General features: G+C 41.8%; 3 protein-coding genes, 1 long non-coding RNA gene and 1 other non-coding gene across 11 annotated transcripts; all 5 read left to right on the top strand.

The window, feature by feature from the left end:
- Positions 1 to 66,876: 66,876 nt before the first annotated feature.
- On the top strand, positions 66,877 to 87,806 carry LOC125965136 (uncharacterized). Of its 2 annotated transcripts, none has more exons than XR_007478687.1 (2): positions 66,877 to 70,698; positions 87,185 to 87,806. It is a non-coding gene; the product is annotated as an uncharacterized LOC125965136 (long non-coding RNA). The 2 variants fall into 2 exon arrangements; XR_007478688.1 differs by lacking the exon at positions 87,185 to 87,806 and adding an exon at positions 71,881 to 72,788.
- Positions 87,807 to 93,108: 5,302 nt separating this feature from the next.
- HSD17B12 (hydroxysteroid 17-beta dehydrogenase 12) lies at positions 93,109 to 265,985 on the top strand. 2 transcript variants are annotated; one of them, XM_004264026.4, is made up of 11 exons: positions 93,115 to 93,397; positions 144,868 to 144,914; positions 152,542 to 152,617; positions 195,101 to 195,208; positions 213,955 to 214,019; positions 214,867 to 214,911; positions 231,318 to 231,352; positions 238,733 to 238,814; positions 240,445 to 240,510; positions 253,362 to 253,511; positions 253,770 to 259,988. In XM_004264026.4, the coding sequence occupies exons 1-11, from the start codon at positions 93,238 to 93,240 to the stop codon at positions 253,872 to 253,874; spliced, it is 939 nt and encodes a 312-aa protein (XP_004264074.1). In that variant the 5' UTR covers positions 93,115 to 93,237; the 3' UTR covers positions 253,875 to 259,988. The 2 variants fall into 2 exon arrangements, with proteins under 2 accessions (XP_049569134.1, XP_004264074.1); XM_049713177.1 differs by lacking the exons at positions 253,362 to 253,511; positions 253,770 to 259,988 and adding an exon at positions 265,896 to 265,985 and having other exon boundaries at positions 93,109 to 93,397.
- Positions 226,322 to 226,427, top strand: LOC117199033 (U6 spliceosomal RNA). The gene has a single exon (XR_004480221.1). It is a non-coding gene; the product is annotated as a U6 spliceosomal RNA (small nuclear RNA).
- Positions 265,986 to 271,194: 5,209 nt separating the features above from the next.
- On the top strand, positions 271,195 to 340,312 carry ALKBH3 (alkB homolog 3, alpha-ketoglutarate dependent dioxygenase). Of its 5 annotated transcripts, none has more exons than XM_033411072.2 (10): positions 271,195 to 271,361; positions 272,994 to 273,142; positions 273,296 to 273,399; positions 274,216 to 274,250; positions 276,965 to 277,012; positions 279,252 to 279,355; positions 280,949 to 281,037; positions 287,736 to 287,945; positions 304,631 to 304,781; positions 305,539 to 305,794. In XM_033411072.2, exons 2-10 carry the CDS (start codon positions 273,064 to 273,066, stop codon positions 305,565 to 305,567), a joined length of 849 nt encoding a protein of 282 aa, XP_033266963.1. In that variant the 5' UTR covers positions 271,195 to 271,361; positions 272,994 to 273,063; the 3' UTR covers positions 305,568 to 305,794. The 5 variants fall into 5 exon arrangements, 4 of the variants coding, with proteins under 4 accessions (XP_033266963.1, XP_033266972.1, XP_049569135.1 ...); XR_004478614.2 differs by lacking the exon at positions 305,539 to 305,794 and adding an exon at positions 289,019 to 289,161 and having other exon boundaries at positions 271,196 to 271,361; positions 304,683 to 304,781; XM_004264027.4 differs by having other exon boundaries at positions 271,198 to 271,361; positions 304,683 to 304,781.
- Positions 324,990 to 326,307, top strand: C8H11orf96 (chromosome 8 C11orf96 homolog). Its single transcript, XM_004264028.4, has one exon. It carries the CDS (start codon positions 325,300 to 325,302, stop codon positions 325,669 to 325,671), a length of 372 nt encoding a protein of 123 aa, XP_004264076.1. The 5' UTR covers positions 324,990 to 325,299; the 3' UTR covers positions 325,672 to 326,307.
- Positions 340,313 to 406,601: the final 66,289 nt, after the last annotated feature.

Below are 406,601 nucleotides of genomic sequence, written 5' to 3'. Positions count from 1 at the left end.
GGCTGGAATGGGGGCAGGGGGCTTGGCCGGATTTTTTGCAACAACAATATTTTAACGTGTTCCAGTCTGGGTTTTGTTAAATAATTAGAAATGGAAATATTTTTTCCTCCCTCCCCTTTCTGGGGAAAAAAAAAAAGGAAATGTGAGCTCTCTCCTGATTGGTGGGTGACGATTTTAGTCCGCACCAATGAGCTGGCGGCCTCGTCTGTATTTATTTAGTGCTCTGGGGGAGTTTTTCTCTTTACGCAGCGCCTGTAGTCACGGCTGGAACCTCTGTTGGGGGACTAGGAGGGACAAGAGGGGGTTCAGGGAGAATCCGAACTGTACCTGTTCAGAGATCCGCGACCTTGCAGCCGGGGCTGGCGGAACCCTGATAGGGGAAAGAGTGTGATAGGACAGATAGGCGGGGAGGCTCGGGGTGCTGGGGTACGGGAGAGGGGTGGAGGCTGGGCGCCGGGATCCCTGGTCCCCCTCCGCGCTCCTCCTCTCGCTTTCCACACACCTAGCTCGAGGCTGTGCGGACTGCGTTGAGGGATCGCGGACGGTGTGGAGAAATGGAGGGATGGTCGGGGGGCTCCGGGAGGGGCGAGAACGGGGCGGGCGGCGCTCGGGGTGGAAGGCTGAGCCGCGTTGGAGCGCGCTGGGGAGACCCAGCCTGCTCGGCTCCGGGGTTCGGAGACATCCTGGGCTGAAGGCGGCGGCGGCGGACTGAAGAAGCCAGCAGACTCTGCCCTTCGCGAATCTTTTTGCGGTCTGGGCTTGCTGTACATAACTCAATAGCCGGAAGCCCTTACCCCAAAAAGCATTCGCGGAGGGCGCACTCGTCGAGAAGACTGCAGCCACCAGCGATCGCCGAAGTCCGCACCTTCCCGAAGCGGCTCGGTCCGAGCCTTTCCCAGCCCTCTCCCCGTTTTCCACGGAAGAATCAATCCTTTCCCTCCCGTCCTTCCCGCGCTCCCTGAGGCTTTGGTCGCCCGCCTGTCCTCCGCGAAGGTCCCCTACCCCCAACTTTTTAGTCGACTTTGTATCACAGGGGGAATCGGAGCAGGCGGTGTGCGTGTATTTTCGGAGAAGTCGGAAGGAGCTAAAATACAATAAAAGTTTACACAAGTTGTGTCTTCCCCCCAAAGGCCGCCCACACCCCGAATAACCCCATTCACCCACTGCAAAAAAAGGATCTGGTCTTAGGGCCAAGTCGGCACCTGGAATATGAATCAGTTGAGGACATTTTCTGGTCATTTTTTGACCCTAACGATCCAACTCTGCAATATAGGGGTGGGGAAGCCCTTGAGAGAGGGGCGGAGAGCCCTCAGTATCCCCTGTCCTAGTGGGGAACGGGGAGGTGAGGCGAGCCGCGGTGAACTGGGCAGCTCCGAAAAAGAGGGAAAACACGCAGGCACCGCCCGCTCCCCGGAGTCCCTTCTTCCCCCACACCTGCTTCCAACCCAATCTGAGGCGTTTTGCAGCCTCGGGTACCCCCATCTCGCCTTTTTCAAAACTAAGTAGCACAGTAGGGGGTAAAACAGGTGAAAACTGGGGAAACCCTCGCAGAGAAGGAGGTTTTGAGAGGTGTGGTTGCACCCGACTCAGAAGCTTAGCAGTAGCTGCAGCAGCCCAGTCCTGGCCTCTCTAGGTGCCCCGTCCTGGGGAGGGAAGCAGAGCTGCAGGATTGGGGATCGTCTGTGGGTCCCGCTCCTCTCCTCCCCTTCCACTCTTTGCAGTCGTGACCATTTCTGTTACAAGTGGCACAAATCAGGCCTTCACCATGCTCTGTGCCCCCGTGCCCTTCGTCAGCTAGAAACACTGCTAGACGCCCTTAGGGGCTGGACCAGAAGGACACACAAACACACGGGCGCCCACAGGGATGGACACGGATAGAGGATGAGTCTAGGGATATGAGAGTCCAAGACCCGAGGGCTGCGAAGCTTCGCATTTTCGGGGAGGGCCTGAATTCCCCCCGCACCCCAACCACCGTTCTTCCAGCAAACTAAGTGCCCGCCCTCGTTCCCCTCTCCTTTAGCTGAGCACCCAGATTCTACCCTCTCCCGAATAAGGAAAAGGGCTCCGAAGTCCGAGAGTGCTGGACCGAGTCAATCTTTTCTAGTTCAGCCTGCGAGAAGGCTCCGAAGGCGAGGACTCCAAGCTCCAGGGATAAATCAGAGACCCTCTCCCCAGATAAAGGAGATTTTCCCTCCCCAGTTGCGTTTTCTGAAAGAGTAAAAGGGTCCCTAAGATCTGCAAAGGAGATGGAACCAAAGCAAAAGCTCTGGGGGGGTTTCCTCCCTGCCTCTCACCTGGGGCCGTCTGTGGAGCGATAGCTTCGCGGAGGGAGAGGCGTTAAGAGCCAGGCTAGATTAAAAATAGCTTCACCCCGTGTCCCTTCAGCTCCTCTTTTGTTTTTTGCTTCTTACATCCCCCTTCTCTCCCCGGCCAGAGAGCCCTCCTCTCTCCAAAAGCCGGAACCTCCACCAGATTTTGGAGAGAGGTGACCTAAGCGAAGTGAACTTGCACGAAATGGTTGAGCATCCTGAGTGCAGGCGGCTCGAGGTTACTGCGCCCCTGGTCCCCTCACTCCTCCCACGAGGTTAGGTGTGGGGCTGGGGCTCCAGAGCCCAGGAGTACCCGGCCGAAGCCGGCGTCGTGCGCGCCCGAGCGAGTCCTCGCCTCGCCTCGCCTTGCCTCGCCTCGCCTCGCCTCGCCTCAGCCAGACAACTGTTGCTGCTTTGAAGCTACTGCTGCTGCAGCACAGCTGCTGGGACGACCGCACGCCGGGGCAGGGGGCGCTCACTTCTGATCCTGGCCGGGGGGCTTGCTCAGAGGGGTGTCTTATTCCGGGTGGGATCAGAGGAAAGCCCCCCTCCCCTTTTCCTTCACCATCAGTGAAAATTGGTGGCTTTTTGTGCATCTTTCCTTCCCTCAGGGCAGTTGCATCAGCCTGAGGCCAGTGGGAGTTGGTCTCCCCCTTTCTCCCCACTTTCCCTTTTCTGAGGAAGGAGGGCAAAGGGGGGGGGAATTTCTTTGAACCCTCAAACTGCTAACGCACACACCTTTTGAAAAATGCCACATCACTCAGCAAGCCAGGGGCCTGATGGAAACTTCCAGGCACTTGCGTCTGCTGCAAACACTAGAGCCCCTAAATTAGGGAGGGAGGCAGCAGCTCGAGACCCTTCCTTACCCCAGTGTGCTTCTCCGTGGGGAGTGGGAAGTGTCCACCGAGTCACTGGGGATACTTGGTCCCTTGAGCCCATCAACTAACTTAGCTTTTGACTGTGTTAGAAAATCAAGACCAGGGGTGGTCTCTAGAGCTGAGGAAGGGGTGAAGGCACACAGAGCCCCCTCCCTACCACCTGCCCCCTAGTGGCTGGGTCTGGGTGGGGGGTTCTGCATGCTGTCACCCTCAGGCTCACTTTTGGCTGCTCTGCGCCTGCGCTGCTTCCCCTCTTCCTCTCCTCTACCTGTGGCTAGAGCCAGGTTTCCTTCTCTTGTCTGGCTCTTTCGCCCCTTCTAGCCTCTTTCCAAGACCTTTGGTTGCTTTGAATCCCTGCCTTAGCTACCTTAGGCTGGAGGCAAAGGAAGGAATTGAGTCAAAGGCACTGGGCACACTTGCTGCAATCTCAGACCAGGACCCTCTTCTCTGTCTCAGGAATTCTCGAACTGGGGGGCTGTGCAGGCATCTCTGAAAATCTCTCCTCTTGCTTCGGCTCCCCTGCCTTGTAGCTCTTGGCCCAGGGCACCCCTCTTCTGCCATTTCCCTTCCCTGTAGCCTCCCTACTCTGTGATTTCCTGCAAAATGTCCCAGCCCCCAGACTCTCCCATTCTCCTTCAGAGCCAGCAAAGTAACTTTGCCCATCTTTGGCCCTTTCAGGTGGTCAAACCTGTCTTGACACCCGGAGGTCTGCATGAGGGGTGGCCACTGAAGGAAGGGGTCTCAGAGGCCACAGGAGCTGAAGAGTCTGGACAGATGATCTCTGGAGTCCCAGGTGAGTGCAAAGATACCTTGGTCCATGGCCCCTTGGCCTGGGCAGTGCGTGTACACTCCCCACTTGGTGATGAGACACAGGGAAGCCAGAGATCCAGTGCTTGGGGGTGGTCCTCGATGGCTTAGCCTTTGGCAAAGACAAACATCCATCATACAGGCGATAAGGAGGGACACAGGACACCACGAGGCAGGCCTCCTTCCTGTCTTATCCCCTAGCAGGACTTGAGCCTGGGTGTTTGGAAGCTCCCAAGCCCCCGGTACTGAGGGGTGCAGGCCTCCTCAGTGGGGCCCACAGTTGCCTCTCTGCCTCCACGACCTGGGCTCTGTCAGGCCTCTCAGGGGCCCGGGAGAGGTGTCGAGTTGAAGGGTCATTTGCTGCTGAGCTTGGTTTCTCTGAGGAAGCCAAAACGTTGAATTATGTCTCCTTAACTGGGGTTCATCATACGAAAGACAGGAAGAGTTTTAGGTTACTGATTTTTTTTTTGAGGGGTAAGGCATTAAACGCTGAGTACATTTACTTTTCCTATTAACCAGCAAACTCCTTTGCTCCAGAGTTTTTGTTTAGATTCGTTTCTGAGCTTGAGAGTCATACTGTGATTCTTATTGGGGAATTCAGTTCAAAGCTAGACAGAGAATTTTGAAACCCCAGCACTGTTAGATTTGTGAAGTAGGGAGAAAGCGAGCTACCTGACTTATCCTTGGCTGTTATGTGAGCAAAATGCAGGAAGCTGCCAGAAATCTTAGATGGAAACTTGAGGCTCATGGTAGAACAGAAGCACATTCCATGGAAGACCTTCAGATCATTGTACAACAGATCTATTAACTGTATTAATTAAATGACTGCTACATAGATTTTGTGAAATGTTTACATTTTGAGAATGGAATTTAATAATAAGTTAATTGACTGGAATCCCCTGTAATCCCACAATTTAAAGTGAGGGTGAGGTCTTCAAATCATTAGCTGAACCCAACTTCTTTTAAATCCCCCTTTCGAATATAAGGACCTGAAGTTTGCAGCATCTGTCTTAGAGCGATAGGGCTGTTGTCCATTCCAAGAGGTTAACATCTCCCCGTTTAATTGATATTTCAATTGCCTTATAGAGAAATCTAAGAAAATAATATGCAGGGGGTGGGATTTTCTTGCCTGGAAGGTAACCTTTTCTAATCACATTTGAAAAATCTATCGATGAGTTAAACCTCAAACTTAGATATAATATGTAGCAGGCAAAAGCTGGAAAGAACTATAGCTATACAGACCAATACCTTTATTTTATAAATCAAGAAACAGAGGTTCAGAGAGGTTAAGTGATTTTACCAAGGTCACACAGCTGGGGCTCTAACACAGGTTGTTTATTGTCCACTCTCGGTTCTTCCTTTTTCGCTAAACAATTCCTAGCACTACCAAATACTACCGATAATCCATAAACACAAATTGTAACAGATTCCCTTCCAAAATGACTTGCATTTAGGACGACAGGGTTCAAAGAAGAGTTTACCTAAAGTTTCTTCTGCTAGCAGTTAGCATTCTGGGGGCATCACTAGGTTAGGCATGGCTCTCCTCTCTCACCTGTGACATGTTCTAGACCTCAGTGCCTCCATGTTGGCCTCGATCTGCTTAGGAAGTCACCAGCACAAGAAATTTGCTGTGTCACAGAATCTGAGTACTGGTCTCTTCCACACTCTCTCCCAGCGTGAAACAGCTCCATGAGGCCTAAGCCTCTCTCCCTTATTTCTTTCCTAGGGGTGGCAGTTTGAGTTTCATCTGTCTTGCCTACTGGGCTTGACTGTGAGCTGTTAGGAGGGTAGTAAGGCCCAGTGGAATTCTCCCAGGGTCTCCTAATCACTCTACAAGCGAGGAAGGTCCGCAAAAGGAGCTTTCAAACCAAGCAGGGATTCATTTGATCCTTGTCCCTCAGATATCTTTTAGAATGCTGCAAGTCATCTGCTCTTAGGACAGTGGCTTGGCCTGGTCAGTTTTAAGCTGAAGATTTACTGCCCACCCCTAGATCTAACTCCACTATTTCAGCTTTACATATTTCCATCAATGACAGCCATTTTCATGCCATTATTAATCGTGTCTTCAGCACATAGGAAGAGTAGCCATGCTGGGTGTGCTACCACCAATTAATTATTCTGAGAACCTTTTTTTTTCATAGACTCTCCCTGCTGTTGCTCCCCCACTTCTCTTTCCAGATGTGCACTTACTGGCAACTTCTAACTAGGAAATAGGATCCATTTCTCAGCTTAGAAAGAAACAGATTGGGAGGAAGAAAAACGGAATGAAAGATACAATTAGCTTAAAAAGCAAAACAAGGGGATTGACAAATGGTGAAAAGTGTTAAAAGAGCTAGTTCTATCTGGTCCTGACTACTTAGGTTCATGACCCTGAAAAAGCAACTATATCCTTCCTAGGCTTCTCTTCTCCATCTATAAAATTAGGTGCTTTAGAACTCAGACCCCTTTTGTTCATTCATTTATTCAACAAATGTTGAATGTTTATTGAGTCCTTACTATGTATCAGGCCTTACCCTAGGCATCAGAGATGTAAATAAATTATTCTCCCTTTGATAACCTAATGAAGTTATGGACCTACTCCCAGAAAACATGATAAAACATAACAAGAAAAGGAAAGAGAAAAAAGAAAAACACAGATATTTTACACATAGTTTCAAGGAGCTCATGACCTCCCTAGGCTCCATGGGCCCCCAATTAAACATTTTTCATCTAGTTAGTCTCGAAGTCCTATATTTTACAATATTAAGGTTTGCAGCTTAGGCTGCATCATCAAATCTTGATTTGTAGCTGTCCTTTATTTTCCTAACAGCACTCTGTTGTGTTTTTTTTTTAATAAATAAATTAATTTATTTATTTTTGGCTGTGTTGGGTCTTCGTTTCTGTGCGAGGGCTTTCTCTAGTTGCAGCGAGCAGGGGCCACTCTTCATCGCGGTACGCGGGCCTCTCACTGTCGAGGCCTCTCTCCCTGCGGAGCACAGGCTCCAGACGTGCAGGCTCAGTAGTTGTGGCTCACGGGCCCTGCCGCTCCGCGGCATGTGGGATCCTCCTGGACCAGGGCTCAAACCCGTGTCCCCTGCGTCGGCAGGCGGACTCCCCACCACTGCACCACCAGGGAAGCCCACTCTGTTGTATTTTTAATCGTGATTTTTGGTCCCCCTTTTCCGTAGAACAAATATTTGGAATTTAGTTAACACTGCAAAAGGCTGAACAGAAAATCTATAACTGAAAGGCAAAGCAGGCATGGAGCTGAGGGACAGAAGCAGATGAGAAGTTTTAATGACTGAACCTAGCCCCGTCCTGCAGAATTTTGAAGTGACAATCCATCTTATAGGCTAAATGTTCTTGGCAAAGTCTGGTGATTTGGTGGAGGGAACAGAGGTTGGTGTTGGAGCTAGACAGTGTAACGTCCCAACATCAGGGCTCATAGCAAAGATGGATTTTCTCTGGTGCTTTTGACCACCAAGGAAAATCAGAACTACACAGGACAGGGATTCCTTGAGAAGGAAAGGAACTGTCCATTTGTTGGATTATTAGGTTGGTAGACTGGCCCCGTTGGGTTGGCCCTGTTGGGTTGGTAGATTGCTTCTGTGTAGCATAGCCAGGGGCTTTATGGCAGGCAGTTATGCTGAGGTCTTCAGTAAAGGAGAAATTGGAAGTCTTTAAGACTCAAAGTGGACATGGAGAGGTCAGTGTGCAAAGGTTTTGCCCTCGTTTCGAGTCTTCCAAACTCTCTTTCTCCCCTGCCCTTAGTTCCCTCAAAATTCGTCCTTGCAATGAGGGAGATCTGACCTTTTTCATTTAGGGTAAAGGGTGTTGTTATGGACTTTAGTGCTGATTAGGTACTGAGGCAAACTTTACTTTCAGGGACAGCTAGATGCTCTTACTCAGCACTCCCAGGGTGAACAGCTATGGAAGACACTGGGAGATGACCTTTGAAGTGGAAGGTCTGGATTAGGATCTGAATTTGTAAAGACTTTGTAATAGATTGTGGGAGGAGCCTGTGAAGTGTGTGAATTTCTACTTAAGCAAGAAAGCAACAGACTGCTGCTTCTGAGGCTAAAGGATAGAAAGATCCATCTGAATGCAAACCAGTAATTTTCATTTTCTCAATTTCCTTATCTGCAAAATGGGAATAACAATAACAACCATAAGGTTCTGGTGAGGATTAAATAAGATTATGCATGTAAAGAGCTTCCTACCTACTCAGTGCTCAATAAATGTTAGTTATTGTTATTATTATGGTTTTTTTTTTTTTCTTGCCTGACACATATAGCAATGGCATATAAGGCTTAGATCATGGAATCAACAGTCATAGGACCAGAGCTATTCCCTGAGCAACAGATAAAAGATAATCTTTTCTGAAAGCATCTGTCCATTTGCTCCATAGCCTGCCAGTGCCCAGGATTATCCAGCTGGGAGCAAATCAGAAGGGCTGATAGGAAAATCTTTTTCTCTACTTGATGCATCCCTACACAAAGATTATCTCTCTGTAGTTTCATTCTCCTTTAATTCCTTGCTTTCAAGTTCTTTTCAAAATCTATTGAATTTAATCACAATTGTTTTTGCAAATCATTCCCTTTTTCTTTTTTTTTAACTTTTTGATCAGGGAGAAAAAATGATTCACCTAGAATACTTACCATTCACCTTTTACTTTCAGCTTATATCCAGTCCTAAATTTTCAGTTTAGGTGATTCCCACCAAGGAAAGAGTAAAGGAGCAATACAAGGGCAAGAATAGATAACACCATTTGCTGTTATCAAGAATGTTTCCTCTTTCCTTTTTGCACATATATTGTCTTCGTTTTTTCCTTCCGCCAGCTTCGCTTTTCACTGTCTTATAAATCTTTCTGTCTTCTCTTACCGCCCCCCACCCCACAAAAAAAACCCTTTGCTCTCTTCCCTTTGATTCACTTCACTTGTCCTAGCAGGCATTTCATTTAAGTCTTGGCTGAAAACTGCAGGGTGATTATAGGAAGACTCTGATGTGGTCGCTACATTTTCTGGGTAACACTAGAATAAAAGGGCCAGGGCTACCCCCCAAACCTGCAGAGTACATCTGAGGCCATTCCAAAAGATGTTTTTGTTTACTTTTGATGTATTTTATTTAAATTTCTTAGAAACAGCCTCCACAGAGAAGGCATTTTCTGCATTTTCCCCAGAGCCTACTGATCAACTCTACTCAATGACTTTTCTTCTCTTTTTAAAAAATTATACTAAAAAGCTCAGGGACATGTCAAATGCAATCTACATAGTAGTCCTTGCCGTCTCTTCTCTGCAGCCTTTTTTTTTTAAATTTTTTATTTTTTAACATCTTTATTGGGGTACAATTGCTTTACAATGGTGTGTTAGTTTCTGCTTTATAACAAAGTGAATCAGTTATACATATACATATGTTCCCATATCTCTTCCCTCTTGCGTCTCCCTCCCTCCCACCCTCCCTATCCCACCCCTCCAGGCGGTCACAAAGCACCGAGCTGATCTCCCTGTGCTATGTGGCTGCTTCCCACTAGCTATCTACCTTACGTTTATTAGTGTATATATGTCCATGCCTCTCTCTTGCTTTGTCACAGTTCACCCTTCCCCCTCCCCATATCCTCAAGTCCATTCTCTAGTAGGTCTGTGTCTTTATTCCTGTCTTACCCCTAGGTTCTTCATGACATTTTTTTTTCTTAAATTCCATATATATGTGTTAGCATACGGTATTTGTCTTTCTCCTTCTGACTTACTTCACTCTGTATGACAGACTCTAGGTCTATCCACCTCATTACAAATAGCTCAATTTCGTTTCTTTTTATGGCTGAGTAATATTCCATTGTATATATGTGCCACATCTTCTTTATCCAGTCATCTGATGATGGGCACTTAGGTTGTTTTCATCTCCGGGCTATTGTAAATAGAGCTGCAATGAACATTTTGGTACATGACTCTTTGAATTATGGTTTTCTCAGGGTATAAGCCCAGTAGTGGGATTGCTGGGTCATATGGTAGTTCTATTTGTACTCTGCAGCCTTTTAAGGGGCGGATAAAAGCAGCATAATTTGAGGAAGCAGTACAACCTCATGGTCCAGAATCATGGACTTTGAGGCCATTGAGATCTAGGTTAACTTGTTGGTTCTGCTCTTTTCAGCTGCATACCTTTGAGCAAGTTATCTCTCTGAGTCAGTTTTTTCATCTGTAAAATGGGAATATTCAAGTACTTATTTCATAAGGTTGTTGGAAAGATGAAATGAGATGTCAGTAAACACACAATCTGGTACTTCAGGCATGTAGTATGTACTTGCCAACATGAACTGTTAGTGTTAAGACAGGTCCCTGCAGACCCAGGGTCTAGATAGAGTCCTGGACTGGTTGGAAGAGTTGAAATAGGAATAAGGAAGCAGGTAATGTCACTAGGAGTCACGAGGTGGGAGAGGAATCTAAAGTCAAGGAGTGTTGGGATCATACTGAGATTTTCCAGGAAGGACTTGGGCTGGGAACTGGTCTGGAGCTGAACAAATAGTGGTAGCCTCTAAGGAGAGCTGTCATTCAAACTGCAATGATTTATAGCACATTGACCTTTTATCTCCACAGGCAAATTACTTAGTTTGACCCTGTAAAAAGTCATGATCCTTAGGGCTGACCTCTCTTTAAAGCCCAGATCTTAAGTTAGTAGAATAAAAAATCAACTAAAGAAATAGTTTCACTATTTATTTCAAGTTGGAGGGATTTTTTTTTTTTTAATTGAGGGGTCTCTTTTACCCTTTGAATTTGTGGCAAGAATACTGGGTTAGAGAAAAGAAAAAGAGCAGAAAACCCACTTGCCAGAGATGGGGTTCTATGAACCAAAATGAAATTGTCTGAGAAGTTCTGTAATTCTCAGCTGATTAGGGGCAGTAAGTAAATAGGCAGCCTATAAATTGATTTGGAAAAAGAAGGGTGAATTAGATATAGCTCTCCAAATTTTGTCCTTTAGACTTCTACCACCTCTGAACCCCAACATCACATTTAATGAAATAATATTTAAATAAAAGAGGAAAATAGTTTCCTCCTTAGTGAATTTCCTTATGCCTTTCTCTTTTAATTTTAAAATATATGTAGGTAATGGAGCACAGAAGCAGTCATTTATAATACAGTTTTTTAAAGAACAAAATATTTTATCAATAGCTTCCAGAATTAAAATTTGCTCATTAAAATCTTAAAGAATTAAAATTAAAATATTAAGAAAATATTTTAGGCTGTAACACTAGTATTTTCGTATAGTTGCAGGCTTATAAAATCCTCCAGTTCATAGCTATTTCCCCCTCAAACTTACCTTTCAGGAAGTTTGTCCAGAAAAAAAACCTGTTTCAGGTAGTTTTAAATAAGAAATATTTACATTTCCATATGAAGCAGTCATGAAAACAGTTGCTATCTCTTCAAATAACAAACAAATGATACTTTAAAAATACAAATACAAGCTTATTACTTTTTTGAGGATTAGCTATTAGCTTTTGAATTTTTTAAAAAAAATCATGCCTTAGAATTCTGAGAGAAAGGAAAATGTTTTTTAAAAGAAGGGAAACCTTTAAAAATAAACTGTACAATTTTTTAAATCTTATGATTGAAAATCTTGCTTCTCAGTGAGCTACCTCTCAGCTACTCTGAGATTTTTAACATGAAATTTTGTTTCTTTTATTTGTATAACACTAAAGATAATTTATCCCAGTAAAGATCATCATTTAACCAAAGCTCAAATATCAAAGAAGATATTTTATTTATGATTACAAAATGTTAATTTTTCACGTGGCACAAAGGACATATAATTTCCACAGAGAGATGTGTGATATTCATTAATATGCTTATTTGGGGGAGGAGTCCCACTTTCTTGTACTATTCATAAATTCATTCCTTAATTTAAAAATAAGATCTCTTTTTTAGTTAGAAAGAGAATTTTCAGTCAAAATGTTTTTCCAGATATAATTTTAAACTGAGCACTGTTTTTTACTAACATAAATTTTAAGAGTTTGCATTTTAGCACTAGGTTGATTTCATCTCTATTTTTTTTTCTGTATGCAAAAAAAATAAAAAGCATAGATTTTAATATAACACATCAAAATAGGTTGTTTTACTTATAATATTTATACTTATAAAAGGGTTATATACGGTACTAAATAGGGGCTATTTATTAATTGCTCTGTTTTTTGGCAAAAATATTTTTTCCTTTTTTTTTTTTTTTTTAAATGTAGTAGGGCCTGTAATAAGTTAAAGTAGTAGATTCTGGCAGTTGCTTGAGGAGTCATATTGTAGAATTAAATAAAGTTTATGGAAATTTCTCCAAAGGATTACAATTTAAAAATCATTTATTCCCCCCGCCCCAAAAGTATAAAAACCTAGGTCACAGAATTGCTCCAAATTAAATTTTTGTTTTCAAAAATTTCACAAATTTTTAATTGTCTTTCATACCTTGCATCACAATCATCGACCTGTTGCATTTAAATGTACTAAGTCTGCCATGGAAAAGAGAAGATGAGACATGAGGTGATTAAAAAATGATGAAATTCCTCACCTCCTCTCACTGCCATTTTCCTGGGCAGACAGGCACAACCCCAGGGACAATTTTTCCATATATAAAAGTCTTTTTCCATTTTTCCTGTTGCCTGTTAATATGCATACTTACAGGGGAAAATATGGCTTATAGAGCTATCTTTTTTAAAAATGGAGGTTGTATGATAGTCGGGAAAGGAAGTTGATGCCTGTTCATTCTTCTTTCTTTTCAAGGGGCTCAGAATTATATTTTTGATGTCATGCACTCTTGGAGGTTAATATACGTTTACTGAAAGTAGGGGAGGGAGGCTGTGATCTCAAAAGATCCTCAAAGGATGAGAGGAAAATGTGTCACTGTCCAGGAAGTGACTCGGAGAGGACAGGGTAAAGAAAGATACCGGGACCTTATCCCAACAACTTAGCTCAGTGGTGTCATCAAAACCCTGAAATTGTATGCTCCACATCCATCCACATGTTGTTAATTTCATTATGGCGTTTTTGTTTGTACATGTGCATGTGCACACGTGCCCTTATATATAGTCTCACAAGCAGAGACATTAGCCCATCTTTCTTACTTAGAAGGTAGAACTTAACCATTTGTATCTGAAGGTACCCTAATGTTAAAACATAGTCTCATGCTGGCTTAGACTGACTGACATACTAGAAGATATGAATTCCTCTAAATTTCATTTAAAATTAAAGTGGTGTCTGCACATGAATAAGCTAAATACTGACATTATTTTGGACATAGGATAGTCTCTTCATCAAAAGTAGTTTACCCTCAACTCTGAATTAAACCTAGAGCCCTGTTGCCCCTTAAAAAGGCTGATGGAACTGTGTCTGACAATGCTCAATAAAAACATCTTTAAATAAATAAGATTTTAATCTCCAACCTTGAATACGGGGTAATTCCAACAATGATGTAGGAAAGGCACTATTTAGAATGGTTTAACATCAGTATCACGTGCCCCTAAAAATTACAATTGTCCAATTTCTAAATCCTGTGACAGGAGAAGGAATGCTTATTTTATTTTCTCTTTGTAAACTACCTTGAGATCCTTAGAAGGAAAGCAATAGGTAATACAATTATAACCTTCAGTGTTGCTGTAACCATCATTATTTACTGATTATTTTATTATTAAAAAATATTGTTCATGAGCAAAAAAGGAAATAATATGAATAGCAGAATAATTAAAGAAAGAAAAAGTAAAAAAGAAAAAGGAAAGAGAAAACCTGACCATAGGAAATTAAATGTAGAGGACTATTTGAGGTAGGTTTAAACGCATAGTATAAATATCAGATGTAATTCTTCTCTGGGCCCCTTTCTTCTTGCAGAAGCGCATATACATAAACTCAAAATTTATACACAAGAAGTATTTTTTAAATTGATATGTCAAGCTTATTTAAAACTTCACTGCTGTTGTTTGCCATCATATTTTGATAAATATAGAAATAAGTATTTTCTGAACAAGATTTTTTGTTTCCAAACTAGAAACAGGATTGAAAGGAGAAAAGGTCAATTCGTCCTTCACCCTGATAATTGGATTAAGGGCTTTCTGAGTCATAAAGATCGTTAACTTTTAAAAATCTTAATGATTCCATATTGACACAATCCTTCAAAAAGTAGCAATTACTTTAAAATATCCTGAATTAAAAAAATACAACTTTGGGGGAGGATTTTCTTTCAGGAAAAAAAAAATGCTAGCAAATTCTACAAAAACAAACAAAAAAGGTTGAACCTGTATTATTAATATATTGAAAATATAGATTTGGAGGGAAATGTTCTTTTAGGGGAATCTTCAGCAAAGAAAAAAAATACATATTTGATTTTAGGTAAGGCATTCAGTGCAGTGAGAAAAATACTTTTAAAATGATTTATATTAAAATATATGAGGAAGTTGAATCTTAAAAATATTCTCTTGAAATTTTGGCTCAAAATTTTATTAACTGATTTGTTTTTTTTTCTTTTCTTCCTTTCTTTTAAATTTTAAAAAATTGTGTTGATTTAGCAATATTCATCTGAAAACTGTCCCCCTCCTTGTAGACTGGCTTAGCTTGGCCTCTAAGAGCTAATGGCTGTATTTAGGTGAAGGTCCCTGTTTTAAAACAGCCCTTCGGCTCCTATGTTTGCATGAAAAATATGTTTTACCCTGTGAAGTACCTTAGTCACTTTTCTTTTCCCTTTTCTTTTTGGATATTTTCCTTTCTTCAGAATTTTACATCAAGTTGCTCCCCAATCCCTGTGAAAAGTACCCACTCAAAAATTTCTTTTGTCTTCTTTTTTTTTTTTCTTATTTTTAAAGTTTTTTTTATACCTTTTACTTATAGCAAACTCATGGTCCTTATACAGTCAGAGTATTTTTATTGGGGCCACCGTGGCACTGCTATATTTGAGACCCAGTATTATGTGCCTTTGGTTAAAACAGTCTTGGGGAAATATCAGAACTGTACAAAGTAAACATTTGATAGAAACAAAGATGTGAGTCTGACCTTGACACTAAGAGCGCTGAAGCCCCTGTTTATTCTTGGTTTTCTCTGACAGCAGAGGAGGAAAAGGACTCCTTATATCCTTGGGGAGGCAGAGAGCTGTGGTGGGCCCCTCCGAAATCAAGATGAAGGTTCTCAGGCTCACATTGCTATGTGTATGTGCACACGCTCGGTATACAAGCTGTGTCTTTTCACTCATACGTCTGAGGGGAGGTTTAGTCCAGTCTAATTGATGGTTTTGAAAATAGTGGAACCCAGATCAACTGGTTATTAAGCAGTGAGTGATATGCCTTCATTGATTACCTAAAATCGATTATTACACGCTCCCTCTCTCCCTGAAGATGTTGATGCAACACTGTTGATTTATTCATTCATTTAGTCAAAAAAAGATCCTTCTGGATGATTAGGTGCTAGATGTAAATGAAGAGAACTTACTTGTTAATGGTGATCATTGAGCTCTGTAGGTATGTGGATTTTTTAAGCCATTCTCAACTGTAAGATTAGTGTATTTAAAATTAACCTTCACTAGTTTCTTATTAACAACAACAAAAATGGTAACCCCTAGTGGGAAGTAACCAAGCAATGTTTTTATGGTTTAGGTATTCATTTGAATAAATTGTAAATTTCTTGAAAATAGACTTTCATGGATTGACAGCTTTCCACCTCTTCCCTCAATGCATAGACACAAGACGTTCTCAGAACACACACACACACACACACACACACACACACACACACACACTATTGCCCTGTTTACATAATCTTCCATATTTTGTTGTACACAGGTTGGCCTGAAGAATTAGCCAATTCCCAAGTCATTTTGTATATGCTCATTAAAAACAGAATCTTAGAATATTATGGAACTGATCCATACCCCGAGGTCATCCAGCCCAAATGCCCCACTTTACACGAGGAAAAATTGACGCCCAGTGTAGAACTCTGTCTTGCCTAGAGTTCACAGAGAATTAGTGACTGGTCCAGGATTAGAACCGTCTAGCCTGTTGAGGTCTGGCTCTGGGCAGGGTAGAGATGTGATGCTGAGTTCCTGGGTGAGGCAAAGAAAAACAAGCAGAAAAAAAAGATGATGTTATTTTCTGGCTAGGGTATTTTTCTAAGACAGAATTATCAAAGACTAAATAAATATTTATCACCCCTTTTCTATGCCATCCAACTGAGTTGATCAGTCTCTTTTTCTCATTTTTTTGTTAAGTCCTCTAAAGGAGACATATTTAAATGACCTCCTGTTGAAGCTCGGAAATCAAACAGTTCCCCTTCTCTTCACAGAATAATACAGCAAACATTTATGAACACCTGAAATGTGTGAGCACTCTGCTACGTATTAGCAACAGAAGGACAAATTAGATGATGTCTGTGGAAGCACCTGGCATCCATAGTAGATGTTCAATAAATGTTCACTCACTTATGACCAGTAAGGACAGATTTAAATCAAGACAGATTTAAACAGCAACTAATAGAAGGCAAAATGAATTAACTCTAACTAGAGGTCAAAACAAATTGCTGTGGCCCTGAAAGGAAGGAAGCTTAATTCTGATGGGAGTTTGGGGGCAGGGAACATGTGAGCTGAGCCTTGTAAGTTGAGCAGAACTTTGATAGAAAGATAATGAATAAAGGCATTCCTGGCTGTGGAAGTCTACAATAAAGGTCTGGACTGGTGGGTGCAAGGTGGATTCTCGAAGTGTTCAGTAATATATTGTGATTGGAGCACTGGATGATTGGAATTAGGAGGAGGAAAGAGACACTACAAAGATATTTAGGGGCTGGGGTGTAGAAGAAGCTGAATGCTGAGCAAAGGGCTTTGTAAAAGTTTCAAAGGCATTACAGAGTCACTGAAGGCTTTAGACAGGGCAGCTGATCTCTGATGATAATATTGGAGAGTCGTTGCAAAGAGCAAAGGAAATGCAAATAAGTGGCTCAAATTCATTCTGGTCGTTAGGAAAGACCTCCTGCTTTTTGTGTGTTTCTTCAAGGGAAGTCAAGATATTGTGACAGGACTCAATATAAACTCGAGTAGGGTGACGCCATTCAGGTGACCACAGAGCCTGATGATCTGAGGAGCTGTGTGGGCCTTAGTTGTCTTCTCTGTAGAACTCAGGGTACCTGGTACCCGTCAGCACCCTCCAAGAAGCAGCCAAGTTATTGGGCATACTGCTGTTGTGTGTGCTATGAAGTGTCCTTCCCGGGGTGGAAAAGCTCATGACATGGGTGCAAGAAAGGCTTCTGAACATACAATGTCTTCACCCAGAGTTACGTTATGTGTCTTATGTGTCTGGTCCCCTGGGTCACTTATGCTCCTTTTGAACTGCATCTCCAGGTAAGGTTGTACCTCCTCTCCCAGGTGCGGAAACTGAACCTGTCAGGTGTCTATGCACCATCTTGCTCCAGGGGTACTAGATGTAGGGCTCTCTGATAAAAGTTAATCATGATTTTGAACCTCTGTTTATTCATGGATCAGTTTCTTGATCTGGGGTCTTTTTCCCCCCAGGCGTGATCTTAGTGAAGTTGATCTGTTTCCCTTGCATCCCCATTTCCGCTCTTGCCAGTCCATTTCCAGCAGGAAAGTGTCTTTCTGTGGGACACAGAATGGGAACCAGACCCTTCTTTCACTTCACGACACCCTGCAACACCCCTCTGTCCCTTCTTGCTCTGTTTTCTCACCCTCTCTGCCTGCCTAGTTTCCCTTTCTGCTTTTAAGTGCTCACATCGTTGTTCCTAAGGCTTCTTCCTCTCTTAGCCCTCTTGGCTTCATCTCCTCTTCCTTCTGCATCTTTTCTCATGCATGCATCTCAGGTCTCTGCTCTGATATCCCTGTACCGTGGCTTCCGTGTCCGAGTGGGGTGTGACAAGTCAGGCAAGGGAAATCCCTTCTGCGGGTGCAGACAAGACTCAGTCAGACCTCAGGTTGCTGTAGATCACCAGGCAAGTAGGCCGTGTGTGTGTGTGAGAGTGCGTGCGTGTGTGTGTGTGTGTGTGTGTGTGTGGAAGTGGGACTGCCCGGCAGTGTATGTATCCAGTGAAATAATTATACTTGAGGGCATAGACCCTAAACTGGATGTTCAAAGATCTGGGCCTGATATCTTACATCACTTTGGACAATATTATAGTTTAGGAATTAAATGGAATCTTTTTGTTAGTAAATAGCACATATAATCTCATTTCACTTTTATCGTATTATTTCTATCTGCTCAACTATCCGTCTAGCCACTGATTCTTATATCTGAATAACTGGATAAAAATTCTGTGAAATGATGTTCACCTAATGGTAATGATGGTTATTTCTAATGGTAATGATGGTAGGTCTTGGTGTGATTTTTTTTTAACTTTTTTTAAACTTTCTTTTTGACGCTTTTTTACACTGCTTAAATTCCTAATAGGAAATCAGAATACGGGAATGGAATGAACATTGGCTCAGATCACAATAACCTCTGTGTCCCTTAGTACTTAATCTCTTTCTGGTTTTGTTCTGTTTTTTACATTTCATACCAGTGACTCATTTATTTTGTAACTGAAACTTTGCACCTCTTAATCTCCCTCACCTTTTTCTCTCGACACCCCTCTGCCCTCTGACAACCACCTATTTGTTTTATGTATCTATGACTCTGTTTCGTTATGTTTGTTCATTTGTATTATTTTATAGAGTCCACATATAAGTGAAATCATTTGTTTTTTGTCTTTCTGTGTCTGACTTATTTCACTAAGAATAATACCCTCCAGGTCCATCCATGTTGTCACAAAAGGCAAGATTTCATTTTTTAAGGCTGAGTAATATTCCAGTGTGTGTGTGTGTGTGTGTGTGTGTGTGTGTGTGTATACCACATATTCTCTATCCATTCATGTATTGATAGACACTTAGGTTGGTTGCATATCTTGGTTATTGTGAATAATGCTGCAATGAGCATAGGAGTCCATATATCTTTTAGAATTAGTGTTTTCATTTTCTTTGCAAAATACCCAGAAGTAGAATTGCTGAATCGTATGGTAGTTCTATTTTTAATTTTTTTGAGGAAGCTCCATACTGTTTTTCATAGTGGCTGCACCATTTTATACATTTGTTCTTTTACCATGTAAAAGAGGAGGAGATTTTAAAAGCCCCATCCAGCTCCCCAAATCCATTATTATAACTTTGTTTTTCTTTTTACATAAAAATCACTTTATTGTTTTTGCTTTTAAAGATGGTTTATGCTTTTTAAAAAGTTTGTGATTTTAAAGACTTTTTTAAGGCACATACAAATAGAACAATGAATGGATGGATAAATGAATGGATGGTGAGAGATACTCAATATGTTATTGCTGTAACACAAAATGAGATCATACTGCTATTTTGAAACAGAATGATTGCATTTAATTTGACTTAAATTGAAAGAAGAAAAAGAAATTGAAAGAATTATTAAACTTCAAATAAACATTTCTTTATCACAGGAGATATTTCTTAAAATAGCCCTTCTAATTTTAAGAAGAGATTATGAAGCACCTTAAGAAGTTGAAGCCCTTATCTTTCACCCTGAATGATTCTGTTTTAGGCAATATTGATTTATTTCCCCGCATGCAAGCACTCTTTTTTTTTCTCCCACCTCCTTCTCCTTCATTTTGATTTTTATTATTGTATCACATTATTTGCTATTGTTTTTTGGTTACGTTATTATTATTTGTACATTAGCAGGTTTTGTATTATCTCTATAGCCATAATTCATAGCTACTGTCTAGTTGTGTACTTTTTATTATATTCTTTTACCACAGTTTCTCCACCCTTGAGTTCTTTGTTTGGATTTATTTTATAATTGGCTGGATTTCATTGTAAACACTTTTTTTTCCTTCTAAAACAACTTACTGGTACTGTTTCATTGAGTTCTTTTATGTATGTTGCCTTTATATTTGAATAAGCATACTATTCTTGGGTCATACTTTATTTCTAAAGAACTATGTAGTTATTTCTCCATTATCTTTCTGGCATTGAGTATTACTGTGGAGAAGGATGTTGGCATGATTACTTCCTATTGTAGGTAATTTACATTTTCTGACTGAATGTGTGAAAAGTTTTTTCTTTATCCTTGATGTTATATTTTGGCCTTGTGAATTTTACATTCCATATTTCTAGAACCCAGTGTGTGCTTTTCAATAGACATTTTCAGTTCTACCTGGCTTAATATTATTAACTGTAAGATCTTAGCAAGTTACTTAATCTCTTTATGCCTCAGTTTCTTTATCTGTAAATGTAAATAATTATATCTACTTCATAGAATTGTCGGGATGATTTTAGTTAATGTGTGTAAAGTGTATAGAATAGTGTCTGGCACATAATATTCGCTATTTTAAAGGGTAGTAATTTTTTAGGGACATTTTCTTTTTTTAGGTCTTTTAATACTTTTTCCCAGTTTATTTGTTGGGTTTGATGCTTTAAAGATACCTATTATTATTATTATTAATTTTTATCCTCCATGTTTATTGGTTTCTCCCTGATTTACTTTGTCTTTTTCACATACATTTACTTCAATTATTTCAACTTTTATCCTACAGCTGTGACTTATTTTCAGCTCTGTCTATTCTGTCCCTTTGGTATTTTTACTTCTCTATAATTTTTTTAACGTTGTTTTGGCATCTGTTTGTTTCCTTTGATCTGTTGTTTCTTTTTTCACCTCATTTTAGTTTTTTTGATCATCTTTTGAACTCATTCAGTTATTCTCTAGTTAAATGCACATGTGAAGAATTTTTCTTCTCTTTCTTGAGTTGTGTTTTCTAAGCTGGTTATTTGTGTGTCTTTTGCATGCTGTTTGTGTGTGTGTGTGTGTGTGTCTGTGTGTGTGTGTCTTGTATAGACTTGTATTGGTGCCATTCCATTTCCTTTTATCTTGATCATGCTTTGGCAGTTCTATCTATGTTAAATTTTCTCTCTTTACTCTTACAGCGTTAGTGTTGTCTTGACTATCATCTCACAGTATCATTTGTTTTTTCCTTAAGGTCTATGCTTTAAGAGCTATCCAGTTTTTTCTTATAGCCTGAGAGCAAGGGAGCAGAGAGGACTCACCTGAGGCAGGCTTTGTTAGATAGTTTGGGCTCTGCTCTCCCTTTGGTAGTTGCGTTAGTTGTCCTGGACCAGTGTTCACAAAACCTGGTTCCGGTGGGGGATGGGTCTCCTTGTGCTGGATGGATAACTTCTGGCTTCAGAGCCATGCCCCATTCAGGACATACCTTGGAGTCTCCACTTCTGCCAGAGGCAGCCTCCTCCTTGTCCACTTCCTATGTTTCTCTCAAGCAGCTTGTGACAGTTTCCACTATTTCCAAGTAAAGAAGGAAAACACTAGGATATCCACAGTCATCTTCTTACCAGGTTTCGATTTTTAAGTGAGAATTCTCAGGATGGGTGTGACGTATCATGAGAGCTTTTGAGAAGTCATGGTGCAGTTAGTGGCCTTGCCATTCTGCTGCCCAGTTCCATCCCAGAATTTATTTCCTTTTTTAGCTGCCGCTTTTTGAGCCTTACTTCCAGTGTCAGCTGTGCCCCTTCCCTTGTTAGTTGCTTCTAGAAAACTTTGTTGTCACTTCATTAGGTACTGGAGAAGGAGTATCTGTGAGACAATTCCCTTCTTTCCTCATAACTCAGGGTCTTTCTCTGAACCTCATTCACTTCCATTTGTCTTGCTTCAGTCTCTCAGGAATACTGAGAGGCTGATAGTAAAGTAAAAAAAAACTTTTTATGGAATTATATTTACTTACAAAATTAATACATGTTCATTTCAACTAAATAATGCAAGGATGTATAAATACTAAGTTCATGTTTTCCTCCCAGCAAGTGACCCATTTCCATTTCTGTGACGTAACAGCTTGGGTGTGGGATGTAATGCCTTTAAAAACACAAGAACCCTTTAGAGTCAAAGTATAGTGCAGATCCATTTTACCAATAACATGCACACACAAATTTGGTCCTTTTGTAAAACTAGCTAATTTGGTGGGATGTTCCCAGTGTGGTCTTGGAAGATAACTTTGAGGAAGAATGTAAACTCCCTGAGAGCAGGGATTTGGGCTTTCCTCACCTGACACACACTGCTGATCCTCTATGCCTACAGCAGTGCCTGGCACATACCAGCACTCAGTTCAGTTTTATTCAATAAATAAGCAAATGAACGAATAACAGTCCTCAGGTGATTTTGTTTAGAAAGACATTTATGCCATTTGTCTTAGTCAGCTCAAGCTGCTGTAACAAAATACCACAGACTGGGTGGCTTAAGTAGCAGATATTTATTTCTCAGAATCCTAGAGGCTAGAAGTCCAAAATCAAGGTCCTGGCAGATTTGGTTCCTGGTGAGAGCCAGTTTCCTGGCTTGTAGACAGTCCCCTTCTTGTTGTGTGCTCCCTTGGCTTATCCTCAGCACGTGTGCATGGAGAGAGCAAGCTCTGGTCTCTCTTCATCTTCTTATAGGGACACTAATCCCATTATGGGGCTTCACTCCCATGACTTCGTCTACACCTAATTTACTTCCCAAAGGCCTCCTAATACCATCACATTTAGGAGTTAGGGCTTCAACATATGAGTTTTGGGAGAACACAAATGTCCAGCCCATAATACCATTTGAGGGCAATAGGTACGGACTGGAAAATATGGCTAGCTCTAAGCTATTTGAGTTTGGGTATGTCATCCGGCTGTATCATCTTAATTGTAATTGTGGTTGTGCACCAAGCAATGGATGGGAAGAAGCGCAGGAACATGGATCTAGGAAGAGAGTTGAGTCTGGGTCTGCATTTTTCCCTGTCAAGCAGAAGGGATTATGTCCTCTCTGGCTAACCTTAGGGTTCATTGTGTTCTAATACTTTTGTAAAGGGTCAGGATTACAGATGAACCCTACACAGGTTGTTTTATTTCAAAGACAAGACTTTCATAATCAAAGCCTCCAGAAAGTTGTTTTGGAGACACAATGAGGCTGGGGGTGAGATTGTGCAAGGCATTGTGCCCACCCAGCTCCTGACACAGAAAAGCTCCATGCATCAAGACGGGCAGGATCCTAGTCTGGTCAGTTTAAGGAGTTGCTGCTGCAATTGACCGCACTTAACATTTTCTTCGGAGGATTCTTTTTTAATTTCTTGGTCCAGGAGGACCGTAATATTGGAAGTATACTTTTGCTGTTAATCAGATTCCATATTTCCTCTGCAAGGACGAACACACATCAGTAATGAGTGAAGTAAATCTTAGTTTGGTGCACTTTGAAATCTTTCTGTGTGAAAAAATGCTATAAAATGTGATTTTATTTTATCAACCTTACTATGAAAAAAAAAACCTTCAGTTCTAATTTTACTTTGTATGTGTGTGGTTTTCAAGCATCTTGTCTTGTTAGGGTACTATGTCTTTTGATCTCTTTTTAAAAACGTAAAAGAATTATGTTAATTTGGGAAACAATTCGTTCCAAGTAGGCGAATGGATACAGAAGGAGACCTATAAATTTGCTGAGATTCATAGAGCACACGCTTCTGTTGGCCAGTTTGAGAAAAGATACTGTAAGTGATGGGTTATAGAAATGAATTTGGAATAATTATTATTTATAATTTGAAATTCCATGGCTTAATCATTTTTAAAAAAGCTTGTTTTGTTTTTAGTTTGTTTTTGGTTTTTGGTGATTGAGTTTTTGTTTTGCGGATCACATAAATCTATGCCCCAATTATGCCATGTTAAGTTTACATAAAACTTTATTTTAATACGTTATTTCTAATTTAAAAAATCCTTCAAAGAATCAGACCAGGGCTTCCCTGGTGGCGCAGTGGTTGAGAGTCTGCCTGCCGATGCAGGGGACATGGGTTCGTGCCCCGGTCCGGGAAGATCCCACATGCCGCGGAGCGGCTAGGCACGTGAGGCATGGCCGTGGAGCCTGTGCTCCTCAATGGGAGAGGCCACAACAGTGAGAGGCCCGCGTATAGCAAAAAAAAAAAAAAAAAAAAAAAGAATCAGACCAATATTTTCCCATATTTATTTTTAGCTCAGTGGTAAAGTTATATAAGAATTTAATCCAAATTTGTCTCTGAAAATGTGGACATAATCTGTTAATACAGAGTAAAACATATAACGGATGTACTAACCTCATAATTTTATAGCCAACACTTAAAAATTGTGATGCTGTTTGAGCAATATTTGAAATAAATGAAATAACGTGGAACTTCTGTGTTTAAAAATCATTATTATGTAACATAGGCTTATTTTGAATTGTAATATCTCAACTACACGTTTCATTCTCCTTATTAATTCCCAGATATATCTTACCTTATAATATGCAATGTACATGGAAAAATATGTGTGATTTTTAAACAAACCATAATTCTGAATATTGAATAATTTCTTATTTCTATTCTTTCAAATTATTGAGAATTTATTATATAGAAATAGATATTTATTTTGGCCTAGACTGGCTGAATTTTATGATGCTAAAAATTTTCTGGGCAAAAAATCTTCAATTAAACTAGAGATCTTTAATTCTGTAAAGAAGGGCAATGCTAAAACAGCATTAATGGGTTTTTATGGGTAAAGGTCCATTTTATTTAGATTTACTATTGTTGGAAGTTTTCTATTTTGTCAGTGTAGACCTATCAGAAAATTGTGTTCTTTAGCTTGGTTTTGTGATTTTTTTTAATGTGCTTTAATATTTAAGCACCACAAAACTCATAGGAAGGCAGCTACTGTTGTTAATAGAATGATGGTGTCGAAAAAACTTGAAACACAAAACAGGAAAAATAGTTAAAGCTAAGGCTTCCATCATCATCCACTACCCACACCAAATACAGGATTCTTCTAATGAGTTAGTCTCCTGTCATGGTTCCACAGCCCCCTGGATCTGGGATGGGTACCAGCTCACACTGCAAGATGAATCTCAGCTTCCTATGTTGCATGTAGTTACGTGATCTTCCTTCTACCTCTTAAATGTGATTTGAAAATTGTCTAAAGTTGAGAACTTTGCAATAACATCTTAGAAGTTATGATGTACTCTGCAATGATGCCATTTTATATTCTCTATCTGTTGCAAGTCAAATTGCAACTGCCCTTCTGCAACCTCAGCCAGCTGTTAATTCTCTGTTAAGGCAGGATGGAAACTTAAGCTTCCTAGAGTTCGAGCCTCCATCTAGAGGTGATCTTTGCAAGAAGATTCCAGGATTTGCTGTTGGGGATCTGCTATGTATGGGAGATTCCCACATAGGGCAAGAGTAGTACTTGGCCAGGTTTTCTGTGGTCAGAATGGGCAGAATGTCTTATTCCAGAAAAGCAGATCTAGCTTGGAGAGAATTACCTGGAATTTCTGGGGACTGGATGGATAAATAGCTGCGTAAACACTGGAATTCCTTACCCCGTCTTATCCTGCTTCTGTCTTAGGTGGTCCATGCGATGAAACTGGATTTTTTTCTGTGAGCACTGAAACATGGTCTGGATCCTGAAGTTAGCTCAGTTACTAACTGAGTGTACTGTCTTAGGCAGCTTGCTAAGCTCTGTCTTCATTTTGTCTTTTGTAAAATATGGACCATAATAATTGCTTGGTTGTACTAGTGGCTCTGAAATCTAATAAAATAGAATATACTGGAGGATAAAAAGTACTATATAGATATGATACTTATTATTATCACAAGGAATAATTACAGACTTTTCTGGAGAAATTGAGTGCCATAGTCCCTTGCGTTCTGAAGTATATAAAAGTCAACATGTGTTTTTTGGAAACTGTGCTTGAAAAATACACGAAAGAAATTAGACAGTCCTAATGAGTTGTCTTTGGTATTGTGGATGCATCTGATCTAATGGACAAGGAGCCCAAGACATCTAAACGAGGATGATTGGCAACACCGAGCAAAGGAGTCTAATGCTAGAACATCAGGTCCATACAGAAGTAGAAAAGACCCTAGGAGGTCGTTTCATCCAAGCCTCTACCTCTGGTCAGGTCAATTCTTGAAATCTGACCTATTTTATTCAAGGTAGAAGGACCTATTTTATTTTTAAATATGCCAGAAAGGGAGTTCTCAGAGTTTCTAATTAACTTAATCTACTTAGTGAAGTTCTTCCTGGTGTCTGACTGTACCCATTATTGCTACAGTTCAAGCACATTTCTGTAGACTAGGTGCTTTGAAGATACGGAGGACAATATAGCTGCCTCCTGATGGGATCTGACTCTGGGCACGTCAGTCCCAAAGCCGCCCAGCTCAGATGTTCTCTGACTGGCATGGATGGCTGAGGCTGCCATTTGTGGAAGTGGAATCAGCCATCACCATGCAGTTGTAGCTGGGGTTCATCAAAAGGACATTTTTTCAATAGACAGTAATCCTATCTCCTGTTTGTGGTCATTAAGGTTTACAAGACACTTTCTCAAACATTAGTGCATTTGGCCCTCACAACAAACTCAGCTGTCACTGTCTCCACTTTGAATATAAGGAAAGTGATGCTTGAAGAGTTTGAATCCAGTCTCTGTGTTCACCCGGCAGCAAGAATGAGAAGGCAGGACTTAAACACAGGACTTTTGCCTCTGAGTGCAGAGCACTAAGCATGGTTCCCTGGAGAAGTTTCTCGCATCTCCAGTAACTCCTGAAACAAATTAGGATAACCAGTGTTCTACGCAAAGGAGAGGATCACCAGAGACTTCTAATTTGAGACCAAGCAATTAATGCTCATTCTACTAGGGATTACTCCCTTCTGAGAATAATATGCACCCACATAACAATAGAATGACTTGAAAACAATGCTCTCCAACCACTGCCTCAGAGTCAGTGTGAGTAGTGCTGCATGACCTTGGGCAAATTAGCTAGCTTCTGCAGACCTGTTTTCTGTATCCATAGACAGGGAATCTCAGTAGTCCCTACTTCGGATGACTGTTGTCGAAGTTAAATGACTTAATACACGTAAAGTGCTATGCGCAGATGGCAGCGAGTATGTTCAGTGCATAGTATTATCTTAGTTATTATTGTGTTGAGACATTTGGCTTCACTCTAGAAATGTCCTGGGTATAATATCATATCTTAAATCATATTACTTCCTTTTGTGAATCTTTGACTAGGACAGTTCAGGGAATCAGAGAAGAGAGAGAAGAGGAAGGGTGATGGGTGTACTGCCATGTATGCACTGTGTGTGTGTGTGTATGTGCACACGCTGTGTAGCACCGCCTGGTATAATAGGCCTGAGGACCACCAAGTAAACCAGAAAAATTTCCAAGCAAAGAACATAGATGTCAGAGATCATTCTGTAAAACTCAAGCATTTTATTCATGTCAAAGCCCTTCAAGCTCTGATTCTGAGCCCATGTGCTTTTATTTAACTCTAATCATTCATTTATTTTTCTTTAACAAGCACTTACTCATGATTTAATATGTGCCAGACTCTGGTCTAAGTGCCTGACAAATAATAACACCTTTGACTTTCACAACAAGTGTATGAGGTAGGTACATTAATGTACCCACTTCCCAAATGAGGAAACTGAGGTGCAATCAATCATATAAGTGTAAATCCATTTATAAAATGATATAAAAGGCATAAAATAATTGGAGCTTAAATATTTGCATAGTACTACATACTTTCTTTTTTTTTTAACATCTTTATTGGAGTATAATTGCTTTACAATGGTGTGTTACTTTCTGCTTTATAACAAAGTGGATCAGTTATACATATACATATGTTCCCATATCTCTTCCCTCTTGCATCTCCCTCCCTCCCACCCTCCCTATCCCACCCCTCTAGGTGGTCACAAACCACCTAGCTGATCTGCCTGTGCTATGCGGCTGCTTCCCACTAGCTATCTGTTTTACATTTGGTAGTGTATATATGTCCATGCCACTCTCTCACTTTGTCACAGCTTACCCTTCCCCCTCCCCATATCCTCAAGTCCATTCTCTAGTAGGTCTGTGTCTTTATTCCCGTCTTACCCTTAGGCTCTTCATGACCTTTTTTTTTTTCTTAGATTCCATATATATGTGTTAGCATACGGTATTTGGTTTTCTCTTTCTGACTTACTTCACTCTGTATGACAGACTCTAGGTCCAACCACCTCACTACAAATAACTCAATTTCGTTTCTTTTTATGGCTGAGTAATATTCCATTGTATATATGTGCTACATCTTCTTTATCCATTCATCTGTTGATGGACACTTAGGTTGCTTCCATGTCCTGGCTATTGTAAATAGAGCTGCAGTGGACATTTTGGTACATGACTCTTTTTTTTATTTTATTTTATTTTTTTTTTACATGACTCTTTTTGAATTATGGTTTTCTCAGGGTATACGCCTAGTAATGGGATTGCTGGGTCGTATGGTAGTTCTAGTTGTAGTTTTTTAAGGAACCTCCATACTGTTCTCCATAGTGGCTGTATCAATTTACATTCCCACCAGCAGTGCAAGAGTGTTCCCTTTTCTCCACACCCTCTCCAGCATTTATTGTTTCTAGATATTTTGATGATGGCCATTCTGATCGGTGTGAGATGATATCTCATTGTAGTTTTGATTTGCTACATACTTTCTCGATGACTTTCCCATGCATTTCTTTTATAAATGATTCTCATTTTTTGATGATCCAATTTCCTACCCCACTTCAGATTAGAAGCTGTGGGCTAGAAGTTCGGGGAAGGGTGGCATTGGTGGCAACCAATGGATGGAAGAGCTGATTTTGAGATAACCAATAGAAAGACTATAAAATGCAGTCATGGGAACTCAAAGAGCACACTGGCCCAAGACTGCGTAATGTAGTGGAAACAAGCCCTACACATCTCAATACATCCTGAGTGCATAGCTCCTGTCTGGGCAGTAACAGGTTCATGCTGATGACTGGGCTATCAGGAAAATGAAGTGATGTTCCTCTGAAGATGAAAAGAATGTGTATATATATTTTAGCTGGTCAACATGTCTTTTAAATTGAGCTATAATTGACATATAACATTATATTAGTTTCCGGTGTACAACATGATTCGATATATGCATGTACTGTGAAATGATAACCACGATAAGTCAACATCCGTCACCACAGAGTTAGGAATTTTTTTTCTTGTGCTGAGAACTTTTAAGTTCTATTCTCTCTGCAACTTTCTTTTTTTTTTAAGGTATTTATTTTTTTATTAATTTTTACTGGAGTATGGTTGCTTTACAATGTTGTGTTGGTTTCTGCTGCACGGCAAAGTGAATTAGCTATACATATGTATATATATAATACCCTCTTTTTTGTATTTCCTTCCCATTTAGGTCACCACAGAGCACTGAGTAGAGTTCCCTGTGTTATACAATAGGTTCTCATTCGGCAACTTTCAAATCTACGGTACAGTATCATTAACTATAGCCACCATACTGTACATTACATCCCCACGACTTATTTGCAGTTGACCCTTGAACGATGCAGGAATTAGGGGGTGCTGACCCTTTGTACAGTTGAAAATCCACATGACTGTACAGTCTGCCCTCCGTATCCAAGGGTCCACATCCACTGATTCAATCAATTGCGGATCGTTTAGCGCTGTAGTATTCAGTATTGAAAGAAACCCGCATGTAAGTGGACCTAGTGCAGCTTAAACCCATGTTGTTCAAGGTCAACTGTATTTTATAACTGGTAATTGGTGCCTTTTAACCACCTTTACCCAATTTGCCCAACCCCACCTCCCATCTCTGTATCTATGAGTTAGCTGTTGCTGTTGTTTGGATTCCACATATAAGTGAGACCATACAGTATTTGTCTTTCTTTATATGACTTATTTCCCTAGCATAGTACCCTTTAGGTCCATCCATGTTGCCCCAAATGGCAAGATTCCCTTTTTTTTATGATTGAATTATATATATATATTATATATATATATATGGTTTTTTTTTAGCCATTTGTCCATAGATGGACACTTAGGTTGCTTCCATATCTTGACTATGGTAAATAATACTGCAGTGAACATGGGGGTGCATAGATCTTTTCATGTTATTGTTTTTCATTTCCTTTGGATAAATGCCCAGAAGTAGAATTGCTGGATCATATGGTAGTTCTATTTTTAATTTTTTGAGGAACCTCCATACTGTTTTCCATAGTGGCTGCAACAATTTACTTTCTACCAACAGCGCACAAACATTCCCTTTTCTCCACATCCTTGCCAACACTTGTTATTTCTTGTCTTTTTAGTAATAACCATTCTAACAGGTGTGAGATGATATCTCACTGTGGTTTTAATTTGCATTTCCCTGATGATTAGTGATGTTGAGCACCTTTTCATGTACCTGTTGGCCGTCTGTATGTCTTCTCTGGAAAATGTCTGTTCAGATCTTCTGCCCATTTTTAAAGCAGATTGTTTCTTATTTTTTTACTATTGAATTGCATGGTGTAAGCATTTTTTAAAAGTGAAAATAACATTTTCTTAATTTAAAGAGCAATGCATTTTGGGGGGAAAATATTAGAAAGTACACTTAATCAAAAAGAAGAAAAAATACCCATAATCCTAACACTTAGAGATAGCATCTTAGTGTGTGCATCTGTGTATAGTTTTGTTTTACAAAAACAAGCTTATATATGGATTTTTCACTTAACATTTTGAGAACAGATTTTCGTGTAATATCTGTCCACTATGTAATTTTAAATGGCTGAGTAGAACTCCAGTACATGCATGCATCATGATGTATTCAACAAATCCCTTGTTGTTCAAAATTTTCAACTTAAAAAACTGGAGGGGGGGAGTTGTAAGTAATGCAGCAATGAATATATTTGTAGCTAAATTTTTGTAAACATTCCTGACTACTTCTTAGACTAAATTATTGTCAAATTGCTTTTCAAAAAAGTTGTTCCAAATAGTGAAGCACATTGGAAGGCCTTATATTAAAAGCAGTTGAAATGAGAGTTAAAGCCAAGGGGGCAAGGGGGAGCTGCATAAATGGGTATGCTTCAGTTAACTGGGAAAGTCCCTTTATTGAGGAATGTCTCATATCCAAACAAAGTCAGATACCTAAGGTCCTGTTAGCTTTCTAAGGCCTCAAAGAGCATTTATTTTTGGTGTATTATTCTGTTTCTCCGCCTGCCCCAAACTCAATGTGTAGGAGTTATAAGTAGTGGATTGGAATTAAAAACCTGGATCGATGTTCTGTCTCTGCTGCATGCTGTGTGGTATTGGGAAAACATTGTGTCTTTTGAGTCTCACTTTTCCTCATCAGTAAAATAGGAATAATAGTGTCTCCCCTTACTGCCTCATAGGGGCCTTCTGAGGTTTAAAATCTCAAAATTAGAATAACATACATGCATTCCCTTTTTAGAACAATGAAAACCTTTACACATGTAAGCTATGATGGATATAATTTAGTATATATTTAATCTCCTGCACACCCTGTACCCTCGGTCAAGGAAGGAGACCCCCAACCTGACAAGGAGGCATGGGTTCTAATCCTAGATCTGCCACTAAATAGGCCTGACAGTTTAAGCAAGTCACTTTCTCTCTCTGGAACTATTTCCCCATTTGTGAAATGAGGAGGTTGTAGCACATGGCTTCCATCAGCAAGATTTTGATATGATCTTTATTAGTGACTCTGATATAGACTCAGAAGAGGAATTATTAGTCCCATAAAGGGGACCAGATCCAGAAAGGTTAAATCCATTACCTGTGGTTGCATAGTTTATATTTTCTTTTCTTTCTTTTTTCCATGCCGTGCAGCTGGTAGGATCTTATTTCCCCTACCAGGGATCGAATCCAGGCCCCTGGCAGTGAGAGGGCAGAGTCCTAACCACTGCCACTGGACCGCCAGGGAATTTCCATATAGTTTATATTTTCATCTGCTCCTTACTGCAAGGCTGGTAGCAAGGGATAAAATGAGGGTGATTTTTCCTAGTTGTTACTAGAAAGAAAAATTTGGAATACAGTTTTTCTACCCCTTTTCCCTAAAGAATTCCTTTTTCATTATATTCTTCTCTTTTTATCCACTTGGATTGCTCCATTATTGTTTGGCTAGGTTGATTCAGATATAAAGGGTTTAAAAAATACATTTGGTGTCACAGGGACCCAGCGTAAAACTGAGTTCCTTACTACATAATGAGATCTTTGAAACCAGGAATATCTTACACATTTTCAAATCCCCAGCATCTGACATAATGTTTGGCACATAATTGGTGATTAATGATGATTGTTATGAAAGGTAGGGTGGTGAGCAGACAACCCTGTCTTCTACACTCCAGACAGAGTGTAAGGATCTGTCTTCTAGGCAATTCTGGGTTTCAGACAACTAGCTCAGTAGGAGTCTTAGGAAGTGCTTAGAAGGTAGGAGGAACTTAGGAGGAAACTTAGTGAAGACAAAAGATATGGGTTGAAATTCTGGCTCTGACACTGACAAGCGGAGTGGACTGAACCTCAGTTTCCTCATATGTAAAGTGGAGATAATATTGCCTCCCTGTCATTGTTATATATAGTACTAGGATATGGTAAGGGCTCATTACGGGAAAATTCCTCTTCGTGAAAGATGTTACAAGATGCTCTGGGGTGAACCATGAACAGCAGGGGAGATCTTTGGAAAATTTTGTTCTTGGGCATCTTTTAACTAATGCCACCAAAAAATGGTATTTTCACCTCATTGCTATACCTACCGGTGGAATGTGTGCGTGGACCTGCATGAATACACTGATGTGTGCACCTGCTCTTCAATCTCTCATGGATAAAATGATACCTGGAGAATATATAAGGTCTTCTAGAGGAACATGATGTTTTTCCTCCTGTGGGCCTTCTTATAGAACTTCAGAGATTGCCACTTGGCAGACAATGAGTACATTTTCTTTGAAATTCATTAGGAAAGTCCAGTGTCCCAAGAGTTTGAAATTTGGTCCTTCCTCAAACCCAGTATATTTGATTTTCTGTTATGTGCATGCTGACTGCCTATTTGATCTGTAGTCCATCCGACCATGAGTCCAGCTTGTCTTCTTCCTGACACGTAAAATAACTCCAACCAAAAACTTTGATATTGAATTGCTCAGGGAACATAGTTATTTTAATATCATTTTTTTAAAAGAGCAGCAACAAAGGAAACAGTGCCACAAAGGTAATCCTATTTTAAAAATATGTAGATGGGATCCCAAATATTTTGTGTTATCCTGTGTTTCTGAGTTACTCATCCCATAGCTGAAATCTCATTGCCCTACAGGCAAATTTTACCCATCCTTCTCCATCCAGCCCAAATGACACTTCTTTCATGGAGCCTTCCCTTCCCCCACTTCCAGAGTGGTAGATGAGTTCTTGCTTAGGGCCAGTTTTGTGGCAACTCAGAGACATTAATTTGTGTAATAAGGCAATAACATATTGCAATTAAGAATTTACTGTGTAAAATTTATGTTTGAGTTGTTAGTGGTTTATTTTGTTTTGTTTTAATCCTTCAGAAGTGCAGACTCCCAGAGTGGGTATGGAGCCTCACTGATTCTGGCCTAGGAAGGATACAGATACCCCAGTGATCAAAATAGCTCTGGTCAGGAGCAAGTGACAGCTGGACTGTGGTCACCACTTGCCTTTTTGGCCAACAGATTCCTCTAAATTATTTGATTTGAGGTAATTATTAAAAATAATAGTTAATATTTTAAGTGCCTCTCATATACCAACTACCCCTTGTATATTATTTCAAAATCCAACAACAACCATGTAGTAAATTTTCACCATTTTAGGGACAAGAAACTGAGGTTTAAAGAGGGTAAGTTACTTTCCCAGAGTCACCTAGTATATACTGACTCTGAGTTAACTACATGGCATAACTTAGTCCTGCTTGGATTCATACTAGGTTCTTAGTAAATAGTGGTTATTATTATTATCACCATTATTGTTATTTTTAAAGTGATGATTGTAGGTCTTCTGGAGAATTCCAAATCCCATGTTCTTTCCACTGTGTCCGGGTACTTCTATCGTCTTTCCTTTGTCTGACTTCTTTTTGGTTGAAAATAATGACAGAAAAAGATGGCTATTCTCTTGGTATTGAATGATATAATTCATAGGAAAGTACTTTGAACACTGGAAATTTTAGGTATTAAAATTATAATTCTAATAATTATTAAAATATTATAATATTCTAATTCTAGTTATTATTATCGGTCTATCTCCATCATTATTTGATTGTGAGTCCTGTTGAGTAGGAATCTTGCCTTATTCTTTGTATCCACAGAGCAAGTAGTTACGTGATGCTTCATAAATATATCATGCATAATACATTTGCATTTACTTGCTTTAAGAGGTAGACTGGGATCTGTGGACAAGTCTGGGTTTGATCTAGGCTGACGGAGAGGTGGGCTGGTTCAGTGACCACTCAAGCCAGATATATAGTCTGATAGGGTGGAGCTCATTCATTCATTCGAAAAGGTATATTGAGGGACTTCCCTGGTCCAGTCGTTAAGACTTCCCGCTTCCACTGCGGGGGGGCGCAGGTTAGATACCTTGTTGGGGAGCTAAGATCCCGCATGCTGTGCGACGCGGCCCCCACCCAAAAAACAAGGTATCTTGAGTGTCTAATCCATGCCAGACACTGCTCCAGACAAAGGCCAACAGCTGTGAACAAGAGAGAGAAAGTCTGGTGAAGGAAGCAGACAACGCATAAGTAGGAAAATTACCCATTGCACTAAGGAATGAAGAAAATGAAAATGGCTAAAGTGAAAGAGAGTTTTTACAAAGTAAGGCAGAGGATGTGTCTACTTTAGACAGGGTGGTAGAAAGAGGCCTCTCTGAGACCTGGATAAAGAGAAAGAATCAGCTATGTCCAGATCTGGGAAGAGGGTGTCCAAGTAAAGACTAAGGCCATTAGGCAGAGACTGGATTGGCATCCTTACGGGACAGGAAGGCCAGGGTAACTGGAGAGTAGTGAACAAGGTGACTCAAGGCCTAAAAGGTGAAGTCCGAAAAGTAATCAGGAGCCACGTCGTTTAGGCCTTATTAGCCCCAGTCAAGAATTGGGGTTTGGGCTTCCCTGGTGGCGCAGTGGTTGAGAGTCCGCCTGCCGATGCAGGGGACATAGATTCGTGCCCCGGTCCGGGAAGATCCCACATGCCGCGGAGCGGTTGGGCCCGTGAGCCATGGCCGCTGGGCCTGCACGTCCGGAGCCTGTGCTCCGCAACGGGAGAGGCCACAACAGTGAGAGGCCTGCGTACCACCAAAAAAAAAAAAAAAAAAAAAAAAAAAAAAAGAATTGGGGTTTAATTCCAAGATCAATGAGAAATCCATTGGAGGGATTGAAGCAGAAGACTGATATGCTCTGACTTATTCTTAAAAGTATCTCTTTGGCTACTGGTGGAGGATGGATTGAAGGAAGGCAAAATTTAAACAGGAAGACCAATGAAAAGACTATTGCAGGGCTTCCCTGGTGGCGCAGTGGTTGAGAGTCCGCCTACCGATGCAGGGGATACGGGTTCGTGCCCCGGTCTGGGAAGATCCCACATGCCGTGGAGCGGCTGGGCCCATGAGCCATGGGCGCTGAGCCTGCGCGTCCGGAGCCTGTGCTCCGCAACGGGGGAGGCCACAACAGTGAGAGGTCCGCGTACCGCAAAAAAAAAAAAAAAAAAAAGGCTATTGCAGGGAAATTCCCTGGCGGTCCAGTGGGTAGGACTCTGCGCTCTCACTGCCGAGGGCTCAGGTTCAACCCCTGGTTGGGGAATTAAGGTCCCACAAGCCGTGCGGTGAGGCCAAAAAAGAAAAAAGAAAAAAAAAAAAAAAGCTAGTGCAGGTGAGAGATGACAGTGGGAGATGGTGAGAAGCGGATGTGTCTTTGGTATATTTTTGTGGTACAGCTCACGGAGTCTAAGCCTCTCGGTGCTCTCAGGAAACTGGGATGGAGCATGGCTCCGGCTACCCTCATTTTCTCTAGGGCTAGAAGATTAATGAACAAATATTTGCCTAATCAGGACCAAAATTGGAGTCTTAGGGTTGGAAATGATTAACTTTCCCATTTTATACAGATGAAGATATAGAGGCAGAGATGAGGTAAATTGATCAAAGTCATACTGTTTCTTACTGGTAAATCCAGCAATAGAGCACTTCTCTCCCACAGTTCTTTCCATTACAGAAAACAGTCCCTTCATAGCAGCGTTCGGTTGCCTTTGTTTTGACATAAATCCTGAAAGGTCAGGCCCAGAATATTAGGAGGACTTCCTGGCAGTTGTCTAAACGGTTATATGGTTTGGTGACTGGTTACATGGTCAAAAATATGACTAGGCCTGATCCTTGTTTCTAGTACATCCATGAATAAAAACAGTTTTGCTGCTTCTTCCTTTTTAAAAAATTTATTTATTTATTTATTTTTGGCTGCGTTGGGTCTTCGTTGCTGCGCACGCGGGCTTTCTCTAGTTGCGGACAGCAGGGGCTACTCTGTTGCTGTGCGCAGGCTTCTCATTGTGGGGGCTTCTCTTATTGCGGAGCACGGACTCTAGACCCACGGGCTTCGGTAGTTGTGGCTCGTGGGCTCTAGAGCACAGGCTCAGTAGTTGTGGCACACGGGCTTAGTTGCTCCGGCATGTGGGGTCTTCCCGAACCAGGGCTTGAACCCGTGTCCTCTGCATTGGCAGGCGGATTCTTAACCACTGCGCCACCACGGAAGTCCTTTTTTTTCCCCCTCTCTAAACACTATGGATTTTGTTTCTTTTTTTATTTTTCTTTGTTGCCCTGACTAGGACATTCAGTAGGATGTTGAAAAATGGTGAAAGCAGACAGTCTCGCCTTGTCCCTGAACTTAATGGGGTGGAGGAAGTTAGTTGTAGGTTTTTCATAAATGATTTTTATCAGGTTAGTTCCCTTCATTCCTAGTTCACTAAAACTGGTGGGATTTTTTTTTCATGAATGGTCATTTTAAGTTCTTTTTCTACATATGTTGACATGATCGTGTCACTGTTCTCTTTTATTTTGTAAATGTGATGAATTACACTGATTTTCAAATATTAAACCAATATTGCACTCCTGGAACAAACTCTACTTGGTCATGATATATTATCATTTTTATGTATCATTAGATTGGTTTGCTAATATTCTGTTAAATATTTTTGTCTATGTTCATGAGAGATATTAGTTATAATTTTCCTTTTTTTTTTTTTTTTTTTTTTTTGCGGTACGCAGGCCTCTCACTGCTGTGGCCTCTCCCGTTGCGGAGCACAGGCTCCGGACGCGCAGGCCCAGCGGCCATGTCTCACGGGCATAGCCGCTCCACGGCATGTGGGATCTTCCTGGACCAGGGCACGAACGCGTGTCCCCTGCATCGGCAGGCGGACTCTCAACCACTGCGCCACCAGGGAAGGGAAGCCCCTCCTAATTTATGGTTAAATTAGCTTTTAACCATACCTATTTGGTTTTTATTTTTTCTGGTTGGTCTAGGAAGTATTATTTGCATTCTTAGCTTATTATAACCTTTTATGAATTAATCTGATGCCACTTCATATATATTATAAGAATCTTACAATGTGGTATTTCCATATATTTTACTTCTGAATATATTATAAACCATACTTTTACACAATCACTTTTAAGGAAATCATAAAATTAGAAAATAAAAATTATTATGGTTACCCACATATATAAGGATGCTCTTCACTCCTTTGTCTGTGCAATTTTCCTTCAGCTCAAAGGACATCCTTTAATATTTCTTATAGTGCATGTCTGCTAGTGGTGAATTATCTCACTTTTTGTTTACCTAAAAAAAGGCTTTATTTTGCCTTCACTTTTTGAAGGAGACAGAATTCTCAATTGGCAAGTTTTTCTTTTTTTCTTTCAGCATTTTAAAGAGGTTATTCCATTGTCTTCTGGCTTTCATTATTTCTGATGAGAAATCAGTATTTAAAATTTTATTCCTCTGTATGTGATTGCTTGGCTATTTAATTTTTTTAAATTTATTTTTGTCTCAGCAGTATAACTACAATGTGTCTAGGTGTGGTTTTGCTTATATTTTTGCTTCTTGAGATTGGCTGAGTTTCTGGGGTCTGTTGGTTAATATTTTTCATCAAATAAGGGGGAAAACTTGGTCATCAGGTCTTCAAATACTTTCTGTGACTCCATTTCTCTTTCCTTTCCTACTAGGACTCCAGTTACACCTGTATTAGACCATTTTGTATTGTCCCTCAGATCCCTGGGATCTATTCATTTTTTTCAATCTTTCTACTTTCTGTGCTCCAAGTACTTTGATCTCTTCTTCTGCCATGTCCGATCTGCTGTTTAAGCCATTCAGTAAAATTTTAATTTCTTATATCATAAGTTTTACTTTTAGAATTTCCATTTGGTTCTTTTTATAGTTTCTATTTCTATATGGAAATTTCATCTGTCCACCTATTATGTCTAGTTTTTACTTAAAGTTCTTAATATGTTTTAAAGTTCTTATCTACTAATTCCATTATCTGTATTTCTGGGTCTGTTTCTTTTGACTGTTTTTTTCCCTTGGTTATAGGTCACATTTTTCTATTTCCTTACATAGCTAGTGATTTTTTTCACTGTATGCTGGAAATTGTGGATTTTACATTGTTGTATGTGGTTTATTTGTCTTCCTTTGAAGAGTGTTGACTTTTGTTCTGTCAGGTGGTAAATTTACTCACAGATTAGCTTGATCCTTTTGAGACTTGTTTTTAATGTTTTTAGGGAGAGTATAGAGTAATTCTTATTCTATAGCTAAAATAGACCTACTCCTAAGTCTCTGCCCTTCTGAAATCTCAAAGGAATGCCCAGTATGTTCAGTGAGGTCTTTCTATTCTGACTTGTCAGACCTCCAATGTCTCCAAACCCTATGCAATATCTGGAATCTTTGCACAGCTCACAGGTTCTCAATAATTATCCTCTGCCATGGCTCACAGAGTCTTTCTCTATGCATGCATAATTTAGTGTTCAGTGAAAGTTTCAAGGAGACTCGTATGCATATTTTAGAGTTATCTCTCTATATACAGACCCTTTCTCTCTGATACCCAACACACAAATTTTAACCACCTAAGCAAACCTGAACTCAAATCATTATCCCATCAGATCAGTGAGATCATTGTGCTTTGCTTAAGTTACCCCTTCCTGCACCACAGTCCAGAAGGTACTTCTAGACAGGAAGCTGAAGGTGATTATGGGGCTGACATCCTGTGTTTTCCTTTTCTCAGTGATTACATTCCTTCTCTGATTGTCATCTAAAGTGTGAACACTTTCAGTTTTATTTTTCTTAGAGCAGGAGAACTAGTCTGGTACTAATTACTCCATAATGGCTGAAGATGGAAGTCTCTAGTACAACTGAGTGGTTCACATTCAATTGTGTAATACCCCTCCATCTTAGATGGCTCTAGTTATTCTTTTTGTTTGTTTAGTGGAAGTATAGTTGATTTACAATATTGGGTTTGTTTCAGGTATACAGCAAAGTGATTCGGTTATACATATATTTTTTTCAGATTCTTTTCTGTTATAGGTTATTACAAGATATTGAATATAGTTCCCTGTGCTATACAATAAATCCTTGTTGTTTATGTATTTTATATATAGTGGTGTGTATCTGTTAATCCCATACTCCTAATTTATCCCTTCCCCACCTTTGCCCTTTGGTAACCATAAGTTTGTTTTCTATGTCTGTGAGTCTATTTCTGCTTTGTAAATAAATTCATTTGTATTATTTTTTAGATTCCACATATAAGTGATATCATATAATATTTGTCTTTCTCTGTCTGACCTACTTCACTCAGTATGATAATCTCTAGGTCCATCCACATTCCTGCAAATGGCAATATTTCATTCTTTTTTATGGCTGAGTAATATTCCATTGTATAAATTCCATATTCCATTGTATAAATATACCATATCTTCTTTATCATCTGTTGATGGACACTTAGGTTGCTTTGATGTCTTGGCTACTGTAAATAGTGCTGCTATGACTGTTGGGGTGCATGTTTCTTTTCAAATTAGAGTTCTTGTCTTTTCCAGTTATATGCCCAGGAGTGGGATTGCTGAATCATATGGTAACTCTATTTTTAGTTTTTTAAGGAACTTCCATACTGTTATCCATAGTGGTTGCACCAATTTACATACCCACCAACAGTATAGGAGGGTTCCCTTTTCTTCTCACCCTCTCCAGCACTTATTATTTGCAGACTTCTTGAGGATGGCCATTCTGACCAGTGTGAGGTGGTACCTCATTGTAGCTTTGATTTGCATTTCTCTAATAATCAGCGATGTTGTAGATGGCTCTAGTTTTACCTTTGAGAAATGGAATATCTCTGAAAAGGCATGTGAAGCTATATATATTTTACAGACAAAGAGCATGGCCAAGGTGATATGTAGAATTCAAGATGTTGTGTACAAACTCTGATTCAATTTTTTCCTGTAAGTGTGGTTGTGTGATTTTGTATATTTGTGTGTGAGAAAGTAAAAGTGAGAGAAGATGAGTATTAGAAGGGGAAAAAGAGAAATCAAGTAAATATAAAAGTAGGGAAGACACACGGGGAGGGTCAGGACTTTTATATTTAAAAAATAATACTCAGCTTGAAAGTAATTTAAAACAAAAAATTTTTAAACCCTTCTTGTAATATTAGCTAAATTTTTGAACGCTTATCATATTTCAGGCATTGTTCTAAATGCTTCATATATTTTAATTTATTTACTCTGCACGACAATCCTTTCTGGTAGGTGCCTGTATTATCCCATTTTACAGATTAGAAACTGATAAGCAGAAAGATAGTATAACTTGCCCAAGGTTACAAGGTTAATAGGTAGGAATTAGGACTTGATCCCAGGTGGTCTACATCCAAAACTCTACCTTTTTAACCTGTGCACTGCCTTCAGATCAGAGAAGGATCTTGTTACTCTCTCTCCCCTTTCCCTGCCTCACTTCCCTGTCCCCAAACTTAAAAAAAAAAAATTCCATGTTAAGTTTTGGTGAGCTGTAAAAACCTCACTGGGATTTGGTGCTGGTGAGAGTTGCTTGACTATTGAAGAGACAGGCATTCTGGTGGTCCACAGATTTTTCACACTGGACTCTTAACATCTTCCATTTCATCAGCTTCAATAACCGATATCTCTTTGATATTTAAGTGACCTTCAAGTATGGGCAACAGTTGATGAGTGACTCAGGGAGATTTTCAGTGCCTATCTCCTTAATCTGGACTGCTTGAGAAACCAGGTGACGATTGTGATGACCCATCTTTCCTGAGATATAGGAAGTTGTTGGGAAAAAAAAAATCACTTCCCTAAATCATCAGGAGACTGACTATTTCTGCTTCTGACGAGGGTGCTGAGATTGGGAGGATGGGTAAGGATCCTGACCCAGACTAGAGGCACTGAGTCTCTCTAGGATTTTGTTTCCACTTCTCTACCTGAGAGTTGATATCTCCCTGGGATGAGTTCTTCCTGTGATCTTTGAGATTTCAAGAAGGAAAAGGATAGCAGATTGCAGGCTGTTATTATGGCAAGATCATTTCTCTCTGGCCACCAAACAGTTGTTCCCTGAGTCATTGAACCACTCTGTTCAGTGTCTGTCAAACTCAACTGCCTTTGAAATTTAGAGGAGAAAGTCTGTGTGTGCCAAAACCAAGGCCCTGAAGCACCCAGCACCCAGCAGGAAGACAGCGACGAATCGGGTTGGAAGTAGTGCCAGGAACCACACCTTGCAGCTGGTATGGACCTACAAGTGCCTATTCCACAGACATCTTTCCAGGCCATAAAATCTCATGTCCTCGCAGACAGGAGGTGCCATTGCCTATTCTCTCTGCTGTCGGCAAGGCTCCTGATTAGTGAATCATCTCCCTAAATATCTTTTTACGTGGATTGAGCCATGTACTAGAGAGATCATGTTTTATTTGAAATGTCTAAGGAAACTGCATTAGACATTACAGTTTATGAAGCAAATAGGGTGAGTTTGTATTGGAAACATAGCATCTTATTTACTAGGAAGACCTGAACTTGGACAGCTCTACCTGGGCCCATTTGAAAACTACTGTCCTTTTTCTCTTGTCAACCAGAGTTCTGCAATTATTCTATATAATTGTTATTTTTCTTTTCTTTTTGGAAGGAGTCTCCTGCTGAAGAAAGAATCTAAAGAGATGCCTAAGTTCCAGGGAATTTTCCTCTAAGACTAATAACATCAAGATAGCTTTGAGTTTATTTATTTATGTTCATTATTTTTTTCCACAAGAGAAATACGTGTCATCTTCAGAGATCCTGGGTTAGAATTTTTTATTTTACTTGTGCTGGTTGAAGACAAATCTCAAACCCTGATGCTGTTTCTTTGTTTATTTCATGAAGAATTTCATATGGTTCTTGACAACTGATGCCTTCTATAGAACCAAGAAATATTGTTATACATTGTGTATATTAAAGATATCTTCCAAGTGTCATTTCACCAAACAAAGAAATTGAACCACCTTGCACTATACATTTTTGGTTAAATATTTAACAGCTATTATTTTGAAAGCCACCCAGAATAATACTAGCCAAGTCAAAAAAATGTCCCACTGAAGGGCCAGTTAAATTTTGGCTCTCATTCTACATTTATACCCCATATTCTCCCTCTTGAAGTTCTTCTGGAAACAAAACAGAGTATCCCTCCTCCAGCAAACCACTTGCAAAATTCCATGTAAGAAAATCCTCAAGTTGAAATTATGAAACGTCACCATCAGTTTCTGAGGATTCCGGAACTGGAATTCAACCAGAAACTTTATAATTTAGGGCTCGAGAGCCTAGAACATTAACATCTGAATTGGAGTGGTATTGGCTCCAAGGTTAAAAATAGAACACCACAGTTTTATTGCCTGTGATTATGACATACTCCCCATGAACATTAGTAGGGCTCAAACGTGTATTGAAGGCAGCCAAAGGGTAAATAAATTAACTGAAGTGACTCAGAAAGCACCGAGGGAGCAGAGATGTGCAGCTGTAACAAGGGACTTTGTTTTGGAGAACAGCCCCACTCAGAACTCAAGGGAGAGAGCCTCATTAGAAAACTCAAAGTACTATAGTACTAAAATGAGTTTCATTTATAAGCTTTCTCCACAGACATGGAAAAGAATACACGTATTATGACTTAAGGGGACTAGTGTTATGTTTTGAAGGTCTGGGCACTTACCATTCATTCAAGCCAATGCACTTTTCCTTTTAACCCAACAGAATACCTGGATCATGTGTACTCAGAATGTCTGTTTAAAAAGATAGACTAAAATATGTTGATGTAAAGACCATGAGACTTTTGGGACTTCCCTGGCGGTCCAGTGGTTAAGGCTCCGCGTTTCCAGCGCAGGAGGCACAGGCTCGATCCCTGGTCAGGGAAGTTACGCATGCGTGCGATGTGGCCAAAAAGAAAAAAAAAAAAAAAAGACCTTGAGACTTTCTTCAATTCCTCTTACCAGCTTGCTTCTTGGAACAGCTTCCTACTAAGGCAATGAGCTACTACTGAAGCTCATCCCTGTAGAATATTTTTTTCTCAGTGATTTGCGTTTATGACTTAACCTTGCTGCATTTTTCTGTATCAGGACAAGGCCTGGTTGTCCATTGTCTTTCATGAAGGCATCTATGGAAGGTTTTGAAGTCCACTGGTTAAGAGGAAAAAGTGCTTTTGTGTTTGATCAGTACGTAGGCGGAAGGTAGTTGGGAGCAATGCTGAGTCACACTTTAAAAGAGCTGCATTTGCAAACAAAATGAGAGGGCTTCATCATAGGCTTTGAAGTTCCAATCCTGGGTCCTAGCCTTGGTTGCATCAAGGGCACACCTCTCAATGACTCTCAGTTTCATTTACCTTTTGGTTAAATACCCACATTTGTTGAGCACTTGCTATATACTCAGCACTTTTATTCATTTAAACCTCACAACAATCCTGTGGAGCAAACATTATTATCATCCCCATTTTACAGGTAAGTAAACTGAGGCTCAGAAAGTCTATGAAGCTTGTTCCATGTTACACAGCTAGAAACCTAAGAGGACCAAGATTCAAATTCTCATCGGTCTCATTTCAGAGTCTGAGCTTTTAGTCATCCTGAAATGGGTCTTATAATATTGTTATCGACACTGTGAGGATCAAAAGAGATAATGTTTGTAAAAGCACCAAATTCATATACACATGGGAGGTGTTATCATTGTTAGAATGAGGTCATATAAGAAAAGGGAAAACTAAGAAACAGTTACATGACATGGTTATGGAAAAGTACTTTCAAATACCTATAAAACCAGAGCTTACTTGTTCCATGTAAACCAACTTAGAATTTCCTGAATACATTATTTTTCTTGACAGTACTCCCATCAAAATATTAAATATGATATGTTACATAAATCAGGTATGATGAATGACCATTCCACCTTTAGATTGTATCTGTTTTTGAAAGCTGGGCAACCTGAAAGACAAGGAGAAGCAACTTTGGTCTATTTGTTACCTGTGAGCCAAGCTGCACTGGTTTGCTTATTTATTTAAATTATGAAGACATTTGCACAGAAATTCATCTCAAACACCCCAGGAACAATAGTGTAGGTTACCAATAGTCTAGATAGTGTTATTTGTTGCTTGTAGGACATAAGAGGATCAGAGTCTATGAGACGAAGACATAATGTTCCTTAAATCACCACCACAATACCAAGTTATTTTACTTTCAAATAGAAATTTAAGTGGACCTCTACAAGCAGTAAATTTAGAAACACAGTGATCAAAATGTTTTGTAGATTTACAGTTAAAAAACAACCCAAACAAACAACAACACAAAACCCCAAGGATTTTGAAAAGATTTATTTGAGTTCCATATGCTCTTTCTCAGAAATATTCAATATATAAAACCCAAGTGTTTGGGCCACAAAGCCAATATATACTTTCCCCTCTATGGGATCTGTAGGTTCCTCAGATCTGAAAAGCACTCTGCTTTTGCTCTGTGAGCCTGTCCTCTGTGGTCAGAACTCTGTTGACAGGTGGTGCGTGAGGTAGAAGAGAAGGCTCAGGTACTTCTTCTTTCCTTCTCTTTGCTATGTCAGGAATTCAACAAGAACCCTTCAGTCATCAGTGGGAAGGTCATGGCTACATGGGCCAACCAGGTGGAATATCTTGTGCAAACTGCTTCTTAGCGTCAAACAACAGGCTTGCCTTTTTCTAGTTCCCATAGTGCTGATGGAATTGATTGAAGCGATTGGTTATTTTAGGGTAATGTAGACAAATATGAATGTATAATAATAGGTAGGTCAAGAGTAAAGGGACTGTGGTCACGAGTATGTCGCGAAACGAAAATGTACACCCTAGTTACCAGATACTGTACCCTTTGTGGAGCCGAGGACTGAAAACTTAGAAATCATACTTAATATCCCTTATAAAGAAATTTTGTCCAAATTCTTGGGCTTGATTGTGACAATAATTCCCCAACTAGAAATGGGGATACTTTATCTGATGGATGTCCTTTTTTTCTGAATTATGAGTCTATTGATAGAAAACATCTTTCAGGGTTATAATTTGTATCACATTTAGTGCATGTTTAATAATTCATTTTATTGAAAAGAATAGCATTTTATGAAATTGGACTACAACAGAAAATCCACACTGAATGGTTTCCATACTTATGGGTTATCTTAGCTGATCTCCATCTGCTGGGGTGAAAAGGCTTCTCTTCTGAAAACTAAAAGTTTAGTTGAGTCATAGCTCCAGTTATGTAGCAGTTGCTCCAATCCTACCCCTTTTGTCCAAAAATAGGAAAGGGTTTGCACCCTAAACAATCTGAAGTGGTTTTGTAAAGTTGCATGAGCTCTGTCATTGGAGAAGGTAAACCAGAGGTGGATTATTCTAGGAAGGAAGATACAGAATGAGATAACTGAATGCACTGCACAATGTTTGAAGGACAAGGGATTTTACTCACTATTTTTTTGAGGGGGGGCGCAGCTTGGGGGATCTTAGTTCCCCGACCAGTAATTGAACCCGGGGCCACCGCAGTGAAAGTGCTGAGTCCTAACCAACAGGGAATTCCCCTCTCTTACTGTTTTGATCCCTATTGAACCCCGTTGACTTCCCAGAGCCCTTGGCCCCCAGCTACTCAATAATAGCTTTTATTATCTGAAGTTGGAACCTCACTTTTCTTCTATCAGGCAGAATATTGAAAATTATTTTAGGACAAATAGAAGAGGATATGTGATAAAGAAGGTGACCAGATTTTATAAATGTAAGATTTTCAACTAATTAATGGAATTTGCAATTGTTTGGAAAGGTGATTGTAGACTTACTAGCCCAGCCTCCTTTCTCCTTAGTGTTACTAGTTTTTGCACTTTGAGAAGAAAAGAGGGCATGAATAAGGAACCATCATATGAGGAAGTGAAGACATAAATCCCCATGGGAGAAATTTTTTTGGAAGGGAAAGGCTTATAAGAATTTATCTAGGTGCCTCCAAACCAAAATGGCTTAAGAAAAGACCATCTTCAAAAGACAATCTCATGAATTTTAACATTAGAATGGAATCTAACAGTTCTACAGGGTTTGTGATTAAATCCTTTTTGTTTTGAATATTTTTTTCCTTTTGGTTAACTCAACTTGTTTTATAGTGAATAGGTGCTATTTGTGATGTCAAAGAGCTGCTTTGTGGGTTTCAACAATAATATCAAGGAAAAATAATATTGCTGGAGTCATGTTTTAAGACCAGTTGATTAACAAAATTCAAGGCCTTGTATGGTTTTGGATCTTGTGGCTGAAGCTTTACTTTCCAGGTTTGAATCTGGAGGGAGAGTGAGTAATTTATTTAAAATGGCTGAAAATGGGAATTCCCTGGTGGTCCAGTGGTTAAGACTCTGAGCTTCCACTGCAGGGGGCATGGGTTCAATCCCTGATTGGGGAACTAAGATCCCACATGCCAAGCAGTGCAGCCAAAAAAATAAATAAATAAAACAAATAAAAAACAAAATAATATGGCTGAAAATGAAGGATTCCATGCAAGATCTTGTTTTATCAATAGCAATTTTTGGAGCCATAAGCTAGCATTTATTAGAGCTTCTGAATCAATCATTTTTAAATTTTTTATTTCTTTTTATTATTTTTATTCTTCAGTTTTATTGAGATATAATTGACATACAGCACTACATAAGCTTAAGGTGTACAGCCTAATGACTTGACCTACATATATTGCAAAATGGTTAACACAGTAAGTTCAAGGAACATCCATTACCTCATACAGTTATAAAAAATGTTTTTTCCTGGTGCTGAGAACTTTTAGGGTTCACTCCCTTCGCAGCTTTCCAATATACCACATATAGCAGTGTTAACTAAAGTCACCGTGCTGTGCATCACATCCCCAGTAATTATTTATCTTATAACTGGAAGGCTGTACCTCTTGACCACCTTCATTCAATCACATTTTAAACTCTTTCCCATCTGCCATTAGCCATTTGAAAAAATGATGACTAAAGATTTAGATTTTCTTTTTGCATATTCTTCAAACAACATGATTTTTTAAAGTAGCCTATTTTTTGTCCTCTGAAATGACCAATAACTTTTTTTTTAAGGGTTTCAGCAAAATGTAATTGAACAAATCTAGGTCTAACATCAAACCATTGCTACATTGTGGTCTTTTTAAAAAGAATTACCTTTAAGTAGTCTTTCAGCAATGTGTTTAAAAACCACAAATACGAACTTTTTCCTTTTGTATAAAGAGGTAAAACACTTTTATTTGTTCATGAAAACTGTGTGGGGGAGGAGAGATCATTTATATTTTCCTGCATATAAGTGCCACGTGAAGAAGATCTCAGGAAAAGTAGAACAGACCCTGGTAAGTTTTAAAACATATATATATATGCATATATTTTATGTTTTAAAACATACATATATTTATTATATATTACTGGATGAATGCTTAAAATGTCACAAGATTTCTGGAAGGCCTCAGATGCAAGCAGTCAGTGAAGTTATACATGGAAGATAGTAATAATTACAATTCAAAATAGTTTCAAAAAAAAAAGCAGTTTCAAAAATCACAGTCCTTCCAAACCTTATTCAGTCTAGTTTCCTGTCTAGACATGCAAATTGAACTGAAGAGTTGAAGCAATTATTCAGATAATTCAAAGGAAAAAAACCTCCTCATTGAAAGAAGATTTTGAGGGGCCTAAACTGTGTGAATTGTTCGTCCTCACTGATCAATTCACCAGATAATTGTACTTCGTCCTGAGAGTTTGAAAAGGGCCGTAGGATTTGAGTCAGGAAGAAATTTCATGAACATTTTTTTTTCCTGTGTGTTTAACCTCAATGAAATGTGTATAATTTATAGGAAAAGAAAGTAAGGCTCTCGGAGAATCCTCTTTCAAGAAAATCGGAAGTTATTTTTATGAGGGATAGAAAATCTTTTATTCATAATGACTCTCCTCTCCACCCTAAAAACGTTTTCTCAAGTCTAACCTTCTAAGTACCTTTCTTTTTCAGATGAGATGACAAGATTTAACTGGAAGACAAAAGAAACTCATTAAGCTATCTTCAGCTGGATGTGATACCCTATGGTTCTGTTTACGTGGTATTTGTATATTCTTGTGAATTACACAATTTAAATAAAGGAGGGAATTATTACCAGTGTGTTCAGTACACATTAGGATTGTTATCGATAGATGCTAAAGTAACAGCCAAGCTATGAAATTATAAAGGTTCAGAAATTCAAAAGTAATTACATTGATCTGTTCAGCTAAAGGTAGATGATCTTTCAAAAATATTTTTTAAAACACATTGTGAATTATTTTAAACATTTAAAGAAAATGTTCACATAAAACTGAACTGGGCTGCAAATTTCAAGGTAAAAATCGAGTAGATTAATAGTCCATGAAATATATCAGATATTTAAATTAAAACAAAATTTGAAACCCATTCATGCCAGAAATTACTACTGCAAAAGCCTGTCATATGTCCTATTAGAAAATTAGAATTGTAATATTTAAACCAGGAAGAGTTAAATGAGTATTAAAAGGAAGCTTATTATTTATCTCACTGTTCTTCAAATATAGACTGATGGAATACATTCAGTAGAATCACATTAATTCTGATACTGCTTTAAAGAAAGGTTCCGGCACACACAAAATTTAAAAGACAGTTCTTCTACAAACAAAAATGTTATCAAAACGATTCCAAATATCAGACATGAAATGGTTGTTATCTGTTTACAAAAAGCCTAAACTTTATGAAACTAAATTGTAAAATGTAAAAAGAAAACAAAACCAAAAATTAAAATTTCTCCAAATTTAACTTTTAGGATCTTTCATTACAATTTTGTAGTATTTGAAGATTTTTTTTCAAGATGGCATAATTAAATATTTTAAACTCTTAATACAAAGCTTTTATAAAGCCTGCAGCAGATACTGGCCTTAATCACTAAATGTTAAACTAATAGTTACTGTTAAAAATGCTGTACATATTTTTTTTTAACTTCATGTATTTTCAGAATTAAAGTAAAAATAGGTAATTCTAAAATAATCTGAAAAACTAAATTTTGTTTATTAACAATCAATTTGTTTGGCAATTGATTTATAATTCAGAAAAAAAAGAAGATAGGACTAAAATATGTTTTATTTGGGAATCATAGCTTATAAATATACTGGAAGCATGCAAGATATTTTATCACATGTTTATGTGAACCTTATTTTAAAAGAAAAATCCAAATTATAGAAAGAGGATGTTATCCTTTTAAATTACATTGTTTTAATTTTTGCCAAGCTGGAACATTTTGATGAAGGCATAATTGATAACTATAGAAATTCATTGTCAACATAGTCCTGAAATCTGCCTTTAATAATTCAAAAATATTAAAAAAGACTAAACTAAACAATTTTGGACTGATAGTTAACATATGACATTGTTAAAAACCAATATAATTTTTTACATTCTCCCATAAGAAATCATTGGCAATTTCTAAATTTTAAGATAAATTATTTTTAATTCATAAATATTTTAATTTAGGAATAACATTATTGTAAATATTGAAAACTCTTCCTATGCTTTTTAAGAGTTTAAATTCTTGATATTTGAAATAATATTTGAAATACTAAAAGGAAGACGAGCTAATTTCATTAAAGTTTTATTTCTATGAAAAACAAGGAGCTGCTAAGAAAGTATTAATTGCTTAAGATTTTTTAATTTCAATTTTTGAAAAATTGAATTAAAAAAACTCTGCATTATACTATTTGTAAAACAGTGGAAAAGTATACATTCTGGATAGAAATCCTATTTAAAAATATTTACTAAAAACCAAAAGCAATTTTAACTAAATATAAAAAATTTTAAATTACTTCAGTTAAGCTCTTTTTACATTTATAAAGCAGAATAACAAAATTTTATTTTGAGTGCCAACATTTAAGTAATTTGGTATTTTACTGCTCAGCTTTTTGTAAACTTTAGTTGGAATATAAACCTTCTACTTACTTCAATTTATTTATAAATTCTAAACATAAAGTATACATTCTAGAATTAGTCACTTATTTATTTATTGGTTTTTAAAATGCATATAAAAATAATGCATTTTTGTTTTTACAAACAAATAAATGAACTAGTAGCATGAAACAGAAACCATATGGCATATTAAAGATTTCTTGCATTTTACTTTTAAAATTTTGCTAAAACAATAATTTCAGGAAAAGGATTATTTTCATTTTATCTGAGACCTGTAGTAAAATAAGTAACATTTTCAAAGGAAAATAATACTATTCTTTTTAAACTTTCCATTTTGCCAACTCTTAGGCTTAAATGAAACAAATGCAGCAAATTACAATTTTAATGCAAAATGTAATTCAAAACATGGTTCATAATCTCTTACCAAACTAAGTATTTGCATTGATATAGAAATAAATATTACACATTCTATGGGGTAAAAATAACAGTAAAATAGGTATTACACAGAACGTAGGAGCTACTACAGAATCAATAAGGAGGGAAATTTTAATACAGTTTTAGAGCCTTCAAATCCATGCTAATCAGTTGCATTTACTTTACTTTCTTAATGAATTAAACTCACAGTCTTGAAAGTTGCAGAGGGATAGCTTGGTTTTAGAAGGTGCACAAAGGTTAGATGACTCGGTTCTACCTACCTGATGTTTACAAGCCTCCAGTTGTCGGGCTTCACCCAGGCAGTAGTCCTGCGCAGATTTCTGGTTTTCATACAGATATACTGACATTATAAAAACATGGTAATTGGTTTTATAGTGATTATATGGAATTATACCAACATTGAGAAAAATGTTAGGGATAAGCCCTATTATTTCCTGAATTTGCTATTTAAATGTTTAGGTATTAGTCCTTGATTTAAAAACAAAATTAACTCAATTACAATGAACTGCATTTAAGAAAAAAAAATATATATATATGTCTTTGAGTTAAAACAAAATAACATGATTTAACAAAAAAATTATGCTGATATCAAATAGGAACCATAGATGAAAACTAAAATGACAAAAAAAAATCTAAAATGGCATTTTACTGTTTTGTTATTTACTATTATGCATTCATTAGATATTTAAAACATTTAAAAAATAGTGATGTTATATCTGTTAACGTGTAATTTTTAATTAACTTTAAAAAATTTTATAGTATTAAAAAAATCTATATTCTGGTCTCAGAGTATTTGCCAGTATCAATGAAAGCTTAACAAGTAAATTGTGCCTATTTCTAAAACATGTTTTCAAATATTCTAAATGATATTCCTTTCTAGATTTTGATCAAAGAGTTCTGATATAATGCTGACCTTTAGACTCTTGATCATGATAAATCTTTAAGAAGTTTTAATTTTGCATAATGTTAAAAAAATCTTATCTGTATTTTCAAAGTATTATTAGAAAGAACTGAAAAGCAGTGGCAAATTTTTCTTTTTGCCAGCTTTAATGTAGGTAATAATAATATTTTTAAACTCTCAATACTGGTCCAGAAGTTTTTGTCTTTATGACTTTTTTTTTTCTTTTACAAAATACCAGATAAGAGGAAATATAAGCAACAAGCATTTACTGTATAACACAGGAAGCAGTATTCAATACCTTGTAATAACCTATAATGGAAATAGTCTGAAAAAAAGAAGTATATATAACTGAATCACTTTGCTGTGCACGTGAAATTAAATCAACTATACTTAAAAAAAAAGAAGAAATATAAAATTATGGTTTAAAATGTTCACAACATACCACGTAAAACAAATATTACAAAGCAATGATTTTTTTTAATTACTAGAGAAATTAGATCCCATTTCAATACAATTTTCTTTCCTTTTTTAAATAAAATTTAAAAAAATTTATTAGCTTCTCATGTTTTGTTTTTATAGTGAAATCTCATTTTGCTGAAGAACTTTCAGTTTGAAACTTACCCCAAATAAAATAAATGTGAGCATTTTCAGTGCCATTATTGGTTCAAGCGTGGCAACTATTGACTACATTTCTTTTGCTATCCACATGTTAACAAAAACAACAACAAACCCTCTGGCCTTGATCACTTCTCACTGTCACTGTTGACTAGAATTTTAGAAGCATTTTTAATTCTCAAGATTTGTTAGGCATTCGGATGAGCACTGGCTCACAACTCACAGGTAAAAAATCGGCTACCCAAAAAGAATACGTTGTGCAAATATAAATGTTAATAAAAATGGACAAGAAGACCAGTTCACCCTCTTGCAGTTTTTCAGGCTTTGACTTAAAAACATTGTGTCCTAATACACATTTGGCTGGGTTAGAACTAGTCTCCAGAGCCGTCTTAACTTTCTAAACCTTTTTTTAACCTGTATTATAGCCATAGCCAAAGAAATAAGAAATGAATGGATGTATGGAAGCACATATGTATATTCTTTTGGTTTTATATATTTATTGTATTCATGGTTCTAACTAAACTGTGATACTACGTTATACCATTGGTAGAGCTATCCCAAACCTCTCTTAAAAAGCTCTGAGATTCATCTAAGTAATTTTCAAACAATTACTGTCGACTTTTGCAACGTCATTTGACTGGCTTAATCAAAAGTGTTATGAGCTATCCAAATAAGCATTTAAGAATGTCACTCATCTTTACTGATAATCCATACCATTGATCTCATAACCACACTTCACCCAACGTCTGGGTCTACATTTGTAATTGTTACAAAGCAGTTACTTGGCCAAGTGTGATCCCACCCCTACTTTTTTTTTTTTTTTCATGTTGATGGAATTGGAAGTTGATTTACCCAGGACTATTTTTCTAGGGAAACATGGATGACGGGTGGAGGAGGGTGGGAGGGGAAGGGGGATGAAGAAACATCTTTATTCCTCTCGGTCTACAAACCTGGAAAGATCTAGTTAACTGCCAATTCTGACAAAGCCTATTTGCAATCCCTTTGCGTTGAACAAATGACCTAGACTTCTTGACAAAATATAATAATTTTTTATAATATTATAATTTTACAAATGAGCAGTGTCAAGTGATCCTAATGGGGTCCTGTGACATCTTGGTTTTCAAATTGTGATCATATGTGGTATTTTTGTTCATTAACAGGAGTAAGTCTAGTTCATTATCTCTAAATGTACCTTGAGAAAGCTACTATAATTTTTTTTGATTGTCCTTGGTATTTGTTCAGTTTTCTCTCTTTCTCAGCTTTAAATCTATTGGGTCACCCTAACCAACATAGAATATGCTGTTCTTAGAAGAGCTCACTGGCATATGGTTCAAACCCCTTGAGGATCCCATTCATGGAGTTTATTGAGCCTGACTGGTGAAGTTTCCTCCTCTCTTCTTCCCTCTTCTTTCTTCCTTATCACTTCTCTCTAGGTCTGCATAGAAGGACATATTACCTTGGCCACAGGCTCAATGGGTTGACACCAGTTTCATTTGGTGAATTCCTTGTGACTGCAGGCTCTTTTCGGTATTAAATGATCGCTATAAAATAGGAAAGCCCATAGGGTTGGACTTCCCAGCCATGGCAAAATCTGGTGTTAGGTCCAGAAGGGAATTTACAAATCAATACATTCTCCATAACTGTTTAGTAGGGAGGTTGCAGTGTTGGAATTCATTTTTTCACGGGAAATATTTGTATTCAGTCTGATCTCCAATTCAAACAGGGTGTGTTTAATTTTGTTTGCTTTTTAAAAAATTGGGATGCAAAAGAAAAATCATAATATACGCAGTACGAATGTAGACGCTAAACAAACAGAAACTGTTGTTTTCAGACGTCAGTTAGGAGAACCTCTGATTCCGTGTCCAGGAGATCTACTCTAATTCTGAGTCTGGCAGTGACTCTTGGTGTAAACTTCTATAGTAATTTCTTTATCTGGAAAATGGGGATAACTGTATCTACCACAGAGGTTTCTTTACAGGATTAATTAAGGTGATGAATGAATGTTTAAACATTTTGGAAAGGTGAAATCCAGGGCATAGAAAAGAGAACTGGACAGGAGGCAGAAGTTCCGGATTTTTCAACTTGTTGGTTGTGTCACTTCGGGTACTTTCCCTCTCCGGATCCCAGTCTCCTTATTTATAAAATGTTAAAAGTGGACTAGATGAGTTTAAGTCCTCTAGTAGGTTTGACAACTTGTCTTTGGGGATGATGACGAGCCTTAGGGCTGGTGTCTATTGACAAGATAGCAAGTCTCCGAACTACCCTCAAGGTGTTTTTTTTTTTCTTTTCTGTGCTTGCATTAATGCGCTACATTTCTGTTTGCACCTTATGCCTCCGTTTTATTAGGTGATACTGCCCTGGAGGGTATTACAAACCACGACAAGCCCCTGTGCATCCAGGTTTCTGTGACAACCAGAAGCATTTTTGTCTAAATGCCCCGCAGTGAAGTATCTTGCCATAGAGTGGACTGTGGGGGAAGGTTCACTATTCGGCTACCTCAACTTCTGTGTTTCTATGAAGTTCATCTCCTTGTAAGAACCTAACTGGATGGCTAATTGAATGGGTCAAAAGGATGAAGGTTCAAGATGGTTGAGTTTTTACTGCCTTAAATAATACGTCACCTCTATTGAAGTTTCCCCAGCATTGGATTTAATGCCCTATAAATTGTATCTTAATCGTCTAACAGGTTTCTTTTCTTAAAAAAAAAATGTACCTTTGTCTCTCTAAAGTTGGTTGCTTGGACACATGATTTAGACTACAAAGGAGGTTTAAGTTTTGGTGCAGTCAGAAAATAGATGGTGGCTGGTTTGGCCGGGGGTAAAACAAAACAAAAGAAAACAACTATAAAGTTTTTTGAACAAATACAGATTGGGTAGAAAGTAAGGGATCTCAAGTGTCTCTTTATAAGTATTATATTTAACAAGAGAGCTCCAAGTCCTCTTGTAGCAAGAGGACTTTCTAAAATATATTTTAGAAATAAACAGAATTTACTTGTTAAGTTTTCATTGTTATTGGCAACTACTTTAAGAGGCCAGAATATAGATTTTTTAATACTATAAGAAATTTTTAAGTTAATGAAAAATTACATGCTAACAGATATAACGTCACTACTTTTTTTTAAAGAATCTTCCAAACATTTTCCCTCAAAATTCCTAAGGGCAGTTTCTTATTTGTCCAGAGCATGGTAAGTCCTAATAGGCATCAGCTGAGCTCCTTTTGACCCTTTCTGTTAAAAGAGAACATTAACATTAATACTGGGAGACGATAAGGTCCCATATCAGGAGACTGAATGAACGACAAAAAAATGAGTTTCTCTCTCTCTCTCTTTCTCTTCTTTCCCCCTCATTTTTTTCACTGTAAGAATTGTTCTCTATTAAACCCTGAGCTGTTCTGCCCTAAAGTTTCCATGCAATGAGCTATGGATTCTCATAGAAAGGAACCACCTTATCAATATTTGATTTAAAGCTCAATCTGTAGGGATCCTGCCATTCTTCTGTACCGTGGTTTGGACTGTGTCTTGGAGAGCCTCTATGTCCTATAGCCAGTGTCCTGCTTTTTCCCTATCATCTCTCCCTCTCACCACACCTGGGCTGGAGAGCAATCCGGGAGGCAGTTGGTTGACCATGCCACATCAGGGTGCATGTGTGAGGGAGTGGGAAGTGAGAAAGGAGGGATGGAGAAAATGGCCAGAACTTTTCCTTCTTCTGAAAAGTTGTCAGAAAGCACAATTCTTCATCTTTTAGTTTTGCTAGCTATTCTCTATCATGTCCCTGGCAGTTCCTTCTTTTGAGCTCTTTGCAATCTATTGAAGAAGATAAACGATTCAGAAAGCTGTATGACCTTGGTAAGTCATTTTACCTCTCTTGTCTCCCTCTGTAGAGTGAATAACTTGAATTAGATGATCTTTAAGGACATTTCCAACTTCAAAGACCAGTGTTTCTATTACCAGACATGTAGAGGTAATCAATAAGTATTTATTGTATAAGTAAATGATGCCAACATTCTGTTTCTTGGACATGCTGTAAGGATAGCATAACACAGGACTACTTATACTGTAAACGTCACTTAGAAAGTAAATCTGTACAGGGAAAAAAATACCTTTCTTTTGAGGCATTTAGAGTTTTCTGATGTGTGTGTGTGCATGTGCGTATGTGTGTGTGTGTGTGTGTGTCTTTTGAAGCTGTAACACCCTGTTGAGTGAGGGTAGGAAGGCATCCGGAGGGATGACCACATGGGCAAGGGTGGATGCACAGCCTGTCTGTGCATATACGTATGCACAACCGCATATACGTTGAGTGGCTCTGCAGCCAGCGTCACTGGTCAGGGATGGATTTCTGAGCTTTTAGATCTCCATAGGTCCTTTACAGCTCTTTTTTACTTCTTGCATATTTGCCATTTTTCTTGCCTTTATTCTGAAGAGTGGTAAGGGGAGGTAGCCAACAATTAAGTTATTTATTTATTTTGCTGGAAAGCTTTTTATTACTGAAGGAAAAGATGGAGGACTGTCTTTGGATTCTGGTTTACCATACTGTCCTTTGTTCCCATTTTTGGAAGCAGTTCACTTTGATTTCCTCCACCTAAATTATCATATCAAATGTAAATGTTTCCACACATACGTTTTTGTAAATTCACATGTGGGCATGTTGGCATGTCTTTTAGAATGAGGTTCTTAATGGGGTGGCACATGGCTGAGCGTTGATGGGTATGCCTCACTCAATTCTGATACTATCAGTAAATATCTTCTACTTCATACTTTTGCTATCGTTCTCTTATTATAAAAGAAGAAAAAGAGAGAGAAAACATAATATGGTATGCTTTGGTTACACAGGAAAGGGGAAGTATCTTTTCCCCACCCAGTTTTACCTCGGTGAACAAACTAAAATTTGTATTTCCTTAACTAGTTCATTCATAGGTAAAAATATATATATATATATTTCAAATAATGAGAGCACACATTTTTAAGGTGGCTTTGTGGCTTCAGGGAGAAGGGGAAGATTCAAAAGGTAAAGCTTGAGAAAGGATGCTGTTGGGAATTCCCTGGGGTTCAATCCCTGGTCAGGGAACTAAGATCTCACAAGCTGTGTGGGGTGGCCCCCCCCCCCAAAAAAAGGATGCTGTTTAGCTGTTCCAAGCAATGCTCTCACCCTAAATAGCATGGAAGAATATCCTTCAAGTGTCCGAGCTTGCAAAACCCTTAACTAACCATCTTCCTTTGTTTGTATCAGTTTTTGAAAGACATATATAGATATATAGATATATAGATATAGATTTAGATATAGATAGATGATCATTTCTAGAAAAACAAATAGCTTGCAGATGGAATTGAAAAGAAAAGATAATCTTAGGTTACCTATTTTCTTTATTCTGATTATTTCCTACAAAAGGACAAGAGAGATCTTTTGCCCTGGTCTGTATGACAAAGCATAACAAAATTTATGTCAGGTTAATTTCTAGTCTCCTCCCCAAACCCCTCAAAAAGCCTCTTTATTCCTCACTCCTAGAAATCCAAATAATCCAGTTATTCCATCACCTTAATGAATTATGATAATTTTACTTTCACTGAGTTAAATAAATGATTGGAGGAAAAATGAATTTTTTCCTCTGAGTTTCAATAAATTTGACTCTATCGAAAATTACCACCTTAGCATCTTGTGCGGATTGAGCTGTATAGACCTGTACTGAGTGAGGCAAAACAACCCCATTTTAAACTATGTGACTGTATTTAGGGTTTATGGTCCCCTGTCCCACTCTCTTTGCTCCCCAATGCACACTGATTATTGAGGGGAGATATCTATTTGAAATACCACAGGATCTTTTATCCAGTTCTCATCAGTGTTTGATTTAACGTGACATCCCCAACAGGCAAAAGGGCAAGATTAGATGATGCCTGATGATCTGTCAGATAACAGACTTGGAGCAGTTCAAGGTGGGTATTGCTTCCTCAGCAGAACTAGTTGGAATTAGTCACTTTAGAGGTAGCTTTTATTTAAGAACATGTGTGTACCGTCACTGATGACAGAACAGAGACTTAATAGATATTATCAAGAAAATTAGATTCCAAGTGGAGAAATTAGAATATGGCCTGTGTAATAGGGAATTACTGTTAATTTTGTAGGAGTGATAATGGCATTCTGGTTACGTAGGAAAATGTCCTTACTTTTCAGACAAGCACAGTGAAGAATTTGGGAGTGAAATGCCATCATGTCTATAGTTTCCTTTAGCGTATCTCAGCAAAGAAAAAAAGAGAGAGAAATGAAGCAAATATGACTAAATGTTAATAGCTATTAACATTTAAATAGAAATGATGTATGCACGATGTTTATTATATTCTTTCTACTTTTCTTTGAAATTCTCCATCATAAATAGTTAAAAAACAAAAAAACCCTGAACAAATAAAACCCCCTTGGGATCCAATATTTTAATGTTAAAAAATACCACGCATATTAATAAAATAAAATCTTCTTGAGATAATATTTTGTGTGCATGTTCAAGAGGGGAGCATAGACTTAAAATTCCTCTGGACTAAGGGCAAATTTAATCTTCTGAGGTGAGGCTTTAGTTTTTAAGAGTATGGTTAGTAACACAAACCAGTATAAAATGAAAATCCTGTGCAAAAATACTATTTAATGTTTTTTAAATGCATTTAAAATTCTAGAATTGAAACTACGAGAAAAGCTCAGTAGACATTAAAAAATGAAGACGTGTTCCTTTTTATTTACCTGAGCTAATAGATGAAAAGTTTGGGGTTCTGACCTCAGGGCAAGGTGGAATGTTGCTTGAAGAAGATCACAGAAATAAAAGGGTTTGAGGAACTTGGATTCTTGGATAAGAACTTGAGAGGAAATCAGGGTAGCCAGTATCACCGTATAAGATAACTGCAAATCTGATGCTGATGATATAAATTATGAAATTATAAATTATACTGAGATATTTTATTTCAATCATCTTTAGAATTACCAGATTTATGTGCTTCTTAAAAATGCTTCTTTTATCTTTTGAATAGTAATTACCGCAGTAGCTGTGTTCTAACCAAGTAATGTAATACGTTTTTGGTATGTTAGTATAGCATTTCTTTCTCACAAAATGTGTGTGTGTGTTTATTTATTGCCATGAGGACACAAAAAGAAAATATACCTACAATAGTGAAGGGATTGTTTCCACGTAAAATTCTAGAGTGCAGAGCTCAGCTTCAGCTGTGCTGATGTCAAACACTTTGATTCTTTGCTGTACGCAAATGCATGCCTGAATCTACTGTTATCATATTTGATACTTCACATTGATTTAAAAATATAAATATTACCTGCACAACCCTTGCAAACGCCAGTTTTGTTTATACAGGGAAGGAGATCTTTCCTTTAGAATACTTTTTTTTTTTTTCAGTTAGTACCTATAAAATGGGCTCATTTTCAAGTATGGGGCCTCTGGTGAGAAATACATTTCACCAAATCAATATCACTATTTGAAAAGACTTTAAACCTATTCTGAACATGGTGGTCATTTTTAATAAACAGGAAGCCTCTGGTAAGCTTGCTCTTCCAAAAACAGACACTGCTGACTTACAGGTTAGCAAAGCCCAGCTGTGCACCAGGAGGTGAAGATAGGCAAATCCAGACTCCTTGTTTCCCTGGAATTTGCCTTTTAGCAAGAGCTGTGTGGCTCAATAGCTAAAGCCCTGAACTAAGAAACACAAGACATGGGATATTTTAAAGTCTTAAAATTTAAGTGTGTCTCTGAAGTTAGCCTTGCATTAGTAAATGGTATTTTTAAAAAGAAGTGGGTGCATTACTCCTGGGTTCCAGTCCTAGATTTTTCCACTAACTTCTGACCTCAGTGTGTTCATTTGCAAATTGAGAGCTCAGCCATTAAGTAATTGCTGATGTCTTTTCAAGCTATTTACTCTGTGCCAGGCACTGTTTTGAGTGCTTTACATTAAATTTCTTTAATTCTCACAATTATAAAGTAGATATTCTGGTTATGCCTAATTCATCAATTAAGAAATTAGATATTCTGAGGTAATCAAGTGCTGGGTAATCAGAGGATTTTAGAGGTGGGCGGGCCCATGGAAATCATTTAAGCAGAAAGGCAGGGCATCATAGCAGTTAAGGGTGCAAGCTCTGTCCCCAAAATGTATGGTTTTCAAACTCGGATCCTTCACTCATCAGGAATACATCTTGGACAAATGACTTAACCTTTGTTTGCCTCAATTTCTTCATCTGTAATATGGGGACGATAATAGAATCTGCATTAGAAGGTTGTTAGGATTAAATGTGCGGTGCTTAGAATAGTTGTTTGCCATCTAGGAAGCTGTCATGAATGTTATAAACGATGAGGAGGATGGCTATGACGACAGTAGGGTAAGTAAACACTATTGTGTCACTGTTATTAAGAGATTCTCAATTAGGTCAGAAAAGGGCTGCTGGGGGCAGTGATAGTCTTGATGGGAAGGATAGAGTTAACATTATTAGAGATAAAGGTGGTTTCTTAGAGAAAGAAAATAATTAGTTTGAAGAAGCAAACTGAAGAGGGGACTGGTAGCCTAGAAAGGCAGAAAAATTGTGTTCTATTGTAATTCAGCAAGAAGTTTATAGAAACATAGTGACAGCAGTAACACACATAGAAATGAGGCCCAAATTCGGGCGCTTATATGGAGTTGGTCCAGTTTCTCTGGATCATCATAGACACATATAGAATGTTAGAGCTAAATGGGACCTTGGAGATTGTCCTGTACAACCCCCTCATTTTACATTTCTATGAGAGTAGAATTTGAAGAAATTCGGCCAATATTGCAGTACAGTGAAGCCAGGGAAATGTGTGGTATGTTTAAAGAGGGATTTCAAATAAGGATGAAGGAAAAGAGAGGGGAAGTTTCTTCAGTTTTAAAATGATACCCAGGTAGCAGATAAAGAAGTCAGTGAATTTTCCCAAATTAATTAAAAGAGGGAGGGAGAGAAGGAGGGAGGGAGGGAGAGAGACAGAGACAGAGACAGAGAGAGAACTCTAATTTTATGCTAAACAGTGTTAGATTGGATTTGCGGTTAATGTTTAAAAGCCCATGGTAAAGAAAATTCTTTTTTTAAAGATTATTTCTAGGAACTTGGTTTCTAAAAGGAAAAGGAAGTTTGGGGGAGAGTTTGGCAGTGTTTATGGTTGCAGCAAATGAAGAATCAACCCCGTTTGCAGCTGGTGTTGAAACTGGTAAGCAGTTAATGTTAATCTGTTACTGTTTAGGATGAATATATCTTGGCTTTTTAAAAAAATCACTTTTAACTAAGTTTAAGCTTAGTGCTTTCTTTTATGTAATGGAGTGTCTCCATAGGATCTAATGAGTCAGATTAATTTGGCATGGAGTTCTGAACGGGGAGGGGCAGAATCCTCCCAAACACTAATAACGCTTTGCTGAGTTTCCTTCACAATTCACTGAGCCAGGGTTGGGTTGGAGGGAGTTTCTCTGAGGGGTTTAAAGGCTCCCCACTGTGCTTGCTCCCCAGTTACGAGAGCGTTGGGTTACTGAATGAGGACTAGTTTGTCTGTTTACATGGAGAAAAAGAAGCCAGTAGCACTGAGGCTGAAGGAAAGATAAGATTTTTATGGCTCTGAACCCACTTGTGTATTCTTCTTTATAAAAAGCATTTACCTACCATGTCAATATTTTAGAAAGAGGCTTTTAGCCTGGCTTTTTTTTTTTTTTTATTAAGAAAAGAAAAACATTGCTGTTATTTCTGACCCTCATTGCCTGCACTGTTATAGGGTTTGGAGATATTGGAGACTGACCACTTTGTTCCCGTCAACCTCACCCAATGCCACAGCCCACCGCCATTGCTGGGAGGCTTCAGGGAAATGGGTGGAGCTGAGGAATAGATGCCAGGTCACTTTAAGTCTCTCTTCTTTTGGCCTTTTGATTCTGCCTTCCCTGTCTACTCCCACTTCAGCGTCTGCTTGTTGTACTGAGTCAGGGAATGAAGTTAGAGATGAAGAAACTGAGGCACGGTGTAGTTATATGCTTATCTTCATTCCCTCGGGAGCATGTGACGGGCAAAATGAGAGGCAGAACTCAAGCTTTTAGTCTGGGTAGAGACCCTGGAGGTCACGTTGCTTCTGACCTAGAAACTGGTTGGGTCTGCGAGTGGCCAACTTTCCTACCCGCAAAAGAAACCTTTGCTTTGCGCGTGCATATTATACCACAAAGTTTACATACTTTGAAAAAATGGCTTAGGAAATTGAAGATAGTCTAGGGTAACATGAGGAAAGGAATTTTTTAGTGCTTGTGCGTGTGAATTTTTAAAACTCTAAAGCGTCAAGGTAGTTTGAGCAGGATACTTTCAGTGATGTGAATAATGGTATCTGTGGTTGGCATTCTTTCTTGTGGATCTAATTCACCTTCACTCTCCAACTTTATTCATCCATATGTGAATCCCAAATGGATGTCCTGGCGAAGAACAGGAAATTTCTAGGGTCTGTTGAGTGAAAGCCCACAAGTCTCTAGTAGGGAGTGAAATTATTTATGTTTCGAGTATGGGGAGGTACCATTAGCCAGACTGTGATATATGCATCAAAACCCAAAAAGAAAATTGGAATATGCCCTAAAATGTTGGGGAAAGAAATGTCAGACAAATCTTGGTGGTGTTAAAAAAAAAAATAGCTAAGTGGGGTATGGTAGAATCATATAGAGGGAAGAATTAGAAACAGGTCTAGGAAAAGAAATTCGGGGAGAAACAGCATAATTAACACTCATTAATACTCAGTTTGAAATAGTAGATCCTTATGTGAAATTAAGGGAAAATGTAAGGGATCTGAAAGTTTTCCAAGCCGAAGGTAATTTTTCTTTGGAGAGAAGGCATGATGTGAGTTAATGAATGTAATCCTGAATTAAAGTGGAGAAAAAATTATGAGCACAAAGAGGAAGAGGGAGGAGCAGGATAATTGTTTTTAAAAATTCAGCCTAAATCCTACTCTGTCTTAGAGTATTAGTATTTCTGCCTTAGAGTAGGTAGTGTTTTACACATCTCTTTCGGGGGAAATTGATTTGAAGTTAGAAAAAGCCTTTTGAAAGAAAGTTTAGAGTTTGGATTTTTTTCTTTCACATATTTATTTGAAATTTAGACTATAGAAACTATATATAAAGGAGGCATTATTATGTATTAGAAAACATCTTAAAAACAGATATAGTTAATGACTTCAATATATTGAAAGAGTATTAAAACTATTGAGCCGTATGCATAAAAACAAGAAAAATCAATGGCAGAATAAAACGCAGAACAAGTATAAGAAACTACTACCTTGTGGTGGTTCTGTGATAAAATTTAAACTGTAAAACAAGATGATTTTTTATTTGACAGCATTGATTTCATTAAATTCTATTTAGGCCTTGCTCTCTAAAATTAAGACTAAAAAGATTCAAATATCCATCATCCTATTATGATTTTTTACAGAATAGAAGTGAACATAATCATTAACCTGTATCTTTTTCATTTCCACAGGAAAATGTAAAAAGTCTTATCTTCAGACAAACCTTGAAGATTCTTTTTGAAAGTGAAACATTTCATCTTTAGGTAAGGAAACGTTTTCCATTGTTTATCCATCTGTTGAAAAGAGAGCATTTCGATTAGGGAAAGGAAGTAACATGTACTTAAGCTTTGCTTATCCTAACTGATGTCAAACATTATGAAGAGGAAAGAAAGCAAGATTTTTTAAATTAAATAAAACAAATTAGTAGGAAAATTTTGATTTAAAAAGATCAATTGGTTGGAAAAAAATGAATGCAAAAATTTTTTTGCACTTTCTCATAGGCTGACATGATAATAGGATTCCCATCATCCAGCTTTTCTAAGTATTTAAGGCATAAAATTAAAATTATATTTAGCAAAATCAGAAACTAGAGATTTTTCAGACAACTAGAATATTCTTAAACATAAATGTAAATGTGTACGGTAATAAAAAAAGTAGACTATAAAAAAAAAGTAGACTATTTTGATAAATTTGAAAGACCGGTCACTGCTTTAAAAGCAGGCCAATGAATTAAAGTTAATTAAGATTTGAGAGAGAAGCTTAAACTCTGGGATAGACTCACAATATTGCTTTGTAGGGTTATAACGTAAATATAACCAATTAGTTTAATCAGGCAAGAACCTGTCCTTTGTGTGTGACCTCTTTTCAGTTTTTGCTTGTGTCATACTGGTAATGTCGGAAAAGAAAAGACAGACTAACTTTTTGAGCAAAAAAGAATATTAGCAACTCATTCTGTTTTTGGCAGTAATTCTATTAGTGCAGTTTACTTGCATGAACAGTATAAATTATGTATATGAAAATCAGATGTTTTAAAGCAAATAAACTAAAACTGCAATTAAAACGTCTAAACAAACATTTAGAGATGCATTGTAGCATTTTATGAAGTTAAAAGGATAAAAGAAGTAGTTACTGAAATTATATATAGAATCTGTTGTAAGATCTGCAAATCTGTACATTCTAGCTTTGTCACCAGTACCACATTTGGAAAAAGAAATAGATTGCAGTGTTTGACTTCTATTAACATATATTCTCAAGAATAAACAAGATTTACCCTAATTTTAAATACGTTAATACCGTTACATGTGAATATTTTAAAAAAATCATAGTATAGAGGTTTAGGTTTTTAAGAAATACACGTAAAAATTCATGTGATAAAACAGAATCTAAAACTTTGGGAGAAAAATACTAAATTTTTGGTATGAATTTGAAAAATTCATTTCTAGAATACATTTGTTATATTATAAAGAAACTCACGTTAATATTAAGTATATAGGTTAAGACTTACTTAAATTACTTAACTGGGATATACTAAACTTCTAAGTTATTTTTAAAAGAAGAATTATGGTAACCTAAAAAGAAATAAAATTACTTCTATTTTAATCTTTAAATATAGCCCTTTAATATACCAATTTTTAAATCTTATAATTTGAAAGATAAAAGCAAAGCAAAGAAAAAAATGACTAACCTCCTAATGGAAAATATAATCTCATAGCACTGAGAAGAGAGTTGTAAGCATGTAATACATATACGAGGAGATAAGTTTCATTTCTGACTTGTATCTTAGCCTTTCTTATGAATCATATATTTTAACATCAGGAGAATAATATATAAAATATGCATTAAATTCTTATGGTCTGGCAGCTATTAAAAAACAGGGGGAAAACAATGCAACTTCTTCTACCTAAATTCTAACTGAAGTGTTAAGTGAAAATTAGAAAAATACAGAAGCTAAAATAGTATAATGAACTAAAATTCAAAACATATATGTATGTATAATTTTTTATGTCTTGGTATGTAGCATTTATCCTAACTGTTAATGAAACTACATACTGTAACATGAGTGAAAAAAATAAATGATGGAGAAATACTTTCTCATTGTAGTTTACTAGATCAAAACATTTACTAATAAGCTAAATGTAATATGAAAAGATACGTTTAAAATAGAATATTGTAGAATAGAGTTTTGCTGATGATGTATCTTTCCAAGAAGGCTTTGGGTTTTTGTTTGTGTATTAGGATTTCTGAGTTTTGTGCTTTGAAATTCAGGATACATTTTGAGTGCTCTTTCAAATGACAAAATGCTCCAATGGAAAAATCAGACATTGTGTACGTTTTATTTTATATTTGGGTATAAGAAAAAGAGCAGATACTTTAGGAGAATTCTAGTTGTTGTTTTAGTGCATGCGTCAAATACCAAACAATTATTTTGTCTGTCAGTCAGTTACACGTCTGAGTAATTTAGTTTGTGTAAGTACAGCTTAGACACTTAATTTATATTGGTGATACAGTGAGCTCTAAATGCGATTGTCATCTTTACTGAAATTATGGGCCATATATTTAAAAGAAATGTATTTTAAACCTCACTTTTAATTAAAATGCAAAAGACTTTAAAGGAGTTCTTTCGTGAGAAAAAGATGTGCTGTGCAGTTTTCTGAAAGAATGAAGTCTTCGTTTATTTTTCAGATTATATTAAAATGTTTCTTTACCTGTTGTTTGCTGATATTTTAGTCAGAAAGGAATAAAGCAGCAGTTTATGCTATATCTGATTGTCTATCAATAGAAGAGAAAAGGGAAAGCAAAGTATGTTGGCACATGAGGTTTTCCCTTAAAAAAAACTTAACTTGAAATTTAAAAGATATATTACCCATAACTAATTTGTCTTATTAGGACTTATTTAGAGTTGCATGAATTTCTTAGTCAAATATTTGAGGAAATTCGTCTTATGAAATGGAGAGATGTAGAACATTGTGGTCAGTTACAGGATAGTCTTTCTCTCTTGATTCCCAGAACTTAGAAAACAGATTTTAAATTAATAAAGTTGAGTACCAAAAGCTCTAAGCTATAATAATTCATAAAAATGCCAGAAAATTATAAGCGCGAAGGGGAAGATTAATTGAAGTTAAATGTCCCCGTAAATGATAAACATTTGGCACTGTGAGGACAGCTCTGGAAATAACAAAAAGTTCTCTGTCAGGGATAATTTTCTGGGCAGCTGAGGTTGTTTGTATGTTGAAAGAAGGCACCAAGATAGCATAACTGTAGCTGCTTGACAAAATTTCCAAAGTTAGTTTCGGACTGTGAGGGTGAAAGTAAGTGCAACAATTGGGAATTGGGAGGGGGAGAGGAGAAGGGCTCGCCAGCCCCGGCGCCACGATAGGGTTAACCGCGGCGCCGCCCGGCGCACTCTGGGAGTTGTAGGCCACGGGCATTGTGGGAGTTGTCGTAAAAGTCCGTTTTCTTGTTGTGATGGCCGCCGCCAAGGCAGGAGTTGGGGGATCCTGCCATTCCGGACGGCTTGGGGGGCTCTCTGTACCGTTAGAGGGCCCCCAACAGCCCCCAGGTTATCAAGAGCCTGTTAGTTGTGTGCTTGGGAGGTGGGAGAGCGGCCTGACGGGTTAATTCGAGGGCCTGCTGTCGTTAGATTGGCCGGGGGTTGGGGGGGGGTTCCTCTGGCGGCTACCGGCTTGATGAGGGGCCCCAGCCTGCCGGACCCTGGCCGTCTGGCCTTGTGCCTTTGAAATGGTTAGCGCCTGAGAGTTTTGGAGTCGCCTCTGTTTTGTTGTGGTGTGTGTCCTGCGCCCCTCCCGCGTTTCTTACAGCGCTCCACTCTCCATGTAGTCGGTGATGCTCACGACCCTGTTTGGGGTGAGGTTGGGCTCGTTTTCTTGAGTCTGGTGGGATTTATGCAAGAGCTGGGATTTTGGAAAGGGTGGACAGCAGTAGCTTGGGTGTTGTCTCTTGTTTTAGGTGTAAGAAACTGTATGAGTTGTAAGCCTGTCTGTCGTGAATGTGTGATTCCCTTTCTCTTGCATGTGGTGAACTTTGCCCTTGTTTGCTAATGCTGTGAGGCAGTGGCAGGCAGTTCCTTCTTGTGAAATGCTTTTCTGCTAACTTGGATGTGTTCTTAAATCTTTGGAGCTCTCAGAAGAGTGTTTTGCAGCTGTCTGTAGAAAGCTGTCTGCAAAAATGGATTTAAAACAAATGCCAGTATCACAGGTACTACCTTTAGTTCTAGGGAGTAAGCCCCTTTGGCTTCTCTGGTGCTCTGAAGTTGTTTGGGAACTTTTGGAACTGTTTGGGAATCAGATTTACTTTTACCTGTGTTACCTGACTCTTGGCTCACAGGGTGCTTCTGCGTGTTGGGACACTTTGATCTTTGTTATTGGGTATTTTCTCAACATGAGGCAAAAGGAGACACTGTGCACTGACATGTAACTTCACGTATTAGCATCTCCGGATAACACCAGATTGCCAAGCAGGTCAGCACCTGCCTTACCTACTGCAAGAACTTGGACCTCACTATTTCTGCCACCATGTGTTGGTCCATAAATTCTGCCTTATAGTCTGGTTGTTGTCTATGTAACTTGAGACCTAACTGGCCATGAAAAGCCATTTCTCAGACAAGGTTATTTAAAAGCTTTCCCCCCCACCCCTAAGTAGAACTGGTGTCTAGAAAGTTCTTTCACTCAAGTTTGGTGAAGTAGGAGATTTGAAATAATGTACAATAGATGTTTTGGAAATCAGCTATCAGTTTTTAGTTTGGGGGGCAGGCCACGTTACAGAAATTATTTATAGAGAGAGTAAAAAAAATTATGTTCCATTTTTTTCTTGGTATTTTGGAGCATCTAAAACCTGTTTCTGTGTCATTGCATTGGACCACTTTCATGTATCATTAAAAAGCCGTTTGACGTTTTGTAATGAAGTAGGATTTCATAATTTTCCTCATCTGAGTTTGCTTAGTACTTGACTGCTTGAGAGTTTACTAATGGTAGAAAAAGTAGCAAAGCTGGGTGCGTTTGTGTGTTTCTGCTGAATGTGATTTGGGGTATAAATTGGTAGACTGATATTGTTGGCTTGCTAGTCACGTCAGTTCAATTCTGCTGCTGATGTAAAATGTGTTCTGTAATACATAAAGTTCTTTCCTTTCCTCTGACCTGACCCCAATGTGTCTCAGAATATTAGCTAACTTTCCAGTTGAAAAAAGATTGAGAAACTTACTTTTAAATGATCTGTATTGTCCACATTTGTTATGGTTTGGTGATGCAGTAGAATAACTGGTGGGTTGATCTTGTATCTTAGGAAAACTGGATGGCTAGAAGTTGTAGATTTGTAGAATCATTCAGAATCATTCAAAACCAACCACAAGCACAATTTGCTTTGAAAGAAGATACATTAATTTTAAATTGCCAAGTTACCTTTGACTTGCGTTAAGCAGAACAGATGGTTCATAAGAAGGTGCTTTGAGAGTGGATGGGTGTTTATAAGTTTAGAGATAAACTCTTCAATGCATTTGCAAAGAACCCTTCTGGACATTTATGAGTAGACACATCTCTTGACGAAATGGTGAGGTTTTACACCCAAGAATTCTAACATTTGGCCCCTGAGGCCTTTATTTTGTACTCTGCTTTCCATCTCCATCACTTCAGTTCTGCTGCTGGTATAAAATGTGTTTTGTAATACGTAAAGTCAACAGTAGTTCAGAAAAAAATATGGCAAAATCCACTGCCTTTTGGAGAAGATGATCCCTAAGGTTGTGTGTTGGATAGGTATGTCAAAAGCTGTCTTTTTGAAACTTAGGCTTTGCATGGTTTTGATGAAACTCCTTTCAATGAGACATAAGCCAAAGGGTAAGTTTCTTGACCTAGGTGTTATAAGTGAAAGCCTTTGGTTCTGGTGTTCATTCAAAAAAGAGATACAAACTTAGTTCCAGATAACAGGCATACTGTGTTTTACTGTGCTTCACTTTATTGCACTTAGCAGCTTTGGCGGGTTTTTGTTTGTTTGTTTGTTTGTTTTAATGTATTTATTTATTTTTGGCTGCATTGGGTTGTCGTTGCTGCGAGCAGGCTTTCTCTAGTTGTGGCGAGTGGGGGCTACTTCTCATTGTGGTGCACGTGCTTCTCATTTTGGTGGCTTCTCTTATTGTGGAGCACGGGCTCCAGGTGTGTGGGCTTCAGTAGTTGTGGCACATGGGCTCTAGAGCACGGGCTGTAGAGCACAGGCTCAGTAGTTGTGACGCACAGGCTTAGTTGTTCTGTGGCATGTGGGATCTTCCTGGACTAGGGCTTGAACCCGTGTCTCGTGCATTGACAGGTGGATTCTTAACCACTGCACCACCAGGGAAGTCCAGTACCATTTTTCTAATAGCATTTGCTTACTTTGTGTCTTTGTGTCACCTTTTTGTAATTCAAATAATATTTCAAACTTTTTCATTATTGTTATATTTTTTATGGTGATCTGTGATCAGTGATCTTCGATGTTACTGCTCTGACTTGCTGAAGGCTCAGATGAGGGTTAGCATTTTTTGGCAATAATTTTTTTTTTTTGCCTTGCCTCTCAGCATGCGGGATCTCAGTTCCCTGACCAGGGATCGAACCCACACCCCCTGCAGTGGAAGTGTTGAGTCTTAACCACTGGACCACCAGGAAAGTCCCAATAAAATATTTTTTAGTTGAGGTCTGTACATTATTTTTTAGACATAATGCTATTGCACACTTAATGGACTACAGTGTAGTGTAAACAGTACTTTTATATGCACTGAGAAACCAAAAAATTTGCATGACTTGCTTTATTGCAATATTCGCTTTATCACGGTGGCCTGGAACCGAACCTGCAATATCTCCAAGGTACGTGGTAATAGAATTCGGAAGATAACAAAAAATTAAGTTTTTATTTTAGATTGTAGCCAAAATTTGGAAACACTTGTGGGGGTGGGGGTAGGAATATCTATTTGAGGCTTTTTCTCGAGTCCTTTCTATTCCATTTCCCTTTGCTGAAAGTAAGCATCTCTTATTAATGTGTTTCTGCATCTGTGAACATTTGTGAGTGGCAAAACTGCATGTACAAGGCAACAAATCACCCATCCAGAATTTGGCCCTGATTTTTCATTTACATTATTTGAAGAGGAAGAGTTATTGATTGTACTTTGTGCACTTGTATGTGTATTTTGTTTTCTTCTGTTAAATACATTTGTTTTTAGATTGCGATACTCTTGAACACACAGTGTGTCTCCACCCCTCACCTCCACCTTCCTGGGAGAAAGAGGAAAGGTATTTAAAATTTTTACATGCCTGTCAATTTTATTTTCTGATTCTTCCTACATATATTTCTAGGACAGAATACATTATCTCTGCTCTGCTGGGCCTTACTTTTTGAAGTCAGAGTATTACTCATATGATTTTTATGGGCAAGACACAGCAAACCAACAGTTACTTCAAAATACTCTGTCAAAATTAAAAGACGTTAATTCATTTCCATTTGAAAGAAAACAAGGTCACAAGCATATATCCTGCCACTTAAAGGATTCTAGCTATATCTGAAAGCTTCAGAAGACTTTAAGAGGTCATTTTGCTGTGTCCTCTGCCTTCCTTGTTTTTCTTTTTGTTTGACTTTCTCCTTCAGTGTGCCTGTGTGCTTCTAGAACTTACTAAACATTTTTGTTTAGTTTGGAATTTGTTTTTCCAAATTAATTTGCTTCAACTTTAAAAACCATTTTTATCTGAAATATTTGTAATAAGGACATTATTTTAATAAAGGATACTTGTCATATTATAGTTTTATAATTAAAATGCTATGCATATTATATTTCTATGTGCTGGGGAAAAATGAGTTAATAACTACCTTAAACCTGAGCACAAAGTGCCAGAATTTGGCATGCAAAAACTCCAGGACATACAGCTTTAGTTTGCTTTTCTGTTATTAACAGTCTTTAGTTAATGAGTCGACGCATGACTTGTCATTTTCAGACAAGTCTTGCTTGAAGACAGTATTATTTCTTGCCTGACACTCTCATGAAATAAATATTTGTGAAAAGTTTTATTGAGACAATATTAGAAGTTCTTGAATTCACATAACAGAAGAAAGCAGTTCTGTGTGCATTTACTAACCAAAAAAAATTATTTGTAAACTGCTTTTGTAGTTTGCTTTTTTTAACTCTGAAATAAATACATGTTTCTGGATTTTAAATTGTTTTTAAAGAAGTGTTTTTGAGGGGGTGAGGACCATATTGTCAATGAAGTTGTATTAAAAGAGTGGACAACTTTTTTATTTTAGTGTTAAACAAAGGTGTAGAGTATGTGCAGTTTATGAGGGGAAAGAAAAGGCCTATTGTATTAGAAAGTTAAAATGAAGACATCAGTGATTTTAAACTTTTTGTGCCATTTGTTCTAATTTTATTATACAATTTTAATTTTTTTTTTTTGGGGCGCACCACGTGGCATATGGGATCCTAGTTCCCCGACCAGGGGTCGAACCCACGCCCCCTGCACTGGAAGCACAGAGTCTTAACCACTGGACCACCAGGGAAGTCCCTGAATTTTTAATATAATGGGATTAATTTAAAGATATCTGTGAAATGGTTTATTCTTTGAGAAGATCCTATAACATATATCATTAATTTTTTGAGATATATAGATTTCAGTAATTTTTTCATCCTAACAAAAGACTTTTAGAAGGAAACAGTGAAGTAAATGAAACTGTCTTATATTCTTCTACCTGAGGAGGAAAACTTGGAAAAAACATAATTTTTATAAATGAAAAGTTTTGAGATATGTAATATAAAAAGTTTTTATAAATCAGGAAAAGATGGAAGGGCTAAGCCATGGTTTGACAACTCACAAAAGAAAAAAAATCAATAATGTGGCAGACTGTTTTCCAAAGTTGGCCACAACAATATCTCCCAGCTCACATGTTCTTCTACAATGTGATGTTACTCTGTCATCAGAAGGTGGCATCTCTCCACTTTCTTGAATTTGGGCAGGGCCTTTGAGTGCTTCAACCAAGAGAATACGGTAGAAGTGATGGTGTCCGAATTCCAGGTGTGGCTTTTACCTTGCCTGACTTCTGTTTCCTGCCTCTTGGAAGCCAGCCACTACATAAGAAATCCATTTACCCTGAAATCACCATGTTGTGAGAAGTCCAAGGTCATAAAAATAGGCCCTGGAGACTGAGACATCAAGTAGAGAAGCCAAGGAGCACCAAGGAAACTGAAGAAGTGAAGTGTAAGTGAAGTCATTTTGGAAGTGGACCTTCCAGCCCCAGCTGCCTTGGCTATTGCTGTGTAAATCAGGGGAAACGCCCAGTGGAGCCCCTCCCAATTTTTGACCCAAAAATATCATGAGCAAAATAAAATGTTTGTTTTAAGCTTCTGAGGTTTTGAGTGCTTCATTATGCATCAACAGATCACTGGAAAAAGGTACTGAGAAAAAAAAGATTTCGTAATTTATAATAGATGGCACTATTGGAGAATATATTTTCATGTCTAAATCCAACAAGGAGCTAGTATGTATAATACAACAAGGAATACCTAGTGGAATCTAGAAAAATGGTACAGATGAAGCAGTTTGTAAGGCAGAAATAGAGACACAGATGTAGAGAACAAACATGGACACCAAGGGGGAAAAGCGGTGGGGTGGGGGTAGTGGTGGGATGAATTGGGAGATTGGGATTGACATATATACACTAATATGTATAAAATAGATAACTAATAAGAACCTGCTGTATAAAAAAAATAAATTTCAAAAAAAAAATATAAGGAGGGCTTGCCTGGTGGCACAGTGGTTGAGAGTCTGCCTGCTGATGCAGGGGACACGGGTTCATGCCCCCCGGTCCGGGAAGATCCCACATGCCGCGGAGCGGCTGGGCCCGTGAGCCATGGCCGCTGAGCCTGCACGTCCGGAACCTGTGCTCCACAACGGGAGAGGCCACGGCAGTGAGAGGCCTGCATACTGCCAAAAAAAGAAAAAAAGAAAAGGTAAGCCAAAGACTGGGAAAAAATATTTGCAACACATCTCAGTAATTGCACTTCTAAGAATTTAATATAAGATAATCAGAGATGTGTATAAATACATACTAGTATTTGTTTCAGCTTTATTTATAATAGCTGAATACTTGAGACAACCTAAATGCCCAGGAATAGAATATTTAGATCTATCTATGAAATATCCATACGTGGAGTCTGTCAAGCCGTTAAAAGTTATATAGAAAATATGACTTGGAAAAATGTTTACTATTTTAAGTACAAAGGCAGATTACAATATAGTATGCACTCTAGCTTTTGCTTCTATTTTTATTTTGAAACTGGGTTAATAGAATACATTGTTCACTATCTCATTGACAAATGAGGGGCAAGTGGGATTTTTGTGGTATTGTGCAAATGAGATCTGAAAATCTGCTACCTCCATATGTATTATTTCTTCTCATCAGAAATGGAAGAGATTAAAAATTTAGAGCAATGTTCTTTAGCACTAAGGTAGACCAAGTTCACCATTTCCTTTTACTATAAAACGAGGATTATACTCACTCTGAAGGATATTGACTAATGTTTATAAATCCCCCAATTGATCCCCTTAGGTTTGATTTATTAAAAATCTCCCTAAATTTGATTAAGAGGACACTTGTATCCCAAATCAGAAGAGAGTTGAAATGAGACTATAACAAGGGCAAAATTGTAACTAAACATGGATCCTCAGTACATTCCCTGGGGTATGGAAAGGGTCAGAATATCTCATCCCATCTATAGCTTGTATGTAAAATTTCCCATCTACTGGTTGAGCAGCCCCAGAGCAGGAGTTCAGGACCACTTAGACTATTGAATATTTCCACCTTGAGGCAGGGAAGGTAAAACAGGTCATCTGATAGTGTTTGAACCTATATTAAATAGGGAATAAAGAGACTGTGAAATTCTTTGATTAGTCTCTATCTTGGTGTCCCCAAATTTTCATTTCATGATTAAAAGAAAGAATGGATTAACTCCAAGATCTCCAGCTTTGCACCTCCAACTTTGACCAACCCTAGAACATCAAGGAAGTTATCTAAACAGGCAAAAGGACTATTAAATAATTGTATATATATTTTCAGTATCAGTTAATTTTTTGAAAGTAAAGTAGAAAAAAATGGTAATGTTCAAACATTTTAAACCATGTCTTCTATATACTTGGAAATCTGTACTCAAAAATTACAATCTTGTCCAAAAATTGTTTTTCTTGTCTTCTCTATAAATTTGCAATTAATTGGATTTTTAAAAACAGGGTCTTTTATGTTAAGCCCAGATTATGAAACACTTTGTATGAATAACATATATTGTCCGTTTTGGATATCAAGTCTTTTTCACATTTGCATTTAAATGATCAAAATATCTCATTCATGAAATGATGAATGAGTTTTTTACTTATGAGGAACTTGTGAAAATATTAAAATTGGGCTCTTTGGTCTCTCTACAAATTCAAACCAAAAAGAGACCTATGTTAAGAAACTTACAGAAAGAGTGAGTATTCATTCATATCTCCATTAAATACACATATATAAACATATGATAAAGTGCAGAATATAGTTATAAGATAATGCTGAAGGAAAAAAATGTCTAAGAGACAGGGTATGGATTGGGAATAGAAAACAGAGCCCTAGGAAGTACTCATGTGTTGTGCAAAGGTTGTTTCTCCCTAACAAAAACTAGAGTTTTTTTACTGAGTCCAAGCTCGCTCTGCTTGCTGCATGACAGACCAATAAATTGGGAGACGAGGTGTTGAGGCAAGCAATAGCGACTTTATTCAGAAAGCCAGTCGTCCAAGAAGATGGTGAACTAGCGTCCCAGATGTACCATCTTATGGGGTCTGGATGCTAGCTTCCTTTATAGAACAGAGAGGGGGAGGAGGTGAGGAAGTAAAGTAAAAAGGCCATAAGTCTTGTAAAATATCTCCTGGTTTTGGCCAGCCTCGGGGAGGGGGTGTGTTAATTTCTTCTTTTCTGCAGCCATTGAGAAGTGGGCAGGGTCAGGGTGTTTCCCTGTGGGCTGAACAAAGGCACTTTATTTTAACATTCAGGCAGAGGGGCAGGGTTCCCTGAGGCAGGCCATTATGTATGCCTATAGCTATAGACAGAACAAAAATAATGGAAAGCAAAGGTCAAAGTAAAAGAAAGAGATCCAACATGGCGTCAGCTTTTGTTCTTCCCTGCTACAATTTCATAGTTTTATTTTCAGATGATTTGTGTCAAAGAGCTATTGTCATTTGCACCTCTGATTTTCATTTAATACAGGTATGCTAAAACCAAGAGCAGTTTTTTCCTTTGTGTCCAACTATAAATAAAGACCACTTGCTTTGTGCTCCAAGAAGCTATTTCACCATTAGGATAATCACAGTCTTTTTTTTTTCTTCTCCCTTCTGTTATTCACAAAGTGGACTGTTGTTTTCCTAGCTGGCTTGTTTTACACATGTTTCTGATGATTTCTTTATTTGTGGTGAGTCTGGTTACTGATTTTACATCTGTCTTTAGCAATTCACTTCTAGCAGTTCTTTGTATAGTTAGCTAGATACCTATTTTTGCAGCTGACTTAAACTTTTTTTTCCATGTAATCCTACTTTCTTGTTTGCTTTAACTGGTCATTAAAATGTTCTCAACTTGATGAATCTTCCAAGTATGTATGTTTGAAACTTGCAAAGATAAAAATGGTATGTGGTGTGTGACTTAGTGGTATTATAGTTTTAAAAAGAGCTGTTACCAAATGCAAGTTCGTGTGCCTGACTAACGTAGGAGTTTGGAGCAGAGAAATGTTTATTGCAAAGAACGTAAAAGGAGAATGGGTGGCTCGAACTCAAAAAACCAGAACTCCCTAATGGTTTTGTTGCAGGAAGGGGGACCCCTTCCAGGGCCCGAGAGTGGGCTGTTGTCTAACTCTCGGAAATGAATTGTCTGAGGAGACACGTGTGCTGACAAAGCAAGAGACTTTATTGGGAAGGGGCAGCCCAGTGGGAAGCAGGAGGGTAAGGGAACCCAGGAGTACTGCTCTGCCATGTGGCTCGCAGTCTTGGGTTTTATGGTGATGGGATTAGTTTCTGGGTTGTCTCTGGCCAATCATTCTGATTCAGGGTCCTTCCTGGTGGCGCACACATGGCTCAGCCAAGATGGATTCCAGTGAGGAGGATTCTGGGAGATTGGTAGGACATATGGACCTTTTGACCTTTCCCGAATTCTTCTGGTTGGTGGTAGCTTATTAGTTCCATGTTCCTTACCAGGACCTCCTGTCAAAATAACTCATGCAAATAGCTACTGTGGTGCCTGGCCAGGGTAGGCAGTTTCAGTCAGAGTTTCCCCTAACAGTTTTGGGGGAGTTTTACAGGCAAAATTTGGGGTGGTGGCTGCAGGGGGTGTGACTTTCTTCTGATTTGTTGGTGGTGAGGTAACTAGAGTGGTGTTCCAGGATTGTGCTCAGCCTGAACTTATCATCCTCCGCCTAGACAGGGCATTAGTTCCTGTAGCAGAATTCAAAGACACTGTTATGTATAATCCTTGAGGAGGAACCAGGACCCAGCTCTAGTTGCTGCACTATTGTTTCTTGGTTGCTCCTCCTTTGTTCTGCATTCCCTCACTTCTCTGATTAGCAATTGTTTGAATCTGCCCTTTGGAACTCAGGGAAGGTCTTAGGAGGTTAAATGAAGCCCATTTCCTACAAACAAGAAGCAGGGGACATGGAAAGGATTTGTACCTGGGAGCCTCACAGGGTCCTGCTTGGTTCCAGAGCCATTATAATTTTAGAGATACATGCTGAAATATTTTTATAAATGATATGTTTTCTGGATTTGCTTCAGAATAATTTGTGAAAGGGGAAGTGGATAGTGGTATAGATGAAACAAGAGTGGACATGAGTTGATAGTTATGGAAGTTCATTATGTGTAGGAGTTCATCAAATTATTGTGTGCCTTTTCATGTGTTTGAAATTATCCACAAAAAAGGTATGTGTAGGGACTTCCCTAGTGGTCCAGTGGCTAAGACTCCACGCTCCCAATGCAGGAGGCCCGTGTTCAATCCCTGGTCAGGGAACTAGATCCCACATGCCGCAACTAAGAGATCGCATGCTGCAACTAACAGATCCCACATGCTGCAACGAAGATCCTGCGTGCAGCAACTAAGACCTGGCGCAGCCAAATAAATAAATAAATATTTTTAAAAGTAAATGCATTTTGAAAAGGTTTAATAACCTTACGCTAATAACCTTATAATAACCTTTTATAGATCATTAGGATAAAGAGAAATACACCAGTGAGCAAAAGACATGAACAGGCAGTGTGCAAAAGAAAATATATAAATGGCAAATAAACATATGAAGAAAACTTCAGCCTTAAAAAAAATGCAAATTAAAACAATGTGTGTGTGATTATATTGTGATTTATAATGAGAAACGTATATTTGGTCTTCCTGCACTGTTCCTGGCTCACAGCTCCCCAAACCCTTGGAATTTCTGAAGTGAAAAGAACAATGCAAGCATCATTTGTTATAATATTTGCTCTTCTGTAATCAGTTCCTTGAAATAGCTCCAGAGCCATAAGGGTGATAGGAGTGTCTTGTTATTCATAGCCAGCTCCTTTGAACCGCATCTGAGTTTATGTTAATGAGGTGACTTTTAGAAAGCTCCTAAGGATGGGGGCTGGTTGCCAGGGGACCCAACAGTGATTAGAGGGCTGAAACTTTCAGTCACACGCCTCCCCCCACCTCGGGGGAGGGGAGAGGGGCTGGAGGTTGAATCAATTGCCAACGGCCTACTATTTAATCAAGCATGTCTACGTAACGAGCCCTCCAATGGGATGGCGTTCTGAGAGCTTCCAGATTGCTGAACAAGTGTATGTGCTGGGAGAGTGGTGCACCTGGAGAGGGCATGGAAACTTTGTGCCCTTTTCCCACACATCTTGCTTTATGCATCTCTTCCATCTGGTTCCAACCACCCCACATTTCAGTGTCTCTCACCTTCTGAGATGGCCCACACTCTGTCTGTGGAGTGTGTTTCTATCTTGGCCACTCTCACTTTCCAGATGACCCCCATGCCCTGGGCCTGCTCTTGCCTTTTGAGACAAACTGCATTCTGTCTATGGAATGTGTATCTCTCTAAATGAATCCACTTCTTACCTGTCACTCTGTCTCTGAATTCTTTCTGCAACTAGACATAAAGAACCTGAGTTTCCTTAAGTCCTGAGACCAGGTGTGTGATCTCAATTAAAAGACAGTGGGTTCAAGTCCCAATCTGAGGTGCAGGGTTTCCCTACAACCCCTTTCTCAGGTTCTATTAATTTGCTAGAATGGCTCACAGAACTCAGGAAAACAGTTTGCCTACTAGATTTCTGGTTTATTGTAAAAGGATATAATTCCTCCTGTTTCAGTAGGAACCTCCACCTTATAACCAGTCAGTCAGAAGCGCAATTACAACCTGGATTTGCATTTGGTGTCTGAAGTGAGGGCAGTCTTGTGGGACTAAGCCTGTGGGATCTTATGCTATCTCCAGCAGATAGTGTCAGGATTGAGTTAATTTAATTGCTCACTAGTGTTGGAAAACACATTTGGAAATGAGAGACTTTTTTTCACCTGTAGAATTGACCGAGGAAAAAATTGAGTGATAATAACTACTGTTGATGAGGAAGAGGTAAGGCAAATAATCCACCTGAGACAGGAGGGAAGGGGGCAGGGCACAATCTTTAAAAGAATGACACAGCCATTGAAGATATGACAAAAACTAGTTAGAACCTACTAGGGCCAGGGACTTCCCTGGTGGTCCAGTAGGTAAGACTCCATGCTCCCAATGCAGAGGCCCTGTGTTCAATCCCTGGTCGGGGAACTAGATCCCACATGCCTGCCACAACTAAGAGTCCACATGCCACAACTAGAAAGATCTTGCATGCTGCAGTGAAGATCCTACGTGCCACAACTAAGACCCAGCACAGCCAAAATAAATACATACATACATACATAAATCAATAAATATAAAAAAAAAAGATCCTACTAGGGCCAAGATGGTGGAAGATTTGACTTCCAGTAGACCTTGAGCCTCATTATATGCTCATTGTAATACATTAGCATATGCTAAATGACACACCCACAGGCCAAGATAGTTCTAAGGCCGACCATCAAAGGCCAAAAATGGGGCGGTGGCCCAGTTCCTGGAAATCCCCGCCCCCTTCTCCAAGACAGAATATTCCTCCCACTCGTTAGCAGATGAAATTACCAAGCCCATAAAAACTAACCACCCCATATTTCAGGGCTTCTCGCCTTCTGAAACGGTCCACATTCCTATGGAATGTGTATCTCTCTAAATAAACCTGCTCTCACTTTACTATAGCCCACTCTTGAATTCTTTCCTACGCAAAGCCAAGGACCCTCACTTGGCAGCCCCAAACCTGGGACATGACCATCCTCTCGCCCCCCATTTTCCTGCAACACACCCACCACTAGTAGATATGTAAACCCAGCAGGCCTCTCAGGTTTCTTGGTTATCCTCTCTGTCTTCTCCAAAAGGTAGGCATTTGCCATCCCCATTTTACACGTGAGCTAACTAAATACTAGAGCTGTCCAAGGTGATACAACTTCAGACCTGTTATTTTCCTCATACTACTGAAAGAGAAGATTCTGTTTTTGAAATATTTTGCAATATATATAATAATGAGTTGTTTTCTGACCTGGGTGATCCAAGATGATTGTGAAGCAGAGCAGACATAAGCCCAGCCCTGTCATTCCCTTTCCTGCCCTTTTCCTTGCCCTCCAGTCATGCTATTCTCTTCCTCCCTGAACTCTTCAGCCTTATACCCTTTAGGCATGCTCTTCCCTCAGTTCCCTCCATACCTGGGTGCTAGGAAAAGGGGGGGGCAGCTATTTATTTCTCCATTCCCCATCTTGTTTAGAAGATTTTGAGGAGGCTTATTAAAATTCTCTTATTGCAAAATGAAGAAAAATAGAAGGGAGCTAGAGATAGGAAAATATGTTTAGGTCCCCTACATAGATAATGTGAACATAGTTCACTAACAATATCTATTTCACAGAGACATACCCAGCATTTTGACTTTTCAACATCCCCTGTAAACTGAGTAACAGGAGGTGGTATTCCTAAGATCAAATCACTCTTGAGTAAGAGGTGACAATGAAGTTGGTAGACTTACCAGGTGAGCCCCAAAAGCAGGACAAATAGTAACCAACTAATTGTGTACTATTTTTAACAGCTTGCTTTCCCCCCTGCAGATAGTAAACAAACTGATTTGGGCTAGGTGAGTTAATAAAGCATAGCTTCTTTCCAATTCTTGGTTTTATGAAGGAAAAATCGGTGAGTTATAACTTAAGAAAAGTAGAACCAACAGATGAGCTATATAGTTTAAAAATTGTGACTGATTTTACTTTTCAGCTGGAAATTATTGCTCCCTGCCACTAACTTTTACACTTTTCCTTCTACAATAATAATCCATTCGATCATTTAATGGATACGTATTGAGAGCCTATTGTATGTTTACCAGGGCTATACTAGTGAATAAGACAAAGAGAACTTTATGGTGCTTAAAGTACGGTTGGTGCAGTATGGATCTTTGTGCTTTTGAGGACTGTAGAGAAGGACCTTATCGCTTACGTGTAGTGAACAAGATAGGAGGGCAGGGGCCAGAACCAGGTATGCTTCTTTAGGACACACACACACACACACACACACACACACACACACACACACACACACAGCATTAGTTTTCTACTGTTGATATTACAAATTACTACAGATTGGTGGCTTTAAGCAACACACACTTATTATCTGACAGTTCTATAGGTTAGAATTACAACATGGGACTTACTGGACTAAAATCAAAATTTTTGTTTTGGAGGTTCTAGGGAAGAGTTTTTTTCCTTGCCTTTTTCAGCTTCTAGAGGCTGCTCACATTCTTTGGCTCGTGGACCCCTTCCTACATCTTCAAAGCCAGCATCATTGCATCTCTCTGACCATTCGTCCATAGTCACATCTCCCTTTCTGACCAAAGCTGGGAACGATTCTCTAATGTTAAGAGCCCGGGTGATTATATTAGGCTCATGTGAATAATCCCCTCATCTGAAAATCCTTAACTTAATTGTATCATCATAATATGTTGTCATATAATATTCACAGGTTCCAGTGTTTAGGATGTGAATCTTTGGGGGGGGTGTCATTATTCTGCCTAACACATACATATATGTACAAAGATAGACATGTAATGAATTTTAAAATGTGTATAGAATTTTTCTCAAAAAATGTGAAATAAAGGAACAAACAATAAGACTACACCCTCAAACAGAGGAATAATCATTGTAGAAAGAATCAAGTTTTTCACATATGTATTATTACTATGTCTCTGATGAGATATTGCCATTGATATTGAGGGGAAAAAATGGAGAGCTACAGCTACAGTAAACAACATGAATAATTCTTAGAAACATGATGTCCAGTAAAAAAAGCAAGTCCCAGAAGACTACACAAATGTAGGTCTTAAGTCTATGTATGAGTTTCCTTGGGCTGCTGTAACAAATTGACAAAAGCTGGGTAGATTTAGAGAATGGAAATTTGTTTTTTCACAGTTCTGGAGGCTAAAAGTGCTAAATCAAGGTATTGGCAGGGTCATGCTCACTCTGAAGGCTCTAGCGAAGAGCCTTCTTCCTAGCGTTTGGGGGTTGTCAACAATCCTTAGCATTCTTTGTCTTGTAGCTGCATTACTATATTCTCTCCCTCACATGGCCTTCTTTCTTCTGTCTTTCTGTGTGTTTCAAATCTCTTACTCTTTATAAGGACAGTCACTGGATGTAAGGCCCACTCTAATCCTGTATGACCTCATCTTAATTTGATTACATCTGTAAATACCTTACTTGCAAAGAAGGTCACATTCATAGGTGACCATAGGGACCATTACTTATGGAATGCCAGGAACTTCAACATATCTTTTGTGGGAACATAGTTCAACCTACAACAGTCAGGTTTCCCAGGAAATAGACTCTAAGACTGAGATGTGCTTGCAGGGCACTTATTTATGGAGTACTCTGGGGAACAACATCAGTAAGAGAATGAGGGAAGCAGGATCAAGCTGAGGGAGAAGCTGAGCTTCAATGCAGCAGTAATAGAGGCCTCAGCCAATTCCACAGGGAGCTAGGGGTGAAGCTAGGTTGGCCCTTCAGAGATGTCTGTAATTGAGATAAGTGGGCCAGGCTTTTGTATTTCTGCATTAACCAGGCACTGGAAGCAGGCTGTCCACAGGAGGGACAAAGCAGCTCCCTTTGGCCAAGGATAATGCCCATAGAGGGGCACAGCTGTGAGCTCTCAACAATTAGCACTCTCCTCAAATGGATGTCTTGATCCTGCTGTGGGTGTCTGGGTTGCATCCCCCAGCATCCATTTATACTATGGTTTTTGTTTTGTTTTATTTATTTATTTATTTATTTGGCTGCCTGGGTCTTAGTTGCAGCACACCGGATCTTTTTAGTTGCGGCATGCGAGATCTAGTTCCCTGACCAGGGACCAAACCCTGGCCCCCTGCATTGGGAGCATGGGGTATTAACCACTGGACCACCAGGGAAGTCCCTACAATATGTTTGTAATAGATCTCAAAAATAAGCAAAACTAAACAATATATTATTTCATATAAATTTGTGATAAAGTATTTATATGTATATGTATTTTAAAAACATTTATATATAAAAACAGCAGAATGACACAACATTTAGGAATGTGCTTACCTCTGAAGTGTAGGATAGGGTAGCTTCTTGAGTCTTTGGTTCTTGAATTGGATGGTGAGTTTAGGGTTTTTTTAAAATTATATTTTGATTTATAACTAACTCATGTATTTCAGATAATCTTTTGTATATAGCAAATATATTTACAAATATAATAAAGAGAAGAAAGAAAAGAACCAGGTGAAAGTCATAGAAATTAAGGTAGCCAGAAATTTTAGAAAAAAAAAATGAGTAAAGATAGCAAATCCTGAGTCCACTGCTAAAGGAAGCATTTAGGTGAAGAAAAACTTCACCTGAAATTCACTGTATTTTTAAAGGTATATTGAGTAGAGAAAGAAAGTGGTTGGCTTATGTTTGTATGATCACAGTTTGTACTTTTTTTCTTCTTTTTTTATTGAAATATACAAAATATTTATTGTTGACATACAAAATTATGCTAGTTTTAGGTGTACTGCATAGTGATTTGCCAATTGCATACATTATGAAATTATCACCCCAATAAGTCTAGTAACCATCTGTCCCCACACAAAGTTATTACAATATTATTGGCCATATTCCTTATGTTGTGTATTATATACCTGTGGCTTATTCATTTTATAAGTGGAGATTTGTACCTGTTAACCCGCTTCACCTATTTCACCCACTCCACCACCCTCTCCTCTGGCAAACACCCATTTGTTCTCTGTATCTATGAGTCTTGTTTTCATTTTGTTTTATTTGCTTTGTTTCTTACATTCCACAGTTAAGTGATATCATACACATTTGTTTTTCTCTGTCTGACTTATTTCACTTAGCATAATACTCTCTAGATTCACTCATGTTGTCGCAAATGGCAAGATTTCATTATTTTTCATGGATCAGTAATATTCCATATATATCTCTATGTATCTATGTTGATATATATATATATATATATGTATATATCTTACATCTTTTTTTTTTTTTTTTTTTTTTGCGGTACCGGGCCTCTCACTGTTGTGGCCTCTCCCGTTGCGGAGCACAGGCTCCAGACGCACAGGCTCAGTGGCATGTGGGATCTTCCCAGACCGGGGCACGAACCTGCGTCGCCTGCATCGGCAGGCAGACTCTCAACCACTGCGCCACCAGGGAAGCCCTCTTACATCTTTTTATCTACTCATCTATCGATGGACACTTAGCTTCCATATCTTGGCTATTGCAAATAATGCTGCAGTGAACGTTCGTGTGCATGTATCTTTTTGAATTAATGTTTCCATCTTCTTTAGCTAAATACCCAGGAGTGGAATTGCTGGATCATATGGTAATTGGTAATTATATTTTTAATTTTGGGGGGCACCTCCATACTCTTTCCCATACTGGCTGCACCAATTTATAATCTCACCAACAGTGCATGAGGGTTCCCTTTTCTCCCCATTCTCACCAGCACTTGTTATTTCTTGTCTTTTTGCCAATAGCCATTCTGACAGGTGTGAGGTGATAGCTCATTGTGGTTTTGATTTGCATGCCTTTCCCTGATGGTAAGTGATATTGAACCCCTTTCCATGTGCCTGTTGGCCATCTGTATGTCTACTTTGGAAAATGTCTAGTTAGGTCCTCTGCCCATTTTTTAAACAGGTTGTTTGTTTTTTTGATATTGAGTTGTATGAATTCTTTATATATTCTGGATATTAACCCCTTATTGGACATATTGTTTGCAAATATCTTCTCCCATTCATTAGGCAGCCTTTTTGTTTTTGATAATTTCCTTTGCTGTGGGAAAGGATTTTAGTGTGATGTAGTCCCATTTGTTTATTTTTGCTTTGGTTTCCCTTGCCTGAGGTGACATATCCAAAAAAAATTTCTAAGACCAATGAGAAAGACCATACTGCCTATATTTTCTTCTAGAAGTTTTATGGTTTTGTTACAAGAAAATGGGGCACAAGAGGATGGTCATGTCCTGGGTCTTGGGCGAGTTCCTGGAATGGGCCACCAAGTGAGGGTCCTTGGCTTCACGCAGAAAAGATTTCAAGAGTGGGCCACAGTAAAGTGAAAGCAAGTTTATTTAGAGAGATACACATTCCATAGGCAGAATGTGGTCCTTCTCAGAAGGTGACAGTGGCGCCGAAATATGGAATGGTTAGTTTTTATGGACTGGGTACTTTCATAGACTAACAAGTGGGAGGATTATTCCAACTCTTTTGGGGGAGGGGGGATTTCTAGGAATTGGGACATTGCCTACTCTTTGGCCTCTTATGGTCAACCTCGGGACTGTCACGGCACCTGTGGGTGTGTCATTTAGCATGCTCATGTGTTACAGTGAGTGTATAATGAGGCTCAAACTCTACCGGAAGTTGAATCTTCCGCCATCTTAGGCCTAATAGGTTTTAACCAGTTTCTGTTGTATCCTCAACAGCTAATGGTTGTGCTCTGCCCCCTTCCCTCCATTCTCACTTTTAGGACTTACATTTAAGTCTTTAATCCATTCTGAGTTTATATGGTGTGAGAAAGTAGTCCGGTTTGATTCTTTTGCATATTGCTCTATGGGGCTCAGCAGTGTGCTCCTCTCTGGTCATCAGAACGATATGCTCTAGGGGTGTCCCCTATGTGTACACCCTTCTGTTGTGGTGGGCTTGACTACTGCGGGCTCTTGGTAGGTGAGGCTGGCCCCTATCCTGATTGACTGCAAGGCAATGCCTCCAGCAGTGGCTGTGGGCTTGCTGGAGCATGGGGTAGTCTTCCCTTGAGGCTGTCTGCATGGTCCAAGGGTTATTGGGGCCACTTCTGCTGCTGCAGTGTGGGGGCAGGTGCCTGGTGCTAATAGACTAGATGGAGGGTGACAAAAGGACACTTGCCAGCAGCAGTGTTATTAGGGAAGAATGAGCTCCCCAAAATGGCTGCCACCAATGTCTCTTTTTCCAGGGGGGAGTTCCAGTTGCCTCTTTCCTCTCCCGGAGGCTCTCCAAGATGAGCCAGTGGCTCTGACCCAGGCTCTTTTCAAACTACTGATTCTGTGCTGGGACTTGGGGCATGTGAGATTTTGTGCACACTCTTAAGAGCAGAGTCTGTGTTTCCTACAGCTCCCTGGCTCTCCCAAACATAAGCCCTGCTGGTTTTCAAAGCCAGATGTTCTGGAGGCTCATTTTCCTGGTGCAGGAGGTGCACGACCTTCGGGCTGGGGAGCCCAGTGTGGTGCTTGGGCCCCCTGCTTCACGGAGAGGACCTCAATGATTGTGATATTTTTCCCATTTGTGGGTTGTCCACCCAGGTGTGTGGGTCCTGACTATACTGCATCTCCATTCTTCCTACCTGTCTCATTGCGGTTCCTTCTTGATGTCTTCAGTTGTGAAAAATCTTTTCTGCTAATATTCAGGCCATTCAAATAGATAGTTGCTCTGTAACTAGTTGTAATTTTGGTGTGTCCTTGCTAAGAGGTGCGTACAGGGTCTTCCTACGCCACCATCTTGGCTACCTCTTCACAGTTTTTTTACTAAAAAAAAAAAGTATGTGTGTTGTATACATCATATAGCTTTATTACACAGAAAAAGAAATGGAAGAATGCACTCCAAATTGCAGCTGCATTAGTGGGAATAGGAAATGAGGTGGGATGGTTTTTATATACTTCTGTGAGCTATTGAAGCTAAAAAAAATAAAATACTAAAACTGTATTTTTTCAATCATTTGTTTCAAAATGATTGGTTTAGTTTTATATGTTTACAGACGGTTGCATGAAATGTGAGCATTAAGTTCTCTTATAAAGTAGGTGATAGAGTAGAAAAGAGCACTGGATTTTTAGTGCAGACAACCTGGTTCTAGAAACAGGCCTACTGCACCAGAGTGGTTCTTAGGCAAGAAGTTCATCTCAAAGAGTTTGCTTCCTTGTTGAAAAAATAAGAGTGCTAACATGATGGTTGAATGGATAATGTATGTGAAGTCACTTTGAAAACGTTAATGCAATATTGAAGCATATAAACGTTAATGCTTATGTCATGGTAATACTGTTTGTTAAAGAAATTAAATTTTTACTTTTTGGAAACCTCCCAATTTCTAATGTCAGAGGTTTGTTTATCATGGCACTATTTCTTTTTAACCTAGAATTGAACACCTCAACTGAACTTAAAGGAGAAATTAAGTGCAATATTTTGAACTGCATTTAAACGAAGATGAGATAGAAGACAGAACTGTTATAAATATGTAAGTTTTATTATACGGACAAATGAAGGATTCAGCTCTGTTGTACTGTATTCTTTTTTTTTTTTTTTTGCGGTACGCGGGCCTCTCACTGTTGTGGCCTCTCCCGTTACGGAGCACAGGCTCCGGACACGCAGGCTCAGCGGCCATGGCTCACAGGCCCAGCCGCTCCGCAGCATGTGGGATCCTCCCGGACCGGGGCACGAACCCGTGTCCCCTGCATCGGCAGGCGGACTCTCAACCACTGCGCCACCAGGGAAGCCCTGTTGTAATGTATTCTTAAAAATTCCTAGCTTCTATGTAATTCTCTAATTATGGAATTTTGTTTCATTATATTGAACTACTCCTGATTTCACCATGAAAATCTGACCTGGAACTCAATTTACAGAAATACTGCAAATGAATTTACAATTAAATGGGAATATTGGTATATTAATATGATACAATTTGGTTGATTCCCATTTTTTTCCATATTAAAGATTATTCTGAACTCTAAATCTTTTAAATAAATGAGACTGAAATCCAATGTGGTTACGTCTGAGTATGTTATCTGTGTAACAACCAAATATTTCTAGAGACTGTTCCCTTCTCCCGTAAGCATTTTTTTAAATGTTGCCTTCTCTGATCTAGTTATTGAGAAATTATTTAATAATCACAGTTTTTTCCATGCATTTCTTTTTTTATTTTAATTTTATTGGAGTATAGTTGATTTACAATGTTGTGTTAGTTTCAGGTGTACAGCAAAGTGATTCAGTTATATATATACGTATATTCATTCTTTTTATAGATTCTTTTCTCATATAGGTTATCACAGAATATTGAGTAGAGTTCCCGGTGCTATACAGTAGGTCCTTATTGGTTATCTGTCTTATACATAGTAGTGTGTGTGTTCAGCCCAAGCCCCTGATTTATTCCCCCGCCATGTTTCCCCTTTGGTAACCATAAGTTTGTTCTCGATATCTATAAGTCTGTTTCTGTTCTGTAAATAAGTTCACTTGTATCTTCATTTTTTAAATTAGATTCCACACATGCGTGATATCATATATTTGTCTTTCTCTGACTTACTTCACTTAGTATGATAACCTCTAGATCCATCCATGTTGCTGCAAATAATATTATTTCATTCTTTTTTATGGCTGAGTAGTATTCCATTGTATATATGTACCACATCTTTTTTACCCATTCCTCTGATGATGGACATTTAGGTTGCTTCCATGTCTTCGCTATTGTAAATAGTGCTACAATGAACATTGGGGTGCGTATATCCTTTCAGATTATGGTTTTCTCAACCACAGCTTTTAAATTGAGATCCCAATTCTACTACTTAGTTTCTCTGTGTCTATAGGAAAATTATATAAATGTTTTAAGCCTCACTTTGCTCATCTGTAAAATGGGGATAAAAGTAGTACCAACCTCTCTGAACACAATATCTCTGTGCCAATCACTGCTTAAGTAGTATTGCCGCATTTTACAGATGTAGAATTTGAATGCTTAGTAGCTAAATCCACCCAAGATCATACAGCTAATAAGAGGTAGAAGTAGGATCTTGTCCCAGATTTCCCTGACACCAAGCCCAAAGTTTTATAGTTTTGCTCCCTCTTCGGAGAGTTTTTAATGGTTTCATATGTTTCTACCAATCTCTGGGAACCGTGGTCTATATTAAATTTTAGCACAGAATACTGCTGAATAGGAGTAGACCACCATAGGTTCCTGTATGTATTAGTGTTTTTAGTAGTTCATAAATTTTATCCAGGGGCAAAGGATTGTTGTTCATTTCCAAAAGTGTGTAATTGTCTGAACCAGAAAGGGCTTAACTCTGTCATGTACCACTTCACTCTGTGAAGCCTCTTTTTTTTAACTTTTAATCAATAGAATAATTAATATTCCTAAAAGGAAGTTGAGGTGATCAGAATAAATGTGTACATTTTTAATAAAAATTATTCCTGTTAATTGCATGGGTAGTGCGCAGATTTTATAGAAAAAGAACAGATATCAAAATGAGGTGGTTTCCATCTTCAATATTCCTTGAGTTAAAATAACATACTTAATATGAACTCTAACAGAAATGGAAAGTATATTTCTATGGTACCTGTCTTTATTTATTAAGAAAAATCCAAAATCAACAATTATTTTTTAATGCCTGTTTAATTTTATGTCAGATGCTATGGTAGGTGCTAGAGACACATATGTGTATTCTTCAAAACCATTAACAGGTATTGTTGCTCTTTCCTCTCCTCTCCTCCACTCCACTCTTTGCCAAATTAATTTCTGCTTATCCTTGATCCAGTTTAAATGCTACTTCCTTAGAAAGGCCTTTCAGGGCAGTCTCCTCTCCCCACCTATCCTCTTTCCTTAAGCCCTGTTCTTTTCTTCTTTGTACTTATTACAATTTTTACCATATAATTAGTTGGATATTTGCTTAATGTCTGTCTCTCCTGCTAAACTGTTCTCCTTCATTCATCATTCATCCATTCAATGGGAATTTATTGAATACCTACTAAGTGTCAAGCACTCTTAGGTGCACATCTGAGGTGAAGAGAACAGGGATGGACAAGAAAAGATCACTGTCCTCATGAACTTAACATGCTGTTGGGAAGATGAACAAAAATTAATCAAAGAATTTGAAAACATTAAGTGTTATAAGGAAAACAAATTAGGGTAAAAGGATAAGTAGTGACAGGGCAAAGGAGACAGGCTATTTGGTCTATTTATGTAGGTCAGTCAGTGAAAATCACAAGTGGTGAGCAAAAGTCTAAATGATGTAAAGGACTGAGTCTTGGGAAATAGAAGGTAAGAGGTTCCAGGGAGAGGGAACAAGAAGTGAAACTACTTTGAGATTGAAATGAACTTGACTTATCTGAGAAACTGCAAAAAGTGTGGCTGGAATCAAGTGAACATAGGAGAGGGTGGTTGATACTGCTGGAAAGGTCAGGGCGGTTAAGCTGGTGTTGGAGGATTTTGTTAACGTGATGTGAAGTCTGTGAAGGGATTTGAGCGAAAGAAATATCGAATTTTCTTAAAAAAATTCTAGTTGCTTCATGGAGAACAAACGCCAAGACAGGCTTCGGGGGACGAGTTAGGAGGCTATTGCCATATTCCAGGTAAGGAATACTTGTCATTTGGATTAGGTTGGTAGGAGCAGAAGTGGGGGAAGTGGCCTGTCAAGGTATATTTTGGAGGTAGAATGAAAAAGACTTGCTGAAGAATTGGATACCGGAATGCAATGGAAAGGCAAAAAATCAAATCAAGGTTGACCCCTAGATTTTGGGCTTTCAGAAGTGGATATATAGTGGTGCCTTTAACAGGGGAAGGGAGGGGTGTGTGTATGGTTGGAGTAGAGTTCTACTTTGAATGTTAAATTTGAGGTGTTCATTTTTATTGTACATCTGAGTGGAGATGTTGGGTAGGCAGGTGGAGGTGTGTGTGTGTGTGTGTGTGTGTGTGTGTGTGTGTGTGTGTGTATACACACTCTGGTCTGGCTAGAGACATTTGGAAATTATCCGCTTACAGTTGATATTTAAAAACAAGGGACTATGGTAGTTCCCTGGTGGTATAGTGGTTAGGATTCGGTGCTTTCACTGCCACGGCCCAGGTTCAATCCTTGGTCAGGGAACTGATATCCTGCAAGCTGCGTGGTGTGGCCAAGATCAAACAAACAAAAACAGACAAACAAGCAAAAAAGCAAGGGACTAGATAAAATGTAGAGAAGTGAAGAGAGCTGGGGTCTGAGCCCAAGGGCATTGCAAGATTTAGGGGTCATCAAGAGCAAGGACCAGCAAAGGACTCTGGGAAGGAGCAGCTGGTGAGGAAAACAGTGGCCACCCACTGTTGAATGATAAAATAGGATGAGGATTAAGAATTGACCATTTTTTCACTACTGTATACCTAGTACCGAGTTCAGTTACTGGTACATAATTAGAGCAGAATAATATATATATTTTTGGCTGTGCTGGGAGGCTTGCAGGATCTTAGTTCCCTGACCAGGGATTGAACCCGGGCCCTCGGCAGTGAAAGCGCAGAGTCCTAACCACTGGACCACCAGGGAATTCCCAGAATAGTGTTTGTTGAATGAATGAATCTTTACTTCTACTTATCTGTTAGATATTTGAGTGTCTCCAAGTTCCAGGTACTATTCTAGGTCCTATGGATTCACAGCATAGTGTTCCCAATAATCATAAATTGTAGTGTGAGCTATATATGCATACAGTACATACATACAAATGCAATAAAATATGTATTTTTAGTTTATGTAACTCTTTTCCCCTCCTTCCACCCTATTCTAAGAAGAATGGGATTGAATATCTGGAGGGACCTTTTTTGGTGAGCAATGATGAATTGGGATATATAAATTTGGGGCTGTACTGTAGGCAAAGGTTTTGACAAGAGAGAGAGGATGAAGGTGAGGGAGAGGTAGAGGAGTGGTGAGACTTCAGTTGAATTGGACAGGCAGCCCCAGCCAAAGATATCAAATTCAATTAAAACAAAATATGGTGCCAGCTCAACTCACATGGCTGAATTCTGCTGGACAACTGACAGTTTATGAAGAACATTAATTAATCCTATAAGAGGGAGTGGAGGAATAATATATAATCCCGTAAGAGGTTATATCTAATTAATCCTATAAGAGGAGGAGAGAGGGGGTTGGGCAGGGAGAGATAAGGCTCTTAAAGTAAATATTATAAAATTATGACTTTAGCTTCACGATGTGTTGAAATGTTGACCCTTAGAATTACTACCCTTAAGTCTCTGCCTTTTAAGAAACTCTCAAGTCTTGAATCAGCAGCCCCTACTGGCTAAGAAAAAATATTAGGTATCTTATATGATTCCCAAATCCCTGCCAGAAAAAGAAACAAAAACTCTTGATGGGAGGATGAGGGAATACGTGTGAAGCACTATATGGCATTACACAATTTCTTAAATTTACCTTGTGGTCCTACTTCTCTGGAACTTTGCTGAGGTGGTTTTCATATCTGTACTTGGACTGTGCACTTCTGTACCGTCTCACCACTCCCCCGCGCCCCCCCACCAAAAAAAAAAGAAATACAAAAGGAAAGTAAAAGAAAAATCTCTATAGTCCTTTAAGTCCAGTTAAAACATGGAGCCCTTCCCCCATCTAACTGTTCATCAAGCTGTATTCCCATAATGTATCTTTCATTAATTTTATAGCTCTTATGCCATTGCGTATTATAGTCATTTGACGCCATGAAGTTATTTGCCTTGAACTCCAAGACATTGGGAACTATGTTATTTAATGCTCCGCGCGGGAGGGACGCCTGGCATTTAGAAGGCCCTCCGTAAGGCTGTGTAACCGGAGCGAAGGTGTGTCGTGGGGACGGCACAGAAACAGGAGATGCAAACCTTTACTCGGAAAAGCTTACGGGAACAACGACAGCGCATTTAACAAAGATGTGAAAATAAAACCATGGCTCCACTTCTTACTACAATCCTCTCATTCACTACCGGTGTCTCTGACCCCATTCCCTCCTCAAACCCAAGCTCAAACCAGACTGGGTCTGATTGGCCAATCGGAGCACAACCTTCGGTAATCGCGAGGCCTTCTCCAGCCAATGAGAGACCTGAGCGATTTGGCGGCGGTGAGACTTGCAACCCTCTGGCTGAATCCTGGGGGCGTGGGGACACGTTGGGCGGGACTGAAGTTTGATTGGCAGGTGAGCGATCCGCCTCCTTAGAACGGAAACGCTGCTCGGTGAGAGCAAGGGGGGTCGTGGGCGGGGCAGTGAAACTAGGGTCAGCCAATGACCAGCGCACTACAGGCAGAGAGAAAGATAGATCACCAATGGCGGCACGGATGTGGTGCCATGGGCGGGGTTTAGGCCCAAAGCTGTGTAGGAGCAGCGCCTATTACGGTAGTCCTCATCTTCACGGCCAGCGCCTCTTCCTGCATTCATTCGTTTGTTTTTTCCATTCACGAAGGTAGTGAGGCCTGGTTGAAAGCCATGGAGAGCGCTCTGCCTGCCGCCGGCTTCCTATACTGGGTGGGCGCGGGCACCGTGGCCTACCTGGCTCTGCGCATCTCGTGCTCGCTCTTCACGGCCCTTCGGGTCTGGGGTTTGGGTCACGAGCCGGGGGTCGGACCAGGGCTCGGTGAATGGGCAGGTGAGTCGAATCGAGGGCCGCCGGCCCCCTCGCTCCTGCTGCGGCTCGCGCGGCTCCCGGCCGGGCCTTGGTACGCGCTGACCACTTCTGGGCCCAGCGCTTGGCCTTCCCGTCCCCAGCTCCCCTCTCCTCCATTCTGAGATTCCTGCGTCCCGCATACCCGCCTGTCCCCTAAGCCATTTTCTGGCTTGCTTAGACTTCTAGAGTTTTTAAATACTAAATACATTGCTGGTTTAAGTCAGCGAATCTAAAGGGCCAGTTGGTGGGCGCGGGAGAAATCTGGCCTGAACTCCCTGGGGCTTGTGTCCTTTAAGCCGTTCCGGGTTCACGGAGTTAGTCGCCTTGCTGCTTGCTTCCTTAGTCGCACTCTACGCACCTTGGCTCGCCCCTTATGAGTGTTTTTAAAACAAAGTCTTTGGCTTGAATACTGGCCCTGTGCTCAGGATGAAAAGCATTCTGTTGCCTTTTGGGAGGCGAGGGTGGAGGAAGAGGACATAGAATTTCAGAAGACTTTCTGCTCTTTGGAACCTTGGATTCGGCCTAGTTCAGGTAATTTACAAAAAAAATTGGTCAACTATTCTGGAGTCCTAATGAGTAGCAAGAATTATTGCTTCTGCAAAACGGTACTCTTCATGTAGAAATCGGAAATACTTTCTGCAGAAGGACATTTGCAGGAAAAAGTATTCCCAGAAAGAGTGAGCTAAACAAACAGGTCTTGTTCCATCTAGTCGGGGGATTTTGAGGATGGAGGAGAAAGGTCAGATTGGAGAAGTTGGGAAACATCTGAGGAAAGTTTTGCGCTTATTGTTTTTCTTTTTCTGCCTTTTTTGTTGATTTTCTTTCCTTATTTTTTGTTTCTTTTAGCTTTTTTTTTTAACCGAGTGATATGCCGTTCTCCGATGTGATTATTCATTCTGCTGTTTTATAATTGAATGTTCACTTCACAAAGCATTTTATTGAATTTTGGAGTGGTTAGGGGTTGCTTTCAGACTAGGCTCAAATAAGGTACACAAATAATGTCACTCCATGTTCTGAACTTTATTTGCTCAAAAACATTTCAACAACTTAGTAGGAAAAACATAATAAATTAACATTTTGGGACAGCAACAAAAGGAGAAAACATCTCAAGTGGGAATGAATATGTGAAGCAGCTATTAACATAATACATATTTTAAAAAGTGACTTAATTGTCTTTTGATCGTTGAAAAAGCAAGTGAAGTGCTCAGCTTGATTATAATCAAGATTGTAATTTCACGGTTGATAAGCCCAAATTCTTGGTTGTCAGGTTTGGAAAACTTGCTTTTTGACTTTTTTTTTTTTAATGAAGGCTTTATTTATTTAGGCTGTGTTGGGTCTTCGTTGCTTTGCGTGGGCTTTCTCTGGTTGTGGTGAGCGGGGCTACTCTTCGTTGCGGTGCGCAGTCTTCTCATTGCTGGGGCTTCTCTTGTTGCGGAGCACGGGCTCCAGGTGTGCGGGCTTCAGTAGTTGTGGCACGTGGGCTTAGCTGCTCCGACGCATGTGGGATCTTCCTGGACCAGGGCTTGAACCCATGTCCTCTGCATTGGCAGGCGGATTCTTAGCCACTGCGCCACCAGGGAAGTCCGCTTGTTGACTTTTGAACAAGACTCTAGTGCTTTAGGAAATCATATATCAAGATGAATAAGTTTTGTAATTTGTAAGCAAAGACTTATGGTAATAACTTTTTTTTTAACCATCTAAAATTGACCATAGTGGCTAATAACTCAAAGGGACCAAGTCATCTGTATATGAATCCATAGTAAAAAGCCAAGTGATATGACATTGTCATTTCATAAGTATTATTTATATTGAAAAGATTTGGCCCCAGAGGAAGGATGTTTGATAAATTAAGGGCAATGTTTAAAAGATTTGGAAATGAAATTTGAACTAGAACACTGGGATATAACAGAGAGGATCATAGTATCATAAAGTGAAATGTTGTCCAGTTCACTTGTTGGGAAAACTGTCTTTTTTAAGTACTTAAGTAGAAGAAATAATGAAGTTGTTATTTTTAACATTACTTACATGTGGGGGCCTGGATCTTAAAAGAAAATACGTCTTCCTTTATCTCTCCAAATTCAGGGAATCTTTGAAAAACAAAGAAAAACTGAAATAATTTGAAAAACAAACCAGCAGAGATGACACTTGAATAATTAGGGTTAAATTGTGATTAAAAATAGGTAATTTGTTCAACCAATTATTAATGTAACCAGGCAAGGGCTCTTGTGCCTGTGGTGCTGAAAGCCAAACTCTGACAGTAAGTGTTTGCAACAAAGTAAGGGTTTATTTGCAGGGCACCAAGCAGGGGAGTGGGAGACAAGCCTCAGATCCACTTCAACTTGGTCTTTGAGTTTAAGGTTCTGGGTTTTTTTTCTTTCTTTTTTTTTTTTTCCACGGGAAAGAACAGAGAGGCTGGGGTTAATCATCATAGGGACATTTCTGTGACATTTCCTAATCATAGTTTTGGGAGTGAGGGTGTCTCTGGTTTATGATTCCCAGGCCAGGTGGTCCGTGTCTCAGGGGTCTGTGAGCTCATCTTGTAGTGGAGAAACAACCTGAGTTTATACGTTAATGATGTCATTGACGACAGCAGTTTTAGTACATTAATGATGTTATATGGACAGTGGCAGTTTCAGTCATCTGACTCTGGTTGATTAGTGTTCAGTTAGCACAGGATTGAGGTCAGAGGGGACCAGAGAAGGAATAAAGTTTTGGGTAAAGAGATTAATCATAAACTCAATAAGGGAACTCGGTTTTAGGGCACCTTGGTGTCATTAGGGAGGCATTGCCTCAGTTTGTAATACTGATGTTTATTTAACATCTTCCTTTCCATAACCAATTATTTTAAGTATTACATAATAATATGTGTTGAGTTGGTAGTATATTTTTATACTTGTTATTCTTAAGTCTCTGTATGTGAGTATGTTTAATTTCTCCCCCTCAGATTTTAGAATCTGAGAGGCAGGGACTGTGGGTCCTCATTTTTTGTCTTTTCCCACAGTAACTGGCATATTGATCAGATATAAGCTCTTCTAGACGTTTAAAAAAAAAAAAAAAAACCTTGGAAAATCCCCGAAATACAGTTGTGCTTTGCAATCTGTAAAAATATTCCATACCACAGATTTCTTAGTCTAGTAGGTTTTTAAGACCATCCATTACACGGCCCATCCTCTAATTTATCTCCTTCATCTTCTGATCAAGAGCTGGGTCATTCCTTCCCTAGTTCTCTCCAGTAACAGTCCCACTCAAGTGAATTACGCTGATTTCACTAGGTCCCTAGCAGGTGGGTTTAGCCAATTTAGGAGGTGAGACTCTCTTGCCTGCCATTGTCATGTGATACTTTCTGTATCTTTTCCAAGAACACAGAGATCCTGTGAAAGTGGAGCTTCAAGTTGTTTGAAGGTCACTGTAGCAAGTAATGAAAAGAAGATTGCTAACAGAGGCGGTCAGTTTGTGCTAAGAAGAGAATAGTCCTTGCTGTGGAGCAACAGAGAATGTAATCTGTAGAATTTGGTTTGAGCGTAGACACATTTTGCATTTATTTGAGCAAGTTTACATCATTGGAGTTTATCTGAAATGATTGATATAGAAATAAAGTGGGGACTTCCTTGGTGGCATAGTGGTTAAGAATCCACCTGCCAATGCAGGGGACACGGGTTCAAGCCCTGGTCTGGGAAGATCCCACATGCCACAGAACAACTAAGCCCGTACGCCACAACTGCTGAGCCTGTGCTCTAGAGCCCGTGAGCCACAACTACTGAGCCCACGTGCTGCAACTACTGAAGCCGGCACGCTTAGAGCCCGTGCTCTGCAACAAAGAGAAGCCACCGCAATGAGAAGCCCATGCACCACAACGAAGAGTAGCCCCCGCTCGCTGCAACTAGAGAAAGCCCGTGCACAGCAACGAAGACCCAACACAGCCAGATAAATAAATAATCTTTAAAAAAAATAAAAAAATAAAAAAGTGGAGGTGATAGGTGCAACTCTGAGCTCTTAGTTTCTAAAGGAGAGGATATAGCTCCAGGCAGCAAAGAATGAAGGATCCACTAATCAGTTAATGAGTTAGATTTTTAAAATAGCTTTATTGAGATATAACTCATAGACCATACAGTTTACCCATTTTAAAGTGTACAAGTCAAGGTTTTTATTATATTCATAGGGTTGCGCAACCATCATTATAACCTAATTTTAGAACATTTTCATCTTCCTTAAAAGAAACCCTGTACCTATTAGCTGTCACTCCCTCATTCCCACCCCCTCTTTCTGTCAATATACATTTCCCTATTCTGGATATTTCATGTAAATGGAATGAGATAATGTGAAGTTTTTGATGGCTGGCTTCTTTGATTTAGCACAGTGTTTTCAAGGTTCCTTCATGTTGTGGCATGTTTCAGTGCCTTCATTTTTTTTTTTGGGTACGCAGGCCTCTCACTGTTGTGGCCTCTGCCGTTGTGGAGCACAGGCTCCGGACGCACAGGCCCAATGGCCATGGCTTACGGGCCCAGCCGCTCTGCGGAATGTGGGATCTTCCTGGAACGGGGCACGAACCCGTGTCCCCTGCATCGGCAGGTGGACTCTCAACCACTGTGCCACCAGGGAAGCCCCTTTTTTTTTTTTTTTTAAATTGCTGATTAATATTCCATTCTGTGGGGAAGGAAATCCAAAAAAGAGGGAATATATGTATATGTATAGCTGATTCACTTTTCTATACAACAGAAACTAACACATTATAAAGCAAACTATACTCCAATAAAAATTAATTAAAAAAAAGGAAAACTAATGAAATCCAAATAAACTATGAAGTTTAACAACAACAACAAAAAATATTCCATTCTGTGGAGTGAGTTAGATTTTGCAAAGGGTCTTCTTCTCTGCATTTTGCCCTCTGCACATCTGCACTATCAGATCCCTGAGATTTTCCAAAGCGATGGAACTCATTTGGCTCTGTAGTATTGCAAGGTTTTCCTAATTCAGTAGACAATGAGGACTTAAAAAGGGTATGGGAGGGCTTCCCTGGTGGCGCAGTGGTTGAGAGTCCGCCTGCCGATGCAGGGGACATGGGTTCGTGCCCCGGTCTGGGAAGATCCCACATGCCGCGGAGCGGCTAGGCCCGTGAGCCATGGCTGCTGAGCCTGCGCATCCGGAGCCTGTGCTCCGCACGGGAGAGGCCACAACAGTGAGAGGCCCGTGTACTGCAAAAAAAAAAAAAAGGGGTATGGGGTGGTGGGGTTCTTCCGTGGAAAAGCCATTCATCAAAGCTGGCTCTGCTTAGCCAAGCTCCAAGAATCAGATTCTCAAAATCAGGTGTTGTGTGTAATTTCTGTTTTTACATTGGACAGCTATGCAGGATTGGTCTAGTTACCTCAAACTGTTGAAGGCTACTTGAGTGACCAGGGCCCACTGACAGTGGGTCCCTTTCTTTAACTAAGTTTTGAGGTACCACATGATTATGTATGTACATATGTATGTATGAAATGTTATTTAACTTGGCAAGTCCAGAAGAAGTATTACTATCACTTACTGAATGCTTGAAGTGTTCTAGGCACTTCACATAGATAATCATTAATTTCTCTTTGAGTTGTGCTCCAAAATCCCCAGTGTACAGAGAAGGAAACAGGGGCTTAGGTAAATGACTTCGTCTGTGGTTTCATAGCTGGTGAGTTACAGGATCAGGATGCAAAGCCAAGTTGTCCTTTATGCATCTACATGCTGTGTGTGATGGGGATTGGCTTACAGACTACATGGATACTTGGGGTGGATTCCTTTATACCTTAGGAACTTTATTGCTTTTTGATTTAAGGCACACTTTCAAATCTGGACATGCTTGGTAATTCTGGAACCATTGCAGGATAAGTAGCATATTTTGGAATCAAGTAGCTTGGGATTTTCTTCAGATTTGTAACCATGAATCTTGTTGCATGGGAACACAGTGGAAAGGCGCTCAAGGTGCTTAACAAAGCGAAGGGTTTGACTGTCATCAATGCGGCTGGACCGGACCTTGAATGCTGTTTTCTGTTTATCAGTCTGGCGTTCTCAAATGGATTTAGTGAATCTCCGGAGGTCCAGCTTGGTTAGTGTAATATGCTCCTTGTTGACATTCTGGTAGACCTGTTCTTGCTGGTGAGTTTGTTTTTGATGTTGATCGCAGTGTTTTTTTAAAAAGTTTTTTTTTTGTTTGGTTGTTTGTTTTGTTTTTTTAAAGCAGCCAGGTGGTGGAGGGCAGAGAAACAGATGAACTTAGTCATAAAAGTTCTTGAAGATATTTATTAATTCTTCACTTCATCTCTGAAAAGGGAGTCCATAGGCCTAAATGGAACAGTCTCCAGATTGGAGTTAGCAGCGGCAACCTTAAAGCACTAGGGCTAGAGCTGTGTAAGAGGAAACAGATGTAACTGGAGGATCGGCCCTAAAAGCATGCCCTGGTCTTATTTGGAGGAAAAACCAAAAAGGATGGTTTCCTGGAATTAGAAATTCAGCCTCTGTACTCTGAGCTGTTTCCTCCAACCTCACACCAGTCTCCATTGTCTCCTGCTTCCTTTTTTTTTTTTTTTCTGTTCTTCGTCTTCCTTTCTGTGCAATAATAATTTTCCTATTTAAGGATCAAACCTGAGACTCGGAGACTCAAAGCTAGACTTGGATTCTAGCTCCTCTACTTTAAAACTAGAGTGTAACATTGAGTAAGGTAGTAGACATCTGTGAGCCTCACTTTCCTCATCTACAGAATGGGGATAATACTGGCACCTGTTTTCATAGGATAGTTGTGAAGGGTAAATGAGAATACTTATTCTGTGTAAAACAGGTGGTGCAGTGCCTAGTACATAAATGCTTTAATAACTTATTAGTAATATTATTAGCCTTTGTAGCAGTATATACTAATCACTTGAGCTAATTGACAAGATAAGGCTTAGTAAGAAAAGGTTAATAGCTGGCTGACTGCATCTTCAGCAAACTGAGATTACCTTTGCTACTCTCACTCAAGTGAGAGTATTGAGCTTCAAAACTAATTTTCTGTTTGTTTTTGTTGGTTGAGGATGATTTCTTTCAGTTTCAGAAAAAAATTATTGAAAGATTTGGTTAGTGAGAATACATTGGTAAGTGGATTTGAATAGATCACTTCCATTGCCTTTAAAGCCATTTGTAGATAAGGATAAGTTAAAAGAAATTTAATAGTGTGTCGTAGTTCGTTTGGGCTGCTATAACAAAAATACTATAGGCTAGGTGGCTTAAACAACAAACATTTCTCACAGTTCTGGAGGCTGGGAAGTCAGATCAAGGTGCTGGCAGATTCGGTCTCTGATGAGGAACTGCATCCTAGTTTATAGATAGCTGTCTTCTTGTTCTGTCTTCACATGACAAGGGGCCAGGGAGCTCTCTGGGGTGTCTTATAAGGGCACTGATGCCATTTGTTAGGGCTCCATCCTCATGACCCAATCACCTCCCAAAACATTATATTGAGGGGGTTAGGATTTCAACATATACATTTTTGTTTCTAGCATATGAATTCAGTCTGTAGCACAGATCCTTTATTCCATTTCTCTCCTGCTCATCTTTCCTGAACATAAAAATATTAAAATATAGCAATTTATATCTCTGCCTTCTGGGATAGATTACGATTAAGGCTAGGAGGCAGGGAGGGTGAAGCCTTCACCATCTTGGTGGAGAGTGTGATCCAACACTGTTCATTTGTCCACCCACCGTCCACATCCTCCTGAGGCTGGCCATGGACCTTGTAACAGACCAGTGGGATGGCAAACAGGAATCAGAAACAAACTGCCCTGTTAAGTGGTGGAAAGCAGACACACTTGGTTCTATGGGAGCTTGTGAGAGAAGGTCAGAGTGATGACTGAGCTGAGATCTGAAGGGAAGTGAAGAGTAGCAGACAGAGCAGAGGGACCAGCGGGTGCTAGGCTCCTGAGGTGGGAAAGAGCAGGGTCCCCTTAAAACAAGGCCTGAGCACTTGGAGCCAAGGAAGGGTAGGCATGATGTAAGATGGGAGTGGAGAGGGGCTCAGGGGCAGTGAGCAGGGCTGTTTAAGAACATGGAAGACAATTGTGGGGATTTTAAGCAGAAGGGTAATGCTGAGTTGCAACTTTATTTTTTTAAGTAAATTTATTTATTTATTTATTTTTGGCTGCGTTGGGTTTTCGTTGCTGCGAGTGGGCTTTCTCTAGTTGTGGAGAGAGGGTTCTACTCTTCATTGTGGTGTGTGGGCTTCTCATTTTGGTGGCTTCTCCGGTGGAGCTCGGGCTCTGGGTGCTCAGGCTTCAGTAGTTGTGGCACTCGGGTTCAGTAGCTGTGGCTCATGGGCTCTAGAGCACAGGCTCAGTAGTTGTGGTGCACAGGCTTAGTTGCTCCGCGGCACGTGGGATCTTCCCGGACCAGGGCTCGAACTTGTGTCACCTGCAGGCAGATTCTTAACCACTGCACCACCAGGGAAGCCCTGAGTTGCAACTTTACACAGAAGTTTTTGCTTCTATGATCTTTCTGAAGCTGTTGCATTGTCACAGAGATAGAGAAGAGCAGATTATTCCGATAATCTCAGTTAAAATTGCCTTTAAAAAATGCAAATTCATACTTTATAGTAAGGGAGGCCATTTTTGTGCACTTTCTGGTTATCATCTTTCAAAGACTATTTCTCCCTGGGGGAAAATCTAATCACTGTGGTATGGGAAGTTCTACTCTTGACCAGGGACTGGATGATAACGTTGAATGAACCCTGAAACTGGGTTATTGCTTTCTCGAGGTCACTCCATAGAACTGTGGTGTGATAGTTGAGGAGCCTGCCACACATCCGAATGCTTTGTTTTCTTATTCATTTTGTCTGGTGAAAAAGCGTGTTTGCCTGGTCTCTAACTGGCAATTCCAGGGAGACTAGCCAGTTTCTGAAAAGTTATCCTTACCACTGTTAAGTGAAGTTATTTCTACTTAAATGATCTAGTCATTGGGGGAAGGGAGGAAAGACTAGAAAACTAAAGATTTTGAACAATTACTGCCTCTCAGGAGTATGACATTGGGGAACAGTAGCGGTAACGGGAAGATTGGCTTTAGGGTCAGTACAGCAGGTCTGAGCTTTGCTACTTGCTAAGAAGTTTGACCTTGGACAAAGATTGCTAACCTCTGAGCATAACGTTCTTCATCTAGTAAATAGGGCTGTTACTTTTCAGGGTTATTATGACAGTGAAATGAGATGTAAATGAGGTTCTCATGTAACATCTTGTGTGTTTTTATGGATGCCAAGTAACATATATTTAAGACATCTTTATTTGTATACATTGCTCTTATTTGATAAAAAGGGATTGTTGAAACCAAGAAATAATGTAGTTCACTCAGCAGATAAACTATTGGAAATCTGAAGCTGTGAATAGATTGATTAGGAGGTGATTCACAGTACTCCAGGAGAATTGCTTCCTTTGTGAAAAGATTTACTAAGTGGTTCCTTGAAATATGGTCCCCATTAGTGAACCTGAGATATGATGGACTTAGAAAAATCTGGTTCTGTGCAACTTTTCAACTACATTGTAAAAACCTTGGGTCATTTTCAGCTCTTCTTCTCTCACCCACATACAGTCTATTAGGAAATCTTACTGACTTTAACTTCAAAATGTCCAGTATCCAGTTCCTTCTACCACTCTGGTGTAAGCCACCGAATTCTCTTGCCTCGATTATTATAACAGCCTCCTGTCGTTCTGATTCCACCTTGGCTCCCCTATAATCAGTTCTTACAGAGCAGCCAGTGATCCTTGAAAAGCTCTAGTCAGATCATGTGATCCTTTGCTCAGATCCCTCCAGTGTCCTCTCATCCTGTTTATTTATTTATTTTTTAAATTAATTTTTATTAGAGTATGGTTGCTTTACAATGTTGTGTAAGTTTCTACTGTACAGCAAAATGAATCAGCTATACGTATACATATATCCCTCTTTTTTGGATTTCCTTCCCATTTAGGTCACCATAGTGCATTAAGTAGAGTTCCCTGTGCTATATAGTATGTTCTCATTAGTTGTCTATTTTATACATAGTATCAGTAGTGTATATACCTCAATTCCAGTCTCCCATCTCATCCTGTTTAGATGAAAACCCCAGATTCTTCCTGTGGTTGACAAGGCTTTTGACCACCTGACTCCTGCCTTCTTTTACCTCTGATCTCCTCTCTGCCCATGTCTCGCCCTCCCTCCTAGCCACATTCCCTTCTTCCTTGAACATGCTTGGCATTGCTGCCTTGGCCTTTGGTTATTCCCTCTTCCTGAATGCTGTTCCCCAGATATGCATGTGACTGAGTCTTCTTCCTTTCTTCCAGTCTTTGCTCAAATATCATCTTCTCACTGAAACCTTCCCTCCTACCTTTAAACTTACAGACTGATCTCTTCCACCCTTCTGATCCCCGTTCCCCTGCTCTACTTGTGCTCTTTGTCATAGTACTTGTCACCATCTCCCATACTGTATACTTTGCTCATTTATGACATTTCTTGTTTGTCTACCTCTGTTAGAATGGAAGCACCATGAAGACAAAGATCTGTCTCTCTTGTTCACTTATGTATCTCAAGTGCCTAGGACAGAGCCTGCACAAAATAGGTGCTAATACATAGTTGTTGAATGAATGAAAATATTCAGGTATTCCAGTGATTTTGAGGGATAATGTATTTTTTGTGGGGAATTATCTTCTCTTTCTATATTCTCTTATTAGTTGTAAATCTAGGAATATTAGTGGTCTCCCCACCTCTAAAAATGAAATTATTTAGTCTAAAAACAAAATATAGACTATAACCTCAGGAAGAAGTTATCATAGTATAGACCCTGGAACTAGACTGCCCTGAATGTCTTTGTGTCCCAGAAGTGCCTGTACTTACCGCTTCTTTCTTCTTCTGTGTCCTTTTGCTTGTGCAGAGACATTCAGTAGTTTCAGTGGTTGTTGAATGTTGATCTCTCTCTGCCTGGAGTGCTCTTTCTTGTTGTTCACTCTTCCTTACTCCTCCTGTTCATGAAATTCTACCTGCTTTTCAGAGTCCAGATTCTGAATGTTTATGTGCAGCTGCCCACATGGAAGCCATCATGTACTTTTGGAACTCTGATAGTGCTTGTTTTGTGCTTTTTTGTGGGCTTTTCCACACTTTACCTTTTTGGTTGTTTGTGTGTGTGTCTGTGCTTGCACGCATGACTGTTCTAAACTACAAGCCCCTCGAGAGTGCACAATAAATAATATGTAGTGAATGAATATATTTTCTTTGAATTATATTTTGATGGGGATGGGGTGTTTTGCTTTGCTTTTTGTATTCTTTTGGTTATGTTTTACAAAATAATTTGTACACCTTTTTTCCTCTTTGTTTTAAAATCTCAAGTGACACCTAAAAAGCTAGATTAAAATTAAACCCAGGCTGATTAGACAAAGACTGGTTATGGAATTATTGTAGCAGAGCTGGGATAACAGTTTTGAAAGTGTGAAATGCAGTGAGAGCAGAGATGTCCTTGTGTAGCATTGGTAATAAGCTAATCTTCCTTCATACATGTGTTAGGAAATTGCTGTAGGAAATCAACCACTTTGCCAGATTTAATAAACATTTCAATATTAATGGATTTTTTGTAATATATTTATTATCCTTCCCCAAGTCTTTGTAAAATTGTTACAAGTAGGCTTTCTTTTAGTAAGAAAGACTCTTCCAATGAAAGTTTCAGTAAAACCTTGCTAATTGGTAAGGCTGAGATGAATGAGTGAAAAAACTGAATTCTAGGATGTGTTGACCAAAATGTACTTTTGTTATTTTAAAGGCCCGAAAAAATGAACCCACGCTTTCTAGAGCCTTCAGTCTTTTGGGGGACATTGAACTGAATTTCCTGGAAAATCTCTTTGGTAGTAAAGGCATTGAATGGTCAATGTATATACTTAATAACTGCTAGAAGGTTAACCACAGAGCACTGAGTATATGCGTTGTTTGCTTCATGGAAAGAAATGAATACTGCAGTTGGTTGATAATCTACAAAAGCTGAGTCAGCCATTTTGTGAGAAACTTGAGAAAATTAAAAAATCATTAGGAGGCAGAAGAGACTAATGATAGAATAACAAAACTGGAAGGGCTGTTGGTGACCTCTTCAGTTGAACTATTAGGGAAATAAGCTGGAAGAGGTAATGACTTGCTCAGGTTCATTCATCCAGTTAGAGATTGTTTAGGCAAGAGGGTCAGTGGCACAGAGCAGAAAATGGGGGTTGCATCGGTGCTCGGTTGATTAAAAGCAGTGGTAGGAGTGATGAGCAGCAGACTCTGACAGCAGAATAGAAGAGATTTGTCAGGGATGAATTAAGAGAGGAAAACTGGCGAGGAGGACAGGCAGAGGTGATGAGTGATAACAGTTAGGGTGCTGGCAGAACTGAGCTTCATCACATTTCCGCAGCTGGTATGGGGCGAGAAGCCTTCTCTGTACAGGAGCCTGAACTCTCGAAGAAATGACACACGTCTCTGTAGCCCCGAGGGTACCATTATTTCCTACTCTTGGTGCGCTCCTACATGGATGTTAAGACCGGGGGACTTTTTCACTGTGTATAGTGCTACAAGCCAAGTGGGTCGATCCGTTATCTCTTATCTATAGTCTTGGCTGTGCCTATAGCCCTAACTACAGATGAAGTTGATGACACTAAATTGCCAAGGAAATACTGTATAGTTTTTAGGATTGCTTCTCGGCCAGCAAAGGGTGCAGTATCCTTTAGAAGTTTAAATTCCAGTTTTAGAGTTCCCTTAACTTTCCTCGTATGTAGAAAACTCATTCTCCAAATTGGTTTTACTGTAATGCCGGCAGTACCTGCTCACCACCAAGCTCACTTCCAGTAGAAATATTGCCAAGCTTGCTTTAATGATTGCTGAAACTCCCATCTTGTCACATAAACAGACCTAATAAAGTAAGCAAGCTCCCCTAATCTTGCACATTCAGGCATAATATTGCTGTGGAACAGGGAGCAGCTGCTTATCTGTGTGTTCCAATACCTATCATTGCCTGTCATGAGAAAGGAGGGGATGATCTCTTTATAGATAATGTGAAAAAAACACAACAGGGGTTAGACAATGATGTTCACACATTCTGAATTAGAGGAGGCTGAATTAATGAAATTTTACTGTAATGATGACATCTTAATTTACAAATTGCTCTTGCAAGTATTCTCAAATGATTGCCATAACCACCCTGTAGTTATTACTTCCACATAATATTCCAGGACCAGAGGGAGCTGCAGGGAGTGGTATAGGGGTTACACAGCTAGTAAATGACACAAGAAATTGTATCTAGGTTTTCTGAGTCGGGGCTCTTGCCAAATTTCCTGCCGAAGCTCCTGATAAGGGTGATTTTAAGGCAGTCTGCTTGGTGTACCGCACTGGGTCTGGAAGTTAGTGGTGAGCAAGAAAGCTTTGGTCGCTACCTTCTTTGTTCTAGTAGAGGACACAGATCATTACATAAGCGGCTCTGAAAAGTTTAGCAGGAGCCAGCTATGGGAACACCTCTTCAGGGTTTTAAAGGTTTCTGGAAGAAGTCACATTTAATCCAAGGTGTGGAAGAAAAGAGGTAGTAGGAAGATGATGGTGATGTTAATAATAGTAATAAGACAAAATGTTTGTTAAGCTTACCATTTACCAGATACTCTTCTAAATGCCTCAGTGAGTTCATTTACTCCTCATGCACTCCATAGGTCCTATCCCCATTTGACTGAAAGAAAGCTAAGATAATAGAGAGATCAAGCAGTTTGTCTGAAGGCACATGGCTAGGAAGTGGAGGAGACCCTGGGATTGGAACTCCTGTGAACTCTGCAAACTATGTTGATGAATGAGAAATGGGCGGTTGAGGGGGTTGGAGAACAGGGGAGTTTTTCCAGCAGAGAGAAGACTTGCGTGAAGCCCTTGAGGAAAGTGAGAGCATTCAAGAACTTTGGGCAGACAGTCCTTGGGAGGAGAGAGGCAAGAGATAAGACTTAGAGAAATGGGCAGCGGGCCAGTCCTAAAGGACCTTGAGGCTCCGTGAGGGTTTTATTTAGCCTCAGGGCAGTGGGAAGTCATTGAAAGATTTTAAGCAGTAGATGTCATGATCAAGTTTGTATTTGGACCACTTACTCTGGCATTTTGGAGAATGGATGTGGAGGGAGCCACCCAGGAGATGGGAGGACCAGCAGGAGACTGGTGGCGGTGGTAAGCCAGGCGCTGGGTGATGGTGGCTTGGATTAAGGTCGTGGGGGGCAGGGACTGAGCGGGGGAGTCAGACGAGAGACAGAGGTAGAAGTCCTGGGCCCTCGTCACAGGCAGGTTGTGCGGGTGAAGGAGGCGATAGAGGCTGACACTGGGCACCGACTGCGGAAACCCAAAGAGAAGGAGCAGGGTTTGGGAGGAAAGCAGTGATTCCCGTGTGGTTCTGGGTGGATGTCCGGCAGTCTTCCTGTAGATTAGAACTGGCCCAAGCCTGATGTTCTGAGTTCCTTACCAAAATCCTTTGGCTCAGCAGTCATTTATAGTTGTCAAAAATTATATGCTATATCTTACGATCTGTAGAAACTTTGGAGCCTCAACATGTAATATCTTAGGACAAGGAGAACATTATTTTTGAGCTGTTTGAGTGTATCCCATGTAGCACTTGGCTTAGTTTGGTAAATGTTTGTTATTTCCTTTTTAGGCGGAAAAGCAGGGAAACGCAATCAGAAGACCTGAGTTCAGAGTCCACCTTCCTTTGACATTTATCGTCTGTGGAATTTTCAGTCAGCCTCTCTGTTTATTGCATCTATCAAATATGTCTAAAAATACCCACTCTGTATATCTTCAGAGATATTGAGTCTCAGAATCGTGTCTGGAAACACTGTACAAAGCATTACGCACAAACAGAACATGGGGCCTTTTTCCCCGTTCCATCTTCAGTTAGAAACCTAGAAATAGAATTGCCCCATGAGTTGATTGGAGCCTTTGTGTGAGGTTCAAATTGCTTCAGAGATTTATTTTGGGATCTGTTGCACATTTGTCACGATCAACACCTAAGTTTCTTTTGATGTGATTATCTAATATATGTCCATTTTAGAACGTACCTAAAACTTTTTTTTAAACAACTTTGTTGATGTAAGCTGGGTTTCTGAATTAAAAGTTAAACTAATTTAGCCACAAATTATGTTAATTTTAAATAAAATACTTCAACTTTATTTTTAACATATGCAGTGGCTATGGTTAGGTATAATGGATTAAGGATATAGTTAAGTTATTGGCAGTGAGGTGTCATTTCAACTCTGATGTAATTGGAAGACTCTCAAGTTTGACATAACTGTTTAAAGTTCCATTATTGTATTAGAAGCGTTATTGTAAGAGGTAATTAGAAGTTCCTGTCATTTCTCACTCAGTACCCTACTGTTTTTGTCTCAGGCTTAAAGATATTCAGAGTATTTTTTCTTTAGTTAAAGGTTTTCTGTTCCAACCTTCATTTAAGCTAGATTCTTATGAATTATGACGCTGATGACATAATGGTGCTTTTTAGATCTCCAGAGCAAAAGTATCATCTTTGATATGAGGAAATAGTTTCCTGATGTACTTTGATTCTAATTTTTTGTTTGTTTGTTTGTTTGTTTGTTTGTTTTTTTGCGGTACGTGGGCTTCTCACTGTTGAGGCATCTCCCGTTGCGGAGCACAGGCTCCAGACGCGCAGGCTCAGCGGCCATGGCTCACAGGCCCAGCCGCTCCGCGGCATGTGGGATCTTCCCGGACCGGGGCACGAACCCGTGTCCCCTGCATCGGCAGGCGGACTCTCAACCACTGCGCCACCAGGGAAGCCTTGATTCTAATTTTTAAAAATATAACAAAGATTAGGACCATGTATAAACACCCAAATCTTCTAATAATACTTGCTTCAAAATACATTACTTCTTTGAAAATTGTGAATTACCTTTTTTTTTTTGTCAGTGTGTTAATGTTTCTTCAAATGGAAACATTTACTTTTCTCTCCTTTTGCATTCCTATCTTTGGGTTCTCCCAGAAGCAGATACTGAGACAGGGACTCAAGTGCAATCAGTTTGTTTGGAAGGTGATCCCAAGAAATACCAGTAGGGAGGGAGACAGGGAAGGGAACACAGCCAATAAAGGGGCTATTATCAAGCCCTGTGATCACCTGTAGCTAGTGTAGAACTCAAGTTTCAGAGCTACTTCACCTGCAGGGCCTGGAAGCTCAAGTATTTTATATACCAATGGCCATTAGTCACTGGTTGAGGACTGTTGGTGGTGAGGAACATTAATTCGATAGTACTTATGTCCACTGTGCACTTGGGTGTTGCTGGCTTCAGCCACCAGATAAAGCCCTTGGGGCGAAGAGACACATTTGGAATGTGCTGTCCAATGGTGTGGTCAGGATGGATATGGACAGGGCACTACCGGTTTAGCTCTAATTTTCATCACCATATTTGCCCTTGCTTTCATTTTCTTTAAACAAAGCAACAAATAAAGACCAAGGAAAAGGTAGGAGGAATTATTTCCTGGAAATAATAAAAGAAATATAGTAGATTTGAAGCATAAGTTGATATATGTTATAATATTTCACTGTGGATGGGAGTTTTGCTACCTCTCAGGGTGGTTGATGGATTAGCCTTAGTTTTAAGTGTTTTTATACTTTTTATAAATACAGATGACTGACTAAATATTGAACAAACTTCATTAGGATTATATTTGCATTAAGGTATGAATTAATCTCTTCCTCTCCATAATTTAATTCTGATCTGCTAAACAGGAGATGGTTGCCATGTGGTCAGTACAGAGTGAGTGCAGCATTTGAGGGAGTTGTGGCAGATGTGGTTGGTTGCTTGTTGACAGAATGCTGGATTTGTATAGGTATTGGACAACCATATACTTCAGAGCAGGAGGGCGCTCTCCTCAGATCCAGGGGCCCAATCGTAGTTTACACTTACTTTGATGATTCCTCTTTCCTTGCTAGAGATTGGTTTAGGAATGGGCATGTAACACAGTTCTGGCCAATGAGATGTAAGAAATCTCCTGGAGCGAGGGCTTCTGAGAAGCTTTCCTCCCCTTTCAAAAGAGGCAGAAGGAAGGGTATTGGTCCGTGAGGATGTGTTGCCTGTAGCCGTCTTTGGGACCAGAGGGGACAAACTGAGGAAGGAACCAGCACACTGAGTGCTGCAGAGCAGAAAGATGGAAAGCATCTGGGTCTTTGATTCCGTCACTGAGCTGCTGAATTCACCCATTCTGGTGGTGCCTTACACTTCCTGTTGTTTTGAGATAATAAACCCCATTTTTCTTAAAGCTATTTCTGTTATTTCAGCTGAAAGCATCCTAACCTACAGATTCAGTAGAAAAGTAGGGAGATTTTCTTGTTTTGAGTAAAATTTTATAATTGATTTAAGGTCCTATAGACTTGGATAAACAATATATTGCAGTTCATTTGAAACTGAAATGGATGAAAGGAGGCCAACTTTGGTATGAGATACGATTGCACGTCTCATTAAACAAAGTCTCATTCCTGATTATGCTGGTCATTGAGTTCTTGGCCATATTAGGCCATTAAATTATTTTAGTCAGGTCTACAGTTTATAAAGCCAAAGAGTATAAGTATGTGAAAACTGTCTTATTGCCAAGATTCTTTGAGAACTGTTACCAAATGATTTAGGAATATTGGGTTTTCAATTAATTTGAAGTAAATGTCATAAGATGGTCTACTTTAAGTTAGTCTAAGTACCTTTATTTTTAGGGAGTACCTAGTAATCTGAAGACTTTGACCCAGTGTAGTTCAACTGAATTGGAAAAGGATCAGGACTGGGTATGAAGAAGTGAAGCTGGGGTGGGTGTATGTTATGTGTGGGTCTGTTACTATCCTCAGAGCTTATTTCTCTCTAATTCCATTTCAAAGCCAGTAAGAAGTCAGTAGTGTTCATTACCCTGGTGGTATATTCTTAGCTTTGCCATTTCCCCATATTAATGTATTATTAATATAAAAATTATGAAATCCATTTCATATATTCCTGGTTGGGACAATAGTCGAGTATAAGGTTGGAGATTCAGTGTTATTTAAATTCCAAATGGAGAAGTGTGCCATCTGAGTCACTGAAAAGCTGGAACAAAGATACAGGAGCTTAGGGACATGGATTCTGCTTTGTATCTCCGATGGCGATATGGCCTTACTGATGCTGAGTTTGTTTTCAGAACCAGGAGAGCCTGATGTGTGAATCTAAATACTATTTTAAAAAGAAGATAGAGATTGAGTTCATCTTGAATAGCAGTGATGCAAGGACCAAGTCTAAAAGGACTGTAGTACAATAAGAAATTAAGCCTCTCGGGCCTCTCAAGATTCAGGCTGGCCATGCACCATCGCTGGGGCTCAAGGGAAGCTGTGCTTCTTTGTGTGGGTGTGTCACTTCTGATAGGAGAGATTCGGTAACTTACTCAAATTTTGTCCCTTGAATGAAGGGGAGTGTGTGTGTGTTCTTTTCCTGCCTTCCTCTTTCAGAGGTGAAACACTCATGGTTTTGGAAAGATGACTATTCTTGTGTTTAAGAAACAGGTATTATTTAAGGTAAGGTATTGTTGCTGATTAGTGACAGAATCTGACTCTCTGGTAACGGATCAAAGGCAAGTATAAGAAGACTAGGACAGGGCTTCCCTGGTGGCGCAGTGGTTGAGAGTCCGCCTGCCGATGCAGGGGACACAGGTTCGTGTCCCGGTCGGGGAGGATCCCACATGCCGCGGAGCGGCTGGGCCCGTGAGCCATGGCCACTGAGCCTGCGCGTCCGGCGCCTGTGCTCCGCAACGGGAGAGGCCACAACAGTGAGAGGCCTGCGTACTGCAAAAAAAAAAAAAAAAAAAAAAAAAAAGACTAGGACAGCTGTTATCACCAGTTTTAATTCTGTAGTCTTTATGCCTCTTTTTCTTCTGTATTTGTTGTTACATTTTTATGTTACTACCATTTCTGCCCCTTGTTTGGTATTGGCCCCTCATGTCAGGCATACAACATATATCATGGATATTGTATCCTCTATTCTCGAGCTGTCTCCATACTCCCATCATTAATCTTTCATTTAATTGATTCAACAAATATTTGATCATCTTTGGTGTGCTGGGGGGGATAGCAGTGAACAAAATGGGCCAAGTGTTGGCTTTCATGGAACTTGCATTTTAATAGGAAAGGATGGACAATAAACAAATAAATATTTGGTAAGTCTTGCGATGAGATGTACTAAGAAGAAAAATAAAGCAAGGTAGACAATAGAGAATAACAGGAGCATGGAGAGGAAGTTTGTATCCCTGCTAGTTTTATATAGGGTGCTTAGGCAAGATTTTCTCATGAGGTGACATTTGAACTCAGACCTGAATGCAGTTGCCTCTCTCCACTCCAGCCATACTGGCCTCCTTGCTGTTCCCTGTGCATCTACAGCACAGACTCTGTACTAGTTTACCTTCTGCCTAGAAGACTCTTCTTATGGTTAGCCATGATTTAAATAAATGGGGAAAAGGATTGGGAGCGATCAATTGTGTTATCAGGCAGATGGAATTCCTTCTTCTCTTAGGACTGCAGAGGATTGGTCTGCCTGCCACTGAATTATGTAGAAGATCCTAGCTGGAACTTCTGGATTTCTTTGATGCGCTTAAAATAACATGAGTAATTTGATTAAATGTACATGATACTTAGAAGATCTTTCTGAAGGCTTAATCCCACCCAAGTTATTCTGCCCCATTTGCTACCTTAAAAAATTAATTTGATCTATCTGTAATAAAAAGCTAAGTTTTAATGTTTTGTCATTTGACCTAATAAAAGTGATTCCCTGGGTAATATCCATAGAGTTGTCCTCCGTCACTTTACTTTCAACACAATAAAAGCTTAGAAAGCTTACTGATAAGTTGGAGCCTAGAAACAGTTTTATTCAAAAGCAGTTTTTAAAACAACAAAAGCCTGTTGTTTTATAAGCTCCTCTGAAAGCTGTACATTTATTGACTTTATCGAGAAGTGCAGTATTTGTGTCTCTTTTACTAATCTTTTTCCTAAGCATATTGAAACTACACCCTTATGATTGATTAGGCTTGTAAAGAAAAGGCAGCTATAAATGAACTGCTGAATAGCATCCCCTATTGGCTTATCTCTAAAATGATAATGCAAAAAACAGAAAATAAATAAAACCTATTTTTTCTGAGCTTATGACTTATGTCATTGCAAAAGAACTGAGTCATTCAACACCACATTCTCATGGTGATGCCTTGTTGGGACCGTAGTAGTCGTGTATATGCTTGTTGAAGAGGAGAATTTCTGTTTGCACTTGCTCTTTAGATTATTCTGTACCTGAAGTGGGTCATTTTCACCATTTTAAAAAATCATTCTTTGCTTTCCGCCTCATCTTTTATTTACACTTTATATAGATAGTGGTGTTTGGAATATATTTTTTTGTTTTAGCTGTTAGCCAATTAGTGATTATCTTTTATAATGGTTTTCAACGAGAACCGCGATAGGTAAAATTCAGAAATATTACTGAAACACCCTTTCTAAGAGCAGCTTTAACTTCATTTCCCACCCATACTTTTTCTGGAACCGTAGAACAGACCAAATTAGGTTTCACCAAATTTTCTTTTAGCTAACTGTGCCCTCCAGTGGAGAAAACACAGGGCAGTGAAATAGCCCAGGTAATAAGCAGCAGAGAGGAGGTGATGTAACACATCAAGAGCCAAGCTGCATAACTATTTTCTACATAAAAGAAAGAGCTTGTTTTTACCCCTCATAAGCAAGAATACTATGCATTAGTCCTCCTCTTTATGGGTTTGTTGAACGTCCAAAGAGGGATTTATCAGTAGTGCTTTGACTTCATTGCTTTATCAAAATAGTTGATGGAACGCTTTGCCCCGTTTTGTCCCTTCCGTATGGTGTATGCAGTTTATGAAACATCAGGCAAGTTTAGTAAGAGCTGAGGGTGGGGAGTAATTGGAGTTTTCCCCCTAGAATGAGCTTAAACAATGACTTTTTTTTTTTTAATTTTTAAAGAGACAGAAGAAAACCGGAAATTAATTTAGTGGATGTACACAATAAACATCTTGCTTCTGTACCTATGCATATTTAAAGCATTCGGAAAATTGTGAATGGACCACTACTCCCCTCTTTTCTGAACAGAAAGGGCTGCTGCCTTGTACTCTGACTGCTGGCCTGAACGTAGTGGTCTTCTGGCGACCACGGGCTTCATCTGTGGGTATGGTGACTGCGTGTGCCTGAGCCCCTGAGAGCATTGCAGAGGCGCACGCTCAGAACACGGGTTGGTACCTGTGCAGCTCTGGGCTGGGGGATGAAGCCAGCCTTAGGGGGTGCTGAATTCTGCTGCGTGATGATGGGCACATTGTGCCTGCAGGCTTCCTCTGTGTCTCTGCACTTCTAGGGTCGGAGAACTGGATCACTCAGTTGAAACATAAAGAGATTTGATGGTAGTTTTTGTGTTGGTGGAAATATGGAGATATGTTTCACTAAAATAATTTAGTGGGTGATATCTGAGAGATAGTAAACACAGGCTTTCTTTTTCTTGACGTACAAAAACCTGGGCCAACTGGCCTTACAGTGAATTGTCATTTGAAATTTTCAACATATTCAAGAAATATAAGCTCCCTTTATCTTATTTTAACGGAGTATACATTAGGTAAGCTTTTTTAAACATAGAGTGATTCTTAAAATTTAGGCATATGGAGGACAACTAGAAATAAAAATACATGACTTAAAAACCTTAAAAATGCAGATTTTGGAGCAAGAACCTTTGCATAGTAAACTTCAAAAGGCATAGTGTCTTTCACTTGAAGCATCTTTTTGCAAAACAATATAAATATCTAAAGGAGACACTGCCAAACTGAACTCATTTTTTAAAGAGTGGACTTTTAGAGGGGAATTTTGAAATTTTTGAGGGGAAATTATGATTTGACTGTGATTTAAGTTCTTTAAAAATTATTTACCTTTATTTTATGATATTTTATTTATTTATAAAAATTCATTTATTTATTTATTTTTGGCTGCGTTGGGTCTTTGTTGCTGTGCGCGGGCTTTTCTCTAGTTGCAGCGAGCGGGGGCTACTCTTTGTTGTGGTGGCTTCTCTTGTTGCGGAGCATGGGCTCTAGAGCTCAGGCTCAGTAGTTGGGGCGCATGGGCTTAGTTGCTCCGTGGCATGTGGGATCTTCCCAGACCAGTGCCGGAACCCGTGTCCCTTGCATTGGCAGACGGATTCTTAACCACTGCGCCACCAGAGAAGTCCGTATCACTTTTATTTTAAATAATGAATTACTGTTTTAAGATCTGGTTCACTCTGAACTGTAATAACTGACTCTAGAGGGCACTGATGAGCACCAAACACTTTCTAAAAATTTATATTGAAGGTGATTTTTATTAAAATGAAGTTTCCTTTGGTTTTTAATTTAGTACTTGAACATAAATACATATTTTGCCTCCCAAGAGAGCCCAAAGCAAACATACTTAGTTTTTTTTTTCAACCATTATATTTTGAAATTCTTTGAAAATTCCATTGAATTTGTGCAATTGCTGTAAACCATTTTTGTATCCCGCTTTTGGAAGCTTGTTTAATATTTCAAAAGAAAAGAATCTACTTCATGGATATAAAATACAAATCTTAGTACTGGATAGATTTGCCATCTTTTAAATTCAGATAAGTTTGCAGAGATATTTATTTTAATGCTTTAGAAAGAAACTCTTCCAAAAGTGTATTCTAAAGTTAGATTTTATAGAATTAACATTTAGCTATTAGAGTCCCAAATAAAATATGCTTTATATATTTTAGGAGATAAAATACTTTAAAAGTATAGTGTGTTATATTAATTTGAAGAAAGTGATCAGACTTTTAACATGGGAAAGCTTTTAGAAGATTGCTCCTTTTACCCAAACTCCAAAGATGGTGATGTTGAAGGTGTACATTAAGAAAAAGGTCTATGTTACAGGGAAGAAAGTTTGCTAAACAAAATTAGCATTGCCAATTAGTATTGCCATTAATTGGATTAGTCACTTCAAAGAATGAATTTTTACATAAACTTGCATCCTCTCAACCTATGAAAAAATGATATATTTCCTTTTCTTCTGACTACCCCTCTGTTTAACATTTCTTCTGAATTATCACACTGTTTTCATTACTGCAGGCAGAAAGCCATATTTAAAAGAATTCGCTCAGTAATTTGATATGAAACTGTTTCACGGAAGGCAGTGTTGTCCAATAGAACTTTCCATGATGATGGGAATATTTCTTATTTTTCTTTAAATAAATTTATTTTTTATTTTATTTTTGGCTGCATTGGGTCTTCGTTGCTGCGCACGGGGTTTCTCTAGTTGTGGCGAGTGGGAGCTACTCTTCATGTGTGCAGGCTTCTCACTGTGGCGGCTTCTCTTGTTGCTGAGCATGGGCTCCAGTAGTTGTGGCTTGTGGACTCTAGAACACAGGCTCAGTAGTTGTGGCGCACAGGCTTAGTTGCTCCTCGGCATGTGAGATCTTCCCGGACCAGGGCTCGAACCCGTGTCCCCTGCATTGGCAGGCGGATTCTTAACCACTGTGCCACCAGGGAAGCCCAATGATGGGAATATTCTATATGTGCACTGTATGGTTTGGTAGTCACCAACTACATGTGGCCTTTGAGCACTTGAAATGTGGCTAGTGCAACTGAGGAACTGAATTTTTAGTTTTATCTAATTGAAATTAAAATTAAATAAAAATTAATAGCCATGTGGCTAGTGACTATTGTGATGGACAGTGTAGATTTAAAGTGCCTCTGCTGAGTGATAGATATATCAGAGGTTGGATTATGACTGATGGTATGTATGCATATCCATTCAGTCCTTTGCATTTTTATAATCTTGCCTGAGATTCTATAATATGTAAACATCTGGCTTTAAAATAACTACCTTTATGTGGAAAGAAGAGGAATTTTGTTCTGAAAACTAAGTTGATGTGTCTGTTTAGGTCTAGAATTCTGTGACTCTTCAAACCCACAAATTAAAGTGTTTGTGCCCTTTGGGTATAGCATAAACCATGAAGGTTTTCTTCATGTTAAATACAATTACATGTTAAAATACGGATACACAGGATATGAAAACTGACTGCAAATGGAGTGACTGATTAAAACGAAGCAAAAAAACCCAACACACCAAATCATGTCTGGTAAATAATGTTAAAAAGTTTGAATGGGGCTTCCCTGGTGGTACAGTGGTTGAGAGTCCGCCTGCTGATGCAGGGGACATGGGTTCGTGCGCCGGTCCGGGAAGATCCCACATGCCGTGGAGCGGCTGGGCCCGTGAGCCATGGCCGCTGAGCCTGCGCGTCCGGAGCCTGTGCTCCGCAATGGGAGAGGCCTCAACAGTGAGAGGCCCGCGTATTGCAAAAAAAAAAAAAAAAAGTTTGAATGATGCTTTATAGTTTCCCAGGCAGTTGCAATTCAATCTTCTTCTTGGATTATTAGCCCCATTTTACAGGTGAGGGGACCATGGTTTAATCAAAGTTTAAGGCTTATTCATTCAACAGACATTTATTTTTCATTTACGATTATACGTAGATTTCTGGGTTAGAAATGGAAGAACAGCCCTCCCTTGGAGGAGCTAACAATCTAGTGGGGGCAATTAAACAAATAAATAAGAAATTATAATATAGTATGTTCAGTACTGTGCTCTATTTATGCAAAGGATGCAGTGGAAGAGCAGGAGAAGCCCCTGACTGATGAGGACATCGGGAGTCCTCCAGGTGAAGAAGGTCGGGGAAGGGCACTCCAGGAAGAGGAGACAGCAGGAGCAAAGGTGCGAAAGTGCTCATGTTCTAATCAGGGAATAAATTTAGGACACTGAAGATACCTGAAAACTCAGGTGTTCAAAATTTACTACTGGTATTACATCATCTTGACCTCATTTTTTTCTTCTAGCTCAGCCTGAAGAAGGGTTGGGCTAAAAAGAACTCCTGGTACAGTGATAAAGCATCCAAGTAACAATTTCAAGGAGAAAGTTAAAACTAGATTTAGCTATTTGGCAAACACTAACTTACAATATTGATGTGCTTACTAGAAATCATTTTATTTATTAAAGCAGATCCCTAAAGGTCTCTGTTTCCCTTGCTCGTTCCTACTTTCACACCTTTGCTCCTGCTGTCTCCACAGGACTTTAATTCACTGCTGTTTTCCCAGGGCCTAGAACAGTTCCTGACACATATTAGGTGCTCGGTAAATATTGGTGAATGAAGAAATGAGTCCTAGGTTATTATCCTAAAAGTCACTGTGAATGTTTGAAAGTATTAAAATGTGTTTTTTTCAAACTTGAAAAATTCAGACATTTTTATTATTCACAGTGGCCTTCCCACCCCTCCACCCAGTGTTTCACTTACCTGTTGTATATAACAAGCTATCCTAAAACTCAATGGTTTAAGAAAGCAACCAAATATATTATTGCTAGTGATTTGTGGATCAGGAATTTGGGCAGGGCTCAGTGGATACAACTTTATTTCACATGGTAATCGCTGAGGCAGCTCCACTGGGGCTAGAACGTTCAAGACGGCCTCACCTCCATATCTGTGGCCTTGGAACTCTTTGAGGGGAGCCTCAGTTCTTCTCCATGTGGCATTTCTAGGTGGTCTCTCATCATTCACTACACTGGGTTGAGCTTTACATGGCAATGAGATTGTTCCAAGGAGGTAAAAACAGAAGTTGTAAGGTATCCTAAAGCCTTGACCTGGAAATCATACAGTGTCACTTCTGCCACATTCTGTTTGTCAGAACAAGTCACAGGACCCTCCCAGAATCAAGTGGGAGGGAAAGGGTTCCACCTTTTGATGGAAGAGTGGCAGATTCCCATAGCAAAGTGGCATAAGATGGGAGATATTGTTGCAGCCATCTTTGGAAATGATCTACTACAGTCAGCCCTCTAAGTATAACAATTCACATCTCTTCCACATGCAGAATACACTTACCCCTCTTCCAGAAGTTTTGGAGAAGTTTTATCCCATTACTTCAACCTGAAGTTGAGGACCTTATCATTTAAATAAAGAACAGATGCACATGAAGTTTCTCAGGCACCTCTGCTCTGGTACAGCTTCTTATGATCTAGAGGTCTATGAACTAAGAAGACAAGTTGCCTACCCCGCTCACCTGGCCCACCCACACCCAACATATACTGGTGAGACAGGGACAGGAAAATTGCAGTAGGTATTCCCATTCAAAACAAGGAAGAATGAGAAGTACATAGCTATCACTGGTCCATAGCAATTTTGAAATCCAGCTGGGCACTGTGCTGCCAGTTTTCTTATTCCACATATTGAAAATGTTCCTTGATTTGTGCCCATTTCTGCTCCTTGGGAGTTGTTCCCTAGTACATTGTTTTCTGAGCCTGTCAGCTCTACCCTTTGGTCTTCTGGCTTTCTCCTCTGCTGCTTTTCTTTTCCATAAGAGATGAGTTGTATTTGCAGCTGAGTAGCTTATTCAACATGCTTCCTATCTATATGGAGTTGGGACCCCTCCCCGACACATTTTTTTCATTTTGAACTGTTTCTTTCTCTTTTAGTCCAAGATGGTAGTGCTTTTAGCACTACAGTTTTCTTAGAAACTTTGAGGGTTTTCTATGAATTTTATTGGGGGTTGATTTTATGTCCCCAAAGCTACATCCATTATTTTTTCCAAGACAAACTTGTCTTTGGTTTGCATCTATAAGACAAGGTCCTTATGATTCTTACAAGTCCCTTTGTATAGGTGAGAAGAGTCTACTAGATAATGCCTTAAATATTTCCAGGGTCTCAACAAAAGATTTTAGGGACAAACCCTTGATTTGATATTTACCCTGACACCATTTCTTAATTTGAGAATCTTTTGCCAATCCTGTGCCCTCTATATCTTCTTGAAAATTCTGCTTGAAAATTAAACAGTTTAGTTTATTTCTATCTGGAAATAATTTGGTATTTGAATTTGTATTCTTTGCTTTTGTAGATGATTGATTTGTACAGTAGGTTTTTTAGGGGATACAGTGATGTGTAAGACAGACATAGAGATTATTATCCATCTTTCCCTCCTTGAATATAGTCAACTAGCTCCATAAATAATAGAATCACACATAGTGATAAGTGCTCTAATGGAATAAAGGAAGGATAAAGAGGATTGAAAGTAACTGGTATGTGACTGGTGAAGTGGTGGGGATAATTTAGGTAGGATGGTCAGGGAGGCCTCTCTGAAGACATGATATTGAGTGGAGACCTTAGTGATGAGAAGGAGCCAATCTTGTGAAGGTCTACAGTAAGAGTGTTTCAGACAGAGGGAAAAGCAAGCAAGAAGACCCACAGGTGGGACTGGGCTTGGTGTGTTTGAGAAAAGGCAAGGCCTTTGGCTGAGCTGTGTGACTAGGTGTGGAGTGTAAGGGGGAAAATGGTAGTAGAAGAGGTAGGTATAGATGAGGCCATGAAAGATCCCATAGGACATGGAAAGGACTTTGGATTTTATTCATTCTGAATATTGGGAAGTCATGGAGGAATTCAGGAGGGGTAGTGATGTGATTTGATGCCATTCACTTTTGTAAAGGTGACTCTGACCACCGTGTGGTGAATAGACTGGAGTGGCCAAGGGTGGAAGCTGGATGGGCACTAAGGAGCCTTGCAGTCATCTAGGAGAGATGTGCATGGTGGCCCCTTGCACTAGGGTATGGTGCTTTAGGGCATGAGAAATGCTTGTACATGGTATATATGTGAGAGACAGAGTGGACAGGTCTTGTGGGTGGATTGGGTATAGGATGTGGGAAGGAAGAATCAGAGCTGACTTCTAGGCTTTTGGCTTGAGTAGCTGATGGGTGGTCCCATGGGGAGTCTGCAAGATGATCAAGCTTGAAGTGGGAATCAAGAGTTTTACTGTGACTGTTATTAAGTTTGTGATACCTACTATGAAAATAAGATTGATGATAATAAAAACTCCTAAAAATGAAATTTTTTTATCTTATGGCTTTTTAAACGTGCTTTTTTTTTTTTTTTTTTTTTCTTCCGGTACGCGGGCCTCTCACTGCTGTGGCCTCTCCCGTTGCGGAGCACAGGCTCCGGACGCGCAGGCTCAGCGGCCATGGCTCACGGGCCCAGCCGCTCCGCGGCACGTGGGTTCCTCCCGGACCGGGGCACGAACCCGTGTCCCCTGCATTGGCAGGCGGACTCTCAACCACTGCGCCACCAGGGAAGCCCTAAACGTGCTTTTTTATTCATTAGGAAACTTTGCCACTATTTAGATTGAGACGCAGTGAAGCATATGGATGTGTATTGGAGGATATATATTTTTTAATGTGCAGCCATTTACTGTGAAATTAGTAGTACAACCAAATACCTTCCAGAGTTAGGCAGTGATTTTGTACTATGTTGTAAAAACTTCATGCGCCCCTGAAAAAAAAATGTCGATTTGTTTTTTTTCCCCTATTTATTCCAACTGGGCGTGGTCATAAAGGGTCATGTGTCATTTGTTACTCATATGCTATTGTTATGGAGAGTTCATTTGTTTTTACTATTAAAAATGGTGGCATGATAGTAATCAAAATATTCTGGGAGAGCCTTCTAGAGGGGCGTAACTCTTAGCATTGAAACCAGCATTTAGCTGAGACCAGACTCCTAACTACATAAAGCAGAATTGAGGAAGGTGAATGGCTTTGATGGATTAAAGTGCTGCTTGTGAAGGACAGTAACTTCACTTTTCCATGTGAGCTAACAGCTTTTTTATTGTGGAGTTTAGATGCAAAATGAGATAATAGGTTTTTCAGCCTATCTCCAGAGTCATTTGGAGATGGTATTTTGACTAGATCTGCCATTCAAGTCAGCAAGCCTTAGAAATAATTCATGATTTTATTTTCAAATTGTGATTTTAGGCTATTATCACGAGATGGTTATGATGCCACTCTATTTTACTATAATTGGGCTGGGAGGAAATAATCTTTTATATAAGGTGAGTTAATGGTTTATTGCTGTTACCACTTATTTTACCTTCTTTAGTAAACGAAAATCATTTAAACTTAATTTAAATTCAAATGGATATTTTATAGAGAGCATAACTGATTGAAAACCACAAAAAATAAGTCCTCTTGGTAACAAAACGTTCAGTTTTTCCTTCTTTTTGAAACCTTGAGTCAAAATGTGCTAGTGAGTGAGAGTGTTTGTATTCCAGTGGTGTAGCTGAACCAGACAGGTCTGCAGCGCAAGGGATTATTTTTAGACACTGGGATGCCATTTTTATCCTGCGAAAATATTCATCAGTGTCTTGCTGACAGGCCATCAGTTTTATAAATGTGTCACACAGACCAGATTTTATTCTTTGTCTCATTTTCCCTCCAACTCTTTTCCTTTCCCTTTGATTTGTTCCTATAACTGTTTGGAGGAGGAGAATTGTTTTTTTTATTTCAATTCATGTATCAGATACTTCAATTCACAGATTTTCAGCATCACACAGTTCATTCATCTCTCTGCAGCTGCTCACGCATCTCTGCTTATTATCTATTACGGGAAAACTGTTATAGATTACTGAACTGTAGGCAAGGAAAAGAGGAACGTGTGCATTGGAGGCTCTCTCTTCATGGGCCCATTCAGTTTTTGGCTGCCTTCTCCAGATATGTTATTTTATGTATGTATTTGTATGCAGTGTGTGTGTGTGTGTTTACTTACTTGTCTCACCCAACTAGGGACTGGCATTATTTTGCATGAGCGATAGCTGCGTAAGGGCCTAGGGGTTACTATATGTGGCAGAAAGCCTATTGGTTTGTGTTGAAAATAAGTCCATCATTATCTCTAAATACATACAACACCAATCATTTGTTAGGAGGCCCTTCTTTTATTCTGGATGGTTGAGTGGCAGATACAGCCACAACAGGAGAGTCCCTGCAATCAAGAGAAAGCAAGGGGCAGCTCATAAATATAGTAAATTCTTTTTTTTTTTAAACAAAGTATACTCACGTCTCATTTTTATAAAAGTTTAGATTTCCAAAGTGGGCGTGGTATTCACTTGCCCATCTCTCTAATAAATGTTTACTGAGTAGATACTTCAGGTCCTAACACATTAATTGCTCTGGTAGATACCAAGGCTTGGAAAACAGGCTTCCTGACTTGTAGAGTTTATAGTTATTTTAAAGAGAGAAGCTATATGTGGATATTTCACAGACATGGTTGTATAGTTTACTGGGGAAGAGTGTAGGCACAGGAGCCGGAAATTTGGGTTTTCAACTTGTGCTTGTCATCTCCTAGTTCTGTTACCTTGGGCAAATTATTTAGCTTCTCCGAGCCTCAGTTTCTTCATCTACAAAATTGGTATGTACCTTGAAGCTACTGACTGTAAACGTTAAAAAGGATGGTGCTTGGGCTTCCCTGGTGGCGCAGTGGTTGAGAGTCCGCCTGCTGAGGCAGGGGACATGGGTTCGTGCCCCGGACCGGGAAGATCCCAGGTGCCACGGAGCGGCTAGGCCCATGAGCCATGGCTGCTGAGCCTGCACGTCCGGAGCTTGTGCCCCGCAATGGGAGAGGCCACAACAGTGAGAGGCCCGCGTACCACAAAAAAAAAAAAAGAAAAGAAAAGATGGTGCTTATTTAGCAATATGCTAAGGATATAGACCATCATGCCTAGAACCTAGTAAGCACATAATAAATGCTAGTTAATTTATAATAACAGTAATAGCAATAACAGGGATAATAACGAATATTTGATGAGTATTCTATAGTGCTCTAACAGTCAGGATTGTATTCAGCTATAAATAACAGAATACCTGACTCTGGTGGCTTAAATAGATAGGTATTTATTTATCTAATAAGAGGTCTAGGGCAGGCCAGATTGAATATTAATCATTCAGTAATGTTTATTGAAAATCTATATGCCAGCTCCTATTCTAGGCACAGGGATTCATCAATAAGTAAAATATAACAGTCCCTACCCTCCTAAAGCTTTTATTCTAACTAGGGAGAGAGGCAAAATAAAATAAAAATGTGAGTTATTAGTGTACTAGGAGGTGGACTTCAGAAAAAGCTTCATAAAGGAAGGCCCATTTAATTAGGTCATAAGAGAACAGTAGAGTTTTAGTAAATGAAGGCTAAGAGAAAATACACAATAAATGTAAGGAAGGATGGAGGGCCATCCCCAAAATGGACTTTCTGTGTTAGTCATCAAGTAGTCAGGAACCACGAATGTAAGATTTTTGTAAGTTTTCTAAACTAAAAAAATCTTCTGTGTTAATGTTATTATTCTTGCTTTATATAACAATTAGCAATCAGATACTTCAAACACCAATAATGATACTAGTATATAGTGCTTTTATGTCAAACATTGTTCTAAACAGCAATAATAATGAAACATAATGGCTGACACGTATAATTAGCACATATAATGCTAATTATGTGCCAGGAACTGTTGTAAGGATTTGATATCCATATTCATATCCTAGTCTCTGAGTTAAGTACTATTGCTATTGCCATTTTATAGACAGGTGCATTGAGGTAGTTGAGTAGCTTGGATCAGGGTTATTTGTCTTCGAGAACAAGGAAATCGGCAGCCAGAGAGATAGCATCTCATTCTCTAGTCCAGAGGATCAAGTAGGTGAGAGTAATGCTAATGGAATGTAAGTAGGTTGCATCCCTAAATCCTGAGCAAAGGAAGGAAGGAGAAATCAAGGGCCTGAGTTGGGCCTGAGATGGCTCATACAAACACTCCTATCCCTGACCTCTACCACTCGGCTTACCAGTAGATGTGATTTGGTCCAGAACTCTTATACTTCACAGATAGTCTTCCCACAAGTAAGCCTCAAGCATTTACTTTCCTCATCAGGTACCATTAGAATCCTTTGCTCATAGAGAGAGTATCTTTTTTGTTTGTTTTTCTCTGGGTTATCTCTTGAATTAAATGAAAAAGGACTTTTGCAGCTTCAGTGTTGGCCTTCTAAAGGACTGAGTTTCCAAGATTAAGCACATTTAGGTAGTATCTGAATAGCTCTTATAGAACAAATGTTATGACATGGCCTGTCTATTAAAATTTCCATCTGGTTTCTTGTATACATTCTGTCCTAAATTAGAAGCTGCCAATCCATCAGCATACAGGTGTGGTCCACTCTTAAGGAAACCTGGTGTAAAAGAATATAAATTTACAAAAATAGCTAAAGTAGGACGGGATGTTTACATTCCAAAAAGACCCTTAAGGCTTCTATTAAGTTAATTGGGGAGTTTGCTTTACATAATAATTCAAAGAACAGATTTTATTTATACAGTATATAAATATGAGACCACAGTTATTACCTAAAGGGTAAACTTACTTATATATACATTGCACGGAGGACTCGGTCATGATACAATGTCATGTTTATTCTCAGTGAAGGTGACAATTGTGTAGTCAGGTAGCACATGCAGAGAATACCGTAGCCTATTTAAAGGCCAAGAGGGAACAAATTCAATGTAAAATATTGCAGCAGTCCTCACTATTTCCTTAATTATTCTTATGTTATATGTTATCAGCTGGCTCACTAAAAGTGGCTCTGTTATCTTTATTTTTTTTTAGTTTTTATTTTGGCTCTGTTGTCTTTAAATGAAAGCTGAGTAGATGGCTCCAGGGAAGATCCAGTTTAGAGACAACTTTGTGGGAACTTTGAGTCTGTTTGAATCTTTAGCTTGCTAGAAAAGTAACTCAGGATTATAAGGCACTTTGTTGCTATAAATTGCCCACATAGAGTAAACCATCATCTCTTAATGCTGAATTTTACAACTGCCTTTCTCCAAGTACTTGGTATTACGGTAAAACAGTAGAAAACCCACAAAATTCCCCTCTCAATACTCTCTTATCCTTTTTGGCCTTTGATCAGTCCTGTTTCTCTTTTGTTTTCCCCACTATACCTCTGGGTCTCAGGTCAGGAGAGATGGATTGAAGCAGTGAGAGTACAGTGGGCATGGCTGTCCACTTCTCCAGGAGTGGTAGAATAGGTTCAGCTCTTTATTTTGTTTCATTTCTAGAACAGACCATCTCACTGAGGCAATAACCACATAGGGACTTCCATAGTGTAATTCAGTTTAAGTTAGCACTTACAGAATATAATTTTATTTGAATTTTAAACTTTAAAAAAACATTATGTAAGAAATACATTTAATTATTATAGAAAAAGTAGAAAATGCAGCTAAGTAAAAAGAAGAAAATAAAAATTACTTACAGTCCTCTACCTAGAGGTAACTACCATCAACTTCTTGGTCTATGTATGACCTTTTAGACTTTTTCCAACGTACACACAAACGTACACATACATGTGTATGTGTAAATCTTTTTTTATATAAAAGATAGCAATCGTACTTGTCATTCCTACTATTGCATCTGGGAATTGGCTTGTTTATAAGCTAGGTTTTTGATAAGCTTCTTTTGGCTCATCATTAGATAATGGTCATTAGAAATTCCAACTAAGGATCTTTAGGAGAAATAAATGTCGTTAAAACAAATATAGTCAATTTTGTTCCTCATGGTTTTTCTCCAATTTGTCTTCACTTAGCAATATATCATGGACACCTTTCACTGCCAATAGCTGTTCTTTGGTGCTATAATTTTTGATGGCTGCATTGTGTTTCTATTGTATTGACATACTATCATATATAATATAGGTATTATATATAGTATATGTAGTATACACATGTATGGATATACTATGTATTACTATATATACCATAATTATATACTGTATATCTACTATATCCATATACAGTATATATATTCTTAATTATATATTCTGTGTAATTTATTTAGTGGTCCCTTATTGTTGAATGGTTTCGATTTTGCTATTGCAAACAATGCTGCGGTACACCAGCATCTTAAAGGTCATGTTCATTCTGAAAAACTAAAAAGGAAAGGCAATAGAGCGTTAAGTTAGTAAGGGCCAGCAGATGGCATGGAAAGGCATGACATTTAAAGAATTGCTTCAGATGCTCTTGTTTCTTAAGGATCAATGACCAATTAAGAAAAACTGTACAATTAAGGGCTACTGTACATCTACTAGGATCTAGTAGAACACTGAAATTTATGAGTTGAGCAGTGAGGCATCCTAATCTTGTGAGGAATTGAGGATGTTTTCAAAACATTAAATAGATGGTATTAATCTTTCCAGCATACCTGTAAGGTAGGTGAATAGGTCAGTAAACAACATAACTTTAACATCAGGCATCAGAGACCTTACTGTTTCTCTTTTTCAGCTCTAGTTCAGACTGTGAGACTTTGTTAAATAATTTACATTCGAAAGAGTTGTGGAACTTTTACTAGAGCCCAGTGAGTTGCCACAGTTCCTTTGTGGAATAAAAAGACGTATAAGTAAATAAATGGGACTGCTGAAAAGTACATAAGATTGCATTTTAGATCAGCCTTTTGTTAGAATTAATGTTTGAAGGAGGTAGCTTCTTGAAGAGAGGAGAGTATGTGTCCTTTGGGTCCATAATGCTCCCAGACAGCTGTGCTTGCTACCTAACCACTGCATCTGAGCGAGGACTTATCCATGAACTTGAATAAAGCAGGCTTCAAGCAACAAGCAGAAAATCATTTCACTGATCTTTACCACCTCCAGAACACCAGTGGTTCACAGGTGAAATAAAGTTATAAAACAAGCCTCAAGTTTTCTACCTTTCTTGTTAACTTTTTTTGGAAGAAAAGTTGAAAACAGTTAAAAGAGTTTTTGATTCAGTTACTCATGTTCTTTCTTTCTTGACTTTCTAAAGATGAGCTAGCTGTAGGTCTATTTTATTATCATAAATCATAGGTCTGACTTGACGTGTACTGTTTCTAACACTTGTGGATGTGTGTTTGTTTCAATAATTAAAGGTGAGAAAGAAGTCATGACCATGACTTTGTATTCATCATAGCCATGGAACCATAGGGTCTTGGCTATTCATTTAATATGTGACTACACTTAAAAAGATGCTGAAACTGAGGCTCAGAAATGTTAATTAGTGGTCAAGGTTCACTGAGCTAGCAGAACCAGGGCTAGAACCAAGGTTTCCTGACTGCTAGTCAACTCACCCCTTTTTAATATATCAATAGAATATGATCTCTGTAACTGAGAAACATGGTGTTGGGTTATATGAAGCTCCTTTAAAAAGATTAGGTTGAAAATGTATCTCACTGAGTGTTCATTTTGAAAAGTGTGATAGTCGTTAAGTTGCTTAGCATAATTTCATTGGCAGTCTTGGGTTTTCTTAAAAAGTACAGAGGATTCAGCTAGATGTTGTCTGATAGGAGAGAACTGTGCTTCCGTGCTTCCATGGTTTTGGCTTTTCAGGGATAAGAAAAAAAAAACTATTGGAGAGAATAGATTAGATTCTTCATTTCCTTCCTCAAATTTGTTGTTACTAGCCAATCTTCAAGATATATATCATAAATTGTTTATTGGGGAAGCTGTTTTGAAGTTCTTTTTTATTTTATTTTTTATTGAAGTATAGTTGCTGGACAATGTTTTGAAGTTCTTGACCAGGCCTGAGTCAGAACGAATTCGATTTCTTCTAGGTGTAAAGTACCTACGGATGCGGTGAGGCTTCTTTGGCCGAAGCATGAACGTTTAGGCTAGGGAAGTATTTGATCCTTGAAAAAGAAATTATTTACTAGGAAACTCTGGCTTAAAATATGACTTTATTGCAATGTTACTGTGATAAACCTAGTTGAAAGCAGAATAGCTTTTTAGTTGGGAGGGACTTATTTGTCAAAGTGGCTAAAATCCGGTGTCTCTTTGTTGGAGGAATTTACCCACTTCTTATCTGAAGAATATTGTTAAGAGCTTAAGCTGGATGAGTTTGGTTGAAATAAACCAAATAATCTACACTAGACCCTCCATATATATCTATATATCTATATCTGTATCTACTTTGGTGTGTATAAATTCAGACCATTCAGAAGAAGTTAATTATTGGAATTCCCAAGTAGATCTCATTATAACTCTTCCACTTTTATTAGGCCTGAATTATATATTTCAAGGACACTCATGTAATAGACACTGTTGTCCTACTAGTGTGTTTTCGTACTGTTTATTAGCTAAGGAAATGTTTGATTTAGTTATCACTCTTCCAGTTAAATGCATATAATCATAAGATATATCAAGAACTAATTATTTCTTGTTTTGAGCTAAAGGACTGTTCCAGTTTGGACTTGTTGAAGTAACTTCAAGCCTGTAGGCATTTATGAGATGTAAATTTCTTACATAGGCTTAGAGGGAATGTTATGGTTATGTTGAATATAAAACAATTACATAGACTGGACAATTGTCATTTGAATGTTACCTACTCCACGTGAAGAAGAAAATGGAGCCAGGATTACGTAACATATCAGAGATAAGAATCTTGTAACTATGCCATCAACTCATTCTTTTTCTTTGCCTTATTTCTTTGGCCGCACTGTGCGGCCTGTGGGATGTTAGTCCCTGACCAGGATTGAACCCGGGCTGGCCACAGTGAAAGCGCAGAGTCCTAACCATTGGACTGCCAGGGAATTCCCTTCCTTGCCTTATTTCATGATCTAATTTTTAAAAAATTTATTTATTTATATTTTTGGCAGTGTTGGGTCTTCGTTGCTGCGTGTTGGCTTTCTCTAGTTGCCATGAGCGGGGGCTACTCTTCCTTGTGGTGCGTGGGCTTCTTATTGCGGTGGCTTCTCTTGTTGCAGAGCACGGGCTCTAGGCGCGTGGGCTTCAGTAGTTGTGGCACGCGGGCTCAGTAGTTGTGGCTCGCAGGCTCTGGAGCGCAGGCGCAGTAGTTGTGGCGCACGGGCTTAGTTGCTCCATGGCAAGTGGGATCTTCCCAGACCAGGGCTCAAACCCATGTCCCCTGCATTGGCAGGCAGATTCTTAACCACTGCACCACCAGGGGAGTCCCTCATGATCTAATTAACCATTAGGATTAGAACTAGATAAAAAGAGAACTTCAGTTCTGTTTCTTTGCTTCCAGTTATTTTGAACTTGTGAACAGTATTTAGCTTCGAATAACAGGTTAGTCAGGCTTTGACATCCTAGAGGCTAGGATGTGATTAAATCAGCTGGACTTAATGATTGTTGTTGTCTGTAAAGTTTAGAGGTTCAGATTACTGGAAGGTAACGGGGGTAGAGAGTAAAGAGAAACGTCCTTCTCAGTATTGAGCACAACATGGGGCCCATTCCCTGGCATGTTATATTTGGGAAACACCAGACAAATTGGCTGGGGTTAAGAGGCTGGTAAAGGAATAATGAAAAATAAAGTTGGATTCTGCATCATCAGATGAATGAGCAAGGAACTCTTTGGAGTAGTTATGTATGCACCATGCATCCTTGCTAAATGTGACTGTTTTAGGCACTTTCAAGTTTGTAAGTCAGTGTTCTATTGCGTAGTGGGTTCATGTTCTGGGGATCAGATTTAGGATGATGTGACCATTGACAAGTCACTTAACCTTTCTGAGATGGTTACTTTATTTATAAAATTAGATATTGGGAATTCCCTGGCACTTCAGTGCTTGGGACTTGGTGCTTTCACTGCTGGGGCCCGGGTTCAGTCTCTGATTGGGGAGCTAAGATCCCGCAAGCTGCATGGTGTGGCCCCCAAAATAAAAATTAGATATTATAATAAGATCTTATTATCTATAACTCTCGCATAGTTGCTGGGGTAGCTACTAATTGAGTGTTGGGACAATTAAATTATCTGTAAAGTGCTTGCTACTGTGTTTGGCACAGAGTAGGTCCTCCATAAATTTAGATACATGTAAAAGGGCTGTTCTACCCATGGGAGCAATCCAAATGTAGGTTCCTCTGCATTCTGTTTTGTAAATTGAATGATGTGTTAATGGAAATCTTACTTCCTGAATTCAGGGGACCATAGGGCAAGAGAAATAGCAATTTCTTTTCTTTTCTTGGTCTAGCCCTTGGTGAAAAGCTAATCTTTACTAACTTTTTTAAAAAGAGACTTTTAAAAATTGAGGCAAAATTCTCATAACAGAAAATTAACCATTAACCATTTTAAAGTACACAGTTCGATGGAATTTAGGACATTCACAGTGTTGTGCAACCATTACTTCTATCTAGTGCCAACACATTTTTCTCACCCTAAAAGGAAACACCATACCAAGTAAGCAGTCACTCTTTATCCCTCTTTCCCCAGCTCCTGGCAACCACTAATCTTTCTTCTCTGTGGATTTACTGTGCTGGATGTTCCATGTAAATGGGATCATACAGTGTGTGATCTTTTGTATCTGGCTTCTTTCACTTAGAGTGTTTATACCTAAGGTTCATCCACATTGTAACATGTGCCAGTACTTCATTCCTTTTTATGGCTGAGTAATGTTCCATTGTATGGGTATGCCACATTTTGTATATCCATTCATCAGTTGATGGACATTTGGGTTGTTTCAACTTTTGGGCTATTAATGTACAAGTTTTTGTTTGAATGCGGTTTTCAATTCTTTTGAGTATATACCTAGGAATGGAATTAATGGGTCACATGGTAACTCTGCGTTTATCTTTTTGAGGAGCCACTAAATGGTTTTTCCCCAGTGGCTGTACCATCTTGCTTTCCTACCAGCAATGTAGAAGGACTCCACTTTCTTTCTTTTCTTTTTTTTTAATTGCATAATTTCACTATCACGCAGAGAAAATTACTGCTAGATCTTTTTCTTTCTTTCTTTCTTTCTTTCTTTCTTTCTTTCTTTCTTTCTTTCTTTCTTTCTTCCTTTCTTTCTTCCTTTCTTTCTTCCTTTCTTTCTTTCTTTCTGGCTGTGTTGGGTGTTTGTTGCTGTGCGCGGGCTTTCTCTAGCTGTGGAGAGCAGGGGCTACTCTTCATTGTGGTGTGCGGGCTTCTCATTGTGGTGGCTTCTGTTTTTGCAGAGCATGGGCTCTAGGCATGCGGGCTTCAGTACTTGTGGCTTTCAGGCTCAGTAGTTGTGACACATGGGCTTAGTTGCTCCGTGACATGTGGGATCTTCCCTGACCAGGAATCGAACCTGTGTCCCCTGCATTGTCAGGCGGATTCTTAATCACTGCACCACCAGGGAAGTCCCCAAGGACTCAACTTTCTGTACGTCCTGACCAACACTTGCTGTTTTCCATTTTCTTTTTAAAAAAAATTGTGGCCAAACTAGTTTGTCATTGTAGTTTTAACTTGTGTTTTCCTAATGATGTTGAACATTTTTTCATGTGCTTGTTAGCCACTTGTATATCTTTTTTGGATAAATATCTATGCAGGTCTTGACCATTTTAATATTGGGTTGTCTTTTTGTTGTTGAGTTGTAGGAATTCTTTATATATTTTGGGTATTGGTCCCTTATTAGATATATGATTTGCAAATATTTTCTCCCATTCTTTGGTTTGTCTTTTCACTCTCTTGATATTGTCCTTTGATGTACAAACAAATGTAGGGTTTTTTTTGTTTTTTTTTTGCAGTATGCGGGCCCCTCACTGTTGTGGCCTCCCCTGTCACGGAGCACAGGCTCCGGACACGCAGGCCCAGCGGCCATGGCCCATGGGCCCAGCCGCTCCGCAGCACGTGGGATCCTCCTGGACCGGGGCGCAAACCTGCGTCCCCTGCCTCGGCAGGCGGACTCTCAACCACTGCGCCACCAGGGAAGCCCACAAATTTAGTTTTGATGAGGTCCAACCTACCTATTTTTTTCTTTCGTTGCATATACTTTTGATGTACTTTTAGTAGCTTCTTAATTTTCCTTTCTGTACCCCTTCCACTTCCTAATATTCCTCACCTATTGCTAATATTTGTTGAGAATTTATAATATGGTAAGTTCCATGCTAAGTACATTGTATACATTATGCTGTTTAATTCTCAAACAATCCAGTATGGTGAGTACTATTATTAACATTATTTTATTGAGTCTTTACAGTACCTCTATGGGACAGATGGTGTTGTCTTCACTTTATAGATAAAGAAACTGAGACAGTAGAGGTTAAGTAGCTCCTGATAGTTGGCAGAGTTTGCATTTGAACCTGGACTTGGAACCTTGCTGGTCTGATTTTACCACCCATGTTCTTAACCACTTCACATGCTCCCTTTGTGCTTAAATGGCAAAAGCCTAAATAAAGGCTTTCCTCTGTGGGGTCTTAGTAGGCCTGTGATCCAGAAGTAGTAACCTCTTTGTTCCCAGTCAGAATTCCTACTCTCAGGAGGCCCCTTGTGTGTTACCCTCACATTTTGGGTATTCCCAAAGGAAGCCACAAAGCAGTTTGAATCCACTAAATCAGGCAGAGGCAGAAGGATTGATAACCTTTTAATTCTTGTGCAAGGGTTTGCATTTTAAAGAGGATGTGGCATTCACTGAAATGAATCATTATCTGCCAAGGTTTTCGGTTAACCAAGTAAAGTGAAAGAGTCAGGCAGAAGATATTTTTGGGTTTTGGTGCCGCCAGAATGTTATTACTCTGCCTTGCCTGGAAGTGGGCCCAGGGGATTAGCTGCCTTAAGTGGGTCCTACTTTTTGCAGTTTCTTCCTTTTCTCTGTTCTGAACCTCTGGGTGCTTTGAATGTTGTCTTGTTCTGTTTTGCTTTTGTTCGTTACTTTTTGAAGTGGCAGATTATAACTGGCTGCCCCATTTGGTTGGGTCAAGGGAAAAGGAGGGAAGGTTAAGAGAGAGAGAGCTGTTCAGTAGGGAACCCAAGAGGATGTAGTGGGAGAGGGGCCTATGCAGTACTGGGATAGCATGTTTGTAAACTGACCCTTTTCTTTCCATAGTAGTATACTGTACTTGAGAAGAGGTGTGTACTTCCCCAAACCGTGAAGTTGTGGGAAATGCCCACAGTATCAAGGTGGATGCATAATCTGATGGTTTTTCCTATAAAAATTCTTTAATAAAATATGATGAGAACAAGTTGTAGTTGTCTTTATTTTGCATCACTTTCACTGCTTCTCTTTAATAAAAATGCAGGAAGTTGCTGCCGTTTTATTAACTTGCAGGCTGCATGCCTCTCTTCTTTGTTCTTTGTTAAATATGAGCTGGCATGTGTTAGACTACTTTAGCATTTGCTGTTAGGACTTCAGTGGTTTCTAAATTCAGCCTGGCTAAGCCTGTTCCCTGTTTGCCTGAATCAATTGGGACTGCTATTTTTAGCAACAAAAGGGGATTGAAATAGCAATTTTCTTTCCCTGTAATAGATCCCCAAGAGGAATACTGATGCAAGCTCTCTGTCATTTTCTATTCTCGCCACCCAGCAAAAGCACTCAGAGGAACGGCAGCTGTTGTGGTTTGCGGCAGTATTAATCTTTAATCAATCGAGTGTTTTCAGCATTCAGGTGTTGGGGGAGGGGTGGGAAGGGGTGGGTCAGGAGAAGGAACCTGCTTGGAATAACTTAAGCTCTCATGCATGGGCTCTTCAGTCAGAATTTGGTGGGTAGTGGCAGAGAATAGAGAGAAGAGCTAAAAATAGCATGTGTGCTTCCAGTGTTCCTCTAGTCTATTTTTGATGTTTGATTTTGATAAGGTTGATTGGGTTCTTACTAAAAATATCTGTTCCTAGCAAGTTGAGGACAAAAAGAGTAGAATATTTTTAACCTACACAAACAGAAGCATTTTTGTTGACTTTATAAAATCTGGAAGCTGAGCCCTGGTCAGTTGCCAGTATTTTATATAATCTGTAACAAGCTAGACACTTCTGGATGCCAAGTTGGGATATTCTTTATAGTTGTCAGTTTCCATCTTCTCAAAGGCTTGCAAATTTGGTTTCTGGTGTTATATTTATATATGAAAACATAAGCCTTTTTGAATCTCCTTTTTCCCCCCTCCCTTCTCTCCTTCCTCTACCTCAGTTCTGGCCCTGGCTGTCATAAATTACTCTCACAACCCATAGGGTTGTGGGTAATACCTGAGGCCACTGGGTTATGCATGGGCAATACCTGTAGCTTTTTTCTGTGTATTGTTGAAAACTACCTTAAGTTATCCACTTGCTCCATGGCAAAGTGGAATCTGAGAACACCGAGTGTTAATTGAAGAAGCCAATCTTAATGACAAGAACAGAGAACTGTCCTTTGAAAATGTGTATCTGTAGATTCATCATAAACTAAGTTAAACTTCTGAAATTTCTTAAATTTTATTTTCGATCACTGATTCTTGATGTTGAGAGGGGCTGAAGAGTAGGTGGGGTTGTGTACAGTAGGTGATTGGGTGTTATTTCTAAAAAAGTGGGTAAAGCAGTGGGGAGTGTCACAAGAGGCTAGTTTTCCATTCATAATCTCCTTTTATTCATTCACTCATCTCACAAAACCTCATTCATCTTCTTCTTTTTGCCAGGCACCGCGCTAGCACTTAGACTGTGGTGACCCAGACCCTTATGGAAACCTATATGATGAATGTCATGCAGGGGAGGTACAGAGTACCATGGGGCCAGTGAGCTATGAGAGCCTGCTAGTCTAGAGGTCAAGGAAAGCTTAAGGGAGAGGAGATGTTCAAGTGAAGATGTCAAGGATGGGAGAGAGAAAGTGGGGGATGTGAAATTGGGAGTAGAGGGAACAACATTTGTGAAAAGAGAGCATGTTACCTTGTAGGAACTGGAAAAAATTCAGCATGACTAGGGCAGTGGGTGGTAGGGGGAAAGTGATGAGAGGTGAGGTCAGCTCATGGAAGACCTTGTAAAGAATAAGGGCAGTGGGAAATGACTGACAGATTTTTGGCAGGGAAGTGATGTCACATCTGCCCAATGGAGTGATCACTTTGGCTGCAGTGCGGAGAATGAGTTGGAGAGGAATAAGAAAGGGAGCAAGGGGCTTCCCTGGTGTTGCAGTGGTTAAGAATCCGCCTGCCAATGCAGGGGACACAGGTTTAAGCCCTGCTCGGGGAAGATCCCACATGCCACGGAGCCACTAAGCCCATGTGCCACAACTACTGAGCCTGCGCTCTAGAGCCCGCGAGCCACAACTACTGAAGCCTGCGTGCCTAGAGCCCGTGCTCTGCAGCAAGAGAAGCCACCCAATGAGAAGCCCGTGCGCCGCAATGAAGAGTAGCGCCCCGCTTGCCGCAACTAGAGAAAAACCCGTGCACAGCAACAGAGACCCAATGCAGCCAAAATAAAAGTAAATAAATAAATTAAAAAAAAAAAAGGGAGCAGGTGAAGTAGTTAGAAGGCTGTTGCAGTAGTTCTTGTGGGAGATGAATGCTGGTAGCCCCAGGTGGTGGCAATGGGGAGACGTGACTAGATTTGTGTTCCAGGTTTTATATAATTAGCAATAGGGAAATATTGTTGCTTCTTGACAGAAGAATGAGATCATAAAAATGGTGTTTGAGAAAGATAATTCTTAGCTGTGTATTGCATGAATCAAGCGGGAAGGAACTGAAAGGGTCATTGCACAAGTCCTTGTGTGTTGGGATGATAGCTTAGACTAGGGTGAGAGCTGTTGTGAGAATTAACTGGATAATATCAATGAAGTACTTTGAGCAAATAGTCTTATAATGATGCGAATAGTGTCGATGAAAATAATAAACAATCAGTAATGAGACTAGAAAAAGTTCTATTTGAACTGAACTGAGAACTATAGCTGGGGAAACAGCCTTCAGATAACTCTTGAGAAACTGCTCCTGAGAAGCCTGGTTTTCAGTATGGTTTTATATCTTGTCGGAAGAGAGAACATTAAACAACTCAGGGATACATTTCTTCAAGGTTTCCAAAAAAACGACCAGCATGTACACGGTGAGTCAGTATGGCCTTGGCGAATGGAGTCTTATCATCAAAGGAGTACCAGCACTGGCGTCCCAGGAAGGGAGACAGTTAATCTTTATTTTTAACGTGGATGTTCTTTACTTCTCATCAATGCGCCCTTTTCTTTAATAATTAAAGCAGATGTACAGTGTGTGTTTGATAGGCCACAAACAGGCTGTTTCAGTTAAAATAAAATTCAAGTTAACTCATATATAAGCCAGAATGGCTTCCCTATACCTCAAGATGTGAAAATTTATTTTATCAATATTAAATATTTTGTTTTAACAATTTACTGACAGCTTACTCTTGCTTTTCTGGCCCTGTAATAGTCACTTTAACAATATAGAAGTTTATTTATATTTCACCCAGTTTAAAGAAGACCAGACAGGCTTTTTGTGTATGTTGGTTTTTTTTTTTTTTTTTGGCTACTCCTCGCAGCATGCAGGATCTTAGTTTCCCAAGGAGGGATCAAACCTGCGCCCCCTGCAGTGGAAGCTCGGAGTCCTAACCACTGGACTGCCAGGGAATTCCCACTTTTTGTGTATGTTTGATTCTCTGTGGTAAGCAGTTAATAAAAAAAGAACTGATTGGTTGGAAAAAAAACCTGGCATAGAAATTCCATGGAGTCATGAAAAACCTTGATTTCTACGAGTATGTTCCTTCATCTTAGCCCATGGCTTCTACCCTCAAGGTTACTTCCTGATTCAAGACTGCTGGAGCTACAGCCATCATTTTTTGAATTGGCTAGACGATGGGCAGAAAGGGGCCTCTGCCTGCTGAGTCACTCCTTTAAGCAGCCTTTCTCAAAGTCCCTCACCACACTGCATCTTATTTTCAAGATTTAATCCCATGGCCACACCTAGCTGCTAGGGAGGTTGTGTTCCAGGCCACGATTGCTGCAAAGAAGGAAGGGAAGGATGGGTACTGAGGAAGACAGCAGGCTCTGGCCCGTGTGTGTACAAAACATGAGAAGGATGGGTCCCCAGGATGGTTTTTGCACATTGCATCATCTTTCGGTGTGGCTATGAGTGCTTAATTTTTTCATCTTAAGAAAATGCAAAAAACAAGTAGTATTTCTAATTTGGATGATTTGGAAGCTGGTGTTTGTTTCATTTGGTTTTCATTGCAAGGTGGTAGGTATATCAGGGTGATAGTGCTTAGATCGTGTTTCTCAAAAGACCTACCAAGAAATGATCTTAGGTACTGCATTGATGAATATTTTAAAATGTTAATGGTTTTTTTACATACATATTTTACACTAATCTATATTTATTGAAACCGGTAGTCTTTTACAATAATCAAGTAGTTAAGTAAATAGTAGTCCAGTAATTAAGATTTCTATTAAATTTAATTCTTTAAAAATCAGTTTTAAGAATGTATTAGGTGACCTTAGGAAACACTGACTTAAGCAGTGCTACACTGATTTTTGGAAAACTGGAATAGATGAAGAACCTGCTGGATCAGTTTACACCATCTTTCTATTGCTGGTAGGAAAGGACTTCTGTTTTTGGAAAGGCAATACAAGCACACGGTTAAAAAATACCAACAGTAAGAAGAGTAAAAAATAGTAACCTCTTCCCTGTATTTCCCCAATGCCCCAGAACAACTGCCAAAAGACTTTTGATTTAAGGTGTGCTTTAATTAGCTTCAGTAGTTGTGGCTTGTGGGCTCTAGAGCGCAGGCTCAGTAGTTGTGACGCACGGGCTTAGTTGCTCCGCTGCATGTGGGATCTTCCCGGACCAGGGCTCAAACCCATGTCCCCTGCATTGGCAGGCGGATTCTTAACCACTGCGCCACCAGGGAAGACCCAAGGATTTTTTTTTTCTATCCAACTGTGAGCTGCTGTCTCTGCTACTACTGTTGGAAGGTATATAGCTTTAAAGCAAAGAATATATCTTTAAAAGCAAAGGCAGGATAATCCTTGTCCCCATCCTCCCTGTCTTAAATAAACAAATTTATTATTATTAATTTTTGGCATCAAGTAAAACTTTTATGAGTGAGTAAAGTTTGACAGATGACTTGGTTGTGTCTGTACATTATTTCAAAGGTATTACCTATCATATGACTTAGAGAACTAAAGAATTTGTCATTTCCTTTGATGGGGAAATGATACTTGATCCCCCATTGCCTGGCCATTGTACGTGACTCTATTATAGAACTGCAGTGGTGCTTACAGAGATGAATAAAGGAGGCTCTTGGTTTCCAACTTTATTTTTTGTTTCTTTATGCCCAAAAAAATAATTTTTATACTCTTCTATTTTCTCAGGAAAAAAACATACTTGTGAGGCAGTATCTGACTTATGTGTAACTATACAGTTCTGCATTTGGTTTTGAGAATTATCAGAATATGGAAAAGTGATATTTTAATCTATCTAAAAAGATCAGAGGCTAAATTTTTAATATTTATACAATTTAAAAAATTTTAATATTTATACAGTTTAAAGTCATATTATTTCTGTTTAATATTTGAAGTCTTAACCGTGAAATGGGTGATTTATGGAACACCTAATAACCACAGTGGGTCTTTATACATCATTGTATTCTCTGTAGTCATACACATAATAGTTTCTAAAAAGTGTTAGTTTGATTTAAATTTGATAGTTAATAGCAGATGATAGGAAAAAATGTTCTTGTTGGGAGCGTAAAGCTAAATCTTTTGAGAAGTGTGTTTAGTATTCTCAACTTAGTCTACTTTAAAATGTTTAAGAGGGACCTTGGGGGACTTCCAGTTTTAAAATAGCCAAGTAACAGTATTTCTAGCCTTTTATCTCTTGGAAATCCTCTCTAATAATTAGGAGAATAAGGAACAGAAAGCACCATTTTGATGAAACTAGGGAACTTCTGAAATCCCTCATCCCCAGTCACAGCGAATGAAGTTGGAAGAGTGATAACTTACCTCACTGAGCCGACACCTGAGTGCTCATGGATGGTCCACCATTGGGAAGCAAGCAAGTTTGCTCTGCACCCCAGAAAAGCACAGGAATTACAAGTATCAGGTACCTCAAAAGACAGGGATGGGGAAGGGCACTGAACCAGATGTGCTTGAGACTCCAGAAAATTGGGCACAGAAGAGGGCAGAGGTGAGATACGAGACTGAGAACAGGGGTTAGGTGAAAAGTCTACAGACTAATAGCTGCCCAACTACCCAGCAGCCAGAAGACTGGAATTTGGGAAATGCTTAAGAGATACTGAAGGGTCCTAGGGAAAATGCAGATACTGACTTGTGGATTCCCTAATCAAAAAGCTGGTTTGCCCATCGATTACCCTGTAGTGGGGGTCACAGCATAGTCATCCCACCCGTGTACACTAATTGCCATGTTATTGCCTCCAAGATGAGAGAGACCAAAACAATCAAAAGGAACTTAGAGGAAACAGAATAAAAGAGTAGAAGAAAGTGTAAATATGTAAACAAAGTCTAATTAATGTCCTCAGAGATAAGAGAAGATAGTGGATTTATGATAAGAGTAAACTGCTGCTTTAAAAAGAGAAAGAGCAATCAGAATACAGAAGAGCTCTTCAAAATTAAAAAATTGGCAACTTAAGTTTAAAAAGTCAGTAGAACATTTGGAAGATAAAAGGTGAAGAAATTTCCAGGAAAGTAAACAAGAAGAAAAGTAAGATTCATAGAGAAACTCTGACAGTCTGAACTCTGATTAATGGAAATTCTAGAGAAGAATGTGAAGAAATTATCAAAGAATTAATACATAAGAAAATTGCCAGAATTGAAGATCATGGATTTTCAGGCCCATCAGCACCAATGAATGGAAAAGCACCCAGCCCAAGCTCTGTTACCAGGACAGAGTCCTAAAGATAAGTAACAATCCTAAAAGCCCCAGTGACCAAAAAGTTCATTTGCAAATTGTCTGAAATCAGAATGGTGAAACATTCTTTTTAAACAATACTGGTGCAGTGGAGAGTTGTTTTTAATTTTTTGTTAAAAATGATCTGTTTAGAATTCCATACCTAGTGTCGACTTAAAAACAAATGCACAACCTAAAAGTTGAAATTTATGTTTTATTCGGTGGACATACTGAGGACTTAAGCCCAGGAGACAGCCTCTCAAATAGCACTGAGGGAGGTAAGGGAGGAGCCAGGTTACATAGGAGTTTTCACAACAAAACCAAGTAATCAAAAGATTGCTGTTAATTAAAGAAAACCAGACTTCTCAAGTTAATGAATTTAGCACTTTTCCATATATGGGAAGATGCAAGAGACTGCGTTTATTGAAGTCATTCCTTTGATATGCACCCTAAAAGGCCAGTATCCTGTTTCTCTCCATCCTGAACCCCCTCAGGGTGCACACGTGGGGGTGGCTATGGCTTGATGGCCTCAACATCCGTTCTTTACTGATATGGCAGGTGACATTCTTTGTCCACACTAGTTAAACTATTATGTGTGAAATTAGAAATAGACTTTATTTTTAAAGATATAAAAATGTAAAAAAAATTTGCTTCAAACTGTCACATGAAGAGATGTGATAACCAAATTTAATATGATATTCTGGATGGCATCCTACAACAGAAGGACACTCAGTAACAAGACAGTCTGAAAAAATATGAACTTTAGTTAATAATAATGTATCATAATTGGTTCATTAATTGTGACAAATTTACCACACTAATGTAAGATGTTAGTAATAGGATAAACTGGCTTGGAGTATAGGGAATACTCTGTATTATCTTCACTTTTTTTTTTTTTTGGTAAGTCTAAAACTTATTTTAAAATCTAAAATTTACTTTTAAAATGTTTACAAAATGTATCTTCATGCATCCTTTCTTGGGAAGCTAGATGTGCTGCATAATGAGGGAATAGAACAAGATCTAGAAAATAAGAGCTTCAACCCAGGAGAGACAGTCTAAGGGAATTCCCAAGATTATGTTCTAGAACAATAGCTGTGCCACAGAGTATTCCAGGTTGGAGGAGGATGAAAGCTGGAGTGCTCTGTGAAGGCGATCTTTAAGGGGAAGAAAAAAAAAGTAATGGAACAAATTGATGGGGTTGATCATGTGGAAAATTATATCGAGAAGCTGTTAGAGACTGGGGGAAATTTTAAAAAGAAAACTACGCAAATGCAATAAAAAGGCAATTTTAATTCCAGGAGAACAAAAACGTTGATTAGGAAAGAGAATGTAATTCTACTATACTGTTTGGTTCACTAGTGGATAATATATTTTTCTATCCACAGTAATTGTTGTATAATAAAGCATTTGACTGACCTTTGTTCCTGGGAGGGAGCATCTAGATCCTTGGAATTTCCTAAGTGATAGGAGTGTCTTTGTTATTTATGGTGGGCTGTGATAGTTTATACTAATGAAATCACTCAAGGTGGGACTGTATAGAGCTTCAGGATGGGGGCTGGTCCTGCCAGAAACACCAACCATGTGATTAGAAGATTGGAGCTTTGAGCCTTGTGATACCAACTCAACCCTCCAACCTCTGGTGAGGGAAGGGGGGAGGTTTGGAGATTGAGTTCAGTCCTGTGACCAATGATTCAGTCAGCCATGCCTTTGTAATGAAACCCAGTGAAAACTCTGGACCCTTAAACTTGATGTAGATTCTTCCTAGAGGGTGAACACATTGATGTGCTGGGTGAGGGTGGGGGGATGACCTGCCCTGATTCAGAGAGGGCATGGAAGCTCTGCATTTGGGACCACCCTTGACGTTGCCCTAAGTGGCTTATTCATTTGGTTGGTCCTGATTTGTATCCTTTATTATAAAGCCGTAATCATGAACTGTAAGTTATCCTGATGTCTGTGAGTCATTCTAGTGAATTATTGAACCTGAGGAGTTATGGGAACCGGGAACTTTGCAGTCAAGTAGTCACAAGTGTTGGTGGCCTAGGGACCCCTGAGCTTGTGGCTGGTGTCTGCATTGTGGGCAGTTTTGCTGGGGACCATGTCTTTCACCTGTGGGATCTGTACTAACTCTGGGTGGTTAATATCATAATTGAGTTGCAGTATTACAATAAGGTAAACACTGACAAGTGACAGAATCTTGTGATATAACTTCATTGGAAGGATGGGGAAAATATAAAGGGAGTAAAAGTTCTCATCAACCCTAATGAGTCAAGTAATATATTGATGAATCAGGAAATTACAGTGTAACATAGGATTTAGAACATGTAAAGATAAGGAAAAACAATTAAAAGCAATAAAAATGGTTGCTTCTGGGGAAGGAATAGGAAGGTGCAGAAGGATAGGGGTAAAGTCCTGTTTTTTTGGGTTTTTTTTTTTTTTGCGGTACGCGGGCCTCTCACTGTTGTGGCCTCTCCAGTTGCGGAGCACAGGCTCCGGACGCGCAGGCTCAGCGGCCATGGCTCACGGGCCCAGCCTCTCCGCGGCATGTGGAATCTTCCTGGACCGAGGCATGAACCCGTGTCCCCTGCATCGGCAGGCGGACTCTCAACCACTGTGCCACCAGGGAAGCCCCAGTCCTGGTATTTTTGGCCTAAAAATTTGTAACTGTTATCTTTTTTGGACTAAGTTATGTATTAGACATAAATAAAATCACTTTAAAAAGAAGGAGCTTGACTGTAGGCTGTCAGTAGTTCATCAGGAAATAAACTTGGACAGTGAGATGTGTGTATGTGGGGGGTGTTTTGGGGGATGCTCTCAGGAAGAGCACCTGTGAGGAAGCAAAGGAAGCCGAGTAGGGCAGAGGGAGAAGTCAAACTGTGATGCAGGAGTCAAACCTGATCCCATGGGAAGCTCTGAACCTGGGATGGTGCTTCAGAGATGCTTAAGTGATGCTTAAGGGAGCTGGATCTTTGTGTGGACCAGTCATTAGACATGTACTGCCCAGGGGAGGAGCTATAACCTTGGGCAAGGCAGCTCCCTTTGGCTCAGGGCAGTTCCTGGGAGATGCTCACTTGTGAGCTGACAGCAGATAACACTCCTGGCAAGAGGATTGCCTGAAGACCTCTGTGCTGGAAGGGAGGATGTGGTTGGTGCTCTAACAGTACCCATTACAAACTCCAAAAACTGGAGAATCTAGAAAAGGAAGGTTTGATATCCCTTAGGCAAATTTTATAATCTCTAGTCCTGGCATATTCTGAGCTATCCAGGATTTTTTTTAAAATTTATTTTATTTATTTTTGACTGTGTTGGGTCTTTGTTGCTGTGTGCGGGTTTTCTCTAGTTGCGGCGAGCGGGGACTACTCTTCTTTGCAGTGCGCGGGCTTCTCATTGCGTACTGTGTTAATATATCCTAATTTACTTATTCTCTTGTAGTTTATTATTTGGGCTTGTTTACCAACTATACGTAAATAAAGCTACCATGGACATTGTTTTGGTAACATGATGCCTATTACCTTTTGGAAATTGTTAAGTCATAGATAGGCACACATTTATTTCTGGACATAATGTAAAATCGTTTTTCCAAAATGACTGTGTCCATTTACAGTGCCACCAGCAGTGTATGAGAGTTCTAGTTGCTCCACATCCTTGTCAACACTTGGTATTGCAGTCTTTTAAATTTTAGCCATTGTCATGGATATTCATTCCTAAATTTGAGCCACTGGTAATTGCTCCATCTTTTACATCAAGTACAATTGACCATTGAACAGCATGGCGGGGCTAGGGGCACGGACCCTCCATACAGTTGGAAATTCAAGTATAACTTTACATTTGGCTCTCAGTATCTGGATCTTGCATCCGAGGTTTTGCATCTGTAGATTCAACCAACCTTGGATCGTGTAGTACTGTAGTATGTATTTATTGGAAAAAATATCCGCGTATAGGTGGACCCTTGCAGTTCAAACCCATGTTGTTCAACGGTCAACTGTATTACACAGGTCTTCTTGTGTCTAATTGGTGGGTCCTAACTGTGATCAGTTCTCCATTGTAATTCTTAAACTAAGCTGTTACTATTTTCTTTTCTCAGTTGTCACGGGTAGTACTGATGGAATTGGAAAATCATATGCAGAAGAGGTAGGTAATTTTCAAGACTTTTCTTTTTGGTATAAGAATATAAGAACAGATATAGAATGATCTCTTACAGTAGTTTTGATTTTTGAAGTTAAAAGCACAAATATAGTGTTACATTATATAATAGATGTACTTTGTTTTGATCTTGTTAGAAATGCTATGTTCGCTTAAACACAACTTTAAAACAAATTTTTGTGCAAAATGTGTGTCAAACTTTTTATCCTGGAAAGTTGGAGTTGTGAAAATTTTAGTGTAATTTTATTTTGTATTGTGTAACTATAGACAGTTCTCAGTTTTTAAAGTTAATTGTTTTGGATTATTTTCCAAAAGGTAGACAGATTATTAGAGAGTGGTTACATCTCCAAACAAGTCCATGGCATCTTTTTCACAAGAAGGACTGTGATGGATGGACAGATATTGACAGACACAGGCAAAAGATTCAAGTTCTCTGTAATGTAATTGAAGGAAGGGAAACCATGATAGTTTGAAGACCACTGTACAAAGCTCTCCTGTGAAGGAGAGCTTCCCTGCCTTCCAGTTCCACAGAGGCACCAATAGCCTCTGATATTGCCCGATTGTGATGAAGGTCCTGACAGATCCATTGAATCTCTCATTTGTCCTTTAAAAAGGGTTTAAAAAAAAAAATCCTTTGTTTTCCCAGCTTTTTATTTTGAGTATAAAAACTACAGAAAAGTTTCAGGAAGAGTATACAATGAACACCCATACACCTTTCACAAGGATTCGCCAGCTGTTAACATTTTGCTACATTTAACTTATAATTTGGCTGGACTATTTGGGAGTTACAGACATTGTAACAGTTCACTCCTAAATATTTCAGCTTGAAACTTCAGAGAACTAGAATATTCACCGTTGTAACCACAGTACAGTGGTCACACATAGGAAGTTTAACTTGACACAATACTGTTATACAATATACAGTCCATATACAAGTTTCCCAATTGTCCCATTAATGTATTTCATAGAGCTTCTTTTTTTGTTCCAAAATCCATTTAAGGATTATGCATTGCTGCTTTTTTTTTTTTTTTTTTTTTTTGCGGTACGTGGGCCTCTCACTGTTGTGGCCTCTCCTGCTGCGGAGCACAGGCTCTGCACGCGCAGGCCCAGCGGCCATGGCTCACGGGCCCAGCTGCTCCGCGGCATGTGGGATCCTCCTGGACCGGGGCATGAACCCGCGTACCCTGCATCGGCAGGTGGACTCACAACCACTGCGCCACCAGGGAAGCCCCATGCATTGCTTCTTAATGTCATATCTCTTGACTAGGAGAGTTCCCTAGCCCCTCCTTTTTTTCTCTTTTTTCTTTTATAACAGTGGCATTTTTTTAAAAACCTAGGCCAGTTGTTTTGTAGATTTCTCAATTTGGGTTTGTCTGATTGTTTCCTCATGATTATATTCAAGTTAAGTATTTTTTAGCAGGAATGCTACACAGGTGATACTGTATTCTTTTGAGTTTATCTTATCAGGAGCCACAAGAAGTCCATTTGTTCCTTTATTGATTATGTTAAAATAAATCATTTATTAAGATGTTGTCTACCATAATTTTCCATTATAAAAGTACCTTTTCCCCTTTGTAATTAATAATCTGTGGGATGATACTTTGAGACTGTATGGATATTTCATTTCCCAACAATCTTCCACCCAACATGTGTTGCTGTTTTTTGCCTAAATTAGTTGTTACTAGGGTGGTTTAAAAACGTTAATTTTCAGAAAATTTGAATTTTATTTAATTTAATTTTTTATACAGCAGGTTCTTATTAGTCATCAGTTTTATCCACATCAGTGTATACATGTCAGTCCCAATTGCCCAATTCATCACACCACCACCACCAGCCCCGCTGCTTCCCGCCCTTGGTTTCCATATGTTTGTTCTCTACATCTGTGTCTCTATTTCTGCCCTGCACACCTGTTCATCTGTACCACTTTTCTGGATTCCACATAATATGCGTTAATATACGATATTTGTTTTTCTCTTTCTGACTTGCTGCACTCTGTATGACAGTCGCTAGATCCATCCATGTCTCTACAAATGACCCAATTTCGTTCCTTTTTATGGCTGAGTAATATTCCATTGTATATATGTGCCACATCTTCTTTATCCATTCATCTGTCGATGGGCATTTAGGTTGCTTCCATGACCCAGCTATTGTAAACAGTGCTGCAGTGAACATTGGGGTGCATGTGTCTTTTTGAATTATGGTTTTCTCTGGGTATATGCCCAGTAGTGGGATTGCTGGGTCATAGGGTAATTCTATTTTTAGTTTTTTAAGGAACCTTCATGCTTTTATCCATAGTGGCTGTATCAGTTTACATTCCCACCAACAGTGCAAGAGGGTTCCCTTTTCTCCACACCCTCTCCAGCATTTGCTGTTTCTAGGTTTTCTGATGGTGTGAGGTGATACCTCATTGTAGTTTTGATTTGCATTTCTCTAATAATTAGTGATGTTGAGCAGCTTTTCATGTGCTTCCTGGCCATCTGTATGTCTTCTTTGGAGAAATGTCTGTTTAGGTCTTCTGCCCAGTTTTGGATTGGGTTGTTTGTTTTTTTAATATTGAGCTGCATGAGCTGTTTGTATATTTTGGAGATTAATTCTTTGTATGTTGATTCGTTTGCAAACATTTCCTCCCATTCTGAGGGTTGTCTTTTCGTCGTGTTTGTAGTTTCCTTTGCTTTGCAAAAGCTTTTAAGTTTCATTAGGTCCCATTTGTTTATTTTTGTTTTTATTTCCATTACTCTAGGAGGTGGATCAAAAAAGATCTTGCTGTGATTTATGTCAAAGAGTGTTCTTCCTGTGTTTTCCTCTAAGAGTTTTATGGTGTCCAGTCTTACATTTAGGTCTTTAATCCATTTGGGGTTTACTTTTGTGTATGGTGTTAGGGAGTGTTGTAATTTCATTCTTTTACATGTAGCTGTCCAGTTTTCCCAGCACCACTTACTGAAGAGACTGTCTTTTCTCCATTGTATATTCTTGCCTCCTTTGTCATAGATTAGTTGATCGTAGGTGCATGGGTTTGTCTCTGGGCTTTCTATCCTGTTCCATTGATCTATATTTGTTTTTGTGCTGGTACCATATTATCTTGATTACTGTAGTTTTATAGTATAGTCTGAAGTCAGGGAGTCTGATTCCTCCAGCTCTGCTTTTTTCCCTCAAGACTGCTTTGGCTATTTGGGGTCTTTTGTGTCTCCATACAGAATTTATGATTTTTTTGTTCTAGTTCTGTAAAAAATGCCACTGGTGATTTGATAGGGATTGCACTGAATCTGTAGGTTGATTTGGGTAGTATAGTCATTTTCATAATATTGATTCTTCCAATCCAAGAACATGGTATATCTGTCCATCTGTTTATATCATCTTTAATTTCTTTCATTAGTGTCTTATAGTTTTCTGCATACAGGTCTTTTTTCTCCCTAGGTCGGTTTATTCCTAGGTATTTTATACTTTTTGTTGCAGTGGTAAATGGGAGTGTTTCCTTAATTTCGCTTTCAGATTTTTCATCATTAGTGTATAGGAACGCAAGAGACTTCTGTGCATTCATTTTATATCCTGCAACTTTACCAGATTCATTGATTAGCTCTAATAGTTTTCTGGTGGCATCGTTCAGATTCTCTATGTATAGTATCGTGTCATCTGCAAACAGTGACAATTTGTATTCCTTTTATTTCTTTTTCTTCTCTGATTGCCGTGGCTAGGACTTCCAAAACTATATTGAATAATAGTGGCGAGAGTGGACATCCTTGTCTTGTTCCTGATCTTAGAGGAAATGCTTTCAGCTTTTCACCATTGAGAATGATGTTTGCTGTGGGTTTGTCGTATATGGCCTTTATTATGTTGAGGTAGGTTCCCTCTATGCCCACTTTCTGGAGAGTTTTTATCATAAATGGGTGTTCAATTTTGTCAAAAGCTTTTTCTGCATCTATTGAGATGATCATATGGGTTTTATTCTTCAATTTGTTAATATGGTGTATCACATTGATTTGTGTATATTGAAGAATCCTTGCATCCCTGGTATAAATCCCACTTGATCATGGTGTATGATCCTTTTAATGTGTTGTTGGATTCTGTTTGCTAGTGTTTTGTTGAGGATTTTTGCATCTATATTCATCAGTGATATTGGTCTGTAATTTTCTTTTTTTGTAGTATCTTTGTCTGGTTTTGGTATCAGGATGATGGTGGCCTCATAGAATGAGTTTGGTAGTATTCCTTCCTCTGCAATTTTTTGGAAGAGTTTGAGAAAGATGGGTATTAGCTTTTCTCTAACTATTTGATAGAATTCACCTGTGAAGCCATCTGGTCCTGGGCTTTTGTTTGTTGGAAGGTTTTTAATCACAGTTTCAATTTCATTACTTATGATTGGTCTGTTCATATTTTCTATTTCTTCCTGGTTCAGTCTTGGAAGGTTATACCTTTCTAAGAATTTGTCCATTTCTTCCAGGTTGTCCATTTTATTGGCATAGAGTTGCTTGTAGTAGTCTCCTATGATGCTTCGTATTTCTGCAGTGTCCATTGTAACTTCTCCTTTTTCATTTCTAATTTTATTGATTTGAGTCCTCTTCCTCTTTTTCTTGATGAGTCTGGCTAATGGTTTATCAATTTTGTTTATCTTCTCAAAGAACCAGCTTTTAGTTTTACTGAGCTTTGCTATTGTTTTCTTTGTTTCTATTTCATGTATTTCTGCTCTGATCTTTATGATTTCTTTCCTTCTACTAACTTTGGGTTTTGCTTGTTCTTTCTCTACTTCCTTTAGGTGTAAGGTTAGATTGTTTATTTGAGATTTTTCTTGATTCTTGAGGTAGGCTTGTATTGCTATAAACTTCCCTCTTAGAACTGCTTTTGCTGCATCCCATAGGTTTTGGATCGTCGTGTTTTCATTGTCATTTGTCTCTAGGTATTTTTTGATTTCCTCTTTGTTTTCTTCAGTGATCTCTTGGCTATTTAGTAACGTATTGTTTAGCCGCCATGTGTTTGTGTTTTTTTTTTTTTGCGGTATGCGGGCCTCTCGCTGCTGTGGCCTCTCCCGCTGCGGAGCACAGGCTCCGGACGCGCAGGCTCAGCGGCCATGGCTCACGGGCCCAGCCGCTCCGCGGCACGTGGGATCCTCCCGGACCGGGGCACGAACCAGCAACCCCTGCATCAACAGGCGGACTCTCAACCACTGCGCCACCAGGGAAGCCCTGTTTGTGTTTTTTAAGTTGTTTTCCCTGTAATTGATTTCTAATCTCCTAGCGTTGTGGTCAGAAAAGATGCTTGATATGATTTCAATTTTCTTAAATTTACTGAGGCTTGATTTGTGACCCAAGATGTGATGTATCCTGGAGAATGTTCCGTGTGCACTTGAGAAGAAAGTGTAATCTTCTGTTTTTGGATGGAATGTCCTATAAATATCAATTAAATCTGTCTGGTCTGTTGTGTCATTTAAAGCTTGTGTGTCTTTGTTAATTTTCTGTCTGGATGATATGTCCACTGGTGTAACTGAGGTGTTAAAGTCCCCCACTATTGTGTTACTGTCGATTTCCTCTTTTATAGCTGTTAGCAGTTGCCTTATGTATTGAGGTGCTCCTTTGTTGGGTGCATATATATTTATAATTGTTATATCTTCTTGGATTGATCCCTTGATCATTATGTAGTGTCCTTCCTTGTCTCTTGTAACATTCTTTATTTTAAAGTCCATTTTATCTGATATGAGTATTGCTACTCTAGCTTTCTTTTGATTTCCATTTGCATGGAATATCTTTTTCCATCCCCTCACTTTCAGTCTGTATGTGTCCCTAGGTCTGAAGTGGGTCTCTTGTAGACAGCATATATATGGGTCTTGTGTTTGTATCCATTCAGCGAGCCTGTGTCTTTTGGTTGGAGCATTTAATCCATTCACGTTTAAGGTAATTATCAGTAATGTATGTTCCTATTACCATTTTCTTAATCGTTATGGGTTTGTTTTTGTACGTCCTTTTCTTCTCTTGTGTTTCCCACTTAGAGAAGTTCCTTTAGCATTTGTTGTAGAGCTGGTTTGGTGGTGCTGAATTCTCTTAGCTTTTGCTTTCCTGTAAAACTTTTGATTTCTTTGTTGAATGTGAATGAGATCCTTGCCGAGTAGAGTAATCTTGGTTGTAGGTTCTTCTCTTTCATCACTTTAAATATATCATGCCACTCCCTTCTGGCTTGTAGAGTTTCTGCTGAGAAATCAGCTTTTAACCTTATGGGTGTTCCCTTGTATGTTATTTGTCGTTTTTCCCTTGTTGCTTTCAATAATTTTTCTTTGTCTTTAATTTTTGTCAGTTTGATTACTGTGTATCTTGGTGTGTTTCTCCTTGGGTTTATCCTGCCTGGGCCTGTGCTTCCTGGACTTGGGTGGCTATTTCCTTTCCTAAGTTAGGGAAGAAAACCAGTAATTTTTTAATGATAATGATATCTGTCCTTTTACATTTACAGTAGATGCTGTTTTTCTATAAAAAGCAGCTTTTCCTTGTTCTTCCTCCCCCATTAATTTTTTAGAAAAACTATCAGTATATATTTATGGGTTCTTTAGATGTTTTATAAATGATTAATTTAGTAAATTATTACCAACCTTAATTATCTTTAGAAAAAATGTTCTTCCATATCTTCTCATTTGCAGTACTACTGTTAATAAAAGTTGGCTTGAGGATTTAGGACTGGAAAATTAGTTCACTAAATCACTTACAGTTCATAGCACCTAATTTATTCTCATTTATATACTGTCTGGAGTAGTTCACTAAAAAGTTCTGTGTATATCAGTGTTTTTTTCCTCTGCCACTATATTTATGGGTCTCTGGGGTAGAAACCATGTTCCCATAAATCATTCATTCTATGAAGCACTTACACAGCACTGGGGAGGTACATAGAGGGTACCCCTCAGGAATTTCTTTTTTAAGTCATCCAATAAACTATCTTAGTTTGCCTTTGTAGTCCATAAAGTCTAATGTTTAAATAAACATTTTAAAATTGATTCAATTTTTAGGAATTCCTAACTTTTTTTTTTTTTTTTTGCTGTACATGGGCCTCTCTCTGTTGTGGCCTCTCCCATTGCGGAGCACAGGCTCCAGACGTGCAGGCCCAGCGGCCATGGCTTACAGATCCAGCCGCCCCACGGCATGTGGGATCTTCACGGGCCGGGGCATGAACCCGTGTCCCCTGCATCGGCAGGTGGACTGTCGACCACTGCGCCACCAGGGAAGCCCGGAATTCCTAACATTTTAACTGTGGTTTTCTTTGCCAGTTCTGTAGTCTTCATGTATCCTCTCTAAAATGAAAACGTTTTTAAAGCTAATTTTTCAATTAAAAAAGTAATAGATACTTATGATTAAAAAAAAACTAAGTATAGACAAGTCCAAAATAAAAGTAAAAGTCTTCCTTTTTCTAAAACCCTATGACTCTTATATACTAGCTTGATTGAGAAAGATAACCCTTTGGGGAATCTTTTTGTAAAGTCTTCATTTTATTTTGCCCATTCATTGCACTGGGGTTTATTAGTTTTTTAACTTGGATTACCATATGGTCAGATTTTCTTAAAATGACACTGTATCTATCAATAATTTACATTTTAAAGTGAAACACGCAGGTGTCATTCAACTGTTTGGTGTCTCTTTTATTGTTTTAGTTAGCAAAGCGTGGAATGAAGATTGTCCTTATCAGCAGATCACAGGACAAACTGAACCAGGTTTCCAGTGAAATAAGTAAGTTCTCACATCACCCTTCCCTCCCGTTACGATCACAAAAGGAATACAGCTAGTCTAAATTTAATGTTTTCAAGCAGATATCTAGCATTGACATAATTATTTATAGTTCAGAAAGCTGCTTTTTCATGCTGTTAATGGGGTGTTTCACAGATGGATCATCAGTTCTTTCAAATTAATATAGGATTATTATAATTTGCTTAAAATGTCTTTAACTGACTCGTTTAGGTTCTTTTGTCAGGATTCAAGTTCTCTGATCATTTTATCATGTTCTCCTTAAATATCTGAATTCCTTTTCTGTTGTTTCATTTAAATATTCTTGCATTTTTTTACTCTTTGACTTCATTGTCTTTAAATGGTATATCATATATGATTGAGGAAGAAATGCAAAAGGTAACATATATACATGTGACAGGGAAACTACTTTGAACTTTTTTCTTAGTTATGCTTGAAACCTGAATTATAATATGGCAAAAACTCTTTCAACTGACATTCAGTTAACCAACCAGCTGGATAAACCAGTGCTGTCCATTTCCTTGGTAAAATGTACTGACTCATGTTCCCAGTATGCTAACTGTTTGTGACCTGTAGGCTTCTCAGTATGATGCTTGTCTGCTTTTATTCCTACAGGTCAAATGGTTTACTTATGAACAGTCAGTTGTATTTGTTTCCAAACTTACTTATGCTGGGTGCATTTGTTATTAATATTCTGTAAACTGATGCAATACTAGTTTAAAAAGGGGAATACAAGAACTAAGTTAAAAGCTCTGAAAAAACTGAGAAAAGCAAGTTTTTTTAGAAATTGGCTGTCAGAAATCCCATGGTGGTCCAGTCGTTAGGACTCAGTGCATTCACTGCTGGGCCCGGGTTTGATCCCTGGTCTGGGAACTAAGATCCCAGAAATCCCATGGTGTAGCCAAAAAAGAAAGAAAGAAATTGGCTGTCAAGTTAGGGGTAAACAAGAAAAATTCAAAATATTGGAGAAAACTAGAAAAAGTAAGAAGAAATTTGTTTTGATTGTTCCATATGTGTTGAAGTTTTTGCTGCATTTTATGAGAGCTGAAACTGCAATTATAAATAATGCATTATGAGTGTGGTTTATGTAAGAAAGACTAGAATTCCAGGTAGCAGATCTAAACTCGGATAAGGACTTGGCCCTACACAGAGGATTGGTGAAAGAATTACACTTATTCATGGTTTAATTGAAAATAAAATGGTTACAGTGTGTATTTATCATTTTCTAGGATTCCATGCTGTAACTGACTTCTCTATGTAGCCAGCCAACAAACTGCCCTAATTCATTCAGATGAGAGAGGATATATGCTGTATTTTTCTGTTATTTTTTCCCCCAGCTTTACTGAGATATAATTGACATATAACATTATGGCAGTTTAAGGTGCACAACATACTTATTTTATTATTAACATTACCACCTGCTACTAACATTTATATAGTACGTTATTATTGATTTATTCCTTCACATGTATTATCCTCTTTGATCCCTCAAACATCCTTGTGAGATGTATATTTTTGTTATTATTTCTACCCAGACCATAGCTGGTCCTGTTGGACAGATTACACATTGATGCACTTTATCTTTAGGTGATTCCTAGTAGATTCCTAGTATAACGTGTGTTAAATCTTTTTTCTTTTAACTATGTTGAGAGCACAGGTCTTTACAAAAGTGAGATATTCAATAAGTCTTGGGCATTTAAGGATTTTAACTTTCAAGGTTTCAACTATGTAAAACCAACCCTGAAGGCCCAAGACATACAGAATCTTGTAGTTTTGCTAAGGTGTGAATTTGAATTAAGCTATGACACTAAGGAGCCTGAGGTAGTTATCACTTATGTAGTAGGTGAACTGAACATACTGCCTGGATCTTAGTACTGTTTCTTTCTTAGTTACTTGTAGTCATGTGTATAATAACTCTTATAGTGATAAAAGTGTTGTGTGTATGTGTGTGGGGTGTGTGTGTTTGTAAAGCTGACTGTTAATGAATGCACTTACTAGTTGCTAGAAATAAACGTTCATAGGCAGAAAATAGAAGCTTTTGATTAAATGGAACGTTGAATTTTGAAATGCTATGCTATGAATTAATCCACCACTTAATTGATTCAGAAACAAGAAAAGCTACCTCACAACACTAACAGCAAGTGCTCCAAGCTGTACAAAAATTGCCCAATGAGTCAGAAGATATACTTTAATGATGTTTGAGAATTTGGTTAACTTGTGATATGAGGTGACACATGACTGTGGACAGAAATGTGATTCTGGAGAAAGACAGGATCCTGTTCAAACATTTTTCATGAAGGAACAGATGGTAAAGGCACTGAAATGACCTTTATTATGAGGAAAAACATTTTTTTTTTTAGTTGTTGAACATTTTGAAAAATGCTTTTCTGGGCATAATACAAATTTAATGGAAGAGGTGATATCAGCAGACCAGGTCGTCCATTCTAGGCTGAAGAAATAAATACACAGAGGAGATTTATAAGTTTGTACAAGTTTTTAACTCAGATGTAAATCATCTTTGAGAGGATAATGTTTTCCTGAACATATGTATTCCAGAAGAAGGAAGGACCAGAATTTAATGTTGGTGAAGACAGACTAACTCTGTTTATGCCTTCAGCAAATCTTTATTGAATGCCTGTGTACCAGGTACTGTGCTAGGCAGTTAGGATACAGTAGTGAACAAGGTAGATGCTGTTCTTGCCCTCATGGAACATATATGCAAGTGGAGGAGACAGAAAAAACAAATAGGAAAAAAAACACAACAATAAACAAAACCAAAATAAGCAAAACCAAAAAAAGACAAATAAATAATTGCAGTTTGTAGTAAGTACCATGAAGGAAAAAATAAGGGACCAGAGAGAGAAAATGGGGAGTTCTTATGTTGTAGCAACATGGCAGATTTTATGACTGGCAGAGTGTGAAATGGCCAGACTGATGACCTTTTGCCCGTATGATGGACAAGCTGGAGCCTTAGTGAGGAGCAATCTACTGGGCCGTCTTGGGGGTACAGTGGTAGAGGGATTGTGTGTAAGTTATAATGATAGATTCACTGCAACATTTCTATTTGCTTATGCTTTTGGGTCCTTGACTCTAGATTATGCCATGGGAAGTTGTGGCCTCCCTATCTTATTAAATGTGGGCTATCATGGAGTCCAAATTTCAGTCAGCAACATGTTAACTCTTAGAGCCCCTTCTAGCTGTATAAGCTAACAGTTAAATCCTAAATCTCTAGTAAGTGACTCATATAAAATATATTGGCCCAATCTGGTGTTATATTTTGTTTTCCTTAGTCTAACACTCTTAGAATCTATTCTCACACAGATTTTTCCAGGTTTCTACCAATAAAAATTAGCAAAATTTGACAACTATTTTTGTGTATAAATTATTACTTCATGAATCAGACTTTGTACTTGTTCCCCAGAGAATGTCAGTATATAACCCTGTTACGGGTGGTGGTAAGGGATGGTCCAGCTAGGTCTTGAGGAGAAGAGGAATTCCCTTGCAAGCAAATTACCCATATATTGGGTTGGCCAAAAAGCTCGTTTGGGAAAAACGTGAATGAACTTTTGGCCAACCCAATATTTATGGTGAGGTTATTACAGGATTTTCAAGCCAGGGAAAGCTAATCTCTTCAGACACAGGAGAACAGGTGATTTCTATTTCCACTGGCAAGGGAGGCTCAGAGTAGCATTGAGGGGGCAGTGTGTGTATCCAGATTCTTAGCTTCAGCAGAGTCCACCCAGATATCCTCATCCCCAGTTTCAGGGTCTCATTCTTTCTCATTCAGTTTCGCTTTCATCCGTGAAACGTGGTGCGTCTGTGGAATTCACCTTCCATTGTAATTCTGCAGATGACACAGTTAAATCTGATGTTAGCCAGGTGAGCTCTGTGGCTATAAGACATAAAAGTTTTTATTGGGGCTGTCATAGAAGTTCTCTGGATCCTGATCATAAATGTGAGCTTGAAAGCTTAAAGACCCAAGCTTGTCATTTTCTTTCCGTAAGAGCTCCAGTGCCTTCAGAAGAAGCCACATACCACAGTCTTTGTTTTTTATTGAAGTATAGTTGATAGACAATAGTATATATTACAAGTATACAATACAGTGATTCACAGTTTTTAAAGGTTATACTCCATTTATAGTTATTATAAAATATTGGCTATATTCCTCGTGTTGTACAATATATCCTTGTAGCTTATTTTATACTTAGTAGTTTGTATGTCTTATCGCTCTACCCCTGTATTGCCCCTCCGCTCTTCCCTCTCCCCACTTATAACCACTAGTTTGTTTTCTTTATCTGAGTCTTGTTCTTTTTTGTTACATTCACTAGTTTGTTGTATTTTTTAGATTCCACATGTAAGTGATATCTTACAGTATTTGTCTCTATCTGACTTATTTCACTTAGCATAATACCCTCCAAGTCCATGCACGTTGCTGCAAATGGCAAAATTTCATTCTTTTTTTATGGCTGAGTAGTATTCCATTGTATATATACACACCTCTTCTTTATCCATTCATCTATTGGTGGACACTTAGGTTGCTTCCATATCTTGGGAATTGTAAATAATGCTGCTATGAACATTGGGGTGCATGGATCTTTTTGAATTAGTATTTTTGGGTTTTTTTTTTTTTTTTTTTTTGATATATACCCAGGAGTGGAATTGCTGGGTCATTTAGTTCTATTTTTAGTTTTTTGAGAAAACTTCATACTGTTCTCCATAGTGGCTGTAGCAATTTACATTCCCACCAACAGTGTAGAAGGGTTCCCTTTTCTCCACATCCTTGCCAACATTTGTTATTTGTGTTTTTTTTTTTATGATAGCCATTGTGACAGGTGTGAGGTGATATCTCCATGTGGTTTTGATTTGCTTTTCCAAGTCTTTGTAGTCATCATTTCTCCCAAACTCAAATCCTTTAAGACACTTCTTCAGTAGATACTTTGCTACAATCAGCAATCACTGTTAATTTGATTAGTAGTGATGCTACTGCATCACATCAAACCAATATAAAAGTCTTTTGAGGTCTGTATTTTGGGCTTCCACTCCTGATACCAATTTCTGTATCAGTCAGAGTTCAGTCAGGAAACAGAAGTCAAACAAGTTCATTTAACTAGACTAACTTGTCTCTCCTAGTCCAGCTCTTACACTCACTCCAGTTGGTTAAACTCATCCCTCTTTCTTCCCTATCTCAGAGGGAAGGTGGAGATTGAAAAAGAAACTAAGTGCCAACTGGAGAGAAATAGGCCTCCTTTCACCCGCTAACTCGCTACTGTCATTATGTAAACTTGGGGATTCTATCCCCAAGAAGTAATTCCTTTAGAAGTAATTCCTGGTGAATGTGGAAGACAGTCTACTCATCATAGTTCTTCAGAAAAAATTTAAAAGGATTATATACAATTTCATAGGGAACTAAATGTTTTGCCAACAATGGATAACTGCTTCCTCAGGATTGATTGCTTAGATGAAATTACAGTTCTTTGTAAGGATACCTGTCACTGAAAGTGACACACTGAAAGTCATCACACATATAATAAGCTTATTTTATTATCATTGTTAGCCAGGATTGTGAATGTATTAAGTATTTTTATCGATCTTGATTTGTCAAGGAAAAAAAACTCAATGGATAATTTTTTTTTTTTCTCTGTACGTGGGCCTCTCACTGTTGTGGCCTCTCCCGTTGCGGAGCACAGGCTCTGGATGTGCAGGCTCCGTGGCCATGGCTCACGGGCCCAGCCTCTCCGCGGCATGTGGGATCTTCCCGGACCGGGGCACGAACCCGTGTCCCCTGCATCAGCAGGCGGACTCTCAACCACTGCGCCAACAGGGAAGCCCTGGATAATTTTTGAACTCTGAGTTTTTGCTTGCAGTAAAGCACAATGCACAGGAGACTGGCTTTCAGAACAACCTGTTGGTTCACAGAATATAGAGATGGGGTTATTAATAGTTCATATTATTATGTGGCAATCAATAATTCTCATTGCATACAGTTTAATCAGCTTGGATTATAAAAACACATTTCTGTCTTTGCATAAAAAAAGCAAATATGATGTTTCTTTTTTTTTGTGACTTATATCAGGGTGAAAACCTTTAGGATGGCCCTGAAATTTCATGGCTTTAAAATGAAAAACTTTTAGAAATGTAAATCTTATTGGTCTGTAGTCGACAGAGGAATAGGTTAAGGTGAACAGTATCAGTTTCACTTTTTCAGTCCTTACCTATGATCATTATCTGTGCAGTTAAGGTGTGGATTTGACCAAACATGTTTGTTCCATGGTTTTCTGATGCACTATCGGTATTGTTAATATGGTGCTTTGTATATTTAGCTTATTTCAGCTACATAAGGACAATGAGGCATTATTGAACACATAAAGATCTTTTTGTTTTGTGTTTAATAAAACTAGAACTGGGACTCCCCTGGTGTTCCAGTGGTTAAGACTCTGTGCTCCCAATGCAGGGGGCCTGGGTTCGATCCCTGGTCAGGGAACTAGATCCTGCATGCCGCAACTAAGAGCCCATGTGCTGCAGCTAAGACCCGGCGCAGCCAAATAAATAAATAAATATTAAAAACAAACAAACAAAACTAGAATCACATGATAGTAAGATTAGAGTTAATCTCATGCAGCCTCTAGAGTCATATATGTATATTTTTTATCACTTTCTGTAGTGCCAGAAATATTTTTATTGCCCTTAGAATTAACCTATTTCAAGGTCAGGAGCCATCAGGAACCAAAATTTCATTCAGTTTGCCTCTAATGCTTTTGCTTGTAGTACCTATGACTGTAGAAGTATCCTCTTACTCCAAGTTCCTCAAATCACTCAACGTTCCTGACCTTCCAGAAAGTGACATTCTGTGCTACCTATAAGACGGAGACTCCTCAAGCCACAGAGCAGGTACCAGGCTAGTTTCCTGGCAGGTCACTGAAGCATTATTTCTCCATATGGGAGTGTAATTCCTTACTAGTGGGCTTGTCATGCCTAATTAAGTGAGATTTATTATTAAGTGAAACATTTCTGGCATGGTGGTAGCTACAAATTTGTTTTGTCTAATTATATCCTGGTAAGGAGAAAGATAGATTCTTAGTGAGCCTATGCAAATAATTACATTGCTGTGTAAAGTATAAGAACTCGGTAAAGACATGTTGTGTAATATGTGACCATTGTCCTGATTAGTTTTGCAGACAAGGCCGATCAGTATGAGTTGTAGAGACTTCCCTGGCGGTCCAGTGGTTAAGACTTTGCCTGCCAATGCAGGGGGTGCCGGTTCAATCCTTGGTCGGGGAGCTAAGATCCCACATGCCTTGCGGCCAAAAAACCAAAACATAAAACAAGCAATATTGTAACAAATTCAATAAAGACTTTAAAAATGGTTCACATCAAAAAAAAAAAAAGAAGAAGAAGAAAAAACCTTATAAAAAATGTGCTGTATTTTCTACACAATTTCCATCTTTCAATCAACCTAACAATTTACTAGTTTATGTTCCAGTTACTATTGCCACATAACAAACTACCCCAAACTTATCAATGTAAAATAACCGTTTGAGATGCTCACAAATCCTGCTGGTCAGGAATTTTGCCGAGACTCGGGGGACAATTTTTTGCCTGTCATAGCATTACTGAGGTCACTCAGTGATCCTTAGCGGGTGGATTGTCTGGTCTGGAAGATCTGAGATGGCTTCTTCCCACTTTGGTGCCATGGCATAGCTGGGACTGTTGACTGCAGTGCCTTCATGTAGCTTCTCCAGCATGTCCATCACAGGGTAGTTGGACTTCTTATATGGTAGCTGTCTTTCCTCAGAGTGAATGTCCTGAGAGAACCAGGCAGAAGCTAATATCTTTTGGTGACCTACTCTCAGAATTCATATGGTGTTACTTTTGCTTTACTCTGTTGGTCAAAGCGGTGATGAGCCTGCTCGGATTCAGAGGGGACAGGAAAAGATACCACCTCTTGATGGGGGCGTGACATAGTAACCTTGGAGAACATGTGGGAAGGGAGATAGTTTTTTGAAAATAAAATCTGGATTTGGAAAATATAGTCTGCCACATTTTGTAAGGTATATTAAGATGTCCCAGAGAATGCTTTTCCTGAATTCAGAGGGATCAGTAGGAGGAACATATTCAAAGTGTTTCATTCCAATTTGCCCAAGTATAGCCGGCCACCATGAGACTTAGTGAAAAATGAAGGAGGAAGATATTTTGTCAAAACTACTATTAAATTTCCCTCATGGGTTCCATTCAGTCTTTTTTTTTTTTTTTTTTTTTGCTGGACGCGGGCCTCTCACTGTTGTGGCCTCTCCTGTTGCGGAGCACAGGCTCCGGATGCGCAGGCCCAGCGGCCATGGCTCACGGGCCCAGCTGCTCCATGGCATGTGGGATCTTCCCGGACCGGGGCATGAACCCGTGTCCCCTGCATCGTCTGGTGGACTCAACCACTGTGCCACCAGGGAAGCCCTCCATTCAGTCTTGCAGAATTAATTCTTGTTCCATTGAATCTTGGGTCAGCAGCGTGGCTTTACAAAATGTGTGATTTTCGAATTAAAGAGTCTTGTAAAGGCTGACTCAGGTTTCTGGTAGTCTGTCCAAGAGTCTGCTCTTGGTGGTGATGTTGGGTTACACTAGGCAGGAAACCTGACCCATGAGTCAGTGATAGTCAAGAATACTGATATAGGCCTTTATCCAGGCTTTCTTCTTTGAATGTTTCATCCTACAGACTCAGTTTTCTCACCTCCAGCTTATGGCCTGGTCTTTTGGCATGCTTGAAGGAAAAGTAGAAACCACCTGTTAATAAGACTGATATTAACTGGTCTCTCATTAATTTATTACAGTAATTAACAGTGTTAGAATGGAATCCCCGATTGGGGTATAATATACAGCTAATTAATGATTTAGTCAATGATTATTCTTAGGGCACAGGCCTTATGATGGACACTAAAGGCATTGATAAATACATCTCTAGGGACTTTGATGAAGTGTGTTTTAAACATGCCACCAATTAACAAGAGTATTTAATACTTATAAACATAATCTTGGAAATCATTTTCTTTACATCATTGTGCCAGTCTTCGCACAGGATCATGAATATGTTCTGTCCACCCTGAAAAGTATACAAGTGTTGAACCATATTCATTATTAGTTACACCATGGGTCTGCCCATATTATGGGCTTGGTAAACAGGGCAGCTCTTATGATAGAGTTAAGCTAATTAAAGATATGGAGAATACTATATTTAGTTCTTACTAATAGCCTCCTTGCTCAATAGTGCTACTTAGTGGCTATCTGGGAAGTACCAGAGATAGTTTGGGTGTAAAATATATGTTAACAATTTTATTATTTTTAATTTGAGGCTTAAGTTTGCGAAGGCAGTATCATAACGAGTTGCCAGGAGACTAGTGATTGCAGGAAATATAAGCATAAGTCATAGGTGCCCAAGACAAGAAATGATTACAGTCTTGGTTTGGAGTGACAGTAATTAAAATAAAGCATAGGTACAAGAAACAGTAATTGTTATGAAATCTAGCTTTTTCAGAAACAAGAAACTTTTGTTAAAAAATGTTTAAGGGTCATGACAAAGGTCAACACAAAAGCTCAAAAAGTTAACTGGCTGTTAGGAAGTGAGAGTGTTCTGGGAAGTTGAGGAACCTGGCCAGGCTAGGTACTGAAGGCACAGAATAATTTTTTTATAGTTGCTTGTTGAGAGAAGACTATATTATCAAAGATCAAGTTTCTTCTCATCAACTGGTTTCAAACTGTTTAATTCATAAGCTATCTTTGTAGATTTTAACACATTTTATATACCCACATATATATATAATATATATATATTTAGATTGCAAATTAACACTTTCACCTGTAACTTAAAATGTATTAACTTTGTGTTCTCTTATCATAAGATGAAGCATATACCACACTAAATTTGCTATCCTAATTAGAGTTTTCTTTAAGAATTTTAGTCTTTAGAAATTGGCCAGGTAATCAAAGATTCCTCATTATTTAACTCACTGTGATATTAGTATGGTATCGTAAGGCCAATTAGAATTATAGAAGTTTATTTACAGTGACGTTGCAGAGCAGTACAATGATTTTTGATACCAAGTTTGTCAGATATGGCATTTGAAAGTTTTACACGGAAGACGGGAACAGTGATTAAGATCAAGTGATTTGCAGCATTGTCTGTAATTTAGAAGAGCTAATAACCCTTTAATAAAGACATCAGTTTTTATGACTTTAAATTGTATGTGTGGAAGCAGTGATAATACATCTAACCAGTAAAACCTGTGAAGAAAATTTAAAAGCTCAAAGAATGAAATGTTACAGTGCATTATATTTCATACTATGATATGATCAGAAAGAAGACAGAACTATTTTAAAAATTAAAATGATCAAACCAGCTCTAATTTAGCCAACAGTTTGCCTTAATTAGTTTACATACAAATTGGATACCATTATTAAAAATATTTCAAAAGTTTGTATTACTGTAATTTTAAATAACTATTAGTTGCTAGCCAAATATCTGTTTGACTTTTTAAAGTATCACTGCTTGAGCTGGTCATTTCTTTGAGAATGCATCTTCTGAAATTCCTAGCACATTTAAAGCATTAGAAGTTTTGTCCTTGCTTGGTAACTTTTGAGTTTTCTCTGATTTAAGTGAGCACTTATTAGTCAGAAAAGAAAAGGTGTTTTAAAATTTAAAACAGAGAGTTGCTTGATAGTATTGTTCTTTGCACTGAAATCTACTTTGTCCAAATTTCTTGTGATTAGTTTTAGCATCCAACTTTCTTTTGATTAGTGTTAGCACGATATATCTTTTTCTGTCTTTATTGTTAGTCTATATGCACTTCATATTTAAAATGGGTTTCTTGTAGGCAACATAGATTTGGTCTTGCTTTTTATCCAATTTGATGATTCCTGTCATTTAATTGGTATGCTCAGACCATTAACGTTTAATGTCATTGTTGATATGATTGTGTTGAAATTTACCAGTTTACTCTTTGATTTCTATCTGTCCCATCTGTTCGTTTCCTTTTTTTTTTTTTCCTGCCTGCTTTTGGGTTAATAGCACGGTTTTTATTATTACATATCATTTTCTCCCTTGGCTTATTGGCTGTACATCTTTTTGTGTTTGTTTTTAGTGATTGCTTTTGATTTTGCAGGGTACATCTTTAACTTATCACAGTGTACTACTTCATGTGTAGCATATGAACCTGATGATCCTATACTTCCATATATTCTGTTTCTCTGTGTGTATGGACTGTGTAACAAAGTACTTTTGCCTTAGTTCAATTGTATTTTAAACTGTATTTCATATTACCATTTCTGATGCTCTTCATCCCTTTGTGTAAATAAAGATTTCAGGACTTTTTTTTCCTGTCTGCAAGATGTCCTTTAACATATCTAGTAGTGCTGGTTTGCTGGTGACGAGTTCTTTTTGTATATCTGAAAAAACCTTTATTTTTTTATTATTATTATTTTTTTGCGGTACGTGGGCCTCTCACTGTTGCAGCCTCTCCCGTTGCAGAGCACAGGCTCCGGACGCCCAGGCTCAGTGGCCATGGCTCACGGGCCCAGCCGCTCCACGGCATGTGGGATCCTCCCAGACCGGGGCACGAACCCGTGTCCCCTGTATCAGCAGGCGGACTCTCAACCACTGCGCCACCAGGGAAGCCCCAAAACCTTTATTTTTGAAGTATATTTTCCCTGGGTATAAAATTTTAAGTTGACAGGTTCTTCCCCCCTCGCCCCCCTCAATACTTTAACTATTTTGCTTCACTGCCTTCTGGCCTGCAGTGTTTCTGACAAGAAGTCTGCTGTCATTCTTTTGGCCATTAGTTCATCAAATATTTTTTTCTATCCCTCACCCATTTCCCAGGACTTCAGTTATATTAGACTGATTCAGTATATTAAACTGATTGAAGTTGTCCCCCAACTCACTGATAGTGTGCTCTTCTTTTTTTCAGTCTCTTTTCTCTCTGTATTTCATTTTGGGTGGTGTCTCTTGCTATGCCTTCACATTCACCAACCTTTTTTCTGCAGTGTCTAATCTGCTATTATTCCTGTTAGTATATACATATATTTTTTAATCCAGACATTGTGTTTGTCTCTATATATAAAAATTTAGGGTTTTTTTTTTTTAAAATATCTCCCTTATCTTTTTTTAAAATGACCACCCTCTACTTTCTGGAACATATAGAATATAGCATGTTCTCTGTGTCTCTCTCTCTCGAGAACAACACTGGTTTGAACTGCATGGGTCCACTTTATATACAGATTGCTTTCAATATATACTACATGATCTGTAGATGCACAACTGCAGATATGGAGTGCTGCCTGTAAAGTTACATGTCGATTTTCAACAGTGCAGGGGGTCAGCATCTGGATTCCCTAGTTGTTCAAGGATCAACTGTATGTATATGTCTTGCTCGTGTTCTCACTCACTCTCTCTCTTTACTCTGTCTGCTAATTCTGCAGGCTCTGTCTTTCCCAAATGCTCAAGTCTGTTTCCTCAGCTCACGGGATACTGCTCATCTCTATGTGAGTTCTCTCTTTATCCCAGTCTAGAAAACCTAACTGGGCAATAAGCTAGGGCAACCATAGGGGTCACCTTATTTATCTCCATTCTATTAGATATACCTCTCCTGAACTGTCTGTTGTGCAATGTCTAAACACCATTGTTTCATATATTTTGTCAATTTTTTAAAGTTTCAAGTGATAGAGTAAACCTGGTTTCTGTTACACCAGCATGGCTATAAGCAGGAAGCCCCCCCCCATTTTTTTCTACCATTATAGATTTTCTAGTAAATATAATTTCTGTCTTTGCACATGTCTGTAAACGTTTGGTCTGCATGAGAGAAAAGGACTCAATTCTTTTGCAGACATTTGCACGGGGCCTGGCATGAATAAGGGGGTTGTGCCCACTTAGCAAGTATTGTTTTGGTGACTGAAGAGTCATTATGAAACCTCATAATATTCTTAATATTGCACAAAAAGATGCTTTTGACATTTAGCTGATGTTTCAATTTTGGCACAAGTGTTTTTCTGAGGTAATGCAGGATCCTGTTGTAAAGCTGTCCAACTAAACAATTTCACCAAGTGTAGCTTATTTCAGCTTCCTTACTGTTTGTTACCAGTCGTTTACTCCGATGGAGAAAAACATCTGTAATATGGGTGGATATTTTGTTAGAAACATAGCATACCTACCAATTAGTTGGCCCAGCCAAATTAGCATGTGTTGGTCTGCATCTCCAATTAAGGCAGCTGCTTGAATGTTGCTGTTCTACAGCTGGCATTTGGCGTGTGGGAGTGTACTGCATCGTGGCCAGACACTAGCTATACCTCTTAATTAAAATATTTGCTTATGCTGGTGTGGTTTCTTTAAAACAGTAAGTGGTCTTTCCAATCAGGTTATTGATGGTTCAGTGACTTTTGTATAAAATGCTTTTTTTTGGTTGGGGAAATGTGGGACCAAGGTGTTCTGAAATTGCTCCCATTCAAGTAGATGATTGGTGTTTCTCCTCCCACTTTTAAATTGTTAGTTGTTATTTTAAGTGGATAATTGTAATTTGGGGTACAGCCTTTGGCTTTAATAAAAGAATTTGTAGAAAGGCATATTCTTTGAAACATTTATAAAGTTCAGTAGTCTGATATAGGGATTGCTTTCTTTTTTATCACAGAGAGAAAGTATTTTTGAAAGTTTTATGAAAAAGGTTCACTTTATTGTGATTTTCCCATCAAGTGAAGTTATGTTTTCTTGTCAATTATCCATTGTTTTAATAATCTCTTTATACTATCACTTATTAAATGTATAATTTATGTTATATGATAATCTTTAAAATAACTACAAATCAAATTTAAATGACCTACTGTTATATCTAATAATAGAATCAAAGAGAAGATGCATCCATTAAAACTGACAGGAAATTTCATAAATTTTGAACTATTCGTTTGCTATTAAAAAACAATAGAATTAATATTTAAGGACAGCAGGCTACTAGCAATATTTACAAAGTATTGATAGTCAGCTTTTATTATGCTTCCATCCTGTTTAATGCTGTAGAGATGTATAAAATCTAAAATGTAATCACTCTTCAGTAACTGATTAAAATACTAAGCCACAAATATAAATATAATCACTTTCGTGGAATGCATAGAATCATGTTTAGGCATGTGTAGTTTGAGAAGCATACTCTACACTGTTTTAAAAGGGCATCTCTGTTTAGTAACTACCAAAGAACTAAAACCCTCATTTTATAAATATGGAAGCTAACTCTGAGAAGCCAAGTATAGCTAGAATGGTAGAAGTGGACAGGGTTCGTACCTTTGGCTTCTTGTGCTGTGTTCTCCTTTACCCCCATGCTCTTAAATATACTTTAAATAGTGTGGCTGGGTAACTGAATGATAACTTTTGGGAAGGTACGTTTCAAAAACATAATGTCAGAATTACTTAGCATCAAAAGAATAAAGAACAAACTATGCTAAATTTGCATTGTGACTGTTTTTGAATGCAGTTGCCTATTACAGTTATTAGCATTGGATCAGTGATAAGTACATGTGAGCATTTTGATTGCATGGATGTATTCTTTTTATTTTTTTAAGACACAGCCATGTCTAACTGTGTATTTAAGGAGGACTTTGAATTAGTAAAGCATAACTAAATAAAACTGTTTATTTATATTAAAACAAGCTTTGATTGAAAACAGTCTTCCAGTAATATTTGAGATATTTCCTGAATAAGTAATGAAATAAACATTCATAGTTGATCCTTAGAACAATCATGAGGACAAGCTGGCAAGGTTACCCAAGATCACATACTAGGCAGCATGATCTTTAATTGCAGACCATCTAACTGCAGGTCTAGTTCTCCTTCCACTCCTGGGTGACACTTCTAATTATTCATCTCTCCTCCGCAAGTTATCCTTTATGGTATTAATCTAGATTTCCAAGGTGTCTTGAGTGTGCGCCTTGTTTTCCAGTCTTGAATTGCTTAGAATCCATGTTTTGGACCCCTATTTCTGAATATCATGGAAGATGCTGCTGTCATACCCAATTCTAGAAGGCCGTTATTCATCCTTTGTGTGTCTTTCAGTAGTGGTCTATGTGGTTGTATGTTGGACCTCCAGCGAGATAGGGGGCACCCTCATGGGTGGGACTCCAGCTTTCCTTCTACATGTAGAACACTTGTATCACTTGGATATGTCTTATCTTCAATAAAATATACTTCTAGTATGGTATAGGTACACTTTATAAATATTTTCCGTTCATTTTGCTTTTGTCTTATAACAGAAATATACCTGTAAATGTTAATACTGAAAACAATATAAACTTAGGATGTGGGAAAACTATAAAAATACTCATGTACAGGTTAGTGAGTGATCACAGAGTTGAGGGAATCACATACTCCCTCCCAATTACTACTTCTTTCCTCCCCTGAAGTAATCACTATCTTAATTTCTAATGTTATCATTTAGCTTTGACTTCCTTGGCCTTTATATACCTTGCATGATACAGTATGTATTTTTTACATTTTTGGCTGTGTTGCATCTCCATCTCTGTGCAAGGGCTTTCTGTAGTTGCAGCAAGCGGGGGCCACTCTTCATCTCGGTGTGCGGGCCCCTCACTATCGTGGCCTCTCTTGTTGCGGAGCACAGGCTCCAGATGCGCAGGCTCAGCAGTTGTGGCTCACGGGCCCAGCTGCTCCGTGGCACATGGGATCCTCCCAGACCAGGGCTTGAACCCGTGTCCCCTGCATTAGTAGGCAGACCCTCAACCACTGCGCCACCAGGGAAGCCCGGTATGTATTTTTTGAGTTTCATCTTCTTCAACTCAGCATTATGCTTGTGAGTTTCATCTGTATTTTTACATGTAGGTATAGTTCATTTATTGAATATACCACAATTTAGCTATCTGTTCCATTGTTGATAGACATTTGGGTTGTTCATATCAGTGATGTTACTGGGAACAATCCTGGTGTATGTCTTTTGGAGCATGTGTGCATGCATTTTTTTTTTTTTTTACATCTTTATTGGAGTATAATTGCTTTACAATGGTGTGTTAGTTTCTGCTTTATAACAAAGTGAATCAGTTACACATATACATATGTTCCCATATCTCTTCCCTCTTGCGTCTCCCTCCCTCCCACCCCTCTAGGTGGTCACAAAGTGCTGAGCTAATCTCCCTGTGCTCTGTGGCTGCTTCCCACTAGCTATCTATTTTATGTTTGGTAATGTATATATGTCCAGTGTGCATGCATTTATGTTGGATCTATAGTATGAGTGGACTCATATTATTATTACTATTTTTTTTTTTGCGGCACATGGGCCTCTCACTGTTGTGGCCTCTCCCATTGTGGAGCACAGGCTCCGGACGCGCAGGCTCAGCGGCCATGGCTCACGGGCCCAGCTGCTCCGTGGCATGTGGGATCTTCCCAGACCGGGGCATGAACCCGTGTCCCCTGCATTGGCAGGCGGACTCTCAACCACTGCGCCACCAGGGAAGCCCTGGACTCATATTCTTGATAGCCTCTTTGTCGTGCATAAGGCATTGCTGTTTATTTCAGGGTCTTCGGTAAAGAGCTATCAAATACATTTCTTAAGATCATGTCGCAAATACAGCAACAGATTGGGAATCGGCATCTACGACCTTAATTCCTTCTGTGCACTGCCACCTTACAAACAAAACAAAAAACACCTAATGAGACTGCAAACTACCTCTTTATTTTTATGTCTTAACTTTTGGTGCTCTTTATGAATGTGTGTGTGTGTGTGTGTGTGTGTGTGTGTGTGTGTGTGGCTGAACATCTAACCTTTTTACTGAACTGCTTTGAAATTTTTCAGATTTAACAAAAATTTTGTTAAGTTGGTTCACCCGGCAGTTTGCCTTGTTCATTCGGCATGGCTTCAAGTGGTCTGAAGTTATAGTGAGGAGACTTAAAGTACATTTTAAAGATCATGTTAATGATGATGGAGCCTGAATATGTGGCAGATTACTGCATTAAATGGAAAATATATAGCGTAAGCTCCCCCACTGCTTCCCACCCCTGTTTTCTCTTAAAAGTTCATTCTTGAAAATGTTGCACAACAGGTATGTGTACTCATATAAATTCACATGGACCATCCTAATCAAATCATGAATTAAAATACTTTTATTTTTTGGCTTTGCCTTCTCTCCATCACCCTTTCACACACAGAGCTAAAATGTTATTAATTGAATTTTCTCTTGGCATAAGTACAAGATGACTTCTGCAAGAAGGGCTTAATGTTACTTAAATCATCATTTTACACAGCAACATTGCCTCTAGGACGTTTATACAATACAGCTGCTTTTGGTAGATGAAGGAAATCAAGCACTGCTGCACAGACTTTTAGGAATATTAATATATTTTAAAAAGTAAGTAAAATAGCCTATGTACTGGCTTGTGATCTGGTATGAATGGAGAATAAATCCATAGGAGTGGTTACTTTTTCTTGAGAACAGAGCATCATGGGAATATGGGCTGTTTCTGATCTTTTTTGTAAATGGGTTTTATTTATTTATTTAAAAAATATTTTATTTATTTATTTATTTTGGTTGTATCAAGTCTCAGTTGCGGGCACATGGGATCTTCGTTGAGGCATGCGGGATCTTTTCGTTGTGGCGTGCGGGCTCTTCTTTGTGGCACTCAAGCTTCTTTCTAGTTGTGGCGCGCTGGCTCCAGGGTGCATGGGCTCTGTAGTTTGTGGCACGCAGGCTCTCTAGTTGAGGCACGCGAGCTCAGTAGTTGTGGTTCGTGGGCTTAGTTGCCCCGTGGCATGTGGGATCCTAGTTCCCCAACCAGGGATCGAAACTGCGTTCCCTGCATTGGAAGCCTGACTCTTTACCACTGGACCACCAGGGAAGTCCCTGTAAATGGGGTTTAAGTTATCAAATTCTTAGGAATGACTTTGGGGGAAAGAAAATACTTTCAAGCCATTTTGAAGATGTTTAGAAAAATTAAAGAATATTTTACGAAGAAGGTTTTATCTTACTAGATTTAAAAGTATTTTGTAGTTTATTTGTTTTTAAAAATAGGCTTTATTCTTTAGAGATACTTTTAGGTTCACAGCAAAATTGAGCTGAAGGTAGAGAGATTTCCTGTGTATACACAGCCTCCCCTGCTATCAAAATCCTGCACCAGAGTGGTACGTTTGCTACAATTGATGAACCTGTGTGTTAATACAACATTATAACCCAAAATCCACAGTGCAATGTAATATTTCATACTCTTGGAAGGAACACATTTGAATCTCAAGTTTTTGTTGTTACATACTGCCCATGAAATGTTTCACTTAGATGTCTGTGCTTGGATTCCTTGGCATGGAAAGTAAATTTTTTGCTTTTCACCATTTTATTTTTTTCAGTTTAACATTTTGTTTTTAAAAATATGTTTATACTATATACCTTTTTCTGTTTCTATATCGTTCATTGGGCATAGGCTGAAAGGGATCAGTTTAGATCCCAGGTTAGAAATGCATATGCTTTTAGAGACCAGGCAGGTAATGAAAATGAATGAAGTGGGCTAGAATGAGGCTGGAAGGAGTGGTGAGGTCTGCAGAACCAGAGAGCTCTTGCCCCGTGTAAAGATGTTGTTGGCTCTTGCTAATTGTACTGTGTGGCAGTGCAAGCCTGAGGGTGCCACATTTTCTAGTTATTTAAAAAGAGTTTTAAAAGGAAACCAAGAGGTCTTATGTAAAACTTTGCAATTTTCCATCAACTTAGCCCTAATTGGGGCCAAATAAAATTGAGGAGGCCCCAACAATCTGTGAGCTACTATTTTATTTATTTTTATCAAAGTATTCTTTCTACAATCATTAAATGTGCTAGGGACTATTCTGAGAACTTTACAGAAATCAACTCATTGAATCAAGCTACTCTTTGGGATTGGCGCTTTCATTATCCCCATTTGAAAGGTGATACAAGTCAGATACAGAGGGGTAACTGTCTGTGGTAAGCAGAATTGTAAGATGTTCCTGAAAATTCATGCCCCATGGTGTACATACCCCGTATAATCCCCTCCCCTTGAGTGTTGGCAGGACATCTTGTGATTAGGTTACATTATATGGCAAAGGTGAAGGGAGTTTGCAGATAGAAGTAAGGTCTCTCATCAGTTGACTTAGAGTTCTTCAAAAGGGAGATTATCTTTGGTGTGCCTGACCTAATTAGGTGAGCTCTTTAAAAGCTGCCGCAAGCCTTCCCTGAGGTTAAGCCATTTGAAGCAGCAGAAATAGTCTTTTGGCCTCGAAGAAGCAAACTGCCATTTTATGGGGTGGGCCATAATGCAGGGAATGGCAAGGGGGCTCTAGGACCAGAGAGCCTCAGTTTTGCAACTGCAAGAAATGGTATTCTCTCAACAGCCAGTGTGCTTGAAAGTAGAACCTGAGCCTCAGGTGAGATCACAGCCTCTGAGACTGAGCAGAGGACCCAGCTACACTATGCCTAGATTCTTAACCTACAGAAACTGGGAGGCAATGAATGTCTGCTGTTTTAAACAGGCAAGTTCGTGGTAATTTATGATGCAGCAATAGAGAACTCACACGTATTCCCTGGGTCACACTGCTGAGGTCATATTGCAGAACTGGGGTACGGATCCAGGTAGTGCAGGTGCAGAGTACACTGCCCCGTGTCATTATTTGGTGGCTCCTATCCAGAGAGCTCTTTGCACAAATAATGGTAAGAATGTATTTTTAAAGCTTCCACTCTCTCCTTCATGACCACAGGGTATATATTCTACTATGATGTTCTCCTTCATAAATCCACTTTTGTGGGCAACTCAGAAATTTATTTCTTCAAGTTCTCTTTTTCCCCTTAAATTAAGAAGCTGATATATACATATGCATATTTATATATATATATAATTTATACATAGAAATATTCTTTAAATAATATATTAAAATTAGTTTTATTAAAAAGCAGTATTTTTTCTGTATTGTGAACTAGTGTTAATGTTTCCATTCTAATCTCTTTGGTATAAAATTATAAAGAATGAGCATTTCAGGATATGTAAATAAAGTATTTGCTGAAAGCTCTTTGAGGTATTGTAGAAAGTTTATTTTCCTTGATTCAAATTTTTAAAAGATGATGGAATATTTTATAACTTGGTAATTTAATTAATGGCATTCATCCTGAACGTTCTGACCTTCAGAATTTACAGTTTTTATGTTGTATTTTAAAATCATGAGATGGAATTGATCACTTTTCACTTAACCCTCATGACCTTTAAATATGTGAAAGGCAAATGAGACCTGCCCAAAGCAGTGCGGAGGACATGGCATGGAGTATAATCTACCGTGTGGGCAATAAAATCTCTAAGGGAAACCTAATAGGCATTTATCAGTTCTCGTTATAGGTATTAATGATTAATGAATCTTAATTATTAAGGATTATCAAGGTTCTTAAATGAGCTGGAATCCATACCTTTTTTAAAAAGTTCCATTTTGGAATGTGAAATCAACTGACAACATTGTTTTTATCCAGAACGCTCTAGTAAATACCAAGTACTGGTAATAGCGCATGATTCTGTGACCATGGATTAACCATTTGTTAGGCAACCTGGATCCATCTCTGGTCTTCCACTGAGACCTTTGTCACTGGAGACACCTGGTTGTCTGTTGTACTTCGTGTAGGACAGATATATTCACATCTGTGATGTTGATAATATCTGCTTTCTGTAACTTAGAGGATTGTTGTAAGGATCAAACAAGATAACATACTTGAGAAATTTTTGAATTAAGGGGAAAGCTTAAACTTCAGTCTTCGCCATTCCAGGTATAATATGTTAATTGCTTTCTTGGGGCAAAGTGAGAAATATAACTGCTATTTACTCAGGACAGTTTGCAAAATGTCTTCCACATGATCTGCTACTGCCTTCCCTTTGGACAGATGATTCTTTATCTTTCTGCTTTTCATCATCCTGGTCTCCAATCCCTACTAATAAAGAAAACTTGCTGCTCCTTTTCCCACTGCTGATCCTAAAGTTGGCTGCCACTTTAAGAATTGTTGGGGCTTCCCTGGTGGTGCAGTGGTTGAGAGTCCGCCTGCCGATGCAGGGGACACGGGTTTGTGCCCCGGTCCGGGAAGATCCCACGTGCCGCGGAGCGGCTGGGCCCGTGAGCCATGACCACTGAGCCTGCGCGTCCGGAGCCTGTGCTCCGCAATGGGAGAGGCCACAACAGTGAGAGGCCCGCGTACAGCCAAAAAAAAAAAAAAGAATTGTTGGAAATTGATTGACATTTGCAAAATAATTTTACTGACTTGGATATTTGAGAGAATAAAGGTTAGTGTCTCTGTCATTTCATGGGAGACATTGGTAGCAGGATATAGGTGATCTACCCTCTCCCAACCCCCAGTCCCCACCCTACTCCCTTCTGCTCCATATTATATTGCCTCCCATACTCTCGGCTGCATATATGTACATATCATACCTATGTTACATAATCATACATGAGGATATCGTCTCATGTATCATCTTAGTGTTTCTAAGGAAGATGTAGAATTTTTTTCTTTCTTTCTTTTTTTAATAAAACTCTCTATAGGGATGTGCTTTTTGTGACTTTCCAGGGCAATGTAATTCATTTACATAGCTCTGAAGTTTTGCTTGTTGGTGGCATTTGATAATGAGGAATAGGAGAGGATAAAAGGGAGATAAAAGATGTTGGCCTTTGCTTTTCAAGGTAACTTTTCATGGCAGTGACACTGTGGTCATTACTGAAGCTTATAAAGGAAAAAGGAAATGTTGCTACAGAAGGCTGTTGGCTGAGGGGACCAGTTCAGTGACTACTAAGGGTCTGCCTGGGATTATTACTTTTAGGGTAATATGAATTGGTTTCCTCAAAATGACCACTTAGACTTCCTACAAATTTGATTGAAAATACACGTATAGAGACATAGGATTTATTAATGATAGACACATTGTGTTTTATGTTTTACATTAAATTGTGTGACATTTGTCAATTAGAAAAATTTCAGATACTCATTTTTTCTTAGAAATAATTGAGAGGTATAGCAAAAACAAGTAAATTTACTTCTTAAGGATTCAGCATTCAATTAGGTATATAATTTGATCCATTAAGAACCTGTAATTACCAATTTGTTGCGCACTAGGAATGGCATAGGAATTTAAACACAATGTTGTACCAGTTTAAAAAAAAAGGAGTAGACAGTTTCTTAGCTTCAAAAATATTTTCGTTTTTAAAAAATTGTTGTTCAGTCATTCCCTTTCCGTCTCGCCTTGCTTTATTTTTTCCATGGCTTTTGTTACCAAATTTGATGCATTATCTTTTTTTTTTAATTTGTCTTTCCAACTTAGTTTTCTTCTAATTTTATTAAAAAAAATTTTTATCATTCTTCTTTTTTTAATTATTTTATTTTTGGCTGTGTTGGGTCTTTGTTCCTGCGTGTGGGCTTTCCCTAGTTGTGGTGAACGGGGGCTACTCTTTGTTGCGGTGCGTGGGCTTCTCACTGCAGTGTCCTCTCGTTGCGCAGCGCGGGCTCCAGGTGTGCAGGCCTCAGTAGTTGTGGCACGCGGGCTCAGTAGTTGTGGCTCATGGGCTCTAGAGCGCAGGCTCAGTAGTTGTGGCGCACAGGCTTAGTTGCTCCGCAGCATGTGGGATCTTCCCGGACCAGGGCTCAAACCCGTGACCCTGCATTGGCAGGTGGATTCTTAACCACTGCGCCACCAGGGAAGCCCGATGCATTATATTTTTTACCTTTTTACCTGTCTCTTCCCTGTCTGCCCCCACCCCTGCATAGACTCTAAGCTCCAAGATAAGCAGATTGGTTTGGGTCATGGCTAATATTTACACACATAGTCGGCACTCAATAAATATCTGTTGAATGAATGAATGAATGAATGTCCATAGCATCAACTGCCTTATAAAGAGACTTTGGAGGATGTGCTTTTTAGATGATGAGACTATCCATATTTGAATTATGTCATCAACAGAAGGAGACTAGCCAAACTCAAGGTGTTCAGGGCCATGTTTCCAGATATTCATACACTGAGAGTTTCAAAAGTAAATTTATGGGTTAAATGTGGCAATAATCCTCAGCAAGTCAAGAGTCATTCTAAAACTGAAATTTTTGTTGTATTGTTTGATCTAAATTAAGATCTTAATGTAAGGCTGGGGACTTCCGTGGTGGTGCAGTGGTTAAGAATCCGCCAGCCAGTGCAGGAGACACGGGTTCGAGCCCTGGTCCAGAAAGATCCCACATGCCGCGGAGCAAGTAAGCCCGTGCACCGCAACTACAGAAGCCCACATGCCACAGCTACTGAAGCCCGTGTGCCTAGAGCCTGTGCTCTGCAACGAGAGAAGCCACCGCAATGAGAAGCCCGCGCACTGCACAAAGAGTAGCCCCTGCTTGCCACAACTGGAGAAAGCCCGTGCGCAGCAACGAAGACCCAACACAGCCAAAAATAAATAAATTTGTTTAAAAAATAAAATAAAATTAAGATAAATGTAAGGCTGCCAGCCTCAGTTAATAAGGAAGCAGCACCTGACATGATCAAGAGAGAAGGGGGGCTGGGAGAGAGATGCCTTCTCCAGCGCTGGATGCCTGGCTTCCCATCTGGTCTCTAACAGAACTTTCTGACATTGGGCAAGCTGTTTCACTTCAGTTTAAAATGGAGACAGTCCTAGCACTATGTTCTAGGATTGTTGTGAGAATTCAGTTAGATGATTCATGGAAAACACTTGGCTCAGTGCCTGGCATGTGGTAAGCACTCAAAGGTTGCCATTGTGACTGCTTTAGAAGAGCGCTGTGAGATAAGAGAAATTTTAAGTCGGAAATAGAACAGGAGAGCTCCAAGTTGTCAGAGGAACGTATTCAGCTCAGGTACAGAGTGTGAAATCTGGCTGTAGGCAGGCTACTGTGGCTGAGGGACCGTATACCGGGAGTGGCCTGCAGTGATGCATTTATGGTTGCTGCCAAAGAGCAGTGGCCCGGGCCGGGGACGGAGAGAGTCCGTGTGCCTGCATGTCCAAGACAGAAAACTTAAATTACACACTGTTCAGTTCAAAAGGAAACTTCTGGAGAGTTGGCCAAGATTTACAAACTGGTATATAAATAAATATGCAGGCCCTGAACCTGATTTTGTCCAAATATTCAGAGTAAATATGCCTTTCAAGGGTAAAATTGCATGAAATCAAGTTTCATAGGCCGATAAACAAAATCAAATGCCCAGTTTTATTTATTTATTTATTTTAAAGGAAGTATAACTATGGTACAGCCTATAATACTTCTCATTGTAACTACTCCCTGTTGGCAGATGTACAGAGGAAGGCAAAATAAAACCAAAAGTTCCTTTCATGAGCATGGCCATCTATTGCCCAAAGAGTGTGTGTCTAAGGGCATCAAGTGAAAAGAGTCTGGCGTCTCCATTTCCATGATGGGAACAGCCTCGCCCAGATACCTGTTTGCTATCTCTGGCCGACTTCCCTCAGCCTGTGCTTGGAAGAACGTTTCCAAGACTTGCCTTAGTGACTCTCATTTTTTCTACATTCAGGTATCTCCAGCATTTCTCTCTCTCTACTCAACACTTTATTTCTTTATTTATTTTACTGCTTGCAGCCTGGCTCTGTTTATAGTTCTGTTAGCCCTGGGAGCCAGTCTTGACCTGGGGAAGTATTTCTTCTTTTAAAATGACAGAAATGCTTCTGGCTTTCTGAAATTCATCAACTAATTAATTCAGACTGGAAAAAAGCAGAAGTTGATTCCCTTTTCTCCTGTACCCAATCTAAAAACACATATACCCTGACTGTTCTACATGTAGGAATGTTTCGTTTTTGTTTTTTTTTTTGCGGTACATGGGCCTCTCCCGTTGCGGAGCACAGGCTCCGGACGCGCAGGCTCAGTGGCCATGGCTCACGGGCCTAGCTGCTCCGTGGCATGTGGGGTCTTCCCGGACAGGGGCACGAACCTGTGTCCTCCGCATTGGCAGGCGGACTCTCAACCACTGCGCCACCAGGGAAGCCCTACATGTAGGAATTTATCCTACAGAAGAACTCAGGTAACTGCACAAAGATTTATATACAGGATATTCAACACAGTATTATTTATAGTAGTGAGAAATGGGAAACTATCTAAATGTCTGTCAGTGACTCCCTAATCCATTTTCCTGTTTGAGCAGAGACAGGGCCCAACCTCTCAATGGAGATAGTACAAGCTAGATTGCTCTGTGTTAACAGGGCAGTGGGAACATAAGCTACCTTTTCTTGGTCAGTGATTCCTTCCAGACCTTGATATGGGTGATTAGAACCGTAGCCACGGATTTACTGCCCGTCTTGACCGCAGTTATGGGAGTAAAAGAGGTGACCAGGGTCCACAAATACTCTTGAATGCTTTGGCTCAGTAGGGCTCTTTAATACATTATTCAGTGTTCTTCCTGTAGGACTTCATGCCTTTGTTTGTTGCCTGTGGTATAGCCTTTTCCAAATTCTTCCCCAGACCATTCCCCAGGGTGGCCTTAATGAGACTACAAATAGCCCTGCCTTGGATTATGATTTATTCTACATACTTTATTTGTGTACATATGTTTTTTTCTCTTTTATTCTAATCGCTTTGGCCTGGGGAGGGTGTATGTGAGGGGAGCAGCCTTAGTTGCAGCCATAACTCCTTTTGGTCAAACTGCTTTTGGCTTTGGTGTTAACAAATGTAAACATTCTGTAGTTTCCGGGGTCCTTATTTTGTCTTCTTTTAAAAATAAAGTCTTGGTGACCTGTAAAATTTCCTCTGAATTCATTGACTTCTGACATTTTGTTTCTTATAACTTGCCAGGATACACTCTCCTTCTCCAGTACAGTGAATTCTTCCTTTGATCTGTGCCTGCTCATACTGTGTTTTGAATGGCTGATTAAATAAATTGTGGCCCAGCAATTCTGTGTAATTAAAAATTTCTCTCCGTATGTACTGACATGGAAGGCCGTCTTTAGTGAAAAAGCACGTTACAGAGTAGCATATTTAGAGAACGTCTGGTCTTATTTTTGTTTAAAAAAAAAAAATGACAACATGCCACATATATACAAATACTAACCTCATGATCCAACTCTGTTATGTCGATATGCATCTAAAATTGTCTGCAAGATCACAGCCCATAATGTTCACAGTGGTTATTTCTGGAGAGCAGTTTAACCAAAAATGTTTACTCTTTTGAGGGTCATGGACCATTTTGTGATTCCAAATGATAAAAATCTTATTCCTATAAAAATATGTATACATAGTATTTTGCCTACAATTTTAGGGAGTTCAGGGACTCTTCTAGGAACTGCCTTGATTCAACCAGTGTGTTGGTATTACGGTCTAATATCTATCTTAGTTTGTCTATTTTTAAGTACTGAGAAAATCCCTCATTTTTGCCTTTATGATACCCACATTGTAATAATATCTATTGAGCTTCTACTTTGAAGCAACTGTAAGGACAGTTGGAAATGATACTGCCTCTGTCTGCTACAGAGAAATTTGTTAATTAACAGGTTTAGCTCATACATCCTTGAGCTTCTTTTTTTTAAAGGCCCATACTGCCCAGATCATTCTAAATTCTGGGAGGGCAGTTTTATTGTATATTAAGTGGGACTGATATGTTTTAAGGTCAAATTTATGATATGATAGTTACATTTTTTATATGCTAAATATATAATCTGTAGTAAATTGGGTCATCAAGACAATCAGTATTTGGGAGCATAATTTTACTATTTTAAATTATTGCAGAGGCTGATGGTATTATTTGTGTATTTATGTTATTGGACTTAGCTATGATTGATTTTAGTAACAGAAATTCCAATTATAAAATTGTTGCTGTGGGCAAATGGGATCTATTTTTTAATATCTGTTTGGTGTACTTTTTGGAAATGATTTGAGCAAAGTATGGAAGTTGCTTATATATCTTTAGCGTGAAACTCCATAAGGTAACCAAGAGCTCATTTTGCCCTACATAGCTCAGTTATTTTTTCATACTTTTATCTACCAAGTGAAGGCACCAAATAAAGCTATCCCTTCTGAAACTAAGGCTTAAATTATAGTGTTTTATCAGCCTTTATTACACATTATATATCAAAGACATTTGTGTATTTAGTATCCAAGAGACTTAAATACATTTACAGTGTTCCAAGCTCTGGAGAAGAACCCCAAGGCCTGCCTACAGCATCTTTGGCTCCTCTATCAAAGCATCTCAAGTAGTGTCTCTCAGCGGCAACTAAGTCCTCTGTGGGACACTACCCAATATGTACTTGTATTGTGTCTGTGACACTGCAAAAGTTGGTTGCCAAAGCTTATAGTCTTTACTGGGAGCGGCTCCACCTCAATCATAATGAGTAAACTCAGCACCCAGATCTTGGCCTCCAGATTGTTTTCTAATAAAGGATACAGTGTTCCTTGGAGAAATGGCTAGTTCCAGGGCTGGGGCAGGGAAAATAGAAGGTGAGCCTGGGATATCTTATTGTGCCAGAAATCAAGAAAGTATCCAAAGAATAATGGGGACGTGTCAAAAAGACACAGAAGGGGTGGGATGGGGGGGTGGGAGGGAGGGAGACGCAAGAGGGAAGACATATGGGAACATATGTTTATGTATGACTGATTCACTTTGTTATGAAGCAGAAACTAACACACCATTGTAAAGCAATTATACTCCAATAAAGATGTTTAAAAAAAAAAAAGAGACAGAAGCCAGCTTGAAGGGACTCCCCCCATTAATCAAATCTGGATAAATTGAACATTAAAATTAAAATGATAGAAATTATAATCTATTGACTAAAATAGGAAATTATGAGCCCATACTAATAATGATAAATAAATGCATAAATTGAAATTTTGATGAGAAATTTTAATGAGAAAAATTTTGATGGAAAAATAGTAACTTTACAGTGGAGGAGCCAGGCAGACACCACCTTAATAAGAGATCAAATGTATCTTCATCGGTAATGGGACAATTGATAGGATGCAATGAGAAACACAATTTCATATCTATGATATTCCCACCAAGGATGTATGACCTGAATCTAATAATGAGGAAACATACAAACCTAAATTGAAGGACATTCTACAAAGTAGTTGGCCTGTGATCTTCAAAATGTCTAAGTCATAAAGGTCAGGAAAAGACTGGAAAACTGTTCCAGATTGAAAGAAGCTGAACAGACATGGCAGCTAAATGCAATGGATGATTCTGATTTGGATCCTTTTGCGGTAAGGACATTGTTGAGACAATTGATGAAATTTGAACAGACCCCAAGAATTAGAAGGCAGTAATGTATCAAGGTTAATTTCTAGATTTTGATGGTTATGTAATATTTAGGAGACTGCCTTTGTAGGAAATAAATACAAAAGGAACATTCTTAAACTTTTTAGTCTCAGGACCCCTTTATACTGTTAAAAATTATTGACAGCCCCAAAGAGCTTTTGTTTATGTGGGATATAGCTATCAATGTTTATTGTATTAGAAATTCAAACTGAGTAATTTTTAAAAGTAATTATTTAATTCATGTAAAAATAATAGGAATAAACACATTCTGTGTCTACGTAATGTATTTTTAGTAAGGAAAATAACTTTATTCTGAAACAAAACAAGATTCAGTGAGAAGAATGGCATTGTTTTACATTTTTGAAAATCTCTTTGATATTTGGCATAGAAGACAGTTGCGTTTGCAGATCTGCTTTTGCATTCAGTCTGCTGAGATATGTTCTTTTGGTTGAAGTATAAGAAGAAAATCTGGCTTCACATGGATATGTAGTTGGAAAAGAGAAAGTGATTTCAGTAGCATCTTCAGATAATTGTGGATATTCTTCGATACTACATCAAAACTCCTTAAGTAGAGGTTTCTTCAAGGTTAGTTGCAATATGGAATCTGAAAACATATCAATTTTTCATACTCAATTACCTTACAATCCGTTTGTCTACCTCCCACTTTGAATCGGTCTTTTGCCAATCATGATTTTGTAACTTGATGCATCGATCTTTGGAAAATATTGGTCCATGAGTTCTGCAGATCTTACAGTTGTTGGCACAGTCCCCCAAAATTACAATTATGAATATCACCCCTAATCTCATCAGAAAAATCTTTTCTTTCAGTCTCATGATGGTGGATACAAGTTTTCCAAAATTCTAATTTTCACTTAAAATCTCCAGTTTTATCATGGACAGTAAATACTGTTGCTTGTTTTTCTTGAAGTGACAGACTTCTTTCATTTTTTTAAGGTATGTCTGCCAAATCTGAATAAGCATAGTTTTTCTGTCAGTTGGTCTTTCAAGTAAAATGATGCTGCATGAAAAAAAGGGCTAATTCAGCTCATGACTCAATTGCACCTGCTTTTTCTCAAGACGGCCATTGTATTAGGTACACAGAAAAGGTGCTTTATGCACACTTTGCATTTTGTCACATGGAACATTAAAAAGATGTGTACGCAATAATAGAGATTTAAGAAAATTACTTATTTTACTGCTTCATCAGGAGACATTCTTTAATGAAGCCGACTTATTTTCTTTTTTACTGCCAGTATGTGAAGAATACAGTGACTTTTAACATAGTTAGGTGCCACTGCTTTGATTCCTGTTAAGATTCTAGCAGTTTTACCCATCATTGCTCTTGTGCCATTGGTGCAATTGTCACAACGCTGAAGAAGGCAAATAATGTCTTGGTATTTCTGACTCTCAGGAACCCTCAGGGTCATGGACCACAGTTTGCGAACTGCTACATTGAAGGATTTATGGGTGATGGAATCTTATCAGCAACTGAATGGAACATGGTTCAGGAAAAAAAGTTCCTTGTACAGCATTTGCAACTTTGCTTGAGATTATTTCAAAATTTAAAAAAAAATAAATAAACGATGGCCTTTCAAATGATGAAAACTGAAATTTATGAGAGTAATCATTTGCAAGTTTCAGCAAGGTACCAGTAAATTCTTTTGCAGATTAAATGACATAATGTCATTCAGTAGACTTTTTTGCATTTAGTTGATTCTCAGTAATTGATAACTATAATAGTTATTACTCCTGTTTAGTTGGTAGACTATTAACTGCAACCCTATGCATTTTACATGGAACCTCTGAGTTCCTTAGGAAGTCCTAGAGTCAGGGTGATTGGTGTCGGGTCCTTATCCTTAGTTCAGAGAGTACAGGAGGAGACTCTAGATCAAGCACTTTTGCTTTTACTTTGGTTTAATATATGAAGACTGTGCTCTTTTAATAATTTAAATGAAATTTTTTGTGTTAAATAGAAAAATTGTTCTACTCTTGACAAAATGTTGAACTATATTGATCTTCAAAGTATTAATTGCCATAAAGTAAAATACTCATTTCAGTAGCTGATACTTTAAATTTTATGGTGTTTTTTCGAAAGTTCCTAGTTTTGTTTTGTTTTGTCTTTAAAGAAATAAAAGCAACTGTTAAGCTTCCTTTTTCTAAATACCAAAGTGAGAGACCCAGATCTTGAAAGGAATACTTTTTCCTGTGGCAAGATCTCACAAAACCAGAGTGGAATCTTTTAAGAACAGAGTGACAGGTTGAAATAAAAAGAGGTCACTTAAAAAAAAAAAAAAGCACAATCAGCATTTTTAGAAGAAAGGTACCGTGTGATATTTGACTTCAATTAGTTCTAACTACCTTTCTCTTTGAAAGAAGAAGGGAGGAATGTTACGGAAGGTAACAAAAATATGCCTTTTGATTTCCAACTTGATTTTTAGTTCACGATTATCCTGCATGGAAAATTGGTCAGCTCTGGCTCAGATCTTACTGGTAGTACTCATGGCCCTCTGTATCTGTGGGTTCCACATTGTGGATTCAACCAACCACAGGATCATGTATTATGTTTACGATCCTGGGTTGGTTGAATCCGTGAATACATGGGCTGACTGTGGGACTTGAGCCTCTGTGGATTTTGATATCCACAGGGGGTCCTGGAACCAATCCCCCTGGATACCAAGAGATGACTATAATTTCATTTCTCAAGCCAATAAAGAGAAGTAAGTAAGCTACCTCAAGAAAAAAGTTGCTTTCCAAAAAAATAAATAAATAAAAATAACAGAAACATTTTATGTGATTTAAAAAATGCTGAGACATAATTGGAGGAATGTTGCCTCATATGCAAAACTTATGAAGACTGTTTTATTTTTTGATTTATTTTTGTTTTGGCTGCGCAGCATGTGGGATCTTAGTTCCCTGACCAGGGATCAAACCCGTGGCCTTTGCATTGGAATACAGAGTCGTAACCACTGGGCTGCCAGGGAAGTCCCAAATGAAGACTGTTTTAGCTCTAAGATACTATAGTTAATAAACTATCTAAAGCACGTGGATAAAACCATTGTGTCCTCTCTTTCCCAACTCAGACTCTAACACAGAGATCTCCCGTTTCCACTGCTGCCTCCCTTCTTTGGGCCCCTTCTCTTAGGACTGATTCGGTAACTGCTGTGTTCTCTCCCAGCTGCCCGTTACTTTTTTTTTTTTTTTTTTTTTTTGCGGTACGCGGGCCTCTCACTGTTGTGGCCTCTCCGGACGCGCAGACTCAGCGGCCATGGCTCACGGGCCCAGCCGCTCCACGGCATGTGGGATCTTCCCGGACTGGGGCACGAACCTGTGTCCCCTGTATCGGCAGGCGGACTCTCAACCACTGCGCCACCAGGGAAGCCCTGCCCGTTACTTTTGATAATAGGCTGTGTCCTCTTTGCCACAGCATTTCCTTCCTAAAAGCAAGTGTGGTCGTGTCACTTCCTAGCTTAAGAACCTCTGCTAAGTACTCTAGCCCACAGGATGACTTGTCAACGTGTTATAGGGCCGCCTTCATAGGTCTGTATCCTGTGCATTTGCACAGGGCCCTGTCTTTGGTTTGATGCTCTGCTGTCACCATCCTGAAAGTCTTAATTTTTGAACAAGGGGCCCCTCATTTCTATTTTGCACTGGGCCCCAGAAAATTATGTAGCTGGTCCTGCTTGTTATCTTGGCACATACAGCCTCCACCAGTGTCCTTCTACAGAACTGTTTCTTTCTGTTTCTCTCTGTGTACCACCTACTCCATCCACATGCCCTTCCTTTTCCCCACTCTCTGCTTTTGCCTACTTCTCCTTCTCTGCCTGGCCCATTCCTACTCAAGGACTCGAAACCAGTGTCACCTCCTGTAGAAAATCCCACTCTGCAAGAGTGATTGCTTTCTCTTTGCACGATTTGTTTATGTTTATTAGAGCACCAGATGGGTTCACACACATTTCCTTCACCAAAACATGACCTATTTGCAGGTATCTGCTATTATTCTCAGGGTAAAGTCTGACGTGGACACTACTCAGTGTGTACTTGAATTTAATCAGCCAAAACATACTCATTGAGCTCCTATCGTGTACCAGGCACTATTGGGCTCTGAGTGTAGAGTGGTAAAGAAAATACCAGACATGGACCCTGCCCTCACAGAACTGACAATTTAGGGAGTGAGGTGCTTTGCCTGGTGGCAAATGCCTGTGTCGCCTGAGTAAATGAATGAACATATGCTAAGGTTGTTGGGTCTTAGTTTCGGGTGGGCAAGTTTCTGCCTTCTTGACTAGCGGTGGTGTTGGAATGTAATAGGCACTGCAATACCAGAGAATCTTGCATTTGGAAGCTGTCCTTTGTTCATTTCGTGACCTGAAAGAGGAGGGTGGAGACCAGCAGGGTTCTGTTTCTTTCGTCAAATCTGAGACACGATTGATCATGAAATGATGCAGCTGATAAGCATTAAGAAAGAAAAATGGCCTATTAAACTGACATGCCATCAATTGTAAGGCATTCTGATTTCAAAGATAAAAAGTGAATAAAAATGTGCATCTTGGAATAGATAAAGAGTAATTCAAAGGTTAATCACAAGCAAATTGAGTGAAAGAAACACTTGGGACACTAAAGTCATGGCTTAAGTAGTATATTGTAACCATAGATTCCATGGGTGATACAGTAATAAGTAAATCACTCTTTAAAGTGGAGGTATATGTGCTTGGTCAGATTGACAGGGGATATGCAGCTGATGCAAAGAGGAAAGAGTTGTTGATACAGATAATACCTAATAGCAGCCTGTGCTGTTTAGGAAAAAACAACTATATATCATGCAGTCATCTTTGTAGATATTGGCAGATACAGGAAAAGAAAACATTTGAATAAGACTTTACAGTTTCATAAAATACATTCTCATATGCTATGACATGTAATCCTCATAGGAATTCTGTAGGGTGGGTATTATTTCTTGTAGTTTAAAGCCTAAGAAATGGACTTCCTGAAGGTTGAAAGGCTTGATTGAAGGACCCTCAGCCAAATGATGGAGTTGGCATTCAAGTCCAGAGCTTCTGACTGCATCTCCATGCTGTTTTGAACAAATTCTATGTCTTGGTCAGCTCAGGATGCCATAATAAAATATCATAGTCTGGGTCTCTCTCTCTCTCTCTCTCTTTTTATTTTTCAATTTATTTATTTTATTTATTTTTATTTTTGGCTGTGTTGGGTCTTTGTTGCTGTGTTCAGGCTTTCTCTAGTTGTGGCGAGCGGGGGCTACTCTTCGTTGTGTGTGGGCTTCTCATTTGTGGTGGCTTCTCTTGTTGCAGAGCACAGGCTCTAGGCGCTCAGGCTTCAGTAGTTGTGGCTGATGGGCTCTAGAGTGTAGGCTCAGTAGTTGTGGTGCACGGGCTTAGTGGCTCCGTGGCATGTGGGATCTTCCCCGACCAGGGCTTGAACCTGTGTCCCTTCCATTGGCAGGTGGATTCTTAACCACTGGGCCACCAGGGAAGCCCCAATAGTCTGGGTCTCTTAAACAGCAGACCTTTGTTTCTCACAGTTCTGGAGGTTGGGAAGTCCAAGATCAAGGTCCTGGCAGATTCAGTTCCTGGTGAGAGCCTCTTTCCTGGCTTGTCTTCTCCCTGTGTCTCCTTGGCCTTTCCTAGGTGTGTTGTGTAGAGAGAAAGAGCTCTCTCTCTCTTCATTTTCATACAAGGTCACGAATCCCATCATGAGGGCCCCACCCTCATGACCTCAGCTAAACCTAATTACTTCCCATAGGCCCCACCTCCAAACACCATCATATTGGGGGTTAGGCCTTCAACATATGAATTGGGGGAGGGGACGCAAATATTCAGCCCATAATACTCTGCTTCCATAGTATTAGCAGTATCATCTTGGAATCCTAAGCATAATAATGTTAGAAATAATTTTTATATTTTTCTCACCTCAAAAAATAAAATTCAGATTTTTCCATTGGCAGGCCTTTTTTTTCCTCCAAGTGTAGAAAATAAACATCTTTATTTGAAAATTTCTTCAAAGGTGCCTTGTCCAGGGGTCTACAATACCTGAACCAAATGTAGAACTCAGGACTTAAAAAGAATGGGACCTATTCATGCCCTATCAGTAAAACAAATTCACATGGTTTAAGGTTTTTATTTAGTACAGATGGCTGTTCTAGTTAAATAGGCTGTAATGAATAAAATATATAATAACCTTGGCTTAAAATAAAGAAATAAATACTTGGTTTGGGATGGAATCCCTGATGATTCTATGACAGATTTTTTGATTTGACTGAAAGTGAGTCTCTTCATCTGAGATTAAAATTGTCATGAATATATTTTCAAGGACAATGTAAAAAAGAAATGGACTATGATTTGTGTAGCATCTCTGATAATTATAATTAAGTGGGCCTTTAAAAAAAAATGGAGTCAGATGAATTTTTCCCATCTAGGGCATAAGCACCTTTTCTCCAGAGCTACATAAGGGAGGTTTTCTCTGTGGGGAGATGTCTAATCCCAAGGGGCAGGGGTGAAGGGAGATGGTGAGGTTTGGGGGTAAAAAAGAAAACAGGAAAAGGAGTGAAGTTAAGTGGAAAGGATATGTTTAGGGGACTTGTTCTTTGTTTTCTCCTAAAACTTAGAAAAAGTACAAAAGACTCACTTTTTACAGCTCTAAATATTGTAAAACATGTGAAAATGGAGGGGGTTTTCAAAACATGCAGTACATTTTTATAGTTACAAATTGAATTTAATGAATTTAGATTTAAGAAGCTAAAATTGGTAGGCATTGAATATAGTACCATTTTCCCAAGAGTCTCTCATCTCCCCCTGATTATCTTTTTCAGGGCTGGGGAGAGGGAGAGTGGTCCCATGACTAAAGTGTCTTCCACGTTCATCTCCGTGCCCCTGAGTTAAGCTCCTGGAGTACTTTATTCATGAGACTGGATGGTTTTCTAAGGTTTCTAATTACTCTAAAGTGTTTCTACTTCCATGTGGATGGTAGTCTAACCCAGGCAGGACAGATGGAAGAACTGAGTTGTTTCTCAATTTATCTTAATGCTTTAAAAAGCCTAATGTTAAGTACCTTATGTTATTATGTCTCACACAGACATTTCTTACTGGCATGTAGTTTTATTTCTATAGAGAGGAGTTCAAGAAGTAGTGAGATGATTTTAATATTATCAGCTGTGTTGGCCTAGATGCATTTATTCAATCAACAAACATTTGAGTGACCTCTGCTATATGCCAGGCATTGTGCTAGGTGCTGGGAAGACAAAGATAACAAATTGATTGTGTTTGTTAGGAAGTAGAGACTCTGCATAATGTATTATGGGAAGTGTTAATAGTGTTATATAGAAGGTCTCTAGGAGCACAGTCGAGAGGAAGTAAGTAGCTTTACGTTGGAGGCAATGGGAATCATGAAAATTCAGTCCACAGAGGTGGTGACACATAATATGGAAAAGATGAGGAAGGATAAATGTAATAGGAATTTTGTAATGAATAGGGGGAAACTGAAAGGGGGAAAGACAGATTGTTTATTTGGAGCAGATGTGTCAAGAAAGGAGAATCAATATATTATTTTTGGTTGTTATTAATAGAAAAATTATAAATAGTACATGATTTTATGTAAATTAGACCTCTTTTCTAGCATTCTCAGACCTAATATCCCCAGACACCCAGGGGAAAAAATGAGGAAAGTCTTTCTAAGACCTATAAGATTATGCTTAGAGCAAAACTGTTACATTTGAGAGATGTCGATTTTTTTTTCCTGGTATTTGTATCAATATAAACCACCAATATATTATCCTAGTCTTCAGGGAAAGTGGAGAGATGTCAATTTGTTGAACAAAATGAAAATAGTGATGGCCAGACCTAGAAGTACGTTAAACATAAGGTTATTATGAATATGTTCATGACCTTTCTAGGTTTGAACATAAAAATGTGTTATTTTTATTTTATTTTTTTCCTTTAAATTTATTTTATTTACTTACTTTTGGCTGCATTGGGTCTTTGTTGCTGTACGCGGACTTTCTCTAGTTACAGCAAGTGGGAGCTACTCTTCATTGCGGTGTGCGGGCTTCTCATTGCGGTGGCTTCTTTTGTTGTGGAGCACGTGCTCTAGACATGCAGTCTTCAGTAGTTGTGGCATGCGGGTTCAGTAGTTGTGCCTCGCGGGCTCCAGAGCACAGGCTCAGTAGTTGTGGTACGTGGGCTTAGTAGCCCTGTGGCATGTGGGGTCTTCCCGGATCAGGGATCAAACCCGTGTCCTCTGCATTGGCAGGCGGTTTCTTAACCACTCCACCACCAGGGAAGTCCCACGTGATAGTTTTAATATTGAGAGGTGTTTTAGCTGCATCTTGAAACTACTTTTGACAGAGAAGTTCCTTCTCTGTCAATTCCAGACTTGAACTAATTCAGGATCCTCTGAGTAAAAATCAGCAATGTGAGTGTAGGAGTGGGGCACCCATTCTTAGAAGTGATGGACTGACTCAAGGCAGTTAGGACATTCATTGTTATAGCTCTATATTTATGAATAATATTTGCTTTCTAATATTCTACCATTGTGGTCATGTGGTTTTCAGTGGAATAGTAGATAAAAAGGGATGAATGGTATCAGCCCAGCTATTTCTTAGCTTCTTTCCCCACTTTTTAAGCCAGAGCTGATTTTCTGCCCCCATTTCTAGTGAGTTGACTGCCTTGAACAGCTCATATCAATCATCAGAGGATTTTGCTTCTTAGTTTTCCGTTTTAGCCACTAGGCTGAGAGATAGAGGGCCAAGACCATATCGGAATCATTTCAATCTGGATAAAAGCGAAAGAGGGCATGATTATATTTGGCTACAACTAGTAGCTAGGATGCTAGCCTATCCAATTTCAAATATCAAAGGGTTTAAGTCAGTAGTATGGAGTATCTTTGCATATGGTATGTAGTATTCTAATAATGGGATTCTTTAGTTCTTTAATTTCTTTAAGAATTCACAACACTAGATTTTACTGTGAGACATTGAATAAATGGAGAGCCTAGAGGGAACGCCACATTGTCATTCTTCATAAATTTAATTGAAATGTTGAATGCAACCCAATAAAAACTGAGACTAAACAAGTAAGGAAAACCAATAAACTTGAAAAAGAGTAGTAGTAAAGGAGCTCTGCACTACTAGACATATTAAAACTTAAAGTTAGAATAATTAAAACTAGGGCATTACGAAAGAACAGAAAAACAGTAAACAGACTATACTTTTGGAATCAGAATGTGGGCAGTAAAAGCTGTCCAGTGGCTTTATACTCTCACCTCAATCACTCATTGGATGTGGATGTCATGAGAAAGGCATGATCTTGGTTCAGGCAACTCTCTGAAGCTGAGGCAACCCCCTCCCCCTGCCTCCCCCCACCCCCCACCAAGGGGCTGACACCTGAAAGCTGTCTGCTGATGATACCGCAGCAGCTGGGGTAACCAGAATTTCCTTGAAGGGGCAGTTGAGTGGCTCATCTCTTTCCATTGCAACCTTCAGATTCACTTGTTTGTATATCTTTATTCCACACACTTGTAGGGTATTTATTTTAACTTATCACAGCTCCTACCCTGGAGGAAAGACTTGACAGAGGCTGTCATGTCATGGGCCTCTGTGGTGGGCAAGGATCAGAGTACTCAGAAGTATGTCTCCAAAGGCTTTGATGAAGTTCTTACTCTTCCCCAGTGGTGGGCTGTTGCTGAGTTGTGGACTGGTAGTCTTATGAAGAACCTTGGGTAGGGGAGGTGGCGAAGGTGGAAATGAAGGTTGTTTTATGTGTATGTGGTCCCCACTTCTCTTCCAGGTGCTTATTACATCCTTGTACTGATGGTTTTTTTGTTTGTTTGTTTTTTTGCGGTACGCGGGCCTCTCACTGTTGTGGCCTCTCCCATTGTGGAGCACAGGCTCCGGACGCACAGGCTCAGTGGCCATGGCTCACGGGCCCAGCCGCTCCGCGGCATGTGGGATCTTTCCGGACCGGGGCACGAACCCGTGTCCCCTGCATCAGCAGGCGGACTCCCAACCACTGTGCCACCAGGGAAGCCCAGTACTGATGTTTAAAATTGAGGATTCTTGTTAGTCTTGTTGGTTTCTGTTGGCAGGGTCAGATGAGAGCTGATAGACTATGGGGAGGGGGAAGATGCCTAGATTTATTTCCTAGCTCCTAAGGAAGCCAGCTATCTCCACCTCAGCTTTTTAGAACATCCTTCATACTTCTTTTCTAATCGTCTTGGCCAAAGAGAGGCATTTCCTGTCCTATTCTTATATATGTGCTACTATTTTTGATTCACACAACTTGGTGGTAGTGGTAGGGACGGTTCACGGAATCCTCAAAGCCAGTACATGGGCCTGGTCAAGAGCATGCATATCCCATAATCTTCAAAAAAATTTTTTTAAATTGGCATATAGTTGATTACCAATGTGATAGTTTCAGGTGTACAGCAAAAGTTGATTCAGTTATACAAATACATGTATCTATTCTTTTTCAAATTCTTTTCCCATTTAGGTTGTTATATAATATTGAGCAGAGTTTCCTGTGCTACACAGTAGGTCCTTGTTGGTTGTCCATTTTAAATATAGCAGTGTGTAACATGTCAATCCCAAACTCCCCAACTCTCCCTTCCCCCCATCCTCTCCCCCCCGCCCCCCGTCACCATAAGTTCATTCTCTAAGTCTGTGAGTCTGTTTTGTAAATAAGTTCATTTGTATCATTTCTTTTTAGATTCTGCATATAAGTGATATCATAGGATATTTCTCTTTTTCTGTCTGACTTACTTCACTCAGTATGACAGTCTCTAGGTCCATCCATGTTGCTGCAAATGGCATTATTTCATTCTTTTTTTAATGGCTGAGTAGTATTCCATTGTATATGTGTACCACATCTTCTTTATCCATTCCTCTGTCGATGGACACTTAGGTTGCTTCTTTCTCTTGGCTGTTGTAAGTAGTGCAGCAATGAACATTGGGGTGCATGTATCCTTTCAGACCATGTTTTTCTCCAGATATATGCCCAGGAGTGGGGTTGCAGGATCATATGTTAGCTCTTTTTTGAGTTTTTTAAGACATATCCCATAATCTTGGGAAAAGAAATGTGAGGGAAGTCTGCTGGATTCTTCTGAGGAAGTTTTCCTCACTATAAAAGGGACATATAACAGGGATGCCCCATTTCTGCCTCTGAACATTGCCTGCATGGATGCTTGGAATGGCAGTGGCTCTCTTGAAGCCAAGAGAAGAGCCAGCCTAGGGGAATAGGAGAAAAGCGTGGAAGGACCCTGAAGCCTTTGTGACGTTGAGCAACTGAACAAAGCAGATCCCAGACCTTGTCCTCACAAGCTTAATTCTGGTGGGAGCAGATGACAGCAAACACATGCGTTCTTAAAGTATATAGTACATTAGAGAGGGGTAAGCACGGTGGAGTGAAGTAAAGCAGGGAAGGGGGACAAGGAGTGCTGGGGAGGAATGGCTGCATTTTTTATTTTTATTTTTTTTAGTTATTTTTGGCTGATTTGGGTCTTTGTTGCTGCACGCTGGCTCTCCCCAGTTGCGGCGAGTGGGGGCCACTCCTTGCTGCGGAGCGCAGGCCTCTCACTGCAGTGGCCTCTCCCGTTGTGGAGCACAGGCTCCAGGCGCTTGCTTCAGTGGTTGTGGCTCACGGGCTCTAGAGCGCAGGCTCAGTAGTTGTGGTTCACGGGCTTAGTTGCTCTGTGGCATGCGGGATCCTCCCGGCCCAGGGTTCGAACCCGTGTCCCCTGCACTGGCAGGCGGACTCTCAACCACTGCGCCACCAGGGAAGCTCTGCATTTTTTACAGGGTGGTCAATAAAGGCTTCTCTGAGAAGGTAACATTTACTTAAAGACCCAACAGAGATAGGGGATGTGGAAAAGCATTCCAGACAGAGGGCACAGTAAGTTCAAAAGCCTTGAGTGTATTTGGGGAACATCCTGTGTCTAAAGAACTGCTAGGACCCCTGTGACCAAGGCTGGGGAGCAACTGGAGAGTAAGTGGGTGGAGATTAGTTCAGTATCAGGCGGATGCTGAAGACTTTGGTTCTTACTGTAAAAGAGATGGAACGCTTTGGAGGATTGCAAGGAGGGTGACAGGAGCTGACCTATGTTAAAGAAAGAAAGAAAGAAAGAAAAGCCCACAATAGAGGCAGTGAAGAAAAGTTAAGAGAAAGTAAGCAACGTTAACCTGACTAGAACATGGTTCAGAGTAATTCAGTATAAGTTGAAATTTTTATTTATCTTGAAAAACTTGTGTCAGAAACTATTTTGCTTATCCTAGTGTGAAGACATAAGAAAGAGCTTACTGGAGGGTTCTTATTAAGTAATATTCTTTCCAAAAGGGTCTCTGAATTTTTTTTTTTTTTTTAAGCAGCGTATCTATGTAAGACTGTGCCATATAAGTACATTCACCAAATCCTGTGAGATCTAAAAGTAAATTTGATTCAGGGGTTGTGAGGTAGCTTTTATTACTAGAGAGAAATTTTCCTAAATGTCAGTATATAGTGCTAGTGTGGAAAAAGTTGTTGCTTTCCTCAAATAAATAGATAAATTTTATCTTATTTTACTTCCAGAATAAAGTTTTACATTCAATAAAATGTATCCTTCAGCCTTTTGATTTTGGTCTTTTTTCTTGTGAATTGGTGGCTCTAATAAAGGCAGAGTTCTTTACTTACTTGTGGTAAATTCTGTGAGCCATTTATGGTAAGACATGTCAGACCAGCTACTGGGAAATGACAGCCCTGTATCTGGCTGTCCATTGCATGAACACGTAATAACTCATTTATATTCGAATAGTAGGTATACCTTTAACACCAGATAAGGTATTTTCCAGGTCAGTTATATCCTCTCTTGTTTATTCATAGATTCCTATCTAGGATGGATACTTTTCATTGAGTTTAAAGAATCTCTTGTGAACCAGCTCTTTAGTTTTAGACATAAATCCTTTCAGATCAAGAACAGAAACCTCCTATGTGGATTACTGCTGTATATTCTGTGATAAACTGGCATTGACTTCGAAGGAAGAAAATTTTATTTTTGGAAGCAGGATTTTTAAATTAATTCATTTGAATTCTCATCAAGCTCCAAAGAATAAGCATTCTTGGAGACTTTATGGAGTGCCTCATGTGTGCCAGTACATGGTAGTATTGTTAGTACTAAAGGTAATACTTTGGTACCTTTGATAGCACTAATGGTCATTATTACCTTCATTTTCACAAGAGGATGCTGAGGCCCATAGAGGGCATGTGACTTGCTCAAAGTCATTTAGCAAATAAGTGTGGAAGTCAAATTGGTACCCAAGTCTGGGTGACCTCGCAGTCCATGCCATCTTCTCAAAGCGGCTCACTAGTGAAGGCAGAAATCAACATGACGTGTTCCCTCAGATGAGTTTTGTTTCTCCAGGGTCTCTTTTCTGAATCTGTTATTTCCCTTAGCTCTGTTTGGACCTTAACAGTCCTGTGCAAAGTAGAACACAGGTCTTTCTGGTATCACTTTGTAGCTCCATTACTATGCATTTTGTGTGGCTTTTTAAATGTAGTGATTATTCATTATTAACCAAGCTCCTAAATTCCAATATGATCATATTCTTTTTTTTTTTGCTGTACGCGGGCCTCTCCTGTTGTGGAGCACAGGCTCCGGACGCGCAGGCTCAGCGGCCATGGCTCACGGGCCCAGCCGCTCCGCGGCATGTGGGATCTTCCCGGACCGGGGCACGAACCCGTGTCCCCTGCATCGGCAAGCGGACTCTCAACCACTGCGCCACCAGGGAAGCCCAGATCATTCATTTTATTTCCACTTTAATAAGGTGGATTTTTTGTTTTAATAGATCACACTTAAGACTTTTTCCTGTAATTATGAAGTATCAGTTTGCAATTAAAATCACAAACCAGTGATATTTAAAGAGTATATAATATTATGATATGCATCATGTTTTTTTATTTGTACCTAAGGGTCTAAAAAGTCATCATTATTGGTTTATAGGAGAACCGATTAAGGAACATTCAGCCAGCTCTGTGATAACATTGGAATTTTTATTGCAGAACTACTGTGTTGACTCTATATCATATCTTAGGTGCTCTCATGATCGCTTAAAATTATCCTGGTCTAAATTTCATATAAAACTTGGGGGAGAAAAGTGTTTGAAAGGGTAATGTCATCAAATGCTTAAATCTTAATTAAATTAATTAAATTAATTAATTAAATCATATATTAATTTTTCCTCTCTCCATTTGTGTTTTTTTCCCTAGGAGAAAAATTCAAAGTGGAAACAAAGACCATTGCTGTTGACTTTGCATCAGAAGATATTTATGATGAAATTAAAACAAGCTTGGCAGGTCTTGAAATTGGTGTTTTAGGTTTGTATCTTTTTCATGTTTACAGATTCTTCTTGCATTTATTGACTAGGACTTTCTTTTTGGATGTTAGGTGTTCAATTGGTGAAATGACTAGTGAGAAGAAAATTGTCTTGTTAATACAAGTGATCATTAGATGATATGGATCTATATACACTTGAATCTTTATGTTTTGGGTTGTGTTTTAATGATGATTCTACAATTTAGGTTGTTTTCCCTGCCTGCTTTATTTCCAGTCTCTCATTCTCTCTGTATATACTTAGATATAGCTATATCATAATAATCCTTTGTGGTGGGTAATGCTGACCCATTTTTACAGCTGAGGAAATAAAGGCTTAGAGGGGTCTCAGCCTTTTGTTCAGTATTACCCCCTCCCCAACAAGGAGCCTTTTTAGACATTATTTTCCCCTAGTCTACCCTCCCATGAGACTTTAATACCACAGATCCACTGGGTATCTTGTTTATGTGCTGTATGTATATCTGTTCTTTATACATAAAAAGGATAAGAGCTCACACCATACCCCAGAATCAATTTTTGTTCCCTTGGGGGGAGATGTATCACCCCAGTTGAGAAGACGTGGCTCAGAGAGATGAGTGACTTGCCTAAGCTGCCGTAGAGACTGAGTACTGCGCATGGGATTTAGCCACTGTTTGTTTTTTCTGAGTCTTCTACTTCCTTGTGCTACACCTCAGCTACCTTATTGCCAAAAACCGATGCTTCTGCTGAGATGTGGAAGTATTGGTCCTTGTTATGGAAAAGATTCACCAGATTTTGAGGAAAAGAAAAAAAAAAACAGGCTTCAGAAAGTCACCCAGCATTCTCTGACTCATTTCTAGAAAGAAAAAGGGCATCTAGTTCAGAAAAATGTCACTTCTTCACTAAATCTCTTTATCCCACTGCCTAAATTGGTGGGAACCTGGTAATTGCCATTGTTTTCTTTATTGGACTATAAAAGGAGGAACAACGAAGAGAAAGTACTTTTAAAAAAATGTTTCTTAACCTTTCTTTAGTCACGACCCCACCCGTCTTCCTCATACTATAAAAGAATGGTCTCATATAATTTCTTGAAAAGGCAATTTAAAAAAAGTTAGCCCTACATAGTGCCATTGGACCTGGGGTTAACCCTGGCTTTGATGTGTTATCTTTTCAGCTCCTGCCTGGTCCATGTCATACATCACCACACCCCGCCTACCCTCACAGCTATTCCCATACTTACAGGAGAGCCAGTAGCAAAAGATGAATGAACACACAGGTCTAATTTTTGCCTTGTTCTTCTCTAATACATACATTACTCGGAGTCTTTCACAAGCTCTTCTTCCTTTAGCTTAACCTAAAGCACAGCTAACATCTATAAAATTCTCAACTTTTAAAAAATTCCAAGTCAGTAGTAGCTGTAACTTCCTAGTTAGGATAGACACCGCCATAGTCCATCCAAACCCCTTTCAAACTAGTCGTGGACTGGAGAGTGAAGGCTGGCTTAGGCAAGGAGGGGGATCAAGGATCCCTAATGAGAGGAGACTTATTTTGAACTTGTGTTCTTGGAGAATAACTTTGTTTCAGGAGTGGTTCAGTTAATCACAGTTGTTCTTAGCTTTGTATAAATTTCAGCTGCTTTTCACTGGGTAACTTTGAAACTATAGCTACTCTGAGACTATGCCATTGAAAATGGAAGATGTCAGGCATCAGGTTTGCTGCTGGGCTGGAGGGTTATAAAAGGCACTCTTCAGCTGTTCTTTCCTGACCCAGTATATAGAAAGTCTGCAGTGTGATTTTATGCACAATAGATAGATCTGTTAAGGATGAGGGTACATTGATATTTAGACCTAAGGGTTGATATTTTCCTGGGCCACATATGCTAATGGCACCACTGCTTTTGTAGTCCAGCCCCTTAGTAAATTGCAACCTGTGAGTCGGCAGTTTACACCCCTCTTTATTCATTCATTCATTCATTCATTCGTCAGTCAATGAACTGGAGATACAACAATGAACAGGAAAGCGCCTGGCTTTATGTAGTATAATGTTCTAAAGGGAAAGACAGCCCTAATCAAAAATAGTTACTTGTGGGCTAAGTGTTGAGATGGGGAGGGCAGGGTGTAATAAGAGGGTAAAAGGGATGATGGAGTTGATATGGGGAGAAATAATGGTGACTTGGCCTAGCCAGTGTTAGGAAAAAGGACGATTCCAGAAATACTGAGGGAGTAGAGGAAGCAGGAATCTACTTGTGAGAGATTGCAAGAGAACTCATGATGACCTTCAGGTTTCTGGCTTGAACATCTGTGTCAATAGTGCCATCCAATAAAATGCGGAATCCTGGAGGAGGAGCCTTTTTGGGAATGAGGATCATTTAAGTTTGGGGTTCCTCTAGGATGTCCAAGTGGGGTTGTTAAGTCGATAGTGGACATATGGATCTAGGTTTTGGTAGAGCTCCTAACTAGAGAGAGAGTTTGGAGGTAAGTCATCTCTGAGTAGTAATCTCACTGAAGAAAGGAAACTGGAGCTAATCCAAGGAGAATGGAGAGAAGGTAAAGAGAAAACTGGGGACAGAGCTCTCTGTTATCAAAGGCTGCCTGGAACGTATAGTGTGAAGGAGGGATAATTTTTTGCACAAGTTCAGCACTGTCCACTGGAAATATAATGCAAACCACACATTTAATTTGAACATTTCTAGTAGCCACATTTTTAAAAAGCAAAAAGGAACAAATGAACTAATTTTTATAATGTATTTTATTTTAACCCACTATATCCAAAATATTATCACTAACATGTAATCCACATAAAGTTTTTTGAAACATTTTGTATTCTTTTTCTCATACCAAATCCTCAAGTCTAGGGTGTATTTTACATTTATAACATATCTCAGTTCGGACTAGCTACCTTTTAAGTGTTCAGTAGCCACATGTGCCTAGTGATGGATATCTAGCTCTAGTTCATCTTGGCTGTCTCTCATCCTCAGTTTGTGCGGGAGAGCCATAAATATAATTTCTAGGTTTTTCTTGTGCTTTAACATAGCTTTCAACCAGGGGCAATTTTGCAGCGTCTGGCAATGTCCAGAGACATTTCTGTTTGTCGCTAATTGAGGGGGGAGGAGGAGGAAGTTCTACTGGCCCCTGGTGGGTACAGGGCGGGGATGCTGCTAAACATCCCTCAGTGCACAGGACAGACTCCCCCAGCAAAGAATGATCAGTCTAAAATCTCAACAGTGCTGAGGTTGAGAAACCCTGCTTTGAAGTTATATTGTAATTAAATACTTCTGATTGAATACTTATGGAGACACACACACACATACACAGACAACTTAATTTTTGATTTCTAGGTTGGTTACAGATCAATAATAAAAATAATTATAGCTAATGTTTACATACTCCTTTAAAGTTAGCAGCACTTTCACATACATTATACTATTAATTGGCTATACATTTTGTTTTCTTTCTACTCTACCAGAACTGTCTCCTTAATCATAAGCTTTGTATAATTATATTGACATTTATTAGCAGATATATTGCATTGTAATTTTAATTTGTCAAGATTCTTGAGGAAACTATTAAAACACCTTTATGAGCTAAATTTTATCTTATTGCTAGGTCATATTTCAACTCAAATCTTACATTTCTTTCTCTAGTATGGGTATAACCCTCTAGAACTTGTGGGAGGCGTCTGGTGTTGATGTTTTCTTTTTTTGTTTCGTTTTGTTTTGTTTTTTGCGGTACGCGGGCCTCTCACTGTTGTGGCATCTCCCGTTGTGGAGCACAGGCTCCGGACGCGCAGACTCAGCGGCCATGGCTCACTGGCCTAGCCGCTCCGTGGCATGTAGGATCCTCCCCGACTGGAGCACGAACCCATGTCCCCTGCATCGGCAGGCGGACTCTCAACCACTGCACCACCAGGGAAGCCCCGATGTTTTCTTTTTTTTTTTTATGATTACCTGGGCCTATAGCCCCTTCACTTTCTTTCTTCCCTTTTTCCTCCCCATGTATCTAATAAATAATCTTATTTATTCTCCTTCCTCAGAACTCTGCTTAATGTCAGTCTCACCTTTATAACATTCCCTAAAATAACAAACATGTACATTGATTTCTAGTAAGATTTAGCAATCCATATTAAGTCATAGGAAAGAATTTTGTCTACCGAGTATTAATGAAACCAGTAATGATAAAAAGAAATAAAAATCACCAAGGTACATTCCATTTGTTTGAATAGCACTAACCACTAAAGTATAGTCAGTGCTTAATAAAGAAAATTAATATTTTCAGAATTACAAAGGAAAATGCCAAAGCTATTGGTTCTGAAAGAAACATTGTTTTCAATAAGATAAGCAGAAAGAAAATGGCCATGAATTGTGTGAATTTGTGCTGAAAGGTCACCATCACTTGATAAGACTATAAATGCATAAGGTTGAGACAATGAATTCTTAACTCTGGTGTGTAAAATAAGTAAGCATCTGCTGTCTTCTCTCAGGCAAAGGCCAAGAAACACAGATTTGAGAAAACTTAAAATACTTCAGCTATTTAGAGAAAATGACATCAGTGCTGCTTTCAATAAGCAAACAATTAGTTAACAAAATATGACTGCTACAATGCTCACTTGATTCCTCAAGAGAGACTCTCATGTGTGTTCCAGATTGGTTTGGAGGACTTCATACAATACATCGCAGGAGGCGTAAGTTACCAAGGCCAGGGGAGTAGCCTTGCATTTAGAAATATGCCACAGAGAATACTTTTTTCAAATTTCACTATGATTTTTTTAACTTTTAAAAAGTGACATTCTTTATTCTAGAGGTAAAAATAGAAAGGTTCTCCTGGAAAAAGATAGTTACTTGTTTTGTGATTCATTAAAAAAAAAAAAATCAACCATAGCTTTATTCAAGCTTCTAATTCATACTAGACCAAGAATTTCCCTATGCCAAATGCTGTGAAGGTCCTCTCCACCCATACTATCATTATTATTATTTTTTAAACTTATTTATTTATTTATTTTTTGGCTGCCTTGGGTCTTTGTTGCTGTGCGTGGCCTTTTCTCTAGTTGCGGTGAGCGGGAGCTACTCTTCGTTGCGGCGCGCGGGCTTCTCATTGGGTGGCTTCTCTTGTTGCAGAGCACAGGCTCTAGGCACGTGGGCTTCAGTAGTTGTGGCTCGCGGGCTCTAGAGCGCAGGCTTAGTAGTTGTGGCGCACGGGCATAGTTGCTCCGCGGCATGTGGCATCTTTCCGGACAAGGGCTTGAACCTGAGTCGCCTGCATTGGCAGGCGGATTCTTAACCACTGTGCCACCAGGGAAGCCCATACTATCATTATTTATGTAACTTGTAGGGTCAAGAGAATCAGTTGGTACAGGGTGACAACCTGTGATGGCTTAGTTTCTTAGGCCTATTTATTACCCATCAACTTTTTCCTGTCTCTACACAGTGCCCATAATTTTATTAGGAAGCATCATTTAAATAACAACAATATGTATAGATAATAAAAGTCAGTTGATTGCAAAGAGTCATTGATTGCAAAATCTGGAATAGACCTTTTTATTCTCTTTTCTTCCTATGCCCTTCATAAATGAATAATTGTTCTATTAATGTATTTGGTGGGTTATTTTTAAATTGGTATCCTTCCCTTCTAAGCTGAATGCAAAAATACCTCTTGATTATCCTTGCCTAAGCAACCTTATGGATTATGGGAAATACTTGGGAAGCATTTGTGTTCTGTTTTTCTCCCCTACAACCTAGTATTTCCCTGAATGTTCTGAGATGGAGAATAGTTGAGTGTTGGGAATAAGTATCTTAAAAGATAGTTTGAGCAGAGATTAATAGTTAAGATCAGCCAACTCTATAACTGTTTATACTTAATTTTCAAAGCTTTTAAACAAAAGACCCAAGAGTATTTTTAGCTACTTGGGGAAAAGGACCAGTGATCTTCAAAATGGCAAACTCCCAGGTAATTAATTTGGTTGGGATCCAGAGATGGCTTCCTTATAGTTCAGTGTCAAAGAAAGAGGAAGTAGATGCCTAGGAGAGGGAGCCGCAAGCCTACAGGAACTGGGTTGAGGAAAACTTTTCGAACCCTGGGAAGGAAGAAATCTTGAGCGCACTGGGAAGTTATGTGGCTTTCCAGTCCCAATTGACGAAGGAAGTTACAAGTAGAAGAGTCTTGCTTCTTCAGAGGGTTTAAAAATATATAACGCTACAGATTATCTTCTTGCCCATTTCAGGAATTTTACTAATTAGAAATTAGTTTTAAATTGCCTTCTTTTGAAATGTAAATATCTCTGAAAGGGCAACGACATCTTCATTTACATCTTATTGGGATTAGTACATTCAGTTTACTGTCTCCTTGCTGGATCAGTCACCCTGAGGAAATAACTATTTTAGTTAACGAAAGACATGGAGAAATCATTTTGAAATGGAGAAGAGAGGCTTAAAGAGGAAACTGTAGTGGTAGGTTGGCGATTAGTTGGGTGCTGAGAGGGGACGAAAAATAGTAGGGCAAAATAAAGTTAGTTGAGAGAGCACCAATGAGAAGTGTTTGGAAATACCCTCCTTCCTTTTTTTTACCTGTAGTCCAGGTATAAAATGACTCAGGCTCAAGAAAGGACAGAGGCTATTATTCTAATGTAGGTAGGAAAGGATTACAGGAGCATGGTAGGATGATAGTTTGCAGAGAGGGTGGAGTTTCTCTGTTATTCCACAATATGATTTTTCATGCCTTCTAGGGGTGAGGATACTTCCCAAAACTTCCCCCTTGATTAAGGAGACAGTTCTGGTAGAGTAGAAAGAAAACAAAATGTATGGCCTCTTCCCTTATTTCTTTTTCTTCTCTGATTGCTATGGTTAAAACTTCCAAAACTATGTTGAATAATAGCAGTGAGAATGGGCAACCTTGTCTTGTTCCTGATCTTAGTGGAAATGGTTTCAGTTGTTCACCACTGAGGACGATGTTGGCTGTGGGTTTGTCATATATGGCCTTTATTATGTTGAGGTAAGTTTCCTCTGTGCCTGCTTTCTGGAGGGTTTTTATCATAAATGGGTGTTGAATTTTGTCGAAAGCTTTTTCTGCATCTATTGAGATGATCATATGGTTTTTATCCTTCAGTTTCTTAATATGGTGTATCACATTGATTGATTTGCATATATTGAAGAATCCTTGCATTCCTGGGATACACCATGATCAAGTGGGGTTTATGATCCTTTTAATGTGTTGTTAGATTCTGTTTGCTAATATTTTGTTGAGGTTTTTTTGTGTCTGTGTTCATCAGTGATATTGGCCTGTAGTTTTCTTTTTTGTGACATCTTTGTCTGGTTTTGGTATCGGGGTAATGGTGGCCTCGTAGAATGAGTTTGGAAGTGTTCCTCCCTCTGTGTTTGTGTTTCCTTATATTTTGGAAGAGTTTGAGAAGGATAGGCATTAGCTCTTCTCTAAATGTTTGATAGAATTCGCCTGTGAAGCCATCTGGTCCTGGGCTTTTGTTTGTTGGAAGATTTTTAATCACACTTTCAATTTCAGTGCTTGTGATTGGTCTGTTTATATTTTCTATTTCTTCCTGGTTCAGTCTCGGAAGGTTGTGCTTTTCTAAGAATTTGTCCATTTCTTCCAGGTTGTCCATTTTATTGGCATACAGTTGCTTGTAGTAATCTCTCATGATCCTTTGTATTTCTGCAGTGTCAGTTGTTACTTCTCCTTTTTCACTTCTATTTCTGTTGATTTGAGTGTTCTCCCTTTTCTTCTTGATGAGTTTCGCTAAAGGTTTATCAATTTTGTTTATCTTCTCAAAGAACCAGCTTTTAGTTATGGATCTTTGCCATTGTTTCCTTCATTTCTTTTTCATTTATTTCTGCTCTGATCTTTATGATTTTTTTCCTTCTGCTAACTTTGGGTTTTTGTTGTTCTTCTTTCTCTAATTGCTTTAGGTGTAAGGTTAGATTGTTTATTTGAGATTTTTCTTGTTTCTAGAGGTAGGATTGTATTGCTACAGACTTGCCAGTTAGAACTTCTTTTGCTGCATCCCATAGGTTTTGGGTTGTCATGTTTTCATTTTCATTTGTTTCTAGGTATCTTTTGATTTCCTCTTTGATTTCTTCAGTGATCTCTTGGTTATTTAGTAGCATATTGTTTAACCTCCATGTGTTTGTATTTTTTACAGTTTTTCTGGCTGTAATTGATATCTAGTCTCATAGCGCTGTGGTTGGAAAAAATACTTGATACTATTTCAATTTTCTTAAATTTACCAAGGCTTGATTTGTGACCGAAGATACGATCTATCCTGGAGAATGTTCCATGAGCACTTGAGAAGAAAGTGTATTCTGTTGTTTGTGGATGGAATGTCCTATAAGTATCAGTTAAGTCCATCTTGTTTGTGTCACTTAAAGCTTGTGTTTCCTTATTTATTTTCATTTTGGATGATCTGTCCATTGGTGAAAGTGGGGTGTTAAAGTCCCCTACTATTATTGTGTTACTGTCAATTTCCCCTTTTATGGCTGTTAGCATTTGCCTTATGTAATGAGGTGCTCCTATGTTGGGTGCATAAATGTTTACAATTGTTATATCTTCTTCTCAGATTGAGCCCTTGATTACTATGTAGTGTCCTTCTTTGTCTCTTGTAGTAGACTTTATTTTAAAGTCTGTTTTGTCTGATATGAGAATTGCTACTCCAGCTTTCTTTTGATTTCCATTTGCATGGAATATCTTTTTCCACCCCCTCACTTTCAGTCTGTATGTGTCCCTAGGTCTGAAGTGGGTCTCTTGTAGACAGCATGTATATAGGTCTTGTTTTTGTATCCATTCAGCCACTCTGTGTCTTTTGGTTGGAGCATTTAATCCATTTACATTTATGGTAATTATTGATATGTATGTTCCTATTACCATTTTCTTAATTGTTTTGGGGGTTTTTTTGTGGGTATTTTCCTTTTCTTGTGTTTCCTGCCTAGAGAAGTTCCTTTAGCATTTGTTGTAAAGCTGGTTTGGTGGTGCTGAATTCTCTTAGCTTTTGCTTCTCTGTAAAGGTTTTACTTTCTCCATCAAATCTGAATGAGATCCTTGCTGTGTAGAGTAATCTTGGTTGTACGTTTTTCCCTTTCATCACTTTAAATATGTCCTTCCACTCCCTTCTGGCTTGCAGAGTTTCTGCTGCAAGATCAGCTGTTAACCTTTTGGGGATTCCCTTGTACGTTTATTGTTGTTTTCCCTTGCTGCTTTTAATATTGTTTCTTTGTATTTAATTTTTGATAGTTTGATTAATATGTGTCTTGGCGTGTTTTTCCTTGGATTTATCCTGTATGAGGCTCTCTGTGCTTCCTGGATTTGATTGACTGTTTCCTCTCCCATATTAGGGAAGTTTTCGACTATAATCTCTTCAAATATTTTTCAGTCCCTTTCTTTTTCTCTTCTTCTTCTGGGACCCTTATAGTTCGAACGTTGGTGTGTTTAATGTTGTCCCAGAGGTCTCTGAGACTGTCCTCAATTCTTTTCATTCTTTTTTCTTTATTCTGCTCTGTGGTAGTTATTTCCACTATTTTATCTTCCAGGTCACTTATCCATTCTTCTGCCTCAGTTATTCTGCTATTGATTCCTTCTAGAGAATTTTTAATTTCATTTATTTTGTGTTCATCATTGTTTGTTTGCTCTTTAGTTCTTCTAGGTCTTGTATTTTCTCCATTCTATTTCCAATATTTTGGATCATCTTTACTATCATTACTCTGAATTGTTTTTCAGGCAGACTGCCTACTTCATCTTCATTTGTTTGGCCTGGTAAGTTTTTTCCTTGCTCCTTCATCTGCTCTGTATTTCTCTGTCTTCTCATTTTGCTTAACTTACTGTGTTTGGGGTCTCCTTTTTGCAGGCTGCAGGTTCGTAGTTCCTGTTGTTTTTGGTGCCTGCCCCCAGTGGGTAAGGTTGGTTCAGTGGGTTGTGTAGGCTTCCTGGTGGAGGGGACTGGTGCCTGTGTTCTGGTGGATGAGGCTGGATCTTGTCTTTCTGGTGGGCAGGACCATGTCCGGTGGTGTGTTTTGGGGTGCCTGTAACCTTATTATGATTTTAGGCAGCCTTTCTGCTAATGGGTGGGGTTGTGTTCCTGTCTTGCTAGTTGTTTGACATGGGGTATCCAGCAGTGGAGCTTGCTGGTTGTTGAGTGGAGCTAGGTCTTAGCGCTGAGATGGAGATCTCTGGGAGAGCTCTCACCGATTGATATTACGTGGGGCGGAGAGGCCTCTGGTGGTCCAGTGTTCTGAATTCGGCTCTCCCACCTCCAAGGCTCAGGCCTGACACCCAGCTGGAGCATCAAGACCCTGTCAGCCACACAGCCTGGTACGTGGGGAGTTTCTTGCCTTTTGGGGAGTCTGAGGTCTTCTGCCAGCATTCAGTAGATGTTCTGTAGGAGCTGTTCCACATGTAGATGTATTTTTTTTTTCTTTTTTGTGGTACGCAGGCCTCTCACTGCTGTGGCCTCTCCCATTGCGGAGCACAGGCTCCAGACGCGCAGGCTCAGTGGCCATGGCTCATGGGTCCAGCCGCTCCGCGGCATGTGGGATCTTCCCAGACCGGGGCACGATCCCATGTCCCCTGCATCGGTAGGCGGACTCTCAACCACTGTGCCACCAGGGAAGCCCTGTAGATGTATTTTTGATGTATCTGTGGGGAGCAAGGTGATCTCCATGCCTTACTCCTCTGCCATCTTGAAGGTCCTTCTTCTTTCCTATTTGTTGATTGATTCATCAGTCAGTCATACACTAACCCATTCAAGAAGTATAATTCCAGAGATATAGCAGTAAACAAAACTGATATTGTTTTTGGTTTCATAGAAGACAGCCAGTGAACAAGTAGTTGGGAATGTGTTGCATGACAGGGTATGTTACGAAGGAAGCTAAGAGTATTGGAGATGATTTCTCTGAGAAAGTAATATTTAAGTTGAGACCTGAATGCTGATTGACCCTGGGAGAAGAGATGTTTCCCAGTAGAAGAAACAGTATGTACAAAACAGTATGTACTCTGAGGTGAATGTGTTTGACAGAAGATATGTAAATCTAGAGCATGAATGCAAAGGGGATAGTGCTAGAGTCTGGAGTTAAGCAGCACCATATCCCAGAAGGCTTTAGAAAATCAGGTTGATATGTTTGGACTTTATTGGAAGGACAATGTAGACATTGTAGAGTTTTAAGCAGTAAATTGATATCATCCTAGAATTTTAGAGAGATCATTCTGACTCCCAAGTGGAAGGGGCAAGAATTGACACAAGGAGACCAGTAAGGTTATTTCAGCAATGAAATGTAAGATGAGGATGGCTTATATTAGGATGATGGCAATGGGAATGGGTAGAAGTGAATTGACTAGAGACATGTTTAGGAAATAGAAATAGGACTAATTTCTGATGAGGTCCTCATCAGAAGTCTTGTCTGACAGAAGGATAATGGTAGTTTGTTGTTTTTAATTATTATTGCCAAGCTTCATTAAGTATTTTTTATATGCCACGCATCATGCTAATGAATCTCGTTTAATCCCCAACAATCCTATAAGGTAGATATTAGTATTTCTGTACCCATTTTACAGACAGAAAACAGGCTTACAGGGATTCAATGCATCGTCCAGGGTTATACAATTGCTAATTAGCAACCTCCAGGTCAGCTTGAGCAACTGGCTGCTGTTTCTCTAAGACAGGAGACTGTGAGCCAGGACAGTTCTGTAGAGAAGAATGATGATTTCGTTTTGGGTTATGTTAAACTTGAGAGAGCTGTGAGAAAGCCAAGTGGAGTTTCAAGTAGACAGTGGCATCTGGTATAAATGCCCTCCTTTGTGTTGAATGAAGCACAAGCCTGATGTAGCCAATCATGGCAAGCAGAATAGGACATGGAATTTTTAGGAGATTGATCAGGAACATTATCAGACTAAGTATAGTGTCTTATAGTTCCATTAGATGTATTGAATGGGATTGGATTTCCAAAGTGAGAATAAGACTTTGAATTCGTATGTATTTCCTTTTATTCGAAAACCACTAACGGTATTAATTAAAGCAAAACCTTTAACTTAAAACTGGGTAATTAGCTGTGATTTCAGAAATGTAAGTAGAACCGTAATTCATGAAATTGATACGTATTCCTCCTGTTCGCTGAGATTTAACTACCAACCTTCTGCCATCCTTCTTTCCTCATCCTCTCTTCCAACTTTATGTATGGCAAATTTTATGTGGTTTTGTAATGAGCGTCACATAGCAATTTATAATTAAACAGCTGAGGTGAAATGTTCTGTTGTGTTGCTTCTGACTGGATCTTAATTTTTCAATTTCTGAGTAAAAGCGCTGCAGATTTAAAGCCTTGTAAACTCTCTTTTATTTAGAAATTGCTACTCGCAAGTGTAGGAAAACTGTAAAGTTTGCAAAATGTTTTACTTGGTGTTCCAAATATCATCTGTCAAAGTATGAACATGTGCTAGCTACAGCAATATGTTAAATAAGGCAAAGAAGAAATTTTCTTTGCATCACTTTCCAAACTCTGCAGACTGTAAGATTAGATCCTCTCGAATGAAGTAAAGAGGGTAAAGGAACAATTAGGATAAATTCAATCAGTATAGTTATTCTGGTTAACTGTTGCCTAGAGCTCTCTTTTAGAAGGATCTCTCCACTTCAGTGCTGGTCGTGAACAGTAAAAACAGAGAGACCTTGGTTGTCTTGCTGCAGCCCCTATGGTAGTGTTGGGTGCAAAATAGGAGTTCAGTGAATACTTGTTGAATAAATGACCACACAGCAATAACAACTCTTTCTCCTCCATTTATTAACATACTGGTATGTCCCAGGCATTGGGTTAGAGATGTTATGCATATTATCTCATTTAATTCTTATCCCTATTTTATATATAAAGGCGATGAGGAAACTGAGGCTTGTTGGGGTGAAGTCACCCGCATCTTGTTAAGATCTGGTAGTAGTAGAGCCAGGACTGAAACCTGGGTCTATTGGACTCCAAGATCCATCCCCTCCTAGTTCAAAAGCTTAAGACGGGAGGTATTTCTCCCTACTTGTGCTGTTACTTTGGTCTACATTTAAATTTTTTTAAATTTATTTTATTTTTTTGGCTGCATTGGGTCTTCGTTGCTGCATGCGGGCTTCCTCTAGTTGTGATGAGCGGGGGCTACTCTTCGTTGCGTTGTGCATGCTTCTCATTGCGGTGGCTTTTCTTGCTGTGGAGCACCGGCTCTAGGCGTGCGGGCTGCAGTAGTTGTGTTGTGTGGACTCAGTAGTTGTGGCTTGCGGGCTCTAGAGTGCAGGCTCAGTAGTTGTGGTGCACTGGCTTAGTTGCTCCGCGGCATGTGGGATCTTCCCCGACTAGGGCTCAAACCCGTGTCCCCTGCATCAGCAGGCGATTCTTAACCACTGCGCCACCAGGGAAGCCCCTACATTTTCAAAATTCAGTATATTTTGAAATATAGTGAGGTAACATTTTTAAAAATTCATTTTTATTAGCGAACTCTAATAGGTTTTCCATTTCTCTAGGCTTTATATGGGCGCTTGAACTGTATTAGTGTATCCAACTACAAATGTGACCAAAATGTAAACTTACTATAATATTTTCTACTTTGATATGGTAAGGAGATACAGAAGACTTTGTATTATTTCACATATATTAGGAAGCCCAACCATTAGGAAGTGGTTTTTTTTTTATGTCTTTATTGGAGTATAATTGCTTTACAATGGTGTGTTAGTTTCTGCTTTATAACAAAGTGAATCAGCTATACATATACATATGTTCCCATATCTCTTCCCTCTTGCATCTCCCTCCCTCCCACCCTCCCTATCCCACCCCTCTAGGTGGTCACAAAGCACCAAGCTGATCTCCCTGTGCTATGCGGCTGCTTCCCACTAGCTATCTGTTTTACATTCGGTAGAGTATATATGTCCATGCCACTCTCTCACTTCGTCCCAGCTTACCGTTCCCCCTCCCCGTGTCCTCAAGTCCATTCTCTACGTCTGCATCTTTATACCTGTCCTGCCTCTAGGTTCTTCAGAACCCTTTTTTTTTTTTTTTAGATTCCATATATATGTGTTAGCATATGGTATTTGTTTTTCTCTTTCTGCCTTACTTCATTCACTCTGTATGATAGTCTCTAGGTCCATCCACCTCACTGCAAATAACTCAATTTCGTTTCTTTTTATGGCTGAGTAATATTCCATTGTATATATGTGCCACATCTTCTTTATCCATTAATCTGTTGATAGGTTGCTTCCATGCCCTGGCTATTGTAAATAGAGCCGCAGTGAACATCGTGGTACATAACTCTTTTTGAATTATGGTTTTCTCAGGGTATATGCCCAGTAGTAGGATTGCTGGGTCGTATGGTAGTTCTATTTTTATTTATTTATTTATTTATTTATTTATTTATTTTATTCTGCGGTACGCGGGCCTCTCACTGTCGTGGCGTCTCCCGTTGCGGAGCACAGGCTCCGGACGCACAGGCTCAGCGGCCATGGCTCACGGGCCCAGCTGCTTCGCGGCATGTGGGATCTTCCCAGACCGGGGCACGAACCCGCGTCCCCTGCATCGGCAGGCGGACTCTCAACCACTGCGCCACCAGGGAAGCCCCTATTTTTAGTTTTTTAAGGAACCTCCATACTGTTCTCCATAGTGGCTGTATCAATTTATATTCCCACCAACAGTGCAAGAGGGTTCCCTTTTCTCCACACCCTCTCCAGCATTTATTGTTTGTAGATTTTTTGATGATGGCCATTCTCACTGGTGTGAGGTGATACCTCATTGCAGTTTTGATTTGCCTTTCTCTAATGATTAGTGATGTTGAGCCTCCTTTCATGTGTTTGTAGGCAGTGTATTTTTAAACCACCTTGATTTCTTACGTCTGATTAATCTGGAAAAGGTAGCCGGTTGAAGGTGGTCTCTGTGTGGTTACCCATATCTGTTATTATTGTGTTTGTTCAGATGGACTTTTATTCTCTACTAATCTATTGTCATTTGCTCCTCCCGCATGCCCAACCCAGATACCAAAAATCTAATTTCCTAATGACATCATTATCTCTATAGCAGCTGGTTTTGATAAAGGATTCTAAGTCCAGTGAGGTCAGAAGCAGCAGCAAATGAATTTAGAAGAAACAAATCTTGTGTATGTTCTTGTCATTTTTAAAAAGTGTGAGATGTGGAAGTGATTTTTAAACAGTAGTATGATGTAATTTAGAATATATATATTCTAGTATATATTTTATATATTCTAATATATATTCTAATATATATATTCTAATATATATTCTATATATATATCTATATATATCTATATATCTCTCTATATAGAGATATATCTATATATCTATCTATATATCTATCTATATATCTATCTATATATCTATATATAGATATCTATATATCTATATATCTATATATATATTCTATATATATATAATATATTCTAATATAATATATTCTAATATATTCTAATATATATATATAACATTCAGAAATACTCTGTGTATTTTCTGAGTCTAAAGTACTATACATATCAGTATTGGTGTTTAAGAAAGTTCTGGATGGCGAACGTGGAGAGCACTGCTGAACATGGCGCACTGACAGTTCCTCCCTGCGAGGATCTCGCCACCTCCTTCTTTCCACTTACCTGTCGTTGTTCTTGGTCTGTTCTCCATCTGCCTCTGTTCTCCATCTGCCTCACCTCTTCTGTTGAGCTCCTCCCAATCTTGGAACTCCACTGAGAAACTGATGGGAAGTAGTTTATATGTTCATGGTCCTGTGGTGGTTGGAATTCTGAGATTATATGGACATACCTCGTTTTCTGAAAGACATGGTGTGTTACACGAGTTAAAAGGCTTTTTCAGGTCATTGAACAGAAAATATTCAATCTGTCTCTGGTGCCTCACTTGAAGTATTCAAGAAAACTCACTAGTGAACAGATATTTAATGCCAATTTAAAATGCTACCATTTAAGAGGGATTTTCAACTATCTGAAAAATGTTGGAACAACTTGTAGCATTGTTTGGTTTGGTGAATCCTATAGTGAATCCTCTAATATAAGAAGATGGCATTGCATGCACCCATTCTAAATGAGATTAAATTATAATGGAAATATTTCCATCCTTCCCTCCTACCCAAAGCCTGTTTTCTTCCTTTTCCAAGTCCCTGAAAGCTTTCCGCCTGCTGTTTGGCTGTTGCTGCCACCTAATGTCTCAAAATAAAATTGCAATGAGTTTGCCTTTTCCAAAAGATTCACATTATTGTGCAATTTATGGAAATAACTGTTTGAGAGCAACAGTTGTTTTTCTTTAACTCTTAAATAATAGCACCCTGAAGTGATTACTTATTGTGAAGACAATATGGGTAGCATATATTCCGCTAGTAAATGTGGAGCTAATAAAGCAGGAAGGGATTTAAGAGTCCTAGTCCCTAGTAAAGGACAACTTGCTAGTGTGACCTTGACGTGTACTTCCCTTCATAATATCAGGCTCATTGCTCTGAAAGATCTGTTCTAGCTTTAACACCTTTTTCTTTTCTGTGTGTAATTTTGGTTATAAAAGTATAACCCTTATACATGATGCTGTTTATTTCTTTGGGTTAACGTTCTCAGTGTTGACTGTGTTTTCTTTTAGAGTTGTGTTAAATAGATGGTCACGTTTTCACTGTATGAGTAGATAGCTTTGATGGCTTTCCTTTGCTCGATTAACAGAGACAGATCTGAAGATTTTCTGTTGTAAATACAGCCTTACCCAGAGTGACACTTCCTTGCTTGCTTAGTTATGTGTGGGCTTCTTTACCTTGACTTTGGCCTTGTAACCGAAGTTGCAAAGATTGCAAAGTTAACTGTGCTGCTTACAGAGTTCCTGGATATTTTTCTTTAATCCATATCTGGACTTTAAATATTTATAATTACACTATTCAATTTTCTTTACAGTTTTGAAATAGAGCATTAGTATTTCCATGGGCTAGAAAGAGATCTGAAGATAGAAAGTTTTCTAGATACAGGAGAGTGAAAAGAGATGGAGTTTGCTGTATGTGACAGCATTTTCTTTATTTTATTTTTAAAATAATATTTATTTGTTTATTTGGCTGCGCTGAGTCTTAGTTGTGGCACGTGGGATCTTTTAGTTGCGGCATGCAGGATCTTTTAGTTGCGGCATGTGGGATCTAGTTACCTGACCAGGGATCGAACCCGGGCCCCCTGCTTTGGGAGTGTGGAGTCTTAGCCACTGGACCACCAGAGAAGTCCCCGACAGCATTTTCTTGAAATCATGAAGAATGTTACAATTTGGCAAAAATCTTTCTTGAGGATTCTGTCATCTTAAACTGACTTTGTAAAGAATATTTTGTTTATGGATAGTGTTTTAACACATATTTTGGTTGTTGCTGTTTCTCTTAGTAACATTGTAAATAAGACATTCATCCTTTATAATTCTGTAGATGGTTAAGACAAAGTTGAATGAACATAAACCCTCACCTTCAACTAGTTTTGGCTTAATTGTTAACAGATCTTTTATAGAATTGATTCCTAGACCGCTGGTGGGTGGAGAACCTTTTGAATAAAATAAAAATGGATTTGAACCTGCTATTATTTTTTTGTTTAGATACCATCCCTATTCAGATGGGCAAGAATCTGAATTAAATACAGTTTGCTTTGCTAGTGTCCTTTGCCTACAGACTTTTCAGACAGGTTTCAGTGATCTTGTTCAAGCCATCCTGACCGAATTGTACCAGTAAAATCTTGAGACTCAGCCTGAAGTGACTGGCGTACTGCTAAATATAGAACTCTTATTGCTTTGAACTGCTAATTTTGTTAGTCTATTGAAAAAGTTACTATTACTACCATCGGGTTTATCAGGCCCAATTCCTTATAAGCTTGAGCAGAACGACCAGAATTTCATTATCTTTTTGCTGCTGAAACCTTTCCTTTCTGATGCTCTACAGTTTTATTAAACATTGCTGTCAGATTTCTGTTTATTATCCAATTATTACTCACAGTTTTTCCTGAACTGAATACTGAATGAAGGCATAGGATGGCTTTAAAGTACTGGTCAAGAACCTAGCCTCTGAAGTCAAATTTCCTGAGTTTGAATCCTAGCCTTACGTTGCTCTATGCTCTTGCGCAAGTTATTTAACCGCTGTGAACTTCAAGCCTTCCCGCGTATCCCAGATGAGGTCTGGGACAGGCTCCCATAGCACTCTGTACTATGCAATGAAATAATAGTGCCTTTCTCTTCCTACTGGATAGTTTGCTCCATGATGCCAGAAACTGCCTTTTTCTTTATGGTTTTTCTGGTTCCTGACACGTCTTGCACATAGATGAATGGTAAATTTTGTTGAATGATTAAATGAGCTCTCATTTAAGAGGTAAAGAAACTGAGATGTGTATCATGCGTGACTTACCCCAATTCATACATTTTCTGAAACAGTTATAAGTAGAACTCAAGTTTCCGGTCTCCTACATAATAGTACTTTCCACTCTTTCTATTACACTATGAAAATTGAAGATCTAGAGAGGGGTTAAGCAATACCTACAAATAATTGTATTACAGAGGCAGAATACACACATACTTAAAGGGGCTAGGGAAATTGAGAGGCAAATAAAAAGTCCTTTTGCCAGGGGTTGGGTATAGAAAGGCTTAATGAAGGAGGAAACATTTGAACTGTCCCTACAGGTAGATTTTGGACAGGTCACTCTAGACATAAACATTTTATGTAATTGTATGTATCATCTTAGTCTTGGTATCTTTAATCTCTTTTTTTTTCAGTAAATCTCTAAAATGTATATTTTAGCCAGCTAATGATCTTGTCTTATTTCAGTGAACAATGTGGGAATATCATATGAGTATCCGGAATACTTTTTGGATGTTCCTGACTTAGACAGTGTAAGTCGTTCTTTATAGATTATGGTCACAAAAAGAATGCACGTAGATGTGTGTGAGACAATATGGTATAACGTTCAGGCTCTGAGCACTAGAGTCCAACTAACGGCTGAGGTTCACACCCTGGTCCTTCTACTCTACCTGAGTTACCTGGGGAATGACCCAACCATACTTAGTCTCCATCCTCCTGTCTGTAGAATAGGCAGCTTTACAGAGATGTTAGAAGGATTGAATGAGAAAATATTTATCACCTCATTTGTACAGGGCCAGCTTCAATAATAGCTCCAGTTTTTTATTATCACTTTTATTATATCAAAACAGCTCTGTTTAAGTATCAGGATTCTAAACATCAATTTAAAAACCATAAATGTGTTAATATCAATATAAAGCAATATGGTTGATTCAGATAAACTAGCTCTACCAAAATGAAAACTATATCCTTGATACATGTATAATTCTTTAATAAAAACTAGAAAAGCATATCATTGAAGGAATATGTAAATTTTAAAAAATTATTGAAAATCTTAGATTCAATAATTTCTCCTTTCCATGTTAGCAGAGAGGAAACTGCATATTTATTTTAGGTTTAGTATGTCTTTTTGCTTGCACATTTCACTTGTACATATACCTTGAATTTTGTATATTAGTGTGAATTGCTGCATTTGGTAGAAAAGTACTATAACACAGAGTAAAATAAAATCTGCCTCTTTGCCCCAACTCCTCTCATTTTCCAAGTTCTTTATTGTATCTGGGGAAACTTTCAATGCATCTCTGGATCACTTACATATGTATCTAATATGGTTACTTCCATGATCAAATCTATATAAAATTATCAATATTTCTTTTGCAGACCATCAAGAAACTGATAAATGTTAATGTTCTTTCTGTTTGCAAGGTAAGCATCTTCTTTATAAATATGTCATCTTCTTTTGTTTTTTTTCTATTTAAAAACACTGAATCAGTTTGTTCATTTCAGTCAGCTCTTGTTTTGATGTAAGTACATACTCCAGATGAAAGCGATCTATTTCCTCGTGTCTTCAGGAAATAGAACTAAATGCCAAACAGGTGTCTGTATAGTTTTACTTTTTAACAAGTGAACATTTATTAAATGCCTCCTATACGCAAGCACTGTAGTAGGCCCTGGGACTATACAAACTAACTTAGGCTGAAGATAGATTGTTTTACAAAGTTTTCATCTACATGTAATTCATCACTGATAAATTGTTTCCATTCCATATCCCCTGTGGTCTACTTAAGGTGATGAGCTAAAGGTTGTGGGAAAGCATCGTATGGGGAGTGTGGGACCATAGGGTAATGAGAGTGATTTTTATTAGCCACACATGAAAACTACTCTCATTTCTAGTTGCTAGGCATTCATTATAGCCATGTCGCTCGTATATGCCAACAAAAGACACCACAGCTAATATATGATAAAAGGACGAATAGCTAGGAAGTATGAGCATCTGAACACCATTCCCCCCCCCTTTTTTTTTTTTTTTGGTCACACTGTGCGACACGCAGGATCTTAGTTCCCTGACCGGGGATCAAACCCCTGCAGTGGAAGTATGGAGTCCTAACCACTGGATTGCCAGGGAATTCCCATTTCCCCTTCTATTTTAACAGTAACTACAATGAGATATCACACCTTGATTATACATACCAGACCAGAAGAAAATATTGCCTGAGGCAGAATTTCCATACGTAATGTTGGGTAGTTTAAATTTGAACATAGTGTTGGAAAAGCCTAATTATTTTCATTAACTCTTATATACTAACTTAAGAAAACCAAAAAGAATTTAGCTCAAAAGTATTAGAAGTGACCAGATAAATATAAATAAGAACGTAATTATTAATTTTTACTCAATGGTGTAGTCTTGATCCTTTTTTCTATTGTGATATTTAAAAGAAAAGCTCTCCTTGGGTCTTCATTTCCTGAGAAATCATAACCCTTACATGGTTGATTTCAAGTTAAAGGACCCTAAAATCTTAACCCTTGGTCAGCTTTTCATATATGGCCGTGCTTCTCCCTGTGTAACATATATGTTGCTTTTAAAGTATGTAGTTAATTCAGTCTTTATAATTTCAGTCTTTAGCAATATGGTTGATTCAGGTAAACCAGCTCTACCAAAAAGAAAGCTACATTGTTGATGCATGCACACTGTGTAACATTTGGTAGCTTGCTACCTAAAGGCACCTCTAATGAATCATATTGTAATATGACAAATAATTTTATAAAACAAATAATTGCTGTATCTCTTCGTTGTTGTTATTAACCAAGATTTTTTCTCAAGTAGTTTGTGAGGCAAACTATCAATACAAACAGGTGCATCTGTGATTAGCTTTGGATCAAGTCCCACATGCAGAAAATTAATGCTTTTAAAATGTGGTTAAGAGGACTTCCCTGGTGGCACAGTGGTTAAGAATCTGCCTGCCAATGCAGGGAACACAGGTTCGAGCCCTGGTCCGGGAAGATCCCACATGCCGCGGAGCAACTAAGCCCGTGTGCCACAACTACTGAGCCTGCACTCTAGAGCCCGCGAGCCACAACTACTGAGCCCGCGTGCCACAACTACTAAAGGCCGCATGCCTAGAGCCCGTGCTCTGCAACAAGAGAAGCCACCGAAATGAGAAGCCCGCTCGCCGCAACTAGAGAAAGCCTGCGTCCAGCAACAAAAACCCAGTGCACCCAAAAAATAAATTAAAAAAAACAAAGCAAAACAAACAAAAAATGTGGTTAATGTGCATGTATCTGTATAGTTTTAAAGGTATTTCCCTTGGCATACTATGTAAATGTAATCGTTCTTCAATAATCTGTATGAGGTTTCAAGTTAATTAAATAACTCCATCATTTACTAGTTATATGGCCTTGAGTGAATTACTTACCCTCTGTGCTTCAGTTTTTCATCTATAAATTAAGGATGATAATTCTCTTTACCTCACAGAGTTGTTTTGGGAATTAAACAAGGTAATATGTGTAAACCTCTTTAGAATAGTGCCCAGATCATACTAAAGCCTCTAAAAAATGTTTCTATTATTTTGTTAAACTCAGAGGTGATAAAGATTTTTAGTAAACATGTGCAACTGTTACTTTTTTAGCAAGCAAATTATTATTATTATTTTTTTGGCTGCATCGGGTCTTCGTTTTGGCATGTGGGATCTTTTTGTAGCGGCGCGCGGGCTCTTTGTTGCAGCACGCAGGCTTCTCTCTAGCTGTGGCTCACAGGTTCCAGAGCGCACGGGTTCTGTAGTTTGCAGCCTGCCAGCTCTCTCGTTGTGGCACTCAGGCTTAGTTGCCCCGCGGCACGTGGGATCTTAGTTCCCAGACCAGAGATCGAACACACATCCGCTGCATTGGAAGGCAGATTCTTTACCACTGGACCACCAGAGAAGTCCCATAGCAAGCAAATTTTTTGATCAAAATTAATATCACTTCTAGTCTATAGTTTGTTTTATGGTTTTGCCTTTTGAAATGACTGATTTGTACTATTGTTTTGATAATCTTTTCTAATACATTTGACCAAATGCTTAAAAATAATGAGAGTTAGAAAATAATGAGTGTTTTATTATGTACATGTGTTTCATAATATATTGTAATGAGTTAATCATGAAAAATATTTTCCAGTGTTTAAATCGTATTTTATAGAATTGTGGGGTTTTAAAAAATATCTTTATTGGAGTATAATTGCTTTACAATGTTGTGTTAGTCTCTGCTGTACAACAAAGTGAATCAGCTGTATGTATACCTATATCCTCATATCCCCTCCCTCTTGAGCCTCCCTCCCACCCTCCCTATGCCACCCCTCTAGGTGGTCACAAAGCACTGAGCTGATCTCCCTGTGCCATGCAGCTGCTTCCCACTAGCTATTTTATATTTAGTTGTGTATATATGTCAGTGCTACTCTATCACTTTGTGCCAGCTTCCCCTTCCCCTGCTGTGTCCTCAAGTCTGTTCTCTACATCTGTGTCTTTATTCCTGGCCTGCCACTAGGTTCATCAGTACCATTTTTTTAGATTCCATATATGTGCGTTAGCATCCAGTATTTGTTTTTCTCTTTCTGAACTTACTTCACTGTGTATGTCAGACTCTAGGTCCATCCTATAGCATTGTTAATGCTAGCTCCAAATTAGTCTCCTGATAATTTTAATTCCTCTATCAGATAAACTGTGCAAAGTTTTTACTCTAGATACATTAGTATCTTCACCTGAGACCTCCTGCTTGTCAGTACTACTGTGTTTGTGTACCCTTACACTCTAAAACCCTGGCTTCCTCTGTCTCCCAAAACATGCATTTTGGGCTGGCAGTCTACAGAATAGTAGTGATAAAAGGCCAAGGTCCTGACCTTGATCTGTGAGAACCAGTCAGCTTGCTGTGCTCTGCAGTCACACACCGCATCCTTCAAGCAGCATCTGAGCACAGATCAGCGTGTGCTGGTGGTGGTCACCTCATGGCCCTGCTTAAAGATGAGTAGTACAGTGGCGGGAGATGTGGATGAAGCACCACCAGTCCCACAGCACTGGAGAGGATCTTTCAGTTTTCTTTAAAGTAACGATGAAATAATAATCATGCACCAGTCCTAGTATCTTGACAAATTATAAAATGCTTCTCCCACCTCTTTATTCTTCCTCTTCCACTTTCTTTTTTCCCCATGGGCATGGATACTTTTTCCCATGAAATGAGTCAGAGACAAATGCCAACTTATTAAACATCATGCCCTATCATATTGTGAGCCATACTGATGGGAAGTATCACCAACAGAAGGGCTGGATATATGCTTAAAATTTTTATACGTGAACCTCTTTTTGCAAGTCATATCCCATTTACAAAGCACTAAGGGAGTTTGCTATTTAAAACACTTTTTCGTTAAGCCAAATAATCATGCTTTAATTTATCTTTCATGTAAATATGCATTTTCCTGTCCCTTTGTTATAGGTACTTTTAGTGGAAAAACAGTTCAGAATTCTTGATTTATTCATCATGGAATTAGTAACATCTGGAGGACAGCCAATTAGTCTTCACTGTACTATAGGCAGGATCCGGGTCTTTACCATCTCTGTAACACAGTGGACTAGTGATCGTTTAGGTGTGGATATGGTTTGATCAAACAGCAGGAGGTGAGTGGTGTGCGGTGGCCAGAAAAGTAAATTAGGACATGATTGTGCAGGTCGTTGAGTGCTGTGCTCAAGAGGGCAGAGAGCCTTAAAGTAGAAACGAGGTGTGATCTGGTGTACATTTTAGAAAGACAGTTCTAGTGGCAGCGTGGCCTGACAATGTGTATTTTATGGTGTGTGTGTTGATCTTGTACTGAGAAGGGGCATTCACCTTGATGGAGTTCTGTGTCTATCACTCCCAGGTTTAGTGTTCTTTCGTGCTGCTGTGATTTGCCCTGTAGTATATTTTGATGAATTGTGCCTGTTGTCCTTTAGTTGACTGTGTTATGTTGCAGGGCCAGGGCTACATTTTCAGTATCAGTGGCTGTTTGGAGCCCTGGGGTAACTTAAAAGAAGATGAAAATTAGTCTGGCTCTAGAATCTTTTTCTGAAAAGAAGGTTTTCTGGTGGCTGGATATGTGGGGAACCAGGGCATGGATGTCTGCAGCCTAATGCCTTAATAAATGTATCAAAAAAGGCTTATATGAGAAAGAGAACAACCTCTTCTCACCATCAATATTGGTCCAAGTTTTTTCTCCTCACCAAACCACATGATAGGGGCTGACCATCTGAGAAGTGTGCCAGGAAAGATTGGAAAAGTCAGCTTGCCCTTGTGACCTTGGGTTTGTGCACCTAATTTGGAGATATTTCCTGGGTAGGGCCCAGCATCCGGTTGGAAGCCTGTGCTGCCTCATGAGTACTGAATGACCTGGCTTGACCTTCCTTCAGGTCCCGGATTAGTGCTTGGTCCATGTGTTCCCATCCTGTATCAATAGGTCAGATGATAAAAATCTTATCAGTCCCCCATTCCAATAGAGGAATAACAGAAGTGAAATATCCTGACCGAGGGAATTACAGGTCATCAGCAGATGAAGTGGCGATGAGTGGTCCCCAGAATATTGAGGAAGAAATATTAACAAGAAGAGTTGTGACTGTAGACCCCTGATGTTCAATTAAAGAGTCCAGATTAGCTCTCCCAGGCCTTTGTCTCCCCAGTTCCATCTGATTATTTCACTTTTCATCTTATCCAATAATTTAGGATTATTCCTTTCTTCTCTCTCAGTGACTGCTTAACTGGGCTTTCCCTTTACCAGGTTAGTTGAGGTAACCCAAGGGGTATTTAGAAGCCTTGTTGCTTGCTTTACAGTTTTGCTCTCAATACCTTCAGGGTTACATTTAGTCTTGTTCTTATTCCCTGCAGAGCAGGAACGTGCCAAGGTGAGGAGAGCAGTGGTGTGGAAATTCTACATAGGTGACTGATATGGCAGGTAGATCAGCCTTCAACTGGAAGAAAGGTCCTCCTAGCCAGGGCTTTTTTCCTTGTGATTTCAGATGTTCTGTGACTAAAATCTAAGGTAAGGCTTATTTCGCCTCAGGAACAATGACCTTCAGACCAGAAGTGATGGAGTTTAGAGATAATTTTTTAAAATTAATTAATTTATTTATTTATTTTTGGCTGTGTCGGGTCTTTGTTTCTGTGCGAGGGCTTTCTCTAGTTGCAGCAAGCGGGGGCCACTCTTCTTCGCGGTGCGCGGGCCTCTTACTGTCGCGGGCTCTCTTGTTACGGAGCACAAGCTCCAGACGCGCAGGCTCAGTAGTTGTGGCTCACGGGCCTAGTTGCTCCGCGGCACGTGGGACCCTCCCATACCAGGGCTCGAACCCGTGTCCCCTGCATTGGCAGGCAGACTCTGAACCACTGCACCACCAGGGAAGCCCGGAGTTTAGAGATAATTAACCCTCCAGTTATTGAGCTACACGCTTCTACAGTAGTTTCAGTTTTATGCCTGGAAGGGGTTTCCATCTCAGAATATGGAGAGTTTGCAAATGAAATTGTCGTATTGCTATTGGTTATTATTAGAGAAATCATGGAAAATGGGGAACGTGCCACAACTCCAGAGACAGGTATATAGAAGTCCACTTTCAAACAGGTAGCACACTGAGCACCAATCCAAAGACAAGTTCTGAAGCAGATCTTCTTTGCATTGTTTGTTTCTGTTTTGAGATCACTTGTTTTAACATCTGCCACATTCGGTGTTGCCTTCCTTCTCTAGGCCTGACTTTCTTTGATTCCTTTAATGACAGACAGTTTGAGGACCTCAAGGCCCCATAGACTCTACACTCCTTTTCAAATGAACATGGCCCAAACCATATTACCTGCACTTCCCACAGTTTACCTAAGTCTTCTGAAGGTACTGGGCCCTGAAGCTGCAACTGGGCTTGGTGAATACGGCGTACGATAGGGAGTGGCCCTTCCTATACATGGATCCCTTAGGAGATTTCCAGACCATCATTCTGACAAATAGAGGGGATGTCCCAACCTTCTTTATTACCTTTCTTAGAACAGAGAAGGAGGTGGGTGGAGGTGTGACCCAAGGAAAAATTTATTAACGATTTCCACTTACAGTGAAGTACCACTGAGTTTTGTTTGTTTTAGTTGGGAATGGGGAGGAGGAGTATTAAGCAGGGGATCAGAATTTAGTTCTTCCTTCATCAGATAATTAGCCAAAGTGGAAACTTGAAACCACGTCTTATTAGGAGTGGTTGAAAGAACTAGAGATGTTTAGCATGGAGAAGGGACGCGTGATGTCACACGCAGGCACATGTGTGCACGCACACATCTAATCAAGGCTAGTTAGTTCAGCCTCCTAAGTATTTTGCAGATCAACTCACTTCTTATTCCCAGTGATAAAAGGTGAGTTCCCTTCTGATTCTAGGCCAGAGGTTGCAAATCAGTTGTCTGGGCTGGATTTGCCTACCAACATATTTTGATTGGCTCCAGCTCTGTTTTCATATTGGGACATTTCACACCCAAATTTCTAGCTTCTCTTGGGAAAAATCTAAGACTAGGGTAACATAGACCTGAACTGCTGCATGGCAACAAGTGATTAGAGCTGAGTAACAGCTGAGCATGCTGAGTAATTAGGCCTGCACTCTCCAGATTACCACAGTCCCCACTAGTCTGACTTACGCACTCATTTATGTTACCCACCTGGACCTTTTAGACATTGGAGTTCCTGTTCCCCTGTTCAGTAACTCCAAGTATTCAATCTACTCAAACTGAATCATTGCTTGCTTGGTTGAGTTGAAGAATTTGAATCGCTTTGACTAGATCAATCTCTTCCATCCCTATGATTATCTGAAATCAAATCACTTGGAGTATGAGGCCCTTTGCATGCTTTTGAAAAGTCATTTTTTTTTCTCATAATACCACTATGTATTCATTGTACGTCACTTAGCCATAATGCTATGCCCTGCCCATGGGATAGACAATAATAATAAATGTTTGGATGGATGGACAGATGGATGAAAAAAACACAGAAGCGCTTGTTTACTTTTTCTTACATGGATTTGCCACTGGCATGTGACCAGTAGGGGGAGCCCTGTATTAATTTGGAAATCCATCAGAAGAATCTCTGTTCAGCAGTCTAGTTGTATTTAATTTAGGGATTATGCTAAGAATTTATCCCCCCGACTCTGCCCCAAGAATTCAAGTTAACAACAGTAGGAAATTTATAAACTGCAGGAAGGAGAGTATGACCCTCACCATTGCCCCCACCCAGGGCTTTTCAGAACGAAGACATTCCAAGTTAATATCTAGAGTCTTTTAATCCACTTGAAAGCAGCTATCATTAAGCTCTTAAAAATTTCCAAATTTGGGGGCACATTTAGCCCTTAGAGTCTCATAGGAATGGGCTCTTCAGGCACAACCACAAAATGATGGGTTTGCCAAACTACATGACAAGCACTCTTTCCATAATTTTCATCTTAAAAAATGAGGGAGTAGTTGGAGATTGGTTTTAAGGTCCTTTCCAGCTCCAAGTAAAGTTAGTTTATAGGAGAAATGCCTTATAAATGGGTGAAAATGTAAAAATCTCTTTGAGAACTTTAGGAATTATTTTCTCCTACCTAAATCTGTCACTTTTGGAGAAGTCAGCTTATTTGGGGAAAACATAAGTAATAGAAACTCTTAGCATATTATAAAATGCGAAACTTAGAAAAACAGTATGTGATGGCATGTTTGTTCTTTTTGTTTAGAGTTTATAAATTATGGCTTTAGTTTCATTATAATTAATTGGCATTCAGTTCTCTGTTCTGGAAAGTTCTTTTTCTTTTGTTAATTATTTTAACAAAATCAAACCACAATTTATTATAAAAGGAAAAGTTTTTTATGGTGTGGGGCTGAATTTCAGGTTAAGTAATATGGGGTGAGGGGAAATGACAAGGAGGGCTCATAACTTCCACAAAGACTTAAACATTAATAGAGAAGAAAACCAAACAATGCTCAGAGATCTCAAAGCACTCTAAAAACTTTATCTCATTAAGCTTTTCACCCCCTGTGCAGTAAGTATTCTGTTAGCCATACAGGTGAGATTCTAAGAATTTCAATTAAGTTGTATTCTTGGTACCGCAGAGCTCAACTTATACAGTTTGTCAAAGGAAATGTGTGCTGTGTCATTCTAGTGTGACTTCAGTGGAGTTACCACCTCATTTCTCCAAAACAGGCATAGTGTAACATCGTTGTTACTTTACGTAATTCTTTTCGCTATTATACTGTGATTTTAAAATTACTGCTAATGATTCCAGTTGAAAATTTGCTTAAGGCATTTGCATCTGTTTCCTTCTAATTTGTGTGGGTTCATTTTTCAGTTGCTTGAATTCAGATCCTGTTTACTCCAAGCAGGTTTCTCTGGGGTAGAGGGCAGGGCAGAAGTGGACAAAATGGCTATTTGTGGTGTCCTAATTATTTGTACTAATAGCCTGGATTCCTGGGGCTTTGCCCAGATTCTACAGCAAGTTGTTGCACTTCCTATTTATATGTAATGGTGATACAGGTGTCAATATTTGTTTTCTTATTTTACTAAAGTATCTTGAATTTTAATCTTTTCACTTGGGTTTTTAGTTATCTTTTTGAGCACTATTACAGTAGTGTTTTCTCCATACTGTTTTCTCCAAAATATGACCAAACATCACAGGTTACATGATATTAAAAAAAAAAAAATGTATTCCTCATAAAATTTTACTTTTTTTGTAATAATTATCAAAGTTTAGATTATACTTACATTGTTTTGGTCAATTGTACACCTATAATGTTTGAACAAATAAATCTTAAATAAAATTAATCTTAAAAATAATTTGCTTGTAAAAAGAAATTATTTGCTTGTGAAATAATTGCATAATTTGCTTGTGTTGTCAGTTTTCATACCAAACTAAAAAGTGGGAAACTCGGATTGGCTTTTGAGTATAAAATAAGGTTCCTTCTACAAACTCTTGATTACTGATGCCAAAGAAATGAAAAGAAAAAAAGTTTATTCATGTTAATTTCTTTTAGAAATGACACTGATTGTGGGTGCTCTTCTAATTACAAAAGCAATGCAAGCAGTTGCCAAAAATATGATAAATATTCCAGAATACACGATGGATACATTTTAGTATAATGTCTTCAAGGATTTTCTAGGCCAGCCAATGCACTTTAAAAAAACTTTTATTTATTTTTTTTATACAGCAGGTTCTTATTAGTTATCCATTTTATACATATTAGTGTATATAGGTCAATTCCAATCTCCCAATTCATCAAGCCAGTGCATTTTTGAGTCAGGTTATCTCAACTGAATGATCTAATAATACTGATTTTGATTTTGTATGAAGTAAATCAGCCTCTTATTTATTACCCAGCCAGGATATACGTAGTTGTGGCAATAAATACCAGTAGATATTTCACTCTTGAGTAGAATATGTGGTGTCCCTAAGAGGAATTGTAAATTGAGCTATTGTTGGTGAAGACTCATTTATCTTTGTATATGTGTATACTCTATGGCCAGCTTGCATACAAAGTGATGTGATATCTTGGTATGAGATAACATATAGTGACCTTTCTCCCTTTGATTTTAGACATCTAGGACTTTTTTGTGGTAAGGATTGTTGAAACCATCACTAAAAAGTATATATAGAGAGGAAACATTTGTTTTTTTTTCTTCTGCAAGAATTTAAAGCTCCCATTGTTGTAGAGGTACTATTACAGGACTTTTATCTACTTTTTAAGAAAGAATTAAATTTAAATTGTTTGCTGTATACTTTTGGAAACCTCCTCAACATAGAAGAAAACAAGTAAAGAAGTCATGTTTACTACTAGTTTTCTAATATTCTCAACCACTGAACTTACAAGTTATGGTAACCTTATTTTAGCGGTATCTTAAGAGGAACAAACATTTTCCTAGTACAGCAAGTATCACCTGCAGGTGGCCTAAAATAAGCATATTGAGTTAACTCCAGAAACAGCCTATAGGCTGTGAGGTGGAGTTCAGATAGATAGTGAGATTTCACAGAAACACTTGGTGTGTGGTATAAATAACCAGATATCAAGATACCAATTGATGCATATAAAGTAAAATGAGAATACTAATAGCTTAATTTAAATATCCTTTGTAAAACTTGATGTTAAAGAGAATTTAGGGGCTTCCCTGGTGGCGCAGTGGTTGAGAGTCCGCTTGCCGATGCAGGGGACACGGGTTCGTGCCCCGGTCCGGGAAGATCCCACATGCCACAGAGCGGCTGGGCCTGTGAGCCATGGCCGCTGAGCCTGCACGTCCGGAGCCTGTGCTCCGCAAGGGGAGAGGCCACAACAGTGAGAGGCCCACGTACCGCAAAAAAAAAAAAAAAAAGAATTTAATTTGATGTTAACGTAGTGAACCCTCTCTACTTAAACACAGAATATTGAGTTACTTGTGTACACATAGCCAGATAAAGAAGGCTTGAAATTGAATTTATTATGACGTGTATTCTGAGTAGAAGGAAAGATAATTTAAGTATAAATAAAGGCATTAATCAATTTTTAAAAAGCCGGCAGATTTCAGGTTAACTCTTCTTAGACTTTTCAGTGTTGTTATATTTGATAGATCCGAGAAGATGGTCTATTTTATGGCAAGGAGAAATTATGTAGAGTCAGAATTTAAGAGGAGAAACCAATGAACAGTGCAAAAGAATATAGCTTTTTCATGAGTGGATTTCTGTTTTTGCTGATGAATCATTTGGTCATTGAGCATTCCAACAAGTATTTCTGGCCCTTTAATAGCCAGGTACTGAAAACACTGCTTCTTCCTTTGGGATAAGTTCTTAAAACTTCTTGAGTTTTAATTCACCTGTATAAAGAATATATTTTAGTGCTCGCTTCAGCAGCACATATACTAGAATTGGAGTGATACAGAGAAGATCAGCATGGCCCTGTACAAGGATGACATGCAGATTTGTGAGGTGTTCCATATATATATATATATTTTTTTTTTTTTTTTTGCGGTATCATGTTGTATACCTTAAACTAATAAAAAGTTATATGTCAAGTTATATCTCAGTGAGATGGGGAGAAAAAAGACTATATTTTGAAGTTGTCCACACATTGATGACCATCAAGGCTGATTTATTGTTTAGCATGCTGTTGATATAATTTTGTAAGTCAGATTATATCTTATGGGGTTTTATTTCGTCTCTGTTCATTTCCTGTATAATCTTTGCCATTCAGAAAGGAGACATTTAATATATGACATGCACAGTGTAAGGAAAAAATAGCTCCCAATGTGTGCATTTGTATTCCCTTAATATCCCAGCTTAAGGTGATATTTCTTATTGGACTGTATGTATGTGTACATAATATGTAATGTGTAAATGTATATCTTGGGGAAAAACCTGAGTTGAACTTTAAAACTCTGCACGACTGCTTATTAAATATTCAAATGGTACTGAGATCCCTGGTCAGAATAAAGGAGTCCATCAGCAGATCTTGTAGACTTTCCTGGTAGTTCTCCAGATTGATCAGTGTCTACAGATCCCATCCCTTCTCTCCTTTTGTGTAGGAAAGCTGAACAGTTAGTGGCTACCCCTGTCAACTCTACTTATCTACTTTGCACTTAACAAGTCTCATTTCCTTACTGCAAATGCGCTTGTGCATGCGCACACGCATACACACGCACAAGCACGCGCGCGCACACACACACACACGCCTACCCCTAGGTGAGAACATTTTTATTATCAGTCTTCTCCTTCCTCATCCTGTTTCTAGTGATCTCCGGACTTCGGGGAACTGCATAATAGCTTCTTTTCACAAAATGCTTGGGGACCTCTTTATAATACATTAGCTAAGCATTATGGTCCCCTGATGAAATGTACTAAATAAAAAAATGTTTTCAGATACGGCTAAGAATGCATATAATCTATCCTTACAAAGAAAATCCTCCACAACTGATACCATGCCTGATGTACATCTGCTTGTAATACTAGCATGGGAAGCTGTCTGTGACGTAGTATGATATGCACATTGCATGACGTATATAATAGGATGCACATATTTTTACTTCTTTGTGTATTTCATCCATTCAACAAAAACTTTTTTTATATGCGTTAATTCTATAGCATATTGTAATTTCCTGCAGCTGTTTGCATTCTATTCCCTTGATTAGAATTTTTTTTCTGCCTATTGAACTCTTATTTATTCTTTCAGAACTTAACTGAACCGTAATCTGTGAAGCTCTACCTGTTTCCCCAGTCGTAACTAGTCCCTCTCCTAAGTGTTGGTGCCCTCTGTCCTTACTCCTATTGTCCCACTCATAGCATTGTCATGTAATGATTTATTTATATAAATATCTGTTCTCCTGCTCAGTCGTGAGCTCCCATCACCCAACCCTGATTCAAGTAACTAACATGTCTTCTACTGAATGGAAGAATGCCTGTTTATTACTTCACATTGCTCCAGGCCATGAGTTGATATGCATAGAGCATTTTGAGAACTCTTTTATTTCCTGTGTCTGATAAAGTAACATAAAATGTATTTTGTGATTCCAGTTCTTTAATTCTTATCCATATGCTTATTGAGATTTTTTTAAAAAACTTTATCGAGGGATAGTTTATATACTCTAAAATTCATCCATTTTAAGTGTACGATTGAATGGTTTTTAGTAAATTTACACAATCTTGCAATCATCATGGCACTCTAATTTTAGAACAATTCTTTTACCTTAAGAAGCTCCCAGTTGAGGCACTTCAAAATATTGCTGGTACCGTCCAGAAATTTCTGTGTGGTGAGTTGAATTGGATGACCTCAAAATGTGTCACTGTTTTTGGCTCTAAACTGTGTTGGGCACAACATACTTAAGGGAGGCCTAGATACTTAGTGGTGCTGTGTCCTGAAAGAAGAGTGCACGCTGGCAATAAGGGACATAATTTCCTTTCAGGGGCTTACTCCGTGGTGCACTCTGTGCTAGGTCCGTTATGTACATCACCTTATATGAAATTCAGAATATAATAAGCTGTGATGTAGATGCCTTCTTCATTTAATACATAAGGACTGCAGAGGAGGATAAGAAACAAACGAGGTCACATGGCTAGGAAGTGGAAGGGCTAGGATTAGCTCTTTGGCCTGACTACATACCACATTGCCTTAAGCATTCAGCAGCTATTGCTACATGTGGAGTGATTTCTATACTCCTATAAAAACATAAATCTTAGGAAACATGTAAGCCGATTTGAAGAGTTGTTATTTAATCTGAAAAGAGAAGAGCTGACTGTGTTGACAGGATAAACTTTGAACTCAGCTTTTTCTTTGACTTGGTTCCATACAGTTTTTGGGGTTTCCTTTTTTTTTTTTTTGGCTGCGTTGGGTCTTCGTTGCTGTGCGCAGGCTTTCTCTAGTTGCAGTGCACAGGCTTCTCATTGCGGTGGCTTCTCTTGTTGCAGAGCACGGGCTCTAGGCACGCGGCCTTTAGTAGCTGTGGCTCGCAGGCTCAGTAGTTGTGGCGCACAGGTTTAGTTGCTCCGTGGCGTGCGGGATCTTCCTGGACCAGGGCTTGAACCTGTGTCCCCTGAATTGGCAGGTGGATTCTTAACTACTGTGCCAACAGGGAAGCCCAGTTCCATACCGTTTGGTCTGAGGGTGAGTGGGCACATTCTGACTTGAGTCAAGCAGACCTAGAAGAGCGAAGAAATAGGGTCGTGTTTTAACAAACTATAAAATATTGAAGCCATTTGGGCTGTCAGCAGAATTTCTGATTGAGTTTGCTTTGGGGATTGTTTCTCTTTTAAGTCATAAAATGTTAACACTGGTTGGTCTTTAACAACTCACAAGGTCAGTTATGTCAGTTAGAATATTGGTTTGGCTGCTGTAGCAGAGGTTTAGTAATGGCTTAAATAAAATAGAAGTTTATTTCTCTGTCAGATAAAAGGCTAGGTGGGTAAGCAGTGTTTGGCATAAGAGCTCCACAATCATTAGAGATCCTGCCTCTTTTTATCTCACTGCTCTGCAACCATTAGCACATGGCTTTCACCTTGGGGTCTAGGATGGCTGCTTTAGCTCCTTCCATCACATCTACTTTCTAGCCATCAAGAGGAGGAACAGGCACAGAGGAGGACATGTATTTTTTTCCTCCTTTAAGGGTCTGACCAAGAAATTGCATGTATTACTTGTCATCTTATCAGATAGAACATAGTTATAGGGCCACATGCCCTGTGAGAGAGAATGCAGAAAATACAGTTTTTATGGCCGGCATATCCAACTGAAAATTCACTTGTTATATTAAGGAAAGAATGAATGTTGAGAGACACTTGGCATTCTTTGCCCCATCCTTCTATGAAGATGAGTTTAATATGAGAAGCATAGAGGGACTTCCCTGGCGGTCCAATGCTTAAGACTTTGCGCTTCTACTGCAGGGGGCACGGGTTCCATCCCTGGTTGGGGACCTAAGATCCCGCATGCAGTGTGGCGCAGGCAAAAACAAACAAAGGAAACCCAGAAAACGCAAGCGCAGACTTATATGTAAGAAGGAGGGAGATAGGGGACGCTTCAGGCCAAACTCTTTCTTAGGGTCTCTCCTTTTTTAATCTGGAAGATTTGACCAAATCTAGATACTTCGGTTGAAATGATTCCCCTAGGCTTTGAAGACACCACTTTGTCTGTTTAGAAGTTGGCGGTGTGTTAGTCTACCTTTTATGACGCAGTGTCAGTTTGAATTCGTGTTCTTCCTGGAGAAGTGTACGCAATGGCCCCATGGTTGATATCTGGGTTGGGAGTACTACAGAGCACATTCTATGCTGGTCAAGTCTGGATGCATTTTCTTTCTTCAAAATGTTTCTAGGGAAAAAATTCTCTGCTCGTCAGAATGCTGTTTTAATTAAGACATTATTCAAGATAGAAAGCTTAAAGTTCCTATGGTTGGCATGCATGCAAACTTTTCTGTAACAAAACAGCATTTGTTTCTTAGAGAACTGATGATATTCTGGAGTCCAGAGTTCATACTCCAACCTCAGTACTTAACTATGACGTGGCCTTGACTAAGCCAGTGGATGTCTTAACTTTTCTTAGTTAATAATATCTTAAAACAGAGTTCAGAAGTACTTTCTCCATCATAGTATATGTGTGTAGTCAACAACTATGAAGTCCTTTAAGAATGTGGGTATCCATGGAATTTTCTTGCAGTCCAGTGGTTAAGACTCCATGCTTCCACTGCAGGGGGTGTGGGTTCTATCCCTAGTCTGGGAACTAAGATCCTGCATGACTTGCAGTGCGGCCAAAAATAAAAATAAAAAAATTAAAATGCTGGTGTCCTTGTTTTCATTGTTGGTTATTTGAGATGACAGATAACTTCAACTTTCTTTAAGTATGCGTTTTACTCACAGTTAGCTTGAGCCACAAGAGAAATACATGTGAAGATAGACCTAATACTTGCCAACATGTCACTTTATGGCATTCTTCTAAAGGCATTTTTGATAGGAAAAGGTTATTTTATCTCTTGAGATTAAAAAGCTTGAGTAAGTTTGGTAGGCAGGATATTTCTTGTGATAACATATGTCCTTTTCTGAGAATGTATTTTGGGAGACATAGATTTCACCATAAAGCCTTAATTGTTTGAAGATCTGCATGTCACTATTACATTTCAGGCAAGACTAATTTTAGCCAAGTTCACTGAAAATATTTACAATATTATCTCCAGTAATTTCATCTGATTCCTTTTTAGCACGCTTGCCGCCGGCAAATTATACAGAGTGTATCAAATAACTGCTGTCTGTAGAAGTGGCGAGTGGTTTCGTGATTCCCTCCCTGTTTGTGTGGGTGAGTTCTCTCCACTGTCTCTGTAGCCTGCATCCTCACTGATGTTTTGTTTTTCTCTTTTGCAGATGACATGGTTGGTACTGCCTGGCATGGTAGAAAGGTGAGTCATAAGCTCACACACAAGCACTAGAGCAACAGAGCTCATGGTTATTTATAGGGGAGAATCCTTACTTTGAAAAATTCATTAAAGTGACTAATGAGCTCCTCCATGTCTTAGTGACAGAGTAATGTGCCAGGCGAGTCAAACGGTGGAGCATGAGTCATCTGGTGGTGGAGGCCTTTTCCACTCCATTCCCTTTTTATTTCCCTCTCCAGGGTTGTGTGGTTCCTTTACATCAGGATTTAAAAGTCTGCTTGAGTCACCATCACTAACTCAATTGCCTGCTGTTCTGAGGGGGCGATGGAGTTGCTAGGATATTCCCGGGAATACCTTCCTAAAGCTTTATGCTCTCAGAGCCCAAATCAGTGGACTTTCATGCAGCGAGACCCCATCCATCCTCTGGTGTTTTCTGTTCTTACTGGGAGAATGGATGTATGAGGGACTTGGGCATGTTAGAAAGTGATTATAAGATGTCAGCCCCCACCCTTGCCCTTGGAGGAAGAGGCTGTGTCCTCTAGCCCCAGCTGTGTTCCAGTTTGAATGGGGTTCCACTAGGATATGCTAGATGTCTTCATTTTTATTGAGAAATGTGTTGCTGAGTCCTTACATTTGAAATAGCATGAAGTGTCAGATGGTAATTAAGCTCTGTTCCTCCCTTAGAGAAGCCTGAGTGATGGCTAAGCTTTCCAAGAAAACCTGTTGCAAAGAGCTGGGCTTGCTTGGTCATTTGCTAAATTTAGGGCTTCACAGTCATCCTTCCTCTGCAAAATAGCTTTGAGTTTGGAAGAGATCCAAAGGAGTCACAGCTTTGCAAAGGGGAGACCCAGGGACCCTACTTCTGTGAAGAAACCTCCATGACCAGCTTTAGGCAGGGTTTACAGCTCATGTTTGTTGATTCCATGTTATGTGCCAGGTGTTGGATGAGAACTTGATATTTGTTTGCTCATTTAACTCCGATAGCCTCCCACCATCCTACAAATGAGGACACTGAAGCTAGGAATCCATTTTGTTTCGCAGCTACTTTGTAGCAAGGCTCTTTCTTTGTAATGCATTTTACATGTGGTTTTGTATATTTTAATTGCTTTATTTGAGTAAAATTCCCCTTTAAAACCTTTAAACTACTTATTGATGGCTACAGTGGGAGTGTGCCCCTAATGGTCAGGTATGGAAGTGATGGTGGTCAAACCAGACCAGAATCCTAGAAGATTACAGAGAATTAGGGCAGACAGCGTAGAACTCAAGAGGGATGAAGTTTGGGTCATCATCTTAATTCTAGTTTGGATATCTGCAAGTGACACAGTATTAATTCAGGTTAGTACATTCCATCCATTAAAGAAGAAATTTATATACCACAGAGGTACTGTAAAAGGAATTTTTAAGTGTGTTGGTAAAAATCATATCAAAAGAGATACTGGTTATGACCAGGAAGAATTAGATTCAAAGAGTCGGAGAATTTCAGTACTGTAAAATTAATTGAGACCAACCCCCCCTCATTTGACATAAAAAGTGATATCCAAAGAAACTGAGTGCCATGAGGCTACATAATTAGTTAGTAAGTGATACAGACACAAGGTGCTCACACCTCTCTCTGTAGACCTAGCAGCCACGATCACAGTTGTAGCTGGAGCCTTAGATAAAGACAAAGAATGCAAAGGAAAGGATCCATCTGTTTCAACAGGCATTCACGGAGTAAAGTTTATCACAGAAGATGAATTGGATCCTTGCCTTTAAGAAATCAAATTGATTTTACACGGGGGTTGCGAAATGATCTGGTGGAAAGCCATCATAGGCTAGGTATTGAAACTGATGTCACAGGGGTGGTTGTGGCACCTGCTAAGAACTAGTCAGAAATGTAAGTGGGTTTTATAAATCGGTGCTTTTGGATAGGAGAAGGAACAGCTATGTCTGCTTGAGTTAAAGGAGTTACTTGTTATATTAGTCAAGGCAGGCTAACTGCTATAACAGACCACCCCAGAATCTCAGTGGCTTAACACTCTAAAGGTTGATTTTCCCCTCACGTCACAGTCTGGTGTGGATCAGCGATTGGGGCTCTGCTCTACCCAGTCATCCAGGGATCTCAGGCTCCTTCCATCTGGGGTGAAGGTGGTCCACTCTTCTCTTGGGCCTTGTGGTTCTCTGCAGAAACATCTGCATGCAGCCAGCAGATGAGGGAAGAGAGAGGAAGGATGATTTTATGGGTGGTTTCATGGGCCAGGCCTAAAAGTGGTGTCCCTCACTTCTGCCCTCATCCTATTGTCTAGAACTCAGTCACAGGCTACAGCTAACTGCAAGGGAGGCCAGAAATGTCATTAGCTGTGTGCCCAAGAAGAAAGAAAGACTCTGAGTTCACAGATCACCTGAAAGCATTCTTACTGACATATTACAAGTGATTTGTTTATAGCCTGCCCTTTACACCATCCCCAAATGGCGTAACTCTGGTTGGTTACCATACGTAGGTTTCATATCTCCATTGAGGAACAGCAGGGTTCTTTGTTGTTGTGGGTTTTTTCCCCTTTCACTGATTCTACTTCTGATGTATGCGATTTTCCAAACTCTCTAGAACTATAGCCTAGGGCCAGCTGACTATCACTAAACAAGTCTCTATAATCAAACTAAGGTATTATTATCATACAAGTAAAAAGTACATAATTATGTTATAGAGGAAACTTACTCTTTCCACTTCCCTGGAATTATAAACATTTTGTACAGCTGGAGCCAGGAGGTGGTTGCCATAACAACCATGCAAAAGCTAAAAATAGCCCCTTTCATACTGTATTGCTTAAGGTGGAATTATGACATGTTATGGTGTTTTAGGGCAGGCAGTTCTCTTTCATGTGGGAAATGTTTGCAAACTTTCTTCCACAAAGCAATATTTGTATAATGTATTTGGATCGCTGGTTCTAATTATATATCTGACCTTCGTGATCCAGGATTCTTTTCTGACATGGAACCCTGTTTTGATATGTTTCTCAGTCTTTTTGAGAATCTGTTAGAGAACTGTCTGTACCAATTTCTGTGTTATGTTTAAGCTTAAAAAAAAAAAGTAATGACCCTCCAAGAGCACACTTATATGCTCCCTGATAAGAAGCGAAAATATGAAGAATTGGGATGTAGTCTTTTGTACAATCTCCCTTGTCTGCAGTCACACTCTGTATCAAGTAAGCAGTCCACATTAGGACCGACCCTGCGTTCCATTGCTTCACAGCAGCATTTACGCCTCCCCGTCTCCCCCCCCTCACCTGCAGTGTGGAGCAGTGATGAGAGGGTCCCAAGGAAGGCAGAAATCAGTGACTTACTTCATGGAAGACCTGTCACTTCCTCTATGACAGTAGTATTTTGGTAAGAGCTGTGCACAAGGATACTACAACAGGCTGATAGAATAGTGGGGCATGTAAGGAAGAAAAGAGGCTTGGGAATTTTTTTTATCCAAGTGATCATTAAGGAGAGTTTTCTAATTGGGGATTTCACAGGACAGAGGGAAGTCTAGACAGCATAGCTATAGGAGGCTATAAATATAAGCTACTGAATTTTATGGGGTTTTGTGCGTTTAATGTCTCGCTTGTGGGAGGGCTAGTCATTGAAGAGAATAATTTTGGATGAAAAGGTACTTCCTTATCTGCAGTGGTTTCTGCTTTGTTTTTTGCAGTATTTTAATTCTAGTAGATCCTCAATAACTTACACCACTGAGACACCATCGTGTGGCTGTTAGCAAATAAGCAACCTGATGAATTAAGAATGTTGTATCACAGAAAATATTACTTGACTTGTTTATTTGGATATTTGTCATAGCAAACTAGAAATGTGCTGAAATATGAGAATCATGAGTCTTCATTATGGAACTTCAGCAAATATTCTCAATGTACCTTCCTGTCTTAGAATTGTTCCCCAAGTCCCCAGAAAATGAGAGATTAACCAGGGTTTGGTTTTATGTTTGTTTCTGTGTGCAATTAAGCGCAGCCCATTTTGTCCTTCTGCTTCATATAACAGAGTTGTCATGAGCCTGGCTGTGCCATGGAAACTGGTTTGACGTCACTAATTCTGCTTAGATGGGGGATTAGCGCTAGACAAAGTAGTTGATTTTAAAGGCGAGTCCTTTGTGCCTCGTGGTCCCAAATGTTCATCTCCATCTCTATGTAAAGAATAGATACTGTATACAGTACAGGGATTGAGACAGCTCTACAAGTGTGTTATTTGTGATTCAGACAAAACTAAGTCGAATATCATTATCCTTGGAGAGAGGGAGAGAGACTTTTATGCTGTCGTGTGTGTGGGGGAGAAGGCTTTTGGGAGACAAACCTTCTTCGTAGCACAGTGTTTTTGTGGAAGGGGTGTTTTCTCTGCTGTTACTTTGGTGCAGTGATAAATGCTGTCCTTTCAGCGTTTACTTAGATCTAGTGCCTTCTCGCTTTATACTTCGTTGGTGCTGGATTTGCATCCATGCATTTTAGAGTGCAAATATGGTGTTTTGAATAAAGTACCTTCCAATTCTGACTTTTCACTAACTCAAACTAACTCTACCCCGTAGAAATTTTAAATTAGGGTAGAATATTTAAGAAACAAAAATCTCACTTGCCTCAAGGAGTAAACAAAGCACATGCTTGCATAATTGTAGCATATTTGACTATTGGTCTGTATCAATTTTGCAACCAGGAACAAGGTTTTTATTATCTTTAAATAAATTTTCCTGTATTGAAATCATTGCTTTGGTGAGTGAAGTTTTAGGAATCAATTTTGGTGAGGTCAAGATTTAATTTTTAAAATGTTTTTGATAACGTTTAAACTTTAATTTTGGAAGACTTTTAAATTGTATTTCATTTGTGTGGAAGGAAATAAAGAATGTAAGATTTTTGTTCAAGGGCACATGCAGCCACCTCAGCCAATTTGAGTATCATCTGGCCCATAATCCCGCTGATAAAACCAGCAGTGTGATAGGTTACAGTGAAAAACAGCATCTTCTACAACTACTTCAAATTGGCTTTTCTTCACTTGCTGTGAATGAGTGAGGACATAGCAATTCCTGGTTACATGAGAAAACATTAAAATAAAGCACTACCTAAACCTACAAGGATGCTTGGGGCTCAGGATGGGGTGCAACTTGTCAGGATTTGGGGTTACTTCTCAGAAAGCATATTGTATTGCAGAAGATACAATAGCTTTCTTAGCTTCTACTTGATTGGGATCTGCCCTTAGCTTAAAGGTGACACATTCCAGTATATCATAAATATATTTCACTTTCTCTTTCTCTTTTTTAATAGATTTATCGAGATATATTTCACATATCATAAAATCTACTTATTTAAAGCATATAATTTGATGGTTTCTAGTATATTCACAGAGTGTATCATCACCATGATCTAATTTGAGAACATTTTTAACACCCTATAAAAGATAAAGATATTTTACGGGACTTCCCTGGTGGCGCAGTGGTTAAGAATCTGCCTGTCAATGCAGGGGACATGGGTTTGAGCCCTGGTCCGGGAAGATCCCACATGCCTCAGAGCAACTAAGCCCGTGTGCCACAACTACTGAGCCTGTGCTCTAGAGCCTGCGAGTCACAACTACTGAGCCCACGTGCCACAACTACTGAAGCCCATGGGCCTAGAGCCCGTGCTCTGCAACAAGAGAAGCCACCACAGTGAGAAGCCCATGCATCACAACGAAGAGTAGCCCCGCTCACCGCAATTAGAGAAAGCCCATGCACAGCAAGGAAGACCCAACACAGCCAAAATAAATAAATTTAAAAAAAAAGATATTTTAAATATCATAAATTAATACTGTATTAAAAGTCTCAGTAACCAAGGTGGTTTTTAACCCATTTCGATCAAAGGAATGTCTCACAAATATAGATAAAATGAAATTACTAGATACTCATTGCTACTTCACCAGTTTTTACCTTAGAGTTATTGGGTTCTAACTCCTGATAGGCATTCTTACTCTCTTAATATTTAAAAAGAAAAGCCTTTTCTGTCTGTGTGAGAGAGGCAAGCAAAAACTACAAGAATGGTGTAATTAATACATTGACTAAATATTTCCAACTTTCTTCAAAACCGTAATACAACAATTTAAAATTTGAGATTTGATTTCTATGTCCAACGTGTTAATGGATTTCGCCACTTAGGAAAGTGTATATAACTATTACTAATAAGGACTTCAGTTCAAAAACAGAAACAAAAAACAACAGCTCGTTTTCAGTGACTCATTAAGCGGAGGGTCCAGACTTCATTTGATGGTTGAAGTGGCATCTCGCCTAGAGGCTGGCAGATGGACTGGGTGACCTTTGGGAATTATTTCTTTTCAGATTTCTGTCTAAAATAACTTAGATGCCATTTAGTCATGTTTCTTTTATTATTTTGTAGAAGAGCAGTCTGTATCGTCCTTTTTAAAAAATACTTAAAAATTAGGCCTTAGGAAGTAAATTCAGACCAAGAATAATGAGAAACTAAATTGAAGGAAAGGAACCTCATCTAGAGGGCAGGAGGCAGGTGGGGCAGATTGCAGTAGCTGAATAAGGGGACCAACCCCCTGAGAAGAATGGATTTGAGGGGGAAAAGCTGGCTGTTAATTCTGTCTAAAATTCCTAAAACCCTAACCTCACACTTTACGCAAGCCATATACGACTGCTGACAACTTGTGTGTTTTTACAGCATTGCTTTCCTCAAACTAATTTTCATTTATTTGTAGACTGAGTAATTCCTGGTAACTTTCTGACTTTGAACTTTCATTAGTTGCTAAAAGTTACAGTAAAATTGAGCTTTGCCTCTTGGCAAAAGAATATGGTTTGATGAACTATAGAGTCGCATGATTTTAGAGTCAACTCTACATTTAGTGCCTGAGAGCAGGACATAACCATTCATTCGTGTAAGTACCTGTTACATGCTCAGGACCGTGCAGAGTATTTTGAGGAAAAGTGTAAGATAAGGGCTCTGAGGTCTAGAAGCTTATGGTTTTTTTGAGGGAGAAGAATGTTTATACTCATAGAATGATTAAATATGACAGCATGATAGTATGTGGTGATATGCCAAATTAAAGGCATACAAGGAGTATGAGAGTGTTTTAAAGAGTAAGAATTCTTGGTGCTATGGCCAGAGAAGACCTCAGAGAATAGAAATCAACTGGAGGAGACTGAAGATCTAATATGGTCATGCCCCTGATTACTAAGACTGAGAAATGAGCTAATTGCAAAGAAGAGCTATTTTTATTTGATTGAGTTATGCCTCTTTCACTGACCAAGCATGTCACGTGCTGATGAAAGGCAAGGAGAGATGTGTGTTAGAAAAACAGCCAGGATATTCTGTTTCAAATAATTAGATATCTAGATCTGTAGTTTATAAACAATTGTATATATGATTTCATTCTGTTTACTTGCATCTTCCTTTTTAGATCTAAAGGGGCAATTCTGAACATCTCCTCTGCCAGTGGCATGTACCCAGTTCCACTGTTGACCTTGTACTCTGCAACTAAGGTGAACAATTTTTTATTAAATTGTGTCAGAAGAAGAATAACGAATACTTTTCAGTCTGAGAAATGGGCATGGAACTTTCTTGAAGTTCTAGCCTTAGCAGTTTTCAAATGGACGGAGAAGAAAAGGAAAATAGCCAACACTAGTTTCAGAGGAGCCAGAGCTGGAGATACACTGACTGGTATCAACTTTACAAATGAGGCACCAAGATCTCAGATCTGCAGATGCTTTTTTTCTCCCAGTAGTTTACTGGTTTTAAAATTGGTATTTGTACTTCCCAACAGGGAGCTGGTCTGGGCCAGTTAGCTCAGCTGATCAGAACATAACCTAAATGAGTCTAAGAATGGGGATTTGATTCATGAATGACTCAGCATACAGCTTAAGTGCCATGTCCGCAGAGCTTAGAAGGATCTCAGCTAGTCAGCACATAGATACACAGTATGCACAAGATAGATGGGGGAGTGTGAGTTTTTGCCACATTCTTCAAAGTTCACAGATATTTATTGCCACTTCTGGAGTGAGACAAGAATTTTCCAGACCTCTCTGTAAGATGCCATAATTTTATACCACATCACCATTCACCTCTTCACGTTACTACTAGGACAGTAATTTAGAATGCATTTTGTACTGCCTGCAGGTCAATAGCATCATTTTCAAATATGTTGTTGAAGCATAGGATACATCTCTGAAATAAAAATGACCATTGGGACGCTGAAATTAAACAAGCTTTTAGGGGAAAATGAGCAAAATATAATGCACAATAAGAACTTGCAATATGACAGGAAAGGAAAAGAGCAAAACGCCTGCCCTCTTTTTCACTTTGTCCCCTGGAAAAACTTAAAGTGACTACGCACTGTATTTTGAAAAAGCCTGGCTCCGCCCCCCCAGCCCTGCAATCTGCTTGCTTTCTGTATATCTGAAACATGCAGTAGGCATGTTTAAAATGAACACCATGTTTCTTGAAGTGACTGGTGAACTTCAACTTCTTCTTGCCTGTTCTGCTCCACGGACACAAGACTGTCACAAACTAGGACCTCAGTAGAGTCATCATTGATACTTTGCATTTCAAGCCTGAGGTTGAGTCCACCTTTGTAAAAAAATGGCACATTCTATTTTACAAATAGATTTAAAGTCGTTCTATTGGAAGAAGATGGGCTGTCACGTTCACCTCTACACTTCTTGGATCTTGCCATCCCAAAGGACCAAGAGGACGCTTGCTCTTTTCTTCTCTTTACTGACAACAAAATCCCCATAGACCAGACTTGAACAGAATTCATACTGTGTTTCTGTTTGAATGGCAAGTGGGGAGGAGGAATGCATCCTTTGTTATATAATAAGACGTTCCTTCTCGGAAAGTCATTTTCTGAAAAAAGAAAAGATAAGAGCCTTTTCCAGTTAAATCAGAATTTGATCTGGATATTATATTTGGTAAGAGAACACTTAATTTAGTGGCAGATAAAGAAAACGAGGTTTTGAAGGGTTTTTTTTAAGGTCTCTTCTGCATTTGAAATGAAAAGAATGATTAGAAACTATAGTGTTAAATGGTTAGTTGATTATTTTTGTTTCCATGGCTACAGATCAGGCAGATTGATGTAATATGTGTGTTTGTGTTCTCACTCCCACCCCCTCCCAGGCTTTTGTAGATTTCTTCTCTAGATGCCTCCATGAAGAATATAAGAGCAAGGGCATCTTTGTGCAGGTGAGTGGAGTTTGTTTCAGTTAAGTATCCCTGTTTTTGTGTGGTTTCCACAGCAACTGTTGCTGTCTTGGCAACGAAAGAAAATCACATTCCTAAGTAAGTGAATGTGACGTTAGCACACCATTAAAGACATGGTTTCTTTTCCTTTATGCACTTAAGTCTAGATTTTAAACAATTTACTAGAATTTTTAAGTGGTAATACCTAAAGTAGAACTATGCAGCATAAACAGTTGGTGCATAATAATTGTAAGTTCTTATGATCTTATTTTGAGAGAATTAGACTGTCAGTATCTCTCAGCTGCCAGGTATGCAAGGAGTGCCATGACTATTCCAAAGCCTCTGTCTAATAATCACAAGAGAGGAGAGAGCTGAATAAAACTGAGTTTTACTAGCACGAGGATGACTGCATACGACAGGATGATATAGGTGTGGTAGTGATCTTTTACTTTTTTTTAATTGTAGTAAAATATACATCACCGAAAACACCATTTAAATCACTTTTAAGTATGCAGTTCAGTGGCATTAAGTACATTGACATTGTTGTGCACCCATTACTACCTTACATCTCCAGGACTTTTTTCATCCTCCAAAACTGAAACTCTATTCATTAAACAATAACTTTCCATTCCCCCCCCCCCCAGCCCCTGACAACCACATTCTACTTTCTGTCTCTGAATTTGACCACACTAGGTACTTCATGTGAGTGGAATCCTACAGTATTTGTCTTTTTGTGACTGGCTTATTTCACTTAGCATAATGTCTTCAAGCTTCATGCATGTTATAGGATGTGTCAGAATTTCCTTCATAATCCCGTTGCGTGTATATACCACATTGTGTTTATGCATTCATCTGTCGATGGACATTTGGGAGGCTTCCACCACTTGGCTGCTGTGAATAATGCTATGAACATGGGTGTACACCTATCTTTTTGAGACCCTGCTTTCAATTCTTTTGGATATGTACCCAGAAATGGAATTGCTGGATCATATGATAATTCTTTTTGCTTGTTTTGAAGAATCACCTTACTGTTTTCCATAGTAGCTGCCCTATTTTACGTTCCTACCAGCAATGCGTAAGGGTTCCAATTTCTTCACATCCTCAGCAATACTCGTTATTTTCTTTTTGTTTGTTTGTGTTTTATAGTAGCCATCGTTATGAGTGTGAAGTGCTATCACATTGTGGTTTTGATTTGGATTTGCATTTCCTCAGTGATTAGTGAGGTTGAGCATCTTTTCAAGTGTTTACTGGCCATTTGGCTGTCTTCTTTGGAGAAATGTCTATTGAAGTTCTTTGCCCATTTTTTCATTGGGTTGCTTGCTTTTTATTTTTGAATTGTAGGAGTTCTTGATATAGTCTAGATATTAACCCTTTATTAGGTATATGATTTGCAAATATTTTCTCCCTCTTCGTGGGTTACCTTTTCACTCTGTGGATAGTGTCCTTTGGTGCTCAAAAGTTTTAAATTTTGATGTAGTCCAATTTATCTATTTTTTGTTTTTGTTGCCTGTGCTTTTGGTGTCATATCCCAGAAATCATTGCCAAATCAAATGCCATGAGGCTTTTCCCCTGTTTTAAAAAAAAAATTTTATTGAAGTATAGTTGATTGTCCCCTCCATGTTTTCTTTCAAGAGTTTTATAGTTTTAGCTCTTACATTTAGGCCTTTGATCCATTTGACTTAATTTTTATAGAGACCTTTGATTTTATTATGTAGCTAACAGATACAATGCTGTGAAACTGCAGTACAAAATACAAGAGGAAGCAAATGTAGAGGTTTTTATGGGTGTCAGTCTCAAATCAGTTGTTGCTCAACACAAAGTATTAGGCACATGATTAGGCACATTTTTTAACAATGTCTTGGGAGAGGTTGCAATTCTTACCCCTTTCCTGCTCCTGTCCACGACCTGCCCCCACCTCTTCACACATCCAGTGTTCATTATGGCTTTTAATTCTGTGAGCGTAGTATTTTCCTTTTTGCACCCTGAAGCCTCAAATGATCAATCATAATAATAATAGGTAATATTTGAGGGGATACTTTTCAGGAACAATGCTGAGCATTTCATATGTATCCATGTATTTCATTGCATCTCATAATGATCTTATAAGATGGTGTTGATCATCATTATCTTTAAGTTTATGGAAGTTGGGGTTCAGAGAGGTTAAGCCACTTGCTCATGTTGAACTGGACTCAAGTCCAGGTCTGTTTGGCACCAAAGCCTTTGTTCTTAACCACTGGGCTACTTGCTCCAGGCCTTCAGGACAGCACTTAAGACTTATTGGATCTATCTGCTTAGGCAGCCATGAACCAGAAGGTGCTGGGCTGCTTAGTTCCACTTCCTCCCTTATATCTTTAGGGTAAATGTTTCCTCGTCTTCCAGGGTCCGTTTAGAGCCTGCTTCCCCTCAGTCCTTACCTGAGGTCTCCCCCAAGGGATCCTTCAATGTCATAGCCCTTTGGTGTCATTCCGATTTGCAGCTCCACATAAATATAGGGTACCCTGGGGAGGACAGGGTTTTCAAGAATCTTGAATTTTATACGGAGCTACCATACGCTCCCTTTTCCCGCTTCCTTGACACCAGTCACTTTAATGCTAATAGTTTGAACCTGCTACGTAGCATGTGTTATATTTTGGTAACAGGAAATCGGTAAAGCACTCGGGAGGTCAGGCATCGTGTGCCACACAATGTGCCATTTTCTCATTCTGATGAATCTACTATATTCACTCTATTAACTTAACAATTTTTAAACACTACTGAGAGCAAGCAGGAATCTTAAAGGTCCATTGGTGGGTGACCCAGAGTCAGTGTGACCAGAAGCTGCAAGTGTTTCAGTGACAAAGGGAGTCTTAGGCCTTGTGAGTATAGATGATCAATTTCTCAAATTCCGTGAACAGACAAGACTGTTTCGTCTCTCACTTTCAGGTCTGGTTTCCCTCAAAGATCTTTTCTGCATATGGTCTGCCTATTGATCTGCTGTGACTAACAGCTACTACAAAAGCACATTAGCATTTGTTTTCTGAAATATTTTACTTTGACAAATTTTTATTTTTTTCCTAATAATGAATTACAAATGATGTAATTTCATTGATCATTCTCTTCCTTCATAGGAATTCATTCATGGTTTAAACTTAGAATGAATTTGGTGAAAAAACAAAAACTGAAATGTTTGTGAGGAAAAATACAGTTGTTATTTCTGTGTGAACACATCAAACTCTGAAGTAGAAGAGAATCTCATATTAATTCTGACCAAAGGGATTAAAGAAAAAAAAATCTGGTCTAAATGAAGCTCAGTTAAAAAATTATTGGTTTTTCTCTGGTGGTATGTTGTGTCTGCACGTTTTTTTGGACTAGGAGTATTTAGCAGCTAGTTTTCCCTTCCACTCCATCCCACATACTGTTTCCTGGGTGATCTTATTAAAAACAAGTCAGATGACGTTGCTTTCCTTCAGTGTCCTCCAGTGGCCACCCGTCATGTTGAGGATTGAATTCAGACCCCACGAGGCCATTGCCTCTTGCCATTCCATCACGCCACCCTGCGTTCCGACCAGAGCGGACACTGTAGTGTGCAGTGCGTGCTCTGCCCTCTGCGGTGCCCCTGACTGGCTCCTCTGCTGGCACGCCTTTGCCCCCACTCCTCTGCAAGTCTCCTCTCCACATCTCCTCCCTGCCCCATTCGCACCGGAGCCTGCAGCCCCTGCCCGTCTTTCAGGGCTTCAGCCTCATTTCACCTGCCCTGGGAAACCTTATCTTGGCCGCTGGGCCCTTGTGGTTACACCTTCCCTTCTGCTCTCTTACTCCTTATTATATACCTCTGCCTGATACTCTCTGGCCCAGGACTCCCCCGACTCCAGTGTATTCTTGAGAACAGACTTTTTATCGTGTTTGTCTCTGTGTTGCTAATGGCACATGTAATGCGGGGCATACCAGAGACCTGCCATTTGCTGGCATCACAGAGGACCCTGGCTATGCATGGCCATGCTTGGTGGTACACAGTCCTCAGTTTTTAAGACTTTTGAGCTTCTTCTGTGGCTCCCATATGCCTCTGGTCTTGAATTTTCAAACTCTATTATATCTAGAGGGTTTCCAAGCTAATGCTATGATGACAAAATTCAGTTTCTTCTAATCTTTGGAAGGCAGGTGCTCTTTTTAGGTCTACCTCCATGTGAAGATGCAACAGATTGCTCTTTTGGGAGAGGAAGAGGGTATGGTTTTCAAATCCCAGCTCGTTTTATATTAATTCCTTGTTAATATTTTTTTCTTTGCTTTTTTTCTCTCCCCATCTTTCCCTCAACTTCTTTCCTGTAATTTTTTAAGAGCATTTAAAATTTTCTTCATGAATTCAGATTTGCTAATATATAAGCATTTCCTGGAAACACAAATAAATAGTAGTAACAACATGTGATATAAACGTCCTAGAGGTGAATTTTGACTCTGTTGATGTTTGAATAGAGGATAAGAAGTACATTCTTGTAAATCTCATGGAAAGTGTGCTCTGTTGGTGAGAATGATCTGTTCTCATTCTTACCCTATAACTAAAACCCAATCAAAATTATGCCTCTTTCAAAGGGCCAAATCCAAAGTGCTCTGACTGGCTAGTTGGTGGGCCCCATTACCGGGCTCTGTCTCTTAATACTAAGCAAGTAAGAAATAGCTGAAACTAAAATGACATCCTAAAACTATACTCCTTGAACTCTTATTCTGTAAAACTTTCACAGGCCTCCTTGTTTCTTTTAAACTTTTTATTTGGAAATAATTTCAAATCTATAGAAATCTTGTAAAAATAAGAATAGTACAAAGTACACCCCAGTACTCTTTACACAGATTCACTTATTGTTAACATTTTACTCCATTTGTTTTATCATTGGGAAGTGAGTTGCATATATGATGTTTCTTCACCTCCAAATCCTTTGGTGTGTATTTCCAAAGAATAAGGATATCCTTATAAATAATCACAATATAGTTACCAACTTTAGAATTAACATTGATGTAGTGTTTTCATCTAACCTACCATCTGTATTCTAATTTCTGACCTCATAGTATTCTTTTTTTTTTGGCCACACTGCACGGGTTGTGGGATCTCAGTTCCCTGACCAGGGATTGAACCCGGGCCACAGCAGTGAAAGCCCAGAATCCTAACCACTAGCCCACCAGGGAACTCCCCCTCATAGTATTCTTTATAGCATTTTTTGCCCTCCTGTAAAGAATTCAGTCTAGGACCAGGTATTATATAGTTCTCCTGTCTCTTTAGTTTCCTTTAATCTGGAATACATCCATAGCCTTTCTTTGTCTTTTATGACATTAACATTTTTGAAGAGGACAGTACTCCTCTGCTCTTTTGAATCAAATATTTCTCACTTGGGGGTTTCTCTGATGCTTCCTCATGGTTAGATTCAGGTTATGCTTCCCTGGCCAAAATGACATACGTGGCATCGTGTCCTTCTCAGGGCGTCACATCCAGAGACACATGATATCCATCTGCCCCTTATTGCTGATGTTGATTTCGACCCCTCAGTCAAGGGGTTACCCAGTTTCTCTGCTGTAGCGTTACTGTTTTTTTCCCTTGCACTAATAAGCAGTCTGTGGGGAGACACTTTGAAAACCATGCAGATGTCCTGCCCCCTCTCACAGTTTCCCCTAGATTTAGCATCCAGCAATGAATGACTCTTCACAAACCTGCCTTATGAAGAGCTTTTTGATGCTAAAGAATTCATGAAGCCCTGGATATTTACCCATTTCAAAGTAAGAAGTCTTAGCTCCCTCAGTCCAGGCTGTGGTTTTATGCAGACCACATTGATTACTGGTGTGCTTAGAGGTGGTGAGGAAAGGATGCTGAGCCTAGTCAGCAGACCAAGGTTTTAGTTCTGGTATCACCCCTCCGTGGTCTAACCCACAGAAAGCTGCTTCATTACCTTGAGACTCGGCCTCCCCCTCTAGCACGTGGGGACACGTGATAATGCATATATAAATAAAACATGGGAAACTCTGAAACACGAGCATGAAGTAAGGAAAGAAACTTGCATTTATTGACTCTACAATATGCCCCATGTCTTCACCTATTTTGTTATCTCATTTAAGATAGATGTTAACCTAGTCCCATTTTACAGACAGAAAGCCAAGAATCAATAGGAATCATGTAACTTGCCTAAGGTTAGTGAGTGCCTGCCACTAGCCAGCTCTTCAGCCAGGCAGGGAGGCAACAAGTGAGTAAGACATGGTTCTGACCTCAGGGCACCCACAGAGAGAGCCAGATATTTAAACACATTACATCGACAAGGGATAGTAAGTCCAAAACCAGAGGTGTATATTTTGTTCCACGTTTCTTCAGTCAAGAAATACTGAGCGGGAACTACTAGGGAGGTGGGGATGCAATAGCAAAAAGACAGACGAAGTCCCTGCTGTGGCAGAGTTTATATTTAGTGGGAAGGAGACAGACAATAGCAAGCAAACGAACACATGAGTGTGATTATTTTACATAGTGATCCGCTCTGTGAAGGACCTAAAGGAGGCTGCTGTGTTGGGTAATGTGGGGAGGTATGGGGAATTTAGCCATCTGGATTGACCGTGAGGGTTTGAATAACGCCATGATCTGTGCTCTTTCTGCCGTGCCCTCCTGCTTCTCCCCGGGGTGTTACTGTGCACCACAGTTTTCTTCCTTGGAGCTGCGAAGCCAGGTCTCTGGAAGTGCTGTCAACAAGGAGATCATTTGCTAACTGAAACCATCGCATGAGGTTTAGTTTGCCTGACCTTTTACCAGAGGAAAGGTGAGAACACAGGTGGAGACTGCCCCCCCTCCAGACCCAGAGAAGGCGGGTGTAGGTTTCAGCCGGTCTGGCCTGAAAACGAAGGGGGCTTCTCACTCTTAGCACAGAGATTACAAAAGAATGTTTACCATAATGGAGAAATTCTTTGGGCCCTGTTCTCTTAAAGTCCTATCTTCCAGTGCTTTGTTGCTTTTTGGTGATGAGAGTTGGTGGTTTTGCTAATTTGGTTAAAAATGTAGTTTTTAGTCAGAATAAATTTAGAAAACAAATCGGACAAATTGAGATGAGGGAGCAAACAATTCCAGTTTATTTTGTTAATGAAAGAAGATATTCCTCGTTTGTATTTTGTTAAAACATTTTATCGCTTAGCGTAATCATACAGATCTACTGGGCTTCAAAGAGCTAGATAGCTAAACACAGAAAAATTCGCATCGGGACTGAAAACATAAGTCCTCATCCATCTTTCTTGTTAATTGCCAAGGACAATAAAAGAAGGTAATGGCCTGTGTCTTTAGTGCAAATGGAGTCTAAATACAGAGAACTATAAAGCAACAGAAAGATTCTCACAGGAAATATTCATATCTAGTCAACTGCACCAGCTTTGAGAAATGGCTGAAGAATAGTAAAATTAGTCCTGTTGGGATCATTGGACCCAGACCGCTTCCAACTAGGTGAATCCTCATTTTTGTCAGTGATAATGGCTTTTTTCCTTGGCCTTTTACAGCAGTGTTATACCACAGGAGCTAAAAACCTAAGATGTCCTTTAGTCCTTCAAACCACATTAAATCTGTATCCAGAAAGGACTCAGATATCCAGCTGGTTACCACAGTCATTTTCTATAGAAAATGGTGTTCTTACCCCTCTTACAGGATATAAAAACTCAGCCAAGTTTTTTCTTTCTAAATGCATTCTGAAAATTATAAATATTAGAAAACTTAGAAAAGAATTCTAATACATACCAGAGTTTAAATCTCACACTCTTTAACTGACAGTTTTTTTTTCAATCCTCATAGTAATAGAATAGGGAAGATGCTATATCCCCCAAGGAAGAAAATAAAGCTCAGTATTTTGCTCACGATCTCACGACTAGTAAGTGGTCAAGTGGAATTTGAATCCAAGTCTGTGATTTCAAAGCTGAAATTTTCTCCCCACCCCCCGTATCCAGCTTATTCTTTCTCTTACACCGCAGATTCAGTCCATCAGGGAATCTCACTGACTGTAGTGGACCCTTTAAACACATCCACTGTCTGACCGCTTCTCATGCCTGCCACCGTGATCTCTTGCCCTGGACCTTTTGCAGCATCTTCCTATGTGGCCTCCCTACTCCCACCTTGATAATAGCCCCACGCCCACCCCCCCACCCCAGTCTGTGATCTCTTTAAAGCATAATCCAGGTCATCTTACTCCTCTGCTGAAAACTCTCCTGTGGCTTTTCATCTCTTTCAGAGTAAAACCAGGAGTTCTTGTGACCCACCGTGTTCTGACTGCAGATGTTCCACATTAGCGTGTGCCCCCCTACACACACCCCGCTATTTCTCTGGCCTCCTTGCAGTACTCAAACCCTCTGAGCACACTCATACCTCAGGCCCTTTGCACTTGCTCTTCTTTCAGTCTAAGGCTCTTTATCCAGGTATCTTTTTGGCTTGCTCTCTCCCTTCATTGAGATCTTTGCTTATATGTGACCATATCACATACATGTCACCGTTATCCCTGAGGCCTTTCTTGATCACCTGCAGGAACAGCCTCCATCACCTCCACCCTTTACTCAGGTTTATTTTTCTTCTTCCTTTTTATCATCACCTGCCAATATTGTAGACATTCTTTTAACCATTTGTTTGTAGGCTGTGTGCACCAGCCCCCCTTTCCCCCCACTAAAATGTAAGCTCAGTAAGATCAGGGACTTTGTCCTTGTCCATAACTGTATTCCGAGTGCCTAAAACAGTGTTCTAGTAGGCGCTCAGGAAAGACTTGTTAAATACATGCTGTTTTGTGAGCTAACACTGTTTTCCCTTTTGTTCTTTGAATGTTAACATACGAATTCCACATATGTGGAGGCAGGTCATTTGTAAGATTATCAGCCAGCCAGTGTCGATCAAGGATTCTTTTGTGTAGAGCACAACATTTTAACTCCTTCATTTTGGGCTTAGGTGCTAAGGTTTATACCTAATGTTACTGTGGGGCCTTTGCTCATTGCCATGTTATCAGGGATCTCTGTTCCATCAGAATGATTCCTTTTTCCTAACATTTTCTAGTAAGGCCAAGGGTTTCTACCAATGAGATAATCAAGGGCCCTTTTGTGGAAATGCTCATCTTGTGGTCTGCAAGTGAAATAATACAAACTCCAAAACTAGGCTCTATGCAGACAGTTATTCAGATCCTGAAATGGAGGGTGAATATACAGACTGAAGGAGAAAAGATTCCCTGAGATGCTTCATAGGAGCCTCAGCCTCTGCCTTAAGAACATGTGCTGACTTCACTGGTGAACTTAGTGCTCAGAAAAGGCACATTATACCCCGTCTTGAGAATTCCATGTGTGTAAATAGACTGGAGCCTGGCGTTCTCTGGACCCGTGTTTCCAAAGCATGGGTGTGAGTTGTCCTGGTCATTTGTAAATTTGAGAAGGCATATTTAGTACACAGGTGACAACATGAAGGATGTGCTACTACATGAAGTTAGCAGGTTCAGTGTTTGATTCTTCAATATCTGCCATGCAGCCCTGGGCATCCATCTTTCTCTTGTTCTGTGACATTAAGTTGTAATAACCTTCTTGTTCCTGAATCGAGGCTCCCTAAACTGTTCCCTAAAGACCAGATACCTCAGCAAGCTACTCAGTGGGTGAGAAAAAAAGATACCAAGTTTGTTTCCAGGGATCTTTTCAATAGGCTGAGCAAGGACAAAAAAGCTTTGCTTTATGGGCTGGTTAATTATTTTCAGTTTGGGATTCTAAGTGCAAAGACCAGGGCACTTGCCTGCATGGGCAGCTGTCAAGGTTCATGCTGTTTCCGAGCTGGCAATATTTATAGTGGCAAATTGTTGAGCATAAGAAACTTTTAAAAATTTGTTCTGCCCAAAATACTCCCTACGAAAGTATGGGTATCTTCTTAACCTGTTCACTGTAATGTTTCCCTGCGTAGACCAGAAAAGTGGATTAATTATCATTTATTGGGTTTTTAACTGTTTAAGGATGTACCTAGATGACATTTTGACATATAAGATAAAGATATTTCTTTAAAAAAAAAAAGATATTTCTTTATTTTTACATAACTTGAAATTCTCCTTCTTTTAAAATTCTGAGTAACTAAGACCTGTAAACTAAGACTTTGTTTATTAGATAGATAACCTTGCTTAAGCTCTAGAACATCTAAAATTGTGGTTTAAACTCTCATGCTACATTGTCAACTTCCTCCTGTCATTACTTTTCTGGGCAGCAGCAGTAGAAAGGGACCACAGTACTATATTCATTGCTGTCCATAATGAAGTGTTCTGTTGCTAATTCATTCAGTAGATCGTCTTAGCACTCCTACTACATGCTAGGCAATGGCAGTGGCTAAGCATTGGCAATATAATGGTGAATAAGACTGTGTCGTCACAGAGCTTATGCTCTAGAAATCGATACTGTCGGTGATTGGATCTCGTTTTCTGTACTTAAGTTTAGCCTTCCTTCTGCCACTGCTTCACACATTTCCACTGTTTGAACCGTGCCGGCTGAACTACTGCCGTTCCATGAGAACATCCTGCTCTGTCTCCTTGTCTTTGCCCCTGCTGTTCCCATTACAAAATGTTCTTCCCTTATGTGTTTACCTGGCAAATTCCTCCACATTATTAAGACTTAGCTCAAAAGTTATTTCATCTCTGAATCCTTTCCATCCTCTGCTAGGCCATGTTAACTGCTTTGATTTTAAACCACTGTAGAAATAAATGCCCTTTCCAGAATAGAATGTACATGCGTCTGTTGTCCCCACCTCAAGAGCCGGGACCTTCTCGACTAGCTGGATGGTTTAGCTGAATGATGAGTTTGTTAACTTGTGGCACCATCAAGTGGTTCAGCCAAGCAGTGCGACTTCGTTCTTCTGCAAAATCAGAACAGTCTGATTTGTGCCACATAGAGAGGGAGGGGGGATTAGAATACCTAATTATGTAATTGGAAGGTATAATGAGTGGACCACCTTTATGTTGAGAAGCTCAATACTGTACAGTACTCTTGGCAGGCTTGTGATCAATATATGGGAAGGTTTTTGTTTTTGTTTTAATCTTTATTTTTTTTTGTAGCCAGGAAACCTGGGTCATAGAGGTGTGATGGGGTTTGCTTATGGCCCTTCACTGTTGGAGTCAGAGTATATGCAAACACTCTCTTTGCTTTGTTTGCTGCTCAGCTTGAACAAACTTTTCTTTCCCTACCCATTGGCAGAGCCTCATGAGCTCTGCATTTCATGTTGTACGTTAGTCTGGGATCTCTCTTTGGTTTGTGCTCTCATATACTGGATCCTTGCAGCAACGTGGGTTTAAAAATAAAGACCTGCTGGACAAAAAAAAAAATTGCTTTTTAAGTGAGGAATAACTGTAGAGTAATAATTCCAATACACAAATTCTCAAAACCAAAAGTCACCTAATCAAAGTTGGCCCAGGTATTGACGTACTTTGGGGAAGTTACTTTACTTCGTGTGGGTTTGTGGCTGCAGGGACTAAGAAGGAGAAAGTTGGAGAGTAACAGTGGTTAGGCCCTTGGGTTCATGGTTCTAACAGGTGGGCTGGAGTTTCAGCTCACCTGTTAAGGAGGGTGACTCATACTTGGGAATGGGAAAAATACAAAATAAAACAAAAGAGATATGGGAACTCCCCAGCTCTTGGCAGGAAGAAAATCTATAGTTTGGAGTACATCTCAATTTTATTTCTGCCTTTAGTAATGAAGTTTTTGATTTTGACCACCATGTGTTGAAACAGATCCTCTTCCTTAATAGAAGTTTCATTGTAATTTATACCCCTTCCTTTCATACATGTCAGATAAACAGAATACATTCACTCCTTGGTGTACAACCATGCCCAAGTAATTTCAAACTACAGAAGGAACCGCTTGTGTCATGACTCAGGAGTCGTTGTAATAGGGTTTCCTTGCATTCTGTGTTGAAGCATATCCAAAATATAGCAAGCATAAGAAATAAAGAAACAGCTCCCCTAACCTAAAAGGTAGTGTCCAGCTTTGCATCCCACACCACTTCTGTGAAGCGTCTGTTAGTTACCCAAGCTGTTTCCATACTGTTATCCCGTCTCCCCCCAACAAAGAAAAAAGAAAAGAGTGGTGGTCCTATCTTATCAATAGCAAAGTTTATAAAACTCAGAAGCAGAATGGTAAGAAACTAGGGAAGAAAAGTGGTACCCCAAGGCTAACATGAAATGTTTATTTTAGAGGGACCAAAACTGATAGAACAAGCTTAATAACCATAAAGTATGGAGGAAATTATTATTATCTCTTTAGGGGCATAAAATGTAAAAAATCTCCTATGTGGTGGTTCTGTAACTATATTGTTTAGTCAGAGTAGAAAGCACCCGGCCCCAAATCTCTGCTCTCTAGATTTGTTTAATGCCTTCTTTTTAAAGACTCAAAAAGGTATGTTTCTGCTTATCTTTAATACTTTCTCTAGTCTCAAACTCTGTTGTATTGACAGACTGTATTTTTTTGCGGTATGCGGGCCTCTCACTGTTGTGGCCTCTCCCGTTGCGGAGCACAGGCTCCGGACGTGCAGGCCCAGCGGCCACGGCTCACGGGCCCAGCCGCTCCGCGGCATGTGGGATCTTCCCGGACCGGGACACGAACCCACGTCCCCTGCGTCGGCAGGCAGACTCTCAACCACTGCGCCACCAGGGAAGCCCGACAGATTGTTTTTATACAACTTGTTTTATGCTATCGTTTGTTCTATCAAGGTAGTTTTTAGATAGCTGCTTCTCTTTTTCTTCTCTCTCTCTAAAGATACAAACTTTAAGTTTTTCAGAATGTTTCTGCCACTAAGAGCAATCAAACATCAGTGTGAATTGAGTTTGTGGCCTTCCTAATCAGTGGCATGTTTTTTTTGGGGGGGGGGTATGTTGCCATTCTAGAGTGTCCTGCCCTACTTTGTAGCTACGAAACTGGCTAAAATTCGAAAGCCAACTTTGGATAAGCCCTCTTCAGAGACGTTTGTGAAGTCTGCCATTAAAACTGTCGGCGTGCAATCCCGAACCAACGGATACCTGATCCATTCTCTTATGGTATGTAGATTTTTAAGTTCCAAATCAGTACTTTGGTTTGGGGTTTTCTTTCCCATCGAGTCACAAAATAGTATGTGGTATATTAGCATATATACATTGTCTAGACTTACTAGCAAGGCATCTGTTTTCAACTGTACACCAAGAACTCTAAAATCTACCTATAAATAAAACAACAATATAGTAAAACATAAGATCATATATTTCAAATGAGTTCAAATTGTAAGCCTTAATTGCATATCTCCCCATTTCTTTCCCTAGGCCTCAGTAATCTCAAGCCTGCCTTCCTGGTTGTATTTTAAATTGACCATGAATTTAGGCAACTCCACCCGGGCTCGCTATCTGAAGAAAATTAAGAAGAACTAAGCACTGGTAACTGTGTTGAGTAACTTGACCAGATGTTCCAGCCTAGGCATGTTTGCTGCAAGGGGCCCACCATCTCCAAATCTTCAGTTGTCATGTTAATTAACAGTTACTGATAAAGCTAAATGTCATAATTGAGAGGAAAGCAGAGTTGCTTTCAGGAGTTCCTGACACATATTCTGGATGCTACCAGGAGTTATTTTGAAATGTAACATAAATGCCCCTATCAAATAGATACAGAACTAACATTAGCAAGAACTGCTTACTAGGAAGGAACACGATTATAACAAATCACTGAATGATAGAGTCAGATGTAAGGCTTAAGAGTTTCATCTGGTCCAAAATGCCAATGATGATTATGCTTGTATTTTCTCTGAAACATACTTTAAAAAGTAACGGCCAGCTATCCTTTTTTGTTTTGAACACTTTGAGGGAGTGGGGGTTAATTGATTTACTTATGGGAGGACACACTGCAATTTGCATAGCACTCTGTAAGGTTTTCTAAAAGTATGTCTCGGTTTGTACATTTATATGGAACTTTCCTTTCTCAAGGGTAGCTAATGACGTAAAAATAATGATGAAACACAGAGTTATTTTTGACACATGCCCACTAAAATATGCTTTCCTCTAATACTTATGCCTTCTCAGTTTAAATGTATGTAAATACTGAATGCTATATGGTATGATTTATAAAGGTAAATGGGCCAAAATGTACATTGATGGGCAGCTCCATCAGTGCCACTAAAACTCTGACCCAGCAAGGTGGCCTGCTTGGACCCCAGCTTCTTTGTTTCTGCACTGCACCAATACTGCTCACATATGTGACACCAGGCTACTCTTAGAACAATGATGATATAGAGTAGTGGCATTATACTTTTAAATAGGTACCCTATAGATAGTGATACAATTAGTTTTAATAAAAGATGTTATAACCATGGTTATATATATGAAAATATATTCCTTTGGTGCTTGAAATGAAGCTCATTTTTGCACTGGTTTAATATAAATTAAGACTTACTTTTATTCTGCTACATAGCTTGTTTGGGGAACTTGCTAAGAAATTAATCCAGTGTTGTGAAACACGCAACACAGAAGGTAGGTCTTTACCTAGGCTGTGGTTCCCAGGCTCTGAGATTTAAGCATCAGGAAATCTGCAGATAAATAAATAAAATTTTTAATTGGGGTATTTAAGTGTTTCTAGCTTTTAAACTTGCCAGCTAAGGACATAAAACAAAAACAGAAAAACCCAAATTACCATCTGCTATTGGCATTATTATATAAAATAAAAGACATTTTAGCATCCCCAAAATAGGAAGAACATAATCTCAGAATAAAGAATAAATTTAGCTTTACGAAAAACACATTGCCTTTCTCTCTCTCTCATTTTGTTGCAGAAATGGTGAAATCACAATGACCTGGGCAATATATTATTTGCTTTCACACATTTGTTGGTTAATTGTTGTGGTGGTGGTTTTTGCTGGACAGTTGGTAGAGAGGGGGAGGGATTGGTTAGCAAGTATACAAAATACTTCGCCTTTTATCCCGTCTAGAAAATAGCTGTAATCTGGCTAGGAAATCCCTTAGCAATCTCAAAACTTCTGAGCTGTGGCTTTGACTGCTTCAGCTCAGCAAGTATCCTCTTGTATTCAACACTCAAGGTTGAAGATGATAACATGAAAATCTATGTTTCCAGGCACATGAAAGAAAAATTATACTAAAAGAGAAACCAATGTTCTCAAAAACCTTCAAAATAGTGACGCATAATTTTTAGACTTAACTTTATATTGACTTGATTTTATAGTCTGATGTGTGCTAGATAAGGTTTGAACTCAAAGAGCAGAGTAGAAGATTAGTATTGATGATTACTGTAGAATCAGCTCTCCTCACAACATAGAAAACTGGGTTTTAATTTATTGTTCTTTCATTGTCCTTTCAGTACAATAGCATGGGGGAGGGAGGCCAGGAGAGGAATTGCCCTGCACACAGAATGATGTGTGCCATTTTGATTTGTCCTTATGTCAGGCCCATGTGCACTGGCAATAAATAAAGATGATATTGGTCTCCATTTCCTCAAATGTGGTCCTGCCCCAAAGAGATGAATTCTGAGTTCTCACTTGATATTTATCGCATCAAAATACAATAGAAGTGAACTTTATATAGAGTGAACATCAATGCCAATACCAATACGAATGGTGCTGATTCAGTGTAAAAGAGGAGATTTACTGTGATAATAATACCTTATGAGAATGAAATGAGCTTAAGTAGTACTATAATTTCTGAGGTCTATTGATACCAAAATTACCTGATATTTTGGTGGTCCTGGATTTTGCTACTTTGCTCTGTAGTTTACCAGTATCAAAACAAATGATCAAAGCTTTTTATTTAATATGTTAGAAACTAATTACTTAAATTTTAAGGACTCACTACTTTGTGACATTCCAATATTTTTAGATTAGCATATTTGTTACTTCTGATGCAAAACATATAAGTATAGACAGAATTAAAATTCCCTTGTGGAAATGTAATTCTTTCTATTGAGATTTATATGGAAACATCTAGAAATGGAACACTGTCTAGCATGAACACAAACTTAATAGATGAAAAAAATTTTAATGTGATAAACAGCATATTACAACTTTGACCACTCTCCTTTATCTGTGTCACTGAAAAGCAAGCAAAATGGTACTACAAAAGGTAATCCCAAAAGGATGTAAAGCCAGCTTGTCTTCCCTGTTATAAAAGTTTCTAGACAAACTGTTGTGTGCGTTTATTGAATGCCAACCATGTCCATTTACGCTTCTGGATGCTGGAGAAACTACAATGAACAAAGCAGATAAAAAATTCTTAACCCCAGTTGAGCTTACACTTGAACAGGATGTGGGGCGGGGGAGGGACCTGGGGAGGGAGCAAATGAGGGACAGGTAATAAACAAAAGGAATAATAATAATATGCTGTGGGGAAAAATGAAACAGGGTAAGTAGTATGGGGAATCAATGTTTGTTGGGGTAGGGGTGGGAGGCTTGTGACATTAAATAAGGTACTCATGGCAGACCCAGAGAGAGGTGGCATTGGAGCCATCTTGAGCAAGACCTTTACCTCCCTGGGGGAAGAGCATTTCAGGCAGACCAGCCTGTGCAAAGAGCCCAAGGAGAGAGCAAGCATACCTGGTATGTTCCAAGAATAGCTAGGAGTACATACATATTGAAGCACATACTAGGTGAGCTATTTCTGGAAGAGTTCAGAGATCTTGCTTTAGTTTAGTTATGACTTTCTAGTATTAAATCACCTTTACATTCTTGATCTTATTTCACTATCTTTATTTACTGTGGAATTCAGTTTGCTGGTATTGTAGTTAGAATTTCTGCATCTATATTTAAGAAATGGGCTTGCAGTCTTTCTCATACTTGTCTGGTTTTCATATCAAGATTATAACTTCATTAAATGAGCTGGGGAGTGCTACCTGTTTTATTTACTGTGCTCTAGAAGAATCTGTAAAAGATTGGGGCAGACTTTCCTTTGAAAGCTTATAAAACAATCTGGTCCTAGTATTTATTTGTGGCAAGATTTTCAACTACTTATTATGTTGCTTTAAAAATAAAAAGACTACTCAGGGTTTCTATTTTTTCTCGATTCAATTTTGAAAAAAAAGTTTTGTTCTAAGCATATACTCATTTTTTCCCCCAAATTTATTAGCATAAAGTAACTTGAGGAATTTTCTTATTTTTTAAACCTCTGCTAGATATATATACCTATTTCCTTTCCCAGTATTGTGTCTTCTCACTTTCTTTTCCTTGACCATTTTGCCAGAAGTTTGTCTATTTTATTAGTTTTTAAAGAACCAACTTTTGGCTTTGTTGATCCTCTCTGCCTTTTTCTTTTCATGCTCTCCTTCTTTCTGGAGGTTTATTCTGTTATTTTTCTTTCATAAATTGGACATTTAATTCATGTTCAATGTTTTTTTTTACTCTGAAATAAACATCTAAGGCTCTAAGTTAATCTTTTACTACATCCCACAGTTTGTGTGTTTGTGTGCACAAATATGTATGTACACAAATGTATTCTCAGTGCTAATATTAAAAATTTTAAATTATGATTTCTATGAGCTATGAATTTTTTGTTTTTAAAAGCACAAATTTAAGTTTTTGTAAATGTATTTCCTTTAAAAAACATATTCGTGTCACCATTAATAAGACAACTTTATATTATGTGCATTCTGATATGATGGACTGAAGGTACAACGTCACTTACATGGTATTCCTGGAAAAAATGTATAAACTGAACATAATCAAGAAGAAATATTTTTTTCGGCTTCCCTGGTGGCGCAGTGGTTAAGAATCCACCTGCCAGTGCAGGGGACATGGGTTTCAGCCCTGGTCTGGGAAGATCCCACATGCCGCACAGCAACTAAGCCCATGCGCCACAACTACTGAAGCCTGTGCGCCTAAAGCCCGTGCTCTGCAACAATAGAAGCCACCGCAGTGAGAAGCCCACGCACCGCAACAAAGAGTAGCCCCCGCTCGCCGCAACTAGAGAAAGCCCGCGCACAGCAGTGAAGACCCAATGCAGCCAAAATAAATATAAATAAAATAAAATTTATTAAAAATATATTTTTAAAAAACTAAATTGAAGGATATTCTACAAAATAACCAGCTTATACTTGTCAAAAGTTTCAGATTAAAGAAGACTAAAGAAATGTGACAAATAATGCAAAACACATGATCTTGGATTGGATCCTGGTTAAGAAAAATTTTTTTTTGCTATGAAAGACAATTTTGAGCCAATTTGTGAGATTTGAGTATAGATTAGATAACAGCATTGTATCGATGGTAATTTCCTGAATTTGATCATTGTACTGTAGTTACTTTAAAAAAAGTTGTTTTTAAGGAAGTACACACTAGACTATTCAGGGATAATGAGACATTATATATGCAACTTAAAAGTTTCAGAAGTATGTATACAGAAAATGATAAAGCAAATGTGTTAATATGTTAACATTTGGAGAATCTAGGTGAAGGGTACATGGGAATTTGTGCTGTTTTGCAAATTTCCTGTATTTCTGAAGTTATTTCAAAATAAAAAGTTAAATCTTTTGTTACTAATTTCTAAATAATTGCATTGTAGTCAAAGAACATGTGAATATGACATAGCTTGGGCAGGTTATAACCTTTCTCCACCTCAGTTTTACCTTCTGAAAATGGGAATAATAATAGCTCCTGTCTCATAGATTGTTGAGAGCATAAATTAATATTTTAAAAGTGCTCAGAATCCAGCACAGCATAAGGTAAATATATATATATATATATGAGATAAATAATGGTCCCCAAAGGTATCAGGTCCTAATCCCTGTACCTGTAAATGTTACCTTATATGGAAAAAGGCCCTTGCAAATGTGATTAAGTTAGGGATCTTGAGATGAGATTTTCTTAGGTTATCCAGATGGGCCCTAAATGGAATCACAATATTCTTAATAAGAGTGAAGCAGAGAAAGATTACAGCCAGAAGAGGAGAAAGCAGTGTGACCACAGAGGCAGAAACTGGAGTATTGCAGCCATAAGCCAAGGAATGCCATCAGCCACCAAAAGCTGTTGGGGGCCAGGAATGGATTCTCCCCTAGAGGTTCCAGAGGGTGCAGGGCTCAGCCAGCCAACACTTTGATTTGGACTAGTAACTGAATTTGGACTTCTGGCCCCCTGAACTGTGAGAGCATAGCCTTATTTTAAGCCACTGGGTTTGTTACAGCAGCAATAGGAAACTTATACAAATGTAAGCTTTTATTATTACCTTTTCTTAGAAGTATTATTACCTTTTCTTAGAAGTTTTTTTGTGACATTTTATGTCTTGGTACAGCCAATTTTTTTTCATGTGCCATATTTGCTTAAGAAGAATGTTTATTTTCTAATCGTTATTTTTCTATATATGTCCTTTAAGTCATTTATTAATTGTATGCAGATCTTCCATCGCTTTATTAACTTTTGTCTTCCTGACCTGTCAATAATTGAGAGAAGTGTTTTGAATTCTCTCACTGTAATGACGGATTTGTCAAATTCCCCTGTTTTATCATTTTTACTTTATACATTTTGAGGCTGTCTTTTTAGGCAAATAAAGTTTAGAATTATTTCTTCCTGGTGAGTTGAACTTTTTTTTGTCATGTACTGACATCCTTATTGCTAATGGTTTTTGCCTTAAAATATGTTTTCTGTGATATCAACTTAGCTACCTTTGCTTTATTTTGGTTAGTATTTAGCAGTATATATTTTTCAATTCTTTTCCCTTCTATCTTTCTACATATTTGTGTCTCGTAAGCCAAATAAACCTGGATTGGGGGTGGGGGATTGTTTTTCAATTTGGTAATCTCTGCTTTTTACAGGCAAGTTTATTCCATTTATATTTATTATGATTCTTAAAACATGAAGACTTCTATCGTGCTATTTTGTGCTATTTGTTTCTTTTATGCTTCTTCTCACTTTTTGATTGGCTCAATTTTTCTTTTTTTAAACTCCATTTCCCCCCGTACTAGTTTGGAAGTTTTACACTATATTTTCCTTGTCTTTACTCCTGAACATTTTCAGTGCATATGCAGTACAACTGAAAGTTGTCTGGAATCATAACCCTTCTTTAATAATATACGGTCTTTAGAACATTATTATTCTGATCAACCCTTTCCTGACTTAACATGTTTTTGTGGACCAGTATTTTAATTTGTTTTTTTTAACTCTATAAATTGTGTTTTCATTATTTTATACAAATATGTTGGCATAAAATAAATAACATGTTTATCACTTTGCACACCTCTTGCATCTCAGACCTTCCCTCTGGTGCATGTCATAGTTTAACTGGCATTATTTTTTCCCCTTTGTTGGTGGTATATTTAAAGTAATGGTGTGACTTAGAATTGATGGCATTTTAAAGTTCATGAAACACCTGATCATTCCACTGACTTCTGGCTTCCACTGTTAAGTGTTCAGAAGTGTCAGTATGGCATTCTTCTGTAGGTGATGCATCTCTGGCCAATTTAAAGACACCGTTTGACTTGGTGTTCTTCAGTATTATGATAATGTATGCAAGTGTGGAATTTTGAAAATTTATCCTGCTTGGTTTATACTGTGCTTCCTGTATCTAAGAATTCATGTCTTTTATCTCTCTGAAAAATCCTCATTGTCTCCATCTGCCTCTCATGTGTCATATCTTTATTCTGTCTCTTAACCTCTCCTTCATATTTTCCATACTTCTTGTCTCCCTGAGCTGCATGCTGCATAATTTCTTTACATCTACATTCCAGTTCTCTAATTCTTTCTTCATATATTTTTATCTGCTGTTAAGGCTATTCACTGCTATTTTAATTTCAGTTATATTTTTCATTTTAAAAAGTTCTTTTTAATTCTTGTTTAAATTGCCTGGTCATTCATAGTTTCTTAGTGTGTGCTTATTTTAAAAATTCAGTTTTAAAAGTTAATGAAAGTATTTCATACATTGGTTTTTTACATTCCACATCTGGTGATTCTTCCATCTGAAATTCTTAGGAGTCTAAATCTATTTTTTATATTTTTGCTCTTAGCTGGATGTTTGTTTTCTTCTGTGTTTGATATTTTTATTTTGAAGTCTATTTGTTTGATTTTAATCTGGAGACGAATCCGGAGGGCTAAATTGGGATGTTCTGCAGAGATGAATATTTTGTTTCTGTCTGTCAACGGCCTAGGCCCTCTACCGCGCAGCACCACTCTCTTTGAGGTACCTGACGATGCAGGAATCTCGGGCTTAGTTCTCTCACCTTGTAGTGATTCCAAGAGTTACTCTCCTCTTACTAATGCTGATTGGGCATTTCCCTCACTGATTTATTTTCCTTACTGCTCCCTGCTTCTAGCTCTGGTTTCAGTTTCTTACACTTTTTTCCCTTTTGGTTTGGTTTGTCTTCTGCCTTTAGAGATACCATTTTTATTTCTTGTGAGTCCAGCCTTGCATTAAAATGTAGAGTGGTTACAAATTAATTTTTAAAGAGTTCGCATAAACGTTCTTTTTTACTTTTCTTCTAGTTGGGGATTCAGTATGATATAAGCTAATAGATATACGACAGAACAACCCAGCGAAATTCAAAATTTCTGCAAAGAACAGAGGAGCCATACAGACAATTTACGACTAACATTCATAGGGATTTTGTGGTCACTCAGCATGTTTGTCCTAATTTAGCCAAAATCTAGTTGTATTAGTTAGCCAAAGTGCCAGAATCCTCCATTAAGTTTTCCATTTTTTTCTTTCTCTCTGTGCTTGAATATCTTCTACTGACTGTCACTTTTTAAAATTAATAGACTGTATAGAGCAGTTTTATGTTTACAGAAAATGCGTGTGATATAACCACCATTACAGTATCATAAAGAATAGTTTCACTGCCCTAAAAATCCCATGCTCCATTTATTAATCCCTTCCTTTCCCCCGACCTCCAAACCCTGGCATCAGTGGCCTTTTTGTTGCCTCTATAGTTTTGCCTTTTTCAGAATTCTGTAGTTGGAATCATACAGTACATAGCCTTTTCAGACTGGCTTTTTTCACTTAATATGCATTTAAGGTTCCTCCATGACTTCCGAGGGCTTGAGAGCTCTATTCTTTTTATTTCTGAATAATATTCCACTGTACAGATGTACCACAGTTTGCTTATACTGAAGGGCATCTTGGTTGCTTCTAGTTTGGACAATAATGAATTAAGCTGCTATAAACATTGCGTGCAGGGTTTTATGTGGACAAAAGTTTTCAGCTCATTTCGGGTAAATACCAAGGAGCGTGATTACTGGATTATATAGTAAGACGTTTTAGGTTAGCTCAACTTAGCTTCTTTTCTATTGACCATCTTTTTTTTGTGTGGTACGCGGGCCTCTCACTGTTGTGGCCTCTCCCGTTGCGGAGCACAGGCTCTGGACGCGCAGGCTCAGCGGCCATGGCTCACGGGCCCAGCTGCTCCGCGGCATGTGGGATCTTCCCGGACCGGGGCACAAACCCGTGTCCCCTGCATCGGCAGGCGGACTCTCAACCACTGCGCCACCAGGGAAGCCCCTGACCATCTTTTAAGTTCACTAATCCTACCATACTGAGGATACATTCTGCTGTTAAATCCATGTAATATCAGGTATTAAACATTTCATGTCTGGAATGTTCATTGGATTCTTTCATGTAATTTCTAATCACCTATTTAAATACTCCCTTTTTCATATTTTGTCCGTTTCCTCTATTTTTATAAATATTCCAATCGTTGTTTTAAAGTCCTTGTCTGCTTACTCCTACCTTTGGATTATCTGTGGATCTACTTGTTTTTTCTCTTGATGAGCAGTCACATTTTTCTGCCTCCTTGCACGTCCCATAATTTTTAAAAATTGTATGCCAGACATTCTATATAGAAGAACCATCAAGACTGAAGTCAATGTTATTTTTCTCCTCAGGAGGGCTTGCCTCCTTGCTGGTAGATAGGGTGGGTATTGAGCTGAGCTAGGGTTAGGATGCCACTTTAATTAAATTCAGTGCCCCATAGTTTGAAATGTCAGCAGAATGAAACCTGTCATATGTTTCTTGTGGGCTCCTCTTTCTCAAAACTTGGTTTTTAAAGCATAGTAAGACTGAGAGGTTTTACCTTGTCTTTCCATCCCAGCCCTCTATCCTTCTGAGCTGCCCTAGTACTCAGCAAATGCCTTGTAGGGCAAACTGGTTATGCATTTGAGAACTCTTCTAGATTCCAATCTATCGTGCCATCCCAATGGCTGTCAAAAGGTCTGTTGGATTCTCTTTCCCCTTGTAGAGATGCCACTGTCTTTGGCAAACCCAATTCTCCATTGTCATGCTTGGAAAATGTCCCTGGGGAACACTCTTGCACTGCTGGTGGGAATGTGAATTGGTTCAGCCACTATGGAGAACAGTATGGAGGGTCCTTAAAAAACTACAAATAGAACTACCATATGACCCAGCAATCCCACTACTGGGCATATACCCTGAGAAAACCAAAATCCAAAAAGAGTCATGTACCAAAATGTTTATTGCAGCTCTATTTACAATAGCCCGGAGATGGAAACAACCTAAGTGCCCATCATCGGATGAATGGATAAAGAAGATGTGGCACATACATACAATGGAATATTACTCAGCCATAAAAAGAAACGAAATTGAGCTATTTGTAATGAGGTGGATAGACCTAGAGTCTGTCATACAGAGTGAAGTAAGTCAGAAAGAAAAAGACAAATACCGTATGCTAACATATATATGGAATTTAAGAAGAAAAAAAAATGTCATGAAGAACCCAGGGGTAAGACAGGAATAAAGACACAGACCTACTGGAGAACGGACTTGAGGATATGGGGAGGGGGAAGGGTGAGCTGAGACAGGGCGAGAGAGAGTCATGGACATATACACACTAACAAACGTAAGGTAGATAGCTAGTGGGAAGCAGCCGCATGGCACAGGGATATCGGCTCGGTGCTTTGCGACTGCCTGGAGGGGTGGGATAGGGAGGGTGGGAGGGAGGGAGAAGCCAGAGGGAAGAGATATGGGAACATATGTATATGTATAACTGATTCACTTTGTTATAAAGCAGAAACTAACACACCATTGTAAAGCAATTATACCCCAATAAAGATGTTAAAAAAAGAAAAGAAAATGTCCCTAGGGAAGAACATAGCCAGCTCACCTAGCAAGGGTTCTTTCTTTAGAATTTTAGTTAAGCTAGTCCTCATTGCATCCCAAAATCTCCAGTGTCTTCAAAGAAAAACAAATTATAATTTACTTGTTTATTTTTTCCATTATAGTGACTGCTCACTACTACCACGTCCCACCCAGAAATAGAGGCTTCACTGAGTTTTTAATTTTAATTGTTACATTTGGTTCTTTTTAAAACCATCAAAAATTCAAAGCTATTTTTAAACTATACTTATATTTTTCATTCTTTTATTTATTTCAACATATTAAACATCATTATGTTGTGTATCTAATAGTTCCAATAATTCAGTAGTTTTTGTAGATGTTTCTACTGTGTCTGCTGACTTTTGCTAATGGTGCTTCCTTTCCCGGTATTTTTCATGATTTGTGTGTGTGTGTGTTTATGTTCATTAGACCTATATTGGAATTATTCAAAGTCTTACTAAGTGTAAATTTTCCTGGCAGGATTTATGTTTGTTTGCATCAGACATGAGGGCACTACCAATTTTCACCTGCCTTAAATTAAAATTCTCAGCCTATGCAGTTGTTGGTTTTTGTTGGTCTTGGGTTTGGGGGAGTGGACAGGGGAATTTTATAAACGGTATTAATTCAGCCTTTAATCCTATGTAAAGTTAGGCTAGTGGCCATGAATTCTTAGGGAAGAGTCTTCCCTACCCTAAGTTAATGCCAAGACAAAAAAGTTTTCTTGCTGTTGGCCTCTGTGAGATTTCTTTTCTGCACCCCCTCCCGGTACGTACTCCTTCCTAGGTCCCAGCTTTATGCAGAAGGTCTCTGCTATAACTCCCCTTCACGAACTTTGTCTCCGTCCCGTCCCAAGCCACCTACCCCCTCCCCCAGGAATATCCAAGCAGTTGGCCACCCAGGAGTGTATATGTCCCAGCTTACTCATCTCTCTGAACTCATGTTCCCACATTACTCCTGGTCTCAGAGGAAATCTTTTTTGCACAGGCCAATTCATTATTGAAAAACATTTTATCTTTTATTTGTAGGTGTTTTATACCAGATACCCCTCGGGATCTCCAACCTAATTTCTAAAAATGGAAGCTCTATGTGCTTTCACTACATGGAGTCAGATTCTCCTACCTAGTGTACTATTGACTAGCTCATCTCTGCAAAGCCACTCTTCTGCCCCTGAGAGCACAATGGTGCAAGACCTGGAATAATCCTTTCAGACTCATACCTTATAAATGTGGTTTCTGCCCAGCAAGTGGTACTAGAAGTATGAAAGCTATAAGGCCACTTTTAACATGCCCAGTTTATCCAGAGTGTTATTCCATGCATAGGAATGATTTAGGCTTACTATGTTTTTTTATTCATGCACCCACCCTGATGCAGGTGTTGGCTGCATTTGACAAGTGGACAAACCAATGGTGGTTGCCAAGCACTACACAACCTATGGAAAAGCTGTAAGTGGAACCTCAGATGAATACTCTGTTTAACAGCTATGTTGTCTTTCGTTCTTTCCGGGCAAAAGACAACCTAGGCACATCAATTTAGCTTTTATGCCTCTTTACATAATGGATTTGCTTCTACCAAGTGGATAATTTATTCCTAAGGCATTAGGGGACTTATTCCACTAATCGTTAACTTAATAATTTCCGGTACTTTTAACTTATTCAGTAATAAGTTTTTGTTGACTGTTTTCTGGCCAGCATCCTAATCACTTGAAAGAAAACAGTCCCTGCCTTAGGACACACCTAAGGACAAATGGACCAATACTCTGGTTTCTCTTTAGATCACATAAATCTTTCACCTTTTTAAAACAAATGGATTTGACAACCATTTCAGAGTATCCTATGAGATGGAAAGTAATGGAGAAAGGGCGAGTGAGTATTTAATGTTAATCATATACTTCATACCGTATATAAATTAACATTTAATGTTTATTATGCCTCTCAAGGCCTGCATGATCTGCCTCTTTTCTACCTCATCTCAAAAAACTCTTTCCCTGGGCTTCCCTGGTGGCGTAGTGGTTGAGAGTCCGCCTGCCGATGCAGGGGACACGGGTTCATGCCCCGGTCCGGGAAGATCCCACATGCCGCGGAGCGGCTGGACCCATGAGCCATGGACACTGAGCCTGCACGTCTGGAGCCTGTGCTCCGCAACGGAAGAGGCCACAACAGTGAGAGGCCCGCGTACCGCTAAAAAGAAGGGAAAAAAACAAAGAAAAAAAAACAACAAAACTCTTTCCCTCACTCTCTATTCCTACAGGAACTGTTTCTCCGATACTCCCTATCAAGTAGTGTGGTAGAATGACTGCACAAATGGCTTCAATACTCTACTCCTCCCAGTATCCATACCCTTTGCAATGTGACTTTACAACAACTCCAATCAAGAGGTGAAGTCTATTTCCCCGCTCCTTGAAACTGAGCTGGCTTGCTTTGGCCAAGAGAGGTCTTATGTGTTTGCACACACCTCCCCTGACACCACTATTAGAACATACCTGGTGAGCTTGTTCAAGGATGAGAGACCACATGGAGCTAAGGGCAGTCTAGAACAGCCAACCACCAGCTGCTAACCCACCATCTGAATTAGATCCAAATCAGAACTCCCAACCAACCTAGGACTCAACATACAATGGGGATATTACTCCACTAGTTCAGGTCCCCCAGGATAGAGTCTCATATAAAATACCACACCTGTAATATCTGTTTTTTAAATGTCTACCTTCCCTGCTAGACTATAACCTCCACGAGGGCAGGAACCAGGTCTGTCTTGATCACAACTTTGTCCCCAGCATCTAGCACAGTGCTAGCTACAGTCAGTACTCCTTATTAGTTGATTAAATGTGTGTATCAGTGAATGTATGAGCGAATCTTCACACAATCCAACAGATGAGGAAAACTAAGGTTGGGAGGGCTTTAGTAACTTTTCTAAAGTCACCCACTAAGGAAGTAGCGAGGCTGAGACACAGTTCATACACTTGATATAATACAGTTCACACAGCTGTGAGGACTGGGTAACTCTAAAGCGGAATCTGCTAAGCCATCTAGATAAAGCCAGTAAGAACGACCTATAACCCAGGGTCTGCTGGATTATATTGCTACCAACCCTTCACTTTTGAAGTCACTGAAAGAAACCAGCTATGAGCTCCCAGGAAATGGCTCCACGTATCATTCCAGGAATAGTCCTGCCTTTCTTAATTTGGCTTTCATTCTGCCATGTATTTGTAGAGTAGTGGCATGGTGGCATCATGAAGCATAGTGGTTCAGTTTTCTCCTTTGTCAATGGAACTAATATTTATATTACCTACAACACAAGGTTGCTCTAAAAATTACATTAGCGTAGGCATGTAAGTAACTGGAGCAGCACCTGGCATGCAAGAAACTCTCAAGAAATGTTAACGAATAATATTACTTGCTACTATTTAGAAACAAGGACGTGGAAATGTAGCTTACTCTTTTCAGGGGTAATATAACTATCAGAACATCTTTGAGCCATATGAATGCTACATACTTTAAAACCTTGACATAACTCCCTGTTTGCCATAAAGGTCTTCACTGATGCCCATAACCTCTAGTGGTCTCTCCTGTCCTGGATTTTTGTCTGCTCTCCACAATTTCACATCCAATTATACTGTTCTTTAATATCATTTACACTATGGTTCAATGGTAGATTTTATCTCTGGCAGCACCTGCAATCATGCTGGGCACTGAACAGGAGGAGTTCCTATCTGGAGTCTGGGGAAGCATCCTTTCTCCCTCAACAATGTTTAAAGTTGACAGAGACTTGAAAACCTCCGTGCAAACACCCTCCTCCTCCCTCAAGCCAGGAAATGCTAATAAGCCTTTGGCAGTTGAGACGTGAGCTGGGAATTTCTCTATGAAACCTTCACTGAGAACTGTTAGCGTGATGGTGGTTATTTGCCTTGGATTGGATTTTCTCAGGAATTCAGCAGCAGGTGATTGAATGTTTGGCAAGAGTCTGGTGTGAAAATCAGCAACTGAAAACAGGCTACATTTGTGTTGCCTCACCCAGAATCATTTCTAAGAGCTACCACCACGTAAAGTATCTATCAGTTTTGCCATCCAGGGGATGAGATAACTGTTGGGTGGAAAAGTAACCACCTGAATAAAGCAGGCAGCTGGAAAAGGTAAAGAGAACTCGTGAAGCTTCTTGCAAAATGAAACAAGGCACTGTTAAAAATGCAAATTGCTGGGCCCTGCCCCAGACCTACGGCGGGGGGGGGGGGGGCTGGAATCTTCATATTTCCAAGCATCCCCTACGGACTCCAGTGCAGATGGTCTTCTGACTACATGCTGAGAAACGCTGATTTCAGCTTCCAGATTTGTGCCTACTGGGACTTCAGGAGGGTTGTCTCAGGTGAAGAGAATCAAGAAGGTAGTGCAAGAGTAAAGGGCCAGAGATAATAAGGGTCCAAATCAGAGGCAACCCCACTACCTACAGTTTAAGGCCCGCCCTGGAGCCAGCCATTTGCTACCCATTGCTCCCATCCCAATCACACTGTAACAGTCAGGACTTAAACAGGAGACAGAAACCATATAGTAATTTGAACAAGGAAAAAAAAATATTAAGTTACCTACAAGGGGAAAAAGAAAACTCTGATACACAGAAACAGCAGATATAGGGAGCAGCCACTACCTACCTCTATGTCGAGGCAGAACATGAAGGCAGGCACAAATCTGGAAGACTCCCACCCATCAGGAAGCACAGACCTGTGCTGTACTTTTTAAGTCGTCTGCTCCAGGTGAGGGTTTCACAGGGTTTTCAAGCAAAGGATGACCAGTCTCCTCAGACACAGGAGGGCAAGCTGCTTCCACTGCCAAGGGAGGCTCAGGGTGACTTGGATGTTCAAGATGGGCAATTTCACCTGGGTCCAAGCAGATGTTCCCTATTTCAAGTTTTGGGATCCCATTCCTTCCCAGATGATGTCTTAGCTTCACAAGAGATGTTAACAAGGCTGTAAATTCAACTAATTCAGCGCACAGAGAGGTGCCAATCACAGCAGGCCACCATGCACTGCAGAGCCAGCTGAGAGAAGCACTCTGGAGTGAGGGGAAAGAGCTCCTTCTCTCTAACATTTCTCCCTCTAATGTCCCTCCAGCATCCTCTACTGATGAAGCTTAACACCGAGCCAAATGGCAAGAGAGAAATGTTCTAGTATTGCAAGCGGAGCAGAGAAGTATGGGGCTGGGGCTGAGAATCAGTAGGCTGGTGACTGGTAACGCACCCCACCTTCATTGTCTCTCCCATGGTCTCTGCTACCACCCCCTAACAAAAACACAAATACTGCAAATAGAAATGAGGAAACCCAGGATGCCAACACCCATCAAGAACATCTTTCGAAAACTATATACTCACATGTATCTAGGGTGACCAACCATCTCAGTTTGCCCAGGGCCGTTCCAGCTTTAGCACTTAAAGTCCTGCATCCTGGGAAACCCCTCAGTCCCAGAAAAACCGGAACTATTTGTCACCCTACATGCCTCCCAAAGGTTTTCAAACATTGTGTGCATCAGAATCACCTTGGGCACTTGGTAAAAATACAGGTGACTCTGTTAAAACTGTTAAAGGTGATGCAGTTATTTTGGGTGCAAGCAGACCATGGATTGATTTTTAAGAAATGTTCTACTTGGAGGACAATCCAGGACTTCTTTGTTCCCGTTCCAAAACCATAATCATTGAAAAGAAAGAAATGACATCCTTTGGAAGATACATACAAGGTTCCTGAACCAGAAGCAGACACTGACAAATTATTAGTTGATAGTAACAACAACATAGGGTCATTGATGGGGTATACTGAGCTTCTTGCAGGTAAGCATTATATAATACAAGGTTTATTTTAAAGACTTTCACAGAATAACTTGCACGGACATAGTTAATTTAGTGCTACTTTTGCTATTTTCACACTGTAAGGTACATGATTTACCATGGCCACTTTAAAGATGTTTCTCAAGAACTCAGATGGGTTGAAGAGAAGACACTCTTAACATTTACTGAGTTTCTACTGCGTTCCAGGCATTGTGCTAAATTCTTTAAATATATTATCTCATTTAATCCTCCCAACAGAAGCTGTGCCCATTTTATAAAGAAGCAGGGTACGCGACCTAGATTATACACCTAGTAAATGATGGTGTATAGACGGAAACCCAGGTCTCTTCTCTCACGCAAAATTTGTTAGCACTGTAGAGCCATAACGAATAAGGGCGTGGTCCCATGCCCTGGTCTAAGTGCTATGATCGAGGTATGCACAGGCTGCAGTGGCAACACAATGGAGGTGCATCTTAGACTCTGAATGGCTTTCGGGATAAAAGTCAAATCCTTTTGCTCAGTACATCAGGACCAGGTTCCCCCAACGCCTTCGCCCTTCTGCCAGGCCCGCTGGGTCTCAGTCGCTCTTTCCGCACAGACCAAAGAAGCGTGCTCTTGGACGTCTCTAGTTAGGGGTGTGCGGGGAATGTCCAGAGGAACGTCGGCCTAGTTAATACGTCTTCATTCCCACCTTCGCCATATCCCGGCCCCGCACGGGGCTCCACCGCACGCTCAATCTCTGTGCTCCCCTCGAACCCCGGCCCTACCGTCTGCACCTTCAGCGAGTCGGCCCTCCAGGCGCGGGGAACGCAGACCTGCCCGGATTCCAGGAGGTGGCGCCGGAAGCGGCGGCCGCGGCACGTGACGTCAGAGGAAGTGCCTGACGCCGCGGCCTGTGGTTGAGAGTTGCTGGAGTCGGTATCCGGCGCTCAAGGTTCGCCGGACCGCGGGCGGCGGAGCAGGCCGGGGGCAGCGGAGTTTACTTTAGGACGAGCGGCTTTGAACCTCTGCGCCCGTCTCCGCCGGCAGGTGAGGGCTCCAGGCCTATCGCTGGGTGCCCGGGGCTGCGAGTGTGGGGACCGCCCTGAGGTCCCTTCCCGAGCGACCTCCGGGACCTCGTTCAGGGCCTCCCAGGAAAGAAGGGTCTAAAATAGAGAAAGTTGCTAACCCTTATCGACAGGACTAGGCTCTCTTACCTTCGAGGAGCGCTTAACCCGCACTTGGACCGTGAGAGAAGTATTGGTTCTTCTGTTTACAGAGGAAGAAACAGGCTCAGAAATTTAAGTCGTTTGCCTCAGGCCATGCAGCTGGGAAGTGTCAGATCTGGCTGGCGCCAGAACCCTTGCTGTTTGCACTGCAGCAGGGTTCTCACACTTAATTCGAGTAAAGAATCTCAGCATGGAAGGTGGGGTTAGTTAACAGTGTCTGGGACTGCAGATTCAGTAGGTCTGGGATGGGGTTCTGGAATCTGTATTTTCAACAGCCGTACTGTGCATATAATAGTAACACATCGCTCCCCTGTGAACATAGCAAGAACGGTAGCTAATTGTTGTGTTAAGGTTTTAAGGCCTCACTTGAGAGAAAATGTCACATGAGGGCTTACTCTGCAAATCATGTGAGACTGGAGAGTTGGTATTTGGTTCTGCCATTAACTTTTTGGGCAGATGGCAGCCTCTGTCCTCTCCCCACCTATTAAATAAGAAGACTTACAGACTTATCATTTGGGGGAATTTGTTAAACATACAGATTCCCGGGACCAGCTTTATTCTACTGAATCAGAAGGTCTGGAGGTGGAGCTGGGAATCTGCAGGCTAAATAAGCTATCAAGTGAGCCTGTTACCTTTGAGAACTTGAGATGGAAATGGATTATAGGGTTGGAATACTCTCCCCCCTTCCCATTTTTGTTTTTTTGTAGCTGTGCATGCTCCTGTATTTGCTGTGGGCTAGACTTTTATTGGCAAAAATGTCAAATTAGTATTACTGGCCATGACGAGGTGGATTTTTTACTTAGCTGAAGACTGGAACATAATAAAATTTGAATGTTAGTCTACCTACTGTTGATTTCCTGAGTGACACTGGGTGAGCCACTTAACTTTGTGGGCCTTACATACCTGTTTATCATCATCTCCTACAATGCTTGTTATAAAGACAAACACCTGTATCCATCCTACATCACATCCTGAGACAGGCCATAGGTGTTTTTAACAAGCTTCCGTGGAAGTTTGATGCAGTCTGTGATAATGGAATATGGCAATGCCCTGGGAGACTGTGTCTTAGCCTATTTCTGAATGTTCATAGGTGGAGTATTACAGTTTCTCTGTGTTCTGCTCTTGGGGGACTAATAAGAGTAATGTGGTTTTTGATAGGTCCTGGTTTTAGAATTTCTTAACATCTCCTTTCTTGCGAATGAAGTGAAAGTACTGTGATAACATAAACATTAAAAGACAAACATTGCAAAAGATAAACATTAAAAGCAGCATCCCCAAGTGACTTAGTAGGCTCCTTGACTGAGATGTTGTGATGTCAGGAGTTGATTTCACGTAGAAGCTCTGATTGCTATTGAACCATCTCGTCTGCTTGAAAGGATTATAATTACCCCTTGATAGTCCAAGCTCTCACAACCCCAACTAAAACATCTTTTTTTTTTTTTTCTTTAAACAGATACCATTGTGTAGTTTGAATCAGGAATGAAATATTCTGAAAGCTGAGAGCAGAAACCTTCTTGATCAACATGGAGGACAAAAGACGGCGAGCCCGAGTGCAGGGAGCCTGGGCTGGCCCTGCTAAGAGCCAGGCCATTGCTCAGCCAGGCAAGAACCTGTGGGGATCTCGTGTGTGTGTGTGTGTGTGTGTGTGTGTGTGTGGACAAGTATCATCCTATTTTATATATATCCTTTTGGTTTATAGTGGACTTCCATTTCAATTGATGTTAAGGTTTGAGTCTCTTCTCTCTCTTGCTTCAGCTCCCACTGCTGAGAACCATCTCCAACAGAGACCTGGCCAAACCTGGATGAACAAGGAGCATCGTCTGTCTGACAGACAGTTTGTGTTCAAAGAACCCCAGGAGGTAAATTCTTGTTTCTTCTTCAACAGTAACAAAGATTTATTTATAAAAGCAACAGTCACATAGTAGACACTCAAATAAATAGTGACAGAATAAACTCACTAATAAAAAGAGAGTTGAAAGTATTATAATAATAATGAAATATGGAGTATCAGTTTCTTAGTATGTCTGAGGATTCTTTGTAGTCTTCCCCCAATTTGTAGGCATATATAGTTCCCATTTTTTTTGGCAAGGACGTGTACCATGACTAGAGGTTAGAGGTTATACCATGACTAGAGCTTGCATTAGTTATCTAAGTTCTAATGGTCCTAAAAATTGCTAGTATAACACATATCTCTGGAATTGGATTGAAATTTCAGCTACTACAATGCCTGATCTTTTTAGCTTTTTCTTCCACTGGGAAGGATGTAAGAAAGGGTGAAGAGTCACTTTTTAATAACATGGGGAAAAAGAGCTAAGAATCAGGCATTTTGCTGTAGTAATAATTATATAAGTAATATTAAAACCCCTTATTTCCTAGTATATCTTCTATTTTAAAAAATCCCTTGGAAAGATGGTTTTTCCAGAGCTGCTGACTGCTAGGAAAATGTATTAATTCTAATTTTGTCATCTTTTACTGCCCACTAGTAACTGTGACGTAGTTCTAAGAAGAATAGAAACAAGAGTTTCTGGTGGGATAGTGAGAGCTTAGGATAAAAAAGGGAGAGGTTTAAACCTGATTTATTTTGACTAGAAATGAGAGGATACAGTAATCCTGCAAGTAAGCCTTCCTGAGGATTAGGAATCATTCAGAAATCAGACCTGGCTTTTTCCTTGCAGGTGGTACGCAGAGCCCCAGAGCCACAAGTGATCGAGTAAGTAAATTGCTGCCCTCCTGTAACTATTGCCCACAGTGAAAGGGAGAGTCCAGGATCTTTCCCTCACCCTGGTTTTTCCATCTGGAAAAGATAATGGCCAATGTGTGTAAATTTTAGGCTGGGATACTCCTGTCTCAGATGTCTTTAAACTTGGTCTTTTGAGAAGCCTTTCTGAATTTGCAGATGGTGTGGGAAATGCAACCAGATATCTGTACATTAAACTCTTGGCTCTGGTGTAGATTTCCAGACCCTATTTCACTAATATGTCTGCAGATAGTAGTTAAAACATCTCCTAGGTAAAGACAGAGAGGGATTTTTTCCTGAGTCATTGAAACATGGCTCTTTGAAAAACCTGTAAGTATCATTTTACTAGCAATGCTTAAGAAAACTGCTAGAAATTTAGATGCTCTTACAGTTCATTTCTTAAAACCACATAACTCTTCCAGAGCAATTAAATGATAGTAAACATTTCTCTTATAGTGATATGTGTCTAAAATACTCTTTTCCAAAATGATGAAAGATGCTTTGATTCCTCTTTTCCTGCTTCTCAGTTTCCATCTGATGCAGATAAATTATCAGTAGAAAGCATCCTTTTATTTTAGCAAATTAGCATTATGTGTATGCTATTGCTCGTGAACAACTGTTAAGCTGTTTGGCTGTTTGCAGATTGACTTGTATATCTTAAAAAAATTTAAAATGAACACAGATGTCATCATACTTTCAAAGAGGGTATGTAGTTGTGGCCTTGCCATTAGTTAGATATGGTAACTTACCTAGTCCTTAGGTAAGTTATTGCTCTCTCTCTGGACTTTTGTTTCCTTGTCTGTAGTATTAAGGGTTTGGACTGTATAATCACTTAAGACCCAGTATGGTAGCTCTAACAGTCTTTGTTTTGCAAACACAAATGTGATACTGCCTCCATTTGGTGGTAAAAAGAAGAAACAAAACCATGAAACCTGTTACAGATAGGACATTCAGGTTGAAAAAATGGACAATTGTGAATTTCCAAGTCAGAAGAAAATGACAGTACTCATTCCTCGTTGACCATAGGGTTTGTTAATTCTGTTTATCTGAAGTTAACTATGCTAGAATTTTTTTTTTGGCCTCATTGGGTCTTCGATGCTGCGCACGGGCTTTCTCTAGTTGTGGCGAGAGGGGACTATTTTTCATTGCGGTGCATGGGCTTCTTACTGCGGTGGCTTCTCTCGTTGTGGAGCACGGACTCTAGGCACGTGGGCTTCAGTAGTTGTGGCTCACGGGCCCTAGAGGGCAAGCTCAGTAGTTGTGGCGCACGGGCTTAGTTGCTCCGTGGCATGTGGGATCTTCCCGGATCAGGGATTGATCCCGTGTCCCCTGCATTGGCAGGCGGATTCTTGACCACCGTGCCAGGAAGTGGAAGGGAATCTAGGGAAGTCTCTAGATTTTTTTTTTTTTTAATAGCCAGAAATGTCCCTCACATTTGAAGTGAGTGTTTCTAAATGTGGCCCAAAATATATCACACTGAAATATTATATTCACACTCTAGGAAGCTTTATAGGCAGCTCATTTTGAAATGTGCTAAATGTTTACGATAATAACTCTGCCTACATTTTGGCTCAGAGCGGCTCACACATCTACCTAAGAGCCCAGCTCAAAGATCATGAACTGCTAACTCACGTGGAAAAGGGTGATGGAAATACTGTCCCTTTATGTTATTCTCTATAACTTATCTCTGTGAGAAGAATCTGACACAGTTATCTTGACAGAGGTACCTCTCCAGTCTGGGTCACTTTTCTCACCATGGTGGGTTATAGACCTCACTGCCCTGCCCATCTGTAACAGCTTTGTACTGTTGCACATTTGATGAAGTTCAGTAAGCTTTTTACTGCCCATCTGTTATGTGCCAGGCACTAGGAAACAGAAAAATAACCCATTCCAGCCCTTCAGGAGCCCACAGTCTAGTAAATGAAATAGACATGTAGTCAGATAAGGTGTAATCCTGGATATCTTGGAAGTGTAGACTTGTAGGTAATGTGGTGTGGTGACAGAGGATGAGATAGCTAACAGTATTTGCCTGGATTACAGGTCAGGAAAGGTTTAGAGAAGGTGATGCTGAGCTGAGATTTTGAAGGATGAATTAGAATTTTCCGCTGGACCAAAGCTGGGGGTGGTGGATTGGGGGTGCTAGATGGCGGGGAGGCATGCCAGCATGTAGAAAAGCATGGGGTTAGACACGTGGTGTATTCAGAAGATTCCCAGCAGTAATTACCGTGGAAGCTGATGCGTCTGTGGGAACTGTCAGGAGGTGGAGCTAGCTCATGGGGACCTTGTACTTGCTTCTGTTCAATGTATCTCTATTCCAGAGTCTCCAAGGGGGTACTCTATTTGCCACCCCTTTGTGTGATAGATTCCTGCACCGCATCAGCCTGAATTATGGGTGAAATGTAAAGGGATATAAAGCACTAGAATTTATATTGTCTTGGTTTTTGCCTCCATGGCCTGATTTTGTCAGGACTCCAATCCCAGTGCCATTAATGATTACCACACTGTTGCCCCTTACCTAAGTGTTAGAAGAAGGTGGGGCTGTACTTCCCTCGTAGTGCGCCTTCGTCGTGAAGTGATTTTGGTGAGCTAGGACTTTGTGAACTCTGCAGGACAACCCTTCCTTCTGCTACGTGCAGTATATTGCTTTGCTTGACACTAACAAGTCTTTGTTTTCTTTGTTTCTTTAGTAAAGAGGGTGTGTATGAAATCAGCCTGTCACCCACAGGCGTATCTAGGTAAGTGAATCCTCACTAGAAAGGGACTATAATTATCACTGAGTTATAGTCTCTTAAAATATTCTACTCCCTTGATTAAAGTAATTAATGTGGTAATATCTCCTTTTATACTAGCTTCAAAACATTTTCAAAGCCTCTCAGGTATAGTAGCTTACTTTTCCAGTTTTTCAGGTGAGGAAATGAGGTCCAGGGAGATTGAGTACTTTTTCGTAGGCTACAGAGTAATTTGATATTAGAGTTGGGTCTGGCCTCAACTTCTGTGCTGTTTGTGTTACATTATTATTATTATTGTTAGATTACATTGTATGTATTGGGTTGGCAAAAAGATTGTTCGGTTAGTGCATACGTTGTTCAATAAAGTTCTTGGTGAAAGTGGAAAATGTGTCTTTTATTTTTATTTAAAACTGAACGAACTTTTTGGCCAATCGAATATTATTACATATTATGTTAATCATACATTATTATATATAATATATATTAAGTTATGTCATATTGCTATATAAAGGTAGATTTCAATAAAATTAAAGCATATATGATTTAGGGTATATTAGGCATTAGTCATTGTTTCAGAACATTTTGAAAGCATCACCTTAATGCATGTCACTATAAAATAATGAGACATTTAAATAAATCAGAACTTATCTATCTAAATGAATTGCTTAGAAAGAGTTGCTGTTGGACTTGGAAGCCTCTATAATTAGTCCGCTGGCACTGCTATTGTTATAGCCTTTTTCAGAACTTCCCTTTTAAAGCAAGTTTAATAGTCACACAAGAAAACCAGTTGCATTATTTTGGTCACATCTCATTGTTAACCTGGTATGGCTTCAGGTGAGCTTTGGCTCTTTCATTTCACAATATGTGTAAGCCAAATCATTAGGCTGTACACTGGAAACTTACGCAGTGCTGTATGTCCATTATATCTTAGTAAAACTGGAAAAAGTAATAATTCAGATCCAAACATCTTAAATTGGACAACAGGTTAAAATTAATTAATAAATTACTTGTTAAAAAAAAAATGTACCTTTAAAGAGTGAAAATTTACTACCAACAAGGCTGTTGAAGAGAGTGTTCCATGGGCTTTCAGAACATTTCTTAAGAAAGGTATCCAAAAAAGCCAAATGCATTGTTAAAATGAAATAGTATATTAGGGACACAGAAATCAAAACCACAATGAAATACCACTTTATATTCACTAGAATTTCCATAATCAAAAAGACAATAATAAGTTTTATTATAAATGAGGATGTGGAAAAATTAGAGCCTTCCTGTATTGCTGGTGGGAATGTAAGATAGTACAACCCTTTTAGAAAAAAGTTTGATGGTTTCTTAAAAAGTTAAGCATACATTTACCATATGACCCAGCAACTTCACTCCTAGGTGTCTTACCCAAGAGAAATGAAAACATACATCCACACAAAAACTTGCATGTGAATGTCCATAGCAGCGTTCATAGTAGGCAAAAGTAGAAACAACTCAAATGTCCATCCGTTGGTGAATGGATAAAGAAAATGCAGTATGTCTATATAATGAAACATTTTATTCTACCGTAAAAAGAAATGTTCTGATAATGTGCTACAACATGGATAAACCTTGAAGACATTATTCTTTGTTGAATTTTACAGCATGTAAATTATACCTCAATAAAGCTGTTTAAAGGAGAAAAAAAAAAAGATAGCCAAAACAACTTTGAGCTGGCTTGGCACTGTTGAAATAAGTGTATATTCAATGAGAGAAAGAACCCTCATTTGGATATGTTTATTTTGATAGTTATAAATGATTGCTTTCCCTACAATTAGCATAGTCTTAGAAGACTACCAATTGTTAAAGTAACACAGGGCCAAGCATTTTATTAGTTATTCTACATTTCACAGTGATGCTATAAGGTGGAGAGCATCTTTGTGTTACAGATGAGAAAAACCAAGGTTCAGAGAGGTTAAGTAACTTGTCCAGGGTTTCACAGCTAAGCAGTGCTTGGGTAATATTTGAACCATAGCTATGAAAGCTGTCATGTACCTCTTTATCCTTCATTGCCTCTTTTATTTGTCTTAACTTGAAAGAGGTTTATTTTACATCTGGAGCATCGTGATCTGGGTGATATTAAGCTCTGGAGGTGTGGTAAGATGATTTCATCTCCCCACGAAAGGAAGCATCATCCAGATTAATTTATTCTGCTAATGATTAGAGTCTAACTCATCTTTTTCTGTGTTCTTTAGTTAATAACTGTTCTTTCTGCATCAAGGGTGTGTTTGTATCCTGGCTTTGTTGACTTAAAAGAAGCCGACTCAGTATTTGAACAGCTTTGTCAGGATGTTCCCTGGAAACAGAGGACTGGCATCAGAGAGGGTAAGTAGATCTCTGAGATCACAGTTGTTGATGTTTGGTCTTCCTTTCCGGAATGTATTCCAATACCGTTGCTTCTTTGCACCGTTGCTTCTTTGCACCACAGCCAGATTTAAACAGAGATTCAAAACCTGACTGGAAGCCTCAGGATGAGTGAGACTTAGCCTGTCAAAGGGGACAGAGAAGGGTCTACCTGGCAGAAGAAACAGCAAGTGGTTCTCAGAACATGGCAGAAGGTGGGCGTTCAGGGAAGCAAAGGACGTTTGGTTTGACTGAACTGTGGTTGATATGCTTATCTCCTTTTGTGTTTGTTCACTATTTATTACTGCAAATGGTGCCAGCTTTCCTCTTTCTTCATAGAAACTTCCAGAACTTTTTTCCTGATTCTATTTGGCATATATTCTTTTGTGATCCTTTTTATCAGCTTTTTATTCTCATTTTAGTTTCACTAGAAGAGTCCAGTCTCCCTTAGCTTCAGCATCTGTAGTGTTCTACTGAGCTTGTTGAGATTACCTGACTTGGAACAGGCTCCTCTGTGGTCATCCACAAGCAACAGTACCTGCTATACCAGAGGCGGTCACTGGGGAGTGCCTGTGCTCTAGCATAGAATTTCCTTTGTGGCACATTGAGTGAATTTAAATTTTCTGTGGAGAAAGAGGCAAAGTATACTGGCATCATTTTTGTAACTCAGGTGTCAGAATGAGAGTCAGCTCTTTCAGGGCAGCCTTCTAATTCCCAGCAGTTTCTACAGCAGGGCTTTTGGTGACGGACTTGGCTTTGATTGCTGGCTCTGTCTTTCAAAATAATTGTTAATTTTAAACAAATTACAGTTAAATAATTTTCTGATTTTCTGATCTGTAAAATAGAGTGAATAATAATATTGATACCTATCTTACATGGTTGTTGTGATAATTAAATGAGATAGTGCATGATAAGTACTTAACAGAATGCCTGCTACATAGTAAGCCTTCAGTGAATGTTAGCTGCTTTTATTATTGTTGTTTTTATTGTTGTAGTGGTTGAAATCAGTTGTAGGAAAAATAGCAGATCTATGGGTAACTCCCTCTCTAAATAAATTGGACATCAAAACCTTCTGACTAAAATTAGCTACATGCTATGATTGGTCAGAGCACTTTTTTCTTCATTTGGAATCAAAAGGGCTTACACAAGGGTGGCACATGGGTGAACAGTTTGTCTTGTTTTTTGTATGGACGTTGGTGCCACAAGTTCCTACCTACAAGGATTCAGACTCCATAGCCTGCATTTTAGACCCTCCCTAATCTGCGCTGTGTCTCCTTCACTCTTGTTTATGTCATCACTGACACAAATAAGTCACACACATTCTCACCTCAGAGCTTCACCCATACTGTTTCTGCCAGTGTACCTTCTCTTGTCGTCCTCCTTTTAGCTGTCACCATTCTACTCCTGAAATCCCACGCCCTCTGTGAAGGTGGAACCTTGGGTCAGGGCCCGTCCTTACTCTTCCTTTGTATTTCTCATAGCTTCTTATACATTGCAAGGCATGGTGTTGGCACTCAGTAGGTACACTTTAAATAGCATCAAACCATTTCAAAGGCCCTGTATTTTCTTTCTTAGATGTAACTTACCAGCAACCAAGACTTACAGCATGGTATGGAGAACTTCCTTACACTTATTCAAGAATCACTTTGGAACCAAATCCTCACGTATGTTGGAATGTTGTTGTTGGTTTGGTTTTATAGATTGTATACTATAAATGTAGAGTACTATAAAATAACAGTAAGAGCTTGCAGAGCTGCATGGTGATTCCTAGTTCAAAAACTCCTCTGGGTTCACACGCTGAGTTTTTGGGCTTATTACACTTGATGTGCTTTTGATCCATAGATAAAGACAGAGGATGAGAAAAAAACTGGAACTAGAGTGAACTAGAACCAGACTCTAGGATTTCAGAGAAATGAATCGTTTATTTTCCTAATCTCCCCTTCCCCAGGCTTTTCCGGCCGTAGCCCTCTGTGTGCCTCCTGATACATATTTGCTGTGGGGTCTAAGCCTTATGACTGACCAGTGAGGTCAGAATGTTTCTTCCCACTTCTCAGGCTCTTTTGCCATTTGTGAAAAAATCCGTGCTTTTCTTGTTGACTTTGCATTCATTCTGTGGTTGCAGTTCTCATACTTCTAACTTACCATTGCTTTGGCTTGTCTCTGCTGCTTCTTTTGTTTTTAAAAATTTCCATGACAGACAGAGAGATTCTAGTATATAAATTAAGCTTGCCCAGATGATGGAATTAAGATCCAAGAAACAGCACTCTGTTTAGTCCCTGGAATCTTGCCTTTGGCAAATAATATTATGTTTTTATTGAAAGAGACTTTGAAGAAAATGGAGTTTTGCTTATGGCATTGGAATAAAGAGAAATATGACACATTTAGAGCGTCTAGTAATTTGTTATCATAAACTACCATTTTACTAAAATGTTCAGGGATAAAATATTGACTGAAGGGAACATGGCTTTTTCACATAAAGAGATAGCTGTATGCTCTGGTTTCTACAGCTGCATTTAGAATGTGATCCGGGGAAGCATTGAGACCCTCTATATCTGAAGTTGACTTGGAAACGTGAAGAGAATCGAATTAGGCCAATCCAGCATAGACTGCTGGCCGTGTTTCTGTCAGAATTAGTTTATCTTCTTGTCAACAGTCATAGCAGAGAAGCTGAGGATTAAACAGCCTGTGGGGAAGAAGTTCTTATTCATTCTAGTTAATCTTTCAGAACAGGATTTCTCAACCTCGGTATTACTGACATTTCAAGCTGGATAATTCTTTGTTTTTAGGGTTATCCTGTGCATTGTAGGATGTCTAGCAATATCCATGACTTCTGCCCACGAGCTGCCATAAGCACCCCTCACTCATTCGTGACAGCCAAAAATGGCTCTAGACATTGCCAGACATCTGCCAGGGGTCAGAATTGACCTTGGTTGAGAACTACTGCTTTAGAATAAACATAAGGCACAAAGATCTGCTGAGTTGAGTGTCCACTTATGCTTGGAGACATTTTGACAACTCTTCAAAAGTATTTTTTAAATGATAATCCTTTTCTTATAATGGAAGTAATATGTGTCTGTTATTGAAAATCTAGAAGCTACAGATAAATATGAAGAATATTAAAATTTTGGATAATAGTTCCACCTGATATTTTGGTTCCAGTCTTTTTTTTCTTTTTTTTTAGGCAAATATATGTAGAGGATTTTTCTATAAAATCAATTATTTATATACTACATTTCATTTTACTGTATCATTAACATATTTTAGTATCATTAAATATTCTTCTACAACATTGTATTAATAGGTACATAGTATTCCATAATCTATGTGTAGCATAATTTATTCAAGCAAGCCTCTTTTGTTGGATATTAAGGTTGTCAAATTAGAGTTTTTTAATTTGAATTTGGCTGGCTCATAACTTTGCATTTATTGCTAATTTAGTTTGTATACCATCTGGAACAAAGTCAAAAGTGATGCCTCAGATTTTTTTTAAGGGGGGATTCCCTAATGTGTATATATGTGTTGGGGGTACTAGTTTAAAGTTGTTATTATCTCAAGTTTAGTATCCTATAGCACAGGAAGAGATTCAACCATAGGTAATTAAACTCCTTTTAGTCTTTTTTCAAACTAAATCTTGTATGAACCCAATGTATGAAAATAAAAGAGTATCTCGACTGACTGGCAGTCCTACCAGCTTGACCTCTCCTTTCTCCTGCTGTGATCCCAGAGACATCTCTGTGGTACCTACGTCTCTACAAAACACTGTTTGAAATCCACTGAATAGGTCCTTTTACATTTGTGATTCATATTTTCTCATACTCATTTCCTCAAATGTCTTTTAAGGATAGAATGTATTCACTGAACAGTGAGATGACTCTGAATTTTAATATAGACGTTCACTTCTGAGGGATCTGTATATAGAGTATTGGTTGGAGAGTCTAAGTTAATCCTCTAGTTCATTATTTCCTTTTTTTCTCCTTTTCTCCTTCACCACCAAAAATAACCAAGAAAAAATATATATCCACTTAGAAACATAATGCAGACTTGGTGTTATCACAGTGCTCAGTCCCTAAGCAAGGCAAGGAAGTGCTAATTAGTTTCTCAGTCACATTGCCGAAAAGCTCTCATCCTCCTCCTTTACATTCTTGTGTTTCTTGTTAAGTGTATAATTCTAGCGTCTGATCTTTATCGCCATGAAGATAAGCTTAAGTCATAAAATAAATAGGAAATACAGCTTGCTAACATTATTATGGAATTTTACTTTGAAACTTATTCTCTTGAACTAACCTGTGTTAGTTTAATAACATTTGTTTTCTTGTTCTAAGTTTTGTCTGTTATTATTGCTGTTTATTTTTTAAAATCCTCTTCTCAGAGGAGCTGAAGAGACATTTTTCCAAAGAAGACATACAAATGGACAACATGAAAAGATGCTCAGCATCACTAATTATTAGGGGAATGCAAATCAAAACCACAATGAGATATCACCTCATACCTGCTAGAATGGCTGTTATCAAAAAGGCAAGAAATAACAAGTGCTGGTAAGGCTATGGAGAAAAGGGAACCCTCTTACACTGTTGATGGGAATTGTGCAGCCACTATGGAAAACAGTATGAAGATTCCTCAAAAAATTAACAGTAGAGCTACCATATGATCCAGCTATCCTACTTCTGGTTATGTATACAAAGAATATGAAAACACTAATATGTACACCCCTGTGTTCATCACAGCATTATTCACAATAGCCAAGATATGGAAACAACCTAAGTGCCCATCAACAGATGAATGAATAAAGAAGATATGGTATATATATACTACTCAGCCATTTAAAAAACGATGAACTCTTACCATTTGTGAGACCATGGATGGACCTTGTGGGTATTATGTTAAATAAGTCAGGTGGAGAAGGACAAATACCGTATGATTTCATTCATATGTGGAATATAAAAAACTAATAAAATAAATGAACAAACCAAATGTAGATACAAAGAACAGAGTGGTGGTTACCAGAGGGGAAGGGGCAGAATGGAGGGCAAAATGGATGAAGGAGATCAGCTGTATGGAGATGGATGGAAACTAAATTTTTGGTGTTGAGCACGCAGTATGGTATATAGAAACAGAAATTTTGGAAGAACCCGGACGAACTTTTTGGCCAACTCATATAATGTTGTACACATTAAACTTATATAATGTTATAAACCAGTGTTACTTCAATAAAATAAATAAATAAAATCCTCTGCTTAGAATATAATGCTAATATCCATAACAAGGAATGCCAGCTTTTTTTTTTTTACATCTTTATTGGAGTATAATTGCTTTACAATGGTGTGTTAGTTTCTGCTTTATAACAAAGTGAATCAGTTATACTTATACACATGTTCCCATATCTCTTCCCTCTTGTGTCTCCCTCCCTCCCACCTGGAATGCCAGCTTTTACCATGATTTCCATGTGACAGGGAAGCTGAGTGATTTCCACATATACTCCCTGGAAGTGTTACCTGACAATAGTCACGGGATATACCTTATAAGGACATTATGCTTTCCTTTGCTGAACATCCATTTCTTTGCTTTCAAACATAGAACGTGGACTTTGAAGGGGTTCCTTATTTTCATTTTTTAAATTTATTTTTAAAATTTATTTATTTATATTTTTGGCTGCATTGGGTCTTCGTTGCTGCGTTCAGGCTTTCTCTAGTTGCGGCGAGCGGGGGCTGCTCTTCGTTGCGGTGCGCGGGCTTCTCGTTGCAGTGGCTTCTCTTGTTGCGGAGCATGGGCTCTAGGCATGCGGGCTTCAGTAGTTGTGGCACACGGGCTCTAGAGCACAGGCTCAGTAGTTGTGGCTCACGGGCTCTAGAGCGCAGGCTCAGTAGTTGTGGCTCACAGGCTCTAGAGTGCAGGCTCGGTAGTTGTGGCACATGGGCTTAGTTGCTCCACAGCATGTGGAATCCTCCCGGACCAAGGATGGAACCCATGTCCCCTGCATTGGCAGGCGGATTCTTAACCACTGTGCCACCAGGGAAGTCCTTGAAGGGCTTCTTTAAAGTGGTAGTTCTTAAAGTAGAGTCTGTAGATCCCTGGAGGAAGTCCCCGAAATTCTTTCTGGGAATTCACAAGGTCAAAGATATTTTTATGGTAATGCTAAGACTAGGTGACATTTTTCACTGTGTTGAATTTGCACTAGTGATACAAAAGTAATGGTGAATAAAATTGCCGGTGCCTTAGCATGAATCAAGACACTGCTACCAAACTGTACTAGTAATCATTGTTTTCTTTACTACCTGCACTTCCAGTAAAAACAAAAACAAGAAAAAATGCTGATTTCCTTTAAGGATGTCCCTTGATGAAGGAGTAAGCACTATTAGTTTTATTAAGTCTTGATCTTTTTTAATTGTTTGATGAAATGGAAATTATGCATAAGGCATTCCTACAAACCAAGTATGATGGTTGTCGAGGAAAAACACTTGTGTGATTGTTTAAGCTGTAAGCTGAATGAGCTACTTTTGTCATGGACCATTTTACTTGGAAGAGCAGCTGGCACACAAACTAGTTATTCAGACTTGAGTATTCAGCAGACATTTTCTCAAAAATGAATGAAGTGTCACTTCCAGGAAAATAATGGACAAGATTTGTCACTAATGATAAAACTTGAAGTTTCAAGGAAATATTAGGAATTCTGGAAAAACTCATATCCACCACCTTGAGCCTGACCTCTTCCCTTTACTTAGCTTTTTCTGAAGAGATCAGTGGTTTTTTGATTTTTTGATATTGGAGATGTTTTTTTGTTATTGTATAACGAAATATGTCAGTATTAAAAGGGTCTGCATAACTCAGCCAATATTTTCCAAATGACCAATGCTTGATGTTACAGAATCATGCAAGATTAAAACATCCATTCAAAGTGCACTCTAGACCAGAGGATTTAGATGTAACAATATGAAACGTTTGTTGATATAGTTTCAGATTCCCCATTGCATCTAACCTTTAAGAAATCAGTTCAGTTGAGTTTTGGTGTAATGTCAAAGAATATTTACAATTATTTGAAAAGGCTATAAAAGATTCTTCCTTTTTCTAACTACATACCTGTGTGAAGGCAGTTTTCTTCGTATGCTTCAACAGAAACAACATATTGTAACAGATTAAATGCAGAAGCAGATATTAGAATCAACTATTAAGTCAGACATTAAAGAGATTTGCAAAACAGTGCCACTCTTCTCACCAATTTTTTGTATTGGAAAATAGTTAATTTTCATAAAATAATACGTTAACATGTAATGAGGTTATTTTTTAAATGAATTAACCAAAAATTAAAATTTTTTTTAGTCTTAATTTTTAATATGGTAACTGTTGTAGCTGTAACCCATACATACAGAAGTTCTTTGGGGCCGTCAGTAATTATTATTTTTTTGGCCGTGCCTCATGGCTTGCGGGATTGAACCTGGGCCCTCAGCAGTGAAAGCACGGAGTCCTAACCACTGGACCTCCAGGGAATTCCCACCTCAATAATCTTTGCTAGTGGTGTGAGAACTCCTGTTCTCCAGGAAGCTCTGTAAAGCACTTGAGGTTTCCTGGAGGCAGGACATAGAGTTCTAACAAGAACCACAACCAGAGCTGTGCTCATTGTAGCCCCCAACTACAACCCAAGCTTAGAGGTCATAGCTTCCTAAAGTATGTGTGGCAAGATGCTGAGCTCCGCATACAAACAGGGGTGAACTCGGTGCTCAGCAGGCAGGGCTGTGGTCTCTGTTTAAATCTTCTGTAGAGCACAGCCATGTTATGATTCCATTCTGTAGAATGTTTTTCCCCTCTAGGTTCTGTTTTTAGGAAGTTTGCCACTCTGGAAATATTAAATACCTTTTTTAAACAGCAGTTCTGCCATTCCTGATAAAATAGGAATGGAACAGAGGGCCACCCAGCAGGAGAGTTGTTTCACTCCTCAGGCCTCAGTCTGCATCTGCTAACTCTTGGTGGCCCGTCAGCTGTGGTGACAAACCAGGCTTACTGCTCCACACGATACCTCAGTGACTTATGAGGTGACTGCCCTGAGTGTATTGACAGTTGCTTCTCTGCGAGCGTCATATATTTAACATGGAAAGGATGAGATGGGTGGATAGGCCTGGTCTTCATGACATTCTATACCAAATTTAATACCTTAATAAAAGTGTAGAGGTCAGCTTGCTTCAAAATAGAAATAACAGGAGAGAATTAAACTACTCTTCTAGCCTTATGTTTATTACGTTTCCGCTGGTTTGCTTATTTCATGCCCCTGTTTATAACATGACTGATTTTGCCCTTCCTGTTTTTCCACGTGGCTGCCACCTCGTGTCTTAGTGAACTGTCTCTGCCCCTTTTCTTGGCCTGTTGATTGCAGTGGCATCCTGTGCTGCTCATGCTGAAGAACCAAATTGAAGAGAACACTGGCCACACCTTCAACTCCTTGCTTTGCAATCTTTACCGAAATGAGAAGGACAGCGTGGACTGGCATAGTGATGACGAACCTTCGTTGGGGAGGTGCCCCATCATTGCTTCACTCAGTTTTGGTGCCACACGCATGTTTGAGATGAGAAAGAAGCCCCCACCAGTGAGTAGTCTATTTATTTTATGTTCCTCCTGCCATCTAATATTCTGTGGAAAAAACTGAGCTCTAAAAGGCTCCTATTTTCGGATTTAGGGGATTGGAGTATGTGTTTTGTTGATGAAACATTTTCAACTGATTGCTTACCCCGTGGTTAACTTTTGACTTCCAGAGAAGCCATTCGTTCATTTACTTATGCAACAGAAACTGCCTGCCGCGTGCCACATGCTAGAGGCTTATTTGCATTGGTGGAAAGGACAGACATGGTCCCTGTCCACATGGAAACGGGGGTATACAGATACTACTAATTACTCAAGTAATTGGAATTATGATAAATGCTAGGAAGGAGGGCTTATAAAGGCAAGGTTCAAGTTAGTGGGGGCAAGGAGGCAAAGGAAGGGAGTCTCAAGGAAGATACCCCTGAAATTTTAAGTAAGTGTTCTTCATGGCAGTGTTGCCTCTCTTTTGTGAGAGAGCATCACATGCATCCTCATTGCCTTCTTAGCCTGTTCCTGAAATCCAGATGGCTCTGTAACTCTTTCAGAGAGGAAATTCAAGCCAGATTATCAGACAAGCAGTGGCTAAACTGTAGAATAACTTTAGTTGTCCAGCCCAGCTCTTACCTATATTACAAGACATTTGAGGGATACGAGGGCTGTTAGTGTTTTTAAATCAAAAAGTATAGAACTTTAGGACTAAGGTAGATAGAAGGATAGTAGAAACTCTAAGAAAAGAGCAAATCTCTACCAAATTATCTTATTTCCAGGATTTGTGGTTTTTTTCTAACCAAGGTTCCCAGTCATTTTGTTTATAACATTAAACCAGACCCAGTCAGTGTGGAAGGCCTACAAGGCTGTGTTTTGAGTATGACCTAATCCAGACCACATAATTATCAGGCAGTCAGTGCTTGTGTCTGTTCTGCATCAGATATACTTCTTTGGGCTGTTTTTCTGACACGTATTTGGGTTTCCAAGCATGGAATTTTGAAGCATATTGTGTTGTTTTGCATTTATGCCATTAAGCACCCTTCATTGGTATATTTTCTGTTGACTGGGTTTTCTTTGCTTTTGTTTGCACAGAAACTTTAGTCTGTGTTAGTGAGGGATTGTCAGTTGCCAGTGACTTACTGAGGGAACTTGCTCCCTGAGCACTTTGAATACCTTCACGGTTTCACTGGCAGGCAGCCTTCTCATGTACCAGGGAGTACCACCTGAGAAGCAAGGTATGGTTATGCTTTCGTATGTAGGCTTCCACTCAGTTAAATCCCAGGTTCACACATGTGAAGAATTCATCCTGCCCTTAGTAAGTCTCCTGTTGTATGAATAGTGGAGAAACACCACGTGTCTCATTTTAAAGTTCAGACCCTCTTCTCAAGCCAGGCATACAGAACGCAAACTTTTTGCCAGGCATGGTCCTGGGAGCTGGGGCTATAGCAATGGATAAGTAAGGTGAAGTCATCTTTCCCCTCCTGGAGCTCCTGATCTGTCCCGTGCTAGTGCTCTGCCCCCCTCCCGGAGTTATCCGTCCAGCTTTCTGATTGGAAAACAAGCTGTAGTGTGTCCAATATAATCTTTGGTGTAATCCGAGTCTCCAAGTCTTTGCTGTTATTTTCTTTGTTGCCAAGTAATTAAGTATTCAGTTACTGCTTCTCTGTACACGTACATTCACCACCACCACCATCATCCCTTTTTAAAAACATTTTTGGCCTGTTTATAGATTTTAAGCTTAAAAATTCCCAAAGCATGCTTTCTGGATAATTAATTTTGCTGTACCAGCAGTTTCCAACTATTAAGCGTTAACAGTGTTCCGGTGCCCAGAATACTACTATTCTTTTTCCCCTCTAGGCAGCTGAAGGTCTTCATTTTCTCATATAAAAACGTATTCATGGTGATCAAGAGCTATTTCTTGGTAATATAATTCAGTTATGTTATAGGTTCGTGTGTGGATGGAAAATGTAACTACCACTTAGCATTGTTTCTGAAGGCAACCATTTGGAACAAAATCTCTGTGACCATACTTACTGAAACATTGTCTTCTCAAGGCTTCTTAGGGTCTATTTTGGTGAACATGAGTGAAAGCACAGGCCATGAAACACTGAAAATGTGGTTAAGTCCCTTTAATTGTCCACTAGTAGCAGGGGAATCTGCACTATAACTATGGTAGCTGATTTGATGAAAATACAGATCTGATAAGTAAGAAAATTTGTCTGAAACAAAGTTGACTGAGGAAACAGATTTGGGAAGAAATATAAATGTGTCAGTATGTCAGGTTACTGACTCTAATAAGTTTTGGCTTCCAGCATAGTCTTAACTATGATTGAATTTGATGCAGTTGTGTATTCCTTCAAATCTGGCTTTTGTTTAAGATGGGGAAATTATAATCATGCATTAATGAATACAGTTTAAAAATTACTTTTTTCCTCCAGAACCCATAAAGTCCATTCTTGGATAATCAAAACCCAGGTTTGAACTTTTGGAAGGATTTCTTCAAGTTTCTTTAACAGATTTTAAAAATCATGGGCTCCACAAATCTAGCTAAACTTAAAGTGCAGAAGCCTTTCTTTGAGTTGACATCCTTGGAAATGTATCTTAGAGTACATCATCTTTATCACAGGATAATGATCCCTTTTCTGAAGGATTGAAAGGAAAAGTTTATTGCAAATCAGTCTACTTTTCTTTCTCAACTGTGGTGATAGCTTTGAGAACATGGCTCATGATTCATATTGTACAACTCAAAGTAAAAGCATAAAATAGAAAGTATAAATTAGTCTTCTGTGTGGAATTTGTAGGAGTCTTGACTTTCTGTAGCTCCTAGGAACCTGTCTCGCTATGCTACTATAGATTGTAATTTTCATGTCTGTCATCAAGACATTTGGAGTGTGCTAGAGGTTGTGGGAGGGCATCTCTTTCAAAATCCAGTTCGTTTTAAACTATCAGAGGAGAAGAAGGTAATACCTGCTTGACTTGAGTCAAAGTTTCTCACCTAAAGCTGACATAGAGGAATCGTGAGATTGCCTGTACCTCATTCAAGTATGCAGTTTTGAGACAGAAAAGCATCTGTTTGGGGCCACTTTCAAGCAGAATTAGCCTTTTTTTTTTTTTTTTTTTTTAAACATTCAAACTCCTCCACCCCTGCAGCAGCTGTTTGTTTTGCAGTCTGGCACCTTAAGTAGTAGTTCTCTATAGCTGCTGATCTTCTGAAAGCTGCCCCAGTTCCACACACTGCATTCCTAACAATTTCTCGCTGTGCTGAGATGGTAAGGAGATCTTTGTTTCCTAAGCATCAGTGCCCCTCTGGTTCATGCAGATGGCTCAGGCAGCTTCATGCATGCGTCACCCCTAGGATTAACATTCACTCCGCTCCAAGATGCTGATCCTCGTTTCACTGTCCTCTGGTCCAAGTTTGTCAACTCCTGCTCATTCATTTTGATTTTAGAGTCAATTACCACTTCCTTTAATGATAATAAGGTACTTGGGGGCATAGTAGACTTGCTCTTGCATTCACCCCATCCCTTCTTTTGTTAATTCAGTTCAACCTGAATGAATAGCATCATATCCATCTTCAGGCCAATGTCAGGATACACTGTCTTAAGACAAAAATAAAGCTTTCCAAATATACCTCAGTAGACATTTTTTAGAAACTAAGAACCTTTTTTTTTTTGTAAATTTATTTATTTATTGGCTGCATTGGGTCTTCGTTGCTGCGCAGAGGCTTCCTCTAGTTGCAGCGAGCGGGGGATACTCCTCGTTGCGGTGCGCGGGCTTCTCACTGTGGTGGCTTCTCTTGTTGCGGAGCACAGGCTGTAGGCATGCGGGCCTCAGTAGTTGTGGCTCACGGGCTCTAGAGCGCAGGCTCAGTAGTTGTGGCGCACGGGCTTAGTTGCTCCGTGGCATGTGGGTTCTTCCTGGACCAGGGCTCGAACCCATGTCCCCTGCATTGGCAGGTGAGTTCTTAACCACTGTGCCACCAGGGAAGCCCCAAGAACTTTTTTTTATTCTCCCAAGCTGGACTCGTTAAAGCTTTTCTACGCTCGTGTCCCAAACCCAGTTGTACTTTTCAAACTGCATCGTGTCCCTGTTGTAAAGAGTAGTCTGGTCCTTTTCCCAGTATAGTTTTAAGTCTATACTGAAAAACAAGCTGGAAAAGGAACTACAAAAGCCATTTGGCAGGCTGCTATTTCTCTGTCGGTTACCATAGAAACAGTGATGGCTGAGTTGGGGGGTGTGGGTATTAGATAATAGGAAGTTTGTGATGCACTGAAGGTTTGGATGCCAAAAGCCTTGTTTTCTAGAAAATTACCCGTTCGTAAGCTCTGTCCTTCAGCTGAATCCTGAAAACGTGAGGGGCTTCTATCCATCTCGAGGTGATTGAGTTGAGGCCAGTTGGACGTTTCTCTAACCGTTCCTCTCTCTAGCACTTTCTGAAGGATGTGAACTCTGTTCATATCACCAAAAGAGATGGTTGTAAAACTACTTGTAACGGTAGGGGTTCTGAGAGTTCCCAGTGCGTTTGGGTTCCTAGTACCTCCCTTGCTAATTGGTTTTTTACACACTACTGGGAAGAGTGGAGTATGAAAAGGTCAGTTTGATCATAAATACCAATATTTTTCCAGGACTGTGGAAGAAGTGAGGATATTGGAATCCAAAATAATATAAACTGACTAGCTTACATTTGAAAATTGGATGAACTGGACTGTGTAGTATTTCATGGAGTGGTGCTCAGCCAGAACCCCCGCTGCGGCTCTTCCGGGCATCCACACTTCTCATTAGTCCATCTTCTGATTACAGCATCTGTTCTGAGAAATTACAAGACCTACTTGAAAGAAATTGTTGATAACCATCATCTTTTTAATACATTCCTTAATGAAATTTAGAAAATCAGGTTTTGTTTCCTATTTACTGACGTTTGTAAAAAGCACTTATCCGCCTCATTTATACTTACTCCTTTTTTGTAAATGGGGATGATAATTGGTAGCTACTTTATGGGAGTAACAGAGAAGTTTTCCCGTGAAAGGCACTATGAAAGTCATTGCAGTAATCAGTGAATTTTTAAGCTGTTATAAATGGTGGATGCTACGGTGACTTTTCATATGTGGAAATCGAAAAAGAAAAAGCCAACCTCCAAGTTTGCCTTGGACTGTGAATGGCATTCACTGAGGGAGTACAAAGGAGACTCTGAGAGGGTAAAGTGGCCTGTGGGTCAGGAATGGTGGCTGAGTTTTTGAGCTCCTATCTGTAGGGTCATGCAGTGGTTTGGAGAGCATAAGTGAGTGAGTGGGAAATTAATTTGTGCATGTTTAAGCAGATAAAGATAAATAGTCCTGGTAGGACCTGAATTCTCTACCGACACAAGACCTTTTGGGAGTTGGAATCATCATTTGCTTCCTTGGGGCCTTGTCTCAGGCTAGAATCCATGTCCTGACTGCCACTGGGAAGAATTAATTTTTGCAGAGAGCCTCCCAGTTTCGTATTGCCACTGATAGTACTTTTCGTCTTGGGAGAACAACCTTTTCCAAAGTGATTCGTCAGGTTTCTGTGTGCCCCAATTAGGTATGGGTTCTGCTTGCAAACTTTTTTTTAAACGTTGTCTCAATGGTAGAGTTTTTTTCCCTCCACTTTGCCATACTCTAAAAAACTGTTCCTAAGCCTTCTGGTAATTTTTCCATCTTTCATAAGCCACACTTTCATGGTGGATGACTGCTTAGCTGAGGCAGAAAAGAGCTTAGTGAGTTTGAGGAAGGAGGAGAAGGCCCCACAGTGGAGCAGAGTGAGCAAGCGAGCAGAGTAGCAAGTGATGAGATAGGAGGAGTGGGGCAGGGCCAGATCACGCTGAGACTCCTGAGCCTCAGGAAGGAGCGGATTTTATTTTAAGTACATCAAGAAGCTATTGAAATGTTTTAAGCAGAAGAGTGACATGTTCCGATTGAAATTTTACAAGGTCAGTTGCTACTGCGTGGAGCTCGGGCTAGATAGGAGCAAGAGTGGAAGCCAGGAGACCAATTAGGAGGTTGTTATACTTCCTGGGACCAAGGCAGAGAAGAAGGGAGGTGGACAGCTTTAACGACAGGAGCTCAGAGGAGCAGGTATTTTTAAGAGAGGCATGGGAATAATGGTCTGAAAGTGTTAATAAGGAGTATCCCCTGACTCTGTAGATATGAGAGACATGATCAGCTTCCACAGGAGAGAGAGTTTCAGGGAATTTGAAATCTTCTGGAGAGACCTAGTTCTTGATTAGGACAAGGAAGTAGAGGGAACCTTCAGAGCACATGAGGTTGCGGATCTAGGGGGGGTGTTTGCTCATCATTGAATGAGAATTCCAGCGGACACAGTGGAAGGGCGCAGGGGTGGGTGTGGGAGATTATGTCTGATCAGGTTATGTCCCGGAATGGTTTGGGAATGAATGTTCTGATTTAATGGATGACTGGAGAACCCTGCACTTTTGCTGGTGACTGGGGTCAGCTGAATGTCAGGCTTCGTGGAATTTGTTCTGTACGCTCTTTGAGGAAGGAGAGTGTTTATTTCTGGTGCTACAGTGTTGAGTGGAAGCTCTTTCAAAATAGCAGTTCCTTTAAGTTGCATTGCTTGGAAACATTATATCACCAAGAATGGCATCTTCATTACATTAAGGCACATTCAGTGTGGCTAGAATGACCGTAACAGTCAGTGTAAAGCCAAGCTTGTTTTTGCTTAAATTCAGTAACTTCTGACCCACACCCCACCACTGATACTATATCAACAACAAATCTGAACAACAAACACTGTCAGCAGGTGTTTCACTGTAAACTGCATTTGCCTTTTACAATCACTGGGTTCGCCCGGTATAGGATGATTGATTGCACGTGCCAGTCCCTCGTACTTAGTATTCTCACTCACCTCGCTAGAACCTTCCATGCCAAATCCATGTCAAAAGCCAGGAAAAGAGTTTGATAAAAACCCAAAGATTTGTGTGTGGCAAGCGAGTTCAAAGCTGTTTTGAACAGATAACCTCGGTCATTTCAAATCTATGCTTTTCCAGTTAGCCTCTTCCTTTAGCAGATCTTATTTCAGAAACAGCTGCTTCTTTTTCTAAAGTAATGTTTTCCAGATTGATATCGAGGATGCCATCTTTGCAAGCGTGGTTTGAGTCAGCAGACTAACTGTAGAGATGACTTTGTGAGGTCCTAGCTTTATTCTGTCTCCATAATTTCCGTAACTAATATGTTTTGTTTATGTCAGATTTAAAAGATACATTACCACTATGAACAAAAAGTCCAGCTGTGTTCTTACATCAGTGCTGTAGGAACAACTTTTCTGTCCAAATATAGCTGCAAGCTTTGATGATCGATGAAGCTGTCTAGAAGCCAGCCAGGTTCTCAAGGGCAGAGCAACACCACAATTTGATTGGGAAAACAAGCTGGAAAGAAATGATTAAAAAAGAGGAGAGGGGAACATTTTGGCATGGCCATAAGTTGGGAGGTAGGGTAAGTAAAGGGACACTTGGCTCCAGCAGGCTAAGTAGCTGTAGCACATGCTGGCATTTAGTTTTCAAATATCATTTCAGTCTGCAAAAAAGCCTTGACCATCCTTGTCAAGCAGCTCTACCATGTATCTGATTCTTGGGCTGGAGAGCTAGGGAAATTCCTATTCTATCTCTTACCATCTTGAGAAAACCCTTTGCTTGATTCTGCAGGCACTCTAACATCTTGGTTTTTTCTTGATTTTGAAGCACGGATTCTGGGATAAGTTGTCTCTATCTGCAGTTTCTCTTTCCTACAACTTAACTTACTTTTGGAACACCTGCTCTCTAGCTCCATCCCACCACAGTGCTAATATACTATACCACTGTCCTAAAGAGCGAATACTCTGGCCTTTTCTCAATCATCATTCTCCTCTTCTTTGTAACGTTGGTCACCAGTGTCCAGCACCTCTCTGCCTGAAACTTAGCCATCTGTTAGCTGCCTTTTCTTTCTCTTAATTGGCTTCTGAAATATTGTATTATCTTAGCTATTCTCACACTTTTCTCATTGCTACTTCTCTGCCTCCTTTGAGGTTTTTTTCCCTTTACACCCCTTAAATATGGATATTCAAGGTTGTCTTCGATTCTGTTATCTTTGTCTACATTACTTTTTAGGAAAGTATGAGCTAGCAGTAGATTGTAAATGCTGTATAGGCAAGGTTGACTTCTGTCTTGTTTATCATTACGTCCCAGCCTTTAGCAGTGTGTGTGTGTGTGTGTGTGTGTGTGTGTGTGTGTGTGTGTATTTTATTTAAAAATAAAATAAAATAAAAAGGTTGTTTCTGTATTTTTATATTTTTATTTTGTTTTTTGTGTTTTTGCGGTACGTGGGCCTCTCACTGCTGCGGCCCCTCCCGCCGCAGAGCACAGGCCCAGCGGCCACGGCTCACGGGCCCAGCCGCTCCACGGCACGCGGGATCCTCCCGGACCGGGGCACGAACCCGCGTCCCCTGCATCGGCAGGCGGATCCTCAACCACTGCGCCTTTAGCAGATCTTATTTGGGAAGCCCTGTTTCCGTATTTTTAGTGGGAGACTGCTGATTTGGACTCAGGTGGTGGCAGTGGGGAAGAACAAAGTGAATGAATTTGAGGTATGTTCTGGAGGGTGAACCAGGTTTCTGGCTTGAGCAGTTGGTGGATGGAGGTGCTGTTTACTCAGAGGGAGAAGGAGCAGGGGGTTTTGCTTTTTATTTTGCTCTTATTTAGGGAGGGTCTGTAGAGGGAATCAAGAGTTCCTTCTTCTACATGGTATGTTCGAGATACTTGAGACTTCCAAATGTAAAGTAGGACATTGTCTATGAAGTCTGGGCTTCACATGACAGGTCTGTGCTAGAGGTATCATTTGGGAATTGTCAGGATAACAACAGCAATAACAACAGTAAAGGGATGGTGATCAATAACAAGTGTATAGTACTGACTCTGTGCCTGGCTTTGTTCTAAGTGCTTTACATGCAGCCTCCAGTAATCTTGTCAGGTTGATAGTGCTGTTATCCCCATGGTACAGGTGAGGTGGCTGAGGCACCGTGTTCTGTCGCTTGCTCCACATTGCACAGACAACTATTTGTTGAACTGAATTGAAACTAATAATCTAGATAATATGTAAAGCTATGGAATTGCACCATTATTAATTCAGGGCAAAAGAAGAGAGAAAGAGGCACAGAGAGCCAGGATTGAGCTCACTGCTTTCATCACTTTGTTTTCCAACTCAAAAGTCTTTATTTGCTCCTACTGGAACAAATCGTAAATGTAAACTCCTCAGCCAGACTGTCAAATCTTTACATAATCTGTGCCCCACCGACTTTGGTGTCTCACTGTTCCCTGTGTGATTGCACTATTCTGCTGAACTATCTCTTTGCTCCTTAGGCATGCTCTCCACCTTCTCATTAACTTAAGTCTTCTCCAGGCTTCAAGGGACCACTGTAGCCTCGAAGCCTTTCCTGATGCCTCCAATGAAGAAACTAATAATAGTTAGTGTATGTTGGGTGCTTCTTGTGAGTTTGGGAAATGAGAAACAGGTAGAGGGCTTCTACTTTGTTTTGTTTGACCTTTCTGCTCGTGTTTTGTTTTTATAAGCATCTTCTTAGTAAGAAGATGGAAAAATTTCTAGTAAGTAGCTCACCTAGGAGATCAGAGATGACTTGGAAAACCAAATGTCTCACTGTTGACTAAGATCATTAATTTGGAAGCATATTTTGCGTCCATGGCCTTTTCTGATTGCGTTGGGATCACTGAGATTAAGAATATGATACTTGAAGCAGCATATCTCTCCTGAGCTTTGTTTCAGGCACTACCATGTGGAATGGCAAAGGGGCATCAAAGAAGCCTGGCAGATAACGTGTGGCCTTGCTTGGGAGCTTACATACGATGATAAGACATGGGCATAAAAGAAGGCGTCATGTGAGGGGTCCACCAGCGGCTCAGTTGGGTAGCTCTTAAGCGGAAACTGGTCCTCAGACTTGTTTTGTTTATATACTTCCCAGGGTTTTTAAAGAAACTGAGTTAGTTGCCAAAATTTATAACTCAGGAGATTTCATATAAAAATCCCGTTATCAGTTTCCCTGGAAAACCCAGAAGGTCGGGCAACTCCAGGGGAACGGTGAGGGAGCTGCAGAGCGGCTCCCACCTGTGTGCGGCCCTGTGCTCTCCACTTCTCCTGGTCCCCGCTCCCCACTGGGTTGTGCCTGGCCCATGCCCCTTGTTCATGCTGCTTGCTGATGTTTGTGACCCTTACAGTGTAGTCGGGGTGCCATATAATTCAGATAGGAAATAGTTACAGGATGTCAGAAGAAAGAGAGAGAACTTTGGAGAGCACAGCACGGTGGAGAAAATACAGGCTTTAGAGCCAGGCAGATCTAAGTTCAAATACTTGCCTACATGCCTCTAGCCAGCCTTTTGCCTTAGCCTTTTGCCTCCAGCTTCCTTTGCTTATAATACAAAGGAGAGTATCATGTCCCTTACAGGCTTGTGGTGAGAATTAGCAGTACTGGGTGCAAATGGTCCCTAACATGCCTGGTACTTTAGCAGCGTACACCATGGTTGATCATGTCCAGAAAGCCTAGCAGGATGCCTTGGTTTAAGTACCTGGAAATTGTTATGAAAAGACACTTGGGGCAGGAAAGTGGGGAGCCAACTCTCGGTGGATTAAAGAGTTAAATCTAAAAAGTATACTTTTTTTTTAACTGAAAGGAATTGCAGTTGTATATTTAAGTTTCTTGAAGACGGGAAAAAACCATGAAGGAGAGCCAAAGAAAGATCAGTAGAGTTGACTGTAAAAATTTTTGAGCTATTCTGTGTTAAATATCATAAATGCAGTTAAAACGCAAATAGCAAATGAGAAAAATATTTATAGAAAGTATAACAAAGGGAAAATATCTTACTGTACATGGTTACAGATCAATAAGAAAAACATTAACACCCCATAGAACGACGGACAAAAGACACGAACAGAGTTTACAGTAGAAGCAATGCAAACAGCAAATAGCCATGTGAAAAAACGGTGGACTTGGTTAGTAATTAAAGAACTCTAGGTTTGAAGAATGAATTGCCATTTTTCCCTAATTTTTTTTGCCAGTTGATAATGTTCCAGTACCGGTGATGCGCTCAGAAGGCAGGTGCTGTCACATTTTCTTGCTGGAATTATAAATTGCCACAGCCTTCTTAAAGCAGTTTGATGTATAAATCAAAGTGCCTTCAAGTTCATACCCTTAGATCCAGTTATTCCACTTTAAAGAATATATCCTAGAAATATATTCAGAGATGTTTAGTCCAAGATCTACTTGCAGTAGGTTTTTCTTTCCTTTCTTTTTTTTTTTTAGAGTGTTACCGGTATATTAAAATCTCTGTTTCCAACCATGTGTACCTAACTGCTATGTCCTTAGCACTAGCGTAGTGCCTAACATATGTAGGTGGTCAAAAAATAATTTGTGAGTTTAAAGGAGGAAGGATGTGTTCATACAAAGGAATATTATACAGCCATATTTTTAAAATACAGTACATCTAAGATGTAGAAAATGCTCACAATACAATGTTAAAAATGAGTGCACGATTGTATGTGTAGAATATTCCCTGTGTATGTGTTGTATGAATTCTGGATGACGGGATTAAAGGTGATTTCTATATTTTCTTGGTGCTTTTCCTCAGTCATTCAGGACATATTTATTGATATGTGTGTTAGGCATTGAGTGTATTTCAAAAGGGAAAGACAGCATAGCCCTCCCCTCATGGAGTTTATTATCAGAGATCAAGAAGGCAGACATTGAACAGGTAATTACAAGTGTGTCAGTTACTCTAGTGAACTTATGTTACTTTTATAGTAGGAAAAAAAACTATGCCAATGATGATTTTCAAGCACTGATGTTTGTATTGGCTTGGTCAAAAGGTTCGTTCGTTTTTTTCCATAAGATGGCTCTAGTAGCGCTTAGTTGTCTTTAACTTCATTTGAAACAATTTTGTTAGATTGTATTGTGACAGCTGTCATGTCAGTGTGCATTAAAAAAAAATCAAAATTGGTGAATTTTTGTGTAGCCATTTTAATATTAATGATGGGGGAAAGCAACATTTTCAGCATATTATGCTTTATTATTTTAAGAAAGATAAAAACACAACTGAAACACAAAAAAATATTCATGCAGTGTATGGAGAAGGTGCTGTGACTGATCGAACGTGTCAAAAGTGGTTTTCGAAGTTTCATGCTGGAGATTTCTTGCTGGACGATGCTCCACAGTTGGGTAGACCAGTTGAAGTTAATAGCGATCAAATCGAGATGTTAATTGAGAACAATCAACATTATACCATGTGGGAGATAGCCGACATACTCAAAATATCCAAATCAAGCATTGAAAATCATTTGCACCAGCTTGGTTATGTTCATCGCTTCGATGTTTGGGTTCCACATAAGTTAAGCGAAAAAAACCCTGACCGTATTTCTGCGTGCAATTCTCTACTTAAACATATGGAAATGTTCCATTTTTAAAATAAATTGTGATGGACAGTGAAAAGTGGACACTGTACAATAATGTGGAACAGAAGAGATCGTGGGGCGAGCAAAATGAACCCCTGCCAACCACACCAAAGGCTGGTCCAAAGGTGATGTTGTGTATATGGTGGGATTGGAAGGGAGTCCTCTATTACGAGCTCCCCAGAAAACCAAGTGATTAATTCCAACAAATACTGCTCCCAGTTAGACCAACTGAAAGCAGCACTTGACAAAAAGTGTCCAGAATTAGTCAACAGAGAACGCATAATCTTCCATCAAGATAGTGCAAGACCACATGTTTCTTTGATGACCAGGCGAAAACTGTTATAGCTTGGCTAGGAAGTTCTGATTCATCTGCTGTATTCATCAGACATTGCACCTTCAGATTTCCATTTATTTCGGTCTTTACAAAATTCTCTTAATGGAAAAAATTTCAATTCCCTGGAAGACTGTAAAAGGCACCTGGAACAGTTCTTTGCCCAAAAAGATTAAAAGTTTTGGGAAGATGGAATTATGAAGTTGCCTGGAAAATGGCAGAAGGTAGTGGAACAAAAGGTTGAATACGTTGTTCAATAAAGTTCTTGGTGAAAATGAAAAGTGTCTTTTATTTTTACTTAAAAACCAAAGGAACTTTTTGGCCAACGCTATAATTTCTAAGACACCTTTTTTAGGACAAGAAAGGCGCAATTACATGAAAAATCTACATAGATCTCATACAGTGTGACGTTTCCTTTCCAGTGAAAAGAAAAACGTTTAGATTTCTTATCTGTTGGGTGGTTTGTAATGATATAACAATATACACCCAGGCTTTTTTTTTTTTCCTAAATAGCATTTTAAAAAAAATTATTTATTTGGCTGTGCCGGGTCTTAGTTGTGGCACGCGGGATTTTTATTTGCGGCGTGTGGGCTCCTAGTTGCGGCATGTCGCATCTAGTTCCCTGACCAGGGATTGAACCCTAGCCCCTTGCATTGGGAGTGCGGAGTCTTAACCACTGGACCACCAGGGAAGTCCCTAAATAACATTTTTCTAAAAGAAACTGAATAGGCTGAGATCTTGGTGAAAGTTATGGAACTTTGGAAAACCCCAGTATTCACTGGAAATTATAATTAAGCATTCAGATGAATTGGCTCTGGTTGAGGAGGGAGTGAGAATGTTAACATTAATATAAAAAAATTTTTTTTTGCTTTTTCCATCTACTTGTGAGGTTTCAAGTGTGTGGAAAACCAAGAATATCAACAGCAAAACCCACCCTGTAGACTGACTGTGACCCTAAAAGTTTCTTCTATCTGGGATCAGGAATGGAAAATTTTATCCTAAGCCATGGCTTTTTAATGGGTGTGTTTTGTTTTGTTTTGAAGAAAGACCTGAGTAAATCAAAAGGGTTACAGAGCAGTGTTTGGGTAACTTAACCATGCTTAATGGCCGTGAGTGCATTCCTCTAAACAGTCTGAACTGTGCTTCCACTGTCGCTTATCCATTTATCAACTGAGCCCTTATGCTGAGCCTCATGAGCTCCTCTGGCCTTTTACCTGCTTCCTCAGTGGAAAAAGTCTCTGTGTATCTTGGTTAAGTTAAAGCGTGGCTCTTTGGTCTGTTGCTGCTCTGGTCTCGGGAAGGAAGTATTCGTGAGCTCTGTGTTGCCTTGATAGAATCCCCTGCCCTCCCTTCTGTCTCCTGTGAATTGGGAATGTACTTCCTAAGCCAAGGGTGTTGGAAGGAACGAATAACAAGCAGCAAAGTAGTGACATCACCTCTCGCTGTAAGTGTGCTGGTATCACTGTCTCCTTCAGGGACTGATGAGAGTAGCCCCCTGCCAAGTGAAGGCTCACCCTCTTTTGCCCTTTGGTACAACTAATGGTTATACTGGATGTAATGTGTTTCAAACCAACCTGAGGCTTTCTCTCATTTGAAAACCTCAGATCTTAGGAATAGTGAGGGAAATGTGGCTCTGTTGACCATCACTTTCCGTCCATGCTGATGTTTCCCTCTTGCATTTGGAATTCTCTTTCACTTGCTGGGTCTACTCCTGCTTCATGTTTCCAGGTAGAGTTACAGTGCTCCCCTCTTCTCTTCCACTGGCCTTAGCGCTCCCTCCTCCCCAATAATGGGTTTTTTTTTTTTTTTCATGTTTGGAAAACTGTAAGTAGTTCCATTCATTTGGAGCACAGCATGCCCGTGAGAGAGATGTAGGAGCTGAAACTAAAGAGAAGGAGCATGCAAGTCATCAGGAGCCTTGGGTGCCAAGCTAATGGATTTGAACTTCATCCTGAAACCTTTGGGATGTCATTAAAGTATTTTAAGCAAGGGAGAGGAATTCTGAGATCAAATTTGCATTTTATTACAGTGGCTTTGTCAGAGCAACACTGGATGAGAAAATGCTGGCTCTTAACTTTTCTAACTTCTCCAAATTACTCCTTACACGTGCTCCCTGGTCTCACAGACCTGTGTACACAGGATGGGGCTTGGTTTCTTGGCCTCTGGGCTGTTGCATATACAATTCCTTCTTCCTAGAACATGCTTTTCCTCCGTAGTGTATTTTTTTTCTTTTTTTAAATTGAAGTGTAGTTGAGGTACAGTGTTATCCCAATAATGTTTTAATGTTCTAAGAGATCTTCATCTCAGGATTCTCTTCCTGTTGTGTTAAGTGTCTTTCCTGTCCACTGCACTCTCCTGTCTTAGTGTCTGTGCTTGGTTTATAGATTAAGGCCCCGTTGTACTTCTGGAGTATATAGAGGGCAGCAACAGTTCTGTTTCTAGCTGTGTTGAACCTTGATCTGGTAACTGACTTTACAGCCTAAATCAAGGAGCCTTGAACCCTCTGATTTCATGAACGATGCACTCCCTTCTGATATCTTTTCTTCAGTAGAACATACATCTCCTCTGTCTGGAATACTTTTTTCAGAGAGCAACCTTTTGCTTTTCTGAGATGGAGCTGGGCTACCTGAGGACAGGGTCACCTTCCCACTGGTTGGCTGAGGGGTCAGAGGTAAATGTTTTGGTGCTTACTTATTACTGGAAGGCAAAAGGTGGCAGACACAAAATCAGTCACTGAGACCAAAAGTTATTTCAAACATTGTGTATATCTTCTGCTTATAAAGTTATGACAGTGCTTGACAAAGTCACTGCCAAGGGCTGGGGGCGGGAACCTAGACTGTTTATGGAAGTTCATTTTGTTTTGATTTTGATTTTCCTGGGAGAAATCATTGTAAACAGTTACATTCTCAGAAGCACCCCTACGATAATAAACATAAACACAGCATTGCAGTGAAATTAATCCTGTAGTAACCCAAATGTAATCTCATGCGTTGGAAGTGAAGCAGATGAATGGACGAATCTGCCCGGAATGGAGGTGAAGAAGTCAGGAAACTTGGGTCTGTCCCTGTCTCAGTTCTTGACGTGCTCTTTGTTGCTCTGAGCAAGGAAGTTGTTTAATGTGCCCCTGTGACAGCGGTGGAGGAGGAGTGACACCACCTGTTGGCCATATTGCAGCCCACCCTGGGAGGCTTCATTATGGTGTTGGACGTGAATTGACTTTGAGCTCTGGAAGAAAGGGGCAATGTAAATACAGGCATTTGTATCCTAGGTGCTCCGGAGTTGCAATCCATTCTCAAAGGCTTACACAGCCAGTCTCAGTTTAGCAACACTGTTCTGGTCACAGCAGAGCTCCCTTCTTTGAGAAAATCTTGTTGTTGACTGTTCTGGAAAGAAACAAGAATATATCTCCAAAATACCAAAATAGCTATCGGAAGAGTTGTGACTAGTTTTAACATAGGTACCAATTAGTGAATTAGCATAAATTATGAGAAGGGGGTCAAAACTCATCACACCATGTCTTGTTTGAAAGCCTATTCTCCTAACACTATGTCAAAACACAGGGCACAGAATAAGGCAGATGTAAAGAATTATTGTATACATGACTTTGAATTCCTTCATAGGCCAGAATGTGCTTTTCTGCATTTTGAATGCTGATAATACTAATACTAATAGCTGTTATGCTGTACCTAATACGTACCAGTCTGCAAGTAATTCTCACATATGTAAGTTGAGGCTCACAGCAGCCCTGTGTGGCAGGTACTCTCGTCATCCTCATTTTACAAGTGAGTAAATTCAGGAACAGAGAGGTGAAGTAACCTGCCTAAGGCCAGTCAGCACCAAGTGACAGAGCCAGTCTGGCTGAGTGGAGGCTGGCATCTCTTCGACCAGTGTCATGTTCTGTTGCAGCATCTTGATCACACAAGCAAAAAAAATCAGTGCAATGAATGCTGTTTTCTAGGAAGAGAATGGGGACTACACATATGTGGACAGAGTGAAGTTACCCTTGGCTCACGGAACCTTGTTACTCATGGAAGGAGCCACCCAAGCAGACTGGCAGGTGAGAACATGCAAGTAACGTGGATTTGCTGTCATGTAGAGGCTGTTTCCTGACTGGCTTGCGGTTATTAATTTCTGTATTAGACTTGGTGAAAAGCAAGTGGCTTTTATAATGAGCAAGAGGCAATAAACTGACATCATTTCCAAGGGGTTTTGATTGTACTGACAGTCAAAATGGCCCTCTACAGCAGCGGTGTCCACTAGAAATTCCTGTGAGGATGGAAATACTCTGTATCTGTGTAGCCCAATGTGGTAGCCACTATACACATGACTGTTGATCTCTTGAGATATGGCTAGTGTGCTGAAGAACTGAATTTTTAATTAATTTAGAGCTTCAGGCAGCCAGTGGCTAGCATATGGGGCTGCACAGCTCCATAGCTTAGGCCAGGCCATTTTTAAGGTGTGCAAATTAAGAACACTTAGCATGAGAGGGGAATCTCATGCCTGTCTGTGATCTCAGCCATTTATGTGTTTTCTTTTGAGCTTTGGAAAAATGACAGGAGGCTGAGAGGAAGAGCAACACTTAGAAAAAATGAAACTGTCTCCCTGTGAGGGTGCTGACATATCACAGTGAGGGTGGTGGTGGAGATTTGTTTCAGAGAAGGAGACCTTTCTCCACAAGACTTAAAAGAGCTATTGCTGCTTATTGACGGGAGATAAAATTGAAACATGTCTATGTCCTCATAAATAAGTTTTAAATTGCTTTGGAATAAAAGTGTAAGTGTGTGTATGTCAGAGTTATTCATATTTCCATTTAGCATCGAGTGCCCAAGGAGTACCATTCTAGAGAACCAAGAATAAACTTGACCTTTCGGACAGTTTATCCTGACCCTTGAGGGGCGCACTGGTGATGTGAGGTCTTGGAGAGGGAAGCTGTGCTGAGACTGAGCAAACCTTCCACCATGAAGAAACTTCCGGAGACTGGTCCAGCTGCTCTCATGGTGTGGCTGTTTGGAAGATGTGGATGGGATTTGCTTCCCAGCTTGGAGTCCTATTAAACGACAGCCTACAGTTCATGTTTGTAATATGTTTACTGTGGGAACAGTAATCCCTAATCATGTTTTGAAATCACATATTTTCTTTAGGCAAGTTAAAAACTGCTGTGGCTATGTTCACAGATGATTTTGTCCATAAGCAGTTATTTTTCTGCCCTCTCCCGCTTCATTTGAAGAAATATGAATGTACTTTGCCTCCGGGGTAAATCCACACATGTTTGTTCCTTGTGCCTTCAGCAAAGTGGAGATACAAACATGAGTCAGTGACTCTGGAGCCTTGCGTAGGCAGACAGCTGCTAAAACCCAAACAGAGCTTTGTTGAAGTCTGCCTTGACTCCTGAACATCTTGGCTTGTGTGCTATTGTAATGCAAAGCTGCATATTCTGGGAGCACTTTATTTAACTGAGTCTCCTTGCCTGTCCATCTTCCCAGGATATGCTCAGACAGGTTACAGGCCTCTGAATAAAGAGCAGAGGTGGTATTCTCCAGTGCATCTCCAAGTAGCCACCTGGACTACTTGAAATACAAGAGAAAACTGTCCCCTCAGAGGGAGGAAGAATTGAGTGATGTCATGAGACATTTCGGCTGAAGAGCAGCAAATGCCCTGCTAGTGGCAGCTGTTCTACATAGATTATTTCCCCCTGGAGAATGACTTGAGTCATTTAAACCCTAGCCAGATAGGAGCGGGAGCAGTCCTACAGGGAACAGACTCAGTTACCTAAGAGTCCTGTTCACTTTAGATTTCAGTAGCCCTATGACTAAGGCTTTCTTCTGACTCAGTGTTTTCTTCTACACATGTTCCTGAGATGAAAGCCTTAGTCTCTGATGTCGCCAGGGCTCCCAAAGCAGGCAGAGCGACTGCCCCTTGTTGCCTCATAGAAGCACGTGTCTTCCTGACCCCTTGACTTAGGAGCCGCATGCCAGTTCCAAACCAAGGCAGGGAGAACTGCAGAGAAAGAGAACGGATTCAAATGGAGGAAAGTAGGGCGAGAGAGTGGGAGTTTCCCTTAGCTCCCTGTGGGGAAAATTTACCGAGCCTTCTTGCTTTTGATCTTGTTTCCATTCTGTGCTGTAAGATTGATGATCTCCATGATCACAATAAAATGCCAAAGGCTGGGCAGGCTCTTCCCCAGAAGGCAGATGAATGCCATGCCTGGCCAGGCGCTGTTCTCTGACAAGCTCTGTAGCTTCTTGAACCAGAGTCTCTTAAATGTTGTTGCCTGTGTGTTGTTCCTTTCTCTAAGAAATGCTAAATGCTTTATGAAATCTGAACATCGTACTGACTGAGCCTTCCTGTGAGGGAGGTACAAATCACCATAACTATAAAATGAAACCTACTCAATCCCTAGCTTTCCTCCAATTCAAACAAACACAACCTGGCCAGGGTGGTGCAGCCAGCTTTGGCTATGAGCTGGCTGCATGACCTGGGGAAATTCCTCTTCTGTTCCCACAAGTGACAGGGCTGGCAGATGACTCCAGGTCTTAACCACATCCCTCCTGACCCGGGGTCATGCTCTCCCCTCGCATCAGCTCCGATTTCACCTCTTCCCTCATCACTGCCATGTCTGTCAGGGAAACTAACTCCTACTCTTCAGCAGACAGCCTGGACCACCACCTGGGTTTCTTCACCTGAGAGCAGCAGTCTTAGGTTTTGTTTCTTGCTGTCAAATGCCGGAACTGCCATTCTTTCTACCACTAAGATAATGTCCCTTCTGAAATGTCAAGTAGGTACTTGCCATAGAATAAAAGTACAGGGTTAGGACCGGACAGGAATTCCAGACCCCAGCAAAGGAGGCCCATGCTCAGTGACTGCACCAACCTGTTGCTGTGTTTTACTGGTGGTAGATCTTAACTAGGAGTTAAGGGCGAAGCTATTTTTGCCAACATTACTTGTAAAGCAGCGGGAGCAAATATAACGGCTGTCGCATGAAGAAAAACAGGTCTAGCTTTTTAGTTGCCCGTTTTTTGAGCTTTAATAACCTGCCAGAACAATTTAAGAACCGTCCTAGGAGCTTTTCATACATAATTCCTAATCCTCCCGGAAGCCCTGCCAAAACAAGATGCTGTTCCCACTGTAGGGACGAGGCAGCTGAGCCTCCAGGAGGCGAACTCATTTCCTAGGACCTATGAACGGCAGAACCAGCACATACAGCACCGGCTAATGCCTAGACTGTGCTTTTCCCTCTGCCATGCAGGATTTAGGCAGAATAGTGGGCACCCCCAGGCCCATGAGCCTCAGGGCTTGCTCATGCAGAGCGGGCAACCCAAGCTCACCCTAGTGCCCTGCTGGCCAGTCTGACTGCCAGGCCACTCTGTTTGTCCCCTGGCTTTCCTGTGAACCAGTGCAGGTATCTGCACCTCATCTCTCCTTAATCAACATGAGCATCTCCTAGTCAGAAACTCTGCTGCCAACTGGACTAGAACTGTCCAGTTTACTGGGTGGGGGAAGCTCATTTTGGGGGGACACAGTCCAATTTATGACAAATTAGACAAATTCTCATCTAACCTTCCTGGCAAGTGACTGAGACCATGTTTCCTGACCATATCCAAGCCAACTTTCAGAGGTAGACAGGTGGTCCCTTCCTCCCCTCACTCTTACCTGTGAGTACATTTGGGGACCCTGATGCCCAGACTCAGCGTCAGGCTTGCTCACGATGCTTACCAACACCACGACTCCGACCAGCAGACAGCCCGAGAAGCAGGGTAAGCTCTGCACACTAACAACATGTTGACAACAGGCACCTTGCCTCAAAGCATGGGTCGGAGCAGTCTGACACAACATCAGCTTGTATCCTCAGTCTACAGCTAACCACTAACTCACATGGCATCGATGATTCCTAATAAGTTTGGGTCACAGCCCATAAACCTGCCGTTTTCCTGTGACACTCCCTCCCTGCTGCCTCCATGGCTGGTATGACCTGCCCTCGCGAGTGGCAGGTCTGTCGGGACCTGGTCAGTAAGTGGCACTGCCTCCTGAATTGTGTCATGGCAACCCCAGAAGAGTTCAGTGGGCACTGCAGTGAGCAGAGCGCTCCAGCTGGGCGGCTTCAGAGGAAGCCCTGACACGTGGGTCCCTGCCCTGCTGGGAATAGTTCTTCCTTGAGTTCTGGCAGCTTTCACTTGGCTGCAGAATATCTAAGACCCACTTTGCCTTTTCTGGTCATAAACACTTGTAGTGTTGAATCTGAAGTCTTGATTGCTTTATGTTCTTAACCATGCCTTTGAAAAAGCTGAATGTTTCCATAGTGATGCATTCTGTTTGTTTAAATCTTTACATATATGTGGTTCCACCCACGCTCTCCTCAGAGGGATTTAGTTCACAACTGTCTCCTTACCCCCTCCCAGCTTCCCTTTGCAAGGAACCCCAGTATGAGACCCCTGTCAGTTTTGTGCTGCTGGAATCCATTCTTAGATATGATGAGTCCTGTGTCTCGGGGTCAGCAGGGAAATTATTTTGATGTTTACTAATGAGGGTGGAACACAGGCTAATGGTGCCTTTTCCAGCTGGCTTAGTACTGCTGTGATAAATCAGAAAAGCCTTCCCCAGCCTGTGACCAGAGCCCCATGCTGGGCTGGGCTTTCAGCTGGGCGCGTAGGAAAACAGGATAAATTAGGTAGTATTTTTGTAGCTAATGTTACCCAAAAGATCGTTTTCTCAGATGAGCCAACTTGGAGATGACCAAGGCATGTGTGACACTGTTATCATTACAGTTATTTGAATGCTATCACTTCCCCTCCATGTAATGGTGATGTCACACTCCCTGGACACCAGGGACAGTCCCCATTCTCATGTGGCCTCCACGAGTGTGGACGTGCTCAGGCAGGATCCTGGCCTCTGACCCTACTAGCTTTTAACTCTGGACACAAAGTCTAGGTTTCTAAAAGGGAAGGAAAGGTGAAAGCCAGGAGGAAGTGTAGAGTATTTACTGGACCTGTTACATACATAATCTGACTTATTCTTAAAAGCAAACCTATGAGGCGGTTGGTTGGTTTTTTAAACAGCTGAGGAAACTGAGGTACCTAGAGGATAGATTAGATCCTGAGACTGGGTGTCCCTGGTGGGCAGGCTCCTGCGTGGTTACTTGTCTGCAGGCATTTAGTGCGATCTCTGGGCCTCCCCCGGCCCTGGCGTAGGGGGGATGGGGGAAGCGGCAGCCTGAGTCTCCTGGGGCTGGAGGGACTGTGCTTTTCTCATCCCCTTTAGCAGCCGGCAAAACCTCGGGTCCTTGCCTGGGAGCCTGGAAGCTTCTCCCCAGGGGGCGGGAAGCAGGAGGAAGTGGTGGGCCAGGCGTGGGGCTCTCGAGGGCTGCGTGATCAGGTTGCAGTTAGCCGCCCACTGCAGGAAGGGTGTGGGCGAGCGCTGTGGCCAGCGCCTGCCGCACAGCGCCTGTGATGCTCCAGACGCCCCCGAGAAGGCGAGCGCGAGCCTGCAGGGCAGCATTAGCCGCGGAGACAGGACGGCAGCCTCGCCTTCCCAGGAGGCTGCAGCGGGGAGGCCCTCCCCCGGGCCGCTCTGTCGCTGTGAGGACCGAGTCGGAGCCTCTGCCACCAGGTCCCTCCCTACCCCCACCCTTGTCTGCATGAGGATGGGACCATCTAGGAAGGGAATCCACACCCTCCAAAAAGCGATTCTGGGTTGCGGGCTGTGTCCTCCCTGCCTAAAGAAAGTTTGTGGGATGGGTGGACGAAGGATGCCGTGAGGGCCTCCCAGACTTGGGCCTGGGGTATTCAGGCTGCTGCCCACCCGGTCGGGACTCAGGAGAGTCCAGGAGAGGAGGAGGGCCCCGCAGAAGTGTCTCCCCCATGCCCCTGTTGGTTAGAGAAAACTTTTCTGTAATGTTTTCTCTGAAAAATATATCAAGGGATTAGCCACTAATTTCTTCCCTGAACCCTGTCTCTGATGTTAGCTGTGAGCCTCTATTCACCCCGTGTGAAGGGGAAAGGAGGACAGTTAGCCTAGAGGCAAAAATCTGGGGAGGACTTCTGAGTGTGTGGCTTCCCGCTCGCCCCCCAGTCGGCCCCCTGGAGGGCCTCCCGCCCTGGGCTCGGAGAGGAGAGCCAGAGAGGAGAGCTGGCGGACTCTCCCCCTGCCTTGCTCTTTGTCTCCACAAGTCCTGTGAGGGTGTAGGCTAGGAGCTGCTCTCCCCGTTGGACAGATGCTCTTCTGAGGGCCACCCAGGGCCATGCCGGCAGAAGCAGCGTGAAGAGCCACAGCAAGTGCCTAGGCCAGTGTTCTTTCCACCGCTCTGAGGTTCCGTGACCTCTTCTGAGATCCCCAGCTGAAGGCAGACCCTGGTGACAAGAGGGAACATGGGCACAGACAGCCCCAGAAGGTCGCTGTGCCTGTTGGGGCAGCCGTCCAGGGACTGGTGTTGGCGATCTCCATGCCGTCCTGGCCGGGTGGCTCGGCACGTGGCCAGGATCCCTGGCGCAGCTCGAGGGAGCGTCTTCCTGCCGAACATAGAGCAGGCCAAGCTCTGCACCAGCTGCTTGGGGGACTTAGCTGGACAACTTCAGGCAAGACTGGTCAGGCCCCCTTTACTGTCACAGTGCTGCCTGCAAGGGTGGAATTAGGAAAGAGCTTTGACACACCCCCTCTGTCCCAGGCTCCACATCTGGCAGACTTACTGCAGAGCCCCCGTGGGTCTAGCCTCAACCTGAGCCAGGCTGACCTGGCCTTGAGTCCCACTCTGTCCTTCCTAGCTGAGTCACCTTGGACCCGTCTGTCAGCCCCCAAACCTCTCCTCAGCTGTGAAGTGGACACAGAGGCAGCCACCTCTCTGAGGTCTTGTGAGGATCGAGCTCATGAATGTGACATGCCTGATGCTAATGTGCCTAGCAATGTAATCGTTTTAAGTAGAACATTCCACATGCCCTGCTAGCCCCAACCCTAACCCCTCTTCTGGGTGGGCAGTGCCACTGTGACTGACAGATGGCCCTGTGACCCTACCCTTCCCCTTGCCCGGCTCCCTGGGTGCCTGCACCTCTGTTGTGGGCAGCGAGGGGAGGCCCAGTGGCTGTGGGAGGAAGAGCAATATGGAAATTATGCACAAGGAGGCTGATCATATTAAGATCCAGCTGCACTTAAGCGTCTCCTGGGAAGCTCTTTACAGCGCACTGAAGAGAGCTCCCAGATGTCAAAGCGGCCTTGCTTCGAGGCCCGGTAGCTCTTAGCGGCCTCGACACATGCTCCCCAGGTAATTGGTCTCCTAATGCACCAGCCCTGGCCGGGTTCCACCGCCTCTTCCCCCTCGGGTCAGTTCATGATGTTCCCCAGCCTGGCAAGCGGGTCACAGACCTGTGTGACACACCCCCGCCATTGTTTTCTTGTCCTTGCAGGCCACTTCTAGATTCTGTACAGGATGCCTTGGCCTGGAAGAGTAAACAGGATTGCCAGGCAGTGTTGAATCAGGAATTCTGTTCAAGACCAGGGCTTTTATGTCCACAGTTGTGTGTTAGATGCAGTGGGGAACATATAAAAGGGAGACACGATCCCTCCTATTACAGATAGAAGTAAACCAGCATGGTTTTCATTTTCTTCTTCAACATTAGTTTTTATTCCTAACTACAAAAGGGATACGTGTTCTTGGTAAGAAATTTAAAAGAAAGATAAAAGGAAAATCATTTATAGCTTCACACCGGAGATGACAGCTCTTCACATTTTGCAGTGGATTTCTTCTCTACACGTTTGTATACTTCAACAACAACAAAAAAAAGCAAGCAACTTCATACTGAACTCATCATCTTGTAGCCTTTTGCTACTTATTTTTTAAATTGACGCATGACATTAATTGTTGTTCCTTAAGAAGTGGCTGCATAGAATGGTATATAGTTGTATCGTTATGTACCCAGTCCATTGTGTTGGATAATTCAAGCATTGTTCGGGTTGGAGTTGCTTTTGCTATTTGTAACCATTCTGTTGATTTTGGAAATCATGAGAGTGGATGGTGGGGCTGCAGTGTAGCTAGGAGTCCAGGATTTGGCCTCAATCAGACCTCAATTCAAATAATAAGAGATAAGTAACATTTTTATAGAGGCTGAATATTGTGCCAGGCACTGTGTTAAGTGCTTTACATACCTTGACTCATGATTTATGAATCCACATAACAGGCCGTGGGCTAGGCATTATTTTTATTCCCACTTTACAATTGATGAAACTGAAGCACCACCCCTCCACTTTTGCAGCCGTCCTGTGGCTAAACCTTTGTGCACGTGTATGATTGTTTCTTAGAATACATTCTTGAAAGTGGGGTCCTGGCCCAGATTTGGAAGGCTATACGTATTTTTAAGGCCTTGAATACATAATGTGAATGACTTTCCAGAAAAGTTGCCCCAACTTCTCCTCCCACCAGTGTTTGCGTATATTTGAGAAAATCGTGCCATGCTTTGAGCAGCAATAACGTGCCAGGCCAGTGCTCTAGAAAGCTTCTCTCCTTGAAGGAGAGGCTGTGCCTGGCCTAGAGTAAGCGAGCACTCAGTACCTCTTAGCCAGTGTTAGAACTGTTGTCTCATAGTGTGTCGTTGGTTGAGAAAACAAGACGCATACTTGAAGAACCTCAATAACAAGGTGAATGTGGAACAAGAGGTCCTGACAGTGAGTGCCACACGTGTTGGAGGAATATGGGACGTAATTTGGGGTGGTGGTCATGGAACGCTGCATGGCGGGGGAGGCACTTGGAGAATGGGAAGGAGGACCCTGAAGTAACAGCCTGAAGGCTCATGAGCAGTGGAGCCTAGGTGGCTTGTGTCCAGGGCTTGTGTAGGGAGTGCTGAGCTGGAGGAGAGACAGTGAGAGAAGATGGGCCCAGATCAGACCTGGGAGCCGCCCCAGGCCAAAGGCTCTGATGGTGGGGCGCCTCGGAGGACTGAGACTTTCAGGAAAATGTACTTATCAGGAGGGAGCGAGGGGATGGGACTCGAGGTGGGGAGACCTGTGCGAGACCTGGACGGGAGCCCAGGCAGAGGGATCTGCGTGTGTGGCCTGGTAGGCACTCTGGGAGCAGTGAGGAGAAAAGATGTTGGGTTTCCTGGTGCTGGTAACAACCCTTCTTGCCGCGAGTCCTGAAGCAAAAGCAAAACAGACACAGGGCTCAGCTATGAGGTCAACATGTCTGACAGAGCTGGATGGGAGACCTTGGCTTCTATCCATGACCATGGTCAGACTCTTGATACTCCCTTACCAAGTCTGGGCCCTGAGGCACCCTATTCAAGGAAACAGCACAGCAGGCCCTGTCCCCTCCAGCTGCTGGGAGAGTCGCTGCCAGCCCTGCCGCGCCAGCGCGTGGAGAGCCAAGGAGGTGGGCCTCCAGGCCTGCTTCCAGCAGGTGGACGCTGGCCCTTCCCGGTGTCCCTGCCTCCCAGGCGGGGGACACAGGAGCCGAGCAGCACACTCCCTCTCTGTGGGCTGGCACATCTGCAAGTGGGCAGGAAAGGGATTCGCCGTTCCCCCAGGCCACTGCCTTCTCCAAGCTCCCCTGTCAGAGAAGTCTGTCCTCCCCTCCTGGAGGAGGGACTCAGCGGGCTTGGGAGAACATTTCCAGTATTCTTCCCCCGCCCCCCGGGGCTGGAAGGTTCCTTTCCTGGTTGCAACTAAGGTAAGAGATACTCCCCCCTCCCCGACACGGTCATCCTGCCCCATCCAGAATCCTTTGGAGGAACGGCTGCCAGGAATCAGCCGGGCAGGGGAGTGTCCACGTGTCAGTTTTGGTGCCGTGTAGACCTGGTTCTAGAGCCAGCTCCTCCACTTACTGCTGTGTGGCCTTTGGCAAATTTCTTGGCCTGAGTTTGTCTGCCAATAAGACTGGGTTGTTGCGAGAATTGAGCGTGACAGTGTAGACCCGTCTCGGTCTGCGTAACTGGCATCATCGAATAATGTAGATGGGGGGGAGGCTCCTCCAACCTGCGGGCTTGGGGCGGATCTCACTGTGATGGAGGTGGCGTGACTTCTGTGTAGACAGGTCTAGGACAAGGCCTTGGGGGAGAGAGGCCCCAGCCTGGCCAAGAGAGACTTGGGAGGCGGCTGTATGGGGCCATTGGGGGAGCAGTGGGAGGGAGTGTGGAAAGGGACCTAATTCTGGGGTGTTCCCATGGAGGGGGGCTTGGGAGGAGGGAAAGAAGGCAGGGAGAGAGCCAGAGAGGAAGGAGAAAGGTCTTTCACGACACCCCATTGCCCCCCACCCCAATACAAAGCACTGTATTCTTCCCACTCTCGCCTGGGAGCAACATGGGGTAACAGTTGGCAAGGCTGGTTGTGTCTAAGGTTAAAAGGTGAGTAAGAAGTTGGGCCTCTGAAAGGTGGCCCCTGGATGTTGGGGCAGTAGTGTCCTGGCATCCTGTCTCTGGGCCCTGGGCCAAGCCCTTCTGCACTTGGCCCCAGTTTTCCCATCTGCAGAATACAGGGGTTGCACCAATTTAATTTTTTGTAGCTGTTTTGACCACAGTTCATGGTTAAGAAAAAAAAAGTTTCCACACACATTTAACTAAAACTAAAGCTTAATAGAACAACACTTCATTACACGTCTCTACTCTGATGTTGTCTGTTCTGCGTCATTCAGAACTGCTGGTGACGGCTCCCTAACTGATTGTATGGCCCACTAATGAGTCACACCCCTCGCTCTGAACACTGACCCAGCTCATCTGGAAGTTTCCTTCCTGCGCTGGCAGCTGGCAGTTCTATTCCATTTCCTCTGGCCTCATGACCCCCATCAACCAAGCCTTTGTGGTTTTCTTCTTCGTGTCTTCAAACAGTCATCTCAGATGCGGGAGGGAGCCCCTGGCCTGATGGCACTGCTCCGAGTGCCCTCTCACCTCCGTGGGAGGTCCTGGCGCGCCCACTGTCTGGCTGGGCCCTGCCTGCACTGCATCAAGTGCCGGGACGTCCGTGGGTGGGGAGGGCCCTGTGCCATCACCACGGGCAAAAGAGTGGGTTTGGATGTCATCCACACTCCTCTCCCCACCCCACCCGACCGCTGCCTGGGCCAGAGGACACCAGCCTTCTCTCTGGAAAAGTTGTTGGGGGGCTTCCCTGGTGGCACAGTGGTTAAGAATCCGCCTGCCAATACAGGGGACACGGGTTCGAGCCCTGGTCCGGGAAGATCCCACATGCCGCGGAGAAACTAAGCCTTTGCGCCACAACTACTGGAGCCCGTGTGCCACAACTACTGAAGCCCACACGCCTAGAGCCCGTGCTCCACAACAAGAGAAGCCACCGCAGTAAGAAGCCCGCGCACCGCAATGAAGAGTAGCCCCCGCTCACCACAACTAGAGAAAGCCCACGCACAGCAATGAAGACCCAACGCAGCCAAAAATAAATAAATAAATACATTTAAAAAAAAGTTGTTGGGAAGTGGAGCCTCCCAGTTGGAATTCCAGACTCTTCCTCAGGCACAGCCGCTTCACCGTGTCCCTCCTTTCACTGAACCCCTGTCTGGGCAGGTCCAGGGGGTCACCATCGTGAGAGCTGCTGATGGATGATGAGATGAGCTTTGGCAGTGATAGACCTGGGTTCAAACCTTAACTCTATCTCTGCCTGGCTGTGTGGCCTTGTGAAAGTTCCCTAACATCTCTGAGCCTGTTTCCTCATCTAAAGTTTGGAGATAGCAACACCCATCTTGCAGGATAAACTTAAGGGTGAGATGATAGGTAGGTACCCAGTGATTTGTGTTGGTGCCTGGCCTGAAGAAAACTCATTCCTTGAAATCCTATCCCCTTGGGTGTCCCTGTGAGGGAATGGCTGGAGAAATAGCAGTTGTTGCCGCCTTAAAGAAAGAAGGGGGAGATGCCTTCCATGGGCCAGTTATAGGAGAGCAGTGTTGGAGAGAGGCTGCCTTGAGTGGGCTGTCCTGGGAGTGACCTGCAGCCCCAGCGTGTCCAAAATGTGCAAAGAGACTGGGGTGCAGCAGGCATCTTGTGTCCCCTGGGCAGCTGGAGACAATGTCTGAGGAGGCAGACAGGCAGGGACTGGGGAGAATGGAGTCTCTGGGCCCCCATGGCGGGCCAGGAGCTTTTCACGAGGCTGATGGTGTGTGCCAGTTCAAGGCCAGGCTCACAACACATCTCGCAACAGGGCATCGTTTCAACCCTAATTTTTTGGAATACATTTAAAAATTCACCCCCCTGCAGGGCAAATTTTACCCCAGTATGTTCCATAGAACAATCTGGTTTGATCCTCATAACCGCCACCCTGGGTAAAGGATGGGGCAGGCACAAGGCCTCCGCCTTCACAGGGTAGCAAGAAGAACTTTCTGGCAAGCACTAGAACCAGGGTGCCCAAGCAGGCAGCCTCGATGCGCTGTTTGCCTCTTCTCATGCTGTTACCCATTGCCGAGGCTGCGTGAACGTCTTCTTTGTGGGTCGTCTTCAGAACCCACAACACTTTCTTTTTGGTGCCCCCCTCCCATGATGATAATTATTGAAACATCCATATCCGGGCTCAGATCCGAGTTGTTAGGGATCTGAGCCAAGCTGGAGACAGGCACGAGGGCACCTCTATCTTCAGAGACTGCTGTTCCTGGGCAGCTGCTTCCCGAACACAGAAAGCCATTCCTCCCAGGGCTCCTGTGCACATTGGCTCTTGATAGCTGTAGACGCCGGGGCTCTGACAGCTGAGGCGACTTGCCCAAGGCCACACAGCTCCAATAGCAGAGGCTAGGGGCCCTTTGAAATGCTGCCTTATGCAGCTGGGGCTTGGCACTAACTGGGAAGACCTCTGGCCCCTCACCTCTGTGTTCTCGGCCAGCTCCCGCTGCCCTCTGCTCTGTTTTGCCAATAACCAGGAGACTCTCCTTCCAGGGCAGAGACTGGCACTTTAACCTTGGAACATAAGTTCCTGGGGTTTGCTTTGGGGAGCACATGGGGCTGGCTCGTGGTTCAGTAGAGGCGGTGAAATTTCTCAGAATCTGAGGTTGCATGCGCTGCTTTAGGCTTACTAGCTGGGGGGTGTCTCTGGGCCTCAGTTTCCCTGCCTATATGTGAGGGGCAGTGCCAGATGGACCCCTTCTGGAGAACCTGTCCTCAGGCCAGCGAGGCTGGACTAAAAAGTTCAGGACTGGGTTCCATCCTTATTCTGCCACCACCTTGCTGCTTGCTGTGTGACCTTCATCTAGTTCCCTCCCCTCTCTGAGCCCCTGTTCTCCACTCAAAAGACAGCAAAGATATCCCTGCTTTGCTGAGGTCATAGAGGGGAAACTACTTTGCCAAGCTCAAGTGCCACAGATGGTAATTTTATCATTATCCACGTAGTGATCCCCTGGCCAGCAGGGAGAGGCGACACTCAGGCCTGCAAAAAAGCATGCAGGAAGGACTGGGCCACAGACTCTGGGTTGCCAGAGCTGTGCCAGCTAGCAAGCCCTTAGCAGGGAAATGCATTCCCATTACTCACATCAGCAAGCCAGGCCCACAGCCTGGGCATGATTGTTGGGAGGTTTCCCTGGGCTCTGCCTCCCTCTGGGTCCCCAAGAATCTCCCTGCTCCCCAGTCCAGGATGGTGTTCCCTGGAGCTCATCCTGGGAGTGGGGGGTTGTCAGGGTGCCTCCCCCAGTGGGACGAGCCCTGCCGTGCCAGCTCCAGCAGCCTCCCTGCCAGCAGCTGGTATTCTGTTGCACTGCGTACAGTGAGGCCCAGATTAGACAGTGAGCTCATCGTGACATGAATGGGGCCACCGGGGTGGGTGGGGGGGACTGGAGGCTGAAGATCTGCCTTGAGGGTACCGCTGGGGATCTCCCTGCACCCTCTCCCTTCTCTCTGTCTCTCAGGCTTGCTGTCTCTCCCCACGCCCGTGCACACACCAACACCCTCTCTTGGAGCTTGCTGGGGATTGTCATGGCAACCGTCCAGCAAAATTATCAAAACACTTTTATGCTCACAGTCGTACCAGACCAAGAACTCATTCTGAGTGAGGCAGAAGCAGGTGGTTGGATGCTGAAGCCACGGGCTTTGTGCGGAGGGCCCACAGTGGGGAGAGGGCGCAGCAGGAGGGGAGGGTGGGGCCAGGCGGCAGGACCCCTGGGGAGAGGCCTTGGCACTTGTTCCTCCCCGCCCCTTATGCCAAATTCACATTTGTATTCCATCTCCGCACACCTGGATTCACACACACACACACGTAGACAAGTGGTCGCTGAGCCAAATACACCCAGAGTACAGATGGATCCAAACAGCAACATCTGGAATAACCATGACCTCATTCAGCACTTGAAGGCCTGAGATCCACTCTGGGGAGACTTCTGGGTGAGCAGGAGGGCACAGCCAGCCGACCCAGGCTTCTAGCTGGCAATAGGTCTGTGCCAGGGCAGCAAAGCAGCCACAGGAAGAGGCCAAGCCCTCTTGTCGGGAAGCAGAGAAGGACCTGTGACCAGAACCACTCTGACCTGGTTCTTCCCACCTTGCTGCACAGCCTCTGTGGCTCACTGCCTCTCTGCATCCCGGAACGGACTCAGCATCCCTTCTCCCTTCTGACCTGGGCCAGGGTACCGCAGGCTCCCTTGGAAACAAAGCCCTGCTAATAGCCGAATAACCGGTGGTTGCTATTTTCAAACCCTGGTTCTGCCCGAAAGCCAAAGTGTGGGTGAGGATGGTGGAGGAGGTGATGGCACAAGCCCCTCCCCAGTCTGCTGCCATCTTCCTGCCCCATCTGCTCCCCCAGCATCCCCCTCCATGGAGGGGAGCCTTCCCCTGCAGCCTTAGCCCGGGCTGCTTGCCACTCTGGCCCAAGAGGAAACATCTGCTTCCTGCAACTGGGTCCCCCCATCTGTACACCCTTCCAAGGATTCTAGAATATTAGAGCTTGAGGGGCCCCCAGCAAATCCGAGTCTAGCCTCCTCACTTCACGGATGGGGAAACTGAGGCTCAGAGATGGGAAGCAATGGGTTCAAGGCCACAGGATATGTGGCTGATGGAGCTGTTGCTGCAACCTGGGTGTCTGAATTCTAGTCCTGTGCTGTTCCCGTCACATCAAAGCGTTGGTGAGATGCACTGTTGCAAACAGTGAGCGCTGATTTCTGAGTCAGGCAGACCTGGCTTGAGTGGCGGCTTCAACACTTAACACCCAAGGTGACCCCGGTAAGCTGCAAAGCACCCTCAGTCCTCAGCTGTAAAATGGGGTGATAGTAGGGTCCCGCTTAAGGGATGCCATGAGGATGATTTAAGAGAGGCACGTGTAAAGCACTATTGGCACAGAGTAGGTGTTCCACAGATGACGTTCTCTGTCCTCCCTCTGCAGTTCCAGGGCTACAGGCCTGCTGAGAAGAGGGACCATCCTGCATCCCCGGTAATGGCCAGCCCGTGTCCCAGGGTGGCCAGGGAAAGCAACCTAGCCTGTCCTGGAAAGACAGAGTCCACCGGGAAGGCAGGCCACACTGACAAGTACGAGTAAATGAGAAGGCCTTGCAGACAGCGACCGAGAGGGGAACCTTGAGGAGGGTGGCCAGGAAGGCCGCTCTGAGGAAGCAGCAGGGGAGCTGAGACGTCCTCAGTGCAGGGAAACAAATGGCTTGGCCCAGGCCTCACAGTAAGTTCAGGTGGAGCCAGGCTAGGACCTGTCTTTAGACTGCCATTCTAGTCATCTCCCTCCTTCTAGAAACATCCTTCTCTGGGATTCTGACATGTTCGTCTGGTGTCGCTCTTACCCTGTTGGACGTTGCTTCTCTGAGTCCTTGACTGGCTCACACTCCTCCCAGTGTTTGCTGGTCCCAGCCCTTCTCTGTCTGGAAGGTGGGTTTTCACCCGCTCCCCTGTCTACACCCTGACGAGTCCCAAACGGCCACCTACATCCCTCGCCTCTCCTCTAAGTTCCAGTGTCCTGCTCGACCTCTCCACCTGGATGTCTGGTGGTTCTCTTGGTTAGGACAATCTAAGTCGATATAATAGAGACCCCAAATTAGAGTAGCTTAAACATATTCAGTTGGTGGCTCTCTCACAAAATAGCTCCAAGGGAAATGTTTCAGGTTGGTAGAGAGCTCCATCCCACAGGGTCATTTAGGGACCCAGACTGATGACGGCACTGCTGTCTTTAACACGAAACCTCCAGGGCTTCCAGCCAGTGTGAGGGCAAGAACACGGAAATCCCGGGCAGGAATTTCTTCTTAAGTGAGACAGGAGTCTGACTTCTGCTCACTTGCACAGATGAGAGCTTAGACACACAGCCCCACGGAGCTGCAAAGGAAGCTGGGAAGTGGGCCCAACTGGGCGGACAGCTAGCAGTCTCTACCATGCTCCACCCCCTAGAATGGTGAGGCCTTCCCGCCTTGGTGGGGGGGGACCCCCTTCTCTGGGGGCACTCCCTCATCCTGTGTCTCCCTGGCCCCCGGCTTTGCCTTTGGCACATTCCTCCTTGTCTGTGGCTCTCGACCACCACCCAACAGGGTGTTCAAAGTCTGTCCTCCTTGAGCGCTTATTTAGGCTGGGACAATCATGGGCTTTTGAAGTCTAGCCTTTCAATTTGGTTGATGATAACAATCCCTTCAGAAGCATAGTAGGCTTTGGGTCTTTCTGCTTCTAGTCAGTTCCATGGGCAGTAACCACACCCCAAGTTCCTTTCTTGATGGAGTTACTGTCTGTCTGTGTTGCCCAGCCCACCTCTTTCTCTCCCATTTTTTTAATTTATTTTTTTTGCGGTACGCGGGCCTCTCACTGTTGTGGCCTCTCCTGTTGCGGAGCACAGGCTCCGGACGCGCAGGCTCAGCGGCCATGGCTCACGGGCCCAGCCGCTCCGCGGCATGTGGGATCTTCCCGGACTGGGGCACGAACCTGTGTCCCCTGCATCGGCAGGCGGACTCCCAACCACTGCGCCACCAGGGAAGCCCTTTCTCTCCCATTTTAAATGAAAGTTTAAAAGTCCCTAAGGACATCTGAAATAATAGACTTGGATGACAAGGCTATACCCCTAAGAGAATACTTTGCCACAAGGGTGATTCCTTTGTTCGGCTTATTGTTTGGCCTAATAGACAGGCTTTGAGAAAGGCTCTGAGCGCGTCTGATCTCCTGTTCTTTGGGCAAAACCAGTTGGTTTTTCCAACCCTGAGGACAGTGATTTTCTATGTTATCTCCTTTTCTGTTCATCTCTTCTTGCAAACCAGCCAATCTCTTTCTTGTAGTATCTTTGCTAAAGGCAGCATCGAGCAGCCAACACATGCAAATGTTTTTGGTTCTTTCCAACCATTTCTCTAGAATTAGTGGCTCAAGTAGGCATGTGGTCTGCCTTCCAAATTATCACAGGTAATGTTTTTATTAAACCTTTTGTCACAACATAACAAGGGTCACTGGTTTTCCATTCTCCAGTATGTGTTTCCATGTTGCTCACCACCTGTTGGCCAAGCCAGTGCCACATGTTTTAGGGTTGTTATACATGGAAGCTTTCCATTCCTGGTACCAATTTCTGTATCAGAGTATTGCTAAGCTGCTATTAAAAGGAACTCCCGGGCTTCCCTGGTGGCGCAGTGGTTGAGAGTCCGCTTGCCGATGTAGGGGACACGGTTTCGTGCCCCCGTCCGGGAAGATCCCACATGCCACGGAGCGGCTGGGCCCGTGAGCCATGGCCGCTGAGCCTGCGCATCCGGAGCCTGTGCTCTGCAACGGGAGAGGCCACAACAGTGAGAGGCCCGCGTACCGCAAAAAAAAAAAAAGTAACTCCCCAATACAGTGGCTTTAGGATTAGAGAAGTGAATTTTTCTTTCACATAATATGGTTCTAATATGATCATTTCAGGCATCACCCTGGTGGGTAGTGGATTTTGATGGGTAACCTGCAGACCCCAACCCCACAATGGCCCTCCCCTCCCCAACCTTCTCTTCCCCACACCCCTCCCCTGTATCAGTGGCACCACCATCTAACATTTGCTGAGGCCAAATACAGAGATGTCGGCCTTGATTTCCACACCCCTCCCCTCAACACCTCCTCCCGCCATCCAGTCCATCAGCAAGTTCTCTCAGTTCTATCCCCAGGCAAATCCCAAATCTGACCACTTCCCTACAGCTCCATTTTCTTCACTCTCATCCAGGTCCTCAGTGTCTTACATCTGTGGGTTATGTAACGATCTTCTATGTGGGATCCCTGCTTCTTCCCCTAGCCTTTACAGTTACTCTTCACACGGCAGCCAGAGTGGGCTTTTGAAAACGTAGAACGGAGCTCCCCTGCTCAGAATGCTCCAGTGCCTTACCATAGCCCTTAGGACAAAATGCAATCTCCTGACATATACACACTACTATATGTGGAATAGATAACTAATAAGGACCTCCTGTAAAGCACCGGGAACTCTACTCAGTACTCTGTAGTGACCTACATGGGAAAAGAATCTAAAAAAGTGGATATATGTTGATATATCACTGATTCACTTTGCTATACAGCCGAAACTAACACAGCATTGTAAATCAACTATCCTCCAATAAAGATTAAAATAAATAAATTTTTTAAAAAGAAAATGCTAACTCCTTAACATGGCCCTCAAGGCCTTCCGTGAGTGTCCTTACTTCTCATGCCCCTTGCCCCCTCTACTTTAGCCACATGGGTCTTCTTGCTGTTCCTGGAAGAAGCCAAGCTCCTTCCTGCCTCACTGTCTTTACACCGCATTCCCTCAGCCCTAAACATTCTCCCCGCACTGGTCACACACCGGTTCCTTCTTTGTCCTCCATGGGGCAGACAGCTTCAGTGTAGTGTGTAAGCGAGAGGGCTTAGGAGCTAAGTCGCCTGGGTTTGAATCTCAGTTCTGCTGCTTACTAGCTGTGTGACCTTGGGGAAAGGTGCTTAGCTTCTCTGTGCCTTGGTTTTCCTATCTGTAAATGGGGATAGTAAAAGTACTTGTTATCCAGGGCTGCTAAGAGGATTAAATAAAATAGTGAACACATTAAATGAGTTAATGCATAAAAAGTGCTCAGAGCGTGGCATCTATTAAACACTTGGTGGTGCTACAATTGTCCTTCGGGGGGCACCTTAAATATCACCCACTCTGGGGAGCCTTTCCTTGCTCCCTCGCCCCCCCCCCTCCGCCTCTCCATCTGCATCGCTATCACACCACCCACCATACATTTCTTGTTTAGGTGTTTATTGTCTGTCCCGCCCCCTTACCTAGACTGTCACTTTCATGAGCGCGGGGACTTTCCTGAGCTGGTACACAGTAGGTTCTCAATAAATCTTTGTTGAATGGCTATGGAAGGAATGGAGGCCAAATTCCATGGATTCCCTCCTTTCCCAGCAGCCTTGTGAGCTGGCTGCTGGCACCCTAGGGCCGTGTGTCAGAGCAATGCTCACAGTTTCCTCTTGGGAGTCTGGGAACCCCGGGGCAGGGGACCTGCTCTTGGAAGCCAGCCATGGGGGCATTGGTAGGTATCAACCCCTACCAGGGGACTATGAGAGCATGGACTCTGGAGTGGAGCCCACTTTTCCCCAGCAGTCTCTAATGCGCTAATTACTTATCCTCTCTGTGCCCCCACTTTCTCATATGTAAAACTGGGAAAATACGGATTACCTCACAGGGCTGTTAGGAAGATGAAGTAGGATAATATATGTAAAACACAGCTCTCTGCCTAGCTTGGAGTAAAGCTCTCCAGATGGTTAGTTATCATTACTGTTGTTGTTAGTGCCATATCTAAGTGTCATTTTTCTGACCACGAATGGGGGTGCGCGAGGGACTTGGGGGGTGCGGGTAGTGAGGAGACAAACATAGAGAAGACAGGGAAGAGAAGTGGACTGGAAAAATCGGGTGTGTTTGTATTCGTGCCCGCGTGTGTGTGCGTGTGTGTGTGTGTGTGTGTTTGGGGAGGGAGGTGGCATGGATCCAAAGAGGACATCCAGTCCTTCCTCGGAACTCAGTTTTGGGGAGCCCGGGTGGCCTGGCTCTCCCTGCAGCAAGGAGACTGGGGGCTGCCCCCGCCCCGCGCGCTCAGCGGCCAAATAACCAAGCGCCTGGATTGTGCGCCTCTGGGATTAGGAGGCTGGAGAGGCGGACGTGCGCCCCCGCGCCCGCCGCGGTTGGTCCAGACTTGGGGATCCCAGGGCGGGCAGGACCCGTGCTCCGGGGCCACCCTGCGCCCCCGCTCCGCAGCGTTCTCCGGAGCCTCGGATGCTCCCGGAACCCGCGCGGGCGGGGCCTGCCTTCCGGAGCCGGGCTGGCGGGCGGCGCTGGGGAAAGAGCCGCGACTTTCCCAGAGTGGCGGGGCGACGTCAGGCGGAAGGGCGCGGGGCGCGCACGCTTTAAAAGGCATTCGCTGTCATCCGAGCTCGCAGCCGTGGGGGCAGGAGCCGGCTATATAAGCGGCGAGCCGGGCCGCCGCGGGGCAGACGGCGACAGCAGCGGCGGCGAGCGCCTCGGAGCGCAGCGGAGCAGCGCCCCCGTAGCCCCGCACCCCTCGACGGGTCCGCCTGCCCTCCCGAGGAGCGCCGACCCGGGCCCGCGAGGGCCGCCGCCACCCCGCAGCAGATTTGGATCCCCCGCCCGGCGAGCCCCAGGCTGCTGCCTCCCGGGGGGCCCCGGCGCAGCGGCCGCCCCCGGAGAGCCCCGCCGCCCCGCCGTCCGGCCCAGAAGACGCCGGCAGCGCCATGGCGGCCGCCAAGCCCGGCGAGCTGATGGGCATCTGCTCCAGCTACCAGGCAGTGATGCCGCACTTCGTGTGCCTGGCCGACGAGTTCCCACAGCCCGTGCGGCCCGCCAAGCTGTCCAAGGGCAAGGGCCGGCTGCGGCGGCCGCGCCAGTCCCGCTTCAAGACGCAGCCGGTGACCTTCGACGAGATCCAGGAGGTGGAGGAAGAGGGCGTGTCCCCCATGGAGGAAGAGAAGGCCAAGAAGTCGTTCCTGCAGAGCCTGGAGTGCCTGCGCCGCAGCACGCAGAGCCTGTCGCTGCAGAGGGAGCAGCTCGGCAGCTGCAAACTGAGGAACAGCCTGGACTCCAGCGACTCCGACTCGGCCCTGTGAGGGGCGCCGCCCGCAGCCGGGACTCGCGCGCCTCGGCGGCCCGCCGGGGACAGATGTGCGAACCCCTAGGGGCCCCGCCCCCCGGGGTACCCCCGAGAACCGGGGGCCGCTGCCCCTCGAGCGCTTGCACCCTCACCCGGCTACGAACTGGTCGGGGCCCCCCGAGCTGCGCTCGCCCTGGGCGGGAGCGCGCGCCGGGGCGCCAGGGAGGGGGCCCGCTTTCTCTGCCCTTGTAACTGTTTATTTTTTAACTCCTCCCAGTACGAACTCTGCTGTGAGTGTGTGCGGGGAGGCGCACCCTCGCCGAGTCGCCCCGGGTCACCAGGGCTTCCCGGAGAGCCGCTCCATGCCCTTGTCCGATGGTTTGCAACTCCGATTTTGCACATGGCTCCACCGTGCCCCCCAGCGCACACCCGTTCACACTCACTCCCACACACTCTCGCTGAACACTTTTATAATTGTTAGGCGCGGCCGATGGGACTTGGGGTGCAGCGCAGCTGCTGCTGTGGCCGGAGGATTGATATTTATTTTTGCATTGCGATGGCTGACGGCGTTTATTTAACGCTCTTTTTACCTGGATATGTCTGTGAGACTCCCGAACGGAGACAAATAAAGTCAATATATTTGCACACTGCATTTCTCAAGGCTCTTGACTTCCTGAACCTTGAGGGCCCAGGCTCCCAAGACTGGGGGAGAAGTGGGGAGGATTCGCTTTAACGGGGGCCGGGAATCCCCGGGTGGAGGCAACTCCACAAGCTTCGCTCGCCGGAACGACGTCGCGTCCCCGGTGCCCGGGTGCATTACCCGCCTCCGCGGTGGATCCACCCGGCCCAGAGCTCTCCTGCCTCCCGGGTCTGTTCCCCATCGCCGGTGTCCAGGGTGGGGTGGAGCAGCTAGGGAGGCGAAGGTTGGCGCTGTGAGGACGAAGAGCACCTGCCTGGCGCAGCTGACCTCTCAGGGAGACCCGGGTCAGGGTCATCGCCCGGTACCCACCACAGAAGACCCCACTCACTCCGAGCCCTTTCCAGGCGACGGGTGGGGAGATGCCTGAGCCAGCGATAGGAGACCCAGGCGGGGATATGTGGGTGGTGGGGTCCGAAGCAGGGCTGGGAGCTGGCGAGAGTGTGGGTACGCCCTCAAAGTCGCCTGCGGGTGAGGGCCCCGCTGCCCCCGCGCTGACTCAGCGTGATGCCAGGCGCTCCTGCGCTGGGGGAGCAAACGGCGGCTGTTTCGGTTCTTTGGTCCTTTTCTCCAGCTCTTCCCTTTGCCCTCTTCAAGGTTCCTCAAGGAATCTGTCTTTGGTCAGAGCTTGAAGGGCGCTTGGGTACCACGGAGTCCCCCGCACCACACACACACACACACACACACACACACACACACACACACACACGCACACACACACACACACACACACACACACACACACCTTTGCTTACAGATGAGAAAACAAACCTAGCAGAGAGGGAAAGGTCACATGAAGAGCAGGGGCCACGCAGCGTGCTTTCCTGACTCCGCGTCCAGTGCTCCTTGAGTCACAGGACTCTGTCTTTCCAGTGCTTTCCAGCAGCTGTCTGCATCCCTGTCTACGCCCTGAATCCTCCGGGTTAGCAGTGTAAGAGGCTCCTCCGGCCCGTTGTGGTAATGGGGGTAATAAGCCACATTCGGTTGAGGAGTGCAGGTCCTCACACTTGGGGCCCCCTCCCAGCCCACCCCTCCAAGAACACTCCAGACTTGAGCCACCAGGGCCAGGCTTTCCGCTGAGCAGTTTAGAGAGACCCGGAGAGGATGGATGCCCCCTGGTGGTGGGGGCCTGGCGCTCAGCTCAGCCCAGCCCTGCGGGGCATCTGAGCTGCCTTTTACTCTTCACCCTGCACGTCTTGTCACCCTGGGCTCTGTAGAAAACGAGAAGGCAGAGGAAAGAAAACAAAGAAACAAAAATAGAACACACAGGGTGTAAAAGAATGTCCTCCCCTCTGGCTCACACAGAAGGCTGCCGGGCTCAGGGCCTTGGGGACTGCAGCCTTTGGTGCTGCCCTCGCCCCTGGGAATACACAGGCCGTTTCAGTCCCCAGCAACAGCCAGTTCCACTGTGAGGGCACGTGTCCAAGGCACTTAACTGCAAAGGCATCGGCGTGGTGAGGCAGCCGTGGGTCCATGTTTTGATTCCCGTCTCTGCAGTGGCCGTGGCGAGGCTGGTTTGAGCCCCTTGGGGTGGGAGGAGGGTGGCCCAAGCTCAGAACTTCCTCCCCGAGCCCCCTCCCCATTCTCTTCCCTCATCCTGACCCCCCCACCCCCATTTTATCTTACATCTTGGGCGATAGCTCCTGTTTCTGCTCTTCAAGAGGCAGGTGCTGCAAGCCTTCCTATGGGTTCACCCTTCCAGACTGACATCCTGGCTAGGCGTCCCCCTCTGGGCACCACGGCCCTGCCAATACCCTTCGCCCTGCTGGAGAGCCTCCTTCTCCAACCCCCCATCTTCAGCCCATACCCCAGCTAAAGGCCTCCCTGAAGAGTCTCCTTGAGTCATCCTGGCTAATGTCTGGGGACGTTGTAGGGGACCACATTCGATCGCTCCAATTCCTGCTCAGCTGCTGGCAGGGCTCAGCGCCCAGTAGGTGCTTCCGAAAAGTTTGTTGGGTTAAAATGAGTAAGGGGGCAGTGAGGAAGATTGATGCTCATTTTGCCTACTTCCTGATTTGTTTTTAAATTAATGTTTTGTTACCCAAGAACTATTTGTTCATTATATTAAAAACAAGTCAGTCATACTCCTACCACCCCCGAGATAAATATGTCAACATTTTGGAGGTTATGCCTGTATTATGTGTGCATGTATATGTATATATATGTGTGTATATATGTGGAGATATATATATATATCCACATATTTTTTTTTTACAAAATGGGTTTATGCTCTAAATACTATTTAGGATGCTTTTTTTTTCTTACTTGGATTTCTGTTTAACATCAGTATGTATCTATCTATATCATGATTTTTATGAACTTCTCTTGAATAGGTACTCCACATTTAATTCAGCTCACTTCCCACTCTTTGGTATAAAAGTGATGTCCCATTTGTTTCAGTTTCTTACTTTTGCCTATACTGGCAGTTCTAAGGATTGAACATGGAAAGAAGTTTGGAAGAGGTGGTGACACGGAGGGAGGCTGGGGGTAGAAATTGGGATGCTATCATGTCGGGGGCATGGCTGGGTCGGGGTGCTATGTATGGCCCCTGCGCTACACGGGCGCACTCTCTGGTTCCGAGCATCTCTGCTCTGCACAGAGGAAGAAGGAGGGGAGACAGGAGGGGCTGCTCTGAGGCCCCTGTGTAACTCCTGGGACTCAGCTCCTCCCTGTGGCTCGAAGGGAATCCAAGGCAGCACGGGCTCCAAGGAGGCGGCTGGGCTGGGCTGAGCTGGACCGGGAGGCCAGATGGTGGGAGAGGAGGAAGAAGAGGGAGACATGAGCTGAGGGAGCAAGAGAGCATGAGAACCAGAAAGATGGGAAGGAATGAGGCCCTCGGGGAAACGGGGAAGCTCAGAGACAGAGAGAGATGGCGAAATACAGAGTCGGGAGCCAGAAAATGTCAGGAGACTGAGAAGAATAGGGGCCACCCTTAGAGAGAGAGAGAGGAAGAGAGAGAAAGGGGTCTGTAGAAAGTAGTGGGGAGGGAAGGCGAGGTGGAAAGTACTCTGAGACTGCGCATTGGAGCAGAGAGAAAACCGGGGTGAGAGCGCCTCTCTGGGAGCTGTAGCGCCGGCATGTGCCAGGGGTGGGTGGAAGCCTGCCCAGCCGTCTGGCTTTACAGCCGTCTGGCTTTACAAGCTTGTCCAAGGAGACGCCTCCTTCCTTCCCTTCCCCACCTGGGCCTTAGCCCACAGTCCTAGCCTGGGTGATGAGTTTTCAAACAAGCTGGAGCTCAGAGGAGGTAGCAAGTCGCCATCCCAGCCCTGGCCGGCAGCCTCTTCTAAACATTCCTCTTTGGCCCTGGGGGAGATATTTATCAGGGTGTTTCTTGGACTCGTTTAAATGCCAGGTTGTCCTTTGCAGTCTGCTGTGTGCCACTCCTGGGTCTGCTTGGTGGGGGCGGGGTGGTGGTGAGAGGGAGGTGCTGTCTGTGACCCCAGGGAATCGAGGTCAGCTGTGGACTTGGGAGTCCTCCGTCAGGGAGCACATTTGGGGTAGCTCTTAGGCCCACCGGGCTCTGCGAGATGGGGGGAGGATAAAGACCACCATTTCGTGAGCACCTCCTGTGGGTACTCTGATTTCATCCTGAGAACCTTACCCAGGCGTTTTACAGAGGAGAAAACTGAGGGTCAGCAGGGTTAAGTTTCTTGCGCAATGGCATACGGCTAGTCAGTAGCGAGCTGGATTGCCACATGTATTTTCTTTTCTATTTGAAAGCCTACACTCTTTCTAGAATATGATCGCAACTTCTTACTGTGCCCCCTGTGGCGGCGATGAGAATGGGCCTTGCAGACCTCTGGTGACAGGGGTGTAACTGACCAGTACAGAGCAGCTCTGGCTTTGCAATCCATCCCCTTCTTTCGCGGAGGCTGTGCCCCCCACAGGCTGCTCCCCACCAACGACTGTGTACGTGGCTGGGATTCTAAGGCAGAACAGTTCTTGGGAGACACGAGATTTCTTCGTTGGTGGACTTTGGCTCAAAGATTTCCCGATGGCAATGCAGAAGCTTCCTCAGATTGCAGCGCTGTCCACGGACACCTTTTCTCCCTCTCTCCTTCTCCGGGGTCACTCCTGCTTTGCAGCCTGCTGGCTGGCTTCCCTCTGCTTCCCTCTGTATCTCACGTCACACAAGCATGCCTCCTCGTGAAAGCCTTGCACATTTAATTCCACCTTGGAGTCTGCTTCTCGGAGAACCCGGGCCTGCACATCCTTCCATCTCCTGGCAGCTTCGTGGCGCAGCCCTGCATCTCCCTCAGGCCCCCGCTGGCACAGGGTGGGATGGCAGGCATCGTTTTAGAGAGAACTGTAGGGACATGGCCAAGTTTACCAAACAAATATGTGTTGGGAGGTCTGCTGACCGTGTGGTTCTGGATGGGGAATAGCACGCTGCAGACTGTGTGTATATACGCCGTGAGAGGGTGAGGGACTCCCACGTGGACAGTCCTTTCAGCCACGTGACTCACACAATGGCCATCTGCCCATTCAGCTCCCAGGCCCGCAGTGGAGACTGATAATTGTTCACCAACATTGATTTCCCGCTTCCTCCAGGGCACACAGCCAGCCTCTGTGTCGCAGACGCTCTTGGACTTAGGTCTATCGAGGTGCTAAGTTTTTGCCAATGGCATATACTGGGAAGAGAAGCATGTTTCTCCCAGACCTCGGCCTTAATGTGTACCCTTCTCCTGCCCTGCCCACCGTGCTCTCTGTCCCCTACCCACAAGTGACAACATGGATGTGCCTGCAACCCAGTGATCGAGCCGACAAGGCCAGTGGCCTAGGGGATGGCAGAGAAACAAGACGAAAGGACCCCAGGCCCCTGGATGACCTTGTGGAACCAAACAGCCTGCCGATCTGGAATGATCACTGTGGACAATTACACACGAGAGAAATGCACGTCTATCTTCTCTGAGCCACTAAATCATTATTGGGTCTCTTTGTTATACCAGCCTTCCCTTACCCTGAATAAAGAAATATTAGTGCTGGCAGTGGGGTACTGTCCTAACAAAACTTCTGCAGTACTAGGCGTTGACTTAGTGATTTTGCTGCAAGCGGGGAGCGTATAAACATTGCAGGTTGGAAAGTTAGAGCCCCTTGTTATACTTTGGAAAAGCATTTGGTAAAACCATGTTTATGACATTTTGGAAGGCTGATCATGTATTGACCGAGAACATAGCTCTAGGAGAAGTGGTTGGAAAGAGACAATATTTGTGTGCATTGGCTACTCTCTGTGGCTTTTAGCAAATTATTACAAGACATGAATGATGGAAAGGAATAAGGAGTATCTAGAAACATGGGGCCTCACAGCGGTGAGAGCCACCCCTCTTTGTAACCCACACAGAAGGAAATCATCAGTTGTGGCTCAGAGCCTTTCTCGAAGGCCACCCAGGAAGCCCGGCCCGGGATCCAGCCCTGGAGCAAGGTTAGACTAAGCGTCTCATCTGCCCACTCAGACTTATTGTGGGAGAATCCACATTCCTCTCTCCTCCCCTTCACCCGCCACCCCATGTAGCCCAAATTAAAGTGAGAGTGTTACGGACCACGGTTCTTGGCCTCCTTAATCGATAGAAATTGATCAGAGGCCAGACAAGAAATTCAGGCAAAGCTTTATTGGGGCCCCTGCTGCAGCAGGGGGGGAGGGAGAACAAGTAACAGGTTCCCTCGCTTGCTCACCGCGGGGTGCAGGGTGAGCTGATTCCTTATATGGGGTGAGAGTAGGGGTGTGGCCAGGGGTCGGGCCAGAGGGGCTTAGGCGTTTTGCCCACCCTTTGGGTGGTATTGTGTACAGGGGGGCCATGCACAGTATCCTGCTTTTGCTCCTGACCCCCTGCTTTTGCTCCTGGCTCCTCAGAAGTGGCAGTTAGGGGCTTCCCTGGTGGTGCAGTGGTTAAGAACCTGCCTGCCAATGCAGGGAACACGGGTTCGAGCCCTGGTGCGGGAAGATCCCACATGTCACGGAGCAACTAAGCCCGTGCACCACAACTACTGAGCCTGCACTCTGGAGCCCAAGAGCCTGTGAGCCACAACTACTGAGCCCGTGTGCCACAAATGCTGAAGTCCACGCACCTAGAGCCCGTGCTCCACAGCAAGAGAAGCCACTGCAATGAGAAGCCCGCGCACCACAACGAAGAGTAGCCCTCACTCGCCGCAAATAGAGAAAGCCCGTGCACAGCAACAAAGACCCAATGCAACTAAAAATAAATAATAAATTAATTAATTTAAAAGAAAAAAAAAAAGAGAGAAGTGGCAGTTAGGTTTTTTTGTTCTTTTTTGTATCTTGTTGTCCATAATTTGCCCACTACCTTACAGTTTCTTTGTGTTTTGTTGCTGGAGGAGACATTTGTCCAGGTACAAGCACTGCAGCAAAGGGTCCCAGGTCCCAGCCTGTCTCAAGAGGGCTGGGCCAGAGCAGGAAACAATGAAATAAAACAGTCTTCAGAATTATGCTGAGAAATGGTCTTTGCTTATGACTCTTGGCTCTAGAATCAGCTAGAAGCGCCTTGACCACAAGCCTTTTGAACGAATAGCCAAGGCAAGTCGCAATTGGCCAGTGATCAGGATTGTTTGAGCCCCAAAGAAACCTTCAAGGAAGCCAGACTGTTTAACACCTGCTTCAGATGTAGCCACAGAGGATGATGAGGAAAAGAGAGTCTTCCAGCACCAGGTTGGCCAGATTAGCCAGAGCAAGTCCTCACCGTTCATGCCAGCGAGATTTGCCTCCCTCTGTGCACCAGCGACTTCTGAACGTTTCCTTTCCTCCCTTTTCCCCATGGGAGTCTGTGCTGTGGTTTTCCTATCCCTGTCCACCACCGTATTTGGGTTGGGGAGGGGGATGTGGCCGGGGTGGGGGAGGGCAGATGAATTGTCTTGCAGTTTATGTCACTGAAGTGGGAGGAGCCGTGTGGGGCTCAGGGGGGGATTTCCTTTCCCCCAGATATCCTGCACTTTGATCGGGAAGCATAACCAGATGGAGTTTGGGATCCACGTCCTTGGAGAGGATGTGAGTGTGTTCTGTTGTGGGAAGGAGGGTCACAGGGATATCTGGTAGCCAGCTGAGCAGTGGGTACTGCCAGTAGCCCAGTGAAGTCCGTTTTCAGCATCTTCCCCGGCACAGGGCCAGGCTGCCGTCTGCCTCCTTTGCGGCGAGCAGGGCTGCGTGCTAAGTGCTCCGGAAAGAGCAAGCGAGCGGTGCGTGTCGCCATGTCACGCTGGGCCTGGGCCTTAAGACCGCGGGCGTGTGGTTCTTGTTCTTCCCCAAGGACCAATGTGGGCATTCCTGTGGCCTGCATTTGACCAAGCATGAGGGCGGTGCTGGGGACCTCAGGACATGCAGCTGCCTGTGGAGGTGGAATGTCGACTCAAGATGGGCCATTTGCTGAGAGAGAAATGAGCCCCCGTCTTCCTTAAACCTCTGCCTTCCTGCTGGGTCTCTTTGTATTCAGCCAACTAATACAGAGGCCTTTCCCTCAGTCCACAGCAGAGTGGGGCAGAGGGGCCCTCCAGGAAAATGTCCCATCCTCCGGACCGGAGTGTGGACATCAGACTCTCACCCCAGATGTACTCCAGCGGTGGGGTGGGGAAGATATAAGCGGCTCAGGACCTGGACTCGCGAGACACTCGCCCCAGCTCTGCTCCTTGTCCTGTGGCCTTGAGCAAGTCCCTTCCCCTCTTTCCCTGAGAGCCCTCCCAGCTTTAATTGCTGAAGCTTATAGAAGACCCCAAGCACCTTGGAGCACCTAGAGCCTTAGAATCCTGGCCCTGGGGGACGTGTGGGCAGGCAGTGTGCTCAGGGACCAGACCTGCAACGTCAGCCTGTACAGATGGGGAGATGGGGGCACAGAGGGACAAGGTAGAGTCTTCTCTGAGACGACAGCACCTCCACCCCACTCCTCTCTCCCAACCTTGGGGAGAGTCCCAGAAACTCTAGGCTGGGCTGTTCTGTGCTGAATAATTCATGCCAAACCCAAAATAACAGCCTGAGAGCCAACCCGCCGCAAGCTGGGACCCCAGCCAATGCGCCGTTGCCCCACGGCCCTGATCCTGCCCTCGCCAGGAGCTGCTCTGGACCAGTTGGTTGGCCTTTAGGAAACCTCTGACCTTCCCTCTGATCTTGTGTGGAGGAGTCTGACAAAGCTACCCCTGCCCCTGTTGTCCTAGATGTGTAAGATATTCCAGGAAAGGCCAGCCCACGTGAGCCTATTACTCCCAGATCCATGCCTCATAAACCCCATTTTATTGGCTGTTATATGTGCTCTGAGGTTTACTGGTTAGCTGTTCTTTGGTCTGCTGTAGAATGTAATCCCGTAGAAAGCTTCTGGGTACGCTGAATCTGTTTTGGACCATCAATGAGTAGCCCAAGTGTGGGACTGAGCCCAGTGGGGGGCATGGTCCTTGGCCCTAAAGAAGCCTGATGGGGACACACACATGCACACACACACACGGATATATTCATAAAACAGTTCAGGATGGGGAGGAAGCTCTCAACTTGAGTTGGGGTGGAGGCGGGGGTTTAAATCTTGACTCTGGCCCTGAGTCACCTAGGTTGTATTTGGCTTCAAAAGTATAGCACAGAGTGGCCATGGCTCAGACCACAAAGGCAATAGTTACTGCTCAAAGAAAAGACAGCTGAAGGAGGGTTGAGTGGCTCAGTGATGCCATCAAAGACCCAGATTCAAAGAGAATCTTATGGGTAGGAAATACAACCAGACCCCGCTTAGTGAAAGCTGGGTCTGAGGATCAGAAAGCCACCAGGGGCTATGCCGCTCTCTCCATTTCCAGGAAAGTAAATAAATAAATAAAGCCAGGTGTCAGGGACTGGGCACTAAAGATGAGTAAGGCTTAGGGGGAAAAATAAAGGACCCAGATTCTGACCATGTTCTCTGCCATCTTTGACAATGTCTTTTCCCCTCATGGTTACAAGACGGCTGCCACAGTACCAGCATCACATCAGCCTCCCAGCATGAAGGATGGTGCTGGCAAACAAAGAGCCTTCACCTGGTAGCTCTCTTTTATCCTCTTACAGCATCATCTCAAAATCCAGAAATCTTCTCATCTAAATTATATCCAAGTTCAATGAGGCTCATCAGGTACAGTTCCTCAGGTACAGCTCCCTACCTATGGTTCCTCTTGATCTGAAGACCTGTAGACTATAGGGACAAATTATCTGTCCCTCACACATCCAACATACAGTGGTAGAACAAGCATAGGATAGCTTATATAGACCCTTCTTTTCAAAAAGAAGGAAAATAGAAGGTACACAGAAGGCACTGGTCCATAGCTATTCTGAAATATAGCTTCTCCTAACAGTCTTTAAGTTTTTACTAACAATGTCCTTAAGATCCTTCCAGCTTCTGTCTACTACCTGGCCCCGAAGCTACTCCAAATTGTTTAGGTTTTTGTTCCAGTTACCAAAATCTGTATTACCATAGAACTAATTACCCCAAAACTTGGTGGTGTAAAACAACAATAATTATTTAATATCTCTCATGAGTTCTCTGGTCAGTGTTTGCGAGCACCTTGGCTGGGTGGTTCTGACTTGGAGTCACTTATGAGGCTGCTGTCTGACGTTAGCTGGGGCTGTAACCATATGAGGGCTTGACTAGGCTTGGAGAGTCCAAGGTGGCACACTCACACGGCTGGTAAACTGGCACTGTCATTGGCTGGAAGCCTCAGCTCCTCTCCATGTGGTCTTTTCTAGAGGGCAGCTTCAGTGTCCTCCTGACATGGTGGCTGGCTTTCCCCAGAGTGGGTGATCAGCCTGATTCAGTGGGAGAAGATTACACAAGGGTGTGAATCCCAGCAAAAAAGGATTACCGGGAACCATCTGGGAGCCTGGCTACCACACAATACCTCTGTTAAGAATGGAATAGTATGCAATAGCAAAAAATAAAGAAGTTATGTGCTGATATGGAAAAGTCCTTAAGATCCATTTGAATGTAAGAGAAGCACGGTGAAGAACAGTGCATCTGTTAGGGAGAAGTTTGTATATGCATAGAGTATCTTTGGAAGGATGCTTTCTGGGGTTGGATGAAATGCTGCTCAGTCAGCCTTCTTGCAAAGATAGGGAAGTGGAGGCACCAGTTGGCTAATGGACTGTCTAAGCAAACAGTCTTCAGGTAATTGAAAACCAGCACAGACTTGGCTCAGTAGCGTGGGTAAAATGATCCCACATCCTTGATGAGGCCAGGGGACAAAGACTCAGTTGCAGGTACTACAGGGGAGCCCTGGTTTCTCTCAGCTGGATCTGCTGTATGTTTCTCCTCACCTGGGAAGAGAGAACCAAAGACTTGGAGACAGGGGTGTAGGGCCTTTCTGTGTATTTCATATTATGCAGATGATATGCAAATTACATACATGCCTCCACTCCTCTTCTTAGCGGAACCAAAAGCTTTGGAAGACTGTCAGCCAAGATGGAGCAACAGCACTGAATTTACCTTCCTTCCTGGAATAGCCCCAAAAGTCAGACAATACGTATATGAAACAACAATTTTCAAGTCACCGGGCATCAGGCAGTGAAGGACACTGATTCTTGAGATAGGAAATAAATCATGTGAGCCTTGCGTTGCTCTGGATTTCTGTCTTGAGAGACTTTCAAGACTGTGGCTCAGGAAGGGGGGTTCAGATGGAGCCTGGCACACTCCCTGAATTGAGAAGCTGAGAGCCTGGGCAGACCACGGCGTCTAGAGTTGGCAGGGCAGTGTGCCCGAGAGGAGAGAGCTGCAGAAAGAACGAATTCCAGACATCTGCAGAGGGTCTCCCTCCAGGATTCAACAGATCAGTGAATGCGTGCGAGGCTGCGGAAAGAAACAACCAGAAAGGATTAGAGGAAACCCTACCTGATGCTCACACAGGACTGAGAATAACACCTGTTCTCATCAGCCAGACTGGAAAACCTTATAATTCACCGGGCATTGGGAAGAGTACTCAGAAGGGGCTTGCCTCAGTAGCGGGGGTAATCCACGCTAGACTCAACATGGCTCTGGTCCTGTGTAACAAATCCTAGAAGAAACACCCGAAAGGATACTTTAAAGCAAACATCCAACGATCTCTATTTTATTGAACGCTTTTATAAAGAGTGGAGGTGAATGTTAAATGTCTTTTTGGCATCTATGGAGATGACCATGATTTTTTTTCCTCCCTAGATCAATTACTAAAATAAATTATACTGATAGATTCGCTAAAGTGTACTTGAAGTCCAGGAGAATATTCCTATGTCAGCATGGTGTACTGCTCTTTTAATATGCAGCTAGATTCTGTTAGATATTTTATTTAGGTATTTTGAGTTGTTTTTCGCAAATGATATTGGGCTGTGAATTTTTCTTTTTTTGGTGCTACCTGAAAATGATAACCCTCAACATTTTTCTCTATTTCCTTGATAGAAATGATCTGTTTAAATGTTTTTATTTCTTTTGGATCAGTTTTGACACATTATTTTTACTGAGGAAATTATCCATTTCATCCATATTTTCAAGTTCATTCGCATAACGTGAACCAATTAATCTCACGTGAGCCTCCTAATCTCTTCCATTTCTGTGGAATTCCCCCTATCATTTTAGATTGTGTATAGTTTTCATTCCTCTGCCTTTTTTTTTTTTTTTTTTTTTTTTTACGGTGTGCGGGCCTCTCACTGTTGTGGCCTCTCCCGTTGCGGAGCACAGGCTCCGGACGCGCAGGCTCAGCGGCCATGGCTCACTGGCCCAGCCGCTCCGCGGCATGTGGGATCTTCCCAGACCGGGGCACGAACCCTTGTCCCCTGCATTGGCAGGCGGACTCCCAACCACTGCACCACCAGGGAAGCCCCCCTCTGCCTTTTGCTATTGGATTTTTTTCAAAGAACCAGCTTTTGAGTTTATATATTAGTTACATACTATTTTCTATTTTATAACTTTTATTAATGTCTGCTTTTATCTCTTATAGTTCTTCCTTTCCTTAGTTTTCAGTTTATTGTCTAACTTTCTGAATTGGAAGCTAACTTTACTTCTTACCACTCTTTTCAAAAAAAATGGATATAGATATTTAAGGCTATGAACTTTCCTCCAACTACTTCTGTAACTATATTTCATTTTCACTCTTTTATGGTAATACTGAAGTTTCAGATTGCATTTCCTTTTGACCTGAGTTGTTTAAATACCAGTTTAAAATTTTTCCAAGCAGAAGAATATGTATTTTTTCAGATTTAGTTATTAATTTCTTTTTCTTTAGTTTCAGTGTGGCCAGATAATGTTTTCCATACTATTTCTCTTTTTGGGAAGTTGTTGAGATTTTCTCTATGACCTTATTATGAAAGCTCCATGGTCACATGAAAACACAGTGTGTTTACAATTTTCATATGTCAGATTTTCCCAATAAATTATAATGTTAGTATGTTCTGTGTCTGTGATACAGACTAATAGGTATTCACTGTAATCTGTTTTCCTATTCTACCTGGGGACAGGATTAGACTACATTTACTAGACCTTCTTATAGATAGGTATGCCCATGAGACTAAGTTCTGTCCAGCAGAATGTAGGTAGACACTTGTGTGCCATTTCTACACCTAGGTCTAATGACTGTATATATGCTTCTCCCACATTTTCTGCCTTCTACTTGCCAGCTGAAACCTATATATGGTGGTGGCGCAGCTTCTACCATGCTGATGAAGACACAGCCCTAGAGATGGTGGACTAGACATTTGGAAGGAACCTCAGCCTGGCATGCTTACCTCCTTCTACTACATGAGAAAGAAATTTAGTTCTTTAAGTCACCATTTCTTTTCTCTCTCTCTCTCTCTCTCTCTCTCTCTCTCTCTCTCTCTCTCTCTCTCTCACACACACACACACACACACACACAGAGTCAACAACCCTTACCCTAACAAATATCAAAATTGGCACCAAGAGTAGGGTCCTGCCATAACTGAAACCTAGTGGGCAGGGAGCAGGTGGCAGGAACACAGATACTGTAGTTTTGTATGCTGGAAATCTGGGGACTCTTGGCCAAATAATAGGTGAAATTGTTTCCTGCGATGGTCTGAAAGGCAGATTTTGTACTTTCCAAGGCTGTAACTCAAGGAGAAGTCGGGAAGAGCTAGATGGTTAGTGAATATTGGCTGCTCCTTGTTACTTTTACCAAGATATTCAAAGAAAAGAGATGACATCCACACACATTGGACCGATTTCAAGCAAAGATGAAAGGGAATAATGTCTTAAAATGTCGGGGCCTCACAGGGTTGAAAAAGCCGTCTGCTTCTGTCACCTAAGCAATAGGAGATCTGACAGTTATGGCTCAGAGCCTTTCTCAAAGATTATCTGTTAAGCAAAACATTCATTCAAGGCATCCAGCCCCAAGGCAAGGATCAGACTAAGGGCGTTGCTTCTCAGTAAGGATCAAACTAAGGGCCTTGCTTCTCAGTAAGGATCAGAATAAGGGCGTTGCTTCTCCGTAAGCCTCTTATTTCAGTAGAACTCCAAATAGCTGCCTTTAATGTGAGGAAAGAGGTGTGGCTAGAGGTAAGAAGCAAAGGAATGAAGTAGACTTGAGAATCACCTGAGCATCAAGTGTGGTTACTGGCTTATGGTGTGACTGGAAGCAGATAGACTTTGATCTCTAATACATCTTCCAGGGCATTGTTTTTCCCAAAGAAACCATAAAAACCCATAGTTGTTTAGGCCCTAAAACAGCCCCCAAGGCAGATGTATTTTCTGACACCCACTTCAGAAGAGGGCAGAAGAGAAGGAAGAATGTTCCAGAGGGCAAAACCAGAGCAGACAGAACATCCATTGCCAGGGCAGGGGTCCTGACGATTCCTGCCCTGGGATTACCGTGTATTTGTCCATGCTCTGTCTTCTGAATGGGGGTGTTTATTGTGGTCTCACTTTCTCTGTTTCATTACTCTCTCTTGGTCAGATAGGTGGAAAAAGAATTGTCTTTTAGCTTACAGGCCTTCGGACCACAAGGAACCACATCTGAACCTGGCGGAGAGGTCTGTGTATCACTGAGAGATCACCAGTACGGTAACTGGATGGACTTTTTGGTGTGTCCCCCATGGAAGAGGATTGAGTGTGTCCTACTCATGGGGGAGTGAGCACCCTGGGGAACGGGCTTTGGCACAGATTGGTAGTGATCCCCAGAGGTCTGTTCTATCCATTTTCCGAGGCGTGAAGCTGGGCCACTGCCAGCTCACCTCACTCTTTGGATTTAGGTTTATACAGTGACAAGTTTCCTCTAATAAAATGTGAGTGCAGGTAGTATTTGCCACTTACAGACCCAGGCCTGAGATTATGGGCTCCACAATCTCTCCTCGCTTCTGCCAGGAGCAACGTGAATATGGTGGATTCTACCAAGCAGATGTTGCTGCAGTCTTAGGGGATGGTGGAACCACAACTTGGAAGGGATTTGGGTCCCTGAACTATTGAGTGAGCAGAGCTGTCTACCGTCCTGGACTGTTACAGGAGAGAAAAATGAAGTTGTTTCTTCTGTAGGTCTCTTGTGTTCAGCAGAGCTGCCTTACGTGATACACTATCCTTGCTTTTCTGCCCCTGAGACCCGCCATGAGAGATGAATTCCCGTCTCCTACTTCTCATGTGCTCTGATTTTCCTTGCGCTGCAGTAATTGGTCCTGGTGAATGTAGCTGCTGGGTTATCTGCTGCACAGACATTCATAATAGTTATATCTGCATTTGAGTGGTGCCCTGATAGATAACACAATTCCTTTCCATTTTGTTTAGTGCTTTGGCCTGAATTGCACTTTGTTTGATAATGAAATAATGACTTCTGCTAACCATCATTATTATTATTTATTTGACTAGAATGCCTCTGTTTGTCTTTTAGTTTCAACCTCTTTGTATTAGGTATGTCTCTTGCATACAGTGAAGAGTTGGTTTTTATTTTACTTTGAGATTTCATCTAAATATATATATATATATATATATATATATTTTAAAAATTAGTTAAATACAGACCTATAACAAGTAAAGAGATTGAATCAGTAAATCAAAAACCTCCCAACAAAGAAAATGTTTAGGCCAGGATCTGGCTTCATTGGTGAATTCTATCAAACATTTAAAGAGGAATTAACACCAATATTTCTCAAGGTCTTCAAAAATTAGAATAGGAGGGAACACTACTTAACTTATTCAGTGAGGTCAGTATTATCCTGATACGAAAGCCAGACAAAGACACCACAAGAAAAACTACAGACCAGTATCTCTTATGAATATAGATACAAAAATCCTCAACAAAATGCTAGCAAACTGAATCCAATTTAGCCTATTAAAAGGATTTACACCATGACCAAATGAGATTTATCCCAGGAATGCAAAGGTGGTTCCACAAATCCAACATCTTTTCATGATAGAAACACTCAGCAACTAGGAATAAAAGGGAACTTCCTCAACGTGGGAAAGGACATTTATGAAAAGCCCACAGCTCACATCATACCAGATGGTGAAAGACCGGAAGCTTTCCCTGAGATCAGGAACAAGATAAGGATGCCCGCTTCTGTCCTGCTAGTCAACATTGCACTGGGAGTTCTAGCCAGAGCAATTAAAAATCTTATTTAGGAAGGCTTCTTCTTCCTTTTTTCTAGTGTTTACCTTCATAATTATAGCATTCTATAGAACAGTTAGTTCCCTACTTGATTAGACAGTATCTGTTAGTGTCCCAGAATGAGCAATAAAAAATCAGTACATTTCCCCACCTCCCCATCTCTTCCCTCAACGCAATGCAAAATGATCTCTATACATGTTTATCTTTGTATTCTTAAGTATGCTATATTAAATATATTAAACATATTGCTATTATTTAATTTCTCTACTTGCGATGATCTTCCTTATCTCCTAGCTCTTACAGACAGGGCCATCAGAGAACATACTCTATTCTCATCTTCTTTCACTCCCCCCACCCCATTTTTTACTAGATATGTCATTTCTACATTGTCATAGCATATACAAATTTACACTCAGATGTCCACATTTCTTTTTGCCTCCACTCTACATTTAAGTGCATTCAGTGCTTTCTCCTGGTCGTCCTTTTGCTGTGGCTTCCCTAGTCACCACTTGGTGGTTTGCAATTTGTCCTCTGGTAGTTTTCTCAAGAAGAGTTCATGGGAACAGTACTCCCTGAGTTCTTGCATGTCTAAAAAATGTTTGGAGCTTTTATACTTGAGGAACATCTTGACAGCATATAAAATCCTTGGCTTACACGTTTTTCCTTAAATATTCCATGAGTATTGTGCCACTGTTTGGGCACTGAAAATTGCTGGGGCTAGCCTGATTTTATCCTTTAATGAGTGATGTGATTTGTTTTGTGGGGCCTGTCTGCTCAAAGGATATTTTTGTTATCCTTAAAGCCCAGTAATTTTGTTAAGGGAGTCTTGGAGTTTTCTGTTCTAGGTCAACTTTCTCTGGCACACATAGTACCTTTTACGTAATTGAAATCTTTTATTTCAAGAAAGTTTCCGTTAATTCTATTTTTTAAGTATTTTTTGTGTTTCATTGTTTTGTTTTTCTTGTCCAGAGACTCCAATTATGTGTATGTTGGCTCTCTTTTGTCTTTTTTTCTATATTTATCATTTTCTCTCTAATTAAAAACAAAACACTTTGTACCTTTTGCCTCCTTCTATTCACTTTCCTTATTTATACCCTCCTTCTTATTTATACCTCCTTCTGATTGCTTCCTCATTTCTGAAATTTCTGAATTTGTGAAATTCTGCCCTCAGTTCTTCCAGCTCTTGTTTCACCTCCTCCCATTGCCTTGCCATCTCTTCACTGAGTTGTTAGATGTCTGCTTTGTGTTCTTCCTTCACAGAGGCAATTATTTTATTAAGATTTGTTAATTCATGAAACAACGTTTGGTCATATTTTTCATCTATTCCATGGTAACTTTTTTTTTTCTAGCCAGTGTTCTTTATTGGTAGGTTTAATGACCTTTCCCATCCTTTTGTGAAGTATCTTTGTATTGCTTCTGTGCTAACTCAGTGTTAAAAATTACATCTCTTGGAATGAGTTGGATTCCTATGCCCCAGCTATTGTAGAAGTTTCTTTCAGGCAGTGTAATTTTGCTGGCTTTTCCTGAGATTTGCTGTCACTGGGCTACTGTGCTATTTTCTCTGTGCATTAGTTGCCTAACTCCACCTTCCACCACCCACAATGAGGCTTCTCTATCTCTACGCTGTGCTTCTCAGCTCTGTATGTAGCTTGTGTTGAATACAAGGGATCTAAGTTTATTATTTTAGACCAGTGGTTCTCAACCAGGGACAATTTTACCCCTCAGGGGGTATTTAGCAATGTCTGGAGACATTTTTGGTTGCCAAAATTTGGAGCGGGCATTGATGCTGCTGGCATCTAGTGGGTAGAACCCAGAGATGCTGCTAAACATCTTACAATGCATCAGCCTGTACAACAAAGAATTATGTACCCAAAATGGCAATAGTGCTGAAGTTGAGAAACTTTTCTTTAAAATGAACCCTCAACTAAAGGTGAAGTATTTTTTGCTGGAGTTGTTTGAAATTGGCCACTCCTGGGCTGGCTTGCTATTCTGCTCTCCCACAGCCTCCACCAAGCAATTTCTGTTTCACTTCATCTTCATAGCTTTTGTGTGAAATCTTTGCTTTTGCTAGTCTCTATGTATTTTTGAGGGATTGGTTAATATAATAGAGTCTGCATTATTTTTTCTGTTTACCCTTTTTGCTTTTGAACATCCAGGAAAAGAAGAGGGAATTTGCTTCTTCCTGCTTCTCCATTCACACCAAAATCTCTGGGTGGACACTTTAAAACTTCAACTTGTGATGTTTCAGTTTAATGTGAATTCAGTCTTCAAAACCACTGAGAGCCCATGTGGGATTATGAAATCTCAGGGAAAATGCTTTTCCCCTCAACTCAGTGCTAAGATTTCTTTCTAGGTTTTAGTGGGGATGGTGAGTGGTGGCTTCTGCCTTTAGTTTCTCCTTAACCTAGTGGAGAGGCCACTGGAGATCCAGCTTTGTGCAGGGCTGGGTCTTATGTTAGTGTCCCACCTTGGGTGGGTTCTGGGATTTCACTCTTCTGCTTCTCATCTCTATCAATCAACCCATGAGAACCAAAGCCAAGGTTCATATGACTTGGCAAATGCTCTCAAGGTGAAAGGCAGCCTCCTTCCCTGCCCAGCTCTCTGGGTTCCTGATTTCACCTATTTTTTTGGCTTCCGAGTGTTCCATACTTTCTTGTGAGATCGCTGATTAATTTTTAAAAAATTCTTATTTTAACCAGCTTTTAAAATTGCTTTCAGCATAAAAGTCAGTTAACAGATCTATCCCACTATAGTGCCCCAAACAGAATTTCTCTCCTTACCTCTCTAAACCTCTATTTCTTCATCTCTATGGGATGAGGGAATAGTAACAGAGGTTATCTCTAAACTTTCTGTGAGGATTAGTCAGGTTAGTATATGTAAACCACCCAGAACAGTGATTGGCAGATAGGAGGTGCCTGGCCAATATTAGTTTTTCCCCTTCCCTACTTCCCAGTCCCTTCCAGTCCCTCATTCCCCTCACCCTGTGGTGGGAGAGAGCCCAGGGGCAGTGAATCTCCTGTCCCCAGCAAGCCCTGCTGGCCCACAGATCCTGCCAGGACCCCACCTCCTGCCCACGCCTCAGCTTCCCGGCACCAGTCCTCAGGGACCAGCTCCTCAGCCTTACAGAGCTTTCACTGTTTCCTCTTGTTGTTTCCTCCTGCCCTGGAGAAGGGCCAGAAATAATGTTTCTCGCTGTCGGCACCCTTTCCTGCCAGCCGGAAACAACTCTGTCTGCACAGAGGCACAGCTCCCTGGGTCGGTTTGGCAGTTCTAAGATCTGGCCTTCGATCTCTCTCCTCTCCCTCCGCACAACCCCCCCCCACCCTGAAACAAGCATGGGGGGAGTTTTTCTTGATTTTTTTTTGATAACTTTTAATTTTAAAATAATTTCAGGTTTAGGAAAAAGAGGTGCAAAAATAGTACAAAGAACTTCTGTATATCCTTAACCCTGATTCCCCAAATATTCACATTTTACCTTATTTGCTTTATCATTTTATCTACTGATTTACCTATATAACCATATATATATATTTTACACACATACATCAGTATTATTATTATTGTTTTCTGGACCATCTGAGAGATAGTTGCATATATGAAGCTCCTTTACCCCTTAGTACCCCTTCATGTGTATTCCTAAAAACAAGGACATTGTCTTTCATATCCACAGTGCAGTTACTGAAATCAGGAAATTAATATAACTATAATACTATGATGTAACCCATAGACATTCACATTTTTCCAGTTGTCCCAGTAATGTCCTTCATGGCCAAAAAAATTTTTTTTCTTGTTCAAGAGCCTATCCAGGATCGCATGTTGCAATTAGCTGTCAGGTTTCTTATCTGGAACCTTTATCTTTTGTGATCTTAACATCTTTGAGGAGTACCAAGCAGTTATTTTGTAGAATGTCCCTAAATTTGAGTTTCTCTGCTGTTTCTTCATGATTAAATTCACGTCATGAATATTTAGGAGAGATACTACAGAAGCAATGTTGCTTCCTTCTCAGTGCATCATATCAGGGGGTACATGATGTGAGTTTGTCCCATCACTGGTGATGTTAACTTTAATCACTTGGTTAAGGTGCTGTCTATCAGGGTTTTTTTGTTATAAAGACATGATTTTCCTCACTGTAATTAACAAGTATTTTGAGAGTATGTAAATATTCCATTCCTCGTCAAACTCTCACCCAGTGGTTTTAGCATCCATTGATAATTCCTGCCTGAGTCAGTTATTGCTATGATATTTGCCAACTCGTTTTTTTCTAAAACGCCATCATTTCTTCTACATTCATTAGTTGGCATTCTTTTTTTGTTTTTTGGCTGCATTGGGTCTTCATTGCTCCGCGTGGACTTTCTCTAGTTGCAGTGAGCGGGGGCTACTCTTGTGACGCACAGGCTTCTCACTGCAGTGGCTTCTCTCATTGCAGAGCATGGGTTCTAGGTGCTCAGGCTTCAGTAGTTGCGGTGTGTGGGCTCAGTAGTTGTGGCTCGCGGGCTCTAGAGCACAGGCTCAGTAGTTATGGCACACGGGCTTAGCTGCTCCATGGAATGTGGGATCTTCCCAGACCAGGGATTGAACCTGTGCCCACTGCACCATCAGGGAAGTCCTAGTTGACATTCTAACATAGCAAATAATTCCACCACCACCCCCATTTATTTATTTATACCAGTATGGACTCATAAATTACTGCTTTATTCAACCCCTTATAATTGTTGCTATCATTATTTATATGGAGGCTCAGATCATCCCAGACTTAGTCAATGGGAGCCCAGTAGTATTTTAACTGTTCTTCCTGTGTCTAGGAGCAGGGCCTGTGTTTGTTTTGCTCACTGCCAATCCTAGCTCCTAGCACAGTACCTAACATATTTTTAAATGAATGCTTGAACTCTTATCTAAAGCGTAATTAGCAGTAACTATTATAGGTTTTTTGCAGGAAGTAAATGAGCTATTACATATAAAGTGCTTAGAACACCAGTTATATTAATAGTAAATATTTACTCCCCACTTACTATGTGCCAGGTACTGTTTTAATACTTTGACATGTATTAATTCACTATACTGATTCTGTGAGGTAAGTAATATTGTTTTCTTAGTTCACAGAAGAGGAAACCGAGAGATAAAGCATCTTGCCCAGAGTCACAGAGGCAACATGCAGTGGATCCAGGATTTAAAAGCAGGTCCATTTGCTCCAGAGCCTGCATTCTGACCATTGCACCATATTGCCCCCTTATCCCTATCATGAGAGTGAGACAGATAAATTAATGAGCATACAGTAGGCAGGGTTTTGATACATTGAGGATGGAAAGAGGGACCAACATGAGGGATGTCACACCGATGGCAGCGTGCAAGATCCAGACCCCCAAATAGCAGCTCTGGGTCACAGCCCTCACCAGTGCTCCTTGACAGTTAGCTCCCTGCCCACTGGTCCATGACTTTGAACATTGACCCTCTGCTTCTTAGCACTGATCACTGTTGCAACTTCATAGTTATTTATTTGGTTAGTTAGTTCATGTCTGTCTATCCTGGTAGACTCTGAGACCCATGAAAACAGACATCATGTCTGCTTTTGTTGCCATTTTATCTCCTGAGCCAACCTGACACATAGTAGGTACTCAATAAGTACTTGTTGAATGTATGAATGACTGTAGCCCTTTACTTTCTTTTCTTTTTTTTTTTGTGGTACGCGGGCCTCTCACTGTTGTGGCCTCTCCCGTCGCGGAGCACAGGCTCCGGACACGCAGGCTCAGCAGCCATGGCTCATGGGCCCAGCCGCTCCGCGGCATGTGGGATCTTCCCGGACCAGGGCACGAACCTGCGTCCCCTGCATCGGCAGGCCGACTCTCAACCACTGCGCCACCAGGGAAGCCCACCCTTTACTTTCTTACCCACTCTTTCATTGACTTTACCCCAGAGTTTTGCAACAGAGCATCCTCAGCTATAAAGAATGAAGGTATTCTTGATGATTCAGAGAAAAAATGGGCCTGTTTCCAAAATCCCACACCAGGCAAGTAACAGAGCTAAAACCCAGGCTCATTCTACCTTTGTGACTTGTGTCTCCCACTGCCCTTCACCTCAGTGTTCATGTTCCCAGCTCCATGGAAATAGCTCTGGATTTCTAGAAACCCATGCAGAAGGACTCTGGGTAGTAACTAGTTCTCAGGAAAATGACGTCATTTATATTCCTAATACTTGTTTTTGAAATTTGTATGATTAAGGTGTTTCTGGTGATTCACACTGACACCAGGAGTGGCCTTAGAACCCATCTCAAACTGACAGCTAGACTTGGCTGTGCAATCATGCAGGTGACCAGAAGAGACCTTTCTGGGCAGATAGTCTCACACCTCCCAGGAAGTCTGGACCCACCTGGTAATATTAGGTGTCAGGGCTAAACCCAGAAGATTAGGAGTATACCCTGGGATACAGGTGATTTGCTGTCACTGACAGGCACAAGTAGAGAGTTTCTGTATTAGGCTTACCAATAATCCCAAGTACAGACTGAATATAAATTAAAAGGAAAAGGTCCCATGTGACCCAAGCAACAAGCCAGAACTCGTGGAGAACAGCCAGGAGCAGGGTTTCTCTGCATCAGAATCACTTTGGGAGCTGGTTAAATGCAGACACCTCAATAATGCTAAATCACAACCTCTAAGCAGAATTTTTATCTTTTATAAGCACCCAGGCGCACAAACTGATGTTGATGACACTGGACTTTGAGATCCAGTGTCTTAGAGAAAAGACTGCACAGTGTGACCTGGAATGAGACACAATTAGTGCCAAATATATGGGTGTGGACACAGATTTTGCGAGATAATCCAACACTATTTATCCCAGGCACTAAGTAATTGTAGTACATGTTCTGTGCACAAAATGATTCTGAGTGGTAGGTTTAATGTGTGAGTGTTCCATTTATGGCTTCCATATGCATATATCATGGAAGTTTTTAAAAATAAATGTAGATGCCTTGTTCCTTGGTTTTTTTTTTTTTTTTTGCGGGCCTCTCACAGTTGTGGCCTCTCCCGTTGCGGAGCACAGGCTCCGGACGCGCAGGCTCGGTGGCCATGGCTCACGGGCCCAGCCACTCCGTGGCATGTGGGATCTTCCCGGACTGGGGTACGAACCCATGTCCCCTGCATCGGCAGGCAGACTCTCAACCACTGCGCCACCAGAGACGCCCCCTTGGTTGGTTTTGATATATATGCTAGAAAAGAAACTTCAGTATATGTAATCATAGTTTGCAAAACAATAATGCTTAATCAAATACCATTCACCTGTTATTAGTATTCTAAAATATTACTTTGGTCTGCCTTCAACCCCTGCAGTGGACTGGAGTAGGGCAATTTGATTGCAGTTGATATAAAAGGGGACTCCCAGATCAGGAAAGAAAAGAGAAACACCTGATGAAAGGAAAAATGTGGAGGAGCATTGAAGTGGTTTCAGTGAGTGTTGAGAGAGCTGTTCTTGAATCCTCACTTAAAGAATGAGGTCCTAAGGATAATTCACTCCCCGTGTTTCACTTGAATTAGGCAATGTCATAACATTCACTATTTCTTCATTTATTAAATGCAAACTCCCACCTCAGAACTTTCTATCTTAGTTTTCCTCCAGGGGAATGTATAGGATCATTATAACATGGGGGGTTTGAAGGACCGTAAGTACCAAGATATTGAACTGATATTCACTAGAATGAAAGCTCCATGAAGGTCGAGATTTTTGTTTCCATTTTTCACCGTGGTGTCCCCGGCACTGAGAACAATGCCTAGCAAGTGGTAGGTGTTCCATACATATCTGTGCAATGGCCACTATGAGACTGCAAAAGGCAAAAAGAGGAGGAGATTTATAACTCAAGATACACAGCTTTGAATTTAGAGCAAGAATCACACTGATGGGCTGACTTCTTGTGGTAGCCAGCTGTAGTGGAGTCCTCAAGCTGCTAGAAATTAATACGTTGGCAGGGTAGGTTCCTTCTGAAGACTCTGAGGGAGACTCCATTCCATGCCTCTCTCCTAGTTTCTGGTGACTTCCAGGAATCCTTGGAGTTCCTTGGCTTGTAGACACCTACCTCTAAGATTTATGAGAATACAGATAAACTTCCATTTCTGTTAATGGCAAGCTAAATAGTTTGGATAAATCCTTCTACTGGTGACAACTTAAAAAGCTGGGTGAAATATAAATTAATTTGTTAAAAGCATTAAAAAGTTGACAAGATAATGATGAAGTATTGAGCCTAAATCTAGAAGGTGAAAACTCAAAGAAGTAAGCCCAGCACTCAAAACTATCTTCACAATAAGGTCATTTGCTAATCTAGCAGAATCACTTACAAAACTGGTAACTCTTTTCCTTCAAGTTGGAACCTCAAATATCTATAACTTCAGGATAAGGGTGAGCAGAAGTAAACCAGTCCTTGAGCAGATTTGCAACTCAGATTTGCTTGACCGGGTAGCCCAGGAAATCTCAATCCTTGAACTCAATTAGGGTAATCTCAGACTGTTCATACCTCCAGGTGCCCGGCAGAAGTAAACAAAAATATTTTCTGAAGGAAAATCTTTTATGATGAAGAGCACTACCATACTGTTCTCAAATTATTTCTACAATTAATTTTTCATATACAATGTCCAGCATACCAAGATAACCCATTGCATAAGGAAATACGAAACAATGAGTGAGAACCAACAGAAAGAGACCTCCCAAAGACTTGAGATGTTGATATCATTAGACCCAGAGAATAAAATAGTGATGCTTACTGTGTTTAAAGAAATGAAATGTGAGTTGAAAATCTGTGTAAGAAATAAGAAACTATAAAAGTATTACAGAATATTTGAAAAAGAACCAAATAGAATTTTTAGAAAGGAGAAAATACAGTAACTACAATTGATTAACTCAATGAATAGTTTAATTGTAGATTAGCCACATCAGAATAGGAATTTGTGAACTCAAGATAAGTCAGAAGAAAATATGAAGACTTTAGCAAGGAAAGATGAAAAATATAGAAGTAATGATAAGAGATATTAAAGGGTGCAGTTGGAAGATCTAATGTATATTTCATCAGAGATAAAATGTAAGAAAAAGAGAAAGAGTAGGAGGCAATATTTGAAGAGAGAATGGCTGAGAATTTTTCAGAACTGAAGGAAGATACCAATCTACAGATCCAAAAAGTCCAAATAATCTCAAGCAAGATAAATGAAAAGAAATCTCTATTTAGACATATCATAGTGAAACTGCAGAAGGCCATTGAAAAAGAGAAAAGTTTATTAAAAGCAGCCAAGGAGAAAAGAAGGATTACTTTCAAAGAAGCCATTTAGACTGTTCCCTGTGCTATACAGTATAACCTTGTTGTTTATCTATTTTACATATAGTAATTTGTATCTGCTAATCCCAAACTCCCAATTTATCTCTCTCCCCAGCCCAATTCTCCTTTGGTAACCATAAATTTGTTTTCTATGTCTGTGAGTCTGTTTCTGTTTTTTAAGTAAGTTCATTTGTATCATATTTTAGATTTCACATATAACTGATAGTGTATGATATTTGTCTTTCTGTCTGACTTACTTCACTTAATATGATAATCTCTAGGTCCATCCATGTTGCTGCAAATGGCATTACTTCATTCTTTTCTACGACTGAGTAATATTCTGTTGTATATATGTACCACATCTTCTTTATCCATTCATCTGTTGATCCATTTATCACTTAGGTTGCTTCCCTGTCTTGGCTATTGTAAGTAGTCATGCTATGAACGCTGGGGTGCACAGAAGTAATTTTTTAAAAGGAAGTAAGTGATCTGGTAGGTCCCACAATGCCCAGACACACTTCTAGCTTAGAGGTAGTATTTGGCATCATCCCTGGCTCAGGTTATCGATCCTGTGGCTCTCCTTGGGTCACCACCAAAGGGAAGGGTGTTATATCTCCAGTGAGCCATTCCCAAGTCAGGGGCTGCTATCAGGTAAGTCAGGTGCATGTCTGGGTGGGAAGATAGTGTGGACTGTAAGGACAGCATCGAGATACCTTTTGTGTGCACCAGTCCTGCCTGAGCTAAAGTTGATGGATGGTGTTAGTAAGTCCCTTGTTCACACCTGACTTGTCTCAGCAGGCTTTGCCAGAGATCAGGGGTTGTCAACCCAAAAGTCTGCTCTGAACTGTCCTAACCCAAGCCAGACCTCAGTGCAGCAAGCCGAGCTGGATCCTACACCTTCTCTCCTCCCTTTTAGCATCACCCTGTGGTTGTGAGGCCAGGCCTCACCCTGACCCATGGGCTGATGCTTCACTGGACCTGCTTTGCTTGCCAAGAGAAACAAGAAGCACTGGAGGACACACACAGGTGGTGGAGAGGAGGGTACTGATGCTGCAGATGAAACTTAAAGCAGCCGCTGGCTAAACCCCTCAAGATAACTCTCTCTGCTAGGGCCTTCTAAATAAGTTCCTTCATAGCAACAGATTGGCGGGTGCCAGTGCTTAAGAAGGTTATCTTTTCAGCCAGCACCTGCATTTAATAGGAAAGATCAGTGCTTAACCCAAAGAGTCGAGTCCTAATTAATTTAATGCAGCTTTCTGGATCCAAACCTTCAATTGTTCCTAAATCGTCTACTGAATTCAGTACAGACACCTACTCTGGCATTCAAGGCCCTTAACCTACCTTTTCAGCCACATCTCCATTACTTCCTACATCAGCAATGTGTTCTAACCTAGCTGGACCACTAGCTCCCCCAGGCCCAGGCATACCTTCTGCGTCACACACACCTGAGTTCCAATGCCAAGAACCCTGTCTGTTCACAGTGGGATCTTGGGAAAGCCATGTCAAATCTCTGAGCTTCTGTTTCCTCATCTGTAAACTAGGAATAAAATAGAACTGAAATGTCTTGGGGAGGAATCCCTGAGATAACATCCAGGGTGTGGAAACAGCCCAGAGCCTGGTGTGTAGTTACTGTTCAATCAGCATGAGTTCACCCTCCCCACATCACTTTCTGTTGAACTATCTCTTCACTTCTCTCAAAATCTGCACTTATTGCCCACTCTTCCCTTTACCTGGTTGGTATTTTTCTCATTGGGAACTTTTCTTTCTTCCCTGACTGTCACATTTTATGCTGTAGCCATTGGTACTAGGTTTAGCCCACTCTTTTTGCCTGAAATTTTGTTTTATTGTGGTTAAATATACATAGCCCGAGTCACCATTTTAACCATCTAGTGTCCTGTTCACTGGCATTAAGTACATTCACAGTGTGCATCCGTCACTATCAACTATCTCCAGAGTTTTTCGTTTTCCCAAACTGGAACTGGAACTATTACACACTAACTTCCCGTTCCTCCCTCACCCCCAGCCCCTAGCAACCACTGTTCCACTTTCTGTATCTATGAATTCAACTACTCTAGGAACCTCAGAGGAATCACGTAGCATTTGTCATTTTGTGGCTGGCTCATTTCACTCAGCATAATATCTTCAGGGTTTATCCATGTTGCAGCAGGTGTCCAAATTTCCTCCCTTTGTATGTCTATACCACACTTTCTTTATCCATTTATCTGTCAGTGGACACTTGGGTTGCTTCTATTGGTCTCTGAGTGTCTGGAGGACCAGGGTTGAGTCTCCTGGCAGAGCCTGGCACATAGTAGGTATCATCAATCTTTCAGAGTTGTCAAGATATTTTCCTGGAACTGGAGCACAGAAGGTGAGAGAGGCCACTACCACCCTGAGGAGGAAGCCAGGGAAATTCAAGGCAAAAAGTGGGTGAGAGCAGCTTTCCAGCTGGTCCCACTGCTTCCACTCAGCCCTCCAATCCCTCCTGCCCATGGCGGCTAATGCAAAGATCACCGTGTCAATCCTTTTTCAGACCTTCAATGGCTCCCCAATGTCCTTGGGATACAGTTCAAGCTTTTGATGATGGTCCACAAAAGCCTTCATGCCAGCCTCATCCAGCCTCCATTCTCATCTCTTAGCACTCGCCACACCAGCTAAATTCAACTTCTCCTAAGTCATAAAACAAATCATGGGCAGGTACATGCAACTCTGTCTGCCTGGAACACTCTTGTTGGGGCTTAACTCCTATCCATCCTCAGAATCTGAGTCTGCCATTTGAATCCTTGCCTCGCTGGGTGAGGGTTAAATGACAAGAATCATGTTTTCAGTTGCAAGTAACAGGAGACTCAATATACAGTGGTTAACCAGGAAGGAGTGTTTCTTGTCATCACGAGAAGTCTAGGGTTGGTTAACCCAGTGGCTCAGGGATGGCATCCAGGGTCCAGATAGCCTCCATCTTTCCTTTCTACCATCCTCAGGCAATCGACTCATCCTTTTGGCCTGGCTGTCCTCCTGGTGCCAAGATGCTTGCAGTAGCTCCAGGTAGGCTCCAGACTTGTGTCTCTTTTTAGACACAAAGAAAACCTTCTCAGAAGCCCCCTGTCAGATATCCCTGAACATTTCATTGGCCAGAATGATGTCACATGCCTTTACCCCAGCTAGTCACATGGCCCAGGGAATGAGATCATGTTGAATACTCAGGCAGACAGGGACCTGCCCCCCGCCTAGGATGGGGAAGGACTCGGCACAGTGCTGCATGATGGTTGAACAAAATCATTGTCTTTTAGCAAGGAAGGAGTGCAGCAATGGCTTTTTCTTAGTCTCTCTCCTCTGCATCCCCAGTACCTAACCAGTGCTTGGTACACAGTAGGCATTTAATAATTATTTGCTAAATGATGTCACAAGCCCCAGAGGAAGGATGTGGCATCCTTTACCCTGCTCTAAGCAGCACGAATATATTGCCACCAGATGCAGGCTCCATGGTGGGTCAGGGATAGTCCTTTGAGTGTTTTCATCCCATGGATATCCCTCAGGATCGCCCATTCCCTAAACCGTTGTACTGCGCTCACCGAAATACTTCATCATGTAAGCAGAAACACAAACGACCATTATATCTCATTAATACTCATGAGAGGCTGTAAGGCATGCCAAGAGAAATAAGCTACCATTTCTCTTTTTTTTTCAAAATTCAAAAGTTTTATTACTCATCTATTAATTCTATTACATTTATTTATTCAGTTTTATTGGGTTTTTTATCCTTTTTTTTTTACATCTTTATTGGAGTATAAGTGCTTTACAATGGTGTGTTAGTTTCTGCTTTATAAAGAAGTGAATCAGCTATACATATACATATATCCCCATATCTCCTCCCTCTTGCGTCTCCCTCCCACCCTCCCTATCCCACCCCTCTAGGTGGTCACAAAGCGCTGAGCTGATCTCCCTGTGCTATGCGCTGCTTCCCACTAGCTATCTATTTTACGTTTGGTTACCTAACACGCTGGCAGAAATGAAACAGTTGGTGGCACATAGTACTGACAAGGGTTTGGGAAAACAGGTACTTGCATTCGCTATTCATTAGAGTTGAAATTGGTACAAACTTAGGGGAAGGCGATTTGATGATAATCCTTCAAAACGGGGGTATGAGTGAGCCTTTGGCCCCAGCAGTTCTCCTGGTGGGAACACAGCCTTCAGAAATCTACACTAGGCTGTGCAAAGGTGGATGTGCAGGAACATCCATGGTGCACGTTATTCATAATATCAAGAAACTAGAATCATTTGAAATATCCATGAAAGGGGGACGAGCCAGGTAAATTACAGGACAACTTTACACCAAGAAATTTGATAGCATTAAAAAAACTAAGTAGCTATTACACTTAATCTTAGCCAAAAGTCTGAGAAGCAGTAGTGTCCATAGTTAACAATATGGTATTGTGGACTTCAAAATTTGTTAAGAGGGTAGATCTCATGCCAAGGAAACACACACACACATACACACACACAAACACAGGAAACTCTGGGAGGTGTTGGATATGTTTATTATCTTGATAGTTTTCATATGTCCAAACTCATCAAATTGTACACATTAAACATGTGCAGTTACTTATGTATCAGTTTTACCTCAATAAAGCAACTTTTTAAAAAACAACTAAGTAGATCTACATGTACTGAAAGGTGCCCTTGGTCTACTGCTAAGTGAAAAAACAAGTTGCAAAAACAGCATTTGTATCAAGATACAATTTCTATATTTGTCTTATAAGTATATGCTTTTTATTTGCTTGGTAGAAACAATTCTGAAAAATTTAACAAAACTGAAGTGTGCAAGTATTTGTTAAGGTAATGATAGCTGGTGTAACTAAGTGCCAAAGCTGCCTGGCATACACAGTGGAAGTTTATTTCTGGCTCATAATGTCATATACAGGTGTCCCAACCAGTGCACCTCTTTCCTCCAAGTGGTCATCCAGTTCTATCCCGAGGTCTGCCATTTTCCGTACTTGATGTCCCAGGAGGATGGCTATAGGAGGATTCCTGGGGCCAGGCTTGGAGGTGGTGGACTTCACTTCTGCTCGTTCCCATTGGCCAGAACATGTCATGTGGCAACACTGGACTGCAGGGGAGGCTGGGAAAAGAGGGCCAGCTGTGTGCCCAGTGAGAGCCAGAAACAGGTTCTGGTGGACACATTATAGGGCCCCACAGTCACACACTTCTGTGATGCTTGCATATTTTCTGTGAGCAGATATCACTTTTATAATGGTAACCATAAGTAAGAATGGGTGAACAATCCTCATGCTGGGTCTTTCTGACCCCATCAGGACCAGGACAGGGGCCCTTCCCACTGTGATAAATCACTGATGTTCCTAGCCTAAGAACTGGTTTCTTGGACATTTTGTTCAGGGTGAATCAGTTTCTCAACCCGCATGTGAAGGTGAGAACTAGACCCTGTGTTTGGTGACTCCATGGAGTCACAGTCATTCTGAGTGTGGGCAGAATGTCCCTACCCATCAGGCCACATACCAGGATATCCATGTCCTAATCCCCAGAACCTGTGAATGTTACCTTACATGGCAAGGGGGAACTAAGGTTGCAGATGGAATTAAGGGTGCTACTCATCAGACTTTAAGGAAATTATTCTGGATTATCTAGGTGTGCCCTGTGTATTCACAAGGGTCCTGACATGGGAAGAAGGAGGCAGAAGAGTGAGAACCAAAGAGATGGCACAATGAGAAAGACTTGACTGGCCATTGCTGGCTTTGAAGGTGGTGGAAGGGGCCACGAGCCAAGGAATGTGTGCCCTTCTGGAAGCTGCAAAGGACAAATAAATGGATTCACCCCTAGAGCCTCCAGAAGGCAACGCAGCTCTGCCAACACCTTGACTTTAGCCCAGTGAGACCTATTTCCTACTTCTGAACTCTAAAATAATATATTCTGTTGTTTTAAGCCACTAAATTTGTGGTAATTTGTTACAGCAGCAACAGGAAATGAATATACTGAACGTCCTGCCTAAGGAACCCACCAGGATGGTTTGGAGCCATCTCTCTCTGAATCTAACCATAGTCTTTGGTGGTGGAGGCAAAATGACCTGGGTTGGAATCTTGACCTCACCACGGGAGCAAGTTGCTCATTTCTCTGGGCCTCATTTTCCACACCTGTAAGTTAGGGTTGTTGTGGGTAACAAATGACATCATTATTGTATAACATTTAGGATATGCTCCATAAATAATGGACAATAACAATGGACTCACATGTCACTGGGTGGAAAGGGCCCTTCTATTACTTGCCCCTGGGAAGCCCCGGTTCAAGCCAATCAAGGCCTGTCCTTGGCCTGCCATTTTGTCTAATGTTTCGTAAGGCCTTCATGAAGTATGGTTAGAAGACATAAACCTCAATGTACTACAAGTTCAAACAGATCACTGTGTAACAGAGGCTCTCCTGAGGTGCTGGCATTGTGGAGAGGGAGGGGCCCAGGAGCTCCCTCCTTGGCCTACCCCTGCCGGGGTCTCTTCTGCCCATGCCTACAGGTGGGTTTTGTTCCCACCCAAGCAGGGAGGCACTGAGTCTCCCATCACCCCATGCTTCTGAGGTGGCGAAACTTGTTTGTCTCTCCTGCTTGAGACTATGGTCACCAGGGTTGCTGAAACACCTCATCTCCTTAATGCCTCAAAAACCCACATGACTTGGATGAAACTTCCTGACGGAGAAGATGGGGTTTTTAGCAATAAAAGGGAGACTGCTCTTCTCCAGGAATGGTGCCCCTCCTGCTTTCCAGTGCCAACTGCTCTGGTAAGGAGTTTTCATTCCTTTAATTACCGGGCACAACTTCAGCCCTGAGTGGGAGAGGCTGTGATTTGGGGTTACATTAGGAAAGCCTTTTGGTTCTAATTATTGCTGTTATGGTCGTTTCTGGGTAAGGAATGTTTACAATTGTTGTCCTTTAAATCTGGGTGAGGGGCCAGGGAGGAACCCTCACGAGCAGGTTCTGGGTGGTTTACATCTGGCCAAAGTAAAATCACTCACCGTTTCTATTTCATCAAAACCTGATCCAGATTGAAGTTTGGTGAGACATAGGCCACCTCATGAGGGCTGTGGGATGAAGGCCTGGTTGTTTGTGGCAGTTTGGGCTTTTTATTCCTAGTAAAAAGGCTGCAGGCACTCAGAGAAGCTTTAGATCCATCTAAGGTGTCCTCTGTTTGATCTACATATTGGTATATAGTGATCATTTTTTATTTTATTTTATTTTTTTTTGCGGTATGCGGGCCTCTCACTGTTGTGGCCTCTCCCGTTGCGGAGCACAGGCTCCGGACGCGCAGACTCAGAGGCCATGGCTCACGGGCCTAGCCTCTCCGTGGCATGTGATCATTTTTTAGAACGTTCTCACTTATCCCCTAAAATTAGTTGAGACCACTCCAACTTGATGACATCTCTTTTCAAATCCATATGCTTTGTTTCTAATTAAAAAGTAAATATTTTCTCATTGTAGAAAACGTGACAAATATAAAACAAGTAGAAAGAACAGCCAAAAAAAATCACCAATGTGCCACTTCTGTCAATATTTTGCTCTTTTCTTCTTCCAGTTTTTTTCTTGATATCAATAGTGGCCTTATTAATTAATTGTTAATTCATGAGTAAGGTTAGTTAACTAATAATATATTAAAAATATAAATTAATATTAACTTTATGGTGCATGTACCATCTTATGAGCTTTCTAAAAATGATTCTGACGTAGGGCTCCTCCTTGGTGTTTAGAATTACACGTGGTCTTGGGAGGTGGGGTGGTATTGCTTGCACTGTGTCCTGCTAGCTCAAGAGAAGAGGGAGGACAGATTGGCATGGATTTTTCTAATTATTTGCCCGTTTCAAAATTTTAAACATTATAGAAATGTGTAACTTAGATATACAAAACCCCTATAATCTGAACCTCGGAAATAATCTCCACTACTTAGTATATGTTATTTCCAGATTTATCTATCCAATTACAAAAATTTACAGGGATATATAAAACTATTATTTAATCAGAAATATGATCTTGCCATCCATGGAATTTTACGACTTCTACCTCATAATAAATCTCACCTCGACAACACATGTAAATCTCTCTTTCTTTTCAATGGCTTCCTATTCGGTTGTTTGGATATACATACCATAATGCATTCATTTAATCCCCTATCAACCACATTTGGGTTTTAGAAATTTTTCCTGTAATGAATGTTGTAATGAATATTCTTTCACCTGAACCCTTTTTTGCACAAGTGTGGGATTTCTCTTTGAGGAATTCCCACAAGTGGTTTGTGAATTTGAAACTTGAATCATAACTGCCAAACTATCCCACAGAAAGATTGGAGCAATTTGTGTTTTCATCAGCTGTTTTTGCCCCACTCTTATCATCATGGGATATTATCAATCTTTTAAAAATGTTGCCAACTGGATAATTTTTATGTGCTTGAATTACTGTGAAGTTAGGTTGCGCATCTTTTTTTTTTTTTTTGCGGTACGCGGGCCTCTCACAGTTGTGGCCTCTCCCGTTGCGGAGCAGAGGCTCCGGACGCGCAGGCTCAGCGGCCATGGCTCACGGGCCCAGCTGCTCCGCGGCATGTGGGGTCTTCCCGGACTGGGGCACAAACCTGTGTCCCCTGCATCAGCAGGCGGACTCTCAACCACTGCGCCACCAGGGAAGCCCAGGTTGTGCATCTTTTAGTCCATATATTTGGTACTTTTATTTACTCTTCTGTGATCACTGATTCATGTCCTTTGACTAAGAACTTTGAGTCCTTTGTTAATTAGGGATAATAATCCTTTGCTTGTCTGTTGTAAATATTTTTATTGTCTGTTATTTGGCTCTCTGTTTTATGACCATCTATTAATTACAGCTAGTAGTTTTGGAGTGTTTACCAAGTACTATTTACTAAGAAAATTACTTTACATGAATTATCTCATTCAATTCTTTCAATAAATTGTTGAGTTCAGTACTGTTATCATCACCCTCACTTAACAGGTGAAGAAATTGAGGCTCAGAAGAGTAAGTCACCTTGAGAGGAGTGGGTGAGGTCAGGATTTGAACCCAGAACCCATTACATGATTTTGTTTACAGAACGTCATCTATGTGGTTATTTTAGCTTCCCCCCAGAGGTAAACCCTGAGACAGGATTTGAGTGCAGTTTATTTGGGATGTGATCCCAGGATAGGGTAAGGGGTCAGGGAAACGAGATAAGGTCAGAAGGACACCAACACAGAGTGCATTATGGCTTCAGTCGGGCTGGGGACCTCTGAAGGACTGGGTAGTATGTCACACAGGCCCACAAGAGGGGCAACAAGCAGGGTATTTATCCATCGATTCCCTGTAGCACTGACTGAGGTCAGCTTCTAGGGCCCATTAACCCCCTGCAGCTTCTGGCCTGCCCCAAACACTGTTTTCCTTGCGTCTGGAGGGAAGCCGCAGCCAGAGAAGCACAGATACTTGTATGAAGCTGCAAGTCAGGGTGGATGGGATACGGGCAGGAGAAGAGTGGTCTACCACAGTAGCCAAGTTTATCTTTTTCTTTTAAAAAAACAGGGTCATTTTTGATTAATGTTTATACAATAAAGGCAAGTTCTTCTCTCCCAGTGTAACATTATATATGCCCTTCCCAATAGGAAGGAGACAACAACAACTTCCTATCACCCCTCGTCCACGGCATTACATGGGAAGGATTTCATCTTTCTTGCTCTTACTCCGGGTACTTTGCCTCCCGAGGTCCAGGAGGCCAGCCCAGCAGTTAAGCTCTAGGGACCCTTTGCTAACGAGCCTCTCCTGGGATGTCTTGGCCAAATGCCCGGGCGGGGGAGGGTGCAGCCTTGGTGCCTGTGGCCGCGATCAGTTTGGGTCAAGATTTTGAGGGAGAGGAGCTGGTTTCCCTCTGCCCTAGCCGCTCTCCTGCGAGGACACCGTCACCATCTCCTTTTCTCTTTTCACCTCCAGTCAAAACATTCTCCCTGCAAAGAAGCTGAAAGAGGAGGGCCAGTCCCTGGGTCTTGGTCTGTTTGTGTCTTTGAAGGTGTGGAGTACTCAGAATCCGTTTGCTGAGAAAGCTTTGTTTAACCCTGGTGACATAGGCAGCTCACTGGAGCAGACGGGGTACCATCGGTGGGCCTGAGGGGGGCTCCAATAACCCCCCTTCCTAACTCACAGGGTGACAGAGCCTGAGCTCCGCCCACGGTGACGGTAGCCAGGGAGCTGTGGATGCTCGGCTGCCCCATCCTCTCCCTTCACCTCCCTCAGAGCGGCCTTCTCAGGACCACCCATCTCACCTGCCTCTCCCACCCCAAGACCCTCTTGACCAGTTCCCCCTGTTTCTAAACTTTTCTTTATACAACATATCACCACTGTATATTACTGGCTTGCTTTATTGGTGTGTGTGTGTGTGTGTGTGTGTGTGTGTGTGTGTGTGAGACTCTGGCATGGGGGAGGGAGTAGAGATGCATCTTCTGAGCACACGTGTCCCCCACGCTCAGGCCTGGACCTGGCGCACAGTAGCCTGAACTCTGTAATGGGGACCTGGGAACCAGGCGTCCCAGGCTCTGGTCTGGACTTGGCCATGGGGTTGCCGGTGGACCTGGAAGTCTATCCTGCCGTGGTCAGGTCCCCCTGGAGCCAACTCTGAGAAGGAGATTCGTGTGCAGAGCCACAGTCAGGGAATGATTCAGGATCCACACTGCGGGATGGGAGGGAAGAAAGCAGGGAGTGGTCAGCAGAGCTGTGGGTACCACCCGCCCAGGTCACCCTGAAGATGGGTGGCCTTGCGGACTGAGGAACAAGACTTTACCCCCTTGTGAGTCAGAGTATGGGCGCATCACCCAGGAAGGGGCAGGACGCTGGGAGGAGGCCCTCTTCAGCTGGGGCGCTCTCCAAAGACAGCTGACCGTGAGGTTGGGGGGATCAGTCCCCCAGCCTGAAGGGGGATCTGGGGGGCAGCTTCTACCCACAACCCTCGTGCCCCGTTTGGCCCATCCTTCTATGGGGATGGTTGTATCTCCTCTTCCCAAGGGCTCCAGGGACGCGAGAAGGCAACGAGAAGAGCGTAGGTTAGAAGGTTTAGAATAAAAGTGCTCCAGGGAAAATGCACTTACTGCTTGGAATTAATTAGAAATGGGAGCCCAAGTTTGAATTACAGACAATTCTTTAAAAAAAAAAAAAAAGGATTTCATTGCTTTCATTTAATTCATTCGTCTAGAAATATCTATCGCACACCTTCTATGTCCCTGGAGCAAGAGATATGGTCCTTGCCTACGTGAATGTACATTTTAGTGGAGGAGACAGACAATCACCAAATCAGCGTACAGGATCCGTTTGGGTGTTGGTCACCGCTATGAAGGACAGAGGAGGGAGTGACAAGGCTGGGGAGCTATTTCAGAGGCTGGGGAGGGAGGCCTCTCTGAGCAGATCCGAGCAGAGGGAGGGAGGAGCCAGCAGGCGCGTGGGGAAGGGGCAGGTGCAGGAACAGGATGGAGCTCAGGGTCACCGGGCGGGAGGGCAGGCACAGGGAACGCTTTGGACTGAGATCACGAGGGGACACGAAGAGACGCGAGTAACTTTGTAAGGAACACACGGAGCAGGTGGAGGTCAGGGCACTTGTAAATCACACGTTAAGTGTTGTTCTGAACGATAATCAAAAGGCGCCTGGTGGAGGGCAGGGAGACTCAGCCCTGGCCGGGATACCAGCTTCTTAACCCACTAACTGTGGCTCGAGGGATTCTGTCATGTGATGGAGCCTCAGTTTCCTCATCTGTGAAACTAAGAAGAAAGAACACACATGACCAGTATAAGGAATGAAAGAGTGGACATAACTAGAGACGCTACAGACATCAAACGAGGAAGGGGATATTATGAACAGCTTTATGCCAGTACACTGAAAGTGCAGATGCAAAAAGTTCTCTGCAAGGCATAAATTCCAAACGGTATCCAAGAAGAAAAAGAAAATTTCAATGCCTTTAATCAATGAAAGGCATTTTTAAAAAAACCTGATTCCAAGCCATTTCTGGCACACGGTAGTTGTCTAACACACACAGCCATTATCATGCACTTATTCCAAATAATGATGCAAATATTTCATCATCGTCAGAAACACCTTACAGTATAAGAAAAAAATACTCTATATAGTTTCACCATTAAACCCTCTCCTATACCTACTTCTGCCCCTACTAGCCTCCAAAGACATCATCTGCTTTATTTATTATACTTGACACAAAAGACTTTCACTTGTTACTAAAAATATGCTATATACTTGCTTGTCTCGGGAGACGATGCCCAGATAAATGTACTGCAGGCTTAGACAACCTCTCAGTACAAACAAGAGGTTTGGGTGTGCAGAAGCCAGAAAGGTGGGTTACGCACTGCCCCTGAAATTTCACATGTACTCCACAATGACCTAGCAAGGCTCTGTATTCAAGGATGCTGCCAGGACATGACGCTGTAGCCAGGGTCTGAATAAATTAGCAGTGACCGGGAGTTAGTGGCGCCCAAAGGACATTTGTCTGTCGACCTTGCCAAGATATTCATTTCAAAGAAGGCCCTGGCTCCTTCAGGCGGCTGTTCCCGTCGGTCACGTGCCTCCCCTTGCAGGACCGTGTTGCACAATTGGCTTTCCAAGCAGAGGTCAGGTCTTGTCCCTTTCCTGTCACAGCCTTGCCCAACTGAGGGAAATTGTTCCAAGCCCGGGCCATGGGACTTAGACGTGGAGAGCAGGTGGTGTGTGTCTGCTGGACTGAGCAGAGGCTGCTGGGAAATGGCAGGGGCTCCTGTGGTAGACTCAAAGAACTGCAGGGTTGCCAGGGACCTGCCCAGTTGCATCCAACTTCCCGTTTATCAGACGGGGAAACTGAGGCCCAGGGAGATGAAGGAGTCGGCCAAGGCAGCACAGTGGGTTCTTTCCAGCCTCCTCCCACAGATGGGCACAGATACTGCCTGGGGCCTGGGCCACCTCCATGGCCTGCGAGGAAGCTTGGCTAAGAGGACGGCAGAGCAAGCCTGGGAACATGGGTGTCTCTATGGAAGAGGCTGGAAAGAACCTGCTGGTGGGCGCTGTTGTCAGGTAGAGCGTGAGCCTGGGTTGTGGAACACGGAACAACACAGAGGGAGGCTGGCTGTCCCACAGAGTCCTATTCAACGTGGGGAGGGGCTACGTGGAGAGGGTCCCCGTGCATGTCCCCAAGGGTGCTTTCCCCAGCCTGCACTCCTTTTCGGCCAGATGTCACAAAGCCTGGCATGCCACCACCCACACTCCTCTTTGGGGCCTTCTCTGCCTTCCTGTTTTAAATGCAATGTCCCAGGGGAACAGAACACTCCAGACTCTTCACGAATTCTTGTTATGCCAACAACGCCCTAAATGCTTCCTCCCTTGTTTCCTGTGGGTAGCAGCAATCAGGTGGGCCCTGCCTCTGCCCACCTCCCAGGGTGGTTTGAAGGACCACTCAAGATAATGGCAGGCAAAGTGTTTTGAGGCCCGAAGTGCAGTGCCTGTGCGGGCATAAGAGGTGGTCCTAGTTAATGATTTATGCCTGGGGGCTGTGTTTCCTGGCGGGAAGCTGGCAGAAGAGGAGACCAAAGTGAGAGATGGGAAAGCCGGAAGCCAGCGGCCGAGTTTCCCAGGGGACCAACCTGGACAGTTTCCTCAGGCAGTGTCTGTCACGGGGGGCTCGATTTCCAGCTCCATCGACACACCCAGCAGCCTCTCCCTGTTCAGTTCATTTCACAGAGATTTACTGAGCACTTCCCTACCTCCCTGCCCACTAGGCTCCAGCCCAGCACTGGCCTCAATGCTGAGAACAGGGTTAGGAGCCAAGCCAGGCTCAGCTCCTGCCCTCGAGGGGCGAAGGGAACAGGAAACAGAAACACAAGTCATCATATATGAGCATCACAATTATTGTCACTGCTGTGACTATCCAACTGCCTCCTTCACATCCCCTTGGATGTCTAAAGGCATCTCTAACTTAGTCTGAAGCCAAGCATTTCATTTCACTGTCCCCCAGTCTTATTAAATGCCATCCGTCAGGTTACTAGAGCCAGAAGCCATTCTTGTTTCTCCCCCTCTCACAGTCATCAACTCCTCAGCAAGCCCTGTCACTTCTGTCACCCAAAGCTCTCTTCAGGCAGTCCGCTTCTTTTACCATCAACACTGCCACCCTTCAGGTGACAGCATCGTTCATCCTGATCATTGCACAGCCTCTTAACCAGTCTCCCTGCTGCTTCTCTCTCTCTCCCATCTCACCCCCATCCGCCCTTTATTCAGAGCAAAATATGCTCTTAAAACATAAATTGGATCCCATCAACCCTCCTGCTTATAACCTTTCCCTGGATCGCTGGTGCTTTCAGAATAAGACTCAAGCTTTACTTGAAGCCCTGTGTGACCTGGCTCCAGCCACCCACTGTGGGCTTTTTTGTGTGACGGTGCTGAGATCTTGCTGACCCCAGGGCACTTGCACCTGCTCTTTCCTCTGCCTGGAAAAGCCCTTTCTCTAGAGCTTCACCAGGCTGGTTCCTTCTCTTTCTGTGGGCTCAACCTAAATGCCACCTCTTCAGCGAGGCAATGCAGACCCCTCTGTACCCTCCTTTCCACCGAGTGCATCCCAACCCTGTTTGCTTCCATCACACAGGTGTTGCAGTTGGTCATCCCTCATTCCTTTGCTGGCTTGTTGGTTGGTTTTCTCTCCCACAAATGCAGGGACCTTGTCTGGATGGTTTGCTGGGCAAATTCCCCAAATTAACTTTTGTTAACTGGATAAAGGAATGTGTTCCCTCACCACTCCCATCCCAGAAGAAGTGAGTACATTCTAGCCATGGCCCCACTCCAAGAACTGGCATGGTGTGGGCACTGCAGGACCCCAGAGCTCTGCCCTCTCTCTAGTGTCCTGATCCCCTAGATTCTTCTTCTGAAGAGCAGCTGAATGGGTTCTTGATTCCCCTGTCACTGTGGTAGGGGCACATACATCAGGGTTTTCACACATTTATTCAGTCACGCATGCATTTCTTCTGAACTTCCTGAGAACCTGGAGTCAGAAGACCTGGGCCTAGTTGTGGCCTCTGCCACCAACTCACTGTGTGTAGCTTTGGTCATGTCTCTGCCGCATCCTGTGTTCAGTTTGTTTCTGTGCCAAAAGGGAGACGATGGAGGCTGGACCTGATGGACAAACTCTTCAACTCCATCAGAAAGAGCGGCCCAGGTGGGACCAGGTTGGCTGCATGATGCCTGACTCCTAGCTGAGGCGAAACCTGAGTCTCAAGGCCTCACAGCAAGGAGACGACTGTTGGCTTCCTGCTGGCCCGTGGTCTGTGTCCAGCCCCAGCTGGTGTCTGGGAATGGAGGGAAGCGGGACCGGAAGTGCAATGTGGGTCACCAGCCCACCCAGCCTCCCCATTCCACCACCCACGTTCCCAGGCTCGCTCTGCCTCTGTCTGAGCCAAGCTTCCTCACAGACCATGGAGGTGGCCCAGGCCCCGTGCAGCATCTGTCCCCATCTGTGGGAGGAGGAGGGAACACAGGGCAGGAGGCCTAGTCAACTTCCCCCAATAGGCCCACATCTCTTCCCAAGTGAACAGAATCCAGATAATGCAGCCTTCTGAAGTTCAAGGCCAAGGCAGGGCGGAGGTCCCAGCAGAAGCGGGTCTGAGGCTGGGATACGGCAGGAGCAATGATGTGCACTTGGCAGGCAGAGAAGATTTTTCCTTTCAGGCACTTTAGGCGGATGCCTCTTCCCCTGCCCCCCACCCCAAACCTCCTGCAGGGAATTTCCTTGGGCCAAGGACCAGCAGACCCTGGAAGAATCTGCGTGGAAACTGGTCTCCCTGGTTTCTGTCCCAGAGGTCAGAGCTGCATCCTCGCTCCGATTCCAACAAAACAAAACAGGATGGATGAATTCCCCTGACGCTCTAGGCTCAGGCGAGAGTTTTCCATGGTGTGAACCTCTTTCTCCTACAGACTTGATCTCGTTAGAAACTTCCCTTCCCCCTTTCAGAGACAAGTGGTTTATGAAACTAATTCATACTAAGGTGTGAACAGCACCCTGCTGGCTTTCACCTGCCCTGTGTATTTGACTATGAACTCCTAGAACACAGGGGCTGTTTTACTTCTCTTCGTAGCTCCAGTGCCAAGTACAAAGTTGGTGTAGCGTGGATAACCATAAAGATGACGGCAATGGCAATAATAAATAATAACAGCTAACAAGTACCGAGTGTTTTCTAAATGCCACACAATCTGGTAAGGGCTTTATGTGTGTTACTTTATCTTCACCCCAAGTGGTAGGTACTCTTCTTATTCTCATTATACAGAGGAGGAAACCGAGGCTCAGAGAGGTTAAATAACTTATCCAGAATCTAAAGCGATGGAAGTAGGGTTTAAATCAAGGCACTCTGACTCCCAAATGCACACTATTACCTCACAAGCTAAGTTCTAACCAAGGTTAATTAGGCTCGCTCTAAAGTTCTTCTATAGCACTTAACACGCCCTCCCCTCCGAGATGTGTCTCTAATGATGAATTTTAGGCTTCCATGAGTGTGGGGGAGTGTAGTTTCTTCCAGGAAGTCCCCAAATCCCCATCAGAGTGATTCGGGAAAGGACTGGAAAATGTCAGTGGATACGGTTGTCCTCCCTACCCTGCCTCCTGCTCCCAACTGCCTGGTGAAAATCCGGGAGCCCCTGGGATGCCCAGCTTCACGGCGGCCTGGAAAAGGCTCAGGGAAGCCACGCCTCTGCTGGAGGGTGGGGAGCCTCACTCTGGGTTTGCTCTAAGCCCCCATTTTCCAGAGGGCCCCTGTTTTCCCTTTTCATGGCTCTGTGGTTTCCCTAGGCTCACTCAGCACAGGCGTTCAGTCAATCATGCCTTTACTAGATCGTCTCCCTCACCAGACACTGTGCTCCACAAGACCAGGCTCTGTCTAGTTCACCAGAGGATCCCCAGGCAGGGGCACAGGGTCTGGTGCACAGTAGATCCTCAGAAAGTGGCAGCTATTTTGAGAACTGACCCTGGAGCCCAGCACTCCCTCCCAATTCCAGCCCTCTCTGAGGCCCCAAAGCCGGGAAGAAGGTCCTAACCCAAACGATCTTCACCTAGACCTCTCATTGAAAGGGAAGCCCGCAGACACGCAGCCGCAGGGTGAGTGTACCTGCAGAGGCTGCCACCAGCCCCGAGCCACAGCCTCCATGTCCATCTCCATCATCTGGGTCCTGGTTCCCCTCCTCCAGGAAGCCCTCCCTGATGAGCCCCACCCACATGCCCTGCTTTTGCAGCTCAGGTTCCAGGAATCTCAGGGCGGCCACACACACCCTATGGGGAGAAGACTGGAGAGAAAGACTCAGACTTCTTTAGCGTTCAGAAGTGGGCTTTCAGTTCAAGATCTCAGTTTCTGGCCTCCTCTCTCCTCTTTTTCTCACACAGAGGCTCTCCCATTCATCCTTCCTTTTCCCTCTCTTTTTCTTCCTTCTTTTCTCTTCTTGTCTCTTTCCCTTCTCCTTCCCCCTCCCCCTCATTTCCTTCCTTTACTCCAGCTATGTTTCAGGGAAGGCCTGAGGCCACTGTTACCTCCAGCCCACCTCCAGACCGCTGGGTGTTCAGACTGGCCTGAAGTCGGCTCACAGGAATGCCAAAAGCAACACCAGCCTTAGGTGCTTCTGGTACTTCCTCTGGGCTGAGGGTCGGGACAGGGCAACCTTGGGGGTAACACTCAGCCCCAGCAGCCCACACCCTACCACCCACCCTGCTGGGCCAGCACTGGAACCAAGGCGCCCCTCCTCCCACCCCCTGGCAGGTGCATGAAGGAATCCTGGGGCCGAGGAAAGAGCACTGGAGTAGGCATCCCGAGACTGAATTCCCTGCACGCGTGGCCCCCATTTATATCCCCGGGCACAGCATGCAGCCAATAGATATTTGTGGAGTGACTGCCTGAAAGCCAGAGACTGAAGTCCCAGCTGGCTGCCTCATTTCAGGTGCATCCCTTCACCTCTCTGAGCCTCAGGACCCTCTGTTAAAATGGGGAAGGATGGCCTGGCCCTTGTCCAGCAGGTGTGACGGTGCCTCCAGTTGTAAAGCCCAGGCCAGCAGGTTGTGTGGGTGACAGTGGGAGCAGGTGGGAGAGGGCTGAGCCGGGGCCCGGCTTTGGGGATGGAAGAGGATCGAACACTCCGTGCTGAATGATCCCAAGGAGACTACCGAGCATGGAAGAACTGCAAGTTTCACGTTAGGGACCCCTCCTTCCAGCCCAGCAGAACCCTTGCGGGGCCTGCCGGCAGCGCCCCAATCGCTCTTCCCTACCAAGCCTCCCATTGCCCCGGCCCTCCCAGGGCAGGCGGGCCAGTGCCACCGGGCTGGTCCTCGCCGGTCTATCCCTGGTGAGTCACGAACTCGACTTTCAGGAGGAGCTGGTCTAGGTTAGATTTAGCCAGAAGGCAGAAGACTGCTAGCAGGTTCCGGGGTGGGCAGGCTGCAGACCCGTCAGGCCTCGTGTCCCAGCCTGGGACTCAGGCCCACTCAGCTCTGCTGCTTGCCAGCTGTGTGGCCTCGGACAAGTCACTTTACCTCTCCGAGCCTCAGCGTCCTCACTTGCCACGTGACACGCATCCTTGCCTTGGCAGCCGCGCCGTGAGTGTCCACAGAAGATGAACAGAAAACCTGGCAGGGAGAGGCACTGGGCGATGGTGGGTGTCTGCTTGGCTCGGGGGAGCCTATCCACGCTCCGCTCTCCCCTCCCCCGCCTCTCTTCCGGCCCAGGCTCGGCCAGATGGTGGGAGCAGGGAAATGCAGGCGAGCTGCGTGCTTCTGGTCTATTTTGAGATGCCTCCTGTTTCCTTTACTGCCTGGGGCCATGTGGTGGCTGCGGGTCTCTGCTCCCAGGATGGGCTCAGAGATGGACCTTGTCCTTCCTCTGCCCTTCACCCCCAGCCCTTCCCTTCCACCGTGGCCTGGGCCCTCTGAACCTCCACATCCTGGCTCCCAGCTCAGGCACCACAGCCTCACCCAGTAGGGGCAAAGGTCAGGTGGCCAAAGGGGCTTTGGGGTGGTGGCTGGTCGCTTGTCAGCAATATGGGGAAAGTGGGGAGATGGAGCTGGCCCCTCATTGCCAGGCCCAGCCCCTGGCAGCTCAGCCCCCGCTTCTGTAAGCCTGGGCCTCCACGGCTGTCAGCATCCTCGGTTGCCCGGTAGCAGTTATCACTGCTGGGGTTGAGCGTTGGGTGGAGTCATCTGTATTCCACACACAGCTCCCTTCTGAGCCACCTGGGGGGCCCCCAGAGAAACACAGCCACCCAGAACGCTGGCCCGGCCAGGAGGTCGGGCAGTTCCCTGGCTTGTGGCCTGGCTCGTCTGAATTCCAGGCCAGCGGGGAAGCCGAGGACCTACGTCCCTCAGTCCCCTTGCCAGAAACCTGGGAGCCACGCTTACCTCCGCTCCCACCCTTCCTCCTCCCTGCACAGAGCTCTGACCTGGGTGTGCCTGGCTTTGAGTCCCACATCCCTCACCTATTAGATCCATGACCTTTCACCTCTCTGTGCCTCAATTTACTCATCTGTGAAATGGAGCTAAGGGGAGTCCCTATTTCATGGGCCTGCGGGGAATAGATATTGAGTTAATACTGGTAAAGTGCTTAGGACAGGGCCTGGCACATAGTAATTGCTCAGTAAATTGTAGCTCCTGTTATCTGATTGATCAACAAAGTCTTCCCACTCCAGTTCTCTTACATCACTTCCGTCTTCTCTACTGCTATCCTAGTCCAACCTCTCCCGGGGCGTTGCCAAACCTTCTCGCTGGCTTCGCCACCTCTGTTCTCCTTCCCGCTAAAGCCAAGGGCATCTTTCGAAGTAAAAAGTCTGATTAGCGCTGCAGGGTTTTGAAATTAGATTCATTCATTCACTCCCAAAATATTTGAGGGCCTCCTCTGTGCTGCTGCAGTAACCTAAACAAAGTAGGACTCATATTCTACTGAGTTCAAGTCCCGGCTCTACAGCTGGGTGGCGTTGGGCCAGTTGCTAAACTCTTGGAGCCTCAATTTTGTCATCTGCAAAATGGGATCACAGAGAACCTGCCCCATGGGCTTGCTGTGAGGATTCAGTGTTAGTAGAGTACGCGGCTCTACAAACGTCGCATATGAAATATTTTCAGAGTGGTAGCTCTGGGATGAGGATGGTAAGGATGGTGTCATTCCATTCCTCACAACCTTCCAAGGTTCATGCTGGACTCAAGCATGGCGTTCAAGGCTCTCCGTGATCTGATCCCGGTAGATGCCTCCCCCGTCCCCCACCAACCCTTTCTCTAACGTGCTGCTCATGGTATTAGGATGCTTGGGCCACCCCAGACTTCTCACCACTCCCGCAACAACTGGGCCCTTTCTCACCCCTCTGCCTTTTCCTGAAGCCTCCTCCTTTCTTGGAATTTCTCCCTCCCTCCCCTTCTTTTCTTTTCCACTCCCTCCTCTTTTCAAGGCAGCCCCAGTTACCTGCCACTGCTAGGTAATGTCTTTCCAGCCTCTCAGACAGGACGAATCCCTCCTGGATCTGGGCTCTTTCCGCCAGGTATTCACGCCCCCAGTACATCCCTTCCCGTGGTCATCCTTACTGTGTGTTCTCAGCCCCTCGGCAGGAATGTGTCACATCTACCTCGTGCTGTCAGAGCCTGGCACTGGCGTGGCATATCGTGGCACTCATTGACATTGGATGAACGTATGCACGGCTGCCGAGATACCTCTGAGGACCAGCCTCAGGTTAGCCAAGTGGAAGGTGGGATCAGTGTTAGAGATTCACACTCTGCTGGAAGGGAAGGACCCTGACAAATGCCATCCCCACTGCCATGTGCAGCAGAGGTGACCTGAGAGTTTTCTACCTGCGGTATAATGGGACGTGTTAGCGAGCACAGACCACAAAATGTCTGGTGGTGCGCACACAACGGAAGGCTGAGAGGCGTGCTCCGGTCTGCGTGTGGCTTCCTCCACACCGGGATCTGGGGATCCTGGCTCCCTCCATCTTGAGGCCCCCCCATTATTTAGGTCCTTGTCATCTGCATCCAATGGGCAGAAAGAGAAAGTGAGGATGTGGAGGCGGTATACAGCTACCCTTCAAAGCCTCAGCTCGGAATTGGTACAGGTTGGTCCCATTGCCTAAAACCCCATCACATGGCCACCCCGAGAGCAAGGGAGGTGGGAGATGGAGGCTAGTGTGTGCCCTGGGAGACGGGGAGGATGCGGATTTGGGTGAACACTGACCATCTCTGCCAACGCAGCCACCAATCTAACTTCATTTTTCTAGCTCCTGTGTTTGCGTGGAGACCGCAGGGCAAACCCTCAGGCCACAGTGGAGGGCGCTGGGCTACTGGCCTGGCTGCCCGCTGTGCCAGGCCACGCTGGACTGGAATAACTGGAGCAGGTCGTGGATCGCAGCCCCTCCTGGTCTGTTGGGCAGACAGAGACAGAGAGGCTGCGCGTCAGTCAGGGCGGAGGGGTGGGTAGCTCAGGGAAGCCTGTTGGGTTGGAGGGTGTCTCTAGGTCCAGCACCCTTCCTGGGGGCCTGAGGGCTCTCTCGGGGGTTCTGGGACAGGGTTTTGCAGCTGCAGGAGTCCAGAGCCCGGCAGGCCACAGCTCTCCTTCCTTCATGGCGTGGGCCGGGCTGAGTCCTGAGTAATGTCCCGGTCTCTCAGAGGGTCACAGCTGCTTAGAGGGCAAATTTCTGCCACCCCAGCACCAGCCAGTGAGCTGAGATCAGGCATGTTTCCACAACCAAGTGCACTCAGCTGCAGTTTGAAAGGCCCTTTGGAAGCTGAGCCTCCCTTTCCCCCAACACTTGTAAGCCACGGAAAGCAGAAGGAGCCCCCTGGCCAACGGCTGCCGGGGTGAGCAGCATGGCTTGGCCAGGACACCTGGCACCCCGCTCGGCTCCGTGGCTTCCTGCCCTGCCTCCTTCACACTCCAACGCCTGTCCCCTTCTCAGCAGGTCCCACGCCAAGGTCAAGAATCTAAGGAAACCTGGGAAGAGAGGATTCCTATTGACCACCTAGTCCAGTGGTCTTTAGCAGGGATGTTCGGAACTCAGTGGGTACATTTTGGATGGCTGCAGCGACGGGGTGGGGGGTGGGGGTGGGCACTGGCCAAGGATGCTCTGGATTCTGGGCTGGGTAAGAACTGTCCTGCGTCCCACACAGCCTCTCCGCACCCAGCTGCGTGCTCCTGTAGGGCAGTGCTTCCCAAACCTGGACACACAGGGCCTGAAAACGCAAACCCCTGAGCTCCACCCCAGGTTCCTGATTCATCGGGTCTGCGGTGAGTGTGTGTTTCTAAGAGTACCCAGGGGATGCTGACACTGCTAGTCCAGGGACCACACTTTGAGAACCACTGTTGTCGCGGGAAAGCTGTTTTTAAGCATCTGAACCTGGAATGTAATTCTGTTTAACATCTAAATGTACTTTTTGCAAAGCACTTTTTGCATTTTCATATTCACTTAATTTTTCTGGATTGCAGCTACCATATATATTAATCTTTTTTGTTCTGTTTACCAGAAAATGGAGTCCTCCCTGGCAATGCCACTGGAGGTATCTGAGTCGCTGATTTAACTCTCTGTGGTGGTTTGCATTTGCAGCTGGGCTGTTCGCGGTCATCTCTCAAATATGTACCTTCATCATGCCTTCAGTGTAGTCATACCATTACTGAAATGGTTTTGAAATGGCCATGACTTTAGTATAAAATATTTTCCTTTTATTCTCCCTTATATTAGCATTAGAGCAGTGTGTGTGTGTGTGTTTGTGTGTGTGTGTGTGTGTGTGTGTGTGTGTATTTCAGTTTAGTGAGTGGATAGTTTTTTGTTTCCAAGAATTTCATCTTGGGAGGTAAAGGGGATGTTACTAGATATTTACTATAAAAAGGGGGCATCGGGCTTCCCTGGTGGGGTAGTGGTTGAGAGTCCTCCTGCTGATGCAGGGGACATGGGTTCGTGCCCCGGCCTGGGAAGATCCCACATGCTGCGGAGCGGCTGGGCCCGTGAGCCATGGCCGCTGGGCCTGCGCGTCCGCAGCCTGTGCTCCGCAACGGGAGAGGCTGCAACAGTGAGAGGCCCGCGTACCGCCAAAAAAAAAAAAAGGGGGCATCGCGTCCGTATGTCAGAATTGAGACCACTGCTTTAGTCCAACTCCCACACTGGACGGGGTAAAATACACCCCAGACAGAGGGAGAGATGTGGGCACGGTGGTACCGGCGTCCCTGCCCCTACCCGGACCCCTAGTGCTGTAGTCTTTCCAGGCAGAGGAGAATGAACCCCCTTGAGAGCTTGCTGGGCACGGCACCAGGTGTTAGTGGGGAAGGGAGTGGGTGTCATTAAGCCCATTGTTCAGTGAGGACTCGTGCTCAGGAAGGTTAGGTGACCTGCCGTGTCTGTTCCGTTGTGGCATTGGGATGCCAACCTGAGACTCTGACCCCACAGCCACTAAGAAGGCTGCTGTGCCTCCACATTGGAGGACGGCATCTTCATGTCGTACGTGTGATACTCAACACACATTGAGGACATGCACGAGACCCCAGACAGCTCAACAGAACTGATTTCGTGCCTGTCCTCAGGGAGCTTACCTTCTGGTAGAGAAAACAGAGCATAAATAGCTCGTTGCCATGTAGATGTCCTAAGAAGGTATAGAAGACAAGGAGAGTGTGTCCCAGGGAGCATGACCTGACCTGGGAGTGAGGGCGTTGGGGCTGGGAGGGGATTGGGAGGGCCAGAAGCAGCTGGTAAGTGAGGAGGCGGGAAAGAGAGGTGAGCTGAATTTAAGAGGAGGGAGGCCAGGGAGTTTGGAGCACAGAAAGCAAGAGGGAGAATAAAGCAGGAGAGGTGGCTGGGCCAGACCTCAAAGGAACAGGACGGCCATGGGAAGAGGTTGGTCTTTATTCTAAAAACAAAGAGAAGCCTGTTTAGGGTTGAATTGTGTCTCCCCCTCCCCCTGCAAAAGATGCTGAAACCCTAACCCCTAGTACATGTGAATGTGATTTTATCGGAAATAGGGTCTTTGCAGATGATCAAGTTAAGATGAGGTCATTAGGGTGGGCCCTCATCCGATATGACTGACGTCCCTATAAAAAGGGGAAATTTGGACATGGAGACAGACACAAGGATGGGAAAGACCTTGTAGAGACATGGGGAGAGCCATCTGCAAACCAACAGATGCCCAAGGCTCCCAGAAGCCTGAGGAGAGGAGAGGCATGGCACAGATTCTCCCTCACAGCTCTCGGAGGGAACCAACCCTGCCCACACCTGGTCCCAGCCCTATGGCCTCCAGAATGGTGAGACAATAGATATCTGTTGCGTAGGCCTCCCGGCTGTGGTTCTTTGTAATAGCAGCCTCAGGAAACGATACACCATGGGTGGCTTTTAGCGGAGGAGCAGCATGACTAGCTTTGGTGTTTTGAGATGGTCTTGCTTGGTGTGGACCATTCTCCATAGAGAATGGACCCGAGGGACGTAAGTGGCTGCGGGGAGACCTGTCAGGAGGAGACTGTCACATTCTACTGACAGTTGATGGTAGGTCGGTGTGACTGGGGCAGATGGAAATGACCAAGTGGACAGATGTGGCAGGCAGATGCTCAGAAGATAGAGTTTATAGGGTACGTCAAGGATGAGTCCTGGGATGCTAGCTTCTGCTAAGGAGTGGACAGCGGTGCCAGTCCCTGAGATGAGGGACAAAAGGGCCAGGTTTGACGATAAGGATCATGAGTTCGTGTCGGATTTGAGGTGCTTTTAAGGCATCCAGTGGAGCTACAGGGTCTGTCCCTCAGGAGAGTTTGGATTGGAGATAAAGTCAGGGCCCTCATTTCAGATGTTTCCAGAAGCCTCCGGCTTGGGGACTCAGCTAGGGCAGCTTTGACGGGTCTCATTGGGGAGACTCATGTGCTCAGTAGAAGTTCTCTGCCTTGGCTTCACAGTATACTCATGTGGGGAGATTTTAAAATCCCAGTGTCCAGGCCATCTCCTGGACCATTAAACCGGAATCTCTGGGGGTGGGACCCAGGTGTCACGGTTTTGTGTTTCATTTGTTTTACTTTTTTAGCTAAACAAAGGGTGCCACGTTGCTGTTTCACTGTGGGCTGGTCTGGTTGAACTGTTTCTGGGAACCCCTGGTGTCAGTTTCTTTTGGTCTGTGGGAGTTCCAGAGAAGATTCTTCCAGGTTCCCTGCATCTTCTGCTAGGGTGGGGTCAGGTGCGCGGGGCAGGTCGAAGGGAGGTTGCCCAACTGCTAGGAGTGGGACAGGGATCAAGGACTCCACCTGCTTTTCTACAAACCGTCAACCAATCCCTTTATTTCAGTCCACCTCTATCCTCAGCCCCACTCCCTCTTCCAGAGACCCTGGGGGCTGGCCATTCCCGATCCTCTAGGGGATTCTGCAGTGCCAATCAGGTTAATTCTCTGCTTTTCCCCAAGTGCTGCCTTAGGATGCAGCTTTCTGGGGGTCTGCTAAGTCAGCTGCAATCTGTTTGCCTGCCTATCAGCTGCAGCCTTTTTCATGCCGTTTTTCCCTCTCCTATTCGCCCTGTCCTTGTAGTTTTATGGCTAAAAAACATCCCTTGACTATCGTTTCAGTGCGGTTTGGGGAAGAATGAAAATTAGAGCGATGTGTTTAAACTTCACCCAGCCAAGAAACATGTGTGAACACCTTGAGATACAGATCACCTTTTGCCAATGGGTCATCGGGAAGCCTTCTGGCTGCGTGTACTAGGAACCCCAAGGAACAATGGCTAAAGCAAATGTGTTATCTCACACAAGAGGCTAGACTTTAGCAGCTGAAGACTTCGGTTCAGGGGCTCAGCAGTGCTGGTGGCTGCCGCTCTTGGCCTTGCCTTGTGCGGGGAGAATGTGTCCCTTCTCCATCACCTCTGGAGGAACAGGCAAGGGGGAAGGGGCCGCGATGTGCTGGGTTAGCCATCCAATGGCGTCTCTCTCTTGCTCACCAAATCGTCGTCAGCATTGCATGGTGGTTAAAAGCATGGCATTTGGAGTTAGACAAAGCTTGGTTTGGATCCAGTTCTGCAGTTTCTTAACTGTTTTGAGCCTCAAATCCCCCACGTGTGAACTGGGGGTGACAGTAGGCCTCCCAGTCGTGATGGTTGAATGAGACAAGGTATGTGAAGAGTTCAGCCGGGAGCTGTCCCATGGCAGTGACTAAATAGATGCAGGTGCCCCATGTCATCCTCACCAGCGTGTACAGACGTGAGCCTGGTTAGAGTTGGATTGCCACAGCCCTTTAATCCTCTACTTGACCGTGTGAAGGAAGTGCAGTCAGCCCTCCATATCCGCGGATTCTGCATCCACAGATACGGGGGCCCCCTGTACTACGTCATTTTATAGAAGGGACTTGGGCATCCTCGGATTTTGATATCCGCAGGGGCGGGGGTGGGGGAGACTGGACCCAGTCTCCCACGGATACCGAGTCATGACTGTACTGTCAGCCCATTTCATAGATGAGGAGGCTGGGTCACAGGGAGTTTAAGAAAATAGAGCCTGGATTCAAATGTGATCCTGGAGCTTGTCCTTATAACCTTTACTTAAGCTGCCCCTTCAAGATATAGTTGCCATTATTATCGTTATTCAAACATTAACTAATCACCTGTTTTGTGCTAGGTCCTGTCCTGGTCATGGGGGTCACAGAGACATATGTATAAGATACAGTCCCTACCGTCACGGAGCTCCCAGTCTTGTAGGGGAGACAGAAAGAGAAACAAACAGTACTGAGCCATGTGGAAACCAGGAACCATTTTACCAAGCAGAAAAGTTGGTGAATAATACTCATTATTTGTATGCAAAATAAAATCACAACCAGGAACTGTACTTGCATCCAGGAACAAAGGAAGCTGCCCAGCCCTGGGTGACGATTTGTTTCCAAGCTTCCCCAGAGGTTTTTTTCCAGCTGTTCAGTCTTGTGCTATCAACAGCAACAAGCATCCAAAGTTTAAAAAAAAAATGGAGGAGAAATACCCAAATTATTAAAATTGGGAAATGTTATAAGATTCTGGGGTGAGGCTGTATGGAAAAGGATGGAAGTGGGAGCTTCTTCTGCTGTGACTTGCTGGTGGCAGAGTCTAGCCTCAGTTTGTCCATCTGTTCAATGGGATTCATTCGTGCATTCCTGTATTCATTCAAGAAAATAGGAGATCCGCTCCCCTACCTTCAGAGCTGATTTATAAATCTAAACTGTAAGAGGACAGACAGGAGGAATTATAAAATGGAGGCTTGGCTTCTGCCTTAGAATCATGGCTGGGGTGGGAAGGAGGGAGGTGGAGGTGGAGGGGTGAGCATGAGAGTGTGTGTGTGTGTGTGTGTGTGTGTGAGGAGGCCAAGCCCTGCTTCCCCACAGTCTCCCTCCCCGACCCCCTGGGTGAAAGGGCCCAGGAGGCACCAAATCCCTTTTTCCCCAGCATCTCCTCACCCCACTACAACCTGGTGACAGATCCTCTCAGAGCCAGAACGGCTCTTCCCAATATTAATGGCTCAGGAAGGGGGCCTTGGTGGCCGCTGATCGGGGAGAAGGAAATGGGTTTGCAATTATAGGCTTTGTTCTTCTTTTATCTGCAGGCAAAGGAGGTGGGGAAAGTGTTCCTGCTTCTTTGTCCCTGCTCCTTGGTCCCTGCTCGTGGGCCAAGGTGACACAGACTCTCCTCCCTCCTGTGTCCTGTGTCCCCAGACCACTTGGGGTGCATCCGGTGGGCGCAGAGATGGGGGCAGGGTGTGGGACTGAGCCTCCCCACACTGCTCTGGGTTGTGTTTGAACCTGGCCTTGAAGACTCATCCCTTCAGATTCCTCCGCAGACTGTCCCCCACCCCCTCCATGCTGTGTCCTGCTTGCACCCAAGTAGAGGACATAGGACCCCTGGGAATGACTCACTCATAGGAAGAATTTGCATCCCCAGATGGTTTTCAAGCAAAGCTGATGGCATGAGGGTCTTTCTGGCTTCTGTTTATAACTAGTCCTGACACAGGAGGGCCAAAAGTCATCCCTGGGGCCAGTCCATGGTTTTACCACTCATTTCCCAAGAGACTGGGCCTTGGGAACTTCCAGTGACTTCGGAGGCTATAGTCAGGCGATCATTCCCCAAGGGCCACTGCCCCCTTACTCGGGTGGGAGGGGCTCTCCTAGGCCCTAACTGGCACCTGGAAAAGGGCGGTTTGGGAATCTACCTTCCATGAGTCTGAATGCTGTGTGACATCAGGCAGGCTATTCAACCTCTCTGAGCCTCAGAATCCTCACTGGTAAAAAGGGGATAGTCACCTTACCTGGAGTGATTTTTGTTGTGGAGACTAAATGAGGTAATATGCAAAAAACCCTGACAAGGCCCCTGGTGGAGAAGCTACTCAATAAAAGGGAATGGCTGCTATGGCCTTGCTGGGGGCTGGAGGGGTCCGCATGGGGCACTGTGATGGTGGCCCGTCCCAGTGTGGGATATAGCATGACGTTCCGGGTTTCAGCAGAGAAAGGCCCTGGAAAGAACTTCTCAGGGCCTTTTCAGCCATTGCCAGCTTCTGCCCGCTGACTTTCCACCTGTCTTGGAAGTTCGCGGCATGGAGAGGCAGCCTGGGAAGTTTCCAGGAGCTCTGACCCTGCTGCTGCCCGTGGGCTGTGGGTCTGGGTTCTGCCGGGGCGGGAGGGGGCACCTGTTACCCACCAGGTGGTGAGTGTCTCACTCTGGAAGGCTCTCACCCTGTAGGCAGCAGCCTGTAGCAGGGAGCTCCTCCCTCCTGGAGAGAGGAAGGTGAGGGCTCCTGGGAGAGGCTGGGGTCAGGGTCACCAGAACCAGACATCTGGGACCCCGAGCAGAGACTGCCTAGCTCCCTGCAACCTTTAGTTCTGATTGGTACTGAGGACCAGGGATAGAGCTGAGCCTGCATGTAGGAGGGGGGAACTGAGGCAGGGGGCTCCCAGGAGTGAGTCAAGTGCAGGAGGGAAAGTGTCCCAGGCAGCTGGAAGCACGTGCACAGAGGCTTGGAGCCAAGAGAACCAAGCAGGTCAGTCAGGGGATGGGCATCGTTCGGGCTGTCCTGGGCCAAACTCTTTTTCTTGGTGCCTGCCCATCCATGTGCCTCCCTTGGGGACCCCCAAACCACCCACAGACCCCAAGATTAAGAGGTGGGAGAAGCAGTCTCACCAGCCTGTTCTAAAATTTAAGCTCCAGCTGATCCCTACCCGCGTCCAGGGCTTTCTGGGCCAAGCTGAGGTACGGCCCACTCCCCATAAATGTGGTTTTGCAGCTCCCAAGGGTGCGTTCACAGCAGTTTCCCATTCGTTCTCAGAGCAGCCCTGTGATGCAGGCATGATATCCCTCTTTCCCGCGTTAGGATAAGGAGGCTCTGGGAATTGAGCGGGCTTGCCCAATGTCACAGAGCAGGAAAATGACCCCAGGGGTCTTCCCCTCCCTTCGCCCACCACATCCCCAGAGATGCACTGAAACCTCTCTCCTCAAAGTGTGGTCCAAGTCAAGGGCACCGGCAGCATGTGGGAGCTGGTTAGAAATGCAGAATTTCAGGCCCCTCCCTGGACCCCCAAATCAGAATCTGCATTTTAGCAAGAACTCTGATAATTTGCAAGCACTTTACAGTTGGAGAAACACTGCTTTAGAGAAGTTCTTTCCCCTTAGGGTGATGCAACTTCCTGTAGGCAGGAGAGGGTACCTACCTACTTCAGCAGGGTCGACCCCTAACGCAGGACATTCGGACGCTCGCAGGAGATCTGTTTTACGGGGGACACTGGGGTGACGAGGGTGGCCTTGTCTTCAAAGACCCTTCCCTCCTCGCCCACCACTTCTCCCCTGTGCCAGCCTGTGAGCGCACCCCCAGCCCTTCATTGTACAGGACAGCTGGAGAGGCGGCGAGGGGAGCTGTTTCAATAGCTGCCTCCCCAAGACTCCCAGTCTTTCCCTGCCCCCAGCTCCCTGCCTGGTGAGGCTGATTGGCCCATTCAGCACCCCTCCCTGCATTGGCTGATGGGCTTTCAAACCCCCTCGCTGCCTAATTACCGCTGATCAGGGGCTGCACGTGCAGGCTTCTGTGAATAAGTGATTCTGTAATTACTGCTTGCACCCACTCTGCCTCAGGCGGGGGCGGAGGGGAGGGTTCTGAGGACAAAGGGATTTCACTGCGGGGAGAGGGGGGGACCTGAGGGCAGCACCGGGCTTTGTTCAGCTCCTGGGCTTGGGGGCTCGGGAGGCAGCTCCCCTGTGCTGAGGCCGGGCTGATGGAGGGAGCCACAGCTGAGGAGGGGCCGCTAATGCAAAAACAGCTTTTGTGCATTGGGTGTGTTCTCGGCCAGGGTCTGTGCTCCATGATTTGCATACCAGATTTCATGCCAACTCATCCTGATTGCCCTGGGACGTTCACAATCTTCACGCATCCCCAGAACCCACCCACCTCTACCAGTTCCAGCAAACCTGGACAGATGCTCACACTACAGCTAATTCTCTCAACAACTAGAAGAGACAGCAGGCCCCTTAACCCCATTTTACAGATGGAGAAACCAAAGCTCAGAGAGGTTGAGGATTTTGATCAGGGCCAAACAGCTGCTAAGTGCCGGAAGCTGGACTTGGACCCAGGCTTATCTGATTCCAGAGATCCAGAGGGCAAGGAATCTGACCAAATGCCAAAGTACAGAGGAGGGCAGGCCCTGGGGCCCAAGTATGCAGCGTGTGGCAACTGCCCCATCTTTTCTTTGAACCCTGGCCGAGGCCTGTGGCCCTCACCCACCCTCCGCTGGCTGCCCATTAGAATTTCCAGCCTTTCTCTGTACAGACTGTCTCTCCTGGACCTAGGACTGGGCCAGACTCAGAAGGTGTGGACTGCGCAGAGCCAGGACCTGACTAGACCCTCGGGGACAAGGTGCTCAGGACAAGGGGCAGAGCTCTGGCCTCAGAGTCTGGGTGATCGAGGCCTGCACCTACCACCAAAGTGCGGCACCAGAGGCCCAGGCTCCTTTATGGGGAGGAGATGTGGGCTTGAAGGCAGGCAGGCAGAGGCCCCTTCTAGGGCTGCGCGCCAGCTGGGTGCAGCTCCTCCGAGTGGCTGAGAGTCAGTGTGCCTGGCTTTGCAGCCCTAGCTGACTGTGTGACCTTGGGCAAGTTATCTAACTCCTAGGTGCTCCCCAAAGAGGGGATAATGATGTTGCCTGCCTCTTTAAGGTCTTAAAGAGACAAAGCATGGGGCTTCCCTGGTGGCACAGTGGTTGGGAGTCCACCTGCCGATGCAGGGGACACGGGTTCGTGCCCCGGTCCGGGAAGATCCTGCATGCCACGGGGCGGCTGGGCCCGTGAGCCATGGCCGCTGAGCCTGCGCGTCCGGAGCCTGTGCTCCGTGACGGGAGAGGCCACAATGGTGAGATGCCCGCATACTGCAAAATAAATAAATAAATAAAAATTAAAAAAAAAAAAGAGACAATGCATGGAAAACTCTTACTATGATGCCTGGCGGAAATAATAGCTGGTTGTTGCTATTCTTGTTGTTATTATTTTTAGTGATCTCCTTCTCCCTGGGGTTGGGGACTCAACCTAACATCTCCCCATCCCCACCCCCAGGCTGCAGCAGGGTCCTGGCAGGCCTGGCTGCTGTTTGAGCCAATGAGAGCTGAGGGGAGAGACCGACACTGGCCCAGGGACTAAAATAGAGACAAAGCTGTCTCCAAAGCCAGGCTTTCCAGGACAGTTTTGCCCATACAAGGCCAGAGTCGGTGCCACCTGGCAGCCCCTTGGGGCAGGGAGCTGCGGGGCGGACTGCCTCAGGCCTGCTCTGGGTTTGGCCAGATCTGCCTGGGGCCACCCCAGTCACATGCTCCTTCTCCCTCAGATTGATGGCTCTCTGGGGGCTGAGTTTTATTGGAAATCAGTTTGAGAGAAGCAGCCCCGGGCTCCAGGCCCCCCTCCTGGCCAGATATGCCAGAGCCTGGATGGGAAAGAGGCCCTAAGGCCCAAGATGCCCCTCTTGGATGTGGAATTTGCAGCCATTGCTTCTGGGAGTGTCTGGGCGAAAGCCGGGGCTTCAAAATCTCCCCTAGCAACAGACTTCCAGGCGGCTGCGCAGTCATGGGCCACCTAGGTCCTCTTAACCAACTCCTTGATTTTTTAGAGACAAGGCCCTGGACTGAATTCAAGAAAAGGCACTTGAGTGTAGTGGGAAAGACAGCATTTGAAGTCTGCCTCTGCCATGCAGAAGCTGTGTGACCTTGGCCTAGGCACTCAACCTCTCTGAGCCTCAGTCTTGATTTCTGGTAAATGGGGATAATAATGCATGCCTTGACAATGTGTGGTGAGGATTAAATGAGACGATGGCAGGAGGGAATGAACAAGCCCAGGGCTGGCATACAGTAGGCCTTCTGTGCATGCTCACCCTTGGTCACAAGGCGGTATGGGCAGGAGTTTGGATGGTGTAGTGAGATTGGTCTCAATTCCTTGAAATAGCACATAGGATTCACCTCTCCCTCAAGGTAGGTCAGGCACCTGAGTGTAGGAAGAAGGTTCTCGCACAGACAGCATCCACCCAGCACTGTGTATGTACGTGGGACACTGGTCCAGCCTGGAGGGGGATACGGCAGCGGATTCTCCAGCCAATTTCCAGGCTACTGTCTCATTGCCCCATCGAGCTGGACATGCCAATACTTCAGTGCCCCAAGGGCATCTCCCAGATGCTTCTCACACCCCAGGCTGAGTCATCCTCTGTGGCTGCCACTTACTCCAGACCATAAGCAGATGCTCAGTGATTGCTCTTGGTGGTGGTAGTGGGGACCCTGACCACTGCAGGAATGAGACCCTTCTTCCCTGCAGAAAGCTAAGAGGTGGCACAGCAGCCACGGACAGCATGGCCGAGGAGCAGGGCCTGGAATACAGGGGCCTGTTCACGCTCTGGTCGGTGGGCAGCTTGCCTCTCGGGGACCTCCTTCAGCTGTCAGGGGACCTGATCAGCACCATGGGGACCATCCTTATTCTGTCATTGGGATGAGCAGGGCTCATCTGAGCCTTGTTTTTCTTATCTGTAAAAGGGGAGTTTGTCCAGACAGTGAGTGCAGGGGTTTAGAAGGTGGGCTTGCGGCCAGCCGCATGAGTGCTAAGTGTAGACCTCCCACATGTGACTTGTGTCCACCTGGGCAAGGTATTTAGCCTCTCTGGGCCACTGGGTATGGCAGTGGTGATAACACCTGTCTCCTAGGTTTGCTGCTTTAAATGGTCCGAGGCACCTGGTAACACTGCTGACCACCCCCCTGGTGCCAGGCACTGCCCGAGCGAGTTACCATCTTCCCAACAACCCCAGAAGTAGGTGCCAATATCAGCCCTGTTTACAGATGAGGAAACTGCGGTCCAAGTTCCCATAGTTAAAAAGTATCGGGACCAGGATTCAAAGCCAGAGAGTTTGGCTCCAGAGCCCACATGCTTAACAAATAAATGTCAGCTCTCATTGTTATCGCTGTTGTGTTATTAAAATTAAGCACGATGCCTGCTGCTCCATAAATGCAAGCTTCTGTTGTTAATGAACAAGACACGAGTGACATGGTCTCAGTGGCCCCAGGCCTTTGCTCCCCCAGCTGCTGGAGAGGTTTCCGACGTTTCTTCCCTTCCCCAAACACACAGGAGGGTCTACGAGTGCCTGGCCTGCTCCTTGGGTCTAGGCTAGGACTTGGTTGGAGGAGGGGGATTAGAAGAGCCAGGAGAGGATTGCCAGAGAATATAGGTGTGAAACAAAATTGGGGGAAGACAAAACTGTACGTGCAAAGTGACACGCAGAGCTTACGAGTTGGTTCCTCTTAAGCACCCTTTAAGAAATGTGAGTTTTAGGGACTTCCCTGGTGGTCCAGTGGTAAAGAAGCAGCCTTCCAACGCAGGGGACGTGGGTTCCACCCCTGGTGGGGGAACTAAGATCCCACATGCCGCAGTGCAACTAAGCCTGCACGCCACAACTACTGAGCTCGCGTGCCTCAACTAGAGAGCCTGCGTGCCGCAAACTACAGAGCCCATGTGCCCTGCAGCCTACGTGCCACAACTAAAGAAGAGAAAACCCGCACGCCACAACTAGAGAGAAGCCCGCACGCCACAACTACTGAGCTCGCATGCCTCAACTAGAGAGCCTGCGTGCCGCAAACTACAGAGCCCATGTGCCCTGCAGCCTACGTGCCACAACTAAAGAAGAGAAAACCCGCACACCACAACAAAGAGCCCATGAGCTGCAATGAAATGTCCCACATGCCTCAACGAAGGTCCCACGTGTCACTAAGACCCAAAGACCCAAAGCAGCCAAAAATGAATAATAAAATAAATAATAAATAAATCTTTTTTTAAAAACGTGAGTTAAAAAAAAATCTATTAAATGAATTGTGAACCATTGAATTGTGCCATTTGAATCCAATACCACTTAGAGACTGAGCCATGTGGTCCCGCCATCAGCAGGGTCATGCTTCACGTTGAGTGCAAATGTATGCCCAGGCTTCAGGGGACGCTTTGGATGCACAGGGAGATGAAGGAAGAGGGCTGACCTTTGGTGCCTCCAAACCACCCTTGAGTCTTGACACTCTCATGAATACCTTCCCCCTTAGTGAGACTACACACTCCACCTTCCCTTGTTCTACAGCCTTCTGAGGTCTACGGGGGCTCAGGCCCCTCCCGGGGACGGTAGACATGAAGGGTTATCAGCTGCATCCCAGTGAGGTCTGAAGCAAAGGCCCTCTCCAAGCAGCCTGTGGTGGGCAGTGAGGGCTGGAGTCCAGGGCCGCTGGGGGGAGTACAGCCCCATCAATGTCTGGGTCGAAGGCCCAAAGAGCCCTTGTTCTTAACACTCTTGTGCAATCAAGAGGGGACTGTGAGCCACTGGGCAAGTGCAGGGCCTAGGAGTGGCCAGGGGAGCAGACAACAGAGCTGACCCCTAAGGCCAGCGTGCCTGCATCCCCAGTGGAGGGCCACGGTGTCTTGTAGGGGTTGATGTGCCGAAAGGGGGTGACTGGTGGCATAGTGTTTTAAAAGTGGATCTAGGGGCTTCCCTGGTGGCACAGTGGTTAAGAATCCGCCTGCCAATGCAGGAGACATGGGTTCGAGCCCTGGTCCTGGAAGATCCCACATGCCGCAGAGCATCTAAGCCCGTGCGTCACAACTACTGAGCCTGCGCTCTAGAGCCCACAAGCCACAGCTACTGAGGCCCGCGCGCCTAGAGCCGGTGCTCCACAACAAGAGAAGCCACCGCAATGAGAAACCCACGCACCGCAACAAAGAGTAGCCCCCGCTCGCCGCAACTAGAGAAAGCCCGCGCGCAGCAACAAAGACCCAACACAGCCAAAAACAAACAAATCAATTTATTTTTTTTAAAAAAAGGGAATCTACTATCTATTTCCATCAGTTGTAAGATAAACCATTGACTTTATCCTAGTTCTTTGGGCGACTAAAAAAAAATGCTGCCTTTTATATGTGCATATAAACTGGAAGGCCCAGTCAGATATCCAGGCTATTACAATGTGAACAGATCACGCATCTTGGAATCTGGGGGCTCTGGCTGCTCACAGCAAGGCATCCCTGTGACTGACGTATTTAATTTGTTATCTAAACCCAGAGCCCTTTCCATGTCTTCCTAGAAGTTATCTGGTCTGGAAAATGGCAAAAGAAAACTGGAATATAGAAGAGAGAACAAGAGGTACGAACAAGAGGGGGTTTTGCTGACGTGAAAGCCCAGGTTGAGGAGTTTGCACTATATTTTTAACAAGAATCTGTACACATATCCATGTACGTTACCTCTATCCTTAGTCTGTGAAATGGTGACTCAGGCGAATTGCGTGATGGAAAAGCTGGGAAATAAAAGTCCAAATAAGTTGAAATATCGTGTTGCCCTCAGGGTCTGTAATCTGGGGCTCTTCCAGTCTCTCCACCCTTTGGAGAAAGAAACACAGGAATCCCCTACACCTCCCTTGCCTGTGATTTGACTTCTTAAATATCTCTCAGAGGGTTTCCCATCTCCCCATCTGCCCTGTGAGCTATTTAGTCCCTGCTGCCTTCACCTCTTGCCTGGACATTTGTTCAACTGGCATCTTTGCCCTGACCTCCCCCTCTCAACCCCCTCCATCAATTAGGCTAAATCCCCCATTGCTGGCTCTGACACTGGCTCTTCTTCATAGCACTTATCATGGTCCTAACTGTGGATTTATCACTGAGCTTGTTTAAGTAATGGCTGCCTCCCTCCACTTCATCAGTGTCCTTGAGAGCAGGGACTACACCTGTTTTTGCTCATGATTCTGTCCCCTGCACTTAGCACAAAGCTAGGAAGGGGTTTGAAATGTGTTTTGACCAAGACTTTGTAAACATGTCCATATAAGTTAGCTCTGTCCTTACACCTAGCCTCTATCTCTCCTTATCCATAGCCATGGAAAGTGCTCAATAAATATTTGTGGAATGAATGGATAAATGAATAAACAAGCTTTAAACATAAAAAAAGAAGTAAATAATTTTTTACCTGTATAAAATCAGTTTTTCTCCTCCCCACAAAACAAATGCTGCAGAAATATTTCAAGACCGTCCATTTGGAAGACATATTGGCCTGTTCAGAGCTCACATGTGGGTGGTGGAGACCCTCACAGACCGTGTGTGTGTGTGTGTGTGTGTGTGTGTGTGTGTGTGTGTGTGTGTGTGTGTGTGTGTGGTTGAGAGGCTAAAAGAGTATTCCCTGGGGAGTGTAAAAAAGAGGAAGACAGTGAAGATTCTATCTCTATCTCATTACCTATTAAGATACAAATACATCCAACCAAGAATCCTGGAGCCTTATACTAAGTAGAAACCTACTAAATATTTGTGCAATGAGTGCAGATGTGAGGGAATCGCTCCCCTGGTGCTGATGCTATGCGAGGGTGCAGGAGAAAAGAGTCTCCCTTACAGTCTTTTCTCTCTCCATCTTGCCAAGGTCTTCTCCTGGGTGACCTGTGGGCTCCTGTGAGGAGGTGATGGCCCAGGCAGTGGTCAGTGGGGCTGGTGTTTGGCTCTAGATATATCCCTTCTTTATACCCACTTTGTGCTCAGTCCTCCATAAAGACCTGGTGCTGGCTAAGTGTGGCAAACAGGGTCTCTTATATACGCTTTTTGGGAGTATAAATTTGATCAACTTTTTGTGGGGCAATTTAACAGAATCTGTCAAAAATTTAAAGACACATATCCTTGATGGGGGAAAATTCCCTTCCATGAATCTATTCCATGGTTATACTTGAACTTGTGTGCAGAGATGGATATATAAAGATGTCCATTGCAGTGTAAATTATGCTAGCAAAAAGTCAGAACAATTAAATGTCTAACAGGGAAATGGCCTAATACATTGTGGTCCAGCCGTACCGTGGAATATTATAAAGCTGCAAGATGGTTTTCTCCATGTTACACTCTCTTGGTTCTTCCCAACTTAAGAATGTTGCTTCTTAGTGTCTTCTTTTTGAGTTCACCTCCTCCCAAATGTCAACAGTGCTGAGGTTGAGAAACTTTAGGCTAGAACAGTGCCTGGAACAGAGGAAACAGTCACTACATATGTGATGAATGAACAGAGCCTGATATGTAGTAGGTGCTCAATAAATAATTGTTAAATGATTGAAGGAAAGAGAATGAGGTAGATCCATGTGTGCCAATAAGAAAACGAGTTTAAGACACATTGTAAAAAAGCAAAGTTAAAAACAGTATGCATATTACTATCACTTTGGTGTTAAAAAGAGACATAAACAAATGGAAATGCTTGTCTATGCATAGGAAATTCATGTAAAAGAACATAAATAAGTCTCCATAATGGTTATCTCTATGAGTGGGACAGAGTTTGGAGTGGAGAATAAGGGAAAATATTGGCTTTTCATTTCATAGTTTTTGAGCTGTTTAAATTTTCTATTATGAGCATATAGTGATTCTAGAACAACAACCACCACCACCAAACCCAGTTTAATTAAAAAAACAAAAACAATCACAGGACTGCTTGGTACACCTTGGTTGCAACAAGACCTAGATGTAAAAAGTGGCATTTGAGGCCTTGCGGAATGAGCCCTCTAGGTCAGTAACAGCTGAATGTGAGTTTTTCATAACCTGCAGCTGTTCAGAGCCTGTGACCCACCCCCAGCTCTGAACTCATCTCTGTAGGTCTTCATATCAACTCTAAGAAGAAGACCTCTCTGTCACCATTTTTACTGCTAAGGAAGCTGAGGTCCAAAGAATTTAGTACCTTGCTGAGGGACAAACATCAGAAAAGCACCTTTGCTTTGACCCAGTGGGTGCTGGTTGGGGAGGAGGCATGTATTAGTTAGCTAGTGCTGTGAAACAAAATATCCCCAAACTGTATCTTAAGATAACAAACATTTAATATCTCACAGTTTCTGAAGGTCAGGGTTTCAGGAGTGGCTTAGCAGGTGATTCTGGTTCAGGGTTTCTCAGGAGGCTGCCATCAAGCTGTGGGTAGGGGCTGCCATCATCTGAAGGCCAGACTGTGGGGGTGGGGTGTGGGGATCTACTTCCAGACTCACTGTACGGTCATGGGAGTCCTCAAGTTCTCAATCGCTCTTAGCCAGAGGCCCCAATTCCTTTCCACATGGGCCATAGGCTTCCTAAGTATCATTATGACATGTCACCTGGCTTCCCCCAAGGGGATGAGCTGAGAGAGAGAGAGAGAGAGAGAGAGAGAGAGAGAAACCCAAGACAAAAGCCACAGCCTTTCATAGCCTAATCTCAGAAGTGACATGCCTTCATTTCTGCCATATTCTACCGGTCACACGTACAGTGTGGGAGGGCACCACACAAGGCTGTGATTCCCAAGAAGTGGGATCACTGGGGGACATCTCGGAGGCTGGTGACCACAGGGCAGCTCCTGGCAGAGCCTTATGCTGAAAGTCTGGATTCCATCCTTAGGTGGCCCCTGGGGCAGGAGCCTAAGAGGTCCCACCTGGATGAGTCCTCTGGTACAGTGGGAGGCACCATGGAGAGACACCTGGGAGGAAGGAAAGGTGTGGGCCTGGGCCTCCAGAGCCCTTCCCCAACGTGGGCTCCTGCTCCAACCCCAAGAAATCACAGGCAAGTCATTGTACTTCTTGGGTCTCAGCACCCTCCACCCAGAGCCAGTGATGACTCAACTGCCTACCGCCTTCCCTCCTCTCGGGGATGTGGTGATACAAATGCAGGGAGCACACTGGAGCCAGTGGGCACTGTCAGTGCCATAATCACAGGCATGAGAGAACTGCTCTAGACACAGTCTCATCACGCTGGCCGTGTGATAGGTGCTTGATAAGCACTTGGTAATGGACTAATGGCTCCTTCTGTAAACACATGTATTGAATGCTTACTGCATACCAGGTCCTTTGATAGGGCACAATGCATGCACTATACCAGTGTTTGTCCCCAGCACACCCAATAAGGTTGGTAACCACATTAGTCCCATTTTGTAGACGGGAAACTGAGGCTGGGAAGGGTAAGCACGTTGCCTGTACACAGGACTTGCACCCAGATCAGCCTGGCTCCGAAGCCTCTGCTCTTGCCTGTGATGCGGCCCTTCCTCCTACCTACTCTCCTCTCATGGGAATCAGGGACTTCTGATAGAAAACATGAGCCTGGGACCTGAAAGGCACTTTATATAGGCCTCCAAGCCCTCTATTCCTCACTAAAGAGGAGGAGAAGGTGCAGTCCCCAGGCAAGAAGCACCTTCGCTCCTTGAGTGGAGAGGAGAGCCCAGACCCAGAGCCTCCTAAGAGCCAGGCCAGTGGTCTTTCACTTCTGTCTGCAAGCCCAGACCTGATAGCAGATCATGCCTGGGTTCACTTTCAAGGTTGGAACTAATTCCCAGAAGGGCAGCATGCTAGAATGAGCCTGGGCTATGGCAAGAGGCAGACACTTGTTAAAATCCCACTCCTTTGTCCTTGGGCAAGTAGTTAATCCTTCTGAGCCTCAGTTTTCATATCTGTACAATGGGGAAGTCACACTCATTTCTGAGTTCATTGTGAGGCTTAAATGAAACATAAACAGTAAAAGTACCTGGCATGTTGTAAGGACCAAATCATATTCATTTCTTTGTTTCCTCTGGTCTTTTTTTGGTCATATTGTAGAAGCTCCAACTCTCCCTGCAATAAAAATGTTCCTTTTTGGGGTTGAAACAGGGGCCCTCAGTCTAGCCTGCTAGGTTTTTTTCTCTGTGGGGTCCTAACATCCCCAAACACCTCTTCCAACTAGTGAAGACCTGTACAGCATTGATGGGAACTTTGTATTCTGTGCCTTGATTAAAGCCAGGCCTGAAGCCCCCAGGAAAATGGGGCCTTGATACAGCTGGCTTAGTTTCAGCCAATTGTCCCTCTGGTGGACCGGGTCAGGGGAGGTTCCTGCAGTATTTCTGGAGTGGAAAAACCCCAGGTTGCAGGCTGGTGCCTGTGACAGCACTGCTGGCCAGCTTAGTCACTGGGGGCAGGCCTGGGAGGTGGTTGGATTCCAGCAACAGCGGTCCCTTGGGGAGTCTCTGCTTCTGTCCTAGCAGAGCTGGGAGAGGGGCCACGGGAGAGCAGACATTCTAGAGACACTCAGCTAGTCCCCAACGGCATTGGAAAGGGTCCTAAATCCTCTCCTAGCGACTTTGACCTGAGGTTTTAGAGGAAATCAGGGTCCTATACTGCTTGCTCGCTCACAGATGGTTGAGTTAATAGAACCAGAAAAGGATAGTTTCCATTCCTGTGGGAAGGCTGGCTCTGGGCAGAAGGTGGGGGGCAGCCCTCAGTAACTGAAGGGTGGCTGCACCAGGCCTTGAAGGTCCTTTCCAATCCTGAAAATACCAGGATTCGCGATGCAGGGCTTTCCTAGGGTTAAGCAGACAGGCGTGGGCGTTCAGAGACAGACCTGCTGCAGCATTTCTGGGGGAGAAGCGGGGCCGAGAACCAAGACCCAGGGTGGTCGGTGGAAAAAGCACTGGACGGGTAGGCCAAGCTCTGACTGCCCTTGTGACTCAGGGCAAAACACTTCCCTCTCTGAACCTCATTTTCCCCACTTATAAGATGGGGAGGGCGTGCTCTTTCTGAGAACCCCTCCAGCTCTGAAATCTCTGATTTGTTTCTGGGGTTTTTGCTTCATCCTTGGTAACCTGGAGACCTGCCAAGGCACAAATATTTATAGAACCCTTGGCATCTTGTCAGGTGAGGTGGGAGAAACAAGTAATTTCAAAGCCAGCCTCTGCCCTCCTGGAGCACTTCAAGGGTGCTCAGATATATACAGGCTCACCCACAGAAGTGGCTACTCAGTACCCAATGGACAGTACCTATCTATGGGGGACCAGAGGAAGAGAGATCAAGGTGGCCTGGGGTGGTCCAGGAAGGCTGCTTGGAGGAGGGAGAATTTGAGCCAGGCCTTGGAAGATGGACAGAATTCACTGGGTTAAAAGAAGGGAGCAGGGTGTCCCATGCAGGGCCTGGTCAAAAGTCAGGGCTCACATATACATACAATTGTGTGGTATGTGCACTGCTCAACTCTTGGAGTCACCAGTCACATGTGGGCCATGTGACTAGCACTGCCTGTGTACAACCTATATGGCCTCACGAAAGTCCCTGGAAAAATTGCTGGAATAGATGTCTTCCAGGGCCACAGGAGTGGGGAAGAGTCTCTGCCCATTTGCCCCTTGGCGTGTGAGGTGGTACTATTCTCCCAGCCTTGGGGATCAGCCCTGCTCATTCACTGAACAAGGCTCCAAGTGTCATGAAAAGAGTATATATAGAATGGATACACAACAAGGTCCTACTGTATAGCACGGGAAGCTATATTCCGTATCCTGGGGCAAACCATAGTGGAAAAGAATATAAAAAGGAATGTATATAAGTGTATAACTGAGTCACTTTGCTGTACAGCAGAAATGAACCCAACCCTGTAAATCAACTATAATTCAATGAAAAAACAAATTAAAAAAAAAGAGTACAGTCAAAGAGATCAGGTTCAGATATTTCCTCCGCTGCTTCGTGGGATCCTCAGTAAGTGACTACCTCTCCAGGACTCAGTTTCCTCCTTGAAAGCAGGCATCCTAAGAGTCCGTCCTTACTGGGTTGTGGAGGAGATGAAAGCAGATCGTGTACGTGAAGTGTCCAGCCCTGGGCTTGATGAATGGTACACGTTATGGTGACTGACTTGGGGGACAGAGTGAGAGAGGATGGGTGGAGTGGTGTCTGGAAGCTGCTGGGCGCTGGGGAGGGACAGGGTCGGGGTGAGCAGCTCACGCTGAGGCTGGGCATGAGCTATTGCCAGATAGCGATGATTTTGCCAGAAAGTTTTAGATGGTTTTCAGGGCAGCATCAGGGTCTCCCGGGAGAAGGAAAAATGTTTTGTGAAGAACCTTGGAGCCAGGGACCCAGGGGACCAGAATTCTTTTCCTCGCCCACCAGGGACCTTGGGCCACTCCCTGCATCTAGGCCCCTGTCTGTCCCCCACCCCTACTAGGGGAAGGACCCTCACAGTGGCTGGGCCCCTTGGATTCCCTGAGCACTGCCCAACCCAGGCTTGGTTAAGGAGACTGAAGATGCAGGTGCCTGGGAGAGGTGAGCTTCCCAGGGGTATCACGACTCCAGGCAGGCGGCTCCGCCAGACTGGGATGTGAACTCACAGTAGCGGGGTCTATAACGGGAGTGTTAGCTTCACCCCACTCACACCAGCTCTGAAGACACAGGGCTGAGCAACAGGAGGCCCCAGCTCGCCCCAGCCCCACTCAGGTTTGCCCTCCTGACACAGGAGGCTATGGCAGTCAGCACAGAAGCTTCTCGCACGGGCTTGGATTCAGCCCAGGCTCGACTTCCTCTTTCCTGGCCTGTGCAACCAGAGATTGAGGACACTTCGCCTGGTGGGGGCCACCAGCACACTCAGTCCTTTGAGGCCCATTATAGAAGGGTTTCCAGGCTTGGGGACAGGATAATAATAGTAACTAATCATCTTTTAATAAAGCAGCTTTATTGAGATATAATACAGATCGCAAAATTTACCCTTTAAAAATATACAGGTCAGTGCTTCTAAGTATACCCACAAAGTTGTGCAACTGTCACCATGATGTAGTTACAGAACATTCTCTTCACTCTAAAACTAAATTTATAACAATTTTTAAATTAAAAAAAAATTTTTTTTTTATTTTTTGGCTGCATCACACGGCATGCGGGATCTTAGTTTCCCAACCAGGGGTTGAACCCAAGCCCCTTGCCGTGGAAGTGTGAGTCTTAGCCGCTGGACCACCAGGGAAGTTCCAGAAATTTGTAACCATTAATAGTCATTCTCCATTCCTGCCTCCCTACTGCCCCTGGCAACCACTAATTTACTTTCTGTCTCTATGAATTTGATTATTCTGGGCATTTCACATAAATGGAATCATACAATATGTGGTATTTTATGACTGGTATCTTTCACTTGGCACAGTGTTTTTAAGGTTCATCCACGTTGTTGCATGTATCAGTACTTCGTTCCTTTTTATTGTTGAGCAATATTCCATTGCATGGATATACCACATTTGCTTATCCATTCATCAGTTGAAGAACTGGATTGTTTCCTCTTTTTGGCTATTATAAATAACGCTGTTATGAACGTTTGTGTATAAGTCTTTGTATTCACATATGTTTTAAATTCTCTAGGATATATACCTAGAAATGGAATTGTTGGGTCATATGATGACTCTAAGTAAACTTTTTGAGGAACTACCAAACTGTTTTCCCAAGTGGCTGCACCATTTTACAATCCAATCAGCAGTGTATGAGGGCTCTAGTTTGTCCACATCCTCACCAACGCTTGTTATTGTCTGTCTTTTTCATTCCATCCATCCTAGTGAGTATAAGCTGGTATCTCATGGTTTTGATTTGCATTTCCCTAATGACTAATGATGCTGAGCATTTTTTATGTGTTTATTGGTCATTTTTATATCTTCTTTGGAGAAAAGTCTATTCAAATCATTTGCCCACTTAAAAAATTGGGTTATTTTCCTTTTATGATTGAGTTGTAAAAGTCTTTACATCTTCTAAATACTAGAGTCTTACCAGATGTATGATTTGCAAATATTTTCTCCCATTCGGAAGGTTGTTTTTCACTTTCTTGACAGTGTCCTTTGGTAGCACAGTTTGTAATTATGACGAAGTCCGATAAAATTTTTTTCTTTTGTTACTTCTGTTTTTGGTGCTGTATATAAGATATTGTTACCTAACCCACGCCCATAAAGATTTATGTCTAAGTTTTCTTCTAAGAGCTTTATAGTTTTACCTCTTAGATTTTGGTCTCTGACCCATTTTAGGTTAATTTTTGCATATATAAATTAGGGGTCCATTTTCACCCTTTTACATGTATATATCCAGCTGTTCTATATCATTTGTTGAAAAGACTATTCTTGTCTCATTGAAAAAAAATCAATTGACCATAAATGCAAGGGTTTATTGTTGGAGTCTGAATTCTACTTCATTGATCCATATGTCTACCTTTATTCCAGTACCACACTGCCTTGATTACTGCAGCTTTCAGTACATTTTGAAATTAGGAAGTATGAGTCCTCCATCTTTGTTTTCTTTTTAAAGATTGTTTTGGCTATGTGAGGTTCCTTGCATTCCCAAATGAGTTTTAGGATCAGCTTGTTAGTTTCTGCCCAAAAAAGGGAGTGGGGGACAGCTGCGATTTTGATAAGGATCATGTTGACCCTGTAGCTCAGTTTGGGGCTTGTTGCCATCTTAACAATTTGTCTTCCAATCTGTGAACATGAAATGTCTTTTCATTTATTTAGGTCTTTTTACATTTCTTTCAGTGAGGTTTCATAGCTTTCAGTGTATGAGTCGTACACTTCTTTTGTTAAATTTATTCCTAAGTATTTTATTCTTTTGTATTGCAAAAACAGTTGTGAATTTATTTTCTTAATGTCATTTTTGAATTGTTCATTGCTAGAGTGTAGAAATATAATTGATTTTTGTATGTTGATCTTGTAGTCTGCAACCTTGCTGAATTCATTTGTTAGTTTTAATAGTGTGTGTGCATACGCGCACACGCATGTGCATTTTCCTTAGATTTTCTATATATAAGATTATATCATCTTCAAATAGAGATAGTTTTGCTTCTTCTTCTTTTTTTTAATAATATAGATGTCTTTTATTTCTTTTTCTTACTTAATTGTCCTGGCTAGAACCTCCAGTACAATGTTAGCAAGAGATGGTGAGAGCAGACATCCATTTCTTGTTCTTGATCTTAGGCGGAAAGCTTTCAGTCTTCACCATTAAGAATGATGTTTACTGTGGATTTTTCGTAGATGCCCTTTATCAGGTTTAAAAAGTTCCCATCTATTCCTAGTTTATTGAGTGTTTTTACCATGAAAGCGTTCCACAAGGGAATGACATATTCAAAGTGTTGAAAGAAAAAGACTGGTGAACATGAATTCTATACCCAGCTAAACCCTCCTTCATAAATGAAGGAAAAATTAATATATCCCTAGATTGAAAACAAAATGCTTTTTCTGTTTATATAAGACTATCATGTGGGTTTTGTCCTTTGTTCTATTAATATGGTATATTACACGGATTGATTTTTGGATGTTAACACAAACCTGCATTTGTGGCATAAGTCTCACTTGGTTATGGTGCATAATTCTTTTTATATGTTGCTGGATTTGAGTTTGCTAATATTTTGTTTAGGATTTTTCCATCGATATTCATAAGGCATATTGGTTTGTAGTTTTTTTTCTTGCGCTGTATCTGGTCTTGGTATCATGATAATACTGGACCCTTGGGATGAGTTAAGAAGTATTCCTACTCTTCTGTTTTTTGGGAGAGTTTGTGTTGATTCTTCTTTAAATGTTTAGTATAATTTATCAGTGAAGCCATCTGGGCCTGGGCTTTTTTCTTTGTGGGAAGTTTTTTGATTACTAATTCAATCTCTACTTATTATAGGTCTATTCAGATTTTCTATTTATTTCTGAGCCAATTTTAGTAGTTTGTGTCTTTCTAGGTATTTGTCCTTTTAGTTTAAGTTATCTAGCTTGCTGGCATACAATGTTCACAGTATTCTCTTATAATGTTGTTATCTTTTCAAAGAATCACCTTTTGGTTTTGTTGATTTTCTCCAGTGTTTTGCTATTCTCTATTTCATTTCTTTCTGCTCTATTTTTTATTATTTCTTTCCCCCTTCTGTGTTGGGTTTAGTTTGTTCTTCTTTTTCTAACTTCTTAAGGTGGAAAGTTAGGTTATTTATTTGACATCTTTCTTCTTTTTTAATATATGTGCTTACAGTGGTAACTTTCCCTCTAAACACTGCTTTAGCTGCATCTCATAAGTTTAGGTATGTTGTGTATTCATTTTTATTTCTCTCAAAGCATTTCTAATTTTCCTTGTGATTTCTTCTTTAATCCATTGATTATTTACAAGTGTGTTGTTTAATTTCCACATATTTGTGGATTTCCCAAATTATTATTATTTTTTTTTTTTTGCCGTACGCGGGCCTCTCACTGTTGTGGCCTCTCTCGTTGCGGAGCACAGGCTCTGGACTCACAGGCTTAGCGGCCATGGCTCATGGGCCCAGCTGCTCCGCGGCATGTGGGATCCTCCTGGACTGGGGCACGAACCCATGTCCCCTGCATTGGCAGGCAGGGCTCTCAACCACTGTGCCACCAGGGAAGCCCTCTTTTGTTATTGATTTCTATTGATTTTCATTGCGTTTAGAGAACATACTTTGTGTGATTTCGATAATTCTAAATTTACTGAGACTTGTTTTATGGCCTAAAGTATGGTTTATGCTGCAAAATGTTCCGTGTGGGCTTGAGAAGAATGTGTGTTCTGTGATTGTTGGGTGGAGGGTTCTGCAGATGTCTGTTAGACCTGGTTGGTTTATCGTGCTGTTCAAGTCTTCTATTCCATTGCTTATCATGTGCCTACTTGTTATATCCATCATTCAAAGCGGGTATCAAAATCTCCAACTATTATTGTTGAATTATGTGTTTCTCCCTTCATTTCTCTCATTTTTTTGCTTCATGTAATTTGGGACTCTGCCGATAGGTACATATATGTGTATAATCATTATGTCTTCATGATGGATTTATCCTTTTAATCATTATAAAATACCCTTCTTTGTCTCCAATAACAATTTTGTCTTAAATTCTATTTTGTCTTATTTTAGTATAGCCACTCCAGCTTTCTTTTAGGTACTCCTTCTATCTTATATCTTCTTCCATCCTTTTACTTTCAATCTATTTATGTCTTTGAATCTAAAGTGTGTCTCTTATAGACAGCATAGAGTTGGATCATGTTGTGTTTTTTTTATCCTTTTGAGTGTTTAGTTCATTTACATTATTTTAATTACCAATAAGATAGGGTTTACATCAGCCATTTTGCTATTTGTTCTCTATGTGTCTTATGTCTTTTTCTTTCTATATTCCTCCATTACTGCCTTCTTTTGTGTTAAATAAATGTTTTCCGGCATACAATTTTAATTTTCTTCTTGTTTCTTTTACTGTATATCTTAAGTTATTTTCTTAGTGGTTGCACTGTGGATTATAATTAACACCTTAACCAATTTTAAAACAATCTAGTTTGGATTAATACCAACTTAATTTCAATAGTATATAAAACTTTGCGCCAGTATATCTTCATTACCTTCCCCCTCCTTTCTACTATTATTGTCACATGACTTACATCTTTATACATAAGATCTTCAATAGTTTTGTGATTATTGCTTTATACAGTGTCCTTTAAATCAGGTAGTTAAAGATAAGTTATAAATTAAATACAACCTTTATGTTGCTTTTATATTTACCTATGTAGTTGCTGGTGCCCTAAATCTTCATGTGGATTTGAGTTATTGGCTAGTGCCCTTCCATTTCAGCCTAAAGTGTTCCCCTTAGTTTTTCTTGTAGGGCAGGTCTGTTGGCAATGAATTCTGTTTTGTTTTCAATGTAGGGATGTATTAATTTCTCCTTCATTTATGAAGGAGGGTTTAGCTGGGTATAGAATTCATGTTCAACAGTCTTTTTCTTTTCAACACTTTGAATATGTCATTCCCTTGACTTCTGATCTCCATGGTTTTTGATGAGAAGTTAACTGTTAAATCTTATTGAGGACCCTTTGTATGTGAGGAGTTATTTTTCTCTTGTTTTTAAGATTCTTCCTTTATCTTTTGACCATTGGACTATGATGCGTCTAGGTGTGGAACTCTTTGAGTATATCTTACTTTGAACTTGTTGAGCTTCTTGAATGTACAGATTAATGTTTTTCATCAAATTTGGGTATCTTTCAACTATTATTTCTTCAAATATTCTTTTTGTCTCTTTCTCTTCTCTCCTCTTGGACGCTCATTATACATATATATTGGCATACTTTATGATGTACCACAGGTCTCAGAGGCTCAGTTCAGTTGTCCTCATTCTTTATTCTTTCTGCTAATCAGACTGGATAATCTCTATTGATCTGTTCTCAAGTTTGCTGATTATTTTGTCAGATCAAATCTACTGTTGAGCCCCTCTCATTTCAGCTATTGTGTTCTCTACTTCAGAATTCCTATTTGGTATATACACAATTTCTATCTCTTTATTGATAGTCTCTGTTTGGTGAGACATTGTTCATATACTGTCTCTTAATTCTTTATAGTTGGCTTCCTTTAGTTCTTTGACCATATTTATAATAGCTGATTTAACATCTTTTGTCTAATGCTATGGTCTGAATGCTTGCATCTTTCCAAAATTCATATGTTGAAATCCTAATGCCACTTTGATGGTATTAGGAGATGGAGCTTTTGGAAGGTGCTTAGGTCATGAGGTAGAGCCTTCATGAATGGGATTAGCACTCTCATAAAAGAGGCTTGACAGAATGCCCTAGCCCCTTCTTCCATTTAAAGATACAACAAAAAGTCTGCAACCTGGTAGAGGGCCACACCCAACCATGCTGGCACCCTGATCATGGACTTCCAGCCTCCAGAACTATGAGAAATAAATATGTATTGTTTATAAGCCAGGCAATTTATGGTATTTTGTTATAGCAGTCTGAACAGACTAAGACATCTAATCCAACATCTGGGCTTCCTTAGGGATAGTATTCGTTGACTGCCTTTTGTTCCAGTGTATAGGCCATGCTTTCCTGTTTCCTAGTGTCTTATGATTTTTGTTGTTGTTGTTGAAATGTAAACATTTAAAATAATATATGACAACTCTGCAAATCAGATTCTGTCCCCTCACTAGTGTTTGTTATTGTTGCTGTCTGTTTCCTTAGTGACTTCCCTGGATCAGTTCTTTAAAGCCTGTATTCTTTATCATGTGTGGCCCCTGAAGCTTCTGCTTTTTGGCCTACTGGTCAGCTAATAATTGGACAGAGATTTCCTTAAATGCTAGATCCAGTAAGTCTCTCAGCGTTTGCCATGGGGCTCTGCAAATGTGTACTGGAGCATGTGTTCAGTGCTCTGGCAGGGAGTTTACAGCTTGGCCTTAGCCTTCACTTCCTTCTTGTGCAGAGGCTCAAAGTCAGCTAAAGGAAAGAGGTTAGGGCCTCTTAGATCTTCCCTGGGTGAGCTAACAGCCCTAGGCATGTATGTGGATTTCTAGATTCCCAGGGATACATTGGCACTTTTCACAGCCCTCTATGGACACGCCATTCCTGTTTTAACTTTTAAGCTTCTGCTCTGAGTGGGACTGGGGGAAGGGGAAAAAAGGGGGAGGGAAAAGGAACTACGTTTGATAAACACTTACTGTGTGCCAGGCTCAGCTTTCATTATAAACCTCTTTACCTGATTTTTATAAGGATTCAGTTGGTTCTTTATTGGAACATTTACTTTACAGATAAAAAACTAGGATTCAGAAAAGGTGAAGAAATGTGCTTAAGGGCACATAGCTGGTTAAAGTGTGAAGTCTTTTTCTGCTTCCAAAGCCCATGTCTCTCTACCAGTGTTTCTCAATCATGAGATGATTTGAGGTAACGTACAGACAAGCATTCAACCACTGTAATTGCATGTTTGTGTGTAGGTATAATTTGTACACCCAACCCATGTCTTTGTGCTTAGGACGAGGCATAAATCAATATCTAACTTTTAAAAGTTAGTCATTCTAAAAACAATTATTAAGTAAGATATTGTTCATGTGGTATGTTGTCAGGGCAAAAGCTGGGAATGATGGAAATTGGCATGACACCACATACTACCCATAAGCCCTCCACTCTGACATTGGGAGTTACATTGGGGAGGGCAAGAAGGGTCGTCAGAATAGCACTGTCCGATAGAATTCTCTGTGATAATGGAAATGTTCTACTATCTGTGCTGTCCATTATGGCAAGCCACCAACCACATCAAGCACTTGAAATGTGGCTAGTGAGACTGAGAAATTAAAATTGTTAAATTTATTGTATTTAAAAAATATTTTTGCAGTGTATTTTTTGATTAATTGTATTAATTTTAATTATTTTAATTTGAATTTAAACAGCCATGCATGGTTAGTTGCTACTGCACTGGCCAGTTCAGCCACAGACCAAATTCATCACAGCTGCTCCAAAAGTCATCCTTAATTGAACGGAGAGTGTGGCTCAAGGGGGTCTTGCCCGGGGCGGTGGGGGGGGCAGCGGACATGGCTTCTACCTCGAACTCCTGGATTGTGTGGTTGTGCAGCCTTGCCTGAAGCACTTAGCCTTCCTGTGCCTCAGTTTCCTCATCCGTAAAAATTGGAATAATAATGCCTGCCCACATATCTCATAGGCTCGTGATGAGGGTCATGTGGAATAATACAGGGAAGAATGTTTCATACTCTGTAAAGTAGTAGAGAAATGAAAGAATTTGTTTAAAGAGTATTTTCAGAACGGATGAGTCCATTGGGACAAGTGTGTTCAGGCTGGGCCAGGGTGTGGAGATGTGGTATGAGTGAATTTGAGGCAGTGGAATGTGACATCGCCTTGACTTAGGCTGTTCCTGCCTGCCACACAGCCTGGGGCTGAACTTGGATGTGGGCTGTTCCAGACTAAATGCACCAGATGATCCGTGAAGGCCTCAGGGAACCGATTCTGATCTGAGGCTGGATCCACACACACAGTCCTGATCTTCCCCTCAGATTTACTCCTTCCATGGTTTCCTGGCTTCAGTAAATGGCAAGTCTATCTTGCCATGAGGCCCTGCACCATCCTTGATGCCTTTCTTCCCCTCCCGCCCCATGTCTGATCAAGCAGCAAAGCCCGTGACCTTGACTTCCACCCAGCATCCAACCACTTCTCACCATCCTCACACCCTTAGCCATGTATGACCACCTCACCCTAGGGTTACTGCAGTGTCCTCCTATCTGGTCCCACCCTTGACCCTCTACAGCAGCATTTTCCCCACATGATAGAGGGATCCTTTCATATGCTAAATCACATCAAGTCTTGCTTAAAACCCTGCAAAGGCTTCCTGCCACACTGTGGGGAAGTCAAGCTTCTTCCAGTGGCCTACAGAGCCCACCTGTTCCACCTCTGACCTCATCCCCAAATACTCCACTCCAGCCATCCAGCCTCTTGCTGGTCCTTGGACACACTAAGCCCCAGGGCCTTTGCACTCACTGTTCCCTCTGCCTGGAATGCTCTACTGGATATCCTCACGGCTCCCCCTTCACTGCCTCCAAGTCTCTGCTCAAATGTCACATTATCAGAGGGGTTTTCCGTGGTATGCCTGGCATAAAGCAGTCGTCTCCCACCTTGCGCACCCACCTGCCCGTGACAGTGCTTGGTGAATAACTGGTGCTCAGTCATACTTGTTGGACGAATGACATTCTGGGCAGAAGGGGTCACTGGCAGCTCTGCAGCACAGCAGCGTCAGGAGACTTGCTGTGTGACTTGGACAAGCTGCTTGTCTTCTTTGGACTTCAGATGCCTCAACTGCACAATGAGGCCTAAATAAGGGACTCGACAATCTTGAAGATTCTTCTTACTTTCAAAGAGCCCATGATCCTAAGCTCCTTAGGCTCCCCCAATTCTACCTGCAAGCTTGTCCTGTGGCTTGGCGAGCTGGCCCTCCAGAGGAGCGTTAGATCTTGGGCTCACCAAGGGACCACTTAGGAAGGAGGATGGAGTCTAAGCTGGGGCCACTGGGCCAGGGACGGAAAGGGCAAGGGGACAACTTTTGCGGAACGCGGGCCTCTTGGAAGTGGTTCCATTGGCTTGGATTCATTTCAGACACTCAAACCAGGGTCCCCGGGGCCTTGTTTCTGTTTCTGTTCTTTTTATGTACGAAGGGGCCCCTCCCGGTCTTTCTTGCTCGGTGGCGGGCGCGGTGGCCTCGCTCCTCCTGGGCGAGCAAAGTCTAACCCCGCCACTTTGTTTTCTTGCTCCCCAAGCAGTATTTCCTTAGGGTTCTTGGGCTCCATGAATCAGGGGAGGCCTGACCCGACCATTTCTTCCTCCCCTTCACCAGGAAGCTCTTCTCCCCACCTCCCCTCGGACCCCAAATTGCACAGCCCCCCTCCTCCTCCTGTTTCTCAAGGACACAGGCGTTGGGGAGCCAAGGCCCCCTCCTTCCATCCCTTCCCTCCCCGTCTCCAAGCCCCAGAAGGGGCTGCCTGATGCTTAGCTATTTTTATCCCAGGAGCTTTCTCAAGGAGAAAGCAGCGTGGTCCCCGAGCCAAAGCACGCGGCTGTGTCCCTATGGAAAACCTCCCCTCATGGGGAAAGAGTCCAGGGGATTTTTTTGGGTCCTGGCTGGAAGCCTCTGATTTTTGTTTGTCCCTTGCTCATTTATCAAGGTTTCAGTTTGTTGGTGTGTTGTTTTCTTATAGGAATAAAGGCAACACCACATCGTGAATCAGGTCTGGATATCGACCCTTGTGCAACTGTGATCAGCCTGGGGTTTGGGATTTTCAAAAAAGTGCTTATCTCATTTGTGTCAATAGCAGAATGGAAATAGTGTGGTGTAATGGAAAACTGGCTGGCCTAGAGGCAGGGGTGTGGGTGTAGGGGCAGAACTAATATGTATTGAACACCCACTAGCTCCAGACTCCATTCGTTATGCTTACAGGGTCTCTAGGAAAAAGGGATAATTAGTGTCCAAGTTTGGGGAAACTGTGACTCAGAGAGGTTAGGTAACTTGCTCAAGGTCTTCCTGGAACACATGAAAGAGCAGGGATTCACACCCAGGATTTGGGAAGCACCTGACCATTCAGCTTCCCTCCACCTGGATTTAAGTCTCAGCCCTGCCACGTGGTAGCTGTGTGACTTGAGGCAAGTGGCTTCACCTCTCTGGGCCTCATGTCTTCACTTGTAAAGTTAGGGTTGTAATACTGGCTTTATGGGCATTGGAGAGGGTGCAGTGAGATGCTGTGTGTAAAGGGCTTGGGCAGAGACGAGAATAAATGCTACCTTGTCACCCCAGCCCCCCTCCCTGTCGCCATCATTCCTTCTGTGGAGGCTCCCGGGTCATGTCAGTTCCTGAAGAGCCAGGTGTCTGTCTGCCTCCCCCAGGCACGTCTGTGGCGGTTCCTGCACCTTGTTTTCCTTATCCTTGGAGTTTCCCTCTTCTGTGGCCTTAGAGCTTCTGAGGTCTGGAGGGTGGCGATCTTTGAAGATGCCTTTTCTTCCTGAGAGGAAAAGCATCTGGACAGAAACAAAAGGAGGCATTGGGCCGAGGTTCCATGTGTTCGAATCTCAACTTTCCAACGTGTTAGTTCATGTCCTCCGAGAAGCAGACGCCAAAATGGGATTCAAAACGCAATGTATTAATTGGAGGAAACACCTGTGAAGGATAAACGGGAGGGAACAGGAGTGGGTGGGAGAGCCTTGAGGCTGTGGTCCTGGTAGAGAAGAAAGAAGGAAGGGGGCCCGAGGCAGGAAGAGTCTTAGATCGCAACACGGTTCCCAAAAAAGCTCAGCCCCGTGATGGGGAGTCCTGGAGCTAAAGTAGGCTGAGGGGGGAAGTCCGCACCTCCTAGGACCAGGCCTGTGCCAGTCCCCCTGCCACAGCCCATCACAGGCTGGGCACAGCCTGCAGGGAACAGGAAGCCTGCCTCAGTGAGGATGCGATGGTGGGCCCGGCGGGACAGAGCTGGGCTGTGGTCCACTCGGCTCCCTCAGCGGGAGATCCAAGTGGTTCACTTTTACCACATTTGCTCACTCAGTAGGCAGACTTGGGAAACATATTCATGCTCTCCGAAGCTCAGATTCACCATCTGTAAAATGCGGATGATAATAATAGCTTAAAACAACACTGATTTATTCTCTCTCACAATTCTGTGGGTCAGTGGGGCTCAGTCGGGGGGCTGGAATGTGCAAGGTGGCATCTCACCCTCCAGGTGCTCCCTCCACAAGACTCGTCATCTCTCCACAGCCCGGCCTGAACTTCTGTGCAGCATGGCGGCTGGCTTCAAAGGGCAAGCGGTCCAAGAGGACAAGCCCCAGGGGCCAAGCACTTGTCAAGCCTCTGTTTGCATCATGTGGGCTAATGTCTCATTGGCTGACTCGTGACGCATGGCCAAGCCCAGAGTCGGCACGGTGGGGGAGGGGGCACTACACAAGGGCATTCATTGTGGTCACCAGTGTTACAGGCTGCCACAGGGCTACGGGGGTTGGGGTGGGGTGTGTGTGACAGGATGATGTTGCTAAGTGCTCAGCACAGTGTCTGGTCCGCCTCTATATATGTGCCCAGGACGCAGTGACTGACGGGATGAAACCTCCCTCTGAAAGGCTCTGGCTCTGAGGAGAACTTAGCAGAGTGGGCTGATCGGAGAGGGGACACTTGGGTCTTGTCCCTGCCCAAGGATTCCTAGGAAGAAGGGAAGTGCTGGAGCCCAACTTTGTAGATTCTGGGTTTGGGGGAAGACGCAGGTCAACAGAAGCCCAGTAGGTCAGAGCAGGCCTCCCGGGGGACGAGGAGAAGACTTCCTGCCAAGAAGATTCCCAGTGGGAAGGAACTCACAACTGTGGAGTAACTGGGAGAAAATGTCCTGTGGAAACTCTCAACCCATCATCTCTAGGTCTCCCGGGGGAGAGTGAGAGGAGTCAGCTCCTTCCAGAACATTCCGTGTAATGACTTCAGTCTTGGGAGACTGGCGAGCGCACAGTAGCCCTCAATAAACATGGACTGAAAGAATGAAAGTTGAGATGATCGGGGGAGGAAGGGTGTGGTGGACGGCTGGGCAGAACTTGGCAGGGAGAGGCTCAAATTTATATTCATTATTTCACATAATGCTATCCATCCCTCTTCCCTCACCTCTCTTCACAGATGAGGAATTGCTGTCCAGAGATGCTTAATAACTTACTTACAGCCACACAGTTTCTAAGTGGCTGAGCTGGGATTCGAACTTGTGACTTGACACCCAGACTCTTGACAACCACTCCATATAGGTCACACCACACCGCACCATACCTCACTCAGAGAAAGGGACATTTCAGGGGATCACAGCAACCAACAAGGCCCAGACAACAAGCGGATGAGTTCAGAGCCTGCCAAAGCCAGACAGCACCTTCCCCCCCGGGGAGCAAGGCCACCCAGTCACCCCATAGTTGCCATCTCCTGCCTGCTCTCCCCCAGCACCCCCAGGGCCGAAGACACCCAGTCTCCCTCCCAGGACCAGGGC

The sequence above is a fragment of the Orcinus orca genome, chromosome 8 (assembly GCF_937001465.1).
Source record: "Orcinus orca chromosome 8, mOrcOrc1.1, whole genome shotgun sequence".
NCBI lineage: Eukaryota > Metazoa > Chordata > Mammalia > Artiodactyla > Delphinidae > Orcinus > Orcinus orca.
Note: the sequence above shows the minus strand (reverse complement) of the source record. Positions and strands in the feature narration are given on the sequence as shown.

What these genes read in the sequence shown, in the direction of transcription:
- ALKBH3 (XM_033411072.2), top strand. Translation starts at nt 273,064, where the DNA reads ATGGAGGACAAAAGACGGCGAGCCCGAGTGCAGGGAGCCTGGGCTGGC. An exon ending in CCAGAGCCACAAGTGATCGA is followed by an intron (nt 274,251 to 276,964) that starts GTAAGTAAATTG and finishes TTGTTTCTTTAG; the next exon opens with TAAAGAGGGTGTGTATGAAA. An exon ending in TGAGAAAGAAGCCCCCACCA is followed by an intron (nt 287,946 to 304,630) that starts GTGAGTAGTCTA and finishes GTTCTGTTGCAG; the next exon opens with CATCTTGATCACACAAGCAA.
- C8H11orf96 (XM_004264028.4), top strand. Translation starts at nt 325,300, where the DNA reads ATGGCGGCCGCCAAGCCCGGCGAGCTGATGGGCATCTGCTCCAGCTAC.
- HSD17B12 (XM_004264026.4), top strand. Translation starts at nt 93,238, where the DNA reads ATGGAGAGCGCTCTGCCTGCCGCCGGCTTCCTATACTGGGTGGGCGCG. An exon ending in TCTTGAAATTGGTGTTTTAG is followed by an intron (nt 195,209 to 213,954) that starts GTTTGTATCTTT and finishes GTCTTATTTCAG; the next exon opens with TGAACAATGTGGGAATATCA. An exon ending in GCAAGGGCATCTTTGTGCAG is followed by an intron (nt 240,511 to 253,361) that starts GTGAGTGGAGTT and finishes TTGCCATTCTAG; the next exon opens with AGTGTCCTGCCCTACTTTGT.